Source organism: Siniperca chuatsi, linkage group LG9 (assembly GCF_020085105.1).
Source record: "Siniperca chuatsi isolate FFG_IHB_CAS linkage group LG9, ASM2008510v1, whole genome shotgun sequence".
Taxonomy (NCBI): domain Eukaryota; kingdom Metazoa; phylum Chordata; class Actinopteri; order Centrarchiformes; family Sinipercidae; genus Siniperca; species Siniperca chuatsi.
This window is the reverse complement of record NC_058050.1, coordinates 22998114-23574829: the sequence shown is the minus strand read 5'-3', so window position 1 is coordinate 23574829 and position 576716 is coordinate 22998114. Positions and strand designations below refer to the sequence as shown.

Here is a 576716-nt window from a genome sequence, read left to right as displayed (position 1 = left end):
CTAAAAAACATCTTCCTAAAACAAAGACTAAGACATGACTAATATGAGAGGTGGTCAAGGGGATGAGAGATATTAGATGAGAGAATATTAAAGCCTACAGTAGGTGATGTTGCACACTCAGGTGCAACAGCGGATGATAATGGCCAGAGACCTGCATGAAGACACTGAGGCAGCTGTCAGAGTGAACTTTTCTAACAACTACTGTAATATAGAAGTTGCTGTGCCGAAATTTGCCAATAAAAACCATCAAATCTAAAAGCCGCCCTGTTAATTGGCAAGCCATGATAATGATGATATGTTGAACAGAATATTAATTTTGCATTAAGTTTGTTTTATACATATTTAATTAAATTAATTTTAAGTTTCATATTTAAACTCCAAATTCATTCAGATTAAGGCATTGTGATTCTTAAGTCAAACAAGTGGATGAAAGACAGACTTTCATGACTCGTAAGACCTGTATGGACCACTCATGAAATTTGTTTGTACCTAACTGAAAAGTAGGAGAAAAATTGGCGAGTGCCATAAATTGTCTTAAATTGCTTGTATGTGCCACATACGAACAATGAGTTAAAGACGCTGAAGTGTTCCGTAGAGTCAGGTGATAATTATCTTGGTTTGTCACTACTAATATAAAAACATTGATTAGAGCAGCTTTAAAAAGGTAAGAATGAAAATGTAAAAGTAAAAAACTTCAGTGTTACATCATTCTAACAAAACATCAGATCATATCACATCAAACAGATCATATTGTTGTAACTTTGTGAGACAAATATTAATGGTTATTATGACAAAACGTGGGTGGAAAAAATTGAAATGCATATTAATAAGGTTTGCCTTCTGTGGCTCACAGTTCAAAGAGTTAATGGGGTTATCATTTCTATTTTTCACCCATAATTACCCACCAGTGAGGATCTGCCAGCAGCACCCAACCTGCCTGTCCACCTACCCAGCGACACACTTGGTCTCCCCTGATGTGTGACTGATAATGTTACATTTGAAAATGACAGAGAGGAGATGGAAAACAAGAGCACACCAGGCAGGTAGAAACAGTACATTTAATTTAATTTCAGTGTCAAAAATGAGCAACTATCTTTCTCTGTCTTTTTTAGAGTTTGCACTTTAATGTCTGCCGTCCCTGTGGACACAATCCACTTTGTTCTTATTTGTGTCTCTCTTTCAGTGCTCAAAGGGACTGTGTGTGTGTTTCCATCAGAATTCATTTAATAAGGGGAAAAAATACGGTTAAACTAATGAGTACAACAAGTGCACCTCAATCGTGTATGAATTGTTTATTTTTCCTTGAATAATTCAGGTAGCTGTGCGGCCTTTGTGAATTGATTTAGGAATATCCTGGGCCATGGAAAGCAATTCAGATGTGTGCTATGGAGGTTTCCACTGATTATGTGCAGGAGAACAAGACTATGCATATTGACTGTGTGATAATCTATCCATACATGAGAGAAAAAGTAAATAAAAATTCAACAAGGCAAATCAAATTCCAAGGCTTTAGTGGTCAGTTTCATTTCCTCTCTGCCTCTCACACAAGTTTAGAAAATGCAGTGAAATGTGCAGTGAGAACAGTAAAGGGAATGTATGCTGCATAGGAAATCAATGGCACCACCTGCAGACTGATTACGTCCAGTAATATTGACTAACCTTGGAAAAAAAATGAATGGTCATGTGGAGCATGAAACACCAACACATCTACATCAAGGATACAGAACACTTACCTGTGGAACTGATGGATGTTGTGGATGTCAGCTCAGTTAGACCTGGATAGTCTCAGTGACACTTGATCTAAAATCCAGCTTTTGAATATGAAGACCTCAATCTTTATCTGCTTAAAAAGTGTCTAAAAAGTTTTTAGGTCACTTTAAACAACACTAAAGGCACAATCGCAGTGGAATATTGGCAATACCTGTCACGAGTCAAGTACGATAACCAGTAACACGAGGAGTAGGTCCCAAATGCAGACACGTAGGCAGAGTAGATGCAGTTTAACTCATTTATTGAATAACGAAAAGGCTTATGCCGTTTTCAGGTGATCGATGAAACCAGGGAAGCGGTCCATGAAGGCAAACAAGTCCAAAGGAGCAAACAGAAAATCAAAAAGTCCATAAATGAGCCAAAGTCCACGAAACACATAAAATATCCAACAGATCCAGCGGAAAACACTGAGAAGGGCTTGAACGCTTAACACAACCGACAAAGAAGAACTGGCACTGAACAAAAGAAACACACAGACTTAAATACACTCAAGTGAGGTGAAACCAATCAGGGCAAGGCAAGCAATCAAATACAATAAGCAAAACTACAAGACAAATGAGGGAAGGAGAATATTTCAAAATAAAACAGGAAAACTAAAACTATGATTCTGATAATGAGATACTGAAGTTCTGATCCTGCTTGAAAACAAAATTTTTTAATTTGTTAAGTTGTTGTCTAAAGGTACCCTGTGGTGGATGTTTTGACCACTAGTAGTGCAACGAAGCCATGTTTCAGTGGCTCATCAGTGGTTCCTCATTTGGTTTGTATCGTGTGCATGAAGACACACATTTATGTGCACAATCAAGCGGGCAACATAAAATAAAATTTCTGGCAAAGCGCCCAGAAATGAAGACTGCAAGCTAGTAAACATGGATGTAAACAATGCAGGATTTAAAATAATTTTAAAATTGGCAAATGTTTTATGAGAAAGGAAACGCTTTAGACCTCAAGGATACACACAATGTGTTTTGGTTTGTTTACAAGAAAACTCCACGGGGCACCTTTAAGTTGATATTTCAGGATAATGGGTCTAAAAAAAGGATGCACACACAAACAGTGGTTGCTCTGGTTTCTGTGTGTGTTCCAACACTACACCTTGTGTTCAAATAACATGGGGATGATATCCAGAGATGGGTTGCCATAAAACTCAGAAATGTAACTTATCAATGAATACAGTGAAGGGTTTGGATTGGATTGGTCAATAGAGAGGGAGGAACCTTCATCACATCAAAGTTCACTTTATATGTAATTTCAAATTTTATACATACATATACAGACTTGATATGTTACCCTGACCCTTGTTTGTGTGTGTTTGACAGTGTTTATGTGTGCGTGTATGTGCATGCATACATTTGCAAGCTCTCACACAGGTGTCTTAAGACTCTCCAGTATCTCTTGTTGCCTCCATCACAGCTGATTGACACTTGTGCCTCCAAGTGGCCATCTGCTCCTTGTTTATTCAGACTGAATCACAGCTGCTATAAGGGGCAAATCAGGTAAATTGTTATTGAGAAGTCTGTGTTGAGGCCCGAGGCCCATCTGTGTTGTGGTGAGATGGATACGGCTTCAGAAAGCCGTGATCTGATCTGATCTCTCACAGAGGGGCTCATATTAGATTGTGTATGTGCACATGTGTGTTTGTGTGCATGCATGAAACAATCTCAGTTGGTACTGCGCAAAATAATTTCCATTCCCCATTATGATATAATTTAATGCTGCTATGCCTCCATCAGGGGCTCTGATTGGCTGCACACTCCTCAAGATCTCCTCATATTGATCTCTGCTTCTTGAAAATGAATTTGAAAAACTGTCAAAGCTGCAGCAGATCAATTTATGATGCTAACTGAATCTGAGCAGCTAGCTACCTGCATATTAAAAACATGATTCCCTTACTTGATAGTGCTATCTAATGTTAGTCTGTAAGCATATTGATGATGACATTTCAGTCATGACATCCTCACAGCAAATCATGGGGTATTATGAAGTTGAATTACTGATGAATAATGCATTAGGAAATAATGGGGCACACTGTTTATGAGATGGCACCTATGGCTGTCATAAAGATAAATTCCTACGCTCTTTTTGTCTTCTCTTGGTGAAAAGCAACAGCGATTGTAGATGGAGAAAGGTGTGTAATGTAGATCTTAAGCCAGTACAGTTCAATCCAGCCACGCACACGAGCTTTGGCAGCCTTGTGTGTCGCTCAGCACACAGGCTGAGAGAGCAGTCCCCCTCCCACACAGTTCAGAAACATGTCCGCCACAACTTCACTCACAAATCAACATTTTCAAAAGCTGCCGTGGGATTTGACGGTTGTTGCATGTGTCAATGCGGATTGGGATGTAACTGGCTTGTTTGCACTGAGAGGAGGATGGAACCCACCACGGCCAGCTGCTTTAACTTGAGCAGATCCACCCCCATTCATCTCTCTTGTTACTCATTTCCTTCTGCTGCTAATAACGCGCTCTCTTGATCCTCCTCTGCTGCTCTTGTTCTGCATTCATATCCTTCTCCAGCCTTGATTTAAAAATAAAAAAAGACTTGATAAAAAATGCGATTGTCGGAGAATAAATGTCATTGTCAATGTCACTGTCACTGATGCTGAATTGAGCTTGTGTGTATGTGTGAGGGCCTTTTAGCAGGTGTCTCTACCGATTGTTGAACTGCTCTTGACTCGCAATCACAATGCCATACTTTCCATACACTAGTGTAGTTGCTAGCCTGTATCAAATTCAAGAAGCAGTATGCTGTTGAATTAGTCCATGACACATCTGCTTCTGTTCACTCTTTCCAATGCTTTGATCTTCAGTGGCTACACTCAAATCTCACTGCATTTTGAGATGGCTTGAAAATACAATACATTCTATTTTGCCTGCAGATGCTGACTCAAATGAATTACTTCAAAACTTGCTGTGTAATTTCCTTGCTTAAAGGATCAGTTCTACATTGTGTCAATATGCTTATTTGCTTTCTTGCTGAGAGTTAGATGAGGAAATTGATACCACTCTCATGTCTGTGCGGTAAATATAATACGGCTGGTTTAGCTTGACATTCAAGACTGGTTGAAAGGTTATTATTTCACTTGATATTTATGTTAGGTCATGTTACCTATTTTACATCAATCTTATTTGTTTTGTTAGGTCGCTAAAATACACTCTTACAGGAGATATCCATGGTGTCATTTTTAGTTGAAAGATTTGCACGTGTATGCATGTTGTATGATTGGGCATGGAGGGGAGCCATTTAAAAAAATTACTATGGAGGAGTGCCTTGGTTTAAAAAAGTTTCAATATGACTGCTCTAGGCAAGAAAGCGAATAAGGGTGTTTCCCAAAATGTCAAATTATTCTTCAAATGAGCCTTTGTGCAGTGATAACTTACAATACTGAAATGATCTGCTAAATAACAAACACTTATACCATGAACAACATTCTTTAAATTGCTGGCAGTACATAAACAAAGAAGTGCTGTTGCTATTATTACTGAGCTCCTTATTTTCATAATCCTTAAGAAAGCCATCAGAAAAGTGATGAGGTCAGTGGGCACATTTCTCTCGACACTGTCACCTTAACCGTGACAGCTCTGGCTGATGAGGGAGCGTCAAGAGGCTGATCAGAGCTCCAGCAGCCCCCCTGTGCGTGGTCTGACCTCCATTAACATTTTATTCTGTCATGCACTATTGTGATAAGCCCACGTCTTCTCAAGCTCGGATGAAAGAGGCTGACAGCTCATTTGCAGCAAAAATGGCAAACGGCTGTTAATGTGTACGCATTAGTGAAATGGAGAGAGCAAACAGGTGAACTATGTGTGGCTGTGGATGTGCTGTCTGTCATGTAAAATGTGAATGTCAAATTTCTTGAAAACCTTTACTGGAGATGCGGATACTTGCTACGTAATGGATGCTTCATACAGTAATGGCAGATAGCAGTGAAAGGCTTTTGAAACTTCATTCACATACTGGGCTGTGCTTTGGAGTACCCTGCAGATGCTGGTTGAAGTGAGCTATTTTATTCATATTTCTACAAAAAATCTTTTCTCAGTGGTTGGTCACATATTGATCAGAGTCTTTCCATGTACTCCGAGATTAGGGGGTGTGAACACTTGACCATTGTCTGCTGTCCTCATGGCAGCGAGTAGAGATCTATATTTTGCTGTTACATGCCAGCAAGACACCAAGCTCACCGGGGTTTAGCAGTGGCTGACATTTCTCCTGTCACGCTATCCAGTTTGGCCCAAACTGAGGCTGAGCAGACAGCCCCCCCCGAAACTTACCACCATAGTCCACAGCTGGAGAGCCTCACTGGCAGGCTTGGCACTGTGTTACATTTTTGTAGAGGACTGAATAAGTGTTGCTCTGGATGTGAATTTACTTCCATTGCCATGTTCAGCCTTTTTCTTAAACTTAACGCATCACACTGGGCTGCTATTTGGTTGTCTTTGAAATCTTTATTGAGACTTAAAAGGTATTATTTTCAGCCTAAATCACAATGTCACAAAGCAGGAAAAGTGTTTAAGGGCCATAATAAAGGCCTGGTCAGCATTTAAAATGGCAAATTTTGCATCAAAATTGACTCATTTCAATGAAATTGCTGTGATCAGTGGATTCACTCCCGGGGGCAAAATCCTTTGACATGCCGTTGACCAATAGCAAGCTGTCTAGACAGCACTGAGCTTAGAGGGAACAGAGAATCCAAAATGGAGGAAGCTATTGTAGCTTGTTAGCTGTCTTACACCATCCACTTTAATTGTCCTACTCTATGCTAATGCTAGCATAAAACACAAGAAAAGTTACCAGGTAGCTGCAAGAACCAGCAATCTCCTGCACTGTGTCTCCCATTGCTGTCGATCATAATAAAATATTTTCTGTCAGCTGAATGCGCTCTCTTTTCTGTTTGTTATTGTTGGCTTTGTGCAAGGGCGTTGAGGTAGCTTCACACTGATTCGGGAATTTGCATCACGCAACTGCTCAAACTGCAAGACAGGCGCCCAAAATTTCTGCCTTGCCACAAACCCCCTCAAATTGTATGTCAAACACAACTTTGGCCTAAATCCAAGATTTGGATACAGTGTCTGCTGGCTTTATTTAACCCTCTGCTGTCTGAATATACACTGCTCTACAAAAGAGGAATGGTTTGCAGACAGTTATGAGACAGGAGTTGATGGTGCAGATGCTCCTTTTAAATAAACTGTGTGAAATTGATGTCCCATAAGCGACCAAGCTTTTTTCAACTTCTGCAGTAACCCTTGACTTATTGATGTACAATCCCGAGAACAATATGGGGGGAGTCTAAACTGCTCAGTACAAACAAAATATTGCTTGCGAGCTATTATGACTAGTGCTAGCATGTTTCTGGCTGGCTAGCATGTTAGTGCTTAGCTCGCCATTTTTGGTAGTTTCACTAGCCCTGTGAGTATAGTCACTACATGACCAAGCTTCTAGAACAAAATATTTTCACGTGCAGATTTATTTCACTGTGCCACTTTCTGGTGTGAAATAATGAATAATGAATGTAATCTCTCACCTCTTCTCTCTACAGACGCCACGTAGAGGCAAAGTATTATAATGCATAGGCCTACATAAATTGATTTGCTCAGCAGGCTATTTTTATTACTTGATACAGTTACATGTAGGTAATTTATTTGAATGAGACATTCATCTGTGAAAAATGAAAAATGAAATGTAATATTGTGGACAGTTAATCACTGTGACTGTCATGTATACAAAGCAGAACAGTTCTGTTTCATCATCACTGAGGCAGAAAGCTACATTATCAAAAGGAAAAAGATTTTTTTTTTTTTACATGAATCATCAGGCTGAATCTCTAATGAATCTATGATGATATTACGGACGGAAACCTTGTCTAGAATAAAGCTTAGCGTATTCAAACTTCTGAAGTGAAGAGCTTTGAAAGTCAGATCACTGTGTCTAAGCCTGGTAATTGATTTTCTGTCTGCTATCTCCAAAGTCCTCTCTCTGCCTCACTCTCTCTACCTCTGTCCCTAATATCTGTCTCTCTTTTATTCCCTCTCTCTTTGTCTACTTATCCCCCTCTGTCTGTGCTCACCACCTCACTCAGCCATCCAGCAGGCCTGTCCTCATTAATCAGGCGTGTAGCCAGCATGAAGAACAAGGTTATGCTAATGTTCTCTGTCAGGAGCCTGCTGTATAGCGCTCATGGTTGCTTGCGTGCATGCTTACTCGTCTTTCTACCTGACACCCCCCCCCCCAGTCTCCCGGTCTGCCTGTAGGTGGCCATGCACCAGCAGGGTTTAATGAGCCTTAAAGGACAGAGGTTTTGACATGGACGCAAATGCAGCCCTTCTCTGGGCTCCTGGCTTAGTTGCTCACACTGTAGAGAGCGACAGTATGATTTTAACCTTGGGCTTGTCACTTTGCTAATCCTAAGTGACAGGCTTATCAAAGTGACAATCTATAATGTGTCACATGTAATCAATAAAATGATAAGGTGAGGACTGCAGCTTATGAGGTGCCTAAGTGATGGAGGGCAGAAAAGGTTGAGCATCCACCTGAGGTATGTATATAGACGGTCTCACCCTTCCAATAGAAGCCCACGTGAACCCAAAATTACTCACCTCAGCCCGCAGGCGCCACTAGAGCCACTGAGGGGAATGGATGGGTGAGGTAAGTGTAAGCTGCTCTGGGCATGAAGACTCAGGTGGAGCGCAGAGAGTAAGCCACGGACCTGAGAGTTTGAGGGTTTTTTCCCATCCCGGCTGTCAAGCCGGATCACACCTTTACATGTTGGTCTCACTATTAAAAGAGAGTGGCATCGCCCCTTGAGGTAACTTTCTCCTCTGTTTGTCACGGAAAACAGATCATGGTCAGATCATGGAATCACCCTCATAAATTCTGACATCTAGTTAGTGATGTTACCCACTCACAATCTAAACTACAGAGCCTTGCATTTAGTTTGTAGAGTTTATACAGTATGCACTTATCTGAGAGTATCCGCTGACCTTAATGCAGAGCTGTGATCACAGCTCTCAAGGGAGGAAGGTTTCTCTAATCGCAGCAGGAAATAATGAATCTAAGAGGTTTCTGTATTAAGCCACAGGTGCCTGTTAAGTGAGAGGTTTTCAAAAAGGTTAGGACATTTTCTAGCTCTCATGCTAATGTATTGTTTAACAACAGCATGGTGTACGAGCCTGAAATGGGGTTTCTCAATGAGCGGCCTCCCTCTCATGTCTATAAATTGACATCAGCCCTTAAACTATGGAAATTAGGTAAGAATAAATAGATGGAGACTTTCTGTCTATCCAACATGTGGGATCATAGCTCTTTCGCTACTTCAGTGATGGTTGTCATTTGACCAGTATCAGTTTGGATTGCTTGCCTAATAAGCAAAACACTAAACAATATGACAATCTAACCTTATAAAATGAAAATAAAAAAGAAGAAGAAGAAATCCAAGCTGTCAATCATCACCTGCTGCCCAGCTGCACTACCTGCACTGACTGCTAACCACCGTATGCCCCCTTCAGATAAGCTTTATTTGCATAATAAAGCTGAAAAAATATCATGTATTGATTCAGGAGTACAGCACATCTTTTATTTCTATAATATTAAGTGCTTTTCTACCCCACAGCTTTTTTTGATTGATTTCTTTTAATGGAGTAAAATCTGAATATGCATTAGCTAATGACTGCAAAACAGTACATATGCAATTATGTTTTTACATGTGGAATAAATATCCCACGTGTTAGTTGTTACATGTGTTTTTTTCCACATGTAAATCCAAAAACCTAAAAATCTACCTACAGTATATATGAATTTGTCATGTGTGAAATGCTGTTTCCTCTGTGATAAATAACATGGGCTTCATGTAAATGTACCTTCCTATGTGATATCACAAGTGAAATTGTTGTTTTTGCTTCTGGTGTCTTACATTTCATGTGTAAAATATCCAAAATCACACGTGAGTCCCAAAAATGTTCACATGTGAATTGGTTTTCCCTCGTGATAAACATATTCTCTCCCATGTGATAAATTCCTTACTTATAAGAGAGAAAAGGAGAGAAAACTTGAAATGACCTTACTGAACCTATACACTCAAAGAAAGCAGTAGAGGCTTGTTGCTAGAACTAAATTGCCCTCCACTCAAGTTGATGATAAAGCAATAGACAGACCAAGACTTATCCAGTGTAGCTATTCAGTTTGGCTGTGTGGTTTTCACAAAAGCCCTGATTACTATGACATGTAACTTTCTTGTCATAAAAGCCAATTAGGTAGTGTTGTCTCCCAGCGCTCCCTCCTGATGCTGAAAAAGAGCCAGTGCAGCACAGTTGACAGGCAACTCCTCTGGGAAGCTGGAACAGGGAGAGAAGCAGCGATGCAGTGGCTGAATCCTTAAATTGAAAGGATTGTGTTTTGCTAGTCTGAAAAGCTCTTAATCATTTTGAATGAAGTTTGGTAAAAAGGCGTGAATGCTTCATTTATCAAACAGAGAACTTTCCCCCAAACGCTGTCAGTGTCTTGCAGCAAGATAATAACATAAAATCTCAGATGGTAAATCAAACTGAGGACGATGACAAGGCAAGGACATGAACTGATTTAATCATCCTTAACCTATATTTCACCTCAAAGCATCACTAGGAATAATCCTCATTTACAGTGGTGTAAATGACAAGTAGGAATCAAAATCAAATACAGTGAAATAAGGAATTATATCAAAGGATAAAAATGTAAAATGTAAATAAATTAATGAAAAAATATAGCAGATTAAGTTAAAGAGCTGAAATAAATCAAGATATTGCCAGCCACAATACAGTAGCTGCATAGTTCAGGGGATGGCAGTGTCTGTCAGCCCAGCACTTTGGTTCAGACTGAAATATCTCAACAACTTCTGGACTGGAACAGACATTCATTGTGCCCGGAGGATGAATGCTAATGACTTTGGTGATCCCCCAACTTTTCCTGTAGCACTGACATGAGGTTGGTGGTTTTGGTTTTTAGTGAAATGTCTCGACAAATACTGGATGGATTGTCATGAAATTTGGTTCAGACATTCATGTCACTCTCAGAGTGAATTGTAATCACTTTAGTGGAACTTTTCATTTAGCACTATCATCAGGTCACACTTTTAAGTTGTCCAACACTTTGGTTTATGATCAAACTAATGACATTCCCATCAGCCTCAGCTGTACTTTGTGTAAACATTATACCTGCTAAATATCAGCATATTAGCATTGTCATTGCTAACATATTAGTATGATAACATTAGCACCTAGCTCAAAGCTCTGCTCTGCATGGCATCCGGTGACCTCACATAATGCCCAGAATAGCTCTTCCCACCTTTAATCTGAGAAGTGGTCTAATCAGCCAGGGTAAGTGAAAACACCTGTGCGAGTGTGCAGGGCCTTTAAAGTTTTTGTAGTTTGTTCCATGTATACAGTGGGCAGAAGGTGAATGTTACTTACAGTTTTAGTTAGAATTGGTGAAATACTTTATTAAATGTTTATTAAATATTGAAAAATTAGCAAGCCCTGCTCTTTTGTGAAGTTGTAGAACTTGTTGCTGACTACTGTGTGTTTCAGAATCTTGTCTTAGTTGGGTTACAGCAGAGTTGGGGAACTCATGCCTGCCTGTTTTACACAAAAACCTATTGATGAACTAACTGTTGTCCCCAGGCGTTGCCTTGGTGATGAGCATCATTAAAGAAATTACCTTTTGAATTAGCAAAAATGATGAAGAAGAAAACACAAAAGTTGCTTGCACCAGGTCCTCACACTCATATGACCTTTCTTCAGGCACCTTCTTGGGTAATTATTACTTTGGTGTAATTGAAAAAAAGGTCATTTACGCAAAATGAAATGGCAGGGCCACATTCAGTCATTTTAATAGGCCAATGCAGAACATGATTCTGTATTCAGCCCATTTTGAATACATAAATGCCATTCAAAGAATTGGCTGCAATGATTTTAGTGTCACAAAGAAATGTTGCATAACATGTTATGGCATTATTAAGCAAATTATCAGTAAAGCATCTTTCATGAGACCAAGTACAATAGATGTAAATGTGTTAGATGTTATGTCTGCTGTTTACAAAATGATCAGAAAGACCTTACTACCGATAAGGCTGCCCTATGCAAGAGTTTATGTAAAATTCCTCCCATCTTATCATCAAATGGAGAACATCCCCTCCCACACTAATTGAGATATCGTTTCAAAGCCTATTTTCCCAAGTAAAAGTCTGGGTATGCTTACTGACAGGAAGTGATGAATACACTTAAAATACATTGTAAGCTAGTTCTGCACCCAGAGGAAGAATCACCTCAGATGTCTGAACTCTTCACCTCCACCCTCACAACACATTGAGAAGTTTAACACTGCACCAATCAGGTTTTTGGTCACTTGGGGGCAGCAATCCACAAGCTGAGCTCCACACATGTTTGACATATTGTGAAGTTGATATGACGAACTTGTTAGCAAACAGTTGCACATTTACACATCCAGCAGTTACGAAGCAACATTAGCATTGAATTAAAGTCATGTTTCTGGCCACCTGATGACATTTATTTTTCTTTTAAATTAGCTTTTTTCCACTATGTTTATCAGCTAGTCGCTAACTTTGCTGTCTACCATTTGGTTCTGGGCAAGTAGTACACAGTGCATACACGTAGCGACGAGGGATGGGGGCTATGAGGGCCTTTGCTGCTCAATTTTGTGCAAGGGCAGATAAAATATATGAATGAAATAATGTATTAGGAGCGCACTCAGCTAACGGGCAACAACACGTCTTATGAAGGTCTTCCCAAGCCCCCAATGCCGTTGCATCTGAGGCAGGATTTAGCCCAGGTGATAGATAGCCCAATAAGTGGCCTCTTGGCAGTAAACGAGCCAGCCTATCAGCCTGAACTAAAGTCATTCCCTACTACGCAGTCAGTGATTGATGAGGCAAGATATTTTGCAATTAAAGCCCTTACTGTCTAGGTTAATAGCCATTGACTGGCAGTCATTTGTTTAATAAGCTACTGTACATGAGTTAATGAAGCCACTTAAGGCTTGGCATTTTTAGTTTGGCCAGTTCTGTTATGGTGTTTCTGTTCATTAATTATGTTGTCTGGAACTGAAGTTGCCTGCTACACTGTGTTATATTTTGCATATGTCACAAAATAAAATGTGATAATTTTACCATCTGTTGTGAGTGTGTGTGTGTGTGCGCTCAAATCAGGATCAGTGTAACTGGTAGAAAGAGTTTGCATAGAACAAAACCTCTTAAATAGGTTATTTTATATATGATTTAATAGAACAGAACTGCAGGCTTGCTTCTTCTAAGCTTATTTTAGACTTAAAGATTGATGTTATCCTTAGATAGAGCTTTTTTACTGAAAACAGCTGGAAATTATGCTAGTGGTGACCCAAAACAGTAAAGCTGCAGGCCGTAAAACCAAAAGATAGACATGAAAGACACTAAAATGCTAACTAAGGGGAACTGCAGAGTCGGGTGATAATTCTGGTGGGTTTATCACTACAAGTGACAAGACCTTTCACATTACACATAGTCATTTTTTCCATGTTTATATAAAAATATTGATTAGTGCAGCTTTAATGATGTTTACTGATTTACTCTTTACATCATTTCTGGGTATTTAAGTCTGTCAAAACTTAAAAAATCTCAAACAATTATTAATTGTTGAGTTGGAGCAGTGAAACTCATAATGTTGATGTTGCTGGGCAGAGATTATACAGTATGTTTTAACAGTATACACAATAATACAAAATATACATGGTGATTTATGAGCAAATCCCATTAGACAGGCCAGTTCTCCACTCAGCGGAAATTGCTATCCATGGCAATTACAGAAGCTGCTGGTCAGCTGAGGTGGGCTAACTGTAACAAGGCTCACAAATCAACCACCATTTCATTTGACTTCCATTTTCACTGCAGTCTAAGAAGACAATGTCTTGTCCATAGAAGCAGGGAATCCCTCTACACCCTAGTGTGAATACTGTTCCATTTTATAAGGTAATTGATTTTAGTCAAGGCAAAAAGTCTGAAATGGCATTTTTGAATAGACAAATAAATAAATTGCAATATCAAATATTTTCAGTCAAAGATCATGTTGGAAATTTTGACTAAAGTAACTTCTGTCCTAGAATTCCCCGTAGTTAAAGTAAAGGTCAAACTACATCTAATGTCAGTGTTTTATAAGTTTGGTCTTACTCAAGGCTCAGAGTGTGTTTTCTTTACATTAACTTTTACCCGTGCAATTATCTGTCAGTTCAGTGTATGGTTGGAAGGTATCCCGAGGAATTGTGTCAGGTTTAGTCTGTGATGGAGGGGAGTCAGCGTGTCCAGGCATCAGCCTGGCTACACTCTCTGACCTTTTTGATTTGTATTTTTGATAAAGAAATAACTAACCTGCAGGCTGGAGGAGATTCCTGAGACAACATGTCTTGTTTTTGCGCGGAAAAGTCATTTTGACAGATGAGTGTTAGTGTCAGTGTTGTGGTAATGATGCTATAGTCTTGTGAAAGTACTGTAATATAACAAAACATTCCTATTTGTAGCAGATGGAGGTCAACTCGACAGAACTGAAAGGTCACAGTAAACACATACATTTTGCAAAACTGAAAAGGTAACTGGAGAAGTTTATTAATTGTTCGGATAAAAAATCTGATTCTGACAATATGTGTTAATGGATGACAGTGACCATTGATTTTGCCTGTGGGACGCAAAGGAACTGACTCTTACTGTGTGTTTAGACAGAAAGGTAGGCAAATTTTAGACATGGAGCAATTGCATACAATGTCAATGAAAAGATGCGGTGATACGGAGGGGCACCAATTGACGTGAAGACGAAACTGCGCAAGTTTAAAATGTTTCAACTGAAGCAAAAAATTTGCACGAATCCAGGGGCTTTATGAATCTGCTTCATCAACATACAAAGACAATAAGACAAAGGAGACAGACTTATCATCTGTACAGTCAGTTTATTGTCTGTTAGGGGCGAATAAACAGACTGCCTGAACACACAGTTATACATGTTATTATTAGAAGCTTAAACAGCAGTGGTAGTTATAGATTGTAGTAGTTTAAATATCTAACTACATGCAGTTTACAAACCCCAGTCTCCAGTGTTAAAGTCATGCGCATTGTAGTTTTCAGAGACTGAATATTTTTTTAGGGATAGAAGATTGTGGTCTTTGTTAAATATCTATTATATATATAGAAATATATATCTATATCTATCTATCTATCTATCTATCTATATATATATATATATATATATATATATATATATAAAAACGTCAACAGTTACTTGTGGTAAGATACAGGATGTTTTAAAAAAACATGATTTTTCCTTAACCAAAGTGTTGTAGTATAGCCTAAATTTAACCACACACTAGACATGAACCTTAAAGGCCCGTGTCAAAGTCCTATACTTTGTACGGCCACCAGGATCACCACCCTATTATGTGTGGTACAAGAATGCACTTCCTGGACTTGAAAAAACACACAGGAACATACAACAGCAAGGAATAACAGGTCCATAGCCAGGATTTTAGAAATACAGAGGTCATGAGTCCATGCCCTGCGAATGCCCTCCCATCCACCAACCCCCTTAATTATTTGGATTCATATTTCATTTATTTAGTCAACTGTTCTATTTAAAGTTTTATTTCTCAAAATGAAAAGCTGTTCCAAAGCCTACTCCTGCACCACCAAGAATAAAATGGAAGAGCAATACAGAGTCCTTTGTATTGTGTCTATAGCTTCAAGTACGGATAAGTGTTGCTAAAGTTGGTATCAAATGCTTGGTCAGATTCTTGGGATTATTTATTTATTCTTTGATCAGATATTTCCTTATCTAAATCAGGAATCTTTTCTAAATTTAGAAAGTTTTTATATTTCATTTTGGCAAATCTTTCATTTGAACCAAACTACTACAGTAGCAGTTTGATATATTTTCTCAAATGAAAGGAAAGGGTCAGAACATGTTATTATGTGCCAAAGTAAGGTATCCTATAGGCATTGATATGGATTCCCAGTCCTAGTCCTTTTATTAATCTATATTTTGTTGATCTAAAATCAGTCAAACTTAAGTATATCAAGTCTAAACTTACCGGGAGTTTGTAATTGTATGATGTATACTCCCACCAGATGGCTAAACCTCTAAACTTACCAAAAAAATAAATAAATACCAAGGACATGAGTGTCCTCAGTGTCCTTAATATTAGCAACAGCCCTAAACTTCCTTTTCTTACAGCCTATTGGGCAAAACCATTTAGGAGTATATAACATAATTTTTTGGAGACAAGGTCATCTCAGATAGTACAACTGTCAACCAAACCACTTCCTAACATCAAAATTCTAACATACAGTACAATGGCAGTTTGCCAAACAACTAATGTCGAGTACCTAAAGTGAAAGAAGCAAGTATTTACTTTTGTGATAAGATATTACATAAATTAAATACCTACTTGAAACAGGGTTTTCAGTAATGTGCTGGAATATGAATCTCACTTCAAGGTCAGATGTAGTTTCACCCAGATGGAACCGCAGAAGGACCCTTAATAAATAAAATCAAAAACAACACCACTAGTGTCAAAATTAACCATGGAAATGAAATCCTTTTGTTCCACATATCCTGCTTGCCAAATAGCCTCAGTTTAGGCTGAGTTCTGATAACACCCAGGAGTGACTCAGTGCATTACAAATTAAGCCAAGAGTCCTTGGTTATTGTTGTCAGATGTTATGTCAGCATGCACAAGTACAGTTTATTGAACCTACTATATGACCTTGAATCTAATAGGGGGAGACTGTGTAGAGTCCCGACCAAGGTAATGTTCATAGCTGTTATTGGTCGACTAAATGAAAGAGGCTCTCTAATGCTCACCCAATCCGTTCTCATTCCCAGGTCGCCAAATACCAACGTTTTGTCACGCCCTGTACCCTTTAGCTTCTGTATGAAACGCACCGGGCTTTTAAGTAACTCCAATGTATAACCATCCACGGCACTTCACTCCAATACTGACTGCGGCGCTATAAGGCGATGTGAGCGTCAGTCCCATTGGAGAACCAGGACCCACCGCCTGGAAGTATTTTCCTTACTGTTAATTCCCATGTTAAAGTTTTTTTTTCAATGATATCCTCAGAATTTCTCCACACAAAAACAAGAAAGTGTCCTTGATAATTCAACAATAAGATAGGTTAATGTTACGGCTATCAGCTTAGAATATTTCTCCTTCGATTCTGAGAAATAAAGTTTTTTGTTGTCAGATAGTTGTTTTAGATAGCGGAAGGCTAGGCTACTAAACTCATGATCCTTAGCCACTACTGCAAGAGGAATAAAGCTCACCGCTAAACCTGAAGTATGGGGGAAAAGGTTTAAATTACTTAATAAAGTACTTATTGTACAATGAATTTACAGTCATAATCAGCCAGACATAGTGTACCACATAGGTTTTTACATGGGTGTTTTTAGCATGAAATTCTCCCTGATCCAGGAGAAAGCTTTTTTTCTCTTCCCATTGGCTGTTTTCGGTGTCAGTCACAGACGTAATGTGGAAGCTGTAAACTACGGAGTGTACAACTCCTGTTTTGGCCAAAATATCTTAAATAAACCAACATTTTACTTTTTCTTAATATAGATCATTTAGATGCAGTATAATTACTAGTTTGGCTGTAGGAGATATTTGATATTTTTAGTAGATATATCTTTTTGCGACCCTATTTACAACGCTACTTTGAAAAACAGAACAACTACAACTGTGGTGCTGATTTGTATCAAGCTGCATGGCGGGCCTCTAGGGAATAGAAAATATTAGTGTTTTTCAAAGGATTGGAAGTTGTAAATACTGACTGTACTGAGAGTACACTGCGGCGTTTAAAGGGATGGTAAACACATTTGTGTAATCAGATTTTAACCATATTTATTTATTATCCTGTGCAATTAATTATATCTATATTTATACTTTGCAACTGTCCTTCATATATATCAGTCTCTATACATATCCTATATATATATATATATATATATATATATATATACTTATGCTGTGAAACTATTCTGTGCAATTAAATGTATTTATACTGTGCAACTACCTCCTGCTCTATCCTGTGCAATCTAATCTTTCAATTCATCTATCTTTCAAGGCAATATATACAAAGATAAATATTAAGTAGTGAGTAGTATAATGCTACACACCATGTTTGTATTACAATGTCTGTGCAAGTATTCTTTGCAATTATCTATCATATATATCTGTATAAATGACAGGTATGTAGTTGTCACCGACACGCCAGGCTCCCCAGCTCAACAACCACAGCGCACTCCCTCTCCAGAATTCTAATTGCACACCTGTTTCCAATCTCACACCTGACCTTCATCTGCGCCACATCAACCCCAGTATAAAAACACTCCACTCACCTCAGTCAGTGTCTGGTCTTGTTGCTACATAGACGTGAAGCAGCGCTACATCAGACAATCACCTTCGAACTCAAGCCTGTCCCCGTCGCCTGTCCTGTGATATCCAAGCTCCAGTGTGTGTTTCCAGTCTCCGATCTCCAACATCAGTTCACAAAGGATGGTATCCGTAACCACTTCCTATTCAGGAACTCTCTGCCTGTTTAACCTGTGCTAATAAAACCATCTGTGTCTCCACCTCGGTGTCTCCTGCCCTTCTGTTACGTAACAATAGTGTTTACAGTTCTTATTTTCTATTTCATTTTTATTTAACATGTATTTTTTTAATCCAATTTTTTTTTCTGTACGTGTTGAATCTTGAGCTGCTGTAACAAGTGAATTTCACAATGCAAATACCACCTAGAAATGTTAATATAGTAGAAATGTAATTGTAGTGTTAATATTAATAAATTAATAATAATAATAATAGGAATGACAGATATAGGAAAAATAATGCCAGTATCAGTAACAGAGCCAATAACAACAACTGTAGTAGCAGTTGTCAAATAGGAACACGGGGACAGAAAGTGGCCCACAACCACAGATCCAGTCTCTGCAGCTCCGGAAGCAGAAATACCTGCTGAAAGTGACAAAAGGAGAGAGGAGAGAACAAGAAGGCACAGAACTACGGGAGAGAGAAGATGTCGAGTTAATAACATGCAGTAATGGGATAAAAAGGCATACAGAGAGACTCATGCATCGTGGGAAGTCTCCCAGCAGTCTAGGCCTATAGCAGCATAACTATGGAATGGTTCAGGGCTCACCTGAGCTATAAGCTTTATCAAAGAGGAAAAGCCCATTACTGCTGTGCAATATCTTAATAATCTCAATAAGCTACACTTAACTCGACAGTACTTGCACCACTACTTATTACTTATAATATTACATTGTATTATTATACTGTATTATCATCATCAACCGGTAAACCCACTTGGTACCTCACACTTATACCCACCTGGTTCTTAATTTATTTTCTGACCTGTTTTATAGTGTATTGTATTGTAAAGGCGAGCTGCTGTAACAAAGAGTTTCCCTTCGGGGATCAATAAAGTATTTCTGATTCTGATTCTGAAAGTCTTAAGCCTACTCTTAAATGTGTAGATGGTGTCTGCCTCCCAAACCTAAACTGGGACCTGATTCCACAGGAGAGGAGCTTGATAGCTGAAGGCTCTGGCTCCCTTTCTACTTTCGGAGACTCTAGGAACCACAAGTAACCCTGCATCTTGGGAGCGCAGTGTTCTAGTCAGGTAATAAGGTATTATAAGATCTTTAAGATACGATGGTGCTGGACCATTAAGAGCTTTGTAGGTGAGGAGAAGGATTTAAATATTCTGTTCTGGATTTTACAGGAAGCCAGTGCAGAGAAGCTATTATTGGAGAAATATGATCTCTTTTCCTAGTTCTTGTCAGTACACATGCTGCAGCATTCTGGATCAATTGAAGAGTCTGAAGGGACTTATTCGGGCAGCCTGATAATAAGGAATTGCAGGTGTTTGGGGCCAAGTACGATAACTTCAGTTTTGTCTGAGTTTAACATTAGAAAATTGCAGGTCATCCAGGTCTTTATGTCCTTAAGGCATGCTTGAAGTTTAGCTAATTGGTTAGTTTCATTTGGCTTGATTGATAGATATAATTGGGTATCATCTGCATAACAATGAATGTTTAATTATTAAGAATTATAAAGAAATTAAATTGACATTTTAAAATCTCTTTACAGAATGGAATAGTAATAGTTTTAAAATGAGATATAAAACTTGAAATGAAATATCGACTGTACAAAGGAAATATGGACTGTGCTAGGGACAAAGAAAGTTTATGAAATATATAAAGGTGGCAAGAGTAAAAATTCAATGTGATAATTAAATAATTAAATTATGTAACAGTGGAGACTGACTGCAATGCACAATATAAAGTCCAGTTTGATGATCTATATGAATGTGATAAGTGCAGGGATTAATCGAGGGATGTGAAAGGCAAAGTCCAGTTTGATAACCCTTTCTTAAGAAAGGTGATTTCATAATTAAATATCCTCAGCTACATATTCTTGGAAATATAAAATTAAATGAGCAACTTCACATTTTACAATCAAAGCCTGTAAAACACCTTTTCTCAACAGAGATAGTGGAATTTGGATTCAGGTCACAGATTCAGGCAATTTGAAATGGAATGAAGCCCACTGATAGCAGACAGCTCAAAATAGGTGTTGAACGCGCCAAGTCCACCCACAACATTACGTGCGCGTAACAGCATCCATAGCAACGATATGAGACCTGAGAGAATCTTGGAAATAATTAACAAAACTAAGGATCATATACATTCACTGAACGAAGATTATGAGAATGAAATGCACATTTCTCGCTAGAAATGTTAACAAAATAAATTTTAATGCAGAAACTATCTTAAAATACTGCATTACTGAGAATAAAAGAAATGTCCACCATTTTGGTTTTCACAAAAGAAACAGTTACGTGACGTGGACACAGGCTAATGGAAACGAATAGGACAAAAAACTAGTTCTCAGAATTGAAGGAGAAATCATTCAGACCGATAGCCATAACATTGACCTATCGTATTGTTGACTTATCAAGGACACTTTTTGTGTTTTAGTTTTGAGAAATGTTATCATTGAAAGAAAACCTCACAGACGCTCACAGCATCTTATAGCGGCGCGGTAAATATTGGAGTGAATGGATAGCCGGAGCAGTTTCTCTGAGCATCTAATATTGCCACGGATGGTTTTACATTGGAGTTAATTGAAAACCCGGTGCGTCTCATACAGACGCTAAAGGGTACCTTGTGCGTCTGTATAAGACGCAAAGGGGCATGACAAAAATGGAATGAGAACAAGTTAGAAGACCCACCACTGCCCTCTCAAAACTTTTAGACTACCCTCCCTTCAACAGAAAGTCAAAATAGATTACCCCCATAATAATTTTCATACAGTCCCTTAGAAAATAGGTTACCAGGAGTACTTTTAAATAACAGTTCATGCTCCAGCCATGCTCCTAGTATGCAAACCTTATGTTGTCAGTGTTCACATATGTGTACACTGATTATTTTTAAAAAAAGAAGAGAGAGAATGAAATAGAAAGGGAGGTTGGCAGAAATTTGACAGGGAGTGGATATTTGGGTTGATCTTCTGCAAAACGCCTGAGGGTCATCTGTCATATATTGTTAGCTCCTGAATACAATTAACTGCTTTGAAAAAGAGATTGATTAACCTTTAGAATAAGTGGACGGTTTATAAAGGAATGAGACTGGATGTACTCCTCATTGTTTAGCAAAATGTATTCACCAAGCTATGTGAATAGCTTGTCAAAAGTTATTAGCCAAATTCAAAAAATACTGTCCTCATAAATCTAGTCTCAATTATTTAATTACAAAGTTCAACACATGGTCATTTATATTCCTAAAATGAGCAGTGGAAAACTAGAGGTTCTGGCAGGAAGCTGTTGTTGTCAGCAATATTTCCTTCATCTGTCAAAAGAAGAAAAGCAGGGCTAAGGTCAGCAAGGCTCCTAGCTGCTCACCCCATCAGCAATATGATGGGAATGTGAGCTGGAAATGAAATGAAATGTGCTGTGCTGTACACACACTCCTGACACTGCTCCCATTAAGTCAAGGAAATATACACAGCTCTTTTCTGTAAGAGCTGTTTTGTGCGTTTATGCTTGTGTAATTATGCTACTATCTCATTTATAATAGTGTACTGTACTATTGACATTATTATTGATTGCTTGTATAAAAAGTATGAAAATGTTCAGTCCAAATCACTGGGTCAACATATAGCTAATACGCACTGTAAGCCACAGTCACAAGCAAATACCCACAAATCATGATGTTCATAAGGAACAGGTCTATGGTGTTTTAACTGTACAACCTAATAGCATTCTCACAAATAGGAGCTAAATGACCTAGCTCAATACACATCCATATGACACTTTTCACATGTGAGGAACAGAATCTGGAGCACCAGCTGAGGAAACACACAGACCTTATCCTTAAGTAGTTCCTGTTAGAGAAAGAAAGCACCTTTACAAAACAGTACAACTGACAGTTTCAGGTGTCTGTTGGTGCTGCTGTTTAACTTAGCTTACTGTCTTGATTAATGTTGTACACACATTGTTTTTACAGCACTCTGAATTACCTTGTTAATTAATAATAATAATTACCTTGCTGACAGTTGAGGAATGCCCAATTATTTTACACTGACACATATTTGAAATTGGTCTGGATAAAATTGCTACATGCCTGTAAATTGCAATGTCATGCTGGTAAGGATGCCTTTCAGACAGATTTGATGAAGTCAGCTGAATGAATTACTCTTGTGAAAAAACTGTCCTATCATGTGCACACCTTTGCTAACTTGAAGGAACCTGTTGAGCATTTTTAGGCACGCTAGGGCGTGGCTCTGGATGGCAATGCTGGTCTGTCGATTGGTCGGTCCACCACTTTGGTCCAGAATAAAATATCCTCAGTTGTACTCTGTGTTTAGTGCTAATTTGCAAATGTTTGCATGCTAATAAATAAAACTAAGACGGTAAACAAGTTAAACATTATATGTGCTAAACAATCGCATGCTGACATTGGCATTCAGCTCAAAGCAATGCTGTGCCTGTAGGTACAGTTAATCTTACTAATTACTTCATAATTGTGCAGAATATCATAAAATAAAATTCACCTTCCTTGCACAGAAGACATTCATTCATTCATTCAACCTTTAGTTAATCTTGAGGAATCATTGAGGGCATGTCTTCATTTACAATGATGTCGAGAGTACAGTTGACAACTGAATAAAATACAAAAAAAATAAATAAATGAACGAGAAAACAAACAACAGAACACAGTTAATAACAGTTACATTCAAGAGCGGAGTAGTTTGTAAACATGGTTATAAATTGACCCAGACGTACAAGTGCGTTAAGTTGTATGTTGTAAAATGTTCCAAGTGTGTGCAGCACAAAAACTAAAAGCAGTTCTCCCAAATTTAGTGTTTGCACGAGCATTAGCCAATCGCTTGAATGAGTCAAATAATGACTATTGGACCAGTTTAACAAGGAAGTGATATACTGTGGCAAGTTGCTATTTAGGACTTTATAAATACATAGAAACCAATGGCTGTCACGTCTTACCCACCCAACCTTTTCATACAAGATGCAATGAAGAGTAGAATAACTGAATAAACTGAATCTAACAGTTGAAGAGTAGAGGCAGAGGCGTGTCTATAGATAACATCACCATAGTCCAAGACAGACAAGAAGACACCCTCAATTATCTGCTTCCTACTGAACACTGGAAAATGATCTCTGTTTCTGTACAAATATCCAATCCAAGTGTGTCAATGTGAAATTTAAACGTGACTTTTTGATTCAGCCAGATACCAAGATATTTTTACTCTGAGACCCTCTTAATACTATGTCCATTCAGAGTGGTAATATGCAAACTATTGTTCACAATATCTCTGGCTCTAGAGAATAACATATATTTAGTCTTGTTTGCATTCAAGACTAATTTCAAATTAATGAGTGCACGTTGCAATTTGTCAAAGGCTCGTTGTAAGATTTCAATGGCTGTGTGCATTATTAGCAAAGCAATACGTAACTGTATCATCCGCATAAAGATGGGCAGTACAATTTGTTATAGTGGATGTAATATTGTTAATAGAAATTAGAAACAAGACAGGACCCAATACTGAACCTTGTAGAACCCCCTTTGACAGTGGTAAAAATACAAAAACGGTCATTTCCCAAAATCACACATTGCTCTCTGTCAGACAGGTAGTCCTGAAACCATTTACAGGACTCAGTCGAAACCAACATCATATAATCACTGCAGGAGCATAACATGATCAATAGTGTCAAATGCTTTTGTTAAATCAACAAAGAGGGCAGCACAATATTTCCCTTTGTCAACAGCAGATACAACATCATTTATACCCAAAGTGGTAGCAGTGACAGTACTGTGAAACCAGATTGGTGTGGACATAATTTCTTGAGAGGAATGATTTGAGCTGACTAATGACTCCAGGACGTTAGCAAGACAGGACAGCTTGGAAATTGGCTGAATTAAAATCATTTTTATCACCACCCTTATGCAGTGGGACTACATGTGCAGATTTCCAGATCTGAGGGATAACTCCAGTAGAAATGGAGAGATTAAAAAGATATGTAATTTGTTCAGCAGGGCTCACAATAAACACTCTCATATAAAGTCACTTTGTCATCACAAAAGCATTACTTTTATTCAATATTCAGTTTATTCTCTCATCTTAGTAGGGTTTATAATTAAATATTTGTTTTGAAAAATATATTGTAAAATATATTGTCCTGGGTACCCAAAAGAAGAGGATACCATTTGTAAGCCATAATAACTCAAGATGCAGGTTCCATTTGTTGGCTGGTTTAAATGCAATGTAAAAGTTATGGGTGGGTCCTAAAGTAACTGCAGAGAAAGTTGTTGGTTTAACGTTTTATTCTGTGGAGGAAAACGGAAAAATTAGAGAGCATATAGTGTATTATTGTTGAAACTTCTTCAAAAATGTCAAAGTTTTATAGCTCTTTACACTATGTGATTACCATCCTCACTTCAGAGTGACTGAATTATAGTTCCACATTTGTTTTCTAAGATCTTTGGATTTAATAGGAGTGAATTAGGCCTGAGCTTTATCACTACTGATTTAAAAATAAAAATAATTATTTTACAGTAAAAGGGAAAATATAAAAAATTATCAAAATATGAAATTACATTGGAATTCAGCCTTAAAGTAGACATACAATATAGTACATTAAACATGGACAACTTACTTCTCACTATGAAATTGACAAAGAATGATGAAAAAGTGATGAAGGTTTCCAGTTTGTAATTTCCGCTACTGTCACATCCAGTTTATGGTTGAAGAGCGTATATAGACACGTTGCCTGTTAATTTCATATTTGTGTAACAGTGTTAAATAACACTCCTATAATAACCTTCTCTACAAAGCCTACCTTCTAAGTGACTAGCTCACTGACATGTTTCATAAAGGCTGTACTCCTGTGAGAGATGTCCTGGGGCGCCTGAGAAAGTTGTGATTACATGGCTTCTTTCATGCCACGGTCTTTCGCTTTCTGTTCACAATTTGATTGGCTGAGGTGATGGAAACATTAGCCTGCATGGTCTTATTTTCCCCTCTTCAGTCAGGATTTTTCATGCCTCACTTGGTGCTTGTATGCTCCATCAGGGTTTGGAGCTTTTGTCTTAGAGCTGTTTTGTAGAAGCTGCTTTGTTAACGATCACGCAAGATTACTGTGCCTTTTAACCACAAACAAATTCTACTGGAACTTAACTGTGACTGCACAGAGAAATTCACATGACTGGTCTCTCTCCCTGTTTCATTGCTGTATTATGTTTTAAACTAAAAGCTTTTTTCACCTCCACTTCAGTGTACAGATTAATGTTCTACACTAAAGTTTAAAGTAAGTGCACTTTAAAAGAAAGTGTCCATCAAGATGTTCAGAAATCCTCCAGGAAGGTACACTTAATTGAAGTTGCTTTGTAGAAATTTTCGTTCATTATTATTTATACAACATGATTATTTTTGGATGTTATTAAAATGTTTTAAATTTTACAGTTTGAAACTTTATTTTACAAGATGGATTTCTGCTGGGTCTTCAAAACACTCAAATGCACACAAAGCAGATATTTAAAATGTTAAAATATGGAGGAAGTAAGAATAACTGAGAATCAGTAATTTTACAGTAAAATGTATAATGTAACTGTAAATGCCTCCAAGGACTGCATCAGTAACTGGTTAGTTATTCATTTTATCTATGCTAAACATGTTCAAGTAGAAAACTAATGACAGCTTTCCAAACTAAAATGTATTAATGATGATTTCTTAATTGACAAATGTGAAAATGATTGAATGATGATTTCTTAATTGACAAAAATGTGTGTGTTAAGTGATAGTATTACTGGTTTGTGTAGCGTCATTCTAGCTAGTTAAGACACTTTTGTTGTTAGCTGGCTGTGCACTGGTGTATACTGTATAGTTAGCTAGCTGTGTCGCTGAGTCCCCTTTTTCTGATGTTATCAGCATTATCAGATGACAATGATAATTAAAAGTACAAAACGTTCCCTGTCAAGCAAATTTAGAATTTGTGAATATTGAGTTTTATATCGTAATACAATGGGAAGTAAAGGATTTGACATGCAAAGTTCTAACGTTATCTCTGAGATAGCCACTGTTCCGCTAGTTTCTGTAAGTCAAAGAAATCTGTCATTGAGTGTACTTGTGTACATGTACTTACATTATTGTAAGGTTTCCTCCATATTTACGATATCCACTAACATTGTCTTCTAATATAATTCTTCCAGTTTTTTAGCTCTAATCTCCCCTGTCGAAAATAAGTCTACAACATTCGGTCCTTTCTGTTCTGCTGTTATTACAGACAAGTCTGAACTGGCTGTCAAGCAGGTGACATTTAAGCCTCTTATCCTTCTTGTCCAGACATAGCGAGTGAACCACGTGGCATACTGTTCCGAGGCTGGTTTTTTAGTAAGTTATATTATTGCAAATAAGAATGTGGTTTTCTTACTTCTGGGTTTCACGTCGGCTCTCTACCTGGTCCTTTAAAATGCCCAATGTGTGTTGAAAATTCTGAAATAATTTAGTTATTAAATACTAGTGTTATTAGAATTGATAATATTTATTTTTCTGGGGAAAAGGCTCATCCTTCAATATAGTCAGAACAGAAACATAATTATCTCTCCTGATCAATACAATGCACTTCCATAATTTCACCAATGCTATTAAGATATAAATTAAGGTTTTAACCGTGCACTGATTGTACTGACAGTAATAATTGATAATATTTGCACTCTTGTAGGGGTGTTGTGCTTTTCAGTAATATTAGTAGCATAAAAGCAGCCACCTCAGACCCCATGTTTTCAATAATTTGTAGGTAAAAAGATTAAGCAAATAACAGTGGGATGAAGGCTGAGCGGCATACAGAAACCTGATCCATCACACTGTGGTTGTTTCCTTTGTTTTTACACCTGCATACGGAGGCTCAATAGCTCATCCTAAAGTAATGATTTTTGTGCTGGTGCAAGACTTGGTGAAGTCAAGTGTAAATGTTTTCTCTCAACAAGGGATTCTTGCTGAAGTACAGAGTTTCTTGCAGAGCTCGCTGGTCACAGCAACTATATTAAAACAACAAGTTCAAGGCAACATTTCCACCTTAATTGGCTTGCATTGTGTTGATGATTGTATCCTGAGGCATCAAACAAATAAATATCGACAGACTGAGTTTGTTGGAAATGTCAGCCTTCTCAGCTCTCCTCATATGTATGCACACATTGTGATCCGACCTGGTTGACATACAGCTAGATTTAACAAGTTTATATTGGGAAAAAGAAGCTTTAAAAATGTTGATTTACTGTACATTTCAAGATAAAGGCTACAGTTTGTCAACTGTGTTGCTCTCTACACCATAGGAATGGTAAAACATAGATTTGCAGACTGAAAACCCATAAAACTGGTATAATATCTTCTCAAGCCAAGACTAATTATGTGGAGATTGGCTGAATAAATTGACAAGTATATAAATGAACTGTAGAGAAGGAATAAGAGTCATGATTCACTGTCGGAGTGAATGGTTTGAATCTGTACTAGAGGAAAATGTTCATCATCACAGCGGTATTCTTTGCTCATGCCAATCTGTTGGCATTCTGCTGATGTCAGAAGCATCATTTCACCTCTTGTTCCTCATTGTCAAAATGACCACAAAAATGTACAGCACTCCAAACGATATAGGGCAGGAAGGCAGAGGAAGGCAAATAAATAAGGTTCATAGAGCCAGGGCCATTTCATTGGTGCAGCTGCCCACTGCTGAGGCTTTTATGCTGATGTCTCATCCTCTCTGCTACTTCAGCCCTGCTCTGTGTCTCATTTTCACCCATTTGGATCTCCAACTCTTTGCCAAATCAGTGTGGCTCTCTCTGGCCAGTAAATCTTTATTGGTACCACCGCCTTTAATAGGATAACTGGATAGATTTGTCCAAATCTAGTGGGTGGTTCTACATGCAAATGGTTTAATAATTCAAGAAAATGGTGTTACTGGTGCCTCAGTATGGCTTTATCACATTTTGTGAAATATAATGCCTGTGTTTGAGCAACCTTGAATTAGACACACAATAAACAGTGTCCATTTTGCACATAATATTTCTACCCACTGGAAAGTCTTGCTCAGCTCTTTCTCTAATGGATCAGTCATGTTTCCGAGCAGAGTGCAATACAAACCATGTCTGATGGATCTTTGACTTAAAGGTCAAGAGGTTGAGAATACATCTGTTGATTGAGGACAAATCATTTTCTGAATCATAGCAGCAATTACAGTGTGCAAGACATTTGAATCACCATAAATCAACAGGAGTGATTTTCATCAGCTATGAACTCTATGAATATGGAAATTAAAAATAAGAGTGGGGAAGGTTGTAGTTTAATTTTGACCTTTTAGAGTATATTTCCTTTTATTTTGATGAGTGTGAGGTAAATAGTATATATATATATATATATATATATATATATATATATATATATATATATATATATATATATATATATAGTGCTGTGCAAAAGTGTTTGCCCCTTTCCTGATTTCTTATTTTTTTGCATGTTTGTCACACTTAAATGTTTCATATCATCAAACAAATTTAAATATTAGACAAAGATAGCACAAGTAAACACAAAATGCAGTTTTTAAATGAAGATTGTTACTATTAAGGGAAAACAAAATCCAAACCTATATGGCCCTGTGTGAAAAAAACCTAATAACTGGTTGGGCCACCCTTAGCAGCAACAACTGCAATCAAGCATTTGCGATAACTTGCAATGAGTCTTTTACAGCGCTGTGGAGGAATTTTGCCCCACTCATCTTTGCAGAATTGTTGTAATTCAGCCACATTGGAGGGTTTTCAAGCATGAACTGCCTTTTTAAGGTCATGCCACAGCATCTCAATAGGATTCAGGTCAAGACTTTGACTAGGCCACTCCAAAGTCTTCATTTTGTTCTTCTTCAGCCATTCAGAGGTGGACTTGCTGGTGTGTTTTCGATCATTGTCCTGCTGCAGAACCCAAGTTCGCTTCAGCTTGAGGTCATAAACAGATGGCTGGACATTCTCCTTCAGGAGTTTTTGGTAGACAGCAGAATTCATGGTTTTGTTTATCACAGCAAGTCTTCCAGGTCCTGAATCAGCAAAACAGCCCCAGACCATCACATTACCACCACCATATTTTACTGTTGGTATGATGTTCTTTTTCTGAAATGCGGTGTTACTTTTACGCCAGATGTAATGGGACACACACCTTCCAAAAAGTTCAACTTTTGTCTCGTCAGTCCACAGAGTATTTTCCCAAAAGTTTTGGGGATCATCAAGATGTTTTCTGGCAAGACGAGCCTTAATATTCTTTTTGCTCAGCAGTGGTTTTCGTCTTGGAACTCTGCCATGCAGGGCCATTTTTGCCCAGTCTCTTTCTTATGGTGGAGTCATGAACACTGACCTTAACTGCGGTAAGTGAGGCCTGCAGTTCTTTGGATGTTGTTGTGGGGTCTCTGAATGGCTGAAGAAGAACAAAATGAAGACTTTGGAGCGGCCTAGTGGAGATAAGTTGAGCAAACTGTTTGCGAATGTTTATTCAACATCTGTTGCATAATAGCCTTATTAACCTTATATGGATTCAGATGTGAATTTGATACAGCATTCTAGTGAGGCTGACAGACGAAGAAGAAGAACAAAAAGACTTTGAAGTGGCCTAGTCAAAGTCCTGACCTGAATCCTATTGAGATGCTGTGGCATGACCTTAAAAAGGCAGTTCATGCTCGAAAACCCTCCAATGTGGCTGAATTACAACAATTCTGCAAAGATGAGTGGGCCAAAATTCCTCCACAGCGCTGTAAAAGACTTATTGCAAGTTATCGCAAATGCTTGATTGCAATTTTTGCTGCTAAGGGTGGCCCAACAGTTATTAAGTTTAGGGGGCAATCACTATTTCACACAGGGCCATGTAGGTTTGGATTTAATTTTCCCTTAATAATAACAACCTTCATTTAAAAACTGGATTTTGTGTTTACTTGTGTTTTCTTTGACTAATATTTAAATTTGTTTGATGATATAAAACACTTGTGTGACAAACATGCAAAAAAAAAAAAGAAATCAGGAAAGGGGCACTTTTGCACACCACTGTATATATAATAGGAGACCTCTGCTCTGTCTCTCTTAAGCCAGGATCAGACTACAGTCTTGCCATCAGTTGGCTAAGAGACATGACAGACTACACATCAGATCCCAACCCAACCAATTATAGCTGACCGTCTTTTACAACTTCAGGGGCTGTTCCACATGACCACACCAACAGCATAATGGTTATGTATGTAATCGCAGTTTTATTAATCAAAGTGAACTTGGAAGTGAACTTCATCATTAAGTCTTTTTCCTCCTAGTCAGTACAAAGGGGTGTGGGCATGCATGTGGGTTTATTTAGCTCAAGCTGCCTGGAAAAAGCTAGCAAGTAGCAGTAGTTAGCAAATCTGGCCTAGCAAAAAGTGATTTTAAAATGAACACCTGCATTGCTTCCCTTGGCCTGGAAGTTTGCTAACAAGTTCGCCAGCCCCTCCCAACTAATTTGTCTTTCAAGATCTGATCACAAGAATGGAGACAATGAGAAAGCTTATTAATACCAGGTAAATAAGTGAAGGCCTGTGGATCAGATGTCATTATCCACATAATGTATACAGATCGCATTATTATCAGATGTAACTGGGGCCTTGTATGTGTGATGATATCTCTATGCTTGCATTACAAAAAACAACCTCACTGTGTCTTACTGAAGAAATCTTATTGCCATTTCATTTGAAACTGCAGTCTTTGTACACATGAATTGAAAAGCCAAAGCAATATTTAAGTCATTTGTTTACCTTTTATAAATGACACTTTTGCAGTATAACAGCTGTATGTAACCAGTGTTTGTTATGAGTATTTGCATACATACATAGAGTAACCTGTGATTATTTAAGTAATGATACCACTCTGCTATCAACAACACATGCAGAAGTAACTATTGTGAGTGTTATTTGAGGTTCGACCCTGAATATAAAGTGTGTGTGGCATTAAAATGTATGGCTGGAGTTCACACAGCTGATGATATGTTACAGCATTCACCAATTAGTGCCTCTGTGTTCCAAGGACATTATCTCCCAGCACATTAAGCTCTTTCCAGCTCCATAACATTGCATGGGTAATTACTGTAATACATACTCTAGTGTTAGCATTGTCACTCAACCAAATTGAGGGAGGTTTGATGACTCAAATATTTAGAGGGTGTTACCATTACCTACAGTAGCTGAACATAAATTGTGCGGGGGTGTCATATTGTTTGTGTTGAGTACAGTTGGCCTCTGATAGCTTCGGTGAGATGAATTTGTGTCGAGCAGGCCGAGTGACTTCAAAATGAAGCCATCGACCCCTCTGCTTGATGTCCTCGGTGTGGTCGTAGCTCATACAGAAGTTATCAGTGCCTGATTCATGGCGGTCTTGGATGAGACAGTTTCTTCAATGGCTGCTGGTAATAGTAATCAGTAGAGATTGAGGTGCAGGGAACTGGCAAAAAAGAGATCGTCTTATGAGACATTAAAATGTAGTAATAACGCACCCTCCACAAGGCGCTGCAATTATTGTCTCTGTTTATTATAGACAAAGAACAATACAAAATACAAAACAATCCATCAAACAGCAAGAGCAGAAAAAAGCTATATTGAGACAGAAATGAGCACAAAGCGTCGCCTCAGATGGAAATACATCAGGTATCAGAATTTGTCATCTTTGTGTTCACATCACAAAAGCTTGCGTTCATGCTGCAAACTGCGTACCATGCAAAACAGAAAACCTCTCCATCACAACTGTGCGTTTCAACTGAGAACAAACAGAGAAATTAATAAAAGTGGTGCACAAGTGAGAGGTACTCTACGCTACAAATTACAGACTTCAAACCTTTTTTGTTTTTTTACATTTTTTCACATAGTCCTCTTTGGAGCTTATTAGCTTCCACTGACTGGTTTGAAATGATAGAAAACATGCGGATGGAACAATGGATCAAAACAAGCTATTACTTTAAAAATGCAATTGCTGGCACACATTTGAAAACACAACATTTAATTTAATTTTTAATTTTTCACATTGCACTGCACAATCAATTTCAAACAACTTTACAGTATAGACAAAAAAAGCCTGCTGCTCAGTATGAAACAGGTCCCTTTCATTTAGTTCACTCAGTATTCATTCCCTCTGAGTGCTCTTCAATTTATATACGTAGCTCAAATAAACAGCAGAAAATTCTCCTTTTAATAGCAGGGTGTACATACTGTGGATTGCACCAACTTAAGTATGGCACTTCTGTCAAAATCTATTTACACATTCCATCATTGCTCTGTGGGTTTTGCTGAGCTGATAAATCACAGAAAATCACTGCACTCTGCAGTCTCAGCCAATATCAGTGAATTACTGCCGTGACAGTTATCTGACCCTTTGACGAACAGCCTCTCTGTCTGCACATCAGAGTTACACATTTCCTCTTCATTATTATACACTGACCACTGACCTTCACAGGCTCCTCACAGAGTCCACTGTGGTCATCTTCACATGTGACCAAAGCAACGTAAGGCTTTGGTGTGTCTGTCACTGTTAGGACTAATATCCCTGCAGAAATAATTAGAGTTAAGGAGATTTTAAATTGACACAGCAGGTTTAAGTGAGTGTCTGTAATATCTGTCCTGTTCTGCTTTCAAAAGGTCATGTAATTCCATGTGCTTTCTCTCTAGTAGCATGATGTCACAGTGTTGTGCATTTGGATTCATTTGAATTACATGGTTTCAGGTCGGGAGGTACATGAACAAAGAGGAAAGACTTGATAGTAAAACCTGGGTGTCACTGAGATAGTATCCTATGTCTGGGCGATGTAAACACTGATAACGATAGAACATTTCCTTGATAAGAAAGTTAGAAAATTTGTACACTGTAGATAAATTAGATTGCTTGACAGCGTACTATTAACCCAATCCCAACACAGAAACAAAGCGTGTCCTACAAATCCTTACCGTCCCCAGCACAGTACACAAGAGATGCTAACGAGGGCTTAACAAGCAGTCATATGCTGTGTTAATTTTAAAAGTAATTACGTTACTTTACTAATTACTCAACGGCAAAAGTAATTCAAATTTGTTGCATTACGCGTTACTTTACTTTGGTTACCCAGCCCAGTCCATCAAGCCTTTTAAACAACTTCAAAGCCTCCACACCCACATGTTACAGCTTATGTATTTAACACGTGTAGAACATGAAAACGAGATGAGCAGCCAGCCTACAGAGGTATTTACTGACCATCAAGAGCTAGCTTGACGTTAGCCCCAGTGACTGCATGAAGTCACGTTAGCAAGACAGCTACTACGACACAATATGTATATAAGAAAACTTTGGAGTCACTGCTAGTTGCATTTCTTTTTTGAAGGCTCCCCTCCTCCCCACACCTCCAGTGACCAGGGGCCCCACAGGGGACAGTCCTGTCACCTTTCTGTTCACCCTCTACACCTCGGACTTACAACTGCAAGTCCTGCCACCTGCAGAAGTTCTCCGACGACTATTATTACAACCATTACAACTCTCTGATTTATGGAACATTATGGGACATAATGTGCAATAATAGGACATCACTATCATTGACATAATCATTGAACATTTTGAATTAACCATATACACTCACCTGTACCTCAGATCAGATATTGTGATCCTTACCGTTAACCTGTTATATTTTTTGGCGTTGTGTATATTTTGGATTTGCACCTTATTGATTTGTTATATTTGCACTCTATATATTTGCACTCTTCCTGTTTTGTACTGCAACTGCTGCACAACAAGTTCCCTCGGGATAAATAAAGTTCTATCTTATCTTATCTTAACCCGTGAACCAAACTGATAAACCTTCCATCAAACTACCAGTAAGACAGACAACAAGTCAACCCCCAAACTGTGAAAGTAAAGGCGCATTACTGGGATTAGTAACTGTAATGCAATCACTGAATTTCAAATTGTAATCCCTTACACAACTCGTTACTGACAAAAACACTGGTCATATGGCACTCTTTTAGAAGCTGACAACTCCCTTAGATAGGCACTGTGGGGTTAGTTGAGTTAGCTAAACACATCACACGCTATTGTTCTGGTATAAGGATTTGGATAGTTAGGTGGGAGAGACGATCACATCCTTTGAGGATTTGTGTCGGTACAGAAAGCGACAGCTCAGCAGTCACAACCTTAAATGTAAAGAGCTGCTGTGGATAAACGAGGTAACGTCTGTGGTGTGGCGTTACTTTGGCTCATTAAAGTCCTGTTTGACCACAAAGTTGATAACACAGTCCCAAACAGGGCTAGGCTAATGTAACTTAAGTCCAACATGAAACAGATACTGTAGGTGATGTATACTCTTAATGAAGCCAAAAATCTGTGTCAACAAAGACGGGAAATACCAGGAACTAAGTTAAACCTAAAGCATCACCATCTGATAATGCCTGCAGAATGCAAGCGCTTGCACTCTCACCAGTAATTAGACCCACCCACATGAACGAGTAGCGAGGCTCTCTGAGAAACACCCCTGCAACAAACTGTGACATTACTATTTTAACTGATGAAGTAACTGACCCAAGATATAAGCTCCATGGCTGTAAACATTTCACACTTCAGGATACACTGACAGGATTGAAGAGTTTTTGTTTATTTTTGTATAATTTATTCATTTAAATAGATTCTGTCTGCAGCTTACACAATTCCTGGTAGTCTTTCCGGTTCTGCACCCACTAGGGAATCTTAACCTTAACAAAAATAGTGACTTAATTTATATCTTGATAAATATCTGTAGACCGATGTGAAAAAAATGTATTGTGATGAAATGTTTTGCCATATCACTCAGCCCTATGATATCCACTTCTGAAACTTCCTGCTGTTAAGTGTGACATATTGTAGTGTTTAATTTAACAGAGTCTGGTTCTGTTTAGAGTGGAGAGGGAGGAGGATGTGGATGGAAGCAGTTTGCTTCAACCAAACCAATCATGCAACTATAGGATAAACTTGATGACATGCTTTTGGCAAATGGTCTCATGAAATAAAAGAAACGTTTCCCAGAGTAAAACTTTGGAAAAATTAAATTGGATGGGTGACTGGTTCCATACTGCAGCTGTCAGAATCTCTGCTATCCTTTTTAGGTGGAAAGTTTGTTTTCAGTCAGGCTTTGACATCACTCCCCAACAGGGATGGCCCCTCGAACGGCATCTTCTTGGCACTTGGCAGGATGTTGGATGGTAAGTACTGATCTGTCGGCGTGTTTAGCTCGTCCATTTCTGTAGTGAAGTGGTCGGGACTTTCCCCATTGGACGTCTCCTTGATCACACTGTAGGTTAGTGCCACACTGTAAGAAGCTGGTTTCTCCATACGCTGAGGGCCGCAGTGACACAACTTCTTAAAAGCAGCGCGGAACTTCTGGGACATGGCGTTGTAGATGACCGGGTTGATGGCGCTGTTTAGGTAGATGCAGAGACGACAGAAGAGCAGGAACCAGGTGTCCAGGTAGGCCTTGTCCAGGAAGGAGTTGACCACTACTAAGGTCCGGTAGGGCATCCAAAGTAAGGCGAAGAGGATCACCACCACAGCCAGCATCTTTGTCACCTAATAAAATTCAATCACGTGTTAAAAAATGCTACAGCAAAATGCAATCACAGAAAACTGGATAATGAAATGAACGCTAAGTGTTTTTCATGCACATGGAGTCTCTACAGTATGAGCCACAGCACATGGCACATGAGCTATGGGCCTTTGTCACAGCAGACCTTTTGATTTGTCACAGTAGGAAAAGCACAGGTGTTACTAATAACATTAACAATGGTTTTGTTTTTTCAAGTGTCCCCGTAAGTCATGACAGTGTGACAGTGAGCCAGCATGCACAATACCAGGGCCCTGGAACTGAAGCATTACATCTGTGCTTTTTCTACTGTGACATGTCAAAATGTCTTCCATGAAAAAAGGCCTATTCTTAAAGTTATAATTCTGAAGATTTTCATCAAATTAAATTCTATTTTTGATATCATTTATGGTCGTCTTTTTTTTTTAGATAATAGCTTTCAATGTATTTACATTTCGTACTACCTCTCTATATAATAGTTGTCATTGTTATTGGTGGAGTCAAAGAATGAGGGATTCACAGGACGACATGCATATATGCAACAATACTGTTTGTAATTTTATCTCATTGATATTAACCTCTCTGTTTACCGAACTTCTCACTGAACATTTCCTACTGCTTCATTAAAAGTATTCAACTGCCAAAAAACAGGGTGACTTTTATTGTGAAGCAGTCACAGGAAACTCATTTGGGAGGGGGTCCGCATGCATTAGTCTCTGAGGTTTAGTGCTGATAGCAATCATTCATCAAAATATGGGTTTTTTGAACAGAGGATCAGTTTTTGTTTGGCTGTGCTGTAAACGGATACACCGGTTGTTTTTCTGTTGTATTTCTGACAAAGTACCTACTCAACTAGTGAATTAGGACCTGTAGTATTAAACCGAACTGCACCAGTAACCACAGGTGTTGCCAGATCAACCAGGGCTAAAATCTTAAGGATTATAACTTTCATACCCAACAAAACAAGAAGTCATTTTCACCGAGCCTCTCGGCTCCCCGCAGGGGAATCATTAATTTGTTTAACCAAATAACATACTGTATCTTGTCTGTGAACACAGCTGCAGCTCCACCTGAACACTTGGCTTGAGTCAACTCGAGTATGTTTAATGACATTAAAACAGTCCTGCACAAATATTGATGGTGTAACTAGAATTTTGGAAGGGTTAAATACCAGAATACCAAATTCAATAAATTCAATATTAAGTTCTGTGCTCTTCTTCAAAGCAAGTATGTTTATTTCCCCCAAAGTTATTTAAGAAAAAAATAGGTAGCATCCAGTAGTAATGGAAAAGAATTAATTCATGTCATTTAATTTGTGGTCATTTTATTTACAAGCACCTGCTGATGCATTTTGACATGAAGCCTTCATCAGAATGTCAGAGAGTTCTCTTTTTAAAGGGCATGTCATTCAATCAGCAATCAACAGGAAAGCAGTTACACCTGTGTCCTCACAGTGTCATGCATTCTCGATCAAAAAATGCTCAAAAATGCTCAAATCAGATCATATAGGCTAACCAAACCAAGGAAAATGTTAATAAAGCAAAACTACAAATACAAAATGTATTAAAATAAAACCTTGACCCCCACTGTCACAACCTTTGGACAGTATATACTGTACATGCGTCTCCCATCAGGAGGGAATTTTAAGTTGTTTGCAAGATTTTGACTCCACCCTTAATCCTGCTAATACTTTCCTGTTGAACTTTTTAATGTGGTCCTCACAAACAATTACTTTAATTACAAAAATTGATACCGTCTGAACTGCTATGACAATAATAGCAGCTCCCAACTATATAAAGTAATTTAGTTGCCTAAACTTACCCAAACCTTAACCATGGAGGTGTCAGCTGGCATATAGGTTGTTTCAGACAGCACTTTCAAACAACTTAATCATCATTCATGTATGAGGACTTGTTTGAGACATACTGGCTTTTACAAAGCCTGAAAATTACAACTAGGGATATCAGTTTTGGCAAGTGTGCTCATGTCATCTATTTTTATAATTATATAATTATATCTATTAAATGTTTACATTTTTACATTGACACACTTGTCAGCAAGTTACAGAAACAGAGATCATTGTTCAGTAGGCAGCGGGTAACTGAAGCCGTCTTCTTGTCTGTCTTGGACTGTGGTGATGTGATCTATAGACACGCCTCTGCCTCCACTCTTCAACCGCTAGACTCAGTTTATCGCTCTAAGATTTATCACCGGTGACAGTTATTCTACTCATCTTTGCATCTTGTATGAAAAGGTTGGGTGGGTAAGACATGACAGTCATTGATTTCTATTTATTTATAATGTTTTAAATTGCAACTTGCCACAATATACCACTTCCTTATTAAACTGGTCCTACAGTCATTATTTGACTTGATCTAGTGATTGGTTGATGCTCGATGTTCGGCATACAAACACTAAATTTGGGAGAACTGCTTTTAGTTTTTGTGCTGCACATACTTGAAACATTTTACAACACACACTAAAACTCAAAACATTTGTACCTATAGGTTAATTTAAAACCATGATTACAAACTACTCCGCTCTTGAATGTAATTGTTTTTAACTGTGTTGTGTTGCTGTCTGTTTGTTTGTTTTTTCATTAATAATTTTTTTTGTGTATTAATTCTGTTTTGTGCTCTCAATGTCACGAAAGTGAGGGCATGCCCTCAATGATTCATCAAGATTTAAATAAAGGTTGAATGATTGTATCCCCTCAGTGGGCAGAAATTCTACCACAGACAATTCATTCATTGTGATTTCACGAGTGTCATTCATGTATATGAAGTTATGTAATTCTGAACAAAATGGATATGGAAGAATGTCAAGAAGAATGGCTGACATTCATAATTACAGTTTGCTTGTCTTTTACATCATTGTAGCGTGGCAGAGAGCTCCCAAAACTTCTGTCTCAAGAGAAATGTTTTGGACAGACAAATATGGTACAGAAATCATTCACACCATGGTATCACATGACCTAATATTCATATAAAATGTAATGTACACATTCACTGTTTAGTTGCTCTCATTTAATTTTTTTTCCTGGTTCTGTTGCCAGACAACATAATGAGCATAAATTGTGATTGGACTGTGGCTCATACATGCTACTGTAAGTACAGCAGGCAAACCGGTTATCCTATACTGTTGTCCTAAGCCGCTGCTTAAATCAAACAGGAAAATGGTTATTAGTGTGCATTTGTGAACATATTGACAGCTGCCACTCTAGGAGGATGTCCGGCAGGTGACATAATGCATGATGAGATGATGACATGACCTTCCTAGTTACTAAGACATAGTAAAAAGGGAAAAAGTCCATTACATTAGCTACAAATTTATAGAATTAACTGTAGTAGCTACAAAAAAGTTACCTCCATTGAGACCTGCAGAAAAAATCAAATGCAATAATACAGATGTACTGAATCCATAACAGTTCTACAGGCATTGAAAAATTATTTGACTGCTATAAAATCCTAATCCTAAAAGTGTATTGGTGGATTACTTTGAGCCTTGCATTAAAGGTCCAGTGTGTAACATTTTAGGAGGAGCTATTTGTTCATTTGAACAAATACTACGTCCACACTAAACATGTTTCTACTCCCTAAACCAGCGCTTTTCCTACATGTTCCCTAGATTGGAAAAATCTCTTATGTTGATTGCCTCAACAGAGTCCAGGAGCTAGCAGTTTTCTATTACCTCTAACCCTCTCTGTGATCACACAATACAGGTTTTGGTTGTTGTTAAGCTGTATTTATGCTAATTTTGTCGACAACCTCGTGATCATAAAATACAGTTCAGGAGTTATGTTTTGCCTGGTTAGCAAGTAACGTTAGCATTTATGAGCCACAATCAAATCACATTAAAACACAGTATAGGTGATCAAACACATGATGGCTGTTAACACCAGTTGTTTTTTTTGTTTTTTTTGTCATATTTTTGGAATGACAGTAATTTTGTGTTGCAGTTTTTGCTGGATGGTTTTGGATTTCTTTGTGTTTTTATTAACAAACAAAAAGAACCCCATAGATTTGTCAGTTCTTTGTTGTAAATAAAATGACCACAAACAGATCAAGACTTATAGGATGACTTTTTTCCATTACTGCCACTGTCACTGCCCCCCCATAGAGTTACCATGCCAAAATAAATCAAAATATCCATACCTAACAAAGAATCTTGTTTAAGGATTTTAATAAATCTATAGCATCTTAATTAATATCAGTAGGATGGTAGGTCAGTGCATTTTATGTGTAAAATCATGTTCTGTGCAATTTAACAGTCTTCAAAAAGAAAGCAGCATTACAAGTTTACAACTTGAAGAATAATGAAAATACATCATCAGAGACATTTATGAAAGACAACTGCAAAGGTTTTGTCAGGTAAGACATTGATCCAGCTTGTAGCTTTTCCACCAGCAGTAGTGACACCCTCTGTGTGGGTGAAAATAAACGACCGTAAACAAACCAAGCTGTCACCCTATTGCAGTTCTCATAAAACAATAATTATTTATTCAGATGCTATTGATTAATTTCCAACTAGGAAGACTGATATAATATGTATGCACAATGTAACAAAGCCTGGATTTGTAAATATAATTACCAGATGATAATCCTGATGTGAAACTTGTATTTAATTAGATCTTATCCATATTTATGTTGTGTTGTCTCAGCTGCAGTCAGGTGAGTCTAGGGGCGCTGCCAGTGTTGTCGTTGGGCGAAATACCTAATCCTAGATCTTCATTACTGCTTGACCTTTAGGTAATTCGGTATTGTACATGGTGGTTGGTATGAATTGTTTCTCGTGTCCACAACGAGCGGTTAATGCTGACCGCCAGAAACATGTGATTGTGTGTTTGTGGATTAGTCAAAGATAAAACACAAGCCATACTGATGGAGAAAACACCAAAAGCCTATTTGAGTTGAGGTTAACTGATAAGACTATCCAATAGAGCATGGAGCTCCCTCAGGGTACCACACCCCCCTGTCATTCCAGGAAGGCTTTTTCCAGTGATCTGATAAACAAACGTCTAGCCCAGCTATCTACCTGTGTGTGTGTGGCACGCTGTGTCTGTGCCTTTAGAGGATTCTGTTTTATTTTTAACAAGGTAGGAACTCTTAGCAGGGTGTTATAAGCTTTTAACAGAAGAAAGATGATGTCAGAGGAGGATGAAGCACAGTCTTGGTTTGTGTGTACTGCAGGTGTGATGAGCCAGAGTGCTTTATTATAAAATGTGTATTTTTCTCAAGCATGCACACAAACATTGAAAGAGTGACTAAACAAAACCCCGTTTGTCAGTTGGACTCTGTTTACTGTGAGCCGCTGTTTCAGAAGTCCACTACAGAAAATGATGCATTACTTCTGTTTGGGGTGTTTGGTTTCACAGACTCCAGCTTGGCTAAAAATAATGCTCATATGCTCATATGCTCTTTATCTGTGAGTGGTGTTGACTGTGCTGTTTATGCAGCCCGAATCCCAAATAAGTCTATTAAGATTTCTGTTATTTTAGCTTTATAACTGTTCGGTCAGGGAGTTCAACCTCTCTGGGTTCTAATTGTCTCCAAACATAAATAACATCATTCCTTCATCTGTAAATAACAAAAATAATAGATTTGTTCATCCTTAGCCCATACAACTCATAAAACAGGAGATATTTCCTTAATAATAATATAATATTGTTATAGCAGTGCTTAATGCTCATTTCTGTTTTTTGTCACCTTCATCAAATGTGCAAACTCAGTTTGTGGCAAAGGGAATTGTTTCCACTTTATTGCTTGTCTACATATTGGGTTTATTAAAGTCGAAAGAAAAGAAAAACAGTATTTAAAGGGGAGAAAAAAGGTTGACTTTGCAATTAATATTATTTTGTTTACACATTCAGCAGTGCAAACATAATGTGGGGCCCCAAACAGTGAGGAAGTAAAACATGTCATCCAAACACAAGGGTAATGCTAGTATGCCTTATGTGAGGTGTTTTGTGAAATCAATATTTTTTATTAAAATTGCCCCAGTGTGTGGGGTCAGTTGTACAAGGACCAGAGGGTCAGTGCATTTTTTCTCTTTTCTTGATAATCACATTGTTTTCCTCAGTTACTAGATCGCATTTTGTTGTCAAGTAATGCCTCTTTATTTATTTAAATAATGTTTTTTTTTTTTAACTACAGGGTGTTGCCAAAGTGGTCCTCAACTGCAACTCAGCATGACGGGGTTGAATGACATCACTCAAACTTGTTTCTGATTGGTGGACATTTATCTGACCTGTGGTGCAGCTGGACCCCTTCTCCCCTACTCACACAGGTACACACAAACGCAAACACGATCATTACACAATGATAATGTGAATGAGCAAACAGTTCCCCACCTGTCTGCGGGAGGCAGCCGTGGTGGTGCTGGAGGAGCTGGTGCTGATCATCCTCCCTCCCTGACTCGCCTGCTTCTTCCACTTCTTGGTGCTGTCCTTGGGATCTGAAGGCAGCGGGTTTAGGAAAAGAATCCGGGCGATCAGTCCGTACAGAACCATGGCCAGCATCAGAGGCAGCACGTAAAACACCGCGAAATCTGTAAAGTAAATGGGCAGGTAGTGACTCCTGGACACTTTGTAGGCGCAGCTGAGCAGCACCACGTTGTCATACACCAACTTTGTAGTGTCTGACAGAAAGAGCCACATGACGCAGTAGACAGAGGTGAGCGCCCAGACCAGCATGATGATTTTCTTTGCCCTGGATAAAGTGCACAGGAATTGCGCTTTGATGGGGTGGCAGATGGCGATGTAGCGCTCCACGGTGAAGGCGGTGATGGAGCAGGAGGACGCGTTTATTCCCAGGTACTGGAAATAAGTGATCCCCAAGCAGCCCGCATACCCGAACACCCATTGTCCGTACAGGGCGTCGGTGATGTTGGGCAGCCCGGCGGCCGTCAGGACCATCAGGTCAGCCGCGGCCAGACTCACCAGGTAACAGTTAGTGGGAGTCCGCATGTGTTTGGTGGTCAGGACCACCAGTATGACCATCACATTCCCCACGATCCCCACCCCGCATATGAGGGACACCAAAAACACGCTGATCACTTTGTATTCAACTGTGTAGTCAGTCCAAACACCCAGGGTCTGATTGTCCTGCACCGACGTGTCATTCTCCACAGTCATGTTATCCATGGTGAGGTTTTCCATAACAGGAGGAGGCTGTAGCTCTCTGCGCTTTTCAGAAAATTACAGCAGGCATTCAAAGAAAATCACAAAAAAATCATTGCAGTAAACCGCAGGGCCCTGGCACCAAAAGTCCAATCCTCCAAAAACTTAATTTCATCCACATATAATCCAGTCAAACTGCCTTTTCTTCTCCACCAAATCCAATTCCTGATATTGCAAAGCCATCAAATGAAACTCCAATACGTTTTCCATACAAACATAATAGGAAGTCGATTGAGCCTCGGTTGTTGGTTGAAGTTTTAGGAGAGGAGGTGTTGCAGGCAGCTCTGCGCCCGGCTCCTGTCTCACTGCTCACACAGTCATGACTGAGAGCTTCCTGCAGAGCCTTTCTGCTCCTGAGAGCCTCACACACTGCTCACAGTGAAGTCACGGGCTCAGCTGGAACAACAAACTTTTCTCTTCTTATGTCAGGGACCATGATCAGATGTTGTTTTAAGGAATCTAAGTTGGGTTTTGTTGTTATTTATGTTTTGTTGTTATTTAACATTTACAAGCAGTAAATACTTTATAAATGTTTTAATAAACACACAATAATATAGGCTAGCCTACTATAATGAAGTTTAAGCAAATGTGTTATATACATTTCTAAGTGTTTATGAATGCATTTTGTCAACAATTATAACTGATGTATATTAAACAGTTCATGAGTTGTAATTGTATATAATGATATACAGTTGCACACATGAACATATTTTATAGTGTAATAAAGCATTTATTATCTGCTTATACACATGTACAACACATTTCTTCAAACATTATGAAAATTGATTATATATAATTACAACTATGTTTTGTTATTAAGTGTTATTAGTGTTTTATAAACCATTTATTAATCACTTTATATACTAACTATAAATGGTAAATAGGTAGGGGCTTAAAATAAAGTGTTACCAATGAAACTGTTAATGAAGAAGATTAAAGCACCGGGGTGAGGGAAACACATCATCAGTATTCTACTGTTTACTCTTTTAGAGAAAAAGGAATCAGCTGTGAAGTTGGAAAATGTTATTCCACACTGTCTTACAGTATATATAGCCTGTATCAATGTGTTCCAACTCTTCATTGAAGCTACTGTATATCATGTTCACACTGAGTGAAATATTCAAATCCAAGATGTTTTTTATGGCTTTGCCATTTCGTCAAATGGAGATATTGCAGATGTCTGCATGATTTTATACACACCAAAAACCAGCCTGACATGTTTGGTGTCTTTGGGAACTAGAATTTAAAATAAAGCATGAGTTTGAACTGACTGACGCACAAGCTGATCTCACAAAGTGTCATATTCACACTAATGATATGATATTGTCAGAACAGGGGATAAATATGTATGATTTACTACAAAATAAAATACATATTAGTAGGATATAAAAATTGAGGGAGAGGCATTAAATTGAGAGAAAAGGCATTTATATAGAATAAAAACCAAAGACTATACAAATATCAGTGATATCATATGACATATTGAAAGCATTTCATATAGAGTTAATGTAAACTTCAGAATCAGAACCAGAATCAGCTTTATTGGCCAGGTATGTGTACACATACAAGGAATTAGATGTTTTTTTGTTGCTCTCGATGTACATACACAGAAATAGACATAAATAAGGGGAAAAAACAAGAACAACAAGCTCAACAAGGTAAACAAACATTAAGCTACTATGTGCTACAGTGTATATATAGATAGTTAAAAAGTACAAAAAACAGTAACATTTGTAAACAGTAAGACAATTAGTGCAGTGGTGCTGAAATAAATTAGATTAATGTAACAGGTTGCTTTATATACATGAGGTAGGTGGATATGAGTATATACAGTATGTAGAGCGTGTGTAGATTTAAAAAGTGATAATATTTACATTAACAATGAGCTAAATTTACAGGTACAGTGGTTGTTTGTGTTAGGGGTTATTGCACAGGGATTGTTCCTGACACTGTGTGACTGGTGTTAACTGTAACTGCGGTGGTGGAATGTAACTAAGTACATTTACATGAGGGCTCTACAAGTACAATTTTGAGAGTTAAGGTCCCTGTCGCTCACTTACCAAGTACCACAGGAAGTTGGGTATATAAGAAGAGACAAAAAATAAACCCATAAAGCACAATAAGATCATTCTAAACTTCTTATTGAGTCCTACAGGCACGCTGTGACCCTATTATAGGACTATTACAGTCGTGGAAGGAGATACAAATGTCATAAAGAAGGACAAGGTCACTTTAGTATCACTTTTTAGTGCAATATTGTGATGATGTGTCATTTCATGTGGTGGCTCCAAAATGCTCACAGCATGACTGGGAACCATAGGAGACATGACAGCAGCCTATTTGCACTGCTCTCGTGTGACTTTTTCTGCGTTCTGGGTCTGCAAATCATTACTGTACAGTTCATCACTATTTAAATTGGCTGACCTGCATGTGAACCATGTGTTCAATGTACCAGGGAAATTGGGTGTCTCTGCCTCATTTTTTTACCTGTCTTGTTGCCTCATTGTTTTTGTATCTCTCTCTCTCTCTTGCTGTTGTCCACATGCATCCAGATGACTTCTCACGCCTCAACGACGAAATGAAGGTTCACACTGTTCAATTAGATTACAGAATCGCTGTGTAGAAACAGAGGGGCGCGTTCTCAGGAGCTATCGCAAAACCCATCAGCAGCAATTTTCCACCCTAAGGGTTAACACCTGTAACATTAGATGGAGGAGCTGAGGGAGACATGTGCGTCTGATGGAGCTGCTTCTCAGTAGGAGAGAAAGTCCTCTACCGTCTGTACTCATCTCCATCTGCAGGATATCCACTGCGGAAGGACAAACTGAGACGTACATGCTCATGATTTAACTGTTCGTGATTAGCCCACCCACCCCCCACCCACACACACACCACCACCAGTGTTTTAGGTCCCATAGCCAAAAACATAAACAAACTGGCTGAGGTTTCAGGCAGTTGCTCAACACTAGTTCAGATTAGTGTGATTTCTATTCCTGGGGAAGCTGCATGGGGAGAAAAAGGGAAGGCAGAGGATGAAAATTACTCAGAGCTCAGCACAGAAGGTGATGCAGCTGTTTACATTACTGTCTATATAACCTTCCCAGGAGGCTGGTTTAGCAATGAGAGCTCAGCAGTCTGCAGGAAAACTGCCTGGAAAGAAGCACGGCTCAGTCTTTAGGCTATACTTTTGGACTGCGGACAGATTATCCACACACTGTGTGAATATAAAGTAACATTAGCTGACTGTTAATGGCAGTGTTGTCAAAGTCAGCAGTGGATTATCATGGTTTTATGTGCTCCTGTGTCTCATAATCTCCAGCAGGTCAATTCTTTTCGGTTAACCCCACGATCCTTCCAAAGATTTCATGGCAGTGTATACATAATTTGCCATGCTGTATTAATTCATTGTCACCTCTGTATCGATCCCCTCCGTGTCTATGACGTCATCGGAGGAGGGCTAAATTAAGTGTTCGGTTCAGGCTGGGACACCATGACAGATCATCACTCCTCACAGCCGGGAGTCAAGAGGTAAAATCACACAATTCACAGGTGGGTGAGAAACTGCAAGTAATTTTAAGTGAATATTGATTCTATTAATGTCAATGGTTATACTTTATACAATTAATTACTGATGCACTAATATTCCATGGAGACTTACAGAAAGTGTATGTGTGTGTTCCATGTGTTTGTTCCATATGTTTGTTGTTACTGCAAAGCCACTGACTTATAGACTGATAAACAACCTCATTTTATTTAATTGTTTCCATCCCACTGAAAAACTTCACCGCCATCAGTGCCAGTGTTGGAAGAAGTATTCAGATCTTTACTTAAAGCGGCAATAAATGATATTTTTAGAATAACAATACAACAAATGACAATGTGAAAGGGGCCGCTCGTAGTGATGAACTTACAGAGAATTATCACCCAAATCTGAGCTTTGTAGCGAGTTTCAGCTCGTTGTTTAGCTGTCCGGCCCTCAACTTTACTGTTTTGGTTCACTCTCACCGCTCTCATAGCGTTGTTTTCAGCCACAGCAGCGAAAAAGCTCTTAAGACCCACTGTATGCTACATAGTGAAGCATTTAGCTGCTAAAGAGACAGATATTTCCCTCAGGAGTTGATAGAGACCAAAAACAGAGCTAAAAGAGAGTGAACATTGGACTTACATTTATCAGGTGGCCAAAAACACGACTCCATATGAATGATAATGTTGCTCCGTAACTGCTGGATGAGTAAATAAGCAGCGGTTTTCTAACAGGTTCGCCGTATCAACTTAAAAGGTGCTGCCAAAAAAAAAAAAAAATCAGTTATTGCAGGTTTAAGATAGCAACACAACACTGTAAAAATACTCCATTACATGTAAAAGTCTGGTTCTGGAGCCAGAAGATAACAAAATCCGCCTACCAGCACCTCTAAAGCTCACTAATTAACTCATCATATTTCATTTGTTTAATCCGTATAAAACCCAAAGTGTAAAAACAACAATTGGCAGCCAAGAAATACCCCCCGTAAAATGTCAAATTGTCATTTGTTAAACAAAACACTGAACTATTCCTTTAAGTAAAAGTACAGCAGCATTATCAGCAAAATGTACTAAAAGCATCAAAAGTAAAACTACTCATTATCTGGCTGAATGGCCCTGTGAGTGGTATAATAAGATCTACTATTTGATTATCATTTCTGATCCATTCATGTATATGCAGCATTTTACTCTTGTAATTGGTTGAGGTGGAGTTAATTCTGACTACTTGTACTGATAGGTAGTTTAATCTATAACAATGCATCATGATTTATAGGATGAGTGAATCTGCATACATCTAGTAACTACAGCTGTCAAATAGTAAAAAGTACAAAGTTTCACTCTGAAAGAATTAAAAAGCATAAAGTGGCATTAAATGGACTCACAAGTACCTCAAAATTGTACTTAAGTACAGTACTTGAGTAAATGGTACTTTCCACCGTTGATCAGTGCATCATTTTCTCCCCCGCTCCTGATTCGGATTCTGCTCCCCTCTCCTACAACACAGAGTGGGTCTTCACTGCCACCTCATGGTCAAATACTGCTACTGACACATGAAACAAGAGAGGGGAGGTTACTGGAAATATTTGGACCATGGCACATTTCATAAAGATGCAATGTATCTGTATGATCACAATGTCTACTGTATGAGACTGTGTCTACATTTTAAATGCTTAAAAGTGTGAGCACTAATGACTACTCAAGTAGCTGCCCCATAGCTTTGTTTGGACCTTATACTGGTATACTGGAATGAAGCCAAACTAATGCTTATGCCTGCAAAATGTTACTGAGCTTTGAAAAGTTACTTGGATTTAATACCAATTCAGTTTTTGTGCTGTTGACCTCTTTAACATTTTCATCCAGGTTTGTGGAGAAGGTTCTCCTCCCTTTGCCCCCAAATTCATTTATATTTATGAAATGCATTCCTTCAGACTTTGTGTCGAGCTGATATTTCACCACCTCCTTTCGTCTTTTGCAGAACGGTCATTGGAGGACATGAACCCAATCGTGATGGAGAGACAGCCATCTAAAGCTGTAAAGAGAGAATACTCTCTGTTTATTTATGTATTATTATTACCAGAGAAAATGAAGAAATGTTATGTCTGAATATCTTACCATTGGTCACATTCACAAATTCACAACAGTGACTTCTGTGTTAATATAATGCATTATTCATCCACTGCAGCTTTTAAGAGAGAGGTCCTTTTGTTCCTAATTGAACATTCAAGATAAACATCCCAACAGAAATTCAGAAGCAAAATTGTACCAATGGCAGCAGTGCCAGCAGACTACTCAGTGCTTGGCTCACTATATTCACCAAACATAAATAACGTCTTTGGCCTGAACTCAAGACCTTCTCATTTACCTAATGAATGAAACTCATCCCATCTGAAATGTTTGCCTTGTCCATACTAAACAGCTGCTCTGACTTTGCTTACTATTCAGCGCACACAAGGATACCAACAGCTAAACTGAACTTCACTGTGTACTTGTCAAAACAAATGGGACCCAGCGGCTAAAACAAAATGTTTGCTGTTTTATAATTAGGGCACCATTAAAACTGGGCACATCAGAATAGCTGTGAGAGATGCTCCAGATGGAGACAGAGAGGCAGAAGACAAGACAGACAATTATCATCAAGAGCTATTGAGAGCATTATGATGCAAAAGCAGCTGTGGCGAGAGGGGATAACATCACATTAATTATGATAAAGAGACGATAAAGAGAAGAAGGGTCGATGAAATGGCAGAATTAATTATCCGAGTTGGCTTGTTTAATCAGCAAAGCAAGCCTTTCTTTTTGTGGTCTTATCTTTGCATGAAGTATACATCTTTGCCTACACACACACACACACACATGCACACACACACACAAGGCACTAAGAAAGCCATTATTATCCTTTTATCATCCTGCAGTGTCTGTGTTGAGGCCAACCACACCACTTCAATTAAAAAAGCCACTGTAAATTAACTCGAAGGTCCAAGTGCTAAATATTTCATAACAGTGTCTGCCACCACACACACACACACACACCCTTGCAAATAGAAGGGGAAAAACCTTCCACTCTGAACCTCAGCCTGCCTTTCTCTTTGTCCCCTTGTCATCCTGCTGTCTGCGTGCACTCTCCTCTCTGGAAGGCTTTTTAAGAGCTACTGGAGGGTTTGCGTGCCAGACTTCCCAAACAAACCCAGGGGACTGTGTACACCTCCTTATTAATAATCTACAGCACCCTGCTGTCGTGGCACACTACCCTGTCAAAGACCTCAGGACGCTCTCTGGTTGCTGCTGGTGAAGAAACGTACTGTACAGATGGTTTACTTTGACCTACAACATGTTCGTCTTTTTCAGTGTGTAATAAGGCTGCTAAATTAACTATGAAAACTACTTCTACATTCTGAGTCTTATTAATTCATTTGTCTCTTATCTTGAGTTCTGGACCAGCTATTCCTAAATCCATTACAAAGCTTTTGTGTAAAGTTCTTCTTCTGCATTGTTTATGGACACCTCACCTTATATGATGTCCACTGCAAAGAAGTTATCAGATAGAACATTATCAAACTTCTGGGAAGGAGCTGATAAGGAACATCAATTATTGCTCCACACATTATTGCAACAGGCCTTCTACCAAAACCTGTTTCAGCACTGAAGGTTACTTTAATTTGTTTTGTGCAAAGAACAGAGGACCCTGTGCAAAAACACTAAAAGCTTTCCAACTATGTTGCTCTGCATTCCTGATGTATCTCTGCAAGTGGTTCAGTGCTGGCTGCTCTTTCTGTGACAGAACCACACTGTTCTGACTGTTTGCAGCATTTCAGACTCCTTCTTGTTTGTTGCTTTTTTTTGACTCATACAAATACAGCACATTAGCTTTATGAGGCAGATTCAACTGCACATCCGTATTTCCGCCTCTGAAGACGTCTCCTTTTCCTCAGTGAAACCCTCTGGGGCACAGTACAGTACAGAGTACAGAGTACAGTAACTGTTCACTAATGAAACCGACAGCATCCTGCAGATTACTGGACTGCTTTCTCCCGGAGAGACCTCTTGATCTAATCTAAGAATTTGTTTAAGTTTTCTTTCACTAACTACATAACCATGCATGCCTATTGAGCAGTAGTACAATATCAGCATACTTAATGTCCACTTCAAAGTAAAGTTCAGTGAGCTGATATAGTCTACTGGGGCGTTGCGCTGGGAGCAGCTGAGCGGAAATAGACATATGGCTCAGAAGGAATGGAAGAAGAAAAATATTGCGAGATAATGCAAAACATATTGCGAGGGAATGCGGAAGTAGCCTAGTACTCAAAAAAGTTCTTGCTGTGACCTTTAGGGGGCGTCGTACAGGTAAGGTAATGTATACCATATTTCATATTTACTCTTTAATCTAAATGGGTCGTAGGTATATCAAGCTAACGAGCTTTGACAATCGGTTCAGTTATGGGGCGTTCAAGTCCTATGGGATGGATGGAATAGATGAGAAAGATTCACATATTTATGACTCACGTCATTAGACATTACCTGATTTTAGAGTTGGCCAGGTGAGGGTTAAAAATACTGTGCTTTAACAATATAACACCAATGGTTTCCACATGCTTAGCCTACCTCACTACTAGCCTTCTGGTCGCATCATTTAAACAGCCGAAGTGATTTTGCAGTGTTGAGTATTTGGAGCGGTTATGTGAAACCAGATACAAACAAACTGTAGCATAGCTCCTGTTAAATTAGCCAAATCAACTGTATCAGTGTTAATATTCAATTTTATTTAGATGTAACTGCCAGTGATGGAGTTTTTGCAGCCATCTTGCCAACGCTTTGTTGTCACTTCTGTAGTTTTTGTTTTTTTTTCACGAAGATACTATAGCTATCAGAAATTCCTAATATCAGACTGGTGCTAACCATTTTAATTTAGTGATGTGTGTAAATTCAATTTCACGCAGTTCTACTCATTCATATTCACCTATCTCGCTACACAGTCTGCTACTGTGGGACACTGACCAGCCCCAGCAGCTCCTGAAGCAGCTGGAGGTGAAGCGAACTCAGTCACTCCCTCATTCATTCATTCACTTCATAATTCACACACACACACACACACACACACACTGTCCCGCTCTTATTCTTCTCCCTCTTCCTGCTGTATTTGCAGGGACTCTCTGCTTCCCCCCTCCATCACCTTCAGCAGTGCTACATCCATGTCTCATAATCTTTATTCCGTATCTGGGTACATGCCTGTGGCAGGAGACACACTATGAGCATTTACAGGCTTTAAAAGCGCCGACTCCCCAGCCCCCTCTGTCTTCCAAGCCTGGTGTCCTTGCCAGCAGGAAAAGTGGTGCACTGTTGCAGACAGATAGCATCTGATAGTTAGCTGTTGTTCCCCCTCAGATGAGCGCACAGTCAGATGTCAGCTTCCTCTCTCTATCTCTCCGCATAAGACCCACTAAAGTTGACTACAATCTGACCAAACACACCAGAAAGCATTGATTCGCCCGCTGCAACATCATTTCTGGAACAAAAATGATGCAGTAAATCTTTGTTGTCTGTCTCTGACTCCCTCTCTCCCTCACTCTCCCTTTCTCTTTACTCATCTGTTAAATGGAGTCTTGTTGGGAAATGAGCCAAAACCGTTCACCCAGCCACTAGGACTCCAGGAAAAGTGGCGACTATATTTAAAGCTGCTGTCTGGTTGTGCTAAATAAGGTGGAACAGTCAGCAAATGAATATTCAGTTAAAAGTGGGATTAGGCACTTAAATCATCCATGGTGGCCTGCACATCTAGTTTACTTAGTGTCACTCTCCAAGAAAAGTTGTTTATCATTTATCTTTAAAGGTGCTACCAAGACATGGACTCTGAACACGTGGCATAAATGAGATGAACCTCCCAAAGATTTACATTAGGTCACAGATCAGATGACCTATTAGATCTCTAGATTAAACATGGATTAGGATGGCTTTGACATAGTGACCAGTAATCTTCTGAGAGCACAGGAGAACAGATGGTGCATGATACACGGAGTTTAACAACGTTGTTTGCATAGCACTGCTGGATAGATTGCTCTGACATGATGAGGGCATTAACTGGCAACATGCAGTACAGATTGCTGTATGCATGGCCATAGTCTTCAATTGTCTCGTTGTATCTGACAAACATTAGGTCTTGTTTATGTGCTCTGGCATCACTAAGACAGCAAGATCAGTATAATATTCCCATATGATCCCTGTAGGAATTTCAAATGTGTCGGCGGTATTCAGTACTGACTTTATTACCTTATGACACTTTATGGCGCTTGATATTAATTTTATGTCTTCAGTTGTTGGTGGTATTTTTATCTCCTATGGCCTACTAACCTGTTCTTGGCCTCCATAGGAGCTTTACAGTGACATTTCTAATTATCCTAAAATGTTTCCTACGGGAAGCGCACTGCTGGTAAAAATGATCGTTAGGTTTCAGCCTCAGCCTTTGAAATCCTCATCTCGTGAGTGTGTTGACTGGCTGGTAGTGATCTCAATCGGCTCACAGATAGCGGCGCTCCTTTCAGCGCCACAGCGCCGCAGCTGAGGCTCTGTGTGTGGGAGGGACTAACGGTGCGCTCCCCTCAGTGCAGCCTGCAGCCACAGCATCGAGCAGGGAGAGAATATATTCAAAGCATATTAAGGTTTTTGTATCTGTCCCCGTTATGTGCTCTCACCCGCTATAGTGTCTGTGAAGAGGAAAACGGCGGAAGGGATGCCGAAGTAGCGCGGTGAGTGTATTTCTGAGGAGGTTTGTCTTATAGGGATTAGAAACAGATAAAACCGGGTTGTGCATGACTGGTCCACCCTTGTGCAGAGAAGCATCTCACGTCTTCTGCTGGATTCAGATAAAGTGTGCAGGAGTATTCCGACACATATTATGGAAGTACTGGATGTATTTTGTATTAAAACTGGCTGTAGTGTGAAATCATTTCTTGATGATCTTTTTGGAAGTAGACCAACTATGGTTATGTATACATGTCACGTGTGATTTTAGTTTTAGTTTTAGAACAGTTTGTGTTATGCATCCATTCAATAGGCTGTGTCCATTTTAAAACAGAATTAGAATGGGCTATATCTTAAGCTTAAAACATACGTGGATTGTTTTCCTAATTGGATACTGAGGCATTTGGCTAATCACAGCCACTATAAGCGCCTTTCATGAAGGGTCCACGGATTTTTCTTAAACGATCCAATCAACTTTAAAGTGGTGTTGATTTCAGTATGGCCTACCTATAAAGGTATGTGCACAGTTACAAATTACGCATAAGTGTTTGCGCATTGTGGATATAAGGTTTCACGCTTTACAATGAGGGTAATCTAATTAAGATGCACCATGTAACTTAGAGCTGGCGTGTGTCCTCTTATTAGGGATGCTGTGGGGTGAAAACATCGTGGAAGGAAGGCTCAGAGTGAACCTGCGGGTGGTGAAACACGAATGGCTTCTCCAGAGCTGCTTCCCACGGATGAGGGAGGCAAACAGCCCGATCATCCCGACGTCCTTGACCGGGTTTCCAGCGCGCTGCATGTCCGCAAATCAACAGGAGGAGCGCTCCCGGGGGAGGGCGGCTGTAACCCGGCCCGCAGCTGCCATGAACGGTGTCATTCAGCACCAAGGACGGCGCCGCGCAAGGGAGAGGCGGAGGTTAAACTCGGTCACCTCGGCGAGGAGAAAGTCCGGGTTTGTTGCGACGAGGAATTAGAGACATCTTTTACCTATATTGATGAGAATGTTAACCTGCGACTGGCCAGCCCGGAGACTAGTTGTAAAAGTACTCACAGACCCGTGCGCAACGGTGAGCTTTGCTCCGAGACTTTCCCGGAGTTTTCCTTCATGTCCGAGGATGATCTCTCCTTTGGAGAGGGCTCCGGGACTTCTATAGACTACGGGTTTATCAGTGCAGTCACGTTCTTGGTGACCGGGATCTCCTTGGTGATCATCTCCTACGCCGTGCCTCGGGATGTGGTGGTGGACCGTGACAGCGTGTCGGCGAGGGAGATGGAGAGGCTGGAGATGGAGAGCGCCCGGATAGGTGCTCACCTGGATCGGTGCGTCATAGCGGGACTGTGCCTGCTCACGCTGGGCGGCGTGGTGCTCTCCACGCTGCTGATGATTTCCATGTGGAAGGGGGAGATGTACAGGAGAAAGGTCATCGCTTATTCCAAGCGTTCGGCCAAACAGTATGGCTCTATCAGCCTGAAAACTAGATCCAGTCCCAGCCATTCTTCTGCGCACTTGTCCATGGAGGAGGAAATAGAGGAAACTTTGACTTAAAATGCTGCTCTGCATATAAACCTTTTGTGTATAACTGAGGAATGAATGCCATTCACACACATTCTTTAACATATTGTAGCCTAAACTGTGTTCAAAGTGTAAGTCTGCAACATTTTTGTCTTATACTGTAGAAATAGCTTGGATACTGTATAATATATCCACATGGCAAACAGAAAAGACAAGAAAAGCACTCAAATGCAAAGTGAACAATAGCCAGAAAAAAAATTATGTGGTATCATTGTTCCCAAATTATTTAAAATGGCACCAAACCATATAATTGACTAGGGAGAATGTTAAGAGCGTTGTGTCACAAACCCGGGATGCAATCTCTGAGAGCTTCCATGTATTATTAAGGCTGTTCATATTTAATGCGAATGTTGTGCACAGACACATTCCAGGAGGTAAGTGTGTGTCCAGGGCAGGAGAGTGGGAGTAAGGAGGGGGTGTAAAGCTGTCCCTGTCCACTGCGATATGGGAGAATCAGCTCAGTGGTCTGCATGGTAATATCCAGTGACAGTCCCTCTCTGGTGCAGTGCTGAGATAAGCCAGTAAACCCGGCTTTGTGCATCTGGGCCAAAGCTCCACGTCCGTTTGATTGTAGTGAGCAATTTGACTGCATCTGACAGCGCTGACATACACTGTACACCGTCCTCTGCGCTCGCTCGATCCTCTCTGCTCTTCTTCTCCTCCTTCTTCCCTCACCTTCTCGCTCTCTCTGCCACAGGAGACTGTCTTTCCTCCTGCGGTTTTTCAGTGCTCTCCTCAACACTGTAAATTCACACTGTAAGCGTGTGGAAAGGGTCCTGGACGACCACAGCCAAGTGCCTGTGACATTTCAAGGTTGATGAGCCTTTCCTTACATGTCTCCTTTCATTTTCTCTTTCTCTCTACGTGAGGATGGACTTAAGAACACCTAATCACACATGAAAGAGTTGCCCTATTTCCAAAACCTTAAGCCTTCACTACTTCAAAGAGCTAATTACATTTCCAAAGTGAGGTATCATTCATTTTAAAAGGTTATATTTGATGTTATCATGGTGATTTACTGACTAAAATATTGCAGATGACACAAAAAGCTTAGGAAAAGAGGTTTATCATGTGCAGACTTGCTAAAAATGTTAATGCCCCAGTGTCCAGGCAAGTCAGAGACACCAACTTCCTTTTCTTGGTTGAGGAAAATTTTAGTTTTCTGTCTCAGCTAAGTCCATGTAAAAGCAACCTTCTCTTTCTCCCTGACAGTTGTTAATGCCGTCTGAAGAGGCCTGCAGAAAAGAATGCCACGCAAATAACTTGGGAAGCCGTCATTTTTCATGTATGCTACCCTGTAAGACTCATGAATCATGCATGAACCACTAGAATCATTCATATTTGCATATATTCATATACACAGCCACAAATGTTGCATTACGCAAGACAAGTGCTAGTGATTCTTATGCAGTGTCACTGTTACCTTGGTTTCTTGTCCTTTCATTTTCTGGGCTGTGTGACCCTATTTCAAGGCTTACATTCGAAACGACATGAGTCAGCCTCTATTAATGAGATGCGTAGGCTGATTACTCTATGGTAAATAGCTCCAGGCCACACCATTGCTGCGCTTTCACTGCGAGTTGCATTGCTTCTACGTATTCTAAATGCCAGTCAGTGCACAGACAGACGAATCGGTGTATTTCAAAGTGAAAAGACTGGATCACTGGAGTCTAATGAGGTATTCAGCCAGCATTATCATTCAAAAATCATGTGTTGCAGCAATGAACTAATGCAAGTTATTATAGCTTTTCATTTTCTGTGTCTGTGACCACAGAGCTGACAAATGTGTGCACATCCCTGAAAAACTAGCTATTACTTCCTGAAATGGCAATAAAATGCCAAATGAAGGGGATTTCCAGCAAAGGTAATAAAAAATTAATGATCCATATGAGGCAATGTTGTCCTGTTCCCTTCACAGAAGCTGTAAATCCTCAACCAGTATTACAGATGTTAAAGTGATATTTCATTTAGCGAGCTTTCCTGGTGTTGTTGGCTGTTGAAACAAGGTGCGATGCCCAAGTGCTGGACACTCATTTTTTACCACTTCCTTTTTCTTTCCCTCTCACCAATATATTCATGTAAAATGAAACTTAAAGGGCAGCCAACAACAATGCTACTAATGCCAAAAAATATGTATGATAATATCGAGCAATTAATTCAAACTCCACCAATATAAAGGCTACATTACACATGTAGTACATCAGTGCTTTCCATCAGAGTCATTTTCAGAGGTGGCATCATCTGTGAGAATGTCACTCTTGTAACACACAGAGGATCATAAATGCCTGAGGGAAGATATTAACATTACAGACTTCAAAGAGACTCATCTGCAGCATGTAATGCACTACACTGTACATTTTCAGACATATACTATTTCTCCCCCTCTCTCTCCTTTTCTTTCTTAACAGGAGGACAGGCCCTGTCCTCCTCCGTAGTTGGCACTGTGCCTCACAGCCAACACCAGGCTTCCCCTCATACAGCCAACTAAACGTGTTTGGGGGATTTAATCAGGGATTTGCTTGAAGCAACAGCATTTTACACGCCAAGCTCAAGTGTATTTCCAGAGGTTTCATGCATAAGCTCTTTATCCTTGAGCAGTGCACGGCTAAATCACCCTTATTGATATTTGGTTGGCTCCTCTGTAAGTCAATCCCTTCAGGTAAGGTTGAAGCCTGCTGCCATCAGCTAATTTCCTAAAGGTGTTAGTACACTCCTCCATGTTGTCAATGCTGATACGCTCTGTGTGTGCACGAGTATGTGTGTATTTGTATGACTTTGCATAGGTGTTGTGTGTCACCTTAGATTAAAGAGCTGCTGACCTTAAAATTTCATTTCAAACCGTTTTTGTGGAGACATTTAGTGTCCAAAGAGGGTCTGAAAAGGCTTTGCCACCCTGGGAGGAATACAAGTCATGCAGACAAGACAAGAGGAAGCTACGTAACACTGAGATACTATATATGGAGCACAAGGAAAAGCTTATTCACTTTCTTGCCGAAAGTTAGATGAGAATATCCATACTACTCTCATGTCTGTCTGTTCAAGATGGAGCTACAGCCATCAGCTTATCTTAGCTTAGCATAAAGACTGGAAACAGGGGGAAACAGCTAGCCTGGCTCTGTTAGAAAATTCACCTGCCGGATGAGCTATTTTGGGTGCCCCTTCTTCCAGAATCAAAGGCCCCATTCATTTTTCCAATAGACAATGTTACGTGACTCATAGTTTGAGCCCTTCGATGGCTTGGATCGGCATGAATCTCTCCCAGTCAAATCATCAGAGCTGTTTTAGAAAATATCTGGTTCTTTGATAAAAAGTCAAAGGTAAAAGCCTGTGTACATAAAAACTTTGAGGTAGATGTTAACAACGATCCCAAGGTTGATTTCAGCATGAAACATCCAATCGCTGAGCTAAAAATTCAGTAACACCGCTAACAGCAGGTGACAGCTAAAGATCACGGCGTTGAAAAATGTAATCTGCAGCTTAAATAAATTCACTTTTAAATCCTGGGTCAATTATGGATGTATCTAGTAACTATGGCATAAGGCATGTATTCAGCAACATGGGTATTGTAGTATTTAGAGCCGGCCTCATGTCAAAATGATCGATAAAACATGATTTCTCAGAGTCCCGTGTTTCTATGTTAAGTATCCATTGAGGGTATCGTTTAAAGAAAAATGTGAAATGGAACACAGAATGGGGAAAAGCACTTCCCGAACCAGCGGCCCCTCCCACTTTGCAACTCTATTAACACATCTTGTTTATATCTTGTTTGTTTAATCCATACAGAAACCGAAGTGTAAAAATGACAAGTTGTTTGTTTTAGGAGGGGTTACGTGCAGGACTATTTTTTGGCTCGGCACACTGACTACCTGTAGTCTCCGCTGGTTGCCTTGAAACCTAACGCTGACGACAAGACTCCTGGAGGTCACTGCGCCCGGCCAAGAAATAGTTCCACACATAACCCCTCATAAAACCACAACTTGTCGAGATATAACGTCTTCCCTGTTTCCCCGTCTTTATGCTAAGATAAGCTAACCGGCAGCTGGCTGTATCTTCAAATTTAGCATACAGACATGAGTGGCATCTATCTTCTCATCTAACTCTTAGCAAAAGAGTGGATAAGCATATCTCCCAAAATGTCAAACTATTCCTTTAATACTGTGCCATGTATATGCAACTATGTGGTGTGTGCACTCAGGCTTTAAGCTAAAAGTAGAAAGAACTGCCTCTCTTTTGTTATACATATTAGATATATTCATATCTGTGGTGAGCTTGCCCTCCATCTATTAGTGGATAGTGAGGCCAAAAAAAATAAAAAATCCACTTCGATTGATTCCTTTGGAGTGGAAGACTAAAGCCAAACTCCTCAGGGATATGAATTCATTCTTGGTTGCTCCCTCCACTGCCTTACCCAGACAGGATATTTTTAGTCAATGTGCATATTGGATTTTTGGAAAGCTCATTGTATTGTAAATGTAGTCCACAAAGCTCATTGCTAAGGATGTACTTAGCCTGGCTGTTTTACATTTAGCCTGCAAAAACATCCTTGTTCAGCTCCTGTGGTTTCATTACTACATGACATTAAAGCTCATGAAAGATAAGTTTATTCTGCCTGTGTGTGTTTTCTTCAACTCAGTTTATTATGAGATGCCCCCTCTTCATCAGTACTGGCTTTTCCTCTCCTTTCTCTTGTGCCATACTATTTTGAAATCCTCGGTGGTTCAGCAGTTTCCTATTCTGCATAGTGAAACTGAACAAAACCTTATTCTTACAAGAAAGGACCACAACTACCGCTCAGTGTCAAATCGATTCACGTCTCTGGTCAGCCAAGTTCTGCATGCTTGATGCTGAAACAGTCCTCAGAATCGCCTTGTCATTCGCTCACTGGTCAACCTCACTGATGCCAGCACTCAGGCCTGCCATAACCAGACACTGGAACGTCTGCAGAGCCATTTCCTGTGTTGTACTTGGCACCTTAAAATCACTTTCTGAGACGGATAAATTATCAGCGCTTTGGCCGCTATGGTAGATGAGAGAGGAAATGAGGTGATCGGTTGGATCAATCTTACAGTAAAACCACTCAACCACTGCAGAAAGGCAATACAGGTTACATCTCTCTCTGTCTCTCTCAGCCTGTCTGATCATCCACAGTGAAAATGTAAAATGGCCCTGCCCCTGCCAGTGATGTGGTTGCATAGTGGCTGCTTTAACAATAACATTACTATCATATTTTCAATGAGCTGAATGCCTCCTCAGCTTAGCAGATTCGGGTAATGTAGACATATTGCACAAACAAATCACAAGCTTGGTTCACCTCTTGATCACCTCGCTGTTTAGCCCTTTCTGTTGTAAATCACACAGTCTTGCTGGGCTCCTTTGATTTAATTTGTATCAAATTGCTAATGCAGTTATTTGTCATGCATGGCCTCCCGTGTATGCTTGTTTCCCCCATTATGCCTATGCGTTTACCTCTAATTACAGTAAATAATGACTGCTTGCTAGTTTGCTGCAGTAAATACTGTAAGTGGGCTAGAGTGTGGCCTTTAGAAAGACATCAGTGAGCCAAGAAAACAGCTTGTTTATCCTCTCCTACAGCATCTGAACAACAGAACACAAAGGAAAGGCATGAGCAATCTGCCACATTTATATACACAAAGTTTACATTTCTACAGACATTTCTTCAAATACAACTGCCTCACTGGTTGAGTTAAACCTCAATGGAGCCAGCAACATGAGTAAACTAAGACTCTCCAGCCACGCTAGCAGCTCTGGGAAGCTATACAGCGACATAGAGTTGGCTTCACAACAAATTATTTCATGTGTCCATACATTTATGACATATTTTCTTTTTATGCCCATCTTTTCCTTGAAAGCTTTTGTTCAGTGTGTTCAGATGGCCAGTGAGATCAACTAAAAAAGCGAGGTCTGCCAAGATTGGTGGTTCGATCCCAGGCTTCCCTCAGCCCACATGTTGAAGTGTCCTTGGGCAAGAGACTGAGCCCCAAATTGTAGTAATAGTAGTACAATAGTAGCTTCAGAACTGTCCCACGACTTGCCAGCACACATCTGCGTGGCAGTGGTAGATTATGTCCCTGTACAGTATTGTGGATCAATTTCCGACAGGAAAGCCTGAAACTCCTGGTGATTAAATGCTCTTGATCGGATGAGATTAATAGTTGTCACCACGGTAGCCTGCTCATCACATCACCCAGCTGGGTGGCTCTAGCACAGAGCTGGATGCCATTCCATTCCACACATGTCATGGCTGGAGCCTGATTGGTTGTAACTGTCTGCTTTTCGCTTTCTCTGTAACACCACCATGTCTATGTCAGTGACTGGCAAAGACTTTTCGACATAGATAGAGCTCACAAGCAATCTACACATAGTGACAGTGACACCTAGCATTCACAAAAGGAACTGCATTTTAACAGTCAGCTGGCCAAGAATAATTTTAATTTTAAAATAACTCAACTGGGCGCCATATAGTATTAAGATGTTGGGCCACACATGGCCTGCGGGACGTAGTTCAGAGACCCCTAGTTTAATAAGGCAGACTAACCCTATCCCTAGAGCCATGCCACTAGCATGGCTAAAAACAGCAAAAAAGCTGATCTTCTAATTAGCCATATTAGCCTACCTGGTGCTGACCTTTACAAGATCATGAATGTCATGGTCATAAAGTAATGACAAAATGCCACTGCCATTGTAATTTAATTTATATTTCGACCAGAGTTATTTGCCATTCAAGTTTGCCATTTATCCAGCTTGTGCTTAGACAAAAACTGTAGCTTGCTGGCTCCACCCACTGGGGTTTAACTCAACCAATGAGATTATTTCTACGTCCAAAACATGTATTTTGAACTGCATATCCATTATCCATATCCAATCTGCTTGTGTGCATGTTAGCATCTGTCCCTCAGCTCGAAGGGGAGAAATCAGCTCTAGACAATCTGCTCTGTTTAGACTAAGAACTGGGCAGCAGATAGAGAACAGGCTGGACGCAGTCAGCAGCGGTGTTGGGTCTGAGGCCGAGACCAAAAGCAGACACTGCAGAGCTGATTGTCTTCGCTGCATTTCATTTGCCTCCAGTGTTGTGTTACCAGTGAACATAGGACTGCTGAGAGATGATACTGGCCAGTGGAGAGCCCCAGCAGGATGTGGAGAGGGAGGATGCTCACAGGGTGAACACACACGGAAACACACACATACGCTCTCACACATGCACATATAGTTGCGTGTATTCAATTTGACACATTACCTTTCAGCAGAGTTCAGTGGTATGCTTTTCTTACATAAGAAAAGATTAATTTCATGGATCGCTGTGGGTAAACTGGGTTATTGCAAAGGTCCAGAAGAAGAAACAAACCTACATTACAAAAAATAGAATATCAGTGACAGAGGCGGTATTCAGATCCTTTACTTAATTAAAGCAGCAATGCCGTAATGTAAAAATATTTTACATTAAGTCAAAAGTCCTGCATTTAAAACGTACTTACAGTAAGTGAGACTATATGTATTATGAGAAAAATGTACTTAATATACTAACAGTATGTTTTGCAGAATTATGTTTTTCAGAGGTATATCTAAATCACTGGATTTGTAATACTGATGCACAAATGTAAATATTCAAGTACAGTAGAAGTACCTCTAAATTGCACTTAGTACTTGAATAAAAGCACTCAAATAGTTACTTTCCAACACTGTAAAATACAATACAAACAATGAATATAAAATAAAAAGAAATGGGGTTGTACAATACAAATGGCAATTCAAAAATAATAGTAATAAAAATAAACTTTATTTACATTTACAAAATACCTTTCATGCACAAAATGCAGGTCAAAGTGCTTTACAAAATAAAAAAGAAAAGACTGAAAAATGTTTACATTAAAATATTATATATTATAAATATTATAAAATCTTAAAATACATTTAAAAAGAGCAGGGAAACAAAAACAAAAAATGTTTATTTAATTCAAAAAGAAAAATAGAATAAACAAAATCACTGAAAAACAGTAAAAACATTGTAACAACAGTAACACTAGCAATTATCATTATTAGGTAAAAGCAAAGCTGCAAGAGAAAAAATTGTTTTCAACATTCACTTGAAAGCCTCAGTCAATGTTGCTGTCCTCAGATTAAGGAAGAGAGTTACACAGCTTGGGTCTAGCTTCACTGTAGGTGTTTGTCTTAGTTTTTGGTACTGTGAGCATTCTGTGTGAGCTATAACTGATGTATAGACTTGGTATTTATAGACCTGTGAACAGTATCAGAATCAGAAGACAACGAGAAATGATGACTGTACCACTGATAACAAATGATGGAGAAATAATTGCTTAAGGCCAGATCCTAAAAACTAAAATAATTCACCAATAATCCTCATTGTCTCATTGTAGATTGTGATGAGGGAAGGCAACATTCATCTTCATGAACAATCACTTTTATTAATTTTACTAATATGTACCAGTACCAGTATCTGCATGCCTCAGAGTCCTCAGAGCAATATCAGTTACATATATGGTGATAATAATCACTGTACTTGGATTAAAATCACCCATGTACGTACAGCAGTTTTGCTTTCATCTAAACTATATTCTGCCATTTTAATAGCTGAAGACAACCTGAAGATGGCAGCATTAGACTTTACAATGCAACCTGCAGCCTGAACCCAAAGCATCGCACTTATTGCCCTGTCAGCATCGAGAGTCTGATGCTCTAGGAATAGCCTGTGTGAAATCCCTATATTACAGCGCTGAGCTCTGTAAAAATCACTGTGGTTCTGTAAAAATGTACATGCTTAAAAAAAATGACGTGAAAGTTTCAAGCAAGCCACTCTACCCTCTCTCATCAATGTATTCACTCTCCTGCAATCTATTGGCATGCCCATGAGTACATTTATAAATGCAGGCAGCACACAACTTCCTCTGGAGGTTTCCTCTTAGAAACCTTCCATCCTCAGTGTGGTATTGTGCAACATCTGGCTCCGGCTGTGTATTGAACGAGGGGTGTGTGTGTGTGTGTGTGTGTGTGTGTGTGTTGTTGTAGTGTGAGTTAAGTGCACAGGTCTTTTTAAGGACGTCTTGTTTGTCCCAGTGAGCATTTACCGTCAAGTGGTGCTCTAACGTTCGAGGAGAGCGAGCATCTGTCCCGGAGGAGATCAACCAGCCAGAAACTGAATAATTCATCTGGGCCTGTGCCTCCTCAAAGCACCAGAAGTCTGGGCTGATGGATGAGAGGTTATAAAACACTCTTCTACCTCCAAAGATTTTCTTCTTTCACCTTGCCTTGCTCTTCTTCTAACCTCTGTCTTCTTGCTGTTACTTTCCAATCGCTCTGACCCTTTTCCTTCTGCGCTTCCAGTTTTAATCATCTCTTTCCTTCCTCTACAATCCTTGTCTCTCATTTTTCAATTTCACAGTTTTTTCTACCTTTCTGCCTTGGCACCGAAAGTGTTATGCAACTGATATACAGATGATGATGCCCTGGATCTGATGTCCTAACACAATAATACCTCCACCCTGCTAACCTCCCTCCCCTCCTCCCTCGATGCTCTGCCGTGAAGGGGGCTCTTTGCGGGAAACTCTAGCATACAATCGTATCTGCTCACATCTCAAGTTTCCCAGTGGCACAGCGCAACGATGCGAGGCAGTGCATTCTCATCATCCAAACCTTCAAATTTGCTTTTCTCCTCCTCTTCCACCACCACCACCACCACTTCACTCTCCCCCTCTTTCTGGAACTCTTCTCTCCTCTCCCTTCTTCTCATGTTTCCCTTTCCTATATTCACCCAACTCATGCTCCACCTTGCAATGATGTAGAGGAAAATCAGGTGGGAAAAGTGACTGCGAGGAATTGAAATCATGCAATGCAGGTATTAACTTGACCTATAAGACATCCATGTAGCCAATAAATCTGTCAGACAGGGATGTACATGTCAGGGTGTCTCTGCTAGTGATTTTGGAATTTTGCTTTAATAAAGCTTTCCTCCTCTGCTAATTGATAATGTATCCCCTCCTTCCCCTTGACAATGCAGAGCATGTGGGTTTGCTCAGGAGCAGCTGTTAGTCTTCTTTTACAGAAAAGAAAATATCTCACTGGCAGTTTCATTCTGAATGCCTCAACATCAACATTATTGTTACAATTCATTTTACAAACACGTAAAGAGGACAGTAAGAAGAAGCAATGCAACTCTGTCTTAGTTTATGAACAGTAAGATACTGTATGTTGTTAATGTGGTTGTGCTGATTAGCATAATGACCTGAAAGTAATTGCCTTACATTACTAATTACTCAACAATAGAAGCAATTAGTTACCTTACTTACTTACTTGTCCTGCTCCATCACTGGTGCCTTCCAACAATTCCAAAGTCCCACACATTATCTTCTGTATTTAACATGTGGAGATAGAAAATAAGACCATCAACAGCTAGCACCAGCTGTTACCTACTGGTTGTGTCCTCACATTAAAGCTGCAAGGTTAACACACGTTTCTGAATGTGACAGTGTCTAGCTTGCCAGCTAAAAAGACAAAACATATAAATATGGCAGTTACTGATGAAAGACCTCCAGGTTAGGGGTTTGGGCGTGGCGTGAAAAAAAGCCACCCCATAACAAATGTTCTGTTACAGAAACTCCAAAGAGCTACCAAATAAGGAGGGAGCTCAGTGGGGCCTGATGTCCCGTGGGATGAAGATGATTAAGTACCTGCCTCCAGCCCCGGCGACATGCTAAAGTCTGGCGTATGCTTGAAACTAACTAGTTCGTACAATGTGTCCTCGAACCACGACAAAAGCAAAAAGTGTAGCTGCTCGAAATGGCCACCCTCAAAGGCGAGACCAAAAGCCTGTCGTCATAGAAAGGAAGACTTGATGAATCCTACAAATGGGTTAACTGTACACACTTTTGGGCAATCTCTCCTTAAAGGCATTCATGGTGTTAAGATGGAAGTAGTTGCATATAAAACGAAAAAAGAGAGCTTGAGAGCGAAGTTAAAATCATGCCTACTTTCTCACCTCTGCACAGTTAGGCTATCACTGCATGAAGTGGGCGCGCTTGTTGGAATTTGGGTTTTGGAAAGTTATCGAGAACTGTCGAACGCATCCCCTCCAATTCTGACATAGCAAGGGTGTAGGGGGTGTGGGGTTCCGATGCAATTCGATCATCTGGCAAACACTTCGGTTGAAGCACACTGAGTAACTTAGCATGTCCTGGACCGGCCACTGAACACACAGACAGGTTTCGGACACTATTCACCCCTCCAACAAGCAATTTGGTTAAAACACACAGAAACCTTTAGATGAAGGAAGAGGTTAAGCGCGCTTCAACCGACTCACAAGGAATAAGACCTCTTCGATGTCAGAGTAGGGCAATCTTGTATCGAGAGAGACTTTAGAGGTAAAATCCACAGTATACTGGAGCACATGGAAATATGTTGATCAACTACTGTTACTAATACTGATTCAATGTGAACTTCAACCCTAAATTATGCACAATAAGCCTGCTGTCACTCCTATGCGGACAAAAAAGTTTCTTTTATCACTGTGCTGCTATGAGACAGACTGTAGATGATGTAATGAAGTCTTTGGAGTCAACAATGCACTGAGGCCAATATGGATTAAAAGTCTAAATTCAGTTGCTAGTGCTGATACATTACGTCACCCCTTGTGTGCTGTTATTCATTTCTTGCAGCGTAATTGAAGCAGCCACCAATGATGTCATCTAAACACAGGACTTCCATTCAGAAGTTGTTTTGTTGCTCCCGTACATGACCAGGCGGACCAGCCCCATCACCATAACTCTAATAAATTGACTGGATATGGTGAGCTGAGAGCGTACTTGGCCTCCACTGAGGAGATTGGCAGGTGTTTGATATTCACTGAAGGCTATACACCCCCCGCATCTCTGTCTTTCAGTCCCCCAAAAAGGCACGTCTGAGTCTAAATTATAGACTACGAAACTTGGAACACGTCAGGAACAACGGATGAGTCATCTTGGACAGACAGTGACAGAGGCGACTACCTCTAACCCAACCACTCATGAGATTAATGACCTATCAGCCTGTTTATTGACACAAACAAAATGACTCCTCTTTACTTATGCCAAGGGTCTCTCTCTCTTTTCATCCCCGTGTAATGTCTCTCACTCTGTCACTCTGTCCCCCTCTCTCACTGTTGTGGTGGCCAAGGTTAGAGAGGCGCAATGAGAAAGGGCGGGGAGTCGGAAAAGAGATGGAGAGGGGGGTCTAAACAAATCTCTGTCCTGCCAGGACGTCCTCCTGCCAGGGTTTGTCTAAGGCTGGAAGGGATGAAGGAAGGCAGGGCCGCTGGGTGGGGAGGGTGGTGTGGAGGTAGGGGGTGATGGGGAATGACGTGATCCCCTTTATCCTGGCCAATAAAACAGAGTGGCCGGTGAGATCCAGATCCGTACGTGCCGTCAAATTCAATAAGGTAGTGCTTTAATGTTTTCTTTTAATCAACCAAATTGCATTACACACTGCCTCCGATGCGAGGCTCCACGGTGAAGAGGAAGGGGGGACAGGAGAGTCGTAGCTGCGAGGATGGGGACGGTTGGTGTTGGGGGAGCTGGAAGCACCAAGAGGGGCATTTCCAACATCTAGAGGAATTTTGTTGCATGTATGTTGAAGTATTTCTACTGTACAGGCCCACTCAAAATTGCTCCTCCTCCGGCTCCCCTTCAATGAGAGGAAGCAGGGGCCAGTGTGAATTCAGGGTCAGACTGGGGACAGACAAGGTGTACAGACAGACTACGTCATTCTGCTAATAAATGCCAGCTCAACTTTTAGAGCATCGGCTGCTTTAAAGGCAGAACACTCTCCTCCCTCCTGGACGATGGTGTCTCTTATCATGAGCAATGCCCTCGGCAGTGCCTTCCTCCCCTCCTCCTCTTCCTCCTTTCCTTCCTCCAACAACTTCCTCCTCATCATTCTCTCCTCCTCACCCTCACTGACCTCACTCCCCCACCCGATATGACTCACCCTTTAGTGAAGGTACATCAGGAATGCTCTTCTAAACACTTCATCATCAAAACCCCTTTTTCTTCTCCAAGGCTGGGGGGAAGAACGCAGCACCCAGCCGGACAGTGAGGGATTGTATATCTGCGCCATGTACCGTAGTAATCACCAGTCCCCGGATCAGCTTGCTGCCCCAGTCCACTAGAGTTACTGGGATTTTAATTCTGATTGGGGTTTTACAGTTGGATGTTTCATTCCACCTTGGCTCAGTTACTGCTGTTGCCCGGAGGATTACAGCCTGCTGCCGCTGTCGGCCGTTCCTCCGTGGACAGATGAAACTTCACAGAGAGCAGTAATCCACCGAAAAAGGGTGGCTTTGCTGCTCAGCTGCCTCAGCCACAACTTTAAAGCCAGCTGACATTTAACATAATGATCAGTCAGAGTGGCCGAGCGTTTACACACGGGAAAGGTTTCCCGGACACAATTAGACCACAGTCCTAAAAATGAATCACAATACACAATACCATAGTGTAGTTCCTCTATCCATCTAATGGTAACCTGTGAGTGGAGTGACTGGAAGAAAAGCCTCAGTCTCAGCTGTGATATTACAGTGGTTTATCCACAAAGCTTGAAAAGATGACCACAGTTACAACTGCACAGTGAATAGTCTAGGATACAGGCTGCATTTTGGTTTTAGCAATCCATCCTGGTATGAGTCATTTACGGTATGCTATTAGACAGAGGGGTTACCCAAGTTTTCCAATGCTAAAACAGCACAGTGATTGCAAGAATGTAATCCCTCACTCCATCTAATCAACATTAAAGAAGCAGACAGAATCACAACTTCTGTCACTTAAACTACAATACAAGTGCGCAATATGACCCAAACACTTATATTGATAAAATGTTGGTTAATCAGCTGCCTTCTCACAATTCTGTCATGCTTGCCTCCTGGGTCATTTACTGGCCAGAATGCTTGCTTAGTCTTAGGGTAGCCAATGGGCAAGCTCTGACGAGGCAGGACTCCTGGCCAATAAATGAGCAGGAATGAGAGAAATTTAAGGAAGCATTTCATTTCAGTTGTTTTATAAATTGTTTTAATTGTTTAATTGTTTTATAAATGACCTATTTATTTTAGGGTTTATGCTATAGACGTTTCGGCTCCCATCCGGAAGTCATTCTCAATGAGAATGACTTCCGGATGGAACATCCTTGATTCTGAAAACAGTGTCCAGATGACTACGACTGAAACCTTTTCTACGATAGAACACTCCTGGACGAATGAGGGACTACACCGTCTTAGGGTTTATGCTATTAATTTCATGCTTTTGCTTATGTTGTTAATCGCTGTTATGTTTGACACATTTCAGGATTGTGCCTTGCCTTGTCAAGTTGGAAAGATTGGAAAAATTCCCATGAACATTCATGTCATCAGACATCTCGAGTTGGTCGTGTGAGGGTTAAAAATACTGAGGGTTTAAAATACTGCGCATTAAATTTGTGTTTTAATTACCTTGAATGACGGACTTTGGCAGACCGAGGCATCCATGTTTCTTTGGTTTTCAAGCACTACTGTATTATTAGGTGAGCCATATTGGAACTTTCAGAGAAATTGAAGTTTCCTTGTCGTAATTAAGACGTTGGATGTTAACATGAACGCTGTTTACAAGATGCAAACTGGTAATTACAGTAACTCCACCATGACATGAATGTAGTGTATGTCTGAAACTTGTACTGCATGAGTTTTATGGACATTTAGATTCTGTGAAACCTTAAAAATCTTTTTTATGTCTGTACAAAATATCATGTAACGGTGAGTAAAATAGAAATAGATTTAAATTTAATTTAAAAATATATATGTAATCTACAATAAACTCTGGGTTAACCATTAACCTAAGCAACAACTTTCACCATGACTGCATACGATCACAGAGTCCAGCAGAGCTGCATGTCAGGATGTGACTAGACACTGAAAACAGCAGAAGAATGCAAACTGAAACAACAACAGCATGCTGCATGGTTCATGTTGAACTCGCCCCCGAGGTCCCTGATGGGTGGATGACTTCAGCTGCAAAGTCACTTTGACTCAGTGAATCAGGAATCAGGTAACGGGATCAGGCTTCATTAGGTGACTTCAGCCGAGCTGGCAGACGGCCAGGTGAGCTGGACGCACAAATGGACATTGATTTTTCAATAAGGGCCCTGAAGCTGTCAGCCAACCATGCTATGGTGATATCTTCTCTCACAGGGATGGCCTTCACCCGATGATGGCCTGACTGGCACCCGACCACAGGCCACCACACCGGCATCCACTTCATCTCCAGCTCCACACATCCCCCTGGCCCTGCCCCATGTCCCCACCCTGGAGATAATGGGTATTATCCTGAAGTGCAGCCGGGACTGGCTGGTATGTTGACGATGTTTTTCTAGAAAAGCTGACATGAGTGTGTGTGTTCCGGTATTTATACATGCTTGTACAGGTGTCTTTATCTATATTTCATTGTTATAATTGACTTGTATTACACTGAAAAGGAACTCAGTTTACAAATTGGTCCAAGGTCTCGGTGGGGTGAAAGAGGTTACAATCATGTTTTCCTGTCAGGTCATCCATATTTATCTAGTCTGGTTCTCTGTTGGCCCTCTCTGACCCAGGCCTAAAGGGGCCAAACACCCATAATGGTTTCCATCCATCAGGCCTCCCTCTGGCCTGCCCTCAACCTCAGCAATGAGTACCTCTAAGACTGCGTCCTTCACAGATTGCCCTTATCCTGAACCCCACAGCCAGCAGGGCATCATGCAGTGAAGGAGGTGAAGGAGCGCTAGCCCGGACTTGACTTACTGTACGAGACCCTCCAAAATTCAAAAATAAGATGTAAGACGGCCTTGATGTAAGGAGGACAGCAGGAATGAAAGGGAGAGCGGGAAGAAAATAAGAAAGTCACAGTCAGCAATAAAGATAAAGAGAGCAATTTATTATGAAATGTCATAACTTTTTTGTTGGAGGATTGCCCTAAAAGTAAGAGATTACACACAATGACATGAGATGGTTTCTTTACCCAGAAAGGCTTGAGTCATCAAAACATCAAAGGCTTCTCTTTGTACAAAGTGTGACTCCAGGGAACAAAGTTATGATTGGTCAGACCGATTGGTAGTTCCAGTCCCACGTTGGTATCCTTAGATTCAACCTGCTGAAGTGTCTTTGAGCTACACATTAAATCCCAAACAAACCACTGAACTGCTTGACCTTTGCGGAAAAATAAGAAGCTATTTGGAAACGTTTGCAACGAATCACTTTGTGTGCATGAACCTGGAATAAGTAATTATTTAATTTTTCTCAAAAGCAGTTGGTATTTACAATGACTCTATCTCAAGTGACAATATCGTCTCTGTTGAATGCATTATAACATTCAGTCAAAAAAGGGGCTCTAAATATGACCCTCAGTCCAGTTTGTTGGGCTCGTTTTCCGCAAATTATCTGTGTTTTAACAAAAAAAAAAGGAGTTCTAATTAAATGTCCAGCAGTTTATACACTGAAATGTTAAACCTGGATATTATAAATCTTTCCCCCTGACAGGCATGTCCAGGTGAGCAGCACTTCATTTAGGAAATGGGTGTCCCTGTATCAACAATCGGCCGCTAATAAAATCTCCAGTTTGAATTGGATATCGGGGCTGTAAAAGAATCACCTGCAGGCTTTTGGAACTATTTTACCCTCATGCATCAATCAAGTCGCAGTTTAGTGCTCGCACTGGCCAGATTTTAATTTTTCTTTGAGCTTTATTGGAATTTGATTTGCCAAGATAAAGTTAAAGCTATTAATCTTGTTCTCCCCATGCGTCCCTTCCAATAAGCTCACTGAAATTGGCGTAAATGTCTCTTTGCTCCGAACCTCTCTGAAGTGAATGAGTGTGTAGGTATTTAATGACACAATTTTGTGCTTTATTCAAATATTTGCTGTCAGGATCGAACGCTGATTGAAACTGCTGCAGACGTTTGAAATACAGACAAAAACCACAGCGGTAATCACTTTTACAGTTCTCAGCGTACGCCCAAAGCAGCGGGGCTGAAGCAGCTTTCTGCACATATTCCGTAGAAATTACTGACTTAATGGCTACTGTATGAATAATTCTTCCAGGATAACTTGCTGAAAAATAATCAATAACATTCCATGTATCTCACAATGATTGAAAAGTCCTTGTAAAGTACACCAAGCACTTCATCAAGTGACATTACACTTATTTGCAAATGTAAAAGTAAAAATAAATCATACTTCTGAGTGTTATTAGCAGGCTGTGGTTGACTTCTTGTAACTGTCATCTTTCCTCAATTGTTTCCCTTTGCATCTTGGATGTGTAGACCCCTTCCATCTGTCAATGTCAATTACCCAAGGCTTTCCCCTGCATCTACATAACCGCCACCACCCCCGTGGCTGCGACAAACACACGCATCCACACTTTAATAATTGCTCTCGATTCTCCGCCGTTGTCCCATCTTGGCCCGGGCCCAGCCGAGAGTGTCTGCCACACAAGTCGCAAGTGGAAGTGCAGCAAATTCGAGTCCGCTGGATCACACCGCCACTTTTTGCCTCGCCTCACATTTCTCAAACAAATTTTCCCAAACTGTCTAGATTCTTGCAGCAATTAAAGCATTTCTCTCATTCCCTCTTCCTTTCTTCTCTGTCCTTTTGGCAAGAGGCACGACCATGTTGGTCAGGTTGTCTCAGTGTTCCTGGGCCAAAACAGACACAACCAATTGGAGGAGGCAACCATGATCTGACAAATAAAAGGAACAGAGGATTACAGCAAGGAGGACGTCTGGGGTTCGAGGAGCAGTGAGAATCACACAGGGCGTGCCATTGTTTCTCAACCACCGATCGTTTTTGGCAGCTGTCGGGTCTTTTCTTTCCTAAACCCAAAGAGCCGTCCTGCTCTGGCAAACCCTCATAAAAGAGACATAGAGAGGTTGCAGTGAAAATAAGAAGCATTTGTGTGGCTTGAGGGCTGTTGGCGTATTGCGTTGAACTGGAATATAAACCCTCTTCTAGGGTGAAAGGGTGATGGTGAGGCGAGGAGTGCTCTGACGTGTACTGGGGATGCTCTTTGTGAAAATGATGAGTCACTCATGCTTACTGCAAATGTACTTGATAAAGAGAATGTGTAACATTATATGAAGATGATAGGTTGGTTGGTTGCAGTTTCAGCCTGTTTTATTTCGAAAAGCGTAGCAATATTGGGATCTCTGGGAGTCCGGAGTAGCACTTGTTTCCATTGGCCGCGTATTCAAACAACTGGCCAGACAGGATTCAGAAAATGATACCAAATGACAGCACATTTTCCACTGCGCCTCTACTTTGTTTCTTTGTGTCTCTGTGTGTGTTGTGCTAAAGTGGTCAGTGGAATTGTGCTCCTTTATTTCGCCTTATCTTTTATTATTTTCTAAATTTTCATTGCTTCTTCACTTCACCTCCCAATGATAATCTGTCAGTAGCTCCTTTCAGATTCAGCAGTTCAACATGTTGGTTTCATTCCTGAATAATTGCTGGAGTCCCTTTTACGTAAAAGTCAAGATGGCAATCTTACTAGGTTGGACCTAGTAACATTTCTTCAAACACACAAGTCAAAATTGAATGTTGGAACATGCACAGAGTAAAGTCTTTTTTGCCGTATTAAAAGCACTCTGTACATTTAATCTCTCAATTATCATTTTCTTTGCTAAAAGAAAATGAAATCACTTTAAATGAATAGTCATTTTGGGAAAAAGGCTTATTTGCTTTCTTGCCTAGAGTTAGATGAGAAGATCTATACCACTTTTATGCCGGTACAGTAAATATGAAGCTACAGCTAGCAGCCGGGTAGCTTAGCTTAGCACAAGGACTGGAAACAGGTGGGAAACAACTACCCTGGCTCTGTCCCAAAGGGAACAAAATCCACCAACCAGCACCTCTAAAGCTCACTAACACTTTATATCATGTTTGTTTAATCCGTACAAAAACCGAAGTGTAAAAACGACACACCTTTATACACCTCAGTTTTTGTGCTGATTCAATTAACAAAATATAAGTAGGCATTAAAGGTGCTTGTAGGTGGATTGTGTTACCTTTGGACAGAGCCAGGCTAGCTATTTCCCCGTTTCCAGCCTTTGTGCTAAACTAAACTAACCGGCTGCTGGCAGTACAAGAAAGTGAATAAGCTTATTCCCCACAATGTCAAACTATTCCTTTAATAAATCACACAGCACCATAAAAAACGTTAAAAAAAAAAAAAAAACACACAACCAGAATAGTACGACCAGCTGTCTCCCTCTTATATTTAAATTTTCATCATGCCAACTGCGTGGTGGCTCTTTCGGTAAATGTCTTGTCATGTCTGCATAAATAAAATTATATCTATTTCAACTCAACAAAGTACATGACTTCCTGTCAAGCAGAGGATTTGTCTTAGAAAAATCAATCTGGATACAGGTTAAATAACTGAATTACTCCTTTGTTACAGTAGCAAAACAGACATTTTTAAACCAAAGTATTGCTTATCATATGTGTCCTTCAGCACTGATTAAGACAAATGATGGCCTCTCTGCAGTGAAAGAAATTGTGTAATGGGGAAACAACCCACTTTATCATTGAAACTGAGGGACAGGACAGAGTGAGACAGAGGTATAGGGTAATGGAGACAGCCAGTGTTGGACTCCTTTTAATATCATTAACTGCATGTCATTTGTTCAGGCTGGGACAGCACAATGTGAGTGTGTGTGTGTCAGTGTGTGCATGTACTATGTGTAACAGAAAATAAGTAGAGAAAGGAGACAGAGGACAAACACAAATGTATCTGACAGAGCTGGACAATGTCAGATCCATCCACATGAGAGTGCATACTTTGGATAGGATCTGCTCATTATTTATTACTTTACAACTGCTTTCATGACCATACCATGCTTCCAAACATCATTAACAAACCAGCACAAATCTTGTCTTATTTATACAGCCAGGTGCACCGAGGGCACAGCAGGACAAATATAAAATATTTGGCAATCTGGCAATCAAGGGCTGAGAGGTTTTGACGATGTCCAGGTCGGAAAGTCCTAAATATTCCCACCTCCGCTTCAGGTCAATAAACTTAATCATAAAAGGCTATTTATTTTAGGGCTTCGATGTTTGGTTTCTATTTCTATTTCTCGTGGGAAAGGTCCGTGTTCAAAAAATAAAACACATGCTGCTTTTGCTTGATCCTCAAATGTAAATTGTCTAAATGATGTTGTTGAAGGGGCTTTTTAATAGACCTTTAGAGGATACTGAAACACACTAATGTTAGCTCTGAAAAGGGTACGGGGTGGCTGATGACTCTTATGGCAGTGCGGGTCCTGAGAGGCATCCGTGTAAATCGACGCTGAGAGAGTGAGAGCTTATTGTTTGTAATTAGGGAGAGATGGAATTGAATGCGATTCCTACAGCAGCACAGCATGCTGCGCTAATGTAACAGAGCACTCATCAACTCCACGCCACAAAGCCAATATGAAAAACATCTGTTTCAACATCTCCCACTTCCCATAGCAATGTGCTTGAGTGGATTGTGGCACTGTGACCTTGACGGTGTTCCGTTTTTATTCAACCTCAGTGGCTGCGTCCGTGCCAGTGCCTCTGTTGGCTCCGAGGCAGAATTATGACTGTGGAGGTTTGCTATTGTTCTGTTATGACTGCTAACCATGACTGTTTTCAGACAGTCAGAAATGTGGTAATTCCCATTATAATATAACTGGGTGGGGGGTGAGGTCTATCTACTGTATTGTGGTGCTTTGTCAAATGAGTGGAATCAGGGCCATGTTTCAGAAATTCTTGCAGTGAATAAGCAAACGCTAATTAGGCAGCATTAACAGAAAATTGACAGAAAATATGTAAAATTATTCTGGAGCATGCCATTGGCTCCAGCAGTGGATACAACTACTCTCCAGGAACTGTAGTATTGAAAATAAAATTTAATGAGAAGTGGGATGATTTGCATAGCTGCATCATCTTCTTGGCAATTTAAACTTGCTAGGTGGTATTACTGTTATAAACTGAAATTACAATGGAAGGGAAATAAACGTGGCTATCTGATACCATGGTGACAAGCTTGTTGACAGTCTACCAGTGGCGAGTTGTGATCATAGGCCTTTTTCACAGCAGACATTTTGACTTGTCATAGTAGGAAAAGCACAGGTGTAAAACAAATGAGAGAGTTTTAAAACAAAACAAAAAATTCCCTGCAGCCCAAAAAGCATTTTCTCAATTATTATGGGCCAGCACTAATGGGCAAGTGCAATGGGCCACACAACGTAGGAGCAAAGCAGGAAGTGGGGAAACATTCTTGGCTTATGCGCTGGGTGAGTAATTTCTCTCTCTGTCTGTTCCAGCCAAAGCCATTTAAAAGCTCTCTCTTTCTCACTGCTTCAAAATTTTAATTGAAGTTAACGGTGTTACTTGGGTTGCCACCATCAATGTGAAAAAATAAGGGACACCTTGTCAGCGGCTCCATGCCCAGGGGACACAAATCAAGCGGGGGTCTGGGGGTTCTCCCTCATGAGATTTGGAGTGTCAGACACTGCATTTCCTGCATTCTGGTGAATTTTTATGCACCAATTTGTGCATTTTATGCATCAATTTCAAACTCCTCTGCTACTCTCAACATGAAATAAAGAGGCAATAAGAGTAGGCTATTTGTAGGCATTATAAAATAGATTAATTTTAACCTTTAGTCCAAAACCTCTCATAAAGAATGGGTTGGCCTAGACTTTGGCAGATTAATGTCCACCAAGTGGGTTATTGGTTAAATTTCTCCAACACACACACGCACGAAGGGGGTGGGTCTTCTTCATCCTCGGAGAATTGGTAACTTGTGTATCTAGCGATTTTTTAATTTTTAATGAGGGCCCAATGGTGGGCCTCATGTGAATATGATCGCTGGAACGTTTGAGTAGTATGTGTTTATTTGCCCCAAAAGGCCCTTGTACTACTGTCATTAGCTGTAAGCTAGCTAGCAATGTACGCATTGCACGCAGTCTATGATTGCAGAGTGTGTTTGTGTGGCAGCTCAGCCTCTGACTGAGCTCAAAACTCACCAGAAACTCCACTTCTTTCTGTCATTACCCCCAGTCTCTCTCTTTTTTGTCTATGTACGTTTATGAAGTACATTCATAGAGCTCCAGGATGAGCATACATTTTTCTCTCAAGTTGAAACACTGTCAACTCGCCTGGACGTGTTTTCACCCGTAGACTGTATATAAAGATGGACGACGCGTCTCCCCTTCTTCCCACTGTACAAAAATGAAGCCAAAATATCCTGGATACGGGAGCTGCCATCTTGCGCTGATGACGTCATTTGGAGCCAGAGTCCCGCGGTATCGAGGCCCCGCCCACACACCCGGCTGACTCAATCGCAAGCCGGCCTCAGCTGTCAATCATGACGTGTAACCCCCTATTTATAGCATACTACAAAACTAATTAAAACCAAACATATCAGAAAAATGAATACTTGAACATACATCAGCGTGATAAGAACTACCTAAAATGACAGAAACCATCTTTGGGAAAAATGTATTTGAGGTGTACTATGAGTTTTAAGTTTGGCTCATGTCCCATCTGCTAACATGGAGGGAGCCGGTTTTATGACCTGTACTGCAGCCAGCCACCAGGGGATCGAGATGTTTTGGCTTCACTTTTGGGGAGCTGTGATGTTTTCCAGCTTTATATGCAGTTTATTCTAAAATTTGCCTTGCATTCTGTCTGAACCCACCTTTAGAGGTAAAATGTGATCACTCCAGAATGCAGCATAATTTATCTGTATTAGCAAGGCCCCCTGCAAAATTATAGAGGGACCACCAATCACAGACCCCCCTGACGTATTTATTTCCTAGCAACTAGCCAAGGACTCACTGATTAATTCCATTTGAGTCTAATTTCCCATGCTTTGTTCGTGTTAAGCTACTCAACACTTCCTGCAGATGTTTCAAAATAAAAGCCTTTTCAGGAATACGAAGCTAAGCTGCTGGAAAGCTTATCATTTGAAACAAGTTAACATGGCAAATGTGAGCAGATTAAAAATTAGGGAGGCCTCCTTACTAAAACTGATAAAATATGGAACAGAGTGAAATAGTAAAAAAAAAAAAAAAAAAGGCCTCACCCTAATAATAATAATAATAATAATAATAATAATAATAATAATAATAATAGCCTGTCTAAAATAAATACCCGGTTGCCTTGGGGCAAATAAAGTCCTGGTACTCTGTTTGAGTTTTGACTGTGTTGCTCACTTTGAATACACAGTTAGCAACTGCAAATATGTTTTTAAGAGGCAAAATTAGGAAAATTACTGCAGTAGCATCAACAACTTGACATTTCCTTCTAGAAGATTCAAGCATCGGAAATTTCAAAAGATCTCAGTTTTAGAGGAAATCCTACTGCCCTCCTACTGCCCTCAGCTGCTGAAGTGACTATAATTTACTGAAGAGTGACCCTGGGGTGTGCTCTGTAGTTTCTTGGGAGTTAGAAAGGTAAAGAGGTACACTCACTTCACACACGATGTCCCTCGCCCTTCCTCAGTCCAGTAAGTGTTAAGAAGCTGTAAGACGAGACATGAATGCCCAAGGCTACCTGATCACATCTGTAACAGACTTATGGCAGAGCACCTCTTCCATCATTGCCTCTGCCTCAGTGGAAGTCTCCTCATAGATTACCTTTAGTGCCTTGCTTACACATTATTCTCCTCATAAACAATTCTTAACATAGGAGGACAAGAGCCTTGCAGAAAACTTACACAATGGTAGTAGCACTGCAGTCAGACATATATTTTTCCCAAGTTAACTTTTAATCAAAGTCATTCATAATTTTCACATCACCCTGACATAGTTTATTTCACTTAGAAAACACAATAAATTCTTTTCCGACTGTCATTTAAGAATAAATTACAGATAAATCAAACTCTGTCAGGCTGCAGGAGAAACACAGTGGATGAAATAGAAGGAAACACAAGTTTGGCCTCTGGGTATTGTTACATATTCTCGTTGGTTTTGCGGCGCTATCTTTGATATTTTCACATGCTTCTCCTGGGTTTTGAGGCCAAGAGAACAGTCTGGACCAAACGCTGGGCTGGGGGAGTCACTGGGAAACCCAAATATTATTTCACAGAAATCCAATATGTGGGTACAAGTATGACAGCTAATAAGTTGGCCCCCGTCCTTGCTGTGCACCACCCACAGAGCGACGCCCGCTAGCGTGTAAAATCCTACCCTCTGTCTGGATGAGCTCACAGCTCGGACCTCTGTTCAGGCCAGGGTCTCCAACCAGGGTCCAATAAGCCACCCCATAATTCGCTAACACTCCTTTCATTTGTCCTCCTTGCTCTTTTAGAATACGAACACCACATAGTTGCAGCAATTTGAAGTAGGGTGCAGAGCGTCAGTTGAACACTGCACTAGGCGTGTCCAGATTAGCGTGGGTTGCGGCCTGGCGCCTCCATTGTTCTTCGTTGTTATTTCAGAACCTAAAATTTAAAAAAAACACAAGCAGGATGGTTTTCACTGGCTGAGCCATCAGTGAGGGTCGTGTAAGCTCTGGTGCAGAGGTCTTTCTTGCAGTCATGCGGCCCCAGACTTCCGGGAGAAGTTTTTACACAGGCCGCACGAAGATAGCCGCACCACTTTATGCTGCGTCATAGCCCTTTGCCAGGCATAATTACAATGTCAGTCTGTTTAAAAAGCAGTCTTACGGGAATGTGAGGGCCCCATTACTGCATCAAGAGCATTCGCTAGGGGCCATGGGGCCATAAAACACTCATCTGTGACCAGCAGTAAAAGAAGCAGCAGAGCAAAAAAAATGGCACTCTGACAACATAGTATTTAGTGCAATAATAATCACACCCCCTTTTTGCTTTTATTGCATGCAAGCTTGATTGATTCATTGGCTTAAGGAGAGAACACATGGAAATGTACTTGTCACAGTGTGTGTGACCATGGCAGCACAGTTTCCAAGGCCTAACCTCACTCATGCTGTGCCAAATGTGTGTCTTAAGTTGGGAAACATGTAAGGTAAGAGGTGGTTCTGCAGCATCAGTAGTGCAAGTCATATACATTGACTCTTATATTGCTCTTTATGTTGTGATTTTTCAGTTTGTATTCTGATTATTTTGTTTGAATAAAATGCAACTTATTTCAATGCATCTTATACTGAGCAAGTAGGTGATCCGTGTCTCTCAAGGGGACACTCTGATAGCAGACATGGCTGTTGGGCAGTTTATAGTCACATTATGGACACCTGTGTGAATAAATCTTGTAGCTTTCCAATTATAGCAGGATCAGTTCTGACCAGGCATGCTGCCACGTGTCTTTCATCATGATTTGTCATAATTTCACCAAGCTATTCTGTTTAATAACTGACATTATTAATAGAAAAAGCCCATGGGTACAATGATACAGTATTAATTTTCTTTTCTTTTTCTTTTCCTCTTCCACCAGTTTTTGCAAAGGCCAAAAAGACTAATGTGCAGTATGGTCAAGCCAATGAAAAGAAAAGGGTATTTCATGATGACATGAGCCTATACCAAGGGCCTACATCATCATCATCATCATCATCATCATCATCATCATCATCATCATCCTGTCATGTTGCTCCACAAAATATGAACAACCAGAAAACAAATAAGAAAATGAATTTGGGTTCACACTACCATATGACTACTGGAAGTCACATGCACTGACAGGTAACTAATTCACTGACCAGATTGATTGATTGATTGAGGTAACTGACAGCACATTATGTTGCACTTAACTGTGTTGGAAGGGTTTATTTATCCTTAATGGTAGTCTGACCAGAAAACAGATAATATGGAAATAGTTTGATATGAGCATTAGTTGAGACACATCTGTCATAAATAATAAAGAAGGGCCTGAGGTTGCTCCAAGGGCATTCTCATCACAAAGAAACCACCCGAGTCTGATGGAAGAGGACTGAGACTGACCTTTTGACAGTTGTTTTACAGTATCTGCTGGTTCAATTAGCAACATTCACACTTCAAATGAATGCCAGGGTTTGTTTGACTAAGACCAAACAGGCCAAAAACCTTTGACCATTGTTAAACCTGCACTCATTGATTTTGTTTGGCCACCAGGGGGCAGTGTAAGCCGCTGTCTTTAGATGGTTAACAGAATGACTCTCATTGGTGATATTATGTACTGCTTTCTACTTGAAGGGCTAGTATACGTTCTAGTCAACCAATTTATTTTCCATTCAGTGAGTTTTACACTGTTTTATCAGTTCTTACACTGATCAGTTTAAGCCAACCTTTGGCTGGCTAGTTGACAAAAGTTCACTTATCGAGAGGGCTCGGCTGCTTCACTGTGGTGAATTATGCCTGCTGGCTAGTTCGATAGCTAACAGTCACAATCTTTAAAATGATAGATAAAAATGCCCCTGATTACACACCGTACATTGGTTGGGAAAAGGTGAGGAAGATAGCGTAGACGATAATGTCTGTTACGTTTGGCTACTCACCAAAATTTTCAGCAATTCCAACTCTTTGTGACTGTCTGATATCCCCCACCCCTGCATCCCATCCGTGCGTCGGCTCGTCCAGACGCTCTCCACATTGTTTTTACGTTCGTACGGCAGGGAAAACCCTGGAATATAGCAGTTTTAAGGTCAGAATTACATCAGGATTAGGCAAATATGAATTACATAAGGATAAGCATCTAATGATTTGGTAAAGGTTAAGCAGCTAAAAAATGGTTAGGGTAGTAATGTTAAATCAAAATTACAATTAAAACCACTTACTTAGAAGCCCTCATGTTATGAGTTGAGAATTGAACCTGGGTCACTATAGTTAAAGGCAAAAAGTATAGCCCTCCACCACCCCAACCACAGCAGCCTTACTTTCCACTGTGCTATTTCTATGTCAAACCACGGCCTGTTTCTAGTCATGTCTCCTTCATGTAATCCTTTTGTGGTGGGAAAATGTATTTCTCACTTGTACAGTTTAAGATGTGTGCTCTTTCCGCCAAATTTTAGGACACCACACTCATAGGATTGTCATAGGATTTATTGCTCATTGGAAATGATAACAGTGCATATGCTGTTGATGCCATTTGAAATGGACTAAAATAGACTGGGATTTTCCCAAGATAAAAATAACAGTAAAGCTGAATTTATTATTTATTTACCATTTGTCCACTCAGAGGCAGGTATAACAAAAGCAATGCATGTCAATCATCTGTAGAAGAGGAATATCGCCAAGTGTGTCTTTGTAAATAACCACATGGAATTGTATCTGAAATACAGGCTCTTCCTTATGATTGAAATTGATGTGAATGGAGACACAGTGCTATTTTGTCTCCATACATGTCATTTTCAATCATAAGGAAGAGCCAGAACTGTGCAACAATATGTTTCTGTGTGGTTTCAAAGTAAGCATCAAAGTCTGTAGCAGTAAGACAATAATAATGGGCAAAAGTGACGGTCAATAACTATGAAACTCACGCAGGACTTCAAATTGACAAGTTAAATATATAATTTCTATTGTCCAATCTGATAGAACATTGCATTTAAATTAAATAATGATAGCCAATGCAGAAGTTATTACTTATTACTGAAATATAATATTCTGAGAACTTTATAGAGTTCAATCTTCTGTTCAATGTTAAAATCTCAAAACTCAGCAGGTTAGCCAAGATTGCCTGTCGATATCCATATTCACCTCAGTCAGAGTAAACATGCTTTCAACGTAGCGTATCGAACAAAGATTTAATCATAGACAAACACACATGGCAAAGACCACATGGAATGCTCTAAAATATCTGACCTCGTGTGATCCTTGGTTCACACGGAAACATCCCAGGAACTTAAAAGTTTGATGCTGTGATCAAGGCAAGAGTCCAAAGGGCCTGAACCAATAAAAGACCATGGAAGATATCCAAAATTTCTGGACAATTGTAGAATAAAAAGTGCTTGGCTGAGTTTGCTTTCTCCATCTAAGCAAAGGTTTGGGCTGGAGGCCTGTCTTCAGAGTCTTGACTGGATGCCATGGGAGCAGGCCGCAGCAGAAAAACAGGTCAATACTGACTGTTAATGCCACGATTGGATGGTTTGTGGTCTGACCATTTGGAAGACTGAACAAAATAACATTTTACTGGGGTTCATAAACCTCTTGTGGATGTTAGAATGGCTCCTCCATAAATCCAAAGTGTTGAAGGCAGGACGTTAAAGTCGAAGCTACAGGAATGACGATGTATAGAACTGCAGAGTTTCAGAGGAGTCTCCAGCACATGCTGGAGACTTAAACTATAGTACCTCTGGTGTTATACAGGCAATATAAAAAGCCAGTAAAGATTGATGAGTGGTAAATGATAATCACTTAAAGAGGATACAGTGTACTACAGTGCAGTGTGGATAGATGTAAGAACAATGTTGTTCCTCTGTCAATTAAACCCAAAATCATAGCCTGGAATTCCCCGCAACCCCTTCAGTTATACATGGTAATCTCAGTTATTTACTTATTTGTAATTATTCAATTCGAATAGTGCTGCAACTAACGATTATTTTTATTATTGTTTAATCTGATTATTATTTTTCTTGATTAATCGCTTAATCGTTTTGTCTTTAATGTCAGAAAATAATGACAAATTACCATTATTTTCCTATATCCAGGGTGATGTCTTCAAATGTCTTGTTTTGTTCGACCAACAGTTCAAAACCCAAAGATAGTCGGTTCACAGTGATATAAAACTCGTCACTTTGGAGAAACTGACGCCGAGAACACAAGGAGGTTTTTCTTGAAAAATGAGTGTAACAATTAATCGATTATGAAAATAGTTGCCGTTCAGATTGTTGATTCGTGTTTGCTAAGAAATCAGTATATAAATCCTTTGTGTCAGCCACACAGGCAGTTAACCAGCTGGGGGCCGTAATTCAGTCTCACCTGTGATTTCAGCTCTCTGTATGCTACGTTAATTCCATTCCATGATTCGAATCACTGGATAACATTCAGAGTACAGAGGTTACAGGACTACCTGTTGCTGTAAGTTTTGACAGTCTAGTCATTTGCCATCACCACAACTGGACTCATGAAAGAGAGACTAACGCTGGCTAGACTCCCTTGTGTAATGTTGGATGAACACTGAGCTGTGCGGGAGCTAACAGGTGTAGATATAACATGACCAAAAAGTGTTGTCTAGTAGGAATATGTGCTAAGCAAGCCAAGTTAGCTGGCTTCCACGTTCTGAGCAGAAGCTAGTTATCCTAGCTTGCTAGCTTCCACCTTGTAAGTGGTATACAAACAATACGTGCAATGGGTCCTCCCAAATATTGATCGTTGTACAGCATCAGATGTTTTAAATCACTAAAAGTACACCGCATGTCTTGATTCAACGCTCATAGGCTATACAGAGCTATGACGTGTTCCAGTCAGTAACACACGATGGAAGTTGACAGTGCGTCTCAGAGCAACAGCCGGCTCTCAAATGTCAGTCAACAGCTGCAATGGGAAACGCCCAACCAGAGGCTTGAAGATTAGATGCTTGTTTCCACAAATATGTCCAAAAACGGCTTTACCCACTTTTTAAGATTCGAAAAATATGCATATTAGCTGAAGTATATCATGGCTTATATTTCCTTTACACAAAAGTTAGGAGAAGTCATATTTCAGTTTGACTTAAAATGCTAATAAAAATGTGAGTTTATGTCCTTGGTGCTACTGTCATGGTGTCTATTACAACAGCAGGGACAAGACAAATATAAAATGATTTGCATGGGGAAAGCAAAGAGATTACAACTCATACTGATGCCAGTATGAAAATGAAGATTTCATTGATGTTATTGAAGGGTGACTCATCCGATGAGCTGCAGCCTCATCTGACAGGGAAGCCAGCAGACCAAAACACATCTGTGTATTACATCCAGTAAGTGGTGCATCATCTGATTTGATGTGATTTAAGCAAGTGCCTCCCCTTGAGAAGACAGAAATTATACTGTCTTGTATACTAACAATGAACTAATGGTAGTCTGAAGTTGATAAAAAGCCAGCTCAGAGTGTATTTTCTGAGGTCATGTTGAAAATAAAGTATTCCCAAGATGATGTTCTTCACTTATGGCTATCGTTATGTGTACAAAGCGGATTTAGCTTGATATGGAAGCACTAAAGTACACATAATAATATGAAAAAGCATCCCCAGGGTTATTAAAGTTCACAGTTTAGTTTGCATCTGTATAAAATCATCTTCCCTATCTCTGTGAGCATATGTACCAGCTCAAACTTGTTTATTTTCTAAATTCTGTCTTGGTCAGTTCATTCTGTTTGCCCTAAACCATTTATCTATCTCATGTTGTGAGGGAAAGGCATCTTCATTTTTAAGCAGCAGATAACACCTGCTGGTCCATCACCACTCTACCCACTGCTTTAGGTGAAAGTAACACAAGTTAACACGCACATGTGGAATTTAGCTCTGTGGTGTTTGGAAAGATGATCCTCTGAGAAGTGTGGTGAACTGAAGCCCTGCTGTGACCAATATATAACCCAGCATGAGTCATCCTGCCAAGACCCCACAGTTACGATGACCCTCTCCATTGTACTGTAGCTGCATCAGTTGGGCCCCTTCCCTACAAGGCTGCATCTACCCCCTCTGATCGTCTTTAGATGTTCCTCCTCTCCCTTGGGGACAGCGAGAGGGCAGAGCAAGGGTGGAGAACGGTAAAGGGAAAAATAAACCAGGAGAATCAGTCATCTCCCAAAGGCCCAGGCTGTTTCATTTTATACACTGCTTCCTGAACTAATGCCACTGATTTGATTTGTCTAAGGTAGAGATACTCTTCAGGGTTGCCTTATTCACTCAGCAACTTTGAATTATTGTAAAAGGGTGTGTGTGTGTGTGTGAGAGAGCATGAGTGAATGGTTGGACTTTCATCATGAGATGACAATGAACAATCAGGAAGACTGATGTAATGATAAAATCAATCAGGATTTGACACATGGCACCATCTCGCTGCTCACCACAGCCATTATTCCAAAGATATCACTGTCTTAGTGCGCCAGAAATTATACACAACCACAGCTTGAGTTCTTTCCCCAGTCCAGTCCAGTGTGGCTGAAGTGAGCCACAGGGGTGATGAGGATAGTCTGGCTGACCCTTACCTCAAAGAAAACTCCCTTCAGGTGCCAGAAACTCCCCGAACACATAGATCAGATGAAAGAGAACGGAGCTGTTGAAAGTAAACAAATTAGCAGTTGGCTTTTTATGTTGCCCTTAGGTTTATTGGATTTTGTTAGAGTTGAAAGTACATGCAACCACAGGTAAAAAACCCTCCTGGATGCAAAAAGATGTGGTATGTGTTTGAAGTGATAACTGCTGGGCCTCTCCAAAACAAGTACAGGTTCTGTCCAGAACCACAGCTCATACATAAAAAGGACACAAGACAGGGAAGACCTGCTAGCATAAAGAGAGACTCCACACTGTCAAAAGGCCTCTCTCAATATACACGACGTCGAATTCAAATTTGCGATCTTGGGAGTTCAAACTTGGCAAACTGAAGTTGGGAGTCCAACCTCCTGAGAACGCATGTACATTTTACACTCAATTGGCAACTGGGACAGTTGTTCTTGCTGACATCACCAACTCAGCCAGCCTGCTTACACTGCTGCTGTCTCTGCTGCCGTTTGTATAGCATTTCATAACACCCACCTATAACCCAACATCCACCTGTAGACTCTGTGTCTACCTTCCCTTAGGGGGGGAGTTATTATGGACACTCCCAAGTGGCAACCTGAAAATTAAGCCAACGCGGAAGTGCCAAAAACTGCAGTTCCTCGAATGGTCACTTGAGGCTGACTCCAAAAGCGAGTCAGTCCCCATAGAGCCCCGTGTTAAAATGCCCAACTTTACAGCAGAAATAAACATGCTTACAGCCTGGTACAAAAAACGGTTTTGGTCTATATAGCTATTTGCCCGTTCTTGACAGCTGTGATTGGGGGGTGATTTTTTTTATACTCACCTGTTTAATTTTTATTAAGGCTTAAAGTTACGCATAATTAAGGGCATTGCCACTTTGAGTGACAGGTGGTTTGCCCTATCAGGTGGCTAGCCAATAGGTGGTTCAGCAATCAGGCTTCATTCGGCCCACCTCAGCTCCACCTCTTATTTTTGGATTAGTAGTAGTTGGGGACTGCCAAGATGGCGACGGCCGGAGCAGTTGTGAACCCACTTTGAGCTTCACAACTGCTCTTCAGAAACCGTCACGGACACTACGTCCATGTTTTATACAGTCTATGGTCACTCCCCACTCCCTGCTTTGCTGAGCTTGTGGGGATTGACAAGGTCGGCGCGCAGACGCCAAATATCATAATAATCAGAATCTTTTCTACAGGAGTTTACTGGCTGAAAACTGACTGATATATATATGGATTTTTTTGTGTTTGTGTGACGTGTACATATAAGGAGCCAAAACCCCAAAGAGGCAGCGCTATTGTATTATGTTAACTGACCAATAAAAAAACCTGAACTTTAACTACCTTTAGACAAACCAATATGACCAGCAATGAAGATTAGATTTCAATTCTGAGACCTAGGTTCATCCTCCAGACATCATCATTGGCAGCTCTCTTCTATATGTTTCGTTTTTTAACTGCAAAACACATCAGACTGTTTCATTGCAGCAAAGTGAAATTTTAAAGCTGTAATAAGATCAGGGGGAACAATTACAAAATATTTTGTTAGTTTTTAGCTAGTTTTAACTAACTGCCTTAGTCCAAATTTACTTTTGATGGTCTCAGCACTGAGATGATAACTTGAAATGGCTTGGGTCTGAAACTGAAAAACATACATCACAACTTTATTTTTGCCTCTTTTTCCCAGTGTTCGGCCAAAGTCAATGGTCATAAGTTCACAAAATCTGAGCCTGCAAACAATGATGAAATAAATTTTTCTACTGACATTCAACTGCAGCCAAACTATTTTCAGTAGTAGCTGCAGTGGGATCTAACATTCAAATTAACAGGAAATGATAGTGCACTGACCTGTTCTGTTCTATGCCATGACTGCACGTGGATCAAGTAGTTTATGAATCAGTTTCACAAATGACACACTAATACTCACACATCCTGCTAGATGATATACAATACATACAGTACCTTTAGTACAAGTTCTCCATTCCTATTTCTCTCCTCCATGGAAAACAATTTGAGAGAAAGCAAAAAGGAGAGGATGAAATAACATTTGCATACTATACAAAAGCAATTTCCTGGTTATGCTTGTCAGGAGACTGCTGGAGGAAGATGAACAGTGAGATTCAGTGTCTTCTGTGGTCTCTAAATGTGATGAATCCAAAATATCCACATATTTTCTCAGACATCCTATCTCCTTCGTATTCCGGTCCAACCAGCAGGCCATATGTATTGGGCTTCACGCTTCCCAAGCCCCTTGCCTCCCTTCTACAGACCACGACTTCCTACCACAGGACCCCTGCCGCTCAGCAAGGCCCTGAGACCAGACCACTCGTCTACCCAACACTAATGGCTCTGTTTAGTAACTCAGAGCCTTTCGCAGTTGAGCCAAGCTCTCTCCAGGAGTCAAATTTGACATGGAGACCCGGAGCACATTCTCACAGATTCCACACAACTGGAACAGGTCAAATCGCTCCAGCATCTCTCTCTACCACAGCCTATTTATTCACTAGCTACCTAATTGTTATACAAAGCTTTCAGGTTGCAGGGTGTCCGTGTAGGAGGTCCTCATTTCTGGGGAACTCTCGGGGGACCACTACAATACGAGACAATGAGCAAAGTGTCCGTCAAGAGCAAGAAAACAGTTGACAACAGTTGATTGCATTTCTAAAGGTTTCTATTTGTAGTCACTCTAGCGGTGTGGCTCTAAGGATGGCAATGTTGGCCTGTCAGTTGGTCAGTCCTTCCAACCACTTTTGTCCAGACTGAAATATCTCAACAACAACTACCATGATATTTTGTACAAACATTCAGGTCCAAGTTTTCACTCTCCTCTGAAATATCTCAACATCGACAAGATGGATTTTCATTTTGTACAAACAGTCATGGTACCCAAACAATCTATGCTAGTGACTTCAGAGATCCCCTGACTTTTTCTCCAGCATGGTGCGCCAGCAGGTTGACATTTGTGGTTTTAAGCTAACTGTCTCAACTTTTGTATTGATTGCCTTGAAATTTGGTACAGACGTTTATATTCCCCACAGGATGAATTGTAATAACTCTAACCTTTCATCTAGGGCCGTCATCAGGTCAGACTTTCAATTTGTCCAATACTTGTGAATTATCAGAATCAGAATCAGAAATACTTAATTGATCCCCGAGGGGAAACTCTTTTGTTACAGCAGCTCACTATCACGTCAGTGCACACTTGAGAATAGAAGGAATAGAAGTACTAAGCAAACAATTTAATACACTATATTACAGGTCAGATAATTAATATTATTTATTACATAAGGAGTTACATTGTATTAGACTGTACTTTCATCATCAACCAGTAAACCCACTTGGTACTTGACACTTAGTTTATCTTATACTTATACCGACATGATACTTAATTTATTTCTGACCTGTTTTATAGTGTTTATAGTGTATCATATCGTTTTCTAGTACTTTCTCCTGTGTGCACTGACGTAAAGACGAGCTACTGTAACAAAGAGTTTCCCTACAGGGATCAATAAAGTATTTCTGATTCTGATTCTGATTCTGATAAATTAAGTACCAAGTGGGTATAAGTATAAAATTTAAATAAGTGTGAAGTACAAAGTGGGTTTACCGGTTGATAATAATAATACGGTATAAAGTAATAGTTCATGAACTGTCAAGTTAAATATAGCTTATTAAGATTATCATTGGATATTGCACAGCAGTAATAGAAGTATGAATAAATATAATAATATAATAATTACAGAATCTTAAACTGAATTAGGGAATTTTAAACTGACATATTTAATGCTTGCAAAACTAATGACACTCCCATGAGCCCCATGAGCCTCAGCTATACTTTGTATTTACTGCTAATTAGTAAGTGTTCATATGCTACCACGCTAAACTAAGATGGTGAACATGCTAAACATTACCTGCTTAACATGAACATGTTAGCATTGTCATTGTGAGTATGTTAGCATGCTGACGTTAGCACATTAGCACTCCTGTTCCTAATTACTGCCTCACAGAGAAGCTAGCATGGCTGCTGACTCTTAGTCTTATAGAACTGTAAATGACATGACTTAAACATCAAGTCTACATCCGCCTGTTAAATAGCAAAGCATCATATGGTCAACTGAACTGTTCACCTGCTAGTGGCTGGTGAACAGTCACTAGCAGGTGAACAGACATCTAACATTCACAGTTAGATGTTATGTCTCACACAGAAGTAGGTTTGGGATTTGATTATTCTTAAAAACTGGACTTACATTCACACCACAACTGTCATGTCACTCTGTTTTTACAGTCCTTTAGTGAAAGGACAATCTGTCTATAGGACCACCATGATCACACTGTGTTCAGTACATGTGTGACAGGACTGCCAAGCCTCAGTAAAGAAAAAGAAAGCCTGATGAAAGGGTCTGGATCCCAGGGTGTATTAAAAGTGGACTATGGTTTTGTCAGTCAGTCAGGGCTTAGACATGCATTGTAAGAAAAAGGAGAAAAACTACAGAAAAAACACTGCTCATATGATCAAAATTGTGATTCCGCTTCTTTTCAGATTCTCAGAAATATCAAATGCTTTTCTGAGAATGTATAAATACAATGTCCTCAAGATGGGTGGGTGTATTAGAAGAGAACATGTCAACAGACCAGCAGTAAAATCATGTTGGATCCTCAGACAGCACTTCCACACTTCCTGTATTGAGCCATCAGATTTATTAAGGGGCCATGACAGCTGTTGAATTGATTTCTCTGTGTGGTCAGAAAGTGAATCGGGCTCGTCCCAGACCTTCTCATGCAGACCAAACATGCCTATACTGCCATGTGATAGTTTCAAACATACACACAGTTCCAGAAAACATAAATCCCCAATAGTATATCATCTTTGCAGGATCAAATAAACATTTGTTCATTCCAACCCTTGTTAAATGAGCAGTCAAATAAAATACTTTTTGGATGAACTAAGGCATAGATCAACAGGAGTGTGAGCTACTTCATAAATATACAGTATATTGTCTTTGTAGACTTATCATGTAAAGTTGGTTAGACATTTTTAAAACAGGCTGTGTCTCCCAGTCCTCCCAGGTAGTATGTTAGAGGGTATAACATCAAAATAAAGGCACCATGCATGCAAAATTAACCTCCGTTTATCATTTCCAAATTAATTGAACAGGATTGAATTGAACAGCTGTTGAAAAATTAGATTATGTGAATATTCTATATCTTGCTTCGTGTCCCCACGCTGAAAATAGTTGCAAATGCAATATATAGGCCCACTAGTGGCCTGTAGTTCAAGTGACTAATTCATCTTTTCCCCCTCCCTTTTCTCTCTTTAACAACTTTGTAACTACTGTTTAAGTTTACTTAGATTCTTACTTACAGTTCCAAAACAATAGGTGTTCACCAATGTATTGTAGAGAAGGATGGATTGCTTAACAAAGGCAAAGCAAGAGCAAAATCACTGTGTACTTTTAGCTGTTGAAGAAAGACTTGATCAATTAATTTTAATGCAGAAGCCTATCCAGTATGTCTCATCATGTCAAGAAAGGTTTTCTTTTGTAACAAGATATTTAATATTTATTAATGAAAATGTAAAAATATTTATGTTTTAATGTTGTTCAAACTATCTATTGTAGTTTTATTTATTAAGGTAATAAATACAGTTTACAAAACACTTTCCTGCGTTCTGTCAGCCTCCGCATTGGTCCAAAATTTCCCAGAATGATGGCATAGTTACACATGCTTAAGAGGAAATTAGCTGTTTCTTTGAATCATCCACTGCAAAACCTGGAAAACGTGCCAGCAAGCAATACTGCTGGGCTTATGATTGATTTCAGTGTGTGAAAATACAAATATGGTGTGAAATACATCACTTCTAGCAGACTGGCTCTGTTTGGAGCAAACTTATTTGTATTGCTACCTAGAACATATAAGCACAATAGTAGAATATGGAGATCCAACCACGGTTAATACTTCCAGTTTAACACTTGATCAACCAAATTAATGTATTACTGATCAGCCTGATTTATTCAAAGAAAAGTATAGATACATGATTCATTTCTTGCATTCAAATTTACAAGAAATTACCAAGTATGTCAATAATAATACAATAATGACAAGAAGATCATGATTATCAGTGGAGGTAGTAGTATATATTACTCAAACAATACTGTAATTGCTACCACTACTGTGCACTTTTTGCTACTCCTAAAAATAACACTGCTGGGGATTCACAGCCGCTGACTGGTTGTCATTCTAACCCCTCTCCACTTCTGCATCCATATAAAGCTCTGGCTTCCCACTTGACTGGCTGATGATGAGTGACAGCATCCCTGATTCCCAGACTCCAGAGCCAGCCAGTAAGGAAAGAGGAGGGTGGGCTGAGATGCCAGCGAGCTGGATCAGGGCATCTGTTCTGGATGATTTGGTGCAGGCTGGACTGGAAGGCCATGAACAAATCACTGCTTCTCTGCTTCTTGATGATGGACCATTTGCTTTCCTTATTTTATTGTTAACAGACAAGGAATGGTTGATCCAACCCTAGAGGAAGACTTGGTAATATTTAACCCCTATAACTCTTATTTTGGCTGCAGGAGAGGCTGACTGTGACAATGACATCAGTAGTAGCAGTGAGGTTAAGTAATGAGATGGTATGGATCACCAAGGAGAGTTATTTATTCAAATGAAATATACATAAAGTGCCAACCCTTGATCTGTCGGTTTAAATAATGGTGGTCTCTGTGTGTCTGCTGGATGTAGCCTGGCTCATTAATCTCCAGGGACTAGTCCTAGCCCAGAGGGACCAGCATGGGTCCCTTTACCCCTTCGAATATAAAGGTAAGAAAGCTTAAGTCAAACCTGCTCATACTCATCCCCCCTGCACCAATTAAGATCAACCTATTCCCCCTTCCTTACAAATGCTCTGACACCACAACGAGTCAAACTCTTTTTGACTCAAAGCTTTTCAAATGTAGATATACCATCTGTTCTTACTGTAATTCAGAGGAGGAAAAGGCATTTTGTCTTTCCTGGTTCAAGTATGCCTACCAAGCATTCAGGTAGTCTTGCAGACTCTACTCCTTTAAGGGCTTGATAACACTCCAACAATGTATCAAAAGAAAATAAGAACCATAAGAGTTTTGACGCACAAGGGCAAAACAGTAATGCTCTCAGTCAAGGAACTTAATAGTTTTGGTTTTTTAATCCCACTCGCTGAGACCTCTCTGAGGAAAAATAGCCCAATTTGGGCTGCAAGGAAACCGGACCGGTCTCGATCTTGGACTGAATCACAGCCTCCACAGCAAAACAAATTTGCATCAATGATTATTTTCCAAGTGGGGAGAAAAATCTTGCAGAAACTTTCCAGAGGTATAAACAGCGCAATTATTGACAAACAGTCAACACAAAGGTAACCTTACCCTTCTGACGAGCATGCATCGTTCAGCATGTGATATGTATTATTTATCCAGATCTTTACAAGTGTTGCATTGCTGTACGATACAGTGGCCTTAATGTGAGCAGGCAGTGGCAATTGAAATAATTGAGCTACTAAAGTGTCTCGGTCACCAAAGGGAAAGTAAACTTTATTGGACCTTGCAGAATTTGATAGCTTAAAGAAGAACCTGATCTCCTCTTTCTGTTCGCTGTAGTGTTGTTGATGCTCCTTTGGATGTGCTGATACATAGCTACAATATCCAGACTGGTGTCATTTAGGTAATACTACCCTAAAGCCTGTGTGATAATATTACTTGAAAAGACGGCCTTGAATCTTTCTACTGTGTTATTCAGATCAGAGTACTCAGATCCATTACTTACTAAAAGTACCTGTACAGCAATGTAAAAATACTTCTTTACAAGTAAACGTAGTTTAGGTGGTTTAGGGTCACAAAAAGGGTCACAAGATAAATCTGAGGGCTTGTGAGATGATTGAGAGGGTATAAAAGAAAAAAAAAGTTTTGATACAGAAATTTGCATACATTTTTCTCTAATCTTTGCTTCTTTGTGAAATAATGGATAATTTTATCTTAACTATTAACTATAACTATTTAAATGAAATTTTAAGCTGCCACTATGCTTTAACAGAAATTCTTGTCAGATTGTCAAACAGCTTCGGAAACCCCCTCCCTGCAGGCAATTTCTTTTTTGCTGAAAACAGCTGCCTGCTGCGGCTGAAATCGACGCTATGAGAGCAGTGAGAGTGAAACAAAACAGTAAAGTTTCGGACTGGACAGCTAAACAATGAGCTGAAACTATAAATCTCCGTAAAGCCGAGGGGAGCTGCAGATCTGGGTGATAATTCTCTGTGGGTTAATCCCTATGAGCGACTTCTTTCACATTGTTTTGACATTGTCATTTGATACATTGTTATTATAAAAATATTGACCATATTCCTTTACATGGCCTGTGGAAGCATTCTTGATCATGAACCATGTGAAGTATGTTTGCTGTCTGCCTAAATGGAGTATATACTTTTTCCCTCTCTGTGCTGATTTGATACATAACTGATGAATAATTAAGAATGGACAAAGTGGATCACTGCCAATATTGATTGTAATGCATTATGCTTTTTACATAGTGCAATACAATCTGCAATGTCGAAAGAGTTACAATTAGCTGCAACGAGACTGACTGTGGAGATCCTCCATGCAGCACCTACATAATGTGTTTTCATGTGAAAGATCCCATTTTGACCTAAGAGGAATATGTGGTGAAATTAGACTCTATGGTTTGGCTCTCTCGGAAACCGAAGAAAAACCTGCAAACTTTAGCCAACACTAATACTGAGGGAAGGTCACGGGGGCAACTGCAATTTAGCTGATCAACTCTGTCATTTAATATAGGAAATGTAATGATTTATATGTGAGAATTTACACTTACTGTATTTTAGATTGATGTTGGACGAACGCCTGTAACTTTAATGTGATCACTCAAAACCAGATTTAATAAGTATCATTAGTGGCTCTATGAATATCTGGATGTTTTAGTGTTCCTGAAATAGAGAAATGCATAATTAAGAGTTTTTGCTGTCCACAGTCCAGATGAACAAAGTGTCCATTAAAATGCTGCCATAGGTAATGGATTTGTAGCCTAAGCTTTTTATACTCTGGCATGGATTCTAAGTATTCATTTGGTTGAGGATCCAACTCATAAACTGAGTTCTTTTATTTTGTTTTTCTGTTTTTCTGTTAGTGTGTTGGCTATACCTCACAGTTCAAGCTTTCTCTCTGCATGTTTCTGTTCCTTACTTTATGTGTCTCCAAGAGCAAAGAATCCTCTACACGCAGAGCTCTCCCCCAATTAGCATTTATTAAAAAAATCCCTACCTGGAAGTATTGGCGGAAACTGGCTCCAAGATTTACATGGGTAAGAACTGTATGAATAAGAGATTCTGTTTGGTTTACACAAAACTACGTAAATGTCTGAGAAATGTTGCAGTAGTTGCCAGCGAACTGGAGAAGCACTTTGTCGTTGTGCCGTGGCCCATGTTGTACAAAGTCCAAACGCTGTGGAATGAGGAGTCTACTGCTGTCTGGGAGATAGAGACTGAGTGGAACCCATCACTATTACCTTGGCTGTTTGTGGTTGTCCGCCTGCCATATCCCTCTCCCCACAAGCAGATGGTAGCATCGATAGCCTGCCAAGTTGACGAGAATGTGTGCATGTGTGACACGAGGATCCATTGGTGTATATGTGTGTATGTGACCGCACATAAAATTGTACATGGCAATAACATGGCAGAGTTCATTCCCATCCATCGCTAAAGGCTACTTGAAAATTCCCTCTTATCTTCCACAACAGAGGGTGTACTGTGTGTTTTTGTGTCTATTACAGATCATGTCACGGGGAAAGAGAGTGATGGGTCTTGACTGGATATATATGAGAAAGGATGTAATAGGGTAACCTTACTATGCTGCAAACTGAGATGGTAAGTGAACAGTGGGCAAACGAATACAGTCAAAGCCAGTCAGCAGACCACATTGCATGCCAGTGTGTCCTGCAGATGTAGACTTGAATCTCTCACTGATGCCATAATTTACACATATCAAACAACACCAGGCTGAGTCAGGCTTTTCACTGGGGATCCTTGTGTTTTTTAAACTCCTCCATGTTTGCCAGTTATCATAGTTGGGAAAATTAACAGTGACCAACCACCCCAGAGACGGCGCAGGAGACAAATAGCTACCATGAGGATAGAAGGACCAGCCAACTGATAAATTAAACCATGCATGGCCACAGCTCTTATGAGCACATATGGATGGAATTAATAACGATATTGTTGGAGATTACTAAAAAGAAAAACACGCTGTTGGAGTTAGAGCAAAAGGCTTTGGAATTAAGCTGAGGGCCTAGTGTCTCAAACTGTAACAGGTAGAGGAATGCTGAGTCAGGAGCTGACAGCATGCAGTCGTCAAAGAAGTATTCAGGTCCTTTACTGAAGTAAAAGAAGCAATACCACAATTTAAAACTACTCCATTAAGTAAAACCCTTGCATTTAAAATATCACTTAAGTAAAAGTATTTAAGTATGTTAACTATGGTATCCTCAGCAAAACGTACTTAAAGGTGGGGCATGCAATTCTGGAGAAATCCAATACCATGAAAAACACCATTATATAGAGCGAACAATGACACAAGTAATGTAACTAACGTTAGCTAGGTTGTGGGTTAGCAAACCGTCGCTACAGTTGCTGCTGTGAAGCTAACAGCTAGAGAGGACGAGACAGTTTCCCAGAGTCAGCACACCAGCTCCAGAGAGCGATAGGCTTACTCACAATTTTCCTGCTACCATAGCTAACATCACAACAGCAGCGTATCTTGGCAAACTAGAAAGTAAGCTGAATGTCCGTGGGCAAGTCATTTAACTTTACCTGACACACAAATCATGGCTGAAATGGCTGGAATAGTGTTGTGTGGCTCGGTCCGAGCCACTTTGTTTGTTCAGCATTTATCAGAATCAGAAATACTTTATTGATCCCCGAGGTGAAACTCTTTTTTACAGCAGCTCACTATCACGTCAGTGCAGACAGGGATAGAAGTACTAAGCAAAAAATATAATACACTATAATACAGGTCAGAGCTGTGTACAAATACCGCATATTTTTTCAGCACACACACTGAACGAACAGCTAGCAGAACTTGAGGAGATATTCGCTGAATTTGACAAAAAGACGTGTATTGGATTAGAACTGCATACCCCACCTTTAAAGCATCAAAAGTAAAAGTAATGCAGCAGAATGATGCTTGTCAGTGTTATATTATTATATAATCTTATTGGATTATTATTACTGAGTAATACTTGCTGAGAGTTAGCTGAAAAGGTTCATACCACTCTCATGTCTGTTCGCTAAATATGAAACTACAGCTAGCAGCGGGTTAGCTTAGTTTAGTATAAAGACTGTAAACGAGGAAACAGCTAGCCTGGTTGTGTCCAAAGCTAACAAAATCCACCTATCAGCACCTCTAAAGCTTACTAGTTAACAAGATATATTTTGCTTGTTCAAGTGTAGTGTCGTGTAAAAGTGACAGTTTTGCAGTTTTAGTGGACAGAGCCAAGTTAGCTGTTGTCCCTGTTTCTAGTCTTTGTGCTAAGCTAAGCTACCTGGCTGCAGGCTGTAGCTTTATATTATGAGAAAAGTAACTACAGATGTCACATAAATCTAGTGCCTCTGAAATGTAGTGAAGTAATGTATACATTAATGCCAATACTCAAGTATAGTTCAAGTACCTCAAAACTGTACTTAAGTGCAGAATGCACTGAGTTACATTCCACCATTGACAGTATGGTATGTGGGTAATCAAAATCGAGAGAAAGAAGTGTTCGCACAGCATCAATGCTGCAATGTGGAGGAATGTGTGTCCCATTGTTCCCAGTTGGAACAATGGGACACATTGTTTGGCACAATGGCACAATGGCTTGAAACTCCTTGGACTCCAGCACCGTAGTAAAATAGTGTTTACCATTCCTGGATAGTATCCTGTCAGTGTACACAGATGAGACGTCTCAAAATGCTTATGGAATAAAAGAACATGTTAAAGCTTGTATGTATTCATAAACCCATGTAAAGCTTTTGTCTGTACAACCCCAAACCTCCCCTACTTCCACACACTCCCAGTCTCTGTTGCAAGGTATAAAATATCCCTCTGTGGTTGCCATTAACATTCACCCAGGAAGCTCAATCAGTAGCCAATTCTGGTTTTCCCTCCTTCTTGTAATTAGGCCCCAGGCCTTGTGTGGGGTAGGCCTGCACATTCTGGCTGAGAAGACGCTCTGAGAGGGGATTTGTGGTTTGGGAAGCCTGGGCTGGAAAGAACAACTGTCTATTGGAGCCAGCAACTTGCCCCTCTCTGATTTGACACATGCCCTACACTGTGACAGAGTTTGCAGACAGGATGCAGCCTCGACATGTGCGCGGCCGAGGCTTCTGCCAGAGAGCCTGGAGCTGAGAAGCCAGCGCAACAACCATAAAGGACTGTGGAGGCCACAGAATATCCTCTGGAAGAAGATCGCAGCAGTCTGGAGCCTCCTGGTCAAGAGGCTTAGGAGTACAAGCATCGCCTGAAGCCAATAGTTTTAATTCCACGGGCAAAAGCTCTTCATATTGTTGAAATGACCACATAGTCTCACACACACTCTCACACACACGCACACAAACTCAAGCATGCCTGCACATTGTCTGCACATTCATAATCACACTTTCATAACCACACACTCTTCCTTTCTCTCTCAAACACACACACACACACACACACACACACACACGGTTTTCTCAGGGATGTTCTCTTGCCTTGAGAGGAAATGATTTCTCAGCATCGATGCCCTTGCAGTAAAAATTAAGTTTGCATTCATGCTGGTGCAGTTGTGTAAGTCGGGATCAACAAAGAGGTATTGTGCAATGAGCAGAAGAAAAGATCACTTTGCCAGATGACCTACTGTTTCATATGCAATGCTTGCATTTTATTATGCAATACAAATCTCCCCCTTTCCACATAAACATCCCACCTCCTTATCAGTATGTAGTGAAGCAGTTTAGACGCTCTGCTTTGTAGGATTGTTGAATTAGATGTGGTCAACTCACAGCACTGTATCCAAGGTAAAAAAAAAACTACTTTGATGAATGCATGCTTGTCAAACATTATTTTCCACAAAATGAATTTCATCATGAAAACAGAGTTAATTTGACATGACAAGCCAAGCAAATCTATGAAAATACACCAGAATTAATGAATGTGCATTTATTATGGTGTATGTATGTTAATATTCAAAGCTAAATGAAATGGATCAAAGGCTTGGAAGCACTCAAGAGTTGCAGATTATTGTGAATTTGTTAGTGAGTTCTGGTTGGCCAATTGCTGGCGAGTGGAGTAGCTACCTCCTCACAGCTCTCCTCTACATGTCAGGTGTTATTTGACTGATCCATCCTCACTGGTCCAACTCTCTGCTTCTCCTGCATCTCCCTTCCCAGAAAAAAGGGAGTGGGTCGGGCCGTCCCTGCTCGTAGCCAAAACACTATTTCATCACCATGCCCGGTTGTGTGATTGGACAGGGCAGGATTTAGCACTGCATGCCTCATCCATCTTTAGCACTCCCAGCCTCTCCCCCTAAAACGGACAGAGATGAATGAGCTAGCTGGAGCCTTGCTCTCCCTTTTCACTCACTCCCTCACCTTGGGCAACTTCTTCTGCTCTGGTCCTGAGCATCATCCTTCTGTCTTGCAGCCCTCCACTTTCTTGTTCCCTCACAGTTTCGCTGACCCCCACTCTCATTGAAATCATCTCCTCTTCTACCCCACAAACCCTATTCCTCCCCCCACTGCAGCCTATTCCTCTGGCTTACCTAGCTTGCTTCAAATAACAAGACTGTACTTAGGCACATTGATGCTGATAGCTAAATGCTAACTTCGGCCACCTGATAGACAAGACATTGCCAGTCCATAGAGCCATGCTGCTAGCTAGGCCAAATATAGTTTTATGCACAGCAATCTTTCAGGAGCATCTATTCCTCTCATCATTCTTATTTGACAGTCATGTGGTTAAAGACTTTTAACAGGAAAGTACTTCTCGCAGAAGCCAAGTCGTAAATGTCTTGCCTCTTGCCCCAGCACTTGTCAGTCATCTTGATGAGCTGTCTGCTAGATGATAACGAAGGCAATCTGCAACAAAAAAGTATTTTGAACATGTTTTGTGTCCTGTTAGTTTAATGTAAAAAGGTAAATATTGCAGAGAGGACAGACCTTAATACAAAGAATTATTACATTGCTGGAGAAATATTTTAATTTGGCAAATGCAAGCCTTGGACAGATGTAAATCACTGTCATCACCCCTGCTTTTGATGAATGGGCTGATCAGGCACGGCTCTGTCCCTGTGTAAGCTTATTATCCCAGTGCTCAACCTGTTTAGCTAACCTGGCCACTGTAGAGCAACGGAGGACAAGCAAACCCTCTCCATGGGCTCATCTCCCAGGGAATCCAGGATTATGGGCAGCACTAATAGCGAATCCCCTACACACACTAAGCTGAGCCATCAGCTTAGTGGGGTTACAAGGTTCTCTCCTCGTCTTCCTCCTTCCTTGTCTTTTGGTCTGGCTCTGCTGTCCAGGTATGGACCGACAAGACGTTCATAAACTCTGAATTACTGGGACAAAGGTTTAAAAGGCTATCAAGAGCTGGAGGTGTTGTAAACAGTGAGGTGAGAAGTGATCTCTACAATACACGGCAGGGCCAACATGCTGTTTTTCTTGACTCTACAAGGATATGTTTGGATAGCACAGCTGAACGCAAGGAAAAGATTTATCAGAATTCATGACTGATAAATGGTGCGTAACCCACTTTTTTTCTTGCTCAGCAAATCAGAGTTGCAGACAGGCTGGAAATAACATTACACACAGGTTAAGTTTAGATGATGTTTAGTGCATGGCAGTGATAGCCTACTTCCAGGTGCATACTGTCACTCATTGCTGCATTCAGTCAAAGGTTTCACCCAAAGTCATGAGTTCTTCCTCCAGACTACAGATGGCACTATTGCCTCAGTATGGTTGGCACTGGATACTGATATCTAATAATGATGACCCATCAAACTGATTGACAACCTTTATTCCCCTTTTACAAGTTCATAAATGACCTTTGCAAGTACAGCAAAATTTACATAGGCGCTACAACAAAAAGGAATCCCTCTGCTTCAAATCAAACAGCTTTCCCCCTGTAACTCTTCAAAAAAGAGCTTCATTTAGCCTCAGCCCTTTTCCTATAAAAATAACTCAAGTCAGTTTACGCTCAAAAAGCCCCTGGCTTTCATTGGTTCCGCCAGATTGGTGAGGCAAATCAAATGCAGACACATTCATCCACTGACCAAGGCCAGGGAGTATTAAAAACTTGAGAAAACGGCTTTCCACACTCCGGGCTTTGAGCTGGTGACCTCTCTCAATTTAAAAGGCGTCCAAAAAAGACCATAAACTCAACACTCAAGTTTTCCATCAGCCGAAGAGTGAAATTATGAGACAATTGCCACGACTTAATAAACAAAAGGAATGGAAGTAACAGCTGACCCTGCACGGGTGAGTGACAACTTAAGATGATCATTTGGATCAATTCAGATTCACAATTACAGAACCCAGTGAACTGAGTGTACTGCTCTAACAGCAGAGGAAACCAGGGCTGCCTCTCACAGCACTAAGATGTCTTTCTTCCCTGCCTGTCATGAAAGTTCCCAGATTCATGAAAACATTTTTTTTTCTTTCCAACTTGTGGCGTGTTAATTACTGGCAGCGATCTCTGAGGCTCTCTAAACTGAAATGACAGAGGTGTTCTTCAGTGTGCTGAAGTTGGTTCAGCTGCTGTCTGGGGTAATTGAAAGGCAGGATTTCCCAGCTTGAATCACTGGGAAAAGAGGCCTTTTTTTTAATGCCCCTGTTGTTACCACTGCTGCCTTCATAAAGACAAATGTCTCTCATCCTTCTCCAGGATAATTATAGCAGGTTCAAATGTGTCAATAAGTGTCACCGCTGGGGACAACATGACTATTTAGATTCATGGAAATCCAAAAAAAAAAAAAACAACTGACTAACTTTGCTCCATGAAGAAAATTTATTTTCAACTTGGCAATCAGTCCTACTTTTATTACTTAAGACATTTTGATAGATTAGACAAAAAAAAAAAACAAGTTTTATTAGATAAAGATGTTTCATTTACAGATAGTACGTCATAGTAAAAGACCTCAGTACAGACAGCTGGGATCTTTACATTGTCTTTATAAATAGCATTTACTGTACAGCTTGTTTTCTTTCCTGGTCACAGAGTTATAGCCTTAATGTGGATGTGCTAATTAGTGATATCAGTTCAAGGTCAGCATGGGATTGGGATAGTATAATCCAGTCTGGGGGAAATCACAGCTGGGTTAATACTATGTAGAACCTGTTTAAAGTTGGAGTACTTGGAATTTGCTGTTTTAGGTTCCAGATGGGTGAGGAAATCTTTGCACTTGAGGGAAACTAATGTCTTCCATTGTCCACGTCAAGTTAAATCAATTACAGAACCAAACTTGAAAAAGAAAAGAAAAAAAAAAGAAGAAAAAATCAGTTAAAGATCCGGATCTGGTCACATTGCAAGGCTATCTGAGCTGCCATGTTGCTCCAAATGGCTGCATGAGAGACATCTAGGACATGGTGATCTGCATGGACTCCAGCATCTCCTCCACCGCCTTCATGGAGCATTTGTTCTCCTTGGTCCCACGACCGGCCAGCTACATGTCAGAGAAGGAAGGTGAAAGGCAGAGACACAGACAGTGGGACAGAGAAAGAAAGAGAGGAGGGGAGGGGAAAAGAGAACATCAGCTCATTAGGTCTCTCTGCCAACTAAAGCAATGGAGTGCCAAACACATTTGAGCACAGCAAAAACATTCCCATTTGCAAAGCTAGAAGCAAAACTAATCAGAGACAACAGTGGTCATTAGATAGAATTGGTAAACAGGTCACGCAAAGTAAAATAATACCTATAATCGGAGGGTTTTTCCTCAATTGTTGCATAAGTGCCATTTTATTTCTCTCTATGTGTGAGAGCTCCGAGACAGGATGCCCACATGATTAGTCCACTTCCATGGCCTCTAGTACATAACACTCCACTCTAATTTCCACAATGTCCACAGGGTTTCACAGGAAGTGCTGCAAATTATAATCCACAAGCACATCTAAGATTACTCATGCGTACACATAAAGGCACACACTTTTTCTACCCAATTAAACTCTGCAACTGACAAGGCATCCCCTCAAAAAATACCAACGAGAAAGACAACTTCCTTAACCTTGGGCAGGGGACCAGGGATATAATAAAGGGTCAGTCTAATTAACCTCACTTCACCCATATTTATAGATACACATAAATCTTCATGAAATCTTTCTAAAACTATTTAAAAGTATACTTTAGTAAATGTATCAAATTGATGCAAGTTATAGTATATGATGAAGATATGACCTGCTGTTCACTCAGATGCAGGTTTTTGCTCATTTTTTCACACGTTCGATCGTAGTTACTGTATGTTAAAACACACTTTCTGCCAGCTACAATATGACAGAAATAAAGCTACATTAACACTATTATTTATTGTTAATGTACGTAGACTAAAGTAATGTAGACTTTACAGCAATGCTAGCAGCTCTGTGAGGCACAGTGGTGCTTTGAGCTAAACGCTAACATCAGCATGCTAAGCGTTATTTCCCCCCCACCCGTTTTGCTTTTGTTTTTCTTGATGGCAACACATGGTTCATGATGGAGTGTAATGTGTTCATTGAATAAAGTTATGGTTATCAAAACATGATTTGCGGAGAAGCAAATGTTATGAACAAGGGGTTAAATTGCATAGAGTTAAATTGAGTTGCAACCCATCTGTAGATATACGGATTTAAAATATATTTATATTTGTATTATTATAACATTATTGTCAATGTCAATAGTTTTACTAGTGCTGCTAGCGGGACATGCTGAAAATTTGACAGAAAAACCAGTGGAGCTAGCATCCAATCACACGGAAAGTAACGAGCTAGCCAAAGTAACGAGCTAGCCAATCACAGCACAGCAGGGCGGGACTTGACATAAAACGGTTTGAAACATTTACTCTGAAGAACTCTGATTAAGGAAAATAGTGAATATCTCGTGATAAATCTAGAGGACAGGTGTTCAAAATGTACAAATTAAAGCCTCTGTGATTCGTTTAAGACTTCGGAGACTACTAGTGCTTGTATAAAAAAAAATAAAAAAACACTGTGGCAAACAGCAATGAACGCCATTACTCCCCTATGCCATTTTAAAACCTGTGTAAGTAAAATCCCCAGGAGAATTTGCAGCATATTAATCATCATATAAAATCCAGACACAACTTCTGCTGCTGTGTTGAAGCATTGCAGATGTCAGCAGCAACAACAACAACAAAGCTGAACAGCAAAGGACAAGCAGGAGGCAACAGCATTGCAGGGTCCTTTCAATTTACTCATTATGAAAACACCATTACACTGAGTCAAACACAGGCAGGGGATTCTGTTTCAGTGCTGCGTCTGGATCAGAGAGCACATTCTGCATGTCCTCCAAAGTGAGATATGAACCCTTGAGAGTGTGCGCACACTTGATCAGACAGAAGCATAAGCACACACACCCATTGTAAACATAATTTCAATACTTGAAACACACACAGTTGGATAAAGAAATTTAAGTCTTGTACCCTCACAAAGACCATCTTGGCTTTCTTCCAAAACCACACACGGTCCCTTCTATTTATTTGTCCAATAACACAACAGACAACACTCAACCCTATGTACAACATAAAGCAATGTGTTTAATGCTGTGAGGCATTTATTCATTCAACCTTTGGCCCTACAAACAGGAACTAACTGTAGCTTTAACCTAGCCTATACAGTATTTCCATGGCAAATGTTTTTTCCTTCCTCTTTTGCCAAACTCTAACTTAGAGAGGGCAGTTGGCTAAGGTGTGCAATTGGCTACGTAATTTCCCTGTGTGACTCATTCTTCTAGATTTAGGGTGTGTGTGTGTGGTGGGGTAGCTATAATGATCAGTGCATTTCATTGCCTTGCTGCCTAATGCGCCATTACCCCAGGCCTGGTAGTCAATTATCTCCTCAGCCTGAGGTGAGACCACCACATTAACTCCTGCCCTGTTCTACAACAGTAGGAGCAGACCAGACAGCTCCACATCTATTTAGAGCATCTGATAATAGAGTCATGACGTAGTGGGAGCCTGTGGTCCGTGACAGAGGAGCTAATCAGAGAATCTGTTTAGAGAGTTAGGGCAGGAGGGCAGGCCATGTAGGGTTGCTTTGAAGCCCCCTGCACCTGCAACCCACACATCTCCAGGTCTTTTACATGTCAACCGACCCCACCAAGGTAATTATTATTTTTTTTTTTAAATGTGCCCCAGTCAGTCGTGACCTCTCACTGACGTCTGATCCCACTTGCACTCACCTGCCCACCCTTTTCTCTCACTGAAGTATGACAATCACCAGGTACCGGGGCCTAATAAAAGTAGACGACTGACACGAGCAACGCTTTAAAAGGAGCCATCAATCAGCAAGCACAAGCCCACAGCAGCCTGCAGCTGTCTGATGGAGGCCCACACCGCCGCTCCCTTTTAAAGATCTCAGAAGTCATTTAACTGGAGGTGGGGAGCGAAAAAATAAAAAGGAGGCAACCTTACACCTTGTCATTTAACTTGTCTCACACAGCAACCATTAAAAAAACATCTAACTACAAGTGCACATGTGTGTGGTGCCAGGCTTGCATACACATACTGTACATACACACTCACAGCTGAGTTGAAATCCCAGTACAACCTCACTATTACCAGGCAAGTTAAACAAATACAAGAGGTAGTAGACCAGGGCAGAAGCAGAGGGTCGGGTGAAGCTCACATCATGTTCCCTGACAAAGGTGTGACTGACTGAGGTGTCTCATTATCGTCACCAGGGGGTCAAAACTGCATATAGTCAAAATGTTTTAACACTTAAGCTTTGTCCACTGGCCTCTAAGAGTAACTGAAGTATTTCAGTCTGTCATCATAACAACTCAACTGAAACTATTTTCCTCTGGGCCACTACAGCGTAGCCTGCCTATCATAGTGATGCCCATATCAGCTTCCCTGATTTAAATGTAACTTCAGTCTTGTTAATCCATTTAGAGGTGTTAAGATCTTTTTTGTATAACATTTTTCTATAAAATAAAGTGTTAATTGACAACTGAAATCTATGCCCATTAAGCCGTTAGTACAAAGAATCTAGCGAACTGTATATAGTCATATGTAAGGCAGTGTTTGGGCAGCAAATAGCTATTCCATTTGATTCATTACAGCCAACATCACCAAACAGAGATGTGTGTTCCCTGTCTGTGGGTAAACCCTCTCCCACACCTCCTTGGCAATAAAGAAAATATTTAAGCAAGGACAACATGTGCTGCACTACTGGTTATGCTACTGTCAAACCCCTGTAACAAGTTTCAGATGAAGTCCCAAAGTAATGTTATAATAGGTCTGTTTCAAAGCTTGTTTGATGTACTTAACTACAGCCTGGCCACTGCCAATAAGGGATTCATAAGTTTGAAATATAAATATAAAATGTAGTGTTATTAGTGTAATATGTCAACAGAAAAGAAGTTTCATTTACAAACTGTGATAGGATTTTTGACAGGAATGAGAGGGCCATTGTTGTCTCAAACATGTTATCGGCTGTCAGCTCCTTCACCTTGCCCTTCTACTCAGCTTCAGCTGTCCTGTCAAAGCCTGGTGCCCAGACCTTTCCATTTATTTTCTTCAGATATTTGGACACTGCCAAGTTCCCTCCAAATATGATTTTCTTTTTTCACACTTTGTGCCTCTCTCGCGTTTGGGCCTCTGATTTATGATTAAAAAGTTAGCAGTTTGAGATAGTCATCTTGCCCCCAGATCAAAGACTTTCTCAGACAGCAAACTATGGTAAGCAAGCATACTGAGTCATCAAAGGGATGAGTTGTGTGGACTTGACATCAATCGAGACGTTTGACTAATTTTGTTGACCAAACCACCTCTATATTTGTCTATTTATCAGGGTGATTTATATCTGCATACGTATTAACCTAAACAAAATAAGCTGCACCTCTTCACTTATGACAGTTCAGTCCACTTTAACTCAAACCTAAAGGAACAAGTTAAAGCTTAGCGCTCTTCCATGACACTTCTACAAGAGCTCCAAAAGAGAACAGCCATTCACCGTGACGTTACTCACATGCACATTTTTTCCAACAGAGCCTTCATACTTGTCTGAGTGCTCAACATGTGAAATGTGTCTATAAGGCAAGTAGAGCCTTAGTGTGGTGAGATGAGGTCTTTAGAGGCTCAGCGGGGAGCCTCTCTCTCTCTCTCTCTCTCTCAACAGGACCCACACATGCTGAGCAAAGAACCGCTTATTACATGTTTAACTGTGGATGCCAAAATAAGCAACACATATGGCCCGCATGGCAAATAAGACTTCTTCTAAATATGCTTTCATACTTGGGTTGCCATGACAATGGCATAAACCATTTTAATGATACCATTTGAGCAGCTTCTCACTTTTTCCCCTAGTTGCTTTGCGTGCATTGGCGGATACTAATACGGTATGTGAGCACACATGTACACATACACTTCCATCCTTTATCTCCCATGTTTGCCCACTTTCTTACTCTCTGAATGGTAATAGGTCAGAGTCACAACGTATACCTCAAGGGTCCTAAAATTTCCTTCTCACGGATCCTCAAATGGGTTCGTTTGCCCCCGTTAATTAGATTAAATTTCAGGGAAGATCTGGGACGATATCTGAATTTGTTGAATTAATATTAAATTTATAGCTAGTTAAGAAAGACTGCAACTGAAGAAATAACATTAAAATCAGGCTTGTGAATTTGCTGGGGACCTCCTAGATTCAGTTCAAAGGCCCTTCAGGGTCATTGAACCTCACTTTGAGAACCACTGAACTAGACAACTCTCTGCTACGGTCTAGTGTGATTGTTGTCCTCAGAGAATCAGCTTGTGGCTCTGCTCATCTGTGAAGCCAGGGTGTGGAATAAAGTCTTAGACGTTGTGGCCTTAAATCAACACATTAACAGTAAATGTACCCAGACACACCGAAAGACACTAGGGTTGTTATTACAACACTGCAAGTCAAAGACATCCTTCGGGACTGCTGTGCATTCAGGGGTCATTTGGTGGTGGTGAATATTTTTCACATACTATGCAAATGAGGGGATTTCTGGATGTCTGAATATTGTGTGCAAATACCCCATGAAAGCTAAAACACAACAATAGAGTCATAAGATAATATGATTGGTGGTTTTCAGTGTCTGGCGGAATGAAGGGGCATCTGGGAAAAAGGGAAAAGATGTTTTTCAGTATAAGAGGCGAGACAAGAGTAATGAAGATAGTGGCAAGAATAAAATATATAATGAAGCTAGACTATCAAGCCTAATGAAAATCTATATGCGACTCACCTTATAGGCTCTGTTTATTTGAGTGGCAGCCCAAGCAGCGTACTTCATATTGTCCTTCTTCACCTTGGCACTAACTTTTGGACTGGCAGCGATGTGACTTGCAGACTAGAGGAAAAACAGAAAACGGGAAGAAGCAGCAAAGGAGAGAAAAGGGGAAGGGGTGTTCTTATATCAAAACTTGGTGAAACAGCAATAAAAGGGTAATTGAGATGAATGTGCAACCACTCTTACCATCTACCACTCCACTAGTCATTGTGGCAGAATGAAGAGAAAAAACAGACCTTGGCCTGATGACACAGGAGAAATCATTTATGGGGAGGAAAAAGTGAGTGTTTTAATGCTTCATACGTAAATTGTCACTTAACGGGGCCTAATTTCTCCAACACCATCGATTCACGGCGATGAAAGGACCTAGTATGTATTCGAGAAAAAAAAAAAGGAAAAAAAAAAGGCGCGCAGTGAGAGGAGCGCAGTGTGAATCACGGCCTCTGCCTTCCCCAACAGCTCCCCTCCGAACCACAAAGCCCATGTCTTTCCCATGTTCCTGCCATCATCTCCACAAAGCAAACCCCAGAAGGCTTACCCTGCCTGCACTTCAAAGTCCTCCCTACCAGTGCGCTGAAACTTTAACTACACACCAATCAACCTGGCCCTGTTTTTTCTATCAAATGGTTTGGCTTCTGTATTTTTTTAGTAAGCATTTTCTTTATTTCTTTTTTTTTTTTTTAAACTCAAGAGAAACCTTAATTTAGATTATGTCAACCCAGACAGGCTATCCCCAAATAACAGTGTGCACCGTTAGGGAGGGGAATCCTCACGCAAGTGTTGCGAATAGCTAACCCACAACCCAACTGTGGTCGGTGCTACCAGGTCTTCTGTCGAACTGACTCAGATGGTGTGAGATGGTGAAAGTTTCCTGCCCTTTTACTGAACTTCTTGCACCTGTCAAGATCTGGACCACCGAGACTAGCTGACAATCTGCAAAACACACTTAATAAGACAGGTCTGTGACTGATAAAAGAATAAACTCCCACCTTAAGTATCCATTAAAGACCTGAGTGTCAGTGGATGACTTGTCAGGAAACCGTACAGGGCCTGCTCTGTCTCCAGACGAACGTGACAGTTAACAGAAGCAAATGTCTTGGTTTGACCCTGCTCCTCCTGTACTCTGCCTACACCTCTGAGTGGCTTCAGAGGGTGTGGGCTGCTATGAGGTGTTTGGACTACCTGAAGACTCCCAGTGCAGTACAGAAGAAAACACTGGAGCTCTCTGTGTTAGACCTGCTTCCCCCTCCACATTTTATTCCCTGCACTGCTGTGTTTGTGTTTTTATGTCAAATCTCACTTACATATAATACATTGCCACTAGCAGACAACATCCTGTTTAAACAAATATGTAGATGAAAGAACTGTTGGGCCAAGACTACAATCAAGCTGGCACCTGGTTGGATTATTTGCCATGCTTGCAGCAGTTGTACTGCTCTAGCTCTTTTCTTTAACTCCGTGACTACTTTATTTATTTAAGTCATAAACATAAAAAAGTCTCACCAAAGGGGTATTATTACTAAAATAAAGAGCTCCAGAGGGGCAGACTTTTCCGATGCTGGAGTTCACCGTCTGAGTCAGCAGTGAGCTGACCTGTCTGAGAGCCCCTTCTTTTCTCCCCCCAAAAACACACTTAACACACATACAGTACAGTCTTGCTTGACACACTCAGTGGCCAGCCTCAACCTTGACAAACCACACGGTTGCAAAAAAAGGTTGTACTGTTTTTGGTTTTTTCTTTCTCTCCCTCTCTCTTTCTATCCCACTTTCTCTTCATGCAAAGCGGTACTCACCATGTACAGACCAAACAATGCCCTCATGTTTCGGTTGTTCAGCCTCAGCGCCTGGGCAAAATACTTTCTGGACAGCTCCAGGTTTTCCAGCCCCCCCTGAGTGTACTTCACCTGTGTGAGGAGACATTAAACACGGCCAATAAGCTGTGCTAAAGGGCAGCTCAAGCAATGACAGCATGACATCTGAATAAGCAATACATGACAACCCAGTGTAAACACATCTCCTTTCATGAGCCTATATTCCCAATGACGTTAAGAGCGTGTTGGTGTCTCTTGGTGTTACAGAGAGGCACCATTCACAGAGAGCTAACATTTATTCCACAGTTTGCCCCCATGCTTGATGATGGACATCCAGGCGGGTACCTACCTCAGCGTACTGCTCACAGTACAAGTGATTGTGAGGATTGGTCATCATCAGCTCCTCCAGACAAAACGCAGCTTTTCCATAGCTGTGGAAATGACAAGAAAAACAGTGAGTCGATTGATACAGCTGTGGATGTGTCATCCTTTTGCTTGCTTAACTGTGAAGCACAACATATATGCCCAATAAATTTACAGGTATACATTTGAATTGAAAACTACATGGGGTATGGGCAGTTTACATGTGATGAACTTATAGCCTATGTTGTGGAGATCTGTAAAGATACACCACATGACATAAAGTTTGTTTACAGGCTTACAGTAAAAGTTACTCAGTCCAGACAGCTGGCAAAGGTAAAAGCCTATCTAGCGTGGTGATTCTCTCTCCTTTGGGGACACTGAGGATCAATCCTGTTCGTCTGTGTGTTTTTTCAGCCTTTAATGTGTAGTTAACTACCTTCCTGAGGTCAGCACTACAGTAAGAGCTGGCACACTGTGCCTATACTCAGATGAGATCACTTCTCAGCAGCAGACTGCTGAGCTGTTGACCTCACACTAATCTGCTGCCACTCCACTTCTAATACACAGTTTCCCCTTCACAGACCCAGGCCAAGAGGAGCTAAGATAAAGTATATCATTGAACACAGAACCATAAAACGTCTGTACACCTAACAAAATAGAAGCCAACACACACAGACCAAGACCAAGAAGCAGACCCACCAACAGAAAATGGTTGATTCTTTGTAGCTAAGCTTTCACTTCTTGAGCAATGCCATTTTTCATTTTGCTTTGCAAGATGTTTCTGAATGAACCTTATCAGTTAAAAGAAAAACCAAAAGACCACTGCTTGCGTCAACAGGCTTCTACACTGCGATAGATGGGGAGTAATTTCACTTGTGAGAAACGAGGAAAAATGCTAAGATGCAGAGTTTTTGCGGGAACCAAATGTTGCCTGCGACAACATGAAGAACCTATCAGTCTATTTAAAGTCCGCCATGGTAACTAGCTTAAAGATTAACAGCATAGGAGGGAAAGGAAGGTGGGGACACAGAAAGAAAGAAATAAACAGGGGGAAGGGGTTGAGTAGAGGGGGAGATCAGAGGGATTGGAAGGTTGGGGGCTGCTTACAATTACCACTTCCTCTCCATAAAGACTTTCAGATGTGCTCATGCAGTGGCCGTGGCCTACAACAGAGCCCACTCCATCAGCCATCAACCAGAATCTTGTACCAGAGCCAGACCCTTACCTCTTCTACTCTTCCTCTAAGCCATCTAACCCCACTATAACCAAGCTACTCTCTATGGCAGTTCCTAAGATCACTCTTTACCACAGTGCTTGAGTAAAGTTGTAGCCTCCATCATGTGCGAGACTGTAAGATTCGTATTTGTTTCTTTTGGAGGTTTGTAAAACCATCAGCAGTGGCTTTGCCTCATTTCAATACCACATTCTGACTGCATTTAAGACAAAAATGGATTCAGACTGTGCAAAGTATGTTTGAAAAAATGATTACTATTTATCCTGTAATTCTGGATGACCAGTCCAATTTTGTTGAACAGTCTCAGAAGCTGGGTCCGAATGAGAGCCAACAGCAGATTCTGACAGTGGCTCTGTGCAATACTTGCAAACAGACAAAATAATCTCATGACTAAACACCGCTGGCATAAGGATTGTTTTAACAGTGTCAACTCAGAGGCTTAATTACATTTTTAATGTGTTAACACTGATGCCTGCTGCAACCCCTACAATGGCAGTGCAGAGACACACTGTTTATTTTTAGCTCCCAGGGTGTTGCGCAGTGAGGGGAGGAGAGTTTATTTCTCTTCCTCGCTTCTCCATCACCCTCTGTTTTCTCTGGCTGGGGGGAAAGAGAAGTGCCACCACCTTCTCCTGGGAATTTCACAGCAAGTGCTCTGTCTCTCTGCCCCCCTGCTCTATCCCTCTGGAAAAGAGTGGCGATAATGCCGGGCTATCCGGAAGAGGAGGAGGAGGGGAAACAGGGAGGTTGTAACCCAAAATAAAGAAAACAATGAAAAGAAATTGACACGCCTGTAGATAAGGGGCTGTGGGAGTGAATGGTGTGATATTAGAAGTGTTGGGATAAGCTGGGAGATAATCCGCTCACCCTTGGATTTCCTCTGGCTACTACAGCAATAAAGCCTCCCAGACAAAAGCATGAAATATCCAATGAGTATCCTTCTCACCGTGCTACACATTCCTGCTGCCACTGCCCTCGTAACAGAGCAACCAAGCAACCATAGAGTCAGCGTGCCCACATACACACACACAAACACGCACACATATAAAACCATAGTTCAGCTACAGACACTGCTTCAGTAACTTCTGAGCCTCAGACAATTAAGGAGGGATAAAAGGTGGCACAAACAAAATTATTTTTCTCTTACACTGCTCTTGTCTGTCTGGCAATTCTCCTTGGCAACTGAGATATCAGTAGGAGGCCAAGGAGTCTGTCTGCTCTCATATGTAGGAGAGGGGGCTTAAGACTGAAATCCTATTAAACTTCTCTTATGTGACAAACATGGACAGGGCTCCATTCAGACCCCTGGCTGAGTTAGGCATCCCACTGCCTTCCATTGTGGCCATCCAAAGGCCCTCTGGAGATCAAGCCATCAGTCTGATGTGAAGCCCTGTTAAACTGACAGATACACGTCGAACATATGGCTGCCTTACCGGAAACAGATTACTGCTTTCTAAGGCACTTATATATGATAAACATCTGTCATTAAAGGAAGATTTTTTTCAGACAATTGGCAGACAAATGGCTGAATATTTTGCTCATTTCCAGCATTTCCTATCAGTTTTGCATTTCTTTTCTGGTGCTTTTACCTCATTGAGATATTTACCATTTCTCCCTTGTCTTGGTTGTTTTTCAAAGTTGCTGTTTTGAAATCAATGCTCCTGGGTACTTAGATAATACTTGTCATGAAAAAGAGAGCTTATTTTAACCTTTAACTGTGTAAAATCAAGCTTCAGTTTACCCACTACAGCTGGTGGAAATGTTGTTTGAATTGTCCATTGGGGTTATAATTGCAAAGGTGGGTCACAGCATAACCATAAAGAATGTGAGCTTTTGGTTCAAAGCTAAAGTAAATTGAATAGGCAGACAAAAAAAGTACATAATGGAGGAAAATTTGGCCCTCGAGTACCCCTGAATGGATGCATTAACACACATAGGTGACTCAACTTTTTTAAAGCTTGATAACAGCATTTTAATGCAACTTTGAAAAGCACACTTGCCGACCTCTGTTTATGGTGAATAACTTTTGGGGCTAAATTCAAAATTGTCACTGTTGTGTTCTATGCCATTAGGAAGTGAAATGTAAATCATCCTTGGGTTTTAGCTTAACTGATTTTGAAATACGTTATGATGCATATAAAATTTGGAAATACTAAAATCACACTGTTAAGTTATAAAAATGCATTTACTCGTGTTCGTTGATGTAGAGCTCTGACAACTCATGCCACGCTTCTTGGTCCCCAACAAACCTGTAAACCCAAAATGACAATAAATTCTACATCAAGTCATAACAGAAATTTTTAAACAGGGACTGCATTTGTAACATAGTAAAAATGTAAGCATTACCTATTACAATAACAATAATGACAGTCATCCAATTATCAAGGTAGGAGAAAGAGTTTGCTGACATTTTATGCAGAAGTTGTGCCAGCTCAATTGAAAGCAAACTCGGTTTTTAATTAAAATAAAAGCCAGGGGAGGTGGTGACGACGGGGTGCCTGACACCCCCCCCCCTTGTAGAAACACTCACTGCTCTAGATACTCATTGAGCTCCCGGATGGCTTCAGCGCTCTTCCCCTGGGCCTTCAGTATGGAGATCTTGCGCTTCCTTGCTGCCTGTAGAGCAGAGAGTAAACAGGATTAGGAACTGAGCTCCTCGAGTGTTTGTCTGAAGGGGGATGAGAGGATGAGTGAGTGTAAGAGTTGTGAGTTTAAGTGTGTACATTAGTGTCTTTTCAGTGCACCACAATCCTGCTCTAAGTTTTGCTATGAGACTGAATCATTTCTATAAGATGAATCAGCCCTTTGGTGCATTACAACAACAGCCATGAAAATAAAAGTACAAAGGCACAGACACTTTTGCCCCTTAAGCTAATATTGTTAAGTTTATTTGTATAATTACTGGGAAATTTAATTGAATACAAGCCTACTAAGACATAATTGGAGATAGTTAGTGGCCATGTCCAACAGGAGATACACACACATTATGAGTCAATGTTTGGGAGTTGGAATGAGCTCAGTGGCTGAGATAAAGTGGTGAGTCATCCCCTAACCAAGTGGGGAAAATGGCACACTCCCCCAAACCCCAACGCCTGTCTTCCTGCCGGCACGGCACGCATCTAACGCTGCACCAGCCCAACTTACATCAGCTGAAAATTGCTTTCCGCTTCGTTTTGATGTTGAAGTGACCTTAAGGTGGATTAGATTCTCATCAATCTGAATTAGAAAGCATTACTCCTGCTGCTCCGACTTTTCCAAATGTTTTACTCCCACCAACCCTCCTCCTCCTTCTTTTGGTAGTAAGTGAAAATCTTAACAGGAGGCTGCCGCTCCATTAGAAGTGCACTGCCCTGCCACAGCCTATTTTTATATGGACTGGCACTTGATTGAGAGGGGCTTCCTCTCCTGCACTCATAACCAAAGCCATTGAGGGCTGTTTATGAGTTATGTCTGGGGGGTTGTAACTTTGGGCCTCTTCAGACACTGCTATCACAAGACATCCACTTATCCATCAGTCTGGGACAGGGACCTGCAGAGACACTGCAGTCTCAACTGACAAGCAATATTTTAGCCTCTCAGGAAAAAAGCATACAGGCAACAGGACAATATCTTGATAAAACAAAGAAGGATTCTAACATCATCAGTACGGATTTCTACCTACACCACAATGTATCTTATTCCCAAACACACTGTTCACATCTGTAGAAGTGTGGATTTTTGTTATCAGGGTGGTCTAAAGGCAACTTGAGAAAAAATTATTAAAATATAGTATGAAGTTATCAAGCAACAAGGAGCAGTGAAGGTCCACCCATTATTTCCTCTTTTATGTACTCTGACTATAAAACAAAGATCACAGCACTTTACACCAGTGCATTTCACCAGAACTTGATGCTATGTGAGATTCAGGAATTTATACTCACTTCAGACTAAATTACAAGCATGTGGGATCTTTCCTCATCCAATACCCAAAAAGGGAAGCAGAAAAAAATTAAACAAACACTAAAGCGATGTTGAATGTGGATTTTTGCACTTGTGCGCTCCCGCCATGACCACACCCACCACTCTTCACTCCCAGCTTTTTTTTTTCTTTCCCAGATAAAGAACCACTTGGGGCTCAAAGGAACATATGGAAGTTGGTAGCCCAGAGAGTCACACAGCACTTTATTAAACGAGACGCAATTCCAAACCACTCCTCTCTCTCCTCCTTTCTCTAACTAATGATCCAGAAAACCTGGCAGTGGGTCTGATCCCTCTGTTGTCATGATTCTTTTTTAATTAGCGCTCTGAGGAGACCTTAGGAGTGAGGACTGGATTATTTACATCACCCCTGGCTCTTTGCTACGACCTACCGCAACCTTCCTCTGTAATAAGAAACATCACAACAAGAGTGGCACACCTAGCACACTGTGCATACTACAAAAAGGGAAGAGAAAGAGCGAAAGACAAGTTAAGACACATATTAATGCTTCATGATGCTGTTAAAGGTTTGTTTACATCTGTACATAGCAGCAATGGAGGCATATATTTTCAATTATGATCAGTTATGAAACAGAATGTTATTTTTTTTATCTATAAGTGAAACTCTTCTATTAATATTGTGAATATACTTCACATTTATGTGGTCAAAAAAATCTGAATTGGGGCTTTAAATTTCAGAAGATTTGACCCACACAAATCAAATCTTGTCCTACAATGAATCTGTAATTGCATATGATTGTGGGTCAACCTCAGGAGTCGTCTATGTGACCTCAGTGGCTTATTTAAGAAATACTAGCTTTTTATATTGAACAATTAGGGTGAAATGAGAGCATTGGAATTCAATATTAATGTAATCACTGAGTCAACTCAATGTTAAAAAAATTATAAATTGGTCCATCCATGTATGCAAATGTTGTGGGCACTGCATAATCTAAAATACTCACAAGAAGAAATAAAAAGGTGGAAGAAAATGCATTTACGCACACAGACAAGAATTTTGCCAGATCATTGCTGTAGGTATTGGAACATAGCAAGCAATGGAAGGGCTAAGAGTTTGAAACATTTTTTGGACACCGCCATGGCAAAAAAACCTTGAGCAATTTTTGTTGATTCAACAATTTTGGTTAATGGGTACCACATCTATTCCACAGCCTGTAATTACAACAGCTCAGTTTCCAATCTCTGCTTCGCATGCTGGGATGCCTCGCAAGTCTTCCTTGTGGTCGCCAATTTTCCGCCATTTCTCAGGCCCATCCCCTGCCTGATTCTTAGGAGCATGTTGGAGAACATGTAGGGAGGAGATAGCCCTCATTAAGACAGGTGACCTAAACAATGTCATATCATCGCTCCACCCTCAGGCACTACACCCAAGTCATTCAGGACAAGGATTGTGGGAAAAAGGTTTAAGGTTAACATCCCAGGGACAGAGGACCTATTTGTCTATATTGTTCCATTCCCGGCCCCAGGTTTGACTGACAGCCTATGCTCGCTAGGGTGGCAGTATCCAGCATGCAGAGACCAGGAAGCTGACCATTCCCTTTCCGAGGATGTCCCTCGAATCCCCAGAAGATCTGTGCCATGTCGGGAGGTGCCCTGGGATTCACTGAAATTACAACTCCCATTGTCCAAACAGTGGATAAATGTGAAGCAATTTGTTGCAGATGACGCCAATTACTTAAACATACATTTGCTGGAGCAACACCCATTTTGTATATGAAAATGACAGTGTTACAAGAAAATAACGTGACTTGTGGCTTTTACTTCAATCTTGTGTTGGACAGCATGACCGGGACTAAATCTTTTCAAAATATTCACTGCAACCATCCCAGTGTTATTTCCTTGTCAGACATGGCATAGATCAGCATAAATTAGGAAAGTAGACTATCACACAAATGTTTTGCTAGTTATTTGTGTTTTTAGTGTCGCCAGAGATGCATAAGCCATGAGACTTAGAAATTACCTACCTTCCCTAGCCCCTATGATTGTATAGTTTGTTTTAATAAGCTTTGGCGATGTTGCATTGTATGCAGTCATGCCAATAAAGCCACTTGAATTAAATTTGTAATTAAGTCGGTTGGCAATCCTTCAGTTGTTTGTTCTGTGGCATTTGTTTTAGGCAGCATCAGCATTTTTGATAGCATCCAGTAAGTATGGACGCTATCAAAGAGAATAACAGGCAAATTGTAATTGTACTTCAGCCCTCCCAGACTATATTTTGAGCACAAATGCAGTTTCACAACTCATGCACACTTTTGTTGTGAAATTCAGCCTATCCCTTGCCTTAAAAATAAGTACATCCCATGACCCGACCACTCTTTTAAATTGAAATATAACTGAGGGGAGCTGCCTATGAAAACAGTCCTGTCCCTTGTTTTAAAGGCTGACTTGCCAATCTGGCTTGCAAACTTCCAACAGCAACAAAAGTGTAAAATAAACAGAGATGGTCTTAACAAAGTGAAGGTGGGAGTGAGACATGGTGTGAGGCAGCAGCTGTGGCTAGATAAAGAGGTAAGGATTATTGTTTTTTTTTTCAGGAAGGCTTCTATTGGTTTAAAGCAGATAACCGACAATGTGACGAATCTTCGCATGGCATCCGAAGCACAAATGTCTATGCTGTGTCTGTAGCACTGAGAGAAAATGTTTTAATACATCTAAAGCAATCCATATGTTAGCATGGCACAGGAACCTTGTTGAACATCTTTGGGGTGAGGGGTATAGCCAAAATAAATAAGGTCATGGTTTCGTTTGAAAACCCTTTAAAAGATTTATTTTCTTGCATGGCCACATGTTCTTATGGAAACAATTAACAGCAGGTACATTATGCTTTGGGTTGGTGGTGTGGGATTGGCAGAACACTGGCTAGAAATGCTTCTGCAAGTAATTTCACAGAGATGAATAGTAAATTGAGAGGAGAAGATAGCAAGAAGAGAGCTTCAGAGAAGTAAGGGCTCGTCTGTATTAACAGCATAACACACAGCAGACTTTGCACCTGAAGCTAGTAGACAGCAATAGAGATGGTGGGACAGGAGTTCAGCCCTGTTCACTCAGGGTGGGGGTCTGAAAGGTCCAGTAAATCACCATCTTCAAAGGCCAGACCTTTATTTACGCTTTACTTCCACCAAACATGTCTGCCACTGACTAAGACCATGAATCACCCCCCACCCACCCAGCCAGCCCCCTCCCTTGTGTGGGTGATAGGCTGATCAGCACTGTGGTTGAGGTCAGAGAGGCCAAGGGGAGTTTAACTTCGCAAACTCACACTGCTAACACCAAAGTCCCTCGGCAGATTTAAAAGCCCTCCAAAAAGCTGAGACCACAAAGTGAAGCAAAGTAGAACACTAAGAAGAGGGATTTTCCCCCTTTCCCTGATTCTCAGTCTTACCGTATTGGTGGGGTCGTCTTGGAGAATGGCATCATAGTGCTTGTTGGCCTCGTCGTACCTTCAGATAGAGAGAAAAGAATACAAATTTGTTTTTGAACCAATCCCAGTCCTCAGTCGGGTAAAATTAGGTGGTGGGGAAATCAAACAGAGTTCAAGGTAATCAAGTTTCTGTATACAGTGTGGCAGGTTCCTATGATTACAGTGAGGCTGTACAGAAATCAGTGGTGATCTAAAGGAAGAAATAAACACTCATTTAAGTTTAGGTTGTTGGTCACACAGCCGACATTGTTAGAGGCTTATATCACTTCACAATGAGTCATGAAATCAATACAAACAAAGCACACTGTTTTGAAGATTGAATTTTCATTTGATTGTATCCAGTTTGATTCACCTTTAAACAAAATTAAATTGCTGCTTTTACATCTGTCCAGATCCAAAGCTAAGTTGTTGGTTCAGTTGTCTGTCTCTTGGCCCATACATAATACCACAATACACACACATATGAACCTGATAAGTAACAATGTCCAACACAGCGTGCCTCAAACTGTTGGACTGAGCCCACATGATTCTGTTTAAAAGGAGAAATTTATGAGCTGTAAATATCAAATCATACGGTAAAAAAATCTGGGAATAGGAGGCATGTGCACTTCACTTGTCATGTCAAATCAGGCGCTAAAGGATGATTTTAGAACTTTTTTTCCTGTTAGGGGCAATCTGCAACGCTGACGTTTTAGCAGCCAAAGGCGGGGATCAGTGATCAGAAACTGTCCCGCCCACAGCCTGCAACAGACAGAAGCAACTCTGGTTCCCATTAGCACTGAGAAGCCCCACTTCCAGCACTGCTGCTTCCCTCACATTCACTTTATTACTCAGCCACACTTTGGGAGATTTCAGATGGCACCAGGCGAGCACTCACAAGCTACTTTGATTTGCTTTATTTATTTAGGATCCGTGTGTGTGTGTGCATGTGTGGAGGGGAAGGGCCTTGCTGTTTGAAGCTGTGTCATTCAAGTATAGCGCTGTCTGCTGCCAATTAGATCCCAGTGTGCCGTTTATTTAATCTGACAGCGCTGAAGCAATCACTCTCAATTATCACATAAACTCTGACATAACTGATAAACCAGCAATGGTGATCCGGGTGGGAAATGTGAGCGAGGTAGTAAACAGACTGAATTACCCTTACTTCAGCTCAGTACAGACTGACATACTCCCTGTTCTTTCTTGCTCCATTTTGTTTTTATAAACTGCAGATTCAAAAATAAAACACTGAGAAAGGGAGAGACACAAAGTTGAGATTAAGGTGACAAGTCAATATTTACAGGGCCAAGACATTATTCCATCCTGTTTTGGAGAAAGCATGAAAATAAGGAGGGCAAAGGGAGAGAAAAATACAGAGAGAGATGAGGAGTAATAAAATGTAATAAAATAAGGAAACAATGGAGGAATAGAAACCAGAGAAGATTGAGGGACCCCCTGAATAACAGTGGGATTCAACCACTTCCTTCCCGGGAATCCCTAACTCTGGCTAAAAGGTCACAGGACTACCCAGTGCTGAACCTTTCCTCTCTCCGTTCCCCTCTTCTCCAAACGAATGCTGGGTGATCCAACATAAACACAACCTACCCCACACACATACTATACTTACACACACCCAGACCACTGTACCACTTAGGATCTGCTAACAGTTTCTCGCCCCCAAGCCACCCAAAGTACCATACATAACAGCGAGGCTGAGCTTGTTTTGCCTCCTCTGCCTCTGGAGCTTTTGGTACCCGATGCTTACCTTTCCAAAGCTTCCAGCCTCATGCCCGATAATCGCTTCACTCTGTGGCTATCTGGAAACTGCTTCCTCAGTTCCTGTAGACAGGTCTGCAAGGATGTGGGCAGAGGAGAGAGACCAATTATAGTTGGCTGTAACTAAACTTTGTTACACTCTTCCTCTCACACACATACTGTACCTCTACAGATACAAACCACCTGTCTTGAAAATGTCAGATTTTGCCTATGTTTCACCTAAACAAACGTAACACATTGATATAAAAACAGACAGCCAAAAAGCCAATTTCACAGTCTTAGATAAATTACGAATTACTACTGTATGTTAAGACTACGATGCTTGCTACTATTAAAAGAAGAGCGAGGATGCTCTCTGCCACTTCCTCCTCTACACAGAGCTTGAATTTGTTTGATCACACAGTAGTGAAAGAGGTGAGGAATGGTTATAAGCATATTTAGCATTATCCTGAATGCAGTGTGACCTGAATCGTTTGCACTATCCATCAGCTGAAGTCTGGTCCTTCTGCTTTTTTAAAAAGTCTGGCAGCGGGGCTGAAAGGATAGCCAACAACTAATTCCAATGACTGAGTTCTCTCTTTTCTGTATTCAATGAGTCATTCTTTTTGCCAAGAGAGTCGTTTCATCCATACTGATTGGAGATTAACCATTTCAATTACCATGATCTCTTGTCTTTTTTTTATCCCATGCAGATCTGACCATTTTCAGAGCTATGAATATTGCAACGTGAACTCAGAAACATCACATTAAGCTTTAGGATGGCAAATAAATCCTGAGGGAAAAAGCAGTTGAACTCCATAAATGATGGCCAAGTTCAGCTAACACTTGAAGGATGCTTCTCCACTCATTTACTACACCCTCTAATTCCAACTCTCAGCAAATTGTTTTTCCAAAGTACAGACAGAGTAATACCATTTGGCCAAATAAAAATCAGATTTTCACATTTGGCAGAGGGGTTGCTGCAAAGTAGGAATGGCTGTGAGAGAGTGAAGGATGGCTTTTGAAGCTGGGTGTGTGAGGAAGAGCGGTAAAAACTTACCAGAGCCAAGTCATCCCGACTGCAGTCCAGCGCTGCGATCATCACCTGCTCATAAATAATCCATACTGGGCAGAAGAGACACAGACAAAGCAGACGGTGTTAACGCCCTTTCCATTCCACTGTCTGGTGTAACATGAAAAAATGATATATTGAACTGTACACTTGACGTCCCAGCAGCTGCACATCATGTTTTTTACTCACACAAACAAGCTTCCATGATGTGATTCAACAGCTTAAGACTTCATTCAAAGAACTTTCCCATTTCATTTCATCTGTAATGCTACATTTACGATTTTCTGTATGGAATAAATGGAAGATAATGTTGCTTGTTAAAAACCATACACTAATTTAAAACTTGGACAGGACTACAATAATAATAATAATAATCATAAATGCAGGAACATTTCAAGTACACGCCCTTGTGTGAAGCTTTACAGTCATGTTATTCATTTCCCACAGTGAGTTGGCAATAAATTACTAATTTAATTTCAGTAATAATGTTACATTTGAGGATATTAAGTGTAACATTATCAAGGAAAATAAGTTCTTAAGTTTGTTAGTAGAACTATCTGAAAATTACCCTACACTCCCAACCACAATTCATTTTCCTCATTATTAGATGTCTTCCACACACTTTGTACTAGTATAACCGAGACATGGAAAAGGTGAAATAAAAAAAACACATTGCAAACATTGTTAAAAACACTGTTAATGCTTTGTGCTGAACTAACATCTCTGTACATGCCACACTGTTTCTCATCCCTCACTCTGACTTCCGCACATGTATGCAGCTTGCACTTTTAATATATATGTGCTAGATAAAGACAATGTCTTGTTAATGTGACATAGTAATGTGATATGTGTATCGATATGTACATTATGTTGTAGAGTGGTTGTAGTTGGTCATAGACAATTGTACTAATATCAGACATCTCTGCTTTGTCCACTTTCTACTCCATGACGCTTACTGAGATTCCTTTTGTGTAGAGACCTTATGGTTGGATATGGTCAAACACATGTTTTCTTTAGCTACATAAAACCAATCTCGAGCAAGTCTGAAAATGTCAGCACTGTTATATTTATATACTTGGAGAGCAAGGCATGTTGAGCACCATCATTAACAGGCACAACCATTCCTTTAAAATGTTTCACTTGGTGGTTAGCTATAAAAGAAAATCTTGTTTTTTCATTCGGTCAACTGTAACATTATAACATACTGACTAATAGCCTGGCTACAGAAGCCAATTAATGGAATTAATACAACATGTTAGACAGACAGCTTTGACAAGTAAACTGGGCATGTTCAGCCAAATGAACACCCCCTGTTAATTGAAAAGAATAATAAAATCCAACTCCACCCAAAAACTGTCGGGTTATGCCAAAACAAACAAATGCCTCTAGCTTGACTTTAATGATTCCAACTCTTGTTTTGATAATTGCCATCTCATTTCACAGCCAATTTAAGAGCTGGTTTCAATAAAACCATGGCCTGTTAAGTGTTTATCCACCACTTTTGAGGACGGTATGAATCATGATGACTAGGGAAAAGGGAGAGTTTTATGGGGTAATGCAGCAGGACAGTACTGTTATAAAAGGAAACCATGACCTTTGATATGTTTATGGTAGGTCACTGCAGCTTCAAAAATAAAATCTTAAAGACATCAACAGCGTACTGTACTCAGTGCATTACTAGGCAACGGACTATTGCACATTTCACACCATTACAATTACTGCCTTGTTAACTATATCCCTGCTTACAGTATGTCTGGAATATAGTCATCTTCCAAAGGTGTTTTCTGCTTTTACTGATCATCTACTTGTTTATTTTTTGTGAAGTTGTCTACTCATCATTTAGATAACCAAACCAAGAGATATAAAAACGTTAACCTGTTTCCATTCATGCTTTTCCAAGTTTTTCCAAGTTAAGTATTTTACCTTTCCCCCTCAAAATCTCCTAAATATCTGTTTAATGTAAGCGATCGTGTATTTCTGGATTTGGCTCTTCAGCCATGACTGCATCTATCTGTGTTTTCCACATCACAGGAAACCTAAGATCCTGTTCCGAAATGTATCCAAAAGAAAAATATATACCACAAGAGAAGAGAGAAAAAATCTAGGCAGCAGAAAATCGCCCACTTAGATCAATCATATCTCACACAGTTGTACAGATGAACCCACAGTCAATAACATTAGCCTGACTGTTTTTACAGAGGGACATTCAGTGGTTTTCGATGCTACAAAGCAGAAGATCCTCATTTAAAAACCTTTTTTTTTTTAAACTTTGAACAGACCTGTAGGCCATACTCATCCCTTACTTCTACGTTATGATGTGAGAGCTGCTACGAGGAAATGGTGACAAACTGTCCATTGTGTTATTACCAAAACAGTAACGTGTTTCCCCTGCTAACGTGAGTTTGTAATAAAGGCCACAATTTTCTCTACTTCAGTGCATTTACAGTCACCTGTTTTAATGTTATAAAACAAACTGAAGACTGGTGTAGACTTAATCTCATTTCTAATGGTCAATCTGAAACAATGCACCTCATAGTCTATGTTGACAAACTCCTCTGTGTGTATGCTTGTTAAAACGTTCTCTGGAATGATGTAAAAGCATGTACTGGTTTATTTAGACACACTTACTGTCATCTCCCAGTTTAGATGCATGTTCACTGATGAGCTCTTCACCAACATCCACAATTTGTTCACTATTTCTGCAGTTATCTTCTCTCCATTTACGCAGCTTGTCTCTCATCTCTGTGGACAAAGTTGTTAAATGATAAGGACAGTCGGGATCTGTATCAACAACAGTTTCCAACATAATGTATCAAGCCTGGTCCATTAATTCCGGGACTTTGAAAGAACGTTAAACGATTTGGGATCTGAGTGTGAAATATATGACATATAAAGCTTCAATGTAATGTGTAGTAACGTTTTTCAGTAATTTTACGTCATCTCAACTGATGTGTATGATGGGACTAAAGTTACTGGGGCTATTCAGACACCCCAAAAGTGTCAATCAATACATTTAGTTCAAATTATCGGATTATCAGAACATAAGTAGAACTTTTAAACACTACGGTTATGTTTGTGCTACTAGTACACTGGCAAATGCACAAAATGGCACTAACATTACTATTGCATTATTATTACTGCGTTATATGTGCTTTGTAGAACTAGAAATAACGTTATATTACGACGTAGCTATAGCTAATGTTAAACTAAACCAAGATTGTCTAGCCGTGACTGGCTAACATGCTACAGATGATAGGTGGTTGTCTGAAAACAGACAGACATCGCTTACTGCTTTAGATTAAACGCGACTTTAGCACCATCAACAACTAAGTTACAAATGACGGCTATTGAGCTGGTATGGGTGTAACGTTACTGTATGGATGAACCCGATAAGTTAGCTAACCATGCTATCTAGCATTAGCTAACAGCTTTACACGCTGACTAATTAGCTCGTACATTCAAACTGGGACAACGGAGACTATCCCCATGCTCTTGCACAACAAAAACACCAAGAATGAGAATATGAACACCGAATGCCTTCGTCTAAACGACACATGAGGAGCATCTACTTTATCTTTTGTCTTACCTTCCCAACCCACATCGTACATTTCTGATACCGACGCCATCTTTTCTCTTTTGACAACATACACCGTGTCAACGTCATGGACTTGCCAGCTGTGGGCGTGCCTGAGGTTGATAATAATAATAATAAGAAGAAGAAGAAGCAGAAGAAGAAGCAGCAGAAGAAGAAGCAGCAGAAGAAGCAGCAGAAGCAGAAGCAGAAGCAGAAGCAGAAGCAGAAGAAGAAGCAGGAGCAGGAGCAGCAGCAGCAGCAGAAGAAGCAGAAGAAGAAGAACGTCGTAATTATTTTAATAATGTAATAATCATTATTATTATTGATGAACATGGTATCTTGTTTTATAATGTTATGAGATGTGATATGATTTTATAAAACTTACATATTCACATCAACAGAATCACTTAGTTTTGTTCATGTCCATTCAGGTTGAGTTGACTGGTCATTTTGACTTTCAAACCCAGATTGTACGTTCTGGCTCAGGCACAGGCCAAATGTGATTCCAGTATACTGTAAACCTACATTTGCATACCCACTGCATTGTTCAGCAGTCAGCAGCATGCATCATGATGGTTAGCAGGCTACAGCAGACATTTACAATCCAGATGATGTCGTTCTCATGCTCCATTTCCATTTTTATATAATTCCCAGACTAAGTATTGGGTAGGACAGTCAGCTGAGCCTAGAATCAGTTTCCTCCGAAAATATAAAATGTGCTTTCCAAGCACAGTTACCATTTTATCCTGATTTCCCTCAGGAGCCTCTGTGAATCTCATCCCCTCCCTGTGTATGCTTGCTTACACACTTCTCTCTTACCACATTACACACTTGTTGATGTGGGCTCAGCACAAACTTGCTTACAGAGACATTTTAGAGATCTGATGTCATATCCAGTGCTGCTCACTGCAAATAGCCTACTGTTATGCATACTTTGTCAATGTTCTATTGTAAAGGGCAACAAGGAGATTTTTTTTTCTAAAGGACACTGATATTGTAAAACAGCCTAGCATCATCAGTAATGGGCAAGTGCAAGTGCACAAGGGAACGATGAAATGTCATCATCTCTGTCAGGGAAACAAATAATAACACTGTGTACAGTTTAAGTTACGCTCAGTTTTGGCGATCTGTGCACTTGTAATTTTCAAGTCTGCACATGGCAGTCAGTTGATATGTGGTTGGGATTTTGCTGGAACACAAAATACCAAAGAAACCACATTAAAACAATGATACACTGTCCTTTGGGTTAGAGGGCTTTCCCCTGTCTGCCATGGTGCCACTGAAGGCCAGGGCCCTAACGGTGACCTGCAATAAACACCATGCAGCGGGAGTGACTCTCGGGATTTCAGGACATGATGGTAAAATCGCTCTGTGAACAAGCTGTCTATAACTTTGAGATGCAGCTGGATGTGGTGGTGGTGAAAAAAGCCTCTTGACATAAGGCGCCTGTTTAACTTGGAGCAGCTCTCTTGTACAGAAATGTCACAATATGGGAGATCAATTGCAGCCATCTGAAAACCCAAATTGTACTACTTGACTGGTGCTTACGTAGGTTTCCATGCTCTGGAAGCCCCCACATATGGCACACAGGACAAGCATATATATATTTTCCTTTTCAGTCTCCATGTATGAAAAAAAAAAGAAATATTCCAGTAGAAACACTTCACAGGCATTATATTTTGATTTCTGACAGAAGCAATCAGAGCTGGCAATCTCTAAAATGAACAGTTATGGACTAAAAATTGAGGTAAGGTTGAGGTGCTCTCTGTGGTTTTGAAATAGTTCCTGTTCCATCTAGATTTCTTTTTCACTGGTGTTGTACAGTGAGTTGCGGAAAATGAAGACAGATGCAATTAGCAACAATGTTTGGACTCAGCCTTCTGGAGCTGGCGGCACCGTGTTTACTTTGAAATCTGATTAGGTCCCCTGTCTGACCAAGTTGCTTTCACCTCACCGCGAATAACTTTGTACAGATGACTTCAGCACGCTTTGCCTCTGATGGACTCCCTCTCTTGCACCTTTGACCTCACCCATATCCTGAGTGAGAGGCCCTGAGCGGGAAATTATGGCACATCACAATTAGGCTTCCTCACTCTCCTGCTCTTCTCTTTCTTGGCTTGGGTGCCAAGAACAATATTCAGCCCCACGTCAGAGCAGCACCACGCTGGTAATTGATGTTACTCACACAGTATGAAGCTTAGGATGTATTGCTCCCCTGACATCTCGTGTAGTAGCGTGATTGCTTATTGTGGATTGGAGTATTACCACATGTAGTATATTATGTGTTGCTAGATTGGTTTTAATAGCCAGTCTTCCTTTCTCATTAAATTCGAACAAGGATTTAACATCACCATGCATGAGATTACCTCCACAGACTTCAGCACAGGCTGTAGGTGATGGCCACATTCATCGCGAGAAGTGATGGTAATTTAGAATTAGAAAAACACATCCTTACAAGCTTTTGAGACCATAAATTGATTTCCACATGAACACATTCCTGTGCTCCTCCTGGAATTCATCACAGTAAAAAAATTAAAATCATATTGGAGGACTTTACATTTGAGCCTAATCTTACATAACCCTCATGCAGTCTTATTAAAGAGAAAGTTTGATCTCTAAGAGAGTATTTGGCAGTGACGTGACAATTTTGACACCTCTGAGCCAAATATTGAAATTTTTTTCTCTGTTGTATCCAAGAATCACATCATCTTCATCCTAAATTGCGGCAGCTGGTGAAGTTCATTCATTCCAGCAGCATTTTTTGTATTGTTCCAATTTGAAATATAAAGCACTTCTACAACCTCTCAGGGGATCTAAGTTGAGGTTTCACATTCATAGAAGTCATGGCTATTGTTCACTGGTCTTACTTTCTTTCCATTATTTCAAGAGTGGTTTTATTCAGAGGCCTCCACTTATCTACATAAATACACACAATAGCAATTATTAGACATTTCAAATCCACAGAAAGAGGAATATTCAAATCTCATTCCCCATGCAGTGGAAACCTGTAACTAAACAGCATAATCTGGAGTTATCAGATTTCACTTTTCTTTTCTGGTAAGAATCTTCATGACCGCAAATTTGGAGATAGCTCCACGTTCTCTGTAATGTCATGTTTTCCCAAAAAAAATTGCAGAAGAAAAGTGAAGTTATGCATAATGAGACGAGCGAGCATAGGAGCGGAGCTTGTTGAGGAAGGATTAGAGGGGTCAAATATTGATCGCCCCCCCTGTGTCCATTGGGTCGTATATTGCTGATGTGTGCGAGTACAAGTCCCTCCTTGTTTGTGCAGCGGACATGTGTTGCGCAGATGTTCTGCCATGCTTGGTGCCATTGGGTGTTTGCTGGAAGTTTCTATTGTTTTCTGGCCCACAGGCCCAGTCGATAACCTTCATCCCATTGCCATCGAGTGTGACAGTGCTGAAGTCAGCACTGGGCACCGAATCAGGAGTGTGGACCGCTGATTTATAACCTGACACGTACTCGGAGCGAGGTGATGCATATCTAAAAAGTTTACAAAAGAATCATTGAAATTCATATGAGATGCTGGAATTCGGATTCAGAGCAGGGATGCTTGGCTTTGCAACATCCAGCACCGAGTCATTTGTCTTCAGGTCGTATTGATTTATATTTTGACAGATATTAGAATGAGGCCAGTGGTGGGTGTCTTTGGCAGTGTCATCTCATCTCCCTCTCTTGGATTCATTTGTTGACCAAGAAAGCTTTCAGGGAACTGGAGAGCTGAGGTTTTTCATGGAATATTTGGCCCATCACTCCAGCGCCCTTTAAGTTTATCCCATTAAGGCAGAGGAGTATTTTCTGCAAGACAAACACGTAGAATGATGGATAACTGTTTTGCATGCTAAAATGTGTTGGTGTTCCTGAGAGCATCCCAGTATTAAACCTGGGTATCATGTGTGGTCAAAGCCATCACTGCCTACAACTGCTTCATCCTACAAAAACACACACATGCTTTGATTTACAGAGACAGAAATGGTGGATGACTGTTTATATTTACTCCACTTTTATGGGCTTTGTTTAAAGTTTTGATAAGACTTTAGCCCAAACCTCTTCATTCACTTGCCTGGCTGGGTACTATGGGAGTTCCTGGGAACAAATCATTAGTTACATTCACCCTCTTTGTTGGGTTGACAGAGAAGTACCTTGGCAGGAGGAGATTACAAAGTTGCAGAAACATCGCCAAGAAATAGTTATGTTAGAGAGCAGACCACCGTGAACTGCATCTACACAGAGGTTGAATCTGACAAACAACAATCAAAGTGAAGTAGGGCTCACGTTTGCAGTAACTGTGCACAATCGCATAGCCTTCGCCTTAACAAAATAGTTTGACATGTTGGGAAGTACACTTATTGGCTTTATTGCCAATAAGTGTTTATTCATCTAAGAGTTAGATGAGAAGATCGATACCATCTCATATCCATCTCATATCTGTATGCGAAATATGAAGCTGTTATCCAGCAGCTGGTTAACTTAGCTTAGCATAAATATTGGAAACCGGGGGAAACAGCCTACCAGCGCCTCTAAAGCTCACTAACATTTCATATCTTGTTTGGGATTTGTGAGGAAGGGGAGCCCTTGTCCAATGAGGTTGGGGGGTTGGGCATGGGTGGGGTGGTTTCCACAGACCACGCTGTCGACAGTTTTCATATGGACATATTTCTTCAGTAGAAATTAAAACTGTAGACATCATGTTCCATGGATGTGGATTGTCCAGAGTATCAATGGCACTGTTTCTGGAAAGAAATGTTGCTGCTGAATTTTCTAAATATATTTTTTTAAATACTGTACTACAAACTAAATTCTATTCATCTCCATTATACTGGTGAGATTTCAGATATCATGCAGATATCTCAAATTGAATCTAACTATCTCAATGGCCAAATACCACTGGGGAGAATCATTTTCATTTTTATTTGATTGTTTTTTTTGGTAATTTGGGAGAAGTGATCCTTTAAATAAATTTGAGGGGGGAAAAGGTAATCTCTGTGAAGCACTGTGAAGTCCCAAAAAAACCCTAAATATACTCAAATACACTGCCAGTGGCGGACGTTTTTTTTGTTTTTGCGTTGAATTTGTGGTTCATGAAACACTGAAATTCCTGTCCATGCGTAAAAATAGACATATATTTGCATTGAGGTAACCATGTACTTATAGGCTTAGTACAATAAATTGTGTTTTCATTATTAAGCCTACTATCTGTTGCCTTAACGCAGTAAAGCCACTACTACAAATGATTGCTAGTAAGCAGCAAAACTGAAAACTCCCTGTAATAACCCACTTGACATGCAAGACCGAAATATTCTCCAGAGCTGACGATATTTTGACTTTTGCTGAAAATAAAAATGTACCAACAGCTTTGATGGTGCTGGACTCTAATAAAAAACTAAAACTAATGAAATCCTGAGCTCGGCTGCTTTGTTCCCAATGATTTCACTGTATAAACTTAGAATCTGTGTGCAACAGCTTATACCTGTTTGCTCTACATTACAGCATTTAGGTTAATAAAGCTACCCTGAGATCACTGTGACACATCAGAAGACTTAAAAATTACGCCACGTGCGTAAATTGTAAAGTGATGCTACTGTTGTGTGATGGCCACAGCCATTCAATAAAATCAAGGAAAAGGAGCCTACTTTCTACATTTGTTTGGTCAGCATGAGCCAGTGTCTGAAAGCGGATGTTTAAACCCAAAAGCATGAGCGTTCCGACAGGGTGAAATCTGCATGTTAGAAGGCGGAGCTCAGCTTAGGTGGACTCCAGCCCAATTGAACCCCTGCTCGTTTGTTTAATTCGTACAAAAGCTAAAGTGTAAAAACGTCAAGTTGCAGTTTTACAAGGGGTTATGGGCCAGACTATTTCTTGGCCAGGAGCAGTGACTTCCTGCAGGGTCTGCTGGTTGCCTGGCAACCTAACATTGATAACAAGACTTCGAGAAGTCACTGCTTCTGGCCAAGAAATATTCTGGTACATAACCCCTCTTAAAACTGCAACTTGTCATTTTAACACTTCACTTTTTATATGGTAGTGTAAAAACGACTCAAGCTGTTTTCCCTTGTTTCAAGTCTTTATGCTAAGCTAAGCTTCTGCTAGCTCCAGCTTCATATTAACTGTACAGATATGAGAGAGGTATCTATATTCTCATCTAACTCTCAGCAAGAAAGCAAAGAAATATATTTATACATACTAGAAAGTGTCCAGCAGGAAATTTCCTGGATCTATCCCCCTGAATTGCTTTATTGTCTCAATCACCCCTTGCCCATTTTCCCAACTCTCTGCAGTTCATGGGTTTGGCTTTACTTTTCTCCAAAGGGACGGATGAGCAAGCTGGCACTGGACCTTTTAAAAAACACGGGTTGAGCATAGTTCAGGCCCTAATGGTATTCAGTGGCTTGGATTGTTTGTTTTGCAAATTTCAACATGTACACTATCTGAGACTTCTATTAGCAACTGTAAAAACTGATCAAGGGTTAGTTTTGAACAGAAAGATCATAGCACTTACAAAATTAACTAAACACATTGAATATTCTGTAAAGGAGAAAGTCTTTGGACAGTGAATATTCAAAGAGTGAAGTCTGGATTCAACATATTTTTGTGAGTTCAGCATGTTATCAGCAAAATAACATCGGTGTGGTGTTAGGAACGAAAACTGAACAAAATCTAAAGTGGAGAAAGAGAATTCTCCTGCACGTTTTTCCAAACGATTGGCTGGTTGAAACAAGAGAAACCAAAGCAATTTGGCCTTTATATCAGTGTTTAAAACACATGATTTCTTGTCATTTTGGATTTAGCTTGTGGTGTTTAACCTATCTGAGAATACTTACTGGCTTTGCCTGGACCCGTGAAGATTTTTCCCGCTGCTTCCTAATTTAATATTGTGTAATAACAAGTATTATTGCCTGCACATAAAATGCAAGCACACAACTCACATTTCACTGAAAATGGAGGCTATAGAGCATGTGTTTATGTTACATGGAGGAACAATTATTGGGTTATGATCATTTTGCACTAAAATAAGGTCGGAAGAACACATAGAGGTTTTCCTGTTTGGTAAGGGACTGCACGAAAATGATTGGGGTGAACCTTCCTCTAGACTTGTCACAACATGTAATTAACAGTGTTAAATTGGTACAACTTGTTCAAACTTGTACACCAATTTAAACCCTAATATTATATTACATCATATTCTTATACACCAATCTACACATAAATGAAACCCTCATACAGAAACAGAACTGTTGTCCTCTGTATATGGCAAAGTGCACCTTTATGAACCATGGTACATGTAAAAGTTGTTTTTTTTATGTAACTATTTATGTCACTATTAACTATATTGCAAAGGAATGCTGAAATAAAAATGTATTTTAATATGAGAAAAGAAAATATAAGACCCTCCCCTGCTCTACCAAAAAAGTCAGAGTACCCTATCTTCTTCCAAAAAGAAAAACACAATACCTTCCCCCTTTTGTGTTCCCCTCTTCCACCGTAATAATTTTTGTATAGTCCCTAACATTAAAACGTTGTCAAGAAAAGTAAGATGCATACTGTAAGTGTGGTTCCTGAAGGAAAATAGGAGGTTTAATTATCAAATCTCATGATTATGCAACAAACAAAAGTGAAATAGAAATAAGAAATAAGATTTTTTAACATAACCACTAATTTGAATACATAAACATAAATGGATGATACATGGACACATACATGGATTTGGTTGTGTTGTGTGTATTTGCCGTGCCTTTTGAGAACGTTTTACACTACAGCAGACAGAAAACTTGAACACCAACATACTGTATGTCAAAGCAGCCACAGCAACTACACAGTTAACAACACAGAACTAATGCATGAGAACTGCAAGGAAATGAACAGGGAAATACAGTTTTTCTCTTTTTTTTGAGGAAAAGAAACATTTCAAATATTTTTATTACAAGATAAATCAGACGGTGTAGTCCCTCATTCGTCCAGGAGTGTTCTAAAGATAAATCAAACAAGGGCATGTCGACATAACTGACAATTCATAAACCCTCTAGGTTATATAATACATTTGGCACAGAACCTAAATCTGAAATTTTAAATCAATTTACTCACAGTCCACATACAAACACTTCACACGTCTTTGACCATCTTGTGCTAATTCTTTTCTCATTTGTGGTCTGATAAACAAATTCATCAAATTCAGTGTCCCATATTGTTAGTTTTACCAATATCTGTGAATAAAGTTATAAAGTTGTGTGATGTCCTAAATGAAGACCCGCCTTGATGAGAGGACTGACAGATTTAATTTTCATTTTGACAAAAGAGCGTGATGACCTGTAAATGTAATAGACTGGGGACGTTGTTTCGCTTATTGCATTTGAATATTGTCCACTGTACAGCAGGTTAAGTCTTTGAAAATGAAATGTCAAATAGAAGATTTAATTTTCATTTTCATTTTGACACCAGAAGAGCGTGGTGACATGCAAATGTAAATGCAATAGACTGAACGGACAAACCAAACACTGGCTCTAGATAGGGCCATTCGCATTTCGCATTTATATTTAATTTTCAAAATTTGTATTAACATTTGAGTACTGTCCACTGTACAGTGGGGTACATTTTAATTTTAATATGGTCATAGAACGCCCATACGAGTATGTGGAAATTGGCATTTTCATTTTAACTCAAATAACACATGCATATGTGGAAAATGATAACGCTATTGTGGAATTACATTTCCATTACCAAGTTTACATTATCATTTTAATTTAGTCCCTTATACGCTACCATACTATTACTCACATTAGTGAAAACCGTAGTAAAAAACAGAGAAAGTATTTCATTGACCTTATAAATCTAACTTAGCTGCAGCCAAACTGGCTGGAGCTTTAATGTATTAAAATTATATCACTGAATGATCTAATAGACACATTCCCAAATGATACTTGCCAAACTGATGAAATGATTGTATGGTTGACTCGTTTTACTGCATAACCTGCCTTGAAATGAAGCAGATGACACAAAGGAGGCTTCAGTAGAGTAAAAGCTGTGTTTCATTTTTTGTTCATTTTAAGCAAGCTGCCACTGAGCCAGAGCTGACTGTGTCAGAAGCACCCAGTAAAACAGCAACTGGCCATGGTGAGTGGTGTCTGCCTATGACTCATTTCTACCTGCCGTCAGGCGGCAGGGAGAGGTGGGAGTGGAAGAGAGAGAGCCCAGCGGTAACAAGGGAAGAACTGTGTGAGGATACAAGACATGACCGTGTGGTTGTCAAGAAAACAAGGTACTAGTGAAACCTATTAGAGATGGGCCATTTAGTAGCTGATATTGGCTGGGTATGGTCGACACATGGGCACCTTTATGAGGCAGCTGCTGAAGTGTAGGAGGAGAAAGGAGGATAGTTCAGATGCACAGTGAAGACATTCTAACCATGTGGAAAAGTCAAATAATTGGAAAATTTCCGGTTGTTTTCATTCAAATTTAGCAGGCTCGTGAGTGGGGGCTCATAATGACTATATTTGCCCTCAAACAGTGTTAGTCCCATTAAGAAGTCATACATACACAGTCACACACAGGCTTTTTAGGAGAAATATTGGTGGTGTCTGGAGGAAAGCCTATGTTTTCAAATTCAACAAAATGTTCACTTGGATCCCTCTTTATAAATGAAATGTTTCACTGCATCAACACCACAAGGAAATTATGGGAATTTTGAAAGGTTTACAAGTCACAGTCATGCATCCTTCTGAGAAACAAATGAAGCAAAAAAAAAAAAAAGCATAGATATTATACATGAGCAAGAATGAAAGATTATAAATGTTAGTTAAACTAAAGTCCCTTTCTTCCACAACAAGGAGCTGGATAATTGTCATTGTATCAAATGAAAAATAATACATATACTGTATATGGACCTCACATGACTACAGTATGTTACCTAAATTTGACACCCCTGAACTGATAACTCTATTAAAATTAAAATGTTAGCTTGTCATTAAGGAATGAATAAAGTCACCAAGCCATAAGATTATTTAATCCTGCACACTGCAAATGCATGACTGAAACCTGAAAGTGATTTGAAACTATAGAATTTGCTATAAGAGAAAACTGAACAAACAATAAACAAAACTTAACAGTATGAGAATCAGAATCAGAAATACTTTATTGATCCCCGAGGGGAAACTCTTTTGTTACAGCTGCTCACTATCACGTCAGTGGACACAGTATAAGCATATGTTTGGCTGGATGTGGACAGTGGTGCAAGAGCTCATGCAACAGCTCAGAAAAACATAAAAAGAATAAAGTAAAACAGGTTTTCTATCTATCTATCTATCTATCTATCTATCTATCTATCTATCTATCTATCTATCTATCTATCTATCTATCTATCTATCTATCTATCTATCTATCTCTTATACATTAACTGCCAAAATAGTGCCCTATTATAATTACTTCATATTGTATACATAATTATATTAGTATACAGTACGGACTTGTGATGTATTTCATAACAGCCTTTTTACATACTTCCTATTGAGGATGCTGAGAATGTCGCTGATTGGTCAGTCCCTCTGTACAAAGCTGAAACATGCTTCCACTTCCCTTTCCCCGGAGCAAAGATGGCGGAATACGACCTCACTACCAAAATTGCCCATTTTTTAGACCGTCATCTCGTTTTTCCTCTGCTGGAGTTCCTGTCTGTCAAAGAGGTACGGACTATATTAACACAAACACTTCGGTACATTTTTTCATTATTTCAAGAAACTATTTACGGCTTTTAAACAGTTGTAAAAACCGTGTACGATACGGAGTTGGTCACATTTTCTGCAGATGTGTAAAGTAGCCATACTTAACCGGAGTGGAGCCGGAAATATAACGTCCAGCCTTCAAATTAAAAGCAGAAAAACACGTCACCTTTGATAAAATCGGGGTGGACAGAACAAAAGAAATTGCAGAACAACGTATAAGCGATTAGATTGATGTATGTAGTGAAAATATAATTAATACTACGAACAATTACGATATGGAATGTTACGCACCATATCATGACATTATGACAACTAAAGATTTCAATTGATTATAACATTTGAAAATAAAGTATCGGAAGTCCTGCTTTTGATTGTGGGTAACTTTACACTGGTTAAGCTAGCCACGCGCTTTCAGAAACAGGCGGTTGTAGGAGTGCGCGTTTCCTTTACTTGGCGTAGTAGGTTGTACGCAGTTGTTGGGCGGTGCTCTCATACACGTTAGCATTCTGCAGCTCAGCGATGTTGCCGCCCAGTGGAGATAGACTGGGCAATGAAACAGTCATAACTGGGCTCTCTCAGGCTATGCTAACCCTTGGAAGCTGACAAGTGATTCATTAGCTATAATAACACCAAAGATTGGAATGCATTTGTAGGAAGTATCGCTTAACAGCTGGGAAATATGTATTAACAATGTTCACAACACTTATCACAATTATTAGGGCCAGCAGACCCCTCCACGTTCGCTTAAAGTAACGTTAGCATTAGCTTACCTCTTGGTTAAATTAGAAAGCTAATATAAACATGAATTAACGTTACTTTTAAGTTGTCTGTAACTGTTAACTTACGTGTAGTTGGCTAGCAAAGACCGTCATTTTTGTTATTGGTTGAACGTCGTTATCGTAACACGAACAATAGCCAGCATGCCATTCGGTACAAATTAGGCTCAGATAATTCATATGACCATGAGAGGGTGGGGTATGAATAGAAGGGGCAATACTCATCATCCATTAAATACGTTTGCCTTGTAAAAGTTAATAAATTGGAAACATAATGTATTAGTCTTTGTAGCTTTGTCATAACCTTGTGGTTAGATAATATTGTACAAAAACATCCCCCTCACCTCTGTTTTTCTGTAATTGGCTCTGTTTCTTAGATCTACAATGAGCAGGAGCTGCTTAATGGAAAACTGGAGCTCCTCAGTGACACAAACATGGTGGACTTTGCCATGGATGTGCACAGAAGCCTTTTTTCTGAAAAGGAAATTCCCCATAGTAAGTGTTGAGTTGATGCTTGGTGGATACACACTCCTCATCCATGTTTCTCCAGCAATAACACACCAAGGAAGATATTGATATTGCTCGATAGAAATCATTAAGGGTTACTGGGCTACACAACTCACTCCATTCAGAATTGATTTAGCAATGAACTTTGTTTTACAGCGTTTTCAGTGCTGGGGCGCAGACCATGTACGTGTTGGTTTATGGTGTTGCAGTTGCTAATGACTTTCTTTATCCTCCCTGTGTCAGCTCTAAGGGAGAAGAGGACAGAGGTTGTGGCCCAGCTAAAGCAGCTGCAGTCAGAGACAGAACCCATTGTGAAAATGTTTGAGGACCCAGAGACAACAAGGCAGATGCAGTCCACCAGGTAAAGCCTGTTATTTTTTTAATTAGGAGTAGTATCTTTCCTCCTTATTTAATTACTATCCTAAATGATTAGCCTTAGTGAGGTTGTGAAATGTATTGCTAGTCTTACTTGCCATGATTCTAGGATTAGTAAAACCTGTTATTTGAAACAGTACACGGCACAGCAGCATTGCAAAGGGATTTTGTAGAGACCATGGAACTTCATTTTGAATAAAAAATGTATTTAGCCTTTTCAGGGCTTTCGCTGAGCGAAGTCAGCAAAGACAGAAGTAAAAAGACATATGCAAGATGTTGTGGTTAACTTTATTAAGACTGTTTTGTCGTCTACAGTGATTAAAATAGTTTGGTCATATTCAGTCTTTATCCTTTCCTTTGTTTCTTGGCGAGAGTGTGTACAGTTAATCAAAAGCATTTTCCATTTTCATCTCTTTTCAGTTTGTACTGTTTTATTATATTGTTTTTGTTGGGCTGTAGACATTTGTATATTTAAGACACAGATTTGTAGGAACTGTTATGTGAGATTTGAAGCCTGATAATAGTAATATTGACTTAGTGCATGGTTATGTTATTGTTAGTTTCCTGTCAGTATGCAGTAAAGAGGAAATCTTTCTTTTGGATGAAGAATTATGTTTCTCTTAAGTTATACATTATTTTTTTCTCATACCATTTTAGATTTGTAAAACAATAGGAAACTCATCTGGGGTCAATGAAGAATTTGCTCTAAAGCCAAAGGACATGTAACAGCTTTATTCCACCATTATGGTCTAAATAATGCTAGATGCAGTTGCTTGTTTTGAACATTATTTCTGGATTAGAGGATCATCCAATGCTGGAAATGAGAAATGGGTTGATATTTGAACCCCAATGTCCTGTATTTCAGGGTTAATACACACAGATCCGCAAAGCATTTACAGGGTAATATAACCTATTGGTCTTAGTACTTTTATTGAACAGTTAGCTAATAGGCCTATATGCTTTACCAGGCTTTATTTGGACAACTACTGAAGCCAAAAACCAAGCCCAGCTATTATAGTAAATCATGTTAGTACCATATTTATAAACAATCTGCCATTATTAGACACACTCTGTGGATTATGACCATTAGAGTGATCTATGATTTTTTTCTTTTTTTTTTTTTTTCTTATTTGTTAAAGCAATGAAAACCACTTTTGGGTTTTTGAGTCAATGTGCTGCTCATGGCTCCTTGACTTTTTCAGTGCAGAAGGTGGCAGTAATGCTGTGCAGACTTTTTCATGAACAGATGCCACTTGTTTGACATCTCAGCAGCTGACTCTCTCCTTATCTCATAACAAGTGCAAAGCAAAACATAAGATATTTAGATATTTTGTTAAGACATTGTGCAGATAATAATCTGTAGCCCTTTTTGTGCCTGTGCAGAGGGATACATCTATAGTGTTGTGACATATGGTTTAAAAAGTTTTTTTTTTTTTTTTTTTTTTTTTTACTGACATGGAGGGTATTGGCTCAGATAAATCATCAGGATCTGTGTTCCTGTAATGCACAACAGGCTGACATTCCACACTACAGGGAAGTCACCCAGGAGCTTCTATAAGCCATCCTTCATTAGCCTCAAAGCAGAGACAACCTGTCCTGAAGCAGTGAAGAATCCTGCCTCAGCCTAAATGAAATTCACTTAACATTCACATTATAGAAGTGAACATACCCTAGAAACAAATAATTTCAATGTGGTGTCCACATAGGTTACAGGCAAGTTAGAAAATGCAGTTTGGATACAACAGTTTAGAAGAGCCAGTGCATTCCTTTTTATTTTGACAGTCATAGAGACTCAAAGGCTGTGTTGAGAAATCAGTATTCACTTTCCTCACCAGACATAATTTGTTAGACATGGCTAGCATAGATTTGTAGTAGCCAAACCAAATGTAATAAACAGTCCATCACACTGTTTTAAAAGTGAAATGGTCTTCATTTATGTACAGCTCTTGATTTAGACCAGAAGTGGAAAAATATACCTGAATGGGACTCCAAACACCATGATGTCAGCCAAACGACGACTCAAGTTAAATGGCCTCTAACTACAGGAACTGTCTTGCTTATTTTTTATTTTTTTTTGCAGAGATGGACGTATGCTCTTTGACTATTTGGCAGAAAAACATAACGTAAGTTGGCCTGATTTGCTGACATCTCACTTCTTTACTGCATTTCCTATGGCTCTTGTGTGAACCCATGGTTGTTTTAGGGGCGAAGTGGGAGTGGCAGCAGGGAAATGCAGAATTACTTCCCAAAACCCTTAACTCATTTTCGGGGTTTGTATGGCTTGCACAAATTCTGTGGACATTTACATTCTGTGGTGAATTGTTAAGAATAAACGGAGTAGCTCGGGACTCGTGGATGGAGCCGCAAGAATGCCGGAGGTTCTATATTTACCGTGATGTTTGGCTTCTTACCCTCCCCTCCATCTGTCCCCTCCCACTCCGGTATCCTGCTGACCTGCATGCTGTCCTCAGTGCACCTCCACACAGCCCAGGCTCAGTGCCCCTCAGCATGCTGTGGGAAAGGCTTGGGCGGCCCAGAGCATGCACTGTCTGTCACAGTTATGCTGAATCTTAGTGAATGGCCTGACGTCAGTGCGCACTACTGTGAGATACGGGGACAATATATATATATGCATTTCTAATTTTGTTTACATGACCACTTCTTGGCAGATTTGTTACAAAAGTTAAATATTCTCTTGCCAAATACCACTGATATGATATAGCAGTGTTTACTCTATATTCATTTAGCAGTGGTGTGCCACCACAGCAGGAAAAATTATGTTACTGCTACAAATAGATATGAAATTAAAGTTAGTGTGCTTTCTAAATTGCACACTAACTTTAATTTCATATTTATTTCATCGTAAGTAAGTGATCTAAAATATATTTGGTTTAGGCCAGATGTTTGAGAAATAATATTTTTATCATGATTACAACACCTTAACCATGAAACACCAATAGATATGACACAAAACTGGGAATTCCTTAGGCATCACAGCTGCATAAGATTACAGAGCAAGTACAATGTTTGATTTGAAAATATACCTAAGTATTGTTTGACTTGGTCTGACAATGCTTCACATTTTCTCTGTTAGTGATACACTCATATTTCTCTTGAAGTTTCGTCAGGAGTACTTGGACACGCTGTACAGATATGCAAAGTTCCAGTATGAGTGTGGAAACTACTCTGGTGCGGCAGAATACCTCTACTTCTTCCGTGTCTTGGTAAGTTTTCAGCTTTTGTCATTGACATTCAACACCAGTTAACATTAATAGTGATGTTTGCTGATAACTGTACACCTTACCTCACTTAACAGAGTGTCTGTAGTATTTTACTGTCCTCATTTATATACTGGCTTAAGGCATTTCTCTGACATATTAAAATTGAACATTGCATTATGTTTGCCAGATTGCTTTAATTCCTCAAAAGGCTAATGCTTGCACAGAAGAGGAAAAGAACACTTAGGAGTAATTGAATGTGAAAATCTTACGTCATTGCCTATTCAATTCCCTGCACGTCTTTTGTATTAGGAGGAGACTGCTGCTCTAAGACTTGAGTAGGATATTTTACTTGGCCAAGTGATCAGTGGCGGACTGCATAATCTGTCTGTAGTCTTCTCACGGGGCAAGCCTCAGTAGACAGCTTATTGATTTGAGTGCTGTGGCCAGAGAGTCCCTTGTCACGACTTCTGAGCTTATGGTATGCTTAAGTTATACAAGGCTTCTCTTAACATCAAGAGGGTTACACACATTTTGCAAGGTGTTTCAGAGAGGCAGTGCACGTATGATGGGGGTGAGGCAATATAAAATGTCCTTTAGTAAGGACAGTCTTCATTAGGCTGCTCTTTCTTTCCTGAATTTAAAATTACCTGTAGGAAATAGACAAATGTATACAATACAAAGAGTTTGATTAAATAGTTTTCAAGATAAATGTTTTTAAAAACAGGAAGATAATTACAGTTCACAGAGAGTACTGGCAATATTCTTGTATTTCCTCTATAAACCAAGAGAGACTTGTTGCCTGGGTTCTGGCATTTGAAGCTGCTCTCCCTTTGCCCTCAGAAATGAGTGAAGGATGAACTAGGCAGTGAATGGGCTAGGTGCTGTTCAACTGCAAGGACTGCTGCTTTATAAAACTTAAACCTTTCAGTGGCCTTGGTCAAAAGCTAAGTTTGAGTCACTGTAGTGTTTTGTCACATTAGATAATATGATGTTTTCATTTTGAGAAAGGTGCCACACTTCTCCCCTCTTCTTTTTTTTTTTTTTTTTTTTTAGATTCTTGAACAAGTGATCCTTGAATGTTTGACTGTTAAGCTTTACCTTCTGTACTAGGCTAGTCTTTGAATACAAAAGAAGAGGTAGACTAGTACAGGTTGCTGCATCCTTGCAGTAATCAGTATTTTTAGAGAGGTTGAAATTTCCAGAGTAGTGGACATGTCAAGAAACAACTACTGGTTAGGTTTAAGGTGCCTTCACACTAGAAGTTTTTAGCAGCTGCTGATCTGCTGTTTACTAGATTCCATGGCTCATTTCCAGTCGCTTTGTAGCACTGTGTGCCCCTGCAAGAGATGTGACATATTGAGGATTCAGTTAGCGGCACAGATATTTAGAATTGCCAGCTCTGCAACAGTTTTTAAGCTTGTGTAATATCCAATGAAAAGTTACTGTGGTACTCGATGGAGTGAGCTGGAGGAAACACAAAAGCAGAAACAACACCAGCAATAAGCCATGAAGCAGAGGTTGTGTGGCACCTATTATTAAGTAATGCATATATATTTATAGAAAAAGTAAAACCTTTTTTTCCCTACCAATGGTACTTGGAATTGGGGAGAGAAATCAAGTACCTGGACTTTCAAATATTGACACACAACCACAGAGTTCTATACTATAAAGTTGCCAAGTGGTGTGAGCTATACAGCAACTATGACACCTGTATCCAAGGTGATTCCATCATTAGCTATGCAAGCAGCAGCACCTGGGAGGCATCAATTGTTGCCTACTCTGAAGCTGCCTTCAAAGTTGCATGTAGGGCATCGTCAAGCTTGTAGCCACTCCCCTGTTTCCAGTGGAAATTTAGCTCTATTTTGACTAATTTTGGTGTTATCTTGCATCAAGTGTTAGTAAGTTCAACTCAACTGAATGTCCTATAATGACCAGTGGAACCAGCTTGCATAGTCAGTGGTTTCCAAGTGTCACTCACTTGTCCTCTTGCTTTTGTTTGTCTTTGGTTCAGCATCTAGCTTTGCGGTAAAGCAAGGACTCATACCAAAGCCAGTCCTGAAAGAATGGGCAAGAATAAGATCAACATTTTGACTATTCATTAGAGCGAAAAACATTAAGACCATCTTTTGTTCCTATTCTAATTGGCATTTGATACTGCACTGCGTTGCCTCTTGTCTTTCGGATGTCATTGGCTCTGGCTAATCATGCATATTCACTATGCTGGAGTGTCCCCTCCTGAAAAACTTGGCAGTGACTCTGAGCGATGATGAACCTTCTTCGCTATAAACAACCCTCTTAACCCAAAGCAGTTGGGTATTTCATTTGATGGGTTTTTCACTGATCTGCTCAAATCTGTAGAAGGAAGAGCTACATCCGAGACAAGATGACGGGTAATTCACCCAAGCTTTCCACTTCCACTCCCTACCAAAAAAAAAGCATCAAGAAAAGTCTTCAAAAGCTTGCAACGGATGTGTCCCACTGTTCCAACAACAGTTGTTTATGGCTTTGCAACTCAGTCTGAATAAACCAAAATTGCTTTAATTGAGGTATGTTGTTCGAAGTCCAGCATAATTTTTTTTCTTTTTACCCCTCAAATTGTTAGACCCCTCATTTTTAAGTTCCAGCCAGAACTTACAGTTACAGAGTTACAGGCTCTGTAACTAGATATCTGTTGCTTACTCTTGACAATGCAAGAGGCTTTTTAGATGGGAAAAGGTAGAAATGGATTTCATTAGGTGGAGTCTGTATACTGGTTTCCCCCTCCCTTCTTTTCTGTGTTTTGTGGACCTCCCATCATCACAGGCCCCTCTTCTGTTTCTCCCTCCCCCGTATGGGAGAGGTGAGGCTCCATAAAGTCATTTAACGTGGGAAACCCAGTCAATTAAATGAAGGAAGCCAGCCTTGCAAAATCCATGCCTCAGGTCTTGTTACAGTGTGGCCAAGCCCGAAAAGAGCAACTTATTCATATCATCACTTAATGCAGGGATTGAATGTTAAGAATAAAGATTGAGTATCCCGAAGGTTCCCCAGCACAGTAAATTTATTGTTGCTGGTCAGTCAGCGAAAATGTGCCCATTTCACAAACCAATGGAAACTTAAGGTAACTGCTGGAAAAACCCAGGTATTGAAACTTTTCTAGCGTGGCCACTAGTGAAAGCCAGACTGTGTGTGTGTGTGTGTGTGTGTGTAGAAAGCTGCCATAATGACCTGGAGGTCAGCCAAACGTAGCAGGCAGGGACTTCCAAGAGAGGGAAAAAAATAACAAACAAAACAAAACACTTCAGCAGATGAAATGCTGACCTTTTATACTGGCAGTGGAGCCAATTTTTTTTCTCTGTGTTACAATACTGATCTTTCTTGTGACTTTTGCACTTAAAAAAAATTCATTCATAATGGTCCTGAGTCGTGCTCTGTGATCAAAGAAACTCTGCTGCTCTGACTGGATGGATGGACACACCATCTTACTGTGTTCTCCTTTTGGGAAATACTACAAGAGATTTTCCAAATATTTTCCTCTTACCTGCCATCGTCTCATATTATAGCAGTTCGTTGAAATGTTATCAGAGTGTAACTGGTCTTTGCCAAGTAAGAAAAAAACCCTTTTATACCCGTAAAATCTTACCAATTTGTGGGGTTCCAGCGGAAACCTGTTCTTTTTTTAGTGTTTCCTCTAGTTGTGCATCTGTCATGTCTCACAGTCCACTTCAGCGGTTGTCCGACGGTGTACGGGGGTGTGTGGTTAGGATCTAGGTTTCTCTGGCCGCTTAGCAGACACCCACCCTGACTTCCTGCTTCACTCATGTCACTGCATCTGGTGTTTGGTGTTATCGTGAACTACTGTGGCGCAGAGTTTCCCATGAGCCCTAGGGTGTAGTCCAATGTCCACTACAGAGTGATTGCCTTGCTGAGGTTCAGAGACATTCTCAACCTGTGTTTCATTACCAGATTGTTTTTTGTTTGTTTTTAGTCTGTTCTGGAAATCAGAAACATTTTTGAGAGTGATTATCATCAAAAAGATGTCTTGTTAGCGTCAGTTCATATTTCAGCTTAATTATCTTGTGATAACGAAAGAGTTGTCCAGAGTTACTGAAGGTAATGGATTGAGATTATTGCAATTATCATTCTGTGTGGCGTAAAGTTTGAAAAAATGTTAACAAAGCAAATCTCACTGGTAACATTGTGCTACATTTAATGTATATTGGTACTATTGGCAGGTTATTTAATTCAAAACCAGCCCAGGACATTTCTTGGTGATTCTTATTTCTTGGGTTTTCAGTCTCATCACTAAAGCTGCAGTTAGTTATATTAATTATCAATGGATATTTACAATATTTTGTAAATATAATCATTTGCTAATAAGAAACTAAATCTATAATGACACATGCCCATCACTAGGCTGTGCTCACACATACATGCACAGAAATGACATTCACTTAAGACTAGATGTAAGTCTTAGTTGTGCCCATCACAAGTCCAAAGGTAGTCAGTTTACAATGATACGAAATAAAGAAAAGCAAGCATATCTTTCAGTTTAATTTACTGATATTTATTCATACTTCTATTACTGCTGTGCAATATCTACTGTCTTATAATAATCTTAATAATCTACACTTAACTTGACACTTCATGCACTACTACTTATTACTTGTATTATTACATTGTATTATTATACCGTACATACTTATCATCAACCGGTAAATCCACTTTGTACTTTACACTTATTTTAATTTTATACTTATACCCACTTGGTACTTAATTTATCTGACCTGTATTATATTTTTTGCTTAGTACTTCTATTCCTGTGTGCACTGACGTGATAGGGAGCTGCTGTAACAAAAGAGTTTCCCCTTGGGGATCAATAAAGTATTTTTGATTCCGATAGTTTGAGAAGCTGTGAGCAAATGTTTTGTATGTAGCCATCAATGACAAACGCCTCCAAATGATCCTGCCTTTTACTACTTTCTGAACTAGATTTTCTAAGGAACTTTACATAAACTAAGAGTATGTAATTTGACTCATACTCCAGCTTAGTTCTTTTAGTCCTCTCTCTGTCTGTTCTTGTTACGTTGGGTGACGGTGTTGTATCAACTAAATAAAGCAACAGAATGTGCCCTTAGCCTACGATGATGTAGTTTTTTTTAATCAAAGCTGTAGAATTGTTTCACCAACCAGCATTATGCAGCATGTCACATGCTATGTCACACTTCAGTATACAGTAGATCCTAAAACATTCTCATAAGGAATATGTTCTGGGGTTGGTGCAGAGTCTCCTGCCATCTTTCTGAGATGCCAGGTGTGTCTGCCCCGCCCATCAGATTGATTGATTGTTATTCTTTCAGGTTGGTGGTCAGCTCATTTTTCACTTAATTTAAGTTGATGACACAATTTTGGCTTTTTCAGGTGTGGAATGTAGGAGGACCCAAATATCTGGTATATCATTTTTGCTGATATAAATACAGTCTTTTTTTTTTTTTTAATACTAATAAGGATGGAGTGGACCACTGCTGTGGCATGGTATGGCAATGTCAAAGGTTGATCTTGTCATTGTGATCCTGTCCCATACTAGTATATAAAAATTAGGATATCTGGGCTTCTGCTGCATCAATTTTGACCATTCTTTTGTCTCTTGTGTGTCTTCCAACTTTATGGAACCATAATACTAAATTGCTGAACACTCTTAACTGCAAAGAAGACAAATGGCATTTGAAATGTTTGCTGTAACTACTCCCATATAGTAACCTATGATGCAGATATTGATTATAAGTCCATCATTGCTGATATACCATTAGATTTGAGGCCTGTCAGCATTACCCAATCAAGTAAACTCCACGGCAACCAAATTTTACTTACTTACTTATTTACTTAAACTATTCAGACAGCATAGTGACACTCATGCACCAAATATGCCTGTACTTAATGTGGTAATCTGCAAGTAACAAACTGTATGGTCAACTGCAATGCAGTGGTTGCAGTTATCTAAAAGTGCAGCAAATTTGGTTATATTAAAAGCTAAACAGTCTTTCATGATCCATTTCTCTTTTTCTGTCAAGCTCCATTCCCTTAAGATGACATAATTTAATCAATTTATCCAGTATAAATAAGAAAAGTGACTGCACCGTGTAGCAGTTCCACTGAAGCCAAGCAAGTAGTGGCAAGCCCGGTCTCACTTTGTACGGATGCAGATGTTACTGAACAGTGCACTAAATGGTATAAGGAGATTCTTAATAAGTATTTGGTCTGTCAAGTAATGTTTCGTATGTTGTAGTGTTGTGTGCTTCAGGGTTTAACAGTGCACCATGTCTGTTTCCAAGGTCCCATCTACAGACAGGAATGCCCTGAACTCTCTGTGGGGCAAGCTGGCCTCTGAGATCCTGATGCAGAACTGGGAGGCAGCCATGGAGGACCTCACCCGCCTGAGAGAGACTATCGATAACAACGTAAATGCCCCACTTCTCAGAATTTGATACCTCATTTAGATTCCCTTACATAGACTCTCATATTGACATTTCAGTAGAGCTCTGCTGTGGAATTTTATTCCTTACCCACATGCGCTCATCTGACTACTTAAGAACTTGGATTTGAGTATGAAGTGGTTGCCTGTATTTGATTGATGGCCATTTAGGAGGCAAGTTTTTTTGCTGCTTTTATTTGACTGTGGCAAAATGTTAAATTTCTAATTTAAAAATAATAAAATTCTGTCTCTTCTGGGCTTCTTTTACACTTCCTTTCTTCCCTCTTGCCTGTAATTCTGTCTTTGTTCTGTCCAGTCTGTCACCTCCCCTCTCCAGTCTCTCCAGCAGAGGACATGGCTCATTCACTGGTCTCTCTTTGTCTTCTTCAACCACCCCAAGGGGAGAGACAACATTATTGAGCTGTTTCTGTATCAGCCACAGTAAGTAACATTTATAATTTAATATTTTTTTTATTTCTTTTTTGTTTTAATCCCTGCTTTTACCCCCAGGAAATTGCAAAACTTTTGTGAGAATACCAGGAAGTATACCTAGTTGTACAGATAAGATCCATTCCCTCAAAACAAGGGCAACAGGAAAGTTCTGTAGCTTGATTGAACCTTGGGTCTGTTGGGCCTTCAAGATACATTGAAATGCATAGCTGCAAAACTTGCAAAATTCGCTGTTTTTGAATGAAAAATATAGCACTTGCGATTCGTGTAGATCCAAAGACTTTTTTTATGGGGGGGTACGTTGCACTTCGGACAGGACCCTGTTTAAACTCAGTGTTTGTAATGAAACACTGGTTGCTGTGACTTCAGATGTTGCTGTTTAACTGAGCTTCAGTAACGTAACATTGTCTAAAGTGAGCTTAAAGGATAACTACCCCCTCAAATTCTCTCCCAGCATATTTCAGAAATGCAACAGGAGTGAGGGAGCGATGACTGACTGTAGGAGGCGTGGCCTCGTAGCTACGTAGTGTGTGATGGGAGAGTCAGGGCACACGGGGGGAGACTGACAGACCAGTGTTCAGTAGCATGGATAGCTACATAGAGCTGGTAGTTAGAACTAGCCAGCCATGCGAAAGATATTATCAGACTCTCTGCTGCTGCTCTGCTGGAAAGAAGAGGAGTCACTAGAAGCACATTTATGTCTTTGAATGAGTTACTGTGTGGGTACCTGTGTTGTAGGTGGGCTAGTGTCTCTACAACGAGAGGCTCTCCGTTGTGTGTGTTTCTGTGGGGGAGTGTTAGTACATAGCAATGCTGTTAATCGCGGTTAACATCAGTGTTTGTAAGCCCTAAATCTTTTTAAACTCTGAATACATCAGTTATCAGTGGGCCAATGTGTTGTTTACTCCCACTGCAGAGAAATACATCTCTTTCATGCACAATGTCGTTTTTCCACCGGTGTTATCAGTCTTGCTAATGCTAGCACAACCAGAAGCTATGTGTGAGAGGCACAAACTGGGGCTACAGTCAGTGTTTTGCTTTTTATACTTGGCGCGGCAATAGCTACCACAGCCTGGGGGGTGGGGGTGAACCATGGATGTATAAAAATACCTGGATACGGTGCAGCTGCTCAGCCTTGCTTCCAATTTTGTCCAGTGGCCACCCACGGTATTGCAGCGAAAAATTCCCCAGCAGCCCAAAAAGCATTTTCCCCACAATTATAAAAGAGACGTCTGTAAAACTGTTGACAGAACACCTCAAACTGCAAAGAAGGTCCATTATGACTCTTTCTATTATGTGTTTTTTGATCTATGGAGGTTTTATATTTGTAAAACTTTCCTTGAGCCGAGAAAAGCGATTTATTTATTTATTTATTTTTTCAAAATATGTGATCACAATGTAAAGTCTATGGGCTGAGCTGGAACTTGCGAGCGGGGTCAGCAGGAGAAACACTACTGCGCATATTCAGTGGGCTGCATACCTTGGAAGCAATTCTCATTGAACTGAATAGGCACCGTCTTTGGGTCAGGTATCCAGTTCTAATAATACATCCATGGGGTCAACATATGTAGTAGACCTCAGAGTCTTGCCTATTTCATCACTGTTAAGGAGGGGACAGAGAATTCGGCTTAATCAAAGTTTCTAATCCAATTGGACACATACAAGCTAATTTTGAGCAGAAAAAAAAATTAAAATCATCAACATCATATGCTAACAAGAATCTATGTGATTATGTGTACAAAAAATAACTTAGTGTGTAGTTCCTCTTTAACTACTTTTTAGTTTTGTTTGACCCAGCAACAGCGGGGGACACACTGAAAGGGGTGCGTCGCAAGGCGAAGTTCAGTCTTTTTGACACAATTGATCATGGCATTCTTTTAGATAGACTGAGGCACTGGGTGGGCATATCTGGCACTGCACTAGACTGGTTCTCATCTTATCTGTCCAATAGGAAATTCTGTGTCAGCATTAATAACTTCATGTCCTCCTTTTCCCATATCAAGTACGGTGTGCCTCAAGGTTCAATTCTGGGACCAATACTGTTCTCCTTTATACATGCTTCATTTGGGTGATGTAATCTGCAGACATGATATTTCTTTTCATTGTTATGCGGATGACACACAGTTGTACCTCCTTGTCAAGCCCACTGACCTTAATACGCTGAGTTCTCTGCAGGACTGCCTGTCTGACATAAGAAATTGGATGTCGATAAATTTTCTTCAGCTCAACTCAAATAAAACTGAAATCCTTGTTATTGGGCCCCAACACATCACTAAACAAATACTGCCATCTACTGGTAACCTGTCACAACATATCAAGCCTGTTGCAAGAAATCTTGGTGTCCTGTTTGATAGCAATTTATGTTTTGAGCAACATATCACTAAGCTTGTCCAATCATGTTTTTATCACCTCAGAAACATTGCAAAAATCTGATCTATTCTAAATCTTAGTGATGCAGAAACTGTTGTACATGCTTTTATCTCCTCGTGCCTTGATTATTGTAACAGCCTGTTCACTTGTCTTAAAAACTTTGACACGACTTCAGACTGTACAAAACTCAGCTGCTAGGTTGTTTACCAGGACCAAGAAGTACGACCACATCACACCTGTTTTAGCCTCTTTACATTGGCTCCCTGTTTGTTTTAGGATTGATTTTAAGATCTTATTGATTATTTTTATGGCTCTTCATGGCCTGGCTTCAGACTATATTTTAGACCTTGTAATCCCTTATGAACCTTCACGTAGTTTGAGATCTTCGGGCAGGGGTCTCCTGTCTGTTCCTGAGTCCAGGATGAAAACTAAGGGGGACAGAGCTTTTGCTGTCAGGGCCCCGAGGCTCCTGAACAACTTGACCGAAGAAATTAGGTTGTCTGAGTCAGTGTCTTTTGTTTAAGTCTCTCTCTCTCAAAACACATTTTTATCTGAAAGCATATCCTGATTTTACCTGAACTGGCTGTTTATTTTATTGTTTATTTTATTGATTTTGTGTATTTTATTTCTTTAATATTTTGTCATTCACTGTGGTATTTTATTTCTCTTGTTGTGAAGCACTTTGTACTTTGTTTTGATAAGTGCTCTATAAATAAAGTATTATTATTATTATTATTATTATTATTATTTTTCATCTCACTGGAGTTTGCAGGCCTGGAAATGGGCATATAGTGGTTTGTCATAGTTAATGTTTTTGTAAATTCAACCAAAAGCTGCCACGTTACACTTCAGAGAGACTGTATAGCAAGTCAGATTCTCTTTGTGCATTTTAATAATGGTTGTTGCTGCAGGGCTCAACACTAACTTTTAAAAGTGGTTGCCAAGCTGGCAACCAGGCATCAGCTTTTGGTTGCAGAAACCTTTTTAGTCACCTTTTTAGTAATTAAGATACTATGTAGTCAGCTTAATTATGAAAATGTGACATAATGGTGTAACCCATCTTATGTAGCCAAATGGAAGACTATGGAGTTGTCTTTAATAGATACACCAATACAGTCATTGCTTGGATGTGCTGGCAAGGAAAAGGAAATATTACAGATGGCGAGTCAATGGGTAAATTTCTCATTGAAAACATTGGCGGAAGTGGTTAAACGTTTCCAACTTCAAAGAGAGGTTAAATTGCTTAGATGGCTGGCATATGACCCTGAATTTATGCCAGCATCCCATGATCATAGATCCAGACAATGGGTCTATTCTGGTATCACTTCTATATGCAAGATTTGTTACAAAATGGGAGCTTAATAGTTTTGATCATCTCTGTCAGACATATGTGGGCGACTGTGGTCGAGCGGATCGTCCACAAATTGGAAGGTTGGCGGTTTGATCCCAGCTTCCCCCAGCCCAGCCCACATGTCGAAGTGTCCTTGGTCAAGTCACTGAACCCCAAATTGTGAGTGTGTGTGAATGATTAGTACTCCAACTGATGAGCAGTTGCCATCAGTGTATGAATGTGTGGGGTGAATGTGATATGTATTTGAAGCGCTTTGAGTAGTCAGAAAGACTAAAGAAAGGCACTATATAAGTACAGTCCATTTACCATATGGGTTGGGTGGGCAGGACCTTCACAGGTATTTACAGCTTTGTGATTATTTTTGTAAAAGGTTCTAATCCAAGAGAGCCACCAATTGTTATTCATATATTTATTGGTGCTTATAACTCAGGAAGCAATAGAGGACTTATAAGTAAGTTATATCACGGCACCACATCACTGAATAAGGACACTACAGACAATGTGAAACAACAATGGGGGAAAAAGAGCTGGACATTGAAATAACTGAAGACGTGGCTGAATGCCTAGGAATCAGTCGTCCTACACCAACTCCCAGACCTGGAGACTTCTGTTAGAAAAACTTGGTTCGCTTTTTTTATCACTCCCAAACAGAAATCTAAACAAACTGGCACTCAACTATGCTGCTGGAGGGAATGTGGAGAAATCATATTTGATCATGCTCATGTTTTCTGGTCTTGTCCCTCTATTCAGACTTTCTGGAAGGAAGTAGCAACAATCATTTCAAAACCTGGGTTTTAGTATTAGCATAACATTCACATTGGACATCTCCCTGACTAAAGATTATACCTACCTCCTAAAGATTTTGCTGGTAGCAAGTAAAAAGGCGAAGTGTTGGATGTGCTAACTAGGCGGGGGTGGAGAGAAAAAAATATACTGGGAGAATCGCTGAATCTGCGCTTGATTTCGAAGCTCAAAATCGAAAAGTGGTTTCCACTGATGGCAACCAAAGGCCAAGAATTTGTTGTCAATTTCTCAAAATGGTTGCCAATGGCAACCGTTACTGTCACGCCCTGTGCTGACAAATGTCCCCCCCATTTGCTATGTTATATTGTGTCCATTTATAAATATGCATGTATCTGATGTGTGATATGTGTACAGTGTGTGTGGTTTTGATATTTGAAATAGTATCTTTAATATGGACCCACAGTATAAAATATATTTATATTGTATTGAAAATTGTATTGTAGCTCCAAGGTAGCCTAATTCTTAATTCTTAGATGATTTGAAGAAAGGGTTAGTCATTTTACTACATTAACTTGATTTAGAGAAAAACATTTGCTTTGCTTTAATAAAACATTTTTAGTGTGGTGGACTTCTTCATAAACCCCACTGGTATTTTTAAAGTGGTTTCAGAAGTGTGTGTTTTTCGTGTGGTCTGTTTACTCTCCTATGTTGAGAACGAGGCCATGTGTATCGCAGATCGGAAACTTTATACTCTGTGTTAAAATTTGCACACCACCTATTTTGATGTCTTTGCTCCCTCCCCCTGTTCTGATTGCAGGCTTGTATAATTGTACAGATGATTGGGCTCCACAGACAGTATGACAGGCGACCACAACACAGCACACTCAAATGTCTGGTTCCCTGAATTTTACTCAGTTTTTAATTTTATTGTGGATGATTAAGGAGGCCTGCCCAATAATTACTCATGAAAAGCTCACCCAACCATCTGTGTGGACAAACTGAGGTAGTTTTGTGTGCTTTGCAGTTTCACAGTCTAGAAACCTCATGTTTTCCCCACTGAGGCTTGGCTCTTGTTTCCCATCTCTTGACCAGTACTTCCTTTGGCTGAAGTTGGTGACCAGTGGCTGGCCTTCAGCTCCACATATGACCTCCCTTACCCCTGCAGTCAGCAGATGTTGGTCCAAAACCTTGTTTATGTACTATTGACAGAGTGCACTGACTTCAGGGGAATCAATGCTCAGTAGCTAATTATGATACAGGTGCAAACTGGGCGAATACTACTGCGATAATATATCCCGAGTCAATTGATTGTCTCTATCACTCGTTCAGTTGTTGGACATGATTTTCTTTTCCAGATGAGCTGTGAAACAGGACCTTGTTACCCTGTCCCTTTTCTGTGTTATCCCACAGCCCCCCTTGAACAGAGGAAATTTGAACTCTGGGCTGCATGCCTCAGTAGCATCTTCAGCAAACCAGTGCAGCAACGCTTGTTGCCTCAAAAAAGACAAGGATGAAGTCCCCTAAGTGGGGTAGGGTGAATGCCCCCCAGATATGGTACAGTGATTCATCCAACATTGCTTGCTATTGGAGCCCCCCCTGGAGAGTGAGTAGGTGTAAGTTAATCAGGAACACAGCATGGAGCGTTTGTGGTCTTCCACAGGAGTCAAGCAACTACAAAGGGAGGGAGGGAGGGAGCTCTCCAAAACCAGGCTGACGATGGTTTTGCCAAGCAGCCCACTGCTGTTTTTAGACTCAACATCACATCTGCCACAGGTCCCCTGTCCCTTTAATTGTTTCAGCTAATTAAACTGTTGTCGGCACTCTCTCTCTGAACACCATGTGTTCCTCTGGTCTTAGCTATAGGAGACCTGAAGGGGCCCACTCCACTTCCTCTTTTCAGATTTAATTTGGTCAGTTGGGGGCTGAGTGGAGGGTGAAGTTCAAAGATAGGTATTTAGAAATCAATAAGGAGTTTTGGTGATGCAGTGAATGTCAAGAAAGGTGTGTGCGTGCGTGTGCGCACAGACCTTGCGTGTTTTGGTTGTTTTTTTTTTTTTTTTTTTTTTTTTTTTTTTTACTGGACACTGTCTCCAGAGTTGGTGTGGGATTAGAATCAGCCTGTAACAGTGTCCTGCCTCTTGTGTTCAGCCCTTAGCCAGTTGACCTGTGGTTGAAACATCAGTCCCTGATGGATTGGGTTTCAGCTACTGGGCAGGTCCCTGCTCACTGATCTGTATCTTCTTGCCAGGGTTTCCTTTTCCTCCTCCCTCTCATAGGACACTAATGAAAGAGATGGCTTAAAGCTGGGACCAATATCCAGAAGTGAGGGTCCTATTAGGACATTTATCTGTTTTAACTGCAAAGGCTTGTTCTCTGTCCTAAATGCCAGGAGCCCAATAGGCAGCCAAAATGTTATATTATGTGTCCTTGTAAAGATCATGTCTTCGCTTACAACAGTCTGATAAGTGATTACCTTTATCCTCCCTCATTCCAGATACCTCAATGCTATCCAGACTATGTGCCCGCACATCTTGCGTTACCTAACCACAGCAGTCATTACAAACAAGGATGTCCGTAAGCGTCGGCAGGTTCTGAAGGATTTGGTGAAGGTCATACAACAGGTACCAGACTTTATTTTCACCCCTTGGTGTTTACAAAGTGTACACACAGTTATCAGGCCATTGCTTTTAGGCCATACAGGCTTTGAAGGCCATGTAACCCAATAGCACTGCTAACACTTCCTTTTAAGTACAGGGAGTGTATATAGGATTGGGTCCAAGCTGGAAAAGCCGTGAACCCAGTACCTCTGATGAATGGTAGGGATTTGACTGACTGTTGTGTACTGGTGTCTTCTCATCCAATGACAATAGCTACTTCAGAGATCTTTGCACCGTCTTGGTGGGTTGTTGGTAATCACTAAAACATGTGCTCAGTGCTCTCTGCTTTGTGGCCTCAGGTCAGGTTGGGACTCTGTAAGCATGATTTGGAACTGTTCAGAGTTCAGACAACAAAGTTATTATTGTCAGTGACTTAAACCAAACTAGGATTAGATTTTTTTTTTTCTGAATGCATATATACTGATATTAGTGATTTCTATTTGATTGGAAAAAATCACATATAGATTTCATGATATTTATGTCTAAGTATATGGCTGCTCTATTCTATTCATCTTAACATAGTTGAATTAAAAATGTAAGCTATAAGCTTTGATACATAAACATATAGATGTATTTGGGCATAATAATTGATTGTATTGCATTTCCATTTTTTCAGGAATCCTACACCTACAAAGATCCAATTACAGAGTTTGTGGAGTGCCTTTACGTGAACTTTGACTTCGACAGTGCTCAGAAGAAACTGAGGGAGTGTGAGTCGGTGAGTAACCGCTTCAGTACCTCACCAACACTCGTTACAACCTTTTGTTGCAAAACTATGAGAAGCAGTTGGTCTTGGTTTATTGTGCCTCTGCGTGACAATACAGAGGTCTTCTGAGGACCTCTGCTTTGCGGGTCAGACTCATGAACTTTCACACAGAATATCGTAGTAAACATGATTAGTAATCATGTGATCTCTGTCTGACCTTCTGCCTGGTCATACAGCGTTTCTATTTGCTGGACTTCTGTGTGGATCCAGTGCAGACAGAACAGTGATAGACTGTGCCTCGTATCATGCTGTCAGATATAGAGGTCCTCTTGGACACTGTATGACTCAGGCTTCTGTCAGATTTTACTATGGCCTATAATTGACCCATCAGGCTAGTAGTTAACAGTAAAAGCTTTTATAAGCAAAAGTCTCCGCAGAGGCATGCAGACACTCGTTTTAAGAGAGGAGATCTGTCATAGCACCGCCATTTGGAGCATTTATTTCAATTTTGGTTTGTAATGGAGAAATGTAATTGCAGTCCTTGATGTGAGAATAGAAGCAGGACAAACTTTTATTTTATCATTTTGCATTTCTCTATATACAATTCCTGTGATCTTGTTTGGATATATATATATATATATATTTCACATTCTCCACAGAACTTCAGTCAGAGTGGCCATTGGCTGCTTTGTACTAATTTGCTTAAAAAATAAGCAGCACTTAAAGGCCAAGAATGCATATTGAAGAGCGATGTTTGGTGTGGCTGAATTAATGTTACACTGGATATCTGTTTGACTTTCATAGTTTAGCTATGCCCTCGCCATATCCATATACAGGCATCTCTAATATTTTCTTCACCCGATTTATATCATTGATGTCTCAGTATAATGTAGTACAATTCAACAGCACCACAAACTACAGCCTTTAAAAAATGACCATAAAGTTGAATCAACACCTACTTAAACTAGTTTCAGGAGAAACTGAACATTATAACCTTCATACGGTAGGATTTATGGCAGGACTGTTTTTAAGACTGCATTAGTTCTAGCTAGGTGTACATTATATGAAGGAGCAAACATATTAACACCATACAGTATAACACAAGTCAGTACAACTACAACTGCAAAAATCACAAGCAGTTGAATTATCTCTTATACAGTATTAAAAAAAAAAAGTATTGTAGGTTCTCAATCAAGAAAATGTGGTGTGTCTTAAACCATTAGATGATGTGAAGATAAATCTTCATTTTACATTATAAGGTCAACTTCATTCAAATTTGGGCTGGGGTGCCAGTAAAGCAAACAGTTTTAATTCTTGTTTAATCTTTTAGGAATTCCTCAGTGTTACTTTGTGTGTGTGTGTGTGTGTGTGTGTGTGTTTGTCTGTGAGAGAGATATTTTGCAATGCAAGTGTTGTATTTCATTCAGTTAGAGACAGCGGGTAGACACGATAACAGGAATGCCTGTACAACATAATAATAAATTATGTGTTGCATTGGTGGCATAAGGCCAGCAGACCCTATTATGAGGGGCTGGTCAGATTCTGGGGACACATTCAGTGCACAGTAATTAGATTTAGAGAGAGAGCAGGTGTCCTGACTGGTGTTGTGCTATATGTATATTTTGCGTAACTTGATCTCTTAGTTCATTCTGTGCGTACACACTGTAATTTGGTTTTCCCAGGTGACTTGATAATTTGGACCTGCAGAGGAATAGAAGTGAAACTTGGGGTTATTTGGCCCCTTTTTCATCTTTTGCCTCTCAACGATAAACCTTCAAAATGAAAAACATCTGGCCTGATCAAATGGCTCTTTCCCAGGAGTAAATGTTTATAAATCATGTCAGCGGTTTACTGACAGCTCTGTTTCATTTTAACCTATTTTTAAGCTAATACAAAGAGTCTTCAGCTTCCCAAATCACTATTTAACAAATGAGGAAGTTATAACAAAACTCTTTTGGGCAGATTTGTTTTTACTTAGTTATACCCTCAAAAATCTGTGCATGGTCATAAAAATTCCAAATCATCTTCCAAGAGAAAATGAGATTTTTCCTGTGTAAAGGCCTCCAGGGGCCATCTCCAAATGATGACATGTACTATCAACAATATTAGAGCTGTATCCTATTTCATCTAAGACATGACACACGCCCTCAATCACCAACCTTGTTAAACACTTGCACACACTTTTTAGGAACTCTCTGGGTTGTTCTTGACCTCATCTCATGGTGTTCTGTTTAGAGACTACTGTGGTTGAAACAGATGCTCAATCCCAACTACCTCTCAGGTCAGAGCCCAAGTTATTCCAGGTGCTTATAACACTGGCCTACCTGCCAGTCTTATTAGAGCATGTCCAGTAGGCACAAAAGCCCTCCATTGACCTAGTTCAGTTCACAAGCGGGTCTAGCAAGTTGGGTGGTTCCAAAAATGTTTAACGGCACCTTTAATGCATTACCTGTGATGGTCTGCAAACATTTTCCCAAAATGGTCGTGTTTGAAGTCAGTAATGTAGTTTTTTTCCCTGCAGAAATTCACACGCAAGCCATTAAAAAGCACATTATTTTAGAGGTAAAGGAATGTTTCACAGACCGTGCAGTGATTGAGGTAAACGGATACCCCATTGGGATGGGCTCTTGTCTTGATGAACGTTTGTAATGCATCAATTTTGAGCCATTGAGAAGAGTGGCACCCATCTATTTACTGATTGCTGTAATAGCAAGATATGAGTATTGTTTTCAGCTCTCCTGTCTTCAGTTCACTGTACCCTGTTTGAGCCAAGTGCTTTCAAATGGGGGGTTTAGCTTGGTTTAAAATGTCCTGTTCAGGCTGTACAGGTTTTTTTATTAATTTTTTTATTTATTTATTGTTTTTTTGTTTCTTTCCCACTCAACCCGAATCTGGAATCACTGTCAGATGTTAGATTCTTGCATGTCAAAGAAAGAAAAGTATAGGCCTACCTATAGTCTGGCCCTCAGATTGTGCATAAAAGGGCTCTTCAAGCCCCTTTCAGAATTTGTTTAAGCTTTGTGGTCTGAATCCCAGATGACAGTAATTAGGGCACTTAACTGTTCAAAGTTTATCAGCCTTAGATAAGCGTTGTCATAGCTGAACTGTGCGTTGCCTGATAACGCCATGTAGTTGGGATTTATTCAAGCAGAACTCTGGGCAGATAGCAGCTTTCTAAGCTTAAGCAAATAAAGAGCTGGTAATTCTTAGAGGACTTTTGAAGATGGAGGTCTTTGATTTGAAATAGCACTCAATGAAGAGTTGGAATGCAGCAAGCACTGAGAAATGGGAGCATTTCACACAGTGGTACTTCTGGGGCCATAGCTGGGTCATAAACATTTACAGTAGATGAATCAGCCATATGCAGTAGTGTCAGCCATATGCAGTAGTGTCAAAGAGTCCAAGTAAGGCTATATTTCTTACTGTAACAAGCCACAGGTGATACTGCATATGGATGGCTGAAAAGACTTGATCTCATCTGTGAATTTATTTGGACTGGCAATGCTACAGTTGTTGGATGACTGTAGCTGTGAAATTTGGCGATCCTGCACAGCGGAGTTGACACTGAATCACCAGACCAGATGACTGGTGATAAGTCACAGACAATGTGGTCATCTCTGTGGTTGACTCTGTTCTTACTGTATTGTCTCATGTGGTGGTTGTAGAATTCAAAGATTTGTGGTTGATTTGAAGCACCTTGCAGAGCCTGGGACAGGGAACTTTCATCTTTAAAAACTTTTGCCAAAACAAACCTTTGGTAATGGAAATGTAGCCACTGTGGTCCTCCCTTCCCTGTTTACTCTGACTGCATATCAGAAATGGACTGGAATTTGATTTATATTTTCCTTAATTGAATAAGACATGATTTCCCAGAAGCAGACAGATTGAAACTAGTAATGATACACTCATGACTCTCCATTGCTAGTCACTCTGAAGGTCCCAACTTGATTGTCCTAATAAGTCTCACTTCTTTGCGTATTTAACAGTTTCTCCTTACTCGAACCTGAAACTATTGTAAGAGAAACTTTGAGGTAGACCTATAAACAGACAGAAATAACTCTTTAATATTGTATAATATTTACCCTGCTCTTATGTAACATGCTTTCTGTCTCTTAGGTTCTTGTGAATGACTTCTTCCTGGTTGCTTGCCTGGAGGACTTTATTGAGAATGCCCGCCTCTTCATCTTTGAGACTTTCTGCAGAATCCACCAGTGCATCAGCATCAGGTTAGTCACTCAGTACAATCCAAACTAGGTGAAACTAACATTTGCAAGTTGAACTTCTCATTGGTGATGCTGTATGGGGATGCCACAATTGCTTTTAAATCCTGACCAGGTTGCACAGCAGAATTCCGACAGACATCTCTTAAGACTAACAGGAAGTCCTATTTGCTGTCACTAGACTTTGTAAGCAGTCAGTAAACAGGAAGTAAGAACATGGGCTTAGTGATTAGTGGAATTTTCCTCACAGATAAGTGTTTATTGCCCCTTCCACACACAGCCATGCTGACCCCACACATCTTGAGGATTAAGTATTGTGAGGTTTAACTGCTTCCAGGTCTCCACAGGTTGCTCTACTCACTAAACTTTTAAGACCATCTGTCCAAGGCCAATTCATGGACAGTTTTCTCCCAGGATGAGGTCAGGGTAGAGACGGCTTGAGACGTTCCCAGCTGCTTTAACAAGGAGGAACATTTCAGCTCCTTTTCTTTGGGTGAATGGAGGTCAGTGGGTTTTGTAGGTCTCTATTGACTCCTAGTTTAAAATTCAGTTTAGTTACATTAAAATAAAATTGACCTTGGATGCCTCCCCAAAACCAAGAAGTTTAGTCAATGCTAATTATAGTGAGCATTGGTGGAGAGAGAAAAAAAAGATTATAGTAATTGTCTGCAATTAAGAGAGATTATAGGATTTGGCTGCCTCTTTACATAAATTTTAGAGAGTGACAAAGATCACCCTTCTCAGCCATTAATCCTCATCTTTGTAATGGTGGATTTGTGCTTGTTGCTGTATCTAATCTCTGATATAAATTAAGGCATATGTTCTTTTGTTTACCCTGTTCTTCACTAACTTACAGTTCTTCACCAATTTACAGTGCAAATTTCCCACTCCTTTCAGAAAGCTACATTCATAGTATACTGCCCCTCAGGCAAATTGTGAATGCTGAAGATTTGAAGGAAGGTCTGCATTTCAAATATGGTCCATGAACACATGATGCTCAGTGGAAAGAGGGAATGAATTACTTCTGTTGACACGAAAATGATTGCATTGACTGTTATATAGAGCCGTGGAGGTCTGTAGTCAAGGTTGTTACGTGGAACATGATCAGGCCCTGTCGAAATCTCCAGTTGCAGATTGTCTGGAATTGATTAGGAGTCCTGGTTCTTTTTGGCAGACTTACTGCAATTGGATCCATTTACTTGTTAAAGACCACAAAGGTTAGTGGTAACACTGAAAGAGGAAGTCTATCGGTGATTTTTCTTCTTTTCACCTTTTTTCTGTGCTCTCGGTTTGTTGAGGTTTCTAAAGCAGGAACACATCAGGGGCAGTTTCAGGGATTTCCATGTTTATTTTTGGTGGTGTTATGACGATGGACAGAACATGTCTATTTTTGAAAGACACCCAAATTCTAAGTCATTAGTCCTCTACCCAGAAGCCCTCTGCATCCATGCGTGGGCTCAAATGAATTTGATGGCTGTTTTAATGAGGACATTTTTACAGCTGTTGGCCATGATGGTTTCACAGATATTTAGCTTGCCTTTTGCCCACAGCTTGGGACACAAAAGTAGACCAGAAGTTGGCGTAATTGAGTTATTTTATGCAATAAAGGCTTATGTAAAACGTACTGTAGGCAGTGAAAATGTGATTCAGCCTGCACTCATAATTGCATACACACACATCCTTTTGTCTAGACTTTTCAGTGTCCCGAGTGTGTTTCCAATTTAGCTTTGTTTTCCTTGTTTGAGTTACAGGGTTTATTTCCTTAGTCCTTCCATGAATGTTTCAGTGGCGAGACCCTACTTTGACCTCAAATGCACACTTGTCCTTTGACATTTTGAGTAAATGCTTTAGACACATGATCATTTGAGCAGTTTTTTCCCCCTCATCATGAGATTGTATTTGTACACAACAGCTCACTGCTAGTTGGAAAGTAGTATCTTGTGTATTTGGATGTAACACTGAAGATCTTTCCACCTCACAATTGAGTCATTAAAAAGACCACACGATCATTTCGGTTTCCCCGAAAAATCAATTTTGCCGAAAGCGAGGTTGCTCCAAATGGCTTGGAGTCTCCCAAACGCTATCATATGTTAGTGTTTAACAATGCATTCATTTTAGGCCAGCCATGTTAAAAAGGGGGCTACTTTTGAGAAAGACCCCCCAATACTCCTCTCTCCTCTTAGACCCCAATGCCTGACCCCTCTCTTCAAGTGTGAGGTTGGTATTGAGACCCAAAGGAGTCCCCTAGCCTGAAGTCGAAAGCTCAGGAGCCAGAGTGAGTAAGGGGTCGAAATGAAAGTGATCCCTTCTCCCCCAAGGAACAGGATCATGGTTGTGTAAAGTAGAACCAGTCATGGAGGCTGTCTGCTGGGCTTAAGGGCCAAAGGATGTCAATAGTGTAGGTTGTATGAGTCCAACCCATTCCCTGCTCCCTGTCACATCTCCCTTCTTTTCTGTTTTTTTTCTTCCCCTCTTTTCTTACTTTCACTCTGAGGTTTAAGAAGAAGGGGTGGCTGCTGTACACCACACAGAGAGACAATGAGATAAAGTAGCCCTCCTCTGATATACAAATGTTCTTCCTGGGAGGAAAACATTGCCAGACTTCTTTTTATAAATTAGATTAGAGGACTTTGGCTGGTACAGGCCAGGGCCCTGGGCCTTTTGGGGCACTCTGTGTTCCTGTGTTATGCTGCACAGATCACGTTTAGAGGGGTTAGGGGTTAGCTTAACTCCCCGGTGAGGAAACCAGATCATGTTTGTTTTGACCATCATATCTGACCTGGACTTGACTGACATGTGCCCCCACTTTACTGAATTGCCAAACAGAACACCCAGTAACCCTGGTTCCACCGGAACCAATAACAACAAATTTCATTCAAATTTGCCTTAGATTACTTGATTGTTAGATAAATAGGTAAAGGGTGTTTTTGAATGTCAGTGAGTGTGATGGAGTGGTGCTCTTAACAGGTGTTGACTATTCTTGTAGTTTTACACTGTTCTAGAGCAAGATACGGGGGTGGACATGACACAAACACACTTATATTACTATGGACCTGCTATGGTATATGTATATACTTTATGTGAAGCTTGTAGTAGCCAGTATTTGTTGACTGTGTCAGACAGGTGTTAATTCAACTTTAGCCATTTTTGATGTAGTAGTTTCAGTTGCATTCCATTCCATTATATTGCACTATGATCCAAATCAATTATTGATTAAGCTATCAATATGAACCACAACTATTTGTCAATGTGCCATTTGCTCTACATTAGCAACATTTAGGCCTGCAGACTAAAATCCTTGATGTTAATAGCGTCAGTCTGTGATCGGCGACATGTGTTATCCATCACAACCTAAACTTGCGTCATTAGACAGCTGACACTTTTCCAAACTTGTTAGGTTCCCAATAATGATCCATAGGAGCAATTTCATTGTCAAGCATCATTTTCTCCAGGTTTTGATGAGCTGAAGTCTAATCAGCCGTCCAGCAGAGCTATGTTAGTAGTTTGTTGGTGTGAGTGACAGGTTGATCAGTCTCTCTGTATCCCTTTTCTCTCCTCTGGACTGCTGAGACACACATGAATCAACTATCGACTGGTGCTTTTCTATCTTCTATCCTCCATCACTTCACGGGTGGTGAAAAGTGTTGATATGCACTGTCACTTGCAAACCCTATTTTGCTCATTATGTTGAGGTAATGCTTATTTGTTGTTTATGCTTTAATGCCCCATCCAGACACTGACATCATTCCACTTGCCTTCTTTATGTGGTTTTGCCACCATTTGACCAACATTCATGGGTTAGAAAGCGGTAGTCTTTTATTTATTTTTTTCTTTTTGAACCTTGAGTTAAGACAGACATTATTGCAAATCCCAAATAAGATTACTTTCCACCAAAAGAATGTCTTAAATAAGTCGGACTGTGAGAGCGACAGTTGAAATCAGTAATGGTGGTGGTGGTGGGATCTGTGTTTGCAGAGCCATGGCGTGAGAAGTGGTGTGGTGTGGGCAGATTCTAGCTTACTCACTGAAGGAGTCTCCCTCAATGTGATTAATGGACCAGGAAGTGACAATTAGTAGAGTAAATTGTTTTTATATAGGCCTTATAACCCCTATTATTTTGTATAAACACACACAGGCTATACACAATGACAAATTTGTACCTACAGTATTTCATTAAGTATGTGTGTTTAGTAAGACGGTGTGTTTAGTAAGGTTTTTCATGGGTGGGAGGGGTCAGGGTCTTGCCTTTTGAGATGAGAGGAAGGGTTTCTGTAGTAATTGTGGGCAGTGCACAGAGGGGTTGAGGATATTTATTGGGGCCCTTATATGAAATGTGGTAGGCGTGGAGGGTGGTGGGGGTCAGACCGAAGGAAGGGGGCAGGAAACGTGGGGGGAAGGGGGTCTAGAGAGGGGTTTAGTTATTTTGAAAGCCACAAGGGAAGCCAGCTGCACTGGGGAAAGCTTTGGATCAAAGAATGCCAGCCACCCTTATACCTCCTTCTACTGTGACGCATCCATGTCTAGCTGTATCAAAGAGCAGGCCGAACTCCAACCTGGCTTTCATTTTCAGGGACAATCACTATTTGGACCAGTGTGCCATGACAAGCTTTAGCAGCCAGGTGGGAGAGTGTGTCCTGCACAGATGTACAAAAAAATAAAAGGATAAGTAACAGAGGCTCACAACATGGGGTAGTCCCAGCACTTCTAATTGAGTTATATGTCCAAGTCTGTAAATCAAGCTCCCATTAGTAAAGGACCATTAGAAGTGTTTTTGGGGTGTGCTTCATGTTGTATACCTTCTGCCTGAACACAATATGTTGGCTATTTATTAACACTGTCAATTGAAAATAGTAACTAGTCACTTGGTACCTAATGTGCAACATCCATCATAATGTAGTGCAGTGTTAACTAAGAGTTGGTGCTATTGCATACAGACAGGTGACAAATTAAAGGGAAAAACCAACAAAGTGTCTTAGTAAGGTGTTGGGCCACCACATGCTGCCAGAACAGCTTCAATGCGCCTTGACATTGATTCTGCAAGTCTCTGGAACTCTACTGGAGGGATAGAACACCATTCTTCCAAAAGATATTCCCTCATTTGGTGTTTTGATAATGGTGGTGGAGAGCGCTGTCTAACACGTCGGTCCAAAATCACCCATAGGTGTTCATTTGGGTTGAGATCTGGTGACTGCGAAGGCCATGGCATATGATTCACATCATTTTCATACTCATCAAACCATTCAGTGGCCCCTCGTGCCCAATGGATGGGGGCATTGTCATCCTGGAAGAGACCACTCCCATCAGGATAGAAATGTTTCATCATAGGATAAAGGTGATCACTCAGAAAAACTTTGTATTGATTTGCAGTGACCCTTCCCTCTGAAGGGACAAGTGAAACCAAACCATGCCAGCAAAATGCCCCCCACAGCATAACAGAGCCACCAGAGCCCTTCACTGTAGGGGTCAAGTGTTCAGGCCTGTACCATTCTCCTGGTGTACGGCACACATGCACTCGCCCACTTGTCGAGAATATGGTGAAGGATGACTCATCTGACCATATCACTTTTTCCACATCTCTGTAGATCAGTGTCTATGGTTTTTGCACCACTGAACTCTTGGATGGCCATTCATCTTTGTAATGAGGGGTTTATGCACTGCAACCCTACTATAATATCCCTCTCTATGTAATTGTCGACGGACTGTTCTTGCTGACAGTCTGATCACGTCCTGCATTGACATTCTCAGTCACCTGAGGAAGAGTCGCTCTTCTGTTTTTCCTTACATATCGCACTAATGCACAAGCATCACAGTCATCAAATGTGCACTGTTGACCACAGTTTCTGAACCTATTTAGTGATGTCTTAGATCCATGTCCATAGATCTAAATGCAGATGTCACTTTAGTCACCGTTACTGAAACACAGCCAGTTGTGCCCCAACAATGAACCCTCTTTCCAAGTCACTTAGATCTTTTCCTCTTGCCATCTTAATACAAAATCAGAATCAACTGGGCCTGATCAGCATTTTTATACATGCCACAGAGCATGATTAGATGTTCATTGCTTTATTGTGCCATGCAGTGCACCTGTGTGGAAGCATCTGCATTCGTTATGTTTCTCCACACCTTTATTCAGGTTTTTCTATGAATTTGTCACCCGTCTGTATTTCATGTTTGCGTCAGCACGTTCAGACAGCAACCCAGTTTAATTGAAGTCGCTGTTTGCAAAGGACTAATCTTACCTAGGAAACAACCAACTTTTTAGACATGCAGTTTTTGTCATTTGAACAAGAATATGTTAGCGGCTCAGTGATGCTCTACTTGCACAGCAGTGCTTTAAGCAAAATGCTAATGTCAGCATGCAAAATGCTTACAGTGACAATGCTAAAATGCTAGTGTTTAAAGGGTATTATGTTTGACATTCACCATCTTTAGTTGAGCCTGTTAGCATGCTAATATTTGCTAAGTAGCACTTAAAACAAAGTACAGCTGAGGAGGATTAGTTTTGCAGGTGTTTGGCTTCGGCATCCTTGGGTATTCTCTTCTTTTTCAGGACAATCTGCCCAGCACTGAGACATACCTTCCTACCCTTTCTGTTGCTTTATACCCAGGTTTGAGTCCCATGTCTCTCTGTTTCCTCTACAGCATGCTGGCAGACAAACTGAACATGTCGCCCGAGGAAGCTGAGAGATGGATCGTCAACCTTATCCGCAATGCCAGGCTGGATGCAAAGATAGACTCCAAACTGGTGAGACCTTCTGTCTTCTTCCTCCATCAATCGACTCAGTATTTAACTAATTAATCAAAGTTTTTTAAACAGCCCTTTGCAAATTGGGGATGGTAGTGACATTCATATAGCCCTTTTAGATGCTGCTCCTGTGTGACTTCAGAGGGATAGGGAGGCATTATTTATGTCCTGACTTTTGATTGTAGCTTGCACTTTAAGGACATTGTAACCATAATATCTCACTCTTGTTAGGTCCCGTTCGTGAGGCTCCTGGTTGAACCTGCATGTTTTGGCATACACATCACAACAGTTCTCTGTAATCAGCAAATCATAGCCCAGTCCTCCAGAATGACATAGAATTATCTAGATGTTCCTACAGTAGATGTGAATGGGACCTAAGCAGCCTCTGGTTGGTGTTTGTAGGATGGAGTGTCTGCAAGACCCAATGTGATTGGCTTATTGATTGTTATTCTGAATCTCTTGTCCATTTTTGTCTGTATTTCTAGGGCCATGTGGTCATGGGGAACAACGCTGTATCACCTTACCAGCAGGTGATTGAGAAGACCAAGAGCCTCTCATTCCGCAGCCAGATGTTGGCCATGAACATTGAAAAAAAGCAGGCTCAGAGCAACAAGACTGAGGTGAGTAACGCACATACTGTACATACAAAATGCACACTAACTCACTTTCAGCTCATCGCTGAAGGCTACCATCCCTCCCTTAACCCATCAGATTGCTAGAAGGTCACCATGAACTCAGGGCAGTTCAAAGCATCTCAAATGATCAGCTCAGAAGAACAAAGCTAAAGAATGTTGATGAACAACCATCAACAAAAGCTCTCTTTACACGAAATAAGCCAGTAAGAGCAAGTTTAACAGAGCTAACGCTTTCATCCCTCCATTGCTCTTCAAAGGCCTAATGACAAGGTAGATTCCAAACAACCATAAAACGATTCTTGAGCGGTGTGACTCAGCACAGCAACGTAAATAAGGTGGACCCTCACACTGGCTTTTGGTGAACATTACTCAAAGCCTGGAGTTCCCTGCACTTAGGACCTGTTGCAGATGTCTGGCTCAGGGTCCAGTCATCCCATTTAAGTGTGTTTTTGATGTTGACCTTGTGCATTTTAGTGGTATGTAGACTGTTGTAAACTGCACAGAATGTCATAATCACGCACATACTCTAAACTGGACTCCCCACTCCTTGAAGACATGCACGTTGTCAAAGCAGATTGATGGGTTGGTTCCCTCGCCCGACACCTGACAGCACCAAGGCCACGGACTTACAACAGACAAGTTAAATGTTCACTTTTTAACTGTGCAGCTCTTGACTGGCTATCTTTTGATGTGCTCAATTACCCTCCTCCCTATTGTTTGAATATCTGCAGCAGGAGTGCTGCCATAACCCTGTCCTGTAAAAAAGCAAAGGCCCCCCTCATTAAGGAGTTTTTGTAATTAGACAAAAGAAGCTGCAAACAACTCACAGAGCACCATTACATCCTGCTGTCCTCAAGGCTACAAATCACTTACATTTACTGCTTACCATCTGGGCCGGCTGCATAGGGTCCCTGTCAACCCTCACAGCCACCCAGCGCTTACCAACAGAACACACACATTACACACTCCAACAAGGAAAACGTCAGCACTTAACTGCTTGCACATGTGTTACTTTTTCACATTTCCCGCAATCAACAATAAAATTTAGTTTTCATCGGTCTCGGTGATCTACAAATGGTCTAATTTTACATTTTCTTCATGCTTTTCTTCCAGACACCAAACTGGGCAGGTCAGGAAACAGGATTCTAGCGACACAGTGAAGATGAATCCATCCTACTCATTGTGTTACATCTTTTTTCCACACTTGTCTCTCAAGGAGCACAGTACTGCTTTGCACTTGGTTCAAGTCATCACCAATTCAATAAAGTGACCAACAAAACCATTTTCACCCATGATTGCCTTATTTCTGGACATTACAAACAGCGGTTGAGGTTTGAGTGGTCAGACTTTTTTGTATCAGTAATACTTGATGAAGTTTTAATGTGCGTATTGAGTCACTGAGTGGGACAGTTAAGACTGCTGCGTGTGATGCGGCTCATGTGTGCGCAGTAATGATGAATGGCTGTTTAGTCTCTTGGTTTTATGGTGTTTTAGTGGTTCGCTTCACCGTGGCAGGCAGTCTCACTGAGTGGGATGTCAGCTGAAAGGGGCAAACAAAGGTGATGTACAGTTACCAGTGGTCACACACTCTGCCAGTCATCCTGCCCATCTGAGGACATGAGGGAGTCATAAAGAACCATTAGCCAGACGGACACAATCTTTTTAATGTCCCACCCCACCCCCGCTTTTCTCTGCTTTTGACCTTCTCATAACTCTGTCCTCTGCCTCTCCGTCTCTGCTTCTTTATCACAATTGCTCACAGACAGGCCTTCATTCCTTTACATGCCTCCTAATTTTCTTCTTACATATAATTTAACTCCTAAACAAGGATTTTTATGTAAAAATGCACCTGCTTTGTCAGGCTAAATCAAAAGTATGGAAAGTGCAAAGAGTCTTTCATCACCTGCAAACCACATGAAGTGATGTATCATCAGACTCCACAAACAGACTCTTTATCAGAAGTTTGACATTATTCTGTTCAGAGAAGAAGAAACTGGACCTTAGTAAAGGTGAAATGTATTTTGCTCTATAGTTTTGAGATGGGCTTGAAGAGTTCTCAGCCCTTAAACTGAACCAACCAACTACAAGATAAACCATTACATCATGCTCATAGGAAATGTACAAAACTGTGGCCATAAACATCTTTTAACAGGGAAAGAAGCTGCACTGCTTTGTCAGTCAGTACTGTTTCACATGCTGGTGAATTTATGCATCTAGTCAGGATTCACAGACAGAGCATGAGGCTGCAGTCATTCAGCACTGCTCTGTTTTTGTTTCCATTTGTTTTGTATTTACCTACAATAAGTCAGCCCTGGCTGCCAACTGCAGCGCTTCAAGGTGGCAACTGCAACGTGTCTGACTGGTGGAGCTCACTGAATGTGTTTTCAGGAATAAAACACTAAGTTGATTTTTTTTTTTTTTTTTTTTTTAAAAAGCTGAAAACTTTCAGATCTTATTTTTTTTCTCTCATAACTTAAGTAAATTAACACTCAAAGTTCAGAAAAAAGAATTAAAAGACATCATTTATTAATAGTTTAAAAATCAGGAGTCAGCATGAACAACCAATTTAAGTGGCGTGCTGTACTTTTTTTGATTTATTTATTTATTCCTTTTTTTTTTTCTTTTGAGGATTCAGCACCCATCTATACATACTGGGGTTGAGCGCAGTCAAAAACTCGTCTTCTCTCACTTGGTTTGATCAGAACCCGACAACAGTTGAATTCATATATTGCTAAATCCTGATTGGTGCACCAACGTTTGTGACATTACCATTTTCCAACAAAGCACAGAAAACCCAGAAAGCTCTCCGATGAAGCAACCAAAACTGTTCAAACTTTGGCAGAAATGTTTGTAGGACCCTGTGACTTGTAGGAGAAGCAGATTGAGAAAATAGGTTTTCAGGGCCTTTTTAAAGGAGCATAAAGCTTAATTTCACAAAATCCATTATAGCCGCTGTGTATTCAGGCTAACTACAGTCTCTGCTCTATGTCTCAAGCCTACAGGGGTTGAGAGTTGAATATTCATAAGATGGATGGACTTTGATATGTTTTTAATTATTAAATGTATGCTTTAGGTTCATAGTTCATTCTCGACCTTGGATACAGCAGTTGACAAAACAATCTCACCTCAAGGGCCATTTAATAACTGTTCTGGAGCTTTTGATCATATCGCACGATCAACAGATGGAGAGTTCCAGTTGTCTTGGAATTGTAGATGTTTAAATTTCCTCTTAGCTCCAGAACAGCGACTAACCAGATTTATGGCGACTATAAAATTGTATTTGTACATGTGGACTGTAATGTTTCAGCTTTGTTTGTGAATGTCATGTTAGATTATGTCTGGACACTGAAGTTTGCCTCTTGCCATTTGGAGCCACAAACTTTGGAAAGTTGCTAAGTATAACTTGAACTTTCTCAGTTTGCCTCACTCTCATCCTCCTTTCAAGATTCTGACTTAGATGACCACTGTGGGCTGAGACTTTTTTTCTTCTACCTAGCAAGCCGTGACAACAACCCACGCTGAAGACCATCCAGTCTGTGTCTCTGATGAACAGAGTGTATAGCAGCTCCCCTCATTGCTGTTATGGCACTGAGGGCTCCGAGCCAGACCATCCCAAATGCTGACGTCACCTCCACTTACGTGCACTGGAGGGAGGGAGGAGAGGAGAGGAGGGATGGAGAGAATAAAGTGATTGGTTTACCGGCCCCCTTCTCCATGACACATCATGAAAATAAAAGTGCCGGAGGCCTAAATTATCACATTCACCTTAACCGTGCACTCTGAGATGTTGTTTTAGAGAGGAATCCAAACCAACATCACTGCCTGCGGCTAACAGCCTTCCTGACCACAATGTCTGTCACTGCTCTCTGGATAAATAAATAAACAAAGTCAGGACAAAGGTCACTATAGGTTTTGGCAAAGAAACATATTTTTTTACATATTGTTAGAGGTTTTCCCCCCGCATATTTTTTTCAATCAGTTCCAGTGACACAATGGAAACTTGCGCTTGTGTGTGGGTTTGAGAGAGTGTATGTTTTACTGCCTGAGGGTAGAAATCTCTTTGTTTCTCTGGCATTTAAAGTGTAAAACCAGCGTGTAAATGGCAGTTTGTAATGTTAAGATGGGAGATCTGTGTGATCTCTGTGAGGGCAACCAGACTAAAGGGGAAATACAGGTTGATTTGATTGATTGATCATTTTTACACTGGAAACTGTTATATATTTTCTACACCACACATTATCATTTTATGTCAGGCTATGTCTTATGAAAGGCTGTGTAATATTCTTGACTTCACACTAGTTTGATTGACGTAGAATTACTGACAATGTAGCTATCACATGAAAGTAATTTCCTGAAATAAATAAAAGATTAAGTGCCACACCTAGTGGCTGAAGGGGGTAGAGCATTCACAACTTGTATTCCAATCAGGACGTGGAGCAGTTGCTGATGGTGATAAAATAGTACCAGAAATGTCTTCTATGATTGTCCAGTATTTTTGTTAGTTTCTCATACATCACTACACTCTGATTCTCTTCCTCTGCCACTAACTTTCATAACACTGCTGTCTCATTCCATCTTTGATGTGTAACTGCCGCACAGCCAGCGTTTGAATGTCACTGAGGAGTGGATGGCTGCCTGCCAGCTGCCAGCCCCTCATGGCTCTCCCCACAAGGTAGGTTGGTACTGACTGAAGGAGAGTCTCTGCCTCCATTGACCATCTCTCATGTCGCATCGGTCCCGGGCCTGAAAAGCACTGAATTTACTGAATGATTTATTCATGTTCCACAATTATAGCTCCCCCAATTATTATCATTAATTTCTCCAGAGGAGGGGGAAAACGTAGTCCTGGGTGCGCAATAAAGAGGCGTGACGAGATGGTTGACTTGCGGGCCCACCTCATTAAGCACATTATGCAGATAATTGCTTTTTTTTTTGGCGAACCTCTAATTATTCAATAGGGCTATCGTCAGCGGAAGAAAGCGGAACAAAGACAGTTAGATTGACTGTGTCGCAATTACTCAGTTCATTTTTGATCTCCATTTGAGAGGGGTCACTAAACTAGGCATCCACAAGGGAAAAAGTGCAATTGCGTGATAACATCATAAGGAATTTTAATATTAAAGGAATATTCTGTATGTTGAAATAGCCTACAATAAAGTCAGCATTGCCCAACCACAGACGAGCTGCAAACATCACCTAAAACAATTACATGAACTTTTTTTTTCCTGTAGCATGATTCCAGCTTGTTACGCTCACTAGGACCCAGGGACAACCTCGTAGCGGCCAGTGTGGGTGAGTGAGTGAGTGTGTGTGTGTGGAGTGGAGGGGGGTGGCTACGCTAAATGTCATCTTCAACATCTTAAATAAGAAGAAACACAAAACTAGAAATATCCACACGTGACAGCGGCACGCGCTATATGAGGAAAAAGGCAGCAAGCATCAGGACCAGTTGGGAGTCAGTCACCGCTCAACCTCAGCAGCGCGCAAAACGCAGACTCACTCACCGGCTCTCATTTTCCGCTTTAAAGAAAGCAACACATGTGAGTTTGTTTCTACTGCGCGACGGGACGCGGACGGGACGAGCTTGAGTGAAGAAACGCAGGTAAACGGAATCTAAGCTTTTACAGAGAGCAGGAAAGGAACCCCCCTCTTCTCCACGACCACCTTTTTCCTCCTCCTCGGACCTCTGTTCTCTTCTGGAGACACAAGTTTCTCACACAGAGAGGGATGCTGCATGTTCCCGAGCCGCACTTGCACTCAGAGGGAACCTAAAAGTGGACCGGAGCGGAATTACACTGATGTAAGGTAGCCTATACACCAACACGTTATTTCACGGAGCGGCTTGGCGACTCTTACGCACGGTTGCGCTTATTTTTTTGAAGTGTCGTTAGAGCAGTACGCATTGCTTTTGCATCTGTGATTGTTCCAACACATTAACACACAGAAGAGCTATTCATTTTTTTTTTGTTTTAATCCCCCTCGTATCACCCCCACGCATCATTGTTTAGGAAGGTGTTGATTTCATTACACTGTTATCACAGTAACCTCCTTTGTCATTCTCCCCGCAGCGCACCAAAACGGACACTTTTAGTCACTGGAGGATCAGCGCGCTTCATAAAATGATCCCAATCGGCGACGTGATACCATGTCGCATCTCGTCTGATGTTTGACACATTTGAGGATCGACTAAAGAAACTGGAGGAGGACATTACAAAGTCAGAGAATTCATCCCGAGCCCTGCTGGCACCTTTTTACTGGAGTCCGAACAACCGATCGCCGTCCAGATGCAGTTTCGACTCTTCTCATTTGCCCTGATCGTATTGAACTGTATGGAGTACAGCAACTGTCAGGCGCCGTCGCACCGCTGGAGGAGAAACAAAAGAGGTAACAGGGGGTTGTAGCCCGCTGGTCTTAGAGCATCCAGGGAGTGACTTCAACAGATGGCTAAATAGTTTGCGTGGGTCACGGGAGGCAAAGGCAACTGATCTAAACTCGGTTTATATTCTTCTCACGAGTGTGTATACATTCTCTGTAGGTTCCCATTGAGCACAGTGCGCACAGGGCAGGCGGGAAGTCAGAAAAAAATGACATCAAATATTGATAACTATCTCTGTTCGAGTTTTGAAACGCACAGGTGAGAGTTGCCGATCCAACACATATTGTAATTCAGGAACATTCCGGAAATTCACGCTGAAAGAAAAATGTAATCTAAGCCACAACTCAGTCTCGCAGCATCTGATGTCATTTATTAACTTCTTGAAAGAAGATTTTCAACATTATGTAACGATTTCAGAGCCGGTAGCTAATGCGTAAAATGTGCGCAAAATTGGCCACGCGTGTGGCTGTCCAACATTAATTTTAAAACATGTTGCGTCAGTGAATTGGTTAATCGTATTTAAACCACGCTGTCAGACGGGATATTAACGCTACTTCCCGATGTTGTGGCCCCAGCAAAGGGCTTCCTATATTATTTACATGCGAAACTGCTAAAAAGCTGCTGGTGCGGATCGGTCTATAGAGAGCTGGCGGCTTATAGGAGGGGAGGGGGGTCGTATTGTTGGAGTTATTTAATGAATAGATACGGAATCCTCTTCCCTGACTTATGAATTGCACATCTCCACTCCAGGCCCCTAAGCTGGTTTTAATTGATCTCATAACCACTTTGAACAGTTGGTAGGAAACCCGCATAACAATCGCTCAGCGGAGGCGCAGGAGTTGAGGAGGGGATCAGCCCCTTTGTAAATACTACTCTATACTCTGAATGAATGAGGAGACAGTGGGATTAGGAAAGTGGCCCCCGCCGACCCCTCTTCAGACCTGTGACATAACACATCACCAAGATCCTCAGGGTGACCATGAGAGGAGACTTGGTCAGAGCACGGGGACCATGTAGCGGCAGCGCTAAGCAGTCTGCACAGTGTGGTAGTACAGTAGAAAAAGTAATTTAAAGTCAGGGGAGAGGGGGGTCTTGTAAATTGTGAGGCAATCAAAGATTTAATCATATGCGCTGCATGCCAGGGGGAACCTCCACACTCTGCAAGCCCTCCACTGCCCATCTGCAAATAATCAGGCAATCACTGCGGGGTACTGGCACACACACGTTTTTCAGCTCCCCTGTGTGTTTCTTTCTCTGAGGACTGTGCAATCCTAGATAGTATATAGGAGATAGAATGTAATTTTCTTAGTGTAATCAATCTTTTTTTTTTTTTTTTGATATCGCTTAAATCTGGAGGGTAATTTTGGATGGTCAAGCAGCAAATCCAGTCTTAACATTTGTCTTTTGGTGCCTCTTTATCTGTGTGGTGTGTGTGAGAGAGAGAGAGGGAGAGAGAGAGAGAGAGAGAGAGAGAGAGAGAGAGAGAGAAAGAGGGAAAGAGGGAAAGAGAGAAAGGGAGAGATGGTGGTGGGGAGGGCTAACCAGTGGGGATGAGATCAAGAGGTTAACTTACACATTTGACCTCAAGAACGGCTTTAGGCTGCGCGCTATAAGCTACACATTGTTACTGCCAGCTCTGAGAACGAACGTTACACTTGTCAAACTGATCCCTTGCAAATATGTACAGGTTTTACAGTAATGCTGAAAGTGTATGTGTGTGTGTGTGTGTGTATGCTTGGGGGGAAACAGCACTTTGGGCCAAAAGTGCCATTCTAGCAAGCGGTGGCAGCCGGCCAAGTTTTTGGTATTTGCTTCCCTCCTTTATTTATCACGGTTATATTGGAAGAAGCATGTGTAAGAGATCATTGTCCAATAGGCCCAAAAATGCTTGAATATTTTTCTAGCCCTCAAGGTTCCTGTGACAGCTTTATACACAGCCTGTCTGGCATGCACGGGGAACTATCCAAACCGTTCAGGAGTGTTGAGACCCAGACACGTTCGAAACTCAATTTGGCCACACTCCGCTCCTCAGGCGTAACAAAACACATCATTTAACAAATGTCTTTTTCAGTTTGACTTGCATAAAAAAGTTTTGCCATTAATACACTGTGCGCATGTAGCCACATGACAAAGTGAGGTGTAAGGGACTGAGATGCCGTTATAATTAGGGGATGTCAAGGAGAAAAACAGTCATTGCGTATGACTCGAGCCCGCTGAAATGTATGAGCAGAGTCAAGATTGGGATCTTTGTGTGGTTTCTGGGCTGATCTTGTCTTGCTCACTGGCATGACCCAACCTCCTATTTGGCCGTGGTAATTGTACATATACATTTTTTTTCCATGTAAAACAGATGATAAAACATATTAAATTTACACCTCCTTACCCCCTATCCTGCCCACTAGAAGCAGGGAAATGATGCCAATAAGCCATTCTATGATATCATAGCTAGACACAAGGGTATTACTTTTCATTTTTATTCTCTGGCTAATGATGCCACCTGCTGACTACATAAAATCAGGCTCGAGTACCAATGCTGCCTGAAGGAACAGAGACACACAGTGGGGCTCTAAGATGTTTAAACAGGTAATGAATTGGTAATAGCAGTCAAGAGTGGTGAGAAGTTGCCATGTGATACTGTTAACCCTTCCACATCTACCCAGAAATCTCAAATTTGAATTCCCAGCAGGCTGCAGCATGTTTCAGATCATATTCAACTGTGTAATCTGTTACTTTAACAGCATTCCCAGATGTTTTGAAGGACAAAAGTGATGCGATGAAACCAGTGCAGTCTAGCAGGGTGGAGGGAGTGAGGTCAGAGATGCATGACAGTTTGTACTGCTGATGACAGTCAGCAACAAGGGTGTGTGTGTGTGTGGTGAGTTTTTGATGCCAAAATACACAGAAAATAGTCATGATTTGTGGCTGAATATGTCCTTCTTTCAACAAAGAATCCCATAAAAAGTGTGTGGAAACTTGATACTCTCAGGTATTGAACTTGAGAATTGACTTTGTGGTTTTAGTTTGTTGATAATATAGCAAACAAGAAGACAATTTGGAAATCAAATGCAGTTTTTGGCTGTATATATTTAAAAATGATAGCATCTATGGATGCAGATAAGCAATTCAAACACAGTGACTTCTCTTTCTAAGCCCTAGGAAATCAGGCCTCAGTGTGTTGAAAGCTCATACAAAGTTCCAGGTTTGTGGGTGTAAGTGTTAATGTTGGAACCTGGTACTTCAGTGCAATATAATACGTTGATTAAGTGCCTAGTGAGGACAGGGAACGCTCCAGCCTTGCCACTCTTGCCTTTGGAAAAAGTGAAAAAAGCCCTGCAGATGGCATGTCTGCTAACAAGGCTTTCTCACATGATGCCACTGTAATCCAGGTGATGTGAGCCTTGCATCCTGCCTTTTTTATTCCATAAAACAGAAGGTTGTTCATTTTATTCATGTGAAGCAGCAGATTGATCACTTAAAGGAAATTCTGAAACGTGAGATTTGACAGCGTGGAGAAGCAGTAGCCCTCCCTCCTTCTCATCATCCTCGGAGGCTGTGCTGGTTGAGGGGAGGTGGGGGCTTTTTAGGGGATGAGGAAGGCGTATTTAAGCAGATCAGCTGGAAACGGCTGAATGTGAACAGCATCACCTGAGAGGGATTACAGCGAGCCGAGTCTTGACCTGAGCCGGAGCTCCGGCGTCAAGGAACAGAGCTCTGTCTTTTCTCTCCCAGCCCCCATCAGCCAAGCCTTGATAAGTGTAAATCTGTGTGTGTGTGTGTGTGTGTGTGTGTGTGAGAGAGAGAGAGAGAGAGAGAGTGAGGGAGTACAGGGACATACACGGACATCCTGCAGGTGCATGTTCCTGATGCTCTAATCAAGACATCAAGTCCAGAACAGCATATACACCCCCTTCATCCTCACCCACTCCTCGACCAATCACGTCCACGGTCTGTCTCTGGGATTATCATGACCATTAAGGACAATGATTCACTTATGTGCTGTATTGATAAATCACATTAGTCTGACCCGGCCTCCGAACTCTGTCGAAAGACTAGCTCCTTGTTTGACCTACTAACCCATGCATGTCGATCCTGGCCTGTAACGCAGCTCCTGCTCCAAGTCACAGCGGTATCAGGTGAAGCCGGTGAAAGGCTCCTCAGTGCGCGCATGCCATGCTACACTGCCGAAAAACCCAGCAGAGGAAAAAACATGCAGTGGCATGAACTTTCTACTGGAGAGAGAGGCACGGAGAGAGAATCTTTCAGGCACCACGTGACAAAGACGGGATGATCTGTTTCGCTTTGTCTTTGTTTTCCCGTAGAAAAATAAATAAAATTAAGCCTAATGAATTCAAATCAGCATAATGATCCTTCATCCTGCGTTTATGTATTAGGAACTAAGTGAGGCAATTTGGTGGGATGAGGGAGTCATATTCATCTATCAGCTCTTTGGGTGTTGCTCTGGGTTTCAGTAGGATCCATTTCACATGGTTGAGAAAGCTTGTTTTGTAACACTTCTGCACACTTCCATCAATCACATCGCAGCGAAAAAATATTCATTGTGAGCAGATTTGGTCCCTCCTTTTCCTTTTTTATTCGGGGGGAATACACGCGGGGATCTTCTCTTTCACCCTCAATCATTGTCATCAGAGGATCCCATATGCTGGCAAAGCTAAATGCCAAACAGATGGTTTTATGTCAGGCTACATTTCACCACATTGTAAAAGTTCATTTTTTCGGAAATGTGAAATAAAATGAACTTATTATATAAATTCTTATAATACACTCCGTATTTCCTCATGGTGATTGGAAACTCCCGAGCAGCAGACAAAAACTGCAGTGTCTCTCCAGAGTGCGAGGGCGATTTTGTAACCCTCACCTATGCCCGTTCCCTCAATTGCGCACTCCCCTGAAGCAATTACACCTTAATACGTTTCCTTATAAAGCTACTAAATATGACCAGCCAATTTGGTCCGATTCTCTCAAGTTTATTGGGCCATAAAAACTCTAATGTGGGAATCATTTCTAAGTGCCACACATAAAACAACAATACAAAAGGAGCATTTTTTGAAAAAATTACTCATACAAGGGCTTCACAGGTAGGAGAGCTGCCCAGAGCCGGAGATGGAGCCCCTTAGGCTTACACTGAAATGCACTTCCAGACTACTTACCTCTCACATTACTAATACACACCTCTAAAAGAATTCAGTGAAGAGCTGTTTAGAGGTTATGACGTGGATACAATAGGCATCCATTGTGTTTTTTCCCTAATGAATTTGATTATGGGAATTGTTAAAAATGACCAGTTTCCCCTTTGCTGTTTACAAAATAAAGTAACCAAATCAAACTTAAACTTGCACATTTTGGGAAACACAGTGTAGCAGAATCGTGCTACCGTGAGTTCATTTGGCTCTAAGACACACGCTGAGACCACGTTTCCAGGCAATATTCTTCGTTCTTTTCTTTTTCTCCACACACAATCTTTCCTTCTAGCATCAGCATTAGGGAGAGCATAATTAACCAGTTTCAGCTGTGCCAATGACCTCTCCCTGATGCTGCTCACCTGAGCCACTCCACCACCTCTCCCTCTGCAGCTGACAGCTACCCATACCCACCTCCACACACACTTATTCACTTTTTGTCAAGAGTTAGATGCGAAGATCGACACCACTCTTGTGTCGCCTGTGCAATAACTATGTAGCTGGAGCCAGCAGCTGGTTAGCTTAGCTTAGCATAAAGACTGAATGCAGGGGGAAACAGTTAGCCTGGCTGCTCTGTCCAAAGTTAACAAAATCAACCTACTAGTACCTCTAAAGCTCACAAATTAACTGCTATATCTTGTTCGTTTAATGCTCACAAAAGCAGTAAATGTGTAAATATGACAATTTGTCGTTTTACTATTTCTTGGCTAGGAGCAGTGGCTAGGCAACCAGTGGAGTCTCCAAGAAGTTGCTGGTCCCGGCCAAGAAATAGTCCAGCACGTAACCGCATGTAAAATAGCGGATGGATTAAATGTGTTAATTTAGGTAAAGGTATTTGCATATATTTTGTTTCTCTTCGGGTGGACCCATGCTAATTGTTTCCCCGTGTTTCCACTCTTTATGCTAAGCTAATCGGCTGCTGGCAGTAGCTTCATTTTTACTGTACAGACGTTAGAGTGGTATTGATCTTCTCATCTAACTCTCTGCAAAAAATCAAATAAGTGTAGTTGCCAAAATGACCATGATCATTTTTTGGTAATCATCATCTTTCAAACTATTGCATTTGACAATTTAAAAAATCGGAATTTAGACCATAAGATCCATAAGAGTATTTCCTTTAAACTACTTTTTGGCATGCAACTTGGTAACTGAGCCTGTTTGACAGGCCATACATTTGATTTCCCACCTTCCCTAAATGTGTAGAAGAGACGTACAGATTTATGGATCCAACAGCCCTTGGAAGGATGTTTAATGTTTAATGTTTCTAGAAAAGGCCACACTCTGTATCTGCTCTTGTTTGACATGTCAGTGTGTTCCTCTGGGTGCGTGCCGACTAGTACCTACTTTGCATCGATCTGCAAGGCCTGGAAATCTGAAACTCAAGGAGGCCCCTTGAGAAAATACACCAACGTGTGCAGAAACAAGCACACACACTGACTCTAGTTTGGCACTAAAGGCTGTTTGCATCAATGCCTGTTTGAATGGCTGCCGCTCTAACAACAGCGAGGCATGGGGCTCTGATCGCTACCCCCGTGCCCACCCCTTAACACTCGACAGATGGACAAGACTCCTTTTTTCCCCCCTCTCCCTGCTTTTAAGGGACCTCTAATTATGCTTACACGCCACATCAAAATAAAGCTCAGCATGCAATGCCTTTGGTATGGAGAGGAAGTGAGCTGGTCAGATGCAATAAAGAGTCTCTGTGGAGCTTGCCTGTAATTTGGTGGCCCAAGTATGGACATGGAGAGGTAAAGGTAAAGGTGCAGCTGCCCCCACTCTCACCTACTGACTGTCTGACACACTGTATCCATCTGTGGAGTTACAGCAAGTCTGTTGCATTGAAATTCTTCAGTACTTGAATACTTGATTAAATGAGGACCTGAGCTTTTCTCCCAATTTTCTGCCAATATGATGATGAAGTAGTGTGAAAGATAAACCCAACGCACTTTAAAAGATGTGAAAATACGTGACAGGATATATTTTGCCCCACCCTTGTTGTATCAGAGCCAAGGACTCTAGGCAGCCTCTGTTATGGTTTTGTTATGGTTTTGGCTGAGGTTGGGGTAAATGTTGGTAATTGTGCACCCTTAGACTAAATGAAGACTTGCCTGTGGAATTAGGCTTGGACTAGTTGGGACAAGAGCTTTGAATGCTACAATGGGTAAGGCTTACACTGGATTTTTTGTTTTCTTGGGTATCGAGCTGTGTAGGGGCTGGCTTGTGCTTCTATCTCCTCGCTCTCAGGCCTTGTGGTGTGAGTAGGGGAAGGCCTCATGGCTGCCTGCGGAGTGCAGAAGCACTCGGTGTGTTTTTAATCAGGAACAAGGCTGGGAGTCATTACTGGGCCTCGATGCTGAGCTCATTGTCTCTGTGACTCCCTCTGTGGAGGAAGGGGGTTGGGGTGGCGGCAACGTAGCGTGCATGCGAGATGTAAAGAGGTCTTAGAGGGTCATCCCCTAAAGATTTATGTGGTCAGAATCAGAATAGAAGGAGCAAAGAGGAGGAAAGTGATGGGAAGAGGGGATGCACAGAGCGGTGGAGGAGTGATTTAATGAGACATGCATCTGTCTGTCATCAGAGCAAAGCAATAAGATTGTAGATCAATCATGTAACGGAAGCTACAGTATGTAATATTTTACCTCAAGGCAGCAGAGTGTGTTGCTTGTTCTACTGGAGTTGTTCAAGCTCAAACCCCAATAATTGTCACTCATCTTGATGAGCTGTGTGATTACCTCTGTGATGAGAGAGCTCCTCTCTCTGTCTTTACACAACTTCTAGCTAAGTGGCTAGCATTCTAGTTGTCAAGCAGTATGCACATTAGCCCTGTCTCAGCTCTGTCTTCTCACGAGCATAGACAAACAATGCGTACAGTGGTTTAGCTGAGTTTTTTTTCTAAAAAACAACCTGCTGTGTCTACAAACGGCAGTGATGTGAGTGCTGAGACTGAACAAAAACAGTAAAGTTGAGGGCTGTAAAACCAAAACAATGAGCTGAAAAACGCTAAAAAGTGCCGTAGAGCTGAGGGGGTCTGCAAAGAGGGATAATTCTCTGTGGGTTCAACACTATAAGTGACACCTTCCACATTACACAATCATTTGATCCATTGTTAATCTAAAAATATTTGTTAGAGCAGCTTTAAGGTTAGGATTGTCTGTGTTAGGGTCTGCAAATTCTACCAAAGAAAGTTGGACTTTTTACACAGCCAGACTGAATGGCCGCCTTGCTGACGCCTCTCACAATCAGCCTTTTGTGGGTGGATACAACATGTTGTCAATCCAATTTCTCCCACAGTCCAGCTTACAGTTTGCTTCCATGGTTGTTGCAGTTGGGTTGCATAAGTGAAATACAGATGGGTGACAAATGAAAGGAAAAACCTGAATAAACAAGTAAAGAATCAACAAATGCAGATGCTTCCATACCGAGCAGTGGGGTCACTGAATGGTTGGATGAGCATGAAAATAATGTGAATCAAAGGCTTTGCCCTTCATATGCATCAGATCTCAATCACCGTACCAAGACACTTTACTTTCCTTTAATTTGTCACCCATATGTCGGTTATTGAAGAAGCTTAGTCTTAGTGGAGTTTTTAGCAGTAAACATTTGGGCCGCAATTTAAATGTATTTATAATAAATGCGGTTGTGGTCTTGTTGTTGTTTGTCTTGTTGTTGTCTGTGTTGACTTAAGCCTGTGTATGTTTTTATGCTTCGCTCTGGCTGCACGCCATGCAGGCTCGGGACACAGATCCACACACACACACACACACACACACACACACACACACACACACACACACATAGTGTAAAAAGAGAGAGTGCTAGTCTAATTGTGGGGGAAACTGGTAAACTGTGTTATGATTTTAACGCAGTACATTTTTATGTTGCGTTTTGTCAAAGAGGACATCAATTGTGGTGACTGCTTTTGACTTTTCTTTCTCCACCAGGGTTTCTCCCTAATCTTGTTTTAGGGTCCAGACAATGAAACAAGGCTGTGGTAGAGACAAATGCTAGACAGGAAAGTATAAGACTTTAATAAAAAAAGAAGTCCATTAACATATCTCAGATTCCTCCACTCTTTTTTCCCCTCTAGTTATGCACTTGTATTACATCTTGGCTGACTTCCCCTTAAACTGAATATTATTTTATTTGGACTGGGACCAGGTCTCAGGAGAAGCGGCCTTAGCTGTGTAAACAGCTGTCACCAGCAAGAGTCATAACTAATAGGTATCTGTAGACAGGGGTCACATGTAGTTTACATGTTTACCAGCTAATGGCTTTAGAGATAGTACTGCCTTGGTGCAGTAATGGGCAGTAGTGAAGTGTAATGGACAATGTGGGGCTGGTTATCATCACCAACGAGCATGAGGGCACACATGCATATGAGTAGCTAGAACTGTATATTCTTAAAAAGAGCTTCCATAAGTACAAAGGTGGAGGGTTATTTTTGGAGGATAATGGATTGTATCTAAGGAATCTTTTTCTCAGGAGACAACTCCTGTGGTTGAGTTATTGCATAGCTCTTTGGCACATCCAGCATTTTGGAACATTGTTGTAACAGCAGCCAATACATGACAACCCAATTTGCTGCTCATTTGTAGCAGTAAACACTGTGGCGTGCAGGCACAAGACAGGTACAGCTCCAAGCATCCGTTGCTTCCATGTAATGATACACTAAGCGACCTCATGCCACCCAGAGATTTGGGATGCAAGTTTCTTCATCCAAAAGTTCCTTTTATCACAACATCTAACACCTTCGTTAGATTCTAGCTCACCTGCATACCAAAGCTCACTTTTTTTTGTGGCAACAGATTCAATTTCCCACACCCAGAAGCACATGTAGGTACGTATAGTGAAAGGAAACCTTTGCTTTATGTGCTCCATTTTTGGCCTGTGGAGTCCACTCATCCTTCATACTTTATGAACACATTTATTCCAAGTCTGTCTCAAAGGGCACTGCAGAAAAGAAATGTGTACTCCTGAGGGCTGAGTGTGGCCTTTTAGAGCCAACACAAGCCGGTTCCTGTTAAGAAGCCTGGGCAGTGCCAGCCAAACTGCTCAGTTTTGTGGTGGTGTGAGAACATGAGGCCAGATGTGACCCAGACACCTGCTGGAACAGAAGGTGGCTGCTTTCATCTGGATACAGTATACCCGTCTAAACAAACTGTAGATCACAGGCCTGTGAAACACCTCAGATGAACTTCTCTCTGAAGTCTTTGTGTGTGTGTGTGTGTGAGCGAGCCTGTTCCTTTGGGATAACCCTCAAGTTATTGATCAAGACATGGTCATATTTAAAGACAACTGGAACAACATATTGGCTGTCGGCAGCTTCAGTAGAAAAATATCAGTATTATTCTAATATTCAACCCACAATGATCAAATAATGGCGTGGCCATTTCTCTAGTGGGAAACAGACTTCAGTTAGGTGAGAAAATAAGTGAAGTTGCCATGTTTTCCATGAGGGACCAAATGTAGATATTGGATCCAGCCCAATTTTTTGGGGGGGAGAAAAATGAAGCTTTGATGTTTAGGGTTTTTTGTGGCAGGCACCATGTGAGAAAGTGAGACCAGGTCTTCGCCATCTGTCCCCTGTGGTGCACTCCACTTTTGACCCTGGCGATCACCTCACATCTCCCTGTTGGCCTCGGCAGGCGAGGAGGGGTGTGAGGTTGTATCTTGTTAAAGGGTTAATGAGGTAGAACTTTGTAGCAGACGTTCATGTCGTGCCTGCACGACATCGGTATGAAGGGAGATGGCTGTAGTCAGTTAGTCAGCATGTTTTCTAGGAGCGCGTTCTTGTTTTTCTTCCCTTTTTTATTGTTTTGTCTCCATCTTTAATGCTAAGAGCTTTGTATTTCCCATAGATCACATGTCACTCAAACAGTATGACGTCTTCTTCCCATTCCCATTCTGTAGATTGAATTTGAGTTTGTTTAGGTAGCACTCTTTTGCTCATGCTGACTACCTGGTTCCTCTACTTCTTTCAAACAAACAAGAAATGTAAAAATCAGCATGTGTCAGAGGATTTTTGTCAGAATGTTTCATTCAACAGCTACTGTAAACGCTTTTATTTACTGCCTACAAGCTAAATCATGTGAGTTTTAGCGTTCAGCAGTCAGTGGTGAAAAGTAATTAAGGGCATTAACTCAAGTACTGTACTTAAGTACAATTTTTAGGTATTTGTACAGTATTTCCTTTTTCTGCTACTTTATCCTTCTACCCAACTACATTTCAGAGGAAAAGTTGTACCTTTTACTCCACTACATTCATTTAAAAAGGTTTCTAAAATATGATGCAGTGTTACTAACCATGGAACTGTATATAAAGTAGTTAAACATAGCTTCTCCTTGATGTAACATGCATCAGTAATACTTTTCCAATAGAATACAATAATTAAATTCTTATTAAACTCTATTCTGCTGCATACTATTTGTACTTTTGATTAACTTTAAATATATTTTGCTCATATGACTTCTGTACTTTTATCTTACTGAAGTATAGCATCTGCATACTTACACCCTTGTCAGCAGTACTGTGAAGTAATTAATTAATTAAGTAATTAAGACTTTTACAGAAGTAATTTAGAATTTTGAGATATGTTTAAAGGAATAGTTCGACAAAAAACAAGCTTTGCTTTCTGGCGAAGAGTTATCTGGGAAGATGCCACGCTCATATCTGTGCTAAGCCAAGCTAACCGGCTGTTAGCTTCATATTTAGCGTAGAGAGATGAGAGTATTTCACAAAATGTCGAACTTTTTCTTTAAGTATTTAACTACAAAATATTATAATATTGGATTTAACTTTGATTGCACATTACTTTACTATATATAATACTTATAATAGACATTAATATACATTAATCCTGTTGTGTAGGCATTTTTAATGCAGTATTTTCACTTTTACTGATTTAATGATCCACCCAGCTTTTTCTACTTTTACTTAAGTGAAGGATTTGGTTTAATTTTTCCTACACTGTCAATCAGTGATAGGAAGTCAGTTAACAATCTGTTTTTTTGTAAAACCTGAATAAAAGATGAGTATCTCCCCTCTGGATTTGCAGCTACAGTATGTTGTGCTTTCTGGCAAGTATGAAAGATCCACATCCAATTCTTCTGATTTTCAGATGTGTGAGCTGGAAGTCGGGATGAGTTTAGTCAAGGTGATGACAAATGGGGGAGGGAGAGTGAACACGGGTTAGGGTGGGAGAGACAGAGCAATGCTACATGGGGTGCAAATATGCCAAGCATGCCCGCTGCCTTTACTGATCCTCTTCTGTGATGTCCTGGATCTCCTCCCGCACCGAGGGAAACCCACGGCCAGGTCCCACTCAGCAGCATGTGTGTATGTGTGGGAGGTGTGTGTGTGTGTGTGTGAGTGAGTGAGTGAGTGAATTACTAGACTTCCAGCACGTTGAGATGCAGGTGTGAAAATTAGGTGTGAGGTTTATGTGTGATAAATTACCAACATGTGGGCTAATCGGAGCCACTCCACTTTTTCCTTCACCCACCTTTTTCTCTTTTCCCTTTTCTTCTTTCTATTTGAGAAAAACACATTTCTCCCACAGCTTGAGTGGATTTGAGGGAGTGTAAATATTGAAATATTCAAAGTTCTAAACTTTGCCCTTTCTTTTGGGGCCCATTGCTCTTGCTTCGTACTGCTTGTTCTTCGTTCTGCAGTTTGAATTTTATTGGTTACTGTCAAAGACTCGGGAACTTGGGAAAAAATAGGGTGTTTCAGGCACCTGAGCAGATTAATATGAGATATAACAAAGATTAATTCCAATCTTCACATCCGTTATCTTTCTGCTGTCCTCTGAAGTGAGGAACACATTCCCCACAGACATTTCTCGGAATGAAAAACATTCACTACGAAGTAAAATGTCTCAGCTAAATGTCCTAGGCTTTATTTATTTATTTATTGGCTTTCCTGCTATAATGTTGACTGCGGTCCTTTCATTTTGATGCCTGTTCAGTGCAAAAATCATCAGGAAAAAACACCATGTGCCATGTACCTGGTTTCTTGTTTTGTTTCTTCTGAAAGTCACTAGATCATAAAAACTTTGAGACCCACAGCAGGAAAATAATCCAGATAAGTTAAAACTGCTTGTTATCGAAACCAATTTCTTCTTTTTCTTAATTTTTGAGGACAATCTCCATCAGTTGCACATAGTTCCATTAATTTCTGCTATGTTGGATTTCTGTATTTCTCTGATAATTTGAATTTCTTGAAAATCTTACTGTATTTTGCAAACACCTCATTGTCAGTTAAACTAATCATTTCCAAATGTGGTGTGCATCATCTCTCTCTCTCGGACTCTCACGACTAAACGCTATAAAACTATTTATTATACTCCATATAGTTTTGCAGCTAAAGGCCAATGTGGTTTTGGCACAAATTTATAAAGAGGCCATAATTTATCAAGTCCAATCTTCAGATATCCTACGAATGTCATCATTTCATCATCTTCCTTAGAAAAAAATTTCAAGTTTTATATTGACTAAATCTGCAAAGTGCTTAGTTGATCCATGGTTGCTTGGAACCTGCCAATTTCCATTTGCAGCTGTATTTTAATGCTAAAATATAGATCTTAGATCATGTTGCATTCACTGAAGGTATGAGTTGCTGAGAAATGGTGGCGATGAGTAGAAAATTACTGTGGCGTTTCAAAAGAAACATCAACCTTTTTCTTTGAACGAGTGAATAAATATGGATGAGAGAGGAAGAGTTGGCATGAAACATAAACCACATGCTCGTCTTCTAGTGCCTGCCCAGAGAGCGATAAAGTCCATCCTCGTGAGTCATCAACTAACTCCCGTAGTGCTTCCATTCCTGGGTGTCATAAAGTCCTTTTACACCTGCGCTGGCCAACCATGAAGCGAGCATCACCGTCAGGAGAATCAAAGGCAGATGCTGAGTGATGACCTGTGCCACTCAGCAGGAAGCACCAGGTTGATTAATTTTAATTTTTAATTTTTTAGGCGATGATGAGGAAAACAATTTTTGGTTTTAGTCTTTTATTTTAGCACGTAGAGAGCACGTAGAGGGTTTGTTTTGTAGTGTTGCAATTTACGTTATAGCTTTGCTCTTAATATATAAAATACAACCAAAAATAAAGCGGACCTATAAAGTGTTAAAACTGTGTTTTAGAATGGATTTTTCCTTCACTGGAACAAAAGTTTAACCTGATTAGAGGTTTGCATTGTTTTAGTGCATTGTTTAAGCTATGTTGACTGTGAACAGATATTCCGTTGTTTTCAAGGCCCGACTAAATTGTAAAACATTTTATGGGACCGCAAGCCACAGTGAAGAGGCGATGCTGTTATTTGACCACCACATCAAGGTCATTCTCAGGGTTTTTTCCTCCTATGTGACCGTAGAGCTTTCCATGGCGGTCATATGTCTGCTATGGTCAAGGGTTTAAGTGTCCATCAATGTGGCAGAAAGTGTTAAAAGACTGCAGCACATACCGTGAGATTAGGTCAGCTAGGTCACCTTTTATTTCTAATTTTCCAAACAGGAATTATGAGGTCTCTTTCACATCAGGGGATCCAGATGTGGGATTTGACCCAGGACATGGGATTTAGGTCATAATCCATCATAAAGATGTTAATAAGGAAGTGAACTAACCTAGCATCTTCATATAGCGTTGGAAAGAGTGCAGGGGGGGAGAGCCATGATGAGTTCAGCTGGACAGATGGATGAAAGGTGCAGAGCGTTTCCAGATTGACTCAGAAACATTGTCAATGTCTCTGTCTGACTGGCTGCCAGCTCAGAAAACATAGGACAGAGAAATTATCAATACAGACTTTATACCTTACATTTTCTGGAATTCTGCTGATATATATATAGTTTCGTCGACTAAGCTGTTTAAATGGATTACATTTTTTATAATAAGATGACATAGACAGAATTGGTTGCAACTTTGACCCGAACCAGCAAAATCATCCACTTGAAGCGAGACAATGTTCCTTTTGAGAGACGGAATAACACATTCTTCCTCTTACAAATTAGAAGCTCAGTTCATAAGCAACAAAACGCACCATTGCTCAATTCAATACACTCAAGGGTCTACATGGTCTGGTATGACCAGTAGCTAATGGTGGCTATGTTAGCTAATGTTAGCAAACTTCAGGTTAGTTAATATTGCAATCTAACATTATTGAGTCAGTTCGCTGACTTTATGACATTTGTCTAATTTTGCTACCATTACAATAGCTTAGCATTTTCGCTAGTAGCAGTAGTGTAGCATTAGCATTGACTCAAAGTTTCAGCAAAAGTTATAAGTGTATTTCTCAAAATGTAAAACTATTCCTTTAATAACAAGCACTTTGTATGATGGTGATGTGGTCATCCAATGAGTCAAATGTGGTTTTCTCACCTACATGTGACTGTGGCTCAACCTGTTGAATCACACCAAAGTAAATTACCTTGAGCTTCTGTTTTATTGTGCACTAAAAAGTCAAGCTTTAAATTGGCCCCCATTTTCCAGTTGCCTGTTTGAACCGCGGCTGCCTGTTTTACCCATACACTATATAAACCGCCACCCTTTCAAGTGATGGTTCAATTCTCTGTGCTGCCTGCCTCGCCCGATGGATCTGTGTCACAGGAACACTTTGGCCGGGCTAATATGTCTGACAGCAAATGTGCTCAGTCTCATGCTGCAAAATCATTATAAGCAGCAGGACTGTCCTAAATTATAAACATGTGCTTACAGTATGATCTGTTAAAGTAAACTGGGGGAAAAAACGTAGATCCTAAAACCTGACTATTTCCAGCTGGAAAAGAGTCGGAGGCAAGTCCAACATATTTTCTGCTAAATTGGAGCAGAATTGTGCCTTCAGCGCACAGGCCCGAAGTACCCCCCTCTTACTCCTGTTTTTTCTCCACAACTTTTGAGCTAAGTGCAACTTCCAGTTCCATGACAAATAAAGTCACGGGCCTGAAAAGCGGGCGGTTTGATGTCATTTTCCATGTACCAGCTTTTAACAAGCTTGAACAATGTTGAGACGGTACAACGGCTGGTGAACTGTGAGTGTGGGGTTTGACACTGTTGGCTCGCTTGCTTTTTACAGCAACAGAGTGTAAGCCTGGAGAGTTAGGTGGTTTGAACAGACATCCAGAAAGCGACTGTTACTTCTTATGGTTCGGTCTGCCGCCAGTCGGCTGGTGGCTGCAATGCTGCTCTGTCCTGTATCTGCCCTTTCTCTCTCCCAAGCTTTCGCTTTTTCCTCTAACGTGCAGCAGCAGTAAGCTTATGCCATCATTTAGGGGGAACAAGGGAGGTGGACAATAAACAGTAATTGTCTCAGTGCCACGAGGAAAGCGTATAATTCCGTTGGTGAATGTGAAGCTTTCCACATGAGAGCACAAATCTTCTTGACCTGCTGCTGCTATGTAACTCCAAAACTTGAGGTTTGCCATCACTGCCACTTAACCATATGACATTTATAGTTAGTATAGATGTAGTGAATAAAGTGAATAGCTTTTTTGTTGTGTTACTTGATGAACTTTCTCATATAGGCTGTAATGTAAGGGCCTTTGCCAAACAGTGGACAGTGTGGCTGCTGGTTCAGTTCACAGTCTGTATTATTAGATTTACATACCAGGGGCCCTTGGAGAAATGGAGGAGAACTGAGAGAATAGAAACAGTTGTGTTTTAATACAAGCTCTTGTCCTCCGTTTGCTGCATTTGGAATCCACTGTTGCATTATGATTTTGCATCAAGTCTGCTGCATTTCCAGTTCAACTCAATAGTCAATCAAGACACACATTCTATCCAGTGTGCTATCATTTTCCATTTAGAGTGGTGTTTAAATTATATGTGATAAACTAGGGTCTAATCAAAGCAATCACCTCACAAGCCTCTTTTATATACCTCTATGCCCAATGTCATCAACTGCTAATGTGGATACATTTCAGTTTATGTCTAACATTTAACTATGGGTGATCCACTGCACTCTCTTTGCATTTTTACAGGGGATCAAATCACTACTCCTTATAAAAGTAGTGGTAGCAGGTTAAAGAGGTGAAGTCTAGATGGGGTTTGGTCTTAAAGAAAATATCTTCTGAACTCACTGAAGCTGCTCAGTGGACAAGTCTGTGACTGAAATGAGCAGCTGAGAGGTGAAAAAGAGGCATGTAACCACTTTAAAAAAAAAAAAAAACTTTTTCATGGCAGACCACAAAAAATCCTACATCTGATAGTAACACTACATGAATATGAATGTTTTGGCATTACTTAATCCCATTTTGTCCATAAAACACGAAACATAAGAAATGTTACTAAAACTTTAAGGATTTGTTGTTGTGACTTTTATTAAAAATCAGATAGTTTGTATTGTTTATATTATGCTATACTTCTAATAATATAACGCATTTTCTTTTTGTTATTTTTTAGCATAAAATTGTCAAATTTAAAGACCTGAAAATGGTTACAAAGTATCAGTTTTCAGTAGTGCCGAAACCAAAACGTTTTTTATCGCGGTCTGCCTGCAAGAACACCACATCAGTGAAACCCTACGTAAGAATGTCTTCTTGTACTCAATGTTAAGTTCAGGGCTCTAAAAGAAACACAAAAATTATGTGCAATTTGCCTTGTTAGGGTTTCGGGTTGCAGAAAGTTGGAATGGGTCAATGTGAATGATTTCATGGGTAACGGTAGGTGAGTGGAAGGCAGGAAGTTAGCCGGCCGTGGGTGGAACCCCCCGTATATGTGGGGTTTTTTGGCAGCCCAGAGAGCAGTCTGTCACGCTTGCTTTGGACTCATAAAAACGTACCTGAGACGGAGTTTGGGTTTCTGCTGGATCTCACTGCAGCCCTAATTGCTCTTGAGCTGCTTCAGAGCAAACCTCCCAGCAAGCCTACGGCTGTAGAATGAAAGTTCTACGCTCCCAACATGCCGTCATTCTTCACGTTGTGAGCCTGACTGTTTTGCATAAAGATCAAAACTTCACCTGAACATGCTAGATACTTATCACTGAATATCTGCAAGGCCATTTCACCGTGTGATGTTGATTTTATGGTTTTCTAAATTATGATTTTTGAAATTGTCAAATGCAATAGTTTCAAAGATGATGATGGCCAAAAATTATTGTTCATTTTGGGAAGTACACTTATTTTCTTTTTTTGGCGAGAGTTAGATGAGGAGATCCATACCACTTTCACATCAGTACGGTAAATATGTAGCTGAAGCTAGCAGCCGATTAGCTGGGCTTAGCATAAAGACCAGTGCACTTAATGCATTTTTCTCTATTTGTTACACAAAATCATCCTCAGTCTGTCACAATATATTGTTGATGGGTGGGGATGAGGTTATGTAAAGGGTCCTTCATGTGGTTCATGTACAAGAGCAGCATCTTTATACCAGCCCTCTGCCTCGTAGACATGACATATTGAGGCACTTATTAAGTCTTTGTGTTAAAAAGACTTTGCAGAGGCTTCTTCAGTGATGTTCATATGGACCCTGGCTTTTAAATATAATACTTAGAGGGATCTTCAGTTAGCTGTCAGAAGTGGGAACTGTGGATTTGTTTGGTTTCACGTAATATGTATTCAGTGGTTGAAACCGTAAACGGCATCGGTTTATCGTGTGCAGGGAGTGGCACTTCGAATGGCGTGTCTCGAAAAACATGGCATGGGTTAGGGTTAGAGTTAGGGCATGGTAAACCTGGTATCCATAATCTCACAATGACCACTTTCTGTGCGGCTTCTCTATATGTCCGGGTCACTTCAGTTTCAACATGATTGACAGAAGAAACAGCCGAGAAGGAAAGAGCCGAGGCATTACATGATTTGTGGGGAAAGAAGAAGCTATAGAGGTCAAACATAACACAGCATGTTTTTTAGCTTTCAGATGGACTGGGGTTGAATGTGTCTGCTGTTTGAGAACAGGAGAAAGGCACAATATGCAAAACAAAAACCACATCCATAACTCAGAACACATCCCCCAGCACACTAAACATACAGCTTTATGTTCCTGCCAAATTAGGTTAAGCTGCAGTGATCTATAGAGACTTCAGAACTAACACTTAACCCATTTCCCTTTGATTTTCTCTTCTTTAGTGCCACTTAAAAAAATGGCTGCTACATGCTTTGGCAAACTGTTTTCAATTTTCATGCCAATAAAGCACGCTGAGGTAAAGAGTTTTACTCACAAGCCTCATTTTTTTCCTACAGTTTCAGTTCTGCTGTAAAGGAGCTACTCTTATATTTCTTCTAGTCTCAAAAATCACATTCATGTGAATGAGGGTTTTCTTTAAGAATGGCTGAAACCTGCTGGCAGTCGACAGATTGATGTAAAGTGCGCTAGACGTTATGTCGGTAGTGTAGGACGTGAGTTGGACAGCGCTGCTCCAGACACTGTGAATTGTGGCCTCCTTCCTGACATACCTGTGGCCTGAACCTCCAAACCTTTCCACAGACACACACACACAAGCTAATCTCCCAAGATCAGCACCAAAAGAGTGTCTCTCCGCTGTACACAGCCTTTCCTTCCCCCTTTTCTTCCCCCAATCATACGCTAATTCCAGGATGTGGGATCTGCTGCATTCAAGCGGCGTGTGATTATGTTATCCTCAATCAGCGTGTATTGCGAGATTAGCAACCAGCAAAACAAATGTTTGACAACAAACAGTGAGCCAGAGGATTTTTGAGCCAGAGTCATCAAGGGACTTTTCATTGACTATAATTTCTCTGCTGATTGACTGGCCAGTGATCTAAGATGACCACAGGCCCTGATTTTATTTTCTATTATTGTTAGGATAGTGTTGTTAGCACACTGTTAATAGTTATAGAGTTGAGCCCGCTCAAAGCGGGCTGGAGAAGTAAGCTTTCCAGCCTCACAGTTCTTTACTTTTGCCAAGTTGGCTTTCCCTTTCTGTCAGTGTTGTGTTCAAGTTTGGCGAGGGCAGATGGAGTAAATGTGACCAAGTTAATGTGAATGTCAGTTTGCTGTAAACACATCCAGACTGTATATTCTACAGAAATATATAGTTGAGTATGAGGTTTGGGCTAATGTTGCAATTTAGTTTTACTGAATGGAAGGATTGACAGAATGAAACACAAGATATATTTGAGAAATTGTGTTTGTGTTGTGACCTGCCGGGATAAAGAAACACTTTTAATACAGCTGCAATTACTTTTTTTAAAAAAAAGTGTAATTTACTATGTTTTTAGCGTGTTTTTATGTATGTTAATTTTATGTGTGAAAATATTCAAATATGAATATATATCAAGATATAAATGCCTGCAGATTAGTTTAGCAATTTCTGAAAGGCACATGATTTAAAAACTATATCAGAAAGTCAAAAAAACAGTACAAAAGCTGTACAATTTATATTGTATTTATATTACATATATTGTACTGTAGCCATTTCTAAACAGCACCTGTGTCTAACAAGTAGAGACAACTGACTGAAGATTTTAATTGAGAGGCAACCTGCATTGGCACAACTGAAATAAGAAATAATAATATCTTAGACACGGGATTGACAGTTGAACATAAGACACAATTTTCCATCTGAGAATTGAAAGACCCAAAACTAATCATAATTTGGGGTTTTCATTTCTCCTTCATGTCTTACCGAGTAAGTGCCGACTGGAGATGAACAATCACCAGTCTGTGTGATGAATAGGCTTGGAGCGCACACCCTGGCGCTGCTGTGATCGATGGGGTGTCGCTGTAAGCCTCATCCCTAAAGACCATCAGAGACACATTCTGATTAGCACTTAATCTTACTTCCATCCACCCCGGCTTCAGGAGAATGAGTGTAGTTTGGCAGAGCCAGCATACCTCTCTAAAGATGGTCTCCCAGCACTCCTACAAAAGAAATGAAAAAAGATGAGTCTGACATTCGCTGACTGATTTTCACATGATTACAAACTGATGCTTGCACTGGGCCCACTTAGCGCTCACTTTCGTCTTGGTGAATCTGTTCATAGAAATCTAATATGCGGATCCACGGCCAGTAATGCAGGCATGCTCTGCTCTGTCTCTCAGGGTTTGTCCAGTTTGCTGCACAGTGTTTTATTAAGCGTTGTGGTAGGTCGCTCAGTTTGAGCGGCGCTGTTACCCGGTCGCTGCTTGTGATATTTAAGACTTGGCTTAGATCAATTGAAGTGTCTCTCGTTTGGAGAGATTGGATTCGCCCAAGGACATTTTCCTGTAAACGGGGCGCTAAGGAGTTTACATTGAAAGTCACTTATTGTGGAATGGACTGTCTTTTTACTGGCTCCTTTGTCTTCTGCAGGCAACTCGAGCCGAGGCCAGAGCCATTGCGGTTTTGGGGGCTTTCATCGGCTGTCTCAACACAATCGTTCAGGGGGCCAGCTCTGACCAGAATTAATGCAATATTCACATTCATAACCAATCAACATTCGAACATCGAGAGGGGAGCCAGAGTTTGCATGAATGACAAATTGTTGAATTGAACATATTTACTATGAATTAGAGAATATCCTGCTGATATATCTATTATGGTTGTTTTGGTTTTATTCTTGTACTCGGGTTGTCTTCTGCTGGTCAGCCCTCCCACAGTTGAGTCTGTTGCCTCAAGTTCACCCTGTCCTTGTCGTTGGGTGAAGTCAAGGCCATCCACAGACGAGTGATGATACAACGATCTAAAAGAATTCTGCTTCTCTGTTACTAGTACAGAATAAACAGCCTCTTGTACCACATGCTAGATGCATCTTCCAATGCGGCTCTAGCAAAAACTAACAATAGCAATGCTACATTCTCTTAGACCGTCTACACACGATGAGCCATAGGAGCTATGCTCACTGTATCATAACCTTAACCCTAATTGGGTTTACGTCACCATCATGCACCAGGTAGCAGGAAACCGCCAGGAAATTTGAAAAACAAAATGGACCTAGCAAAGACTGTTTGTGAATTATGTATTTCAATTTAACGCAAAAGTAGGCACTGGCAATAATCCTCCTTCAGAGCAAAAGATGGGCATGAGTCCAATGATCAATAAGGGATGAGTGCATTAAAACGTTCTAATTTTGGCAATTTCTGGTTGCTTTCATGTGAGATCAGTGATGGTCATCCTATTGGTTGTTCATTGAAAGGTTATCGACAAGCATTGTGCAAAGTCTTGTGCTGGTGAGAAGCACATCTGCCACTGTGTACAGGGCAAAGTTTGGACAATCTTTCCTCGACGGCATTCATGGTGTTGCACTCGTTTGTACACATGAAATTGACAGAATGAAAAAAGAGTGCTTGAAAGAGAAGTTCAAACACTGCCTACTTTCTCACTTCTACACACCCAGCCAATAGCTGCATGAAGCTGCCGTGCTTGTTGGATTGTATATTTCAGAAAGTTACAAAAATTGTTGGAGGCAGCCTCAAATCGACATCAGAAAAGCGTGTGTGGGGAGGGGGGTTTCAGATACTGTTTGACCATCCAACAAGTTGAAGCATACTTACACCTTTACATATTTAATTTCATCTTATTAATCACTTTTGCTGTTTACGCTTCTGTGTTTGTCCAGCAGCTAGCTATGGAGCGTACCCCATCTGTAAAGGCTGCTCGGTGTGCTCCAGGGACAACGGCTGTGTAAACTGCCAGCCCAAACTCTTCCTGTTTTTGCGGAGGGAGAGGATGAGGCAGTACGGGGAGTGTCTTCACGACTGTCCAGCCGGATACTACGGCATGCGCAGCCCTGAACTCAACATGTGCTCCAGTAAGTCCTCTCGAGTTTAACCCACCCTGCCTCCCCCGGACTCCACCTCTACCCCTCTATCTCCCACACTGCTGACTTTCCCCTCCTTTTCCCAACACCCCCACCACCCCATCTTCCCCAGACACACACACACTCCCTCAACTTCCCCTTTTCCCACAGCACATGATTTATTGTCAATTATCCAGAGGAGACACACATACCTCGCAATTTGAACGGCTCATCTGTTCACACAGGTGGACGTAAGAAGTGAAGCCTCGTCTTAGCAGCGTCTCCCTCAGGATTTACCGGAGAACTCCAGCTAGGATGAGCACTGTTTCTAATTTTTCTTTAACACTCCACTTGCATTACCAAACATCCTATAGTCACGAGGATGTTTAAAGGCATGAAATCCAGGTGCAAATGCAACCAAGATGCACTGAAGATTCAGCCAAATGCACTCTACAGACACGTATCGTCACATTAAGAGCAACATGTAAAAACCAGCCCTTTCGGCCATGTCATTCGATATCATCTGAACTACAAAGTTGATTATATATCAGCATTAGGGCAATAAACTAACTTCTTTTGTTGACTGTCTGCAGGGGCTTGTGGATTGAGACTTTCACCAGACAGTGTAATTTCTTGGCAGCCAAAGTAGTTTTTGACTTTGAACAGAAAGCCAGTCACAACTGAAGTGTCCAGATCCTCCACCAACAACTGTACATTCATTTAAGTTTGATATGGAAAAACAAAGCATTAAGAGGATCAAACAAAGATTAAGATGAAAGATTAGTAGTGTATTTATGAGGAAGGCAAACATGATCTAATTTTAAACATGGCTCATTAATGATTGTTTCAATGATAAAACAATATTACATATTTTGCTAAAAGCCATCTCATTGTTACACATATTACTCTTGTGGACTGCAGTACATGTTTTTTCACTATACTGTTTCGTGGAAAACATTGTTTTGGTTTAATAACTTTAAAGAGACCACACCTTCTCTCACACTCTGAATTATGTTTCACTATAAAAAAAAAACTCCAAACAATAACAGTGAAAAATTTAAATGTTCTCATGATTCTCGTTAAAGAATAACTGTAAAATCCAATTAATAAAATGTCTCCCTCTCCTCCTCATGTAGCACCCTGATCTCATAACCTTATTTTAACATGGAATATGCTCTGTGAGAGAGAGAGTGAGGGGGAGAGAGAGAGAGCCTTTATAGGTTTACACGGAGCCCGAGGTGTTGGCTGAGGGTTTCATATGAAAACAGAGAGAAACTTGAACTCATTTGGTTTCCTGAGCCAAACTCCTGACAAGACGCACTAAAATGAAGCCCCAGAGGAGGGTGTCCGGACCTTTAGGGCCAATAATGCGAACATGTAGCAACCGCAGGAAGAAATAAAAACATTCTGCTTACCCAATCACTGCCGACCTAGATGCAAGTACATCCGCTGGCTCCATCTGATTATGAAAGTGAAAAGCATGTTAAAGCTGTACCAGCCGACTTTGGATTGGTACCCTGGATGGTTTAGAATACTAAAATTTCAGTATTGTATTTCAAGTATTTCAATTTGACATCGGAGCATGTTCATGTTTACCTTGACAAGCTGTGATTCTTCATCAGTGTTGGGTAGTAAAGCATTAAATAGTAACGCGTTACAATGATACATTTTTTCACTAACAAGTAGCATTGGATTGGAAGATGCATCAAACATAACAGTTGATTCCACTAAAGCTCCGTTACTTTGATATTTTGGGGGTTGACTTCTTCACTGTCTTACCAGGAGTTAGATGAAGCATTTATATCCTTTCTTTGCATTCAGTTGACAGATTGGACAGACTGGGCCTGTATGTGTTAGCTTGGCATTGGTGTTAGCCTCTAACAAGAAAAATGCGACTCCTGCGCACACCAGAGTTGTCTTATTTACATGAATGTAGGCTGGCTGCATGTTCAACCATACTGTCTCGTTTTCTAGTTCTACACAAGTTAAATACAATAAATTAAAAATGTGATGTGGGTGTAGATGCCTTGGAGCTTACAAAGGCCCTACATTTTTTATGTCCAACACTGCTCTTTATATAAAATAAAAAAATCTGAATCTAACATTATCTGCATGGAAAAAAGAAAGAGACACTTTTGGATTTTATTCTTATTTGTTACTTGCAATAGAAGGATTTCCAAACAGTGTCAATATTTTAGCAAATCTCTGTGATGGAATTTTTATTCTCTGTTGCAGCATCTCTGTGTCATTTAGGCTCCTTCTTCTGCAATTTTCAGAAAATTCTTGTCTGGTACAGTTTTAACCAGTAACAGTCATTTCACCCTATTTTCATGACTCAGAGAAAATTGGAAGAGAAAGACATCTTGTTCTCTGGTGAAAAGTCTTTTTTTATTTTTTACTTTAACCCTGCTATCCTAACCACTGTATCCCCATGCTGGGTGAATTTTGACTTTAACTGATCCTGATGTGCGGCAAGTTAATCTGAATCCCTCTCCGTACAAACTGCTCATAGAACAACATCTTGTATTGTCACGTAGCATCAGATCTCAGCGCGAGACCTACTTTGATGTGATTGCTGCTTCAGTCATGGCTCTCTAATCCAGTTTCCTATTTGACCCTCATTCTCCGCTGTGCTCCGCACGTCATTTTCACTGAACAGTTCACGTCCAACCTCCATAAACGGATATTTTATTGGGTTCGAAGCTAATTGTCAGGTCAGTGAATATTATTTGTGAGTTGACACAGGCAACTGGTACGCAAGAGCTCAAAGGCACAGTGGACAAATGATGATGAGGGGTTCTCCACCGACGTGATCAGAGCTGCCGTGTGCTCCTGGTTTCCAAAGAGGCCTGGAACGTGGCATTACGTCTCTGTTATCATGAGCTTTTTAAACACAGGCTCTGAAATCACTTAGGGAGCAGCTGCTTGTTATTACACCAGAGTTTGTCTGTGTGATCTTATCTCATTCAAGAATTTTTTTGTGGACTGCCTGGGTAAAGGAAAACAAGAGCTAGACAAGCAAGAGGTTTATACACTCAAACCTCACTTTCAGTTTTTCTGAAGGGCCTCCTGAGGCATGTGACAGAGAGAGCTATGGGTGGAGACAAGGGATCAGTACACTTTTTACTCTATGAGCTAGCAAAATGATGTAGTTTGACACAAGGAAAGTCACATAGTTTGACCGATAAGGAGTTTAAGGCCAGTGCAATACTGTTAATTATAGACTGAAATAATCAGTTTGTGAAATGTGCTTATATATCTTCTTTTTAATGGTGGGGAAACGTTTAAAAAACATTCTTTAGTATTCCTTTTCAGCATCATGGGTGGGCTGTAGCCTATCCCAGCATGCACTGGGCAAAAAAATCACTGGATAAGTAAAAGACTAAAACATTAGCTGTGTCATATATTCACCATTACCATTTTTTGACAGTTGTTCATCATGTGTTAAAGTAAAATGTCACACTTCAGACTGTAAATTCAGGTATCAGATGCAGTTTTTCAGCCATTATAAGTCAACCTCCTGGTCTTGTAAATGTATGATTCTGTGAGTTGAGAATTGTCCGAATGCACCATTAGTTGTGGTCTCTGTGAGGGTAAACTGTCTCATTTGGGGAGGAGGAGCAGGTTCAGCGTGGCCTTCTGGTTCTCTAAAAGACCCACATTTATGGGCCTCAGCCTTTGAACCGCTGAATTGGGACACAGGTATGGTTATCACAGTCTCACTTAGCAGCAATTTACTGCAGACTTTCTACTTTAGTCTTTGGACTATGAAGTTGAACATTTCAACTCTGGACAAAAAAGGCCACGTTCCAAGCCAGAACATTAGCTAAAAGCAGTATCTCAGAATCTCCCAATAAGTTACAATAAGTATAAAGGCATATGTTAAAAAGTTAACCTTGAAAAAATCATTGCCAAGCTGTACCTATTCAATCCCAGAAAATGATGAAATATTTTACTAACTTGTTATGAAGGAGTATAAAAGAAAATTGAACAATAGAATTATTTTCAGTTATGCAATTTGCAAATATGCAATGAAATCGGCATTCATTGCTGGTTTTAGAGACTTTAGTTTGAGGGTAACCTCCTAATACTCCATTTCCAACACCAGTATACCCTAATTTATTGGCCTTACGTAGCCTACTAATTTCTCAGGACTACTTGAGAAACTGTGCCTCACTTGATGAATTTAAAATGTAAGGCTCACTGTTCTGTGGGGTTTTCCCCACACTGCAGCAAAAATAACACCATAATCAGAGCCAAATACAATGAGAACTATACTTAACATAACCTAACTTAACTGGAATCCCATTTGCAGCTACACTTCACCTGGATTCCAAAGAGGCCTGTGAAAATGGGAGCCACAGTGTTAACTACCATTACTGAGATGTAGCTGGTTCGTTAGCAATGCCTTCTTGTTGCATAATAACTTTTCTGTATGTCCATATATTATGTCCCTGGGTCTCTGCTTTGCAAGAACTCCTTTCAGCAGCTAATGGGCGGGTTAATAGGAGCCATAAACCATATGCAGTAACTCCAGTGTTATCCACAGGGGTTCTTATCAGCCGCCCAGAAGAGGCCCCACACCAGTGTTTGTGGGTGTCAACCCACTGCTCCACAGGGAAGATTTGTAGCAATGGTCACACAGTGTGCTGCTTTATGTACAGCCAAATCTGTGTGAATGTGGTGCAGTAATGCTCTCGCCTCAGTCACATTTCATAATACCTCAGTTTTAACGTACATTCCCAAGCCAAAATATATTCTGTCATTTTGTATCACAAGCGAGCTCTCTGGCTGTTAGAATTATGAGCTGAAAGGCGACTATCAGAGCTGTCTTTTAAAAGAGAGAAAGTGTTGAGAGGGTCGGCATGGGAGCAAAGCAGCATTCAAAACTTCATCCCCTGGGGTGTATTATGGACCCCCCACTACTACACACACTCTAGCCACCAACCCAGTTGCCTTACCCCACTGCAGCAGACTTTAAAACACGCAGAAACCCCAGCTGTGTTCGCTGCCAACCAACAACCAGTCTGATCAAGGCCTGAGATTGCCAATATCCTGGAAGCGTGGTTTAAATATCACAGCTCATTCAGTGCCAGAGTAATGTGCCTCTAGAGACTCTTCTGTTGGAGGTAATTGTTTTGGATTGCCAATTCTGCTTTCTTTCTTACTGCATTTCTCGGACTGAGGAAATCTGTCACCAAATCCCATTGTTGTATTTCTTTCTTCTTTGTCAAATCAAATTAGGGATGGAAGTAGAACATGATTGGATGCACCTTTTCCAAGATGGTTTCAGTTTTAAAGTAAATCATGGGAATTTGTTGGGTGGATAAGAGCCATGCATCATGAGCCACAGCCAAATTGGTACCAAGGCTATGTAAAGGAACTAACATGGGTTTTGCAACCTTTAGTTGGCAGCACTGGCAGCTCTCTCTCCCGTTCTGCCTCTCCATGTCTCTCATTCAAACTCTCTCTTTCTCGCTCTACTTCTGAGCTTGTGGGTATTTCCATTGCACAGTCTAACCAACAAAGAGACCAGTTGCTTTTGGCCTTTGAGCTTTACCAAGGGACATTTAATCATCACAGCTTTACTAACTGCACTTTCAGATTTGCCAGACAATACAATGGACCCACCAAACCAAGCCCTGCTCCCAGGACATTACAGCCAGACGCAGAGTTGAATGGGGTTTTTTCTCAAAACACTGTGTAATTCTGCATACTATAGTGTGAGTGGAAGGCCTGTCTGTGCTTGACCACTGTCTGAAGCTTGAGTTGTCTGTGTATATGCTGGAGCTGGATGAGCAGATACAGGAGCAGATCCTGGTATATCACAGACTGTGTTCCTTGGATTGAAGAAGCTAGGAAGACTGCTGACACATCTGCCATCCCTGTTCTCTCTCTGGGAGATGCTGATTGACAGGAACACCACCTCTGCTTCACCTAGCTCTACGCCGGCGTGCGGAGGAGCACCCATGTGGAAAAAACAGCATGGAGAGAGTTGGGAAGAACATGGCAGCTCTGGCCTTTGCCATGAACTCCTGCCATCCACAGCTCCACATGACATGGCTGGGTGGCAGTGAGCAAGCCAGAGCTTCCATGTCAGCCAAACCCAGGGCCTAGAGAGTAGGTCAGAGCTGTTCGACTCAGCTTGGAGGCGAAAGATGGAAAAATAGGGTTTGTTTTCCCCCTCACACTGCCAGGCCTTTTACGACATGGACACTCCTGCTGCGCAACATTGGGTCTGGTTAACTTTCTGAAGGAGGCTGAGACTCTCTCGGTAGACTGATGAGTGGTCTGACAACCCACCTCCAACTCAGATAACGTAAAAGACCCCGTGTGGAACACGATAGATTCATCAATCTTAACAAAATGATTTAGCACCCTTTCTTTACACAGTGAATATTCATGTAAATAAATAGAGTGATTACACATGGTGCTGTCAGCCTGCGGAGAGGAACAGCCGTTGACTGAAGCTGACATGAGGCTTTGAGTGTCCGTGATAAAATCGGTGGGTTCCCTATCCAGACCACAGTTGAGGGACCGGCTTCTGCCAAGCATGCACCATTAGATCACAAGTGATGCTCTGTGACTCATCTCTCAACTTCAAATGCACTTGACATGCAAACCACATAAAATTCAAGTGCAAATCAAACAAACAAAAAAAAGTGTAACAGCGATACAGATAATGGTGGAACTGGAACATCTCTTCAAATTGTGCACCCTCGTCACTTTACTGGCAGGTTATGAAATTCCTCTCAGAGCTGAAACATAAGGCTTTTCCTCCTGTGTTCATAATATAACTCACGGCCAGAACCAGGCTGGGAGATAATGATGATAATACGTTTAAGTCCCAGGAACACTGGGCCTTGAATGGGATCTGATGACCTCATTATTTCTCATTAGTCTCCCTGAGGCACCTAGATGAAGACTTTAAAGGTGGTCTAGAGGTTAATCCCACAGGGAGAATGAACCCGCTCCCCTGTATCTGTTTCTGGAGCTGCTGGACAAGCTGCCTAACTGCCGACTCGGCCAGTCATCAGTGTGGGAGCTTCTCCAGTGTCACAGATAGTCCACGCTGTCCCAGATAGCCTTTTGCCAGATAACTGGACAGAGGGATAAATGTCATGTCATAGTGATCCCTTCCGACCCACCTCGTTCTCTGATGACCTCTGACCCTCCAGCTTTGCCTCCCTGCATTCTAAATCCCATGGAGCCTTATTGATGTGTCATCCACCTCATCCATCTCACAGTGACATTATTACTTATCTTCTATTTAAAAAACAAGATTTCTGAGCATTTGCGCCAGTGCCTTACCACATCTGAAACTGAAACCAACGGTGATGTTTTAATCAAAACCCTTGTCAAGTGCTACTGCTGCTGCAAGGATACAGTATTTCGCACATCTGTGTTGCTCGTATTTACTGTCAATAACTGGGGATTGCACAACAATCCCAGTGCTTCAGAGTACTGCCAGATGTTCTTGTTTCCCTTCTTACTCTTTTATTTTTTTTGTTTGGGAGCTAAAAGTCTCTCAGGTGATGACAGGCCTGGGAAGTGTGAAGGGTAAAAGACAGCTTTGTGCTTTCCAATTAGCTTGGTGATTTATTAGCCTGCTCCATGTATTGGGCTTGTCTTCTGTCATACCCAAGCCTGCCTGATTCTGTTTCACCCAGAAAGAAGTGGATGAGAGGCAGAGAGCTAAAAAAAAGCTAAAAAGGACAGCAAAATGCATTCATACCTCCCTTAGACTCACACATTCCACGCCAAAATCTGCGTAACTCCAGAGATCCAAGACATATGTTGAGCTATAAGATAAAATGGAGCAAAAGTGATACCTAGATAAGCTAAATACTATCAGCTGATTGAATTAATAACATAAAACTGATGTGAGGACACAGGAAATTACCAAAGAGATTACCACAGAGATCGGTGATTATGGTCAGTGTAGCTACGTATTTGAGATTGTGCAGTACAGCTTCATTCCAGAGTGGGTCTATCTCCAGCCATATCTGATTGGTATGTGTGTGTTTGTACATATGTGTGTGTGTGTGTGTGTCCATGGTTTGTTTAGACTGGTCGGGAAAGCGTGAGACCAGAGTGAGTGGGCAGAGGCCATACTTTAGGGTTCAAAGTAAAGCGGGGAGGGACCCCCTCGTTTTGGAGGAATGTTGAGGAGGAGGCCTGATGGTTAGCTGGAGATGGTGTAATTAAGGGGTGTGATTGTGAGAACCTTCCCTTCCCCGGGCCTTGCAAAGGTCACAGATAAAAGAGCAGCCCTCAGCCTCCGTCGCTCTCACATGTGGAAAATCACTGTAACGCAGGTTTACGTGTCAAGAAATGCACACGAGCTAATGAATGGTTGCGTCCCCCGTGTGAGACACAAACAGAGGAGCAGATGACACCCTACCTGGGAAGCCCCCTGCAAGCGGTGGGAGACGGTGGCTGAAGGTTATAGATTTGTGGTTCCCTGACATTGGAAGCCTATTGGGCAATAGGGCCACATAGAGCTTCTGAGGAACATCATAAATTAGACAGCTCTGGGAGGCTCCTTCTAATCATGTGGGCCTGTGCGCCACCCTGTTGGTGTGGTTGTTGTAATTTGGCCCTGTCTGACGTGCTATTTGCAGAGTAAGAGCATGATGACACATTGCCATGCCTTTCTTTGCAAGCGCGGCGCTGTGTGTCATGCGCAGCGGCAGGGTGTGGCGTGGGAGGATAAGTGTGCTGTTGTGTTTGCTGACTAAATGCATCAGTCGTTGTCCCCCATGCACCCCCCTTTCTAATCCACCTACCCCCTTTCATATCGTAAACAAGACCTAAAGGGTCCACACAGCTGGCCAGCATTGTGATCATGAGCCATCATTCACACTTAAGTGAAAACCTGACTTCCCAATAATCCTCAATTATGGAAACAGACACAGATTGGAGCAGTGTGGAGTGATAAGATAGCATATTAAGGACACTATTCAGAGCCCTAATGGGATGTATTCTTCCTGTTGCAGCACACCATTAGTTGAAAACATGTGAGCTTGTGTGTTTGCATCCAGAATGTTGGATGTCGGTGCAAATTGTTGAAAGAGGTCAATGTGACATAACTCTTCACCGTTTCGGCTGTTGTGTTCACACTGTTGATATGCTCACTCTAAACAAGAACAGGAAGATGAAAGAAAAATCTCTGTCAGGCAAAACAACAAGTTTTCTGAAATACATTGAGCCCTGGAGAGAAATGATTCACAGGGCATCTACGTTTTTTTGTTGTTGTTGGGGGGGGTTGTTTGCGGGAGAAACAGTGTAATCCTTTCAAGAACCCCCTTCCCCAGACCCCTTAGCTCTCGATCAACTCCAGATGAGAGGGTTGCTCAGACCCTGATGACTCTCCTCTTTCTCTCCTTCTTCCTCCAGGGTGCAGGATAGAGAACTGTGAGTCCTGCTTCAGCAAAGACTTCTGCACCAAGTGCAAGTCAGGTTTTTACCTACACAAAGGGCGCTGCTTTGATAAGTGCCCCGAGGGCTTTGCCCCGCTGGAGGACACCATGGAGTGTGGAGGTACGTGAAACAACACAGATATGGACAAAAAAAAAAATCAAGTTTCAAGAGAGTAAACAACCTTGTCTTTTACAGCTTTCTTTACCTGTACAAATTATTCTATAACTTGGCCTGCTTATTTTGGACCACAAAACAAGCAGTTCAACTGGGACCACACACAAAGAGGTTATAGCATCCCAGTAAAGCTCCTTCACCCTGTATTAAAATGTGACCTGAGCTCTTTGAGTTGCCTCTAGATTTCACTTTGCTGTGGTTTCACTGCACATCACTATTTCTGTGTGTCTCTGCAGAGGGCTGTGAGGTGGGCCAGTGGAGCGAATGGGGAGCCTGCACCAGGAGAAACAAAACCTGTGGCTATAAGTGGGGTCTGGAGACCCGGACGCGGCACATTGTAAAGAAACCACCCAAGGACACAATACCCTGTCCCACCATCGCTGAGTCCAGGATGTGCAAAATGGCCATGAGGCACTGCAGGAGAGGTAAGGATGTTATACAGCCATATGTTGATGTGTGTGAGAGAGATGTTCTGTCAGTCAGTCCCAACTCCATCCACGTTCACTTTAAAGTTTACACTACTCTGCTGAATGCTAAAGAAAACAGCCCACTTATCCCATAGGAGAACACGTTCCCCCTCTCAGAGTTCCACCTGTTTCATGTAACCCTCGTACCTTGCACTCAGCCTTGTTTTTTCACCGTCTGCGTTTTTGAGGTGCACAGTGTCGTTTCCGTGCATGAAATATCAGCTTTTTTCCATGGAGGCCTTGTGCGAGCCAGAGCTCTTTTTCTGAGGCATATTTTTCCCCCTCTCTCCCATCTCCCTTCCTCTCCTCAGTGGAATTCTTCAAAGTACGAACTGCAGGTTTCCTCAATGGCTGTCTCTGTTTTCTCCCGTCAGCTTGAGAGATATTTGTGGTGCACACAGCATGTATGTCAGGCCATTAACTGAGAAGTCAAATCTGGAATTTCTCTGTGTGTGAATACAGCTAAGGGAAATATTGTTTTTTCAGAAAGTAAACCATTTCTCTCAGACAGTCCAAACACACTATTTGGGGTGATGGCCTCAGTTAGCAGTGCTTTTAAAATAAATGTCTTTTCCCTTAATGTACTTTTGCGTCCCTCATAAACTTTGGATTAGCATAGGCCAAGTGTAAATATTTAATTCACCAAATAAGGAAGCAATTACAGTGGCAGATATCATTCAGGCTATCAAAAAAATAAAAACATTGTTTAAAAGAAAGAGGAAAATATTTTAACCTCGAGGATTTTTCTCCATCTTTGGCCTGGAGTGTTGAGTGGGAGGATCATTTAGTGAAGTGGTGAAAGAGTAAATAAACTTGAAATAAACCCTGATAGTTTCTCATATTTCAGCACTACCAAGGCAGTTGCTGCTGTCTGGGTTGGAAACTGTGATTCCATGGCACATTTAGTTCCTAAAGCCCTGTCCTGTTTGTCAGGGAAATTCTCCCCAACCCCCACGCACCTCTTTCTGACTTTGCCGTGCCTGCTTGACCTTTTCCAAGAAACTTTATGACCTTCTTTAATTAAAATTTGGCATTGTTGCGCATGGTTACTGACGTTAATTATCTCAAGCATGAAGTCTCTGATGGGAAGTTGTTGTGAAGTCTAAATTGAGTGCATAGCAGAACCATTCTTCTTCAGTCCTTTAGAAACCGACAGCAGACTCCCCATGTCCATCTTACTTAAAGCTACTGATCCCTGGTGATGCGGCCACTGCAAACCTCTCAGTACAGTTCCTTATCCAATGACTGAGTTACGTCTCTGTGGAAGATCAGTGGCCTCAGCTTTGTGGTTAAAAGCTGTGTGTAAAAGTGTCACTGTGTGTGCATCTTAGGACTCTTCAGGCTTGTGAAGTGCTGCGGTGGCCTGTTTAATAAAGGTAAATTTCAGACTTAGGCATGTGTTGTTAATTCCCCACCGCTCGACCGCTAGTAAAATATCTCCACTTGGCAAAAGCCAGTGAAATGCAACACTCTTCAGTTCAAATAAATACAATGTAAAAATGTAAGCCGCTGAAGTCGAACGGGAGGAGATCCAGTGCCGTCACATGGGAGCTCGACCGAGTGACATTGTAAAATAATCACTTCCCCTGGGTGACGTCGAATGGGACGAGAGGCCACCCTCTGAAATGCAGGTGATCAGGAAGTGGAGGTTCAAGAAATGGCTGCAATAAGGTTGAGTTCATCATGAAATATCGTGGTAGGTGACCTTTTAAATGAATGCAAATTTTAAGCACTTTGCAAGCTATAGTTCCCTAGTACTGCTTAAAAATAACAGGCTTTGCAATGCAGTATGGTACAATTAATCTTTAAATAGAATTGAGAAAACTGTAACCTCAACATTTAGATTTTATATTCAGAAGAAAATATAAATATAAGAAGTAATTATGATTATGATATCACTTGGAAGTCTAAAAATGAACATTTTCATCAGCTTTTCTCACCGACACCAGACACCAATGTTTAGGATAAGCACAGGATTATATAACTGCAGACCGTAAAGATGCTGTGGATTAAACGGAGACAGGAAAGAAGAGGAAGCAGCATGTAGGTATACACTATTTATGGAAATGCTTATCTGATCACCCTGGCTTGCATTTCTACATATCTACGTATTTGAATTACACTGGACGTCATTGACAGATCCCTGTCTCCCAGCTTAGCCGAGGCGCACAAAAACAACACAAATGATCTTCTTTTCCCTCTGTGTCGGCAAAGATCTAATCCCTCTGTAAAACATATACAAGCACAGAAAGTAAAGCCCAGATAATGTCAAGACGAGAGGCATTTTCACAGCAAACATGACGAGTTGTGTAAACCGTGTCTGATGTGTTCCGTACAAGTTGCCGATCAGTGTAAACACTGTATATCATTTTCACTGCTGGGATTCATTTGCTGTTCTCAGCCAGTCTTTGCCAGAACAGCAGTGTCTTGATAACACCCTCTGTCCCGAAAATCAACATGGACAGACAAAATATGTGGTGATACACTGTCAAAAGTGCTATTTCCATCCAACTGTCAAGCTAATTTTAGGCAAACTTTTGAAATTTGGCAAAAATAAAATGTGAATTTTCCTCCTGCTGGTTTGCACGGAATATTAAGGGACTATTCTCACCGCTCCAACTAAGATGGGCATCTGCATGTATGACAATGCAGGAAGGCTGTAGTGGACAGATATTTTACAAAAACAATTTCAAAGCATCTAAAGGGACATTGACTAGTTTGACCTGCTTGTTTCTTTTTGGCAATGACATTAAACAACTGCTACTGATTACGTGATTAGAAAGCCTTATGTATGCTGATGAAAATCTTTGTCAGATTCACCCAGCTGTTTAAATTTGGTGCATAATTTTCATATAATACTTCAATGGAAAATGTGCTAGACAGTCTCTAGAGGAGTAAGGAAGTCTTGTCTCATGGCGGGTTGGCAGGCGTGTGTGGCAGGCGTTTGCATTGTACCCTTGAGACGGTAAAATGCTCTTCTATCCTCTGGATCCCTGAAGTGGTGCTCTGAACAGGCTATAAACAATAAAGAGACTTTATTAATAGCTGCTCCGGCACTATCAGCATTGACAGACTGGGTTCCCAACCTCTCTGTCTTGTGAGCTGATGGGAGAGGAGGAGAGGAAAGGTGAGGTGAGGGATAACACTGCAGCCCCCGGCTGTTCCATATTGATGCCATTAAGGAAGTCCCTACAGAGATTTCCCAGCAGCCCCTGTCATCAGATTCACTGGTTTACAAACAGACGCATGTGACAAGTTCGATTCCTCTAGTCTCTGCTTCTTTTTTCTGCTGCCCTGCGTTGCCTATCAGTCCATCTGTGTATTTTCCTTTCTTTCTCTCTTGCCCACCCACTCTACTATAATCTAGGAACAACAGCTGCTTCTGCCATGCCAGTGACATTAGATGTTGTGTAAACAACTTAAAATGTTAAAGCTCTCGAAACTCCCACTCTTAATGTAATCCCTGATTTGAGATTTAAGAGGGAGTAAAGTCCAACACAAACACATTGCAACTCGGGCTAATTTCCGACAGTTTTACAAATCGGCTTTCAGATTCTCAGACGGCACAAAAGTCTTTATTGTAGCAGGCTGGAGTGACATTTGTGCAGCTCTGCTTGCTTGATTTGTAGGTAAAAGTAGATTCATTTCAGGAGCATTTGTAGTGCAAGAGGTGGCCAAGCCCAAAGTTAACCCAAACAAGAACAGTTTTACAATATGAAGTTATGGAACAGTAAAAATGTATAGCTTAGCAAATTTTGGAACTGATAACATATTTAAGACCTGTTTTTCCAAAACAATGCAGTTCAATTCACACTTTAAATGCTTCTATGACTGCTTCTATAAGCCCATGAAGACTCACAGTCACTCTGATGACCTCATGGAAAGAAAAAGAAGGAAAGCAGAAAGAGGCAGAGGGAGGAAGAATAAGAAAGAAGGAACATATAATGATTATCTTTGGCTGTTGGATTATGTACCTGTACTTGGAGAGCTACAGGCTTTTGTGGGAGTATTGATCTCCTGTGTGTGTAACCAGAGAAACCCTTTCTGCTGTAGGGCTCAGCCGAGGCCAAGCCCTCCATCCCATCAGTCATCTGAGTGCTTGGATCCAGCCACCACTAATACTGTCTGTCATAACTTCTGTGTGCAGTTTGTGTTTATACTGTAACTGTGATAACTACCTCTTTCAGCCATGATGCCCGGTCTATTCCCTGTGCCATCAATTTGAAACCTTGGATAAACACGTTTTGTTACACGTTCTGTGGCTGGGGAATAGAAGAGGATAAACCCACCTAGACTCAGTTTACCACCTCATCACTCCTCCGTAGTGAGGCATCTAAAGGCCCTGCAAGGTCTTTGTCTGTATTTAAGGCCACTGAACATGACAGAGAGGCGGGCAGTTATTTAATTTACCCCAAGAGCACCTACAGTCTGGTGCAGGGGACCAAAGTGAACCCAGATCCACCCTGGATCGACCAGACCCCATGAGGATTTGGTTGACTGGTGGGATTTACGCCAGGTTCTGTCTGAAGCCAGTCTGGTTCTGCGGTGAATCCACAGTGCTGTGGACCTCCTGGTCCTCACCGTCTGCGAACCATCTGCTCCAAAGTCTCTGCTCCTGTAAAACGATGCACAGAGCAACAGTGATTGCCTCAAATCCGCTCTGGAGGAAGCTCAACCGCCTTGTCTGTAGCGCGCACTGCTCGAGACACCAAATAATTCCGGTTTCTGGCAGCCTTTGCATACGAGCAAGCAGTTAATGCGCGTACATGCGTATGAGCGTGTGACACACAATTTTGGTGTTTATACTCGCTGAGCCAAGAGGTTTAAGCTCTGGCAAAAGATGCCATTCACTTCTTAGCATTTTAGTTACGCACTCAGCATGATCACATCTGAGTCTGGCCTGTGTTTGGCTTGGAAACCCAACATCCAAACACATTTCTGGATGTGTTTTTTTCAGATGTAGCCTTCTACCATCAGGCCAGCTTTTTTCTAAAACAGACGCACGCTTTCAACTTGAGGCTAATTGATGGAGCGTGTTCTTCTTGTCTCAGCAGAAGAGCTCATGTTGCAGTTCAGTCCAAGCTGAACAACAGAGCTCGATTGTTGTCCACTCTGAAGTCTACCCAAAGCACTTGAAAACAGAGGTTTGCACTTCTGTTCCTTCATGTACTTATCTTATTATTCCAATTAATGTTCCACGGGTGTGCTCTATGGGAAGTCAGGACTTTTGGAAGGGAGAGCTGGTACACAGATGACAAGTCCCGCTCTGTTTTCTGCCACAGTGGAATGGCAGGTGGTGATTAACGGTGATCTTTGGCCTGAGTAATATCACGGACAATCCAGATCAGTTCTTCCCGCCAGCGGGAGCGGAGTGAGGAGTGTTTTCCCAGGACAGAAGGAGAGCACTAATTGGCAGCCGCCCTGTCATAGTGATTATGTGTGCCTCACACCGCAGCCTGTTGTGACTGGGGGAGCCTCGGCTTAATCTTCATTTAATAAGGCTGCACCATAGGGGTTGACACAGTAGCTGGTGAGAAGGCTTCAGAAGTGGATGGCCTGGCTCCGGACACAAGGCCAGGGTTGGTGTCTGCCTGGGACACTCCTCCCACCCCACCCCACCTCCACCCACCGCCACCACCACCACCCACCGCACAAGCTTGCATCGTTCATTAATTTCATTAAATGCTGCCAAAATCTGGTTGTGAAGACAAAAAAAAAAAACTCAAACAGAAACATAATGATGATTTCCTCATGCTGCACACACAACTGTGAAACTGTAAAGCTGAGATGACAGAGAGTATTTTGGAAGCGTTGCACTGTGCTGTAGTGAATAAGAGTATGGGTGAGGAGAAAAGACACATCAACCTGTCATTAACTTGGCCAGGTCTCCAGCATCCCAATGCCAATGGCAGTTATGGTCACTGCTGCGGTCACAGTCACAAATTAACATGAGTTCTATTTCAGCTATCCCATATTTGAAAATCTCTGCCCTAGATTACCTAACAGCCCCCCCCCCGCTTACTTTTCATTCCTCCTCCCAACCAGATGAAAATTGATTATCTAAGCTCATGTCTGGACAGGCAATCAACACTTGCTTTATGCTGATGTTCTCAAACCAAACTTTCAGGTTTATTTTTCTGCCTCTCGTGCAGTTTAGCGGTGTTAAATCTTCCATCGGAGGAGAAAGTCATTACCAGTAGTCTCTGAGACTTCTCTGCCCTGGGTACATTCCTTATTGCGGGGGGGATGCTGGTGGATCTCTGATTAGCTTCCCACTAAGTGCCCCTGCTCTCTGACCAAAATAAATATGGCTGCTGTCATTTTGTCAGCAACTGTCTTCAGAGAGCAATATTTGAAACACCCCATGATCCTGCTGGCTTTTATATGGAGAATCCATCGTCATACCACAGGCATGAGCCATAAACATGTGGAGGCCTTTCAAAGACCAGGGGGTGGAGGGATGGAAGGAGGGAGGTGGAAGAGGAGGGGTCAGCAGCGCTCACTGGGGCTCCATACTCCACATTATTGTCATCTGGTCTTTTCCAAGCAGGAAGAAAGAGGAGGGGTGTGATTGAAAGTTTTTTTTTCACACTCTTTGGCACAGTTGAGTTGTGGTTTTGCTGAACTGCCTTTTGTAGACTCATGTACACACATTAGATACAACAGTCCTCTTATTTGTTTGACTCGCTTTATTGTGAAGTACGCATTGGAAGTAATGCTATTCCAATAAATCCGAGCTAGCGGATATAGATATCTTTCTAGAATACATTTTGATGTTAAATAGATGTACATTTGACAGCCAAAACATTGCCAAAAGTTGATGTTTATACCCAGCTATGACTACAATCTGTATAGTTTTATGAAATCACGACCTAAATGGATAATTTGTAAGCTTGAAAACCTAGATATCCTTGCACATATTGTACAGTGTGACTTTGTCAAAGAGAAGGAACACTGCGTTGGTTGCGAGGCTTCCGTTGTTGTCTTCTGGCAGAGGAAATGAGGCATATGGGCCGACATCAACAGCACCATCAAAAACAGACGTACACAAACAAACAAAGTGGCAGCAAACTGGAGGGGGAAAGAGGGAGGTGAAGGAGGAGAAGGGGGATACTGTACAGAAGTGGAATGTTTTCATGTTCTCATGCCCCACAAACAGGAGCTATTTCCCCCTTCTGAGCAGCATATGGGCTGATATTGCCCATGACATGGTCGGGGCCGTAAAGCGCACCTTCAGTGAACGTTCCTTTGATTTTATACAGTAGTCGAGACACGGTCTGTGTCTTTACAGGGATGGATGGCAATAGCTTGTGATGATATATTTGAAGTAGGGTTCGACTCAAATATGGGGCTCTTTTCGGTCTGATGAAAATATCTGACGACCACCAGCCAGAGATGTCCACTTGTGATATGACAGAGGTTTGCCTCTGACCACAATTGGTGATTATTTTTCTTATTTTATATCAGAAGGCTGACCAGAGAGATCTATACGGTGAGGTGTTAAAGGATTTTACAGAAGAGCTTCAGGGGTGGCAATCTGTTAAACCTGTAATGAAACCTGCTCACCCTGCTTTAAAAAATGTAATTAGTATGAATTTGGAGTGTGCTAAGATGGTTTAAATGTAGTTTTAGAGGCTCTTCCACCCTTACAGGCATAACATTCTAGGAAAACATTGAATTTTGTACTTTATTGGAAGTTTTTGGAAAGGTGAAATTTAACAATATCAAATACAGGCACAAAATATCATCTGTTTTCTGCTTCAGTCCAGTCAAAAAACATCAAGTGCCGATATTGGTCTGACCCTATGTTGAAGTAGGCTCCTGTGTGTGGGTTTCTCACCTCATATTTAGATAACCCGAGCTGGTCAGTGGGGTCTGTTTGATTGTGCTGCATGCCTGCACCTCCTCTCTCTGTCTGCCAGACCTCCAGTCCGGCACTGCTGCCAGCTCTCCTGTGGGCCGCAAACGCTTTCATCTCCACATCTACACCACACCAGGCAGATGAGGATGCATACACACACACACTTACAGACACACACATTCACGCAGCCAAAGTGTGAGACACACGTAATAGACACCGACAAACAATAAAACAGACCTCACAGGCAGAACAAGTCACCACATTATCTACTCTTTTCCTCGTCCCTGTTTCCATTCTTTTTTCATGTCTCGCACTCGAATGACACTCTCTCACTCATGTATCACATATCACTGTGCAGGGCTGTCTGAGGAACAACGTGCATGCCACAGAGGAGGATGTGTTCGCATGGCCCACATTGTTCGTGGCAGTGCTGTGTGCACTAGAGTGACTCCCTCTCCAGTGGTCTGGCTGGAGGAGAAAAGAAGGAAGGCGAGGAGCCGAACGAGGGAGCCTGAAAACATCTGGTGCACAGTTGCACTGGCTCAGCCACCAGAAGCCCCTCTCCTCTCCTCTCCTTTCCACCCTCCTTCCCTCTCTTTCTCCATCTCTGGTGGGCGTCTTTATAGAGACATCACAGCTTTTAATTACAGCTGGTGATTCAGACAGAGGCTGTGGCTTCTGACCCACTCATGTCCATGAGCGTGGACCCAGTGTACAGACATGCAGACACAACAAAGCAGCAAGTATAGGCCTGCCGGCCTTTGGTTGCAAGTATGTCTGTGTGTCTGGGTGTTTTTCTGTGTGTGTGTGTGTGTGTGTGAGTGTGCGTCTGTGTGTGTGAACTTACAGTGACAAATACAGGGGGGGATGCAGACTAAAAGCAGAGCCATTATAGTGGTAAGTAGAGGCCAGAGCCAACTTACCAAGGTTGTAGAGCACTACACTCCCATCCACACAAATAAGCAAAACACTAAGGTGATGTCACTGGTTAGCAATTTCAGCTTAACCGAGCAAATACTAGCACAAGTTATTGACCTTAACATGTTTTCTTACTGCATAAAACACAAGCCCGTCTGGGATTATAAACGGCTTATCTGTGAGTTGAAAGAAAAGTCACTGGTCTGGAGCCAGTAACTATGAACAGGCAATGTATACACTCTGACTTAACACTTGAATCTGCATTAAAGCTTTTTTGGCCACTTTGGGGCAGCACACCTAACTGTAAACACAACACAGCATATTATTACCTTCCAAAGTTGATGTTGCTACCTTGTTAGCAAACAGATGCCTATTTACACATCCATGGGACATGAAGCAACATTAGCATTCATGTATGTCATATTTTGAGCAGGTAGTGTACAGTGGGTTTATTTTTTTGCTGAAAACAACTGCCTGATGCTGCTGAAAATGTAAAACCAAAACAATAAGTTTAAAGATGCTAAAATGGGCAGTGGAGCTAAGGTGAATTGCAGAATCAGGTGCTAATTATCTCTGGGTTTATCACTACGAGCAACACTTTCCACATTAAACTTCTGACCCATTGCTAATATACAACATTCCTTAGAGCAGCTTTAAAATAGAAAATACGATGATACATACATGTTCTTTAAAATAACCATTTCACTGAGCAAAGTAGGCTAAATGAAAAAATGCCAGACATCCTGTAAGTAAAAGTCAAGGGGAATTAATTCTGTAAAATAAAATAATACACCATTTTCATAATGCCTTTTAAGATTTTGAGTATTCTGTCATGCGAGAAATACCCATTATATTGCCTTTTCAAAGGATATAACATGATGGCTCTCCAAGGAAAGTCTCAAGACATGATTGAGTGGTTGGTGTAATGAAACTCAACCCATTCCAGGTACCATATCAAATCCCTTCAAACATAAATGCTCCTTCCCGCTGGATGGCAAGGTTCAGGACCGGGATCTCGACAGGCCTTGAGACATTTCTTTTGGATTAGTGGGAGCTTAAGTCTCACTTTGATTTGATTCCTTTCTCCTTCCCCGGCTGCATCTCTGACAGATGCTGCTGCCTTCTGGAGTACACAAACCTCTCCTCTGCAAGGTGAGGCCCAGAAATGACCGTTGAAATTGCGCTGTAATCATACACAGCTAAAAACAACAAGAAAATGTCTGACATATGCCTCAAAGCCCTCTGTTTGTGTTTTAGTAAGTTGATAAGAGTGGGAGAGCAGAGCCTGTATAGAGTGGCGGTAACTCTTATTGCCGGTGTCTGTGATCAGAACTGTCACAGCCACTCAGCTGTCTGTCTGCCTTGTGTTTGACAAGTGTTTGATGCAGCACAGGCCTTAGAGAGGATCAAGCCCTTCCTGAATTGGCTTTACCTCTCTCTCCATGCAACAGGAGCTCTGCAAACACATCAAAGCCCCCCCCCTCTGCTGTGAACTAACAAACTATTTTCATCAAAAAATATGTGCAGTCTGTTAGATCATCAGAGGAGACTGAACAACAGCGCCCTTTGAGAGTTAGTTGAACAATCAAAGAAAACAAAAAGTACCAGCCAGGCTTGATTCCCTCATCACTGGCCATTGCACAGGGATTGTGGCATGATCCTGAAGGCCCCCTGTCTCTGTTTTAGTGTCTAAGCTCGTCTGATTTAGTTTGGCACCCTGCTCGTTAGGGTCTGGTCCTGTTTTGGGACAGTTGTGCTCCATGTCCAAACATGTGAGGGATTTCCTCCTGGGGTTTCCCAGTAGAGAGAAGGGAGGATAAAAGGACTTGTGCAGAAATGAGATATAAAGAGGGAATCATGCTGGACAATTTCCTCCTATATCCTCCCCCATTCCCCTACAGACCCACAGAGACAAGGAGGATGCAGACCAGGTGGAATTAGAAAATGAAGACTGTGTGCACGCACATGAACACACATAGTACTAAAAACACTCAAACACACATCACTGTTGTACACATGCATGGTGGCGATGGCGACTGTGTGGATCACACATGGTCACCTTGTTCTGTCTTAATATAGCCATAACACCCTGCCCCTTCAGTTAATGTTGCTATTCCTGTCAAGCTTTCTGTTCTCGCATGGCACATATGGAGTTTACAGCGATAACAGTGGCAGATTTACCATCAAAATTCATTTAAGTTTTTGAAACAATGGGTTCTTGATTTCAGAAAGAGGTAGACAAAAGCAGGCTTCTCATTTTTAGCCAGCAACAGTTGATTTTGCTGGCTGACATTAGAACTGTCACTAGCAGATTTCATCAGCTGTAGCTAATTGAGCTTACATTAGCTTAATTATGTAGCATAAGTCATATTATACACAGAATCCTCATCACTTGATGATCCATGTAACATGATATGACATGACATGAAAATGAAGAAAAAGCATTGTTCTCGTATCACAGCGTAGAGTCCTAATATTATAAGGATGATAAGGAAAAATGTAAGATCAGACTTTTATTGCATTCTAACATATCCGTTTGGCAGCTTAGCTTATATACTTGTTCACATTTTCAAACTGCATATTTTAATTTTTACATTACAACACAAAAGGTTTTTAGGATTAGGACTATCTGATGTTTGGCAAATGTAACACTATCTCGGGTAATGAGTTTGGCTGGGGTTGCTCATCTGATAAAGAGCAGGACAGAGCTGCAACATTACCCTAAACTCTGATAGCCTCCAGGACTAAATTTCCACACAGAGGAGGGATACTACACAGTGGATGTGCTGGTCGTGAACTGAGCTTTTTTTTAACATAACCTGGAACCCCACAAACTAATGTTGTTATTTAATGATTTGCTTCTTGGCCTTGGTAGTAATGCTCAGTTACTAGGTAGTAAGCTAGTTAGCTGGTCATGCTATTGATTGCAGCTTACATTAGAGCAGACAAACACACTGTTTAAATGCATAATTGAGGATTTTCCTAAAAAAAAAAAAAAAATATGTATAGACTATGTATACAAAAATAATCCCTCTCAGTCATCACTTATGACCCACTAGAAGTGCGTGGCGGTGTCCTGCCCTCTGCCTGTATTTTCTTATTAGTTTGCATGGGACGTTTCTGGGCGTCGACCTTTGGGCAGTGGTGTATAGCCCCTGGCCAGTAACAGCGTACAGGCCGCGAGGTCAGGACTCTTAGCTACCAGGTTACATCACTGTCTCCGTCTCTCTTCTCTGCTCTCTGCGTGTCATGGATGTATCTCCAGCACTGTCACAGCGCTAAATGAAGTGTGGAGATAGGTCTGGCTATGCACACTCTGGATGTATAAAGAGCTGCAGGTCTGTGTGTGTCTGTTTGACCAGGTTGAGCTACACACACACAGGCAGGCAGGGCAGAGGCGGACAGGATGAAGTGCTGCTTCAGCCTCATGTTCACACAAAATCTGACAATGTATCTTTTTCTCGCAGGGTTGTGTGGAGGTGTGGCCATGTTAATTTGTGCTTTAGAACGTAACCGCCTTGAAACAATCAGAAAATAACGTTTTATTTCTTTGATTCACTGCTTTGTTCTCCGTAACACAGCTCTTTCTCTCCATTCACTCTCTAGTTTGGTCAACCACCACTGCTCGTGCTCTCTCTCTGTCTCACTCTGTCAGGGGCCAACTTTGAATTGTGTGTTTACAGACAGCAACCGGCAAATCCTACTCATTCTGCCTTTAATCCATTCTTTACATTTTTTCTTCTGGTTTTGGAAAGGCTAATAAGAAGACATTACCTTCCAAACTCTTCTCCAAATGCTCTCACAGTAGCCCCATGCACATATGGAGAAATCCAAAGCTTGATAGGCCTGCTGTGCGTAGTTACGATTCCTAAGCTATGATTAGACCACTGCTGTTTAGGGAAAGAGGTTTAGCGAACTGTCAGGTATAGTCACTTTATATTTATGTGTGTGTGCACTCACATGCCAAAGTACACCCTACCATGGACTACCTGACATGAGTGTGTGCCAGTAGTTTACGGTGTTGACAAATAGTTTGTAGAAACCCTCATCCATCCTTCTCTCCTTTACCTTATATCCCCATAGGGGTGCAGAAAGCCCCCCTACTCTTAGCGAGACTTATTGCGTGCCCCCTCATGGCTGTGTTAACAACCATTTTATTTCTCTTGGCATGGTGGGCTGCAATGCAAAGGGATTGTTCGTGAAGACCTATAGGCTTATGGGAGGGGGCAGAGCCAGGTAAATCCACTAGCCCAGACTTACATTATACTCAACAGATCCTGGAAATGCAGATTCACCTCCTCAGATAAATAATAAGTGTTCCAAATATTTGTTAGTGGTGTGATAAGGTCACCTCCACTGCAGGATGTGCTTTCCCTGCCTTGATCCATTGTAAGTATGAGGGTGCTTTTAAAAGTGCACAGTTAATACTGGTGGGGTGCTGGCTGACACAGAGAGAAGAAGATTGGTGAGATCCTATGGAGTGAGTATGTTACATTCTATTAGTCAAAGGATGCCAAGCCTGATTTGCTGTAAAAAGGAAAAGGTAGAGTGTGTAAAAGTAAGTCCAACTGCCAAGTCCAGCTTTTATTAGCTTGTGCTTCTTAATGGCACAGCAAAGACAATGAACTATATTGAGCTGCAGTGGCAAGTGATAGTGCATCAGTGTAAACACTAGCTTGAGAGCAGCTTGTTATCAAAGATTGAATTAAACAAATAAATCCATGCTGGATCTTGTGTCTCTCGAAAATGATTAATTCCATCAGCTCAATGCAATACACTTATCGGAAACTAAGATGAATGGCTATCATAACTCTGTGAGACACTTCCTGCTTTATATCACAGCATGTGGGAATTATAAGATGGATCAAAGCATTTATAGAGATCTCCTCTTGATATAGAAGACATGGAAATCAAAGTGGAGTGCTATGGCCCTTTTCTATCTTTGAGTAAAGATAAACAGAGTTCACATCTGTAGTAACTTCCCGGCTAGAATGATGAATTTGCTACTGTATGTCCAGGTTTCCAGCAGGTTTCCTGATCTTTGGATCTGCGGTCACATTTTAAACCCTCCCTCATATGCTGCAGCTATCTTCAGCTCACTCCACCTCGCCCCCATGCATGCAACAAATACAAAAACAAACACCATCCACACCAGCAGCAAGCCTTCAGGAACATCGGCGAGGGGCCTCCCTTTGATAAGTGCTGAGCTTTATATTTTTCTCATCAGAAATGAAACACAACATTAAGCCATTCATTAAAGTCAACTAAAGCTAATTATCCCTCATTTACCCAAGTGCCCGTGGGGCAGGAGAGCCCCATATACTTAGACCCAGATGTGTCGATGAGTCAGTCGGGAGATAGCAGACCGCAGAGGGGGCTGCTCACTTCTCTCTGAGTCCTGTGGTTTCAAGGCGCATCAGGCTTAGAGGGCCTGCCATGATGCCTGTTCACTGCCTGACTGACGTTACCCTCATGACACCATTGGCTGTATAAAGCCACTGCAATACAGCAAGGTTCCATTTAGTGGAAAAAAGTCAATAATGTTCAGTTATAAATTCAAAACTGAAAAATGAAGAGAGAATCATACCTCACTAGCTGGCACATTTTTGTAGTGGCTGAGTCACATAAACAGCAGGCCTCCATTCAAATTACCTCTCAATGCTGTAGGGGGTGTGCGTACAGATTTCTGCTAAAGCTGAACTACAAGTCTTTAGATTTTGGCAGCTTCAAGTGGAAGTGGGGAAAAGTGTAATAGTTGGCAGGCCCAGAAACCATATAACGTCATGTGATTTAACTCCTCAGACCCAATTTCTTCTTCTCTGTGTCTGGTATCATCACCAGACATTTAGAAATAATGGCTGAACCGCTTTACCACTGGGATGAGGAAATCTAGCTTTTGTTGCTGAGTCCAGTTGTCTTATGATGAGGCATCTGCTCATTGCAGTTGGGAGACATTTATATTTTGATGTGAAGTTTATATGAAACGCTTTCTGTGCATGGTGTATATACAGCTGTTACTAGAAATTAATTTGGGCAAAAAGGGTACAGTAACGATGGGATGCTATTCCCTACTGAATCCCCATTTTTCAATTTAGGTAAAAAAGCCAGGTGTATTTTTCCATATAAATCTTGCCTAGTGCAGCTTTAAACTAATAAACGTTACATGGATTGGTAAGAAACCATCTGGTCTGGTGTTGGGCCTTAAATAACCTCACCCAGTCAAGTGAGTTGGTACTGCAGTAGTCTTTCAGAGTGAAACTGTTGACAGTACAGCAAAAGTCAATGCACTTAACAGCTTTTATAAAAAGATTTTATTAAAAATTTAAGTACGTAAGTATGAGCAGCCAAGTAGGAAAAAATGCTCACATCTGCCTCTGACTTGTAATTCTCAGTCTGAGATAGGCCTATTGGGAATTTCTGAAGAGAATGGCTGCAAATGCACCACCACTGGCAGGTCCATCAAAATAAAATCCAATATTAACACTAATACAATCAATTCAGCTATTTTTATAGGAGCTATACGCTGTTTGTATCTGGTGTCACTTGGTAACAAACTGCTACAAATACATAACAGAACACAAAAGTAGCTAATTTAGGCTATTTATCTGGTGTGACTACAAGGTTAGCACTATGGCTAACTACCTTAGAATAATGTGTGAACACTCCCAAGTTGTAATAAGGGGTGTTTTTATTGTTCTTTCCATTCTGCCGGCTTTGTGTGAATTCAACTTTTGCCCACATTTGGTTAGCCTAAATTCTCCTTCTTCTGGGTTTTGTTTAGAGTTGGAAGGTGTGTGAGCTCCGCGGCTTCACTGCGTGGACCCAGCGGCAACCTCACGGGCTGAAAAATGAAGCCAACGCGAAGGTGCCAAAAACTTTGGTTCGTTCCTCGAATGGCCACTTGAGGCTGACTCCAAAAACGAGTCAGTCCCCACAGAGCCCCGTGTTAAAATGCCTGCAACTTTACAGCAGAAATAAACATGTTTACAGCCTGGTACAAAAAACGGTTTTAGTCTATATAGCTAATTTCCTCGTTCATGACAGCTGTGAGGGGGGTGAATTTTTATATATTGCACCTGTTTAAATGATATTAAGGCTTAAAGTTACACATAATTAAGGATGTGGGCGCATTGAGTGACTGATGGGTGCCCTATCAGGCGGCTAGTCACTAAGGTGGCTCAGCTCCACCTCTTCGCCCATTTTTGGATTAGCCGAGGCTAATAAGATAGCTGTTGATTGCAGTAAATACCTCAAAACTGTAAGCATGCTGCTTGTTAAATCATAATATCCCGTTTTCTGTTTCTACAATTAAATAAAGAAGATGTGATGTGTGGTTTTGAAGGCTTTAGAGTTGTTTAAAAGCACTTTTGACAGAGCTAGGCTGAGTAACGAAAGCAATGTGACAAGTAATGTAACAAATTACTTTTGCTGTTTATGAATTAGTAATGTAATCACTTTTTCAATGAGCAATGAGTAATTTATTAATTTTTTTATGGCAATTAACTTGCCACACAGATGTTTATAGAGATTTAATGTACCTAGAGAGTAATGCTGTATATCAACTTTAGGAGCATTTTAAGGATTTCAATGCCATGTTGACATGCCGGCATCACAGAAACCTGAGAAATCATGCCCCAAGTTTCCAACTTGGAAATCTGACCTAAGGGATTATTCCATTAATATTTTCCTAGTACAGTAGGAAGAAGTAATTCCAAACTTTCCAACACTTCTGAAACACAAAAGTTCTTACTTTTGAGCTTTTTGAAAGTTGAAACCTTCCATAACATCTGTCATGGAAGGTTTCTACGTGATAACCTACCTTTGAGTGCTCAAGCCAGAGGTGGTAACCCAAAGAGCACAAGGGAACAGTTCCCGTGTGGTGAAATGCAGCAGAGCATGACTTTGAACTCTGAGTAGACTGATGGAGAAGAACTTTAATGTGTCATCATCTGTTCTGTAACCTTCCTGGGCATGTTGTGGCTGCTCCTTGCTGGCACGGTCGACTTTCTCCAGAGGGGAAAAAACACGCTGTCTGCACTGACCATCAGGCATATTAATCACCGTGTCAGTCATGCATGTTTTACCGGGACTTCTCCGCTTAGAGAAGTTAATCTCCGAGTCGGGTTTTCGCTTTAACTTATTGTCAGTGAAACGAAGCATCAAAGAGCCGAGCGGTGAGCTAACCTGCTTTTTTAATCTGCGCAGATCCTCCACCGAGTCATAGATGAGAAAATAATCACCGACCTAATCCCAACATTAGCTTTTTAAATCGGAATGCATATGTTTTAAATCATTCTCGCCTCGCAGCGTGGTGATAGTAAGCAGAGCATGGGGGAAAGGGAACGAAAGAATGAAAGAGTGAATGAAAGAGTGTGATCCAGAGTAACCTTGTTAGGGCTAAGTGACGCTGTGCAGAGAGCCTCTTGTCAGTTGGTTGGCAAGATGAGCTTCTTGTAAATGATTGTCCTCTCTGTCAAAAGGCAGATTTCTTTTTTCCTACATCTGACGTCTGTGTCTCTGCCGCAGTATTTCCCAGTAGTGTTCCTCCCAAATATTGTAGCTTTTTCACTTCGTCCAGATCTGTATCTGTTACAAATTTATGCCTTTTTACACTTAAGCATTATTTTCATCTGTATCATGTTCCCCTTTGCCTCAAATGTCAAATCACCCTTCGACATCATTTCCCTGCAGGCAGACAACAGCACAAAGCGCCATTAAAAGTTTTGGCCTACCTCTGGCCTACGCCTTAATGAACTATGGGTCACTTGAGGTCATACCACTGTGTCACACCTATAAATCACCCGAAAACTATGTTCAGCAGCAGTATAGGGCAGTGTCAGCGTCCGTAACCTTTTCCCAGACAGAGGAGTTGTCGGTGTGTGAGTAAAGAGAGCACTGGCTGGCTACAGATCCTTTCCCCTTCACAGCATTATAAATGTATGTGTGAGGAGGCCCTTAATGGCTGCTAATCCAATTTCTGCCACTGAAATCAAATCTCACTGGCGCCAGTAGTTCTCTCCTTCCCTCACAAATAATGGCCTCCGCTTTGGCCTGTTTATGAAAAAGACAAGCCGCCAAAAATTCCAGCTTTACCTTGCTTAAGTCCACCCGAATCTTCTTCAAAATTGTTTGGATTTTTTTTTTCTGTCTTCCCCCCTCCGTGTCCTACGAAAGTTATTAATTGACCGTCTGCGTCGAGTGGAGGGATGGGGTAACAGGAGAGCGGGGGAAAGTATTCAGGAGTATAGGATCCCATTTACCGTATGTCTTAATGCCTTCTCGAGGTCAGCCATTGATTTTTCTCAAACCACAAGCAATGGAGATAAGATTAGGCCTTCGATTCCTGCACTGCTGCCAGAGCCGTTAGTGGATGAAATCACTTGGCCTGTGCTGACAGTCAGTGCATTGCTCTTTTTTAGCAGGTCATGGCCTCTGTGATTATAGGGTAACATATAGATACCCAGTAGCCTCAGGGCCACCAGAAAAAATTAAGTCTCTTTTCCTTTTCCTTAGTGGAGAGAAAGTATGCTTGGTGACAAAAAGGTAAATAAAAGTCTTATTTCAGAGGAATATGACACTGTTGCATAATGCAGACTTTCTCTCATGTAAACTTGTGCATTTTCTTGAGTTTGGTCCCCTTTTCCAAAACAAAGATATTAGCTTTGACACAGATGAAGGGAGCTTTGGCTTGGCTTCCTTCCCCCTGGATATGGATTTGACTGATTATCTTTCAGTGCATCAGTTGGACAAGTAGTCATATTGCCGTTCCGCAAGGAGATATTATTCTGGAGTGTGAGCCTAATAATATGATACGTCTAATAGCGCTTAACTCTTAGTTGGACCTTCACCATGCAATCGTCTTGATTATTGCTGAGAGCCTCAAATAGCATCACAGGGACATGGAGAGGGAAAAGGGAGAAGGAGAATGATGGGGAAGAAAAAGAAAAGGCGGTGGATCCCGGCTGGCTTTGAGAGGTTATTGAGGAACGTCCACCACAGTGCGTGCAGAGGAGTTTAATATTTCTTTGCTCACTGGTTTGGCAGCTGAAAAGATTGGAAATGACACTAAGTATTTCTCAAGCTCACTATAGGTGATATAGAGGCTCACAATCACTGACGCACAGGCATAAAGGGCATGTATATCATTCAAATATGCTCGCGCACACACATGCGGATACATAAAAGAATTCCGCAAAGGTCATTTTTGACAGCGGTAAACAACCATCCTACCACAGGCTCTGCTTCTGATTCAGAAATACAAAACATTTTGATTTGCTCTTTAGATTTTTGTTTGTTTGTTTGATTAACTTTTCATTTCAAACTCAAACACAAACGTCAAGCTGGCAGAGGAAGATTGTATCTATGAAGGAAAACTAAACATTGGTGAAATTATGGTTTGCTGTAGTGATAGTAAATGCAGCCAGAACGGAAAGAAAAGTATAAAGAAGGATTATAATTTTCTGATAAAAGCCATACTCTTTTGATTTGATCCTTACTGTGCCAGTTACAATGCAAAACAAAGACAGAGAATGATTTGAAACCTACTGTGCCTTCCAAGACAAAATTATCTTTACATGCTGTAAGATTTATGAATTTGTTCTTGGTTTTGAAAGCAATTGAGATGGCTTTATCATTTCTTTCCAGGCAAATTAAACTGTTTCCTCTGTGAACTCTGGTAATCAGCTTAAGTGATTACATCGGTCGTAAATATGAGATGATGAAAGCTCAGTGTTCAGAGTGCGTTGTGTCCTGAGGAAAGGCTAATTGGGAGTTCTAGGGTAGATATGATAGACCATCTCACTGGGACTGTATCAGATGCTGGAGGAAGGGGCTTATGTGGGGAGTGGTTGCCCTCTAGCTGTCAGCATTGAAATTGAGTTATGAAATATGGTCTGAAATAATTGTGTAGGTGTGTTTATGAAGTGTCATCAGGTAGTTTGGGGAGTTTGAGCTGAAGCTTATAACACATTGATAATGCTGGTATTGAGAAGTCTGATTAGAAGTATTCAGTTTCTGCAGGGAAACTGGTGGGTCATAAAAGTCAGAACTTGTCAATATCTTCCAGAAATAAATCGTCCAGGATGGGTAAAAGTCTGTGATGGGTAAGGTTTTCTGTATAGCAGAGCTACTGTATGGAGTGGATGCATCAGTATACTGGATATTTTAAGAATGTGTACAGGATCCTTACAATATCTGGTGATTTATAAGGGTACAATTTAATTTAAAAGTGATGCCTGGAAAGCATCAGGCATCAGCTTGGTTCCTGCTTAAAGACTGGTGTCTTTAAGCAGTTTTGTATATCCCATGTGTAGCATTGATTATTTGACTTGTTCGCTGTCTTGACAGCTGTCATCCACTTGCTATAACCAAAAGCACAACATAGGAATAAGAAAAAAAGCCTTGGAAGCAACTGCCTTACAAAGACAGAGTGCAGTAACTACAGAAGCAGTGAAGTTGAGAAACAGTTTTCAGGCTGGTTGGAAAACTGAAACAGAAGCCGCAATACATAAAAATACAGATACTGCACTCTGCCATTAATCTTTATGGAATGCATTAAAAATGCAGCATCTATCATCTTTCTGCTTTCTTGTCCATTTTACTAGTTTGATAATGCAGTACAGTCTATAGCTCATAAGGATTAAATGTAGCTCTGTTTTGCTAGGTGTCTGCCCATCCAGTATATTTATATTGAAATCAATAAGATAGATTGATTTACAATTAAACCCATTTGAATATGTGATTTAAAGATAGCTACACCAAATCATGTAAATTCCTTTAAAGTCAAAAGCTGAGATGGCAGCTAATGATTTTTATAGAAATCATACATTTCTATGGCATAATATATATATATATATATATATATATATATATATATATATTTGAGATCAAAAAAGGCAAAAAGTCAGTTTTAGGTCTTAACTCAAATTTGACCAAATATGTTACTATTAGTTACATGCATTTTGCTTTTGTACGGCAGACAAGTCCAGGGCTTTTTCCTGTTATCCGTTTTTCCTCTCACATGCATGTTATAGCTTGTTATAGTTAGTTAAATGAAGGAAGAGAAGCATGGAAAAAGGAAGGTAAAGGAAGGAAGTGATATGATTGGCCCAAGTTTGACCACAAAACTTTAAAAAGTTGTCTTATCAATGTAAGATGACTAATCAGTGTTCCTATGAAATCTGCATTTTATACTTGAACTCAGTAGCTCAGTCTGCATGTGCAGCTGCTGAATTTGTTTCTTTCCTGCCGTTTTGTGTGTATATAAGTGTGTTGTGAGCGCTGTTACAGAGAGTGTTAAACTCTCTGGATTACAGATCTCCTGCCCAGTCCTGAATAAGCCAAGAAAACTACTTTTTAACTTAATGCTCACATATGTATTTGTGTTTCAAGCAATTGCTTTAAATGCAGGCTTTTTCAGTTTAAATGCAGCCTTGCGTCCAAGGAATGGCCTACGAAGGCTTTGCCCGTTACAGAGGGAGTTTAATGCTGCACCATGTACTTTATTGCCGTCAAATGTAATTCATCTTGAGTCGATTGCACTGAAAGCTGTGTTTATCAGCCACCTAGCAACACTGTTTTGAATGAAAATTACCTCTTTAAAGAGCAATTAGGAAAATGAACCTATAGGCCAAATGCCTTTCAGCTCCAGATTTACTTTAACAAACATTATCATACCGTAAGTCATGAAAAAAATCTAAAGTGGCATCAGCTAAACAAGTGTACAAAGTCCTCTGGTAATATTTCTCAATTGAAGGGCATGAGATTTTGATGGAGGAGATGTGAAAGTTGTTTTCAAAGGGTGATTTTAACTAGGAGCTGTGTGCAAGAAACTTTATTGCTATGGCTCAGATTGACAATGTGACTCAAAATAACAAGATTAGATTAATTGCAGGAAATAGCTCTGAGATGGTTTGATGTTTGCATGCATCTGTATTATTCATTGGGAGACCCTATTAGCAGAGCAATATCTTGCTTTCTCATGCGTGTCGGCTTAAACGAGTGAATATTTTCAAATCTACCTCACAGTGTAGCCCTGAGAATGGGGAATAGGTCTTTTGTAAGGGTGCTTAAAAGGCCACCGCAATGCCAGCACATATGAGAAGGCAATTAGAGATAATACCACATTTTACACACTGTTACCTATTTTTCGTGAGAGAAAAAGCTTGAACAAGTGCAGTAAAAAGACCCAGAATCAGGCAACAAAAGCCTGCGCTCGAGTCTTGTTTTTCTGTAGTGTTTTCCTCAGCTTCCCCCCTCAGCGAACCATAGCGTGGCTTGTTTCTTTGTGTTCTAGATCAGGATCCAGATAGCGTCTCATCATCCAAGCCTTACGCCACTTTTCCCCCCATTAGATTTTCTTTTCCCTTAAATTCCCTCACACTCACTCCCCCTCGCACACATACATCTCGCACACACACCTCGTTATCTTATTTGTGGCCTTGGCAGCCAGATTGTTGCCTTGTGGTTCGGTAGCCAGAGTTTTCGCTGTCACAGAGAGCCGTGGGTGCAGAACCTCCACCACACAAGCTTCCATAAGAGCAGGAAGTCAGTTCCCAGCATGCCTTGCCCCTCCCAGTGAAACCTGGGATGGATTAACCTTGGGCTGGGGGACCTTTCCAACTTGGAAAGAGAGTTATGCAACATCCCATACTTATCTCCCCTCTCTATTACAGTGACAGTGAAAAGTGTTGTGCTGAACAGAGTTTCAAACTGAGGTTCAGTCCTGAGAGTTGGAGCAAATGAAGACCTGATATGTGATGTCCCCTCATCAGGTTCACTACATTATGTAATGCAGCCTTGTCATTGGCAAAAGTTGCATAACTTGTAAGACATCACTGTAAGGGCTGTTATGGAATCCTTATAACCCATCAATACTCAAAGCACACTTTGATTGTTGTAAGAAGATTGGAGTTAAATCTTAATTTTTCCATGTGGTTATCTTCCTCTTCCATCACCTTTTTCAAATTTTCCCAACTCTTGGATAGTGTAATCAAAGACAAGCTCATATCCCAAATAGTACTCCAGCCGAACATGAGCAGGTTGAGTCCACGTAAACCATTCCGCAGCAGTCTGTTGCATGACTGTGCTTTTACTTACAGCTGTTTTACAGTAAAGTCAATAGAAGAGGAGCTCACAGGTCATTAATCTGTTCCTCGAAAAGCAATCCTTTGCACCCATCAATATGTTGCATCATCCCATAACACAACATAACGTAACATTGAAAAACAATTCTGAGTCTGACTGATTAATATTCAAGCATGAGTGCAGTCATTAGTACTACAGCACTGCCCCTGGTGCAATAAAATCAAATATGCTTAGTACAGCACCACACAGTTGCCAACAATCTCTTTATAGTAAGGCCAGGTCAATGAGGTTATGAGATGGAACTGTTTTTCTGTGTGGATCTTTTCACAGACATTCTGGATTATTTTTTCTTATGGAGGACTCAGAGCTTCTAGTCAGTCTCCCTACAAGGACTTAGCTAACAGTAGTATACATTTTTGTCAGAAAAGCACAGAATTTATTGGAATACAAACTTGCTGGATTACATGTATGGCCAGATTAACCTACTATGAAAATAAAAATTGAGCCCTTACTTGTAGAATCTAACAAGTGTGGGTAGTACTGATAAAAGGGTTAACCATTTCTCTATTTTTCTTTCTTTATTCCCAGGTGGCTCAGGGAAGCACCGATCCAAAGAACCAAAGAAGAAGAACAAGCAGAGGCTGCGGTTTCGGGCCCAGAACCAGCACAGTGACCACTTGGCCTCTGCGCGCACCAGCCAGTAAGGACTGAAACTACGGACTTCCCATTGAACAAAGAACCAACGCAAAGCTGCTAGCCGCTGCTGCACCCATATTCTGACCGACGACTATCACGAACCCCACCACCTCCCCACCTGCCTCCCAGCTCACCCCCATCTCCCCCCTGCCCACCAGGACACAATCATGACCCACAAGTCCCTCACTACAAAAATATATGTCTAAAGTACGATATCAGTATCAACACACTAAACACATGCTTCATGCCTCTGCCTCCCGCTGCTTCTCCCCCAGCTGCAGTGACCAGCCAGGTGACTCTGTTCTCCCACCCCTTGCCTTGCCTTGTGGACCTTTACAGTTGACATTACTGAACTCATTTCCCGTCATTAACAATGTCATTAACCGTGCAGGGTGATGGAAGACGGAGGGGCAACCAGAGACTATGGAGGCGGGAGAGCCGGATAGAGGGAGGTGGATAGAAGTGGTGGTGAGGGAGTTGGCAAGCTAAACTGCTCGCAGAAGGGGCGGGGGGGAGTTGAACCAGGGAGGATGAAAAAAAGATGGAGGATGAAGAGACAAAAGAGATTCGGCTGAAGCAAATGATGCTGATGGACAAGAAAATGGCATCTTGAACTGAAAGAGACTGTTTTTTTGTTCCTATATTTATGTCAAAACAACCCTCACCTTCCCCAAGGAGACAGAGTGTTCCCATGTGTGGCCTTTATGTTATGTACATTTTTGAGAGTAATATTAAAGAAATTACCATGCATAGTTGCAAAGTATTTTATTCTCAGCACAAACTGTTTACGTTCAGACCGCTTTATGCTCTAACTGTATAGTGTGGATAAAAAAAGAAGAAATTTAGTTGTTCGACTAGCATGGCAACAGACTCGTGTACATAGTTTATCTAATTATGAAAGCTTGTTACTGTATTTTCAGTATTGACTCGTTCACCGTTCTAAATGTTTTAGAGATAAAAAGGTTGTAATACCAAGCTACAGATTAAAATGATTAAAAACAAATAATAAACATAGCCGCCACATAGCTATTTCATTTATATGGTATATATTTGATTTATTTATTAATTCTATGTTGTACTTTTTTGTTCAGTGAGAATTCTTGCCTCATACTGTTACTCTTATATGCTGAAATATTCTTTGAGTTCCTTATAACAGTGCATATCTTTAACACGTGGAAAAGGTTTTCGTCTGATGTCACGCAAAGTGTTGTATTACATTCATTTGACCTCATCTACTGATTTCAATGTTTTAAAGAAGAAGAAAAAAAGACTAATCAAACTATGCTTTGACATATTCTAGGTTTAATAATTAGGATCAAGCAAATATATGGTCATAGGACTGCATATGTGTACATTGTGTTTTATTAAAATACATTTCATGTGACTGTCTGATGAAGCCTTTCATTATTGTCTATGGCTATAATATATGTGGCTAAACTCCGAAACTGCCGTTTCCTTGTTTCACTTCAGTGTACAATTATGTGATTTCAAAAACATTTGCGAAATCCATCACGTCGCGCTGCATGACACAAGTGCTACCTCCAGCCAAAGGATTGGATATGGTCGATTGGACCTTAACAGCATGACGGCACTGTTAAGGGTTTGTAATTCACTATGACGTATCCTCATGAATGGCACAAAACCAGTGCATGTCGTTGGTGGCTCATTCATTTCCAACATCATAGTGTAATGACCCAAAAACATGTATTTGGCTGTGGCACTCGTCTTTCATCACGCACACACATTTGATCACCTCTTTATGTGATCCACTTATTCACTTTTATGGTCCCCAAAACATCAAATAAACACATATAAAAGTCTTCTCTGGGCTAAATCTGCCTGCTATATGGGCATAGAGAAAATGTTTTAATGCAAGTCACGGCTAATTTAGCCGGAGAGCCACACTGTATAATCATTGTCCCAAAAGAGAAAAAAAGCTGAATCTGCCAGACAGCTTATGGATGCACAGTAGCAGATGAATCATGTTGTGTCACATATATATCACCCTGGGAGACACAGACCACAGTCTTCCTGCTCTGGTTAATCCCCCTGAAATCACACGATATTTCCATAGGGAGGCTGTCAGTGTTGAAACACCCCACTCTTTATATGCTCCATGTCCATCTTGAGGCCTAATACATAGCAGTTTTAAGTGCCTGAACATCTTTCACAGGTGTTCAAAGTGGCACAGCATATTTCACACAAGAGGCTATTTATTTTCACAGCTTAACACTTCCACCAAGTGACATTTGAACTATGGAGCTCCCAAACTGACAAAATGAAGTAAAAGGTTATCGGACAAGTCAAAAAATAGAACTGAATACAACATAAAACTAATAATAATAAGCCACATAGCTAAAGTTAACTTTTGTCATAAAACTACACCAGCAGTGCATGTGATGAAACTCGTCCATATACTACATACTGCTGTATTAACTCTTAACTCTGCAACAGTAGCTAAAGCATTTTAGCCAGCAACATTATGACAATATGAGAAAAGAGACATTCAATCACACACATCTACAAAATGTCATGGATGACTCAAACAAGTTCTAGACTTCCATTGTGGTCCTTGATGAAGACAAGAGTGACTTGCACTTCATGATGAAGATAATGTTATGAAGATATAAACAATGTGTATGCTTACAAGTAGCGTTAGCTTGGTAACTTTTTTGTGTTAGCTTGCCGGCTAAAATGCTACTGTTACAAGAGCTTAAACAGTGATGCTACAGCAGCATGCACTACCGTGTATTGACGATTAACATTAGCTGCACTGGCTGGTGTAGTTTTATGTTGAATGTTAGTTTCAGCTAGGTAGCTAGCTCAGTGTGTAGCAGTGTTTTCAGTTAAGGTAGCTAGCCACTTAGTCCTCTCAATTGCTCCACTGATGTTACAAACACACACACACGCACACACACGCACAGGATCAATCACTGTCCTGCACGTACATGGACACGAACATCTCATTATGATTTATGCATAAGAAAAATAGGAACAGGGTGAGGAAAAGAAAATCTTGCGCGGGGAAAATAGATTAAATGTGTCTAGACCAAAATAATCGGAAAATTATGGAGTTTATATTAAAAATTTAACATAATAGAAAAGTAAAGTAAATTACATTTTATTTTATTGAATCAATTGATTGGTGGTAAGGGGAAAAAAACGTTTTGCTTGTGTTCAATTGTATTTTTTACTTTTCTGATGACCACATATTGGTTACATCCATATTGCGTTACATTATTGTCATAAAATTGCATATTCTTTTCAAAGATCAATAATCAGCTCCATGTAGCCAGTTGGGTCCATCAGTGAATGAAGCAAAACAAAAATGACTGTTGCAGGGAATGAAATAAGGCGTAGATGTAGCGAGTTGTTTTTAAAGACATCTGCTGCTGGTTACAAGTTAATGAACGATTCACAGATGTCATCCCCTGGGCCAGACTATCACTGCTCCAGACTGGGGGATTAAACCTAAAGGCTTACGGAGAGGAACTGCACTGAAGTGGATTCATTAAGCACAAGACCACCACTACAGCACACATTGCAGCGTCTACAATGGAAAATAAGGGGTGCAATGTGAATCACATCACACATTTTGGAGGAATGGGTCCCTTTATTTCCCCTCACCTTTCCCCTTTGACATCAATCCACTTGTTTTTTTCTACTGCTGTGAGAAACAGGACACTGATGGTATTCTCAGTGTTGTTAAGAGGGTTACCAGTCATCCACACATCAGAAGGAATGGTCCACCCTGTGTAAACCACTTCTGTAAACTATGTGTGTACATGCATGCCTCTGCATGTGTGTGTGTGTGTGTTTTAATGTTTGTGCTGAATGCGGTTAGGTGGCTGAGACTGAAGCTCCCTTTTAATCTGACAGAGAGCATTTTCATTAGTTCTGTTGGGTCCTATTATTAAAGTCTGCTTCAAAGGCACAACAAGTGAAACCACTAACAGGAAATGACCCAGTGGGCTCTACACTGTATAGATCAGTGATAGCAATATGTGCTTTTAAAGCAGGATGTTATGGTATGTAAATGTATCCATTGTACATACTATATGTACCTCACAAGACAGTAAGAGGATAAGGGGGCTCATGGACCTCTGCTCTACATTCACATATTGTAGCCTACTGTGAATGTGCAGTTGTGGCAGTTGTGGCACATGTGACACATTCATTCCAATTGCAGATGGCAGAAATGGAAGTTATGACATTGGTGGGGCAAATAAGATTGCCCGGGATAATAAATGTTGCAATAATTTGCTGTTTTTAATAACTGTATAATGAGCCATTGCTTGCCCTTTGAGTTGAGGGAAATGTGGAATCATTAATCTTCATATGGGTTAGCCATGGTGTTTGGCATGGGCAGAAAAAGCAACGAGTAGGAACATAGTGGTGTCAAAGGACAAGCAGATCTTAATATTTTGAACAAGTTTGCCATATGTTAGCCATCATGATGTGTACAAGCCCGCTAAATGGTGGCATTAATGGGTGACTTTTATTACTAAATTCACTACTAATTGCAAAAATGCAATCCAAAGTCAACTCTCAATACAGATTTTGGCTTCATTTGCAGTTGCTAGGTAACAAGGTAATCCCAAAAATAAATATGTTCTTCAATAAAAACTAAGTGTCCGTGACAGTCATTTGCTTTGCCGCAGAGACATTTGAAACAGGAAATTGTAAAAAGATTCTGAGCTGTACTGGAAGTACGTGAGGATCACAGTCATTTAGCCCCTCCAATTCTGCCTCACCTGCTGGACAGGAAGTGGAAAAGATTCATGTTCTTAATATTCACCTTGCGTATTGATATCACCATGCTGTGTTTGCTTTTTTTCTTCATTCTTGGACGACAAATGGGGGAATATTTATGAGTCAGTTGCTGTGGTAGTGTTTCTGCAGTTAGGCTTCATAACAGCAGGTGCAGTGGGGGACATGGGATTTTTTATCACCATCCATTACATGGAACAGACAGGCATTTCTATACTGACCTGGTGTGGTGTTTCCTATGGGTGCCATGATTTTTTGGCTTATTTAACACCACGTTCCTCTGAAATGCCTTTTTCTTTTACATTAGGATCCAAATACAACACAAACCCATTGTCCCTGTTCACTTGAGGGGAATATAGGCAGTGCAGCTCTGTCCTCCCTCTCAGGATGTGACACGCAAGGGCTTTATGACTTGAATTGAATCATACCGCGCACCTTAAACGCATTACAGGCTGGGCAAATATTCCTCTTACTGGTGCTTTGAGAGCCATGGGCACAACCATTATATTAGGCTCAAGAGCCAGCTGGTGAGGACAAATCCACATGGATTTCTATTTCCCCCTCCTGACTCTCTGGCAGCCCAACTCCATTCATTCAATTTTTATATGTGCCTAGTAGCCATGTTACTACCGGTTTCAAGGGAGAATTAATCGAAAACAGGTCTTATTAAAGTATATTGAGACCAGTTGAATTGGATATAATGTGCTCAGTAAGGCCCCAGAAGGGTTGTATCTGAGCCATAGCTGACACTTGTGGCTTCTAGGAGCGAGGCTGTGTTATTCTGTAGTGGCACTACACCGGTTCCAGGGGGGCTATTCACTTGAGCCAAGTGCTGCATTGTGGGTAAGCAGATTTTAAGTGGGTATGAGTACAGCAGGGGGTAAAGGAGGGTCTCATTGTCCAGGAATGTTTATCTTGCCCCCCCGCCTTAATTCAGGGCCGGATTATGTAGCGCCATGGTTCAGAAGCAACCTTTGCCCCCACTTGGAGGGTCTCTGGAGGAAATATTCATTCATACAAATACACATGTACAAACAGGCATTATCCATCAAATAAGAAGCCAGGTTGATTGCTCCCTAAAGGTATGGCGAGTAGGTGGAAGTGGAGCCTCTGCAGCAGGGTGTTGTAGCTCAGTCTCACTCGCTGGGTTGGGCTCCCTGGGAAGACTGGAGCCAGTGATGCTCCCAGTGTGTGCAACACAGTCATCATTCTCAGCACAGCACATTTTATTGGGCAGTGTGTGGGTTGTAGAAACGTGTTTAATCAACTCAGCTGTAGGGGAGGTCTTGACCTCATGTCAGTGGTTCCCAGCCTTGATTGTGTGTGTGTGTGTGTGTGTGTGTGCATGAATGCCTCCCAGCCTTTGCTGTGGAGTGTGACCTGCGGTGGAGCCTCTGGTTCACACTCCGCTCTCTGCTGTTGCTGGTTTAAGTGATTAACTGTAGAAAGTGATGACTAATCTGTCGGTTAAGAGTCTGAAACAATTGCAGTCAAATGAAATATTACAGGCAGTATTGTATGTAATGTGGCCCTCTGGATCCAATCAAGGGGAACATTAATAGAAAGCAATTCCAAAGTTCTACTTCACAGTGTTAGATATTCATTTAAGAAAGTATTACTAACAATTCATCATTCCCTATAGAGAAATTAGTATGTAAAATGTTTTGTATTTTGCCAATCACGGTAAGGTTAACTAATATGCTCTGATAGGAAATACCATAAAATCATCTAATTTTGTGCTTTCAATCATATATTATTTTCACATTAAATGGAAAGTTCGATTCCATCATTCGTTTTTAGCCATGCTAGCAGCATGGCTCAGGGGATGGTTATGTTAGTCTGTCGGGTCGGTCGGTCCACCGCTTTGGTCCAAACTGAAAGATCTCAACAACTAACTGATGGATTGCCATGAAATTTTGTACAGCCATTCATGGTTCCCAGTGGATTAAACCTACTGACTTTGGTGATCCCTGACTTTTCCTGTAGCACCACCAACAGGTCAAAATTTTAACTTATCCAGTAAAAAATCTCCACATCTACTAGATGGATTGGCACAAAATTTTGTACAGAAATTCATGGTTCCCAGATGATGTTTCCTAATTACTTTGGCGATCCCCTGAGTTTTTTTTCTAGTGCCACCATGTAATTGACATTTATGTTTTTGAGTGAAATGTCTTGACAACTATTGGATGGATTGACGTGAAGTTTGGTACAGATATTCATGTCCCTCTCAGGATGAATTGTAATGACTTAAGTTATCTCCTGACTTTTCATCTAGCTCCATCATCACGTCAAATTTCTGACTAGTCCAATACTAATTTAGACCGACAAGTCACCTCTAGTCTAATACTAATTAAGTCGTACCTGAAAAACTAATGACATTCTCTTCAGTCTCAGCTGTACTTTGTGTTTAGTGCTAATCAGCAAAAGTTAGCATGCTATCATGCTAAACTAAGGCCGCGTTCAGACCGACAGTAGCCCTGTGTGAAAAAGCGCAGCCCTCTCATTCATTTGAATGAAGCCAGTCGGTCGGTAAGGTGAGGGTGCCAACACAGGTAGTTCCGGCAAAAAAGTTGAACCTGACTCAACTCTTGCTGCAACACAATGCAACATCATCTGGCAAGGCGCTGCGATGGTCAATTGCATACATGCAAGCTCACATTCCTGGTAGATTACTTTGTAACGTGAATGCTGTATTTCTACAGTTTACCTCACAACTGTCACGACAAAAGATAAAATAGTTACAGCGAGTTGAAAATTCCTGTCTGTGAGTATTACAAACCATTGTGCAGTGTTTTGGCGTCATTAATATGTTACTCCAACTGGACCTTCCTCGATCATATTTCTGATCCATATTCCCACCAATGTAGCCCACTGCACTGTTTTAAAGCAGGGCTGTTTTCGGTCTGAATCCCCACTAAGATGGTGAACATGATAATCACTATACCTGCTAAATATCAGCATGTTTGCATTGTTACTGTAAGCATGTTAACATCCTGACTTTACCATTTGTCCCCAAGTACAGCCTCACAGAGCCACTAGCGTAGCTGTAGAGCCTTTGTCTTTTTTATTGATGAAACAGCAAGCAAAGTGGATCAAAGTGTTCATCTTCTCATCAGTCTTGTGGCTGACCTATCTCAGGAAAACGAAAGATACCAAAAACTACCCGTTGTTTACTGCACCTTCCAATTTTGTGTGTCAGAGATCTGAGACTATGATTTTCATTTGCCTCTGTCTGATTGCCGTCAAGTCAAGAGTGTCTACTAATCAAATGACCAACAACAGCAACATCCTGTGAATTTCTCAGCTTACCAGCCAAGCACTTTAGTTTGTACACTTTAAAAACGCTAGCTTGAAGATTTATAGAGCTAGTATACTGTAGTTCACCGATGAACAGGCCCCTAATTGCTGCCTGCCTGCATTGTGTTTTGTGTGTGTGTATGTGGGTATGAGTCAGATAAAATAAACCACATGGTGTGTGTGTGTGTGAGGAAGCTGAACAGAACCCTCTGCTCTCATTTACTATCTCCTTGTGTGGTTTGGCAGCAGCTCTGTTGGTATGGGGGCGTACAACGGGCATCCGTCTGGGCGCGAGGCAGGCCTGGCATGTCGCTCAGCCCCCTGCAAGGCTGCATGAGGGTGGGATCAGAGCAGGAGTCTGCCAGGCTCCAGACTGGTAGTCTGTGCATGTGTGAGTGTGAGCATATGTGTGTGTTTTGGCATGTCCATGTACTTCTGTGTGTGTGGGGGTAATTAAATCGTAATCACACAGGGTTAAATAGCAACCGCAGGTCCGCTATTGTTCTGCTTGTCACTTGCAATATGTTGACCTCTCTGTATGTTGTTTCACCATTCAGATCTCTATCACAGAGTCTATCTGAGTCTTTGTGTTCCTCATCATTCCTGCACTGAATTAACACCCGATCATTTATTTGACCTTTGTGGTCATTATAACTGTGAGGTGCAATCCAGCCATGCTGAAAGTAATACAATAGCATGCATACCACCATGGCTAGATGCCATACCTCCCTTCACTGTACTGGATAACAAGCAAAGCACAGCAGAGCTGAGCTGGGCCTGGTTAGCACTTGGACAGCAGACCACCCTTGGAAAATGAAATTGCCTTTGGAAGTATTGTTGTTTAGAGGCCAGTGGAGGATGTTACTTCCTTAACACTTACTTGGGCCTGCATGGTGACTGATATTACGTGTCGGAGTCACAGTTTTGTGTCATTGATTGTATGCAATTAAAGCTCAAACACAGAGGTAATGTTCAATTGTTTTATCCTAAGTTGACAGTTCATCCACAGCACTTGTCACTCATCTGGATCACGTGATATTTTATTGACATTAAAACTGAATGTGACAGATGACAGATGAAATTCATACATAATACATTTTAAACACTCATGACATGAATGTAATTACAGGGATATTATAATATTATAATTTTTCCCTCATCACTTAAACATCCTAAGAATGTCTGGTAGTGTAAACAACCTACTGAAAAAACAAAAAGTAAATATGAAGTAATCACTTCAGTCCAATAACCAAAATCTATTACTTCATATCATGTCTGTCTCAACAAACAGTACCATGAATGACTCCACATCTGTTGGAATATACAGCTGACTACTCTTTTTTTTTATGCCTACTTTTTAATATGACAGGGGAGTATCACCTTCAGCATTTCTTAAAACTTCATTTTATCCAATCACGATAAACACATGTCATTTTGTTAATCTTTATGTAATCATTTTTTGTTCTTCCTGCGTGATATTTATTTGTCATCACACTCATAGCTGCAATGGAAACACAGTGTTTTGATTGGAGTGGTTGGATTGAAGCGTTGATGGAACAGAAGTCAAAGCTCTAGTCTTATCTCAACTGGTTAACTGATTTTTGCTTAATGTTAGCCATTAAGCCTGCTAAGCTAGTCAGTTTTTCGCATGGATATAATTTTTTTCCATGAAGAAACTGACTCAACTGCCATTGTTTTACTGGAATTTGGAAATCAATTCAGTTAGTTACCTGGAGCAGTTAGACTAGTTATGCTTGGGACTTCTATCAGTCAACACATTTGAGTTTGAGTTTCCAAACATTTTATACAATGATACATTGTTAAAATTAATACAAATTTTCGGAGTTGGAAAGAAGTGAGTTTTTCAGTACTCTGTTGCTCGCTCTTCTTTCTGCTTGGTGTTAAAGGCTCAAGACTACATTAGCCACTACTAGCATAGCCATAGCACTAACAGAACTGTGCTCAAGTCACCCACCATTCCAAACCCATACAACACACCCTCTCTGGCAACCATAGTGAGTACATTCAGTTTCACCTCATCTCATCTCTGTTATCCCTGGCTTAAGACTCACAACCCCCACCTAGACTGATCTACTGGCAAGCTAGTTAGCTGGAGCCTCTTCTATCACTCATCCTGCCTGCAGTCTGCCCTCGCTCCCGTAGGGCTCGCCAGCTCTCCATGCCCCATGAACCCCCTGATCTCTCCAACATTCCTTCTGAGTGTCATAATCTCAGTGAAGTGTTCAGTAAGCAGCAGGCCCTCTCCCTACCTCCTCACCGACCCTATGATTACTCCCTTACCCTCCAGTCGCCTGTTCAACCTGTCTCATCCTGGAAGGGAGGTCATTGAAAACTACAGTACATCCATGAGTCGCTGGCTGCTGGCATCATCCGCCCGTCTTCCTCCCCAGTGGGTGCAGGTTTCGTTCATGGCCAAGAAGGACCGCTCACTTTGACCATGCATTGATTACGGAAGACTAAACACCATCACTGTTAAAAATAAATACCCCCTGCCTCTAATCAACTCTGCCTTGGAGCCCATCCAAGGAGCCACCATCTTCTCCGAGCTGGACCTCCGGAATGCTTACCATCTGGTCCAGATCCGGGAAGGGGATGAGTTGAAGACGGCGTTCAACACACCTCTTGGCCACTTCAAATACATGGTGATGCCCTTCGGACTGACCAACGCACCCGCTGTCCTCCAAGTGCTTGTCAATGATGCACTCCAGAACTATCTGAACCACTCCATCTTCGTTTACCTGGATAACATCCTGGTCTTCTCCCGCACCCCCGAGGAACATGTGCAACACGTCAGACAGGTAAAACTGGAGAATAAACTTTTTGTGAAGGCAGAGAAATGTGAGTTTCATGCCAGTTCAGTCTCATTCCTAGACTACATTATCAAATGGGAGCAGCTGAAGATGAAAAACTTCCAGGCAGTGGTGGAGTGGCCCAGACCCAGTTCGGTGAAACAGCTCCAGCAGGGTTCGCCAACTTCTAACACCGGTTCATTCGGGACTACAGCTGGGTAGCTGCGCCCTTGACTCAACTCACCTCTCCTGCAGTCCCCTTTGCCTGGTCCCCAGAGGCTGAGACAGCCTTCAACAAGCTCAAGGCTCGCTTCACTTCAGCCCCAGTGCTTGTTCATTCCGACCCATCACGTCAGTTCATTGTGGAGGTGGACGCTTCCAACACAGGGGTGGGAGCTGTCCTCTCCCAACACTCTGCAGACGATCAGAAATGCCACCCATGCACTTTCTTCTCTTGGCGCCTGACCCCCACGGAGAGAAATTATGATGTCGTGGGCACACACCTCCCAGGTTTTCTGACTGGCATCAGTCGCACCCTCTCACTCTGAGACAGTGGTTCTGGTGGCCCACTATGGTTACAGACACCCGTGCATCACACATGCTCCACATGCACTGTTTGTGCCCGTGCCAAGGCCTCTCATCAACCTCCTGCTGGTCTCCCACATTGCCCTGGACTTCGTCCCCTCTCAAGTTAACACCATTATACTCACCATTGTGGACAGATTCCCCAAAATGGTACACTTTGTGGCACTGTCTAAACTCCCTTCAGCCTTTGAAACAGCAGAACTGTTGATGAACCACGTCTTCCGCCTCCACGGTATCCCCATGGACATCGTCTCTGATCGCGGACCATAGACCATAGCTAACTTGGACCTTGGGGACCTTGGAATACACCCACAATTCACTGTCCAGTGCTGCCACAGGTATGTCCCCCTTCCTATGTGCGCTGGGTTTTCAACTTCCCTTGTTCCCAGCTCAGAGAACAAGGTCACGGTTCCTTCCGTTCAAACCCACCTTTGACGGTGCCATAAGGTCTGGAAGGACACTCGGGCAGCCCTGCTCCACTCCACTGACCGCAACCACTGGCTTGGACCCCAGCTCCCTCCTACGCTCCAGATCAGTCTGTCTGGCTCTCCTCCAGAGATCTTCCTATAAAGACAGCATCCAAAAAATCTCCTCGCTACATCGGTCCTTGAGTCTGTAATGAACCCATCTGCTGTGAAACTCAATCTTCCCTTCCACGTGAGGATACATCCTACCTTCCACGTCTCACAGTTAAAGCCAGTCTCCACCAGCCGCTATCTGCTCCTGTCTCTCTCCACTGGCTCCTGACTCTCACCTGAGATCCTTCACCCAATCACTCCGCTCACCTGCCTCCCATCAAGCTCATCAACGGCAGTATGTCTACTCTGGCTCTGCATTCACTCGTCACCAGATTGTTGTTTTAACCACTGTGGTAGTTACTAGTTGGCCAACCATTGCTTTTGCTAAAGCATTCAGTCTGTTTTTGTTCTGTGTCATATCATATCCGCTAACATGTGTTTCTGTGCTCCAGGATCACAACTCATCTGCCTGCTCCATGTTTGCTCCTGCCTGTCTGTCTGCCACGTGTCACTCAGCCACGCCATTGTCGCCACATTACCTCACCTACCTCCTTACCTGTTGTGGATCTTCATCCCAGTCTCGCTAAGCTCCACCACATACCTTCACGCCCTCGCTGCCAGCTCTGGATCCCAACCCCTGGTCTCCATCCACTTCCCCTTTCTTAAAGAAATCTCGTGATATACCTACCCCTTGTCTGAGACCTGCACTTGAGGTCAACTGTTTAGTAAAACGTAACAGAGTATTCTTTTAATAGAGCCAACAAAAAGAGTTACTTGTAACTGCTTCAGTATTTGATCCTTTTCAATTCTGTTTTATTCTTTTGTATTTATTTTCTGGACCCTGTCTATGAAGAGGCTGTAAATGTATGTAATGCGGCCTGTAATTTGTGCAGCACGATAACACCCCATTACTTACTACATTTACCTGGATTAAATCTCCAGGTTTCTGCAATATTACCACATTAACCTTTCGGCTTCTGTGCACATCAAACTTGTCGGCCATAACTTGATATTCTCCTGGTTATAGGTGACATAAACTCTTAAACATAGGTTATCTTTTCAGAGAAAAACATCATAATAATCTCTGTATAGTCATTTGAATAAATATCAATTTATGTCCCAAAACACATGATTTAGTACTTGACACTAAAAACCCAACAGTGTAATTGTCTGTTGTAGATGTAAACTTCAGGAAAGATCCTGTATGCAGGTCAGAGGTGTTTTAATTTAATTCATTTTTATTGTGAATGGTGTATATTCCAGCTGCAACATTTTCTAATAAGTAAAAAATACAATTTAATGACAGTTTCCCACTACAAATGTTATGCAGTTTTAATGCCACTAATTTTGCAGGAAACATTAAATGAATCACTTCCTGTGTGCGAAAACATAGCACACAAATGATTTCCTGAACTGTCTATAGATTGTTTCACTAGTGTGTATTGGAGTGTAGAAAATGAAGAGAATGTTTTGAAAGTTGCAAAATGACAGAAGTTCAATTCATATACTATATTATAGAACCATTCAAATTTATTGATCATTCACTTTAGTATATGCAGATATTTAGCATTTGTTGGAGCAGGAACCCTCAGAATCTGCAGCACACTCCACAGACGCCGGGGGTGCAGCAGCCGCAGCAAAAGCGACACTGAAAGCCGCGCTTCTGTCTGTTGTTATACGGCATCTGTGTGAAAGACAAAAGACATGAGCAAGGTGTTCAGCTCCAGCATCATCACTCATTCTGTTTATTCTTTCTCGCTCTATGAAGAGCATCAGGGCACTTTGCAGGGAAAACACAACTAGCTCAGTGTATTTGCCTCAGTTCATTCAGTTAACTGAACATACCTTCCAGGATTCCACTGACATCTCTCCATGTGCAGCAACTGGATTGTCATTGCTCATTGGCTCCTCCAGCTCTTGCACCTGTTAACGAAGTGTGCACGTTCACAGTAGGAACCACGTTTTAGCAGACAAAACATTTTTAGTTAATAAGCAAATTCAATGAGATTAAGTCAGGTTCTTACTTCAGTGACTGGGACAGCAGAGCTCTCCTGAAGGCAAATAAAGGTGAGCACGACGGCCACTGCAACTGCAACACTGAATGTCTTCATCTTAGGAGGGTTTGAGTATTTTAAGTTGTTGAATCCTTTGACTCTTTTGATGACTCTTGTCAGCTCCTTTGAGTTCTCCTGACTGATGGTTGAGTGTGCAAAATGTGCTTGCATTTATACTCACTTGGACAACTGTTGCCTCATCACTGACAGCACTTACAGTACAGTACCTGCTGTCAGGAACAGGCTTGCATCACTCTCTCTGGGAATGAGAATGGGAAATTCCTCAGCACTGGTAGCTGGAAATTCTCTACTTTCATTTGTCTATTCCACATATCAATAATTAACTTATTTTTTAATCTTTCTTATTGGTTGGTTAGAAATACATCTCTGTCATAGAGCATATGCTTATACTTATTCTATACTTCCAAGAATCTATACAGTACAATGAAGAACTCTCTTAAGATAAAATATTAAAGTGACAGCAGATTTTGTAAACACTTTTATTTTCTTATAACATTACTGCAGTAATATTACTGATGTCCTGGCATATTTTAACCATTGTTAATAGGTCAATACCACATACACAACACACTGAAACATATTACATACATTTAAATGTTTTACATGAATGATAGTAAAGACAATTATATAATTTACCAAACTGTCAACAAAACCATAAAAAAAACTTTCAGTTATTAAAGGGGCCATGTGAATATTCAGCAAATTCAGTCTTTCCAAACATATTGTGCAATAACTAAAATCCCTTACTTCACTCATTTATTGATAACCCTGCTGACACACATGCTTTCTTCATGTGACCAAAATAATATAATAATAACATAATAGTTAACTGATCTTTAAATGTTCATCTTGTCTTTAAACTCCTTTGAAGTAGCACATCATTTCCAGTCATAATGATCACATGTCAGCAACAGATGTTTTTAGCAAATCCCCACATCTTTATAAAAAATCATGTTTTGTGCATTGTGTGTGGCATTTATATGTCATCAAACTCAAAAGTCTAAGTACAAATAATGCAACCGTGTCAACAATGTAAACACATATTTTACTATCTTCATCCTTATCTGAAAACATGCAGTTTTTGAGCTCATTTAAGAAATGTTAGATAACTTAAAATATTAATACTGGAAACACTATGAAAAAAGGGATGAAGTTTTGTATGCAATGCTCTATTGTTTAACTTAAAGCTAAGTTTTAATTTGTTCCACCTATGTTAAAAGCAACAATTATTTTCTTGAATTTTCACTGTGTGTGGGAAGTGAGACAGGATTCAAGCGTCTATTAAAACAACATCTAAAAGAGCATTTGCAGTTGGTGTTTACTATCCCTGTTTTACCAGGACAGGTGTGTGAGTATATGGATAAAAAACAACAAGAGATATAAAGAGAGCCAACAAAAGAAGTGTTACCTATGCACACACTAAACTGCAGTTATACTTTTTATTCTGTTCTTTTTTGTTCTGTCTCTATATTCTTTAACTTATCTATAGATATGCTCTAAGCACATCATTTTGCTGATGTGTTGATACTGTATATTTGTGCAGGCCCTCGAGGCCTTTGTCGATATAATCAAATTGATCTCATCACCAATAAATGTTCTGCAGGTTTTATATCACTACTGCAAGAAAATGAAAAATCACTTCATCCATCATGTGCCAGATTTTTCAAGAAACAGGCATCTGTTAATGCATTCATGAACTGGCTATGATTGAATCACTATTATGTAAATGAGAGTGTTGGAATAAATAATGAATCTAGAGAATGTATTGAGAACAGTGATATGACAATTGTGCATATTCATTGATAAAACAACACCATGACACACAATATATTAGTAACATTAAAGTTTATTGTGATGATACGCTGTAGTGTTTGCAGATACTTAGCATGTAGTCACATCACTGAGCACACATTAACTACAGCCTGCCCAAATCCTTAAAAGTGTACAGCCATAAAAGCAAGTGGTAAAATTGCTTTAAGACAAAAAGCATCACAAATTAATATTTAGTGTTTGTTGGAGCAGGAACCCTCAGAATCTGCAGCACACTCCACAGACGCCGGGGGTGCAGCAGCCGCAGCAAAAGCGACACTGAATGCCGCGCTTCTGTCTGTTGTTATACGGCATCTGTGTGAAAGACAAAAGACATGAGCAAGGTGTTCATCTCCAGCATCGTCACTCACTCTGAGAAAACCACAGTCAGCTCAGTGTATTTGCCTCAGTTCCTTCAGTTAACTGAACATACCTTCCAGGATTCCACTGACATCTCTCCGTGTGCAGCAACTGGATTGTCATTGCTCATTGGCTCCTCCTGCTCTTGCACCTGTTAACGAAGTGTGCACATTCACAGTAGGAGCCACATTTTAGCATTTTGACCAAACATTTATAGTTAATAAGTGAATGAAATGAGTTTTAGTCAGGTTTTTACTTCAGTGACTGGGACAGCAGAGCTCTCCTGAAGGCAAATAAAGGTGAGCACGACGGCCACCGCAACTGCAACACTGAATGTCTTCATCTTAGGAGGGTTTGAGTGGTTTAAGTTGTTAAATCAACTAGATTTCTTCAGATCTTTTCGTGATTCCTGTCAGCGCTTTCGAGTTTTTCTCTTGTCTGATTGTTGAGTGTGTAAAATATGCTGGTATTTATACTCACTTAGGCTGCTGTTGCCTCATCACTTGCAGCACTTATTCACCTCCAGGAATGGGCTTGCATCATTCCCTGGGTGATGCAAGGAATGGTTATAGGAAATTCCTGAGGAATGGGATGTTCTCTATTTTTGATTATAGGATTCAAGGGTTAAGGTTAAGGTTAAGGTTAGGGCCCAGTGTCTGTCACAATATGAAATCAATCATCAACCATTATTTCTACAAACAGAACACAGTTCCATACATGAAGAAGCTGCTGCATGCGTTTAAAAATATACAGTATCAAAGCAAAATGTATTCTTTGCTTATGTGCACTTATGTGAATTATAAGAGATTCCTTTAAAAAGTGTGTCCCATATAAATTTCCAAGGAAACATGAAAGAAGCTTCCTTCATCAAGGTGCAAGATGGAATGATGCAGCTATACTGAAAGCTGATTTTGTAAAAGCTTTTGTTTGGTTATTGAGTATTATTGCAATAGTAATCCTGATGTCTTGGCATGTGTTACCAATTGTTAACAGATGAATGTCATATATTATACAATTTAAACACTCTGACATGATTGTAATTACAGTGATATTATAATAATCTAAATATGTTAACAAATACCGCTGATTATTGGTTATTGTATTTTAATTTTTTTTCCCCTCATCACTTAAACATCCTAAGATTGTCTGGTAGTGTAAACAACCTATTGAAAGTGAAGTAATCACTGTGTGCAGTTAATACTGATAAAGTCAGGGGCCATTTGAATTTTCAGTAACTACAGTCTTTCCAAATATCTTGGGCAATAACCAAAATCCCTTACTTCATATGACATCTGTGTCAACAAACAGTACCAGGAATGGCTCCACATCTGTTGGAATATACAGCTGACTGCTCATTTTTTTAGATGCTACTTTTTAATATGACAGGGGAGTATAAACTTTTAAAACTAATATTCATTATATCCAGTCATGATGAACAAAATTTTGTTTTAAGAAAATCCCTTAATCTTTATGTATGTCATTTTTTGTTCTTCATGCGTGGTATTTATTTGTCATCAGACTCATTATAGCTGCAACACTGTGTTATGACTGGAGTGACCCAGATAGCAAAAGTTAATTCAACATTCAACACATTTGAGTTATGGTCAGAAAGGTTGGTATATGTTTGAGGTTGAAAAACTACTTTAAATCAACATTTCTACAGCAGTCACAGTTTAAAGAGGTAATGCAAACATGTTTTTGAGCTGTAAACTAAATTATATGACTGTACTGTGATGAAACACATCACTGCTGTTGTTAATATTCACATTCATGAAAATCTGCTTTTTAAAAAAAAAAAAAAAATCACCCTGCCAGTGCTGGCATAGAGTCGATCGTTTGGGACAAATTTACATCATGACATTTATAAAAGAATGAAGAAGAAGATGTTAACGCCCAGAATGCAGATCGAGTTGCATCATTCACAAGAGTTTAAACTAGTTTTTGCTAACCCTCTACTTAGTATTTTTCAATTTTTGCACAATGGTTCGGACTTGTGCTTTTGACGGCTGTAGAAGCACCACCAGACTGACTTCTTTCCCCTGATATGATCCCATGATAAACAGCAGGGCTACGGCTACGTACTGACACTCCCCCACAGACACACACACTCACCGGAAAGCCTCCCAGCCTCTTTGAGCGCTAACGTTAGCTTAGCTAAAACACAGGTACCACACAGGAACTTTTACAAAGTTTTACAAAGCCACGAATGTCAACAGTTTTACAGACGTCTCTCTTATGATGGTGGCCTATGGGGAAAATGCTTTTTGGGCCGCAGAGGGATTTTTCATTGCAACACCGTCAGTGGCCACTGGAAAAGAATTGGTTACAAGGCTGAGCGGTGGCGCCGTATCCAGTTCTCTTTATACTTCCATGGTGGACACGGAGAGTCTGACAGCAGCTGCTCATGGCCGGCTAAATATTATAATTAATATAAAATTTAATATTTTAGGAGGGAGGGAGCTAGCAGAAATTGGGGGTGACATCTCTATGGCCAATATCTCCAAAACTCGTCAACTCATGCCAAAACAATCTAGATGGATAAAGAGGTAAGAGGAAAATTATGTATTTTTGATTTTGGGGTGAACTGTCCTTTTAAGTTAAATAAGTTTTAGGTCAAAATAAATGTTTCACAATATTGTATTGTGGAGAGCTGCGCGAAATGTCCTTGTTTGCCAGCAATGCAAAGTCTGGGCTGCATACTCAGTCACCTTTTTTCAAGTACTGGCTACACTCAGGAGATACTTGGGGGAAAGCACTAGTCTGTCAGAGTTACTGTGTCAAAATTAGCTGTACGGTCATTTCTGAGGCAATGGTTGTTTTTGAATGGAATTGTATTACACTGTAAGTTGTTATTTTGTCCACAAGCACGTACTGTACATTAAAATTCAGTCCAGTACAACAACAAGTGCAATCTAAGCGCATTACACATTGAACAGATGTTACTTTCTGTCCACCTCCTTAGCTACTCCAACCAGCACTCTCTCTCTTCCATCTGTAAAGGTTGGACTTCCGAGGTGATCCACAGAAAACGTCCACCACTACAAACAGTCTACCGTGATCTTCAGGTGGGAATGCAAGGCAGACAAGAGGCCCTTCAAGAAGACAGTAAAGAAAGACTGCATGTTATGTGAGTTTGTACCACAATAAACTATGGATGATATGGATTTAATGCCCCTTTTAGCCCCATTAAAATAAATGATAAGATAATTATATTTGGTTTTGTTAGCAAGAAGAACATAACTCATACTAAAATTTTAGCAATATATGTTGACACCTGAATGCCTGAATAGTGGCCGTATTAAGTAATGTGAATGATAACCTTTGTGTTGACCATCAAAACACTGAACAATATTCTCTGATTTCTTGTTTTGAATAAGTTCACTAAACGGTCCTGGCCTATAAGCTTTTTAAAATGCAAAAAAATGTTCTATAAGTATTTCACTCACTGTTTAAAAGACATGCAGTGATATTATAGTTTCATAAATTTTGTTATGTAAATTTAAATTGATCCTACTGTCATTGATTTTTTTGGAAATGTTTATGAGTTATCTAATTTTCTTCTTTTTTTAAAGCAAACTTTTTCTTTAACTTCATTTGCATGTTGAGAACAATATGAGGGTGCACGGATATATAAATGAAGAAAATGTCATGGAAAGGTCTGATTTCTTCTTCTTTTTTGCTCCTTGACCCTGACCTACCCCTTCCCCGTGGGTCTCTCTCTAAATTCCTCTATATAACAGTATATTGCAAAGTAAAATAATAATAATAATAAGTAGAAGAATAGAAATAAAAATGTATATCATGAGTGCCTCCTTCCTAGCCTCAAGCATAACCTGGCCTGCCCTGTTCATCCAAGCAACAGAAAGTTTCACAGATAAAATCTCAAAAAGAGAAGAGAGAAAGTAGAAAGAGTGTGCGCTGGTTGTCACCTCGCCGCCAATATTTTTTTAGCAGCAATGCATGCTGATAGCCATAGCTGTCCTGGTCTGGTTTCTTGTAGTTAATTAACGCAACATTGTTTCAGTATATCAAAATATAATACTAAAATTCTATTCCATGAACCCTTTTAGATAATAGTGTTGATTCACTAACATTGTTTCAATATATAATCAGCTGAAATGTAGCTGCAGACTGACTTTAAGGTGATGGCTGAATCAATATTGATTCGGTGTCAGTTATGGTTGGAAATCCGACATTTATTCAACATCAATCATAACGAGCGCTTTCAATTTGCTTTCAATGTCGGGCGTTAACGTAGATTCAATACTTCTGCCTGACGACATTTAAATGTTGTTTCAATCTGATTTTGCTATCTCAGAGGATGTTTTTTGCAAATGTGTGGGAAAATGGAATTTATTTAGCACAGCGGCTAATTACTGACGCTAGCTCATTAATATTGGCTTTATAAAATCAATTCAGTTAGTTACCTGGAGCAATTAGGCTAGTTAGCTTGCTTATAGTTAGCTAAATTTGAAGTTTGAGCTTCCATGCTTGAACATCTTAAGTCTAAATTATGCACAATATGCAAACATGATAACAATGTAAATACTACATTTCAATAGTTATTTTCTCACCAGTTTATTCCATCTGTGTTAAAGGAAAGCAAAATATATTTTGTGAGTGTAACTGTGTATGCAAAGTGAGATAGTTATTACCCAGACAGTGACAGATTAGGACAGATAGCAGAGATATTTCAGAAAAGAGGTGAGTTGTGTATACAATGATAGATCTTAATAGACTCTTATACTTGGAGTTTACTATTGCTGTTTTACCAGGACAAGCGTGTGGGCAGAGAGTTAACAGACAGCAACAGGAGAAGATAAAATAGAGATGAGAGAGACACAACAAGTGGAGCAAGAAAAACAGGTGACATACAGCAAGAGAATACACAGAGAGTGCACTGGAGGACATCATGCCACTTGAGTCAGTGCTGGTTGGGGCTGAAGACTACAATCTTGAAAATGAAAAAAATCTGGGGGTGTGGAGTTGGAAAGAAGTGAGTTTATCAGAACTCTGTACCTCACTCTTCTCTCTGCTTGAGGTTAGACGCTCAAGGCTACATTAACCGCCATTTTAGCCGCAAACCCACCATTTGTAATTTTACATTTACGTATAATACATATCATATCAACATTTCTACATTAGCATATGGATAGTAACATATTTCAGATGACATCCTCTGGGGCAGATTTCCATATGTGGAGCTTGGTGGCGTGATCGGTAGCCAGCTGGTTGGAGTTGCAAAAGCAGCAGAGACTCATGTTCAACCACTGTTAGCTTCCAGCTTCAACCGACAGAACTGGACATTTGTATTTTTTAGTGAGGCATTGGGACTTTTGTGGCAAGAAATCATAATCCTAAGCCTAACCAAGTGGTTTTTGTGCCTAAACATAAACAGACCTTAACCACAGCGTTTGAAATGTAGAGATTCAACATTTGAAACATAGAGATTCAACGTATCCGTGGTTTGCAGAAACATAAATGGCTACATTTTATTCTGCCAATTGGGTTGCAAATTTTCTGCCATTAAACTGAGGACATCACCTTGTGTGGCCTCAGTAGTAGACAAGATCCTGCATGCAGGTCAGTGATGTTTTAATTTAATTTATTTTTATTGTGAATGGTGTATATTCCTGTTTTTAAACACATCTGCAACACTTTTTTGTAAGCAAAAATACCATTTAATGTTATGCAGGTTTAATGCTACTAATTTTGCAGGAAACATTAAAAGAATCACTTCCTGTGTCCAAAAACATAGCACGCTCATGATTTCCTGAAATGTCTATAGATTGTGTGTAATTGAGAGTACTGGAGTGTAGAAAATGTAGAGAATGTTTTGAAAATTGCAATATGAAAAAAGTTTAATTCATACACTTTCACACACTATATAATAGAACCATCAAAATTTATTGATCATTCACTTTAGTATATGCAGATATTTAGCAAAATATGAGGATGATACAGTCACATCACTGAGCACACATTATCTACAGCGCGACCAAATCCAGAAACATCCTTCAACTTTTACTTAGCTTAATACAATTCAAAGTGTTAAATTTGCTTCAAGACAAATACAGTAACACAATTAGCATTTGTTGGAGCAGGAACCCTCAGAATCTGCAGCACACTCCACAGACGCCGGGGGTGCAGCAGCCACAGCAAAAGCGACACTGAATGCCGCGCTTCTGTCTGTTGTTATACGGCATCTGTGTGAAAGACAAAAGACATGAGCAAGGTGTTCATCTCCAGCATCGTCACTCACTCTGAGAAAACACAACCACAGTCAGCTCAGTGTATTTGCCTCAGTTCCTTCAGTTAACTGAACATACCTTCCAGGATTCCACTGACATCTCTCCGTGTGCAGCAACTGGATTGTCATTGCTCATTGGCTCCTCCAGCTCTTGCACCTGTTAACGAAGTGTGCACATTCACAGTAGGAGCCACATTTTAGCATGTTGACCAAACATTTATAGTTAATAAGTGAATGAAATGAGTTTAAGTCAGGTTCTTACTTCAGTGACTGGGACAGCAGAGCTCTCCTGAAGGCAAATAAAGGTGAGCACGACGGCCACTGCAACTGCAACACTGAATGTCTTCATCTTAGGAGGGTTTGAGTGGTTTAAGTTGTTAATTCAACTAGATTTCTTCAGATCTTTTGGTGATTCCTGTCAGCTCTTCTCCTGTCTGATGGTTAAGTTTGTAAAATGTGCTGGTATTTATACTCACTTGGGCCACTCTTGCCTCACCACTGACAGCATGTAGCTGCCTCCAGGAATGGGCTTGCATCTCTCCCTGTGTGATGCTGGGAATAGGAGTGGGAAATTCCCACAGAACAGGAATGGGAAATTCATCATTTTTGAATACACGTCCCAGTGTCTGTTGCTAAATATCAAATCAGTCGTTAACTTTTTCTTTCCTCCTGGTTTAGAAGAATTTATCTGTCACACAGCATTATTCTTATACTTAATCTGTACTTCAGAGCATCTTTATGTAGCCTAACTTATAATGAAGAAATTAACATGTTTAACATACAAAATGAAAATGGCAGCTGCTTTTGTTCGCTTATAGCATTACTTCAATTAAACAGTGTGACTTAAATGTAATGACACAGGTATGACAGTAAGTCAACTTGTCGACAAAAGCGCACAACAAATACGGAAATATAGTTTGATTTTTCTTTTCCATCATTGCTTAAACACCTTAATTGGTCTGTGAAAACATCAACTGATGAATCAATAATGGTGGACATGACATAACAAAAAGGAAACATACAAGCATTTAATGATTAGCTGTGGGCTCTGTACATTATTATTTTTATCAATATGACCCCAATGTTGACAAATACAGTATCTTGTGCAACAAATAAAACTTTACTCTCTCATTTACTGAAAACCTTGTTGACCCATGCTTGGCTCATGTGCAAACACGGATTAAGAATGCAGAGGCCCCTGGGCACAAAATCTTGGAGGGCCAGACCGGATATAATAATATATGTAACCTGTATTTCCTATCATAAAGGGTTTTCACCATATCACACATTCTGGCATAGAGACGCAATATAATAGCCTAATGTTTTCCAAAAACAACCAATGTCAACTACAAGAATATAGACAAGAATATATAGGCCTACCTTAAAGTAGGATACTCCATAATGTGTGAATAACGAAAGAGAGAGAGCTCGGCTGCAAGGTAACACAGCAAACAGCTGTTTCTACACACCTCACCCTGCTGATTCTGACAGAGAATCGCTCATAAGTTCAAAACAATATTTAGCGCTCTGCTAGTGCTACGTTCTTATATGAGTGCTCTGATTAGTGAATGTATTCTTTGATTTTGAAACTGTAGCCTTATGATGTTGTCATTTAGCCATTCTGGGGCTATTGCATAGTTAAATCAATTAATTTTATTTGAAGAAAAAAATTTCCCCTTCGCAATTCTTAACAACCCCCTCAGTCACTTCATCCTGGTGCCTGGCCTGAATGGTTGAAATAGTTAGCTAAAAGTATGGAACCCCTGTCGCAGGGCTGTGGTTCTCTGCCTCAGCGTCATGCTGATGCTCAGGTCCTCTTGGATGCTGGTCTGGTTCATGTCGAGGTGGGACAGCTGAACTAGTAGTGGCTGCTGGGTTAACATTACTGTCCTCCTCTTCGCTAACAATGTCACCATCGTCCTCGCCAGGCTCTTAGCTAGCGAGCCAACTTTTGAAAAAAGGTACGTTTTCCGATCCATGTTTGTTAGTTGTCAGCTAACTTTAATGTAGTCTATTCTGTCACTTTCACACCCGGCCTGGACAGCTATCCAAATTCCTACGGTCACCTCCTGACTCATCGTCATCATCATGATACAGACACAGCCCACAAACCAATCATAATGTTTGTCTTATTCGCAAATAAAGTAACTCTGCATTCATCGGTTCGTATTTCAACACACACACTCAATGAATTTATTTGATTTGATTGAAAAAAAACAAAAAACAAAGACAGGGTGATGAGGCCACAGTTGGGTTTTGGAGGCCCCTAGAGGTCAGAGGCCCCCCCGGGCACCGGCCTAATCATACTTGCTCATGTGACCACAACAGCAGTGTCAACAAACACTATCATGTATGGCTCCACACCTGATGGAATTTATTTGTAATTTTTTTAATAAAGGCGGAATGTCTAAAACACTATTTTAATTAGCACACCATGTCCAGTCATGATGCGCACATATTTTGTTTGTCAGCCACAAGCATTTCAGCAGGCCTCCTCATTGTAATCTTTTTTTTATATTTCATCATGCATGGCATTTACTTGTCATCAAATCCAATTTGAGCTGTGACAGAAACAGTGAATTTTGACCAGAATTTTCAGGTTAAAGGTATGACAGAACACCTGTGTGGTAGCTTAATGTTAGGCATCAAGCCCGCTAAGTTTGTTACTGCTTTTTCAGTCAAGTCAAGTCAGTTTATTTATTTTATATAATATCATAAATTTACTTCAAGGGGCTTTGCAATCTGTACAGGATATGACACCATCTGTCCTTAGACCCTCAATTCAAATACGGAAAAACTCCCCTTAAAAAATCCCTTTAACAGGAAGAAAATGGAAGCATGGAGTATCCCTCTCCCAGGATGGGCAGATATGCAATAGATGTCGTGAGTACAGAGTAGACCAACATAGTAAAATTACAGTCTAGATAATCAGGATGACAAAATTATAGACAGATTGTAAAATATATGAAGAATATGGAACTGGGAGGAGGTTGAGAAACATCAGGTGTTGCCAAACAGATAGGACCTGAGCCACACAGCCGCCTCTCCACCATGGAGACCTGGAAGAGGACAGACTACACAACAAGAGGCAAAACTCAAGCACACCATTCACACAGGTAGGAGAAAGGAACAGACATACACAGAGGGAGAGAGAGACAAGGACAACATGTACACAAGGGAGAGAGAGAGAGACCAGAGGAGAGGCTGAATCTCCAGGAGGACAAAGATCCAGATCCAAAACATCTGGAATGAGGCACCGACAGCCAGGGGAGAGAGAGATCCCAGGACGGCCGATGGTCATGGCCATCAAGGTTTTTGGAAAAGAAACAGACTCAGCTGTCATCATCAGCATATTCAGCCTCAAGAGCAAGATGGAGTCGTTTCAGGCTGGCATAGTTGTCTGTTGTCGTTTAATAACTTTAGCCTGATACCAGCTAGCTACCTCACTGCGGTTAGCTTGCCAGCTAGTGACATCAGTAATCAGAGGATCTGTTTTTAGTTAATATGTGGAAATGTGGAATTGATTTAGAAAATTGTTATTATTAATTGCAGTACGTGCTAATTACTACTGATATCTATTCAAAGATGGGCTTTTTTTATCAAGTCAATAATGTACTACCTAGCAACCGCCTGGAGCAATTGGGCTTGTTAGCCAAATTTGTTTGATTAACTGAAACTTCCAAAATGCCTATAAAGTTTGAAAATTGAACACATGTTGTATATTTGTGCTGAGAATAAAGCCCATTGTAAATAATAATCAAGCTTAGCTGACAACCAATATAAGTTTAAGGCAGGTTTTATTTTAACAACACTACAGAAAACATGAAAGTAATCACGTCCTGTGCACCAGACAACAACACTACAGGAATATTAAATCCATATTATTAATTAGCGAGTATTAAAACAATACTATTACTCACTTTATATTGGTAACATTAAAGTTTATTGTGATAATACACTGTTGTATCTGCAGATATTCAGCATAACGTGTGGATGATGCAGTCAAATTACTGAGCACGCATGAACTACAGCATGACCAAATCCAGTAACATCCTTAGAGTTTTACAACCATAAATACAACAGAAAGTGGTAGCAGTGGCTGCTACAAGAGTCCTCAGAATCTGCAGCACACTCCACAGACGCCGGGGGTGCAGCAGCCGCAGCAAAAGCGACACTGAAAGCCGCGCTTCTGTCTGTTGTTATACGGCATCTGTGTGAAAGACAAAAGACATGAGCAAGGTGTTCATCTCCAGCATCGTCACTCACTCTGAGAAAACACAACCACAGTCAGCTCAGTGTATTTGCCTCAGTTCCTTCAGTTAACTGAACATACCTTCCAGGATTCCACTGACATCTCTCCGTGTGCAGCAACTGGATTGTCATTGCTCATTGGCTCCTCCAGCTCTTGCACCTGTTAACGAAGTGTGCACATTCACAGTAGGAGCCACATTTTAGCATTTTGACCAAACATTTATAGTTAATAAGTGAATGAAATGAGTTTAAGTCAGGTTCTTACTTCAGTGACTGGGACAGCAGAGCTCTCCTGAAGGCAAATAAAGGTGAGCACGACGGCCACTGCAACTGCAACACTGAATGTCTTCATCTTAGGAGGGTTTGAGTGGTTTAAGTTGTTAATTCAACTAGATTTCTTCAGATCTTTCTGTACTTTCTTTTTTGGTGATTCCTGTCAGCTCTTCTCCTGTCTGATGGTTAAGTTTGTAAAATGTGCTGGTATTTATACTCACTTGGGCCACTCTTGCCTCACCACTGACAGCATGTAGCTGCCTCCAGGAATGGGCTTGCATCTCTCCCTGTGTGATGCTGGGAATAGGAGTGGGAAATTCCCACAGAACAGGAATGGGAAATTCATCATTTTTGAATACACGTCCCAGTGTCTGTTGCTAAATATCAAATCAGTCGTTAACTTTTTCTTTCCTCCTGGTTTAGAAGAATTTATCTGTCACACAGCATTATTCTTATACTTAATCTGTACTTCAGAGCATCTTTATGTAGCCTAACTTATAATGAAGAAATTAACATGTTTAACATACAAAGGTGTTCATCCACTTTAGAATGCCCTCATCATAACCGGCTTAATGTATTCAATCAACTGAACATACCTTCCAGGATTCCACTGACGTCTCCTCCTGTGTCGCGACTGGATTGTCATTGGTCAGTGGCTCCTCCAGCTCTTGCACCTGTTAATGCACATTTAGAAAACTTTTCTTTGCATTTTCACAAAACATTCATAGCTAATAAACAAATTAAATAATTTAAGTCAAGTTCTTACTCCAGTGAATGGCACGGCAGAGGTCTCAGTAATGCAAATAATACGCATGACGGCCACTGCAACTGCAACGCTGAATGTCTTCAAATCAAATCAACCCATAACTTTTAAATTAAATTATTTTCTGCACACAGAACACACAGTTGCTGCACAAGTTCTACAACATGCTGTATGAAAGCAAAATGTACTCTGTACTGATGCGCTGCTAATATTGCTGGCTGTATTTAAAGATATTAATTTAAAGATATGTGTCCAATATAACGTTTCCTGGGAGACACATGAAAGAACCCCCAAATTTCTACATTAAGGTGCAAAACTACATGAGTCTAGCTACTGCAGCTACTGAGCCACACTTTTAATCCTGGAACATTTAAAATTTCATTCCAAACTAAATTGTCAACAAAAGCATGAACACTAACATTTAATTACATTTGTTTTATTTTTTCCTTATCACTTCAATTGTGTCATTTGAGCTTCAGTACCTTACTGATCTCTGTGCTGGCCTGTTTGCTTCAGGGGGTTGTATTTGGGGGAAGCATTTCTAATCCTCTGACACACACTTTTGAGCCAGGCTGTGACACGGGTCATTTGAGCTACCTTGGGCAATAACAAAAATCCCTCACTGTACTTTCACTTTCTCTTGTTTACTGATATCTCTGCTGGCCCATGACCATGTTCGCGTCAACAGACAGCACCATGAACGGCTCCGTATCTGTTGGAATCTACACAATCATTTTTTCAACGGCAGCACATCGTGTGCAGTCATGTTTTCCAATCATGAATGTTCTTAGCAAAAGCCCCAAACCCAAACATTTTGTGTTTATAATGCATGGGATTTATTTGGTATCAAGACCAAAACAATGGCTGAGATGGAAACATTATCTCTAATGGAATAGTTTGCGCTGGAATGAAAGCACCAATCCCACCCTACTCTTGTGTAATTGGTTGTTGTCTTTCATTAGCCATCCAGCCTGCTAAGTTTGTTGCTGCGCATTCGGTCATGCACATAAAGTTTTTCAAAAAGAAACTACCACAAGGATAGTTAAGCATAGTCAACAGCAAGAGCAAGGTGGAGTTGTTTCAGGTTGCAGGTGTAGCTAATTGCTGCTGCTACTTGCTACAGTACCTGCTTGCTATCTCTTAGCAGTTAGCTTGCACTGGCGTTAGCTTGCTAGTTATTGATGTCAGTAATCAGAAGTTTTGTGTTTGGATAATGTGTGGAAATGTGGAATTTACTTTGTAGAGCTTTTAATATGGCTGTTAACTAATCAGGAGTGCCTCTTTTATTAAGTCACTTAGTTACTGTACTACCTAGCCAACAGACTAGATCAGTAGGACCAGTTGGCTCATTTCAAGCTCAGTTAGCTTGAATGGTTTGATTAACGGTTCTACCAGTCAAGTTTTAAGATAGATAATTCAGCTTGCCTCCGAATCTAAGTTTAGGTTTTCTACATGCAAAAAATATTACATTTCAGTCATTTTCTGACACAGCTTCGTCTACAAATCTATGATAAAGACGGCAAAGAATGTTTTGTGAGTGTTCTGTGTGGAAGTGAGACACAATACATAATGCACAGTTTACAGTCGGTGTTTGACATTTAAGAAAGCAACAGGAGAGCAGAGAGGAAAAGTCGAGACAGACACAGCAAGTGGAGCAAGAGGAACAGGTGACATACTGTAACAAACCAAATGAATCCTCTTGAGAGCAGCAGAAAAGTAAGCAAGATTTAAAGCCCTTATTTTAGCTGCACCGTCTAAGGTGTTTTTGCTCTGCAGCAATATGTCCATTTTTGATGTCATGATTTTATAACCTCGGCATAAAATGCAACATTACAGTTCATACAAGCTATTTCACACTTAGTCTGTACTGCAGGCATCTTTCTGGTACACTCTATTTCGTTATTTGATAACCCCGCTGGCCCATGTGCTGGCTTCAGATGAACTCATCAGTGTCAACAACCAGAGCTCTTGGCATCAACCCATATTTTGTTAAATATTACCTTATCTTGCAACCACTATTTGATCTAGCACATTATGTCTAGTCAGGATGAACACATGTTATTTTGCTTGCTATTTTTCAGGGAGCATGCCTAGCTTGTTTTTCTTTTGGCCAGAAAACATTTGTGAAAACAAATCTCTACAAATTGTGGAAACTATTTATAACAATAAAGCACAACATATTTGATTACAGTAGTATTTCTTCCCTTCAGTATTGAGTAGAGGCATCTTTGGCAGCATTTACAGCCTTGGGGTTATGTAGATAGACCTGTAATAGCTTTGAATTTGTACACTGCAGTCCTCTACGTATTGTCTTGGACTTGGCCACATCAGGACAATCACATTTTAGTTTTGAAGCCATTTTTGTTTGGCCGTGGCTTAATGTTTGGGTTTTTTGCTGCTCAAGAATTAACTGGAGCTTTCCTCCAGGATGTCTTTGGGTTTTGTTCACTCATTTTAACCTTTACATTCATAAGCCTTCCCGGTCCTGCTGCAGAGAAGCATCCCCACAGCTTCATATTGCCACCACAATTGGACAGTGCATTTCTTTTAATGTGCTAATATTAATAACTTTAATACTGGTCTCATTGGGCCATGTTTCAGAGTCTACTGGAGAACAAGAGGCTCGATGTCATGTCTTTTTTTAACATCTATAAAACTGCCATTTGTGAATCACCATGCAGCAGTGGCGTATGTGCAGAGACACTGTATGTAAAGTGTCTTTGGAGCTCTTACAGAGCAGCCATATGCTTCTTGGTGGCCTCTGTCACTAGTGCCATCTTGTACAGATGCCGATTTACAGCAGTGCCATATTCTTTCAATTTATCATTGACCTTACTGTGCGCTGAGGGTCATTCAGTGCCCTGGAATTTTTCTAAATCACACTGTGGACGTATTTGAAATGTTCCATTGTCTTCATGATAACTAACAGCTTGTTACACCCTGATTACATATAGATGATCTCCAATAAACTTATATTGCAACTTCTGCCAGTGAAGCTTTAGGTGTCTCATTTTAAATATTCAGTGCAACCATTTATTTTGCGTTTGTACATAATTTCGAACAATTTGTAAAGATTTAAAAGTTTTAAATGTGAAAGTATTTTTTCTGTTGATCAATGTCAAAACTCCTGGTTACATCCACTATGTTTCAATGTTGTCAAAAAACAAAACTTGAAAGCATATTGGCAGTGTAGGCCTGGGTTTTCCAAGTTTCCTTGTTTTGGCCTTTGTGTTCCTGAATATATATTATGTATTTTTATCTCTTAACTTCTACCCAGGCTACCAATATTCTGACCAAATAAAGCTACTGTAGGCTCTTTCCCCTGGTCTAGGGCCCTATCTCAACATCATCCTGTTTTTGTGTCTGTCCAGTTCATTTCTGTTTCTACCAGCTTTATATTTAATGCATTAGCTCAACTTGTACGACAGCCCTAATAGCTACCAAACTATTGTAAAAGAGATTTTTGATCTCAATGGGACTTCATGGTAAAATAAAGTTAAAATAAATAAATATAAATAAAATTAAAACCCACAACATGGGGGTTAGGTGCCACAGGAAGATTGGTGCCCTGGGTCTTTACATCTTCCCTCAAAACCAGGTCATGACAGAAACAGTGTTGGTACTTCATCTGCATTTTGTGTGAAAATAAAGATGAGAACTGAGTATGGCCTCTGACCATCAATAGCTCACGACAGCCATCGTCATTTTTCTATGTATGTCATTTTATGTTTTTTAGTTCAGGTTAGCAAGTATCTGTGTTCTGAATTTTTTAAATGTTGTTAACACAACTTTCATCCGGCAGCAAAGACATTTTATGAGACTCAGAAAACATCAACACCATCAGAGAAAATGTGAAGGGTATAACAGTAGAGCAGTCCACCACTCCTAGTTTGCTTCCACTGTGCTTTTCTCTCCTTCCTTGCCTCTCCATGCATGGCAGTTAGTACCACAGTCATGAGTAGTGAGATGTTTTGACACAATACTGGGAACTTAGCCAAAGCATGTGTAACACAGGAAGAAAATCCAATGGGAGACCAATGTAATTAGTCCAATAAATGTTTTCACTTGGATGTATTCGAAACAAAGCCGGGGCTTATTACGGCGTGCATGGGTTTTATTGTGAGAGCTTGTAAGCGGATGATGTCTTCTGCACGGAGTCAAAGGCCACTGCTTTTCTGTGGCAATGAAACAATTTAACAGGAGCCCTTGCACTAACAAAACCTGGGTTCTGCTACTGTGGACGCAAAAAAGTTACTCTATTTCCTAACATGAGGATGTAATAAATGCACCAATGGAGTTTGTTTTAAGTTCTTTTTATCTTTTTCCACTAATCCTGATAAAAGATATAAATAGCAGATACCACTACACACTGGATTTAATGAAGTAAGATGCTTATGACTTTCATTAAAATGACGACATAGCACTGATGCTTGCTAGAAACATCTATGAAAACTAGGCAGTAAGGCTGTTTAAATAAGATTATAGAGCTTCTGAAACTGTTATATGTGTTTAATACAGTACAGAGAGTAGACTGCCATGCTCATTACCGGGACTAGTTAGGTCACATACATGCCCAGAACAACATTTTGTAACTTGTACTACCTCTAATCCGTGGACGCAGACAGCCCAGCTTTAATGGGCTGAGCCGCCAGTAAGGGCCCTGAAGGCTCCTGCGATAGATGTGGCTTTCCAGAGGGTGTCGGGGGCTAGAGGGGGCAGAAAGGGGGTCAGGCAAACTCACCGCTGGGTGTCGGTCAGCCCAAATTGCTGCCACATGAACTTGTGATAGAGGGATGGAGGTGTAGAAGATGGTTTCGAAGTAATCCGGATAGGTAGGAGCGCTAAGTAAAATGGTGAACAGAGAGTAAACATGGGTAAGTGAAGTGGGGTGACTGGGTGTACAATGTGGCATCGATAAGTGATATGAAAGGCCACTTGCATTGTGGTCGCCACGTGGTAAAGCCTACAAAGCATCCAGTCAAAGAGCTTCCATTGGCCTCTAATTTGCTATGACTGTGTCCTGCGTTAGTTAATTAAGCCACACGATAGCCAGTCAGACTCAACAGTTTCTTTTTTGTTTTGCTTCCTGGGAGGTGATATATTTAGCCGTCTCGTGTGGCCCTGCGCGGTGGTTGTTTTGAGGTGACAGAGCTGTCTGTTGCGGCCTGCCCGGTCGCAGCCTGTCACGCCTGTAAAAATGTTTGTCAAGTGAAGAACCCAGAAAACTGTGGTCTTGTGCCAAAAAAGGGTCTTCACTCACTCTCAGTGCGTAATGACAGGTTGCACTCAGTAAACAAACTTCTTTTTTATCAAGCATTACAGCAGAGAGTAAACATGTGTGGGGGAAGGAGCTTATTTGTGCAGTACCCATCTTTCTTTCTAGATCTCATTAAATGTATCTAGACTACAATTAGCATGGAATCTTAATTTGCCTGGAAAGTTAATTAATCCATATAACTTTCAAGGCAGGCTCGTAAAGACCTACACTCATATGGCTGTAATACGTTATTGGAGGCATTTGCAATGGAAATGCTTAGTCTTCCAGCCACCCAGGAGTATTTAGTAAGCAAAATGGCCTTTTCAACACCGCATCTTGTCCCCTTTTCAAATTCTTAACACCCACCACTTATTCCAAGCAGGCGGTCAAAATGAGGCACACTGGAAATCACTCCTGTTTTATCCATGTCGCTTTACACCCAGCTTTTATAACGTAACGTGGCAAGCATTACACGATGAGGGACTAATGATATATTTTCTCAGCTGGAACGTGAGAATTGTACCGCGGACCCAAAACAGTGTAGAGTCTCAGTAAATTAGTGCGTGCCGTTAAGTGAAAAGTGAACAGCTTGCCAGAGCTGTGCTGGCTTGGGACTCATAGGGAACCCGCTATACCACACAGTGGGAGGGAGAGCCACAGGAGATATTGAACCTATGGGGAAAGGAAGCCCACTGTCAGCGAGAAGTCAGCGAGAGTCTCAGAAAACCCAGACTTCACCCTCTGACAGCTCGGAAATATCCATTTTAATAAGGGGGAAAAGTGGATTTGGCCAGACATCTTCGTTCCTCCCATGGAAACTCATCTGTCCTGGTGTGAGGCGACACCCTCAGTGACTTTTAACTAAAGGGTTGAGCATAGCAGACTTCTGCAGACCAGTGGGCCCCACAGAATGTATCCGCAATTTCGTGCTCTGGTTTCTTTGAAAATTCACTTCAGATCCACTTTGTATGAGCTCTTCTGACTACTACAAGTTGTCTAAGTAAGTCAGCTGGTTTAATTGTCTTTTATGTTTTTCTCACGTTTACATCTTTTTTTTACCTTTTTTTACCATTATTCAAGAAGGTTCCAAATGTCAAAGGTCACCACTTCAACAGCTGATCTCATGTCAACAACAGTCTGTTATGTCAAAGTCTACATGCTGATTCACTTGGATAAGACCATCAGCCAACTGCCAACAATGTCAAACATTTTTTAGCAGGCAGTGGAGAGTGACAGGAAATATGTGGAGAATGGGTTTTGGGGGGTGATACTTGCAACAAAGTATGTCAGCCGCATTGAACCCAGGAATCCATTGCAAGACCACCAGGCCACCCCATAATTCAGATGATACCATTGTGCAGCTGCAGAGCCCATGTAGTTTGTTGGAAATGACAACCCACACATCTTCAGTGTGCTGCAGTTGACTGTATCAAACAATACGCTTTGTAAACTCTTCCTCGCAGTCTTGCACAACAGAGGCCTCTCCCTCCATGCATCATCTGGTTAAAAGGGCAAACACAAAGTGTTTACAGAAATAGAACTAGTAATTACATGTACTATTTCTTGAAATACATTCAATAGAGCAATATATTTGTTACAAATAATGGCTTCTTTGATGGCCGCTTAACCTGTTTCTTCCAAAGATTCATTCAATTAGGAACTCCAAAAATGTTCACAGAGGCTTGAACTCTACATTGGTTAACTTAAATTTAAATGCTTAAGAGAGCCACATTACCTTTTTATGATTTTGATTATAATGGGGTCTTATTTAAAACACATGGATGTAGTAATATTCAGCAGCTGCGCAGCTCTGCCTCTCGGGCATTCTTTGTTCAGCTAGGAGGAAGGGGGGGGAGGGAAAAGGAAAAGAAAAACTTCCACATGCTAACATTTACACAGTGATTTCTTTTAATTGCACTCTACTTTTTAATTTGCCCTGGACTAATGCGTTTAAAAGTAGGACTGGAGGTATTTTATTGAAGTCGTGCCTAGTGCCGGACCAAGTTTTCCTGATTACTGTGGCCTCGTAGCCTGGCTCTTTCCTACCTGACAACCTGCGTTATTCCTTTCATTCTCTATGTCAAACATGCCACACAGCATTTGGACTTGGAGAGGCGAAGGGAACACACTGGGTGAGCTTCCTCCAGGTCCCCTCTTCAAAGGATTACGAGAAATTACCGTTCCTTGTACAGGGTGAGCGGAAAAGTCGAAAAGAATCATGTTTAAAAGTGGGGTTGAACTGGAAACGCAGATGGCCTAATAGATATATGTTGCTTTTTAAAGGGAAAGAGAAGAATGTTAAGCAGATCCTAATCTAAGCAGCCAGAGGGCAGGCGTAATATTTAGTTAAACACTTCCAGTCATAATAAAGCATCTGTCAAACCAGTGAAAATACACCCAGAGTTGATGAGCTAAAAATGTTTGGACATGGTGACATCTGATATTTCAGAGGGAGGACACATCTCATTAAAACACGTATCAAAGCTGCCACCTGCCATTTGATCCAAACATCTCCCAATTTAATGTCCTAATAGATCAACCTGTGACTTTTTCTTCACTGATGAAAAACACACTTGCCCTGATGAGAAAAGCAACAGTGAATTTTCCCTCCTGATATTTATGATTAGAGCAGCCAGTTACTTTGACTTTATATCTCTTCTGTCTGACAGCAGCCACCGCCAGGGTGTGAGGAGAGCCTGGCAGAGCCCAGATCAGCAGTAAAACAAGCCTGTGTCTGGACTGCGTGACAGCTCTGTCCTCCAGTGTTATGTACCTTCATAAAGACACAACCAGAGGAGACCAAATGGAATCACATCTGCAAGGTTAATTGCAGAAAATAGATGAAAAATGACTGTTTAGCTGAGAATTAGGTCTGACCCTTTCGTGACCCTGAAGCTTAAGTTTGACTTTTCCCAATCTTAGCTGCTATAAAAAAACTCAGTTTTATGATTGCAGTTTCCCAAAGACTAAAGACACTCCATCTTCTTGCACTGCTGTGAGTGTGTTTTGTGTGTCTAAGGCTGAAACCAATATTTCAGTTTGCAGATATACTCTTTTTATTATGTTTAGATTCTATATTAGTACGTTTTTTGTCTTTCTGTTTTGTTTAACAGCTTCAGAGGTGGCAGTCTGTAAAACCTGCGATTAAAACTGACCTCAGCCTGCCAAAAAGTAATTATCCTTAATATTTTTTTTCCTGTTATTAAATGTCCATTTCTATTGCCAGTTTCTACAACAGTGATTCAGCCCTTACCAATTTTGTATTTGCTGTTCTACCTAGTGGCGTTCTACGCTGATAGGGCTCTCCTGAGAAATGTGTTATATGTTTCAAGTTTATGGGTAAGAAGAACTGGGTAAGCAGTTATTCTCATCATGGCTGAATGCAGCACCTCACCCAGAAACTCAACGGTAAAATCAAGAAAAAAATAGATCAGTGCTTGTCTGTAGCTCACTGAGGACAGTGACGTCATGTCCTCGGGAACCTAGAGGGAATTACACATTTTGTGTATTTCATGGGAAGATTCCAGTATTTAGATTTGATATTTTTAAATTTGACTACTTTCAGTCCAACAAATATAAATAAATAAACGAGACCTGCAAGCAGGTATACCAGGCTCCAAGCAGCTGACACATTTCGGAGCCAGAGGCACACCATTCCGGTGCGACCGGGAAGCTGAGAGCATGACTGAATAGGGCTTATTTTTTGGTTTGTGTGTGTGTGATGAGGGCTGAGACTCCCTCGTGCAGTGCACATTGTCACAATCTGTTCCAGCCTTGATCCACAAGGGCCGAGGATTCTGTGTCGCCGCCAAAACTCTTGTCACTAAATCATATTTCATCTTACTTTTAAACTTTATATTACACGTTCCATATTGAGAAAAGAAGGAAGCCCACATTTTTTAATTGAAAGCTTTTTCTCTGCGGCCATTAAGTGGGTTTCCATCCACCTGTTTTATGCACATTTTCAATTTACGTATAAAAAACCACAGTTCGAAAGAAATTTTAAATATCGCAGGTTTTTACGCTTGGTAAAGTTGGTGTATCAATAAAAGTAAAAAGCGACAAAGGGCAATGGAAACAGACTTAGCGAATTACTCAAGATGTACATGAAGTATGTGACGTACACCGTAGAGACAAAAAACAGCAGCAGATGAAAACATCGGCTCTGTGTGGAGCGATGAGGAGACGTAACCTTCCTCAAAAGAATACTTGAAACAAACAGAAATATTTCCATCATGTTTTCTACGTGGTTTTTGTTCATTTGGGGTTTGACTGGTGCCCTCTTCTTCTGCGATGGTTTAATGGCACCCAACTGGAGAATTGGAGCCACCAGCTGTGTATCTCAATGGGCTCAGCTCCTAACATATGCAGTAGCATTTCCTTTTTCTGATTTTCTGGATATTCGTTTAAAGTTTGCATTAAATTTGGATGAAAACTTGGCTCATATTACTGTTTCAATTGTTCTTTCTCTTAATCCTTGTATTTTTTTATATAAAATGTTCATACTTGCCCTTAATATCAGTTAGCAGCAGCCTCAGCACAATAATATTGGTACAGTATCAGCCCCCAAACACCAGTGTGTCTACTGTTAGCCTGTTTATGCTGCGTCTTGAACCCTCTGTATTTGTTGACATCCTTCATTATGCCTCCATAATATAAGCAGATCTGAAGGGTGCTAAACATTCAGATTAGCTCAGAGAGGATGCTGTTTTTCGGATGAATCGACTGCTCAGAATAAACAGGAACGCTTCATTAGAGGGGTAAATGGAAAAGTGAGTGTTTATGATCCCAATTACCACCTTTGCTTTAGTGCTTACTTTAATCATAGCCATATCCTTTTTTCTCACTCAACACTACAAAGCCTCCCACTGCAATACCACACACATGCACACGGTCACACACAAATAAAACTGAGCTAGACTTAAGCAGTTCATTTGTTTCCAACTGCCGTGCAATGTGGAAAGGAAAACAACTTTATTACACTTTTACAGATATTGTCATTGCCATTTTTGATTAAATAGATATAAGTTATGAAATAAGTGTGTTTGCTGACTGTAAATAATCTTTATCTTGTTTCATCAAGTAGAATGCGACTCTTTAGATCCTCGTGCAATATTCTTCAGAAACGGTAATAGTTTCGAAGGGCTTTCCTTTTTAGGCCCACTCTACGTAGACTGGCTCACACAGTCAAATAACCTGTGGCACAAAACCTTTCACCATGATGATCATCATTATAGTTAATCACCATTCATTTCCAGTTTCACAAGAGCCCACAAGATCAAACATGGAGTATTTTGAGCATTTTCCTATGGCATGGTCTTGAAAAACAGTTTGGAGTAATTGAAACAATATGCAGCATATCAACACACAGTTACTGAACCATCACCACAGTTTGCAGATATCATGATAATGATGTGAGCTTGTTTTCTCGTTGTTGCTGCCACAATAACTGGCACTGCAGCTCGGTCAGTTATTTGATACTCCAGCAACACCATCTTGTGGACGTAACAGGTAAACTCGCTCACCAGCAACTAGAAATCAAGCAGGGTCAGTCCCAGTACAGTGGGACCTGTGGTAAACAACAGTGTTTCCCTTAAACCCTCAGAAATAAATCAACAAGCAACTGCAGTCTTCACTGAAACATTGGCTGCAACCTGATTCTGAGGTTGCATCAAACCTGACATGAAGATGTTTGCGGCAGGGAACTAAAAAACACTTGCCTGGGCACAACAAGAACAGGGCTGCCCCAGTCACTTGAAACCTCTACAATATGTTACCCAAAGACATTCCCCTTTATTCTGGCCAAGGTTTGATTTGTGGTCTTTGTCTCGCAGACCGCATTTCCTGGATTTGATACATCCTTAGTTTTTAGCATGTTTCTTGTTTCACAGCGTCTTCCTTTTCATGTTGTGCACGCCAGCGATGAGGGCTGGACTGCTGTATGGTGAGATGCGACAGTTCAAACACACTGTGGTTCATTAAAGACATCCTGTTGGCTTCGAGAGGGAAAAAGATCCCAAACCAGCCTACTGTTGCTCCGGTCTGCCCTCTAAACCCACACTGGCCAGACCACATCAGCGCTGAAGCTGGAAATCACAGGACGACCGTGGTCAACCATACACACAATACCATTTCCATTTGTCATTTTTTTCCTGCACAGTGTTCAATAGCTGGTACAGTATCGAGTGTTGCTCCTGGTAAGCTGTGCAGATGGCGCTCTGTGATGTTTAATGTCACGTTTGTAGTGGCAGGACTGTCACAGAAGAATCGAGCACTGATGAATTAAACCCTAACTTTACAGTACTTCACACAATGCTGAATTTTTATTTAATGACACAGATTGTGTTCAAAGTGACTGTAATAAGAGGGAACAACCGCTGGCTGTAACTAATGGCATTCAGACAGAGGAAACGTGCATTTCAGGCATTAGAGAGAGAGTTTTGGTTTCAATAAGTCATGTTGTAATGAGCTGACGGAGTCACCACCTCAGTTGACTCATAGGAAGAAAGTTGATAGTTGAGGTTGGATCCGAACTTGCTGGGTTCAGGGAGGAAACACAAAGAAAGAAAGAGAATCCTGAATGATCAACAGCATCTACTGCCCTCATTGTGGACAGTTAACTTGAGGTCTAATTAGGGAACAGCGGTCACAGTTGTTGAGAAAACAAAGATAAATTCATTTCATGTCCTTATTTTGTATACTGTAACTCTCTACATGAACTGCTCCAAAGTCATACTATTTCAACATATGACACATGACATTGGTACTTTATACAGTCAAGTCTCTAAGTAGCAGTACAGTGATCAAACCCATTGGAAATGAAACAACGACTAAGAGAGTAACTGCCAACTTTCAGCCTAAATTTCACGTTGTCAAATTACTAATATGGAGAATTAGAGCCCTTTTTTTTTTACATATCCCCCCAATTTTAGTGGATCATTAGTAATTTTGATAAACAATTGAAATCATCTTATTTAAAGCTTTTTTTTTGCCATGTTTTTTATTTTGCATGGCCTTGTAAAGGTGATATGACGTGATAGTGAGCTGCTGTAGCAAAAGAGTTTCCCCTCGGAAAGTATTTCTGATTCTGATGACAAATATGTTAGCAAACAGTTGCCTACAGTATTATACAGTCTGTCTGTCTGTTTGTTTGTTTGAATCAACATTAACATTCATTTGGAGCTGTGTTTCCAATATTCACTCCCCTTTTAGCTCTATTTTGCTCTCAACTCCTGAGGGAAATATCTGGCTCTTCAGCAGCTAAATGCTCCACAGATCACAGTGTTCAGCAGGACAGGTAACGTACAGTGAGTTCATCAGAGCTTTTTGCTGAAAACAGCTGCTGCTGCTGGAACCTGTGCTACTGAATGCGGTGAGAGTGAACCAAAACATTTAAGTTGCGGCCGTAGAAAACCAAAACAATGAGCTGAAACTCTCCATACGGCTCAGGGGAAATGCAGAGTCAGGTGATGATTCTCTGTCAGAATGTCACTACCAGCGACCGCTTTCACCTCAGTCATGTGGCCAACTGTTAATATGAAAATATTGATTAGTGCAGCTTTAATATTTTATTGCAAATTCTTTGCAATCAATAACTGAGTGAAGTCTGTGAACCACAGGCATTAGCAGACACTTCCCTGGTGACGCTCTGCCAGTGTTGTAGTGCAGCAGTCTTTACTTTTTGCTTGTTCTGGGGGCTTTTCACAATCTGTCATTCCTTCAGCAAGTGAAACACAAGTTCAGTGGGGTGACTGGCTTGGCCAGTCAAGATCATTCCACATTTTGGCCTAAAAAACTCTTTGGTTGCCTTGTATCATTCCTACACTTTTTAATATGGATGTGAACACATTCAAATTCAGCACGTTAACCTCATTGTTATTCGTTCATTTCAAATCCAAAGTCTAAGAGAATCAGTGCACAAAAGCATCTTAAAACCCATTTGTTTTCTTTGTGGATTACATAGTTATTTCTGCTTGTTTTATATATTTTCGTCTCTATATCTTCTATCTCCCCTTTTTCTCTTTTCTAAAATAGAGTGTGCTTGCTTAGGTAGAGAGGTCAAACAATGCCACTGTCCAAACACTTACAGACTGCACTGTTTAAAGCTGTTCTGTGTGGCATTTTAACATCAGTAAATCAGTAGTCATTTCTAACAATTGCTTTTGAATTTCAAGTTGATGACCTCACATCTACACTTGTTTAACAGAGCACTAACAATACATGACCTGTAAATGCTGTGTGAGTAAATACTAGAAGCACTATAGGCAGGGGCGCAGCTAAACAACTTGAATGAATTCATGTTCATGCATGCATGTGTGTGTGTGTGTGTGTGTGTGTTGCAATACAGTAGCTGTGTACCCAAGGCTCTCATCCAAACAGCTGGTACCCATCTGTTTCTTCTTCTACTCCTGCGGCCTGCGGCTCAGGGAGCGAGGTGCACTGGCATGCGGTGTCTGGGTCTGGACCAATAGTGGGGAGGTATGCACTGCAGGAGTGTGCGTGTGTGTATGAATGTGGTTTATGGCGAGCGAGTGCTCCTGTGTGTATATGTGGTTTCGCACTCGACTCGTGTATGTGTGTATGGATTCATGACTGTACGGCCATGTGTGTGGATTGTGCATGTTTGTGTGTGCGTCTGGCCAGCGCAGTTTCCTGCATGCCTGTGTGGTGTGACTGTGTGTGTGCGAGTGTGTTTGGCGGTTAGTAATAATCACATTATATATCCACTTTAATATTATTGATACACAGTCATATGTTACAACAAGCATATCTCAAAGTGCTCTGCTGCCCTCTTATTGCCTGTACAAACTCTCCCATGATACAGTCTGCTCCAAAAGTGACTCATTGCAGAGAAGCGTTCAGTCTTTCCATTGATTGTTTATGTAAGTCATATAGACTGAACATAACGTTTGCCTTAGCGTTCCAAATTTCCGTCATTACTTTATGGCTTCATTGGCGTGATCGCTCTCTGAAAATATGTGCCTTCCATCGCACAAACAGATGAAAAAATAAGTCTTGTGATGTTTTAAACAGAAAAAGGCTCACGGTGGCTAAGGTGGTATTTCCGCTGGGTAAGGAAGTAGATGCCTGGAGAATGTTAAGTGCTTGAGGAATAGGATGATCTTTATAGATGTGGTGAATGTTATGTCTGAGGCTTTGTGGATAAAACAAAGTTTCTTCCAATGAGTTTAATAAGACTGTTCTCATGGGGAATTGGTCAAATAATCCATGACCTGCCCTGAACTCAATCCCACTTTTAATAAAATTTGAGGATTTTTTTTTTTATAATTCCACTGGAGGGCAGTGTTGGTCTTGTAATAATGCCTGGCTGCTGCAGGTAAATGTGTGTTTGGGTGTGTGTATGCCATTGGAAGCGCAGACAGTGTCAGCATGACTGAAGTCGACTGAAGCTGTCTCTTTTCTTCCCTCCGGCTCCAGCCTACTCAGTATGCACCCACATGACGCATAAATCTTCCACAGTGAGCAACAAAAAGTAGGTCTGGGCATTCATAAAACATGTTGTTTGAATGGGGTGGCGGGGGTCAGGTCAGCTCATTCTAAGGGGACTCAAACTCGCCTGGTCTGACTTCAGTTGGCACCTGTCCAGCATTCCTTGTTCAGAAGAGTAAGATGTGTATGTCCAGACTAGTGGTATAGATCAACATAAACAACAGTTATTTCTTGATCAATTCAACTGACAAATTTTTATTAGAGAAATTAACTCTAGAGAGGCAAAACTGTGGGTTTTTTCTTTTCCTGTAGATGTTGCCAAATCCGGAAAGGATGATGAATTGGTAGTCTGATTTTGTTCTAGAGTACAGAATTGTTTTTTCATCATGTTTTTTGTCCTTCATGATTTTGATTGTTATTGTTGGTTTGATTTTGTTTTTTTTTAAGGAATCTGCGTATTGCTCTAGTATTCAGAAACTTTGTGAAAATGTTGCCTGTGTTCAGGAACGGAAGTTTTGATTTATGTGATTTTGAGGATGAAATATGTTGTATCCATAAATGAGTGTGTGGCGAGGAAATTACCAAAACCAAACAAAACTAAACAAAAAAAAAAAAAACTGCCAGTGTAGTCCAGCCCAGAAATAATGCAGCTTGTTAGAAGTTAAAGATAATGGATTGCAAAAAAAAAGCTTTTGCCTCCGAACGTCAGCCTTAAATCCTATGCTGGCCAACTTTTGTCCACACAGGCAGAGCACAGTAAATACAGGGCTAATTAATGCAGAGACACAAACAGTAAACTAGTAGAAGGCAAAACTCCGTAGAGACATTTGGTTCTGTTGTTGATTTGGCAAGACCTGAAAGTTACAGACCAAATAAAGACAAAATGGGCAGAATGAGTGAGGAGATCTAAAAGGTAGCTAGGAGACACCAAATAGGAGAGTGAGAAATGTTAATGGAACACAGGGACACTGTCATGGTTTTGAGTTTTGTGTGTAATTGATTTCCTGTTTTATTTTGAAATTTAAAAAAAATCCCTCGCGTGTGGTAGTTTTGCTTCCTGTCGTTGATTACTTTGATTGTTTTCAGCAGTGTCAATTAGTTTCTCCTGTGTCTCATGTTCTGCCCTACCTGAGTGTATTTAGTCTGTGTTCTTACTTTGTTCTGTGTCTGGCAACCAGGCCTTTTCCCCCTCATGTTGTCTTGGATTTATTGTGTGTTTCTGGATTTTGCATTTTGTCTTCTCACTCCTTGGAATTATTTCCTTGTTTGGACTCCAATTTGGTTTGCTGATCTCTTTCTGCCTGATGACCCCTGTAAGCTTGTGAACATTATTAAACCATTTATCTGCACCTGCCCTGTCTCCTAGTCTGCATTTGGGTTCAGTTCCCAGTTTTTCCTGTTGGACACTAAATGTAACAGACACAGAGAGGTTCCTAACAGAGAAAATGATTAGTGTTTCTATTATATAATATAATGATTAGTGTTTATAATTTTTGAAAGTTAAAACTTTCAAAAATGTCCAAAATGTATCTTGTGTTAAAATATATAAAGTCCAGCAGTGTTGTCATTATAGCTCATTACAAATTATTACAAATACAAAATATTACAGCAAACTTTATGCAAAGACATACAAATATTTAACGTTTTGATTATGGCCCGCAATGTACTGTAAATTGGGTAATTCTTGCAGAGTGAACAAGTCAGAAAGTTAGAGAATAAGGGGGCAACAAAAGTAATTTATACTGTAGGTCTTTGTAGCAGAATCGTGCTACTGTGAGTCCCCTTGGCTCTGAGACACTCGCGGAGACCACGTTTTCAGGTAATATTCTTTATTCTTTTCTTTTTCTCCACACACAATCTTTCTAGATAGTGCCTGTGGTTTTGTCATTAGGTCTGCTCAGTTTCCTCAACAACATCATATACAGTAACATATAGGCTATAGGCCTACAGTATGTTCCTGACAATATTATTTTCCCTGGAACTGTTTGTTCCAAATTAAAAACACAAATGTACCCTGTATTTTTTTGGGAACTATGTAATTTGCCAGTCCTCATTTTGTTATCACCTGTACCCCTCCAGTGTAGGTAAGTCATTTTCATTTATATAGTAGTTAGAAGTTATCTCATTGCACTTTTCCGAGAGAGAATTCCATCTAGAATTTTAAAGTAATGTAGTGGTAATATTAATAAAGTAATAATAATAACAATAATGATAGGAATGATAGTGATAGGAATAATAACAGTAATAAGACTAATAATAACAATTGTAGTAGCAGTTGTCGAGCAGGAACATGGGAGCAGTAGGAGGCTCGCAATCACAGATCCAGACTCTGCAGCTCCGGAGGCAGAAACACCTGCAGAAAGTGACAGAAGGTGAGAGGAGAGAACGAGAAGGCGCAGAACTATTGGAGAGAGAAGATGTCGAGTTAGTAACATGCAGTAATGGGATAAAAATGCATACAGATGGAGAGGGAGAGGAGGAGAGAGGAGCTCACTGCATCATGGGAAGTCTCCCAGCAGGCTAGGCCTATAGAAGCATAACTAAGGGATGGTTCAGGGCTTACCTGAGCCAGCCCTAACTATAAGCTTTATCAAAGACGAAAGTCTTAAGCCTACTCTTAAATGTGGAGATGGTGTCTGCCTCCCGAACCCCAACTGGGACCTGATTCCACAGGAGAGGAGCTTCATTGTGAGTATGGTAATTTTGAAATAAATCACTCCAGATTTAGAAAGTGCTACCACATCGTCCCCCAAACTTCCAGCTTTGTTGCTCAGTAGGTCATACTGTACCCTGTAATAACAGAATAGGTACCCAGAAGTTAAATGAGTATAAGTTTCCAGATTATTGCCCTCTTATTCCCTGACTTCCCATCTTGTTCCCTTGTACCAACATGTCTGTATCAGTACGTAGTATAAAAAATTACGTTGTTGGCCGTAATCGGAAGTGTTACCAAATATTATATAGTGACAAATAATCCACACCATTATCATCATGATAATAAAAACACACCACACAAGTACAATAAGACACAATTTCCACTAAATTAGAATATAAATATATTAGTATAGTAGTTAATTTGCTATGGGGCACCTTGCTCTTAGTCCTTATTAATATTTCATACATAAGTGAGATTGTTATAAAAGCTTCTTTTTAATGCGGTTTGCTCTGTATCTGTAGACAGCAGACAATGTTGAGTGAGGGTACCGAAAGTAGGCCATTATTTCATTCATAACAACTGCTACACTGGCATCACACCAATTTCAGCTTGTTAAGCAAGGTTAGCCTCTTTGTATAACAATGGAAATGTCTCAGGTGCATTTAGCTCTTTAGTCTTTCAGATGAGAACTATAGCACAAGGTTTTTATTGAGCCTGTGTGCTATGAGCAAGTCCTGGTCACAAAATGACTGGAAACATGTTTTCATCAATCAAATGCACTTGTTTAGAGTTTAATGTCTGCCTTAATCTTCTCATTATTATCATAATCTATGTATTTGTATCACTTCTGTTTCTAGAATTATAACCTGTCCTTTATGCCCATAATGAAAAAAGCTGCTTCTGTGCCTCAATGAACCCGTGCTGTATGGCCACATTACAGTTTTTCATAATTACTAAGTCACATTTCTTTATAGGAGTTCACTTTTTCCAAACTCTTCACACAGTCAGCACAGCAGCAGTCAGTGTGGACTAAACTGGGGATCACTTTTCATTGCATTTACACAAAATGCATTCAATGACCACATTTTTCCTATTTAATTTACTGTTTTCTCACTCAAAATCAGCCACCACCAAAACTCTGTGTATTTACACTCCATTTTGCAAGTTAACCTACGATTGTCAAAACTGTAAACTTTACGTTCAAAAACAGAACTAAAAAGAAATACAAAAAATTTGTGCATATGCGCCTATCTTTATTCCTATGACCTCTATGAAAGATGCGTTCCAGGTGAGGAAAGAGGGCAAGTGAGGCGGAATCCAGGACGTTTTGTAATTGTATGCGACGATGTGGCGTTACACCATCTCTTCCAGTCGTTTACAGCCCTTCCCAGGATGGTGTCACTTTTCCTTCCACCTTATTCTCTATTCCTCACCCCCACAGAGGAAATCTTTTCCTCATGGAGGTGGAAAGTTTATGACCACCAGCCACATGATGAGGTGTCCCTCTTGGACACAATGAATGCTGGGTGTCTGCACATTCAGAAGATTGCCTCAGACGTGCAAAAAGATTCTTTCCCAGGTGGATTGCAAGAGAGGACATGTGAGAGGATGAACTTGTGGCCAAAAGCAGAAGGCAGGGTTGACTAGCACTATTGTATTTCTATATCTGTAGCTATCCTATACAAGTATGTATAGTGAATATGTATAGTTTTGTATTGCATTACTAGATTTACTTTACTTTCATGTTGTGCACTTGGAATTACTCAAAAATGCAAAAATGGCAAACAAATAAAGCCTATTGAAGCATAGTGCAGCCTTTCTGTGACTGTAAGGTAGCACAATACATGCAAAACAGAAGTGACCTTGTTTTGTTGTAACAGAATCATGGTTTATGCTAAATAAATAAAAGCTAATTTTACAATTAGACAATAGTGACACTAATTGTAATACTACCTGTTGTTAGTGATTTTTATGGTCATGAGTGACAAAGTGTTACTGTTGGCAGACAAATGTTGTCAGTGTTTGAGTACAAGAGTTGATCCTGAGATGTGTATGAAGTGTTTTGGTTGCATTAGTGCATTTTGGATGTGAGATTGAAAAATGTGAGAAATAGAGAATTAGCAAAAAAAATGTTATGGGTGAAATACTGGATAGTTTTATCTCGTTGGGCCTCAGACTGTTGGGCCCCAACCAGACACTGCTTTTTGTAAAGAGTCACAAGCCGAAAAGGTTTGGGATCACTGGTTTAATCTTCAACAATGCAATTTATAAACTTATCATATGTGTTTCTATGTAAAATCTTAATCTGAAAAGTAACTAGTAACTACAGCTATTGATAAAGAAAGAAAAACTGTTGTATAAAAGTACTGGAAGCCGTCTCCACACATCAAAAACAGTATAGTGTTATAAGGGAAGAGTGTTTGGCTGATTTGAAAAGATGTAACAGTTTATCTCAGATCTACTGTGATCTACTTTTCTGTCAGACACATTTTTTAAAGCAGACATTCATTGAAAGTATTGGTGATATCTGCAGTTAGGCTTTGTGTGAAAATATATAAAAAACAGTTTCACTGAGCAGATGTATTACCTGACCTTTGCACCTCTTTTTCCATTAGCCTGCACTAATGGGCCTTGTACTGCAGTGTGGTATTATTATATACATATGAGCTGAAGATGTCCAGTGGTTGCGACATTATAAGTGGCTAAATTCACAGTCCTTCACTTCTACAGTACAGATATCAATCAATGATATCCCTTTGTATGCAAAGAACCTGAATATATGTGTAATATTTTATCAGTGAATGTTAATTTCATATAGCTACCCACACCATCTGCTTAAGCATTCACATGAAAAAGCTGAAATTATCTTGGGAACCACTGATATCGGTAGCTAATTATTTTAATTTTTAAACCACCTTGAATTTGTTCAAAAGAGGTAGACCCTATTAATTAATTTCGATACAAAATATTTAATTAGGACTCTGACAGGGTGAGCTCTTGCATATAAACATTACACAGCACAGCATAAAGCAGGGATAAATGCTGACTCAGGGCTGTTCTGAGTGCATGCTGGCCTTGTGATGGCTCCCTTGGGAGCTCATCACTATATCATCTCACTTTGTGCATTTTCTACTGCTCTTTTGCTTCAAAGATTTACGCAGCGTGTCGCTATTGGTTGCACTTAACGAATGTTTGCCAATATACAGTGATGGTGAGCAGTGACAGTGACAGGACAGGACCAGCTTGCCTTTTATTTTTAAACACAGCACGTGTCACGTGATACCTGTTAACACGTGGATATTTATTTAGCCTAATCCAAACATCACCACCGCCGAAAACCTTCATTTTCTTAAACTCTTCCGCCTGATTGCTCTGCTGTCCGCAGTAGCCTGCAGACACAACACCGCACAGCCCGGGACAACCAGGCAAACTAATCGAACAGTGAGTCATGCAGCTTTTCATCGCAGCACGAGACCCTGCTGCTGGAGAAACGCCGTTAATTGCTCTCGATCGGTACAGTGGCTCCACGGCAGGTCCGCGGTGCGGAGTGAGCGTCCCAGCAAGGACGCCTGCGTCCTCCTTTCTCCGCAGTTGTGAAGATTAGAAGCAGCGTTTGGAAGCTTTGGGGTGCCAGTGAACGAATGCACGAATGATTGCCGACCTTTAAATTCAGAGGTGTCGCCAGGGAGGGATGCTGGATGGGAAAGAAGAGAGAGCAGGGCTAGAGGAACATCACAGATGACTGCGGATTCTGCGCGGCGGGTCGTCTCTCCAGCCTCCCGTACAAGGAGTGGCTATCTCACCATTACCGTGCGCACACATGCAGTGCGCCGTCACACGCACGGGCTTTCAGGGACTTTATTTGTTTTGGGTGACGATAACCTGCAGGACACAGACGGAAGCACCGGCACTACAGCATTCATGGCTGTTTGACAGGCTTTTTACGCACTGATCCGGCACAGCAGTAAGGTAAGACAGGACTACATGTTCTCACTGGTGCTGTGTGAACAGGACAAGCAAACTGGCAGATTATAATGACAGGAGAGAAGTCTGTCAACTTGCCTCACGGAGTCATCCCATTATTCATGTGTTGTAGTGTGCGTTGGGATCAGTTTGTTGCAGGTGCACCAGGTCAGTAACGTTAGTTAGGAATTGGAGGTTCCTGGAGTCCCAAAGGTGCCCAGCACAATAATGCATAGTTTAATTGCACCATAGCCCTGCACAAATGTTTCTAATGAGAGAATAACCTAATCTTACTGTAGCTGTCACTCCTATTACAATTTATAAATGTACATGCAATTCCACAGTTTAATACTGTCAACAACATCTTACATTTTGGACTGAATCTTATCACATGGGGGGTTAGGTGAGGGCCTACAGCACTGCTAATAATGAGATCTCAGACTCTGACATTACAAAATTGATGAGCCAGTTAGTAGTCTTTAGTGTAATCCAGCAGCACTGGCCATTCATTCTGTGTCATTACTGTGTGGTCTATAATGCAGTAGAACTAATAAGGCAAGCTGGTGGGACATTTTTTAAAGGCTGAGGTATATTTTCATCCCAAAAAACTAAGGACACACATTTTCAATTCAATTTTATTTATATAGCGCCAATTCATAACAGAAGTAATCTGACTGCACTTTTCCTATAGAGCAGGTCTAGACCGTACTCTTTATAATATTATCTACAGAGACCCAACAGTTCCCACCAAGAGCAAGCATTTGGCGACAGTGGCAAGGAACAACTTCCCTTTTAAGAGGCAGAAACCTCGAGCATATAACAGGTAAGCTTTGAAATAAACAGTGTCTGAGAACCTAATTACTGTATACTGTTGTGTGATGACATCATGGCCCAATGCTAGCTGGACTGCCAAATCATTTACATGTACAGTATGATAACTTCAGAAAGGAGTTAACTCTGAACAACATTAAGGCATGTTACAGTAGTGTCATCACTTACTGTAACAGTGCTGGCTGCAGGTCTTTGAACACACACTATCTTTTACAGTGGGTGTGTCACTGTCACAACATCGACTGCAGAAATATTTATTTACTCAAATTATTCAATCACACACATACTTTCCAAGTCATTGTTGTAGTTACTGTAAGTTAAAACATGCTTCTGGAGCTCTCTTGGAACATTTATGTTGACAGAGAGTTAAGTGACTGCATCATGAGTTGACAGAAAGTGACAGGAGGTGTCTCCTCAGAGAGCCTTTCAGGAAACACTGCTTCAGTTTATTTGGCAGATATACAGATGGTGTGTATGAGTGCTGATGACTCGTATAACTATGTGTTCACTAAGCTCACATTCATCAGTGTAGGTTGTACTTTCACTAAGCCAGCAACCATTGCCCAGGTGTGTTTATTAGCCTGGGCTGTTTCAATCCTGGTTTCCTCGCTTCTTTTCATGTACCTTTAACATTTCTTGGTCATATAAACTGTTAGCTGGTGTGTTGCTCTTGCGTTGATATCAGCCATTGTTGGGTTTTCACTGCAATAGTAAAACAGGATAATTTTATTGATGGTTTATTTCCTCCCAGGACTTACACAATTTATAAAGTATTCAAGGAATAGGATGGGTATGATGTCATGCGTAGTGAGTTGTGATATTTCACAGTGACACAGATGATTTCCATTCTGCTCTGTCACTATTCATAGCCTAACTGTTGCTGCACATTACTAGTAAATATTTAACCTAAAGGACTGAGCAAAGAGTCTAAACATAACCCATAGTGAGTGATTGTCAGCAATGTAAAGCAGTTTTACACGTGATTTTCCAAAAATGCCACATTTGTCATTACGATTGTCTTTGGATATAAATCTAAAGTTTAGTCTGTATGGCAGCTGTGACATGTACTGATTCAGTCTTCAGCATGTGCAGTGTTGACTTAATATTTTCATAAATGCTTTTTAGAAATGTTACTTTACGCACCTTTCCTCCCCTGACCAAACTCCACATAAGCAGAGCAACGTAAGCAATGGAGGAGCAATGTAACGTCTTCAATTTTGCATGTGAACAGGTGAAGGTCCACATATGCTGTTATCATGGCCATGAGGCCTCTGCCTGCAGGCATCTCCACACGCCACTGGTTATATTTGACAAAGTACATTGAGTGTCTAGCCCTTCCTTTTGCATTTTATGGCGCTCTAACGTTAAGTATTTTGAGTTTTATCTTATCATACATTTCGATGGCAGTTAAACATTAAAAGAGTGCGGTCACAGCACACAAGAGAAAGCCTAACACAGCGGTTGGCTTCGGCTGGTTTAGTAAAGCTTGGGTGTCTGTCTCTCTTTTACCTCTTGGTTCTTGGCTATTAGATTAAACAGTCAGTGGTTTAATGATTAGCCTGATACTTGTCAAGAGATTTTTGCTAGAAGTTGTTGAGTGTTTACCTAGTTTCAGAGGCCTTGGACACCTGATGATCTGCAGCGGCAGGGTTTAAACTACTGTACCTTTTTATATGATAACCAGGACATTAGCATTATAGCATTAAAAATTAAATCAAATGTAGCAAATCAGTCTGCTATCTGCAAGTAATCATTAAGTCAGTAATCATTACTAATATACATTTGTATCATATCACACTGTAGGTGTCAATTCTGAGGTGGTCTTGTGTTGAACTTGTGTTTGTCTACATAACCCGAAACAGCTCTATATGGTTTGTGGTTATTCATTCATGCAAACAATCTCAAACTCTTGTCTTTTAATTTCTCTGGAATGTAGGTGATGGCGACCCGTAAAGACAGACGCAAGGATCCAACCCCAGTGGAGGAAAGCTATGGAGAGAAGAGCAGTGTCCCCTGTCCTGGAGACACCCTGCCCTGGAACCTGTCCAAACACCAGAGGGTGAAACGCTCCAAGTCAGCCTCAGGGGAGGTCCTGGATCCGGCAGAGAGGGCTGTAATTCGCATCGCAGGTAGGATGATTATAACAACTGCAGTTACTCTCCCACACGTGATACAGTGCGTACATGTACTCGCTGCAACCAAACATTTCAACATCTTTCTATTTTCTTTGTACTGTGCTGTTTACTCCTGGCTGGCATGTTTTTCTCACAATTGTAGGCTTTCATTCAATGAAGAGTTATTGAAGAGGGAAAAGGAAAGCACTCAGCGCTAGCTAGCCTGCCTGCTGTCATTTAGCTAGCTCATTAGTCGCTAAAAGGATAAGTTCTCACATTTCATTCAAAAGATGTATTTGTACCATTGACTCCTGTCTCATGGAGCTGTTAAGATTCTGACGGAGGACAGTTAAGTAAAAGTGGATGGTGTGACACGGCTAATAAACTACAAAATTCCTCCATTTTAGACTCTCCTTCTCTTTGTTCCCTCAAAGGTTAGCACTGTCAAGATGGCTTGCTATGGGTCAATGGTGTGGATTTGTGTGTCAAAGTTCACCATCTATTATTGATTTATATCTACATAAAAACAAACGCATGCAAAAATCACATATAAATAAATAAAACAAATGGTTAATGCAATGAACTGTGTTCCAATGTTATGCTTTCTCTTCACATGAGTAAAACAAAACTTCAATAACTAATTTCATTAACTTTTAATTAAAATGTCCTAGCAATCGTTAATTTGGAGACCAGGATTTTGTAAAACAATGACACAATATGATCACATCATCATGACGTGATTCCACCAAAAGCTGATAATAATATTGAGAGAATTTTGCATGATGCATGAGTGCTGGGCAGTTTAAGATTAAGGTTTAAGTTGAACTCGACATGAAAGATTCGCGCAGCTTTACTTCACCCCTATAAATACATCTAGTGATTGTGGCAATCACTAGAATTTTGTACCGAAACGCTAGTGTGACCAGGCCTTTAGGAGTGGCTACAAGTTCAACAAAGTGTGGTAACGTGCAACAGACTTGAGATATCAGACGTCAGAAGATGTCAGTGAAACAATGCTTTTCAGCTTAGCTTTAAGTTCATCTGGGTGTTGTATAGTTAAACTGTAGTGGAAACCAGACTGTTCACCCCTTTGAAAAAACAACCAGAGAAGAAAGAACATTATTCATAAAGTTGACTCTTCTATTTATGAAAATCAATAGAAAATCCATTTATTAATTATGTCAGGGCCATTGTCCTCTGTGGGAATGTCCTTGTTTGCATTTTGGGTAGAACTTGTCAGACAACATGACATCAGTTGGTAGAGATGTTGACCACTGAATTTCCCAGGTTTGTACTAATGTGTGTATTTTTTGGTGTAGGGCTAAATTTTCTGTGTTTTGAAATAGCGGCGAGAAGTACCTGGATTTTGTTTACAACAATATCATGTAAAGGGACATTGATAAAGTAATAAGTCCTGAACTTCTTTGTTTTCGTGAACAGGATCACTTGCTGCTGGGTTAGCGGTGGTAGGATGCTCTTCTCTATTGTAGCCCTAATATGCATTTTAAGCTGCCTTGACCTGTTTAGTGCAACTTTAAAGGCCAGGTCACTAAGGAACAGTTAACCTTGTACAATAAGTGATACTGTATGTTTTGTGCATATATATGTACGGTATTTATTTCCCTGTAGAGTGTAAGGTGTGGTTCTTTTTGCTCAAACAATAGGCTGGGATCCTGTCCAATTCAACTGTAGGGATGCTGGAAACACATTATTTATTTACAGTGCGGGTTAGCAGTGCCAAGTGTGTGATACATTTACACAGTTCATGGTCAGTGAAGACCTCATGTAAAACTGACTGCAACAATTAATCCAAGTCATAGGTTTATTAGAAATGCCAAGTCATAATCATTCCTCGTTATATGTAATTGTCAGTATCATCTCTATAACATGGTGAGGCTTATGATATAATAATATACTAGTCATTTAATATCTGAATTCACTCCTGAGTGATATAACTTTTATGACCTAGTAAATTAAAATACTTCATCGCATTGCAATGTGTCTCTAACACAGTAGGCTTATATTATCAGCCAATATTGGCTTAGCACAGATATATTAGTATCAGTGTTGGCAGATATGCAAAAAGAAATTGCATTACATGAATTCTAAAAATGTGTTCAAGGTTATTTCCAAAATGTTATTTCCATTACTGACTCAACACAGTCAGTGTAGAAAGGCAGGACAGCCCCACATCTGCACTGAAATGATGAAGAGATGACTGGAAAATGATGATGGACATAATGGACATCACCAGTCATTAAGACAAACAGTAAAACACTGTTCAAAACATGTTTATTTGTATGACTTCTTTATCACTGTGGTACAGCAATGAGATGTATAGTACTCCCACTTTATGTTGTTACGTGCTAATTCTCAATGTGCCAATTTTAGCACAATAAGTCTTTGATCGAGTTTGTTTTGGAATGCTGTGCTCCTGCCGGGCTAAGAGGAAGTTTGCATAACTTTAGTACCTACAATAGGCTGGCGTCCACATCCTGTACTGCTCTTCCTCTATCCATCAGAAGGCCAGGTCAGGCTGTGTCAGCACCCATGGGTGAGGCTGAGCTTTTGTTGTGGGCTCTGCTGACTGACTAACTGGCTGCCACAGAATCCCTGACTGTATATAGATGAGCATGTGCTAGAGAGGTATCAGAAGTGGACTATGCACAGTTCTTGTTAGTGATAACCTGCTGTGTGGCTGAGGCAGCACTCTACTGTTTTACATCCTCCTCTATGGGTGGAGTAATCCTACAGTTCTGTGATTTATCAACCATTTTTAGAACAAACTTAATAAATGCTGAAATGCATTGACATCAAAGTAAAAACAAGGCTCTCTTTCTTTGTTGTAGCTGCCATAGTGGAAATGCAAGGACCACATTACATCAACAATGACATAAAACACTGATAGTTAGTTCATGTTTTTAAGTCCATGTATTAAGGAGTTTGAAATAACTGCTTGGCTAATGGCTCCAGATTTTAAGGTAACAGGTCAACATTGTGGGAAAAACGCTTATTCGCTCTCTTGCCGAGAGTTAGATGAGAAGACTGATATCACGCTCATATCTGTCCATTTAAATATGAAGCTAAAGCCTCCAGTTGGTTAGCTTAGCTTAGCATAAAGAAACAGACTAGAGACAGGGGAAAACACCCAGTCTAAGGTAATTAAATCCACCTAATAGCAGCACTAAAGATCAGTTATATCTTTGTGTTATATCTTGTTTCTTTTTTCTATACAAAAATGAAATGGAAAAATGGCAATTTGTGGTTTTACAGTTATGTGCTGGACTATTTCTTTTGGCTGGGCACTTCCTGGAGTCTTGTTGTCACTGGGGGGTTGCCAGGCAACCAGCGGAGACTCAAGGAAGACACTGTGCATTGCCAAGAAATAGTCCCCCGTAAATTGGTCTTTTTACACCTTGGTTTCTGTACTCTTGGCAAGAAAGCGAATAAGCGTATTTCCCACAATGTCAAACTATTTCTTTAAAGCACCAGTTCTTAACATTTAGGAGGAGCTATTGGCATGTTTTCATTAGTGTATAATCACCTGAAAATAAGTATTGTTGTGTTTTCATTACCTTTAGAATGAGCCGTTTTTATCTACAGAGGGAGCGGGTCTCCTTCCACAGAGGTCGCCATGTTGCACTGCCATGTTTCTACAGTAGCCCAGAACAGACAAACCAAACACTGGCTCTAGATAGGGCCATTCGCATTTTTCGCGGCCACCGTAGTTTCTCCTACACGCTTGGAAGGGGAGGGTGAGGCGAGTGGTATTCAAATGGTTGCAAACTGCTATTTCACCACTAGATGCCACTAAATCCTACACACTGGACCTTTTAACGCCCAGTGACTTTATATGTTTTGTGTTTTTAAAAATTCTGGTAGTAAAAACTCGAGATGTGCATTTGAAGTATTTTCCCAGGATGCACCTACAGAGTGTTTAGAATAGTAAATCTTTGCTTTGATGAAATCACAACAGCTTCAATCTCTTTTGTGTTACTGTAAGTCAAACAGCGGTTGAAAGTAGCAAAATGGGACATTTATTCATATAAAAAAATCGAAGTACTTCATGTAACTCTGTAACTCGAGCTCTGGCTATATGGGACAGGTGTTCTTTTTTGTGTCTTGTCAGCTGTGTCCGAAGTACATGACTACTCTTGCGGATCTCTAAATTAGTCTTTAAATTCCATTTATCTTTCTAATTACCTATTAGAGCAGCTTAGACACATTTCTAATCACCTGTGGGAATAGGCCTTGAAAAATTAGACTGAGAGCTTGTAAAAATCTGGTGTTAAGTGAGAGCTTCAATGAAATAAATTGGATCTTATTACCTAGCAGTGACATTAGGAAGTTGTAAATAGGAATGAGGAGACTCCATTGGGATGGTCCTATCAAGAGTTATAACCATTATCTCTTTAGGCAGTATAGCTGATGCAAAGTTGGTCAATTTTTTATTATGCTTTAACACCCTGATTTCCATATTATTAATACATATTGTAGTTTCTATTTGTCTCTGCTCTCTCCTAGTACTATTTGCTGACTCACAGTGTACACTCATTCACAAACCAGTAAATGATTGAGTTGAAAGTTCTCCAGTCAGTGAGCTGTCAGACTTGTCACAGGGAGGATTTACTGTTCACAGTATGGCTTTGGGGTCAGTACAGGAGGACAGAGAGAGGTCAGAGGTCATCTCCGATGCTGGTCAGGAGAATCTTTAGTGGATGCATGAGACAGGTACTCAAGGACTGGCTCCATGCTCTGCAACATGACTCATTATGAGGTCAGCCACTCTAACCTGCCACCTTGTGGTTGACTGTTGATGTCTCTGTTCGACCTTCACTTGAGGGGTATGATACAAGGAATGAGAAAATCTTTAAAGGGGCTATTCACCCATTTTACAAAAAAACATTTTCCCATGTAACTGTAGTGGCATAGTCATCTAAGTAATTTAGATTGTGGGAAGAGAACTGTCGGCTTCCAGTATCATGTGACCCATTGACTAATCTCCATAACAGATATCTGCATAAGAATGCAGAATCTGTAGGCAAAGGACAATATTTTGGTATCGGAAGCTTTCATAGTCTGAGTAGTATTGACCAATAACGTTTGAGCGGGCTTTGGTTTGCATGCAGGTAAACAGTCCGCGTGGAGAGCAAAAAAGGCGGAATGCATTAGCCTAAATGCAGTCTCGGAACCCATCAGCTATCCTCTAAATCGTCGTTGGACGATTGCTGATGGGTTCTGAGATTGCTCATTGACCGATGCTTGTGTGTATTTTGCTAAGATTATTTAAATTTGCATGAGCTCATTGAAAGGGGCACCTCTGAAGTTATATAATTATGTCTTTAGTGGATGCTCTGTAGATATTAAATAAAAAAAGAACATTCACATCAGCCTCCTAGTGATAATCATGTTGTGCAGTATATGGGAATTTATGGTAGGTTCTGTTATCAGGGAATCACAATTTGTCAAGTAATACAAGTACCAAACAGCAGCATATCAATCAATGTATTAAAATCTCAATTATCAGTTATATTGATACTAATACAAATAGCTTCACTTGTGAAATGTGACAAAGGAATCTGTTGTACTGTTGGATTTTAAAGTCATAGACACAAATGATTTTAGATGTTAGCGTAAATGAAAAAGGCTGTCGTTCTATTACACAGTGTAGTGATTTTGAAAGCATACAGTAATATATAGCTACTGCAGGCCCAGAAAAATGTAGTTTATGACTTGAGTCTTATACTCATTAAACCTGATACTAACTGTTTAAATAATTGAATGTCTGTCTTGTCTTGAATGTTGTGCTACTGTTCAAATAGAGATAAAGAAGAAAAATCATTGATGTTAAAAAAATTAATGTCATTAATGTTAAATGCAGAGTGTGTTGTTAAATTTAAAACGTGTGTGATTGCTTCATTAGGCAACTGTATAGTTAATTTAATTAAATTGAAAAAAGAGTACTCCACAGATTTATGGTGGACAGTTAGAATATAGAATCTTTTTAGAACATATTTTTTCACATATGCAGTAAACAGACTTTTGAAATGCGTGGAGTTCCCCTTTAATTTAGTTCTAATGGACTTATGGTCTGCATAATGCACAATGTATCACAATCCATGACATGTAGGTGTTGTAGGTGATTGTTTTGTCATCGTCATGGTCATCATCAGGCAATTTTAAAGGCAGTTGTGAAAAATGGTAAAATTTCATATGGCTTTTGGGTTAATTTCTGTAATAATTTAAATAGAACAAGTTTATTGACACTAACTGAATTTTATTTGCTAAATGTCTACTACTCTTACAGTCAGTGTGTGTGTGTGTGTGTGTTCTAGTGTTGGGATTGAGAGTCCAAGCTGTGCTTAAACGGCAAACATCCCTGCAGACTACTCGTCAATTATTCATTATGGGGGAGGCTATGATCTGATACTGAGATGACGCCACACAGAGACTCTCTCACACACAATGGCCTAAGCGCTAGAGATTTACTGTGGAAATGATCAGCGTTAATGAACAGAGCCCCAAGTATCTCAGCAGCACTATGTAGCTCGTATATTACAGGCTGAATGGGGAATTATGGGAGTCATCCGCTGTCCGTTCCTCATGTTATCAGTGTGCACTGTGACAGGACCAGAGAAAAGATGCCTCTTCAAAGCTGTAAATCTTCATCTGCACCACTGCAGTGATAGTACCACTGACAGTTACTTCATTACACATACTATTCAATTCAATTTTATTTATATAGCGCCAGTTCATAACAGAAGTTATCTCATTGCACTTTCCAAATAGAGCAAGTCTAGACCGTACTCTTTATAATATTATTAATAATAATAATACCAAGACTCTTGCCCTTAGTCAGCTTTCATAATAGTGCAATAAAACAAATGTAATGGAAGCACTGGAGCTGAACGCACTGGCGTTTTATCATATTAGGTCTTGCAGTTTTGGTCTGTTGATCTGATTCACTTATGAAAGCTGCTTTGTATTTCTAATCATATTCCTCAGGTTTAAGAAATGTCTTGTGTAAGCTAAATGCTGGGATTGTGATATTGGTTTTCTTTACGAATGCTGACCTCTACTTTTTCTTGGATCTCAGCTGCAGTTTAAGAAGCACTACAGTAGCTCATCTTATCATAGACCAAGGTCTATGCTGATAAGTGAACAGCTATTGGTCCTCCTTCAGACAGCAATAACCCATTTACCCACTAGGTGGCACTTTCTATTAAAGGTGCTGGTAGCCAGAAAGTGTTCATCCTGGAGAGTCATCACAGCTTCTGGAAAATGTGTCTCATTTCCCACACCAGTCTCAAATAGCATTGACCACATGTGTTCCTTGTGCCCCTGGCATTACAGAGCTCTGACTTGTTTCAGCAGACAGTATGCTTTATGCTCATTGAAGGCATTTATCAGACAGAACAGCTTTATTTCTGTCTCTTTTTTTTTTCTTCTTTACAGATTTGACCTTTTTAAGCCTTTCTATTACATGCTGCATCAGGGAAGGAATGCTGAACCTCACCATCAGTTTGAAATTCTGTAAATGAGCCGTAACGAAATGGACAGATCCAGGCAAGAAAGAGGAAAAACATACAATAACTTCTCACTACTGTGCATCAGTGTGTTTCAGCAGACACTGTTGTGGATATCCAGAAGAGGGAGCCAGGCTTGTTTCTATGTCTGCTTGTCCCTCTGTTATTTTACTGTTATTACAGCAACATTGCAACATTATTGCAGGATAATAGAACAGTATCCAGTCAGCCACAGCTAATTGACAGAAAAAATGTTTCAAGCCTGACAAAGGTGGTGTTAGGCAGAAGACAGAAGGAGGTGATGAGATGTCTTTAATTAGGTCCCTTTAGTGCTGAAACACTGAACATCACAAGCAGCGATCATATGTCAAATGTTTGAGAGGAGGAGTTTCTGGACTGTTAATCATAGTCTAATAATATTTTGGTCAAAATAAATCTCATTTATAGCAAGGAGAGCATAAGTTGAAAAAACAAGGAAGGAAAGAATCTCAGAGAGATATCCTTGACTTTCAAACCATGTCTCCACTGACAAAATAATTTCCATTCAATCAAAATCCAGCAGAGGATAATTCCTGTTTTAGTCAGAGCCGGCCATAAATTCTCCCATAATAACAGCCGTCATGCTATTGTTGAGAGGTTTGTCATCTTCCAAAGCCAGACTATCAGTCTAGCTGTTGGCCAGTATTAAACTCCTGCCTGTGTGTGTGTGTGTGTGTGTGTGTACACAAGGTTTTGTTTGTTTCCCACATGGCTTTTTCCATCAGCGGTGAGCTGTGCTTCAGTAATCCCCCTGACGCTTGAGTATAAAAGATGTGCTGTGATTTGTTCAAATTGGCATCTCATTCTCAGAACACAAAGGTGTGAAAAAAACAGTATGAATGTTAATGATGTAGCTTCACTTGTCGTGCAAGTCGGCCCCCCTAGAATATCAAACAGAAGGAAACATACCTGGAAAAGGAGGGAGGGGCAGACTGTTTACTGGCCAGCTGTATACTGAAGCTTCCTTACCCACTGGGGAATGCAATTAATGGTCTGAATGTTACAAAATGTACCTGTTTATAGATTGATAATGTCAAAATATCTTTTAATAGTAGTCTATTATCCAGAAAAATTGTAGATTCATATTTTACGACCTTAAAGTTATGTACTATATTACAGTTATAAGGAAAACAGTTATGTAGTATACAGCATGACAGGTACAAGGAAAGAAATATTACAAAATCCATGTAAAATGACATTATCCCACTTAATTGCATGATCCTTATAGGTATACTAGACAAGGTTAAGATAATGTTAACCTGTATTCAGATCTTTTACTGAAGTAAAAGTAGCAATACTTCACTCTATTCCACTACAAGTAACGTATGTTAAATGTACTTAAAGTAAGTAAAAGTACTCATTATGCAGTAAAATGGTCTGTGTCAGTGTTTTATATTATCTATGATGTTTCTGGATTAATATTACTGCTGCATTAATGTGTATGTTGCATTTTACTGCTGTAGGTGTTTAAGGTTGAGCTAATTTTAACTACTGTATATACTGTTGGGTAGTTTAATCTATAGCAATGCATCATATTCTATAAGATCTTCATATGTTTGTGGCATTGCTGTCCTGTGAGAACTCTAAAAAGTCAACTTTTCATGAGAAAAGCCCTGTTTTCAGCTTTGAGACTGAACATTGAATATTTCATCCTTCAGTTTATCAGAAAAATTCAAAATTACCACATTTGGAGATACATGGTTTTCACTGGACAGGAAGGGTATGCAAATGTGTCATCTGAAAAGTAACTCGTAACTAAAGCTGTCAAATGTAGTGGAGTTAAAAACTACAATATTTGCCTCTGAGATGTGGTGGAGTAGAAGTCTAAAGTTGCATATTTAGTTATACTTCTTAGTTACTCTCCACCACTGCCTGTTACATACAGGATGCAGAGGAAATCTTTAATTCCACAGCTTTGTTTGTTGTGTTCTATTCATCCCCTGGGACCATTCACAGGCACAAGTGTCAAATGCACACATACTTGTTTACACGAGACACAGTTCACATACGCACATGTTAAGCGGTTCATACATTGGAACATGCACCCACACATTCAGATCTATGTGGAAAGCTTGCGTGAGTAAGCTAAAGAGTACATGCAAGTGTCCCGAGCCCCCCCTGCATGCACCTGTTGAGTATTGTTGAATGAGATGTGGGAAACAAACCCTCAGCTCCACACACACCCACACACGCACACATTTTCACATACTCATTCAGATCACGAGATCACGAGCCTTTTAAAGTAGCAGCTTAACTAAGATAACAGATGTCCTGAAGCCAGGTTTGGTTATCCAACTATTTGGGAGTGGACACCAAGCTAGAATTATCCAGTAAGTACCCTGTAAGAAATTACGTATCTCTTAAGTGTGTGTCTAGGAAAATTACCTTATGAGATCCAGTGTCAGTGAGTGTTAATAGTGTTTGAGGTGCTAAATGTTTAGTTTTAGATATCTCCACTTAGCTTCCACTTAGTTCCCATTATGTGAGCCAGCAGTTTAATGCTGATGTCACCATAATATTTAACTTGGACACTAAGAAATATGCATATGGCCTGACGAGCACATCTCACTAATGACTACTGTCACCACACTAGTACAGCACATTAACCTAGACGTTGCACTTAATCATGTTATTGTTACAGTATATGACTGACTACTACTGGCTACTCTTTATAGTTCTTTGCAGTTTTATCTGTCAGAAGCCAGAGTCAACATGCTGATGTCATTCTTCTGTCGTGCCTGTTTCTAGGGATACGTAAGCATTTAGCTGTTTAATGTTGCCTCAGGAGGAGGTTATGTTGACTGCATATGAATCCATCTATGCACTCTGGGCTTTTAAAGCACGCTTATTTGTGCATATTTCTTAATAGTTTCGACTATTACACTACAGTGTTGCATGGTTGACATGTCTTTATACAGAATAATGTGAAAAAATAGTGATGCACAATTGCACATATGCTCACTAAATTGCACATATGATATAATATGCCCTGAAATGCTTCCACTGTATTTGTCCACATTTCACAATTCATATTGTAATGGAGACTGAATGCTGTTCCTTAGCTCTCAGTTCTTACCTCAAGAATCTACAATAAAATGGATATGGGCAAGATAGCTATCTTAATAACTGCCATACAGTCAAATAAAGATAGTAAGTTCTGGTGAAAATTGTGGAAAAAAAATAAAATGAAATTGAACTTTGCCATTATGAAAACATGCTGGACATGTGTGGCTAACTCTGTGTCTGCTAGTAAAACTTCCTGTTGGAGTGAGTGTAAAGATATAGTAACACACACACACACACACACACACACACACACACACACACACACACACACTCACTTCTGGAGCTGCAGCAGGGAGTTTGGAGTGGACTTATCGTGTTTCCTCTCAGGAAAGTGTCCTGGCTGATGTCAGTTCGGCCTTGGCAAAAGAAATGATAGTCAGGCTGAGCTGCAGGGATTTTCCTTTTCCTACATCAGATCTCCACTATTGTGCTACAACAGACTCCTACGCAAACCAGCATGGAGATAGTGCAGGGTGATATCGTCTTTACTGTCATTTTTATGAGGCGTGTTTTTAGATTCCAAAACTGTCTAGTTTGCTTCAGCCATTAACTATGCACAGTATGTCTCTGTTAGTTGACATGATCCTATCTCTGTTTGCCAACATCACTGTTATTAATCATTATTAATGCCACAACTTGCACTGATGTTAATCAAAGCACCTTGTGAATTTATTATATATTGGCACAACAATCAAGCAGCTAAATTTAATTAAAATGACCAGTGAAGTCTTGACATGTGTAGCTGACTGTTTTTTTTACCCATAATTTATTTTGGTGTGGACTGTCTTCAGCTTGACTGGTCAGGTCGTCTGTTGAATATTCAGTGGCTGCCCCAACAGTTGCTGTTCCTGGTGGATGTCAAGGGCATATCTGCACTGCAAGTGCCTTTGAATGTATTCACCGCGCTGCAGGCATCAACTTTCTCACTGACTGGCCGAAACACAGCAGCTACCAGCTGGAGTGTGTTACTGTGGCACAAACAGGGTGGACATGTCCTTTTGTTATGAGATTATGTCCTGTAGCGACTGGCTGCTTCCTTTTCAAATGTGGTTAGATTAACAATAGAACAATAATTTTATAAAGCCTTAGCATCTTTTAAATATAAATGAATGACTGAGTATTCACCCTGATTTCATTTTAGGAGACTTATGAAGGTTCTGCATCTGGATATCTTGGATATATAATTTTTGATCAATGCTGATGAAGTCATAAACAGGTTTCACATTTACAAACAATCGAGGAGGAACGTTTTAAGCTTATATATGGAACTTTTCAATGTTCTTGCTCGAAACTATTAAAATTACTGTTCAGATGTAAATTTGTATGTGGCACACCTAAAATTCCAAAACATTTTTGCCACATGCCACATTTTGATAGGCATCTGTCTGCTATAGCCAGCTAACATGACACATGGAATTCCAGTGAGAAATGGCAGCTAGTAGCGGGTGATAACGCTAACCCAGACTACACAAAGTTAGCACGACAGGAGGTGAGAAATCAACTGTGACTGTTAAACTCTCTCAGAACTCTCTTAAAGTCTCTCAGAAACCCGTATAATGGCTACTTCCATTTGTGGATATTGAACTGCTGTCATTGTACCTGACTTACATGTTTTTTTATATAGGTTTTTGCTCAGAGGTTGATATAACAAACACAATGTGCAACACATTTAAGTCTTGAATATTTGATGGGCTTACACACAAGAGAATTTAATTTGTAGCATTCGTCTGACAGTAAGAGAAGTTTATCTGTGCTTTGGTGGTCTTCTACAGTCTGCTTGCCATCCATCACAGTGTAATTCAGTTGAGAGAGCCTTATGCTGCTGCTCTGCTGTCCTTGCTGCTGTGCTTGTAGCAGCAGGCTGTGTGTGTGTGTGTGCCTGCTGGTCCAGTCTGTGTATCTTTAAGAGGAGGGGCCTGACATTTATATTAGTATTTCTGAGCAAGGATATGGGAGGGTATGGTGGACAGGAGGAGGAGGAGGAGGAGGTGGGTTGGTGGGTGGGTGGGTGGGGGGGGGGTCGTGTGGAATGAAGTTGGGAGCTGTGGAGGGTTCACACACAGCTGAGAGAGCAGACAGAGGACAGCACAGGCTGCCTCGCATGCATCCAAAACACACAGAGACAGAGAGGAAGAAGCTGACCTAAGAGGAAGAAACAGAGAGAGGAGGAGGAGGAGAAGAAGAAGAAGAGGGTGAGAGCGTCGGCATGGCCATGTACGAACCCGCCTACCTGCCTCCGAACGCAGAGGAGCAGGACTTCATCCAGGCTTATGAAAACGTCAGAGAGAAGTATAAAGGTGGGAGCCTGCACTCACATTACAGCGCTGACAGCCACCGCACGACTGCATGAGATGATGGAAGAGGTGTCTTTGCATGTGTGTTTGTAAGGGAAGGGACTTATTCATTTGTCTATAGTTGGTATTAGTGACTCCGCACAGGTGCAAACACGTGACTGTTTGCATACGCACCTTGCCGTGCCTTTGATCACACCGGCTGTTGTGTGTGTGTGTGTCTGTGTGTGTGTCTGTAGAATGGAGCGGCAGCCGTGCCCGCTGCATCCCTCCCCTGCTGAGTGTTTTATTGATTGGCGCACATGTTTGCTGTCACTCTTCCACATTGCCACTCTTAGTGGGTGCTGCGAGAGTCCGGTGGTGTTACAGGAGTGCTTCACATTGATATGTGACCGTAGCAACAAACGCGCTCTGCTGACCTCTGACCTCGATGAGACTAAGAGAGGGGTTTAGTTTAAGTCTGGGTGCTCTGCTGATTGTTAGCCTCTATCCAGTCACAACAGGGGACATTAACAGGTGCCGCTGAGCAACAGTGAAATTCATTAATACACCGAAGGCAGCTCATGCCTTTCTCCTCAAATCTTCATCTCATTTTATCCCTTTATCTCCTCAAGTGTGCCGCTCAACATGCCTTCGCTGGATTATCTTGCATAGTTTACTTTTTTTTTTTTTTGGAAGTCATGTGGTGCAGAAATGAATCAGAGGAAGATGGCGACGTGAAGGATGAAGAGTAGTCTGACAGGTCTGACACATCTCTGTACCGACTTTCTCTTTTCTTTTTTCTTCATGTCAGAGGATGTGAGCAGCATCCTCCAGGTGCTTTCATTTCAAAGTTTTGTTTAGGTTTCATTCCTGTCCATACCTCATATGTTTCACTTTTCCTTCCGCTAGATACTTTTTTTCTCTGTTCCGTTCCACCAGATCATCAGGAGAGCTCCTCTATAAATATTGCCCCAGTTTTAAAACATTTCTTCTTCTCTCTCTGAGAATCTGGCGACTGGGCTTGTGCTGAATCATCGGTGCTTATTTTCTGTGTATCAGCATGTTTGCATGTTTTTCTTTGTCAGTGGGTCTATTTGTGTGGACATCTCATATCTTTTTTTAAATGCTGCTCTGCGTTGCATTTTTAACATCTGTAAACCATTAGTACATAGATTTTTAGATGTCAGTTTAATTACTGTAAACAAACAGCACCATTGCCAAGTAGGCAGCCTCTACTGGCCTCTGCGTCATTGAGTTGGATTTGGTTCACAGGACAAAGGGTAGTTTACTTTGTGACACAAAGCAAGAGGAAGGTGCTGTAATCAAGTGCAAATAGAGCTAAAGTTTTTGCTAACAGCACTGTGGAAAGACTGATAGGAAAGTGACTTCTAACATGTATTCAAAAGTATAGTGAACATGGCAGAAAATGGAGAAGGACAGCAACTGGTCATACTCAACAATGGTATCATATTTGATTTGAAAACAACAGCAACGTCAGAATGCATTTGCTAGAAGTATGCATGGTTCTGTTTGTGAGTGTCTGTGTTTCAGATCTCTGTGTTTGTGGTGCTGTTTCGGTACCAGGAGGTAATGGGAAGCAGAAGCTGGCTCTGTGGCAGGTGTTTATGTTCCAGACGTTCCTCTGTGTTCCTTCCTCGATGGTGTCTGTGCTCCACTGAGGTCCTGCTCTCCTTATTAAGGCACACTGATGACACAGCCAATGAGAGTTTGTTACAGCCAATGAGAGTTTGTTACATTCCCTCTCTCATTTTTAAAAATATGTTTCTCATCTATCTATCTATCTATCTAAATCCTGACACATAACATCAGCTACATTTCTGTAGAACATGGAACATTGTATGAATACTTGTAAACCTATGAACCGTGTTCTGATTGTTGGTACTCTGAAGGACTCAGTATACAAAATAGGCTGCACACAAATTGGCTGTATAGATTGTGTGTGTGTAGATGAACCTACTGATGCTTGATAATGGAAAGTATTTGGTTCGTAAACATTCTCAAGGTACCCAGCTTTATAAGTTTTTCTGTGTCACTCAGATACTCATCTTTATCCAGAATATAACCACACTGTCCTATATACAGTACCTGTCCTTGTCCATAATCTCCACACACTGCCCTGGTTTTGTTTTGAAACAAAGACGGACTGAGGACAGTCACTCCACTATTTTGTCCAGCTAACAGATTTGTTTGTACGTTTCAAAAAATATATCTTCCAAGACCTACATGCTGGATCAAGACATATTAAGATGGGTATTTCTTGCAGTGTGAGGACTGGAGTGATCCATTTTAAAAATGAACACTCTGTTAGCTGGTGCCAAAACATTTGGATGGCTACAGCCTCTAGACAGGCTACAACTACAAGTTGATATTATGTAAAACATTTACTGGACTTTAGAAAGCTGTCTGATGGTATCTTCAAAATGCTGCCATGCAAAGAAATCATTTTCATATGTAATCACCTTCTAGATACAGCACACAACTTTCAGGTGTGGATGTTTGCCTATCAGGGCGCTGTCAACCTATTCTAACTTGTAGGGAAAGTGACTCTCCCCTCTTTGGCATAATTAGTGTTTCTATAGTTCATTTAAATGCCATTGCTGAACTGTAGCAAAGAGGATGTTACTTTTTTTTTCCCACCATTCCTCTGTGGTGGTACTGTGTGTGCACTTATCTCTATTTATGTACTGAAATGATCAATGTTTAAAGTCAATGTTCTTTTTTTGGTAGTTTTTTGCCACTCTAACAGCGTGGCTCTAGGGATGTTGGTCTGTCAGTTGGTTGGTCCACCACATTGGTCCAGACTTTAATATCTCGGCAAATATTGAATGGATTGCCATGAAATTTGTTACACACATCCGCTTAGGATGAATCGTAATAGTTTTGGTTATCCCTTGACTTTTCATCTAGTGCCATCATCAGAATTTAGATTTGTCCAATACTTCTATTTGTGACCAAAAACTAATGACTTAGTGACTGCTAATTAGCAAATGTTGGCATGCTAATGTGCTAAACTAAAATGGTGAATGTGGTCAACATGCTTGCCAAACATCAGCATGTTAGCATTGTCAATGTGAGCATGTTAGCATGCTGACATTAGCAATTAGGTCAAAGTGCAACTGTGCCTAAGTACAGCCTCACTTAACCTGCTAGCGTAGCTTAGCCTAGCACACTGTAGATTCTTAGTCCTGTTCAGCTCTGAAAGCTTTAGCTAGGTTTGTGGTAGATTGATGTTTGGCAGATTTTCTGCCAAGTGTCATCTGATAGCAGACATTGTAAAGGCTAGAAGCTATCAGTCTCAAATGTTGATCAATTTCCTAATCGTACAACAAAAACATAAATATCATGTTGGTTTTGATATCAAGAATATTTTCCAAATGGGTTAAAATACAGTTATTGTTAATCAGTCAGTCTGCTCTTTCTACTATTACTCACTGCTGTCTCATTGCTTACTCCAAATTGTAGCCGGCTGGACGGTACAGGCCTGGCTGTCTTCCCACTGTCCTCTAATGCAATTTGTGCTAGCAGCTGATGCCGATGTTACTGGGCGCCGCCTGAGCCGGGAATTGCCTTGTTCATGTCGGGTGGACTACTGAGGGTGCACAGACATGGCTGGCATCCATATTTCGCCCCAGTGTGTGTCCTGCAAGGCCCTGTCCTATGCCCCACAGGGCTTAAAATAACCCCTAAATATAGATGTGGCCATATTCAGACGGCCAATTAAACAGTTATTTTTGGCAAGCTTGATTATCTGCTAAGGGTAATTTAAATTCCAGTTTCTTCTTGGCTGAAAAACATCAAACATTTGTGAATAATTAAGCCAAGTCTGGCTTTGATGTGCATAAAATAAACTGCAGTGTCTGACAATAATAGAAACCATGATGATCAATCTTTATTTTTGCCATATAAGTGATAACTGTATTAATGATTTTGAAGGCTTCTATCATCACCATACCTTTTAGCCCATTACAGACATACAGCATAGCTATCTTTATGAATGACTGCAGTGGGTTGTATTTATGTGTCATCGTGTGAGGTGAGAAGTGGTTTGTCACACAGTTGTGAATGAATTGAATGAACTGACATTTCCTGTCCTGCTGCTATGACAAATTATATCAGTTAGAAAAGTTATGTTAGCTTCCTGAGCGGTGACAGATATCTAAGAATTGTACATGATGTCTTTTCTCCTGCCATCTTTTCCCATGTATTTCAGAGTCTTGTGTTGTCTGCCTGCCACTGGTTGAGAAGTATTAATAAAGAGGTCAGAGAGAACAATTGGTGAGAGCCAGCTGAGAAAAGCACTTAACCTGTATCAACTAGATGTGGATGTACTCACTCCATGTTGTTGTGTAAGGCCAAGAAATGTTACTTATTATTACAGAAAGAAAGAAATGGTTCAAATGGATTTTCTTATCTAGTTTCAGTGTAAGGTCAAACACACAATGCCCGTCCTTTCTTGCTACATAGAATAATGTGGCTCTTACCAGTCATGTAAGATGATGCACATTTACACATGTCATTATCTACATTACCTGTGTTATGGTTTTTCAGTAGAAATCACAAAAAGTCACATCAACTTCTAGGAGGCCTATAGTTACTGATTTCCTACATTTGGCAGAATTCCTTTCATTACATGGCAGAGAGACTTATATGCAACAACAGTAGGACTTTAACAACAAGAAAGAGAAGGTGAGAGTTATCTCTTACGTGCAATCTGCCTTGTGACTGCATTTGGGTCTGTGCCCTCCATCTGGAGAGTAGAGAGAGTTATCTCTGCCTCTTCTCTGCTGGATTTGCATCTCCACTAACTGTCAGGTAATGTCTATGCTAGCAATTTTTTCTAGCCACAAGAAGCTAAATGAGACTGAGAGCATACAGCCATGCTAGCAGCTCTGTGAGGCTGTATCTAAACAGCTAGCTAAACAAATAGCTTTGAGCTAACACCATCATGCTAACTCACTTGTTACAATGACAATGCTAATATGCTCAAGTTTAGTAGGTTTAATGTTAACATGTTCACCATCTTAGTTTAGTGTGAAAGCATGCTAACATTTGCTAATTAGCACTAAACACAAAGCACAATTGAGGCTAATGCGAATGCCATTAGTTTTGCAGGTATTTGGTCATACACCAATGTACCGTTAAACTTCAATTAAAAGCTGAGTCCCGATTAGACGCCGACACCATTTACTGACTGGGTGTGGCTACATGTTTTGACAAATAAACTCAGGTCTCAATTAGACGCCGGGTCTAGTTTTTATAGAAGTTCTTTGGATTTATAAAACCTTTTAGTCGGACTGACCGATGGGTCAACATTGCCATTGAGAGCCTTGCTGCTAGCGTAGCTAAAATTTAACGCCTATGAACAAAATGTGTCACCTAATACACGACACAACTTTAAGAAACTGAAATAAATATGATGACGGTTAGACATGGTCTACATTACTGCCAGTAAAATCAATTAAATGTTTGCAGTTTATTTTCCTTCTCCCACTGCAGTAAGCTGTTCTTTTGCTGGAGCCCACTCTGGCCACTGCAGCTACAAACACAAAGTGCTGAATTCACATTGAGGTCAGCCATACACAGACGTCAGTGCCAGGTGAAACGCTCATGGAAAATAGGCCGTTGGTAGAAAATGTGTGGATTTGGCGTGTGTGTATGTCTATATACGGTTGCATGACATTTTAGGACATTTCCCTTAACTACAGTGCAGCCAAATGGTGTCCTTTTAGAGCCCAAGCTGCCCAACATGCAAACCAAACAGGAAAATCTCTGTAATGGAACTTTTCTGTTACTGTATTTCCGTTAAATACACAAACTGAAATGAAGCTCAACATTAAACTCATGCAGGGCGTGTCTCTGTTTAGCACGTGTGCGCGGGTCAGAAAGTGCTTAGCTTTGTCCCTTTAGCCATGCTACTTTGCTGTGAGAGTTGTCAGATTTGTGTAGCCAAAAAGTGGGTTGTTCCTTTTTTTTTCTTTCTTTTTTTTTTTTTAGGTCATTTTATTTTTTTCACATGTGTCAGCATCCTGCTGCCTGAGATAGATCAGCAGTGACACACAGCTCAGGTCAAAGGTTACTCTGGGACAGGGCTTGATAAGCGCGACTATGCTGGGATTCCTTTAGAGCCTTTTATAGGAGAGAGAGAGAAGCTCTGGAGGGATGCTCCCCCAATCTGTCGGCCTTCCTGTCAAACAATCAGCAATTTGCAGAACAGAAGCTGCTGTTCTTTTATGCCTGAATCTCTGGTGTTTTATGACTGTTAGTGTGTGAGTGGGGGAATGTGAGAGAGAGACAGAGAGAGCAAGAGAAAGAGAGCCAGAAAGGAGATGAATAGAGAATGTTTACAAGAGACAGGGAGTGAGGTTGATGCTGAGGTGAGATACATGAAAGAATATAGCCTATGCAGAGATGCCATGTCACTTAACCTGATTTTTATTCAATTTGAATTCAAGTGGAAATTTGGAATTTTGGGGAGCTGGGAACTTTGTGTTTCTGCTGATAGGAAGTGAATAATCAATTTAAGGGTAATCCCCTTTTCATACACCTTTTGGCAATATTTTCGAAGTCACCCCTGTGGGTAATATCAACATTCCACAAACCAAGTTAATTTCTGAGATCTTGTTTTCAACCTGTCTGACCATTTGGCCACTTTTTCTTGAAAAAGGACAAAGGAAGGCCTGACAAAGCATGACGGATACCGAAACGTTTTCGTCTGTGTGCTGCTTTTTGTCCTGCACCTGTATCCAACTGGGGTTAAATGTGCACACCATCTACTGTCTTTGCTTTTGTTTCTTGCTCCGTACAATGTTTTTAGAACATTAGAAACTGATGCCAAAACTAAAAAAATGGCCCAAATTGTAATAAACTGGAATCTTTACTTTAAGGATTAAATCCATCCTTCTTGCTAAACAGCATTTTCCTGATATCACAGCAAGTTACAGGATTTCTTGGCATTGAAGTTCAAACTGTTTGCAGACTGTTTTTAGACAGTTGTCTTTCACTCATATTTGGAAACACTGATGGGCCTCAAGGATGTGTCTTTACCTCTCTGCGTTTAATGACAAAACATACAAACTAAAATTCTGACCCATTTCATTCAGACCTCGCACACATACGGTTAAACCCATTTAAACTCAGACTCCATCTGTCAAAGTCGTGCTCCTGCCGGAGTGTATGACATTGCTGAGTCAGACAGATGTGTATCTGCTGTCTCACTGCGTAATGCTGCGCAGCAGTCCTGTAGATGATGATGTCCGCTACCGACTGTACTGATGATCCTATTTAATCTGACATCTTGTTTGCTTTTAAGCTGGAAAAGAACTGCTTAACTAGCAGATTGACTGGCAGCTGTCAGCTCATTATACCTCCATGCGTCACACTGGACTTGTGCCTTGAGCCTCGCTGCTGCTCTTTTCACACAAACCAGGAGCCCTGTGGTGTTTAAGCGTTGCGAGTTTCTCCCTGATTTTTACAAGCAAGAAACACATGGCTTTGTGGCTTGAGAGGAAAAAAGAGTGTGGAAAACACATTGTGTGGAAAATACTGAGGTTCTAACACCTGGGTTGTGTCTGACACAAAGGCTCTGTGTCTCCACTGCTTTATACTGCAGGGCAGGGCTTTGATGCTTTATTAAGTCGAGTATTAGTCTGGGATTGTAGCTTCAAGGCTCCAATGAGCTATGAAAAAGTTAATGGGGAAAACAAAAACATCAAGTACACAAGTACTACAGCTTAACACACACACACGCACACTAACGTGCATACCATTCCCACAACATATTACTGTAGATGGAAAGGTCTTTTAAAAAGTAGAGGAGTCACCACCTCGAAAGCTCGGAGAACATTCCCTCCCCCTCATTTCCCAACCCTCCCATCTCAAATGATCATTAAAACTGGACTGAAGTGCCTGAATGTGTGTGCATGAGCACAGAGATAGATAAAGGGATGAAGCAAGATGTATATGTGTCAACCAATAAGGCAAAGAAATGCCTGTGTATTTCCCAAAATGTGGAACTATTCCTTTAAATAGGAAGTCCATACATACAGTTGTTTTTCTTTGTTGAGTCCTGGTTATGATGTATACAGAAAGAATTAATCTTCACATTTTATTTTTTACATTTAGCTGATGGTGAGTTAACATGTCGTTTTCGCATCTAAAACCTTTTATTTCTAAATTTAAACATTGGAATGTCTTAAACCTAGTCACTGCAGGTGTTATTTTCACTGCACAATGACAGGTGTTTGGCCTTTTCCTGAGACTGCCCCTGTAGAATTTTGGGGATTAGGGATTGAAAATGCGTGTTTGATCTTAAACAAAAGCTGTTTTGCCCACTTTTTGTGTTCAAATTGACCTTGAATTTGTTCTGTTCCATGTCCTTATTTGGGAAATGGTGACGCAGAGTACAGCATGCCAGTTACATTTTTTTAACGGAAGACCCTGAATCCACCTTGCCACTGTAAACACAGACCAATTTTAGTAGACAGTTTGAAAGAAAGCAGACAAATACGGACAATATTCAGTAAAAGCTGAGCTCCCACAGTAACTGAAGTACCATCTGCTCCACTGTGGCTTGAATTAATAGAAATCTCTGTGTCCACTGTGAAGGAGCACTCTGTTGAGGGAAGACAAGAATGTTTTGAAAGCGGGAGTAATTTTATTCACATTGAATACTGTCCAGATTCTGAAAGCCAGAGCAAGTGGAAACATTTCTGCTTGATTGCCAACGGGACTTAAATAGACTTTAGGGTTATTAAATTCAAAGTGAGTAATAATGGAAGTACCCCTTTGCACATGATCTGACGCATGATAATGTGCATTACCAGCTAATGATGTGTGCGAGCGTGCGTGTATGACAGTGTCGGTCTTTTTCTTAGTCAGCCCTGTCATTTCCTGACGCTGAAAGGCAATGAGTTTATTGCTGGTCAGTGGTATTCAGGGCAACTGGTGCCGGCCGGTGTGAGAGTCACCACACGGGCTAGGAATGTCACAGCAGGTCACCCCACACAGCTGACAACGGGGGGAATGTGCCCCACGTGCACACACACACGCGCAAACATTGACATTCTACATGAGGTTTCTCACTACTCTTTCCGCATACACACACACACACACACACACACACACACACACACACACACACACACACACCCTTGGGGACTACAAATATGCCACAAGGAATAACTTATTACATTCTACTCTGTTAGCAGATCACTTAATCTCTTTTGGTCTGAGGTACCGAAGACAGAGGAGTAAAGCTTGTTAGCAGCTCCGAATACCTTTCACAGACATATTCTCTTCGGCTTTGACAGAAGATGCGATTAGTTAAAAACAACCCTAAATGGTGTGGCTGGCTACACGGTTTCACCAAAAAGGGTTACACAAACTGGCGTTACATAAAAGGCATGATTTGTTTCATAGATAAAGCAGCTTCTGAGATGATAGGCTGCTGTTAAACTAAGCAGGGCCTCTCATGTGTCCGTTGACCGCCGGGTCTCTGAGGGGTGTGCCCGTTCTTCCTCCAGCCACAGGTCAAAACGACAGCCCTGGAAAAAAACTGCCTGTTGTTTGTTTCCTTATCTCAGTGTTCAAATCACTGCTAATTCTGGCCTTCCTATAGCACTGTAGCTGCACTTTGACACAGTCGAACTCTCTTGTGCCGGGCTCCAGTTTCTCTCCAGCAACCTTTCATCTGGTCAAGGTTGTGTTTGAAATGTTTGAAAAGTGCTTTTGCGTGGAATGAAATCAGTGTGCAATACTTTACCTTTCCCTAACAAAGTTGTTAAAGCTGTTCTCACAGCAGGACACACACACTTGATGTGTGTAGCAGAACCGTGGAAGACCTGGTATACATCATTCATCTTTGGCCTTTACATTCATTCCATGAATTCACAGCTTTACTCACTCAGTTGACGTGTATACTGTACTTAAAGTTGTGCCAAGGGCAATGTTGGACCGCATAACTACTACTACAATCATTTCCAACTGTACAGTTTATCACATTTAGCAAATGGGAGTGTTTTACAGGAAGACACAAGAATATACACTAAGAATTTCTAATTGATACAGATGATTACTGACCAAGTATTACATTGTTTCTGTGTCTGAACAGTAGTTTAAATTTTGAATATAAGGTGATAGCGCTACTACAGAGTCTAGGCCAAGAGACAATGGGAAGTGTCATGACTATAGTCATGAGTCTAGACTAAGAGACAGAAAGCCCTGAGGTCTACTGAAGTGTACTTTAGCCACTAAAGGGATCTGAAATGTAGTTAGTGGTCTAACTATTTTGTGTGACTTTCAGTAGGAGGCAGTGGACTGCAAGAGTCCGTTTTGGAATAGAGACAGACACATTGGTGTCAATTTTGGGAAAGCTGAAAGGTCTCCTGAAGAACTGATGTAAATCTGTCAGACATGTGGGACAAGTCCCACCACCCATCCTGGGAGCTGAGCATAGCAGCCAGTAGCCAGAGTGGCGCCTCCAGCAGAAACTCCCTGCCGTGCATAGCGGAGACAGAAAAAGATGATGAGGCACTCAGAGAGTGTGGGAGAGAAGGAAGACAGGAAATAGAGAGCTGAAATGAAACTGAGATTATAAGTAGATATTAAGAGGAAGAAAAAGCAGAGCATGAAGGAGAGGTTTGATCCGGTATGTGGTTGATTTCACGCTCAGCAGCAGTTTGTTTAGGTGGAGGCACGTGTGTAAGGTGAGATGGGAGGCCTGTTGTCACGGTGGGCCTCAGGACTCCTGTTTGGCTTCCAACTGTCTCGCCAATTCAGTGAGACACAATACCTTGACACAGTATGAATCGTACTCATAATACAAATAGGTTACAAAATGTGTGTACTAGAGCTGAAACAATTTGTCAATTAATCGATTAGTGCATCGGCAGAAAATTTATCTCCAACTATTTTGATGATCAATTAATCATTCATCATCAAAAATTCAGTGTTTGCAGCTTCTCAAATGGGGATATTTTCTGGTTTTCTTATTCCTTTATGGTAGTCAACTGAATTGAAGCTGCAACTAAGTTATTTTCATTACCTGCCAATTATTTTCTCGATTAATCAATTGTTTGGTCAGCGAAATGCCAAAAAGTAGTGAAAAATGCCCGTCACAATCTTCCAGAGTCCCAAGTGACGCCTTCAAATTGGTTGTTTTCTGAAGTCCAAAACCCAAAAATCTTCTGGTAATTGTGAGGGCATTTTTCACTGACATTCTGTAGATCAAACTATAAATTGAGAAAATGATGTGGGAGTATTTGGTAATATTGCTTTTCTGTTAAAGTTCAAAGATTTAAATAAGTAAAAGATTTGATAAAAATATATTGATGTAAGAATATGTAATTGATTAAAAAGTTCCCCTTTATATGTCATTTGACTCACTTTCACTTTTAACAAAGGTAAAAATTCAGATGGAAGATTAAATGGGGAATGGAACACAATCACACACTGCAGTATTTATCCTCTCATCTCTTCCCAGAAACAGTATGACAAGTTTCAATGTCTGCCTCTTAACTAATTGTGACATCTTCACTGTTATGCCTACAACAGTAAACAAAGCATCGGTGGCGTGCTCCACCGGTAACATCTGACCGGTTTGAAGGTGATGAGAGCCCACAGCAGTGTCACACTTTTCCATCCAGCTGTTGGGTTTGTTTAACACACACACACACACACACACACACACACACACACACACACACACACACTGCCAGCTCCGTGTACTTTCCCTTAAGGCCCATGGGAGGCATTACTTGGCAGAGACAGTGTTTCCAGCCTTATGTGAGCATCCAACTTACAGGTCCCTGGAGGTTTCTGCCTCTCTCTGCAGAAGTACAGCAGGCTTACTGAGTATCTGATGAAAGGTAGTGTGTTCCATTTATTAAGGATGCATAATACTAAGTGTACTATCCATAATTGATTAATATTCCTCTGTCAGTCTTTATCTACTCTACAGAACATTTATCAGTGCTTTCGAGAGTGCAGCGATTTGAATAAGACATTAAGCATTTAGTTTTTATATATTGTTTGATCTTTTTTAACTGTACGTTCTACAGTACTACTGCAAGGATTATAATATTATGTTTGCTGTCAACTCTTCATACTTCTCTGTATGTTGGTTGAGCATATTTGGACCTTACTGGGTAAGCACAGCCTCTAGTGGATCATTGACCTCATAGCAACAGACCTGACAATCAAAAAAGCAGAGGAATGGACTTTTAAGGAAAACCTTAGGGGATAAAAAGCTTTGAACTGATTTCCAGGGCATTAAGAATAGTAGCTGAAATAGATTATTATTATATTCCATTTCATAGCAGGTGCCTTTGAGGTCAGTTTTATTGCAATTTGGGGATTCTAAGATCCTCTTTTAATCAAAGTGTGGATTAGCCTCCTCTCTCTCAGTAGCTGATGGTTGAGTCTAAATAAAGCTGAAATGACAGCATCTCTCCAGTGATGGTCTTGGCCCAGCTCCAACCAACTGATTCTGAGTTAAGGCCGATGAGTCAGAGCGTGGGTGGGGGACCTCTGGGGCTTGCTCCCTGTCCACTGCAGAAAACTCTAACTCACACCCTCTTCTTCTCCCTTCTTCAAATAGGATGTGACTTGGAGCAGAACCTTCCAGTGTCCGCCTCTCTGTTGTAATTGATCTAAATCTCAAAACGGAAGGCTCTTTATAGGGAGCGACCTCACACAACTTGAAGGCCCCCATGGGACCTGGTCTTAGGTCTTCAAGGGTGGAGCATGGGAGAAAACCTGCAGGGGTAATTTGCTCCATGCCGTCTCAGTTCCCAGAATTCTTCACCAGTCTTGCGTATATCGGTATGGCTCCCTGTCGAGGTTTTAACAGCTGCATGATATTTGCCTTTCAACATGGACGCATTCCTTTTCAGCAAAGAAAAACTGTAAAATCCAACAGAAAAGTGATCATTTAATAAATTATGAGATGGTTTTAAGTAAATTCAATGTGAGCCGAAACAACCATCAACATGACAATATAGTACTCGAGCTGTGGATTCCCTGACTTGTGTTGAAAACCTTCCAAAATCAGATATGACTTCTCTGCCTCTCACATCCGATCTGATTGAGAGGCCTTGATCTGTTGTATTCAGTCCATTGGCTTAAGTATTTTATCACTGGCTAACACAGAGACTGTCTCTCTTGGTGGCAAGGCTGGTCTGCTGCTGACTGCTGCCCATGGCTCTAAGCCGGTACATTGGGCCAGAGATTTGAGTGGCTGGGTGACCTCAGACAGAAGGAATGTTTTGTCTGGATGTTCACAGCAGGGCTACCAGTCTGATGTAGACAGAGCAGAGAGGCTGAGAGCCAGCGGGACTATGAAACACTCCTAGGTGAAGAGTATCAAAAAGAAGGGTTAGTATAGTAGTTTTGTGCAGAGCAATAATAACTTACAGAGAAAGAAACAGACAAAATGGTACCATTGGAAATGTTGCATTGCTAGTTCCAAACCTTTCAGCAAGACATCTTTTTTCCAGTTTGTATCTCTTCACTCAGTTTCTCCAGCTTTTGTTTCCAAGAAACACCAGGCATGCAAGCAGTTGTTTACACAGATCAGCTGTGAATTTTCAACAGGGTAGCAAACAAGGCTAGTTAGCTCGATACTATGGTAGCTACTAGTATTTATGTTTCAGCCATATATATCACTTATACCTGTACTTGAAAAAAAAACTCTTTGAAGCTTGTTTCATAAAGGAAAAATCCAGCTGCTATCGCTAACTCTTTAACACAGAAACAGCCAGCTCCATTTATCTGGGTGAAATGGAGGAGTGAGGCGAAGATTAAAGAAGAGGAGAAAAAATGAGTATAAACCAGAGAAGTGCGGATGTTATTGCTACATGGCACAGAATGGCCGGTCTACGTGATAGGGTTTGATTTGGTTTTTGATAATTCTCAATGACCAATGTATGAGATTTCTGACTATTGCCAGTGGCTGTCTGGCCTTTACTCTGCGACTAGATCAAAGAGTCATCCCCGATTAGATTTTCTACACAACGCCGCGAGGCCCCACACTGAAGGTTTCAGCTGCTCAGTGACAAGGAACAGCCATGATTTTTAAAAGAAGTAATATCTTTTTCTGGTGCATTCAACTGCATCTCATGGTCTTCATCAACAGTTGGAGTTTGCTCAGACAACTACATTCGCTGTTTCTCAACAAAAGGCATTGCAGAGCTGATATTTTTTTTGAAAGAATATGAAGCCTTCATCCATGTTTGTTTGCTAGCGGTCTTCTTCTTCTTCATTGCCTTTGTTGGCACATTACATTACTTGGCACGTTACCGCCACCAACTGTGGATCAGTGATAGCGTGAAACCATCAGCAGGACTATTGTATACATCACATCACCAGCCTCCAGGCGCACGTGTGTGTGTGCACGAGATACTAACAAAACGGGCGCACGCCACAGTGTACCTTTTTAAGTATGGAACCTCGGCCAAATGATAACAGGTGGTCGTGTAGCTGCTTTTTTCTTTCCTGTTAGTTTTCACGTTACGGTAAATTGTTGATTGTGTGCCTGGTATTTGTCTTTAAACATTTTTTTTTTTTGAAAAAATAGCACATACTGTCAAATAACCACACGCACACACACACACACACACTTAGCTCTATTTCTCGAACACTCCTGAAAACGGTAAGAAAGTGAAGGACAGGCAGGATTCTAACAGGATAAGTAATCTAGCCGGCTTTGACTGTTAGTAAAAGGTTGAAGGAAGATTCCCATAGCAAATAGACCTCAGCAATTTACAGGCTGCCCGGCTGCTAATAAACTCTTGTTTAGATTGGCAGGATCCTGCTATAAGTTTGCACTGGACTTGCAAACTGCACAGAAGCAAATAACTCCAGCTCAGCCTGGGCTAGCGTAACAAAAACCCTGCTCCTCATAACTCTCATTCCTCCCAAGACCCACTTGTGAAACGCTGCTTGCGGCTGAAAGATTCCCTGTATCCCTGAGCAGCTGAAGAGTTAGTGTTTGACGTTGTAAGGTGTGTTTGTTGCAGTATGTAACCAAATGACCATCTGCAGGCCTGAGGTTGCACAAGCCAAATGTCAAGCACTTGGTAAGCGTGAAATAGGGATTTAAGAAAGATATGTTATATAGCAAACCATATGTCGCCATGTTAGAATTAGGTAGTTTAGTGTTAGCTGCAACCAGATGTTCCTTTAGACAATGACAATATTTCTCAAAATCTTCTTCAGGCCTTTGAAACATTATGTAATAAATCTGCAACACACACAGGCAATCTGGAGAAACATGACTAAAATCTGCAACCAAACCTCCCTCTGGCTCTACATCAGACACAGCTTACTTACAGGTTTTTATTGCATCCAGCAATTAAGTCCCACTATTAGATTTCCATTCTTCCCTCTAACCAAGGAATTTACTCCTGCGTTTAAGAGGCATTATCTGTGATTGATTATCCAGCTGCAGGCAATGTATTAATGCGTATGGTGATGTAAAATCTGCTACGGCACAACAGAATCAGTTAATTACTTAACAAATAAACATGAGTCATGTCGGCAAATAAAGCACACAAACGCATCTTTCTTGTTTCCTTAGAGTAATTTTCCCCTTTCAGGTGACTCAGTGCTTCCTGGGATTTGTATTCTGACTAAAGCACACACAGCTTTTGAATGTGGGAGCATCACATGGAGGTGTAGATGTTTGTCACACACCTGTGTTCACTGATTATCAGAAATAACTGCTGTTTTTGATATATTTAAAAAAATATATATTTCTATGCAGTGTCAATTGGGAATAGTTTTAGTGTTTTGACAAAAATCATATGATGTATGATCACTTTTCGTCACATTTAGGCATTTAATTAATGTTAACACATAGCTAAAATGTAAAGCTGTTCCTTTAGCGAACGTCTGGGTGAAGATTTAAGTGGTTTACAGCCCACTCATGCTTACTGATAGCAACATGAAAGATAGCTGTCTGAAAGTAATGTTAGCTTTCCATCCACATTCCTCGATAATGTTACAATAACTTTAGCTTAAATCAGCTAAATGTCAGTGTGTTGTCCTGCCTGTTTTTGTGGTTTGTCTCAGCTGTTTTGTTGCATTTCTTGTCTAATTTTCAGTGGGATTGTGGATGAATTTAGTTCCTAACTCTGTTACTTCTTTCTTCTAAGCACCAGTAAAGTCAGCTATACACTACTGGCAGACGTAGGTTATGTTAGGTCCAGCTGGTAAGCAGCTAAATCAATTTCTGAGGAAGTAATAATTATGGGTGGCTTTTTTAGCAGTCAGGAGCATACAATGTGTGATTCTGCAGACACATGCAGGTAGTTGAGTAAGACTGCATTAAAACACTAATTAGTTCATGTGTCCATTTGTCTGTCACATGATCATTTAGTTTTTATTCATTGATCATAATTGTAAGAATTTCATCATAGTTGTAGTTTTCATAGGTTTTACTTACTCTTAGTATTGTATTTGTTGTTGAAAAAGTGTCGCCAATTAATATTCTTTGCATAGTTTTTGTTGATGGAATTAACAGTGTTTCTACATAATGCATGATTGTTTGTTGCGTCGTCTGGCCGTCCTTAATGGAACACGTCACAGTGACAAGAGTCAGGCGTGGAAAGAGAGAGACGGGCAAAGGTCCAGAGGGCTACTGAGGTCGGCCAAAGCAAGAAGTAAAACACTTAAACACACACAAAACACACAGCTGGGTCCATCTGTAAGTCTGCAGGCTTGTGTGTGTGTGTGTGTCATTCTGTTGTATAAGTCTGATATAAAAACAAATTCTCAAAAAGTACTCAGAGACGGCTGCCACAACCACTTCCACAAGCCGTGCACTTCAAAACACACTCTAAAACAAACACACACACACACACACACACACACACACACACACACACGATTGAATTCTCCTTGACTGTGCAGAACAGCTAGACTTCCATTTTCCTTGCTGCCAAAAATGTGTCAGTCATTTCCTCCAGACGTCCTTTATTATGTACAAGAGGCCGTGCGAGAGCTGAATCAAATAATAGCTCTGCAAGAAGGCCGCCTGCTGTCTGAGCCGAGACGGAGGCTAACCGATTATTGGAGCATGGACTGGTTTGCCATCGTTTATTTTGTTAGATTTTGATTTGGTACATACTAATCCACTTCCTGCGGCTTTGACCACAGTCTGTGCTGCTGGGTACAAGCAGGGCTTCCTTGGTGATGATGGGGCTTGATCAGTGGTGCTCAGTGTCGATGCTTACAATGTAAGTCAGCCAGCCAGTCAGTACAACATTGACTGAGGTTAGTTTTGGATTTGTCAGGCACAGATTGTTTGTTGACAGAGCCAAGTTTGTCTCTAATTGGAGTTCCATGCTCACATTAAAAAGCTTTTCAGCAGATTTTAGGAAATAATTAATGCTTTCAGTACATTTGGGGTCTAGTAACCGCAGCAGATTTGTGATTTGGCCAACAAGCCAGAGATAAAATGATTTTGTCCCAGGGATTCTCATGAGGAGATTTCTTCTGATGTGGTTCTACATTTTTTTTTTTTAATTGAGCACAACAAATTGGCAGACTACTACAAAAAATAACAGCAGGTATGAACAACATCACTTTTTGTTGTGACTATATTCCCTATGACTGATTCAAGTAGTGTTAGGGGTTCCTTAAGTTAAGGAAGCACTGCATTCTATAATACATTGTTAGTATACCTGCAGATATGAAATTGTACAGCCAGTTGTCATTCCCCTTCCTGCGGTCCAGGATTGTATCACAATAGACAAACAACAGCAGTGTTTACATGGTTAAGGTACTTTAGGATTTTTATTAGCTCTTTATTGAACGAGCATGTCTGAAATGCCTGCGGAGGTAACCGTTATATTGAAGCTGCTGCTCCTGCTGATGCTTGTTTCCACAGTTGTATTTGAAGATTTGTTTTCCCATTTCCCATTTTTCTACAAATCCCATGGCTTCAATAGCTAGTAAAAAAATGGTTTGAGGTCCCCTGCTGAGGTGGGTGTGCACTTTGGGACACAATGAAAAGTATAACTCTTACCCTGATGTTACCCAAGACTTGTAAGCTTTTACTTTGCAACGGATTTCTCATGCAAACCACTGTTGAATATCTGTTTTACTGTGCTTATATCAGTTGCTGTCACAGAAAAACCCTTGTTGCTAATAGTAATGTGGTAAGATGCTCACAACTGGCAAATGTGTAATTAGCGCTAAGCTAGTTTGATTAGGAATTAGAGAGAGAGAGTTGTTATATCTCCCCATATGTTTGTGGTCGGTCTGTGTAAGCAGCAGGCTCATCCTGGGAATTACTGCAGGGATCTGGGTGTGGCGCTGGGATTCTGTTTCCCTGCATGAACACACACACAGACACACTTTTTTTTTTCTACGTCTTTTGCTCAACAAATTAACAGAACTTGCTTCCACCCTCTGCTTCCTATTTATCTGTATCCTCTACAGTCTCCTTCCTAATGAGTGGAGTGATTGATAGGTAATCTACTCTATATCCCGATTGGTTTGTGGCAAAGCAGGTAGCTGTTTGACTTAGTGATTTGCTGGGTTTGCGGTGCAGTGACTGACTGAAAAGCCAGTTTTAGGAGAATGAGGACATGGAGGACGAAGGGGGAGGAAGAAGGGGGGGAGGTCAAGGGAGGAGCTTCGCACTGTGCAGATGCCTGTACACACAACATGTTTGTGTGTGTGTGTGTGTGTGTGTGTGTGTGTGTGTGTGAGAGAGAGAATGTAAGTGAGTGTGTGTGCACATGGTGTATCACAGGAACCAAAACAGAGTGGCGTCCCGGTCAGCAGACAGGAGGAAAGTGACCAAAGAGAGGCAGAAAAGGCTAAAACATCAGACACAGGATTTCACTTAGACAAGGCATCAATTCTGTCATCACTACAGCTAAACAGGGAGGAGGCTAAACAATTGAAGCTTCAGCATCAACATTTACATCATTCATTATCATCGTTCTTCACAAGGAGGCCAAAAAGTGACCATGGACAAACCCAGGTCTATCCAAAATGAGATCACTTCTCTTAAAGGTATTTCCATATTCTGAGTTTGATTTTCAGAATCAATGATTTGGGTGCTTGACTGTGCGTAGTGTGGGAATGACACGGACAGCAAAGAATGAAGGGGACATTTTATTGTGTTGTTGTGTCTCTATAGAAAGGCAGACAGGGAGGGGTGTCCGACACAGGCATTGTTTGAAAACCAGCGGAAGCTCAGAACATCCCCCAGCTCAGACGCTTTTAACTCAGCTTTCACAATTTATATTTCAAACTTAAAAACAAAATTTCGGTGGATAGCAACTGAGGATAAAAGTAGAGAATGAGCTCCTCTTGCCTGTGTTAGACTGGTGTGCTTGATTTCATTCTAGTACCGTTTGTGCTGAAAAGTGCGACTGTAACCCAGCCCATGTAAACAGACAAATACTGAAGGAGTAAAGCATGCTGGCATTTGAGTGACGTGCCATACACTCAGACCTCACAACGAGCAAATTTGAACATCATCTCACCTGAAATTAGGAGTGAAATGGTGCATGCACTGAATGGCCATCACTCATCTGTATCTCTGTACCCCCGTGTGTGTTAAAGGCAAGGAGGGATGTAGCACATTTGTTTTGATTATCACACATAACAGCGAATGGAAGGAATGACTGACAAAGATGTTTGCACTTTTTGTCAGCTAACATGTTTTTTTTGTTTGTTTTTGCATCATTTGTCCACATTTGTATTTTATTCTTTTTTTCATCACTCTGCACGTTCCTATAGTTACGTCTTTTCAACATGTGACCTGTCAGGTTTTACCTCTCAGAACAAGTTATGCGCACGTGTTGCACAACAGGAGAATGCTGAGAAATAGATATCTACTATAACTGTGAATGGCCTTTGCTTTGTTACACTGATGATGATGAGGTCGGTGATGACCAAAAAGATAAGATAGAGTTGATAACTAAGGCAGTTGAGGTGTGAGTTGAGGTTCATAGGTGTAATCTGTATGAGCTGATAGTCTTATTGCTTGGCAGCCTTTAAACAAGCAGTCGTATGTGCATACATACCGTGATTACATAAGCAGGCAAACAGCAGACAAATAGGCAAAGCAATTCAAGTCATGTTTATTTGTGCAGAACAGTATACAATGTATCGAAGCGCTTTACCAACTTTGCGGCAACAGTTCGCAAGTCAGTCCAAGTTCCCTATGAAGACATGAAAACATTTCTCAAAACCCCTTAGCATCTAAGGCAAAAGATCCAGAATCGAACCTCAGGAGAGGCAGTGTAAACTGAAATGTTGCCTTCTTGGATAGCCGGTTGTGCAGTAGGAGCTGTGGGTGGAAAAAGGCAAATGACAAAAGATGCACAACAATGTGTAGCGTTCAGAAGAAATACAAGATGCAACAATCCATCAATAGGATTATGACCTAAGCCCAAAATTAGAGTAATAAATTCATGACAAGACTTCCAAATTGAGTCTTAAAATAGGTTCAGCACAAGATGAAATGTGATCTGATGATGCCGTCATGCCACTCCCCAGCTCCAAGGGGCGGGGTGGTGGTGATGGTGGTGGCTGTCAGGGTGAAATAATGGTGGAGGATGAAGGTGGTCATATTGAGCTCCTGTTGTTAAAGGAATGCCCTGCTGACTTAACACACATACCCCAGCCATCACCCACCCACTTGTTTTTCTTAGGAAGTGTGCTCAAGCATGATTTTGATATGAATTAATTCATTACCCGACACTAGAAGAAGCCAGACAGTATTCATGATGAACACGTCAGAGATGATTGCATTAAGCAAGCTTCTCGGGTCTCCGGTTCATCAGCATCCCAGAATAAATCTTTATGTAATTACAGCTGTGTCAGTGTCTGACACTTTGGTTCTTTCTATTGACGGTGTGTGTGAGTCTTCACACAGTCACACTAATAGGAAACTATTTATTGGATCTAGCCACGGTGCAAAAGTTGGTCCTATGAGTGACTTATGTAGAGAGCACCTCAGTGTTTGATGCTTATACATCAGATCTTTTAATCTGCAGCGTCAAGATACTGGGACCATAGTGTGCCATCGCAGGCCTCTTCATGTGTAGTATCATTAGATAATGCACAGAGGCGAGTGCAGACAGAGGGTATGATTCCAGGAAGCTGCCAAATGCAGTGTGTGTTATTAATGTGATCTCTCTCTCTCTGTGTGTCTCTGCCTCTCTGTGTGTCGTCCTCGGATCGATTTCAGTCTCAGTTGCACTTCCTGAATGGAGATCTGCAGCCATATAAAATCCCTGTGGCCTTTTCCCTGTTTAACCTCATGAGAGATATCCACAGACGGCTACATTATGCATTAGGATGGGAGCTACAGCATCCTGCGGTCACCCTGCACCCAGTCTATGGCAGATATAGTTTAACAGCAGGCTTAAGAAGAGGGGAGGAAAAATTCATCTGTATTAATTTCCGTTCAGTGTCATGGTTGTGGAGTTGATGTATTATTTGTTTCTGAAAGGGTCTGATCTTGTAAGCATAGGTGATGAATTGAATTCCATAAAGGTCAAGGTGAACTGAGATCACTGAGTATTTAGATCACAGTGGCCAGAAGAAGAACTGTGATGATCTTCCCTCTTTTCCTTCTTTTAGTTTATTATGTAGGTGGCACTCTTTACTACACTTACTATACTTTACTACACTGCTTTCTATTCAGTAATGAGACACCTACACCTGCTACATCACATAGTGAGGTGAAACAGTTACTGTGGGGAATATATTTAAAGCACGATACGGCCAGATCAGGTACGATACATCCGTTGCAGTGGCGATATCAATAGGCAAAATCTGATAAATCATAACCAACGCTGTAAGTATCCATGGCAACACTGCTGTTGCCCCAAGGCTTCAAGTAGAAATCCACCATTAGTGATAACAAATCACTAATGCTGCTGCAAGAGGTTTGCAATGGAACACCTTATGTTTTCCAGAGTACCAAACACCATGCATTAAATAAGCAAATGTTAAAACTATTAACAAATCAGTATAATAATAATAATAATAATAATAATAATAATAATAATAATAATAATATCTATTGATGATAATAAAACTTTATTTATACAGCACATTTCATACAAAAAGATGCGATCACTGTTTTACTTAGCAGTTGGAGACAGAAAATGCAAACACAGACATTTATTTAAATGAAACTGTTACAGAATATTTAATTATTTTAATAAACAAGAAACAAAAATTATACCCACTATGCTCAATGTGTGACAAACAGCAACATATAGTTCAATGATGAATAACAGCCATTGTTACCGAGCAGGAGTAAAGTCATGGTTAAAAACCTAAATTCAGCATATTTACAGCCCATTAGTCCTTTGAGAAGTGAGGAACAGGGTGAGGCCCTTACATGCGTGCAGCCTCCTCTCCACTATCGTCTGAAGGAAGTAACTTTTATTATGCAGGAAATGTTCTTAGGATTAGAAATGTGTTTGCATTGCATTCCAGCATGTTTGGGGGAAAAAAATGTGGATATTAAGTCAGACTTCTATTTGAATATTTGTATATCAGCCTGCTGAAACACTGCAAAGTAAGCTCATGGCATTTGTTCTGAGATAAAATATTTACTTTACTATGCTCCTGCCTTAAGTGACTGACAAAAAATTATATTATACTGAAAATAGTATTATCTTTACACTATCCGTCATCAAGTTTGCTCTTTGAGTCCCTACGCTCAGTCACGTACACAGCACACACACGCATGCACATGTCATTCAGCATACTTCATAGCGTTCACACACTAATCAGAGTCAGAGGGAATTCCCTGACCTGTTTGTAGGTATTCTGGGAGTTACTACGCACACAGACCCCTGCCTCCCTTCCTGTCTCCTTTCCCCTGTTTTTGTGCCACAGCCAAAGAATTTCAGCCACTGACCCTCCTGACAGACTGTATCCCCATTTCCGACATATAGAGCACACTTTCGTAGACTTTGTTTCCTTCTGTCATACTTTACAATACCTCTGTTTCCTGACCAGAACAATTTGTGGCAAAGGTGGTATTCTGTACTGTTTGTCATGTCTGATCTGAGGTAAGGTAAACAGAGGCTAGGTACAGTAGGTAGCCCAGGACTTTGGGCAAGTAGGCTCCCATAGTGTCATAGTGTGATGAGTAAGAATCATTGGGAAGTTTTCCAGCCTTCCTCTGGTTGTTTACCTCAGACCTCTGAGAGATAACTTTGTTCTTCTGGATTTGTCATATCATCCTGACATTGCTACATATGTTTCTCTGGATTTCATGCCCCCCTTTTAAACCACACAAGAAAAGATGTATGAAATTTGGTTGGGAACGCAGTACACAAGGTGGTCTTTTAGGATAGGATTCTCCCATAATCACATGTTGTGGTGTCAGCGTTTACAGGTCTGTGTGAACTCCCTTTGAAGTTTCTGTCTGTGCTGCCGTCATGGTGCATTCATGTGAACGATGAGCAGGTTCAGTAACAAACTGGCTGCTCACATTATCGCCAGTTTGCTGATTACAGAGAACACTGTTTGCATTCAGGACAGTTTCAGGCCTGTGTTTGTTGTCAGACATGAGGAGGCGCCACAGCATGGGGTAATGATGAATGCATACTCATTTGACAACAGAGTGAGAGGTAGTACGTCCTCTGTGCACTGTGGCACTTTACAGTGGTGTGACCTGTGTGTGTGTGTGTGTGTGTGTGTGTGTGTGTAAGGGAGGCAGGCAGGCAGAGAGAGAGATGTGTGCAATGTTTGTGTCAATGTCTGATGTGCACACAACTTCCTGTGTATCTGTGTGTTTGTGTGCATGTTTGTCTTGTGAATGTTGAGAATTATGCCCTTAGAATTTCTAACCCTGTAGTGTTATTTTCCATCTAGTCCTCACTAGGCCCTGGTCCTGATTCTTGCATCATGAGACACTAAGTAACACCTTTAGGTTGAGATCCCATAGGCTAGGATTGCAGCTGATAATGTTTTTACCATCTTTCACGTTATTTTTTTACATGATCGAATAATTTTTAGTCTGTCAAATGTGAGACATATTGACAATGTCTCTCTGTAGGTACTAAAGCTCAAAGTGATGTCTTCAAATTCAGCTGACTTTGTCTGATCAACAGTCAAAGTGTCTACAACCATGCTAGCAGCTCTGTGAGGCTGTACGTAGGCACAGTGGTGCTTTGAGCTAAATGTAAACATCAGCATGCTAACATGTTGATGTAAAGAAGGTATTATGTTTACTATGTTCACTACCTTAGTTCAGCGTGTTAGCATTCCAGCATTTGCTAATTAGCACTACACACAAAGTACAGCTGAGGCTGATGGGAGTGTCATTGTCATGTCAAGTATTTCATCCTAAACCCAAGCATTGGACAAATTAAAAGTTGGACCTGATGATGGCACAAAAGAAGAAGTTAAGGGTCACCAATCACCAAAGTTATTACTCTTTGTCCTGAGGGGGACATGAATGTCTGAACCAAATTTCATGGCAATCCACTAAATAGTTGTTGAGATCTTTCAGTCTGGACCAAAGTGGTGGATGGACAGACCGACCGACTGACCGACATTGCCATCCTTAGAGCCATGCCACAAGCATGGCTAAAAATTATTATTAATTTATAAGATTAAATTATTTTCTATCCAACAACTAATAGATTTAGTAATATATCAGACTACATGCAAAGGTATTGCTAAGCTTTCAAAACTGAGGCCGCATTTTGGGGAAGAATTTTCCTCTTTAAAGTCTTTTACTCTTACACCTTATTGTGTGTCTCATATAGTTATACAGTTAGATTTGGTGGGAAAGGCTCTGCTCTTAGAGGGAGCTCTCAGAACATCTGAGGAGCAACAAGGATCCTGCAGGTGGAACTAATCTAAATGGCCATGCTGTACACCTGTATGAATAGGATTTGGACATTACTAGTCAGCTGGTAGTCAAGCAGCTATTGAAACAATAATAAGGCAGCTGATGCTAATCAGTTAATGCATGCATGACTTCAGTGTTCTGCCTGGACTAAAACAGAGCAGTGCCGTCCTCCCGTTTTGTGCTGTACAGCAATCTACTAAATCTGAACGGTAACACATCGGTAACACAGGGTAGACGACTAGATGTAGATGCTATTATTGGATCCATGTCTCACGTCTTGGATCTTGCTGTTAGAACTGAAGAAACAGAGAGCACAAAGAAAGGAAGGAAACGTTGCAAGAGGCTTTTGCAGCTGCTTTAATGGAGACTGTTGATATGACATCAAATGTGTTACTTACCCAGTCACTGATGTGCTGTTGTGAAGTCATGCTCCTTTGCAGTGGTGAAGAAAGACTCAGAACTTTTACTACAATACCACTTTGTAGAAATACTCTATTGCAAGGAAAAGTTCTGCATTCAAAATTTTACTTGAGTAAAAGTGCCAAATTGTTAGCATCGAAAGATACTTAAAGTACCAAAAGTAAAAGTATTGTTGCAGCTGGAAAAAGTGGGGCTGATTTGAAGTACTTATATACTGCCGGGTAGTTTAATCTATAATACAGAAAAATGTATTTGTTGATTATATTTTGTATTAATAATCTGAATCTGCAAAGTAACTAGGAGCTTTAAAATAAATGTAGTGGAGTAAAAAGTAAAAAGTTTCCATCCGAATTGTAGACGAGTTGAAATACAAAGTAGCATAAAATGGAAATACTCAAGTAAAGTGCATGTACTTCAAAGTACAGTACTTGAATAAATACACTTAGTTCCTTTCCCCTTTTATTAAGACTCTGATGCCACACAGTAATTTATTTGTTTAAACACTTTCACCACTGCTCATTTGTGTTGAAATGGATATATTTGCTTGTTCAGTATTACAGTAGCCTGGATAAAATCAGTGTAATCCAACTTGGCTGCAGTTCTAAAGGAAGACATGATGTTTCTCTGGCCACAAACATTTAGTCTTTGATCAGAGACAGCCAGCTGCCAAAATGCCAAAAAAGGCAACAAACTGACAAAAGCTGTGTGTCAGAGGAATGGAACGAGACTAAATTAAAGCTTGGATGAGAATAAGATACGAATTTGGGATGACTGTTCAATATTTTCTACAGTTTGGCCAAGATATACTGCTTTTGGATGTTGAACTTAAAGGAATGATCGGCAGCAGGCCCCTTAAACCTGCAGCGTGAAGGCAAGTCATGATACAGGTCGGGTGTGTGTTTTCCTCCGATATGCATCCATGCCAGTGTTTGATTTTCCCACGGTTGGCTGTTAGCAGAGACTGAGGACTAAACAGCAGCTTCTTAAACTACATGTTAGTTCATACAGGAAGTGACTCAACTCTGTTTATTCATTTGAATTTCTTTATCAAAAACCGCAGGATCAACAAATGACTCAAAGTATGATCGGCACCATTTCTGACCACAAGCAAGTGACTCATACTGCACACTGATTGGCAGCTCCCTACAATTTAATTCACTGATTATCAAATCTAAGAATGCACAGTTGAATGTCCTCGTGAGTACTCATCGAGCAGTTAAGACAGCTTGCGAGTGAACTAATGTTACATATTTTGTCAAACCGGTAATGGAGGCCAGAATAACATCAGAGACTAACACCAACTGGGAAAGACCATAGACATTTGTTGTGTGTTCTGTCACATTCAGATGAAGCAGTTTCCATGCCTTCTTTCATTTACAACAAAGCTGCTGAGCTGCTGGCATACCTCAGCATCTTAAAGAAAAATTCCACCAGTACATTTTCTTTTCCTGCATTGCTGTAATAGCAACAATGCAGAGTTACTTTGACAACAGTCTGACTGAGAAGGAAAAAAATGGAGTGCTCGCTTTATATGTAAATTTTGAGGACTTGTGCTCCTGGCTGGGACCACCCTCAATGATTTCAAGAGGCTAAATATGAAGGCAACAAATAGAGTCCGTTCCTCCTTTTTGTGTTGCAATGATTCAAAAAGGCATCCATTCATCATCAGAGTATGATGTAGTTATAGGAGTTAGGAGGAGGAATAACTGTGTAAAAGTATCCAGCAGTGAATGTATAATAGGCAGGGTACATTTCTAACTATTCTAGCTTGCTTTAGCTCTTGAGTGTTCCACAGAAGTGTTATTACCTTTTAAGCTGATTTGGCAAACAGTTGTCTCTTTACACATCCAACAGACATAGAACAACATTAGCATTCATTTGAAGCTGTATTTCTGGCCACCTGATAAATGTTAGCCCAATATTCACTCTGAGCCCACCAAACACTAAAAACAAGTTACAGTAATGCACATGAGCAGAAGGACTGAGGTTTTAACCCCCCTGTTCTGCTGCCAAAGAGAAGGAATTCATCTCTGTTCTCTTTTGCTCTTAGAGTTTAACAGAGAGTTTGACCTAGTAGATATTTACAAATCTTCAAACATTCAGAACATGCACAGGAGTGAAGTCTGATTATTATCATACTGTGGAGGTCAGTTGGCTTCTGTGAGGTCTGTTCTGTGTGGTCTATTTTAGAAGATAGGGCAGGATAATGGATTGTGCGACTTGTTATTGTTGACTTGTGGAATAGCTCTTCCATCCTTTCCTCCTATTTTCCCTTTTAATCAACCACATGGGATTTATATCAAATTCCTCGGCTGTTTATTATGTGTCAGACTTTCTCTAGCATGTTACAGCTGTGGTACAACAGCACTGTGTCCTGAATCTCTTCTACCAAGCAGTATACAGTAGACTCTGACTGATTTGTATTGCATGCAAAACTTACACATTGTTATTCTCACTGCTGTAACGTGGCACATCAGCACTGTTTGCCACAAGCTCTCACATCTGGTTTCACACCGTTGTCCACAATCCCTTAAGCAATTTGTACACAATTCAGGACATTCCTGTGACAGTTATCCCTGCACCCCTGCTAGGAAATGCATCATGGGTAGTTTCCCCTCTCTGTTGTTGAGCTATATTTGGTGATAGTGAGACCCAGGGGAAAGACCTTAAAGTATTCGGCTGATCCACAGCTCCACTTCTGTGATTTCACTTAGTGTCTCCCTCCTCATCGTCAACAGTCGTGCCTGCACTGTTCACTTCCTCATATTGACTGCTTTTGCTCAAGAGGTGAAAGCTGTGCGTGTGTCTGTGTGTCGAGCTTGCAGCTTTGGGTCCTGAGTGGGTGATGCCATTAGAGTAGGTGGTGTGGATAATTGTTTTTATGAATTATGGTTACAAGCACAGAATACAGATACAATTAAATAAAAAATAAAAAAACACTATATATACATGATTGGCTGTTAAAGCATCAGAGATGATGGCTTTTTATGCTGCAGCTGTGCTGCACTGTTGGTTTCCCTCAAGGAACACGACTCAGCGCTCAACAAATGAACTTTTGGCTTTCAGAGGAGGATTAGTGGGCTGATCAGACTCAGAAGCCTTACGAACAAAGAAAGGCTTCATCCTTTTAGGACTAAACTTTGAAGTCTAATTAATGTAGAACTATTGCTTAAATAGCTATTATTTGAATAGAGAGGGAAAATTAGATACCTCACCTCATTGATATCCACAAAAACCTGCCATTCATCATCTTTAATAAAGTGAGCAAAAAGCCATGGAAGTCACTTGTGACTGAAGCTCTATCCTTGGGCTTCCTTCACAGTTCTCTCCCTTGGGTCCACTTGATATCTCCAGGTTTGGTTAATGTGTGTGGTGCTATGCTGCAATTTAAGAATAAGTGTTAATCATTAACCCTGTGCACAGAACACATTCAGTTAAATACGTTCACGTACACTGTAACTACAGCTGCTATTTACACTACATGCAGGATATAATTCATTGTGCATGTTGGGCTTTTAGTGGCTGTAAGGCATGCATATATGCTCGTTCCTCTTTGGCTTCAGAAGTGTTGGCACGAAGCCATGTCACTGAGACAACATTATGTGGCACTGGTCCAGTGAATTGAAATTCTGCAGCCCCCTGTCTCTGTGTAATCTGTAAAGAGACAACACACTGTTGTCTCTTTGATGAGAAAAGACTTCTGTCTCTATCTGATGTTTTTTATCTGCATGTCTGCAGAGCAAGAGACTTTTGACACGCTATCACGAAACATTAGATGTTGAAAATGTCTTTTGTTCCACACAAAGCTGTATGGAAATCTTACATTTAGCCTCATGAATACCCTAATGTGTAATAACTGTAATTATTGAAATAAACATGCCATCTGTTATTCCAGCAGGAGCCCGGAGTGCTTGTGCCAGATTTTATCCTTTCACTAATGTTCTTTGTTCCCTTTCAACTTTACACCCTTGTTTGCCCTCGTTGCTGCTCTGAAATTTTAGCTCTTTTTCAAACACTTCAGCGCTGTACACACACACACACACATACACAAACAGAGGTATTACTATGGAGGGCGGCTCTGACCTGTGAAGGAGTGGGGGGGGGGGACTCCCATTCTGTTGATCTTCACAGCGTGACGTGTTTGAAAGAGAGAGCAGAGAAAGAACATAGATAGTGAGAGAAAGTCAAAGATCCGGCGTGACACACCTTGATCAAAAAGGAGAAAGGGAGTTAGTTTGAAGAAAAGCTGTTTAGGGAAAGTCGCTGCAGTAACTCTTGAAGTTTTGCTTTACTGTAAATGTTCAGCATGGAGTCCTTCTACTCGAGCAAAGGTAAGCCACGCTGCTGTATGTACTGTTAGTGAACAGAACTGCAGCTGAAAGGAGAGAAAGCAGGCAGGTAAAGAAGCCAGGAGGTAAAGCGATACAGGTGGAGAGCAGACGGAGAAAGAATTTCTGGGCTGTGGGTGGGACTGCACATGGGTCAGACTATAAAGCAGCAGCAAACACAAATCAGGTGTCTGTCTGAATCTATGTTTACCTGTAGGGTTGGACTATATGACGATATACAGTGCACTGTGAGATGATGGAAATTTGTCAATTGTCAGATTTTGCTATACCAGTGAAGGGACACTATCCCTGAAGTGTTTCTGGTTGTATTGAAGCAGGTAGTGTTGCAAATCAATGAGCTGGACTGCTTTAGTTGAATTTCAACATAAAATGACACAAACTGGGATAGATTTTATACAGATACAGGAATTAAAATACATTGCATATTTGCATGTGCATTGTGCATGTGATAGAGAATATCTGGGAAGACCATTTCATCATTTGTAGTCACTTTTAATGTGCATTAACTGGTGTTTATTCTATCAGATGGGGATTTATATGGTTGCAAATGTAACTTTGTTGGAATACAAGGAGTATGATAAGTTAGCATACATTATAAGTTGAGAGTATATTGGAATTTTATACTGTTACAGTAGATCATCCAGCAGCTATGTTCTACCTAGTGTAACAGTTAAACAGTGAAAAATGAGAATTATTTTGAAATTTTAGTATAGTTAGTGCTGAAACAGTTAATTCATTATCATCAATACTATTCCAAAATATGTGCTGGTTCAAGCTTCTGATTTGCTGCTTTTCTCTGTTTTATATCATTTAGAAATGGAATACCTTGGGGTTTTAGACTGTTGGTCAGACAAAACAAGAAATTTGACAAAATTATCTTGGGCTCTGAGAGCTAGTTATGGGCATTTTTCACTATTTCCTTGACATTTTGTAGACTAGAGAATGCATCGATTAATAAAACAATAATCTATAGATTTTTGATAATGAAAATAATTGTTGGTTGCAGCCCTAAATATAACTGAATTCACCAAAAACTGTGACCAGTAAATGACGTGTATATGTAGCTTAGCACCATGTTTGGTAGTAACATGGGTACCAGTCAATCAAAAACAATGAAGAAAGCCCTGATATAAAGAATCACATCAGAAGCGGCTAATGCAGTTCTGCTAAACTGCACTGAAACATAGACATGCATTTAAAGTACTGTAGAGTAGAATGGCTCAGGGTCACTAGGTAATGAAATAAGAGATGCATGGAAATACACAATTGTACAGGGGAATAGCAGTAATCTTGCTTCCAAGTGTCTTCTATAATGAAGGCTGTGAGGCTGAAACCAGTTGGCATTTTGAACCAGTATACCTTTTGTCCACAGTTTTTCTGTGTTTGTCACTGGATCAGTATTTCATCCATATTTTGTAGCCTATTTGCTTTTCTTGTCTGTGCTTGCAGGGAACACAGGACAACATGCTGTAATGGTTGTGTATACCATAGTATAGGGGACTACAGGTTTCATGTCCTCATACCAATCCTCAAAACATGATATTTTCCTAGAATTGTCAGGGGTTTGTTTGTTTTATTCTTCTCGAGAAGAGGTGACATTTTACAGGAACCAAACAGTAATGAACAAAACTCACAGCAATAATCTCCTTTTATGTTTATACATATTTTATCATTCTGCCACAGACTGAAAGCAGAAATTGTAACTGCCATTTAATGAAAGCTTTTACATGTATAGTTGTAACCACCAGTTGTCCACAAAGGTCCCTTTTTAAGGTGTATGAACACTCAACACACTTTTTCACACATGAATGCATTGTTATTTTCACATACCGAGTTTCTGAAACTTTAGCCAGCATATATAGTTATCTGTTGAAATGTTGAGGCTAATTTGCACAGCTTACAGCTTTGATAAAAACAATCACATACAGTATGATGCACAATTCTAGGCTTTATGCAAAGGCTATGAATACATACGTTCAGCACTTGTCAGGTATTGTTAGACACTGATGATACTGATGTGCTTGCATGGGGAACACTAGACAGACTGATTGTACTGGGGCCATGTAGGTTTAGGGGTGCCACTGCCTCACATGGGGTGTTGGGGTATTACAGCAGTGTAAAGTGTATAGTATTGCTTGGCTGAGAAAAATCCTTTGTTGGACATTATGTGATGTGCTTTTAGTTTTTTGCGGTTGGTAGTATGAGCCACCCTGGCTGAACAGACAAAAATAAGAGCACCAACAAGTACAGAAAATATCTGTAAAAATCATCCACAAAATGTCATAGTACTTTACTCATTGTTTGACTGATTACTGGTCTTCTTTAAGTACAGTGCCGAAACAGCACAGACATAACCACTTGTAAATGTTGCACTAACACTTGTTATTTCTGTGTACTGGCAGAGAAGGTTCAGCATTAACCTCTGATCTCATAATGTTGCATCAAAGATGGATTAAACCTTTTGAGGTGTAACTCTGTAGTGAATGGATGCTGACTGTGGCCGTTTAGTCCTACAGAGATTACTGTCTTGTCTAGTGGCTCTCTAATTTGCCAGTTTATGTCCCTGTTTCAGCAGCCTGGGCAGTATATCACCCTCTGTGTGCTCTGCTGAATGTGATGTGTCCGTGCTGCTGACTCTCAGCCCAGGGCCCACAGAGAAGGGATTTTTCTCTCACTCAACCGAGGGAAAAGTTTGCAGCACGATTCAAAGACCTCCCACAGAGTGAGAAGAAGTGGAGTACTGTGTGTTTCTGAGTGTTTGGCTCGGGGAGGTGTGTCTGTCTGGCAGTGACCAGTGTTCCCAACACTACAGCAGAACGGAGAGAAAAAGCCAAGGGCAGATTTCTGAGGCTGTATTCACTGGTGGAAATGTGTGTTAGGTTGTTGTTGGACAGGGAGTGCAGTCTCCACCCTTAGTGGGGGACCAGAGTCTATTGCAGTGGTACCAAAACAGGAGCTATGGACCCCCAAGGGTCCCCATTGCTGCATCGTCTCACTATAATTGAGTAAAAATGACAAACTGATTAATCTGTTCATTTCTTTCACTCTGGCCTCTAATATAAGAGAAAAAGAAATGATACTTTAAGTGTCCACTTAAAGTATCATTTCTTTTTCTTTTTTTTATACAGCTTGGGTCATCAGGGTTATTTTTTCCTGATTATGTCATCAGGATTATCTTGAGTTAGGCTTGGAACTTCAAACAAATATTTATGTGAGTTATGAATTTAGGGCATTGAGTTTGAAGGGAAGAATTAACACTCAAGGGAAGATCTATTGACAGAAACCCCATTCACACATGCCGTCTTTCCCTGATGTGTTCAGGAACATTTGCTCCATTCACACATGACCCGTGTGAATGGGAACAGAGATCGATATTCAGGGAAATCTGTACCTCCGATTTCCCTCCTCAAGATGTAGTAACATTTCAGGGAAAATGCCTGTATGGCTGTGTTGTGAATGAAAGCAGTAACATTGCAGGGACAAGCACGCAAAGGGCTACGTCCGTCTGACGAAAGATGCTGTCATGTGGAGCGAGCGAACCAATCACGAGACTCTGCTGATGACGTATTTGAATCCGCGACTTGTTTGTGGTTGCCTTCCTTGCCAATGCTTTCGTGGGTGATTTGATAAACAAGCACTACAAGTTCTTTTGTTTGCAACGAAGCTCCGTTTTTCAAGAATGTCTGGAAACCGGACAGATTCAGAAATAAGGGAGCTCCTGTCAGTCACAAGTCATAGAGGGTGAAATTAACGAGACGTCTTCCAGTTTCGCCGCCTCCGTGTACACGTACATCCGGCCTTCCCGCATCTTCTTCTTCTGTTGAGTTTTATGGCGGTTGGCATCCATAAGTGTTGCATTATCGCCATCTGCTGGACTGTCCCTGTTTTACCGACGTTGCAGTTGCATTTACTTTTGGTTTTACCTCTAAATAAAGTGCTTTGGATAATCTGGCTAAACTGTTGGTTTGTTCACAACCTCTATGATCATCTGACTGCTCATTTTTGGCCTTGTCAGATTTTGTAGTAGAGATACCCCCATAATGAAAATAAGACCCACGATGTACAATTATTCTATAAATTCAGCAACACAAAAATGTACGTGTTTTAATCACTGGGATGGAAGTTTGCTACTTTGGGTCCATGGGTTGATGTAGACTGATTTGGGGAGAAGTAGTCAGTCTTTGAATTTCTAAATGTACTGCTTAGTGCAAGCGTCCTTCAGCAGTTCCAGGTTTACTCTTCTTTCACAGAAAAGTGGCCTCAGAATAAAATATGTTCATTTCTATGAATGATAGTCATTTTCCCTTTGACGCTAGCTTCCATTCCATGAAAAATATATGACTATGAGACAGTCTTTCTCTTACTAAAATAGTGCTTTCCTGGGCCATGATGTTGTCCTTGATACACATATTTTTAATATGTCACTATCCGGCAGCAGACTGTCCATCCAGGAAATGTGACCATGGGATGTTCCAGAGAGAGTCTGACTGCTCTTTCAGGATGCTCCCTCTCACATCCTGTTGTTCTGTGTTTGAGTTCACAAGCTGAAAACATGTGATTCTGTCAGCAGTTCTTATCACATGTCAGTTATCATTAGAGCGACACAAGGCAACTTTGTACTTTGCTGCAACAAATGGCAGACAAGCATTCATTTGGAGATGATAAAAGGCATTGTTAGTGTCCAGCTTTCTCCTGGTTGACGCCTTCCTCACTGCTGTTTGTTTCTCTTCACTTTGATTTGTCACTTCCTGCGCACCAGTTTCAACACTGCTTGACAGAATTGAATGTCATCATATACCATGCATCTATAATTGCCATATTAATAGGAATGGGACTAGATGATAAGTCAATTAATGGATTAGTTGATCGACAGAAAATTTATTCACAGCTATTCTGACTATTAATTGTTTAAGTCAGTTTTTTTTTAAATCAGAAATGCCAAAAATAAGTTGTTCCAGCTTCTCCAATGTGAATATCTGGTGGTTTCCTAGTCTTCTGTGATGATAAATTGAATATTTTTTGGATTTGTTGGTTGAACAAGTAATCTGAAGATATCACCTTGGGCTCTGGCAGATTTTCACCATCTTCTGACATTCTTTAGACCAAATGAATCGATAAATCGAGACAATAATTGGCTGTTTGACTGATAATGAAAATAAATGTTAGTTGCAGCCCTACACTTCATCATCTTCAACTGAAAAATATGTTGTATTTTCACAAAAAATGGGTCTATTGTAGTTTTAAATATCTATATTCATCCCCTATCCTATTCCTTTTGTTGTTGTTTTTTCTCCTATTGATCATATAGTATGTCTGCAATAAAGCAGCAAGGTAGTTGGATTCTGTTTATCTGGTTTATAGTGTTCAATGTGGGACAAAAGTAATGCAAATCCATAAAAGCTTAAAAATCTGCCCACTAAAAGGTTATTATCCTTACCATAACCTAATAATTCATATTATGTAAAATATTTACCATAAATATTCACCATAAACACTTAAGCAGTGACAGTCAGCTGTTGAAAACCATACCAAAAGTTAGACAGGTCCCTTTTTAGAGTGGGATATTTCCCGGATCACCAATGTCATAAGGTGATGATTTAACACAGTATGGGTTACACATAAGAAACATAAGCAGGCCTGATGGTTGGGAGCCAGTATTCATGTGTAAGTCACATACAGAGGAAACTGGTGCTTGTGTGGTATGTCCCGCACAGTAGCGATGTGGGTGGTAAGTGTTGGGGGCAGAGTGGAATGACCCCGGTGTAATGGACAGCTGTAAAGTTTGAGCCTTTTCATCTGAAATAGTCGCCTCAGTGAGGAGGTTTGGAACATTTTTAAGCTAACAGTTTTAGTCTATTTTTCTGGAACTTTAACATCAAACCTTGTTTACTGTGTTGAACTTGTTATTTTCTTATTGAGCATTGTTAAAAATGTGTATCTTGTTGATGTTATAATGAAAAGCAAAGATAGCAACTTCTAATAGATTTTTTTTAGATACCATATACCAGATCAGGTGGTGAATATTCAGGACCAATGCTCCCTTTACAAATGTAGATAGCCTGTGTTTGATAAATTATTACACTGACCAAATAATTATGATGTCTTACAAGTTATCAGTCACTGTTTCAGTTAGTTTACATTTTATATGAATCATTTTATAATACCATAAATGGACGACTTGGTGGCAAGGAATTTGAAACAGTTTAGAATATGGTGAGTGATACCCCTCCCAGTAGCAATTCTTAGTAATTTGTTATTATGCTTAGCAACACCAAACCTGCTTTTGTTCTTTTTGTCCAGTAGATGGTGATATTAGCCAGTTAACTTGAGTTTACCTGCTGGACATGTTATTCATGTCCAGTGATATTTCTTGCTAAATCCTCCATGCAGCAGGATTTACAAGGTCAAGGTCTCCTCTTTCTTTTGTGCAAAAAATCCCTTTAGCGGAGATAAACTTAACCTGAAGGTTCAGGCGTGATAATGTATTTGTAGCTCAACTCTTTGTCGGACAGCTATTAAAACCCGAGTGTTCCAGCATGTGGAGAAAAATGCACCCATTTGACTGAAGTGTCAGAGGCCATAGTCGTCCTTGCCATGCTCTGCTAGTGCAACACAAGACCAGTTTCTGCTGATTACAGTTTAACTGATGTGTCTATAAGAGATGTAGTGGAGCGTATTCATTAACTTTATATTTTACCCACTGTTATGAGTGTTATATAATGTAGCTTATATTTGTATTTACCACAGCTCTGACTATACTAATAATTTGTCTCTGTCTGTTTTTCAGGTGAGTGCCACTTCTCCTGTCGTCTCACTGTTGTCGGAGGATGATCCCGAACATCTGAACCAATAAGTACTCTGGTTAATGGTTTTGTTTATAAAGCCTTTTATGTCTTACGGGGTTAGTAGAGAAATAGATGGATGGTCCTTGATTGTCACAACTGTGCTGATTAACTCGCAGTAAATGTTTGAGCTTGAAAGCAAATCTGTCACAGAGCTCAAGTGTCGCATTTGTCTTAATGACATGGTTACATTACTAGTTCAGCGATAGATATTCTGTATTACGCACTCAACACGCTTAAAGCCTTCCTTGAAGTGAGTGTATATCTTGAAAGAGTCACTGTTCTCAGGAGTCGGAAGGGTTGGGTTAAGGCCTGCCCTTACAGGCCATCATTTTCCTGAATTTTTCTGGAATGTTTTACTCCCAGTATGATAGACCAGAGGAGGGGCTGTACCGCCTGGGTTTAGCCTGGGCCCCTTAACAGAGCAGGTCACTTCACTGTTTTGCTTTAAGTGTAGTACCAACTCAAAGTGTGTCATGGAAAGGATGACCAGTGGCTGGCCCATTTAGTGAATGTATGAAAGTATCACTATGCTTTCTTACAGTGTTTAAGGAGTCATTGGGGCTCCTTACCCACTGTAAGGGTGGGGTCATAAAACACACTGCTAGTTCAGTTACTGTGGATTTTACTCATAAAACAAAAATGCCAAGAACTTGTGTGTGTGGTCGGCCAGTGTCAATACAGTAACAAACTTGTCTTCCCACACATCTGAACTTCTTACTGGAGGTGTTTTATACAAGGGGTGACCGTGTGATAGTACAGATATCTCTCTGCGTGAGCTCCAGTGCACACTGGTTCACATTTCATCACCTGAGGGTGAGTAATACGCTTGCTGGAACCTGGTCACACCCCACATGGGTGCTCTGGCGGCGTTACAAAGAGAGGTAGATCATTAAAGGCGATCCAACTGGTTTGCTTTTCCCTTCAAAGGACATGCCGCTATTAAACTCATTTGATACTCCATTATGTCTAATCCCCCTGCAGTACTCGTGCTTCAGGGAAACATTCACTGGCAAGCTTCAGTTTTACCACAAGAGTGTACTGTTCATACAATATTCAGTATATATGTGCAAGCAACTCAACTTTTATCAGCACATTCATTCATGGATTCATTACAGTAAACTCTCAAGGCTCATTGTGTGGTTTTGTTTCTAAGAGTGTACCATGAGAGGTTGCAAAAACACAAGGCAATTCTCAGAGTCGTCAGGGGAGTAACCTGATAGGTAGCTGGCTGTACTTACTCTGCAGTATTGTCCCCACATGGGCCACATGCTCTCAAGAACATACTCTGGCTGTTACTTCTGTGGGCTTTCACATAGGAGTTCTTTTTGGCCTTTTTTTGTGCCAGTAGTGGTAAATGACTCCACTGTATTGTTCAGTATTGGAGCGGCTGCTGTTCACTGGTTTTTATTAAAGTTTGGAAAGGGACGCTGCCCATTGTTTGGACTGTTATTCTCTCTTTAAGATGGAAGTTTTAGTTGTAAAAGTCACAGTAGAGAACAGGATGTGGAGCCAATCCAGCCATGTTGATAAGAACAAAGAAAGAGGAAGGCAAAATGCCATCTCCTGCACCAGTGAGGACACTTGAATTGTGGGTGGGGTTGTGTCCTGGCCCATGAATAGCCTGTATTAAATAATATTCGCTGATTATTATAGATTTATAACAAGCTAAGTTAAATAGAAACTGGTGGTGTGGCTTAGTGTGGGTGTTTATTATTGCTTCCAGTGTATTGTACTTTCAATGTGCACCTTAACAGTTAACACATGATATATTATTAATCCAGCAGCAGTGTAGCTCTGGGTGTGGTGTATTATTTCTCTTCATCTCTTTCCAGTCGCACAGACAATGCTGTGTGAAAAAAACAATAACCCTATGGGCATAATTAGAACTAAATATAAGGGAATAATGCAAAGTAATGAATTCTCGTATCTCACTCCACCCACTGAGTGAAGCTCTGTACCTGCATAATAAATGATCTCTTGTTGTTATTGTGATTGAGTCACAAGCACAGACTCGGTATAATGCCGTCTAAGTTATTTTTGTGACATGGGTGCCAGGCTGTGAGTTGTATTTTTTTCATCACATCGTTGCCTGAAACGACACGTTGGGTACATTTTGTAGTGTTTTTTTTCTTCCTCAGTAATTATACTCTACTGCTGAGGGGCTGTGATTCAGACAACCAGAGCATTCCTGAAGTTTGAGTACACAACTATAAGAAAGAGCAAAGAAAAAAACTTGTACAGGGAATGTGTTCATCACTTATCAAATGCTATTTCTGCAGATGGATTGTTGGTCACATTCATTTCTCTCTCCAAACCCTCTGTGGAGGCTGTCTGGATCTGACTGACTTCATACCTGTCTGTTATGCTGCTGGGGCGGTTCGCTGTTCTCGCCTCCCAGCGCTGGAATGACAGGATTTCAGGAAGTGAAAGCTTGCATTTCTGCATTAGATAAAAAACACTTCAAACTCCATAAGGGTGCTTTGATGCAGAGTCTTGATATTTTCTTGCAGATAAAATCCCTTATCTTTCAGAGCCACATTAAAACGAGCCGCAGCATGAATTTAAAATGTCCCATTGCACCTTACCATCCTTTCTTTCCTACATGATGGAGTTAGAAAGTAGGTAGTTCTCGTAGGTGGTTCAGCTCAGTGAAAGTCAGTTAATAAAAGTTAGAGATAATAATGATGGTGAGTCACCACTGTCTGTCTGAAACTGGACTGAAAGCTGTGGTAGAAAAGGCCTTTTCTTTCCTCAGCCACAAACACACTAAGTACGTTTACTGCTGCAAGTCTTTCTTTTGTGAACAGAGCAGCTCCTGCAGTCATTTATTTTCTCTCTGCTCTGAGGAAAGGAAGAATGTAACTGATTCATTCTCTCCAGATGGAGGGGTTTATGGGAGTTGAGGATAATAAATCACCTTTCTGTGTGTCTGTGCGTATTTGTGGGAGCACATGTGTGTGTGTGTGTATATGTGTGTGTGTGTGTGAGGAGGCACCTGTATTGTGTTTGTCTGTATTTTATTAGAGGCTGATTGTCAGGATGCCTGATCTAAAAATACAGCTCAGCCTCTTCAGGTTACAATGCAAATCCACAGCCACACAGGAAGGCCAGAGTCCAGATCCTGTGTCAAGTTTTGTTGTTTGATAGCTGGTTGCCTATGGCAGCAGCAGCAAGCCCCCGTTCCCCAGGACTTCAACTGTGGACAGCACATGGTATTTGCCTAACCTGTGGGCTGGGTTGCTACAGCAACAAAGCCCTGCATGGCCACACCCATGTGTGGTTTGCGGACGGTGACTCATCGTGCAAATATGCAAATCTTTTTTTTGTTTTTGTTCTAAAATGTTTCATATTCACTCAGATGTTTTCCTCTATTTCTTGTTTTTCATACAAACCCAATTTAAAGGAGGAATGAATGAGCCTGCCCACTCATAGCATTAGTCCGTGTCTCTGTGTGGTGCAAACAGGCTTGTCCCTGTTGGCACTGCCAGACCTGGTGCTCCCTACAGCCATTTTATACCCTCCTCACCAACCAGACTGGAGCTCCATTTTGTGAGGGTCAACTCCCATTCAAGCATGATTTAAACTAATGCTTAAAGGATAGGTTCACAATTTTTCAAGTTTGTCTTCATACAGTATTCACACGTCCGTATGTACATTGAAAGAGTTTTTTGGTCTCTGTAATAATTCCTGGCCATGAAAAAAATCCTTTCAAGTGCAATTCTAATGTAAGAGGTGTTGGACAAAATCCACAGTCATCATTCTGTGCAAAGCTGTCTAACAGAAGCTTGTATGAGTTTGAGTTAACCAAATAAAATTGGTATCCCATGTTATAATCGTTTGTTCAGGAAACTGAAAGAGAAATGTTGTAATAGTGTTTCCTTGCTAGTAGTAAAACAAAGAGGGAGTTTAGAACTAAAAAGACTCATTTTGGGAGATACCCACTTGATTTGTCTAACTCAGACTGCCCCTTATAAGCTTCCGCTGAACTCGCTACTTGCTGCATGCATTTTTGCACAGAATGAGGACTGTGGATTTTTTTACCAGCAACTCTTTCAATGTACATATAGTCATGCAAGTATAGTGTTAAGAAAGACTTGTTGTTGACATGTTAACCTATATTTTAAGACATCTGTGTGTGAACTAATGATTCTATGTTAAAAACCTCACTTGATTATCTTGTTATGTATGTCAAGACTCCTTTAGTCAAAGATCAAGAAAGGGGCCACAGTGTAAATTTGACATAAGGATCATTTTTTTGTCAGGTTCAGTGCCCCACAAATTAGTCTGAACAAATTACTGCAGTGTATGCCTGTTCAGTTCAGTCTTAACCATATCTCTTTGAAGTTCCCTTCAGGGTCAACTGCACTCATTGGGAACAAGCCAGAACTGATAAGAACTCAACCATGTTAGCTGTTACCTGTGATCTCACAGCCCTTGAAAAATGGTTACACCAGTTGCACATTGACAGGAAATTTGCATTGGAGCTCTACATGGTGGGACTGTTCTCTTTTGGTGCGCTAATACTTGTCTCCAGTTCTAAGATTAACTCACTAGTCTTGAACGATTTACAAAAACTTAATTGCTCCCCATAAACCAAGGAATAAGTATGCAAGAGACAAAGCCAGAGTTGTTGTTGGGTTTCTTTTGGATGCCTTGGTGGTGCCTTTTGCAGACTGGCTCTTAGTTCTTTTTCTGTCTTTCTCTTTCTAGTTTTTTTGTCCTCCCTTTTTTCCTGTGTCCACCCTTCATCTTAATCTCTTGGCCTATAATTGGTGAGGTTTCTCGAACAAGGCATCCAGTGTGCATCTCCCAGTTAGCTGTAGCTGGAATAAAGCGTGGGCGCCTTCAGATGTATGGAACATGGTGCAGGGTATCCGGGGCAGCAGAGAGGATATGTCCAGCCTGGCAAGGCCCTCAGATTTATGGTGTAGATGTTCCTCTGCATTTATGGGCCAGAGATGAAAAGATTCCCTTGTTCTTTTCTCACAAACACCCTCCCTACCCTGAATGTACCCCTCCACTCCCATTTCTTCTCTCTTTTAGACCCATCTTGCATGCCATGTTGTTCCGCTGGACTTGCAGTGGGTCTCACAGGGGTGAAAAGAAGGACTAGCAGTGTGGTTTTGACTGGGTGTTGAAAACAGAAAAAGGGGTTTTGTTGTGTTTTGTTGAAGCCACCGAGGCCTTTGTATGATATGTCAGATCAAAGCAGCAGGGACAGGGGAGATCCCCTTGGAGATCGGTTCTGGCTCAGTCCGAAGAAAGGTAAGTGGCAATACAGTACTGGAAAAGGAGGAAGGATGCAGTGAGTGCATCGTCAGCATTGGTCGGATAAGAGTTTATGTCATGAAGAGGTGTGGCCACATACAGTCATTTTTCACGCTATGGAATCTGGAGAGTTAAATAGGGAGTTGTGCAAATCATGGATCCATCTTGTGCAACAATAGTTAAGCCTTTTCTAGCTCTTAAATGGTGTAATACATTTCTTGCATGCTGATTCTGATCCCTGGCTGCAGTTTAGCTGAGCTGGCATACAGCTCTCACAGGAGAAAGAACAAGAGAGTCAAGGGCTGATTCAAATTTTCTGCCTATCTCACTGCTGGAACACAAAGCATTTTTGTAGTCACTGGCTGTTTGCAGAAATTACCACCAACGGCTGATTTCTATTACTTGAGTCAGAATGGCAAGAGACATTTTCAGCTTTTTGATTGCAGGAGGAATATATATACTGCTTTCCCTAAGTGCTGGATAATAGATATAAAATGTTGGAGTGAGGAATACTTTGGCATCCACTGCATCAATCATCGGGAACATTATCCATTATTATCCACGGTCGTCGGCTGTTCCCAGTGTCAGACATGGCGAATCTGTCACATTACTGCTGCTCCTGCTTTCAGTCCGCCCACATTTATCCCCTTATAGGTGGGCTGCTGTCCAAGTCTGAGAGGCTGTAGGGAGCGTTGTAAGGTTGGACACACAGAGATCCCACCACTAACACGTGACAGACAGCTTGTTGGAGAGAGAGTAAGTAAAAATGAAAGGGACTTGGCAGTCTTTTTGGGTGCTCCTGCTTTTTTTTGGTGGGTAAGGAGGAAGAAGGGAGGCATGATCTGTGACTTCATATCTTTCCACTCTGGAAAAGGAGAAGTCAGTGTGATCCGTGACTTGTGGAGTTGAGAACACAAGCAAGGCCTGTCATTTTTACCTCAAACACACATCAGTTTATAGATTTTCCATGTGCATTTATGTGTATATTGGTGAGACAAAAGCCAAGAGTTGGCTTTTCCCCCCCTGCTCACACAGTAGGCTATTCTACTTATAAGGTCAGTACAGTTTTATATTTCTTAGCTTAAGCTTTCGCCGCAAAATTACTCTGCTGAATTTTTCTTTCTCTTTTAAACAGTTACACATACTTACTTAAAACTGTCTTACTCCACAGTTGCATTTAACATGCCTCATGTAACTATGTAACCAAGGTAAAGCAACAAGAACAGTTCCTATAGTGTCTTTATTGATTTCAGAACACTACTTTGTCTATTGTTCTTGCCCCTCAGCTCTGATCAGAGCAAAGAATTTCTCTCCTACCACAATTTCCCCCTTGTTTTTATCTCAGTTATCCAAGAACAGTTGATTATTTATTTTTGTGAGAAATACCAAAGACACCTCTCAGTTTCCTTCCATGCTCACCAGCTCTTAAAACAGAGCTTCTTTGTCTGAAGCCATTCTGTGGTTGAAGCCATTCTGTGGTTAAACACACTTCTGTGGCTTTGTGATTAGTGGGATAATACATAGTTTTTTTCTACTTGCCATGCCTCAAACTATCTCTAGTCCCTTTGGCTATGCACACACACAGTTCCCTTCAAGTCGTCAATCTTTAACCCCACTAGATCATCCCAATTACACCCAGAGTGGCCAGGGACCAGTCAGAGCCAGAAATTAATCCTTGCAGCTTCATCCTTCTTGCATTTCAAAGGCTACTTTCTCTGCCTTTACAAGCACTAATTGACACTGTTGTTCATGCTGTCACATACACATATCAGTCAAGGATGTTTAAGGGGGTTGTATGAGGGTGGGATTAAGACCTCACATGCAGTCAGTCAGCATGTTAGAATTGTCAAGTCAACAAGTCAAGTTTATACTCAGCCCAAAATCACAAACTTGTCCCAGAGGGATCAATCTTTACAATATATGACAACCCATATCTTTAGGCCCTAGACAACTGTAGGTATGAAATTATTATGTGAAGATAATATGAAAATATGAAAGAAATATGACAAATCTTGTGGATTTTAGACTGCACCCACATTTAAGAGTCTATGGTGTCACACTATTCCACTGATCAACAGGTGGCGGTAACACATCAAGGTATGCTGCAATGCCCAACAAAGGCAGAGAAGAAGACTGCAAGCTCGCAAACATTTATTGCACCAGTTAAATTTAATTCATCACTTCATAATTTGTTAAAGCATAATTTCATTAATCAATTAAAATTGACTACTGGGAAAGCCTATAATCACTGTGGTGACAACCCCCTGCCTCCATAAAAAGCTGCTAACAACAATCTCTAACTTTAGCAGATTCCTAGGTCGGGGGTGTTTCTGCTCTACCATATGTCAGCTCTGTCAGGAGGCACAGCTGTCCCCGACTGAGGGGTCACTCACCTAACTATACCTAGCCAGGAGACAAGCTCCTCAAATGAAAATAGGCTTATCATCCAGATAAAAAGGGAGCTCTCGTGCATTGCAGAATGATTCGTCATAACTACAAACTGCAAAACTGTGTCCCCAGGTTTTTTCTACCTCATATACTGTCACAATAGGTGCCTTACTTTTAAAAAGAAATTCAGGGCAGCATATTTACATGTAGCGCTTCAAAATATTGCGGGAGAATTAGTTCCAGTTACCACTGCTCGGCTAGAAAGCTTCAGTGCTTTCTCGTAGGTAGCTGACAGAATGCAGAGACTTCTTGAGTTTGTCCCTGCTTTAAAACCTGCTGCTAAATTCAACCCTACTGTAAATCTTAATAGCTTCATAGTAAAGTATCAAGCTAACTTGTACATTAGAATTACATGTCATTCATTAGGAGGACCCATCATTCTAACATATTAAGACGTTTGTTCTTTAGTTTCAACATCATACTAACTTCTTGTAGTGTAAGCACATGCATTAGTGGGTAAGAAAGGCTCTGCTGACCTTTGCTTGGATCTGATATCAGAATGGAGGGCACGTGTGCAAGGCCAATAGACCCTGGAGCAGCAGGCCTTTACAGTGGGCCAGTTGCCAGCCACCATGAGTTGGTGGTGACAAGTCTATTTTGGGACTTGTGGAGGTCTGAAACAAGCAGAAATGGACTCCTAACCAGATAACTATTCAGATACACTTCCCCACTTTCCTCTTATTACTCCTTTATCTGCTTCAATCAATCACATCATGCTTCCATTTGCGGCTGTCTGCTGCTACAGTATCTGTTTATATACTGAATAAAATTAGATGCCATTAGTGAGCTTATGTCCCATTCCCTCATGAGATTCTGTTTCAGATCATTTATTAAGTTGCTAATGCCACCTACAAACCTGCACACAGCTATTGTAACCACCAGGTCACTGTGAAAACCAGCAGCAGCACACGTTCATAGCCAGGGTTTGTCAGGCCCGGTGATAAAGCATTTCTCTTGAAGCGGGCATATTTAATATTTGGATGGCCCAAGGGACTGGGCCTCAAGCCAGAATAAGGGCCATTGTGGGAAGTTTGAAGTTCACTGAACACTTTGTGCATAAACAGTGCATGAAATCACACTGATATGCTGCCCGGAGGGCAAGGCACCATGCATGGTGATGAAGATTACCCCAAATGAGATAGCTCTAGGCTTGAATTTTAACACAATGCTGACTGAAAACAACACAAATCAGCCCCAATGATATGCCAATGTATTTGTTCGATTCTGTTTGAATAAGTTCCTTATATGTGTTTTTACATGATCTCTTTGCTGCATGTCTAGTTGGCAGTTGTGTACCACAAAATACCAAGTGGGTTGAGTAATAAAATTCTTCAGAACAACTTCATGTGACTTAAATACCCTTACTTAAGCCCAAGCTTGCAGATTCGCACATACACAGCCAGCTTTTAACAGTTGCCACCACCACCGCCTCTGCTTCAATGTCAGGCAAACTGCAGCATGTCAATGATAAGCCTTGTTTCGTAATACAGAGAAATGCCTTTCTTGTACAATGAACCTAAGAATTTCTTTGTTCCTCCACTGAAAACTCCTCCCAGCCTTAAGACTGAATCAGTAACCTTACATGCACCTCTAAAGATAATAGAAGACCATGAGGGTTGTAGAGCATATCTGCTATAGGTGGAGTACATACATGGCCTGGGGCATCACCTCCTAGTCTGAATAGATAGATGTCAAAGAACTGTCATGTGACAGGAATTGTTTTCATGGCAGCATTAGTAAAGACATTAAGGAGGTTCACTACTATACTGCCAAAAACTGTCTGCTGTCACTGAATAACTTATTTACGTAATATTACTGCGCTATTTTTTTGTGTGTTCATATTTAACATTTTTCTGTGGTTTTTTAGCACATATGGCATGTAAGACTGTAATTTTGCCCTATTTTTTTTCTTGATTGCTGATGAAAGCTTGATAATGTGCTAATGGTTTGTTTCAGATCACTGTGTCTTTGCAAATAGTGGTCTGATAAATGACAGTGTAGTCCAGCTGTCCAGAACAACAGATTCATAGCCTGCAGCCCCGAAAGCAGATATGTGGCTTACTCAGACTTCTCTCACTTCATTTGGTTGTTGCCATGGCAAATAAAATGAAAACAGTTTTCCGCAAGTGTTTGGATGTGTAATAGTGTTTGTGGTTTCAAACAGCAGGGGGGAATACATCATTTCATCGTCACTGTAATTTCACAACTAGATCACTCGATCACTGTGTTCCAGCACACTGTGTTCCACTTTACTCTTCAGTATATCCTTTTCTTTTCAATGGGATAAGTGAACATGTACTCCTCTGCTCTATCCAACAATTTTCCTTCCAGTTTGGTTTTCACTAGACACTGGCCATGAGAGGACACTCACTGACACAGAGAGACGAACGGGAGACAGATGTACAGAGGAGAGAAGTGATCTAGGGAAAGAAATCTGATATCATGTTTGTGGGAGTGCGGAAAAGGTTAGCTATAATGCGCAGTTCTTTATATAGTTGTGCAAGACAGATTCTTGGTTCCAAGCTAAATCGAGGCATGAAGCCCTAATATTAACAGTCTGAAGCAGCAACACAACTTTAGGGTGCTTTACAGGCTGTTACATCACTTTAATGAGCTGCGATGGGAAACACTGATTAGTCTATGTAGTTTCCTTCACTTGGTGACTTGGTGACCCTCCAAACAAACACAGATGTGAATAGAACTGAACTTAAAATTAGTTGTGTTAGACTAAATTGGCATGGGTCGTATCAAACTACCAGTCTGTGAGTTAAAGTTTTGACTTTTCATATCCTGTTTATAAAGTTTTGGTAAAATGTCACTAGCCTTTACTTTATACATTCAGACATGAGATCCAAAAACCACACCTTGTGTGTGGAGTAAAAGCTCCTCAGTGATACCTGATCAGGAAACGTGTAAACTAGACACCTTGTACTCGATAACCTACATGGATGCTCAGCAAGTTGCTCCAGGACAGGATAAATGTATTCCAATTGGTCAACTCTCTTTCTTTTAAACAAATCTCTGTTTAGAACAGCCCATTTATTGGGCCGGTGTGTATGACACGCCAAAGGGTGTGTGTCAGCCAGTCGTAGTGTGTGTTTAGAGGTGTGTGTATGTGTGTGTACATTATATTGGAGGCGTGTGCTTTCATGTGAGGGTGGGCATCTCCTTTAAAGTCACAGAGCTACAGAACATGTGCTCGGACACACTTCATAGGTGTGTTGCACCATTCATCTTTCCATTTTATACTTTATTTCATATCAATTTATCGCAGACACTCTTTGTCTTTGCTTCTTACTCTCTTTGTCTTTGCTTCCTGCTGTACTATTTACTTTAGTGAGGATTTTTTTCCATGCCAGTTTTTCCCTAAGAAATAGCGAGAGAAGGTAGGAGGAGCCAGACTGAAAAGTGTGCCTCTCTCTCTCACACTCTTTCACACACGCTCCCTCTCTTCCATTCTGTCATCTCGGCAGAACAGAGACTGTTCATTACCAGCCACGCTGAATGTAGGGGGGGCAGTACACTTTTGACTTTAAGTCAGATTTCACAGAGGAATATTCTTTTTCTTCACGATATCCAAAGGATCAGCAAGAACAAGAGGAAAAGAAAGTAAGACAAAAGATAACAAGTATTTCTTCTTTCATTTTTGTCTATATGAATTATGAAGCATGTGACAACTGGTTTTGCCACTGGATTCTTTCACACAGCAAAACGTGAGATTGTCATATTTATCTTCCTTTCATGTTGTTATTTTCAGTTTCACTTTGAGAGAATATACAGACATAAAGCAGAATGGTTGCTGGTATGCTGATGCCCCTGCGGGACCTGAGGGCCATCTATGAGGTTCTGTTTCGAGATGGTGTCATGGTGGCCAAGAAGGACAAGAGGCCTCAGACCAAGCACCCTGAGATAGAAGGTGTGTGCAACCTACAAGTAATCCGTGCCATGGGGTCTCTTAAGTCTAGGGGCTGTGTGAAGGAGACATTTGCCTGGAGACATTTCTACTGGTACCTGACCAATGAGGGCATTGTTTACCTGCGTGACTACCTCCGCCTGCCCCCTGAAATTGTTCCTGCCTCCCTGCAGAGGGTTAGGAAGCCAGCCTCCTCCCTGGCCATTACCCACCAGGCTGCACGGGTCCAATCTGTGGAAGGTCCTACATCTTATGTTCCCAAGCCAGGACGCAGGGGTGAAGCAGAGAGCCAAGAGGCTCTGGCCGAGCGTCATGGCTACCGCCATAAGATGATGGGTTCTGGAGAAAGAGAGAGCTACCCTGATAGGACCCCCAGGTTTAGGGGTCGTCCGCTGGCTGCAGAACCAGTCAGGCCAAAAGCATCTTGGGAAGTACAAGACCAGCCTCAGCCTCTGTTTAGGAAGGGGAACAACTTCAGAAGTGAAGCAGTGGAGGAGAGCAGGGTAAAAAGAGTATCTTGTCAGCAGCCCGATGTGAGCAGTAAGAAGCCAGTAACAACATCACAGGAGAGAGGAGTGTCTGAAGTCCAAAAGGAGAAGGTCCAGGTTCAGAGAGCAGCTTTGAAACAGGATGTGTCACAGACCACTCTGACATCAGCGTCCTCCAAAACAGCCCTACCATTAACTGTGGCTGCTGTTGCTGAGGCTACAGGTGCTGCAACATCAAAGATTCCAACTGAACCCTCTACTCCCAAAACAAATAAGGATAAGCCTAAGATTGCTAATGAAAAAGCTTCCATGAAGCTTTGTGAAAAGGTAACAAGGAATTCAGCTATCACAGTACCTGATACAAAGGTCAAAGAGGAGAAGACAAAAAAGGTAATTGTGGATCCAATTAAATCTGCAGAGGTCAAGGCTACATCTGAAACGGCAACTGCTAAAATGAAGGCCCAGGCAGTTATTACAATGGCTACCGCTCAGGAAACCAAAGAAGAGAAGCTTAAGAGAGCAAAGGTTAATGAGGAATCAAGTAAACCTGCAGAAGTGAAGACCCCATTTGAATCTAAAATAGATCATGAGAAGGCAAAGAAAACTTCCAAAGTAACTGCCACTCAGGCAACCACCAAACCCCCAACTGACAGTAGCACCAGTGAGCCAGTGTTGTCCACTGATGCAGTAAAGGAAATCTCTAAAGTGAAAGTGACTCAGGAGCCCATTGATGCTAAAGTGAACTCAATGAATCTCTCAGCAAAGCCCAAAACTGATGAAGTGCCCCAGAAAACTACTATGGTGGCTGAGTCCTCAATACCTGAAGTTAAAACCACCATTAGAACAACAACTCTCTCAGCACCTATGGCCAGTACTGAAGATACTAAACCTGTCAAGGGGAAAGCTACAGTAACAGAGATGATTACAAAACAGGAGAAAACTGATGTAAAGGTGATTCCTCATGTCAAGAAAGATGAAAAAATAGTGCCAGATGAGGCCCTTAAAGTCTCATTACAGGGCCCTGCATTAACGCGAAAAAGCTCCTCTTCACCTCAGCTCAGTCAAAATGCTGCCACCATGGAGGTGGTTATGGAAACCAAACAAGTGGTTGAGGGAAGCTCTAAATCAAAAAGGAAGAAAAAGAAATCCCCAGGTGAGATATCCAAGAGTATCAATGCCGAGGAACTACCTGACTCAAAGCTGGGGAAGAAAAAAACCTCTATAGACAAGCCCTCTGAGGAAGTTGTTGAAAACACCCTTCAACTCACACCAGTGATTACCTCAGAGCCATTGGCCGTGTCTACCAGCATAAAGACTAAGGGGACATCACCTGTAGAGGAAACTAAGACTCAGGCTGAAATAGATATTGATGGGGGGAAAATAGAGGAAGTCCCTCAACAAATTGATGGGAAGCCAATAATGGAAGTCCCTAAACAAACTGTGGACCAGAGTATTTCTCAAGTAGCATCACTACCATTAGATCAGATCCCAGCAGTGCCCCCAGTGGAGCTTCCAGAATATGCACAAGTCAAAGAGAAGGTTGAGGGAAGTAGCGTCAGCAAAACATCACAGGGACCATTATGCTCCAAGGACAGGTTTAACGCTAAGTTGCCCCAGATGGAGCCAGTGAAATCTGAGGAAATGACTGTCACTAAAGTGGAAATGGTGACGGTGCAGAAAATAACTCTAGCAAGCCCTAAACCTGAGGAGAAAAGCCCTGCACCACTGTCAGAATCTCAGAAACCCACAGTTGAGACTAAATCCTCAGTAAGCACAGGGAAAGCTGCAGAGGAATCTTCAAAGGGTAAGAAGAAAGGGAGGGGGAAGAAGCAGGCTCAGGCACCAGTATCAGACACCATAAACACAAAGCCTATCTTTTTGCCTGAAGCAGAAGCATTGCCGTCCACTAACATTACATCATTGCCCAAGGCCACAGTTAAAGACAGCCCTGTCATGGCCCCGGACCTAACAAAAGAGAGTGTTTCTCCAAAGATGACTCCTGAAAGAATGTGCATTGAGGAAACCAGGCAGGCAGCAGCTGTGCTCTCTGAGGACCCAGCAGACAAAGGGGAGGTGGAGCCAGCACTGCTCTTTGCAGAAAAAATCAAGCGGGAGGTTCCGAAACCAAAATCATCCTCCACTGCGAGGGAAGCACACGCAGCCGGAGAATTAGCGTCAGCAGCACCAGTGGTAACAGCAGGGGCAGCTATAGCTCAGGCACAGGCCAACCCCCTCACTAAGCAAGAGGAGCCTCCCAGAGTTGCACAACATTCAGCCAGTCAGGCAGCAGAACACAGCACAGAGAAAAGGCTCTCTGTTTCTGAGGCCTTAAAGCAGGAAGAAGAGAAGAAGAGGGACTTGGAGGAGGACACACCCTCTGCCACTGCCACACCCGCAGCTGACCAGCCTCACCTAGGGGACACCTGTGAGTCTGTAAGCCCTGACATAGACGAGGCCACCATGAAGAGAAAAATTGTAGTGGTTGAAGAGATAGTTGAGGTGAAACAGGTCATTAGTCCTCAGGCAACTGGGGAGCAGTCACCTCCTCCACCTGTGCAACCTGAGGCAGAAGGAGAGGAACTGGACCTGGATGTTCTGGAAGCAATCGCCATAGAGCGGGCACTTTTATCAGGGGTGGTGGGGTCCAGGGTGCAAGGAGCCTCACCTGAGGAAGACTGGGACCACTCACTAGAAGAGCCAGAGGAGAAAACGTGGCCTAACTTCATTGAAGGTTTGTTTGAATGTGTGCCAGTTAACCTACTTCCTGCCTTGTCCTTCTCTCTCTGTGTATGTGATGTAATTGCTCTTGCATATGGGGTTCCACCTTTCTTTTAAGCATGGGAGGTCTTTGCTCCTTCACATTGTCATGTACTTTCATACTCCAAAGAACATTCCCATACTGTAATTGTCTGTCTATGACTTCTCTTCCAAAGTATTATTTAGGGTGATTTGATTATAGATTATAGCTTAAAGTTACATATTACAGAGCCCAGCCTCTATTTTGTGAACTTTGACCAGAGGCAGTCTCTTTTTAGGAATAGTTTCAGTGAGCTGGTAAGAAGAGTCCATTGAGATGTGGCTGTGATTTAATTATGTGTGTGTTAAAATAGATGAAGTATCAGTAACACTGTCATAGCACACCCTGTAGTGTATTCGAGACACTGTCAGATTTTACACAGGCATAACGACATGGATTCCTCCTCCACATATAATCACAGGTGAAAGTTATGCTTAAAAGCTATATCTAACACTATACGTAATAATTAAATACCAAGTAAATATTACCTGTAATTTACCACACTGTTTACATGCAGAGAATGTGGCTGTGGCAATTATGAGTCTATTAAACAAATCAAACCCCCAAAATCACACGTTTTTGGGTGGGGAATTCCAGTTCTGTTTGGTAATAAATTGAGCTCCGCACATGTTTCAATGAAAACAATAATCTCTGGAGCCATCTCTGAGTGTTGCCAAATGAGATTAGGCAGACCTGCAGTCATTCCAACAAGGTGGGGCTGTTTGCTGAGATTCAGCCTCGCCTGTCCCTGCAGAGATAGTTGTGTGTGAGTTAAAGCCAGACTGACTAAGGGAGGGAGGTGTGGTGCTTTTGGGAGCATTTCTCCTCTTTGCTCTAGTAAGACAGTTCCTGGCACTGTTTTATGTTCTGTGGTTGTTTTCTTGGTTCTCTTTTCAGCGTGTCTTATATAGGAGATAAGCTTGTCCCTTGCATACCATTATGTAATGGTATGTGTAGGATATGGAAGTTATGTAGACAATGTGATAACAGTGGTATATGCTGGCCTCCTTTGCTGGATCTAGGAAATAACAGTTCCAGAAAGTCCAGAAAAAGGTGCCATTTGATGCTGTAGTTGGTTCTGTTGAAGTGAAACTCGCAATGCTCATCTTAAATCATGATGCTGAAGCATGTTCATGTGACTAATATTTAATAATATTGTGTCTAATATTTCACAACTTTCAAGAGTTAAATACTGTTATTTTGATTATTGTGTGCATTTTTGTAAGAGGGTATATAGCAAGGAGTTCACATGGGCGTTGTCTATGTGGGTGTGAGCAACAGACAAAGAGTCAGGAAGTTGGAATAGCTTGCTCACAGCACTATGGGTGTGTTTGTTTGGTTCCACACGTGACAGCAGATCTGGATTCACTTAGCAGCCTGATTCCTTTATTCAATCTGTGGTACTCATCAGGAAAATAAGTCCCTTTTGCAGTTTGATAAAACTATATGTATGACTCACATATACAGTTAACAGCATATGCAACTCATTATGAACAGATCTTAATTCATTGCAATGCACAATGAACTCTGCTTAGCACTGATAATTGGAATTGAATATTTACGAAGATTTAAAATGTAATTTTAATTGTGGAGTTCTGTTTGATGTGTGACGTTGTCAGATATGGACAAAGCTGTGCCAGTCTATCAGATGACCACCAGTGTCTGGTGACCCACTGCTGACATCTGCTGTCCATTAACAACCATTGTCATCTGTCACATAGACCAAATGCTACAACTATAGTCAGAGGTGTTTTGTTAAAACTCCAAGTAACACATATTTCACATCATAAAGTGGACAAAACTGTTTTTTTTTTTTGGTTATCAAGCTTTGCATTAGCCAGATTGTGCACTGTTGCCAAAGCAGCTTCCTTCTGATTTTACCTCAGATATGATGAGTAGTGTTAGATAGGGCAGTGGTTTACAGAGATGCATTTTTTAGTGCTGTGATCCTACTGAGTGTGGTATTCTTGGTATGTTAGCTAATTAAAAAGTTGTCAGCAGACTGTTACACCCTAGGTTGCAGTTAGGTATGTCTACTTTTGTCCTATTACAATTTCTGTTTCTCTTTCATTGCATCAGTGATGTGGAAACCAGGAACAAGGAAAGTATTTGAAAAACTGACTTACACCACAAAAATGTTGCTTTCAAAACAAGGGCTCCTTAAGCTGGTTTAGATTTCAAGGGAAGACTTTTGCATTACGTGTGACACTTTTGATTTCTGTTGAATGGAAAGTGCTGTACGTGCTTAAACAAAAGCTGTGCAGGGAGCACTTTTCTATGAAATTCTTGAGAGGCTGTTTAAACTCTGCCCACACATAGCACCGGGGCAATTAGACTAAATCATATCCCAGACATGCCACTGAGGTCCTCCATGTTTTCATCTTTGAAATCTTGCCCGATGCATACTTGTGTGATTGGTTAAATGAAGAGCTACAGTATGCTGCAGCTCTGTGCCTTTCATTATGGTGGCACATCATTTTCATGTCATGACTCACCCAGACCATTCTCAAATCTGAGAGCCTGAATTATGAGCCTGACCTTTTTTTTGAATGGAGAAAAAATGTGTGATATAATGAATGTTCAATCTCATGCTATCTATCAATAGCCTGTGTTGTGAGTTGGAAGCTTAAGTAGAATCTGCTGCTGCTGTTTCTGCTGTTGACCACCAGTAATGTTTTGCTCAAACCAAAGTAAATTACTTTAGCTGCTTAGTGCCTATCTTTTACTGCTGACTCCACCTCTGAAATCACTTCTTATACTTTATTGGACTCATCATAAGTGTCAGAACATATCCTTACCTTTCATCACTTCAGACACAAGCACACCAAGCAAACATTTTGATAAGAAGAGATGTTGATACAACAGTCTGTGCCAGTGCTGAAAATAGTCTGAATGAAACTTGAGAAGGTGACTGTAGTCCTCCAAAGCTGCTGCATTATTTCTGTAAAATCATGATTTAAATATGAAACAAGAATCAGTAATCAATACCTTTTTGTGATATCACTTTAAAACTGACAAGTGTGCACAAATGACTACACAGCGTAATAAGAAACCAAAGCATAATCCTCTCCGATGAGCCAGTTGTGTGTGATCTTCCCACACAGAGTTTTAGTTTCCAGTTTAACCTACTGAGCACACTGATGAGCACAAAGTGTGATATCAAATTTAATAGCAGCCTATTGCAACATAATGACTAGGGGCTTGATAGTGACGCAGAATCAGAAATCTGTTGTAACAGTAAAACGCTCCCCCAACAGAGAGATCGATAACATGTGGAATATATTGAGGGATTGGTCGAGATGTTTACGACATTAGTCATTTCCCAGGGCATGTGTTGGGCCTTATGACAGAGGCTGACTAACTCAACTTCAACTTTTTGTGAGTGAGTTAGAGGAATATTTGCAGTTTATGGGTCTTCTGCACATGTTCAGTATTCAGGGTGTTTTTAGCCTCATTTTAAATTTCACCCAAGAGTTTAGTGACCTTTATGTTTTGACCCTTACTCAGAATTTTCTCACGAGAGACCTCACCACCTGCTTAGTCAAGATTAATTGTTAAGTAGAGGAGAGCAATGTTTACAAAATGGAGCTTCTGCTCTATATGGGTGTAGATTGAGACAAGAGGTATTCCCCCCTGGACACAAGCTTAGAATGCCTTTCGGCTATGTGTCCTAACATGAATGATATGCACATGAGGCTGAGGGGCCTGTGAAGTTCAGGAGTTTGTGAAGGCACATGAGGATGTTCATGGAGGAATTCCCTGCGATCCTCTGTAAAGCCTCTACATGTTTTCTCACTATAGCTGCCTTCATTTCACACAGGGCATCCATCTATGGTGTCCATGTTTCATGAGAGAGGACAATCCCAGCTCTACTCTCCAGACACTGGGTAGAATTGCTTTTAGCATTACGGAGAAATGGAACCACTTGTCAACACTTCAATTGACAAAGCCATATGCATATATTAGAACCTACTATATTTAGAGAATGTTGTGCATTGCTGTGATCCCAAAAGCAATAGGGGATGAACATTGAGAGCTCTGGCCATATTAAACTCTCTCACAATCTGTCCATCACTAAACTGTGTGAGGCTGATCTGATTTAGTAAATATTCCATCAGTCTTAGCTCTCAGTTTTCATATTTACTGGCTTTGTTGCTATTTCTGTCCACTTAATGTTACTGCCAGTGCCTTTTCCCCATTATGATGCTGAACATATCCAGTTTAACCCATATCATTTACAGTTTAAATGTCAGCCATTGAGTAAACACTCTTATTATAAGTGATGCATCATGAGGGAAACTGAAAGCTGAAATTCCTAGATCAACAAAAATTGGAATTGCCAAAATCAGCACCCATTAGAGTTGTGTTTTCTACGGCTGTATCACATAACATCACATATTGTATTGGGTTTTATCATCATTGAGTAAACCATGTATTGTATGGCATCAGTGCTTCTTGTGGTATAATAGTGATGAGTCTACTTTTGTATGTGCTTACAATATTCTGTCCAAATGATGACTCTAGCATATGTTAATCATGTTGTACCCCAGAGGGCTCTCACACGAGATGTGTTTTCTGGCTGAGAGCTGTGATTTAATATCACTGAATAAACCTGCCATCATCATCATCAAAGAGAAAGAAGGAGGGAGGGTCTGCTTGTGTTTGTGGGGGGTGTCTCTAAGGGGCGAGTGTAGCCAAGTGTCCTGCCAGAGCTCTTCCATCAGTTTCTAACTGTGACACTGTGTGATCATTTCGCTCTGGTGGATATTTATAACCCTCAGTCAGCTGCAGCCCTCTCCCCCTAACTACCCACCCCTCTGAGCCTCTCGCCCCTTGCCCCTGCCCCCTTCCCCAGGCTTGGCGTGTCGTCCCTCCTCCCCTGGCCACGGGAGAGCAGGCTGACGGATCCAAGCAGCAGGCGCAGCCTGTCAAAATTCAACACAAGGGAGAAACAAGGCAGTTCAGAGCAAACAAACAGGAGCCTCTCCTGTCTTCTTCATTCCCCCTCTGTCCAGCTCTCTTTTTCTTCGCCCTCTTCCTCCTCCTCCTCTCTGTACTGTCTCTTAGATGAAGATCATACCTGGTAGGTCCACAGAGTGGGGTTGCTGTGGCATGTCTGTCTGTGTCTAACTGCGTTTGTCTGTTTGGCTGCTGACTGTCGCATTGTGTGAAGTCTTGTTGTGTTCCTGTTCAGTGCATACTCACACAAACACGACAGAGACACACACATCCATATTTAATAAAGAGCAACCTTCAGCTACTGCCGCACAGGTTGTATTCCATTTTTAAACCTGTCCACAATGTGACTGACTTGAATTATGAGTGTGGTTGGCTGCCTTCTATATTTTCCTTTATTCAATGGTATCTAGATAGAAGTGGGTGAGGGCAGGGGTTGAGGTGGGCAATGTCAACACCCCCCCCATTCCCTTTAGGAGGTGTCTTTCCTGTCAATCTGACATCTGGTGGACGTCAACAAGCAGGAGTGACTTATAAAGAGTGTATTTTATTCAAAACCTTTTAGTCTGTGGGTAAGAGAGACAGCCGCATGTGTCTGTCTGGGCTATTTCAGATTGCCGTAAAACCACGACCACCTGCTATCGTACTGTGCAACCCAAACGCATCTGCTGAAATTGTTAAATTGTTGAATTTGTTATTGTTGTTGTGTCAAAAATAAAAATAGGGCTCTTTAACTTACCTTTTTACCGCTGTGTCACCTATGTAGTTGTTTTTTATGTTAAAAAAACAAATCTTAACACAGTCGTCATTTGCTCCTTCAAGATGTTCAATAGTAAAACTTTTGAAGGGTGTTGTCCTTTCATTTCAGACAGACTGTATTAAGCAATGGAAAGCAAGCTGGACTCACTTAAGGAAATTAATGCCTTTCATTGCTTCATTTGGTTTGATCCTATTCTCCAGAAATTAGTTATCAGCCAAGAAAGCAGATAACAAGCCCATCCTGCATGATAGACTTGTAAGATGTATAGAATACATCAGTTAGGCAAGTGTCTAAAAACAGCTGAACAATCAGGAGAAGCAGCCCAGAAGAAGACTTTCAGTAATAGCTTCAGGGTGGAACAGCATAAAACAGCAGGAAGTCCTGCTCAAGTTGTCTTTTTTTTTTTAAATGTCCCTGCCACACCCATACCACCCCACTCCTCTTGCCCCCTTCCCAGTGAAGGCCCACCTGTCACCACCGCCCAGGCTTGTCCCCCTCATCCCCTCTATCTTATCTCAATCTGTCCCAACAAATGCTTGCGACCCCCCCAGGACCCACTCTCCCCACCCTGGTGGTTTTGGGGCACTTGTTCGCCCTGATTATATTTTGGCGCTTGAGAAAACACAAGAGGCAAGATAAAAGAGCTGCAGGTCGCAGGATATTGAATCAATGGTTTTATAAAGGTTAAAAAAAGCAATGAGAGTAACATCAAAGTCTCAAAGTTGCTGGATGCTAGAGGACTGTTTGCATTATCTCTTCCTCTCTGTGTCTAACTGGTGTTTAACTCACTAAATGCTGATTTTGGTGCTAATACGGTTGTATTAGCAGTTCTAGGTGGCAGAGGATATTTTTGCATATTTATCATTTTGCTTATGTCTTATTTATTGTGTTTATGCCTATGTTTCTTTATAGATAGATAATAGACTTTGATCTATACAGGTCATATTACTAACTCTGCCAGCTCACACACAGCTTCACATGCGGCATGTTTACCCTGTGCATTAGTCACATTCGTGTGTAACCTTGAAACAGAATCTGATTTAAGTTTATTGCCAAGTAGGCTTTGGAGAAAGGACTTGGTATATTGGTGCATAACAATAAACACAGTATAAAAAAATATATAAAGAAAGATAATGCAAATACTGCCAGTCAAGAAGCATAAATAGAAAATTGAAAAATTGAGAAAATTTTAAATTGACAGTAAAATGCGAAAAAAATATTATAAAAATATGTAAAATATGATATATTATTTAAATGAAAGAGCTGTACAGTTTTGTGCAGGGATGTGCAAAATATTGACCAGGGAATGTGTGTGTGTTGGTGTGTATATTTGTGTTCTAGGGTTTCTTCAGTAAGACGAATCACTTTCTGTTAGTACTGGTTTAGTAGACCTGCCAGGTTGGAAGCACTGCCAGTCCCCAAACCGGCTGCCAGCCTTTGAACCAACAGACAGCCGTACAAAAGACATCAATCCATATGTCTGTTCAGTGGCAACGCTTTGATGACTTTATCTTGGATTTACCCTGCAGACAGATTCAATTTGTATGCACGCAACTCCCAACAGACTGTGCCCTCTAATACTGCAGATAAACAATAAGCTGTTTGATAAGCTAAGAAAGCTTAGTAGTCAATAGTAATTAAAAGGAAGGTGACTGTGGTGAGGGACTTAGTATGAGGAAACTGGACTGACATATAGTTTGTGTAACTCACCTTCCTTCTTGTATTGGGATGTGGTGGTAGTTGGCAGTCTTTGTGTTAATGGTAAAGGCAATAATATGATCAGTACTGACCGAGGATAGGAAGATATTATTATAGATGCATTTTGACCTGGCTGAAACGATACTAAAGGCAACTTTTACAATCAAGGATACATTTTGCCATTTCATATTTAGCACAATGTAACATTTTTCCAAAAATGTCAAAATTGAATTGCCTTCATATACTTAAGACACATCACTCTAATCTGTGGTGGCTAATATTTGACAGTAGGTAAATGTATTGTTGTTTACCCAACCCAGACATTATAATGTTCTATCTGCTAATGTTTTATTGTTTGAGATACTAAAGAGTTAAATGCAGCTGCTGTCCCCGGTGATCTGTGCTCCTCAGTCCAGGCCTGTCATGGGGCTTTTTGGTCTTAGCTGTCCCCCTTTCATTGGCATCCATTTGGCACGATGACAGCTCTGTCCTCTATCCACTCACGAGCTTCTCAGCTTGAGCTATCAATTATTACAGCAGGCAGAGTCGCTTCAGCTTCTAGTGAGATGCGCCACACTGTGCTGTTCGTGCAGAGGTGGGAACATGGATAATAACATACTCCCCCGACCATGTTGCAATGAGGTCAGCTGAAAGGGCACGAGGAAGGAGTTAGACTGTAAATACTCTGTGTCAAACACAAGAAGCATCACTCGGCATTCTTTCGCTGAACTTTGACCTTTCATCTGTGTTTGTTTTCCCTTTCTCAGACTGCAATTGGCATGTCATCCCCAGGGGCCCCTGGAGGATGTACCAAAGCAGATTTTCTTAAACTCAAACTCACTCCTAACAATTCAGGTGTTACAGCGACATCAGATCTGACTTTACATTCATGTTGAGTGCGGGACTGGGGTTATTCCCAGGCTGTTAACGTCTAAATTGCTTTGCATAAGAGGTTGGAGCTGGAATTAACAGGTTGAACAGGTGGCTCTTCTAGCTAAAGTAAGCTCACACTCCATCCCTCTTATACAGGAGTTGAGAGTTGAGAATGTGTCAAGTCATTTTTTACAATGCTGGTAAAGTATAACATCCTGTTTGATATGCTAAGACCCTATGTGCCATTTAGTCACACACACTGCCAAACAAATGCTCTTTTAGAGATGAATGTGAGACACACACAGAGCTGTGTGGGCCGTGGTGGTTGAGTTCTGGCTCTGGCTTTGGCCTGGTTTGTGGAAAAGCCAGCGTTCTTCCTGGAAACAGCCACAACTCCTACTCTGGAGCAATCCAGCTACCACTTACTATACACCAGTGTGTGTGTGTGTGTGTGTGTGTGTGTGTTTTTCCAGGACTCATGAGTGTATATAAAACAGCCTGGATGGCCTACACCACTGTGACTGCCACTGGTGAACCAGTGGCCATGAGTCATAACATAAACAGTGAACTTATGTCTCAGGGGCTCATAGAAACCCAAAGGGGCTTTGGATACAGTTCTTATGTCCTCTGGGAATAGTAAACGAACCCTGATGAGGCAGAAAGACACATGGAGCACATTCGGGACATTCATTTAGAGCTGATTTTATTTATGAGCAGCACTGGGACCATGGAAACACATCCGGTCCTGTGCTATGAGTTTATTTATACCCCTTGTGACCTCCATTAGGGATTTCTCAGCACTCCTTGGTCCATATAGTATACAGTGACATCAGCAGTTTACCTATAGACGCTAATCTATCTTGTGCACGTGTCACTTTTTCTTGTCTCTCTCTCTTGTCCTTTGTATACGGTTGTGCCTAAATCCAGATTCCCTTTCTCCAGAGGACCAGTCTGTCAGGTGTGTTCAATTAGTGCCATCGGAGAACTAAAATTCTGACTCGAATACAGTTTCAGTACAAATACTTTAAAACAAGTATCTAAATTAGAAAAAATAGTCCAACATTTTGGGAAAATACGCTTATTCACTTTCTTGTTTAGAGTTCGAGGAGTAGAGATTAATATCACTCTCGTGGAAGCTACAGCCAGCTATCTTAGCTTAGCATAAAGACTGGAAACCTTTGACCTTGAGACAATATGATTGATATCAGATTTTGGTACGGTTTATAGTGTTGTAGCCATCCCTTTAATATCTATGGTTGTTTTAGAATATTATGGGTGCTGTTGCAATAAATTTGTGTTTTATGACTATACTTGATTTTTATATAATTTTTTTCATCGGTGTGATGAAGTACCTTCGTTTGTCATGTATTTGATATTCTGGATTAGATAAAAACAACTGGTTATTTTATCCAGAAACAGTTTTTTCAATTGATTTTATAGAACGGGAAAAAAGCATGCCTTCTTCCTTGGGTGGGGTGTGGCGTAGAAAATCCACTCAAGTGAATGGTTAAAAATATAAAAAATATGGGCCAATACATTATTAAAATACTTCAGTGTTTTTTATGCCACAACCTGCCCATGGATAAAGCCATGTTTTTTCTCTTTTAAAATCATCCCCCCCTTTTAAGTACACCAGTGGGTGCAGGCGGCACTGGAAGTGCTCCTGTTGTCTTTCTTTTTCTTCAGTTTTTCAATTGATTTTCCAAAACGTACTATATCACACTATATATCAGTATCACGGTATAAAATTACATATACAGTAATAGCAGATTTTATCCATATTGCCCACAACTATGGCAGAGTATCTGAATTTGTTGTCATGTTATTCAGCTCATATCTTAAATTTCAATTTTAATATCGAAACAGCTCTGTCCATTCTGAGATTGCAAGGACAATTAAATTCATTTAAATTCCAGGCATGATCTTAAATTTGGCATTCTTGAATCAAATTATGTTACATATTGCATGAACAACTTGTTATCAACAACAAATGTACTGTGTGTTTACTTGGGGTCAAAATGAGTAATCATTGCTGTAAAAAGACTCCAAGCAGGTCATTCAAAAATGCTGCTCTGTTTGTGTTCAGTGCAACGTGAGAGAGCATCCTTTATGGTCCTGGGTCAGAAGCCAGTGTCACGTATTAGGTCACCTTCCCTTTTAAATGTGACCGAGGAACAGCTCAGCTATGCCCTGTCGTAAATTGTCACATCCTCAGGTTGACTGGCGACAGTAGGTGTGTGTGTCAGCCGGAGTAGACTGCTCCTTTGACCACACCGTCAGGGTTTGTTGTTTGGGGTTTTATTGTATTCAAACATATCATTCCTCATGCAAGTGATAGAGCTGAGAGTATGTTATGCTTGTAGATTTTTAGATTGGTTCTAGAAAGTCCAGAGGAGATTGAAAAACGTATAATATCATTAGAGACTTGTCTCTGTTGCTTTAGGGCTGCATTAAAACTGCCAACAAGCATGACAACAGTCACATAAACCAACACACCCAGAGGCTCTCAAACACCTCCCCTTTATACTATTTGTGTGTGCAAACACTGAAATCTAAACACTGACTCTGGACAAATGTCAGATAGAGGTACAGTAGACAGATAAATAGATTATATTAGTGAAGGGAAGTTCTGAAGAAAAACCCTTTTTTAGTTGAAAAGAAAAAGAGTCTGGTTTAGATTGTATAATAGTTAACAAGTATGCATCACTGGACGACTGGAATGTTGTTGTTTAATCCACAGCCTGACGGGGAAAAATGGAACTGCTGAAAATAATTAAGAATTAATACGCAACATGGCCCCTGTGGATGGTTGGTCTAGTAACAGGATACTTCTACCGTAAATGTATCAAAGGACAAACAACACGAGAAAAGAAAACATAAAAATAATGTTGAATTTCCCGTCTGTTACCTTTCGTTTTGTCCATAACCTAGGGGGGCGGGGCCAACTATCCTGCTTTCATCTGTTGTGGTTACTTTTTTTTTTTTTTTTAAGTGTCCTCACACCAGCTGGCACAGTGCATCTTGAACACAGGGCTACCGGGGGATCTTGCGTCGGGCCCATAATGGCTACATTATGGAATCGTGAGCGAGGGAAATATCTGCATGAAATGAGCTCAGATGGAGAAAGAAGCAGATATTTGTACAGTAAGATGTGTTGTGCAGGTGAGTGGAGAGACCTGACATACTGTATGGACTGGCTGGGGAGGATTTAGTTTGTTGTTCTGTAGTGTTTTCAGCATGGTGAAACCACATGGTCGTTACTACCAGAGCCATGCACAGAGAGACTGAACAGAGGTTAAAAGTTTTTGGCTGAATCTTCTTTATTGCATTCTAGTATTTCAGTTAATTAATTATAAAGCAAATAGTTGAATAGTTGTCCAATATTTTATAATGTCCCATTCAAACATTTTATGAAGGAAGGAAATGGTAAGAAACTCTGAATGTAAACATAACTTGTTCATTTACAAGAAAACTCCACATGGCACCTTTAATTTTAGATAATACTGCACATCAACACCCCAGTTAAAAGTTTGAGTGTTTTTCGACTGCACACTGACTGCTTTGAGTATACTTTTTTGTTACTTTTCCAGTGTGAACACAACGACGACTCAAAACCTGCTTAGAATTAGTGTGTAGCCTGGTTTAGACACACACTTAAAAGGTTAGAGCAGCCTGTATCTAGCCTGAGATGTGAAACCCAGGGCAAAAAAAGTCCACAATGCAGGCGTTGCTGCTCATAAAGCTTGAAGGAAAGTCCTTGGATAACATGCAGTTTAGTACAGCGCGCTCATTGCTCAACTTTTCGACCAGGTCCTCTAGCACAATCTCACCACAATTTTCAAAGGTGTTTGAGATTTCAAATTCAGTATCCTGAGCCTGGTCTATTATGGCCTTCATGTCTGATGGGGCCAAATTCAGTTTAAACCAGGAGCAAAAGGGGAACCTTGATGGCAGTTTTCCTTCGTCCTTCCTCTGTCTGGATTGTGGCATCTCATCACGTTTGTCGCGTTGTTCTGAGGAACTGTCTGAGATTCTATACTGGCCATTGTGCTGACAGAATGTTATTGTGTAGGGCAACTGTGGCTGTATGACGATCTGCTGTTGATCTTTGCTGCTTTCTTGTGTACTCGCCTACTCGCAGGGTGTTTAAAAACTGTTCTGTTCAGAGGAGAGCTAAGTGGAAATCAATACAAATATTATGTGGTTTTATGAAAGAGAAATGATTAGATGGAAAGGGTTAGATGGACAGAGAAGATGTGTGTATGTGCGTGTGTGTCTGTCTGTCGTTGCGTTACCTTGGATGTCATCATTGAATGTGCAGTACTTGTTGCGGTACTTGCTCAGCAGACGGAAATCATTAACATTTGCAAAGTCCTCAAACTGAATCAGACAGTCCATTCCATACCTGCAAACAGAAGAGCTGCATTTAATCCGGCTGAACCAACAGAGAACTTGAACAGACAGAAAAAGAGAAATAAAGGAGATAACGCAGCTAATTGTTATCTCAAAGGTGATTTGGCATTTAATAGATTAATTATTAACACATATAGACAAAGAAGCCTCTGCTTTCAAAGATTTTAATTCAGTCCTGAGGAGGGCGCTGTCCCACTACACTGAACAGCACTGGGCGAGAAATGAAGAGAAGTGATGGCTTCTCAAAGTTATAACAGTGGGGTTTTTCTGATTATGTGCACCACTCCTTAACAAGGAGAAATTAATTAATGAATTAATTAATGTGACCGGAATATTTCATACACACAATCATACAATAACCAATGTCTTATAAATGTTTATTTGATTACTTACTACACACACAGGACAATAACTACTAGACTACACAAACAACTATACTACTACTACTCACCTGAAGTAATTTAGCTATCATACCTATGTTGATGGGAGATCCTAATTTTTATCTACGTTTCCTAATTGTTCAAGCTAAAGCATCAAATTCCAATGTCACAGAAAAGTATCAGTTGTTCACCTGAGTTTTGGCTGAGCAGGACAGGCATTGCCCTGGAGGGAAGAGGAGAGGAGAAGCAGTGCCATTTCTCTGTGGCACTTGGTGGGCGGTAGGTTCTGAATGAAGTTCCTCTTAGTTCCTTAGGCCTGAGTCGGATCTCTTCCTCCATGATGAAGTTCAGTTGTGATGGCAACGCTGTGTTGACCTTTTGTTGACCAGGTTCATTGCTTTGTTGCATCAGCATGACCACGTGGAGTTTCACACCCTTCTTATTGTCAATTAAACATAACATATTAGTTAATACATTTTGATTCTGCATTGCAAAGTCATTTTCTTTATTCCTTTAGTCTTAGATTCTGCTTTCACTTAATGAAGACCAGAGATCATGAGATGTTCCTTAAAAGAGGGTGCCGTCAGGTTGTGTTATGCACTGGCCAGGGAGAGTAGGTTGTAATCTACTAGACTGGCTTAGGTTGTTCATGCTCCTGAGTCTTTGCAGGCCGGAAAAAATCGAGAAATTGTCATTCAACCTTCCATTAGTGACCTGAGTCCGCAAAGGTCATGGGACAGAAGTTGTTAGAGAAAGCTTATTAGCTCTCTAGACAGGCCGGGTTTATGACTTAGAAGCCAGCTTTCAGAAAAGCCGAATTCTTTTCAGTAATAAAGATCCAAAATGTTCATCAGGATCGGTTGATCATGCTACAAAAGTGATAATTTAAGCCACAGAACTTCTTTCCTTGGAACATTTTGTCATACAAAGAGATGCACAGAGATTTGCCTCCAGCTGCTGCAATAAATCCCACAGTAAAATCAAACATGAGTGAAGTGTCTCACGCAATGCATACATTACGACCATCATACCTATGGGAGCTGTCTTTCTCAAGTCAAGCTTTGAGGTGTGGTAACATGTGTCTGAAGACAATAAAAAGTTGGTGTAATGTCAAATAAAAGAAATGCATTCCTTTAGATTGGCTAGAAGTTGCAGTAAGGTTCTGTTGTTCAATGTATACAGTTTAAATCAAAACCTCATAGTATTGCTGTGTTGTAAATGACTAACTACAGTAGATATGAAGTGGTTTTTATGGTCTGCTCTTGGCAGCATTATCTTTATTAACTAGATTAAAAGCAGCATGTCCACCCTGATATTGTCAGGTTTTATCTAAGAAATGTCATCTGTAGGCTGGAAATGGCTCATATGCATCCATCTACTGCATAACCAACCATCTAATCAAGTATGATTGATCATGGTAACCTATACATTACCTGATCTTTCTTACCATCTATTTCATAATTCTATAATATTACTGTAGAGAGTGATAGGACATCAGTGTATTTATTTATTATTTTATTTGTTTATTGAACAGGGACAGTGCACAGCTTCTTAGATATACCAGAGTTAGCTATAAGCTAATTTTCATCTGTAGTCCTTGTTCAGGAGACAGAGTACAACATCTCTGCCAAGGAAATCAACAACTGTGGTATACAAACACGATTTCATCTTGAATTTAAAATCACTAAAGCTGCAGCACTCTCTGATGACTACTGAGCTCCAGGGACTTGTTGCTTTAACAGAGAAAGATGATCTGCCAAACTCAGTAGATCTGTGCTGAATCACATAATCCCCTCTGTTGGTCGTCCTATTTGACCTCGCATTATCTGGGCACAGCGATATGAACTCTCATAATGTGGGAGGAGCAAGGACATTGATCACTTTATACACTAAACTAGCATCAGCAACAATCACAAAGCTGTCAAAGGTCATTCCTCTCTGAATGATGTTAATGGTGGTAGCTTGATGGCTTTATGTCCAGTGCCATGACTGTTTGTTTGTGAAGTGGTTGTAGTGGAGCAAGTGTCGTTTTTCTGGCTTGTGACCAGCTTGTGATACAGTATGAGATGTGTGAAAAAAATCATGGAGTGCATATATAGTTTAGCTGCATCTAGGGGTAGCTGGTTTCGGATGAACCTAAAGTTCGTCAGATTGAATTTTACAGTGTTACACACCTGATTCACGTGTTTCTTAAAGGACAGCTGTAAGTCAGTGTGAATTCCCAGGTATTGGAAATGTGACACAGTCTGGATCCTTTCACCGTTTACAATAATATCTGGCTGGTTACCATTTTTCCGTATGTATGTATGTATGAATGTATGAATGTATGAATGAATGAATGAATGAATATAGGAATGTAGGAATGTAGGAATAAGATTAAATACTAAATACTATAACTACTTAAACAACACCCTGGTCCATGGAAAAGCTTCCTCAGAAAAAGTAGTAAAACTGTAGTTAGTGATACAGACATCATTATTGCTATTAAGGGATATCATTTTACACAGCAGCAAAACAATAATTCATTTTAGGAAGGACTATCCAATTGATACTATCAATACTTAAAGAAAAGGAAGTAATTATTATGTATGTATGTATGTATTAATAATTACTTCCTTTTCTTTAAGCTATGATAGTATCAATCGGATAGTCCTTCCTAAAATGAATTATTGTTTTGCTGCTGTGTAAAATGATATCCCTTAATAGCAATAATGATGTCTGTATCACTAACTACAGTTTTACTACTTTTTCTGAGGAAGCTTTTCCATGGACCAGGGTGTTGTTTAAGTAGTTATAGTATTTAGTATTTAATCTTATTCCTACATTCCTATATTCATATTTTTATTTTCAGTTATTGTAATATTCCTACTAAATCCCTGTAGAAAAGTACTGTATTGTGATGTCAGATTTCCATAGCATGCTTACAATGTTAATAGGAGAAAACTATTTATTTTCCTTTTTAAATTTTCTGTTTTATTTATTATTTTATAAAAGAGTTGTCAGAGTTCTTATCTGGAGATCTTTTTTTTTCATAGTTCCTAGCTTTATAGTTGCAGAATCTACTGGGGATGAAGTTGGGCGTGGTTGTGCTCTGGTGCTATCTAGTGGTGACAGTGGGAGAGAGCATATTGCATATTGGGTGGAGGATGGTGTTTTCCTTTCCACGTCAATTCGGTCAGTTATGGGAGACTCCTGTGTCTCAGTGTCTAAAAATACAGCCATGAGTAAGAGTCAGTCACAGCTATCACTGCACATGGTTCTGTATGTTTATAGCTGTTGTCATAGAAACATCGCTCAAGTTCCCCTTTTTCCACATTTACTTTTGTGTTTGGAAACTGTCAAGATAGCATATGGAAATACCAAATGTCATAATAACGGATTAATAGAATACAAGGGAAATGGGGAACCTACAATATCTGCTTTCAGTTGAGTAATAAGGACTGATATTTATGTAGATATATAAAGGTTCTTATAACAGTTTGAGAAAATCCAGTTGTCTCTGTGCAGTTTGTCACATTTTCTTGGCAGCAGCAAATTACGTACTATTGTGACAGAAATGAAGTAGTCTTGTGTACTTTTAGTCATTTTTTTCTCTTTTTTTTTAAATCAGTGTTTTCTTTAAAGTAATAATAATTCATAATAAACATTTCCATAGTGAAAATATCCACTTTGTTGTGCTTTATCACTGATAAAGCATGATTCACTCTCTTCGGTTAAGAGCTGAGACATTTAGTTGACTAATTGATGAGTCAATTTGCAGAAAATTTGCCAAACATTACCTTGTTACAGCTTGTCAATTGTCACGATGTGCTTTATTTTACTTTGCACTTTATGAAAGCGAAGTGAATATTTTTGGGTTTTGAACTGCTGGTTTGCCATTTTCTTGCCACACCACTAATACAGCCCTAAATATGTGCTTACTTACAAGGCACTTCATTTTGTAAAATGCTATGTTACAATAAAATACATAATGCAGTTTACTCTTTTTAAATAGTCACTTGTTTTACTTACATTTGGTAAATTAAGCTTAAGTTGACTTTTACTTACTTACTTCCATCTAAGTGGCAGCACTTTTACTGAGGTAACACATTTCATTGCTCTCACCTGCAGAGGGAGGCACATGATGTTTTAAATGTTATCCTCTGTGCCATTGAAATTGCAGCTACCTCAACTATTTCCCAATTGCCCTGTTACATTTGAATTCACCAAATTAAACATTAGCAACTGGCACAAGATGTGGGGCTTTCCACAGAGGTTTCTGAAGCTCAGAGGTATTTTAAAACTCAGCTGCTGTGGCTAATCCAGAGGCTTGTTGAGTCTGAGTTAAATTGGGAACTATTAGAACTAATTCTGACAACATTATCTAAAGTCAGGTTGGAGGTCCTTGTGGATAATAACTGGACAGTGCATCATGGCACAGTTATGACACACCCATGTGTTTAGAATGAATGTTTCTGTAGTCTGGATGGGCATATATCTACATAAATTATCTAAATTTGAAGACATTAAAAGTATCAAAATGTCAAATATACAGTAATTAGAAGTCTTAGTTTTTTTGTTTTCCCTTTATAAAACAGTATTAGAAACAAGCTTATTAGCTTTGCTTGACTGAAAAACAGGCAGGTATTTCCAGAGAGTCTGTGTTTTGTTTTTGAGTTTTCTTCTGTTTTTGTGTTTTAGTTGTAATTGATTTTCTATGGAATCAGTCATCCAGGTCACATTAAAAAAGGCTTAAAAATGTGTTGAATGTGGTGTGCCACATGTCACAGTGTTTGAGTCATGTACTGATCATCACAGCTTGGATAATACTGCTTTTGATCTTTATGAATTCTTAACCAAAAGGACAGTCGTGTTGCCAAGGATCTCTCTCTGCTTGGCATGGGGTTGTTTTTTTTTTTTACTCAACTGGCTTTGTATGCAAAGCACAGTAGAAATGCAATCTGGCATACACTGTGAGTCAGGTGGCAGCTACCCTGCCCTGCCTCCTCTTCCTCTCCTTATTCCTCCTCCCCCTTCTCCTCCTTCTCTTTACAGGACAAAGCTGAGGAGATAATCCAGGGTGTGTTTAGGCTGCTCCTAGTTTTATCAACATTCCTTTTCCTGTGGGGTGTGGTGGCCAGATATTGCAGTAAATTATTACACTTTCACCTGAATTGACCTCAGGAGAGTAGCTGGTTAAAGGGAGGGATGAGGAAAAATGGGCAACGGAGATAGAGACGAGAGGTAACCTAACATGGAAGAGCAAATCCTTTCTGCAGCTTTTTCATCCTCTACAATTAAAGGTGTTGTCCGACCTCCCTCTGTCTAAACCCTTTAATTTGCTCAGCACTTTCAAAAACCATAATGAGCCATTCTTAGAATTCTTTTGTCCTCTGTGTTTGGTTTGTTTGGGAATAGAGTCCCCATTGCTTAATTAAATAGGTTGTTCTAGCCTTAAATGGCTACAAGCTCAACCATGTGTTTGTCAGTATCCATTAGAGGCATATGCCAGTATTATAGTGTATTATATTTGATTGCTTAGTACTTCTATTCCTGTGTGCACTGACGTGATAGTGAGCAGCTGTAACAAAAGAGTTTCCCCTCGGGGATCAATAAAGTATTTCTGATTCTGATATATACTTTATAAACAGATGTGTGGGCAACATAGTGTCCTGCTCAGCTTTATGTAGATGATGTTTTATTTAAACAGACTGATACTAAAGGATAGAGTTAAAGCTAATTGATTTTCACTTTTGTTTCTGCGAGGTCCATATTCTCTGCCTATGAAAGAGCAGATGAATGTGTTCAATTGGATTTCTTCTACTGTACCTTTCCTGCAAGTTTTACATGTGGGATTTGGGAAATGTGGTTTTCAGAACCACAAGCATTGGTGTGGGATTTAACCAACCCATGAAGTCGGTGGTCAGATTTGTTTATAGTAATTATAGCAAACCATTTTCACAATGACATAGTATGTTGTTTGGTAACAAGGCTAAGAATATACATCCACACTAGTGGCTCTGTAAGGATGTGTTTAGGCACTGTAGTGGTTTGAGCTAAATGCTAAAGTGAGGATGCTAACATGCTCACAATGACAATGCTAACATGCTGATGATTAGCAGGTATATTGTTTACCATCTTCAATATCTTAGTTTAGTGTGTTAGCATGCAAACATTTGCTAGTTACCAGTGAACACAAAGTACAGCTGAGGCTGATGGGAATGTCTTTAGTTTTGCAGGTATTAAACCAAAGTATCGGTGAAATTGAAATCACCCAAACCCGACCTTCCTCTGAATATACCCAGCAAGCATTCAGCATATGAATAGATAGTAATACACATTGCATCAGCTAATGCAGTCCATTGTATCAGAGTCAGAATGTCTGCAGGGCAATGCGAGATCAGTGTGGGAAGAGGAAGACCGACTTCCCTGTTACTTCCATCATAAAAAATTATCAAACCTCAAACTTGTCATTTAGAAAGAAAATACTTTCTCCTCTTATTTTCACCAAGCTTCCTCTGCTCATATAAAAAGCCCAAGTCTTCCATCTGGTTTTGATGAAGCCAGATGAGGGAGCAGAGTAATAAGCATGTTGAGACCTTAATGACATGTCTCCTTTTATGGTGGAAAGATCTCATGACTAAGATGTTCCACACTTTCTGCATCCTCGCCTGTTTCCTTTTGGGTCCCTTGCTAGTCTTTCCCATGAGGTTTAGAAAGTAGGTGTCGGTACATGGTCTACTGCCAGAACGTCACAGAGTTCTCAGTTACTGTTGCTTCTGCATATCACATAACCTGGAAAACCATTAGTATTCTGTTTGATTAAAGTACATTCTATTCTACACTGTATATGTTTAAGGAAAAATCTTTTATAGACATTTTTCTGTGCTCACTCATTAAAGCCTGATATATTACAACTATTTGAATCAAATTACTGCATGTATAGTTTCAGGCTGTGTGGATAAAAGCGTTTTGCAATGAAATCCTGTCAGTCCTTTACAGTAAATTCTATATTCTGTAAGTATGTATCCTTTTCTTGTTCTCATTCAATTTCCTGCCCACATACCACTCCTTAATTCCTCAGCTTGCCTAGACATTGTATGGAACTACAAAGGTGTGTCTCCAAATATGCTAACGTTGCTCGAAATGAGTCAACACGCGGACGGACACACACACACACAGACACACTTAAACTGACACATTAAGTACCTTCATGTTCATACAGGTTCAACACCCAGCACTCTGGTAGGAAAAGGGGTTTTAGATGCCTGATAAAGTGATGTCAGTCAGGCTGGGGAAATGGGATACATACTCACCTTAGGGCTAGAGGAGCAGGATTTAGCAGAGGTAGGACACACCCTGCCCTACTGTCAGGACATACTAGCCATATAAGGGACCATTATGGGGGAACTCTGAAAAAATACAGAACCTAGGACTCAGCTGAAGTGCTGGAGAGAAACATTAAAGCAAGAATACGTAACATTTAAAATAAGATGAACACAATCTTCCTTTTCGAAAAGAAAAGTTAAATTCATAAGCAATACAATGCACCTTTGCTCAAATCAATACACTCAGTAGTTTTTCTGCAACAGCCTCTCTTGGTCTGGTATGACCACATGCTTGTGGTGGCTAATATTACTAAACTTTACATAGATATTGCTGTTTCTGACAATACTGAGTCACTTCACTGACTGTACAGTATGACCCCTTTTTACTTGAGTTTCTGTCTACGCTGGTGCTGCTGTTTAGAAAAGGTACATGGGATTGCTTCAACAGAAATGTGGCTGATGAAACTGCCAAATATTCCTACTTGTCATTTGGAATTAATGACAATTAATTGAATAGTCCAAAATACAGGTTTTTCTTTTTCTGCAGATTAATCTATCATGGAAAAATAACTTTGTTTCCAGGGTGGGATCCTAATGCAAGTTTTATTCCACTTGCTGTTCTAAACAATCTGTGTGCCTGCACCTCCCTGGCAAAATCCTCTGGTTAACAGGAAGTGATGCGTTTGATGTGCTCTAATTTGTTTGGACTAAATACCACAGAGCAGCAAATGTGTAGTTAGGCTGAGAAACAATGGTGACTGTGACTGAACAGCCAAAGAAAGGAGCTCCGGCTATAATAACTCCAACTTCATCAAGTAAGAGGCAAAACATCATATGAAACTGGACATATGCTTTAATGAATAAGTGAGAAATGCATTGCAACCAAAACAAATGAGTGTATTTTTAACACATTCACAAAACTTGGGACATGTGTGTTGATTTCTTAGAACAGTCAGTCTTTAAACACACCCATTCATACTCAAACACTGTGTTATAAGCTGCTCTATATCACAGTAGATCAGTGATCTTCAGGGTGTGGTCATTTATCACTCACTGGAATCCATAGCATCCCCTCCCAACTTCCCAACTATCTCATCCCCCATCACTTCTCCTTTTTCGTCACAGTGAGTGTGAAATGTCTGAGGAATGCTGTGCATAAGTAATGATTAACCATGAGGTGTGTGTGCATGTGAGTGTGCGACTGAGAAGACTGAAAACCTTTTATCTTTTTAGGCTCTTGTTGGACATCTGTGTTACTTCTGTTCAGTTCAGCGCAATATATAAATTATAAAAAATGATCAGCACAGACTTTTATGATTTTATCATTATCCCTAGTGACTCAGCTTGTGTGTGTATTTTCTTGCGCAAACGAAGCAATTAGGTGAGAGGACATACAGGTTACACCTCGTCCTTCCCCGCCTCTCCTTCTTCTTCCTCGCCTCAGCAAAATACAGCACACTGCAAGAGGAAGGGGTGTGTTCAGAGCCCTACCCACCGTGTCCTCCACACACTATCGCCACGAACTGCACACTCGCACATCACACAGGCCCAGACTTCATAGCCCACAGGCACCAATTGCTATGAAAGGAATAAAGTGAGCGGGAGAAAAAGGAAAAGGGAGAGAAAAAAAAACACATAAGGAGGAAAAAGAAGGGCAGAGCCGAACTCAATAAGGGAGTGAGGAGGTTGAGAGGCAAGAAGGGGAGAGAAATCATAGGTTTGTGAAGTGCTGAGTGGATTGTGGCCACAGGACTGCAAACTCTGGGACGAACCGAGGGCCAGAGGGCCAGATAGAAGCAAGAAAAGCAGGAGTTGCCATCAAGGGGAAAACTGCCAAGGATATTTTATTATTAGGATTATTATTTTGTGTGCTGACAAACAGTGACAATGACCTCTCAGCAGCAGAGGTACAGGAATGTATCCACTGACCACATGGGCAGAGAGAGGGTGCCCTCAGATGAGGGCTATTACCAGGGGATGCTGAAGGCTATGGACGGCAGGAAAGGTACCAGTATGGTGGTTAATGGAAAATAGCTTAATTGCAAGCCTTGATGTTGATCCATGTGTTCCCATATGTGTGAGAAGCCACTGGGCAAAAATTACGTGTTTTTCCAGGAAGAGATGAGAGGAGTATTTAATATAATTTCAGCGGTGGACAATGTTCAGGTTGTATGCTTTTCTGTCTGTAAGAGCTTGAAGAGGTTTATGTGGTGAGGCTTGATTTGTTAGCGGGTTGTACAATTCATGATTTCATTCATGAGATGGTGGTGTCTTCAGTGTTGTCACAGGCAAGTTTGAATGTCTTAACAATCTGCAACAATCTAACATTATATTTAAAATGACAGACACACAGTTATTATGATTGGACTGTACTGTAATGTTTCTCCACACTGTGTCTTAAAGGATACTTCCCTTTTCGAATGAATCAGCAGCTCGCTCCCTTCGTATTGGTCAGCAAAGCCCATTCATAGTTTTTGTTGTGTAGCATGCATATGTTTTGGAGTGAATGAGTCACTACAGTCTTGTTTGCCTTTAGTTGTATTGTAGCTGGGAATGAATGATGTGTTATATTGTCTTCCTTTTTTCCAATCAGTTTGTTCCTCTTTTACCCCTCAAACTCTTTAAACTCCTGGCATTTTTATCATTTTTATCTATCTCATCTTTTTTGGTCTATAAATGAAATCTTAAAACAAATTATGCATATTACACAAATTGATTACTCAATAAATGGCCTGTTTTATCATGCAGGGATATACATGAGTTGACTTCGACAACACACTTTGAATCTGCCATTATGATTGTGTGTTTGCTTTTCTCTTGTGTCACACACTATACTGACACCACCCTGAAGAACTATTGACGAGTGGTGGACAAAGTATTCAGATCGTTTTACTTAAGTGAAAGTAGCAACTAAACAATGTCAAAATACTCTGTTACAAGTAAAAGTCCTGCATTCAAAATCTCACTCAAGTAAAAGGAAATTAGTATTATCTATAAAATTTACCTTAAGTATCAAAGTAAAATGAAGAGTGTTATATTATCATTAATGACATTATTAGATTATTATTACTAATGCATTAATGTGTACATATCTGGTTATAGTGGAGCTCATTTTAACGAAACTGTCACATAAATGTAGCAAATATGAGTAAAAAGTAAAATATTTCTTATGGATAAACTATTGAATGGAAATACTAAAGTACTGTGCGCACACACAATTTTAAGGTACTTAAGTAAATGTACTTAGTTACAGTACTTTCTGCTACTGCTTTTGACTTTCGTAAGGTTTCGGGTTGTAAACTCCACACCTCACTGAAACCCGTTTGTGTCTGGTGACATTTGATAGTTCACTCAGCCCTCCACTCGCATGCATAACCTTCACTTATAAAAAGCAATGACTCCACAAAGAGTTGCAGTGGTTGAAACAGGATTAGGTAACGTAGTGTGAAAAGAATGCAGAGACAGGTCAAGGTGCAACTCCTCTGGGGAAACTGCTTTGTCTACAGCAGCCTCTGTGTGTGTCACCAATCATCCCACTTCCACTCTGGGTGACATCTTGCCCTCTTGGCAAGAAGTAGAACCACGGATGTCACATAGTAAAGCTTAGTACCCCATTGGTCTAAATGATAAATAAGAGGTTAAAGGTCTATGGTGTCTATATGAGTTTTCCACAACACATTGGCAGAAGTCGTTGCTGACACCCTCCTGAGAAAACAAATGTAGCCTCTGGGCACCTATTTTGTTTTAGCACTGAATCACAGCCCTTTGCGTTTAATTGACAGGTGTGTCACTATACAGCAGACAGTTGGATCACTCCCTTTAAACTGATAAGGCAGGACTTTGTGTTGGAGTCCATAGTTTATTCTGGCATAATGTGAATGGGATTTATTGCTGTGTGAGTCAGTGAAGGTGAAAATGACATGAAGTGGCATGGAGTGAAGAAAGTTCTAAACCTGCCTGATTGGTGCCTTCTGTTATCAAAGCACCACTTGTCATTCAAACTGCTCAGTGAACTACAACCTTTAGATCATGTGGGTTCACATCAGAGAAACAGATCCATAATAAATGTTGCAGCAACACATCTTGTGGTTTTTGCCTGAACTCCAATAGCAACATAACACTAGTGGGTGTATGCAGGTTTGTAGTCTTAGTGGGTGTGTTCTTTGCCAAGATCTTGTTGTTTCTTGTTGGAAAATTGCACTCTCTAATAGTTATGCCATGTCTTGTGGTAATCTTTCAGGGTATCTTCACACTTTAAGAACATTTGGCCTTCATGATCGAATCCTTTTATGAATGTTTCTGTCCAAGAGCACAGCTGGCAGTGGTGTCACAGACAGAGACATGACCTTGCAAATACAATGTTCGTTAGACAATAGGGGCGCATCTGCCGACAATGAATGTGCTCTGATGTGGTCTGACTCAGATGCAGGCGTGCACAGTCAAGAGGCATTTTCCACCCGGTGATAAATCTGTTTGTCCTACAGAAATCCAACAAGTCTGGTATCTTGGGGATGTCCTCTCTTTCCTCTTTGTTTACTGCTTTTATGTAAAATAGAAGAAACTTCCAACTGCTATACATTCATCAATCGTATGCTGTTAATTTCAACCTGTTTTTAAATGTTTACATTTACAAAAATCATTTCTAATTTTTCCTTTTCATACGTGTCTGAAATTTAGCTATGGTTTCTCTATTTTGCAGATGAACGAGATCGAGTACAGAAAAAGACCTTCACAAAATGGGTCAACAAGCACTTGATAAAGGTAAGGACGTGTCCCTGACTTTCACTCTTACTTATTACTTATTGTACTGTAAAAGCACATGCCTACAATGTCATGTTCCATATTCATTTTCACATGAACAAGGTACACTAGTACAAAACAAATGGAACTTCACCAAAAAGTGTTCACAGATTTCACTTTCTCATGAACATGTGGTTGACTGCTTTCATACATGACAACCACGGTGGATATCAAATGCTAAAATTCCCTGTTTGTGGTCCAGGCCTAAATAATACAAGTGGTAAAAAGCAGATGTTCTCTCAGTGAATAATCGTACTAATATCCCCTTAACCACAGGATGCCATGTTGAGTGTTTTAATAAATGTTGCAACTCAGATGTTGAGAGATTATCGATCTCCACCTTTAGAATTAAATCCATGTACTATAGTTACAGGTACAAATAGTTGGGCTTGGTTTATATTTGTGTCGGCAAGAATTTTGATGTAGTGTTAATGTTTTACATAATGCATAATGATGGGGGATAATGTCTATATAAGATTAAACATTAAAGTCCTCTAACAGAACGAAATTTTATGCATGCAAGCTGCAGCAACACAATTTTATTACAGCAGTCAGATGTCTCATCAGAAACCCAGAATGCAATGTTATGTTGTGCATTATTTTGAGTGACAGGCCATCATTATCTAAAATGTCCCTCACCTGTGCATTGTAAGCGACTCTGTGGAAATTATTACCGTCACCTCACCCCCCACTCACATAAACACACATTAGCTCAACAGTTATTGTTTCACACTCGATCTCTAACATTGCGCTGTGATGCGGAGGCTTACCAGAAGTCCAGTCCATCAACAATGAGAGACTGTGTAAACCTTCCATCAGCACTCATCCATTCTCGCCTACCTTACTCTCTGTTCTCAAACTACAGCCTGAAAGCCCTCGCATGCTTCACACATTCAGAAAGGTAAATAGGTCAGGATGGGGGTACTGCCAAACAGGTCATACTCCTCACTCTGGAGTTCCTCATTAGGAGTGAAAAATTAGCCCCCGTAACACAATACCCCTCCCACAGAGCAGTATAAAGTATTCCTGCTTGTGCCACTTTTCTTCCAGGAAATTCCCACTGGCAGCAGTACATTCACAGCCTTACGACATTAAGTGCTCCAACAGTATTTGTATGTTCACTCCAGAGACACAGGGCCATTCATTTTTTTTAGAAATGGAACAAGAGGGGAAAAAATAAGCACAAAGAGTGTTTTCCTTTCCATGAATGTGCAGTGCTAACGTATTCTGCTACCACAGTATGAGAACATACTGAAATAACTCCCTCTTGTTTCTCTTAAGTGTTCACTGTGAATTTTGGCGGGTGAGTCACAGACATCTGGATTCACTTAGCTCCTTCTGAAAAGGCAAATTCTGGTCTTGGCCCAGAGCCCATGATGGTTAAGGCCAACGGTAGCACATGTGCTGCACAGAGTCCTGGGTCTGGGTGGCTACCTGCATTCATGCCCAGCAATAAACTGAAAGGCATGCATTGATGCTTGGGAAGTTGCATAAGTTACAAGTATTCACATCGATATTGTTGTTGTCATTACATTGTATAAGAATAACTCATCTAATACAAGCAGAAGAGTGTTTTTTATTTTTTTTCTAAGTTTGAAGTTTTGAACACTTTCATACTTCAACAGTCCTAGGTTGGAAACAATTGGAAAATGACTTTATTACCCAAAAATCAATTTTCTTATCAAACACTGAACTCTTAACTAAGAAGAGAATCAACTAACAACAAAAAGAACAAAATCTCAGCCTACAATCAGCTATGTCAAGTCTCACTGAAGAAAACGGCACATGTTTGGTAGGGAAAGTGTTAATTCTGGCTGAATGTGAAAAGACTGCTCCTCTAAGGTTAAACTGATGTTAAACTGTTTAATGGCTTAATGGTTGGCTTGACAAGGACAGACTATAGGTTGGGTGCAGCCATGGAAAGCTGTAAAGGGCCACTGAGTGGTTTCCCCTGCTCAGTAAATGTTTTTATATTGTGTAAGACGGAGTGGAACGTCAGCTGCAGAACAAAAATCAGTTTTCTAGCAGATTCCTACAACCAACATTTGATTAGCTTAAAAACTGCAATTGTTGCAGATTGATTTCAGATTATACCTGGCTGTTAATCAGAGAATCACCTTGAGAGTTTAGAGGAATTGCACAAGATGACGTAAGCATTATGTAAAACCTGAGGCATGTTAAGTGTTTTTGTTTCCAGACAGCATATCACAGTCATGTGAAGGGACCAGGAAGAGGGTCTGTCAGCCATGTGTGCTAATGATTTTCACCTTGAGAAGTTTCACAGAGCAGCTCTTTTTGACTCTGAGAGGGCAGTTTGTAGCAGAACACTTACCTTTTAGCAGCAACAGTGTGGCTGAGCAGACCCTCAGAGACCATAGCCTCTTCAGTACAAAGTAATTGAGGGGTGGCGATAGATGGCTCTTGAGTACACACAAAGGAAAGGACTACTAAATAATCACAAAATTCAAATTGTTTAAAGTTTTCTATAATTTTGTGCAACTCAAGAATATAGTTAATCCCTAAATAGAAGGACTGTAGTAGGCTAGTACACTATGCAAGTTTATCACACTACATTTTTACATGTGTAGACAGTGAACCCTAGTGGTCGCAGCGTTGGTTACCTTCACTATTCTCAGATCCATCAGGTTTATCTTGGCTGTGCAGGCAGGGAGGAGCATAGCTAAGGTTGGATGTTGAAATTCTTGCCAACATAAATCAGCCACTGTTGTAACTTGCAAGGGAAATTTGCTTTCATTCCATTTTAGGGCCAAGGCCTCCTTTACACACCCGACCAAACACACTCAGATGAGAGATGCACCAAATGAATTTTGTCATAGAACTAAAAAACAAAACAAAAGAGAGACTAGTTTAATGACTCTGCCTTTTATCTTTCTGTCATCATTTTCATCATCAAATCATAAAAATATCTATTTCTTCCTAATCATTGCTCATTTCTGCTCTATCCTCTTCTCTCTCCTTTGTTTCAATTCTTTCCGTTTCTCCCTTACTCATTCATCTGTTCTCATTCCTTCATCTTTCATCCCTCTTCACCCAGCATTGGAGGGTAGAGGTAGGTACTGGCACTTTCGAGCAGGACTGTACTGAATGTGTGTCTGGTTATGGAGACTTTGCATGGAGGCAGTCCCCTCCCTCACTTGTTTTTACAACTCTCTCCTATCCAATCTTGTGTTTTCTGGCACTATCACAACATCTCCCCTCATCTCTCTCACTTGCTTCACTGACTGGTTGCAATTACACCACACATCAGTTATATAAACAGTGAATGCAGCTTTGAGTGTTGATTAATTGAAATCCAAACATTGATGAAATATCTTCATCTATTTTGTGTTTTAGTTGATTTTATGGTCACCAGCGCACCTTTTTTACCTCACTGATCTAGTTTTTATTCCCATCTATCACTTGTCAATGACAGCTGCCATTTGGCATTTGAAGTAGGAGTCGGGCTTGGCTGCCCACGGCTATGCATTCCTGACCTGTGTAGAATTGTACTAGTGGAGAGAACGCTCTGAGCACTGTAGAAAACTTGTATAACACAACTTACAGGGTTACAGTTTTAGAATCAGTTTAAAGTACTTCTATTACAGCTGAAAATGTTTTAACTCATAATGTTTGCCATCATATTTGACACCTGATTAGGTTTGAAGTATCACCAGGGTCACAAAAACTGCACAATTTGAGTAGAATACCTCCAAGACCTTTGATCACATCGTGGCCATCAGTAACAGCTTTTGTCAAAGAATCAGTATAGTGATTGGATGGAAGACAATCTAAATTGAACTAAATACTGAAGTGAGCTAATTTAGTGTTCTGCTTCAGGCAGTACTAAAACAGATGTACCAACTGTTAGTCATGTATAACATTGCAGATTTGCAATTATCCTCAAGAAAGATGTGTTGTTAGTGTAATTCATGGTACTTGCATCTTGAATCATTGTCACATGTGCTTTCCCTTTGTCCTGGCAGAAACAGCAGCACGTGACAGACCTGTATGAAGACCTTCGAGATGGACATAACCTGATCTCGCTGTTGGAGGTCCTCTCTGGGGAAACACTGGTGAGTACTGTCTTGATGTTTGGCTAGGAGCAACAAATACGCCCAAGCACTGCATCTTTTACCTCAACCATCCTCCAAACCAAAACCTAATGCGGACTAATACATAAAATGTTCTTATTTTAAGTCAACTTGGAATATCATCCCTGTGGCAACAAATTGTAACCAATCACAGTCAAGTTGTCAGTCAAAGGCTTAACCTGAGCTGAACTTTGCTTAACAAAGACTTATTCACTGACTTTGGCAGCTCTTGAGTCTGAAATCCCTTTCTCTCTGTCTCATCTATCTGACTAGCCATTTAAAAAAAAATTTGTTTAGATTTTTACTTTATTCAAATGTGACTTCTCATGCACCCTTTGGTCTTTCTACGTCTATAACTAAAATCTTAAGGCTTACACACCAGACAAAGCCAGCAGCAGGGTGCTGTATTTTATACCCTGAGGTTCAGATCTGTACTGAAGCTTCTCTGCTGCTGTAGTTCATTGCGCCCTCCACCAGCTCCAGCTCTGCTCATCTTGCCTCCATAGCCTCAACACATTAACCCTGGCCTGTGTGTGTGAACTAAACTCCTATCTGATCTACGGTTCTCCTTCTCTACAATTCCTCTTACTTCTACCCTTCCTCCTCTCCTTCGCCTTCCTCTGTGTGTGCTGATCTTTGCTGTCTGGCCTTCGCCTACTCTCTTTGCACTGCTCTTACTGGGGTTAGCCGAGGGAGAGAGACGTGGTCAGGAGCGTTCGGTTGGTGAGTGGGTCGATAACTTACATTAGTTTTTTTATTCATTATTATTATTATTATTATTATTATTATTATTCATCCGCGCTTTCCCAGTGATTTGGCTGTGCATGGTATTCAGACCTCCATAGCGATTCAAGTGTTTTGTTGCCCTTTTCCTTTCTCTCATTGACAGGCTTGCTTTAAGCATGTAGCTGCAGGATATAAACAAAAATATTCAGTCATCAATAGGTGCTGCTGACACTTGCAGGACCCATTGATTAACTAGGCAGTTTTTGGCGCAAGCAATACTTTGTTTTGCATAGCAATATGAGCTTTTGATTATTAAATTGTATATTCTTTTGATTTATGTTTGAAATTCAAAAGACATACTAAGCATTATGCAACATGAGGTAATCTCTACGTGCTGTCAGATGACTTAAATAATACAAAGCCTTGTTACTGGCTCAGCCAATGCAAATTTCCTGCTGTAATTAGTATTCTAAAGGGTTTATTTCCATCATATTCCTTATGTGTGGTATAGTGGTGAATAACAGGACTGAGCCAAAGAAAGCATTTTCTTGGATCAAAAATTCAACACAGTATCTCTATGGGCATACTGTAAATCAAACACTAACCCACCAGGATTAATTCCTAGTTGAAAAATAGCCAAGATTCACCAGTTATTCCCACATTTATTCTGACTTACCGTTTTCCTTCTCATTAATTTCTCTGTTTTGATTGAATGCTTTTCGTTTCCTTGAGTATACCTAAAGGATCGTCTCTTACAGTCTAGTGTCTATCATGGAACTAAATACCTCTTTAACTCTTTTCTCTCCTCCTCAGCCCAGAGAGAAAGGCCGCATGCGATTCCACAAACTGCAGAATGTACAGATAGCACTGGACTTCCTCAGACACCGCCAGGTATGACACATAAAATGATTCCTTGGACCTTGAAAACTTGACCAAACAATGCCAATGCATTGTCACAGGACACCTCCTTGTTCAGGTGTTGTTGTGATCATTCAACTAATATTACTGTTGTTTTGTTTTCTCAGGTTAAGCTGGTTAACATCAGAAACGATGACATAGCAGATGGGAACCCCAAGCTGACCCTGGGGTTAATATGGACCATCATCCTCCACTTCCAGGTCTCCTCCTCTGTCAGTGTTGTGTTTAGTTATATTATCGCTTTATACCTCTGTCTCTGGGATCTGCACCTGTCAGCTGCTGGAACCAATCAGAATGCATTCTGCTCTTCAAAATTCCTCAAAAAAAACATTTTCTAATCAAAACAGGATACTTCTTATCATATTTCTAGAAGCATTTACAGCTATTATAATATACTATTGCTACGTCAAGTATTTAGTGTGCTGTAGCTAATTTATGAACAGTATAAAGAAATAAAACACTTTCAGGGTGTGTAAGTATGAGTCACTGAGTCCCTGACTCCCAAGGGAAAGGTGTGTCAAAGCCAAGTATACAACTTGTTGTCATGCGACACTCCCAGCCACATCCCATATACCCAGGCCTTTTCCTGCTTTTCTTGTGTATGCCAAGAGCTGCCAGGCAGAAATCCCTGGGTATCAGCCGAATAGGCAGGGCCACACCCTGTAATATCAGATGAGTCAGGTTCAGGTTGCAAAAAGCTGAAGCTTAGCATGGGAAATTAAGCGAGACATTGGTGTTGAGAGATGTTTTGGTGAGGCGATGTGGTGAAGGTGCCATTGTGCCCTGTAGATACATGTGCAATGTTCCCAGAGTCTTTATACTTTTATAAAATAGAGGGGAAAATAGCTGGGTTGTGGTTGCTGGTGAGTCATAGAGATCAAAAGGGAGAGTAAAATTCCCCTCTTATTATGTAATGTAGTGTTAAATCCCACAATCTGATTATACTAAATTAATTTAATTTACAGAGAAAAGAAGGTTGTGTGCGCTCTGGAGTAAAAAAAACCCCAGATATAATCAAAACATCCAGATGAGTTGCTGACATCCATAATGTATTTAGTGTAATGCTTTTTATTGAAGCAGGTAAAAAATCTACAAGGCGGGTAACATAACAAATGTTTTTTCAATGAAAGATTTTTTAAAAATGATTTAAAAATGTTTGCAGATTTGCAGGGTAGAGCTATGAGTGGAGGATCATGGAATGGCACAAACACAAGCACTCACAAAATGGAAAACCCGATGCCTATGACTCATCATTCCCATCCCCAAATGAAACGTTATCTTGATGCCACAGCGGCATTTTCCCAGACTAGACCAGACAGAGATCCTGCTGCATCCTGTGAGACAAGTCAGAAGTGATAACACTTCAATTTACTGATGTCCAAATAAATATATAACACGCTAATAGACTGCTCAACCGGGAAAGATATTAAGTCAAGGAATGGTAAAGGTGTTAACTGATCTGAGACATGATGATATTAACATTTCCTTGAAAATGAACCATGGTTATCCAGTGATTCCATTCAAATTGCATGTTTTGGTTTCCACCAATGACTAACTTCCTCCACATCTCTCCAATATGGATTATTAACATATTCTACACATCGGCCACCTTTCTAACATCTTATTTATATATATCGTCACAGATCTCAGATATTCAGATCAACGGCCAGTCAGAGGACATGACAGCCAAGGAGAAGCTGCTGTTCTGGTCCCAGAGGATGACGGACGGCTACCAGGGCATCCGCTGTGACAACTTCACCACCAGCTGGAGGGACGGCAAGCTCTTCAACGCTGTCATACACAAACACCAGTGAGTGGTGAATTTATTGCTGATTAATTGTATGATTGTAATATGATAACAGCTCTACAAACAGTAACAGCAACCACCCTCTGCTGCTATAGAATCATATAGCAGAGTACATAAAGACATTATACTGTATTACGTGCACATGCTCTAAAAATAACAAGAGTACTTATATATCAGCTCAATATTTACCATACAATGTCAAATATACACAATTTAAAAAAATGTGGGGCTTTATATTTGCTTCTGTAATATGTCCAATGATGCTAGGTTTTGTCATAACACATCACCATCCATGAAGTTTATAGACTATCAAGTGCAGTGGAGCAGGATTGGGGCCTTGGCACACTTTCAAATGTCAAATTACACTTCATACAGTAATGCCAGTTTAAACCTGCTCTGTAATTAAATCCTACTGTCAGTATTGACAAGATGTATCTATTCCTTAAATAATTTTAGACATGATAACCATGATGTGGCTTTTTATGGTATTATATCTGATTTATTTTTAATGGATGGACAATTAGCTGAGTGATATAGATTTAATAGTGCAGAGCCTCCATATAGTTGCACTCGCAGTGCTCAAATTAATCTCTGCACTCTCGTCTCTTTAATGAGGTTTTAAAACCTGATATTTTTGCTTGCCCTACACATAAAAATGTCTTCTTTTGACACATTTTCTAGTTACTGCACCTGACAGTACTGTTCTCATGCTGCTTTAATAAAATCTGCATTAATAACTCTTCATGAACCTTTCAGGCCTTAAGGCTAGGAATACCACTGGCAGGCGTTGGTCATGAGTAATACTCCACCACCTTAAGATAATAATTCCTCAATTAAATCTGATTATCTTATTAAACTATCGGGAACCTAGTATTAAAAAGTAAAATCGGAAGTCCTTGCTGTTGAACACTAAATATGCTAATTCCCCTAAAGTTGTTGTGTGTCTTTATAGTAGAATTAGTGGTTAAGGATTGCTTTGTGTAGGAGCATCCTGGGAAATGAATGTGCATTTATTTCTCAGGAAGATTTGTCTATACAATTTGCCATTTGTTGGTTTCCTTTTAGTTGTTTTAACAAAGGGATTCATGCCGAGTCCAGAGAGCAAACAGAAGGGAAGTGGTATTAGATGAGAGAACGTCTCTTGAGAGCCATTATGCATTGAAAGAAAGAGATGCCTGCAGGGGCAAGTTTCCTTAAACTTAAGCATGTACCTGCAACTTTTTTCCTCCATTTTTTTCTTTTTTGGAGACACCTGAGGCTGGATTAGTGCTGCCTTTCATAAATGTGAGGGGTGTGGTGTATGGGCGTAACTGTAGCACTCTGTGGCTGCTACATGAAAACTGTGGCGTTACTTCGTGCCTAGGCATAATTCAGGGCATCCTAGTGCAGAATATGCGTTCATCCAGAGAATTCAAGATTGTCCAAGGTTTACAAATTGAATTTGCAAAACTACAGTTGAATTTAGGTTTCATGTTGAAAAGCTTGATGAAGGAGCAGTGACCTGGCTGTACCACTAGGAGGCTTTTTCAGCTCAGCAATCCAACAGAAGGAATAAGAGGATCTTCACATGATGATGATGATGGACACCGGCAACAATGCATAGGATGGATTTACATGCAACCATCAAGCCATCAAAAGATTTATTAGCATGCATGAATGAAGCTGTAAGGCCAACCGCTAACACATAAACTTTTTTACTTGCCACTGGACAAGGAGCTTCTGGCAGATTTTAAGATGCTCGGAGGAAGGAAGAAGTCTAAACATAAGAAACGAAGCCTAGGCTTCATTGGTGGCGTGCCAAGATCTGCCAGCGATGTGGACAATCGGGTGGTCATGTTGTGTGAGGATATCCCATCAGAGGGATCCTCCTGGGACTCAGGGCGGGGTTCCAATAGCTCAGGGGCCCGCTCTAGCAGTGACGAACTAGGCCATGGAAGAGAGGGTCAGAGCTCGAGCAGCTCTTCCAGGCCAACAAAGCAGTACTCTGTCCGAGAAATCCGCCATGTGGAGTCTTCTCCTGTTTATGGACAGAATACGGGCCGTTCCACTCTACGCATCAGAGAGCTGTAGGAATCTGCTCTGGTTTGCTTACTAAATATCATAATCAGTACTGCTAGGCTATGCATTGCACATTTGAATGTCTGGATTTGGTAATGCATCTGAAACTGCTATAATTTATGATACATGTGCATGATAGATGAGGTCATGTGATGCATTTTAATCATGCTGTTGTGCACGCTGAAGACGCAAACTTTTATCTTTTCTGGGAGTCCGGTTGTGGGTGGTTGCAAACTTAAAATGTGCCAGCTTTGATTACGTTAGCTGCTCTATAAATTACATTCCACCTATAGATGCTCTGACATCTGTCAGAGAGAGTCAAACACCCAGAGGACAAAAAGGCAGGTGCTCATACAGGTTTGTCAGAAAGTGAATATGTTGGCTTTTTAACAGCATATAGCCATTGGCAGAAGGTGAGCAGACCTCTACAGACTGCATTAATTCAGCATATATGTTAATGTGCCCTCCATTTGATCCCATTTCCCAAGTTTTAATTTTGAAGGCTGAAAATACAAGGAATACAACACAACATGTGCAGAAAGTAGCCACTGGTGTCACTACACTGCAGACACATAGTCAGTCATACTATTAAACTCTCATGACTCGTTTCAGTAGACCGCCCCTGAAGATTACTATAACTTACACTTCTCACCTGGACCCTGTTGGTGATTAATTGTTCATTTCTGTGTTCCCCTAGTCCCAGACTCATCGACATGGGCAAAGTGTACCGACAGACCAACCTGGAGAACCTGGAACAGGCCTTCAGTGTGGCAGAGAGAGACCTGGGAGTGACACGCCTACTGGACCCTGAGGGTAAGGCCGGCCCAAAGTCGATTTAATCTGAAACACCAGACTTTGTTAATACTGATGATAGTTTTATTCAGCATTTTTTTTGGTGTGTTGTGCTGTAATATTTCCACAAATTACTGACTGTTCATATTAATTTGCAACATGAAATAATGAGATGGCAATTTCCCCTTTATGCTTTCAGATGTTGATGTCCCACACCCTGATGAGAAGTCCATCATCACTTACGTGTCATCCTTGTATGATGTCATGCCTCGGGTTGACGTACATGATGGCAGCAGAGCTAACGTGAGCAGAACTTGTTTCATACCATGAATCTTGGTTGATGCACACCTCCAAAATATTTTAAAAAGGCTGTAAATAAATGTGCTCCAGGGTAGTGTTTGCTTGTTGATCTGATTGAATGCTTGATCCGATTTAATCACCACTGAACATGCTTGTGACTCTGCTTATAAATTAGCTTTTGTTATCAGTGTTTTCCTATGCTTTCAGAGGTTCAAAGAGAAATAGAAGTCTTGTGAAACCAAGTATTGCAGGAAATTAGCAACCTGTGGTGTTTACACTGCAGAAGCCAAAGGGATAGGCTCGTATGTGTTGTCACCCGTCATCTGTTCACATACATAGTATAGTAGTATACAAACTCACTCATTAGACTAATGCTATGCTGGGAAATGTAATGTCCTGTTTCATTTCAAAACAAGTCCTAAACTTAAACACTTATTCTGGGAGAACTGTTAATCTGGGAGAACTGTAGACATAAGCTTCTGTCTGTCTCCCAGTATTGTCTTCCTTCTCCCACTGTCTCGTCAACCACTGCCCCCTTCAACGACCCCCTTCTCCACTCTCTGCCTCCTTGTCCACTTACACAAGACCTGGATTGTTGGTACCTAATTGAGTTTAGTGTGGTGTGTGACTGATCGAACATAGAGACGCAGGAGAAGAAGAGCCCTCCTGTCTGTTGTTGTCAAACTCCAAACTATTTTTTTTCTGCTGTGGCTGCAGGAGCTGGAGCTGCGCTGGCAGGAGTACTATGAGCTGGTGACTCTTCTGCTCCAGTGGATCCGCCACCATGTCATGATCTTCGAGGAGAGGAAGTTCCCCGCCAGTTATGAGGAGATAGAGGTGAGATGATATGCTGATATTATGCCTCTCATGGGTATTTTTGCAGTTTAGCAGCACTGAAGAGTACAAATATAATTATTTATAAGTTTCCCGTAATGCTCTCCACGAAAAAGTTCTGTTTTTGTTATTAAAAGAAGTCCAATTATAACACGGTGCATGTCTTCATAAAAAGAGGTTTTGGCGGCCATCCGTTGTTAGATCAAAGAACATGCTTACATAATGTCTACCTGTGGGCAGATTGAAGCAACTGTATCCACAGACATTGTTGTACTGTAGGTGGGGCAGTGGCGGTGCTGAGAAAATGCAGCCAAAAGGCAGATAATTCTAAATCTAATCTTCAGAAGAATCACAACTGTGCCACTCCCTGTCAGTGCTGCAGAACCAAAGCATAGCGTGACTTTAGTCTTTTTCTTAATTCTCTTTGAAGTCAAATTATCAGCAGCACAACATCATCAAAAGTAGCGGTTTGGATGTGCTTCTTTAAAACAGTTATTTAAAAAGTAACATTTTTCTTCTATAATATAGGCTGTGAAGTCATTTGATTTTATTATAAGTTCAACTCAATTTACACCAGTTATGGGAATGAACGGATGATACTATACCCCACTGTATACAGACTATTTGAACTGTAGTGTGATGTATTACCTTAATGTACTTATCTTATTTAAGAAATTAGGATTTCAAATTAATTTAAGTGATCCAAGTGCATAACATTTCCACAAGTAAAGTCAAGGTTTCACCATTTGTTCTGTAGAGGAGGATGTTGATTTTTTTTTTTTTATTTGATTTTTTTTTCAGATGTCTTGGAACAAAAATATATTTTAGGAAAAAAAGACAATTAAGACAAATTAAATTAATTAAAAAAAAAAAAGAAAATATAAATTGCCTATTTAAACTTTCTTTTTGTGTATTTTTTCTTTAGCTTCTTTGGCGCCAGTTCTTGAAGTTCAAAGAGACAGAGCTGCCGGTAAAAGAGTCCGACAAGAGCCGGTCTAAACATATCTACCAGTCCTTTGAGGCAAGCTAACCCTAATTTTCTATTCTTTTGCATTGTATTGTATTCTGTTCTATTGAGTGATGACTTATGCATTCTACTCCTATCTGCCCACAGAGTGCCGTGCAGGCTGGTCAGGTGAAGGTCCCTCCAGGCTACCATCCCATTGATGTGGAGAAAGAATGGGGTCGACTTCATGTGGCCATCCTGGAAAGAGAACGGCTGCTCAGGATAGAGTTTGAGAGGTTAGGACAGTAGTGGATATGCAATGATATATCTTTTTTTTTATGGATCAAATTTTTATTGTACTAATTTCTCCCAACTAAGGAGTGTAGTGGTAACAGACAGAACAGTACAGAAATAAATAAGTCAGGTCCCACATCCAGCTACTAGATTAGGAGATAATTCCCAGCCTTGCCTACTAACATAACAATGCCAATGAATGTAGAACCCAGATGTAGGCCTACTGTATGTCAAAAAAACAAACAAAAGATAGAGATAGAATACTTAATGTGTATACATAGACATGACACCACACTGTGCATCTCCGTAAGATAGTAATATGTCATAATAATTAATTTTATGTTTACAGAACATCATTAGCGGTTTAGAAAGGACAAGACAATGCTGACCTAGGCTGTTTCAACAGGGGCTAATAAAGCCCTGTCATAACAGTATTTTGTTTGGAACAGTAATAGTATAATAAATACTAAACTGAATCCAATAAAAACAGGGACAAGAAGAGTCATCTAATATTATCAAGCGCTCTGAGAAATGTCAGCTAGCTAGTAGCCTAGCTTTAGCCTCAAGGTTATTGAGTTAGCTAGCCTGCTAACCTTCCAACATCACCAAAGCTATGCTCATGAAGGTATGACAAAAATATGTCATTGCCAATTACATTTTTATTTAAATTTGACCAGAGGTGCTTCTTTATAAAGCAACTATATACCATCATAGATTTTTAGTAGACTTATTGCATTATTTTCCTGCTTTGGTAGAGGATAGCTTAGCATTCTGGTGAAAGATTCTGGTGTGTATTGGCTTGTATCAAAATGAGAGAGATGCGTTCCACATAATAAGACACCAAAGATATAATTAGGTCTGATGAAATAGGATGAGACATTGTAAATTTTCTATGTATTTAGAGTAGTGTTGCATCATGCCTGGAAAATGGGATGGTTTCGTGTCACGAGGTTGTCCAGTCATCTTGCTGTCTGATTGCCTTGTTTATGGCTCTGGGATGTGGAATGACTGAATGAGCAGACTGGATGTCTCACTCTGCGCTGCTACATGGCGACGCAATGGAAGTGTGAGAAGAATCGACTTTCTTATAACTAGAACTGTAATCTTTACAAAAGATTGAGGGATGGCATTTGTGAGTGACCCTCATAAATTGGAATATTTGCTGCAACGAAGGTGGCCGTAAGTTGTGATCTTTAGCTTCTGGTGGTCTTAATGCAATGTGGTTGTCACAGGTTTTTAGTCCTAGAAATGTCAAGGAGGGAGTTGATACTGTGAACGTTTTGGGACAGGGATTATCGCAATGTTATGTGTTTTAGTGATCTTAATTTTTCATTATTGATCTTGTCTTATCCAGAATCGAGAGGCTCCAAAGGATTGTCAGTAAAGTCCAGATGGAGTCGGGGTTGTGTGATGACCAACTCAGCCACCTGGAGACCCTGCTGCAGACGGTGAGTCCTATTCAGGTCTAACATTAGAAATATACTTTGGAATGTGTTCACAAAGAAGAAAGAATCCATAAGATGATCATACATTACTTGTTCGGTCATGTGGCCTTTGTTAATTTCATTGTAACCAAATATCATAAGTTTTGGAATTTGAGTTTTCCCCAAAATTTTTAAACACTAAATTTATCTTTAAAAATAATTCAGCTGTACAGTAGCAGCGGTATGGAACAGGAGATGGCTGCTGTCATACGGTCTTATTCTGATTCTGATTCTTCCAATCAGAGCGTTATCTGCCAAATATGTAGTGCAAAGCTACAGAAAATTAAAGAAAAAAGGAATTTGATGCTTATATGTCAGTCACTGTCACAAGTCTTTATTTCCCTTCTAATTTGGGTGGCATTTGAAAAGAAGATGGAAATTTATATTTTTACTGGCTTTCATCCTTTCAGGACATTCGTCTGCTGAATGCAGGGAAACCAGCTCAGCACACAGTAGAAGTGGAGAGGGAGCTGGACAAGGCAGACAACATGATTCGCCTGCTCTTCAATGATGTGCAGATACTCAAGGATGGACGCCACCCTCAGGCTGAACAGATGTACCGCAGGTAGGTGCTGCGTACTGCATTCAAGTGAACTTCTAACATAATACACCCTTTTACAAAACTGTTCAAAAACACACATCTGAATACAAAAAGTATAAAGGCGACTGTGTTTCTCATCTCCACAGAGTTTACCGCCTCCATGAGCGCCTGCTGAACTTGCGCAGTGATTACAACCTTCGTCTGAAGTCTGTTGTGACTACTGCCCCGGTTACCAGCACTCAGCATATCACCCAGCATACCACCATAAAGGTGCGGCCTGAGTTGGATGATGTGACCCTTCGCTATGTCAAAGACCTCCTGGCCTGGGTGGAGGAGAACCAGCTTCGCATTGATGAAGCTGAGTGGGGCTCTGATTTGCCCTCTGTGGAGTCCCAGCTAGGCAGCCACAGAGGCCTGCACAAAACTGTGGAGGATTTCCGATCCAAGATTGAACGGTCCAGGGCTGACGAGGTAGTACCCTTATCAGAACCACTGGAAAAGGATTACATATTGTCTGATGTTGTGCTGTTGATTTTAAAAGTAACCTATGTTGCATCTTTTGTATTTTTCAGAGCCAGCTATCTCCTGTCAGCAAGGGCACGTACAGAGAATACCTGGGTAAACTGGACCTTCAGTATGGCAAACTACTGGTAAATATTTTCATATTTCAAACATTTTTCTGTCAAATATTTCGATTTTTGTATAACTTTAGATTCTCTGCACAACATAAAGGCTTTAAGTTATTAGGTATTTGAGTGCTGATTTTTTTATAAACTGTTGGTATTTGATTTATTTTTTTCTTTCAGAACTCTTCCAAGTCCCGCCTAAGGAACTTGGATTCACTCCACGCCTTCGTCAGCGCTGCCACTAAGGAACTGATGTGGTTAAATGACAAAGAAGAGGAGGAGGTCAACTTTGACTGGAGTGACAGGAACACCAACATGACGGCTAAGAAAGACAATTACTCGGTTCGTTTTAGAGCCTGTGGTCACATGCTTTAGTCTTTATGTTTTGTCTAATTCCAATATTTTAGATTTTGTAAAAGATTATTAGATAAATTAAGTAAATGAATACACATGATTCTTCTCCCCAGATTGTCATTAACTGTTTAATTTGGATTCTTCAGGGTCTCATGCGAGAGCTGGAGCTGAGGGAGAAGAAGGTCAATGATATCCAGGCCATGGGAGACAGACTTGTCAAGGATGGACATCCTGGCAAGAAGACAGTTGAGGTAATGACTCTAGTAAACCCAGCTGAACAGTATACAGGCTACTGAGTGAGGCCACAACTAATGCACTGTCATCATGTCTTCTTTGTGTCTTGCAGTCCTTCACAGCTGCCCTGCAGACTCAGTGGAGCTGGATCCTCCAGCTGTGCTGCTGTATTGAGGCTCATCTCAAAGAAAACACAGCCTATTACCAGGTACAAAATTCTGTGGAATTCCAATAACCCTATCATAAACATCCTTCAATATTCGTAGAGCAAAGAGTCAAATTATCTTTTGCCCATGATGTCGTTTACTTTCAGTTCTTTGCTGATGTGAAAGAGGCTCAGGACAACATGAAGAAAATGCAAGAGAACATGAAAAAGAAATACGGCTGCGATCGCTCCACCACAGCCACACGCCTGGAGGATCTGCTGCAGGATGCTGTGGTGAGTGATGACTGCTTACTTTGATATATATATGCACGTGATCACTCCAGTTCAGCTTCTCAACAAAATGTAGAAGTAATAAGAAAGTATATCAAGATGATGACGATTTTGATTCAAAAGCAAAATTGTCCCACTGCTTATATTTAATGTGTACCATTAGAAAACTGGGAATTATTTTATTCTAATCTTGTTTGTATTTATGTCTTTATCAACAGGAGGAGAAAGAACAGCTGAATGAATTAAAGACCCTTGTGACCAGCCTGAACAAGAGAGCCAAGTCCATCATCCAATTGAAACCCCGCAACCCCACCACCTCCATCAAAGGCAAACTGCCTATTCAGGCTGTCTGTGACTTCAAGCAACAGGAGGTTAGAACACCTGCTTATCAGACCACAGTGATTTGTAGCCCAGAGTGGTCATACTTGCAGAATCTCAGTATGCCCTCTTTAATGTTTGTATTTATCAATCATCATGGATTGTGTTTCAGATAACTGTCCATAAAGGAGATGAGTGTGCACTCCTCAACAACTCTCAGCCCTTCAAGTGGAAGGTCCTGAACCACAATGGACATGAGGCGGTGGTGCCCTCTGTCTGCTTCATTGTACCTCCAGTCAACAAGGAGGCCATGGATAGTGTTTCCAGGTGGGAACACAGTAAAACAAAACAAAACAAAATGAGTCACCTATGTGACAGCTGTGTATATAAACTGGATAATGTAGCTACTCAGCCTCACTCTGGGTCTTGAACTCCACTGTAGGTCTTAGCTTTTCTAATACAGTGGCAAGAAATAATGATCCCAATAGTGACCTTGATCTATGAGACAAATAATTTACAGATGTTACTTAAAGTGGTAGAGGTAACCACATTTTCTATACTCCTGAATCAGCAGGGTTTATGGGAAATGTAGTTCTTTTTGTGGGAAATATATAATGCTACAGATAACTTTTAACTGGTAACCGATTTAGGAAGGCATCCCTGCACTGTTTCTGTCAACCAGTCCAATCTCTGACACATTACACCAAAAACATAATTGGTTTAATACACGATAAATGGCAAGGTATAATCCCTGAAGTACTGTCTGTTTCTTAATTCTTGCATTCCTGAGTTCTTCTCCTACTCCAGTCTGGATGCAGGTCATCAGCAGATGGTGTCTATGTGGCAGATGCTCCATATAGACATGAAGAGCTTGCTGTCATGGCAGTACCTGATGAGAGACTTCGCACAGATACACTCCTGGAACATCACCATGGTGACTATTAACTCTTTTATGCAACAAAAAAAAAAAGCCATTAAGAAGTGTTATATTAGGGGATAGGTGTAAATGTTAATCACAAGCTGACCTGTATGTGCAAGATGAAAGAACAATAAAAAACTATTAACATATTAAACTTACTTTTTACAACATACAATCTTTACCTCAGCTTACTGTATTTATTAGAAAATAAGACCAAATTAATAGCTCCAATTGGCTGTAAATAGCTAATGGAAGCTAAATAAATAAATCAAGGTTTGGATAGACGAGGCCCCTGCAGAGCAGGCTATGCAGGGAAGAGTTTTATTATGTTTAGTGTTTGGAATCAAATTCAATTACTGCATTAATTTGTTGGCACTCGAAAGAGTGCACTAGCCTTGATAACATTAACAAGGAAACCGTACAACTGTTTTGTTTGTGCTTTAATGATTCTTTATATTTCAGTTCAGGAAATAAACCTGACTCGAAACCAAAAATACATCATTAAAAATGAAATTACAGCACCAACCTCCTCAGAATATGAAGTGGAATTCCACTGAAGTCCTGCCTCCTAATCCCTCCCCCATTCTTCTGCATCCTGTGCAGTTAAAGACCATGAAAACAGAGGAATATAGGCTGATGATGAGGAACCTGGAGCTCCACTACCAGGACTACATGCGTGACAGCCAGGACTCACAGCTCTTTGGCCCCGATGACCGCATGCAGATCGAGGAGGACTACACCAAGTCAACCCAGCATTTCGACAGCCTGCTTCGCTCCATGGAGAAAGGTAACATTTTTTTCTCTAAACAATAAATTAGCTTTTGATTATTCAGGGGTATATAAAGGGAATATACAGTTAGTGTATAGCAACTTTACAGTATATAATTGTTATTCACCTTTCAGATCTAATGGTTGTTAGGCTCAAAGGTGAGTGATGTTAAGCCAGTCAAAGCCACAGCTCCCCAAGCTAGTGTGTGTACATGCTTTTAAGCCTTGGATGAGATACCGTTAGAGTAGAGTTCTGAGTGACTGCATGGAGTTTTGGTTCCCGAGTTGCTTTTCTTTTGTGCACCTCTGCACAAAGTAGAATCCATATTTTGTGGGTTAAGCTACAGTATGTCGTGCTTTTTGTCATGCAGCCATATCACCTAAAAGTGTGATTACTACTAGTACTACTAGGTAGAAAATACTTGCTATATACTGTATGCTGTGACTGTAGTGTATATGGAGCTGCATGTGTTTGTGACACAGCACATGAAGAGCTGCATGTATGATCGTGCCTAAGTGCACTGCAAATATGTGTTAGATGTTGCAAAAAAAAGTGATTTGAGAATGTGAAAAATGTTTAGAAAGATGTCCCTACAGTAGTTACACATCAACAATTTCAAATCATAAATATGGCCTAACATGCTGTGCCATTTACACAAAACTCCTATCTAAGTTGTGTGATATATACATTAGTATTTTTTTAATCTATTCAGTATTTCTACATTCTTGGCCCTTGAGTGCATCAAAAATCAATTTTTCCCCCAACTTCACCTTTTGGCTGAATAAATTGTTTATCTAATAGTGCCGTATTAAACTAATACATATGCTGCTACACAGGTCAACAGGATGAGTCTCTGTGTAAGAACTACATCTCTGAGCTCAAGGACCTGCGTGTGCATATAGAGAACTGTGAAGCTGGGACTGTGGCTCGCATACGCAGACCTATGGAGAGGGAACCTCTAAAAGAATGTGTTCAGAAGACAACAGAGCAGAAGGTACTGTACTCAAATTAAGTCTGTCATGTGTTGAAATAGCAATGGGACAACAAAAAATCATTACCATATTAATAGCACTACATTTCCATATTTATTAGACATTAGCAGACCATTAGGAGACTGCTACTACTGCATTTAATGACCCTCATGGCATTTTGTACATATCATGACCTCAGCTAGTTTGCAGATAAGCCTAATGACACAACATCTTTAGAAGGCAAAACCTCCATGACATGATTCTTAGCAGCTTACTTGACCTAGAGGCAAAAAAAATTACTCCACAGAGAATAAACAAAAAAAAGATAAGCTGGAGTTAAAAAAGAGAGGTGCTAATTATCTAATTTATAATTAGATAATTCTGTAATTGAATGAAAAGGCTTAACGCTGTTTAATCATATTGTGCCAGAATACATGCACATGGTGGAGAGTAAGGACAGTGATTGGTGGAGTGGTAAATTGGTGGAAAGAAGAAAGAGGAATAACATTTCAGGCTCTCTCTCCTAAACCACTGGGCGTGGTGTAAAAATGGAGTGAGTGATGCAATCAGTGTTGATTTTGAGTGTGAAAATACAGCAAGAATCGCATTTGCTTGGAGATCTTGAGTTTGTATGCGGTTGTATGAAGTTGCAGTGATTGTAGGCTTGCTGGCTACTACAGCTGCTCAGGTCCGTGCTGACCCCAGAATTTGTGCAGTCCAATCCTTGCACAGAGAAACCCAGCACAGCTTAATTAAATTTTAAAGGTGCCTTATAGCATATTTTTGGAATCTCAGTCAAGTTTTGACTCTTTACATGTTGTTAACTCTTCTTGTCTTCTTCTGTTATACAGAAAGTCCAAGCGGAGCTTGAGGGCCTCAAGAAGGACCTTAATAAGGTGTCTATAAAGACACAAGAGGTCTTGGCCTCTCCTCAGCAGTCTGCCTCAGCTCCTGTCCTGCGCTCAGAGCTTGACCTCACTGTGCAGAAGATGGATCATGCCTACATGCTGTCCTCCGTTTATCTCGAAAAGTGAGTCCCCAGCCACTTACTCTTGAGAGTTAAGAGAAAATGCACTGTTTCCTAATGCCCCCATCTCTTGCTACTTTATTTACTTATTGTTTTTTGCCCCAGGCTGAAGACTGTGGAAATGGTCATCCGTAACACACAGGGTGCCGAGGGTATTCTCAAGCAGTATGAGGACTGTCTGCGGGAGGTTCACACTGTGCCCAGTGATGTCAAGGAAGTAGAGACTTACAGAACAAAGCTTAAGGTAAACAGCACATGCTTCTTTTAGTAGGTGTCTGGGTTCAGAGATACATCTGTTAGAGGAGAACTTTCTCAAGTGTTAAAAACAAAATACAAATCATCCTCTCAGCCAATTGGGAGCCCTTCTCTTTAAGTAGTCCAACCTAGTCTTAACTGATGATCTTGACCTTGTTTGCTCACTGACTGGCCTTTCTTTTTGTATGAAATCTGCAGAAAATGCGAGCTGAGGCTGAGGGTGAACAGCCAGTGTTTGATTCTCTGGAAGAAGAGCTGAAAAAGGCCTCTGCAGTGAGTGACAAGATGTCACGTGTGCACAGCGAGCGTGATGTTGAGCTGGACCACTACCGCCAGCTCCTGTCTGGTCTCCAGGATCGCTGGAAGGCTGTGTTCACACAGACAGACCTTCGCCAGAGAGAGCTAGAGCAGCTTGGCCGCCAGCTAGGCTACTATCGTGAGAGCTATGATTGGCTGATCCGCTGGATTGGCGACGCCAAGCAAAGGCAGGAGAAGATCCAGGCTGTGTCCATCACTGACAGCAAATCTCTGAAAGAACAACTGGCCCAGGAGAAGGTATATTGTGTACCGCTTGATATTACCAGCATACCTTTAATTGTTTTCCCATGAAACTAGTGAGCTCAACTCTTAATTTCTTTTTCAAAACAGAAACTGCTGGAGGAGATTGAGCAGAACAAAGACAAAGTTGATGAGTGTCAAACATATGCTAAAGCATACATTGGTGCTATTAAGGTGAGCATTAAACAACACTGGTTTGAATTAATTCTTGTAAATATTGTAATTTGGAGCATTTAGAAAAAGTATCTGTGGCATAACTGATGTATGGAGTTTTTTTGACATAGGACTATGAACTCCAGTTGGTTGCCTACAAAGCTCAGGTGGAGCCTCTTGCTTCTCCCTTGAAGAAAACCAAACTGGATTCTGCTTCTGACAACATCATTCAGGAGGTGTGTTTCATAGAGTTCACAGTGCATACAGTTTCTAGAAAATAGTGAATATTTTGATGAACGATAACTTAACTGATTTCACTGTGAAAGACATATGCATGAAGCTGAAAATGACATTTCTAAGTGTTGTTTGTTTCTCCCTGTATCAGTATGTAACACTGAGGACCCGGTACAGTGAGCTGATGACTCTGACTAGTCAGTACATCAAGTTCATCACTGACACACAGCATCGCTTGGAGAACGAGGAGGTGCGTGACAACTGGCTGAGGATCCCAAACAAACTAAATTCTAATATTAACCTAACCAACCAAATAATCAACCAACCAACAAACAAGATTGGTCGCCGATCACCAAAACGCATGCATGCTTTTCACTGTGCATCACATACACACAGACCTATTACATTAATGTGCGGGTGACAAATAGTTCCTTTTCACTGTTGCACATGAAACATTGGCATACTGTAGCTGATCTATTAGCTAAAGTAGAACAGATTTTTTGGAGCATATTATATATGTTTTCAGTAGTGATCATATCAAGACAAAGGATTAATAAAACTGAAAAAAACAATAACCAAAATAATAATTGCAATATAATATGATGCATGAGGTTTGAGTGTGTTAACATTCAAGTCAATACAGTATTTAAATAGATTATTTATTTAGATGCTACTTTGAGACCATAACTCTCAATGTCAGTCTAAAAATAGACTGAATAAATACAGTGCACAGTTTGTTTGTATTAGCTACTCCATATCCATTCATTGTGTGTATTGTGCCATTGTAGATTTAGAGTGAGGGGTTCTTTCTTTCACTACGATTTTCCTTTCCTTTCTTATCCCTCTGGCCACTTTATTTCCCAAGGTTAAAATCAAAGTTAAGACTCTATGGTTCAGCCTGGTTATCATGGTCTTCAGCTCTCCTTTTTTCCAAATGAACAAGTTTAAAGTTTTTACATTATTTTCTAACCCTATTTTGTTTGTTTCTTTGCTTCTCTTAACTGCTTGCCAATGCTTTGCCATGATGAATGCTTAACTTGTTTGAGCATTAAAGAGGTAAATTAATCACAGTGTTTCAAGTACCTACTGTACTGTACTCTATAATCTCCATTCCCTCTGTCATCCTAACATCTGTGTCTCTCTCAAACTTAATTTTGGCTTTCCATGGCATATTTATTTTCTTGCTTTCACTGCAGCCTAGAATTACAGTAACAATCCCCACCGTCTTAGAGTCACTATCATCCTTACTTAAACTATGTACTCAATATTTTTTTAACCTACTTTACAGTGCTTCTTCTTACACTTTCTGGAGTCATAAACCGGTTTCCTAACTTACAGTGACATCATCTGAACCTGTTATCCTTGACTTTGCCTTTCTTTTCCATTCCATTTTGTGGCAAATAGTGATTTAAAGAACCCGCAGTGCATGGGATGAGATAAAAGATGAGATGAGATTATTCACACCATACACTTATACTAACATGAAGCATTTAGTCTTTATTTAAAAAAAAATTGAATTGTGTCAACAAATGTCCCCACACTTTGCACACAGGCAATCTACATATAAATAAAATTGACATAAAACATTTTTATGTGAAACAATATTCCTGCCACTTATGCAATAAACATTGAAATAATATTTCAACAAATTATGTTCAGTTTAATATGGATTAAAGCTAAATTAGACTTGATCTAGTAAACTATAATATTATATTGGAATCACAATTATAATGCAGTTTTTGAAAGTTAGTGCTACAGCTACAGTTGCATGCCATATGATTTTCTTGCTGTGTTGTGAAGTGATATTTTGTTTCCATACATTAATTGATACAACCCCATCATCCATTTTTTTCCTGAATTGTCTTGTCATGAATTACTTTTATTGCATCGTGAATTTAACATCACTTTGATGAATGTGCATCTAATTTGCATCTAGTGATCTTTGACTTGACCTTTGAGCTAACTTTAACATTAACATTGCCTGGGTAATACAGTGCATTACCTTGCTCTTATTCCAGTGTGATTAGGCTCTGACTACTAAAGTCATTACAATTTTAATCCACACTGTTTTGAGCTGGTTAATGTAAAGTGTTACCTTTAACATGTCATGCTTGATTTTAATCCTTTCTTTACCATTTGCTTCCACTAATGTAGAAAGCTGCAGAGAAACTCAAAGCAGAAGAACAGCAAAAAATGGCCAAGATGCAGGCTGAGTTAGACAAACAAAAGCAGTTAGCTGAAGGTCACGCCAAGGCCATTGCCAAAGCTGAGAAAGAGGCTCAAGAGCTGAAGCTCAGAATGCAGGAAGAAGTAAACAGGAGAGAAATTGCTGCTGTAGATGCAGAAAAGCAAAAGCAAAACATCCAGTTGGAACTGCATGAGCTCAAAAACCTCTCAGAGCAGCAGATCCAGGACAAAAGTCAACAGGTGGATGAGGCTCTTCAAAGCAGGGTCAAGATTGAGGAGGAAATCCGCCTCATCAGGATCCAACTTGAGACAACAGTAAAACAAAAGTCTACAGCAGAATCTGAGCTCAAGCAACTTCGTGATAGAGCAGCTGAAGCTGAGAAACTCAGAAAGGCCGCTCAGGAAGAAGCTGAGAAGCTCCGCAAACAAGTCAATGAAGAGACCCAGAAAAAGCGCACAGCAGAGGAGGAACTCAAACGCAAATCGGAGGCAGAGAAGGAAGCTGCTAGGCAAAAGCAAAAAGCTCTGGAAGACCTTGAAAACCTTAAGATGCAGGCCGAGGAGGCTGAAAGGCAAGTGAAGCAAGCAGAGATAGAAAAGGAGAGACAAATCAAGGTTGCTCACGCAGCAGCCCAGAAGAGTGCCGCGGCTGAGCTCCAGAGCAAGCACATCTCGTTTGTGGAAAAGACCTCAAAATTGGAAGAATCACTCAAACAAGAGCATGGCGCTGTCCTTCAGCTGCAACAAGAAGCAGCATCTCTCAAAAAACAACAGGAGGAAGCTGAAAATGCCAGAGAAGAGGCAGAAAAAGAGCTTGAGAAATGGAGGCAAAAAGCTAACGAGGCCCTTCGTTTAAGACTCCAGGCTGAGGAAGAAGCTCACAAAAAGAGCCTCACTCAAGAAGAGGCTGAAAAACAAAAGGAGGAGGCTGAGCGTGAGGCTAAAAAGAGAGCCAAAGCTGAAGAGTCAGCCCTAAAGCAGAAAGATATGGCTGAGAAAGAACTTGAGAGGCAGAGGAAGATAGCTGAGAGCACAGCTCAGCAGAAACTCGCTGCAGAACAGGAGCTGATTCGACTTAGGGCAGACTTTGACAACGCAGAACAGCAGAGATCCCTCCTTGAGGACGAACTTTACCGCCTGAAGAATGAAGTTGTTGCAGCTCAACAACAAAGGAAACAGCTGGAGGATGAACTTGCCAAAGTGAGGAGTGAAATGGATATACTCATTCAGCTTAAGTCTAAGGCAGAAAAGGAGACCATGTCCAACACAGAGAAGAGCAAACAACTTCTTGAAGCTGAAGCCTGCAAGATGAGGGACCTGGCTGAGGAAGCAAGCAAGCTTAGAGCCATTGCAGAGGAGGCCAAGCATCAGAGACAAGTTGCTGAGGAAGAGGCAGCTCGTCAGAGAGCAGAGGCTGAAAGGATTCTCAAAGAGAAGCTGGCTGCAATCAGTGAGGCCACTCATTTAAAAACAGAGGCTGAAATTGCCCTGAAAGAGAAGGAGGCAGAAAACGAAAGACTCCGGCGGCAAGCTGAGGATGAGTCTTACCAGAGGAAAGCTCTTGAAGACCAGGCCAACCAGCACAAGCAAGATATTGCGGAAAAGATAGTCCAACTCAAAAAATCATCTGAGGCTGAAATGGAAAGACAAAAGGCAATAGTGGATGACACGCTCAAGCAGAGGCGAGCTGTCGAAGAAGAAATACGAATTCTTAAGCTCAACTTTGAAAAGGCTTCATCTGGAAAACTTGATCTAGAGCTAGAACTGAACAAACTGAAAAATATTGCAGAGGAAACTCAACAAAGCAAACTAAGAGCAGAGGAGGAGGCAGAGAAACTAAGGAAGCTTGCCCTTGAGGAGGAGAAGAGAAGGAGGGAAGCAGAAGAAACGGTTAAGAAGATCACTGCTGCAGAGCAAGAGGCAGCCAGACAACGCAAAGCAGCCCAAGAGGAGCTCGACCGTCTGAAAAAGAAAGCAGAAGACGCCAGAAAGCAGAAAGACGAGGCTGACAAAGAAGCAGAAAAGCAGATTATTGCAGCCCAACAAGCAGCCCTCAAATGCAGTACAGCTGAGCAGCAAGTCCAAAGTGTCCTTGCTCAACAGAAGGAAGATACCATCATGCAGAAGAAGCTTAAGGAAGAGTATGAGAAAGCTAAGAATCTTGCCAAAGAGGCAGAGGCTGCTAAGGAGAAAGCAGAAAGGGAGGCAGCTCTCCTTCGTCAACAAGCAGAGGAAGCAGAGCGACAAAAGGCAGCTGCTGAGCAAGAAGCTGCAAACCGAGCCAAAGCTCAGGAGGATGCCGAGAGGTTGAGGAAGGAGGCTGAATTTGAAGCTGATAAACGAGCACAAGCAGAAACTGCAGCACTCAAGCAGAAGCAACAAGCTGATGCTGAAATGGTAAAGCACAAAAAACTGGCAGAGCAAACATTAAAACAGAAGTTCCAAGTGGAGCAAGAGCTCACAAAAGTTAAACTTAAGCTTGATGAAACTGATAAACAGAAAACTGTCCTGGATGAAGAGCTACAGCGCTTGAAGGATGAGGTTGATGATGCTGTCAAACAAAGGGCTGAGGTGGAGGAGGAGTTGTTCAAAGTCAAGGTTCAGATGGAGGAACTACTCAAACTGAAAATCAGAATCGAGGAGGAAAATCAACGCCTCATCAAGAAAGACAAAGATAACACACAAAAATTCCTTGCCAAGGAGGCTGACAATATGAAAAAGCTTGCAGAGGATGCTGCTAGACTTAGCGTAGAAGCCCAAGAGGCTGCACGCTTTAGACAGATTGCAGAAGAAGACCTCAATCAGCAACGAGTTCTTGCAGATAAAATGCTCAAAGAGAAAATGCAGGCCATACAAGAGGCATCGAGACTTAGAGCTGAGGCAGAGATGCTCCAAAGGCAGAAGGACTTGGCTCAGGAGCAGGCACAAAAGCTGCTGGAGGATAAACAACGAATGCAACAGCGTCTGGAGGAGGAAACAGAGGAATACCAGAAGTCACTTGAATCAGAAAGGAAAAGGCAATTGGAGATCAAAGCTGAAGCTGAAAACCTCAAACTTCAGGTTTCTCAGCTCAGTGAAGCCCAGGCCAAAGCTGAAGAGGAGGCTAAAAAATTCAAGAAACAAGCTGATCTGATTGCTTCCTGCCTTCATGAGACTGAAATAGCCACCAAAGAAAAAATGACTGTAATGGAACAACTGGAAGTCGCGAGACTGAATACCAGCAAAGAGGCTGATGATTTACGCAAAGCTATTGCAGACCTAGAGAAGGAGAAGGCTAGACTGAAAAAGGAGGCTGAAGAACTTCAGAATAAGTCTAAAGAGGTATTGTGTCAAAAATGGCATAACAGAGCAGCTTATGTCATTGTTAACTATCTGAAAACTAACACACTTCTTTCTTAAAATTTCCTTTATTCCTTTCTCTGATTATACTAATCATGAAACCATATCTTTGATTTTAAATAATGATTACATTTTTTTACAGTGCACTGTGCTCATGCAGATCACATCCTGAATGTCCCCTCATATCCTGGAATGTTTCTTCATTTTTAAGACATGCTTCGTATTACTTTCAGTTTCAAACTCCATTGCAATTCAGCTCCAAAATAAATTCAAACTACAACATTTGAAGTCAGATTGAAATGATTAAAATTATGATATTCCTTTAGCAATTTAGTGAAAACATTAAATTTAAGTGTGAGTCAACAATTAGAGAGAGAGAGCCTAGAATTACAGTACATACACCCACATATTTACCAGAACCCCTAACCTCTAATATGCCAATGCCAATAAGTTTTAAAGGAATGATCCACTGCATTTATCATTGATGGTAGCAAATTCTTGAATGTTATCTGTATTTGCAGGATAAAAAAACATTCAAACAATTAGTGGCTATAGTCAATCTCCCATTTGTTACAATGCCCAGTATTCATTGTAAATGCTGTGTTAAGAGATGCAGACACCTTCACCAAACATGCCTCCACCCCAGCGAATGTGTATTTGTCAGGCAAGCACAACTCTGCCACCAAAATTAACATGCTAAAACATTTGAGCCTGTCTGCCCTCCATCTGGCATGACCATGACATGCACTAGTGTGCGTCACTTGACACAAAAGTCACTCAACAGCCCTTACTTACTTGTTGACAAGTGTACGTTGGCTTCACCCACAACCTCCAGCCCCAGAATTGGGAGCATTGTTGGTATTATAATTATTCTTACTATTAGAATAAACAGAGGTAAAGTTGAAAAACAGTGGAGTATTCCTTTAATGTTTAACAATTTGAATTGGTTCCTTCCTAGAATCCATGCAAAGTGTTTATCACAGATCTAAGGGTATTATCCCTCTTAAAATAAGCATTATACAATGTGTCTTCCTAAATTATGTCCCTTGTCATTTAAAATAAAAATATATTAGGTGTGTCTGTTGTAACACCTAATAATTAACACATAAGTAAGTAAAGTTTATTTAATATAGCACCTTTCACAGAGCAAGGTCTTAGAGAGTAAAATTATAAAAAAATAAGACCATAAAAACAGTGAAAGAAACAACAATAAAACATAAGCAACAGCACATGAAATACAATTACTGGTATCCAATAGTAAACAATAAATTTGTATGCAGCAAAATTCCTTCACTGTTGTAACACATGAAATAACACAAAAAACGATCCAAAGAAGTGAGAGCCAGCAAAATAGTATTATGGAAAATAGCATTCGCCATAGTGATCAATAGAGTATGATTAATTTATTGTTACCATAATTTATCAGAATATCTTACAATTTCATTGTCGGCTTATAAAAGCTTTCATATTTATTTAAAAAGTATAGACTTTGTCGAATCTAGTTCAACATAATACATACTGACCGTGTCAGTGATTTTTTTGCAACTGGATTGTAATACTTGTAGGCATAGTAAATGTTCAGCGTCCTTTGTAATTCTATTTCAGTCCAGTGTGACCTCTTAATGAGCAGAGCTACCAGGAACTTCTGACAAATAGTAATATATTATTTTGGATTAACCCTTAGTTTTGCAGATACATTAAATGAGGTTATACAGTCAACTGCAAATAATAGTAGTAAATTACCTGGAGCATGGTCATTTTAATATTACTTTTGTAATCAATATTTTCTTAGAGTGAAGAAGTTGAATTGTGTGTATCATTACATATTTGTTACACACATGATGAGTCGAAGGTGATTATCAATTCCCAGAAGGTAATAATTGTGTCCTTGCAGACAATGTTCTGTCCCATTTCTTTTTGGCAGGACAATATTCATCAAAAATTATGTTAAAAATGGGATGAAGTTCAAGTTCAGGCTGAAGTCTTGTGACAGTTTATTCAAGTCAGTTACATTTTTACCTTACTTTTTTTTTTCATAGTTGAGGAACGTCATGATAATGGTTGTTCTGGACTGGAAAAAATTACACCAATGTGATGATGTTTTATCCTGAATCCTTAAAACAAGGATGCTAGAGGAAAAAAACTGCATCAATTTTGAACTATCATCCTTTAAAAGAAACTGCAGAAAAGCACACATATAGCTTCACTTAGGGATTATTTTTATCTCCATATGCATAAGCAGAGTGCATTGTACAAATCTTATCCATTACAAATTTAATGAACAATTTAGATACGTAACATAAGCTTGTTACATAAACAAAATATGTAAAGAATATATGTACCTCACCTATATACCTAACAAACTTATGTTTTCTATTTTTTTATCAGTTGGCTGATACACAGCAGAAACAAATTGAACATGAGAAGACAGTGCTCCAGCAGACATTCCTGACCGAAAAGGAGATGCTGTTGAAGAAGGAGAAGCTAATTGAAGATGAGAAAAAGAAGCTGGAGAGCCAGTTTGAAGAGGAAGTCAAAAAGGCCAAAGCTCTCAAAGATGAACAGGAACACCATAGACAGCAGATGGAGGAGGAGAAGAAGAAACTCCAGGCTACCATGGATGCAGCCCTCAACAAACAAAAAGAGGCTGAGAAAGAGATGCTTAACAAGCAAAAAGAAATGCAGGAACTGGAGAAGAAGAGACTAGAGCAGGAAAGGATTCTTGCAGAAGAGAACCAGAAATTGCGTGAGAAGCTGCAGCAGCTTGAGGAAGCACAGAAAGACCCAAACAAAGAGCTCATCCATGTAACAATGGTTGAGACAACAAAGAATGTTTACAATGGCCAAAATGCTGGTGACGTGGTAGACAGTGTGGAGAAGAGACCAGATCCATTGGCTTTTGACGGCATCCGTGATAAGGTGCCTGCAAGCAGACTTCTTGACCTTGGTCTTTTACCCAAAAAAGAATTTGACAAGCTGAAAAATGGCAAAACCACTGTGCAAGTGCTTGGTGAGACTGAAAATCTAAAAAGAATTCTTAAAGGAAAGAACTGCATTGCTGGTGTTTTGACACCATCTAATCAAAAAATGCCAATCTATCAAGCATCAATAGAGAAGAAGATTACTCCAGGCACAGCCATGATCCTTCTTGAAGCCCAGGCAGCCACAGGTTATATGTTAGACCCTATTAACAACCAGAAACTTTCTGTTAACGAGGCTGTCAAGGAAGGATTGATTGGCCCTGAACTGCACAACAAAATGCTTTCAGCTGAGAGGGCAGTTATTGGCTACAAAGATCCATACACTGGTGGGAAGATTTCTGTCTTTGAAGCAATGAAGAAGGGTCTGATGGAACATGATCATGCCATCAGAGTCCTTGAGGCTCAGCTTGCAACTGGTGGCATCATCGACCCTATCAATAGTCACCGTGTACCCAATGAAGTAGCATATAAACAGGGACAATATGATGTTGAAATGAACAAGATTATGGAGAACCCTTCAGATGACACAAAGGGATACTTTGACCCCAGCACTCAGGAACCTTTGACATATTCTGAGCTAATGGCAAGATGCACCACTGACCCTGACACCAGTCTGCTACTCCTGCCAATCACAGACAAAGCTGCTCAGTGCTCAAGTATATACACAGAGGAGGAGACCAAGGATGTGTTCAACAAAACAACTGTGTCTGTGCCATTTGGAAGATTCAAGGGAAAGACTGTCACCATTTGGGAAATAATCAATTCTGAGTACTTCACTGAGGACCAGAAGAAGGACCTTCTCCGTCAATACAAGACAGGCAAAATCACAATTGAAAAAATCATTAGGATTGTGATTACTGTGGCAGAGGAGAAAGAGAAAAAGAATGAAATTACCTTTGATGGTCTGAGAGCACCTGTCCCTGCCACTGAGCTCCTGGAATCCAAAATCATTGATAAAGACCTGTACAACAAATTGCACAAGGGCAATAAGACAGTCAAAGAGGTATCTGAAATGAAGTCTGTCCACAAAGCACTAAAGGGTACAAACTGCATTGCAGGTGTAGTTATTGACTCATCCAAGGAGACAATGTCCTTCTATCAAGCTATGAAGAAAGACATGATGAGGGCAGGGCCTGCCTTGAATATGCTTGAAGCCCAAGCAGGAACAGGCTACGTGGTTGACCCTGTACATAATCAGAAGTACACTGTTGATGAAGCTGTCAAAGCAGGTGTTGTTGGTCCTGAGCTGCATGAAAAACTTCTGTCTGCAGAGCGAGCTGTTACAGGATACAAAGATCCTTACACTGGAAAGACTGTATCTCTGTTCCAGGCAATGAAAAAAGATCTCATACCTAAAGAACAAGGAATCCGACTGCTTGATGCCCAAATGACCACCGGTGGCATTATTGATCCAGTAAAGAGCCATCGCATTCCTCATGATGTGGCCTGTAAGAGAAATTATTTTGATGACAAAATGAAGCAGATTCTGAGCAGTCCCACTGATGAAACTAAATGCTTCTTTGACCCCAACACAAAAGAAACTGTCACATACTCACAGCTCTTCAACAGATGTGTCACTGACAAGAAAACTGGTCTCCAGCTTCTGCCTCTCACTGATGAAGCAATCAATTCAAAGGAGGAGCTAATATACACAGAGGACCAGACAAAAGAGGCTATGACCCAGGCAACTGTGGAGCTTGACTCTGGACCATTTAAGGGCAGGAAGATGACCATTTGGGAAATCATCACCTCTGAATACCTCACTGAGGAACAAAGGCTTGACCTGCTCAGACAGTTTAGGTCAGGAAAGGTTACAATTGAAAAGATAATCAAGATTGTTATCACAATTGTACATGAGAAAGAAGCCAAGAATCAAGAACAGTCCAGCTTCAAGGGACTGAGAGCTCCTGTCCCTGCAGGCTCTCTGTATGATTCCAAAATCATTGACAAACCAACCTTTGACCTCCTTCAACAAGGCAAAACAAAACCTAAACAAGTCAGTGAGAATCCCAATGTCAATAAATACCTTCAGGGCTCAGATAGCATTGCTGGCATCTACCTGGGGCAGACAAAAGAGAAAATGAGCATTTATCAGGCTATGAAGAAAAAGCTCATCAGACACAACACAGGTCTTTCACTTCTGGAGGCCCAGGCTGCCACTGGGTTCATTGTAGATCCAGTGAGGAACGAGTGTATTTCAGTAGATGAGGCAGTGAAGTCAGGCCTTGTTGGTCCAGAGCTACATGAAAAACTCCTCTCTGCAGAAAAAGCTGTCACTGGCTATAAAGATCCATTCACAGGCAACAAAATCTCCCTCTTTGAAGCAATGCAAAAAGATCTTATCCTGAAAGAGCATGCCATGCCACTGCTGGAAGCACAGATGGTTAGTGGAGGAATCATCGACCCTGTAAACAGCCACCGTGTCCCAACTGATGTTGCATATCAGAAGAACATTTTCAGCAAAGAAATTGCCAAGACCCTATCTGAGCCATCTGATGATAACAAGGCTTTCTCAGATCCAGAAACTGATGAGAATGTTACCTACAGACAGCTTAAAGATAAGTGCCAAAGAGATCCAGAGACAGGCCTGTACATCCTCCCACTCTCCAAGGCTCAGTCTCCAACTGTTGTGGAGAAAACATACCTCTACACAGAGGAACAAACACAGAGTGATCTGACAGACACCCAAATTGACATTCCATTTGAGGGCTTTGCTGATAAACCAACAAACCTCTGGGACATCATGAACTCAAATTTGCTTCCAGAGCAGGAGAGGCAGAAGCTCATGGATGAATATCGCTCTGGTAAAATCACTAAAGAGCGGATGATTATCATTATTATTGAGATCATGGAGCAGAGAGAGATCATCAGAAATGATAGTCCACTGTCATATAAGACTATAAGGAGAAGGATAACTATTGAGGAGCTCTACAATGCCCGCATCATTGACTTGGAGACATACAACCTCCTTAAACAGGGCAAGAGGGACATCCGTGACATAATGGAGATGACCAGTGTGAAACAGTATCTCTATGGCACAGGCTGTGTTGCTGGGGTCACAACTGACTCAAGCTCCAAAATAAGCATATACCAAGCAATGAAGAGAGGTTTTATTAAACCAGAAATAGCCCTCAGCCTCCTAGAAGCACAAGCTGCTACAGGATTCATTGTTGATCCAGTTAAAAATGAAACACTCACGGTTGATGAAGCTGTGCGTAAGGGTGTTGTCGGCCCTGAGATCCATGATAAACTTCTTTCAGCTGAGAGAGCAGTCACAGGATATAAAGATCCATACAGTGGGAAAATCATCTCTCTTTTCCAGGCCATGAAAAAGGATCTCGTTCCAGAGGATTATGCTCTGAAAATGTTAGAGGCACAAAATGCCACTGGTGGTATTATTGATCCTGAATTCCAGTTCCACCTGCCAGCAGACATTACCATGCAAAGAGGTTATATCAACAAGGAAACCAACGAGAGGCTGACTGACGATGTTAAAGGATTTATTGACCCTGTCACTGAAGAGAACCTGTCATATGCACAGCTGCTCAAGAGATGCAAGTTAGATGGTGGGTTGCGCCTACTCTCCCTGGGAGACAAGAGGCTGATGTTCAAGGGTCTGAGGAAAGAGATCACAATGGAGGAGCTGCTCCGCTCACAAATTATTGACCAGCAGACTGTCACTGAACTGAATGAAGGTCTTATTTCAGTGGAGGAGGTTAGCAATAAACTATCAAGGTACCTTGAAGGCACAAGCTGTATTGCTGGTGTATTTGTAGAGTCCACAAAAGAACGTCTATCAATTTACCAGGCCATGAAGAAGAACATGATTAGGCCAGGCACTGCATTTGAACTCCTTGAGGCTCAGGCATCCACAGGGTATGTCATTGATCCAATCAAAAACCTCAAACTGACTGTCAATGAAGCAGTGAGAATGGGAATTGTAGGACCAGAATTCAAAGACAAGCTCCTCTCTGCTGAGCGTGCAGTGACAGGATATAGAGATCCTTATTCAGGCAAAACTATTTCCCTGTTCCAGGCCATGAAAAAGGGGCTCATCCTGAAAGACCATGGTATCCGTCTCCTGGAAGCCCAGATTGCGACAGGTGGAATCATTGACCCAGAGGAAAGTCACCGTCTGCCAGTTGAGGTGGCCTACAAACGTGGGTTCTTTGATGAGGAAATGAATGAGATCCTGACAGATCCATCTGATGACACCAAAGGCTTCTTTGATCCCAACACTGAGGAAAACCTAACCTACCTCCAGCTCATGGAGAGGTGCATCACTGATCCCGACACTGGCCTAGTGCTCCTGCTACTGAAAGAAAAGAAGCGGGAAAGGAAGACCTCCTCCAAATCCTCAGTTCGTAAACGCAGAGTTGTCATCGTAGACCCAGAGACAGGCAAAGAAATGACTGTGTACGAGGCCTACAGAAAGGGACTAATTGACCACCAAACCTACCTGGAGCTTGCTGAGCAGGAGTGTGAATGGGAAGAGATCACAATGACCTCTTCTGATGGTACTGTCAAATCCATTATCATTGACAGGAGGTCAGGGAGACAGTATGATGTTGACGATGCTCTTTCACGTGGCCTCATTGACCAGAAGGCTCTTGATACATACCGAGCTGGAAACCTGTCCATCACAGAATTTGCTGACATGCTCTCTGGAAACATTGGAGGCTTCCGCTCTCGCTCATCGTCCTTTGGATCCACCACTGGTTCCACCACTGGTTCCACCTACTCCTCTCCTATGAGCCCCATACCCTCCATTAAACCACCTGCAGTCATATGGAATGACCCAACAGAGGAGACTGGCCCCATAGCTGGAATCTTAGACATAGACACACTGGAGAAGGTGTCTATCACTGAGGCCATACACAGAAACCTGGTAGACAACATCACAGGCCAAAGATTGTTGGAGGCCCAAGCCTGCACAGGAGGAATAATTGACCCCACAACTGGGGAGAGATTCTCAGTTACTGATGCTTCAGAAAAAGGCCTGGTGGATAAAGTCATGGTTGATCGCCTCAACCTGGCTCAAAAAGCATTCAATGGATTTGAAGACCCCAGAACTAAAGTAAAGATGTCTGCCTCCCAGGCTCTAAAGAAGGGCTGGTTGTATTATGAGGCTGGGCAGCGTTTCCTTGAGGTCCAGTATCTGACTGGTGGACTTATTGAGCCTGATGTTGAGGGCAGAGTGCCACTAGATGAATCTATCAGGAAGGGCACAATTGATGCCCGCACTGCCCAGAAACTGAGAGATGTCAGTGCTTATTCTAAATATCTAACATGTCCAAAAACCAAACTGAAAATCTCCTTCAGAGATGCCATGGACAAAAGCATGGTCGAGGAAGGATCTAGTCTAAGGCTTCTGGAGGCCTCCTCACAGTCCAGCAAAGGCCTCTACAGTCCCTACAATGTCAGTGGCCCTGGATCTGCCTATGGCTCCCGAACTGGCTCAAGGACCGGATCCCGAACAGGCTCCAGGAGAGGCAGCATTGATGCCGGCTCTGGCTTCAGCATGAACTTCTCATCTTCCTCCTTCACATCCTCTTCAACTGGCTACAGCCGCAGATTCTGATTAGCTAGTTCTGTTTTCCTAACAACTTGTGATTAAGAACCAACAATATTAATGCACTTTACAGTTGCATTTGTCACAAGAAAACATTGTTACAGCAACAAAGAAAATATAATTTATTTATTCTGCCCTGCATGTGGTCACATCAAGAATTGCCTAGGCTATTGTTTTTTTTTCATATATAACAGATGTCTAAACATGTGCCTCATATATTGAGACATAACCAAGCATTTTTAGATATACAAAATATAAATTTTCCTTAGTACTGATTACTAAGTCAGTTTATACTTTTCAAAGCAAAGCATGACATTTCTGCTGTTTTAAGTGAATTTATAGTTTTCATTTTACACTTGTTAAAAAGTTGTATACTTGTGCTTTCTGAAACTAATATATACTGTCAAACCGAAATATTTTTCCAGTATTCCTTGTTTCCTTTGAAATTCAAGAATATTTGTCTATTTTTTATCTTTTTCAACAGTACTACTTAATGAGATACTGGATGTCAGCTTAGTTCTAATGTTTTTAACAGACTAAAATACATAGATGCCTTCAAATGTTTGTATAGAGTATGGGCAAATTTTGTTTTTATGCTAACTAGCTAAATAATATATCCAGTAAGAATACACCTGTGAGACACTACAAAATGATACACTACAGGAATACAACACTGAAAAGAAGTGCCAGAATTAAAATTATGCAGACTGTTCTGAAACCAGTTTTACATCTGTCGTTACTTTGTACTTATGCCCTTTTATATTCAGTGGACTTTTGCATTTGACTTCATTACACCATTGTTTTATACACTCCAAGTTTTGGATTCTTTATATTCACCATCAATCAAGTGTTCCTGGTAAATCCCAAGATGATGTCAGACTTGATCCTGCTCTCCCATACAGACCTGCCTCCTGTTATTTTGGTTCTTGTAAGTTGAAATTAGTTTTTTTTGTTTTCATTATGTTTGTTTTGTTGTCTGTTTTCTTCAGTTGATTTTGATCACATCTCACAGCCTAAATTATGCCATTTTTTCCCCTATCCCACACACTACCTGGTGATATCACTAGTGAACTATCTCTATTAAAAATTATCATTACTGCTGATTGACAGTTTTTTGTATCCTGTTGTTTTTGACAGCTGCCTCAGTCCCTCAGAATCCAACTTATAAGTACAGATACTCAGTTGGCTGGGGCATACGATCCCCTCAACTTGGATGGATTTGTGAGTCCATGTCATCCTCGCACAGTTACACAGGTACAGTATATAAATGTTTTTGAAAACATGATTTCATTTCATTTGTATAAGATGAAGCTACGTTTCATCAAGATTTGTTTTGCTGCATGTTGCATGCTTGGTTTGGTTTATTTTGATTTCAATTCATAGTTGTTTTTTTTTTGTTTCTAGATCTGCCATTGAGTATGTCCTTTCTTCCATTGCACATCACATTTGAAGAAAGATCAGGCTGAGTCAACCTGACACCAACTTGGGATACCTTTCAAGGAACACACTTCATTCATGATCTTTTTTCAGATTACTTGAATTCTAATAGTGATACTTATGTTGCCATATTCAGATTTTTAGAAAACACCCCCAAAGCATACACACATCTGCATGTTTATTCTTTCATTTAAATTGGGATTAACTGTAGTTGTAGAACAGCACAAATTAATTTAGCTCGTCCTAAGTCCACTGAGTATATTTTTGTATTATCTGTCTGTAAATTCAGTCCAACCAAAGTGCTAATAAGATTCATTTCGATAATTGACATATTTGATACATCACCACATTGCATGAATGTATGTATTATATCAAATTAACTCATTTCAGTTGACATTTTGCCACAGATTTCCTTTGCAAACTGCAAAACAGCTTGAAGCTTTATTTTGCTTATAGTATATTTTTCCATAACAAGTATTTCTGTTATGTATCTCTAGTGTTTTACCTTTGTAAATCTTTTTTTTGTTGTTGTTTTCATCAAGTTTTTGATATGTTATGAATTTGCCTTGCATGTTTTACTAACTTTACAAAGGATATTTGGGAAAAATGTTAGTGTAAAATAAAGACAACTGCAGATGTAACTGCTGATTTTAATTTTAGCAATATATAAAATCACAAACTAACTGGTTTGTTTTGCTTATGGGGCAGATTTTGCTTTGAATGATATGGTGAGTGGATTCTGTTGTATGTTCTGAAAATAACACTGTTGTAAATAAATGTGCTCTGAAGAGGCCCTCTTGTCATTCATACATCAATACCTATGCATCTGAAGGAGAATATGTTTTTTAGTGCTGCTGTCTTAAGTTACATTGGAATACTAATGACACTAGAAAATCAAAAATAAGGCATTTCACATAATGCCATTTTTCCATCCCACCGTGCAAAAATATTACAGCACAGCAGCTAGTTCTATATGTTAATATATGCAAATAAAAGTAATAACTTGATGTATTGCTCATAATGTATATGAAGGCTAAAGTGAATATTGCAAACATGTCACAGAGGAACAGTAATACCATGTTTTTCCAATGTTTACCTTCTTTACCACTGCACAGAAAGATTTTATTTTATGAAAGTGATAACCAGTGGTTATAAGACACCAACAGTTGCATTAATATTCTGCGCAAGGTCTTTGTTGATATAATAGTGTCAAATCAATCTTGTAGAAAAAGCAGTAGTTGACCACATGAGGGCAGTGTTAGACTGACCTACACTCATCCCCAAGGAAGCAAGTGAAACAGCTACTTAGTCCAACACCTGCTCTAGTGATCATATTATGAATCCACTGAGGTCTATGTTTACTGTGATGATTAGGTATTGTCAGTTTAATGAGGGTGTGACAAGGTTTTTGAAGGCTGATGCTTATGCAATACTACCTACATAATACCTATTTTAGCTCCCCACAAAATGACACGTTTTGAGTTTTTCCCCCAGAATTGTGTTGTGTCATCATTTGAAATCACCTCTCCATTGGACATTACTATTATGCATGTGGATTTACATCCAATTCCCTCATACCAAATGTAAACAGATTTTGCTCTATGTGCCAACATTAGCCACTGGGTTTGATGGAGGAGCCTGCCAACAGACGCAACAGTGCATTCACCTCCAAGAATTCTTCACTCAGCTCCCTTGACTACTCTCATCTGACCCTTTCCCTCCCAGCTCTCCCTGCATCAGAGGCTGGAGGTGGGGAGGTAAGAACACAGAGAAGAAAGTGTAAAAACACTCACATCATCATATCCTGTATACAGTAATGAACTGTTGAATAAACAGTGTCAGCACAAGCAGCTGGAAATGCTATAAAAGTAAGCAAAACACAGGAACTTGTGTCTTCTTAATATTTGTTTTAAATGGTCTCTTGCAGGATAAAGGAGATGCTTTGTTTGGATCACGTTCACCTACATCACAGGATCAGAGATATGGGTATGCTAATGTGTAAGATTGTCATTCATCCTCTTTACAGAGTGCCACAATAAGAGGTAACTTGGTCCTTGATTAACTTATTATTTGGAACATCTTTAAGAAATACTAAATGAGTTTCAGATTATGTCCAATATAAGCACTAATGGCTCATCATATATGTAGATACTTTTGAATTTAACAATTTAAATACATTTTAATTTATTTTATAATTAAAGCAAATATTGTAATCCACATGTGACCTGCTTGATTGAAAGTGGCCAACAACAGACAGGTTAAATAAATGAATAAATAAACAACAACACACAGCCTGTGACAGTTGCTGAATTGTATCAGCTTTGTAGACTGGGGCGTCTGCATTTGCCAACAACACAAAGACAGAGCTATGAATTGTGAAGTGAGCACATAGTGTAAAACATCTAATTGAAACAAGAGGTTTCAGCCCAGCAGACAGAGAAAGAGCAGATGCCTCCCTAATGAGATTTTTCTAAGTCCTGGCTGGTCATGACTTTGCTATTGTGTCTGTTTTCCCAGTTTTCTGCTTCCTGCAATCACAGTCAGAGATCATCTGAATTTCAATGTATTTAAATAAAAATAACACTAAAGTAGGCATTTGCATTCAGAGTCCTACAGTTATTCCACAAATACACTGTGTCACTATAATGCAATATGAATAATAACTCAGCGCTTTATGCTGCTCATGACATGACACAATAAACAATATTACCGGAAAGGACCAATTAGATATTAATAATCTATCTCTTTACAAACCAATGAATAATAAGGTGATTATTAGAATTTGTTTGACTCAAATTAAGTTAATATTTTTAGTGCATGTTTTCTGTTTAAGATATTTGATGAAAATAGTATCAGTATAACTTCTTACACTTGCTTCTTCTTACTATTGCTCCTCTCTGTTTTAGGGGGGACGAGGAGGACTTGAGTCAATGGCAGTGTGAGTTTAGGGGTCAAATCAGAGCACTGAGACAGTGGCTGAAGAGCATGGAGATGAGGCTGCCTCCTCTGGATCCCAGGGTTAGTTAGGTTCACTGTCTGTCTGCCTTCTGTTGTTTCTCTACCTTTCTCTCTTTTTCTGTTTCACCATAGTCCATGTTAAAATGGTCAGAAAAGTACCTTTACATGTGTTTCATCGGATCCTCTACAACAGTACTTTTTTTCCCGCGGTCAAAATTCAAGTTACTGGATATTATCAGTATTCCAACTCCCGGTGCAAAAGTTCTTACACAAAGGGAGTTTTACACTCATCGCATCCTGCCAAGCTAGACTACATGAAAAAAATCCATCTGTCATGTCTCTGCTCTCTCACACACACACACACACTTGTGGGGCTCTGTGTTCATCACACTGGGAGACAATGCATCAATCATCAAGTAACAGGACTCTACAGCAGAGCTAGTGGCTCTGTACTTAGGCACAGCGGTGCCTGATGCTAAACAGGTGTTATGTTTACTATGTTCACCATCTTAGTTTCGCGTGCTAGCATGCTAACATTTTATAATTAGCATTAAACACAATATACAGCTGAGGTTGATGGGAATGTCATTTGTTTTGCAGGTATTTCATCATAAACCTACGTATTGGAAAAATTTTATTTTGACTTGAAGATGGTACTAGAAGAAAAGTTTATCAGCACATAAATGTCTCTACGAAATTTCATGGCAATATAGTTGTTGAGACACATACTCAAAATTGCAAATATCAATCTACTGGTGGCGCTATTTGAAAAGTCAGTGGTTAGGATATTCATGTCTGGACATTGCCGTCCCTAGAGCCACATCGCTAGCATGGCTAAAAAACCCAAAAGGATTACAATATACAATCTAAAATACAAGGTTTTCAAGGCCTTTTTAAATTGTTAGAACAAACAAGGACTCAACTTGTAAATGGTTTAAATCTCGGACAATAAGTGAAACTGTAATTGCATGGGTAGGGAGGAATCTAAACATGACTCCAGATGAAGTCAGTGAGGTGTTTTCAACCTCATTTATATAACCCACTGTCCCGATGGTGCAGGTCAAGCTGTTTTATAGTAAATAGTATGATTTATCTTACCTATGATGGATTTACTGCATCTATGAATATGCTTATACCGTAATATTCAAATTGTAGTTTACATTGTTTTCTGATGTTTTTCTCACATATTTTCCGTTTCCATTCCATTTTCACCATGAAGCATCCTGTAATTTTACCATTACCTACTGCAACATGCTACTTTCCCTATGGAGATCAATGCAGATTGATTTTCTCTCATTTTAACAGTAGTAAAAGTGGCGTCTGTAAAGAATATCTGAGAATATGTCCGTAAGAGAGCAAAGAAAAACAAAAGAGATGAGGAAAATGAACTAATGAGTCATGCTAGTCAGTATACTAACACTTAAGTTAATTGAGCATTATGAGAAAGAGGAAAGGGATTGTGGAGGTTTTTTCAAGGTCCAACATACTCAGACGGATACCGAGGTGGTCCTCCTCCACTCCTGCAGGGAGACTTCTTTAGGCCACAGGGGGACAGAGGGGCTGGGGAATCCGGCTCCATTGTGCCTGGCCTGGACAGCCAGGCTAGAAAAGTGCTTGGCACTGGAGGCCCTCTGCACACATGAGCGCACACTCTGAAAAGACATTAGACTCAGATGGGAGGAAGAGGCAAGGGGGCAGAAAAATAGAAAAGCAGGACCTTTATGTGAAGAGCACTCAGATTTGGCTATTGAGGTATTTATTGAACACCAACTGTAGATTTTGTCATACAACCATTTATACCAATATTTGTACAAAGATTTGTCAGTGAAAGCTGCAGCCAGAAATTGTGTTAGCCTACTGGTTGGGTTAAAAATATCTGGGCAGTTTTGGGCAGTGCTAAATACGTGTTCAATGACAAGCTTGAATGGCAAAGAAAGAAATTTGAGTTACAAATATTTTTGCATTTGTGGTCACGGCACGTTGCTAGGTATGCTAACAAGCTAACCCTAAGCACTAGCATTACTAATGTCAGCTACCTTTCCCCCCTTGTCTCTTTTCCTATCAGTCTAATTGACCATTAAACCTGTTGTGCTTAGGTTCCTCCCATCAGGTCTAACTCAACCTATCAGATTACATCTATCTCTAAAGCAGCTGTGTCTGTAAGAAATGTTTGCTTGCTGATTTTGTAGATTGAATATTGTTGATTCGTACAATGGAACAATGGAACAATGAAACAGTAACACTATGTCTTATCTTGTGGGGCATTGTGCACTGACACTGAAAGAATTAATTCAGCCTTTAAAGAAGAAACATTTTCATTGAGTTTAATCTATTGTACAGCACCAACTGAAAGCCATTCTAGCACAAAACATTAACATGATACAGCTCCGTGGTGCAGTAAGATAGTGGGGTAGTAATTTATTTAAATATCCTTAGTGAAGGGTGACTGCACCTTCTTCAGTGAGCTGTGAATCAATTACACAAAAGGTTCAAGAGTGTTGATGTTTTTATTGTTATAGTAAAAATTGGTTTTGGTTGATTTTAGTTACATGGTCCACTTGAAGTAAATGTGTTCCATTGTCCCGACTGAATGTTTGAGCCATTAATTGATTGTATGGTAAAAAAGGGCCAATAGACAAAATACGATCTGTGTTTGAACCTGTATGACTTTTGAAGAAACTTGCTGTCTCAGGAAGGGTTTTTACAAGAATATTCTTCAACAGAATGACATTTTTCTTCTTTCTTCTTTTTTACATGTTTCATTTTTGTCTCCGTTTGAATAAAGCCACTGTTTCCCTGGAGACTGACGTGTAAGATGCACAGGCATGTCTTATCACGTCACGAAAGCTCGAACGCTTTGGAGAGCTTTAGTCTGACCCCCAATGACAGTGTGTGAAATAAGGGGGTTTCTTTTTATCTCTACCATGCCTTTATCATACTGCATCCGACCACAGACCTTTGTCATGGTAATGCTGTTAGTCTGCTGCACTGCTGGTTTCAGTCTGGGCCTGAGGGGCTCGTTAGTTAGCAGCATGAATGAGGACATCCCTCAGCAGCCCCCCATATACAGACCCTTCAACAATACACAGGAGAGAGACACACCTGCTCCTTAACACAAGGCATGCACTGGCACATCTTAAACTGTTTTTCCCATGAACACTGGGACACATATGAGCCTTAAATTGGGCGTTGTCCACCATGAATATAATAAGCATTTCAAATGGAAATACCATTCAATTTGGGAAATCATATCTTATGGACCAGGAAAGCATGGATATGAAAAGATTATCAATAGACCAAGAACCCAAAGAACAAATCAGTTCACTAAATGTGCATGTTTGGCAAAGTCCCTGCATAACTGGCCATGAAACGTTGAAGTTAACTTATACTAACAAAATTTTGAAATACATTACATCAGATCAGGCCTGGATGATACAAAAACAATTTTCTTGCACTGTTTATTTAATTTGATATCACAGTAGCGATTCCACAAGGTCCATTCAGTAGCTGCTCTGGAGCTTTCGATCGTATCACTCGATCTTCCTCAGCATATGGAGCTGCCCAGATGTCATGGAGTTGTAGATGATCCTCTGAGCACTGTAAGGATTTATTTAAAGAAGGGCTTACTTAAGGAAGATCGTATGATACGATCAATAGCTCCAAAACACCCACTAAATGCAAGCATGTGTTATGATTCACGGAGGTTCTGGACCCAAATGCACGACTGACATAGAGAGGGATTGGGTGATAGCTTCAGTTTATTATCAGAACCACGAAGAGACACTTGGTGCATTGAGGGAAACGGCAAGGGCTGGTGGTTTAGGCAGGGTGGCGAGTGACTGGTGAAGCCAGTGCTGGTTGGAGACAACCTGGACACAGGAATCAGAGGATTAGTCAGGGTTTCACAAAACATACAAGCAAGATAAGCTTTCGTTGAGTACAGGTAGAAACGCTTCAATACTGCGTAGGTAAACTGGCAATCTTCTGAAGACTGGCTGGAAGAGCCGGGTATCTATACTGTCAGGTGTTGATTAGTGCATGGAGATCAGGTGAGCAACAGCAGGAGTGTAGCAGGTGTGTCAGTTCTTGATTGGAGGTTCCTGGGAGGCCGCGCCCCGCCAGCCACACACACACACACGTGCACGTACAAACACAGAGACTAGGAGTGGTAAGCTGTACTATGGCAGCATGAACTCTCAGTGTTTATTGATGAAATAACCACATGGGACTGTTCGTACAATACAACCAGATACAACGAGATATTAAAGGGATAGCTAATTTGGCGTAAATGGTATAGCACAATGTCAGTCAGCTAACAAATCACTATCACCTCAAGGGATATATCATTATATTGCCTAAAAACTACATGAGATTACTAACTGATGGCTGACAACATTTAATTTGGTCAGTATGCTAATTGAATTAATAGACAGAGGTTACAAAACTGTCTGGAACCATTAGTTCTTGGATCTTCCTTGGTTTAACTGATGACTTCCACAAGGCTTTTTGGATATGATGACGCCTGCTGTGTAATCTCCATTTTATTAATACAATCTAAAATATCAACATTGGAATCAGGCTAAGGTGTGTTCATACCTTGCCATGCTTAATTCATGGCAATGACGGAGACTCCAACTGACTGAATTTGTAAACTCAATTATTTAAATGTTTGTCTAAATTTGTAATCTATAAGGTAATTGAATGTACCAGATAAATAGTGCAATATAATATCTTATCACCATGGAATACTCTGCGGACAGTAATTCCCAACCAAAGGTATTCGTATACCAGGGGGTACTATTGCAGTTGCTATTATTTTATTTGGAAAAATAGAAATTATATATTATATACTAATCCACATATTTGTATTTAGGAAGAAAATAAACAAAACAAAATACAAATTAGTGTGAGGCTGATCTTTACTATATTTGTCACAACCAATACATCCAGCTACAATGAGCCAAGCACAAGACACATTTCCCTAAAAACGTGGGAAAGTTATAACACCTAAACGGCACGTGTTGTGTTTGAGAGTGTGTAAAAACTAGTTTGTAAGTGAGCACAGGTTGAATTGTCCAGCTTTTGTCACTCCAAGTGGTGGTAATGCAAATGCAAACGTGACCAAGTCTAAATACAGACAATTCCAGGATTGCCATGTCTATGTATACTATTTGAACAACACCCACTTTTATTAATTAATTAAATGTGTTATTTGAATTCATGTGAATCAACACATTTGGAACACATTGGCGTCGATGAATGGGTTCTTTTGTTTATCTGATAGGGCTATGGGGCTACGTCAAAAAAGGTTGGGAAGCACTGGTCCAGGATAATGTCAGTATTAATGTCAGTGAGTCATGAGAGACAGTAGTCGTGAACACGAAATCCTTACGCATCTGAGTAATAGTGATATTAAGATGCCTTTTCATAGCAATTTTAGCTTTCTTTTTACACTGTCACAACATTATGTCACTGACAAGTCAAAACAACATCTTTTCACTTTGACAGCCAGGTTCAGGTCAAAAGTTCTTCTTTCTGCTTCCTTGCCCCCCTACTGATGAGACCCTTCTGGATAAAGACTCTCTGTGTCTTAAAGGTCTCTGGGTTCCCCTGGCCTGTGGCAGATGCTGCATCCCAAATGAGCCTTGTACACACAACTTACAAACAGGCCCAGGAAGAGGGGTGAGAGATCACACAGCCTATTATCCTCTCCTCTCTGTTTCTGACAGCCAGCAAACAGCATCCCTGCTCTCTGACGCTGTCATAACCTTTAGGGAAAAAGGGGGCTTGTTTTCATTGCTGTGAATCACCTACAAGACAAATGAATAATGAAGTATGCTTATGGCGGTAAAGTAGACTTGTTTATTCTACAGACTCAAATTGAGATTAAATTGACTGTTTTTCTCTTGCTTGGCGTGTCAAATTGATTTTCATCTTATAGCACTTTATGTAATCTCTCCCATAAGAGATTTTTTGATTCACACACTTTATCAGGGCTAATGGCAATGTGGGGCCTCTTCCTTTATTGCCTGTGGCTTCCTGTGCTCAATGGGAAATGTGGATTTATAGCTGTAAATCCTCTCTTCCTGGGAGCAGTTGAATCAAACGCAGAGCTGATGTTGAGTTGAACTCCTCTATCCCCAAGTGGCTAAGTCTCAACCATGACTGTGATTTCCAGCATCCAGGCAGCCCAGCAGGACCCGGGCAACCCAGTAGGGAAGCCCATCAGCCTTTCATCCACTTTTCTTGGAAGCAACCTCTTTTGGTGATAAATGACAGTGTGCATGCTGAATGGTACTTCTGGTTTGACCCTAAAAGGGAACCCCTCTTTTTTTCATGTCCTATGAAGAGGGCTAATTACCATGCTCTGTGGAGGAGCAATTGAGGTCTTATTTAATTTGAAGGCAGCAGAGAGGTTCAGATAGCAGAGGAGGGGGAAAACAAGCCTGGCACATGGGATCTGTGATCAGATTTAGGCTCTCATTGGATGTTAATTTGGAAATCACATTAATTTGGAAACTCACTTTATTCTATCTCCAAACCTGTGTCCACTCCATTATCACACACATTTTGGAAGGATGATGAGAGCTGCTGATGGAAAGATGAGCTTTATTTCTTGCCACCAGTAGCAGCTTATTGCATCACCGCATAGCTCAGCGTGCCAGTTGCTCTTAAACCACATCAGCTCTTGTCTTTTTAAGAACTGTGTGCAGGCTCTGTGTGTAGCTACTGTGAAATGGAGAGGAGAGATTTTTGGCAAAATCATTTAATTAGTACAGAGGGGGCTGGAGGATGCTGAAAGCTGGGATCAGGTGTCATGGTTTTACAACAATGTCTTCCTGGCAACGTGTTGCACCATCACTGCCAGCTCCTTTCAGATAAAGAAAGGGGGGACGGGGAATGTGGGCCTTACTTGCTCATTAAACAGCTAAAGACATTAGCTCTCCAAGTGACCCAAAGAAACAGCTATCTGTGACTTTGTGCATTTTTACAGCTAAACTGTCTGAGCTGTGTCTTGTCAGCTGAAGGTGTTCCTAATGTATGATTCCCTGGTTATTGTGATACTGTACATCTCCAAGATTGAGAGATACAGGGTATCTTTTGTGGCATAATTAAGCAGAGACCGGGAACTCTTGCATCAGCACTGGAGTAGTCAGAGGTTAAATAACTTGACCCTACAGGGGTCATTCTATTCAATTCACTCTTTCTCATTGGCCACAGTCACAGGCATTTTCAGTTTTCTTTTTGTTTTTTTATCACCATTTGCATAAATTGAGGCTGGAGGAGAGCGGGGGTCAGAAATGGGGCAATAATGTAGTGAAAACCTGAAGCAGCTTCAAAGCAGAATTAACAACCTATTTTGCCACCAGCATCTTAAGTGCTCATTTGTTGAAGTTTTGAATGCTATTGAACAAATAGCTATGTGGACAATTACATGATACTGAACTGTTTAACAAGACTAGAACTGCGCTTGGAAAGTTTTTTTCAAGCGCCTCCAAGAATATTGTCGTTATCAGTTGCAAAGTGATGCTGCAAAAAAAAAAAAAAAAATCCCATTCCAGATACCAGATTTCCGCAGTTTCCTCAAATTATTAATCAGGCACTGTGTGTGACTACTGGCAGAAAATTATTCAAAACGTAACTTTCACTAATCATAGCTGGGACTCATCACTACCACCTTCAACTTCCAGACTGATAATATCTAAACATGGGTTGGCATGAAACTTTGTACAGACATGTATGGTCCCCAGAGGAACGTCAGGGGATCGCCAAGGTCAGCAGGGTTTACTGACCTTGGCGTTTACTCTAGTCCACCATGAGGTTTACGTCTTTGGTTTTGAGTGAAATTGTTTGACATCTATTGGGTGGATTGCTATGAAATTTGCAACATATATTCAAGGTTCCCATAGGAAGTATTCTAATGACTTTGACTAAATTTTAATTTCCCCACTTTAGTTTATGAGCGAATACAGTATACCTGCAAAACTAATGACATTCCTATCAGCTGTACTTTGTGTTGGTGCTAAATAACAAATGTTAGCATGCTAACTAAAGGTTTAGTGACACAACCTTCAAAATTCAATTCAGTCTTCTAACTAATATGACAGTAAAATTACATAACGTTTATCTTTGGATGAATTACAGTACGTGTTTAATTCTGAAATGCACAAATCCTACATGAAGCTCCTGCAGAATATACTGGACCCAAGTCTTTCTTAATGGAGTTACATCATGATCCCAAACCGAGTAAATCAGGACTCCACACACTTCTCATGCTGAATAAACTAAGTTTGCATTGACAGGTTCAAAGACATTTCCACTCACATGTAACACAAAAGCACTTTACACTGGGGCGAGTGGTATTGATTATATGATATTTTATGAGGTGATATATGTACTTGTGCAGTAGAATGCAAGCAGAAAGGCACATGAACATTCATTCCTACTCATAGAAAATATTAGGATTTCTGGCAAGAGAGAGATTAAATACAGGCAAATTATATCTTATGTAAAATAAATAGCATAAAAATGTGAACTAGATGTGGTTGTTTGTCAATAGTAAGGTTTGTCTTCCAACAGATACATTCTCCTTTAACTAATCCTAACACTCCAGTGAGTGACCTTGTGGATTAGGGAGGAGGCTTAGTGGCGGGTATCTGCATGCATGTGAGTGTTGGCGAGACAGAGTGAGTGAGAGTGTGTAGGTGTGTGTACTGTACATGCATGCACTCATTTGGTGGATCAGTCGATTGGTTGATTATTTGGTTGGCTGGAGAAAGACAGAATGAAAGGAATAAAGAGTGCAGGATCTGGGGCGTAAACACTCTGACAGTTACCTGTATGGCCGCTTCTGTTGGGTTTTAGTGCATCTGCACGCTACGTCATTTCCAGAGAGATATTTCTGGTGTATTAAAACTAGCGTTGATCCTATAGCTTATTTCTAAATAAACACCTGAAACATATTTCACAGAAAAAGGTTCACATGGTTTGGTTCAAACACCAGAAAATGTGAGTAAATGTTGCTGTAATGGTGTTTGCAGACAGTATGCGTTGTGTTCTGCATTTCTAAGGCAAATATTGTGACTTATTGAAATAGGGAATGACAGAGTTTCACCATAGGGGTCCTTCCTTTGCTTTCCCATGCCAAAAACAGAGAACAGACTATTATCTTCTCATTGCTCTCTATTTCTTTTTTTTTGGTGTGTTTGCTTCCAGCCTCTTTGTTTATGGGTTGGGGTTGCAATGGCTGGAAGTGAGTTGAAAAGTAATCTGAGATGTTTTACAGTAATTAGTCGTCTTTGTTGCTGCTGTGGAGACTGCTGCACTGACTCTGAATGGGGAAGGGGGGACTGCAAGGGGGTTGGGGTGAATGTGTGAGTGGGTGGGTAGCAGGGTGGGTGTGGGTCCCTTCTTTTGTAGCCTCCACTTCTCTCCCTCGCCATCGAGAGAGGGAATGGACGGAGGCAGCTGTCACTTAACATGTGAATGTTCCGAGGGCGGCCCAGGGGTCTTTAGAAAACTCTCCTTTTTTTGCCCCCCACCCATCCCATTTTTCAAGCAGAAGCAGCATGGAGTTTCTGAGCCACAGTCAAACCCAGAGGAGGGGCTTTGTTAGATGAGCTGGGGGAGAGAGTGAGAGAAAAATCCTGGGGAAGGTAAAGGGGGCACTTTGCCGCCTAGCTGCCTGGTACATGAGCAACCTGAGCAGCAGCAGCAGCGCTGGTGAGAATGCCACCGCCTTGTCGTTATATGGAACTGACACAATCTGACCTCCATGTGAAAACTGCTCTTGGCTGGGAACTGTGGGAGTTCAACTGAGCCGTTGGAATACATTGTCTCCATCTGGGCGCGCTATCCCATCGGCGGTGTTAACAAGGAAGGAATTCCTCTATCACAGCTCCCACAACAAAGAAGAAAGGGAGAGGAGCAGAGCTGGTGGGAGGAGAAGTGAAGTGAGGGGAGGGGAGGGGTACCCTGTGAGGGGAGAGGAGGACATTGTTTGCCTGTGACTGTGGGCAACGGAAAAGCATGAGTTATCAGGGCATGTGTGAGTGTGTTTAGAAAGTGTGTTTGTATGTGGGCATGTCTGAATGAGTGTGTGTTGGAGGGAGTATGCATGTGTCTGTGTGTATGAGGAGTCTTCAGTTTGGGATGTTGGAGCCGGGAGGCCGTTCAAAGGATGCTCAAACAAAGCTGGATTTTTTTTTCCTTTCTCTCCTTTTTGAATGGTGATTGAGGACTGGCTGGATTCCTTTACTCATGCTGTTTGGCTCAACTGTGGTTCAGGGTAAGTGTGGTTCACGTAAGCTTCAAACCGCCAAAACTGCCAGTAACCCAGGATTGGCTCAGAAGGAGTTTGGTTTTGGACTTTTGCTGGTCAGTGATTGAGGGAACCATGTGACAGTGAATGAGTTGTGACTGGGGGATTTTCTTCACTTACTCTAACCGAGGGAAAAATACAAGTGCAGCAGGCAATGAAATATTCCAGTAGAAACAACATCAGTGTGAATGGATCATTGTGATGTAAGTATATATTATTTAGTTCAACAGTTTGTTCTTTTTAAACAGTCTCTTAGCTGCTTGGATTTCAAGGATTCACAATTTTGATCAACATTTTAACATACCTCAGTAGCCGTGGCCATTTTCAGTAACTGTTCATTTAGCCAAAGCCATGCTGACATTTGCATTGCGGATTTAGAGGACTGTCTTTGAGATGAACGTGTGCCCTTGTACAATATCCACCCTAAAATGTTATGAGTCTCATGGGTGAATGCACAGCTGCCATCCTTGATTAGGGACCACTACCATGATTACTACTTCAGGACCTCCCTTAACAGAGGCAGACACACAGCAGTGACACAACATTATGGGATTCTACTGTTGTGATTGATGATTATTGTTCTGCTACTAATTACAAACCCACTCATTCAATGCTTCTTGAATCATGTAAATGGGTCAATCGATGCAATACACAATTGTATAGTATTTTGATATGTGAGGTGTTGCTCAAAGCACTTGAATATATATACACATACACATGTCTCCCATATTGAGATTCAGATAAGAATTAGACATAAAATGTAAAAACCAAAGTATTTGCTTTCTTCCAACCAATAATATTAGGATTTTTTATTCATATTTCTTTTGCCATGCCATGGAGAAGCCCCTATACCTTGGTTGTAATCAAATATCATCAGGAAATGGACTGCGGTCATGTATCATAAATCACTGCTGAGAGCAGAGAAAGGGCTGGGCTGAATTAAGGGCCATTTCAAAATAAGATAAGTGATGGGATGATTAGGTCATCCCTGGTTCTCCTTCTAGTATCATTATGCTAGAAAGTGAGAGGTGTGTATCAGATACAGGCTTGAGGCAGGTTTTCCTGGTTTGCTTTGATTGTAGAATAATGTAGGTCATGGCTTTGTTTTTTCATGTGAGGGCTGAATACTGCCTATAATATGATTAAATTGCCTTTTTTTAAAGTATGTTGTATATCAGTGTCTGAGTGGCCCAGTCTAGTAGACATAACGAAACAATATGTTTTCATATTTATTTTTAATAGTATCTCCCTGGTAGTGCACCATATGCACCCTAATGAGACTACTCAGCATATCCTCACATATTTTGCTGTGAGATCACTGTAGAGGCAACCGTGTAATTTAGCAAACGACCACACATGCGGTGCAGTAACCAGACACGGCACACCCTCTCTCTTGAATTGTTAACCCATGTGAACACGGCCACAGGCACTCTCTCTGCCCTCCTCAGGAGACCGCTGGGCAGTGATCTGAGCTAACTGGGTAATCATTGATCTTGAGGCTGGGGCTTTGTCTGGGCACCACTCTCTGATCTGACTATGTGCTCCCCTGTGGATCCCTTGACTGCATCATCTGCTCTGCAGAGACATGCATGATGGAGGTAATTACTAGCCTAATGCACATGGAGGCATCATATCAAACTAGGTAATTTTTTGATTCTCATTTAGTTAAAGGCCATGATATATCTTAATTAGAATTTCTTTCATATTTGGGAGACACGCAAATGAGATTTGATTCAAATATGGGGTGGATATTGACAGTAGCACAATGCAGCCATCCTTGGCTGCAGACTCTTTGTGTCTAACCTCTGTCAAAGATAAGAGAGCTGCATATTCAGCATAATTCTGACTGTAACATGTAACTGTACCCATACAACACTATAAAGTCACCTCCTCTGCCTTTTGAAGCCAGAAAAAATCCTTCTCAGTAGTTAGTGTCCCCTTTGTTGACCCATATTGCCCCCCCCACCAGATCTTTAGTCACCAAGCATGACCTGAGGTGACTTGTATAAGTCTGAATGGACTGGTCCAACACCGCCTCAGAGGGAGGACTCGGCCTTGACAGGAACCCTCCCTGTGATCTCCTGATGGGCTCACCTCAGCTCCTCTAGACCAAGATAATTACATTCACCTTTCACCCTTCTGTTAAAACAATGAATGTACTGAGCTGAGGGGGAAGCAGATGGGCTGACACAATTTGTCACTGCTTCATTTTTGCTTTTTTCCCCCCATTAAAACACCAATCATTTGCACACTAAGGTATGCTGTTGATTATTGTTTTGCTAACTACCACTGCCCCTGTGCCACTCTGTGTTCCCACCCCCTCTCTTATTGTCACCCCAGAGAAATGAGGCGATGTCTGCATTTTTATGGCTGTCATATTTGATCAGATCCTTAACGGGTTTCCCAGGACTGGTCCAGGCTGAGTTAGAGAAAGAGCTGGCTATTTGCCACCGGTTCTCCGTGCCAGGCTCAACAGTGGGATCCTCGACAAGCCTGTCACATTGATTTCTAAGCCCAGAATATTTCAGTTGGTGATGTGAAATAGATGGGGAGCATGTGTGTATGTGGTCTAAAGGAAGACAAAGGGACAGGGAATATCCAGGCCAAGTATCTCTGCTGTAGTTCCCTCTGGTCTTACAGTGCCAAGAAAAGGGCAATGTTGGCACAGAAATGTAGCAAATAAAAGATGTGAGAAACTGGTTTGATTTTATCTCATAGGAGTTTTCTGAAGATGTAAGCTGTGGCAAGCAGTACTTAGTGACTTTAAAGCACGAAACTTTTGCTTTTAAAGAAAGAAGAGCAGTGGTACATTTTTTGTTGATTTACACAATGAGCACTTGTTTACTGTATGATGACCCAGAGCCCCCTCCCACTTGTCTTATTTTAGGTAGCGGAAGGATCTTCCGCATGCATGGCCAAGGGGCCTTACCTGCCCTATTACCTCACTAGCCTCTGGGCTGAAGGATTATGGGTAACCTCATCAGCCGGCCCAGCTGCCTGGGCCAGAAGTCCAAGCATGTGAGGTCAGACGAGGACTTCCTGAAGGAGTGCTACCAACGACGAAGAGAGTGGCAGCCCCTGGAGCAACATGGGGAGGCCAAACCAGAAGTGGCTGTCAAAGATAAAACAAGGGAGGAAGAAAGAGAGGTGGAGAGCGACAGGGAGGCACAGGAAATTGATAATAAGAGAGAGGAGGGGGCTCATACTCCCATTTCGGACAAACCCCTCCGCAGCTCTCCTGCCTCCACAATCAGGAGCACCAGCACTCTGGATAATGCCTGGCACAGCAGCCCTTCTCCGATAAAAACATCCAGAAATGGGACACTAACAAGGAGAACAGTGCCTCCAGAGTTTGCCAGATCCCCCCTGGCTCACCCGGACAAGAGCGCTGCGGAGAGGAGGGCCAGCTTCCAGAGGAGAGACTCCAGAGAAGGAAGCCCCTGGTCCTGGAAGACTTTGGCATCACGAGAGGTTACAGAGGTGACGGAGGTGACAGAGACGATCGTAACTGAAATAGTGGAAGTGACAGAGTATCCGTCTGGAGACAAGGGAGGGGACCCCATAGTCACCAGAACTGTTAGAGTCCTGAATGGTGTCGCCCGAGGAACTCGCTGAGGTTGATAAAAACACCAACTTTCAAACTCGACAAATCTCATCTGTTTTCCATTTCATTCTTTCCTCTTCTCATCTGAAGTTAAGATTCTTACCTAGACTCCTTCTTTAAAAGCAATGCTATGTCTCTGTGACATCGTGGTTGGTCTTTTTAAAGCAGTGATTTTATGAATTGAAACATGTGGACTGTCTTTATTTCGCAGCTCCAAAGTGATGGACACTCAAGTTCAGACCAGGATTCCAGCCTGGATAGATGGAGGGTATGTTTTTACCCTTAACTCTTTTCTCCTTGTGTTGCAACAGTAAAACTGATCATATTTTTGCCTGGAATCATTCGCCTACAGTATTTTCATTCATTCATTCATTCATACTTCAGCTAATATTTTGTTATGGTCTTTCTCAAGGGAACAAGATCTGCCTTGGCACTGAGGGATGTGTCAACAGATTCTGACACATTTCTCCAAAACCTGGAAGCTTTGCTCACATGGGTCTGTGAGATAGAGGAGCTCACTGCCAATCAGAAACCCCCATCTTCAGAGGTCAAAGTGGTGAAAGCACAGCTCCAAGAACAAAAGGTCTGTTATCAGCAACATCACATCATCACCACATTTCTTGTTCCAAAAATTATCTTTGACGTACTTTAGTAGGGGGAATGCACCTGAAAGGTTTATCTATAGAAAGGTATGCTGAGGTCGTGGAAAATGCTCAACTGCTTCCTTTATAATATAAATTCAGTTCTATTCAGTGGTGAATGGGTGGCGTTCATAGCTATGAGCTTCAGTAAGTCTTTGTGAACATTTCCTGGGGGGATGAAAAAAGCAGGGAAGTCTCTCACCTTTCAGCTGTAATCACACCCATTGTTAGCTGTTTGGATGAGGTGAAACCTGCCTGGCTCTTAACAATGTAAGCTTGACACACGAGACATGGCGTTCTCCACACTGACACAAAGGCAGAAAAAACAAGAATGGGGCTTTGTAACATTTTCTGTAGTACTGATGAGAACTTTTTTGATTTAATACCAAAGAGTCGCTGCAAGGGTTTTGAAATATTTATCACCTGTCCTTTTTTATTGTTTTTATTTTTATTTAACCTTTATTTAACCAGGAAGTCCCTTGAGATTAAAAATTCTTTTTCGAGGGAGACCTGGCCAAGATAGCACACCATTGCACGGTTACAAAAATTACAAAAAAGGAAATGTCAAAAACAGACAAGGGACAACAGACACATAATACAAAATCCAGTTTAGGACTAGCAATTGCACTTCGGTTACACAGTTTTTTTTGAAGCTTCTGTCTTTCTACAGAGGTAAATATTATAGACTCCTCCATCTATAACAAACCTTTTTGATTTCATGAAGTATGGCTTTATCTGTTCTTTTACAGCTCTTGCAGCGCCTCCTAACTGACCGAAGGCGTAGTATGGACTCTATGATGCTGGAGGGCCCTCGGCTGGTGGAGGCCCACCCCGGAGAGGAGGGGGAGGAGGCAAAGGTCAAGCTCTCCACTCTCAAACAGAAGTGGGAGGCCTTACAGCTGGAGGCAGAGCAAAGGTCAGCTACTTTCACTGACAATACCACACTTTCATTTGGCAAGGCTTACTGCATGATACAAATCTTACTCTAGATGGTAACATTCAGTGGACATTTTGTGGTTGGTAGGAGAGCGAGTCTGGAGCTCATTCTGCCCAGGGCCCAACTCTTCCAGGAAGGAGTAGACAGCTTGCAGCAATGGCTCATATCTGTGGAACAGACCCTAGCTGAACTACGAAATGCAGAGAGAGTGATGCTGCATATCTCAGAGGCCACAGATAGGGCCAAGGTTGGAAATCTATCACGTATGGTTCAACTGCATGTACAGTATAGCAAATGTGCATTGTACTGCTTGAGTAGAGAATTATAATTTTGACATGTTTTCATTTTCTTTTAGGCTGTTGTTGAAGAGATTCAAGTCAAAACTGCTGAGCTAGGGAAAATACAAAAGTCAGGTCATGATCTGATGGAAGCAATTTCAGGTAATAACTAATGGGCATACTATGGTCATTGAGGTTGGATAATTATAAGTTTTAAATGATCTATACCAATCCTAATGTTTTACTACTGTCAGTAGCAACAGCAGACGATTTCACAGTAAAATGTGGTATTGATAATTATATTAATACATACTCCTGCAGATGGAATCTGATCAAAATGTCAAAACAGTATAACCAATCCAGATAAATGGTTTCCAACAGATTTCTGGTGTATTGAATTAATTCTATTGATCAATACTACAATAAATATGTCAATAAATAAAAATACATCCTATCAATTCTAAAAACACTGTCTTTAATATTGTCAATATCTGCAAAAATATATTGGTCTTACCCTATGACTGCTGATATGCCCAGTGTTTGTGATTTGACCTTTGTTTCAGAGGAGGAAGCCCAGCAGGTTCAGGAGAAGATGGATGCTCTGCGTATCCGTTGCTCTGTGCTGAGTCTAAGCAGTCTGGACGTGCTGCAGAGGCTGGAGCAGGCCCTGGAGGCCTCCAGCCGCTGTACCTCCAGCCAGGAGGACCTCCACCTGTGGTTAGGCCGCATCGAGAGGGAGCTTCTAGGGGCAGCAGGAGCACAGACACATGCTGGAGATGCAGTACTGTGTGCAGCTGAGAGACAGAGGGTAGTGTTCCCACACAATCCTACAATTAACTAATCAGATGATTTAGCAATATTTAGCAATATACATAGAGAAGTTGCTAGATTACATCACGCGCAATTTTGCATATTTGTGACGTCATTGTGTACCTATTTGCATATATACAAGATTTTAAAAAAAATGAAAATAATTTATTTAAGCTTAACAACTGACTCTAACTAGCTTTATCATTAGCTATAATGATTTTTTAAGTTCTCATCAATATGCATCTAAATCTACCTTTAATTTCAAAATCAACACTGCTTTAGTACATGACACTCATACGTTAGTGGAGGTTCAAAGCAAAATGGTTGAAAGAGAGTGTAAATATCAATGTGCTGTAAGAACAAAAGTTCATGATAATATTTGCAGTCTTTCGCTAATTTTGTGCTTAGATAGAACTATGTAGCTTAGCATTGCATAGCATAGTGTAGCAAACAATGTTTAATTTGCTGACTACATTTCTGAATAGCACACCTGTTTGTGGAAGGTAACATTAAGTTTCACTATCAGTTTAAGAAAGTAGCTTGCTAGCTTCAAATGTGTCAGCTTTTTCACCTGACCAAAGTCACTTTTTTGCTTTGATAGCTAGCTACCTAGCCAAGTTAAAGATACTTTTCCAATAAATAATCTTAATATGAATTCTTCAGTTCTTTTCATACAGCCTGATTCATTTCTTTTAGTGTTCTGCATATTTTTCATTAATTTGTTATTGTGTATGTTCCATTACTGTTTTTGTACACATGTATTCTTTCACAAATTTCATTCATTCATTAAAGTTCAAGAACTGTCTTTGAACATTAAACCATAATTTATATACCCATCCTATTATTTGCTTTAAATTTAATTCTGATTGTTTATAAATCAGAATTATACTACTGCCAGTGTGCTGCCAAGTGGTGTTGGATTAAAAAAAAAATAATAATAGTATCATGTTTAAATTATGATGGTGTTAATGCTATGCTAACATACAGTATATTCTTATCAGCTGGAACAGGCAGTGGTGAAGGAGATGGCTTGGTTCAGAGACACAGCGCTGAGTCTTGAAAAGCTGAAAACCATTCATCTGGATCCAGAGCTCATAGCAGAACAACTCTATGAGCAGAAGGTCAGGACATCATACAAATATAGCTTACTATCTAATAAACTAAATAATTATTTTTCCACTTCGAATAAAAAACATTACATGTTTTTTGTTATCAGTAATTTCTAAGGTGTAAAGATGTAAAGTTTTAGAAATTCATTAAAATGATGTATTATCTCCTGAACAGATTTTGGCAGTGGAGATTCTCCAACACAGGTTCAACATTGAGAAGATGGTGAAGATTGCAGAAATCTTGCTGACATACAGTGATGAAGGAGAAACAGGCGATTTGCGGGTATCCTCCACACTTCATTTCATGCAACCATTTTACTGATAATGTAAACAAATGTACTTTTAAGGTGTTTAAATTTCTAATTTCTCTATTTTACTGTCACCGTTCCATGCAGACCCCATTAGAGGCCTTACAGGAACAATGCAACACCACCTCAGCTACCAATTCCCACGTGGTCCTGCAGCTTGAGCACGCTCAGTCACTTCTTCTCCAGTTCTCAGAAGGCCTTGCTGAGGTTTCACCCTGGCTTGAGGAAACTCAAACCCTGATTGGCCAGCTGTCCCTGAGCACAATTAGCTATGAGGCATTTCGGGAACAACAGGACCTCTTACAGGTAGAAGAAACCTGCCTCTCCACATTAGAGTGCCAGCTTTTCTCTCTTTTTTTATCATCCCTTTTTTGTCCAGTTCAACAAAGAAGTCCTTTTATACTTCACAGTCAGCCACCATTTACCTCTGGGTAAATGAGCTTTTCTGTTCAAGTACAGTTCATTAATGTAATCTACTTCCTGACAGGGTTACTTTTCCACCAGTATACTATAATGGCATATCAGTTTTGTCAGGTATGCCATGAAAAGTGAGACAAGGTGATTTATTTCAATCCATTTTAGGGATTAAATTCTGCTCTCAACATTGTTATTAAAACTTTCTTTTTTTATCTCTTATCTGCTAAGGGTCTGAGGGAGTCTATAGCAGAACACAGACCCTTGATAGCACGCTTATGCTCTCTGGCAAAACGCTTGTCAGAACTAAACCCCATTCATGGGGATGAGTTCTGTCGAAAGGCTACAGAGGCTGAGGAGCAGCATAGAGCCATCAGAGACCGGGTCAGAGAAACTGCTAATCTACTTGAGGAGTCCTTGCCTCGGTTCACGCAGGTAAGAATGAAAGAAAATGTTATAAACAGCCCTACACTTTGCAATATATCACAAATACAAACAAGCACACACCTTCATATCTTTTCTTGTACCTATAGCTGAATGAGAGAATGACCCTTATCAGAGAGAGTCTTGACCGCCTGCGCAGTCGCATACAGACTCCCAGCTCTCTTCAAGGCCTCACCCCAAGGATCCAGGAGCAGCTGCAGGACAACAAGCACACCCTGTCTGAGCTGTCCAAGCTGGAGCTGGGCCTTGGCAGTGTCAAGACACAGGCAGATGAGCTGCTGGCTAACACACAGGCAGCTGGTGATGGATCTGTCGGCACAGGTAATGGGATCTTGTTTGTATACAGATATGATACTTTCCTAGTACACATGGGGCTACAAGTAGCAATGCGATTAGCTGTTGGAAAAGGGCAGATTCCAAGCAATGTCACTGTTACATTCTTGTGATCTTAGCAATCCAGGAGCGAGTGTCCAGCCTGTCCCATCTGTTGGATGAGACGCATACTCAGGCACAGGAGAGGGAATGCTGGCTGCTCAAACTCTTGGATCTTGCCTTGAAGTTCTGGAGTGATGTCAGCGATGTCACGGCTGCTCTCAATGATGCTCAGCAGGCAGTTTTGGATCTCAATGCTAGTCGGACAGACTCCGAAACAATCCGCCAGAGCCTTGAGACCATGCAGGTTTGTCTGGAAGCTCTTAAAGGAATTGTGCATATGAAACCCACATTGTTATATATAAGACACTATATAACCTTTTCCATCCTTTCAACTTACAGACTCTCAGGGAGGATATTGACAGTTTCCAGGGAGATCTGGACACCCTTGGCGTTTTGGGAATGGATCTGATGTCAGCATGTGGCGATACAGACAAACCAGATGTCACAAAGAGCTTAGATGAAGTAAGAAATAAATTTGAAGAAAATCCTTTTGAACTCGTGATGTTGTATTGACTAATTTAAAATGTTGTCTTTTGCTGCCTTAAAGCTCTATTGCACATGGAACAACTTGAGCAAACTGTGGAACGAATGTCACAAAAAGCTGGAGGAGTCCTTGCATATGGCACTACATTATCAAGACACTATGCAGGTGTGTGTCCATATAAAGTATATCTATGTATTATGTATATATGAATACCCATATACTAACACATATTTCTTGGTCAGTATCATAGCCAAATCAAATTGGCCACCACTGCCTGACTCAAGCAGTGTTATGGCATCCTTCCAAAGGCAAAGCAAGTCTTTTATTCTGTTGCAATAGCAAAGTTCAGACTCTTACTCCCTGTAGCTTTACTTATGAGAGACTGACAGATTGGGTGGTCCTTTGCCAAAGGCAAATGAGTTTAATGGTGCAAACTTTCGGAGACAGTATCAAAAGAAAACTATGTGAAATGTATCCAGCTGTATATACCGACAGGGTTACATGTTTGGATGTTGAGAACAACATTTCTTCAATGATCACATAACATGGCAAGAATCCAGGGCTGAGTGGAACACGGGCTGAGTGATGGTACAGTATATAATTTATATTTCTTTAATACACATTCTGTTATTGTTTTGCTAATAGGGTCTTTTTGAGTGGTTGAAGTCAGCTGAGCTGAGGTCTACTGAAGAGTTCATGGTAGGGACTGACCTGGAATCAGTCAAGGAGCAGCTATGTGATCTCAAGGTGAGGTTGGTCTCATATTATACAAAGACTGCTTTTGGATATGTATGTTGTATTTTATTATAACATAAAACATAGTCATGACAATAGCTAATTTAATATGAGTCCAAACATATATTCTGTCTTTATTCTTTCCTTCAGGAATTTAAGCGAGAACTTTACCAGAAGAAAATAGAGATAGAAAGCCTGAACCATCGCTTTGTGTGCCGGCTGTCTCCAGGCTCGGAGCGTCCAGGCTCCGTCTCACCGCTGTGTGACTTCAGACAGCGCTGGGACAGCTTGGAGTCAGAGACTGTCGGCAGACAGGTGAGAATATGCAAGCAGGTATCATTATGTAATATTAATATTAGCATGCCACTATAAGCACATTGTCACAGTGTTATTTATTAAAGGGTAATGTTACTTCAACAACAGGCCAGTAGAAACCACATTTAGCTGGAAAACAAGCAAACTGTAAAAAAGAACAATATATATTTTACTTTTTTTTCCTGTGTTGCCACCAGCATCAGCTGGAGTGTGCTCTGCTGGGTCTGGGTCAGTTCCAAAACACTCTGGATGAGCTGCACACATGGCTTTCCTGGACCGCTGAACAACTGCAGGGCAGCCAGCCAATCAGCATCGACCTGCAGGCCTGTGAAATAGAGCTGGCCAAGCACAAGGTTGGTGGTGGCCTAAATACAATAATATATAGTAACTAACATTTTAAAATAAACCCTTCATTATATGGCTGCACTGCCGTAAGTAGGCTCTAAGCTCTTTCAGACTTCGAAGGTCTCAGGAAACAGTGAACCCTGTAACTCTTCACTTTCTCGTAGAGCTGTGGGTTTATCTGCTAGATAACACTGAACACTTAGCCTTGAATGAATAACAGACTTCTGTCTCCTGAAAGTGTTCACCATTGTGTCTGTATCTTATGTATTATTTCTGCTGATTCATACTTTACCAACAATACACACTGCTAGAATCTTCTGACAACAGTACATGTCTTTGTCTGAACTGCCAGACACAACTAAGACCAGAAAACATGCAATACATTTGAATTACACAGACACTGATACTATGATAAATCTCTAACCTCTGATGCTTCTTCCTCCTCCAAGGTCTTGCGTAATGATGTCATGTCTCATGTTCGCACGATGGAGTCCCTGAACCAGGCAGGCAGGGGGCTGCTGGAGATTGGGTCCGTGGACAGCCCGCATGGTCTGCAGTCTCGACTGGAGCAACTCAATGAAAGCTGGGAGTTTGTCCGCTGCGAGACTGAACGCAGGCAGCTGGAATTAGAGAACAGACTGAGTCAGGTGCAGAGAGAAAAACAGATCCATTATTTTGTTACAGTTGCAACAAAGGTCACAAAGTAGCATAGAAAATGTGTTAACTGTATATATACCATAGTACATTGTTACACACTATATCAGGATGAAGCATTTCCTCAGCTATACTGCATTTTATGCTTCATTATCAGTATATCATGACGCCCTCTTGTGGTGATTGTAAAGGTGAACATACAAGTGTGTAGAGGCGTGTCCAAATTTAAACGTGTGGCTTTTATTGTCATAAAGAAAGGCAAAGTTTAAAATGACATATTAATTTAAATCATATCTTACATATCTACAAAATACATTGTAATAACCCAATAATATTTTGTCAGTTGGCAATTACTGTTCCACTTGACTACTTAAATAAAAACGATGATACAAAGGGTGATGGCAGTTGATGTTACATGATGAAACTTTTGCCATAACTAGGGTTGTAGTGAACTGGCACCCACATCACCATAGGAGATTTTGCATTCATGCTGTTGTTTTTCCTGCAGGTACAAGATGTTACGATGGAGATTCAGGATCTTCTGCAGTGGCTGGAGAACACAGACCTGAGACTGTCCTCCACTAAAACCACGTGGAGTATGCCGGACTCTGCCAGTGAACGGCTCAGTGCACACTTGGTAAAACGGACCAGACTTTTAACTGTCAAAATAAAGAGATACAAGAAATTAAAAATTTGTAACCAAGTAAAGAAATATTTTCCCCTTCAAAACGGATTGTCTTTCTTCTTCTCACCAATAAAAGGAGCTGTGCAATGAGATGGAGTCAAAGCTCCATGCCTACACAGATGTGAAGAATGCCATTCACAGGATGCTGGAGAGCAGCAATGTTGTCCGGGGATCGAGCACCGAACACAGCCTATCTATTCTTGAACAGAAATGGGCGTCTGTTTACAGCAAAGTCCAGGAGCGAAAGGTTATTTAACTCTTCATAGTCATTTGTCATCCTGTTGATTCATCATTCATTTAGTGCATGATTATATCTGAGTGTCATGCTGTTCCCACAGGTAAAGCTTACAGAAGGATTGAGTCTGGCTAAGGAGTTCCACAGTAATGTCCAGGATCTTCTCACTAAGATGAGCAAGTGTGAAGAGTCTATTGGGCTTCTTCCTGCTCCCAGCTTTGTTCTGGACACAGTTTGTACTCAACTGCAGGATCACAGAGTAAGTCTTTTTATACCTGCTGTAGTCTTTCTATCTATCTGCTTCAGAATTTGGAATTATTAATGGTTCATGAAAAACTTATTTGTACAGACACTGGTGAATGAGGTGAACGGTTACGGCGAGAAGAAGGCCACAGTGCAGCACACAGCATGCAGACTAACAGAGCTGAGCAGGAAGGAAGACTGTGACGTCATTCATAACTTAATCATGACCGTCCAGGATCGCTACAAAAAGCTACAGCAGCGCGCTTCAGAGAGAGGCAGGACGCTGGAGGAGGTCAAAAAGAATGCCAAACAGGTATACCAAATTATCAACTCCAATATAAATGGATGACCTTCTCCATCTTTCTCAAACTATACATGTACTTATGTGTGACTTGTGCCACTCAGAGGAACCTTTGTATAATATCTGTCTTTATTTCTCATATTTCAGTTTAATGAATCGTGGCGCATGCTTGTAGACTGGATGACAGAGGTAGAACAGACATTAGACACACATAAAGAGATTGCTGTGTCCCACAAGGAGATCAAACAACAACTGACTGAACAGAAGGTGCAGTATGCATCACAATGAATACAACTTGGTCATGTGCTTTATGTTTTTGAATGCCTTCACTGATCACTTCTTTTGTAATTAGGAGTTCCAGAAACTGCTGAGGTCAAAGAGGCCCATGTACGAAGCTACATCGAAGAATGGACGCAGCCTCCATGAAAGAGCTCAAACCAGCCGTGATAGACAGCATCTGGAAAATCTACTGGCTGAACTCAAAGACACATGGGACACCATCAGTGGCAAGTCTATGGAGAGGTATGGAACTATATTACAGCTGATAGGGATGCATTCAAATATCTACCAAGCATTAAAAAAATCCTGATCTTTGAAAATGTACCTAATATTCGGGTTTGCTTCTCTCAGACAACACAAGCTGGAGGAAGCACTGCTGTTCTCAGGTAGATTCACTGATGCTCTCCAGGCACTGAATGACTGGCTGTATAGAGCGGAGCCACAACTAGCTGAGGATGTCCCTGTTGGTGGAGACAAAGACATGGTACACAACCTGATAGACAAACACAAGGTACAACACCTATAATGCATTTTATTGTGTGGCCTTAATAATTCACAATGTCGAACAGATTGGCAGAAATACAGTACAGGTACAGCTACTACATATGTTATACTATAGAAACACGGGATTCATGCTAATTTGTGTAGAATGTTTGTGCATCTGTGAAAGTAATTTTAAACAAATAAGCTGAAATGATTGGTAAGCTCACTCTCACAATGGAGGTTGCACTGGAGTCTTCGATTATGGTCTAATTTGTATACAGTGATGATTACCATTAATCTGGTAATGATTTCTTGATATTAAGTTATAATGTGTCTGACTTAAGCATATTTGTGCCAGTTTCTTCACAATGCTGTCTTGTAGCAAAATTGCAGTTTCTTAGCTAAATTCCTTTCTCTTAGGCCTTCCAAAAGGAGTTAGGGAAGCGAGCCGGATGCATTAGGACCCTGAAGCGCTCTGTGAGGGATCTGACCAGGAGCAGCACTGCTGACGCTCACTGGCTGCAGGAGCAGATGGATGAACTGGAGGGCCGCTGGGAGGCTGTGTGCAAATTGTCAGTCAGCAAGCAAGACAGACTGGAGGTTGCACTTCAGCAGGTAGTTCTCACAAATAATAAAGGTGAAAGGTAAATGAGCTTTTACGGCATCGTTGGACTCAAGCTGTCAATATGCAAAAACGACAAGTAGTTGTGTTTCACTCAGTATGTTGTCAGGCTGGAAAAGTCTAACAAGCAAATCATGACAAACTACAAGTGTCCTTATATGAAAAGATACCCATACATAAAATTCAGGTTGCAGGTAGCTGTGGTCATGAGAAAAAATATACATGTCAGGAATGGATAGCAGTTGATTGGCTGATATGTGACCATTAATCGAAGCTGATAAGTAGAGCCAACCCCTACTCTTATTTTAATCTTTGTCTTTGTTCTCGTTAGGCTGAAAAGTTTGATGGCCTTGTCCACTCTTTCATGGAACGCCTCACTGAGGCAGAGAGGATACTGAAATATGGGGTGATACCAGAGGAGGAGGAAGGTTTGCTTGCTTTCCGCAAACAACACGAGGTCAGTATAACATGATACTTTATCACTCCCAATAGGGAGATACATTTTTTTCCCCATATTGTCTGCTTCCGGGGAGGTCAAAGGTCAAGGTCTGCTACAGAACAAGAAGTTGGTGCCAATAAGGATTCAGTATTACCAATGGTAGTTAAGCAGGGGGGATATTTGCAGGCACTCATCTGTCCTTTAATCCATTCAACTGGTTGAAGGATGGATACTCTGACCATTAGTTAGTACCTTGTTGTTTAACCACAAACTGTTTAACATTTGTTTAAAAACTAAGATGATGGCTTATCCCACTGAGAATGTGTTTTTACTGGATAAAATGCTGAATAAATCCCTTTTCTGGCCCCCTAAAGGAATCAATGGGTGCCTTGCAGGCTCAGGCAGTGGAGTTACAGAACATCCAGTGTCTGGGTGAGGAGATCCTGGCCTCCTGTCACCCAGACTCTATAATCACCCTAAAATCTTGGATCAGTGTCACCAAGACCCGCTATGAGGAGGTGAGTGCCTCCATGCCCACATGATAGGCAATAGGGATTAAATACAAGATAAATACCTCACCTTATTTAGGAAATGGTTAATTGCTATCAGTTAGGTAACTGGAAATGTTTTGAAGACAAAGGGACACTGTTTCAATACCTGCAAAACAGTGTCAACATTTGAGAGTATCTGAATGGAACTAGTGTAATTTCCTCCCCTTCCTTGTTTTCTGAGTCAGGTTCAGACCTGGGCACAGCAGCAGGGTCAGAAGATCCAGGCCAGTTTGGCAGCTCTGGAGGCAGAGAGAGAGGACGTCCAGAGGCTACTGGACTGGATCTCCTCAGCACAGGAAGCCCTCAACCTCAGAGACCAAGAGCCTCTGCCTGAAACCACAGAGCAGAACCAAGAACTGATTGAACAGCACATAGTATGATTTTTCTCTGTTCTATGAGCTACCTATTATACCATCTCACCATCTTCTCTGCCAGATAGAGACAACCTCTCTAGATACTTTATAATGCAACGTGAATACTATCAGCCAGTTTTGTTAACATACTGATATTTTATGGTACAATATAGTTTTCTTGAAGTTAGGATATGTGAAATAAATACTTTACCATTTAGTACTAAAATATGTGCACTGAGGAATGTAAATGTAAACAGAAACTTTGGAACGTTTTGACTGCGACATTCTTCTCCAAAGATTTGTTTTTGTTTTCCAGGATGCTCATGGTGACTTTGCACCATAATCAATCATTTGTTTTCATTCTTTTCACTTGTGAGCAGCTCCGCCATTTTCTTTTTTTCACAGCATTGTGGGACAATATATTCACACAGACTCGAATATCAAGCAGATGCGGTTATAATGTAACCAGACAATTGACCACTTCCAGAACATTAACATTTGCTGCACTGTTTATCGCTGATCACTCCTCTCTGCAGGTATTCATGGAGGAGTTGAATAAAAAGTTTCCAGAGGTTGAACATGCCACGAAGTCCTGCAAACACAAGAGCATTTCGAAACAAGTTTCCCCCAGCAAACGACCACTTGCAAGTAAGCCACCATGAAAACAGTATAGTTTACATTCTATTAACACATGCAAAAAAAGGGTCATTTTTGGAACATAAGCATTGACAGCTCGATGACTATCTAGCTGCTGCTGAAGATGTGTAAAGTAGAAATTAGTTGCCTGAGCTGATTCCAGACCATGTTGCTCTTTCTCCATCCAGAGAGGAGGAGCACTCTGAAGCTGCAGCCTGCTGTACGGGTTCCCCTGGAGCACCTCGACCCCCAGACCCCAGAGCTCAGTCAGCTGGTCAGTCACTGGCAGAAACTTTGGCTCCTGGCTGTGACGAGACAAAACCGCCTGGAGCAACACCAGCAAACGCTCAAAGAGGTTAGAGCTGGCCAATATAGTAGAAAAGTCCTTTGAATTCAATTTCCTCAACATGTTTCTCCAAACTTAATTTAATGTAATAACATACATAGATGTTGTGATATTTTGCACTTCTGGACAGATGGAAGAATTTGCAAACTTCGACTTCAATATTTGGCGAAAGCGTTACATACAGTGGATTAGTCATTTGAAGTCCCGGATCTTAGACGTGTTCCGCAGCATCGACCGGGACCAGGATGGACGCATCAGCCAGAAGGAGTTAATTGATTATGTCCTTGCCTCCAGTAAGACCCACTTGCCATAAATCCATAAATCAGTTCAGTGTTTTGACCCATGTATCACTCATTTTAAGTCGCCATAAAATTCAAACGGCAGCATCTGAAATTGCTAATCAGCATGCTGAAACATAAATTCCACCCTATTAGCATTATTTAAATAAATAAATTTTAAATGATCAATGATTCTGTTACACAGGCAAATGTCTATACTGTTGGTGTTAATGACAATATCTCCATTGTTCATTTATTTTTTTTAACAAAGTATGCCATGTCTATGTAATTAAGTTAACAGAGTTTTAAATCCCCTTGGCTTTACACTGCTCTACTGTAGAATTTCCAACCAACTCTCTGGAGATGAATGCAGTGGCAAACATCTTTGACATGAACAGCGACGGCTTCATTGACTACTATGAGTTTGTGAGTGCGCTTCACCCTAGCAGAGATCCCTACAGGAAAACACTGGACGCAGATCAAATCAACGAAGAGGTATGAACAGTGTGCGCATAAGAAAACACAGGAATGTAGTTTGATTCATAAGAGTGATTTTGTTATTGTGACACTTACTGTCATACTTACTGAGACGCTATCTCATTTCTCTACCCTTCTTTAGGTGAGTCGACAGGTATCACAGTGTAACTGTCCCAAGAGGTTCCAAGTGGAGCAAATAAGTGCCAATAGATACAAGGTGAGTCATTTTACATTACATTTGGTCCTCTGATTTCCACTGACCACACAGGAAGTGATATGGTTTATATTTCCGGTTTGTTTGGAATTAACATATAATCCCTGGGTGAGTGGAAAGAACACAGTCTATGGAAACATCAGTGATATCTTGCAAATGCAGTGTGAAGATGGCACAGCAACAAGTGCTTCAAAAACACTATATGTATTTTGTCTGCTGCAGTTTGGAGATTCCCAACAGTTGCGGATGGTTCGTATCCTGCGTAGCACGTTGATGGTCAGAGTAGGAGGAGGCTGGACTGCTCTAGATGAGTTCCTGGTCAAGAATGACCCCTGCAGAGGTCAGTACACTACTCCTTACTTCTAATAATTCCTGCAGACTATATAAGCTACTATTAAATGTAATATCACAAGTCTTCAGCTCAAAGTGTTACATGTTGCTTCGATCCATACATTCAACAGATGACAACCTAAACACGTTACTGGTGTCAGATGAACCTTTTTTTCTAAAGTCAGATAAACATTCAACAAACGTACAACAAACCATCCAACATTCTTTGGTGCCATGCTATCCTACAGTATAGTTGTAGCTAATGTCAGATATCTTTTTAAATGATTGAGCATGCATGCATCTATAAAAAATAGTCAAACATGTCAGTGTGCTCTGCTAAATATCTGTTTCTGGTAAAGTTTTGATATTTTAGTAGTTTTCTGTGAATATTGCATTACATTTGAATACAGATATTTTCTATACTGACTTAAATCGGCAATGTTGCTTCAATTATTTGTGTGCGCAGTGTCGGCTGGCTATAATTAGAGGTGTGGCTACTATAAATTACACATTTTTACAGTGTTCTATTAAATTCCCCCTGCTGTGTCACCAACAGTGAAAGGCAGGACTAACCTGAAGATCAAGGAGAAGTACTTGTCTCCTGCAGGAAGCACTTCTAAGGGTCTGACTGTCAGCAGGTCTAACTCAAGCCTCAGCCTCTACAGCAGTGCCTCCGCCCCCACCAGCCCCATGACACGCAAGGCAAGACAAAAGCTGTACCCTGTTACAACTGGCTGCAGCAACATCCTGGTTGTTTTTTTTTTAAATGGAAATCTATTTATCTAGGTGCTACATGTGGTATTTTAATATCAAAATATTTTGACCACCCTAGTTTTGAGACATTTACATTTTCCCCCCACTGTGTCCTTTTTAGTTAAGTAATATCTTTACATACGTATACCTCTTTTAATTTACAAGTAACACACATATTCCAGTTCATGCAGTTCCACTCAAAGTTTCAACTTCACGTTAGCTTAACTAGTCAAAATGCAGAATCTTATGCTACATAAAATGAATACTGAGTGATACCAGGACAGTAGTAACTGGCTTTTCTTGAATGTGCTTTTAGGGAACATAAAATATAACATGTAGCAACTTTCCATGAACACTGTTAGATAGTTTACCATTGAGACATCTTACTCTAATTAGTCTAACTTTGTCTTGCTTTAGGCATTACTCCGCAGAAGTTTCTCAGGAGACCGCTGCATCCGTCCCAGGAGCTCCATCGCTGCTTTGGGGTCTGATCTACAGTTTGTCACAACAGGGGGGGATGATTCTCCCTCACCATCAGGTCAGCCAGTCACCTCAGTTATTTTTAAGGAAATTTTTCATTGTCACGCATCCCGCAGAATTACAATTTTCAAATTTCAATTTGACATGATAAGAACTTAAAACTTGAGATGGTGAGTTAACCCTTTGTCCTGTCTGTTTTCATTCTTGTGCACCCTATAGACGAAGCTGAGAGGTTACCCACATGATTGCCCCTGAGAACCATGTGTATGCTGCAGTGCTGAACCCAAACACAGCCTTGGGGCCCCAAAACAAAGTGATAAGCAGAAGTAATGTGATGGAGGGGCCAAAAAACAATGCATCAGCCACATCTGAAAAGCAGACACTGACAGAAAAGTACAGCGAAGTTCACCAGAGGTGATGCTAAAGGGTCTTTAACTCTGATAAATCTGCTTGAAGACCATGTCTTCTCTGTGGATATTGAGGAAGTCAGTCCAGATACAAGACAAAGATTTGTTTGTCCCATGTTACATTTCAAACAATAGTATCTGATTGTGTAGAGAGTAGGAACTGAAAAGTTCTGCATGGATGCTTATTGCATGATAGCCAGAGCCTTGCTTAAATCAGATTTTGTTTTTTTCCCAGCTTGTTATTCTTTTTTGGTTGTAAAGATGAGCAAAATCAGACGGCACCAGAACCCAAGAATAATGCTCCGTCATGAGCAGTAATGTGGTGTAACTGATTTAAAAGTGTCTTACAGCAAGAACACATTTGTACATGGGTTGTAAAGGTGATGTACTGTCTGACTGCCCCAACTAGCATCCAAAAAACACATATACCAAAACCAAGTATGTGAAGGGTACAGTATGCTGTCCTTCAACTTTGTGAAATTTTTGTTTTTATTTCATTCCATGAAGATGACATTGTTGGCAGGGCCACACTGTTTTTGTCTTTTACCTTTTTTGACACCATGTTTTGAAATAATTATGTATTTTTTATTGTTCTTTATTGTAAGGATGTTTTAAACACTGGAGATTGTGTGATGAACAATGCACTGAAGTACGACAGGTCATTGTTGATTTGTAGAGATTATTTTCTCAGGATTGGTTTTGCCTTTGGATGTATGTATTTCTATGGAACATTACGGTGAAAGTGTAGATATTTTGTTTTCATTCAACATTGTACTTCCTGGGAAAGTTTTGTTTAGCACATTCTTTTCATAAAAATGCACTTTTCTGTGTCCAACTACTGTAGATTTGTTTTGCTGAGTGGGTAATTTGGCATTTGTCACCAGTAAGAGAATTAATTTTTCATGAGAATGCACTGGAGGTGATATGTCTGGTTGACCAGTGTAATTCCTTTCAGTGAAATCTACCTTTTAGTTTCCTTGTTTTCCCTTTCCAGCCTCTTTTACCAAAAGCAGTATATTTTAAATTCTCTGTATTTCTGTTTTGATGTTTTTAGTCTCTGACCTCCAATCCATTCAGCATTTCTCACAACTGTTTTGATTTTATTACTCTACTTTAAAAGGTGTTTAAAAAACATGCGAGGCACTACTTCAGTTTCCTCCAAGGTTTCCTCCTGAAGATACCAATATGCATTGTTTCAGCAAAAAATACTGAAATAGATTTTCCCCGAGAGAGAAGCAACTGCAGCTCCACCATCAGACTGCACAAGCTGTTCAGTGTTGCACTGTGCCTGGCTTTCACTCTGGTTTCATTATATACTGTAGCAGTTAATACTTCACAATATGTTATCAGCAGTGTAAAGTTACTGTATTTGTATGTGTACGTTTGTACTAGATCTACCTGAGGTTGAAGACAGTAGCTTATGTACCTAATTGCATTTGGTCTATGCAGTTGTCAAAATGATTTTTTAAAATCAAAAATGTTTTTACATGATAAAGTACCTTTTCCTCTTGGCCTCAATGTGTTGATGTTGGAGAAGGTTGAAATTTTACTGTACTGTAAAAATACAATAGGCAGATTTAACTTCTATTGCTATGCACCCTAATCTTTCTGTACTGTAAATGTTTCTATACTCAGTGCTCATTCTGATGTCTAATTTAGGGAAACTGTAGATGAATGTCACTAATAATTTTACGTCTACTTGTATAAAAATAAATCTTTTTGTAATAAAAATATTTGCCATGATCATTACCTCATTAGTATTACACATGGCTGCATGCATTTGCTATTTTGCCAGAAATCAAAGACAGAAGACAAATGATCACACTAATACAGGCTTCCCGCAGTTGATCAAACCAAGTGACGAGTTTATTTAACACACTGTATGTTAATTTGTTCTGTTAGGCTAACTAATATGCTAGTGTGCATGTATTAAATAACTGATTAATTATTTTGGTCACTTGGGTGTGGCAAAAACAAGCTGTGAACACAATATTGACATATTATCACCTTTTAAGTTGATGGCGAATTTGTTAGCAAACAGTTGCTTATTTACTCATCCAGCGGTTACAGAGCAACATTATCATTCATTTGGAGTCGTGTTTCTGGCCACCTGGTGAATGTAAGTCCAATATTCACTCTTCTAGCTCTGTTTTTGGTCTCTACCAACTCCTGAGAAAAATATCTGGCTCTTAAGCTGCTAAATGCTCCACTACACTCACTAGCTAGTCACTAACTGTGTCTGTCGGCGGTTTGATGCTGAGCTGGTAGTGTACAGTGGGTTTTTAAAGCCTTGTCACTGAAAACGGCGGCCTGCTGCGGCCAAAAACAACGCTATGAGAGCGGTGAGAGTGAACTAAAAGACTAACGTTGCAGGCCAGACAGCTAAACAATAAGCTGAAACTTGCTATAAAGCTATAAAGCTATAATCCCAAGGGGATTTGCGGATTCGGGTGAAATTCTCTGTAGGTTCATCACTACGAGCAACTTCTTTCACATTGTTTTCACATTTGATGCATTGTTAATATAAAAACCTCAATTATAGCTGCTTTAAAGTTGGTATGGCGTAGTTGTTGGAACAACATTGGAGTCATGTTTCCGGCCACCTGATAAATGTCCAATATTCACTCTCCTTTTAGCTCTGTTTTTGGTCTCTACCAACACCTGAGGGAAATATCTGGCTCTTTAGCCAAGAACTGCTCCACTGTGTTCACCAGCTAGTCGCTAACTGTGTCTGTCTGCCGTTTGGTGCTGAGCAGGTAGCGTACAGTGGGTTTATCAGAGCTGTTTCATTGAAAACAGCTGCCTGCTGCAGCTGGAAATGATGCTATGAGAGCAGTGAGTCTGAAAGAGTCGGGTGATAATTCTGTGTGGGTTCATCACTGTGAGTGACCCCTTTCAAACTATACATTACCATTTGATGCTTTGATATAAAGATATTGATAATAGCGGCTTTAACCACTAACTAAGACAAAATGAATGTTTCTGTTATGTTGAGAAGGGAAAGATTACCATCCAAATGATCTTATTATTTTCTCACATCACATTACATATATGTACTTTTGCATATATGTGCATTACATTCTGTTTAAGGAGACTGCTATTAAATACTTTTTTAATATCAAGGTGAATCTGTCACGTTAGACATTACTGTACACATTCTGACAAATGAGTATCCAAATATTAAGTTGGAATAATTGCGTCACCAGTCACATAACAACAGAAAAAGGATAAAGGTCAGGTGTAGACAGTCTTGTGTTTGGTATCTTATTTAATGATACACTCTCAGTGGCAGAAATTCCATCTGTGGCTCTCCAGCTCAAGTTGCTCTCCTGTTGATGTTTAACAAGTGACTCTTTCAGACTCACTTTCTCCGTACATGCAGTTCCAAAAACACAGACATATTTGTTTAAACACAGAGCCCAGCAGTTTTGAGAAAGAAAGAAGACTATTGTACTTCTACACAAATATTCACCATGACTCCAGGTCACAGGAGTGCTGTACAGTCCTGAGGTTTTATCAAAACAACACTGTCCTGTGACTGGACATCAGTGTCTCCCTACCTATATGGAAGCATCTCTACACTCATTTATTGAGATTCACTCATGTATGTTACATTTAATCTGAAGGCCCTTAATTCTATTATTATGGACTATTTCACAAGTATATTCATAAACAATATGGGAAAATACAGCACTCAGTCTCTCCCCAAGATGGTTTAAATGCAATTTGAGGTTCCTTTTCGCGGTCAAACTGCATACACAAAACACACTCTTTAAAAATAATAAGAACAACTTCAATTATGTCAGTGAAAAAATGAACAAAATCAATAATTTATCTAACTTTTGTTTCACAACTGTGACATCAGAACAGGCACTAAAATTTACTGGTATTTCATTTTTACTGTATGTATAAAAACTGTTACATTTCAATATTAGCCTTCTTTCACTGGATAATGCAAACCGCCTGCTGTCACAGCTCTTTACGTACCACTCAAGCGACTGATCTCACACAGACACTTTTGATGTCATTTAAAGTGATAACTTTGTTAAATGTGGTGTATAACTTGAAACATTCCGAAGACCAATTTGCAACCAACAAAACAGAATGAAAACAATCATTTTTTGTACGAATTAGTTATATGGAACAGGACTGAACAGAGATTTAATTGACATTTGGCAGCAACAGACAGTCCACAGTTTCAATTTGTTAGTCACGCAACAGTCGCCATGATCCCACATCCAGGAAAGCTCAAATCATTTTTATTAACTGTATCAAAAGTAATTTGCTTTACTGTCACGGGCCTAAAAACAAATTTTATTATTCGGGAAGGGAACATGTAGTACCAGTAAGTGCAGAGGTGGGTGCAAGGGCATGCAAATGAAATACCATGAAGTTAGTGCTCAACAGGGGTCATTCATTTGGGCTGGAATTTGTGCTGAACAAAGCCAGACTGACCCCGACCAAACACCCACTCAGAGAGCACAGAAAGCTGTCCAAAGTCATCTTCTGGTTGGCTAAGCTGCCCACGCTCGCCCTCTACAAAAACCTTCATGTTGATGTAGTAGACCCGTCAAATTCAGTCTGTTCCTTTTTGTCTACTTTCTTGCCAGCATTTTCTAAGCTCCCTTTCCTCCATCCATCCTCTATCCTTTCTTTCCTCCCTCTGTCCTCATTCCCTTCCTCCGCCTGCCTCTGCTGCAGAGGACTTTGGTTCCCAAACTGGACCCCTGGCTCAGCCCTCTGTAGTCACATGACACAGATTCAGAAATCCAGAGTTTTAAAGTACAAAGCACTCAACTCAATGTGCACGCAGACTCCAGAGACAGAAATAGCAGAAGGCCACTGTGCTGCATCTGAACATAGTAGCCCCCAGCACACTTTCCGCTGCACTTGTGTAACCTCTCACCAGAATTGACTTTGTGCTTCCATTCCCACAAGCAGGTAGGTGGTATCTTGTCTAATTTAGAATGATGAATTGAGGTAATTTAAAATGTTGAAAGCAGCTTTGTGTTAAGTTGTGTAATCTTATAATGAGGAAATTTATCACATGGAAAATGGTCTAGTTTAGAGTTTTGAGAAACACAAAAACGTATTTTTAACAACCAAAGTAAGGACTGGCAGGTTTTCCACCGCACTGTTTAGCTTGTTCTTAGCAACCGTCTTCATCTGACCCAACTCTATGAGATTCGTATTGTATCAGCATTCGCCTCTGTAAAAAGGCACTGTGCAATATGTATTTTTGATGCCACTTCAAATATTCTAACATTTGACATTCTAAAGCAGTTTCATATCACTTATAAGGTATAAGGTAATTTGATTTTCATTGATTTAAAAGTGTGTAATTGCAATATAAGTCAGAGGCACCACAATCAGTTACAATGCACAATAGTCATTATTGTTCTATGTATATATAGCTACAGTGCTCTGTAGCAGTCTGCTAACATCATTCCTCCTGTATTCTCAACCTTGTCCAGGCCGCTCTCAGTCCTCCTGCTTTGACTGTGTGTGGACAATATTATCACAGATTCATGTGAGCTTGTAGAAGGGCATTCTGGTTTAATTTTGAGAACGTTTTAGCTTTCTGCTGGCTCCTTAAGTCAGTGCTGTTTAATAAAATTATTTCAGAAACTTTCATTTTGACCTGATGATGGTGCTAGATGCAAATTTAAAGGATCAGCCTGTGGTGGACACGAGTGTGTGCACCGCATTTTGTCGCAATTCATCAAAATGTTATCAAGACTTTTCACTCAGAACCAAATTTTGGCAACCTCATGGTAGAGAGGAAAAGTCAGTGGATCCCCAAAGTCCATGCATTCGTCCTTTAGGGACCACAAATGTCTGTAACAAATTTCATGGAAACCATCCAATAGTTTTTGAAATATGGGAGTGGATCAACCGACTGACCAACATTGCCATCCTTAGAGCTATTAGCATGGTTAAAAAATATGTAGACATTGTGCTCTGTGTCACCCACACTGATGGTCAGTTCATCCCGCACTGCGGCGATGACTGGAGGTTTAGCAGGAGGGGTCAGATGTGCCGGAACAGCTGGAGCAACAGCATCTGTTTCTCTGGTGGTGATTTGTTGGTCCTCCTCCATGCTGGGCTCCTCACTTAGCATCCTTGCTGTCATGGACTTAGTTAATGAAAGCATCCTGGCTTGCTGTGAGGACGGGACGTTCATCAGCAGCAGTTAGGGTAGCTTCTTCCGTGTGAGACTTGACTTAATGATGGACAGAGGAGACCCAGCCTTTGTGACCCCAACAGCCATTTCACTGAGCTGCTGGGAGGGTATATTGAAGGAGGTGCTTGGAGGAAGCAACCAGAAGCCCTGCAGAACTACCTCCATCACCACTTCCTTTGGGTTGAGGAGTTTAGGGCCAAATGCCTCTTGCCTCTGCTTTGTCAGGCTCCTGGGGTACTTCTGAGCAACACTGATGGTTTTAGGATATCTGTAGGTTGCACTCCTTTAAATTATGCTTAAAAACCCTTTAGAATACTACTGAGACATGACAACCACTGTACTGGATAGTAACTGTGTGTCAAATATGAGTGGAGGATGGTTCAAACAAACACCATACTGTATGTTGTGAGTGTTTTTCTTTTTAAGCTGATTTAAATAAGAACTTAATTGCAATGTCATGTATGTGCTGTTGAACTTGACAGACTGGTCTTTTCAGTTGAGTAATTGTATCCACACCAAAGATGATTGTGAAACTAGATTTGCAAACTGACATGCAACAAACTGCCCTATGAAAAAAAGAACTGCTGGCACAGTGAGCAGCCAATAGAGAAATAGAAGGAAAGTCAGTGTGGTATTTCCAGTATCTAATACATAACTTCATTGAGTGTGAAACCAAATGCTGGTTCACTCTTCTCTCTCACACTGCAGCCTGCGTTTAAATGAGGGCATACTGCAAGGTCGTAAGCTGGTTGGGAGAGGGAAAAGGAAAAGGAGGAGCTATTCTCACTGAGACCTCCCCTTCACTCTCTTTCCTCCTATTGCTGAGCTCCCAGGCACAGACAGCACATGGCACACGATCAAAGTGTCATGGTGGTGTAGGACATGTGCGCCTGCCCAGTCCCTCTCCTGTCAAGTGCAGCAGAGACACGGAAGCAGAATCTTAGCCTGTGGTTACTGTGTGTGTGTGTGTGTGTGAAGGAGAAAAGGGGGAAGGAGGGGCAACACACACACATACACACACACTTGCGGCTGATGTTACAGAAAAAACTGTGATCACAATGGAGTGACGGTTTTTGAACGGGAAGAGGAGAACAATCTCTTCCTGGCTGTGCTGTTCTGAAGCAGTCTCTTCCTGTCCATGTTCTGAATGAGGTAAGGTGATATATTCTGACACCTTTTATTGAACTGTGGTGTATGTGGTGCATGTACAGTATGTATGAAGGAAGTAAGGATTATAGGATTTCCTGGTTATCCTAGAACCTCAAGGCTCAAGTCTTCATCCATTTGCTTCCCTTACAATGTGAAGGGATGAAAAAGAACCAGGATGATTGTACAGTTTTTGAGTTCAGATTTAGGAGCAGGAACAGGAAGTTTTATCATGATTTTTATCATCATCGAAGTGGGGTCTTTTAGACATTGAAACATTTCTTTGACACTGTCCAATTAAAAGACATCAGAAAACCTTCAGTAACAGAATAACAATATGCTAACGTGTTGGTATAGTAGCCTATAAAAGAAAGTTTACAATTGGTTTATGGCTTTAATTAGAGCAAGTCCTTCACAATGACTATGGTGATGTAGTTTTATTACACAGCTTCCCAATCAGTCCCCTTTAATGTGTCTGTTTATGTCACATCCACATGGTGCTTTTTAGTGTGTCAGTATGTGAAAGGTCAGGCATCCCTTGCCAAAGAGCACATGAGAGAGGGATGGAATAAGAGGCAGAGTAAAGTGAGGCTTTGAAGGTCAGTCCCACCCACATGGGCACCTGCTTTTAAGCTCAGTAACAAATATGTGACATTCAGCTATGCTATGCTTATTTACTGAAACATAAGATGGTGAACATGGTGAACATTACTATAACAGATAAAAACCAGCATTTTAACATTGTCATTGTGAGCATGTTAGCCTGCTGAAGTTAGCATTTGGCTAAAGGCACCAGTGTGGTATCTATCACTGTGCTAGCAGCCCTTTGCTAGCATGGCTGTAGACTCTGGGTCTTGTTTATGAACCACACACATGTTTTGAAGTCAAGTAATTCTATTTTTGGGTTGAAGCTGCCATAGTAAGTGTTTTTGCCATTTGGTATTTTCTTCAAATGGGACTATACTCACTCCACAGCACTTGGGGAAAAGTATTCACTTCTAAACACTAAAACTCTTCAGTGAAATAATGGTTATGTCTTATCCAGTTCAGACTAAACAACTACTTTATTTCTAAGCAATAACACACCAAATTGAAATGTTGTAACATATCCATCATAGAGTTGGATGAAACTGAATGGCTCATATTTCAATTTTGAATAAAATATCAGGCTGAAACTTCAGCTTCAATTTAAAAAAAAAAAAAAAAAAAAAAATTGTTTCAACAAATTTCGCATTCTACTAATAAAATTGTCCTATGTTGTGTCTGTTTTTCAGATTACATAAATCTATACATCATTTCCTGATTTACCTCATTCCATCATCATCACTCCATCATGTCGCTGCTGACTCACGTGCTGGCGTGCCTGTTCGGTATGGGCTCCTGGGTGGCAATCAACGGGATGTGGGTAGAACTCCCCCTGATTGTGCCGGAAATCCCAGAGCTCTGGTATCTGCCATCTTACCTCACAGTCCTCATCCAGATGGCCAACATAGGTCCTCTCTTCATCACTCTGATGCACCGCTTTCGCCCAGGGGTGCTAGATGAGCGGCCGGTCATCTACTGCATTGTAGTGTTGGGGATCATTGCTACATTCTTGCTGGCTTTCTTCTGGAGGCACACAGTGACAATAGGGGGCTCTCTGCACAGTGTGCCCCTGCTCGTGTTGAGCTTCCTGCTCTCTGTGGTGGACTGCACCTCGTCTGTTACCTTTCTGCCTTTCATGATGCGGCTGCGTCCAGAGTACCTCACCACGTACTTTGCAGGTGAAGGCCTCAGTGGTCTGGTGCCTGCACTGGTGGCTCTGATTCAAGGTGTTGGTGTAGTCCACTGTCAGAATGCCACTTTGGCTGGTGCAGCCAACATTACAGCTGATAATGCCACTATGGCTGGCAGTGGAGAGCTACGAGCCATTTATCAGCCAGCTAAATTCTCTGCACAGGTCTTCTTCGTGTTCCTCAGTGCCATGATGGTTGTGTGCATGGTAGCCTTCATCCTACTCAACCATCACCCAGCTGTGGCTCGGGAGAGAAAGAATGACCTGTACTTCAGTGGTGATCTGGCACCTGGGAATAGAGAACAAGGTCTGTCTCTGCACGCCCAGACACCAGAGCAGAAGCCTATGATCAGCCCCCTGGAAAAAACCAGGAGGGAACCCAGGAGCTCTTTTGGGAGGGGGACGTATAACAATCTTGAGGTGTTGGTCATCTTTGTCGTACTGGCTTGGGTCAATGCTCTGACCAACGCAGTGCTGCCCTCAGTCCAGTCCTACTCCTGCCTGCCTTACGGGAACAAGGCCTACCATCTAGCTGCCACCATGGGAGCTGTTGCTAACCCAGTGGCCTGCTTCATCGCTATGTTTATGCCCATTAGGTAAGAATGATTACTGGAACCATCTCCTTACTTGAAATGATAATTTATTTAAAGACTAAGAATTTTTCTGTCTCCTCCAATAACATAAAATCCAAACATTGGGGATGGGTTCAGTCATAAGTTTGTAGAGGTCATAGCTTAAAAGTTACATGTACTGAATTAATTCAAACTATCATATTAGTGTGTTTTAAGAAGCTAAATAGTTCAGTGTAACAGAAAATGCTCAGTTTTACCATATGCATTGATTTTTGTTGCCAGGTCTCTCATCTTCATGGGTTTCTTGACCATGATTGGAACTGGATTTGGAGCCTACATCATGGCCATGGCTGCTCTTAGTCCCTGCCCCCTGCTGGTCCACAGTGCCTCTGGAACTGCAGTCATAGTAAGACTCTTTCTTCTAAGGAATTGGGACATAATGTTGTTTCATTTAGATTGCGAACTATATTACTTATTAGCCATTAATTGGATCTCATGTTCTGCCTTATCAATGGGGGTCATGCTACACATTATAATATAATTTAAGCACAACCTGCCTGTCACAGTCACATGCGTGTTCAGATTTCTTATGATTTGGGAGTGTAGTGTGATTGGCAGGTTTTAAAATCAAGTCGTGTCAACTCAGTGCTGTCTGACTTGATTAAGACAATACTGTCAAACCATGTCTGTGCCATATTCATGAACACCTTCCCTGAGGAAAGCTTTCACCGTCACAGACGTGTTAATTCAAGTGTATATTAGCAGGTGCTCTTGTACAGGGTTGCATTATACTGTCACCCCTTATATGTGCTAGCAATGAGTTTTGTTTGAGTTTTTGCTATGTAACTGCTATAAAACGTCTATGGACTCACACACTCTTTCAAAATAAAGGTTTATAGTGCAGAACAGTCTGTTTTAAAAAACCATAGGGAAAAAAATACTAATACAAGTAAGTGAGTATAAGTTAGCATGTCTTAGGAAAGGCTTATGGCTAATACTTTTATGGTTTTTTTCTTTTCTTTTTTGTTTCATCACTTCATCACAGTGTCCCAAAACTAGAATTCTGGTTATCGTCATTATATTCATTTTTGAGTGTACATGCACAAGCAAATCTTGCCTAGAGCAGTGAAAAAAAGAGAGAGAGAGAGATGTACTATGAAGCAAGAGGTGCTGGCAACTGCAAGATAAACATCAGAAAAAATAAAGCTTTGAAAGATTCTGTTTTTGTTTTGAGGGTCTACTTCTCATCAGTTGGATTAATGACCTAACAAATCAGATGTTTCTCTTTATGAATGCATTATATTCTCTGTTTATCCATTGTTGATGTGTGCAATTTTGTCCTATTTGTATCACAAATAATAACTTAATTGTAATAACTTAATTCATAGCACTAATCTAAACAGGCTTACAAAGTGCTTAACAGTAAAACAGAGTAAACAATAAACAATGCTAAAATAATGAGACTACCAAAAAGTTTTTAAATTGGTAACAATGAGTAGGCTACAATACAAAAGGTACTACCACACAGTTAGAAACATAGTTAAAACAAATGCAATAAGATGTTTAAGCACAATACTATTGATTGGTGCGAACTAACTGATGAGCTGATTCAGTTTTTGATTGGTGGTGTGATTGGTGTGAAAACCTCCTGTCCCAACCTGTTCATGATGGCATTGTGAAAGCCACTGAGTTAGCTAACATGTTGAGGTCAAACTAGGACATTTTGTAAATTTTACTGGTATCCGTATAACAGGAACTGGGTGTCAGATCATTGTAATGCATAATATTCACCTCTTCTGTGTTGCAGGTGCTGGCCTGGATCCTGTTTGTCCTGTCCCTGTCCTATGTCAAGGTTATCATTGGGGTGATTTTGAGGGATGAGGGCCACAGTGCCCTTGTGTGGTGTGGAGCAGTAGTGCAGTTGGGCTCCATGGTTGGTGCTGTATCTATGTTCCCATTGGTCAGTGTCTATGGACTTTTCAAGTCAGGTGATGCTTGCAACACTAAGTGTCCCATGTCGTAAATAAATATGAAATATTTATTTATTACTGTAATATAATTTAGTAGCACTGAGCTCACTGTAGTAATGAGCTTTACATATTCCTACTTGTTTCAACAGAGCTGAAAGGTCAGAAGTGTTGTCTACAACAGTATCACTCCCTGATGTTGTTTTAATAGATTTCCTCTCATCAGAGTCAGATGGCAGAATTATGTTTTATACAGTGTATTTATTGACTTATGGAGCGAGCTCTACACAAGGCTGAAATGACACCTACAGGATCGATGTGTCAGACCACACAAGACCATTTTGTTGCTGAGCATATTACACTACCTTCTGAATTCAGAGGTCAAACCCAGTTTACTTGAACATAATGTGACTTATGGTACTGTTGGCTTTAAAATGTGCCTAAATTTGAGACACTGAAAGATTTGTGCTTTTCACATGGTTGTTTAACAATATAACTTACTTTGTATGTGTTACGTCAGTGAAGAAACCACTGAATACCAAATAAAACATTTATTGCTGTCTAAATAAGTGCAATTATATTACAAATCACCTTAAACATTCCCCTGATCCTAACCTAGCGGGGCAGAATGCTTTATGCCCAAGGGTAGAGGGGCAGAAAAATCTTCTGTTGTGTGTTTTTGTTAAAGTGGTATCGTCAAGAAAGAAGTTGAAAAGGCCACTTTTGAATCAAAGATCCACCTACTCCTTTGCACACAACTGGTAATTTTACAGGGTATAGAACAGACATATAAATGCAAGATAAGAGGAAAACATAACAAAATGTGAAGGAAGAAATACAGTGAAAGAGAAGAAAAAGAGAAAAATAATGAAAACACACCATTCATCCACCCATAATCCCGACCCACTTCCTTGCTGCTTTGCAATTCATAGACTTATCATATAATTATCTACACATTAACAGTCACAGTTTTTCAGATACATAGACATGGTATGTGAGTCCCACTAGTATCTGCTAATATATAGGTCACATAACACAAAAACTAATTGACATCGGGAAGCTCAAAAAACGTGGCTGTATATTTATGTATATAATATTTTACTATAGTCTTTTCCAATTAATAGTCTGTCTATACTTTATTACATCTACATTCAATACATACACTTATGTACTACACTATACTCATGCATTATCTGTTGTATTTTTATAGATATGAGAAGAAAAGCCAGATTAACTAATATGAACTCAAAACTTAAAGGTGGGGTATGCAGTTCTAATCCAATTCACGTCTTTGTGACAAATTCAGTGAATATCTCCTCACGGTCCGCTAGCTGTCCGTTCAGTGTTCGCTGAAAAAACTTTTTGTACACAGTCTGGCTCTGTAAATGGGAAACAAACAAAGTGGCTTGGACCGAGCCACACATCACTATTCCAGCCATTCCAGCTATGATTTGTGTGTCAGGTAACGTTAAATGACTTGCCCAGGGACATTCAGCTTATTTTCTAGTTTTTCAAGATATGCTGCTGCTGTGATGTTTGCTATAGTAGCAGGAGAGTTGTGAGTATTGCTCTCTGGAGCTGGTGTGCTGGCTCTGGGAAATTGTCTCGTCCTTTCTGGCTGTTAGCTTCGCAGCAGCAACTGTAGGGATTTGCTATCCCACAACCTAGCTAACGTTAGATACATTACTTGTGTCATTGTTCGCTCTATATCCTGGTATTTGTCATGGTATTGCATGCGTTGACAGTGGCTGATTCCAAGGAACTTCATAGGTTGACATTGCAGTACGCAATTGTAAATAAAAATAAAAAGATGAAACAGGTAAATTACATATAAGTTATAAAACTATTTTTCTTTATAATGTTACATTCTCCAGGCCGACCTATCGTGTCTGGAAATGGATCTCTCACAGAGCCATTCTCAGTATGTTGACTTTCATATCAAAGACTTGCCCTCATATCTCAAAGAGACTACAAACTTTTTGAATAAGATAAAAGACTGTCATGTGGACTCTGTCTCTAGTCTGTACCTAAGTATACCTCACAAGATGGTCTAGAAGCTATGAACTATTTTTTTAAACACAGACCTGAATTGCATCCTTCTATTGAGTTTGTGTTATCTTTAACCAATTAAGTTTCAAGATCAATACTATCTTCAACATCGGGGCTCAGCTATGGGCTCACCAGTGGCTCCGAATTATGCCAATTTATTTATGGGGAAATTCGAGCTAGATTTAGTTTACAACCACAATCCCTATTCTAAGTTCATGAAAAGTTATTGGAGGTATATAGACGATTATTTTTTTATTTAGAGTGGTAATGCTAAAGACTTAAAAGAGTTCTATGCTTTCATAAATTCAATAAAGGAATCTATCAAATTCACATTGTGTTATGATCTGGAATGCAATTCTTTTTTTGGATGTTTTGGTGAAAAAAGAGGGAACCTCTCTACACACTGAAGTATATGAAAAGGAAACTAATAGAAATACATTTCTACAGTTTAGTTATCATTTACCAGCATGAAAAAGAAGTCTACCATATAGTCAACTACTGAGAATTAGATGCATTTTCAATTCAGATGAATCTTTGTGATAGTCTTAAAGTGAGGGGATATGGGGATGAATTATTGGTTAACCATCTCAATAAGGTACATCAAGTTCAGCAGTCTGATTTACTTAAACCCAGTTCTAGAAATACCTCTAATCAGGGTCTTGCATTTGCAAGTTCATTTCAAACTCTGCCTAGATGTTTTTATAAGAGGTCTTCCAACTTACGTGATTACCTAGTGAAGTCAGAAGAGGCACATCAAGTTGTTCCAGAGCCCCGGGGATCTGATGGCAAAAGCTTATTTTCATCCTGGATTCAGGAAGAGACAGAAGACCCCTGCCCGAAGATCTCAAACTATGTGATGATAAGGGATTTAATGGTCTAAAATATAATCTGGAGCCAGGCTATGAAGAGCCTTAAAAGTAATCAATAAAATCAATCCTAAAACAAACATGGAACCAGTGTAAAGAGGCTAAAACAGGTGTGATGTGATCGGAACTCTTGGTCCTGGTTAAAAGCTTAGCAGCTGAGTTCTGTACAGTCTGCAGTAGTTTCAAAGTTTTTTGATTAAGACAAGTGAACAGGCTGTTACAATAATCAAGGAGTGAAGAGATAAGTGTGTACAACAGTTTCTGCATCACCAAGATTTAAAATAGATAGTATTTTTGCAATGTTTCTGAGGTGATAAAAACATGATTGGACAAACTTAGTGATATGTTGCTCAAAACATAAATTGCTATCAAAAAAGAAACCAAGATTTCTTGCAACAGGCTTGATATGTTGTGACAGGTTACCAGTAGATGGCAGTATACGTTTAGTGATATGTTGGGGCCCACTAACAAGGATTTCTGTTTTGTTTGAGTTGAAATGAAGAAAATGTTTCGACATCCAGTTTTTTATGTCAGACAGGCAGTCCTGCAGAGAACTCAGCATACTAAGGTCAGTGGGCTTGGCAGGGAGGTACAACTGTGTGTCATCTGCATAACAATGAAAAGAAATCCCATGTCTGTGGATGACATCACCCAAGGGGAGCATATATTAGGAGAACAGTATTGGTCCCAGAATTGAACCTTGAGGCACACCATAATTCATATGGGAAGACATGAAGTTATTAATGGCGACACAGAATTTCCTATTGGACAAATAAGATGAGAACCAGTCTAGTGCAGTGCCAAATATCCCCACTCAGTGCCTCAGTCTATCTAGAAGAATGCCATGATCAATTGTGTCAAAGGCAGCACTTAAGTCCAGCAGCACAAGAATTCAGCACATGCCTGCGTCGGCATTCATTAAAAGGTCATTAGTGACTTTGAGAAGGGCTGTCTCAGTGCTGTGGTGCTGACAAAAACCAGATTGAAACTTTTTAAAGGTTCTATTATTTTCCCCAGCATCAAGAAGCTGCTAAGAAACAATTTTTTCGAGAACCTTGGAAATAAAAGGCAGTTTGAGAGAGATTGGACATCCAGGAGGGTAGGACAAGGCCTAGGTTTTTTTTAGGACTGGTTGGACACAAGCAGTTTTGTGCAATACAATCCATAACTTCCAATAAAAACTTAGTGGGGATTATGTCCAGAGGGTTGGAGGATACTCTCATAAGAGACATGATGTCTGTGAGTTCAAGCAGAGTAACAGCAGAGAAATTGCTCAAAGAATCCCTTAGCGGGTGATCCACATCTAAAAGGCAGGATTGGGTGTAATACCAGATCTTATTAACTCCACCTTTCCAGCAAAGTGCAAAAGAAACTTTTCACAATCAGCATCACAATCAGCAGGGGCACAAGGAGAGGCAGGGTTAACTAACTGATCCACAGTGTTAAATAGGAATCTGGGGTTGTGCTGATGGGCAGAAATAAGTGCAGAGAAATGGCATATTCTTGCATCTCTCACCATCCCATTATAAAAATGTAAGAACTCTTTCATAGCAACAAAGTGCACCTAATATCTGAAAGGTAATGTTTTCCTCTTGTTTGCCATAAAGAAACATGGATGGCTTTCTTTGCAATACATAACTATTTATCTCGAAATATTGTTTTGTCATGCTAATTTACCACCTCTTTACAATGTTTTTCAACTACTTTGCACACCTTAATCAATAATTGCTTATTTGATTAAGGTGTGCAAAGTAGTCAAATGTATGCACACTGTCTTTATATGATGTGCCATTGAACAATTAATTAGTATTGGTAGCCTGCACGTCTTTAAAACCAACACTAGATGTCACTGTATGATTAAAAGATCTTCATGTGAAAGGCTACTGTACATTTTAGCTGCAGTCAAGCTTCAAGCTTCAAGTAATGCTGCAGTGTTGATCTGAAGGATTAAATTATAATCTCAGTGGTTAAATAAAAACGTCCTTTGAATTATACAAAACTTTATACCCAATTTGGTTGGAAAACAGAGCATAAAGAGAAACTTCTCAGTACTCATATTTGATTTTTCCAAAAACTGAGAAATTTTTCAACCTCAGTTTAGGTGGAGGAATGATGCATGTCTCTGGGGTGTTTGCCCAGGTCATGAGAGTCATGTCTGCATCATATCCTACTCACAATAAATCAGAGAGAGAGTGTCTTATCCATGTAGGTGTATTTATGTGTGTGTGTGTGTGTGTGTGTGTGTGTATTTATCCTTCATCCAGTCCACGGGGACAATAGGAATGAGGAACTCATGATCAGTCAGTGTCTGATTCAGATACCAGTGGTTCCTCAGAAAACATCTGGGGTCATCATCTCCTGGTGTCTCATACTTCACCTATTCTCCTTATCTCTTCCTGTAGTTTGTATGACTTATGGTGTGCTGAGTTTAAAAGCTGCAGACTTGTTTGGAATGATTTTAGGAATATATTTATATCTGAATATGGGAAAACATTCAAGATTGGGTCAATTTTTAATATGTTTTTCTAATAAAAACTTTATATGGGTCCCTTTAAGCATTATGAAATGATCCAAACGCAGTGAGATTCAGACAGGTGGACAGTCTGCGCGATATGAATGTGGGTGGCAGGATGACACAAGTAACGTAATGAGAGAAAGGGGGGTACTGTAGTCTTCCTTATCTTTCTGCCTGCCTCTCTCTTTCTCTCCTTCAGTCCAACTATTTTGATATCTCCTTTTCCCCAAGCTCCTTGTCTTCCTCGATTCATGCATATGGCAGACTTTGTGACCGTAATTTCAATTTAAAACACATGAGGGGAAATCCTAGCCTGCGCTGCTCTTTAATGGGCCGTCATGGGATTGGAGTATGCAGAGAATGATTGAATTTTGTGAGAAGGCCAGGAACGATCAAGTCTCGCCTTCCGTTATGCAATCGACCATTCCCCTCTCACAACGCGACGTCTGGTAAAACCTAGAGGAACAGGAGGGGGGCTATGGGCTGGAAACCTCAACGTCTAGACCAAATGAGAGAAAAATATTTTTTCTTTTAAATGACTCACGACTGTGTAAAAGAGAAACTCAGCTATCATATATAAAACGAGCCAAATGAGATGTGATCCACCACATCAAACACAGAGATGTTGAATTGGGCTGCCTTTAATGGTTGTAAATGAGTCTTTTTACACTGTAATGCATGACATCCTATATTTCCTCACAAACGGAAACATATGGATCCTATACAAAGCCTGCCATACTGTTTTATTTAAATGATTGTGTCATGTCTGTTTTCTCCTTTGACTCTCTACACCTGCTTGGCCCACTTTGACAATCTCAAGATAAAAACTCTGCGACTCCAAGGCACTGAAACTACCGCTGTGTGCAAACTTTTTCACACCCACTGTGTTGGATTACACCACCGTGATATATCCTTTCAATGAAGCAAGAGAGACTACCTTTCCCGTTAAGTCCATTATATTCAAATGGACCGGGCCTTTTTCTTTTTTCTTCTTTGCAACAAGACATAAAGTAATCAAAAGTTAAAAGCAAACACTCAAGGAGGCACTTAGCAAAAAAGAAAAGCTTTTATGATAAAACATTCATATACAGTGCAGGAGACAGGTAATCTTTGAGGATGATAGGGTTGTCTTGTGGTCAGTTTTAGTATAGTATGGCTTGGGGAGCCTTGTAGATGAATGCTCCTAATAACATCCCCGCCCACCCATCATCCAGCGGACCATCCAGGCAAAACAACTAATACCTAGTGTATTTCTTCAGTGGTGTGAAGTATGCCTTAAAGAGCTGTTGGAGGCTGCAGTAAAGTAGGGTTCATTACCTTGACAGACTGATGACAGACTGGCTGAGATGCACACACACATAAATACTGAAGTAAAGGCTAAATAATTTGCTATCAGTGCCCCTTGTGCTACACACACACAGTAGGATATTTTACTTAAATCAGAACACCTGAGCTAAAGCTAAAAAAGCAAATATATCAGTGTTTTCTGGAGCTCTAAAATATAAGATCACTTTTTTGCAAATCCTTAGAAAGTCATTTGCTGAAGGCATCTGAATCAATATGTGATAAACATGCTGTGTGAGCAGAGAAATTTGAAAAAAATAAAAAATAAAAAATTTAGTGGGAAAAGGTTTTCATAGGATAGTTCAACAAATGTGCTTGTTTGCTTTCTTGCCGAGAGCTAGATGAGAAGAACGATACCACTCTCATGTTTGTATGGTAAATATGAAGCTATGGCAGCATCCAGTTAGCTTAGCTTAGCATAAAGTCTGTAAACAGGGGGAAACAGCTAGCGTAACTCTGTCCAAAGGTAACAAATTCACCTACCAGCACCTCTAATTAAAGTTACATATTGTTTGTTTCAAACAATGAGTAAAAACAACAAGTTGTGGTTTTGTGGCTGGTTATGTACTGGACTATTTCGTGATTGGACACAGTGGCTTCCTGTGACTTTCACTGCAAGATGTAACAAAATATAATATTTTAATGTATAAGCTTTATAGGTGCTAGTAGGCAGTATTTTGTTACCTATGGACAGAGCCAGGCTAGCTGTTTCCCACATTTCCAGTCTTTGCCAAGCTAAGTGAACCATCTCCTGGTTGTAGCTTCATACTTATCCAAATGTAACAAAATCAGACACATTTTTGGCGGTCGCAGTAACTTCCTTGGGTCTTATTGTTATTATGAGGTTGCCAGGCAACCAGTGGAGCGTCAAGGAACTTGATAAATAGTTCAGCACTTAACCCCAAGTAAAACCAGAACATGTTGTTTTTACACTCAAGTTTTTGTACGGATTAAACAAACTGAATGTAACGTGTTAATCAGTGAGCTTTAGAGGTGCTGGAAGGCAGATTTTGTTACCTTTGGACAGAGCCATGCTAGCTATTTCCCCATTTCCAGTCTTTCCAGTCTTTCTAAACTAAGCTAACTGGCTGCTAGCTGTAGCCTCATATTTACCTTACAGAGAGCTGTATTGATCTTCTTATGTAACTCTCACCAATTAAGCAAATAAGCTAACTTCCCAAAATGTCAAACTATTACTTTAATAATTTTAGTTAAAAATCATACCCAAAATCATGGCTATAGCTTCAGTGACATATTGTGCTACTTCTTTTTATTTTAAATCGATATTTATAGACCACATGGAATTTGTGGTTAGACATTTTTGATTACAATTCCTCCTTCTATTTGGACAAATCATAACCAACCCAGTAATAAAAGAGAAATAACTAAAGCAGCGGACTCTCACTCCTTCATGTCGGGAAGTCAGTTCGCATAGGTTGCATGCGGGGTCAGCTTTAGGTCGTACTGGGCATCCATTAGTGGCCTTATTTAGAGTCTTATTCCTTTAAGAGGAGTGATTGGCCAGCAAAGACAAAGAATCATTACCTTTGCCCGCCCCCTCCCTGCCAGCAGTCAATAATGAGGGATCATTAAAATGAATAGATGGACATTCCCCTTTTCTCCGGATCCTTATTGCAAAATCAGTGTCAGGGGAAATGAAGATTGAGCTTGGAGAAGGCGTCTAAAAGCCTCACAGTGATTGTCGTGAACTCATCTCCAGAGTCAGGCTCCTTTATCTACTGTAAGAGTCTGCACCTGCCTGAACTCTTGACTAGCAAGGGCTTTTATTGTCTGTAGCCCATTAAGAGCATCACTAATGTGCGCTACAATGTACTTCAACATAAACATTCTGCATATGTACCGAAACATTTACAGCAAACAATGGAAGAATGATTGCTTGGGATGTCTTTTTTCGCTGAAGAAACAGAGCACTCAAATTGAACTAGAAAGGGATGTTGAATACATCGACTTTGATGTGGAGAATAGAGAACTCACATGTTGTGATCATATAAACAGACTCTTAAAGATAATTCTCACTTTTCACGTTTCTTAAGCTCAAACATCTGTCCCACCACTAACTTTTATAAATCCTTGCACAACATTTCACGCATCGCAAAAGAGCAAGCGAATCAAGCTGAATGATTGCAGATGGAGAATAAAAGACGGCACAAGATTTTCCAGGCCCCATCTGGTTGCCTTTCTGAGCGTCTCTTAAAGTGTCTTTTAAAAAGGTGATTTGTCTGTGGGTCTGCAACGATGTGACCATGTCAGCATGTCAGTGGGTCATCTGCTGGTCCTGTCACATGTGAAACGGTCCCATGAAAGGGGTCCGTGTACACCTGTGGAGCCCCAAAACCCCACCCTAAACAGTTTTAAAAAACACATGTAAACACATGCTCAAATCCACACACATATGGTCCTCATCTTCTTTCTTTATCATCCTAAAGGTAATTGATAAGACGGTCTGTTTATAGACATCTGACATATGTCTCTGAAGGAAAAAAAATCACAAAAACTGACTCAAGGGACTAAAAAAGATCAAATGTAGAACTGGCTTATGGGACAAAACTATCAAAGGTCCCTCAGTATGGTCAAGCAATTATCTCTTAAAGCATCTCTTAAAGGCACCCCCATGGTACTCTCAACATGCCCTTCATAACAGAGGTATATTGAGGATTTACTGCCTGCAGATGGCCGATGAGAGACGAGGGCAGGAGCTCCAGCGCTGTGCCTATGCACTCACTTTATAAAAGCCCAAATCAAGGGCTCTGTGGGAATACAATGGGGGAGGAAGCAGGGCCGTAAAGCCACTATAAATCCGCACAATGAAACTTCGAAGTCGTGCCTTCTGCCAGGTGCTGTGTGCATGTGGACCCCTGGGGTGAAAATGGCACGCGTTGCAATCATTATGATCAAGGATTGCTTCTTGCTTGTCTGTGCTGTTGTCTCCACTGCAGGAATGCTGTGGCCACTCAATGGCATAGTCTGTCTGTCAGCAAGTCAGCCTCTCAGTCAGATCATCAGTCAATCAAATCATTTGATCATTTGGTCAGGCAATCAGTAGAATCTCCATCTTAGTGCAAACGCATGAGACAGCTGCATGTAAATGAATCATCAGTGACATTTTTATACAACACAACATTTATTTTCAGTTAACCATCAGTGTTTTGATTGTTTTTCCTTGGCAAAATCATTGGAATCATGGGAAAAGGAAGTTATACAAACACATCAAATTTCTAGCAGGAGAAATATCAGTTTGTTTGGAGTTAAGAGAAGAACACAAATCTTGCAGATTACCAAGAAATCTTCTGTGCACCGTGTCAGTAGCTAAAGTCTGAGAGGCCATAGCTACCTACAAATTTCTAATGTCAAATAAGTACAGCAAGCATAAATATTTTTGTTAAAAGTGCAATAAAATGGTTTTCCTGGCACACTGAAATACAAATGCTGCCGTAGAGCTATGCTGGGCCTTAAAATGAAAACAATATACACAGGCATATGTGATGCATCTATTTTCCAATAACTTGTGTGAGCCACACCAGCACATTATTCCAACCTATTCTATAAAACTCAAACACAAAGCAGTTCTGTCAGTGTATGAATCCTTCTCTCAAAGTCTTATTGTAACACAATGATTCAAGCTCTTATATATATAGCACCTTAAAGGGAATAGACTGACATTTTTGAGAATACGCATGTTCACTTTCTTGCCAAAAGTTAGATGAGAAGATCAACACCACTCTTACATCTGTCTGTTCAATGTGAAGCAACAGACAGGAGACAGTTAGCTAATAATATATAAACAACAATAGAAACAGCTAACCTGGCTCTGTCCAAAGATAACAAAATTTGCCGACCAGCACCTCTGAAGCTCACAAATGATATGTTGTATCTCATTATGTCTAGCGATGAAAGTCGCAGGAAGTCACTGTGCTTAACTAATTCAAATCCAACTGAAGTCATCCCTTTTTGTAGTCAACATGTTTCTTAAATGTATTGTTAATAGTTTTTCTATTATTAAAAGGAAGAAAAAAGGTCTTTGGGGAAATATCAGAAATGCTACTTTTTGTCTCAACTGACTGGAGAGGCGTGTCGGTGTTTGTGTTTGATTGACAGCACCTAAGAGAACGAGAATCAAAGTAAACAAACTTGCACAAGGCATGTAGCCTACATGTCATGTGCAGACAGAGTGTTGTTAGTGGTACTGAAGAGTAAGGACCACACCAGCATCTAACCGGACCCAAGTGACCTTTGCAGGTATGTTTACATGCTGTTTAATGTGCTGCAGCTGAGCAGCTAATTAGCTATCTAGACTGCAAACTGGCGTTAGCAGTGCACTTTTCCCCGGAGAGTGTTTGTTTGGTGGCTTGTTCATGGCAGGAAAGACGTGTGTTCGTGTCATCTCATGACTTTTGCAGGAAAGCTAATGTGGGTTGTTGTTCAGAGTCAAGTGGCTCTTGTGTTGTGTAGCAGGCTGCTGTCGGGCTCAGTGTGACCGTCTGCTCTGCCTATGATAGAACACTGACGTTACTGCTTTATGCAAGATTTGATTGGCTGTATTGAAAAAAGGTCTCCATCTACGTAGACAGATACTGGAACAGTATTCCGTCTAATTAATACCAAACTAGGGGGTGCCATCATGAAACCAAAAAATATATAAATTTCTCCATTTTGGTTTTGGATTTTTCTCAAAGGAGAACACAGGACAATTGAAAAACATTTACAGAGCAGATATGTATGCTGTAGAAGACAAAAAAAGGTATTTCATTTAAGTTGGACTTTAATAACCGCTTGTAAAAACCACAACTTCAGTTTTGTACAGCTCAAGCAAACCAGACAGAACGGGTTAGTTAGTGACCTGTTAAGCAGATTTTGTTACCTTTGGACAGAACCAAGCTACCTGTTTCCTCCATTTCCAGTCTTTATGCTAAGCTAACCCACTTCTGGCCATAGCTTTATATTTAACCGACAAATATGAGAGTGGTATCAATCTTCTTATCTAACTCTTGGCAAGAAAGCAAATAAGCATAAAAGAAATGCAGCTCAGAGTGCTTCGCAAAAATATAAAAGGTACAAATGTTGGCCTAGTTGAAGTTGAAGCAGAAAAACTTTTTGACAAACAAAGCTCCATTTGTTTTTTCTATCATGGATATTCCACTGCTTTAGTTAGTCTCCCTACTTGACTACTGCTTCGGTGGAAACTATGGCCCGGAGTCATCTCTCCACTGTGTCAAAGGGTACGGCACTGTCAGAGGAAGACTAAGGTAAGAAGAACAGGGTGCCAGGAAAAAGGGGCGTGATTGCATCTGTAAATAGTGGGGCTATTTTGGGCTTACCACGGTTGTACAGGGGAGCACCGCCTAGGCCTGCCTTCTGTCACTATGGGGATGGGCGCTTCATAACTTTGCTAGATGGAAAAAGTCTGGAGGACTGGCAGGTGGTACACAGGAGCGTGGCACAGCTCCCATGGCGAGGAGCTGTTTGACTCATAACTAGCCACCGCTAACAATACTCACCGGAAAACACACAGGCCTCTGCTTGTACTTGGCATATCAGCAGCTTGTTGCTTTTTATCCTGCTAAAGTACAGTGTAGGTTTGTTTGTATTTCAGTTTGGAACAAAAGTGGAAAACAAGACCAAATACCATCTATTGATTGATTTAAGTGCACTCTTTACTGGCAAGTGCGTAGGAAAAATAGATGTAAAACACCTAGTATGTACAACTATTTTGTAGCAATTAGAATTCTAATGAAGTAAAATTAAATACCGTATATCAATAACTGCATGTAAATATTCATTCAAAAATCTGCGTGATGCACTATTGTTTTGTGTATCAAAAAAACAGTAAGGAAAAAAACAATATTTTTCCCTACTCTTGTCAATGTCCAACTGTCTCCATTTCAAGTTTTATTAGGGATAAAGGTACAGGTTGGAACAGTCTGAGGTTTACTAAGGTCAAGCTATATAACAAAAGAAAATCAATCTGCCAAGTTAAAGTAAAGGCCTTAAAACTAAAGCACAGCCATATGGGCCATGCATGTAATAGTCAAAGAATACTTTTAGTATAAACTGAGGGAAAAAGTGAGAAAAACGACTGAATCCTTTACCAACTGATTCAATTTCTTTTTCATGCAAAATGTATTATTTCAGATAGATAGAACTAGCTGAGTTTCTGAAAATATATTAATTCCCAACAGTAAAAAAAATCTTTACAAATGTTTGGTTTTACTTTAAAAAAGTAATATGAAAAGGCTCACACAATCAGTAATGTACTTGCTCAAACATAAATATAACACCAACATAACTGAGAACTTAGGTTATGTATGGTCACCATTATGCCATTTATTAATTCATTGTTGAGAACACATTAAATGCACTTAGAACACATTTCATTTTTCATAAATATTTCATATTAAAGAGAAATATGTTTCACCTTGTGCCTACACAGAAAAGCATTATAGAGCTGCAATGACCTTGTAGCCAAGAAAGAGTGTAAGGCACAAAATAGAAACCTTATTCATACAGTTTAGTCATGCTATTATACTATATGTCCAAAAATGTATTAGGAAGCTATATTGTAAGCTACTGTCAGCTAAATGATCCCCAACATTAGTACGATGTGCATGCTCCAAAAGACAGATAACATGGAAAAGACTGCAGCTGTGTGGAAGAAGAGTCGATGTAGGTACATTTAACAGTGGAAATCAATCTACAATATTTGGTCTGAAAGAAAGAAAGCCTGCTCTGTTTCTACGGTAAAGTGCATAATGTTTTTTTGTACGGGGAGCCGCTGTGCGCTAAAGTCTCCGACAGAAAAAGGAAACTTGGACAATAATTTCACCAAAGATAAAATCCTTTGGTTTACTCAGATCAATTATTGCCAGTAATGAGTAACAGTCCTGCCAACTCCTCAGTGGAATCACCCAAATGACGAGTAAAGCTGAGCCTGTGGCATACTTAGATTATCCCTGTGCCTATTTACATGCAAACCTGCAGTGCAAGAATTAACAGACAAATACATATTGTCCAGGAGTATGCTCATTTAAATTCAGCAGGTAAGCATACCATTGTTCAACTACCTTATAGCTGGGGGAGAAGAAAACTCTGATACCTGCCTTTATAAGCCCCTGCAACCAGGAACTGTTGTCATAGGATATGTACTATATATTTCTCTGATTGTCTGTGCATCATTATGTCATGGTTTGGGTGGGAGGACTGGAAGACAGGATGATAAAAATAGGCACTAAGGTGAAAAGCATAATGCAGGGTAGTAGAAATGGTACAAATCATATCAGGGGAAGACAAATGGAAAAAAAGGAAAGCTAAATAGTAAACTGCATGATATAAGCATAAGGCATACACAAGTACATTTTCAAATACATGTTTATACAAAAGAATATCATACAATAACATTCAGTATAAATGAACAATGAGATAATAATGAGGAAGCAAGAAAAAATACAATTCTAATCTATTCACATACTCCCTACATTTTTTCCAGCCTTTTATTCTGATTCCCTGTAAACAAATCATTGAAATGATACAAAAATGTCATATAAAAACTTCCACTTTGGGTTACAATGAACCATTTGCATTTACGTGACTGCTGCTGTTGTTTGCTGTCAATATCACTGCTGTAAGGCACCAATTCGGTTGTTGCAGACTGACTGCACAAACAAATGAACCAAAGTGATGAAGCATGACACTTATTGTCCCATTAGCTTGTCCATGCATTAACATACAGATCACACTCGAAATGAAGATTATAATTCAGTCTCATAGAGCTGTTTGGTCCACTAAAGAACATCTGCTGTGAATTAAGGCAAGTGTAGTCGTATACTTTGCCCCTGATATCACTTCCCTTTTTGTAAATATAACATTCATCTGTTTATTCAAATAGAGCTTGCCAGTGATTGTCGATATGAGTCTGCAGCGAGTCTTTGAGGGAGGAGGAGCTGATGGCAACAATGGTCAAGTTGGAAATCCTGGTCAAAACTTTATTCTTCATCATCTGGATCTCTTTTTTTTGTCCTCTTTTTGTTGATGCTGCTGCTGTTGGAGTGTGTGTGTGCTGCTGCAGAAGACTTCTGGACGTCTATGCATGAGTATGCACGGAAATGCTGGAGAGGTCGTTCCTGATGATCTCGTTAACTGTGGAAAGTAATGAGAGGTTGCCGATCATTATTAACTAGTCACATTGAATAGTAATTCAGATCATTATAACATTATTACATTTATTGTAGAGAGGTGGCCTAAAAGTTACAGAGGCGAGGCTTGTGATAGGAAGCTTGTCAGTTTAAATCTCGGCCCAGGTTGGATTTCCAACCAGGCAAAGCGGGCAACTGCCCCAGGGAGTTTGAAAGAAGTGGGCGTTTGCCAGACAGAGAGGGTCTAATGAAAGATGCTATCAAGTTGCTTTATGGGAAGTGTAGGATCCAGAGTTTTTGGGGACTAGGGACTAAAGGTCATTAAATATTGGCCTCTGCTGCTTCAATAGATTATTTGACCATTCTTTTTTTAATTGCTCTCTTTATAGTACAATACTAAATCACTGGAGTACCCCTTTAATTGAATTTGTTTTTAGAAATTTGCACCACAAAAGTACAATAAATGACAATGTAAGGGCGTCACTGTGTCTATATCTGGTTTTAAGGCCTTTATCATTTCAGTTTTTGTGCCTTTATGTTGCATATTCCTAAATCAATGTCATCAAATTACCACATAGGAAAAAATCTGGGGGAAGGTAGTGTTCTAGCGTAGAAAAACTGTACATATTGCACAGTGGGAGGTAAGGGGGGGGTTAATAGGGGCCCAGCAGCTAATTTTTGCCCTGGGCCCCCATAGCAGTAAAATCCAGCCATGATCCCTGGGAATGCAGGGGAAAGAAAAGAGATTAGTAAAGTACGTGTGTATCTAATGCCTCTGCTTGTGACAGGATACATGTGTCATGTTTTTTGTGTTAGATTAAAAATGCTGCCTCAAATGTGTCATTTATTTTTCTTAAAGAAAACTTGAAACTTTGACTGAAGATGATGTAACTCTTTAGTGATTGCAGCCTGCAATAAATATTGTCACATGGGGCAATACTGCACTGAATACTTGGCATAGTTGTGGTAAAGTTGAAAAAATAGTAGGTGCAATCCAAACATATCACTGTTGTTACCAGCCTTTAAAACTCATATCAGCCCCATACACACATCTCTGTTTTTAAGTCATCGTCTTGTCTTTCCTGTACTAGTTCCTGTGCCGCACCTTTCCCACAGTTGGGCAGACACAGATCAGTCCCCTGCCTTTATCTGCTTTGTGTTCTTTGGCAAAACAGAGGGAAGTGACTGTGAAGATGGCGAGGACCCTGAGTCCTGTGGCTCAATGCAAACAAAAAGCTCCTCAGTTATAGAGCTTGCCGTGATAAAGTGGGCTGATGTAGACAGAGAGAGACAGAGTCTGGTGAAACCACCATCCGCACAGTGGAGCCGAGACAGGAAGTCCACCCACTCTGAGGCCCAAAGCAGGCCTGCAGTTTGTTATCACTAGATACTGTTTGGTGAATCACTAAGAGAAAACAAGATGGAGTCCTTTTAATACCCAACCATTTCAATGCTGTGAATTGTACAATGGCATATTGAATGGCTATGGTGCTGATGTCTGCTGAACTAACCTATGGGATGGAGACAAATTAAATACCTAAATAAATAAATAAATCATATGTCACAGATTGCACTTTTTAAAGAAGTAGGCCACACATCTATAATAGCATGCCCTGCTTTCTAAAATGCAGCCAAACACCCACCTATTCACACACACACACACACACACACACACACACACACACACACACACACACACACACACACACACACACAACAGGTTGGTTGGGACTCACCTCCCTAAACAGGAGGAACTCCCATTGGAAAAATCCCACCTGTGCCAACACTGCTGGCTGTTTTCAACTCTATTGCACTCCCGGCTAAACAGGCATTTACACGCTGATGTTATTTTTAGCTCTGCGATCGCAGGACATAAAGGAAGTGCAAGCACATGTAACAATTAAAAACTTTAATGTCGCTACTCTTCTCTGTTAGCCAACGTGAGAAAACAGCTCCAGGTAATTCTGAAGAAGGAAAGGGAAAACCCAACAGCTCGGTGGCAAAAGCCACAACTGTACCCTTTTTTCTTCTCCGAGGGAAAGCAGTGGCTTCCTTTCTTCTTTTTTGTCATTGTAAAAAAATTGTGACGTCTCCTCCACCCACATATTAACTGCAGTGTTATTTTGCTGCGCTTTATCAACTAATATTTTCCATTGGCATGGCCAATGATGTTCCATTCTGAAGAAACAAGTGATAAAGAGAGAAGAAAGGTAAAACACTGGCCTCTGTGTTTTCATCTATGTGTTGGCAATGTGAGAATCTCAGAAACAGGATGTGGCCAACTGTTACACCACAAGACAACACTAAGCTGCTATTTATGGCTGTTTAATGGGTTAGCTCGTGTCACTATTTAGTTGCAACAACTTCTGGGAAATAAAGACAGTTTAAAGAACAGTTGATGAAACCTGACTGACAGATAAACACGCATGGGTAATGACTGAATGAATACATGTGCACATGCTATATTTTAAACTCCTCAGTTCTTCAAATCCATTTAGTTTAATTTACTTAAAAATATTTGGTTTATTTAATCGATTTTATTTAGTTCAAATGTTTTGATTCTTTTTTGACAAAAAAAAAACAAACTGACAAAAGAACCAAGATCAGGTGTCACACTGTCAATGCATATTTTTTCAGTTTTTCCTTTTAAGTCAAACTCTTCCACATGACATTTTTTGAGTCTGTCTCACCTTCCATGAAGTGACTTGACCATAAATATGCAGAATAAGGGAAAGCACTCAGACATGCAGGGGAACATTTTGTTCAGAGTAGAATTTGGCTCCAAAAATTCAACCCCTTACATAATATGGGCAGGCAATTGTATAGTATACAGTCTACTCTGTATAGGGCTTGTAAAGCTAGATAAAGTGTTTCCAAAAAAAACATCCACTTTCATGATCCCTATATGCTATTGTAAAAAAGAATGCTATGTTATGTTACACAATAATGATGATGAAGTAAAATGCTTATTGTCAGATATGTACATAAATGAACTCTGTGGCCTTGCAGCCCTCTCAACAGCGCTGGAAACTTATTTTGTTTTTTCTTTTTTCAGTTGCCCAAGTTAATAATGGAAAGCTGTAACTGGGAGGATACCCTCTCATGAATAAACAAAAACAGCGGAAAACTGCACTGCAAATATTCCCCTGCTGAAAAAAAAAAAGTGCCCTGCTAGTCTTAGTTAAACAGAGTGACATCCTTTATTAGCCGTAGTGCCAGTGCAATCAGTGAACCGCAGTCCTGACCTGTCAGGACTTATACTTAGGGCTGGGCGGCTGGGAGATCTATTCCAGGCAGGTGTGAGAGTGACACAAAAGTATGACTGCTTTACTGCGATGCCAGCTGGTTTGAACAGTTCAATGGACAATTCAGCTCCTTTGTGAAGGCCTACCAGTGTTTCTTGGCAGTGGCTTGTAGCTAAACCCCCGTATATGACTGCTGGCTGAATGAATGTTGACCTCGCTAAAATAATCTGTATGTATCAACTGTGATGGAAAATGATTTGCTTCTACTTGCTAGAAGTGGTGGTGGAGTGCCTCCAGTGGGCATGCTGCTTGTGTAGGACATACATAAACATTACAATACAGGTCAACTATTATAAACTGCAAAATTTCAGTTATCTAAGTAACTATGTAACACACACAGGTGAGAAGCAATTTGCTTATGTGTGACAGGTTGTCTGAGACCAACCATAGCAGAAGGCCCAGCAGGCTTTCAGACCAAAAATAGCACAGCTTTAAAAAAAACACGAGGGGCTGCGTAGGTGTGGACATGTTGCTACAGGTACTGCTGAGAAGATACAATCTAAGCTAGGAAATCCAGTTTGAGTAAAATATCCATGATTTTGAAGGCTTAAAAGACACCAAAACACTGCACAGCAGTTTATAATACTACAAGCCAGGATTTTACAACTGTCGAAAGTTACCATGGTGATAGTCATTTCTGCCTCCGTCTTGATGATCGCAAGGTAAACAGTAGGAGTTGTAACAATAGTTGAGCCAGGTTTAACTTTTTTGCCGGAGACCTCTGTACTGGGACTGTGCCAACGCAGTGGTCTCATTGAAATGAACAAGGATTGGAGGAGAATTTGTTGAAGTAGTCGGTCTGAACATGGCCTAAGTCAACCTGAGAAGATTTTTGCATTTAACACCCCAACATGCAAGAACACATAAGAGAAATACATTGATTTGAGGCTTTAAAACCTACAAATCCTTTAAACATGCAATAACATTTTTTTGTTTTTGGCAAATTGGGGGCAGCAGAAACAACCTATGAACACAACACTGAAAATCATCACCTAGTATAAGACAAACTTGTTAGCAACCACTTGCATATTTACACATCGAGGCAAACATGAAGCAACATTATCATTCATAGCCACCTGACAAATGTAAGCCCAATAGTCACTCTCCTTTTTACTTTGTTTTTGGTCTTCGCCAACTTCTAATGCGTGTATCTGGCTCTTTGGCTGCTACCTGCTTCACTATGTTTACGAATCACTGCAAAAATTTAAAATGTGGGCAGCGATTCTGGAACCAATCTAACCAAATAAGATAAGTTGTGATTTACATGATAAGAAAAAGTTACTTTGTCCATATAAAAAACCCTTGCAAATGGGAAACAGCTGTGTATTTTTGACTGATATAAGAAAAGAAGAAACTGCAGTGCTGCAATTTGGCCTCCTTTTTATTCAGTAATCCAAGCAGGGGCGTTATGACGTCATTTGGCTACTCTGAGAGTTCAGCGTGAACCTGACCTGCACTGGGGATTTAGTTAGCATTGTTAGAGGACAGTGCTGGGCAGTGGGGTTCGATAACAGCCGGGCTTCCTCAGAGGAACAGAGGATGCTCTATGGTCTGGTGAGACGCTGAGCCTCGAGGCCTGAGAGCCGCTCGGAGGTTCCTGCTGTCGTAACACGATCTCTCTTAGCCAAATCAGGCCTGACTGGCAATGACCTGGCAGAGAGTGACTTCACCTTCCCCTGGCTTCCCTCAGCTGACTATCCAATACACGACCTCTGAACTCAAGGTTGTAACGGAGGCTTCCTGCCAGGGACTTCTTTTTCTCACTGGGAGTCTCTTGATGCCAAAGGAGTGGAGGGCACCTTCCTGAACTTCTCTCACTTTCACTACATGAATGAACTGCAGCTGTGTTTGGGTCAACGACCTTCACACTGTAGCAATAGGGGGATGTTTCCTATGCTTATTTGTACCTCGTACAAGTAAGCATCAGATTTGTGAGAAAGAGGAGGTAGTTTCCTTCTATTGTGGCACTCAGACTCTCAGCAGCATTTGAGGAAGTACATCTGTGTCATAGAAGCTCTTTCATATCAACACTGAGATTAACACTGGCATCAAATATGTGCAGGAGCTCACACAGAGCAAAAGGATACTGGCTGCAAGACTGACTCAAACTTCAGCCTTCTCTGAACTGCTTTCATGTGAAATTGATTTGGTGGGGAAGCCAAACTAAAGCTCAAACTTGCTGGTGAGAGACAATTGAATTTCCTGGTACATATTACTTTTGTTTCCCCACTATATCAAATCTTCTCTCGGCCTCAGCACAAGCACTTAATGGACAATTTGCTGCCTCCCACACAGGGCTCAAACGGCCGGACGGAGAAGCTCGGACGTCACTTATCTTGTGCTGATAACCAGCAGCGTCAAAAATAGGGAGGGTTCAAAGGTCAGAACACATACAAACATCACACACAGAGAGAAATAAAGATGGAGAGACTGAAAGAGAATGAGCGAAATGGAGGGAGACACAATCACTATTCCCACAGATAAACACAAATGGAAAGAGACAAAGTGTTCCACTAATGCTTCAACATGATAAAGTGCTTCATAAATTCATCTGAGCCTTGCAGGTAGACAGCTTCTAATCCATCGCAGGGATCCCTTTGGGCCTAATGATGTGATGATATGTACAGACAGCATATTTCATCCACACAGCTAGGCTGATGTGTGAAGACCTGGGCTTTCCCATGTGGAACCACTCAGTCTCCACAACTGATAGAGGAGATAGAGAGAAGAAAAAAAAAAGGGTGAAAGAGATGGGCTTGCAGAGCGAGGGTTTGTTTTAAAACAAAGCTGAGTGTACCCTGAGAGCTGAGGTTTTACAACTGCCCTGCAGCAGCTGTGTGGTACTGTGAAAACACTGCTGTGCCATGGGCTGCAGCCAATCATCTCCTCACACTGCTAAGGTGAACAATGACGCCATGAAATTTATGATTTAGACTTAGAGTCAAGGCCATAATTTCCGCTGGGGATGGGGGTGGGGGGGGCCATGTCCCCCTCATTTTTATAGTTTCAGGCTGATTTTCTTACTCAAGTCTCTTTGAATTTTGTTCTCACTGTTGTAAGTAAAAAATGTTGACACGCTCATCTGAGACGCCTTCAATTATTACTGTGTACTCAAAGCAAACAAGCTTAAAGAGCAGCAGCGAGTGGAGCTGCTACTGCTTTGTGGACTTTTTTGCCTCTCATGCAACATGCAAGCTGCCCTACCTTATTGCTGGAGGTTGTTGGAGCAGCCTGAAATGAATACCTGCAGACACTACTCAGGGGTTATAAAAATGTTCTACGAACTAAGTTTTTCAGGTAAAAAAATAATCAAATCTATATTTAAATTTACAGTTAATGTCATAAAAAGATGCTACAACTAAACATCAGTCAAAAATAAGATAGTAAAGCACGGTTCTCTTCGTAGTAAAGATGCAAATACAACAGTTATCTATCAGAACGTATTAGATGTAAAAATTATATTAAGTAGGTTTTTATGGCATTTCTAGTTATGTAAAACACAATAACCAATTTTAGCATACTTTGTTATTTGCTCAGTTTATTTTTTACTTCATTGTGCCCCCCCACTTCTGAAAACAAACCTTAGCCCTTGCGCAATGGCGCCCCCAGAATATTTTCAAAGGGGTGGCCAGATGGGGCCACTGAAAATCTTGGGGTGGCATATACGTTATTGATTTAAACAAATAGTACCGAATGAAAATTATCAGAAGCATATTAAGCAGTACTCATTACTCAGGAACATATTATGCATATATAACATATTATGGCCCCCGCCCTCGCGACTCGCGACCAGTTGGGGGGACAGCAATTGTATTGGGGGGCCGTGGCAAGAAGAAATAATAGTAAGTGCTCTGATGTCACTGAAGAGATTTCCAATCAATATGTCTGCTGCTGTTTTTAGACTAGGGCTCCTGGCTCAGTTGGATAAGAGAGCTGGAGCAGCCTTGAGAAATAACGATGACATACGCTCTGTGCCTCATGTGGAGAGACAAAGTGGAGCTGGGCTCTAATCTCCACCTGTGAGTCTCTGGTGTGCCTCATTTTTCAGAGGACATGCTTTATGGCGCTCTGTAGTCGGCTGAATCTGACATGTTGCCAGAGCAAATTTAGGTGTCTCCCTAGTCCAGATTAAAATCACTTGAAAATAGCCAAACTAACAAGAACTGCTGTGATCCAAGCTTGAGAACAATAAAACAGCAGTATCCCAAATTAGAAATCTAAAGACAACGACTTTTACTGAAAGCCCCACCGCTGATGTGCTTATTTTGACTGCAGCGGTGCATAATCTTTGTCTTTGATCTTGCCTGGTGTGCTGTGCCTCTCCCTATCTCACCTCACTCTGTCTCTCTTTGTCAGCCTGCCACTTCCCTCTCCTCCTCTCATTTCCTCCCAGGCCCAGGAGGCCGCGGGTGCTCACTCGAGGTCGGTCTCCTGGGAGGATGAGGGGGAGGTGTTTACATGGTTGGAGCTGCTCTCCTGTGCCCTCATCACTGACTTCTCTGAAATCGTTACGCAGTTGAGTTCAGACTGCGTTGCAAACAATAACAAAATAAAAAATGTATGTATATGTTAAGGATGGAAAAATAGAAAATGATTTGTTATTATTATTAAAATTGCCAGCATGCATACAAACATTTTTGAGTGCATTCATGGACAATATTGTCCCACAATGCAATACATGATGAAAATAAAGGAGCTTCTCACAGCTGGACTGAAGTAAAAAAAAAAAGGTGGATGGTGCTAAATGGTGTTAAAAAACGAACTTTTGCATTTTGTGTTTAAGTTTAATTTCAAATTTGAAAACTTCACAAAATTCATGGCTTTCATTACTGCACTGTCTCAGTACTTTTTGTATTTACACTGCTCGTTCTTGCACTTATTTATATTGTACATACAATCAACTGTACATATTCTGTCTAAACTGTACATACAACCCTAATATATACACTCCAACTCTGCCCACTTCACCTCTATGTATAACATATTTAATATATTATACATATATACATACATACTGTACATATATATACATACATACATAATCTGTATATATACTACTCTCCACTGTAAATAACACTGTACATACTATAAGATGTAGCATCACTTATGCGGCAGCACTAGTTTCACACAACTAGTCGCATAAAGCAAACACCAAAGCCTGAAAACACACCAAACTGAGTTTTTGATTGAGATATAAAAGGAGACAGATTAAAACCCTTTCTATGGCTCATTACCAATGGGTTTATGGTAAAATAACTCAGCCATCTGATAAACTTGCTGTGATTGATTCAGAATGAGAAACGTATGTTCCAGCAGAGGCTGATGCAGAAGGCTCGAGATTTCACTGGTTTTGAAAATGGCACACAGTGAAAAAATATGAGCATACTGAAACAATCATACTTCAGTAGGTCGCAGCTGTCTGAGTTAGAATTTGGCCGTGCACCTGCGTATAGTACGATTTATGACTGCATTTGTATTGTGCTTCTTTAAATCACCTGTTGTCTGTCAGCTGTTATGTGGGATTTCAGAATTGTTTTCTTTTATTTATAGATAGAGAAACTGTGTTGTCTGTGTCCAAAAAGGCTTACCTCAGTGCAAGCTTTATTGTTCACTATCTATCACAGATAGATGGCTCAGAGAGGCTTCTTCCTGTTTTTTAATGTGCATGTCTGCTTGTGAGAGCTTATCTGCACATCATGGCCATGGGTTAACCTGTCTGTTTTGCCCTCCATGGAAAGCATTAGCTCTGATTGCTGTCATCTGCTAACAAGAGTCTTTTTCTTTGAGGATGCCAAAACTGGTCAGTTGTTCTCTCAGTTAGTCAGCTGTTTCAAACCAAATCGGTCCAGTTTGGTGTGAGGAGCAGCCAGGCCTCTAGGGGACCCTATCATGGCGTTTAGACTCTTTTTTTCTTTTTTTTTTCATCTAAGTAGAAGAACTACAGCACACGGGACACCCCAGTGTGGTCATCTTGCTCATACTGCCACTCCTAGACTCTTATGGGTTGTTTTACAGCTTTGGAAAGCATGCTCTGATGAAAAAACATTTCCACTGATCCAGCATCTTGGTGAGCTGGACAGAGGGTTTTTGCAGGCTTCATTCTGAAGTCAGTTCAAAAGGCACTGAATAGTATACTAAAGGCAACTAAATGTTAAAAAGCCCCTGCTGGGCACAAGGACATGGCCTCTCTCTTTGCAACATCCCCGCTGAGCTCTAGCGATCTGACTCTGTACTGAAGCAGAGTGCGATCTGATTAACACTCTGTCTGCTGACCCAGAGAGCTGCCCTACAACTTTAAATCCTCAACGCCTGCTGGGATTCAAAGACACCGAGGAGGAGGTCGCCTCAGGGCACATCGTGTACTTATTCACGTAGACCAGTCTGGAGGCAGGACAGAGGCGATCTTGGCAAATGTTCTACTTATCTCCTTTCCAACACCCTCGACCTCGCTTTGATTTTCATAGACAGACAACCTTTCATCCATCTGGATGCTGTATAGTTTTCAGGAAACCCAGGCTGTGTCAGAGTCAGAGATGAAGACAGGGCTACTTCCAGGGATAGTAGGTGAGATGGAGACATTTGCTATCACCTGTAAATCATAGAACCACATTTTCACCTGCTTCTGTTCATGCTGTTTCAAATCATACCGATTTAACAGATGCTGGGACTTAAGGAGTGAACCTGCCACTTAAATACCTTAACAGAAACAAGAGCTTGCAATTTTACTCTAGTAAATCTAACTGATTTAATTAAAATGTACGTGACATTTTCATTCATGCAGTGTTTAGGAGCCGAGCTTTCCAACTCAAGCTCCCTGCGGATTTGACATGGCTGATTTACAACAAGAGCAGAAATAAATGTCTTAGAGTACTAGAAGGTCCAGTGGATTTGAGGAGTCTAACAGAAGAGTAAGTTGTCACTTTCAGAGCCTAAAAACAATGGTACCACTTTCTAACAAGGAACCCTTCATAAGTTGTAATTAATGCCTTTGCTATTAATAAATATCAAACAGAAGGATTTTTTATACCCTAATTAACCACTTAACTTTAACTCCCTATATTTAGCATTAATAATCACTATATTAATACTTAATTAATGCTTTATAGAACACTATAATGTAGTTGTAAGCAGATATAAGGACATTTTAAGTGTTTATGTATGTACTTGTCAACAATTCTAACTTCTTCTATGAAGCATTTGCGACTGGTGTTTCATTAACACAGTGACAGTTAACGGATGATTGAACACAGTATAGCATAGTTCATTAATAAATCTAAAACATATAATTATAATAAGTATGTTGATAATGAATATGATAAATACATACTTTTATATTTCACATTCATATAAAATATGAAGACTGAAGATTACCACTGTGTCATTATATGGTCAGTTGTTATCTCATTGGGGGAATTATTGTTCTTGACAAATACTATATCTGCTTATACAACTATATTAAAGTGTGTTATAAGACTTTATTATGTGTTTATATACTGCATAGAAGTGCTAAATAAGTGATGCAGGTGTGGGGTTTGGGTGGTGGTTAAAATAAAGTGTGCTGCTACACCATTGCCTTGATTTAATTTGAAGAGATCATAATACATACACATTTGGAATATATTTCAGTGCTAAACACAGCACAGCAGTTAGTTAAAAGCACCTTGGCCTTTCTTGATCGAAATTTTGAGGTTTGTGTAGCACCACTGTAGCTTTCATCATTTAATCTCTCAATGCTTCACACTATAAAAAAGGCTTATTGAGCGTGAAAGGATTTCCCTATTTGTTAGCACATTGTTTTGAAAGGAACTGAGCTCAGTTGAGTACAGTCAGGAGAGTCAGGGGACCCGTTGAGGTTTATAACTGCCATGGGTCATATGTCAACAGTAGGACACTTACAGTTCAGTAGTTATGATCATTCCCTCCCCTGAAGTAAACCCATTCACCCACTGCTTGGTAAGTCTCTGCACTGCAAGCGGCCGCTGGTGGGAGAGGAAGAAAATGTGATCTTTAACTTTGGCGGTGTCTTTCTTTGACTTTTAGTGTTTTGGTTTTAACAGTTTGAGCTGCGAAAGGAGCACATAGTGTCTGTCTGTGTGTGTGTGTGTGTGTGTGTGTGTGTGTGTGTGTGAAGAACAGGGGCAGTGGGAGAAGCTGCCAGGGGAAAATCACCAAGATTGCATGCTACTTTCTTCCACCTCAGATTTTCCCCTCTTTCTCTTAGTCTGTGTGTCTGTCTGTGTCTCCTTCATTTCTATGGCTGACCTGCTTCTTCTCATGCTCGCTGAATATTCCTGGATGTGAGGATATGATGAGAATCTCCTGACCCCAAAGTCTCAATATATCTTATGACTTATGGCTGTCCCTCCATTTTAGGCCCATAAGCTATGACAACAGATATCGCACTAAAAAAGAATGACATCTCTCCCATCCTCTTCTTTCTGAGGTATCTTCACATGAAGAAGACGGCAAACCCTGCCAAGAGTTGCAAAAAACAACGGCTTTCCCCATGCCTCACAGCTGGATCAGACTTCTCTGTTGACATCCGTCGCTACAGGATACTATTTCACTGAGCTAACAAATTTCAGATGGGGAGCTGTCATTAAGTGGTCTGGGATGGAGACCTGCTCCTGTTAACTGATGCCGCAGGTATTTACATCCCCTAAATACCAACCAAAAACACTGCATCCGCTAGGGGCAAGTATCTCAGTGTGGTTATTATGTTCAAATGGAGGATCTCATCTTAGAACCGCACTTAACTGGCTGTGACTCCTTAAGTGTCCATGAGCAAGACACCCCACAAGCTCCAGGGATGTTGTCCAGAAGCTGATCCTGACCACTGACCTCCCTGTGGAGAGTCGAAAAAGAAAAACTTGTCTTTCTGCAAATCAATTGTGCTAGTTTGGTGTTTAGTATGTGCCTGGACTGTATGAGTTTTCCATGTGCTCATCTTTTTAAAGCCAGCAGGAAATATCCTAGATTCAAGGCAAATTTATGGTTTCTGTGACTGTACAGTGTTTGTTGTGTTAGCAGCAATATCAGTTAACAGAGGAACAGTGTTTTATGGTTAATGCAGTAGAGGTGTAATGTTTGCGTGCATTACAGATCGTTCTTTTAATCACAAACAAACCAACATAGTAACCATCATCCAATCATAATCTCTGAAATGACTGAAGGGACTTGAGTTCTGCACATGCCACAAAGACCTTTTTCCTTATGAACACCTGATGCAGAAAACAGTGTAAATTGACCTTGTAAGTCATAAAAGTAAGCAGACTGGCTCATGCTTAAATCACAGCTTAAATAAAACCTTCATTAAGGCACAGAAAACTACCTCACAGCCCCACAGAGAGTCTCAGTGATAATCCTGTCAGAGCAGTCAACCACATTTGACATTTGTCATATTATGATTCAGTAATGAGAGTGTCTGGCGTGAGGTGGTAGCTCCATGATCACAGATGTACACAGGAAGATTCCAGCCAAGCCACAGGCCCTGTCTGAGTCCTGACCCACTGTGATCTGTGTGGCTCGGTGGCTTTTCAACGCGTGTTTCCTAAACCTCAGAATGTGAGCCACATAAACCAAGCCTCTAAACCGCTGTGTCAGGAGAAACTATAAGAAATACATGACGTATGATGAACAGAAGGAATATAGGTTTAATGAATAGACTCAAACTTGGCTGGAGAAGAAAGCATGTACCCTATGCTTTACTCTGCTATATTTGATTGTATGCTTCACTTAAGTCTATTTCGCTACTGACGCCAGGTAATTGACTTCCATACAAAGTCCACATAGTGTGTCTACTACAGCTTGGAATAATGGAAGAAAATAAGACACAAATCTTTACAGTAGCAAATCTGCATCACACCATTCTGACATTTGGGCAAAATAAACACTAAACCCACTCAAATCTGAATCAAAGTCTCCCAGCTAAATGTGTACGTGTATCAGATCCCAGATGCAAAAGAAACCCAATTTGTTTAGATAATTTAGCTGCAGTTTTTCAGCAGACACATTCTTTCTCAGTGACTGTGGATATTATGACGGAGCAACTGAAACCAGACCAGATCCTCTGGCTCGCACACACACACACACACACACACACACACACACACACAGACATTAAAGCCAGCATGCTGCGGTAATGAATGGGTTGAATTCTTACAGATTCTTCTTGCTGCACTTATCAAAACGAATAATATTCCCAATAGTTTTACAAAGAGCTAAAAATCAAAGCACTAATACTGTGACCCCATTGCCACTGTCGTATGTAACCACTTAGATCCAATTATTTGCTAAACTGCAAGCAATCTTGGACAATAGTGTCTATAATTGAGTGGGTTTCAAAATATGTGTTGCAAAAAAAAAATCTGATCACAACCAGGAATCTAAAGGCTCTTATGTTCAGCCAATGGGACAGAGATAAAAGAGATGTAAGAGGAAACAGAGGGTGCTAAGGTAATCCAGAGGACTTCCACTCGACTGCAAAGGTATTCCTCTGCTATTGCAATGATGCCATTGTATTCTCTGGGTTCCATTACTTCCACTGTAACTTCCACACTTTATATTACAAACTAAAGTGTGTTTAAGCAGACTGTTATCTGCTTTACAAGAGTGACTTCAAGTTTCCAACTGTGTGCTGCCACAGGGTATAAAGATTTTTTTATTTTTACCATCAATTTGGGCTATGCTCCTCTTTTCCAATGTTGTAAGATTACAATTTACAAGTTTGTAAGATCAAGTAATACGTTGGTGTCTTTTAGTAACATATATAAGCTAATTGATCAATTAATATCATACACAACCTCTACAACAACCAGATCAACATACATCTTCGCATTTACTACTGATTACACTCCCTCAAGTACTTGGGGAGGTCTGTAATATCTGATAATGGGTAATAAGAGCCATAGCTGGTCATTATGTGCAGTAAAAGTAATGGTTTTTGATCCCAATGAGAAGAAATTGAATTAAATCTATTGCTGATCCCAAAAGTGTAGTTTGGTGATCCATAGCTTATGATTCTAAAAAGGCCAATCCTAGAGTGTAGGCACCTATTAATTTTTCCTATGACTATAAAACTTCTCCAGTAAGCCCAAGCCTTTACTTATACCTCACCATGTTAAGAGCTGCCAGGAAAACAGGATTCCTAATATGAGAACACAGCAATGACAACAATAGTAAAAAGTCCACATCCGCTTTGTAGTCATAAATAATAAAAAAGCCATCACCCTTCTTCTTGCACCCGTCAATATCACTATGTCTAGAAGGAGACTATGTTCTTGGCATTGCACTTAACCACAAGACAGCTTTTCTTTCTGTGCACTATTAGCTGGAGCTTGACCTGCTCCCAAAAGGCCAGAGGGTCAGAGGTGGAGTGTTGTGAAAGCACAAGCTGTCACTGGCTCTTACAGTGCTTCCACATCTCGCTGACTCTACTAACTAAAAGAGACACACAACTACATACTGTCTAAACATACAGGAGCAGCTCTGCTTTAGTGAGTCCCATTAGACACTTCAACCACCACTTTAATGAACCCCCTCCCAAATCCTCTCTCTCTTTTGCTCCCCTCCAATCCCAGACCCAGCCTTGCGGCACACTCCAATGTTAGCGACTCAGCATGTTTTCAGCGTGGTGCGGATGCGCTCTCAATCATCATTAGGGGTTTTGCGGAGTCCTGGGGTCTGGGCAACGTGCCAGGATGTGTAAAAGTTTCCATGAGGAAAGCCTTGAGTTGCCTTCAGAAGCATTGGTGGTGGACGGAGATCCTCAGGAAGGTTAGAATGCCTTTTTTGTTGCCGGAGGCAGGGAAGGAGGAAAGGAAGGCTGACAACAATTCTGTTTTCAGTTTGAGAAAACAAGCCTAGTAGAGTTTCAAATGCACAAACCTTGAATTAAGAAGGAAACAATCACAAGGAAAACTACCCTGTAACACGAGGCAATCAGAGCACATATGTCAGATGTCAGAAATCGGCAGAGGCTGCATTGCACTCTGTGTTTTTCTTATTTTGGGGAATAAGGGCCCTCTGTTTCCCAGAGAGGCAGCTGGTAGAAATCTGGACCTCTGATTAGCACTAGTTCCTTTGCTGTGTGCTGCATTCAGCTGCATTTCATGATATCACCCATCACAGCAGCAGCTAATGAGACAGGACACACGGCAGCAGCCTCACAGGACCAAACTCCTAGCCTAGCCAGCACACTACTTCTGCTCTGCATGCACACATCCACAACAAAAATACCTATAAACACCAGGACTAGGCTCCAAGTGAAGGGTTTGCAATAAGTAATGTGGGCTACATTTTCCAAAATCATTTGTGTTAAAAAAGCCAAGATCAAATGTGTGCATGTGTGTTTGTTTGTGTTTGTAGATGGATATGTGTGTCAGTGGTTGTCTGAGACAAGAGGGGGTATGATGTCACCAGAATTGCTCCTTCAGATGTGTGACAAAGCATGCCATCATTTAGCATTTACTCTTTTGGCCTAATTAGTATGGCTAACAAGGCAAACGTAAATGCTGCAGACCGTGTTTTTCATAAATTCTATTGTTATATACACTGATGTCATTTGACTAGCATTTCCTTGTAAAGTACAGATAGTGGGCTGTGAGTAAGTACGAAATGTCTGAAAACTTCAGTTTTATGTGAGTCCCACTATGAGTTGTTTACGACAGTGAGTCAACAATGCAAGTCTTCCAGCAGCATTGGGTGTTTCATCCTCTTCTTGCTTCCATTCTCTAAACTATGCTCATCTGCGGCTTTATTCCAGGTATGAGTGAGACTGAAGCAGGAGAGAGCCAACATGCCACTTAATGAAAATGTTCTGCTCCAAAGTAGATCTGACTGCAAACTGGATTCTTCACATAAAATCTCAGTGCAGACACCAGAAGCATCACCTCATGTCTCGCACTGTAGTTAGTAAGCTTCTATCACAGCAGAGGGAAGAGTTTAGCAGATTACAATGGAGACTGTGTATGGCAGTCTGGGGGGTTTACATCTCAGACTGCCTCCATACTAACCCAGCTCCTTGCGGTACAGTAGCTCACCGTTGATAAGTTGAGTGATTTCTCAGGGGCTGTGTAAAATCTGGGCCTGGCCAGAGAGACACATTTCCTCTGGTTGATGAGAGCCGGAGGCCTCAGCGTTCGAGCGTGGGAGGCGCTCCACTCTTGGGGAAGATCAAGTGTGCTCCCGCAGACTCCAAATCACCGGCCCCCAATTGCTGGGGAGGAACACTACTCTACATGGCTGGCGTTAAATCACTGCTGCTGTGGTGAGGTCATCCGCTTGTCTTCCCTCTCTAATGGAGCGCTCAGCTCGCTCACATACGGTGGTAATGCGTGCGGACGGGGAGCGGGACGCCCTGTGAGCTGCCTTCCGATCTTATTTATTTTAGCTTAGGGCTCATTTGAGGGGTTTGGGATAGGGCCGGGCCTGGGAGCAGTAGATGCCTTTGGAGTATGCTGTTACCACCACACACTTACAAGGACTCCAGGAGCTCACCACAGATGCTTGCACAGACGTTAGGTGATGCAAAACGGCAGCACGTTGAGGTTTTTCAAGGGGCTGCCTGACTGTCCTTGGTCAATCAATACACATTCCTGTGCGTCCCTAATGCAGCTGTAATCACTGGCCGAATACATTTGGCCTCCGGGTTGGAGAAAGATTGAGCCTGCTAAAGTGACAGTGGATAGAGTAGTGGGGAAGAGAAATGAGGTTACGTGATTTCACCTTAGCACTGCTGTGATGTACATTTGGTATATCTTCGTACTGTTGGTGTAAAAGGACCCCTTGCCAACCTTATTACGAAATGCAAAATAAAGCTAGAGTTTCACTTTATTCAATTAATGCTGAAATGAAAGCTTATGCCTGCCATAACTATTAAAAACTGTCAGAAAGAATTTGAAATGAGCAGTTTTGTGTCAAATTAGATTTTCATAGCATCTGGCAGTGCTTTGAACAATGAGAGAAGAGAAAAGAAGAAGGAAACGAAAAAGTTGGAAATCTGTTTATAGAGCTGATTACAGACAGACATCCCCCCTGTCTCTGTATTGTCTGTTTATGAGGTGAGGACTAATGGGACTCATCAGGATTGACAGATATGCTGACAACTGCATTTCAACTCAATTATAGTTCCACAGCAAAACTCCCCTGGTAGCCTCATGCCTATCACCCCTCTACTCCCAGAGCTGTTGAGTGAAGTGTGCATACACCCATGTATGAACACAAGCACACACACATGTGCGCGCACACACACACACACACACACACACACACACACACACACACACTAAACGTGTGGGGTTGTCTTCCCCTCACCTCCATTAGGATGCAGGGGGATTTCAAACACAAGGCAGGAACATTTCAAACTGGCACAATGCCATTGATGTGTTCTATGAATATATATCATAACAAGTGAAGCCTCTGCTAACACAGATAACAGGCTGGCGACCTGAGAGACATAATGTGGGATGGACACAGGAGGCAATAAACTCGACCATATGGTCCCTTGGGTGTGACTGGTTTCATTGCCAGAGGGAGACCAGTGACCCCATAGCCTCCCCTGATGACGACAGCCGCATGGTGTCGACTCCATGGGGAAAAGACGGGAAAACAAAGCCTCTGTCTCCCGCCTCCCAGCATCCCTCCTAGAATGATGTGTGTGGGGGGGAATGGCTCGGTTCAGGAAACCCCTACCCATTGTTTTGCTTCCTTCATTAGTCGTTGTGTCAACAGTTTGGTTCACTACGCGTGTGCCACTGTTTTTGTTCTGCTGCACCCCGGCTGACCTCAATGCTCTGATGTTTTGACAGATTGTTTCAAAGTCTCATCAAGGCAATTTACTGTTTTAAAGTAAAGCAGCCTCTTGGACAACATAAGCCGGACCGCACGTTACACCTAAAGCAAATAAATCTGCCGGGTCTAAAATTAAACAAATCTGACGTAAATCTGCGGCCACAATTTCATCAGGAAATACTGAGAGGGTGCGGCTATGTGTGGGGGCTTGCAGATAAGCAAAAGGTGTTGAATAAATGTAATGTGCCACATAAACAGCCATTTTTTCTCATGGACAGAGAGCTCATAAAAAGAAGATTTCATCAGAAAAACAAATTCCTCTCGTTTTTCGAATGATTATCAAATGGAAACTTGCAGACAATGTACAGTATGTACACCTTGTTTCTCGTCACTCACCATCATCTAGGTACATCTGGTCCAGTTCCTGGGGCTCCTGTTTGACGGTGACGGCCATCGAAGGGGGGCTGGCATCCTCAGGTAACAGGCTGGGTGAGGTGGCTGCTGCCTGAGCCTGACTGGGGCTGTAGGCCTGAATGAAAGGGCTCTCCGCAGTCCCACCGGGAGTGGAAGGGTGGGATACTGGGGAGGATGAGGGACTGCTGTTGGCATAGATGGGGTGATAACCATGGGGCCCTGGGCTGTTGAGGTGGTTGGGGCTGCCCTGGGAATGGAGCATCCCCAGGGAAGAGTTGTGGTCTGGCGATGCTGGGTGGGCGAGGATGGGGAGGCCAGGAGTCTCCTGGATGGAGGGCACCATGGGGCCTGGTGGTGCGGCATGGGGGGGGCTGTTGGGGAGGCACTTGCTGTATGCCACGGGGGACAGGTCATGCAGGGTGGGGCTGGAGCTGGGGGACGACGATGACATGGCAGCATGGCGAGGCGGGCAGGGAGGGTAGCCACCAACCAGGCAGGCATCAGGATCGGCTACAGGCATGATGGGAGTGAGTCTGGGCTGGCTGTAATAGGGCTTTGAATGCATGGGCAGTCTCGCAGTCCCCAGAGAATCATATTCATCACTGGGTTCTGTCTTTATTATCGGCACTGGGGGAAAAAAGTAGAAAGAAAGGTGGAGATATTAAAAAACGTGCAGGGAATCCACGTGGCGCAATGAGTGCACGAGTGAGGCTGAGTAAAGCAGTGAGCAGGCACAATTGTGGCCAAGATACCCTCCATAATCCAAACAAATAACCACCAGTGGATATGGGCTCGGTGTCAACTTGGCTGAGCTCTCTAACACAGAAACCCTCACGCCTCCCACCCGCCACCCGTCTTTACCACACCATGAAAAAAAACAAAAGAATAGGGGGGAAAGAAAAATGGATGAGTCATCAGTGTGGAAAGCCACAGCTGGCTCTAATAATGAACAAGACCTATTTTCTTTGGACTCTCCTCCAGCTCTGATATCCAATAAAAGACTACTTTAAAGCACTGGGCTGCTGCTGTTGCTCCTGCTGCTCAAGGAACCCGGGACCCATAGGTTTCCTCCGCACTCTAGAAGTAATTGTTTCTCTCAGGACCAAAAGATAGAAGCAGAGTGAAAAAAAGGAGATGATTTGATTCTGATTAGGCCGCCTGAGCTCCTTAAGAGGCTGTAGAGCTGTGTCTGTGGTTTCAGGAGCTTCAGGCCTCAGTTAATGCAGGAGAGTGCAGTGACCCCACTTGATCATCCCGCCTCCTCTCTTCTAATTTCTAATCCAGTACAGACCGTCTGCACTGTTTCCTGATTAGTTCTGACTGACAGGTATCACGTGCTTCCTGTTCACTGTCAAGAGAAGTTATTGAAAGCAACTTTCTATTAATTAAACAGAACTACATGGCCTGGGTAGAAAGATGGAGAGGGATCCACATTAAAAAGCTCAATGGTGAGTACATATGCAGACTATGCCAGCACAAAACTAATAGGGCAGTATTAAGATACCCAGATGCATAGCAAAGGCTTCTGAGTCACAATGGACACACTGTTTCTATTTCTACACATTGTTAAAATGTGTTAATGGGTGTGGTGAGCGTTTGATGCCAACCATTAAGAGTTTTTGGCTAAACTTGCTAAAGTGACATTTACTCCAAGGCGTACAGATGTCAATATGAATAAGATGTCTGTCTAAACTGTGTGTTTGCGTTTGTACACAATAGAACCTTTTAGCAATGGTAAAAGCAAAGGTTACAAATTAAATGTATGAAGCGGTGTGTGTGTGATATGAAAAACAGGCTGTTTTTTCAATGTGTTATTACTTTTGTGGGACTTGGATTTGAAAAGACATAAACCGCGCCTGTAGCCTCTGGGGTGCTGAGCTGCGATGCACTGATAACACAGCAAGGAGCACATTTACGTCAGCCTTGTCTGCTTTCAAAGCCCAGGGATCAGGCCTGGTGTCTGGGGGAGCATCGTAAGGCAAGTCCCATTATGCACGGGCCTCCTCTCCACAGCCTGGGGAATAACAAGCAAGTCACATGGTGTGCACTACATTCACAGTCACTTCCCTCAGTGATTCTCTTCCTCTTCCCTGCCTTCTCTTAAGTGTGAATGGATGGCCCAGTGCCATGGAGCCAAGGGTGTGATGTCAGAGTTGTCATGTGGAAATGTCAGAAACAAATTTGATCATTTTCACATTTTTGCTTCAGTTCAAGAATTAAATTGTCAATGATTTGAAACACATTCTGACCTTTCGTCTTATGAAATATTTTTCAAATCGTCAAGCTCGATGGATCCTGAAAAAAGATATACTGTACGAATATGTAAGATTTTCTTGCAGCAGCTACATGAGTGAAAATATTACAAAAAAGATAATGTTTTTAGGATGTCATGGTTTTGAGGTTGTACTTGAAATATTTCAAGGGAAGTAATACATTTGAACTGAGCAAAGCACACTTATGGTTACCAGTCCCTCTGGTTAGTGATTTAAACCAAAGAAAACCAGAGGGATGAAAGCGGCAAATTGTCTAATGTTAGTAATCGTGGATCTCTCTGGATGCCCTTCTTAAGATTAAACAAATCTAATGTAGCAAGTCACAACATTTCCTGCCTGTGACCATAACCAACATGAACATTTCATTTAGAGAAATAGGGTGAATCAGCAGTAGCTCAGAAGGGATGGGATGTTGTTGTCCTTTGCAGCCTCACTTTGTAATCCAGTTTGAAAAGACAGGTGTGTTTTTAAAGAAGAGTTTGGTTTATTGCAGCTTAAAGTTTTCATTCCCAGTGATGTAATTTGTCAACATTATTTTCCTGTATGCCTTCTGACTGAGCAAGACTGGCAAAATAGGAAATCAAATCATATTGGACTAATGGACTTTCTTTAAAACATTTTTTCCGAGATTCTCCCTCCTCTGCTACATATATAAACAGCGGTCTCCCTCCAGCTTGATCCATCTGTGTGTCTCCTTTCCACTTTGTATGTGAGCTGAGAAAACAGATTCACCAGGCGAGTCCCAACTTCAGCTGGCTTTTATTTCCTCCCAACCTGTGGGTTATGGCCCACAGACAGTTGATGTTCTGCACATGGTTTTCTCTCGGTCTCTGGCAGTTTCCTCTCTGTCTGCTCGTATTAAACTGATCAGGCCTGATCTGGGTATTTTATTGAGTACTCGTTTCCTCTGACGAGAATGGGAATCAGGACTTGGATATGTGTATGTGCCTGTATCAGTGTATTTGATGAGGAAGGCAAGCAAACAGGGCTTATGTAGATTTGTAAATTATAACAAGACCCTCTCTACTTTTAGCCATCGGCAAAGGGGATACAAAAAGTTCTGATTCTCATTTCCGATGCTTATTGGCTAGGATATGACAGTATCATAACACTGTGCAAAAATCAGGGATTGTCTTGTTGCAGAAATGCTGAACTCATCTTGTTCTAACGGCATGAATCTGCAGTGACATTTAACATGGAGCAGGTGGTAGTTCATTAACTCAAAGGTACCTGGTGCACCATGTCCCACTGTGTAGGCAATCTGGTCACCCACTATACAGTGGGCCTTAGTGCACCGTAGGTGAGTCTGACAAAGCCAGAAGCTGTAGACATGACAGAAACAGTTCAGTCTTTGTCCAATTTTTGGAAAAACATGACTGTGCAAATATTTACGAAAAAAAGAACAATGTGTGGTTCATCAACTTTTCCTATATGTGTCACAGAACATGTTTCTGACTTTCCCCTCTCCAACTCAAACCACAAACCAGTGCAGCGGGGGGAGTCGGCACCCGTTTGCGTTAAGAATAGAACTTGATATTACAGAGGAATCTCCAAACGGCCTGTAAAAATAAAGGGGTTCCGAGAAGTTCTTCTCTCGGGCTTCGGTCATTGCCAGCACTTTTTTGGCATTTGCTGTTTAATGTGGTTGATGAAAACTGTTTCTTATTTGAAGAGCAACACGTCACGTCGCTACTCACGCAAGAATGATTGGAAGGGAGCTTGGAAAAGCGAGGTTTATTCCGGGAGCCAGACAAGGACATTTGTACTGTATGTACATCCCAACATCACAGACAAGCACTTGACAAACAAACCACAAATGCTGCTGATGGTATATCTCAACAGCAAATGTCTTCTTGATCCTTCGGCTGAAGGCAGCTTTACCTCATATTCAATGACTCATGAGAAGCAAAAATTTGACATAATTGGCTTAAATGTTGTATACTTTTTATGTATTTAATTTTAATGCTTTCTTAAAATTGGAAAGCTAAGGGTCAGGTTCTTTTGTTCCCAAGCACAACTGAAGGATTGCTTTGCTCATGAGGACACTTGACCTATGTGCTCTCTGACATACTACACAATGCTAATGCTAATGACAAATGTTGAAGAGGATGTCTCTGAGTGGCTCAAATCCTGTTTTAACTTCACAATGAATTATTATGGTAATGTTTCAACAGGTCTCCAGCACCCCTCTAATCATATCACTGAGGCTTATCTTCGTCTGTTAACTAGTTAGAGTGAGGGCAGCTATGATTCCACTACAGACTGCATCTGATAATAATGTGATAATTTCATGCCGGAGGCAGGACAAAGCTGAGAGAAAATAAAAATCTAACAACAGTAACTAATATATCTAACAATACACAGTCTCTTTTGAAATTATATGTATGATTTGAGCTGAGGGGAACATACAGCATAGTGAAACCTTTTCTTATCTGTTTAGTTCTTCAAATGCAGGCATCAATGTTAAGCCAGAGTAGGTGCCAACCACATTTGCATCGGTTTCAAAGAATAGCAAGATGGTCACATGACCTGAATGGAAAATAAAGGTGGTTTTCACTAGCATCTGTGTCCCAGAGAGTGTTTGCTTCATCCTTCCGCTGTTTCAAACAAGTCAGGCTATTTTCAGGGTTGGGTTGGCCTTTTTATAGATGAGCAGTCACCAGAGTGTGAAAGAAATGTTCTCTCTAAACAACGTCAGTGACCACAACTGTGCTTGAAGTGGGACAGCGGGCCGGAAGAGTCTTTTCATACAAGCAAGCAAAAAAGTGTTGACAACAGTGTGTGTGTATGTGTGTGTGTGGGTGTCCTCCTCCCCAGCCCACCCCGAGTACCTGGCCACAGTGTTCGTTGTTTCTCTGTGTTGACACACACACTGAAACCCTCAAAAGCAAACAGCTTCACTAGGATTTCCTCATTCTTTGTTGCTGTATTGAAACCATGAATGCATTGCCACAGAGGGTCTGTTTACATTGATAATAATCTTTATACAGTATTCTTTGTGAATGCTTTTCAGTCAGTGATTAGTCGCTATGCCAGCTAGCATCATGAATAAGAAATAAAATTTTGCCATTGCATTTATATTTTTATCTACATTTATAATTATTATAAACATTAGCCTACAAATCTCACTGACTATGTAAAGCAAGTGTCAATGGTATAACAAATTGCAACTCTGCTGGTGACTCTACTGTGTTATTTCACCAGAGAAATTATGTTTTTTTGGTGTTGCCCATGGTTTCCTAACTGAAATGAGATTATTTCTGCACCCAGAGCAGTTCTGCCTCAGTTGTTATGCAGTACAGTTGTAATATTACACTCAGGACTGGACTGGCCATCTGGTAGCCCGGGCACTTTCCCGGTGGGCCGACGTGCCTTTTGAGCCGAAACAGCTGTCTATTTTTTCTTTTTTTTGTCTGACCGGCCCATAAAACAGGTAGATTGTTTTTTTTCTTGACACTGGACTGGCCCGATCGCATCTTTAAACCCCTCCCTCAGCCTTTGGGCTCAGTGCCTTCATTAACAGCGCATCTGTAAAAACAGAGTCCCAAAATTAAACAAAAACAAGATAATAATACCCAACCACAGAGGGCTGGCACCCGGCAGTCTCTCTCTCCCAGCCAATTACTTTTGGTCCAGTTAATTTTAACTTTACCTGGGCCCGCCCCTTTCCCATCTCTGTTATGGAGTGACATCAAATGGATAGTGGAGTGGAGTAAGATGGACAAATAAAAAGAGAAAAAAACAAGGTGGTGCTGAAAAGATGAGAGAGAAGAGGTTAAAGTCCCTTGAGGCTGATGCAGCCAAATGTTTATAAAATAACAAATTATTCATTTGGCACCGTTACCAGTCAATCATCTCAGCCTAGTGAGTCCGAAGGCACAGGCAGAAGAGAGCAGAGAGAGCAGCCCAGTGGGCCCAGCGATACCAGTTCAACTGTTAGTCAAGGTTCTGCAGCTGAAGCAGTAAGACAGAAGACAACAGGCATAAGATAAGGTTTGGGTTAGGCTAGCTGGCTATTTAGCTATATCAGGTGCCTTTATCTGAAACAACATTTTTTCATAAAATCAATGTGCTTGTCAATGTCACTTTTCGTGAACTGACCAATCACAGCCTGGATGGAGCGGGACATTAAAAAAAGGTTGACATGCTAAAGCAAACTTTCAAATGTTGAACTCATTGTTATGCATGAATGGTTATGATTATTGACAAGTTAGTACTTAGCAGAGTCTAATATACATATATATATATTTTTTTTTTTTTTACTAAAGTTATTGTTATATAAGTGTGGCTTGGGTTGGGTGTGGATGGTGGAAGCAGTGTTTCGTGGGGGGTCGGGGGCACTGTGTATTACCTCTTTGATTTAAAGACTGAATATTTGTTTTTAGACAATGCTATGTTGTATGTTTTAATGTGTGTCTACAAAAGGTGGTAATCTCAAAATAGAACTCAATTCATGATTCACGGTCTATTTGGCTGTGACACTTGTGAGTTAATTATGCTCCTCTGAGAAGACATTGGCCCTGCTTGTGTGGTCCACACTGTACTTGTGGTTTACTTGGCAGTGAAAGAGAGAACACAACAAGTCATCTTTTAATTAGAGCTTTGTTTATGCACAGGGAAATGACTTAGAGATGTGTAGTGGAGGCTAATAAGCCTCTTCATCTCTTTCTCTCTCTCTCTCTCTCTCTCTCTCTCTCTCTCTTTTCTCTGGAAGTACAGCATATGAAATGAATATGCTATATATGGCCACAGTGTGTCTGTCCCACACTGGTCCAGTTACCCATAATGCACTCGTTCATCATATAATCAGGCATCTCCAAATAGGGCCGTGCTCTACTTTCTCTCAGAGCCTCATCCAAAATCCCAATCTCCTGTGGTCATAAATACATCTGCTGATAATCTAAATGTCACATCTTATTAACAGCTGTAGACTCAAAACACAATGCATACTATCCTAGCAGCATTAGACCCTTTAGACACTGATCAATGAAAACAAGATACCATTGTTTTGATCAAATAGATTTCACTGGTTATCAGGGAAGCGGGGCTTGCTGGTTGGAATCCATAAACCAGCTAGGACAATCAACAAAAACCAGGAGGGAAATCTGTGGGAGTTGGAGCATCACTAAACCCGCCTGTAGCAACTGTTGTTCAGGCGCCAGAAAAGTTGTTTAGTGCCTTAAGAAAGGTACTGAACTCCCAACTGCTTCAGTAAAGCTGCAGGCAACAGAAAAGGACTTTGGCACTACAAACGGCAAGCATTGTTTTGCTGAAATAAGAGAAAACGTGCTTAGTCAACTTTCTCTGGATACATAAAGACAAAATAACAGTATTCTACTCGGATGGTTGAAAGTGATACCAAAGCTGGTATTTCACCTGCACCCATTGTGAAAAGTCAATAGCTCACAATGTAATTTTGAGGCTGAACTCTTCTCTAACCTCTCAGCAATACATTCTTCCAATTCCAATGTGAAAGCCATCTATAAACACTGAGGCCAGGGACACATGATAAACACAGAGAGAGGTATTCCTGGGTTTTCAGGTTGCTACATGAATGACAAGGCAAAGCACTGCCTGGTAGATGTATGTGTGTGTGTGTGTGTGTGTGTTTGCATGGATGTGCATTTGTGCGTTCATAGGTTTGTTGGTGAACCTGGGGGGCATTGTGTGAGGTGGGGTGTGAAAGTCAGGTCGTCGGGGGATTGACTTCTCTACATCAACAGCGCTCGGAGGCTCTGTCACTCAGCAGGTACACCTCATCGCTGGGGAACGCGGTCTCACTACAGAATAAACACACCTCACATCTTCTGCTCTCACTCACAGGCTGCGGCCAAGTGGTGCCAGACATAACGTCAAAAACATTGACTAAAAAATGGCCACAAATTTCACATGGCATGTTGACAGCTGCAGTAAACTATAGTGGATGGATGTCAAGACCTGGAGAAATACTCTACATGATGAGTGCAGAGTGTGCAGCTTGTGAAAATCATACGTCTTTCAATGTCACTGGCAATAAAAAGGTGGGAAATATTTATGATGTTTACCATTAGGAGGCAGGTAGGTGAAGTGCTGATACTGGCTCCTCTTCCTCTTGCCGTTGCAGACATAGAAGTTAACCTGCACCGGGCTGGATATTCTCTGGTTCCTGTACGGCGGGATCTCCACAACAACAGTACTCTAAAATACAAATAAGACACAACAAGATATTTGAAGATTTGACCTTTATGTGATAAGACAGCAGCTGATACCATCAAAAAATAAATGTCCTTTAGTTGTATTTACTCATGTAATTTGATGTCACTCTCCAAATGTAAGTTTGTAGACTTCCTGCAGCATATTAATCAACAGCTATGTTTATTTTGCAGCTGGCCTGCATTTAGGGTACTGTTTCCAAGAGACTGGACTGGGAACTGGTCTAATTGAGCTCGTCTGGACTGTGCAGACGCAGTACTACAGCCCATGAGGTTGGTCCAGTGCCCATGTTTGTCTCTGAGGAAAACCCCAGGGCTTTAGCTCTGTCCCCGTACGGCACGAGAGGAGAGAGAGGTAGCCTGCTTATTTGTTTGCACAGCCATGCCTCCCTGTGGAGAGGCTCCCCAGGAAGGCCAGACCTCAGCAAGTCTGGACGGATGTGAACTTTCGACTGCTTTCTTTCTGACAACAGAACATGGAGAGAATTTGTCTGAGTGTTTGTGTCTAATTCCTGGGATGTCTGTCACTCTCACAGAGGCCTAAACAGGCCAGACTGGGGCACTTTGACAGGAAGCAGGTTTTTGTTGGTTATCACTGTGGATGTAGGGAGCCAAGGGTTGGAGGGGGGGGGGGTCTCGTCCTCAGTCCTGGTCTGCCCTCCAGATGACGACAAAGAAAAAATGCAGGTGGCTGATTAAGTGTGTTGAGTGTGTGTGTGTGTGTGTGTGTGTGTGTGTGTGTGTGTGTGTGTGTATGCATATGGCTTTCCCTCCATCCTAACCAATGAAAGTTAGCACGCTCTGGATGGCAATAAAAACACAGTCTGACAGGCAGGCTGGAGCAATTTAAAGTAATCTGGTGGCAACTGACATAAGAAGGCCAGTGCTCTCTTGCTGTCTTTCCCTACTTGTTTGTTGGATCTACAAATAAACACACTGCTGCATTTGTCTTTCAGCGACCTCGCCTCCCCATACTGCCGCCCCCGGCCGAGCCTTGCACGCCCGCTAATTTTCCTAGCATCTGGGACTCCAGCCATAGTACATAAGCTAGCCCTGCAGGCCAATTAGACATCAGAGTCCATATTTACCCTCCTGATGCAACCAAGTCATTTACCTGAGTGAAATAACAGCAACAACAAGGAGAAAAACACCCTCAAGTTGCAGCATTTAGATGCGCTTGGTTCATTTTAGACCCCGTGCAAGTGTAAATTGCCTCGGTTAGTTTACACAAAGAAGGGGGAAGTGGGGGGAGGATGCGACACCACTGATGAAAGGCATCAGCAATTCAAAACAAACTGTCATCACGCACAAGCAAACAGGTTTTCGCAGATCCTGTACTTGACTCTCCAATTGAAAGCAGATCTAACAAACCTCAGTGAAATCTTAATTAACTCCAGAACACAGCCAGCTTTCTGTGACATGTAGAACAACATTTGCTTCATTCCCTTTCTTGACGATTCCCTTTCGCTCCATTTTATATTAACACAATCTGAACGTGTGTCTGAGCGTCAGTAAAATGAGTGCACTGGTTTATTTTCTCATTACGGCTCTCATGAAAAGCAGCAGGTAAAAGCAGGGGTGTAAGCCACTCTTGGCGGCGTGATCCCGGCACAGACGAAGTCCAATTCACCACCACAAAACTTTGCTGTGAACTAAATGTCTGGCTATGCTGGGAGGGCTGTGGCGTGATTATGTGTGTATATATATATATATATATGTGTGTTCCTGTTTATGCTTCCATTTTGTAATCTGTGTGTGTGTGTGTGTGTGTGTGTGTGTTTTGTGTGTGTTTCAGATGCAAAAAGAATATGACAGCCCCTGTTTACTCTGGGAGGCTACAGAGATTTTGTGAAAATTCCATTCAGGATTGCATGGGCTAATCATCATTGTCTATGTTGCAACTCGCAATGCCTTAGCAAAGGTTACATCATTGCAGGGGACAGATGAGAAGGAGACAGAGAGGAAAGGAGAAAGTGTCAAGGGAGGGTGGGACTGAAGACAGCAGGAGCATTTCCAATGAGTCATGTCGGTGAGGTGCACTTACAGATTTGACGGAGTCCTTGTCCACTTTGGCTTCTGTCTCCCAGAGATGATGCCCATCTATTGACAAAAGAATTAAATACAATATTTAGTATGGTTCATTATGAGCTACTTCATTATACAAACAAGATTGATCTTAAATGGAGGGTGGCTATAATCTGCAGATGATACTTAGTACTGGTGAAGATGTGTTCTTTGGGGTGGGTTAGTGTATTTGGGGTTTTAGCATTTTGTTCAGTGTAGAGCTGAAACAATTAGTCGATTAAACCATTAGTCAATAATTTGATAAATGATTGATAGTCATTTATCAAGCAAAAATGCCAAGCATTTGCTGGTTTCAACTTCTCAAATGCGAACATTTGCTACTTCTCTAAGTCTTTGAAAAGTAAATACCTTTAGGTTTTGGACTAAAAAAGCAAAACAAAACAAAGGGAGAATGTTATTTTAGGTTTTGAAAAATTGTGATGAGTATTTTTCATTATATTATGACATATTATTATAAATTATCATGAAATTAAGCATGGAGCTGCCACTCTCTTATTGGGTCTATCTCCATTAAGTTCTTCTTTATTTTTGTCCCTTCATTAAATCCCTGATTAGATACTTTTTTATATTCTCCTCCCTTATTTCTATTCTTAACTTTGCTCTGTGAAATTACAAAAAAAACCCCAGCAGCTTTTGTTCACTCTGTTTTTCTTCTCATCTCCATCTTGTTGTGGTAAGGAGGTTTCCTTTGCTGCCATGCAATAAAAGGCCTGTGAGCTACTGCAGCTGTTGGGAGCCTGCAGAAGCTCAGCTCACATTCTTTGGGTTTTCTCTGTGATTTCATGCCACACCTTAGTGAACAGACGCTCTGGGCTCTGCTAGGGCAATCAGCACCGACCACAGTGCCATTTTTCTTTCTTTTTTTCAGAACCGATGACTCATTAAGGCTGTCAGAAATAGAAGTGACACAGAACAGCCTTTGTGTCAGTGGCACCATGTGAGGCAATAGCATGGGCACTGTGGCACTGCTACTGTATGTTAGCGGGGGTTCTGAGCAGCTGTGCCTTTATGGATATAGCAATACAGTCGCTGCTGAAACGCTGCTGGGACAGGAAGCCATCAGATAAGATAATCAGAGTCAGTTTCCAAATAACTGATAGCAGAAGTCCAGCAGCTCTGGAAGATGTAAATCCCTTGTTTTTTTCCCAAGCATTATGTTTTTTACATCATGCAGTGAGTGAAAGAATAAAGGATCCCAGTGACGGTTGGCTTATTATTGGTGAGCTGTGGTAGTGGGGGCGGATGGTCAGCTTTATTATTCAGAGACTGAACATCAGTAGATATCTCTTTCCAAAATGGCCTCATTAAAACTCAGGGAAAGAGAAAAACAGACGGTGAACAGATCAGATAAGGGTTTTCTATTTGAACTGAGGGAAATAAGAGTTGCATATGGAGAAATGTGCCTCGCTGTAATGGAGATGATGTGGATGACTGGGGAATAGAAGCAGGCTGATATGCCTATAGGACTGCCATAGGGCAAAGCAATGATACTGTGCATGTGGCAGGCGATTGAGATGCTCAAAAGAATGAGACACATAATGCTGTGAAGTGGCTAAGGGTATGGAAGGGCAATTAGAGTGAGCACAGACAGGGAGAAGGTCAGAGAAAGGGAGAGAGACAGAGACAAACAGAGATGAGCGTTCCTCATGTTACGTCTAAGGGAACCAAGAGGGAATCTCACCCGCCTCCGCTCTGGGAGACACTCCAAGAGGGAAACCTTAGACTACGACGTCAACCCCAACCTCCACTAGTAAACATGTTTTTCAAGCTTTTCTTCCTCTCTTTCTCTCTCTACCTTCCTATTGATCTTTTCTCTCACCTTTTATACCTCTCAGTCACTTTGTTTGTCCAAACTTTTTAATGATTACTCCATCAGACTTAGCAAATCTAAAACTGAGCCTGACTTGGGATGGGGCCACATGTGGCATACCTTTGCGAGTCAGAGAGTGCTGTACGACTGATAACCACAGAACTTTCCATTCACTCCTTCTTCCCTGCAACATCTGCAAAATGCTTCTGTTCCCGACAACACCTCCTCCTTCATGCAGCCTCCACCCACGCGTAATGCACACACACAGATGCAGACACATGCACACACGCAGCCACAGTATCCTCTACCTTTGTTCCTAGCCTTCAACTTAAATTATAAGTGGGGGAAGCACAAAACAATAGGTGGTAGGCTATAGGAGCTGTGTCTGGAGAAGTCTTGATATAATCCAGTCACTTTTAAACAGAGAAATGAATGGACACATGCAAGCACACAGACAAATAGAACACACACGTATTCTTAGGCTTTGTGCTTGAAGGTAAACCCACCATCTGTCTATTGCGCTACATGACTCACTTGTGCAAATGAGATCCACAAAGACTAACACCAACACAGACAACCAGGACAACACACTCATTCATCAGGCAATTAAACCATATGTAGGGTGAGGCTTCTTGGAATCATCTCTTCTTCTTCAATTCTTGACAACACACAATGTTGAATGAAGTTTGGTTAATGATGTAGAGAAAGATGTAGAGACTATGTCCTTCACTTGGTGTAAACTATAGCTGGTGATCATCAAAAGACAAACAACCATTGCAGATACAAACTATATTTTTAAGCAAATAATATTTTTAATAGGTTTTATATCTTCTAATTCCCAATAAGACTACTAACTTCTTTTTTTTTTTTTTTTTACAAAGCCACAGATAGTTGAGTAATGACATCTTTGTCCTCACAATGACCTTACAGATTTTGGCTTTCCAGATGTGATTTTTCCTTCAAAAAAGTGTTGTGTAGTGCACAACAACTTCCACTGACCAAAGAGAGTTCACTTTAGTATTTTTGAGAATGGAAAATATGATTCACATGCTTAATTACAGAGGTTGTCTTGTGAAACAACCCAGACGTATTTTGCAGCTATGTCTCTTTTCCAGAGATGATTTTCAGGAGTATTTTTCTCTCTTTCCTGTTTACATACATCAAGTTTATTTTCCGTTTTAGCACCACTCTGCTGCTGCTACCTGGACTTAAAATGCTTCTGTGATTTTACACATATTTTCATGGCAATTACCTTGTTATCCAATGTGGAGCAAAGCCAAAAGGCCAAAGGGGTTCCCCCATGACTGATCCCAGAGGTACAGCTGCTTTCCTCTCTGAAGCACCTGACCTCTGCCAATCTGAGGACTGGTGAAATTGGAGAAATGTGGGTCTGCTTCAGATTGAGGCTTCTGTGAAAATTATGACCTGACTTTAGATTTGTGATGGGTTTATAGTCAGGAAGTGAGTTATTCTTGGTGTATAAGAGCGTGAGCTGACTTGACCTGTGGGTGCAGGCTGAGGAGGATGGCGGCCAGCAGAGTCAGATTTTATCCTTTTGTCAAGACTCCAGCTGTGTGGCTGAAAATGATCTAAAAACTGAGAGGGATGGCTGGAAGATCATCCAGACTTTTACATTTGTGTAATATTTGTGTTTACAAGGAAGACATCAAGGTTGGATGCTCTCCATGGTGTGCTGCACAGTATATCACAGCCTACGGAGGGTCACAACAAGACCCTTACTTACAAACCTTCACCATAAATGTATGGTGAGTGCAGGTAGATGCTATTTGTGCAGGGTCTCTTTAACTGGTTGCAGACAAATGGGACACAAAGTCCAATGCATTGAACAATGTTTAATCAAGCTATACAGTTTCACTATTCTTATTACATGGAGGGGGCATTCCTTAAGGCCTGGCCCAAAATGGGAAATGGAAACAGTTGTCTCTCTCTGATTTCAACCACTTATCTGGCTATAACAGGTCCAGACAAGTCTGAAGAAAGGGTGGAGGCCACACGACAATCTAGACATCTTTCTGTTATGATACTGATATGATCCAACCGATTCCTTTGATGAATAGACGTGCCCAAAGCAGAGGCATTCCGAAATGGTGCACTGGCCTGTTGCTGATCAGTCTTTACATCATGAAAGAAATACATTTTAATGAGCTGGAGGCTTTGAGGGTGAGAGGCAAACTTTCAGTTGTATTTCACACAAGCTTCGCCCTACAACAGGATCCTATAGGTTTAACTATGAATCCTCGTGGATCAACACACTGAAAATATAATACAGGCTCACTTCGCCAAACGTATATCATTGATGGGGGCAGTGACGGCCCCCTTCTATATTGTATGTTATGGTTTGCTCTTTTTGGGGATTGACCCATCAATTTCTCATAGACACAGCCTAAGACATGCAGTAGTTAATACATGATTCATTTCATGGGGGATGGCAAAGGAGCTGGAGAGGTTAAGCCCCTACAGCTCTGTTAGAGGGCTCCTCCTAGAACTACAATTATTATACATAATCATTGATTTTGGTGCAGTATACCATCCTAATTAGACAGATTATTGTAACTCATACTTCTTTAATCTCTAGCCTGTAGCAGGGGTGGAGGCTGAACTTACACTGCCATAGTGCCAAAACTTTGAGCCAAGATTATGCAGGTTATCTTAGCCTAAAGCCAAAGGGCAGTCTAGACACACTGCTAGAAGTACAATACATTGACCGATTTGTCTGGTGTTTAGACTTGCCCAAGGTAGAAGTGTTCAATGAAGTATAAACAGTCTCTGAATAAACTCTAACAGTACAGATCACAGTCTGTAAGGCCTCGAATTATGAAGGTATGAGAATCAAAATATTTCAGCCTGTTGCTGAGGAGTTTACTCAAGACAAGAGAAATAGCCTAGGGGTATTGTTGTGGACTATGCTGTCCTAATGTTACAGATTATACTGTAGCTTAGAATTCTCTTAGTCTTGGCTGTGAGCTCGACCAGCCTGAAGCAGAGGTGGAGAAGACCAGACTTCTTCCTGCTGCAGCCCAGGCTGTGTGGTGCTGCTGAGCTCCAGGCAAAGCTCCAATCCCACCAGATGTAAAAACTATCCAGCTCACCAGGGAATTCCCTTACCTCCCCTCTGAGTCAGAGTGTAGGCTTTCCCCAGCTCTCCTCTCTCTCTCTCTCTCTCTCTCTCTCCCTCTCTCTCTGTTTGTCTGTCTGTCTCTATTTTCCCTGCCTCTAGCACTCATTCCATCCATGGAAAGCAGGGCAAGCCAGAACACACACTGCAATAGGTGCGACAGGTATGTCCTCCTACTTCGGTGCCAAAAGAGCGGTTTGGGCAAACCGAAACACTGACACAGCCTCAACACATACACATAATAAAAATAACAGTAAAACTGTACCAAGCACAACAATGCAAAAGGAGATGGAAAGTTTCATAAATGCCCACATTGCAGCTATGTGAAGGGTACGATTCTCCACTGCAGAGAATAAATATGATGAGGCCTATTAAAAATAAATGAAAAGAATGTTTACATTGCAGCAGGAGCCAAAATTTGGACTTGAGGTCCTTGAGTCTATCATTATCTAGCTACAGTCTGCTCTCCCTGCTGAGTGTGTTCTGTGATGAATTAAAAAACTAGGAAAAGCAGTTATATTGATTCATCCATTGAAGCTATAAATAAAGTTTCACATGAATACATAAAACCTTTTATTGGGACCCGTAGAAATTGACCCTACACTTGGCATTCATTCACTAAACAAGAGTCAACATCAGTGCAGGATATATGTATTTACATACAGTATATACACTTCTATGCTCTGATGTCTCAGTATACAAGGTCACAAGCATGATTTCTAAGGAAGTCCTGTCTTTTTCTGCCACCCCTTTTTATTTCCTCTTCCTCCCTGCTCCCTCTTCTCAGTACCTACCCTCTGAGGGTCTTGTCTTTTCCGTTTCACCCCTCTACAGGGAATCCCTCATGGATGACTCACTGAAAACACTTCCTACTGAACAACGCAAACAGGCCCGCAGGCTAGCAGTGATAGTGTGCACACATATACACAACAACAAACACACACACACATGCAGTGGATGCACAGAGTTTGCATCAGTTATCCTGTGGGTAACGAAGTGGAGCAGTGGGGATGGACGTGGCATTTGAAAAGTAGAAGTAATTATTTTTCAAGGCGCATTACAATCTCCCATAGTGGCAACAGCTATGAGCTCTGCTCATTTGGTACTGGGAACATCTCAGTGGAGGGGGGGGCAGACAGACAATCAAAACAACATAGAGAGAAGGAGAGGAAGATTAAAGTGGCAGCGAAAGACAGACAGAGGGAAACTATGATTTAACAGTACAACAGGTTAAAAGAATACATACAGTTTATATGGGTTTTTAGAAGGGTCTCCCATTAAGAGATAAAACCAAAATTAACTATTTCGGGTGTGAACATAGTATAAATAATTATTTTGAACAAAAAAAAGTATGTTTTAAATATTTAACTTAAAACTGGACTTTTAGATGTAGCTAAGTTTATTATTTCCCTTTAACTTATTTATTTTTAGCTGTCATCACCTGTATTTCCAAATTCATCCCTGGTAGCTTTCAATTCAATCTCCAATTGAGGTTACTTTATGTTTATAAATGTAGTGATCATTTTCTCACTTTTAAGATAATGTCAGTGGCCAAGGTCCGTAAAAGAAGTGTAAAATAAAGTGGTAACACAGAGCGGCAGGGTAAATGATTTGCTAAGGACTAGTGGATGCTTTTGGTGTTTCTGTTCTCATCACTTAACTAGAAAATGTTAATGGGACAATCTCTCAAATGTTGATGTCATCCATTATTTAAGAGCATAATAATGAGTTGGGCAGCTGTGGCTTAGTGGTAGAGCGGGTCGTCCACCAATCAGAGGATCGGCGGTTCAATCCCAGCCCACATGTCAAAGTGTCCTTGGGCAAAACACTGAACCTCAAATTGCTCCCGAAGGCTTTGACTGATTATTTAGTTTCTTTGTACTGATGAGCACCTGCCATCAGTGCATGAATGGGGTGAATGTGATATGTAGTGTGAAGTGCTTTGAATAGTCAGAAAGGCTATTAACTATCCATTTACCATGATATCTGCAGGCAATTCAGAAACAGACATATGGGTATGTTTGTGCTAAAAACAGCTACATCCTTGTGTGAAAGCAAATGGAAACAGTTAAGAAATACATGTATTTATGATTTATGGCTGTCTCATTTGTGTTAATAGGCTTTTGTGCTATGTGTGATCTCCCTCTGACTCAACTTGGATGATTTTAACTGTATATAATTATTCACACAAGTTGGATTGGGACACTCAAAAACCGTCTGTTGCTCCTTAGGATTTGTGGAATTTTCTGGAAGGTGTTTATTGGAGTCAATTTTGGAAAGTGAGCAGCCGCCCTGACCTTTGATGGCAGCAACAGTAATGGCTGTCACCACTGTGGCAAAAGTAGTGATTGGTGTTGTGCTGTACAAAGAACTCGGCTGTACGTGTGCATGTGTGTGTCCAACTGTGTGTGTAAGCACATGTCTGCGAGTAGTAATTATTGCGGTGCAATGCTCTGTATTTCATGGGTGCATTTAGTCATGAACTTTTCCAGAGGAAAATAAAACCAAAGTTATAGAATAAATCTGTAATATAATTATAATTTCATTGGTTTCTTTTTTTCCTCATCCCAGTTTGGTCCTTCTAAATCAACAATCAGAGAATTTTTAAGTCTGAGAACCTTTATGAAACAGCAGGATTCTCTGATTAAAATGCCAAAAGACAATATTTTGCAGTATATTTGGGACATAAGTACTTTTCCACACTCATACTTGCTCATAGATAGTTGCCATTAGTGAATGATGTGTGTGTTCCTGTGTGTGCATGTGTTTAGAGTGTGTAGGTCTGTCTGTAATGGGCTTTTTGACTTAGGAGACCCTGGAAGTGGTGGGTCATTAAAGTTTACATAAAAGAAGACTAAGTAGTAGACAGACAACCTCTCTTTCGATCTCTCTCACTCCTTCTTAATACCACAGAGACGGAAAACAAACCACTGAAATGTCGATGGCAGGCACGAGTGTGGGGATCCCGCTAGAGCAGAGCTCCACGCCGGCTAATGTCTTTAACGGGTATCGAGGATGGAGGTAAGACGAATGGAGGATGAGGGGTGAAAAGAGAGAAAAGGAGGAAACAGAGAATCCAAGGTAGACAGAGAGGAAGAGCGAGAGGGGGTGAAAAAAGGGAAATACAACCCAAAAGGGGTCATGAGTCTCAAATAGCAGGAGGTGGAGAGGCTAAGGTGTTGTGTATGTACAGGCTTTCCTCTCTAAGGGATCCCCATCCATGACTAAGTAAAGCCAGGAGGTGGGAGACCCCATATTATCAAGTTCATCCACCTCCACTCACCCCATCTCTGCCCATCCCTTAACCCCTAAGGTGCTTACGAGTACTCTCACAGGGTGAGGCGAGGTAGGGAGGCATGGGTGTAGAGAAGAGCAAAAAAGTTTGTTGTCTTATTTTTTATAGCTTGTCTTCATTTTTGAAGTCATTTTAAGACCATTTTAATAAACTAGGGGGAAATTGAGCAATGACTGAAGCCCGTCTTTTCCCTCCCAATGCTGAGACTGCCTTCTCACCTGAATCACCTGGTGGACCACAGGGGATTGTTGGTGCAATATTGTCTCCAGCAATATATATACTACATTTACTGGTCAGTGATATATACATTTTGTTGTAGACAATGAAGGTCTAAAGATCTGATTGTGAAAGTTGTTCGAGTTGGTTTTCTTTGCTTTTGGACTTTTGTGTAGTTTTGTTTGAAAATGTATACACAGCAGTCTGGAACTGGCTTATGTGCATTTGTCTCTTGTAAGCCTATGTGAGTTGGACATAGTTGTATTCATGACACAATAATAAAAAGTTCATTCATTCATCCATTGATGCATGCAAGAATTATCTTATATTACTTATATCTACTATTAGGGGTATGTTTTGTCTGTTTTTTAATTTTACTACCCTGATTAAAAACCTCTTGGTGACCTTGGTCTAGGAAGGGGAAAAAAAGTGTAGATGATGGAAAAGGTTGGCATGTATTTTTGTGCATAAGTAGGTTTTTTTTTAACCAAAACCATCACCAAGAATTATGAAATCTATGATTAATCAATTGGTGGTTACTCCCTCCCTCATCCTTCCTTACTCGTTGCTCTGATCATTAGCAGCAGCATTGTATTTCAACAGACTTCAGAGGTATCACCGTGCTTGACCTTTGCTTTGATTTAGTGGATGCAATCAAGGAAATGATCATTCACTTGCAAACTTGATCAGTAGTGTTTTAACCATTGCTCCCTCCCACACAGGGAGGAAACGCATGGCCGAAAAATCTGGACAAAAAAAAAAAGGAATAGCCTCTTAACCATGAGTCAGTGACATGAAGCCGGGGTGAGTATCCGCTAGAATGGGTGGAAGAGGGAGCTACAGTGGTGAAAGTAAGCGAGGGGGTTAAATGTGAAAAGCAAGGGAGTCAGGGAGGGAGAGACAGCGAGGGAGAGAGGGAAAGTGAGAGAAAGAGACGTTGCACATGCCCTGGTTGTGATTCATTCCTTAACTTGTGGCGAGCACCAGTGAACAGGCAATGGAAACTTCAGCAAATGTAAATATGCTTTGGTTAAAAATATAGTGGCTTAATGCACACCACATGTGGCTCTCTAGCAAGGCCTGCTCTATTTTGACGGGAGGAGAGACTGAGGAAATGCGGCGGAGACAGAGAGGGAGAGAGACATTTGAAAGAGATATTAAGAGGGGAAATTGAAAGGCAGTAAACATGGTCTGGTGATGGCAGCTTACCCTGGGCCTTCTCCACAAACACCACCTTGGAGTCAGGGAGGAAGTTGAGGCCACTCAGGAGCATCATTTTGCCTCCGGTGGCAGGGTAACTGTCCAAACTCTGCTTCTCCACCAAGGGAAGCTCCTGAGCCGAGCGCTGGGCTGTTGGAGGGAAACACACACACATTTCAATACAGTGTGTGAGCCCACATAAGCTCACTCGCCTGATCTCCATCCACTCCAAGAAGCACAAGCCCAGTAAAACAGCAGTTCTTGGTTAGAGAAACAGGCTTATCAACTTTATTATGATGATTTCATGACCCCTAGCTAAGAGGTTTTCAGCCAACAGCTGCTCTTTAAATGACATCGAAAAAGGCAGACAACTGATCAAAACAATATTTTCATGGTCAGATCCTTAGTCATTATTTTCCATCAAGTAGCCTACGGCCAACCACCTGTCTCTGCTTTCTATAAATGTAGCTAGTCACCTTTAGTCTCGGGGACTTGGTGACCAGATTCACAGCCAGAGACACATATATTTATAATCACATAGCTGTGCATTTCATCGATTATCCCATTGCATTTGTTTAATTTTTTAAATAGGAGTTAACTAAAGCACTAAAGAAATCTTAAATTCACTAAATAAACCTTCTCTGTAATGATGAACCAACTCGGATTAACATCCACTTTGGATCATAAACTATAATGCCAGCTCCGTCTCACCATCAAACTTTAATTGGCTTCCTTGGGTGCAAATAACATCCCACCTATATACACAAATGAATGACAAAGAAACAGAGGTTTCTTTCAATGTGCTCATTCAACCATGCCAAAACTGGGGCTGGCAAATGACCTTTGTGGAACCTGTGCTAATGGGGTAGTCTTACCACAATAACATATGTATTTAGTCATAAAATGTGAATTGAGACAGATAACACATGTGTCTGGCATCATGTACAATGCATCTATTGCCTTGGCAAATTGCTTTGATCATATAAAGCTTATTGGGTGCAGAGGCACTGAATGTGCTCCAGCAAGTAATAAAATAGTAGCTCAGTTTATTGGATTACAACAATAGATGCCACCTTTCGCCTTAAGTGGAAAGAGAGAAAAGGCATGCCAGTTTGTGAGTTTATGTGTGACTTACAGCATTCAATTGGGTTCGAAGTAGTCTGTAGGGACACTGTCCTGCCGTTGGGCTGGTTGATGTGCACTCGAAACACCAATCTCACACGTGTGTTTTTACGTCCGATGTCTGTTTCCCCTTTGCGAAGCTCAATATCCGAATTACGCAGCTTCAGGATCCCTGCACAGTCAATTCTGGGACAGAAGCAGAGAAGGGCAAAATTTAACAACATATTTCAAAGACGACATTAAATATACAAAATAATGAAAAGGTGAATCTCTGCTTTCTCTGCTATTACACAACGTACAGTCCCGCAGGATACTTCCTACAGAATATTTTCTACAGAAAGCACTGTATGGACAAAGGCTGAAATGGGAGCAGATTTGATTCCTTGACTCTGGCTGTTCAAACTGAGACCAGCAGTGAAGTCCCCGCTGGTGTTACAGATCATGCACTGGTTCATTGGAGCATGACAGTATCATTATTAATCCAGCATGTCATCAAAGACAGAGTTGGACATTAATGACTTCACATTACAGTTTTAAAGGGTCATGGTGGTCCAAAAATTAGCAGTTCACTGGAGGAATCCTCTGGACTGAGCATCAGCTGCTGTCAATATGCACACAGTCACTTTATTGCTATCTGAGTGCACCAAGCCTGTCCAGTCCCTTTGCACCATTGAAGCCATACACTTCATACGTTTAGGGTTTAAACCTATGTTAATCATTGCCACGTGTAGCAGTAGACTCTTTACTGAGCTGTCTGTCTTTATTTATTTTATTTCACAATTTGGGAGGTAAAGGGTTGAAATTTCTTTCTCTTTTCTTTGTGGAAAAAATGGGCATTCATTTTCAGACATGGCCTTTCATGAATTTAAATAAAACTAGTGTGACTGGTAAAAAAGTGAGGGAATATGAATGGAATATGGTTTGGCATTTCAGTTGTTTTACATGGTAGCTTTTTGGGCATTATTCCTGGAACATGGTAAATGTCAGGTTTTATACCAAGCCATTTCTCCCCCTGACTTTGGTTTGGACAATTTGAATAAATAGGTGTTCTGTCGTGCATATAGCGCATATAGTTTCAAAACAAACACGAGATGATGGACATCATGGATGAGTTTGCAGTTAGTTTTCACAGAAGTTAAATCTACAGCAAGGAAATGTTTAGACTAGATAAAAGTGATAGTCTTCTCTGCCAGCAATGTAATGAGGCATGCTCAATGTGTGAGCTAAAAAAAACATACTCTTTCATAGTAACTGCAGTGATAATAAAAAATGTATAATAAGCGTTACCTTGCTGATTAGGTTACAGGTATTTACGATCAAACGGTATGTTGTACTTATTAGAATTTGCAGAAGGGACTATACTACTTTAAATTAAGCTGCCTTATGTGTATGAGATTAATTTTCCTACAGGGAAGAAAGACAGATTGAAACTGTCAGAAAGTTTGACTGCAGTTTTCGACTGTCTGCATCCCACACAGCGAGCAAATGATTGCTGGCACGAGAGCTGGATGCTGCGTTATCAAGACGACTGTTAAACAGCTCAGTGGAAAGAGACAGGCTTTTCTTCGTCTTTGACCTTTCAGATAGTCGGCGGAGAAAGAGAGAACTTTCCCTCCTCTTCCTTTAGCATGTGTGCTGACGACAAAGGGGAACAGAAACTTCCTCTTGAATAATTTTTATAATATCATATTCATCCTAAGGGACACATTAAGTCAAGTCAATTTAGGGGCGCCTCTAAATATGATACAATATAAGGGATATTGTGGTATTGTTGGAAATGATATTGTAAGGCAGTACGAATGTTAAAATCATCCATTCCCAACCAAAGAAGGCCACGGTCCAGTCAGGAAACTCTTATATCCTATAAATATCATAATAATCTCCTGCATTTAAACAAACATGAAAATAAGTCCTAACAAAATAGAGATGCATTAAATCATTACTTATTCTATTTTTTTTTACAAAAAAGAGATTTGAAACAGTGAAGGATAAACTTGAGGTGCAGTAAGAGTCTACGGCCTTATGTAACCTATGTTCAGATACAGTGGTTTTATCCATAACACAGAGTTCTGGGGCCCCAGTCCAAAAAATTCACTGCTGCCTAGTCTGAATAGAGCCCCAGGACAGGAGCTACTGCCTGGACACACTGCAGAGCACCGCCCCTTGGATTACTGCAAGTCTGGAGGGAGGATGAGAGCGACCAAGGCTAATTTACCTCAGCCTAGCAAACAGATGATATTATTTTTTAAAAAGAATATATTTAGGAGAGTACTTTTAACCACACTTTCACTTTTACAAAGTAAAAGAGTTCACAGAACACCAGAACTCATAATGAGCAGACAGCCACCCCAACTGGCAGAGAAAGTAGCTTGCTAGCTAGCTCACCTTGTGGTAAACACTAATGTTAGCAAACATACATAGTAGCAAAGTTAAGCAGGTAATGGCAAATTGTGTGTTAGTACAATATTTAAGTGCTTCAGAGTTGACTAACATCGCTGCTGCTTTTTTTCACTTTATTGAGAAAATCATCTTTAACAAACTTAATATAAATACACAAACAGAAAACATTTAGGCATCATAATAAATTAAATTAACTTAACAAGTATGACTCTACTTTCATAGAACAATATATTCAACAAGACCTGAGGACATAGGTTAGTATAGAGCATTAGAATAAAAAAAAAGTAAATAAAAAAATAATAATAACAGAAAAGGTAAGCAATCATCAAATTTCTTTAAAGAGTTCTTGCTGCATACTAACTATATGGGTACATTTTTTATTGTTTATAAATTGGGATAGACTCCAAGTAGTTCTTAAATTCAATCCTAAAAGGTTCAAATGTTGGGCGAGACCTTGAGAATTTGGCTTTATGGATGTAAAATTTCCCCAGTAAAATTAATAAGTTGACAGTCTGCTGAACTTTCTGGTTTTTATTTTCCAAGCATAGTATTACATCCTTGGCTTCTAAATTAATAGAGTGACTGGTCTGAGTGCCAAAACAGTCCTCAAACTTTGTTGTTTCTTCTTAATTTTTGCAAAACACATTTGTTATCAATATCTGCAAATTTTGAGATGAATTTGTTGGTGGGATAAATACAATGTACAATTTCATGATGTACTTCTTTCAATTTATTGGGGATAAGAAATTTATAAGGGAGAAGCCATGTTGTTTCCCAATGAATATTAGGAAAATGGATTCCCCCTTGGAAACAATGCTGCTGTTTGTTAGTTGAAGTGGATATCAATGAAACACACAAGAGCTATTTCCTGTAGAACAGCTTACTGTGTCACAATAAGCTAAATTTAGAAGTTTTCAAGCTTTTCATACTTACAATCACATAGTCTTTTCCTAAATGTCTCTTTTTGGCCATGGTGTTACAGTACGCCACTGTTGTCTACCAGTTGTTAATTTAGAAAAAGGCCTTTTTCACAGAAGACATTTCACAGTAGGAAAAACAAGGATGGCTGAATACTATTTAGCTGCGTCGGTTACAGGATCCTGGTATTGGGCATGCCGGCTCTCCGGCACACTGTCATGACCTCCTGGGACAATTGAACAGCACCATCATTAATGTCATTAGTAACACCTGTGCTTTTCCTACTGTAACAGGTCAAAATGTCTGCTGTGAAAGAGGCCTATATTTATTTGGGTTTTACTAAGCATATGAGTTCATTTATTACTTTTAAATTAATGAATTAATTAATTAGTTCATTACATATACTCCAAGATCTTTTTTTTTTCTTTATACATTTTAATGGTCATTAATTGACATTGTTTTGCTATTGCAACATGTTTAGTTCTGGCCAGTTCTGTTCATTAGTGTAAGTACAAAGTTTTTCATTGCACATTGCAGGCTACATGACTGTGAGTAATTGAGCACCCTGAAATTATGACTTCAACTTGCTGGCAAATACATCATACTGGTAGACCATGGGACTCTCAACGTTTCATGGCTCTAGCCTGGTTATTACTTTTTAAGATATTATTTGTGCAAAAAAATGGACTTCCATGAGGGCTCCTGGTTGGCCATTTATTTTACAACTGCAAACCTCTAGCCTTTAGAGTCCCTGCACTCATTGGTCAGAATTAAGTCACCCATGAACTTGTGTCGAAACTGAGTACTTATTTCACTTCCTTAGAAATCATGCATTTCTTGGGGTGAAAGCACAGATGTCTGTTTTGAAGGCCTATTTCGAAGTGTGTCCTGTGTAGTACCTATCATCAGGCATTCTGTTTGTAGAGCTAAAGCAAAGAGGAAGGTGCAGAGAAAGAGAAAAGAGTGTTTTTGTGGGTGTATTTTAAAGTAGGGGTTACCAGTGAAACATGTGGAAAGAAAAAGATGGATAGGAGACTTGTGAAGGTCTAAGAGCACTCACATGGCTCTCATGTTGTTTTCAGGCAGCAAAGGGATCTCCAGAATTTTGGTGTTGGATTGCATGGCTTCATGGCTGGCAGTGGAGACGGTTTTGCCGGTGATGCGGTGGACCTGGTAGAAGGCATGTGGTCGCAGGAGGCGGTCATCTGCGGTCCCTATGAACAGCTGCAGGGTGAGCGGCTCGCTTTCCATGTAGCCATAAAGCTGGCAGGAGAACAAAGGGACCCAGGTGAGAGGCACATCAGATTTTAAGACCCCCATCTCAAGCAACCCCTCATTTAGGAAATAGAGACTGAATGCACATCAGCTACTGATAGTTAAAGGGGCCTTTAATGATAGCTCTGACATGGTAGAGGGGCTGCGAAAATTAGCCCCTTTTCTTTGTTTGTTTTTGGTTGGGTTGGAGACCCCCTTTTCAGTGGTCTTTGCTGTTTTGTTTTTTTAGCTAGTTCTACACTCTTTTAGGGGAGGGTGAAAAAAAAGTTTTTTGATGTTTCTGAATGTGTCTGGGGTAGGGATCTCCTGGGCACAGAGACATGGAGGCTGATGGAGGGGCTGGCTTCCCACCACTTCACTGTTCATTAAAATCTTACTGCTGCTATTAAAAAAAGTGCCTACAGAGAGGCAATCAGTTGACAGTGACTCAGTGGAACGTGACCCTTACAAAGACAAAATAAGAAACTAGGCCAATCATCTCAGGTCTGCCTCAAGATGTGATGCTCACAGTCTATAAAGTTTATGAAACTGATAATCGGACTAATACCATTTCCTTGTATAAATATGAGTTGCATCTACAGAAATGAAACTGACAAACCATACTTTAAAATCATTGGTGTAAATGAAATGTAATCAAAATTATGGCATGCACTACCACTGCAAGTGGACACAATGTCCAAATTCAGTTTTTTCTGTCTTTCTCTAGTATCAACATACATTTAGAGTGTAATAAATATTCCTATATAGGTAAAGTAGTTGTCAAATTCAGCAAACTTTACACCTAAATGTAATAACACCAACAAACTTCATAGAGCTTGGCATGCAGATGGGATCCAGCTCCTTTGCCTTTGGGTGGTTATGAACATGTATTATGATTTCCATTAAAGCTCAGAGACTGTGTCCCACTGTGATGAAAGAGACTCCTGTATCAGAACCACCACTTCAAACAACTACCACTTCCTCTAGAAGACCTCCATTAGCTGCTACTGCTCAAGTAATAAAAAGATCAAATCTTTTAAAAAAGAGAAGAAAAATTCCACAGCCATGCATAGTTTGAAAAGTGCTGTTGACTTTGGGGTCAACGACACTTCAAATAAAAACTGTAACTGCCAATTTACATTCAGCATCCCTGGATCATTTTTTGACAGTGTCTAAAGTAACATTAATCGATGATTTAACCAAGTATGTGATGGCTCAAAAATATGAACACACAGACAGGGTTGCAAATTCCAAAATGTGGTGAAGGACAACTGATACTTTGTGAGTGATTTCTGACCAGAATAATTTGCCAACCAAATGTGGATTTCTGGTGGAACTGAGTCTTACCCTGCAGACCTCCCAGGATATGCCTGCTCTTTGCAGTGCAAAGTGGCCATATGGTCATATGAGCGGATGTTGGTGTGGGTTTAGAAATCTCTCCAAAGTCTAAAAACTGAGAGCACTAAGTTCTCATCGAGTGGACCTCCGTGGATCCACCCAGGTGACTACTTGACCACTTGTGACATTTACTGTGAGGGATCACTTACTCAAGACCAGGGCTGACCAAGCCATTGCCATCTGAAAAATCCCACAAATTGGTCAATTACCCCAGAACACACCAGCGCATCGCTTCAGACCAATTTTCTTTGAGCTCGATCCGAGTGAAAACAGTGGTACCGTCGAATGGAATAAAAGACCCCTGTTGTTTATCTAACTGAGTCATATAACGAAATGTAGACCACATGTAACCTATGACATAATCTGATTAATGGGTTTATAATTACCTTTGTGAGGGCAATTCAGGCATGGGGGTGTGAGGAAGAGGAAGGTTGGTGGAGAGCTACATCATTAGAAGTCATATTGTGGATATTAGTGCTACAGTGTCATGGACATCTAATGTCTTTGGTTTGAGAACAAATTTGTCTGGAAACTGTATTAAAAGTTGTCTGGCCTGATAATAACCATGAAGATTAAATGCCTTTGGTCTGTACTTGATGACAGATCTTTTGGATTTGGGACAAAGCAGAGGATGTGTTCTTTTTCTTCCCAGTTAAACAATTTTCAGAATTAATTATGTTGAATAAAAATAGGATATGACTAGTCACTGGGGTAGAGCATATATCCATATGTCTCAATAATCCCCGCACTAGTGGCTATCTGGCTTTGCTCTTTGATTCAGATATCAAGGGAGTGCAAAGGAAGTGGTGAAGCTAAGGCTGTCATTCAGCTCCAATTCCAACCGTCCTATTTTTCTCTTCAGCTCCACATAGTGTCTCTAGCAGCTGTCTTGACCTGTGAGCTAGTCACACATGCTAGTCATCAGTGAGTTAGGCCGAGGTCAGGAGCTTCTTGAAGTCTTGGCATCCCAAGGGACCACTTCATCTATGGGGTGATCTCACCAGCAGACTCTGCTCTGCTTGTTATATTTTACTTATGGTGTCACAAGAGGTAATTATCCATAGCCACACATGCTACCAGTTACTTGTGTATTGACTCGTGAGAGCGCTATGGTGGAGCATGAGGTACAAATCTGAAACACCGGAGCGTTAAATTGCATGACGTCCCCTTATGATTTAATAAGACGCAGGCAGCCGCGCTACAAAGCCGTGTCGTCTGTCACTTTTGCCTCAGTAGACTTCCTTTGGATTTCTTGGTGACCCCCAACCATTACCTCAGCTGCCACGTGGCTGTAAGGAGGCCCACGAGAGAGGGAGGAGGGGTCTTTATCCCTTCACTTGTCTTGCGGTAGCACACAATGACGTTGGCGTCCACACTCAAAGCCGTAGTGACCTCATGGAGGAGAGGATGTGATTAATGAGGTCAGGTAGTCCTCTTCGTGATGCTTGTCCTCCCAGCAGCAAACGAAGGTGGTCTAGTCCCCCCCTGGGCGACCTCCCCCGATCCCTTTACCATATGTGCTCCCTGACCCTTTCCCTTAGCTTCTGCTAAACTTCTGTGATGCTCACTCGAATGCACACCACAAATAGAGCGCAAAACGTACTTCTTCATTTTATTCTCAAAGGGGGAATAAGATCGGGGGGAAAAAGTCGAGATAGTGTCATAAAGTTTAAGTGTGGGCCGACAACAGAGGCTTCACACACACACCTGTGATCTCAGCTTTGTATTTGTGTCTAATGTGGCCTGTGAGGTTGGACTAGATAATTTTGACCAGATGAGCTTTTCTAGCTGTAACTGCAGCGTATCTGGCACACGTACTGTATATTTATTTTAAGATAATTTAAACCAAGTTTGAATGGAGGCTTGATTTGCAGCTGTTTGAGGGTGCCAAATTCTGCCACTGTGTCAGCTAGATCCATTTACACCTCCCACCACAAGCCACTGTTGCACGAGCCATTTTTGATAGCTGAGGCTCAAGTAAAACATTGTGGATATGGCAGCTGATGCATTAATTGTGTAATTGTATGCAGCTGTATTGTCTGGGTCAGTTGTGATGATGTGGAGGGGTGTCGAGCTAAAAAGGGAAAGGAGGGTGCATCCCACCCACTTTCCACCATTCATCTCCCTGTCCCTTTGGACCATTAGAGATCCATCATCAGTATCGAAAGTTTCAGCCCTTGGGATACAGAACCAATTTTTTTTTCTTTCTTAATTTTCTTTGCTTCACTCAATGAATCCCTCAATTTCTTTTGTAATATTGACATTCTCAATGCTGCCTGCAGCTGGCCTCAACAGTTCAAAGAAAGGATTTGAACATGTAATGTTTAATAACGACTTGCTGGTAAATTAGATGTGTCTAACCTCGCTAGAAATTGAGTGTGAATACACTCTACAGGCCTGCAGTGGGCTGCCTTCTATCCCTCCACAGTGATTTCATCACTGCCTAGAGAAATGTCATGACTCGTAGAAGTCCACGTGGCACAGAGAATTGGGGAGAGGAGAAGGAGAAGACGACTGGAAGCAGCAGAGGAGGGGGGAGACTGAAGTAGGGGAGGAGAAATACAACAGCAGATTCAGGCTTTTTCCCATTATCACGCTCCTCTCTCTCTGTCAAGTGCTGACAGTCACACAGCCAGCCTCTGCTGTACCCAATTAAATGTACACTCATCCAAGTTGTCTCTCCTTCCAGACTTTACTCCATCACCTTCCTGCCCTGCTAATGTCTCCAGTGCCTCATATTGAATGCATAAGGCAACATATGCAATCCTTTAACGTGCTACGTTTCCTTAGCTCCGAAAGCTGCTCCTTTTATAAGCAACCAAACAGCAATATTCCTCAAAGTTTTTGATGAACTGAGTACTTTAGTATTATGTCATTGAGGGCATAGATTCAAGCACTAGCCCATGTCTAGACCAGTGAGGGTCCAAATTCCATATAAAAAGAATTACTTTGTTACCAGCACAGCCTGCCATAAGAAATATCATCCAAACCTACAGAGAATTTGAGTAAGATGATGCACAAACGACTGCTGTGCCCCCCAGTAGCATGACTACCCACCAGTGTCTTACCTCATAAATCTGTGGGCTGTCTGGTTATCACCTCAAACTAGTGAAAACGATGCAATTTTTTTTCCACTTGCTATTAGCTGGTAATTAGTGGTAGCCCAATACCAGTGTAAGGGAAGCCCCACAGATGGAGAACCACAATTTAAGAGTGGCATGAATACCCCTTTAAGCAACAAATAACAGCCCTGACTAAGCTCTAACAGCACTACAGGGTACACCGAGCCTTTTGAATATTAAACAAGAGGCGGCAGTAGATTTAATCAGAAATTAACAGCTACAGTATGGAGTGCTGTAAATCAGGGGTTTTCTTTTGAGACATTACTCAACCAGCAAGCACCGGATACCAAGGTGAAACCGCACATGCGAAGAACCGAGCACGTTTGCCACGGTCTTTCATGTCGTCGTGGCGGAGACATACTGCAAATTTGATGTGCATTACATACAGTTGCAGTGGAAGGGAGATGGGTAATAAGTCACGCACACGTTAATAGGGATGATGGCCACATCCTGCTGAAATTACACCATGTCTGTTGCTGCTTTAGACGTAATGAGAGACTGAGTGAGAGAGTGTGTGTATGCGTGAGGGGGAAAACCCTATAGGCCAATCATTATCCTATCCGAAATAGCCATATGCAGGACTGCGCTGCGTGCTGCGCGATACATTTAATACTCCACAGGTGTTGCTGTCTGCTGTTACTAAAGGCCTACGGGATGTCTGTGTGTTTCCTGACTGAGGTTGAACCTGAAAGTCTTTGCCACATCTTCAACTGAACCCACATTTTAGATCAGAGCCAGGTCATGTCCTCGGTCACCTTATTCTCAATGAAAATAATTTGGCACAATTCCACTTTTTTCCCCACTGTTCTCCTCTGGAAAAACCCATCAATCAATGTCGTGGTGGTATTCTGAGTGAAGGTAGACCAGATTGTTTTTTTTTTCCTGAGCACGGCTTCGAAAATCATCCTATAGACGTTTGGCATAGCTGTGGTGAGAGAGGGGAGCGTCTAGAACAGTGTGAGAGGAGCCGATAGAGTACCCTAGATCCCCTTAATGGCGTTGTGGTCTGCTGCAGTAAATAAAGTGGAAAAGCAGCCGCAGGGGTCACAAAGTGGACCAATCAGGAGAGAGGAGGTTAAAAGGCTGCAGATGCAGAGTGCGAGTCCAGAATAAATGGCTGAGATTTGGAACGGGAAGTGCAGAGCGCCGGTGTAAGCAGCAGAGGGGTAATGAGTCGAGGTAACCCATAATCTAGAGGTTTTCATCGGTGTGCGGCTGGAGTACAGACACTCCATTCTCCCCACCCACCCATCCCACAATCCCTCCATCCTGTGTGGTGTGAGAATGTGCTGTGGTTGATCTGCTGCAGCTTAGGATGATGTCAGACCTTATAGATGCTAAACTTTCCCGTGTTTGTCAAGAAAACACCTCTGCTTGTTATTGAATAACAAGACGGCAACAGTAAATGAGCAGTCGGGCAGCTTGGTTTGACTATCTGTCAGTTGCTGTCTCTCCAGGGGACATCGTAAGCTGTAGAAACAGTGTATCCTTTCATCTTGCTGTTTTTTCACCTAGTGTTGCTTTCCAACACACATGTCACCATCACTCATAGCACGTGTGTCTGATCATCCATGAGCTAAAAAAACAATAGAGGTGTGGATGACTGGGCTTCAACCGAGGGAGGCCTGCTGGTGTGGGTTTAGGAGATGGTTGAAGGATGAACAGTTGACAAGGAGTGACATCCTCAGGCCCCCCAAGAGAGGGAGGGAGGCACTGGTGCATGGCAAGGGGAGGTGGCGTCTGATGGGTGCTGGGATTCTGACTCCTACTACCCCACCCCATCCCCCCACCTACCACAACACCCCCACCACTGCTATGCTCAGCCAACCTCAGAGCCACCCAGGCCCTAATCAGCAGGATACAGAGCATCTCCAAGGGCAGCCAAGCCCCAGCTGCCTGGTGACTCCCTCTGCCCCTTCTCTCTCTTTCTCTCTCTACTCGCTTCAGTCTCAAGCACACACACACACAGACACTTCCTTAGCTGCTTCCTACACCTGTGTCCCTGTGTCATTATTGACTTATTCTCCTTGACTGCACCTCAACCATCCAGCGCCTGCCACTCATTACCACAGGGCACTGGGGACCACAGCATGCCCTCCAAGAGTACAACAACACAACACTACAACAAGGACTAAAGGAGAAACAGTAAGACATTCAGATTTGTGAGATTTTGTACTCCAAACTGGGCAAAAACTCCCAGAAGATACAGTACATGCTCTTCTACATTTTACCTTCTAGCATGTGCACATGATTGCACAATCCTTATAGATTTACCATTCTGCCAACTGCCATGCTTCCAGTGATTTCCACTGTTATGAAACCCTCAAGATATCTCAATTGACTGCACATGCAATATCAGAGGCATAAATCACTCCTCACCAAAAAGTAAAGTGTGAGCTATGTGAGTAGGGGGAAGGTGTGACGGTAAAGCTGCTGTCATCCTATTTTCTCTATGAATATTACTTACTAATAATTGCTCGACATACACAGTAAGACTTGAAAACATCCTCGCAAAGTTGGCAATAAGTTGGTGTCTGCGTAGTATGAAATAAACAGCCTAAGTCATCAATCTAAATCTGGACAACACTGTGTATGCAAAGACACACAGGATGCTTACTCATGACTTTTTACTCTGTGAGTCAGAAAGAGGCGTAAACTAAATCAAAACCAGTCTCACCTGCCACAGCTGTGCATGGCAGACTGAGTCTGGTCAGCCTCATTGGGTGGTGCAAGGGTAAAATGTTGATTCACCCACATGTTGATATACAAAGGTTTGTAATGAAGGGGAATAATTACCTGTATTTACAGAGAAAACCTGAAGGTTGACAGGTCTGTTTATAACACCACGTTGGCCAACAGCTGTCAAGTGACAGCTGACACTGAGCAGACCAGGATGTGCTGACAACATCTATTTACAAAACAGCTGTGGCGCTAACAGCGTCTAATGTTAAATGTGTGACAAGGATGGACCACCAACCTGAAACTGTACTGGTCCAAAAAACGTTTTCTCAGGGTTCAGTGTTTGCCACCTTAAATCTTTAAATCCAGTCTGTAACAAAATGAATGTATAATCAACGAATCCCCCTATAATTATTAGGTTAAACCAAGTTTCATTTTGAATTGATGACATTAAAGGCAAGTTCACCCTCAACCTTAAGGACATGCACACACCACTAGATCCCCACCTTGATTAAACCAAGATGTCAGCGCAGTGTGATGACAGCGTAGCAGAGAAAGGAGCTCTGTGCTGTGCTGCTGGTGAGACTGACGTGTGCTCTTTAAGTGTGTGCCAAGCACAATAGTGAGAGGCGATGGTCCTGCTCTATACTAATTGAGTCAGCATGCATTGCTGCTGGCCAGGGCGACCTTTTGCAGCAGTAGAACGACTCCCGGCTTCAGGAAACATTAATAACACAGCATACAAGTACATACAGAAACATATATACTGTGGTGTGTATACTCTGCACCGCTGCCGTTAAAAATCACAGAAAAGTCTGCTTTAGTGGCTTGACAAGTTTGCAATGATAATGTAATGACACAGTGAATATATTCTAAGTTTAAAATAATTGACTTGAAGTTTCTTTTAACAAGAGTTTCTAATTTTCTGATGCAAACTTTAATAGATGGAGACAGGCTGGTCAAATCCGATTTTTCTGGTATATCCGATATAAGTGATATATTATTTCTCCGGAATGAGCTGTAAGGTTTTTTCATATAATAATGGTTTGAAAGGATTCCTTTTCTGAAGATTTCTTTGATGAAAAAAATAATAAAATATGAAATAGCAAGAGAAAGTCTAGAGTCAAGACTAATGGCTGCTCTGACTTTGCTCTGTGACTACATGCTGTCATAAAGTCAGCAACAGCCAAACGTCCATGTCACTAGCTTGTTGTTGGACAGAAAAAAGTGCTGTTGATCAGCATGCACTTCTCTGCTTGTTACCACATATGCTGTAATGACAGCAAATTATTACACAGTTTAAACACACAAAGCTAACCTTGTCTCTATAAACAGCAATGGGTAAAGTTAATCTAAAAGATCTGATTCAAAAAACATTTGCTGGCTAACATGGTGTTGGTGACATACCTGTACTACAGGGTGGCCTCCAGACAGCGCCTTCACCGCCCCTCGGCTTCCTTCAGTCTCATAGTGGGCCCTGTGGTGGGACTTTGGCTGCACTTCAATCTGTAGGTTGTACGGGCCGGAGCAGGACGGAAGCTGCCAGTCAAGAGCTGGCAGAGATGGGCTGCAATAACATGACACATTTTTATTAGGATAAAATAACTATACACAAAACCTTTTTTTTTTTTTTACTCTACTGCTGATTGATATAATAGTGAATTAACATTATCTAGTCCATGACAAGATTTACACTTCCTGTGCTAAACAGTAAAAAACAGGAAGTGCTGTGTTTTAAATTTCCAGGTTGCTTGATTTAAAAACATGGATAATTATTGTGTTTTAATGTTTTTATATTTTTTACATCTTTTTATATGTTCTAGATTTTATTCTTAAAACTGTAATCACATTTGATTTGCCAGAGTTGGAACTGCGAGGTTGAATTTTTTTCCACAGTTCTATCACTGCCAATGAAGTCTAAATCAAAAAGTTCTAAACTTGCTTTAAATTAGCCTCGAATTAGGACAGTTTAGTGTAATCCAACTGGCTTGATCCTTCTCCATTTCATCATGGTCTATAATCTAATCAATTGAAGTCATTCGTTGATGTGCATAATTCCTTGGGCCTGGGAAATAATTAGTGGCCCTTCTTGTGAAAAATAAATGAGAGACGAATGTGCCCTGGTTAGAGAGCACTGTGTTTTGTATTATGGTGGACAGGTGGAAACAGACACAGGGAGTTAAGAAAGTTACAGTGGGAGAACAGACATTTCTAGGGCACAAAAAAAAATCTGACAGAAACTTGCAATCAGCCCGTTCTTTGATACAATTATTATCCATTCCAAATTGATAACTGTAAAATTCTGAAGCCCAGCCACACTAATATTACAAACAGTGGAGTTATACAATGGGATAAGGTCAAAAGCACACCCTGCCTTGGAGCATGATATCAATTTCTCAGAGCTACAGCTGGTCACCCTTAACATCATTGTTCTCGAGATGGAGAATCAGAGCTTCCCATGTGAACACAGTGGAGATATCTAAACCAAAACAAACATGTGCAAGACAATATTTCTCTATGCCGGATGCCTGGTAAATGCAAACCCCTGACCTGAAGGGTGGCTCAACTGAAACCAATCTCTGGCATCTTTGTGGAACTTGTAGGCTGTTTGTTGACCCAAAACGAACTGATTTCCCCCCGCAGGGCTTTATCTGCCCAGTCAGTGCATGACATCAGGCTAGCTACACAGAGAGAGATGGGCTGATGGCGCGACAGACCAGAGCAGCGAGCCGGCTGATTAAGCCACAGACTGCTTCCCCTTCAGCCAGGCCTGTCACCATTACTTCCTGTTGCTCACTATCTTAATCAAACACTTGATTTCCGACAGGAAGGTGTGTCATTGGCTTGGAAAAAATGCCACGAGGGACACTATTGAAAGTGAAAAAGCTTACCTTGCAACAGTCAAAAATCAATTATATAGTTGAGTGCATGTGTGTATTTGTGTGAGCATTGTGTCTCTTTGCATTCTTATGTTTGTGTGTGGGTTGCTATAGCAACATTGGCACACACATGCTGGGCAACTCCTCCCTGTGAAATATAATTTATGAAATAGCTGTGATCTTCAAAGAGAACTCTTTTGGAAGTGAAGAGCATGCAACTTTTGGATTTCTGCCTTTTGATATGGCCTTTGAAGATTAAAAACTAAAACGATCTTGTCCTTGCAGTAAATATACAACACTAAATGTGGAAACAAAAAGACAACGATGAGGTAAAGTGATGGGGTTATTGGATAAATTGTTTTTCCTTTGCACTGTCTAAAATTTTAGTAGTCCTTCAGCAGAATGTTTGAAACCATAAATCTGTCTAAATAAGTAAACGCATGTGTGTGCTTCATTGTCTTCTCAAGGCAATTTAGACGCAAGGCTACTGGGTTGGTTTTACATTGACTGGTTCAATCATCTTTGAAGTTACAAGTGTTTCATCTTGTGGATTTGTATGTTTAACTTTATTACAGTACTACTGAGTTGCTGGAGCAGCTCCACCCACCTGAGGTAAGGCTTGGGTTTAGACCAGGAGTACGGATGCTGGGGCACATCCAGGAACCCTCCACAGTAGTTCTCCTTCTTGAGAGCCAGACGGGAGGGGTAGTCTTCGTGGCAGAGCTCCCCATCAGGACCTAGCACTTCACGACCAGGCTCCACCTTCAGGCTCATGGAGGATGAGTGGTCCAGCATGGTCTTCCGCGTCTTGATTGGGATTCCCTCCCCCATGTCTACCACTCCATCTGTGGTTAGAGCGTTAATTGCGGCCACAATTGCAGAGTTGGTGTACTGGTTGGTGCTGGCGAGCCAGTTCTCATCTGTGACACTGACCCTGGGGGAGCCATGTGGGGATGGGGTGGGCGACTGGATGGGTGAGCAGGATGTCTGACGGTAGGGGGTGCCATTGAAGCTGTACTTTCTCTTCCCCATGCCACCACCGCCGTTGCCTCCTCCACCTCCACCTCCACCTCCACTGCAGGATGGGGAGTTAGGCCTGGAGCCACGAAGTTGCGTTGGCCAGCCTTCCTCGGCCACAGCTCCTATCTGAGGAGAGGTGGAAGGTGAATGGTGAGGAGAAGCGACGCGGCCGCTGGCATGTGGGCAGGACAGGAGTGAGGATGAGCCTTTGGGAGAAACGCAGGGAGACTGCCAGGGGGAGTTCTGTGGGGAGTTGTCATAGTTGTAGAAGCCGGACTCGTAAGAGGATGCCTCTGAGTTACAGCTACGTGAGGAAATGCTACTCGCAGGGCTGAGGCAGCTGGGATCACGGTAGCCGTCTGCATTTGGCAGTGTCAGCGTCACGATGGAGTTAACGCCTCGTTTGATGATGTGGTCTTCACTGCTGCTCTCTTCAACCTCATCCTCAGGATACTGGCTGTAGGCAGTGATCTCAATCCGGGGGCTTTCCAAGGCTGGGGCCCCATTGGGTCTCAGGCCGTGGGGCAGGTAATAGCCTGATGCTACATGGTTGTCATTTTGGAGGCTGTACCCTGTCTGGTGGCAAGAGGAAACTGAGATGACTGGGCTGGACTGTAAAGTGTGGTACTGGGTGGCCAGACAGGGGTTGCCCATGCCCAGTGGTAGGGACAAGCTGACATTTGGTGTGTAGCTGTATGCATCTGAAAAAAAAGAATTATATTTTAAGTATATGGAAGTATAGTTTCTGACAACATGCCACTGCAAATGCTCAGAAACATTACATTATGGCGATAATTAACTCTGATTACATTTTAGAACAATACCCCTACACAAATCTTACAAATATGTCTCACAGTGAATGACTGCCTCCCTTCTTTATAAACATCTGGAGAAACTTAGCAATCATCTCAAAGCAGTTACTGTATGTGGTTGCTGTGTAGTCGCAAGTTGCACAGCCACTCTGTTTGTTTGATCAGTTCATCTAAGGCTCTATTTGGCACTCCCTGCTGTCATATGTACTCTACAGGAATTCCTCCAGCAGCGCTGATGGATGCTTTATTTGATTGATTGCATCACTCACTGAGTGAATTAGGCCCTCCCCTGTGGAAAACTGACAGCACTCTCGCATCGCTCTGAGCTTGTGATTAAGTCAAAGAGAGTTTGCTGCAGCGTTACACACAGATGCACCGTGGCACACACACACAAACAAATGGCACGCACACGCAAGCACACAAGGAAATCACAAGCAGACAAGTGCAATGAGATACAAACTCAGTCAGTGGAAGCAAATGTAGCCTAGCAGGTATGCCTCTTCACTTAGCCTTGTAGCAGCTGGCTGCTGTGTCAACCTCATGTCTGCCTTTTATTGATAATATCAATGAGGGTAAAAGTGGTCAAAGATTGACTACCATTCAGTCTGAAACCCAGTGAAGGGCATTCCCCTTGATGCAGCCTGCTATATTTGTTAACCACAATGCTGTGCATCACATGAAATGATGAATCTGTCACACACCACATAATATGTGGGTAGGCAGTCTAAAATTAGTTTATGAGTCTGTTTTTAGAGGTGATTATGCAATGTGCATCAGACAAGTTCAATATAGCACAAGTTCAGTGACACCGAGGACACCTTTCATAGGTGGCCAGTGCGAGTCACTTAGCATAATATCCAAGTATATTATAGAAAATCAAATCTGAAAACTTGTTTTTTTTCTTAGAAACATTTTGAAACATAAAGTGTCCTAAAACATTCGTGAACATTCCTGAAACGTTATTACAAAATTATAATGAAAATAACTGTTTGGTTAGCAGAATGTTAAATGTCACAACCTTTTACAGCCTTTCTACACAGAAACACACTGACTTCTGAAGTCTTTTTCCTATTGATCTCAGTACACAGCAGTGCCCTCACACAATATGCAACATACAGGACATTCAATTAAGAAAAAAAAACCTCCATTGCCCTTAAGTACCCACCTGTCTCAGGTTCATTCTGGACATCTTGGCTGTACTCAAACACATAGCTGAAATCAAACTCTTGCTCTTCATGCTGGAAACTCATCTCTACCCCAGTGATGATACATTAAGCTTCAACATAAAAACTAGTATGCCTTCAGCTCAGTCCTACTCTCTTATAGTTCTGAACAGATGATAATCTCCTGCCCACTCCACCCGGTGTCACACACCTCCTTACTTCAGGCCTGACTGACTTTGCTCAGAGTTGCAGCTGTTATTTTTTTTCCTATTGAATGTGTGCGTGATCAGTTTACTATGCCACAACAACACCCACTCAAACACGCTGGGGCTTTCACTCTTGTGTGCTGCATGATCTTGAAACTTGGCTTTTCCGGGTGACACGCGTCTCATGCAAAATTACACCAGATCAGAATTTGTGGGGTGAGACAAATGAAAGAAAAATAAAATGACTCACTCTTACACTCAAGGCAAAGCCTCAACAGTTGTTTGCAGATGTTTGCAGTTATTTGAAAACACTATCACACAGATTATAGCGTGCTCTTTCTGTCCTCCACAGTTTTTCTCAATCATGCTATCACGATCAAATCACTCTCTCCCCACAACCAAACCAGCGTGACTAAAGAAGGGGTTTGTCCACGGGGATTGTGGTCTAGGCTGGGCTCAGACTGACGGGACCTCAGGGAGAGATAGGTGGTCGCCCACAGAAGTCATCTGCAGCCTCTGGAACTAAGAAGCCTGGGGCCACTTATCGCACATGGCTGACTATGGGCTTTGGTAAAACACCAGCAGTGTGTGTGTGTGTGTGTGTGTGTCTGTGTGCTTGCGTCTGTGTGTCTGTGCCTCTGAGCCTCTGAGTTTATGTATATGTGTGATAATAAAGCAGCCCTCGGCATACTGCTGAGGCTGTGTGTGGTTTAAGCACGTCTCCTTGTCAAGCAAGCTACCCGGCATCCGTGAATGCACAGATCACAGCTCTCTCTCTCTTTCTCGCTCACACACACAGGCACACACACATGCACACACGTACACACACACACAGACACACACACACGTCTGTTACCAATTACAAGGCTTAGGACTGAGGGACTGAAATGAATAATAATACAGCCTGCACCCGTTCGTCAGAAACCTCAAAGACAAAATGAAATTCCCAAAATCCACAAAAGGCCAATGACATCAGCACTGGAAGACTCTGGGAATAAAGACAAGACAGACTATCAAAGACTTCTGATGGACCAAATCAAATTTTGCTACCATAAATGCTGAATCAAAGCGCTTCAAAAATGAGACTTTTAATGGTAAACCCAGGCTGAATCATCCTCCAAGCTAAATTATCTCTAAACAAGGCACAGAATCTCAGGCAACCCCTGATGTTGCCGTTCTATGGTTGACCCCTGACCTCTGACCTCACTGTGCATTGGGAGAATCTCCCTGATTTTTAATATTATATAAACCTCTTGAACCTCTTATCAAGAGGAGTGCAGGTGACAGCAACCGCTTAACCCAATCATGATTCTTTGCACATGATAAGAAGCACCTGCAAAGGCAGCTGGAGACACCTAATGGTGTGGATGTAAAATGGGTGCAAGCCACTCAATATACTTGAGTGAGTGCTTGATCCTCATGCAGAGCAAAGATCAAGCAAGAGGTGTCTGGCATTTAATAGACTAAGAGTTTATAAAAGTGACCAAATTACAATATATTGTCAGTCAGTCATCAGATGCTCAAGTTTGTACCAAGATATTTGCAGGGGGGTTTATTTCTTTCTTATTTATTCATCTTTTAAAAAAATCTGATTATATTCAACAAAAGTCTTTTTCACAGTAATATTATCTTACCAAATGCTTGACCTACTGTAGACTTCACAGAAGAGCAAAGGGTCCCTATTAATTTGCAGTATAGCCGCAGCACCTGGTGTCAACACGTCGTCTTAAAATCAAAGGAGTACATCTAAGACATCAAATTAACATTTGAGCGGTGGTTGAACCATTCAAAAACTTAAAGCAATATTTTTTACCTTCTTCTGCGGACTTCATATCGGCGGTGAGAGAGGTGAGAAACTGTAGTCCCCGCTCCTTACCGGCTGTTGCTCCAAAGCTGAACTTGGAATTGACGCTCAGGCAGAAAGTATCCTGCATTCAACAAGCGATGCGCAACTTTCTCCGACTGTAAGACTGTAATAAGCAACGCCGATGATAATATTGCAAGAGCTAGATCACTTCATACACCATCAAATAAAAGCATAATTCGCAGTGAAGTTAAAGCATAGCGAGTGTACAACTTGGAACCACAACGCGGTGGACTGTGCGCACCAAATGATAAATCTTGTACTATTGGATCTGGAGACCGGCGCAGGTAGTGCTGCTAAGGGGACCGTAGTTGAGGTGAGTTTGGCTCTCTTCAGCCCAATGAAGGTTTTCAAGAGCCTCCCCAGGTCGATGACGCAGCGCGGTTTGTCAGAGGGGCCGGCTCCGGTGCTTTTAAAGCTGGAAAACACCCTCCGTCCTCCCGTCTGTGCGCCGCCCATTCAGGGATGACGCGACCGGCTCCTGCAACCTCCTGGACCGCCTGATGATGTCTTCACCCTGGGATCCCATCGACGGAGGTGTGCGAGATATGTGTGAGATATATATGTGTGTGTGTGTGTGTGTGTGTGAGAGAGAGAGAGAGAGCGTGTTTGCGACAGAGAGCGACAGAGAGAAAAAGAGAGAGAGCTCCTACCCAAAGTTCGTTTCTACAGTCACAGCTATTTCTTTTTACACCACCCATCCATTTCCATTGTAAACATAATACTGTCACTAAAACTGTCCACACCTGGTTCTGATATTCAGTCTTAGATTAAAATTACATTTAAATTCTAAAATAATTGATAGAAGTCAACAGATGCATTTATCAATTAAACTAAAGAAACTAACTAAATAGGCTACATTTCTCTATTTCTAGTAAAGGCTATCCACCTTTGTAGCCTAATTTTTTATAATAAAAATATATTAACAAAACAATTTCAATACAAGGTGTTCTGGAGCTTTCGATTGGGCCAACTCTTCCTCTTCCTCAGTACATGGAGTTTGCCCGGTTGTCATGGAATTTTAGATGTTAAAATTTCCATGAAGGCTTAAATGTTGACACTGAATTGGAATTTTATGGATGAAATGATGTGGTTAAATGTCATTCCTCACTTGTTCCTTAGATGGTCCCTTTGGATTATCAGTGAACCTGATGAACAATTCCAGTATTATTGTTAGTTTGTTTATATAAGTTTACCATAATTCAGTGGCAGATACATGCAATGAATGGGTTTTTCTGTAGCTGACCCTGACCTTTGACTTCCCTATAGAGGAAGGGGAGGAAGAGAGGGGGTCTCCAACATGAACAACAAAGTATCATATTGCAGTACAGCTACTGATATGACTATAATGGCCTTGGTCGTTAATGTTGGCAATGGTGTTATTATATGATCATTAACATTATTCAAACATTCAGTGTATCCCCATGATTCAAATCAAAACTCAAATGCTATCAAATTTCATTTCCAAATGTGTTTTCCTCGTGTTCAAGGGAAATACAGTTTCACAGATTCGCCCAAAATAACTATCCTGAACCACTGACAGCACAAACACACCGTGTTCCTCATCTCTACTTTCCACCACTTCATATCAAGTCCGTCCCCAGTGAATCTGCGGGCACAATGCCTTATGCTTTGCTTATGTTAAAGGAAAATCCTGAGGTTCACTTTTCAGCTTATTTCCTTAATCACACTCCTATTATCATTTATCAAAGTAATAGTTCCCATTATATGACTTTGTTGTCATAAACTGATACAGAAAGGTGAAAACACATGGAGATGTTATTGGCTGATATGATAGGGTTAGATATAGCTGACACTTGTTATAGAATTTAAATAATATGTACACATCACATTAAAACGCCTCTTATCCTGTGCTGCCAACTGCAGGGATTACCTAATAGGAACACTGAAGCAATTGGCAGAATAACGGACGCTGTGAGCTTACACTGATAAATTAAGTTTTAATTTGAAATGATACAGTATGTGTCCATATGATACTTGATGGGGCATTTAAAATTATCAGAGTCTGATGAGTGGTACTGTTGAATGCATTATCTTCTGGCAATTGCAAAGCACTGAAAATAGAGTCTCCATTATGTGAGTTACAAATAGTATGGAAATGATAATGACAAGTAAAAAACTCCATATAACAAGTAGAGCAGGGATATCACTGAGTGCTGGTAGCTGCCATGAGTGCAATTAACAATGACTTAGACAAGCAACAATGTAATTCCTTTTGAATGGAGGCCAGTTTTGAAGAAAAAAATGACTCCCGTGAGTCTGAAATGTAGCTGGCAAGCTCGAGGATGATCACACATAATCAGAAGCAGACTGCCTTTTGGGGCAGGCCGGCTGTGGGGCAAGCGTAAGCAGACTGCACGGGGGGAAAGTAATAGTATGCTGTGTTTTCTTTGCCTACAGTAGCTCTCTGGCGTCAGCTGTGGCTTGGCCGATGTGCTTGTGTGAGCTCAAAGATGAAAAAGCAGCATCACATACTTTCGGAGATGAATTATGATACAAACCAGCGGTAGGAAAAAAGTAGCTGCACGACTGATTGGCACTGTCAGTGGGATGGGCTTACACTAGTTGTTCAACAGCTTTAAAACCATGTGGTGTGGCATGGGTCAATGGCAGCAGGCTTATCTTGATGGATTCTGTGCTACTGAGTAAAGTACCATTAGCTACAGTGTTTAGACCATCTCTACAGCGACAGACATTATAGCCATCAGGTCATTAAGCAGTCTATACTTCATTAAAAAAGATGTGCGTAATTTAAAAACCCTATGGTGTAATTCTTCTCCCAATGTATGTATGTAAAGTAACCTTTTCTTCAGGATCGATTCAAAAGTCTGGCTGTGTCTTTCTTAGCAGTGTGATTCAGACTCTGGTTCAAATCCCTACTACAGTTTAACTATACATGAGGTAAGATTTTTATGTAAAAAACATCCATACTGAGACTGTGTTGACTTGCCAAAATAAACCTTACAGTGTTGGACACGTCTGCACTTGCAGGAAGGGCCAAATCATAACTTAACACAGGTTCAAATCCAAAGTGTGCCCTAAACAGCAGTGAATGAGAAAGCTGGACTCACTTACAATATGTCAGGTATTTTGCCTTTCTCTCTCCTTGTGACAAAGTCACCACAGATGGGCCAACTAACATAAGCATTGATGTGTGCAATTTGCTGACGCTTCTTTATGTGATTTCTGAGTATTAAACCTTTTTTTAAGTTTTATCTCAATGGAGTTTGGAGCCACCACTTTACAAAGTTTCGTAATGCAGCTTTAACTTATGCAGTATGCTGTTTACAGTAATGTGCCACTCATGCTACTATTGCCAGTCTCTTGTCCTTTGGTCTTACAGTAAGTCATTTTCTTTGACAGCACTACTGTTGAAGTTTGTCTGACTTGGTTCAATACTGTGATTAGCTTCAAACAGTCAGGAAAGCTTAACTATGCACTTAACAGGTTGCTTGTAGCGTCTGGAAGAATTTCCCTTGACTTTACATCTTCTCTGGAAATGTAAGATTATAATTTATAGTGCTACTACATCTGGCCCTGTGACATTGCACGTACTGAGCAGCCACAACATGTCTGCGGAGAGCATTAGAGACATACTATGTCTTGCGCTGAGATTTATGAGTGGCCTGCTCCTCGCTCGTGTGTTTCACAGAAAATGATCATTGCTCGTGTCTTGTAAACAGACACATGCTGCTTTTACATTCACACAAATCGACCTGTTGCTGTTGTATTTTGTTTTGCTCATTTTCCTTATTGTCATTCCACACACACACACACACACACACACACACACACACTCATAATATGCCAAAATCGGGATCAGACGTGTCCAGAGCTTAAACCTCATTCCTGTAATTAAGGATCTCCTCCTGTTTTCTGCTGTTGGTATATTGCTTCTGTGTGATACATTACTGTCAAGGGACTAGAAATGTTTGCCAACAGTGCTGATGATATAATAAATGACAAGAGTGGGTTTTTCAGTACGAGTGCTGTACTTAATGCCAGTTTCTATAATGTTTACTACCAGTGGTTTGGCCCTGGAGTCAGGCTACATCTTGGCATGGCCAGAAACCGTTTCTTAGAACTCTCCATAAAAGATTTACATGTAAAAGACAGACCAAAAGTTGACAGGTATAAATAATCACATCTAAGGTTCTCCAAGCTGTGGGCTTAGTTTTGTCATATTTGTTTGTCTACATCAGGAATGCTACCAGGAGGAAAAAAGAGCTCCAGGCAGATATTAATATGGACATGGACACTAACAAGAGAAGTGCAGCTAACTCTGTGTGAATCTCTGTGATACACAAAATTCAAGGCTGCAAACCCAAGCTCTCCCCTCAAAGCTGCACAGTTAATCCTCTCCTTTTACAACATATAATTCATGTTTGACATATCCGGGGAAATGTGCACACTGGCATCTTGAGTTCCCTACACTATTATTATCTATTTTCTAAGTTTTTCTATGAGCCACAACTTGAATCAGGCAGCTTTTAATAGCTGTAAACACTCATTTGTGTGCACTCTGTCGATACAAGTTTATTACTCAGTTGTGTTTAACCCCGCAGCTTCAGTGGCAGCTACTGCAGCTACAGACGTGATTACTAGTCATCTCTTTTGCTTGTAGTCCAATATGATTGGTGATGGTGTTAAATGAAGAAGTCTGCGGTTAATGAAGTTAAGTTGTGAGTGGCTGTGGTCAGTTCCATCCTTTGGCATGAGTGTAGCACACACGCACAACCAGTTGTACACACTTCCCCACTTCTCCTTTTCCTCTGTTAGTATTTAGACGCATGGCGGTGCATACTTCAGTGCTCACAATGGAGAACTGCTTGGAGCTATCTTAGGCATGTCTGGACACTGCTGTATGTTTAGCTACTGGCTTTTTTCAGAGATTCCTCTTATGAACAGGAAGTAACGTACATGTCTGGCTTGTAAACCAAGGGAGCAGGGCTGTCATTGTCACACGGCCATTGACTAAGATTCTGTGCTGGTAGAAAATAGGGAAGGAACAGTGTGAGGGCTGGCACTTTGTCATTGTTGTTTACGTGATATATTTTAGATAAAGCTTTTGTTTAACGTGTCTGGGGTCTACGCCTATTGTTGCAGGTTCGGTATGATTAGTGAGATTAATATAACACTTAAAACTATTGTTTCCCACTTAGAGCTGATGTCCTGCAACTGTGCTTTATTATGAAGTCAATTCAATAGGCGATATAACTTTTTAAAAACGTTAAAAGTGAAAAAAAAAGAAGACAAAACACATTATGGAAATTATGGGAAAAAATAAACACACCCAGAATACAAAACCCTGAATACAAGCCAGCAGTGACTACGAGAGAAAACAAAATCATAGAAGTATGATAATGCTGTCCATTGTTTGTTATTGTCTAGATTAAATACAGCTCCACAGGGTTGAAATATCTGCACATTGTTTTTTTTAACTAATGACCTATTACTGCGCTCTGTCAGTGTTGTTTTCTTTACGACTGGTTTTGCTGACAGTGTGAGATGTGATAAGAGCTCCACCATGGGTACTGTATCTTACCCACATGTGTAGCTAATTCAAAACCTGTGGCCAATAACAGTTTCTGTAGGTCAAAGACATATGACCTATGAGACAATTTTCCTACATCACTTCTAACACAGATAATTACTCAGGCAAGACATCTGAGGAGGGCCATATTGTCATTTTCAAACAAAACAGTATGATATAAGCTTTGTTTTTTTTTTTCCTCTACCGAAATGTGTATCCATTCAGTTTTGTTGCAATCCCTGTAATGGTTATGGGATTATGAGGGCGGATGGTTTCATTTTTCTAGCCTATGACTGTCACATCCAGGTCCATTACAGTGATTTAAACCCAAGCATATATGCCAAGGCCGTTTTTACTGCAGGGCTCTCCAGCTTGGCTGCTCTACATTAAAACACATTTATATAGTCCAGCACAGCCAGGGTCCTGGTTATCCGAAAGGGTCACTCACAAATCTGAGCTCAATCTCCCTGCGTCTTGAATCATTTTGTCGACTAAATACTGAGAGGTGATTTGTCCCAGGCAGTCATTGTTTCCATTGCTATTTTATTTAACTAGAAGATGACAGGACAGGACGTATAGTTATATGTATGTTATTTAAAGAAAAACACAAGGCATTCAGCAAAGCCCAAGAAGTCACTACTCCTGGGCCGGCCAAGAGATTGTCTGGTGTATAACGCAAATTGTTGTTTTTTTGCTTCGGCTTTTGTGTGGATATTTTTGCCTTTGGACAGAGCCAGGCTTGCTGTTTCCCCCTGTTTCCAGTCTTTATGCTAAGCTAAGAGATTTCTGGCTCCAGCGTTATATTTAACGGATGAGATTTGATGAGAGATGAGAGCGGGGGTCAATCTTCACATGTAACGGTCCGCAACAAAGTGAGTATGCATATTTCCCAAAATGTTCAACTATTCTTTTAAAAATGTGAGGTGGGTGCATGAAAACAGAGGGGTGGAGCAGTGGGTGTAGTTACTCTTTAATCACTAGTAAAAGCTTGTATGATAAAACTTCACATTTCACATTAGTCTCTGGGGCCATCAGTGTGTATGTGAATACACATACACACATACAGTGTGAATAAAAATTTCCATCATTATTGACCTGATTGGCATGGAATTTGTTGAATATACTCAATATCCCAAGAGGATTGGTTACTCTAAAGTAGTTACTCAGTCATTTACACATTGCAGTGCTGACTATGAAAATAACAGCTAACTGGGTTAATTTTTTAGGCCTTGTTGGAAGTCTGTGCTCTAATCAGCAATTGACCATTGTCTTGTTTTGTTGATTTGATTAAAGTTATGTATTGGAAGACCACTATAAATCACATAATATATTTTCTTGTAATATGGGATCTACTAAAAAAATAAATGCATACTAGTCCAATCAAATAAGTGATTGGTCCCTTTAAATTATTCATGCCCCACAAGGTGACATACTGCGTTTCATCCTGATGGGTTTAGAAGGGATTTATCGTTCACACAGGACAACATATTTACTCTTTCTTTTTGTTAAGTTTTGACTGGTTTGTGCAATGCTGAAATAAAGACTAGGTATGCTATCACACCAGCTGATGCTTCTGTCCAATCAGTTTTGGATTCAGAGGAGCAGCTTGTGTTTGCTCCCTCTTTATCTTTGTCATATAACAGACAAGTAGGGAACTCATACAGCACCAGATTTTCAGGGACAAGTCGAAACAAGACTCCATCCATTAGGCTATTGTGCTGCATTCTTTACCACTTTTCTTCCAGTTTAACATGAGCAATATAAGTATATCATTCATGGAATCTAAAAGTGTGACAACAGATTGACGGGAGAAAGATGTCATTTGACGTTTGTGTCCTTTAGTGCTGCTGCAGAGGTATGATTTACAGGGCCTTTCATGTGCAGACCCAGAGAAAGTTTGAGGTAGGTCACTTACATTGCCGTTAGTGTGATTCTATGACCTGTCCTTGGTGTTGGTATTGACATGTCATAAAAAGATTAAAAATAGCTTGATCCTGGCTTACAGTGCTGCAGCAAGTCACACTAGTCTTAGATCGGCTGACAGTCATTCTGACTGAGGAGTCAAGAAGAATAACCCCTGCTGGACATTTACGTGAAGGGGGTCAAGTGAAGGACCAACCCCCCTCTTCTTCCTCTTTTTTCTCTCCTTTTCCTGTCTCTAGTCAATGCCTTCCTTTTTCACTGCCCCTCTGATGGGATCCCCTCTTCTGTTTCCTGCTGTTTGTGTGAGTTGCTTGGAAACCATGGCTGCTGTCCAGTTGGGAGGGATTTTTTTGCATTTTACTGGTGTGACTGGGGTTGGAAGGTTACGAGGTCAGCATATGGGTGGGATGCTTTACAGTTTTTATGTTGGCATTTTGATATATGAGCAAGTAATGCCCTGTTCCACTACATTGGTTTGTCCTCTGCTTTAACCTTAAAATAATGTGTAAATAACAGTATTTAATTGTTATACACACTATCAAATTGATTCAAGTTATATCATGAATTTGAAAATACAAATCATAACTTTTAAAAACAATTTAAAAATTAGTGGTTGTTAACTTTATGATTATTATCAACTGTACTTTACTCACCTTGTATGTGCCCATACTTTGCTTTAAAGGGACAGTTCACCCCAAAATCAAAAATACATATTTGTCATCTGTAGTGCTATTTATCCATGTAGATTGTTTTGGTGTGAGTTGCCGACACAGAGCAAGAGGAAAATATTGGACTTACATTCGCCAGGTTGCCAGACACAATGACTCCAAATGAATGCTAAATTTTGCTCTGTGTCTATTGGATGTGTAAAAAGGCAACTGTGTGCTAACACGTTCACCATATCAACTTTAGAACCTTAGAAACCTTAGAAAGCCAAAGTCCTGATGTCACCTCTGGGCTAGCCTCTGTTTCACCAGCTTCTGTAAATTAGTGCAATGTCTCATTAAACATTTCTTTTATCTGAAAAAAGATGATGTGTGTTCCTGGGATGTCAACAATGATGTTAACAATGTTAAACAACAATTAATTTGTTGGTGTATAAAAAAACTACAGCTCCCATAAAATTTACCAGCACAGCAGCACAGGTACTTGCATTATTGTAACTTGGTTTCAATATCCATAATATCTGCCAATTTTCTCTTCTAATGTAATTTTTCCAACTTTTCGCTGTAATCTCTGCTGTCTAACAACATCTACACTTTTTGGTTCTCTCTGCTCTTATACAGATGTCTAAACTTGCTCTTTGACTCACCTATGGACTTGCCTATTCTGTCAAGCTGGTGACATTTTACCCACAATGGTCTGGGGTTAATAGTGATTGTTAAAGGTTGCTAAAAACAGAAACACTGAATATACAAGATTGTGGTTGTTTTATTTTTACACTATACTGCTAAGTAAGGCTCTGTTACAAGGCAGACGTTTTAGCTATTTGATTATGTTTTGTGTTTTGAATGTTTTCTTTTTTACTACTGGGTTCTGTTCCGATTTCACTTTCCATAAAGTGATAATATGTCAATGTTGTGTTGCCCCCAAGTGGTCCAAAAATGAATTAATTAACACAGGTTTAACACAGAATCCCAATTTCACTTTAATGTCTTTTTTGCCAGTTGACTCTTACATCCTCAAAACAATAATCACCATTATCTATTATTCGGCTTGATTTTGAAGTGCTAAAACCTAAACTGCTATCTAAGTAATGGTCCTTCTTATGTTTGGTAACATACATTGTTCAACATGTGTACACACAAACCCTTGTTAAAAATGTCATGATTCACTCTATGTTATTAGTCAGCCCTCTCCTTTGATTCACCCCCGTCTGGCTCTGATACGACTGGGGCGAGAATGTATCACATGAGGAAGAAGCCACATAGTGTGATGCTCAAGTGTTGGCTGAGGCTTGACCTTCACATCCCTCACATCACCTGTGTACTGATAGCACAGATAGATGTCAGGTTTACATCAGGCTGTGTTCTGCTTTTTAAGGCCTTTAGGTTTAATAGCAACCACCCATGCATTTAAAAGTATGTGTTAAGTGTGCAGAACACACACAGTCCAAATTAGAATGAAAAACACATCAGGTCAGAATGACTCATGAGTGGCTGAATTCCACAAACTAACATATTCATACACACACCAACTCAAGAGGGGAAACAGTTTTCCTTTCTCTCAGTTCATTGTATGCCATTAAAACACTGTTGAGATTAAACCAGACATGTTGCCCTGCTGTGGATCCATCTGAAGTCATTCCCTTCAACCCTGCAGCCTAAAGCGTCTCTCCGGTCTCCGGAAACCTGATCTGGTGGTGTGTTTTTCACTTGAATCCTACAGCGGTGTTCCTGACCTCAGACAGTGATACCAATCAGGAGGAATACCCTGATGCTGCAGTTTGGACCCTCTGCGCTGAAACCAAATAGTATAATCGTGTAATGAGGGGTCCCTCTCCAGGAAACATACTCAAGTAGGAAAACTGGCTGCTGCTCCTGTTGATAACTTGCATGGTTTATTATAAAAGCACAATTTCAGTAAGTAATAGTCTCAATTTACAAATTACCATTTTGTATTCAGTGACTGTTGGATCTGGGATTCATTTTTTAGTTCTTTCTTAGTTGTGGCTGCCAATGTTACAGTCATATTTGCTACCCGCAGTACAAATCAGCATTTTCAGTTAAAACATTGTCATATTTTCTTGCAGAGTGACTCAAAATGTGATGAATCATGAACTCCAATTCTTTTCCGACAAGTAAACACTGACCAGTGTCTGAAAATCAAGAGTCTGATGTGGAGTGTACTGTGGCTGTGTGGATGTTGTGTAATTAATAAAACATTCAGGGAAGAGCTGAAGTGAATGGCAGTGCACATTTCAGACAATAAACAGGATACTCTCCTCCTGTCCTGTGCAAGCAAACGAGTATATCCAGGATTAGGCTCAACTGCATTGACTTGCAATGGGCAGGGCGGCATTGCGTGCCCACCTGCCTGGCACCGGGCGTTTTTTATTGACATGACATGCAGAAGTTGTGTGCTCTAGTGTTGGTTTCACTATGCATACTGTTGTGTTTTCTAACAGGGCATGGCTACAGTTGAAGTCATTTGTGTGTACATAAAGATCACAAATTATACAGTGTGATGCTTGTTTATCTAAAGTATTAGTTGGGATGTACAGTTTATTCCAAAGAAGCACATTTGTTTTTTTCTGCACTTGTGGTATGGTGGATTAATCAGTCCTGTGTATGGTATCATATTTACCAGAGCATATGATGAAATAATGCCTTACTGTATACTGGACCTACATGCATGATGTGTTCTGGGATGATGACGCACCCCCCACCCCTCAATGTATGAGATTGTGAAAGCCTGCATGCCTTCATGGTTTGTTAGCTTGTCAGCTTTGGCAGCAGGAGGCAGTGTTACTCAGCAGCTCCCATGTGTCACAGTCTTGCCACCATCTACATAACTGCTATGGCTTCTGGGAAACCGTCTGGGCCCATAATCATCCTCCAGTAAAAGAGATCAGCAGCCGTGACGCTGCCAAAGATAAATACACAAGCATGCCGAGAAATGCACACACGTGCGCAAGCAAATGTATGTAGAAAGCTATGTACACCACACACACGTGTGCTCACAAGTCAAGAAAGGTTTTTTGCCAAATATAATGGCTCTCTCAAGTCTTTCAATTGTGGCTGTATGTATAAATACATCTGGACAATATAATTGGACACATCGTCACCTTCAAACACCCACCTTCCCATGCCCCTCTATCCCTCTGTAAGAAACTAAAGCTCAGGTCTTGTCAGAGGGAATCCCTGCTACCCCAGCTGAGAATACACACTCCAAACTGGCCCCTCCGACATAATTCTCTTCCAACAGTCTGAAACCACCCTGACCCATCGTTTAGAGTGACTCAGTGCCTCGGCTTGCCGCACTTCCCAGAAAGCCATGAGTGAGGAGACCTCCAGACGAATGAGATTTCCCACTTTTGTATTGGAGGAGCTCTAGATCGCTTTCCCATCGGGAACACATTAGTACTGTGTGTGTGTGCGTGTGTGTGTGTCCTCTTGTGGGCTTTACGGAGCTCCAAGAACCTTAAGGTGGAAAATTAGCCCTGAAAGTATTTACATATCATCACATGAACCAGATCTGTGTCCTCATTGCTTCACATTAGGTACAGAGTGCAGACTGGCTGCCATGGTGGCTTTTTTTTTCTTAAAGCAACCAGACGGTTACGAAACTCACGGAGCAAATAGGTTATTATGTCTCAGTTATGGTTCCATGATGCGGTTTCAGAGGGATACAGCTCTTGAGGTCCCATGTTGAACAGGGAGTTCCTCCTGGGCTCACCAGTGTAGGCAAACCAAAAATGACCACTTTACTTTAAAAGTTGTTTTTTGTCTGTGTAAACTATTTACTTAGGTATAACATCTGTTGTTAAGCTCTTGTACAGAGTAATATTGACCAAGAATCACTGCTTCATTCCTCCATACATTATTTTACCTGTAAAAGTCTTTATAAATCAATATTGGTCATGTGACAAAGATTGAGGAGTTTCAGTCATCGTTGATTTTGAGTCACACTTGATGCACATACAAATGGATGTCTTCAAGAAGCACAAAATGAATGATGGAATGATTTCATGGTACACCTGCACTCACAAGAATGAATGTTTTCAGATTGCAGTTGTGGTTTGTGCTGTGATTCACACAGCTGGATCTGTGGAGTGCTACACAGTGGGCTGTATATGCTGGAGGTAGAGCTGAAAGCAGTTGTGTAAATCTTTACAGAGACTAGTTTACTTTTCCGTGTATCAGTTCACTGAAGAAAGTAGGGTACAACACTCTCATCAACAGGGCTATAGATGTGTCTTTTATTCTTCTGTCTTCTGTTCTGATATGAGTCTTTGAAAAACACACACAGGAGTATGGAAAGACTAGCCCTGATAAAATCAGACATGTTTAACTTAATAATGATGTTGATGTTTTTCAAACGTCACAATTCACTGGCTGCTTCCTTGCTGCCTGGAAGAATGCAGTATAACCCTTCGAGACAGCAGGGAACATTCATTTGAACCACACTGCACCGTTGTTCATGTAAATGTCTGAACTTTTTCTGTCCCTAAACAAACTTATTGTACATAGGGCCTCCAATAGGTGAGCCTACTGTGGACTGGTTGAGTTTGCCCACAGAATGTTGGCAATTGAACGGATGGGTCATCTGGATAATCAGGACATTTGGTACACAGAATATTCCGAACACATGATTAGTCATATTGGGCTACTCGAGGATGAGTCAGAGAAGAAGACAGTACCTTTTTATAACAACTTTATTTGAAGTTGACTTCATGCCAATCGATAGGAATGCAGAAGAAATATTAACACACTAATAAGAGATTATTACCAGCATACTGAACAGTACTTCATGTTGTATATAGATATTTTAATTAAATTTGCTTTTTAAGTTTAAAAGGGCAACATCATTTCATCAAAATCATAAAAATGGGCAACGTGCTTTGAAATCACCAAGTGAAGACTCTAATAATCACAGAGCTGCTCAACTCAACTCTGCCCAACACATCCTTCAGACCTCTTTGAAATCAGTTTAGTCAATGATGACATCTGTTCAATCTTTTACACACACATGCACACACACACACACACACACACACAAAGACACACAATTACGTAACAAAGATAGTTATACAGTACAGCAGGAATAACCATTCCCCGACTTTGGTAACTGTTTGACTCAATTTCATTTCAGGAAACAAAATTACTACACTTTTTACACTTTTCTGGGTATTTTTCTGGTTCACCTATCATAGCTTTAAAAATACAGTATCTGTAATGGTGAACTGTTTTATCTTGTATGAATTTGGCAAAACGTGAGACTGGTGTGTAGAATAAGGGTTACACACTTAGTCACTATTTGGAAATCCCATGATCAGACTATTTCGGGATATTGAACGTGTTAGAATCTATAGTCAGCTAAGTATTATGGCATATTAAACATTTAGAGGAGCTGTCACTTGGCCTAGCAATGCACTGACAGAGGGGATATCTGACTGACATGAGTAGTTAAAGTTGTCAGTCTTCAGGTAGTATGAGGCACGCGTTGAGTTAATACACCCTGGTCTTTACATTATAGAGGGTGTACCAGTGATGGTTGTGGGTATCTGCAGAGCATTTTTTTTCTCTAAATATGTGCTGACAAATGGCGTTGCTCGTTCATGTGTTGTTGCTGCCATCTGCTGGGTTGCTGATGTATTACATTATTTTTGCTCAATACTTTGCAAGCTGTTTTGTGCATAATATAAAGACAAATTACAAAACATAAAAAATAACCTCCACTGTTTAGACTTTTTGATTGACTTAGTGTTCTTAAGATAACATTCAGTTTATAAGTACAATACATCTTGGAACATGTATCATATTCCTTAGAGAGCCTGCAGGACTACTGAAGGAAGATCACAAGAGGAGATACAAAAATCAGTGGTTTCTTTTCAAGGTTGATGGCAAAAAAAAATGACAACTTTGATATGGTTTGTCTCAAAATTGTATGTTGTATATATGCATAAAAGAAGACTTAAAATGAAGGGCACAATGACTATCAGTTATGGAGCCTTGAACCATCTGGTGGCTTGGCATCACCAAGCATTTGTTGACAAAAGAAAACCATATTTTTCCTGGGTTAACCATTTTTGTTTTCAAATTTGCTACAACTCTGTCTTTGTCTGAGCTTTTATTTAACATTTTACCTCTGCTGGTACATTACAGAGGCTCCAAAGGGCATCAAGTGACTGTACTGCATCTCTTCAGTCCCGGCATGAACTGTGCAGCCCTCTCCTTTCTGCTCTGCTCCCTAATGCTCAGTGGCTGATCCCATCATTGGATATGCAGCAGTATGGCACATTCCAGGGATGCAGTGAGTGTGAAATAAGGGAAATGTAATAGCGATTGCAATTAAAATATTTTGCTCATATTTCCCGCACTGCCATTTTGTGTCTTTAATTAAAAGCAGACATGGTGATGTCATTCATGGAATGCAAGAGACAGAGCAGGTCTGCCTCTCAGGCCTGTGTGTGTGTCACGCTGCACAATTGCCAAAATATCAGATATCTCAATATAGAAAAAAAGGATGTGTGGTACTTATGCAGATGTAAGGTAACCTAACCTACTGAGAAAATACCTGGAGCGGTGGGTAAAAAAAGGACAGGGACATTATTATTAGTCAAAACTCTCATGGGAACATTCCACACAATATACCTATTATACTGCATGCACACTGATCTGATCGGGAACATTTCTTCAGTGAAAACTGCTTTTTTCAGTTGAATATCATTTGCAACATTTCCTATTCAAGCTCAACTTATGCCTGTGTCAGGCCTGTTTGCTATTGAGTGATGACCCTCACAGGGCACAGATTGGTCTCTTCTGAAGCAACACTAACTGGTAATGAGCATCTGTGTCCATCAGCCGCTTGTCTGATACATGACTAATAAACATGCAGCAGGCTACGTGGGGCTATTTAAAGGCCCAGAAATGGAGGCGTTGGAGAGAAGAGAGTCTTTTTCTTGTCCTGGTGTCGCTCTGTGTCAGCTGCGTTGGCAGCATTCATTAGCATGGGTCAGATCAGTGCTGTCAAACATGTGATAGTATACACATGTGCATACACATCCAAACACACACACAAAACACACACACACTCACGTCTGTTACTTTGCTGCCACCTTGTGGATAATGCATGACACATCTGCCTCCGTAAGCAACAATGGATGTTGATGGTCCATATCCACTTACACACGTAAACCAGGGAATTTAAGTTGGAGCTACATTTATGCGCTTATTTATATTATGGAATGTGTAACAACTTTTGTTAGAGCTGGACCACAATCAGGGCTTTATTTGTTTTAATTCCTACATCAGAGATTTAGTCTGCAGAATAAAGAGGAATTGCTTAGAAGAATATTTTGTCACAAGCCTTACTTAAAAACATTATTTCTAGACGTCAGAAAAGCTCTTTTAGTTCATCACTTACAATCAGTGGTGGAAGAAGTGTTCAGATCCTTAACTTACCACACTGTAAAAATACTCTACTTGATTCAACCTGAGTAAAAGTATAGAAGTATCATCAGCTAAATAAGTATAAAAAGTCAAAGCATTCTCTATGCAAAAAAAAGTTATTTTTGTTTAATCGTATGCAGACAAGGTATTAATTTGCACACACAAGTAATTATTGTTTGCAGCAAGAAAACATGTTTTGTATGTAAATTTAAATAATCTAGTAACTACAGCAATTAAATAAATGAAATGGTCTAAAAAGTACAATATTTCCCTGTAAAATGTAGTGGTGTAGAAATACAAAGTAGCATTAATTGATGGTACTCAAGTACACGCACCTCAAAATTGTACTTCAGTACAGTACTTGAGTAAATATACTTAGTTACTTTCCACCTCTGATCACAATATTAATCATCCCATATATTGTATTGTTGGCAACACCACAAAGCGTATGATGAAAAGTAAACCACAAGAATCTTAACGGCAACAGAAAACGTGTGACATTTCAATTGAGGAATGACAAAAGGTCAAGAAGAAATTGTTCTTGAATATAATCAGCACGTTTAACATTTTAATTGTAAATTTTAGTCTTGAGGGTTTCATTTATCACTGTGGTGATTGTACTGTTTCTTTATTTTAATACAAAACACATTTATATGTAAATTATGTCTAAATAACATTTCCAAATTAATTATTTTGCTTTGTGACAGGTGCTAGGTTTGGGGTGTAATCCTTAATTTAAAACAAAGACAACACAATCATTAACCCTATTCATTTGTTTATTTACGTATTTTAAGAAAATGACTAAATGTCAAGTTTGCTTTGATTGGGATAGTTCATTAAGTCTTTGAACATTGCAGAGAAAATCATTTCATTTTTTTCCCCAACCAGCATGCTTTCTGGAGATATGAATATCTGAGCTCCAGGGTGTCATTTAACCACACCTATATTTACTGTCACGTGTCACAAATCAACACAGGTTTTCTATTAATTTGTAATAGGAAAGAAAGAAAAAAAATACTAAGTTTAGTTAAAGGTGTTGTCTCTATTCCAGTATTCACATAAAAATTGCTGTCATTTTTCATTCTCTCTTTACAATTTGTCAGAACCCAATAAAATCAACACCGCAGGCACAGCATGAATACACATCAGCACACAATAATTTACCAGAATGATTAGCAATGACAAACCACAAAGGGATATTACTTTGACCTGTTCATAATTTGCACCATTGTTATGATTATGAAATATAGTCAGGACTTACTCATGGGAAAGCAGTCTAATCAGGCTACTAGTGTAATTAAATCAACCTGCCCTGGGCTCTTATTGACTCGCTAATATGGCCAATACAATATGACTGTTATGACCTGCCATTGTGAGACATCCATCCATACATGTTAGCCAAGCAATGATTGCCTCAGATGAATTAGACCACAATGCATGGAGCAGCCTGATAATGATGAAGCAGGGGTTGGAAGGGAGTAATATACACACATACACACATGTTGTCATACATACAGTAATTAAATGGATTAAAGGAAAACACTGTGAATGCATCACCTGTATTTAGCATCAGAAAAGAAGACAATAATTACTGTATTTTTGCATGCACAGTGTGTAATTTCAACCAGAGATCTCAGTGTACAATGATGTTGAAAACTCATAATCCTTTTAGCAGCTTACTAAACGTACACATGCCGGATGTGTGTCACTGAGGAAAGACTGCAGAAGCATGACACTGTTGTTTGCCTCACGTGAAAACACTGCAACTCCAGTCTATGTGATTTTCACATTTGTATGAGCTGATTAAATTCTGCAGGATTTATGAAAATGTTTGAAAAACAATGATTATTCCTACCTCACTTGACTACATGTGAAAACAGTGTTGTTGTAGACAAAGATGCAAATACCCCACCGATAGGGAGCAAAACTGAATGTTATTGTAAGACCCAAGAGCAGAGATGCACAGAACCCACACTACTTACGTTACATTACACATGTGCTTTACTACAGTGCGACTGGTGACTTTGCTATAGCCATTAAGGCTTTAAGGCAAAGTAACACTGAGGCTCTTATTTCACACACAAAACACACTGTATGCTGTTACGGATATCTGCTGGAGAAGACAATAGTCGTTATTCTGTGTCTCTAACTGGATATGGAGTGAGGGCATGATTGTGCTGTGGAATTCAACAGCTGCTCTGTAGCTGGTGCTGCAGTAACCACTACAAATATTTTCTGAAAAGTTGGGCTGAATAGCCTGATCTATTATTCAAAACAAATATTTTGATCGTATTTATGCTCTGAAGATTTACAGTAAGTCCACCTGCAAAACTGTGGGTAAAGGTGAGGGCTTGAGTTCACAGGGGCCCTTTTTTACTCTACAGTATATACAGTATGTATTCTCCCAGTGAACGCATCACAGCTGGACTTGATCATGATTGGCTCCCATCACTAAAGAATCAGGACAGCATGAAAAACCTGAATTACCTCATTTGAAAGCAGGCATAGTTGGCCAATCAGGATCCACTATTGTAAGAACCTTATCTTGAAATAAACGGATCAATACCTTCTAAAATATAAATAAGGTTATATGTAAATCATAATGATGTACATCAGGCTTATCTTGAGCTATTTGATACCAAAATTATAAAAACTGAATGATAGAACCTTTGGCATTCAGACCAAAGGATATGGAATATACCTCCATGTGCTTACAAATAGAGAATAAAGTATAAAGAACACAGACACGCATTCGCACACACACACAGACGAGGCTGGGATGATCCTCAGCTGGGATGATACTTCTGTGGAGCATGCCCTCGCTCTTGTTTTACACAATAGCCTCTCACAACTGTAAAAGAGCCCCTCTGTGTGGAGACCGGCGCACTTCTCTCCCTCATCACTGAGAGAATGACTGTGTGTCTGTGAGTGTGTGTGTGTGTGCTGCGGAGGGAGAGGGAGAAACTGCTTGTATAAGACAGATGGAAAGCAAAAGTGACAAAAAGAAAAGAAGCAGGAGAAAGGAGAGACAAGAGAGATAAACCTCCTACTTCTCTCCCCCTCCCTCATTTTCTCTCCTGAATCCCCTCAACATGACATCACCAGCGTGCAGGCAGACATACAGCACAATACAGTGCTTATTCATGTATTCAAAGCTAATCCCCGAATGATTTAATCTTTAACATGATTAACCGTGGAGCAATTTAGAAATAATCTGTTAGCATTCAGAAATAACACTACAGTCTTAATCATTATGGGAAAGAAAGAGGGGGCCGCGTTCTCGAGCCTTGCAGCAATCATGACGTCAGTTTTCCTTCTCCTTCTGACCGCATTAGATCTTTATGTGACTGGACCTCTGAGAGGCCACAGCCGGGGTCAAATGTCAAACAGCAATTGATGTCACAATGCTCACATGGCTATTGATGATGCATGATTAGTTAGATATGTACATTTAGATAATGTGCTTGTCCTCTAATCTATTAGGAGCCGCTCTGCTCTTCACCCCAGGACTCCAATGCACTCCAATGTATTTATGGTCAATAATTAAAAGGGAAAAGCATGCATTAAAACCAGTCTCTACTTAACAGATCTTAACTAATGAGATTAGGATAATGAATAGGCCACTTTACCAGCTTGGCCCGGTACAGTGGCCATTTCGCTGACAGCTGCTGAATATGACAAGGTTAGCATCATAAGCCTTTTCTTGCAGAGAGGGTTTAGGGCATGGATTAATGCCCAAGGAACAGTGAAAAGAGGCCAGCCTATTTGTATAAATGCATTAATCCAGGAGAAAAATACAGTGGACCTTGACTCATTTGTTATGGGATTTCATAATTCTATGAAAAATGAGTGGCATTTTGTTTTGCAGACATGATCATCTGGAAATTCTAATACCTTATAGCCTTACAGAAAAGGGCTGATTTACGATCAGTCGCACAAAACAGACTTCTTAAAAATGATATGCAGTGGAAATAAAATGTGAGGATAGCCGCAGAACTCAAAGGCACTACACTTGCTGCTCTCTCACTGCTCCGCCTCATTCTTAATTTTCTTGGCTGCAATAGGTCCTGAGGAGGGGATACAAATGAGAGAAAAACCCCAGAGTCATAAATATAATCCGACTTCATCACCAACGATTTCCCCCTTTTCCCCCTACAGCTTTTTTCTGCCACAGTGAAAACACCTGCCGTGCATGTACGACATCAGCTGTGAATGATTCAGTTCCACCAAAGGTTAATTTTCAATTTGCACAGTGAAGGGTTACCATTACATTTTGACCTGCAAATTGTATCTCCCCTTTAATACCCTATCATTTCATTTTGGGGTCCCTTTGTAGTTTGAACTCGGGCTGGCTATATTTGGTAGTGACCATCTGTTTATTATTTAGCTGGTGCTTGGATGTGCAGCCTGACTGCATTAGGGAGTGAGAGGGGTAGCCGCAGAACGGCACTACCTGGCCCTGGTAGGGTCTTTACCAGTCTCCCTGGACCCATTAAAATCCTGTTAACTTTGATAATCCCTGGCAAGAACTTGGCCTCTGCGGACCACTGAGCAGGAGAGGAATACTTTAAAGTGCCACTGTTTAAAAGGTCATAACATCTTGTAAAACTGTGTGTGTGGTGGCTGCTGAGGGTCACATAATAATACCTGAGAGAAGAGACAAAGGGGCAAGTTGTCAAGCACCGAATATGATTTAGTATACCTTTTTTTCCGGGAAATTCTTTCTTCTCTGTGCGGTTGGTTGTGAGTCAACTGGGTTTCACCTTTCTCATGGTCTGTTAGGTAAAGCATAGTGCTGTCCCAGTTCAACACTTCACTCTGTTATCTTCTGATGATGTGTACAGTAGCATTATTTTTCCACAAGCTCTCTTTTTGGAGGGTTTCTCCAAATTGAGGTCAACTTCAAAACAAGAGGAAGTGTTAAGGGGACAATTTGGACAAAGTGTCTTATGTCATGGAACAGGCATCCTCGTGCGCTGCCAATTGAACACTGATGGCTCACCGTTCTGCTTTGGTTTTAATTAATTTAGGTTAACATATAAACGCAGACAGCAAAAATACTTGATGAGAGTTATTCATTCATTGTCCATCACGGTCTCAACAATCTTGCTATATTTACAGCAGGCCTAATTTCAAGTGCCTCCTTTTTATTCTCTCTCTCTCTCTTTCTCTCTCTCTCTCTCTCTCTCTCTTTCTTTCTCCCCCAGACATTTGCCCTGGAAAGGAAAATTCAAATAAGATCTAACTGAGCTCTAATAAACATCAATATGAGATCTTGACCATTTTCTCATACTTCTTAAATTCAGCTCCAGAGAAACACCCTTCCTCTTGTCTCAGCCTGATCTTAATTTAAGACCTTAAAATGCTCTTTTTCTCTCTCACTGCACTGACTTTTATTTGTCTGAAAAAAATCAGCTTTTGAAAAAACAGTAAGATCCCAAAGAAAACTCGACTGGCTTATAAATGAGCCTGCACAATATCAGAAACTTGTCTCAGTGATCAAATTCAAGTCTCAACTCAACTATGAGCACCCCAAAGAACTCCTGCTTATCCAACCCAGATGCACCGGGCTTTCAATGAACTCCAATGTAAACCCATCTGCAGCAATATTAAATGCTCAGAGCAACTGCTCTGGCCAACCATTCGCTCCAATATTAACCTGACCGTGGCACTATAGAGAGGCGAAGTCCCTCCCCTTCCGGTGTTCCCCGTGGGACCTTATTTTGGAAAAAATATGCACGGTAGTCTATGGCAAGAGACAATTTTTTTTTGATCCTGTTTGAATTGTGCCATGAATTACACACATGATTTGTCCATTTAAAAGACCATTTTGCATGTTAAGAAAGTAGGTTTGTCTAAGTACCATTTAGTTTTTTGTGAAACCGCTCAGTGAACTACATCTCTCGCTTGCACAATATACATCACCAACACCAACATGGCCATCCAATTTGAATTCATTTGAATGGCTAGAATAACTTATATCTAACAGTTTTTAACAACAATTCTACAACAATTGGAGACTTACAGTACAGCAGACAGCAAACTTATAAACCAGTATGTATGTCAAAGCAGCCACAGCAACTACACAGTCTACTGAACTAATGCACATGAATAGGGAGAGACAGCGCCTGGATGCGAGAGATGTGACCCACGACCAGTTCATCATAGTTTATAATAATGCAGTGCAGTGAGGATACAGACGTTTCAGAGGAGACGAGTGCTTATCACATGGATCTGTCTGTCCGTTTGTCTGTTAACAGAGACTCCAGTCTGCAGTGTAGTTCACACACAGATAAACCACAGAACTGTAGAGTAACATTAGGCTTCATGTTCAAGTAAAGTTTTTCACGTCACGTCCACACTTCTGTCCACATTCACACGCGCTCTCTTTCTCTTTTTACATGAACGGCCGAATGGTGCGTCGCTTTAAATGTTGCTGCTGCAAGGAATTGTGGGACGGCATTATCTCCTTTCCTTTCGTAAAGGATGGTCCAGTGTATCCTATGCTAAAGGAGATAAGAAAGGAAGCATTGAAGCACCTTTCCTTAGCATTCAGAGAATTTGAACAGCTCTTATCATGGCTGCCACTTAAATACTTATCAGAAATACCTGCAGATGCATTTCAATGAAACAAAGGTGTCTTCTGTAGATAATTGCAATATGCAGGCACTTTGTAATTAGCTGCATCAGTTTCTGATTTAGAAATTTCTCTTTGTGATCTGTATCATGATTATCATACCTATTATTGCTACAGGTTTTGCCTGTATGACATTTTTCAGTAAAATATCAAGCTATCAATGAGATTTTCTTAAGAAACTATCTGCTAACTAGGCAACAGGGGTTTTATGTAGGCTCTATATTACTGCCACCTAACGATGGATGCATTTTCTTGCACCAAATGCTTAACTGCAATGCATTGTGGGTGATACACCTCTGGAGTGACCATTGCTCCCTCAGCCCTCTGAGCACCCAAGCACGACAGGCCTTCCTCCAAGCCTGTAGTAACGCCTTAGATTGTCAGCAATATTGTACAATAATCTCTGAAGGTGACTCATTTTAGTCACAAGTTCGAGTAAAAAACTGTGGACAACGGCCAACGTTTCAGGGCTTCCGGTGTAGCCAGTGGAAATCCGGAAAATGGATAATGGATGTTCGGGCCAAGACTTCCTCTTCTGTGCGCCGGTCATTGTTTATAACCCGATTAGCAGTCTTGGAACCCGTTGGCTATTGTCTTGATTTGAATGCAGATACATTTAAAAAAGCTAATAAAAAGCTAATCTCTAGTGTTCGTCGTCAGACGACAGCCGATAGGTTCAAAAATTGCATTTTGGCCAATTGCTCTCCACACAGACTGTTTACCTGCATGCAACCAAAGCCTGCTCAAACTTGATTGGTCAACAGGACTCGGACTACAAACAGACTGCAAACAGAAACCAGAACACTTCCGATACCAAAATCTTGTCCCTTGCCTACAGATTCTGCATTCTTATGCAGATATCTGTTTATAGAGAGTACGTACATATCAACCGTGTGTGTGTATGTGTGTGTACATGCTTAGACTCTGACTGATCTCACTCACTAGAAACTCCAGGTGATTCTTTTATCTTCTTCTAGTGTCTCTCCTTTTCCCTGTTTTTTCTGTCCATTTGTGTTTCAATAAAGCCAAGCGACAAGTTCAAACGTCCCTCTCAAGCTGAATCATTTTAAGCTTGCACAGACCCATCTTGGCATCAATTTGCACCACCTAGAGCAAATCTACGTGTATTTGTGTCCACTCACATCTTTCCATTAACTTGGTATGAATGATGCATACCGCATCTTAAATTTGCTTCATGTTCTGTTTGAACAGACCTCTGAGGAAGAGGTTGGTGGAAAATGGTTGGGTGGAAAAAGTGTCTGACTTTGACACTCTTTGAGACTATTCACACATCACATCTCCTACCAACAGTCAACCACAGTTTTTCCCCAACCTTAACTGAGTATTTTTTTAAACCATAACCATGACCTTTCCTACCTCAATAAGTAGCTTTAGTTGCCTAAATGTAACCAAACCTTAACTAGAGGTAGCAAATCAGAAAACGCTCCCATGAACTGCTTCTGAAATGCTCATATGGGTCAAGCATAAAGTTAATTCTTGAGGTGAGAAACAACAACAACAACAAAAATCTTAACTCATTGTCCACTTACTAGCATTTTTTGAGCTCACAGACTTCTTAAATGGATGGAGTTTGCTTAATTGTCATGGTGATAGCTTAATTGTCATCAAGTTCCATGGTAAGGTCACGTGATGACAATTGAGCTATCTCCATGATAATTAAGCAAACTCCATCCATTGATGAAGGCTGTGAGCTTAAAATAAAGCTAGTAAGTGGATCTTAAGTTAAGATTTTTTTTTGTTAAACAGTCATGTGGGTTGTTTTGGAAGGCACCGACAAATTACCTATTTGTTGTTTAAGTACTTGCTGGGCATGTCGTCCTGCCAAATGGCTTCCAGATCAGAAAACGCTCATATGGGTTACTTTGGAAGGTCATGACTAATGATCTGTTTTTGTGTGTATGAGGACTCAAGTGTCCAAAGGATCAAAGCATGGCCTTCAGGTGAGGAGGAAATGTAGGCTGTCATACCATTTACTGTAACACCACTGAGTCTAATTATTTTTTATTTGATTCCAAGCAAACAAATGAAATAAACTGCTCATGTTGCAATGTGATAGTAATTATGACTTCCCACCAGATTTAATACAAATGTTTTCAATTGGCAATATGGCTTCCTTTGTGATGATTTCTAGATTACTTAATTTCTCAGTGAGAGTAAGTCAGGTTGGTTAAGCAGGGTAACCAGAGCAGACGTCTGTGTGGATGCTGAAGTTGGCCCTAGCAGGTGTTGTGAGGGCCCCAGCATTAACACCAACACCTGGCCTGAAGCCCCAGAGACCACATGCTGCACAACACTATTAGTCAGCTATGTGGATCACAGATAGATAGAGCTAAAACTGGCTGCTGCCACTTCACAGAGAGTGAAAGACCTATAAAAGACAAGCCCCCCCCCCTTTCCATTTTTGCTCTCCTGATAACATTTTATCACTCGATTTCGAAAGTCTTTAGAGGGGGTATTTCAAAGCGAGCCAGACATTCTGAGACAGGAACAACTTTGCAAGAGTAATTTCTCCTCGCTGTGTATGAAAATTTAAATTCCTCACCGCTCAATGGGAAGCAGAGGTTTAAACGAGCCAGAAACCACCAGCATGTGCTGAGAAATTCCTGCACCCTTCTGGTGGCGATTACCAACAGGGGCAAAGGGAAGGGGGGTATAACAAGAGCCATGGTGGCACTGCCCTCCATGGCCCCTATCTAGAGAGAGCCTCGATGGCCTGCAGTCAAAACTATCAGCTCCCTTTCATGATCATCTACTGTACAGCAGCACTGATAATGCAAGGAACAGGGATGCTTCGTATTTTTTTTAAGTAACTGCGAGAATGTGTTCAATCCACAGAGAGCCATTTAACATTCTTCTGTAAAATGGCATCTGAAAGGAAAAACTACCCTTCTTTTTCCGGAACACGTGTGTGCTCCTTTGATGCCTAAAGTGAGCTTAGACTCTGATTTGTATCAAAAGATTTAAAGCCACTTAACATAAACAAAGATTCTTAAGACTTTCCAGTGTTTAACATCTGTATGTCCAAAACAAGAAAAAGTACAGAAAAGAATCAGTTTTGTCAGTATTAAATCAAATGTATGGGTTAATTAAACAGGGCTCAAGGGTCAAGACAACAATGGCTTATGTCACTGACGACAAGTCGCTCGTTTCAAATGCATTGACAAAAAGACATGATTAGTTGAACCTGACTAAGCAGTTGTCTCAAGGCTTTATTGGCAGGGCCAGGCCTCTGATTTCTCATTTTCAAACCACAGCACTGCAGTGTTTTTGTTCTGTCACTGCTCATCCTTTATTTTGACAGATGTAACTTCAACTTGAGGGTTTTGCAAAGTGGCTTTAACACATCAAAGTGTCAGCATCTTCTAACACTGCCAGATACAGATGAAGACATAGAAAATGATTATTGAACATTCTTGCCTTTATTTCTGCATCTTTCCTGTTGTGCTCTCCTCCTCTGCCTATGGCATAAGGCTAGACCTCCCAGTCTTCCAAGTGAAAAATGATCCATTGATTAGACTGCTCAGTCATTAAAGGGCACATCCAAACTGGGCAATGACCATATGGGGTCAAAGATCAACAAAGGGCCCTGTTCATAGCAAGCCCTTCCTGCACGAGGACACAGCAGCTCCCTTTATGATCCTTCATTACATTAGAGGTTAACCTCAGCCTTTTTTTCTACCAGGGGGACAATCAGAACTATCAGGCACTTTTGTTCAGCATGGAGAAACAGTGGTTAACAGAGTAACGGGAAGAAGGTGTGAAAGAGAAGATGTTGAGGAGATAGAGGAATGGGATGAGACAAGAGATGAGGGAAGGATGAGGAAGGGAGAGGATGTGAAAATGAAGCTGGTATGTGGAGGAGGATTTCCTGAGTTTCACTGCAGCCCTGATTCCTCCCTTTCCTTCTCCCAGAAAATTAAATATTGATCAATCTCACAGGCCTACTAACAATGGAGGAGATAAAGAAGAGTAGCTGGGGGAAAGGCAGTAGGCTGGGCGGGGGTCAGCGAGGATAGGGGGGTTGTGTGTTTATGGAGGGCGATTCCTAGCCTGGGAAATGCAGGCCCATCCATCAGCCACACCCTGAACACGGGAGAGATTCGGCTGGGAAGGTCTCAAGGCAGGCAGACAAAAGGCTGGGGTCTTCTTTAGCACGTTTCTTCCCTGACAGTGAGCAAACAACCCCTCGTCTCTGATCGGCTTTATCGGTAAAGCTTCTGAGCCTGCGCAGCCTTTTAAATAATTAACAAGGCGTACATTTCTATAGCTCTCCTATTGAGGGATCTGCATCTCAGAGCTGTCCTTTATGCCCAGAGCTGTTGTTTATGCCCCTGTTCCTGTCCTCCCAGGAGCAGGGGCATAAACAACAGGCTTTAATAAGTGTGCAGCTTTAGCCAGGCCTCATGTTACTTTTGCACAGGAACATTACACTGTTTCAAAATAAATGCATTATAAGTTCCATTCTGGAGGAGTCATAGTCGTTGACAAATACACTGATGAACTTGTTTATCTGCTTACAACTACATTAAGGTGCGTTTTAAACCACATAACCATATACTGCTTATAAATGCTAAATAGGTGGTAAAGTAAAGTTTCAGCAATACTTTTCCCCCTCCCTGTTCATACAGTGTAACATAGTATGTACAGGTTTGTCACCTTTTCATGAACGAAGAAACAGAAACTCTGTTTCCAGCTTTGTGACACAGCATTTTTCAGATAATCAAATGAGTTTATCCTTAAGTTTATCACTTTAATCACCAAATTTGGAGATATGGGGTTTTCACGGCACAGCGGCAATATGTAAATGTACTGTCACTGTATATGTGTATATACTGTATGTGTATCAGGGTATATAGTATATAAAGTATTAATGTGTGTAAATACATAACTTTTACATAACACATTTCAATTTCTGGATTTTATCTAGCTTGTTCATGAATTTTGTTAATTGTGTATTGAAGGTTAGGTGCAAAAAAATATGGCTTTAGCTTACACCTTTTCAATCTCTTGACAATGATTTATCATTTTGTGGCTCTGTGAGCACTTCTGTTTTCAGTTATCATCAGAGGATGAATCAACAATCAGAGGTAAACAATCAACAAAAACCAATAAAGCTTTCAGGCTAAATTTAAACCTTTTTTACCTTTACCTAAGTGCATTACTTTTTAAATTTACTACTTGCAATTTTTTCACCAAAGTACACAAGCCAATAGTTGGACCTATTCGAGTTTATGAGGTTAACCCGCCACAATTGATTTTCACTGTATTTAATAAGATAAACATCACCAATCATCACAAATGCTCCCAGTAAGGATTTTTTAACCCAGTTTATATGGCAGTGTCACTGGGAGCTCTTACGGCTGTGACTGATCTAAACAAAAGCCCATTTCACTTCACCGAATAATGAACTGTTTGCATTTAACCCCTCCCCGCACCCACCCACACACACGCACGCACGCACACACACACACACACACACACACACACACACACACACACACACACACACACACACATCGACAATACCCAAAACCGTTATTGGATGCTGGAACTTAAACAAATTATGACAAGGGATCTTCCTCGCCGATCGACCTTTGCTGACCTCTTATATTGCTGATATTTATTAGTGTCCTTTCTCCAGATAACACTGTGCCTTGCAAGTTGTGTGTGTGTGTGTGTGTGTGTGAGGGGGTTTGTAAATCCTGGAGTGGAAGCAGCCAGGCAGCTGGTCATAAACGCCAGCACTATAGGATTTCCACATAAAGAAAAGAGGTGCAACAGCCTCTCTATCCTTTCCCACCTCCCCCGTTGCTCCACTCCCAACCCCTCCCCCCGCTGCCATTCCACTCCTGATCTGGAGAGATGTTATCGCTCCATTTAAGAAAGGAACAAACAAGATTATACTGTAAGTCATCCACGATTATGGCCACAAATCTGGTGCTGGAGCGAGGGCAGGGAGGTGGGGGGTGGGAGGGAGGAGTGAAAGATGATAAAGTAAACTGAGTTGCTTTTCTTTTCCTCTCAGTCCATCTCCTTTTATCCGCCACACAAACAGATTTATGGGATAAAGAAGAAGAGGCTTTTGTGGACAGTATATCTTTCAAAAACAGTCAGGCCTTCTGGGAGGAGGAGAAAAAAATGTGACAATGACATATGTCTTCAACAGCTTGCGCCTTTTTCTGTCTTATTGTGTGTGTGCGTGTGCGTGTGTGTGCCTGGCTATGACATAATCCCTCACGCAGAGTCAACACTGTGACGGGCATTTCTTAAATACACACAACCTGACTGAAAGGAAAAAAATAATGAATAAAAATGTCAACCTCTCAGATTGTAAATTGAAAGGCTGTTGTAAAGGCACTGTCGGTTCAGCTGCAGCGTGCTCCCATGTCTCGGGCGACACACTTTACATCTGCGCCTCCTGGCTTCTGACTGTGGCTCATCACAAAAACGACAGAGCAGAAAAAAAAATGCGACACCTAGAAGTCTATTCATGTCATACAGTAGAGCGAGGGGGCTTTTTCCCCGTCTCCTCTGCAGCTACAACCATCAATTTAGCTCTGTGGTGGCCAGTCAGCCCCTCTCTGTCCCAGCTGTGTTTGACACTATTTATCTGCTCTAGTGAAGCAGATCATTTTTGATTATTAACCTCCCACCCAAAAAAAGAAAAGCTCCCTCGAAAAGGTTAGGACGCAAAATGACAACCTCACACGATTCCCACCCGGGCAATCAAACACTTGACTGTTACAGCTGCAGAGCCACTCCATCAAATCTTGCTTTCAAAGCACACACACAATCACACACACTTCAGCCCTTTCTTTCTCACCCCGTCCCTCAATATTTTTTCACCCCAGCACTGTCGACCTTTTTTTCCCCCCTTTTCCATCTGAATCCCTCTCCATCTCCATTGCTTTCTTGCTATCATTTGTCTCTCAATCTAATCTTTGTCTTCCTCTCTCTCTCTCCCTCCCTCGCCACCCTGCGTCTTCATCTCTCGCTCGGCTCTCTCAGTCCATGTGTGCACCCTGCCCATTAAATTACAGTCCTCTCTAATAAAAGGTTGAACTTTCTTTACCCACTCATGTGGATGAAGAATCTGCCAGTTTCCTGCTGTTCCAAATTCCTGCCTCAGAATATTGAACACACACGCGCGCGCTCGCACACACACACACACACACACAGAAAAGTAAGAACAGTGAAGACCCTGCTCTGTCTCATCGTTAACATTTATCTTTCTCACTTAAAGTGTCACACATGCTAACATGCTCTCAAATGCTCTCTCACACACACACACACACACACACATGCACGCACACACACTGATGATGTATTTGTCAACCCCTTTTGCCCCACTGTTTCAAACCTGTCTGCCTAACATCGTCATTCTATACACACCAGTGCCATTACGCCTGCCCAGCCAATAAATTAAGCCCATTTACTCTTCTGAATTATGTTATGTTTATTGATGCTCGTATAATTTAATTTCACACAAATTCCATTAAAGATTATGCTCTCTGTCACAGAGCAGCACTTCCAGGAGAGGGGAATCTAATCGGGTTATAATGGATCTGAGACATGCATTACAGTTGGGACACACAGCGCACGCCCACGCACACAATTGTCATCTTAATAATGCAGAGTCAAGCAAACGGATCAATGGTCGCCGTGATGATGCTGTCAAACTGCACTAAGTGACAGGAAGCTTTCAGAGCTCGCTATCAAAAGGAAGTCATCTCTGGGGGATCATACTGTCTTCTAGCCCTGCGGGGAATAAAAGATGTCACCTCAGTTTCACAGCTGTGTCAAAAATGACATCGAACTCCACTCTGAAATACTATATTTGAGAACTCTGTTTCACCTTCTGGAAAATTAGGTACAGATATTAAAACTGTAAGCCTGATATTAGTATAATATTCTGTTACGGTTGCCCAGTTGATAATTCAGTCTTAATGAAATAACTTTTGAGAGTTCTTTTATTAATCTGCTGGATCATGGATGAAAAAGATCACTAGCACAAACATGCAAATAACTACTTGTTATGGAAATGACCAGCAAATTGTCTTGTTTGATGACTACATCACACAAAAATGGAATCTTTGAATGTTTTACTTAATTAACCAAAAATGAAACCCTTGCAAAAGGGGAGCTTTTTAAAATCCCCAATGATTCAGGGAATCAATTGTATTGAGGAAACATTATGATCTTATTGTGACAACAGATAAAAAAAAGTCACTGGCTACGTACAGTGTAGAGATTGCAATGCTGTTCTGACAGAACTAAAAGGCACATCCTCTCTGCAGAGACATGCTGTACAAAGTTCTGTTTGGCATTATAACTGTCTGGACTGTGTTAAAGTTCAGCTGGGAAACAAAAGTTTACCAGCCACGCTCATATGGTCGACACTGGGAAAAGGCTAAAGATGATCTACTAACTGGTAATGCAGATGAGTTACCTGTGTCTGAAAGGCACGGATACAGGTGGGCTTGGTTCTCTCTAGAGTGATTTTTACAAATTTGCATGACTAGTTGTTTAAAAATGTTTCTTGAAGGTGCAGCTGTTTTGACCTTTGAATATTATTCACTGCAGTGATGCCTTTTCTATTTCTAAAATGTCAATTAATTTATGCATGTATTTTATACAGTACTGAGCTGTTGATGAGATAATAAATCTAAAACCTTTTCTTTGTTTGTTGTAGCATAAAATGTGGGTTGCGCATCGCTTATTAGAGAACTAACCGCTGATTCTCTTCATGCAACAATTAAAACTGAATAATAACTGCAATTAACAGCCGGTTGACAATTCTGACGTCCTGGAGCTTCACGTCAGCCGTTCCTGAGTCATTGCTCCGAACCATAATCTTCCACAACACTTCATGGTTCGCCTTTCTTTGTCATGGCAATGAGTAAGAGCTTAGTCACAGTGAGCACAGAGACAAATAGAGGATTTATGTTGGTATTATTTAGAAGGCTAAGTGGAAAATGATTGGAGCCCCTTACATTTTTTTTTGGCACCAGTGATGATTTCTTCATCTTTTCTAGGTTAAACTACTTAATCTATGGCAAATTTTCTTCCTTCTATGATATATGTATAAGATTTAGTATATTACTTAGTTTGAGGAGATACCGTACAAGAGTACCAGCGGTATGTGCAGAGACTGTCTTTGTGTTCTTAACTCAATTTTTCTCTTGCTTACACTTCCCTTGTAAAGTGACAGGCTTATTAAGAATAAGTTTCTCCCACACCTCCCAATAAGCCATTTGTAAGGCTTGAGGTGGAGTTTATCAACGGCCTGTAATAAGAGGCATGTAGCCTAGGTCCACTGTGGCTTTGTCTTCATTTACCTGCCTGTACATGTGTTGTATTCAGGATTAATTTGCTGCTTTGATGTATTAAAAAGAGCCAGAGGATTTCCAGTGGCATGCTCCCCAAGGTGGACAGCTTTAAAAGGAGCTTTTTCTTCATTCCTGCACTTAGGTTTATTACAGATCCCCAGACTGTCCAATTTTAAAGAAATATGCCTCCAAAATAGTAGGATAATTGTTTTTACTTTCAGGCGATTCTTGCAAAGGAAAATCACACATGGCAACCAAGCTAGATTTTATAAAACCTGAGCGGTGGTGATGCATGATGGGAAGAGGATGGAACAAATTTTTCATGTTCTTTTAGTTAACAACAGCACAACATCACACTCAGTTGTCCCATCTCAACTTCCGTCACTGTCTAACATTGCACGCTAGCATCCCAGATATTCCTGTCAGTGTAGCCCCATCAGGAAAATGATATTTGCAATAATTGCCTGTCATTATAACTGCAATAACAGACACTAGGATGACTAAACAAGCAGCAATCCAAACATCCACTTATCTGTGTACATCTCTAGCAAAAAAGTTTATACAATTTCAAAACAAAAACAAGGGCAGAAACATCCATAAACCGAATGTGATGACACATCAAACCGTACACCAAACAGAACTGTTCTGTCATACACTTCCTGTTGTTTTATTTTTCCAGTTCTGTGTTTATAAGAAGCAGACACAAAGACGAGGGGGTTCGTAGCACTCCAAACAGTATGTGGATAACCCTGGACTAAAAGTAAGGGTTGACCGGTTTGTCTGTTTCTCATAGCTTTTGTTTCTTCTTCCAGAATTGCGTAACATTAAGTGACAAACCCATCAACAAGAAATCCATGTTTTCAGGTCCCTTCCATCCTCATATTAGTCTTGCTAGAAACAGTGGCACCTTAAACCTTCACACCCCCTGTGGGCAGTTAAGAAACGCTTCCACTTGCTAATGCAGTTCCCTGTCCTCCGCTTCCCAGAGGAACAGACAGTTGTGAAAGACCTTAGAGTCTTTAATGCTTCTGTGTGAACATCTGTTCAGTGACCATATACTTTAACACCGTAGGTTTTTGCTTATATGTGACATCAACAGTGGCCTTTAAAAAATCAGATATTGGCCAGTCAGATGTTGTTTAGAGGATTATATTTATTAGACTTAGCTGTGAAATCCCCTTATCCTCTTTCACAGCTATCAATCTATTCAGTTCAGTGCAGGGTTTACATCTCACTGTATTATAATGTACTTTTCCTCAACCTGCTGTGTTAACGTGTTGTGTTCAGCTGTGGGTTTCATGAGTGGGTGCAGGCAGCAATAATGATGATGATAGTGGAGCAACATTTTTTCCTGTCAACAACCAAGCCCTGTCACTCGCACAGAATGTAAAGTACCGTGTCTGGCTGCATTGCATTCTGGTCTACTGAGGCCACTGTAGTTGAAGGAACCGGAAGTATCTTTGACCTTTCAAACAACTGTTTTTCTCTCTGTATGAGGGGTCAGTAAAGACATCTTTGCTGTGATTCTGAGATGATTTACTGACTGCAATCGCTCTTAAAAGTGCCCTCTTACTCTACAGCTGCCAAAATCCCTATGAGAGAAGAGAGTTGATGAAAATGTTGATAAGCTCATCTGAGAGGCCTTTAGTTATCACTGTGCCCTCACAGCAATAAGCTTTATGAACAGCAGTGAGTGATTTTATGTAATTTTTTTGCCCAAAGCGTCGCCTCTCAGGCAACATACAGGGCGCGCTATCATCTTGGTGGAGGTTATTTGGACTGTACAGGGCCTTAAAGAAGACAGTAGGCAAGACTCGGGGCTAAAAAAAGTACTTCAACTTTATCATATTTTTTGGGTAATTGGTTATATATTTCTATTTGCAGATAATGTTTTGCTACAAAGATGCTTGAATTGAACATCAATCAAAGGTAATGGGCAGTGGTCTTTTTAGTAAAGATGCATATACTGTACATCATGATTTTTATTTTTATTTTGTTGTACCACCATTAGGGGAAAGCATCATAACCATCATAATTTGCTATTCAGCCCTTGAATTTTCAGTTGAAATATATTGCTAAATCAAACCAAACAAACCTTTGTGCTGCCATATTTTTAACCAACAACTCACAGGTGAAACACTGTACATAATCTTTCCAGCAGGTCATCTATAACTGGCACACATTTAGGCACCATTAGCTCATCTATCTCAGAGGTCAATGTCAATACGCCTGGCATGCTCTCAGTTAACAGATGTTACGTGTTATCCTACGTACCCACGTGGCTTGCTTTATGCTTTACGCACTAGTGGACACAGATGCACGTCGCTATGGTAACTTCATTCATCTGCAAATCTCACCCGAAACGTATCTAACCCCCCTCTTTTCCACCACCACCACCACCACCATCCCAATCAAACCTAATTATACCATATTGCTTTTCTTGTTCAACAATAAAGAAGGTTGCTGGGAGTGGGTGAGAGGGAGAGATTTAATGTAATTATTGAGACACTTCTTTCTCTGCTCCACGTGGCAAGAGTGAGATGCGCCGTGATGGACGCTGCTTGTCAAAATGCCTATTGATGAAGCGCAAAAACCCAATTTGCAGTCATAAGGCAACTACCTTCCAATTATGTTAGTGCCAGAGCATTCCTCAAGCCCAGCAACTCCAATCCTTCTCTCTTTTCTGAGTGGCTAGACCATTGCCCTTGGCAGACAGGTACCAAATGGGCTGCTCTCTGCATGCTGCCTTTAATGTTTTATTGATTTGCTTAGCATACGCCCCGATTCAACTCACACACTCCAACACTATTGCCCTTTGTGCTCACAGCCTGACCTGCCCTACATGAAAATTACGTTACTGAAATATGTTAAATGTGTCACTCCCCTCTCCGCGAGAAAATATCTCACCTATTGATGGATCTTTCAGGGGCTGGCAGATTGGTAATATTAGATCCCCACCAGCTTAATGACTTCTATTACTACAATTCCATCAGCCCCTCAACCAATCAATCATATGAACTAGGTAACATATCAAAGCCATGAATAAAATCAAAACGGGATTAGAAGATATATTTTCCAATTTTCATGTCAAATACAAAAAAGTATGAAAAGCGGGTGAGATGGAGCATTCAAGAGTAAATCTGCTCGCCATGGAGAAAGAGAAATGGAACAAACATTTCAAAAGAGAGTTGTGAAATTAATGAGCAAAGAAAATGTCACCCGTACAACAACGAACTCGATGTAACCACATCGAGTCTTCAGTTGTCTCGTCCCACTTAATAAGAGAGCTCACAATCATCATTCAGTTGACTACAGGGGATCCAATTACCTCGATCTTAAGATGGTATCAGCGAGCAACAGAACCACACAAATATTTCTTTCTAAATCCCATTATAAGCAAGATCAATGATTAAATCTAACTTTTCTTTGACCTGTGAGACGAGAAATGTACAACAATGCAGAGACTTTACACTCATTAAGCAGAGGATACTTGCATTCATGAGAAAATACATGTGTATGCTTGTGTGTGTGTGTGTGTGTGTGTGTGTGTGTGTGTGTGTGTGTGTGTGTGTGTGTGTGTGCCTGTGTGCATCCGTGCTCACATGTTAATGATGAATATGTGTCTGCCATGTCCTCAGACTCCCCGAGCAGAGGAAGGGACCCTCAGACAGAATACACAACAGGGACAGACACAGCTTATTCCCAGACAATGTCAATAGCTCAAGGGTAAAATCATTTGTCACCGCAGTGAAATCCCTCTAAATGTATACATTTATTATTGTCGTGCTTTAATTGATCGCAGGGCGCCAAGAGAAATACCAAGGGTCTGTAATACTCGCCTATCTCATTTACAAATCACACTTCGCAAAGCTTCAAGGACATGTGGGACTCCTCTAAGAGGAAAAGGGAAGAAATATCTTTCTAGTTTCTAGCCCTCAATGTTGTCAAGTTACACATTAATCTGGCTGTCCTATGTTAAGCAGAAAGATGCATTACAGAGCACATGGATCTAAGGTTTATAAGTTATATCTGTATATGCTACATCTTTGTTTCATTCACATTTTTGTGATAAATGACAAGTCAGATGTTTGTTTAATGAAAATATCAAAGGGGTGTCTGAGAAGATGTTAGCTTATTACATGATTATATTAAATATGTTCACTAAACATTTGCACCATGTTGAGTTTACCTTTACTTTCCTTGCAAAATAATTAAATTAAAATAAACAGGGGCCTCTTCTCATGCCATTTTCCATGCAGAGATTTTTAACTAAATACATGTTCATGCGCTTCAGTCATATCATTCTCATGTTACTTTCCTGTGATTCATAAGGCTCTCTTCCAACGATGCAGAGCCAGTACATGTAGTAAAAACTGGCCTGAATATCAGATGCAGTTAGTGAAGGGAACTAATCACATGTGATACGTTTACTGGAGTTAGTTCTAAACCAACCTGTAAAACAGGGCTGAAACAAATGAAATGCTATGTGTAGGATTTGAAAGTCGTAGTATCAAAAAAAACCCCACCACAGTATATTTCCATCCACCTGCTTTTACGCCTAGTTCCAGTTTTTGCATTAAAAACCTGGGTGTAAAACAAAGTTTTCCCATTAGGCTGAAGGGAAGAAATCAGCATATCAAAAAAGAAAAGATTTGATAAAGGCTGGTGGAAACGGATTTTCCAAATTGATCTTGATGTTGTGGTACCTGCTTCTGCTTCACCTGCAGTACACAAAGAATCCATGTCATGCAGCCACTCGCTGTTACATGCCCCCACTCCATCAGAAAGTCCCCCCAAAAAAAAAAAAAAAAAAAAACAAACAAAAGAAAGCGGAGGTCTGAGGGGTATACTTAACTGCATCGTCATCCTGATTCAAGCCCAGGTTGGGGCCCTTTGCTGCATCACCATAGCAGCTGATATTAGGGAGTGAGGCAGCAATGAAATGCAATGATGTATCAGAGTTTGTGGTGATTGATTAATTAATATTGTTACATGCTCTTAAATATTGCCAAAATCTTTGCTTAAAAATTGAGCAACAATTTCATGAAAAAAAACGACTGTTGCAAACCTTGTTGACAAAAAGCAAACAAAAGTACCATCGGAATAATTTGAAAGATACTACAAACACATGAGTGCTCTACACAGAATGGCTTTAAACTGTCATCATTTGTGTACACAAACAATGGAAATGTGAATTCACTTTGACCCATGAACAGGCTTATGCTGAATATGGTGTTGACAACAAATTACTCCAAAAAGGCAACTAATATCATACTCATAATTGCAGTAATAATTACAATAATAACCTGAACATAAATCAAATCACTTTATTATGCTTAAACCAGGGAAATAAAAAACAATAATGTCACAGTAACTAATCACTTAATGTATTGTCACTTTTCATCCTCAGAATCATCAGCATAACTTACTTCCCTGCATAAGGGTCCCATTGTTAGAGGTTTCCATCAATCCACCCAGCACTGCAGGGGTTAACTGCTCTCATTTTATATTATCTAACAACTTCGCTGTTTTTGCTGTTACTATATCTGTCCACATAAGAAGCTATCAATTGTAAAAGGCCAGCACCAACCCTACACCCACCAATACAGGCACATGCACACACATAGACACACACACACACACACACACACACACACACGCGTACCATGCACTCTATTCTCATTGGGACCACCCAGGTACAAGAAGTGATTACTTCAACATCTTTGGGTTACATCAACATTCTCAATCCCCAGCAATACATCACCTTCAGAGCATGGCTTATTAAAGCCTGAGCTTCATATGGTAACCTCCGGCAAATAACATGTCATTCACTTTTCTGCATGTCCCGATTTATGATTGACTGACTTGTCTGGTAGCCTTCCAGTAGCTGTACTCAACAACCAACCTGTCCATGTATTTGGAGTCATTCAGCTCACTTTTTTTCCCACTCTCGCATTTCAAGAAATTATTGTCATATCTAAATGTCACTGCAATTATCTCTCCCATTTGGCTGCGTTGGTAATGTCTGTATAAAGCAATAATGTGTCTGACATGCAGCGTGTATGCCAACATCTGTTCATGAGCCACGCAGCGTCCCCTCCGATATTCACTTCCTATTGTGATCATTTTCAATTGATTCTTTATGAGTCATTTCAAAGCTAATGGCTTGTGAGCGGCGCTGTGAAGAGAGGACCTTTGGGAGAAGGTACCCGGACTGACAGAGGGATCAGAGATGAGTCGTATACACAGCGAGACCAAGGGGGCTAAGGCAGAACAAAGTGATCAACAATCTGCTGAAATTTGTGCATAAAAGACCACAATCACACAGCTCTCATCCATGATTAAGTTCTAAAGTGCCAATTATGTCGCGTCAGAATACTACAGCAAGAGGCTGACACTCTACAATAAAGCAAATAATTTCCAGTTGGAGGAACAGAAAAATGTTAATATGAGGGGTGGAAGATGGGGTGAGGAGGATCTCAGTTAAAGGAAGTAGCTAATAAGGTTTAATGGTGCGTGTCAGGAAGCCGCAGTATGCAGGGGAAACACAGCTGGCTTCATTTTGTAAACTATTTGATATACACATCTATCCCGTTCACAATTATCAGCTGCTCTCAGGCCACAGGGGCCAGTTTAGGAACTCCAATCAGGGACATTTTCTCTCCACTCTTCAACTGTCAAGGAAAAGGCATTAATATAATTCAGTAAGATTAGACAGGTGGAGTTGCACCCAGTGCTCCTTTGGAAGATTTTTATACATGTAATGTCCAAGAGTTCATCACCCTTGGAAGCAACGAGGCGGGTGACATATGATGACACATTCCAACATAAAGGTAATAATGCACATACTTCAAATGAGACAAAACAGTAGGTCATCGTAGGAACGCCTTCATTTCCAAACACTCGTGTTTAAAGAAATTAAAATTCATTTGTGCTTAGAATTAAGTATATATCCTTGGTGTTTGTTTGGACGTGTGTAGTTATTTGGTCAAATTGTGATTACCAAAAAGAGGACATCTTTAAGCTTTATTTATTTCTGCCATGGTAGCACCACCTACATTAGTGTACTACAAGGGGTGTGAATTTTTGGTTCTGACTGACAGTACTGACACTGGTAATTTGATTGGTGCAATAGTGAGTGGGCAATAGTTTGCAATCACTTCAATTCCCATGGTCATACAGGCAGTTAATCACCTGGGGACCGACATTGTTAGCCTTTGCTTAGTCCCAGCTGTTATTTGAGCACTCCCGACATTACTCTCTGACTCTTTACATTTTTCAGTGTTGTGGTTCAAATCAGAGAATAACGTATGGAGTGCTGAGGTTAGAGGACTACCCGTTGCTGTGAGTTTTCACAGCCTGGTTATTTGCCATCACCACAACTGGATCCATGAAATAGAGACAGCTAACGCTAGCTGGCTCCCCTCCTTTCTATAATACAAAACGAACACAACACAACAGTGTGAGAGCTGACAATGACTCAGGAGACGTTGAAATAACATGAACAAAAACTAATATCTAATGGGATTCATCGCTGACTTTAGCAAACTGGGCTAACTAGCTTCTACTTTCTGAGTGGCATACAAACTTTACAACATGATGGGTCCTCCCAAATGTGGAATGTTGTAAAGGAGCAGACAACTTAAATTGCGGTACAACAACCAACACCATGTGGGCTTGTTGAAAAAGCAGAAAAACCATTTTGCATCAACAGAGTTTTACAGAGGTATGACGTGCGCACTATTGAAGTTGACAGCGTGTCTCCTAGCAACGCTGGTTCTCAAATGTCAGTGAACCGCTGCCATGGGAAGCTTAGATGCTGTGTCCACAAATATGTCCAAAAGCTGTTTTATCCTCTTTTGTGAAATTGCAGCTGCAGTACCATTCGTTACACAAAAAGTGAGAAGAATTCAAATTTCAGTTTGACTTTAAGGAAAAGAATAAACATTGTTGGTTGGTATTCTCTAGGAATACCAACCGTAATACTGTAAAATACCCCTCTAAATTACACACATACACACAAATAATAGAAATCAACCATTTGACATGTGCTCTTCAATTTCTTTTTATTTCAATCAACCAAAAATATTAACATGTACATTACAGCTATGTGACATTAGAAAACATTGAAACATCACTGTTTAAGCAATGATATTGAGATGAATTCTAAAGAGAAGAACATTTGAAAAACATCTTGCAATTAAGTCACAGAAAGACAGATAGAATTTTTGTTCAAAACAGGCGACCTGCCAAATGAAAAACTGACACCTTCTTTTGCAGCAATAAAAACAACAATGTTTTATAAAGCATAACAGACAATTCAAGTTCTTCAGATGAGGAGATTACACACATGATCTTTTTTTAAGACCTAAAGGAAGTCTGGACATGTATTTAAAACACAAAAACATAATTGCTTTGCGTCCAAACTTCTGAACCTTTGTGTTTTTAGCGGTTGAGTGATCAACTTCCTCACAAGGGTCAAATAATTGTCAGTGTCACCGGCAGATTTAGAGACTGAAGCACCGGAGGATAAACCACTAGAGGGGACAAAGCTATATTCTCTGGCTGGTAGGATTTATACTTTACTGCAGTGAGGATAAGCCCATCATTAAATCATTATGATTGCAACCCTTGACTCCTGAGGTTTTTCTTTTTTCTTTTCTTTTTTTTACCCACCACAGCGTGTGAAAAGAGTATCCTGAACTTCAAAAATTGCATGTTGTCTAACAAGCCACTTGCATTTGATGGGCCTAATTTAAACTATTATGTTCTTGTGGTTTCCTGATCCTATTATAAATATTTGAAGGGAAGTATTTATCGTTGAGATACTGTATATCAGCACAGATGGATTTCCTGTGCAAGCAAAGGTCAGTGATTTAGATGTATAAACATGTGAGTGGGAAACCCTCTGTGCCTTGACCTGAAAATCATGGCAGTAATGACGAACAGGGGATGTGGCAAAGTTAGTGTGCCAATGAATCCTGTTAGACATGGTTGGTCTGAACCCGTATACAGGCACACTCTTTTCACCTGGTGTTGTTGGAGATTTGTGAAAAGGCACATCATACTGCAATTGATCCCTTGTGTGTTGCATTGAGACTCTCTCCTCTCTCTTTGCTTCCAGCTCTCTCTCCCACCAGCTCTGAGGCGGCCTAAACAAGCGCTGCGGTGCCATGGCTCGCCACTGGTAACGCCAAGTGTTTATCGCACTGCGCAATGTGCAGGTGACAGTAATTATCAGCAGATGACAGTGACAGTCCTCAATGTGGACCAGATGGTGATACAAGGCGTCATGCATGTACAGCATGGGTGGAGGGGGGGTGGGTGGGAAAGACCAAGATAAAGGCGAGGGAAGGAGAAAGTAAATACACATTAGGGACAAAGCGTGCTCCCTGTGTCGCAGCAAAAAACCAAAAGATGGAGGCCTCATTTTGAAACAGCGAGAAGTCAAAAGAACTCCTTCTTTTGACTTCTCGCTGTTTCAAAAAAAAAACTACCGGTGATGCTTGGAGCAGCAGGATGCAGATCACACTGGTTGCTTTGAGAGAGTTTGCTGTTGTAAAACTGCCAGCATCTTGTGCATCCCGCATGTCCTATTGAGGCCCTGCATGCCACGTTAGCTCCCAAAACCTGTGCACACAGTGTATAAAGTCTATTCTGGGGGTAAACACTTGCATATACAATCGCATATGCAAAGCACAGCAGCAACAGTCACGGCCACTCAGGCAGATATGTGATCAAAACCACACAGAGTGGCAATCACTGTTTGAAGTCACTGGGGGGTGTAAGTCAGTGTAAGGAACATTAACAGTTGCTGATATTATACTGAAGTCACAGATAACAGGATGTGGATTTGCTTTGCTTTCTGTGTGGAGTTTGTGTGTTTGCCTTGGGCTCTCCAAGGCTTCCTCTGTAGCCAGGTTGACTCCAAATTTCCATAAATATGAGTTTGAGTGTTTGGTCTATGTTTGTTGGCCTCGTGACAGACAGGGTGTCTCACTGAGTGTCCACCTAATGCATGCTGGGATAGACTCAAGTCACCTAGTAGAGAAATTAAAACAAGTATTCTACTTTTGAAGGTCAATTTATCAGGGATTATATTCTCTGATAGAACATATAGCAACACAAGCCACTTGTGGCCTACAACAACTTTGCTGACACCTCTACTTTCTGTTAAGCAGTAAAACTGGTCAGCCCTCACAGCAGGAGGCACTAATGATCAACATATAATCTACTGTCATCTCAGAGGTGAGAAAAAGTAAATGTGCACCATTCTATTCCATGCAGTAAACCCAGAAGTAAACACAATATAGCTGCATAAAATAACCCTAAATTCATAAAATAGCAATATACTGCATAAACATTGTGACTGTAAATGCTTAAAAACCACAACTGTATGTCTGCCATCGCCATGCATGGAACTGTACACCAAATAAAAAATGTGATACTGTGACTGTTCTCTCCATGGGATTAGGTGTCTCGTTAAATGCCACTCGAAAAGCCCCATTAGTTCATTTCCCTCTTGGTTAATTAAGAGCTGCCCCTGACCTTTCCAACAGATAGGGGCAACTTTATCTTGAAAGTCAAGGTTACGAAACTATGTATCAAAGCAGATTGATTACTGATCACTGGACTGAAGGAGAGAGGCTTTGGCTAACTGCTCCGACTCCAGTCACCCAGGTGTGGTATATGAGAGAACTAATGAGGAAAGATGTAAGATAACAAATCAAAAGCTAAGATTGCATAGTCTTGGCGGTCTGTGTGCACTTGATTTAATGAGTGAAGTGGAAAGGGTTTGGATAAAAAATTTGAAATGCAAATTGTTTTTTTCCCAATGTTTGACCATAATTTAAGTCCTAGTAAAGACTTTAGAAAAAAATGATGGTACTAACTTTACTTTAACACAAGCTCTTACACGTGCATAATATAATACATAACCCTATAACCACTAAGAGTCTCAGATTTAGATTGTTTAACTTATTCTAAGATTTTGCATGGACACAATGCTAAACAAAATACATGAAATACATTTTAGACTACATGAATACGTTTTTGTTCATATGAAAATCAGACTTCTAGGAGGAATAATATACACCCAAATATTCTAAATCAGTGCCTTACACTTGCAAATGTCTGTATATCTACCACATTTGAATCCTTTTGCCACAGTATATAAGGACATTATCATCTAGGAAAAAAATCAGAGGGAACACTGGTTGTACCCTAGGGTGCTCTTGGTCCGGTAGAATGGACTTGTACTCCTCTGCCATTATACAGCCATTATGATGCAGAAGAGCACTCATCAGACCTAATGAACGCCAGTAGATCATTAGATTACATATCCACTTCCATGCTGAACAGTTAGAGACAGAAAAGTTGAGAGCTTTCTGTCTGGTGAGGCTGTTCAGATTGTGTTGTAACCTTTAAGGTTTTGCAGTTTTCCTGGTCAACGCATGTTCAGTGACCAACATTTTGGCCTTGTTGTAGCTTAAAGGGGCACTCCTGATTTTACACATGCAGATCAGTTTAGTTGTCACAAGAAGTATTATTCAGCTTGCAAATACAGGTGTACAGTATATTGTCTTCCGTGGCTCTGGAGAAGCTTTGTCAAGTCTGAGAAAATCACCCTCATTGAACTTGAGACTTCAAATATTTAACAATGACCCTGTGCCTCAAACTGGGAACGTTTTTTCCGACTTTGCTCGTAATCGGAGTTTAAACAATATGACGTGAATGCATGTCATAAGATTTAACGCATTATGGGAAATGTAGGATTTTTTTTGGAATTTAAGTCATACTGGGGATTAAATGTCAGGATAGCTCAGCCTTTGTTGCACTGATTTTGTCCATTAAATCTTTAATGTTTCTTTCGCAAATCTTCTCCCAACTTTATGGAAGTGCAATACTAAATTGCTAGAGGACCCCTTTAATGTTTTATCAAAAACTTGTATATCAGAAAAATAATCTTTTAATGGTAATAGACACACTTCTTTTAGTATTCGGCTTTATATGGATCAATGTGTGGCTGTTTTTGTGATTGTGATTTAAGTCACTCAGCTTAACTCAAGGTCCACTTACCAGTTTTTTTAGGTCATAGAAAAGGTTTCAGTCTTAGCTTTCAACCACATATCATGGTTTTCACCAGTGAAGAAATTTTGCTCAGATGTCATGGTGATGTCATGTTTGAACTTCAAATTTTCCTCTTTATCATGTGATGTTACGGTTATTTTGTCCAGTCCCTACTTGCTGAAAATGCTTCCTCGGAGAGCATCACAGCTTTCTACCCCTCTCGATCTCTGAGCTGGAATAGCCCTCCCCTCCAAACGCTCAACATAAGAATAAACATGTATGAAGCACGCCGTGTCTACATCATCCATACAAGTCGCTTTTAAAGCAGGACTCTGATCCCTATTCATTACGTCAAAGTGTAGAAGAGACGTTTCTATTACCACACCAGATGTCCAAATCAGCCGTGTTGTTTCAGCACTTACTGTGCCCAGCCTCCCCCATCCCACCGTTTATTTACGTAGGGGAGCTCTGGCGGCCGGGAGGGAGTCCTGGCTAATTGTGAGCAGCTGTAATATCACAGGGCCATCATTAAGAGGGCAACGGCTTTGCACACAGATTCATAATCCAGCCTGAAATGGAATAGCAGCAACGTCCGCCGACCGCTACTGAATTACCAGATTGTTAGTGTGGCCTAATTTTTACACTTTGTTTATGAAAGACTAAACCGCTCAACAAGATTAGCACCCACAACAGTGTGATATTTCTCCAGAGAGGTGGTCGTGGCTGCTGTGTGTGTGTGTGTGTGTGTGGGGGGGTCCTATGCACTGAAGTAAGGGCTGTGTAGAATGATTTTGTGATGTAGCCTCCAACAGGTGGTTGAAAACTGAATATAAATCCCTGGCAGTGTTAAGAAGCTTTACTCAATTTAATTTTGTCATTTCTTGTCCAAAATCAAAAAATTATACCATAAAGCTGAACCAAAAACAGTTATTTATCTAGTTTAAGAGATTAGATTAGATTTGATCAGTAAAATTGTAAAGATATCCAGATCTGGTGATGTATCCTGCAGGAACATGAAGAGACTAGAATAACCTGGAAACCCCCACCTTGGTTCAATCCCTGGAATTCAAGCTGTTTATAGAACAAACCTGAAAATAGAATGATGAAATATAGACAAATAATGTCACAATAACCTTCAATTCATTTACTAATGCTGTTTACACGAGCATTGGCAGAGTGCTTTGGGTGCCCTTTTTGTCATATCTCCTTGTTGATAGTTGAATTTGTCAGTGCATGTTGGGACTCCAAAATGTTTTCATAATCTGGTTTTATTATAAGCAACACTGGCCAATGTTGAAAAATGAAGTCAAAAAGACAACAACGTGGCCACCGCGGCCATCCGCTCAGCAGACCGGGCCGAAGTGGACCACACACAGTGTTTCAGTAAAGCTTTGCATAAAGGAGATATTAGAATACAAGCAAACTGCAAACAAGCCCCCTCCAGCCACTCAGCGCGCTTTTTGTGCGTGTTTCGATTTTATAAACAACGTCGTCATTGCAATAGCGTGATTGCAAACGTTTCTTTTGAATATAGGCTTTTTGGTATTGCACGTAGACAACAACAAACTTTGGTTTGCAGAACATTAGGATATTCACATCCTGTATTTCAAAGTGTGTTTTGTGAATGCTGTCTGTGTTTGTGTGTAAGAGAGAGAAAAAATGGAAAAAGTGAAGCAGAGACATAAAAGGTTTCAATTTCTTATAAATATTTAGAGAGACCTATTTGAAAATATTTTGTAACTGATAAATAATGTAATTGGTTTACTCTGATGCTTTAATTTTGAAATCATGGGAATTTATTTTCTGGTCTTGTTTCTTCTTCATAATTCCGGCACTGACGAATAAGCCCTGAGTCAGGTTTGTATTGAGGAATCACCTCACTTTTCCAGTCACACTTAAGATATCTGCCTCTTGTCTGTTTATGCTGAAGGTTTATGCAGCCAGACAAACAGGGTTATTTTAAGAGGACCCTTCTCCATTTTCATGAGACAGCATATGCAGATTATCATCTCTATCAGCGTCCTGATCTCAAATCAGCCCCTCATTACTGGAGCTTAGCTAAGAAGACACAGCATCAATATTAGATGACAATGATGGGAAGAGGTGGAGGGCCACTCATAAGCTTATAGGCCCCCACCCTCCTCACAGCACATTGTTCACAGCAGAACTGAGAGATCCAAGCAACACGAGAAGGTATGAGTCATGACAGATGACCTGTACAATCATGGCAATACAGGAACCGTAGACAGATACTTTAATCAGCTACATCATTTTCAAAGACGGACATATGCACTCTGTTCCTCTGTATAACACAATAGTGATTCAACCTGTAGTCTGCTCATGATTTTTGCAACCCTAAATCTCCTTACAACATAATGAGGAAAAGTTTATATTGAATGTATATGAATAATGTTCCCTGTCACACAAAACATTCATAATGAACACGTCTGCGTAGTGAACATATCTGTAAAACATCCACTGTCTATGATTTGTTTTACTATCCACTCCTGGCAACTAAAGCACAATTACTGTATGTGTTTATAGTACTTTGTTAAAATTAGGGAAAGATTGTGGATTTGGTTAAATATAGAAAAAGTTAGCTCTGAATTGAAAAATTAGATGGCTTGCATGGACTCAATATTTAACCAAACCTATAATATATGTGTTTTAGTAGCCTGAAGCCAACAACATATGAGACACAGGACCTGAATCTCTAAATGTTAATACAAACATAGCAACATGCTCACAATGACAGTGCTAACATGCTGATGTTTAGCAGGTATAATGTTTACCACACTCAACATCTTAAAATCACCAGAATTATTAGATTTCATATTGAATGGGGCATCTAGCAAATTGCATGGCAATCCATCCAATAGTTGTCAAGATAGTTCACCGAAACCACAAATGTGAACCTTATAGTGGTGCAAGAGGAAAACTAACTCAACTAACTGTTAACCTGTGTTTTTAATATATAAAAAAGAGACTATAGACTTTTAAGTGAGTACAATAATAAGTCATTGATTAATGCGTTCTGGGTGTTTCTGTGTATGTACTGTTCATTTTTGTGGTTGTTTGCCTTATTATATCCATCAGCTGGAGGTCAGAGCATAAATGCCATTTTGTTTCATCATTACATTACCAGTTGTGGCATACACCTTACTGCATGCTCTTCAGTGAGAGTGAATCTAGGGATGATCTTCAGTATGACTTTGGAATTAATTTGGCCCTCTTCTCTCTTTTCTTTCACCTGAGTAGTTACGCTTCTGTCTGTGTACTGAGAATGCAGCTACACAGTGTTCCTGCTGGGTTCTCAAGAGGCAGATCAAGGTCAGGCCAGGAGTTGCAGGGGCAGTGGGACAGTACTGTGTGTGTGTGTGTGTGTGTTGGGGCTGGGGGAGGTAGACGGTGAGAGGGACGCCTCAGGACCCTGACGGCTCCGGTTGCCTGAGCCACGACCGCCGGGGTGGAGGAGGCTAGCCGCAGATCGATCCTCGCGGAGCTGGATCCCTGCGATAGTGGGGCGATTGGATGCAGTGTGCTGGGACTGAATGACATAAGCCCAGACGTCTAAGTGTCCCATTAGCAAGACAGCCGCCCATGTCCTGGTGCTTTCCTCTCCCCCCCTCGTTGATGCTGGCATCATATGGAAAACAGCTCAGGTGTTCCCCTCAATTGCTCGAGGATGACTGCAATACAGAGGGCAGCAGCTGACACTGGGACAGCTACAACTCTCTGCATGTGGCACTTCTGATTCTCCATATGTTACCAAAGCAATTATATCTTTATGGCTTTCATAAATCAATGGAGGAAGCGGCAACCCAGAGTGCATGTGCGAATGTGTGTGTTTACATACATGTGTATCTTCGTGTTTGTGCGTTTGCATATGTTTACAGCTAAACGAAGCAGGGGGCACCCAGGCCACGTGTGCGTTTTCTCCACATTCAACTCACAAGACGACCCGCTGTGGTCAGATTGTTGCCGACGATTCCTAAACACATAAGAAATGATGACAAAACAAGGAGGCCACACACAGAGAGGCTGCTGTGACACACTGCCTGCTGGGCCCAAACACAGAGGCAGAGCCAAGCTTAACTAGGCTCTGGTGAAGGAACAGCCCGCATGTTTTATTACTCTTTCACTCTTTCACCCTGCGCAAATGACCATATTTACATGTCCTCAAAATGAGTTTTAGGGCTGGGATATCCTGCTCACAGTGTCCATCAAACTCTTTGGCATCCCCAAATTATAACATAGTCACCAATATCGCATCAAGTAGAGGATTTGTATCTATTAATATAATCTGTCAGAAACATAAAAAGCTGTCTATCTTAATGAAAATGGATCTTTAGCTGAGGAGCCCATCAGAATGAGTGTAAATAATACTTTATAAATTGCAAAAAGTCAAGAGGGTCAAAATTTGCTAAGATATTGTCTGAGAGTTTTGATGTCATTTACTACATTTATGTCATGAAAATCTTTTGGGTCTCAGGATCAGCCTTTTTGAGGTCAAGATGCTGAATCTCTGTCATCTTTTAAATCACTTCTTAAAATCAACTTATATAATTTACAGAATTTACTAATTTCCATTTCATTGTTTATGCTTGCTTACGTCCAGTTAGAGTGCCCCGGGGCAAAAAATATTCTGTGGGGTCCACTTTTGCACCTACCACACTGGGTGCATTGTCACCTCCAAGTTTCAGTACAGTGTAAATAGCAGACCACACATTCCATCTTCATTATGTGCCC

The 576716-nt window shown here is 40.7% G+C and overlaps 11 protein-coding genes across 50 annotated transcripts; 6 read left to right on the top strand and 5 right to left on the bottom strand.

The window, feature by feature from the left end:
- Positions 1-31904: 31904 nt before the first annotated feature.
- trhra (thyrotropin-releasing hormone receptor a) lies at positions 31905-43599 on the bottom strand. Its single transcript, XM_044208722.1, has 2 exons — positions 42311-43599; positions 31905-35948 (listed from the first exon to the last, which is right to left on the bottom strand). Exons 1-2 carry the CDS (start codon positions 43115-43117, stop codon positions 35508-35510), a joined length of 1248 nt encoding a protein of 415 aa, XP_044064657.1. The 5' UTR covers positions 43118-43599; the 3' UTR covers positions 31905-35507.
- Positions 43600-50800: 7201 nt separating this feature from the next.
- On the top strand, positions 50801-59566 carry LOC122882135 (transmembrane protein 74). Of its 3 annotated transcripts, none has more exons than XM_044209185.1 (2): positions 50801-51001; positions 54038-59566. In XM_044209185.1, exon 2 carries the CDS (start codon positions 54105-54107, stop codon positions 54939-54941), a length of 837 nt encoding a protein of 278 aa, XP_044065120.1. In that variant the 5' UTR covers positions 50801-51001; positions 54038-54104; the 3' UTR covers positions 54942-59566. The 3 variants fall into 3 exon arrangements, with proteins under 3 accessions (XP_044065120.1, XP_044065119.1, XP_044065121.1); XM_044209184.1 differs by lacking the exon at positions 50801-51001 and adding an exon at positions 53090-53397; XM_044209186.1 differs by lacking the exon at positions 50801-51001 and adding an exon at positions 53821-53907.
- Positions 59567-101162: 41596 nt separating this feature from the next.
- On the bottom strand, positions 101163-125980 carry emc2 (ER membrane protein complex subunit 2). Of its 2 annotated transcripts, none has more exons than XM_044206707.1 (11): positions 125824-125980; positions 124866-124979; positions 122226-122290; positions 121176-121261; positions 119393-119450; positions 114563-114648; positions 114222-114281; positions 110785-110866; positions 110418-110528; positions 108580-108684; positions 101163-102823 (listed from the first exon to the last, which is right to left on the bottom strand). In XM_044206707.1, exons 1-11 carry the CDS (start codon positions 125861-125863, stop codon positions 102737-102739), a joined length of 894 nt encoding a protein of 297 aa, XP_044062642.1. In that variant the 5' UTR covers positions 125864-125980; the 3' UTR covers positions 101163-102736. The 2 variants fall into 2 exon arrangements, with proteins under 2 accessions (XP_044062642.1, XP_044062643.1); XM_044206708.1 differs by lacking the exon at positions 101163-102823 and adding an exon at positions 102834-108452.
- A 10371-nt stretch (positions 125981-136351) lies between these two features.
- On the top strand, positions 136352-169034 carry eif3ea (eukaryotic translation initiation factor 3, subunit E, a). 2 transcript variants are annotated; one of them, XM_044206705.1, is made up of 13 exons: positions 136352-136505; positions 137698-137815; positions 138071-138188; positions 140283-140325; positions 141322-141426; positions 147735-147860; positions 148191-148315; positions 155284-155410; positions 156063-156164; positions 160269-160378; positions 167015-167117; positions 167603-167737; positions 168866-169034. In XM_044206705.1, the coding sequence occupies exons 1-13, from the start codon at positions 136416-136418 to the stop codon at positions 168899-168901; spliced, it is 1338 nt and encodes a 445-aa protein (XP_044062640.1). In that variant the 5' UTR covers positions 136352-136415; the 3' UTR covers positions 168902-169034. The 2 variants fall into 2 exon arrangements, with proteins under 2 accessions (XP_044062640.1, XP_044062641.1); XM_044206706.1 differs by lacking the exon at positions 137698-137815 and having other exon boundaries at positions 136370-136505.
- Positions 169035-173076: 4042 nt separating this feature from the next.
- rspo2 (R-spondin 2) lies at positions 173077-232001 on the top strand. Of its 6 annotated transcripts, none has more exons than XR_006379087.1 (7): positions 173091-173354; positions 173821-174136; positions 196814-197005; positions 206393-206536; positions 206827-207015; positions 215277-216988; positions 230510-230629. XR_006379087.1 is itself a non-coding variant. In XM_044206693.1 (6 exons), the coding sequence occupies exons 2-6, from the start codon at positions 174037-174039 to the stop codon at positions 230623-230625; spliced, it is 738 nt and encodes a 245-aa protein (XP_044062628.1). In that variant the 5' UTR covers positions 173077-173552; positions 173821-174036; the 3' UTR covers positions 230626-232001. The 6 variants fall into 6 exon arrangements, 2 of the variants coding, with proteins under 2 accessions (XP_044062628.1, XP_044062626.1); XR_006379085.1 differs by lacking the exon at positions 173091-173354 and adding an exon at positions 173373-173552; XR_006379086.1 differs by lacking the exon at positions 173091-173354 and adding an exon at positions 173373-173557.
- A 12107-nt stretch (positions 232002-244108) lies between these two features.
- On the bottom strand, positions 244109-257744 carry LOC122881039 (hepcidin-like). Of its 3 annotated transcripts, none has more exons than XM_044206690.1 (4): positions 257698-257744; positions 244625-244711; positions 244446-244523; positions 244109-244284 (listed from the first exon to the last, which is right to left on the bottom strand). In XM_044206690.1, exons 2-4 carry the CDS (start codon positions 244709-244711, stop codon positions 244189-244191), a joined length of 261 nt encoding a protein of 86 aa, XP_044062625.1. In that variant the 5' UTR covers positions 257698-257744; the 3' UTR covers positions 244109-244188. The 3 variants fall into 3 exon arrangements, with proteins under 3 accessions (XP_044062625.1, XP_044062624.1, XP_044062623.1); XM_044206689.1 differs by lacking the exon at positions 257698-257744 and adding an exon at positions 253444-253543; XM_044206688.1 differs by lacking the exon at positions 257698-257744 and having other exon boundaries at positions 244625-244820.
- LOC122881038 (hepcidin-like) lies at positions 256875-258289 on the bottom strand. Its single transcript, XM_044206687.1, has 5 exons — positions 258215-258289; positions 257840-257915; positions 257611-257697; positions 257428-257505; positions 256875-257304 (listed from the first exon to the last, which is right to left on the bottom strand). Exons 1-5 carry the CDS (start codon positions 258262-258264, stop codon positions 257209-257211), a joined length of 387 nt encoding a protein of 128 aa, XP_044062622.1. The 5' UTR covers positions 258265-258289; the 3' UTR covers positions 256875-257208.
- A 20947-nt stretch (positions 258290-279236) lies between these two features.
- Positions 279237-410092, top strand: plecb (plectin b). 22 transcript variants are annotated; one of them, XM_044209217.1, is made up of 36 exons: positions 279237-279713; positions 282475-282667; positions 372039-372100; positions 375195-375209; positions 376123-376212; positions 377770-377847; positions 377982-378074; positions 379518-379684; positions 382437-382552; positions 382731-382834; positions 383549-383668; positions 384591-384686; positions 384780-384907; positions 386260-386353; positions 386800-386954; positions 387077-387401; positions 387503-387580; positions 387737-387898; positions 388057-388161; positions 388257-388352; positions 388458-388583; positions 388799-388951; positions 389071-389225; positions 389706-389832; positions 390421-390604; positions 391423-391580; positions 392409-392587; positions 392690-392828; positions 393038-393394; positions 393488-393571; positions 393682-393786; positions 393936-394034; positions 395939-399292; positions 401699-408791; positions 409001-409117; positions 409268-410092. In XM_044209217.1, the coding sequence occupies exons 2-34, from the start codon at positions 282478-282480 to the stop codon at positions 407870-407872; spliced, it is 13668 nt and encodes a 4555-aa protein (XP_044065152.1). In that variant the 5' UTR covers positions 279237-279713; positions 282475-282477; the 3' UTR covers positions 407873-408791; positions 409001-409117; positions 409268-410092. The 22 variants fall into 22 exon arrangements, with proteins under 22 accessions (XP_044065152.1, XP_044065134.1, XP_044065135.1 ...); XM_044209199.1 differs by having other exon boundaries at positions 377982-378086; XM_044209196.1 differs by lacking the exons at positions 279237-279713; positions 282475-282667 and adding exons at positions 342937-343363; positions 343512-346886.
- A 470-nt stretch (positions 410093-410562) lies between these two features.
- Positions 410563-443935, top strand: macf1b (microtubule actin crosslinking factor 1b). 4 transcript variants are annotated; one of them, XM_044209219.1, is made up of 41 exons: positions 410563-411057; positions 411228-411286; positions 412207-412318; positions 426395-426451; positions 426596-426766; positions 427574-427740; positions 427849-428008; positions 428117-428201; positions 428603-428847; positions 429851-429970; positions 430134-430241; positions 430354-430572; positions 430912-431115; positions 431214-431445; positions 431577-431803; positions 431899-432021; positions 432107-432208; positions 432689-432790; positions 432929-433093; positions 433291-433446; positions 433888-434085; positions 434601-434729; positions 434854-435024; positions 435116-435271; positions 435362-435568; positions 435704-435823; positions 435909-436078; positions 436187-436346; positions 436739-436933; positions 437272-437397; positions 437754-437897; positions 438116-438304; positions 438820-438931; positions 439108-439274; positions 439396-439558; positions 439884-440038; positions 440163-440237; positions 440457-440574; positions 441121-441266; positions 441735-441855; positions 442017-443935. In XM_044209219.1, exons 1-41 carry the CDS (start codon positions 410929-410931, stop codon positions 442040-442042), a joined length of 5991 nt encoding a protein of 1996 aa, XP_044065154.1. In that variant the 5' UTR covers positions 410563-410928; the 3' UTR covers positions 442043-443935. The 4 variants fall into 4 exon arrangements, with proteins under 4 accessions (XP_044065154.1, XP_044065157.1, XP_044065155.1 ...); XM_044209222.1 differs by lacking the exons at positions 410563-411057; positions 411228-411286 and adding an exon at positions 425467-426195 and having other exon boundaries at positions 412295-412318; XM_044209220.1 differs by lacking the exons at positions 410563-411057; positions 411228-411286; positions 412207-412318 and adding exons at positions 421708-422546; positions 425467-426195.
- A 3055-nt stretch (positions 443936-446990) lies between these two features.
- Positions 446991-454413, top strand: LOC122881872 (riboflavin transporter 2-like). 2 transcript variants are annotated; one of them, XM_044208572.1, is made up of 4 exons: positions 446991-447145; positions 450809-451904; positions 452163-452286; positions 453688-454413. In XM_044208572.1, exons 2-4 carry the CDS (start codon positions 450868-450870, stop codon positions 453901-453903), a joined length of 1377 nt encoding a protein of 458 aa, XP_044064507.1. In that variant the 5' UTR covers positions 446991-447145; positions 450809-450867; the 3' UTR covers positions 453904-454413. The 2 variants fall into 2 exon arrangements, with proteins under 2 accessions (XP_044064507.1, XP_044064506.1); XM_044208571.1 differs by lacking the exon at positions 446991-447145 and adding an exon at positions 449102-449540.
- Positions 454414-466938: 12525 nt separating this feature from the next.
- LOC122881863 (nuclear factor of activated T-cells, cytoplasmic 1-like) lies at positions 466939-528847 on the bottom strand. Of its 4 annotated transcripts, none has more exons than XM_044208543.1 (11): positions 528270-528847; positions 523863-524976; positions 521784-521943; positions 512984-513186; positions 508619-508791; positions 507493-507633; positions 497786-497841; positions 495595-495727; positions 487260-487904; positions 480830-480918; positions 466939-468772 (listed from the first exon to the last, which is right to left on the bottom strand). In XM_044208543.1, exons 1-11 carry the CDS (start codon positions 528388-528390, stop codon positions 468629-468631), a joined length of 2979 nt encoding a protein of 992 aa, XP_044064478.1. In that variant the 5' UTR covers positions 528391-528847; the 3' UTR covers positions 466939-468628. The 4 variants fall into 4 exon arrangements, with proteins under 4 accessions (XP_044064478.1, XP_044064479.1, XP_044064481.1 ...); XM_044208544.1 differs by lacking the exon at positions 528270-528847 and adding an exon at positions 526253-526383; XM_044208545.1 differs by lacking the exon at positions 480830-480918 and adding an exon at positions 479970-480052 and having other exon boundaries at positions 468635-468772; positions 528270-528846.
- Between the last annotated feature and the right edge of the window lie 47869 nt (positions 528848-576716).

What these genes read in the sequence shown, in the direction of transcription:
- trhra (XM_044208722.1), bottom strand. Translation starts at nt 43,117, where the DNA reads ATGGAAAACCTCACCATGGATAACATGACTGTGGAGAATGACACGTCG. An exon ending in CGGCTGCCTCCCGCAGACAG is followed by an intron (nt 35,949 to 42,310) that starts GTGGGGAACTGT and finishes GAATTTTATTAG; the next exon opens with GTGACAAAGATGCTGGCTGT.
- LOC122882135 (XM_044209185.1), top strand. Translation starts at nt 54,105, where the DNA reads ATGGCTTCTCCAGAGCTGCTTCCCACGGATGAGGGAGGCAAACAGCCC.
- emc2 (XM_044206707.1), bottom strand. Translation starts at nt 125,863, where the DNA reads ATGGCGTCGGTATCAGAAATGTACGATGTGGGTTGGGAAG. An exon ending in ATCTAAACTGGGAGATGACA is followed by an intron (nt 122,291 to 124,865) that starts GTAAGTGTGTCT and finishes TCTTCTGCCCAG; the next exon opens with TATGGATTATTTATGAGCAG. An exon ending in AGGCTGGAAGCTTTGGAAAG is followed by an intron (nt 119,451 to 121,175) that starts GTAAGCATCGGG and finishes CTCTATCTGAAG; the next exon opens with GTACGACGAGGCCAACAAGC.
- eif3ea (XM_044206705.1), top strand. Translation starts at nt 136,416, where the DNA reads ATGGCGGAATACGACCTCACTACCAAAATTGCCCATTTTTTAGACCGT. An exon ending in AGGCAGATGCAGTCCACCAG is followed by an intron (nt 138,189 to 140,282) that starts GTAAAGCCTGTT and finishes TTTTTTTTGCAG; the next exon opens with AGATGGACGTATGCTCTTTG. An exon ending in ATTTGGCAGAAAAACATAAC is followed by an intron (nt 140,326 to 141,321) that starts GTAAGTTGGCCT and finishes TTTCTCTTGAAG; the next exon opens with TTTCGTCAGGAGTACTTGGA.
- rspo2 (XM_044206691.1), top strand. Translation starts at nt 174,037, where the DNA reads ATGCAGTTTCGACTCTTCTCATTTGCCCTGATCGTATTGAACTGTATG. An exon ending in GGACACCATGGAGTGTGGAG is followed by an intron (nt 206,537 to 206,826) that starts GTACGTGAAACA and finishes GTGTCTCTGCAG; the next exon opens with AGGGCTGTGAGGTGGGCCAG. An exon ending in CATGAGGCACTGCAGGAGAG is followed by an intron (nt 207,016 to 230,509) that starts GTAAGGATGTTA and finishes CTTTATTCCCAG; the next exon opens with GTGGCTCAGGGAAGCACCGA.
- LOC122881039 (XM_044206690.1), bottom strand. Translation starts at nt 244,711, where the DNA reads ATGAAGACATTCAGTGTTGCAGTTGCAGTGGCCGTCGTGCTCACCTTT. An exon ending in CTGCTGTCCCAGTCACTGAA is followed by an intron (nt 244,524 to 244,624) that starts GTAAGAACCTGA and finishes CTTCGTTAACAG; the next exon opens with GTGCAAGAGCTGGAGGAGCC. An exon ending in TGTCAGTGGAATCCTGGAAG is followed by an intron (nt 244,285 to 244,445) that starts GTATGTTCAGTT and finishes TCTTTCACACAG; the next exon opens with ATGCCGTATAACAACAGACA.
- LOC122881038 (XM_044206687.1), bottom strand. Translation starts at nt 258,264, where the DNA reads ATGACAATCCAGTCGCGACACAGGAGGAGACGTCAGTGGAATCCTGGA. An exon ending in CTGCTGTCCCAGTCACTGAA is followed by an intron (nt 257,506 to 257,610) that starts GTAAGAACCTGA and finishes CTTCGTTAACAG; the next exon opens with GTGCAAGAGCTGGAGGAGCC. An exon ending in TGTCAGTGGAATCCTGGAAG is followed by an intron (nt 257,305 to 257,427) that starts GTATGTTCAGTT and finishes TCTTTCACACAG; the next exon opens with ATGCCGTATAACAACAGACA.
- plecb (XM_044209195.1), top strand. Translation starts at nt 343,547, where the DNA reads ATGGTTGCTGGTATGCTGATGCCCCTGCGGGACCTGAGGGCCATCTAT. An exon ending in ACTTCCAGGTCTCCTCCTCT is followed by an intron (nt 378,087 to 379,517) that starts GTCAGTGTTGTG and finishes ATATCGTCACAG; the next exon opens with ATCTCAGATATTCAGATCAA. An exon ending in CCAGTTATGAGGAGATAGAG is followed by an intron (nt 383,669 to 384,590) that starts GTGAGATGATAT and finishes TTTTTTCTTTAG; the next exon opens with CTTCTTTGGCGCCAGTTCTT.
- macf1b (XM_044209219.1), top strand. Translation starts at nt 410,929, where the DNA reads ATGGAGGAGCCTGCCAACAGACGCAACAGTGCATTCACCTCCAAGAAT. An exon ending in CAGCTGGAGGCAGAGCAAAG is followed by an intron (nt 427,741 to 427,848) that starts GTCAGCTACTTT and finishes TGTGGTTGGTAG; the next exon opens with GAGAGCGAGTCTGGAGCTCA. An exon ending in CAGATCAAATCAACGAAGAG is followed by an intron (nt 440,039 to 440,162) that starts GTATGAACAGTG and finishes ACCCTTCTTTAG; the next exon opens with GTGAGTCGACAGGTATCACA.
- LOC122881872 (XM_044208572.1), top strand. Translation starts at nt 450,868, where the DNA reads ATGTCGCTGCTGACTCACGTGCTGGCGTGCCTGTTCGGTATGGGCTCC. An exon ending in GCTATGTTTATGCCCATTAG is followed by an intron (nt 451,905 to 452,162) that starts GTAAGAATGATT and finishes TTTTGTTGCCAG; the next exon opens with GTCTCTCATCTTCATGGGTT. An exon ending in CCTCTGGAACTGCAGTCATA is followed by an intron (nt 452,287 to 453,687) that starts GTAAGACTCTTT and finishes TCTGTGTTGCAG; the next exon opens with GTGCTGGCCTGGATCCTGTT.
- LOC122881863 (XM_044208543.1), bottom strand. Translation starts at nt 528,390, where the DNA reads ATGCAGGATACTTTCTGCCTGAGCGTCAATTCCAAGTTCAGCTTTGGA. An exon ending in GTTTGTGGAGAAGGCCCAGG is followed by an intron (nt 497,842 to 507,492) that starts GTAAGCTGCCAT and finishes TTTTGTCAATAG; the next exon opens with ATGGGCATCATCTCTGGGAG. An exon ending in ACTTAAGGAGTCACAGCCAG is followed by an intron (nt 468,773 to 480,829) that starts TTAAGTGCGGTT and finishes TACTTTCCACAG; the next exon opens with TTAACGAGATCATCAGGAAC.